The sequence below is a fragment of the Amblyomma americanum genome, chromosome 6 (genome assembly GCF_052857255.1).
Source record: "Amblyomma americanum isolate KBUSLIRL-KWMA chromosome 6, ASM5285725v1, whole genome shotgun sequence".
NCBI lineage: Eukaryota > Metazoa > Arthropoda > Arachnida > Ixodida > Ixodidae > Amblyomma > Amblyomma americanum.
The window spans coordinates 127,054,484-127,631,199 of NC_135502.1; the positions used below are offsets into that span (position 1 = coordinate 127,054,484).

The window sequence follows — 576,716 nt, forward strand, 5'->3', positions numbered from 1 at the left end:
AGAGAGGGATAAGGCTTTTGAAGCCAGAAAGAAACCAGTGTGTTTCCGTTGTCACGAGCCCGGTCACTTCGCCCACGCTTGCAGGAAGCAGGAAATCGTTCTCTCCTTGGTGGAGGCGGGCGATGAGAACATGCGCCTGCTAGAGCCATACCTGAAAGACATGCAGGTTAATGGAAAACCGTGCCGGGTTCTGAGGGACTCCGCGGCCACCATGGACGTAATCCACCCCACGTACGTGAACGCAGCTGATTTTACTGGGGAATGTGCAGGGATTAGGCAGGTGGCCGAAGAGAATAGCGCGTGCTTGCCGATCGCACGAGTTAGAATAGAGGGCCCGTTTGGCGTTCTGGAAACGGAGGCAGCGGTATCACCGAATCTGCCGGAAAATTTTCCGTGCCTCTTTTCAAATCGGTCGGAGCAGATGCTCCAAGAAGGGGGTCGTAGTTTCGGCGATCGAACCGTCCAGGCGCTCACTCGTGCGAAGGCTCGCGAGTTTGCAGCTGAAGTAAATCGTAGGAAGAACGAAGGCTCTCCCACGACGGGTCGGGCAGGGGCAAACCCAGGAGGCGATGCTTCTGAGACGAGCGGAGAGGCTCGCGGCAGGAACAGATGCGAAGCCGAGTACAAGGACTCAAAGGGGGTCCAGTTCGATCAGCTCGTGGTGCCGCAGAAATACCGTGTATAAAATGTCGTGAATACGTTGACGGTCGTGAAGAGTAAGCAACCGATGAACGAAGAACAACTGAATTTAATACTGGGTAAAAGAGACAGCTTACAAAAAGGTTCGATGCGTACAAGGTTCGTTTTGCGACTGACGCTTTCGCCGTTGTCTCGTCGCTCCCACGGTCTGAGCCGCCAGACACCTCCCCTCTCGCCACTCGGGGACTCCGGCGTTGAGAGATGCTCTCCAGGGAGAGCGGCCTTGCGTGGCGCAGGGGGACGCGGGGCGCCCTCCTCGAAGGGCACAGACGGTAATAAATAAGTCCGAATGTTTCCGCAAAGCGGGGAATCGGTCTCAAAGGTCGACGCACGGAAAACCGTCTTTCCACGAAACATAACGTTCACAACACATTCCCGCCCGAAATGGCACTGACATTTCACAGCCACACTCACTTCTCAAGCTCTAACGGATAGAGCAGTTGAACTGGACGACGCAGGGTTGCTCCTCCGGGAAGTCGCACGATGCATGACCGCACTCGCCCGTCACGCCCGGGAAAGGTCGCGTCAATTAGTGCCATCTTCCAGAGCTGTCTTGGCTGAAGAGATTCTTTAAGCAGCACAAGATCGCCTGCCTGTAGACTCCGGGTGGGGTTCTTTCGGTGAAACTGTGATGCTTGCAATTCCTTCAAGTACTCATTCATCCACTGCCGCCAGAATCCGCGCAGGAGTCGAGACCTGTTCGTGAACATTTGCCGTAGGGTCGCACCAGTAATGGCATTCAATTCGACATGCGGCACATCTGGCAGTGAGGTCAGCCTCTTGCCGGTGAGAAACGATGCCGGGCATAGCGGCTGAGGTTCGTTTGCTTCGGTGTGTACGTGCGTGAGTGGACGAGAGTTGAGGATGGCTTCCACTTCAATTAGCGTTGTGGTGAGCTGTTCAAAATTGAGACAACTTGTTCCTAGCGTTTTCTTTTAGGCTTTCTTTGTCAGGCCGACAAGTCGTTCGTAGAAGCCGCCCCACCAAGGCGCGCGTTCCACTATGAACTTCCACTCAACTCGGCTGTTCGCGAAGTAGTTTTTTACTTCGTCGCTTCTGATAATGCTCCAAAGAGTAGCTAGGTCCTTGCTTGCCTTCTTAAAGGTAAGTGCATTATCACTGTAGACAGTATGAGGTACACCTCGTCGGGCGATAAATCGGCGGAAAGCCAAAACAAAGGAGAGTGTAGACATGTCACTCACCAATTCAAGGTGGAGCGCTCGGGTGACGCCACAAGTGAACAGAGCGATGTAACACTTTGACGCACCATTCCCCTTGACAAGTAAAGGACCGGCGAAGTCAACTCCAGTCACTTGAAACGGGTGAGCCTCTGTTATTCTGTCCCTTGGAAGTGGCGCGCAGACCTCGTTGGCTGGTTGTGCGTGGTAGCGCTGACAGATAACGCACTCCTTGACTATTTTCTTTACCAGCTGTCTTGCGCCAATCACCCAGAATTTTTCTCTGAGTTGAGTCAGAGTATCGCGGATGCCTCCATGCAGCACTTGTCGGTGGCATTGTTTGGCTATAAGCATGGACAAGTCACTGTGTTTAGGCAGAATGATAGGGTGCTTGCTGTCATAAGTCAGTTGGCTCTGTTGAAGCCTTCCGTGCACTCTAAGAACACCGTGACTGTCGAGCTGCAAGGACACATTTTTCAGCGGTGAGTCTGAAGGGATTCTCTGGCTCTTTCGTACGCACTCTACTTCGTTGGCAAATCTAGTCCGTTGTTCATGAAGAATCCAGTATTCCTCTGACCTCTTTAGCTCCTCCGTTGTCAGTGGTCCGGATTCGCTTTTTTGGCGTCGTATTTTCGCGACAAATCGCAGCACCCAGGCGGTCACTCGAGCCAAGCGTGAGAAGGAACTGAAATGTCGCATTTCCGTCAAGGCGTCCGCTGCCGGTGTGGTTGCGGCGGCGGGCAGTGCCTTCGTTTCCCTTCTTCGCTCCAGCTCCGCCTCGGTGTATGTAGGCGCGATTCCGCACTGAGGCCAGTAGCATTCCTCCATGCAGATCCACCGTGGACCCGTCCACCAAAGCTCGTTATTCGACAGCTTCTGTGCGGGTAGACCGCGGGTAAGGAGATCTGCAGGATTCTCCTTTCCTGGGCAATGCTTCCAGGTAAATTCTCCAGTCAGCCTCTGAATATCGACCGCGCGATTGCGTACAAACTGCTGCCAGCGATCGGCGTTCCCCTGAATCCAATGTAATGCGATGGTTGAGTCTGTCCACAAATGGACATTTTGGGGAGGTTCCTCTAACTGGCCGAGAATGTAGCGACCTAATCGTGCAGCCAGCAGGCATGCCGTTAGCTCCAGCCTAGCTAGGGTAAGTTCCTTAATTGGAGCGACCTTAGATTTGCTTATTAGTATTGTCGCACTACCTTCCTCGCCATCTGTCGTCAGGTAGGCGACCGCTCCATAGGCGACTGGGCTCGCATCTGCAAAAATGTGCAGACTGGTTGCTGCGTCTCCACCTGCTTTTGCCTTGTAGTATCGCGGCACCTTGACCTCGGGGAGGTAAGACAGTTCGTCAAGCCACTTTGACCACTCCGCTGCAATTCCTTCGGGCAGGGCATCATCCCATTCGATATTCAGGCGCCAAAGTTGTTGAAAAAGTACCTTCGCTCGTACAATGAAAGGGGATAGCCACCCTAGGGGATCGTAAATCCTTGCTGTGGTTTGTAGTACGGATCGTTTGGTGGGTGGTTCTGTCGTGGAGATTCTATCGGTGCAGGGGCAGAATGTCAGCAAGTCGGTACTTGGTTCCCACGTGAGGCCCAACACCTTCAACACTCCTGATAGATAACCCAGCGGCTTGGCTCCCTTCGAGTCTTGCTGAAATCTCTGACAAAGCTTTTCACTGTTAGATGCCCATTTGTGCAGCTGCATCGAGGCCGCTCCGAAAATGGCGTTTGCCTCGTTGTAGAGATTCAATGCGGCCTGTTCGTTTTCGGCTCCCATCAGTATGTCATCGACATAAAGGCTGCGTTGCAGTCGACTAGCAGTGATCGGGAACTGTTCTTCCGTGTTCTTTAAGTGATGTTGGAGAGTGGCAGAGAGCAAAAACGGACTGGCAGTCGTCCCGAATGGAACTCGTTTCATGCGCCACGTCAGAATTGGTGGAAGTGGACCACCTGGCTCAGGCTTCGTTTCGTACCACAAAAAACGCAGGGCATCTCTGTCCTCAGGTCTCACTGAGATCTGTAAAAACGCCTGCTCGATATCAGCTACGAGAGCTATCTTATGCCTGCGGAAGTTGAGCAGCATGCCCACAAGGTCGGCCGTTAAATTTGGACCACTTTCCAGGTTGTCATTCAGAGATTTTGCTGACCTGTTGTGAGACGAGGCGTCAAAAACAACACGCAGCTTGTGAGCGCCGCGGATTACAGCCTGATGCGGCATGTGATATACAGTGTTTGCGCCACTGTCGTTCGTTTCGACGATCTCTGCCATATTCAGTGCGCTGTACTGTCTTATAGCCGCATCATAATCATTCAATAGCTCTGGAGAGTTCTGCAGGCGTCTTGTCAGCTGGTGTAGGCGTCTGAGAGCAACCTCTCTGTTATCCTCTAAAGCCGTAACAGGTTTCCAGGGGAGGGCTACCTCATAACGACCCCCCTTCAGCTGTACCGTGTCCTCAAAAAACTCCACAGCAGCATTTTTTCCGGTCTTTGCCTCATTGTCATTTATCCCAATCGATTCCAATGTCCAGAATTTCGTCAATATGTCAGTTGTGCTTATTTCCGTGACCGAGGTTCGCAGGGTGATCGTTTGCATGCAGTGGGGCCCTTCGTCTATGCCTTGAACTGGTCCTTGAATGGTCCAACCAACAGCTGTTTCAACGGCTCTCAGTTTTCCGTCGATCTTTGTGGATCGGCCGGTCGTTAGCTCCCAAATGTGATCGGAACCTATTAAAAGCCCAATGTTTCTAGGCCCTCCGTCGTTGGTAAAATCGGCGGGTTCGTAGCCGAGTATTCTCAGCCTGTCCGTCAGTGTCACGGGTGGTGTTGGGATATACTGATCGCAAATTACGTCTGTCTCCAGAACCTCCAGTTCGCAAGTTTTCCCCTTTTTAGTTTTCACCTTGACCATAACTCGCCTGAATAATTTTTCTTCTTGGTGACCGCCAAAGACCCCCACGGTCAGCATTTCTTCTCCGAGAAGTCTGCATCCTATTCTTTTCGACGCTTCCGATGTGATGTACGAGCGTTGGCTTCCGCCATCGAAAAGGACTCGCAGTTGCGTCCAGGTTTTTTGGCCACCACAGTTAACTGCCGCCGTTTGCAGTAAGACGGTCCTCATGGGAGCGGATTCGGATCCTGTTGTCGACGTTTCAAGGCTAACCTGTGCGTTTGTGACTCCATTAGCTGCTTCTCTTTTGCGAGCTACCAAGTAGGAAGGGTCACATGTTGAGGTAGCGTGTCTCTTCCCGCACTTCATGCATTTCATGTACACATTACAATTTCTTGAACGATGCCCTTTTCGTGTACATTTAAAGCATCTTCCTGCCGCTTGTAGAAGTTGTTTCTTTTCGTCTATGCTTTTCTGTGCATCGCATTCATGCGTCTGATGCTCCTCAGCCTTGCAGAAGAAACAGCCTTCCTTCGTTATATTTTGGTGCAGGGCTGCAGCGGTCGAAAAAGGCTTATTCATCTTTTTGGAAGGCGGCTTCGTTTTCTCCTTTCGACTGTCATTAGCGCTTTTAGTTATATCCATGTTCCTTAATGCAGCCAGATTTTCTCGACTTTCCACTTCGACCCTCAGGAAAGCAATAAGGCGTGAAAAGGACGTCACAGTACCTTTTTTAGTTTCGTTAAAGCTTTCCGAAGCGTCGTCGGTCGTTGATTCCTCGTCCTCGTCCGAGGAGCTAGTTGTCGCGATGAGGCATTGACGGCTGTAGTCGAGAAGGATGTCCGTTGGTAAAGCTCGTTGCACAATCGGCATGAGCAGTGAGCTGTAGGAGTCATGCTTTTGGCCCAGTGTCTCCAAGCCCTTGATGTGCGCAGCCAGAGTATCGTACAGGCGACGAAGTCCGCGTACGTCGTCCGAAGAGCGAACTGGCTGTATATCAATCAGCTTCTTCATATGCTCTTGGATTAGGAGCTCTTCGTTGCCGAAGCGCTTCTTCAGGAGCTCTACGGCGTCGCTGTAGCACCGTGCGGTTGGTGGAAGTCCGGCGAGTGCAGCAGCGGCGTCACCTGTGACCGATGCCCTCAGGTAGTGCAACTTGTCGACAGATGACAGTTCTTCGTTCTTGTCGACTACTTGTTCGAACACCTCCCAGAAGGGCTGCCAGTCGTGTCGCCGTCCGCTGAATCTCGCGAGCTCCAGCCTTGGCAGTTTGAGCCTAATCTTGGAGGTCGTTGTGGCCTGAGCGGCGTTATTCTCGTGCTGAGTCGTTGGTGGGTTTCCAGTCGGGTTGGAGATACACTGTTGCAGCTTTGCCAAGACGGTTACGATGCGATCGTTGTATTCGAAAATCTGCTCGTACTCCGTCTCGGCCTGATCATCATCCAGTATCTCCTCGAAACGACTGTTCACAGCGTTGAGCTCAGCATGGAGAGACATTAGTCGAGCGTGCAAGACACTAGCATCGCTCTGAGTTAGCCGATCTAGACGCTCGAGGCATTCCTTGATAAGCTTCGTTACTTGAGTGCGCAAGACCTTTCGCTTCTTGCAGATGTGCTCCATCGTTGTACCAGTACCGTTGTGGATCACCGGAATTGCTTCAAATAACCAAAGGATGAGACGACTTCATGTAGCAGCGTTGGATCTGTTGAGATGACAGGCCACAATAAGGCGAATATCCACGGTTCGTTGTTCGCAATTTCGTCTCTTCACTTCCCGTCCCGGGTTTCGGCACCAAAAACTTTTGTATAAAATGTCGTGAATACGTTGACGGTCGTGAAGAGTAAGCAACCGATGAACGAAGAACAACTGAATTTAATACTGGGTAAAAGAGACAGCTTACAAAAAGGTTCGATGCGTACAAGGTTCGTTTTGCGACTGACGCTTTCGCCGTTGTCTCGTCGCTCCCACGGTCTGAGCCGCCAGACACCTCCCCTCTCGCCACTCGGGGACTCCGGCGTTGAGAGATGCTCTCCAGGGAGAGCGGCCTTGCGTGGCGCAGGGGGACGCGGGGCGCCCTCCTCGAAGGGCACAGACGGTAATAAATAAGTCCGAATGTTTCCGCAAAGCGGGGAATCGGTCTCAAAGGTCGACGCACGGAAAACCGTCTTTCCACGAAACATAACGTTCACAACATACCGCGCAGGCATCCTTAAATTGTGCCATGGTGAGGGTTGGTCTTGCCACCTTGGAGTGAAGAAAACTAAAGCTAGGCTTCTACAGGAGTTTTATTGGCCTGGCTGCGTCAGGGATGTCAAGCAGTTTGTAAAGTCCTGCGACACCTGTCAGCGTGTCGGAAAGCCAGGGGATTTAAGGAAGGCTCCGATGAAGCTAGTGCCCGTGATTAGCGAACCCTTCCGTCGTTTGGTGGGGGACGTAGTCGGTCCTCTACCAGTGACTCAGTCGGGCTACCGCTACCGAAAAGGGCGGGAAAACGGGAATGCCGACAGTCTCCGTCGTAGCTTTCCTGCATAATCTGGCGTAAAATGCCCTAATGCTCGAGAAAAGCTACCGTATCATTTTTGTTTTTGTTTTTTTTTCTTGCTTCTCCGTACCTACCTCATTGCCGAAAAAAAAAAGGGTTTCTCACCAAATTTCAGACGCATGTCTTTTGCGAAAAAAGGAAAAACAAAGAGGAACTAGTTTTGGTGCAGCAGACTTCCGGGCGTGAGCTGTTGGCGAGGGTTAAGTAATCCAAAATTTGCAGCCATATTGCTCTGTATTAAAGACCTGGCAATGTTCTGAGGCTGGCCGCGTGCTGCCTAGCCGGAGGTAGGGGCTGAGCTCAGATCGGATCACTAATGCTCCTTTGAGGACCCTTGCCAGCTGTGCAGGTCAAGTGGACTGACTACTACGAGGCCGACTGGGACTCTGACGCCCATTCGTGGTGCACCGACCAGCTGCAACCACTTCGTGGCGTCTTCTTGGCGGCGGACGGATTGTTGTGATCGGAGGGGGTCACCGCCTGCTAAGCCAACGACCTTATGCACCTGCTCAACCGGTCGGAAACAATTCCAGGACCTCAAGGCGCCAGGATTCCTTATCGCCTGTGCACGTGTTTGTGGGGGCGGAGCGGTCACGGGGTTAGTGAAGAGACTATGAAGAGTGGGTCTGCCCATTGGACGCTTGATCAGCCACCGGTTTCCCTAGCTAGGTGCCTAGGGAATATCCACTGTATTTAAGCCGCGATTTGGCTGGTTTCACGGCACTTCATCTCTGACTTTTGGGTCTCCCTGCTTCTGTTGTAAATATGTAGCACTTCATCTCTGACTTTTGGGTCTCCCTGGTTCTGTTGTAAATATGTAGCACTTCATCTCTGACTTTTGGTCTCCCTGCTTCTCTTGTAAATATGTAAATAAACCTTCAAGTTTACCAACCCTCCTGAAGGCTTCCCTCCGTCGTCTGCAGAGTTTATCGTCATGCGGTGAAGACCTCGGTCCCGATAACCAAGCATATCAGCGTGTAACTACCTGGCGTGTCCGCGGGAGTTTTTCAGCACTTCCCGGGGATGTGGTAGAACGTTCTCTCGGGCTAGTTCGTTCATTCCAGATAAAAGGTACGACGGCGCGAATGGGACAGGACAGGAGAAAGAGGAGCGAAAACGACGAACACAGGCTCAGACTCTTTATTCAAGACCTAAAAGCACACGCTATAATCGATGAACCCATGCGCATAACCATCACTGCCATTCACACAAGGTCTGATAAAATCTAGAACATAGCTTTTACGTTGAGGAAGGGCCGATAAACCAGACAGCACTCAATCAGCATGTCCCCATGACAACAGAAACTTCACGTCACGAAAACGGTTAAAAAGCAAGTAAGGAACCTAACAATCATGAGAGCACTCAGTCAGAATGTCCCCAGAAACTTCATTTCAAGAAAACAATTAAAAATCAAGTAAGGAACATAACAATGAACCTGAGTAAAGATAGGTGAAGTGACAATGCAGGTGACACCACAGACAACAGGGGTAAAAGAAGGATGGAAAAAAAGAACAAAACGGCGTTAACATCATCGTGTGACGTGTGAAGAACTGACATGAGGGGATGGAAACAAAAAAGAACAAGAGTAAAGGTGAAAATTAAAACCAGGTAAAAGAATGGAATGAGGTATATAAAAACAACCATGGCGTGATGGAAAACAACGAAGAACAAGTGCAAAGGGGAGCATAAGACGAGATAAAACTACATTTCAAGCCCTGCAGTACAGCTTACGAACAGAACTGGGACATATAGAAGAGGTACACTTATAGGTGGCCTTAAACGCAACTTCTCTCAGCCGCTGCAGGTGATGCCTTACATACTCCGTGCACATCACAACATGAAAAAAGTGGCGAACCGACATGGTGTCGCGATGGTTTTTTCGGCACCGATTAAGCTGAGTGACGTCTATCTTTCGATGTCAGCAGAAAAGAAAACCAGACCGCAGTGCTATACGAATCACGAAAAGTAGTTCAAAAAGTGTGATTCAGGCCTTGTGTATAAAATTCCCCTCACATGCGGTAGAGTTCACATTGGTCAGACTGATGTGTGTTTTAATGAATGGACACGCGAACACATCTTGGCAGTAAATAACAATATGGAAGGTCATCTGGCACATCATTGTAAGAACTGTGAAGGGAAGAGCAAGGGCAATACAAAAGTACCTTTCACCCCAGTTTTGCGCAACACTACTTCTTTATTTAAATCAAGAGACAAGACGGAAAGGCAGGTCGTAGAAGCCTTTCACACCATAAAAATAGTGAAAAATATGTCAGCACTCCAGCTATTTCGCTCTCACTGAGAGAAATCGCGCTTAATGCCACCTGTAAGTTTATCTTTTCTGTGTCCCAGTCCTGTTCGTAAGCTGTACTTCGGGGCTGGAAATGTAGTTTTATCTTGTTTTATGCACACCTTTGCACTTTTTCTTCGTTGTTTTCCACCACGGCTGTTTTTCCATACCTCATTCCATTCTTTTACCTGGTTTTAATTGTCATCATTATTCTTGTGCTTTGTTGTTTCCATCCCCTCATGCCGGTTTTTCCATACCTCGCACGATGATTTTATCGCCTTTTCATCCTTTTTTTCCATCTTTTCTTTTACCCCTGTTGTCTGTGGTGTCACCTGCATTGTCACTTCACCTATCTTTACCCAGGTTGATTGTTATGTTCCTTACTAGTTCTTTTTAATCTTTTTCTTCTACATGACGTTTCTGGCGACATGCTGACTGAGTGCTCCCTGGATTGATAGGTTCCTTACTTGTGTTTAATCGTTGTCTTGACATGAAGTTTCTCGGGACAAGCTAATTGAGTGCTCTCTGGTTTATCGGCGCTTCCGCAAAGTAAAAGTTTGGTGACTGTGTTCTAGATTTTATCAGGTCCTGTGTAAATGACAGTGATGGTTGTGCGCATGGGTTCATCGCTTATATAGCTTACGCTTTTTGGTCTTTAATAAAGAGTTGGAAGTCTGCGCCTGTGTTTGCCGTTTTCGTTCCTCTTTCACCTGTCCTGTCCCATTCGCGCAGTCCTACCTTTTCCTGAGGATATCCGCATGCCCTTTCAAGATTTTGCAGTGACATTCCTTGGAGGAAAACGAAAAAGCCAACCAATATGACCGAGATTCCTTCGGCCGGGCGGTGGGCGATTCAGATCTCCGACCGGCTGGAGAGAAAATTGTCTCGTACCATGAAATTACTTCCCATTGCAGAAACAGCAGACTTAACCCCCTCACCCCTCGCTCATCAAAAGGCAAGGAATAGTCTGGAGGCAGTTACAAACAGGAACTGTTATCAATCTGTACATTTATTCCAAACCCAAAACCACTCTCAATTAGATTCTTTTAGAATGCCCCGCGGACAGACCGCCGGACCATTTTAACTCTCCAGCCTAGAGCAGTGGGAGACTGCGTTGTCCAGCTCTGACCCAGAGGTACTACGGGTTTCGGGACACTTCCTACAGTTCTAATCCGCATATCTGATTTTTGTTCCTTCCTTTTTATCGGCACTCTCGCCTGTAAGGTTTATTCGCTGGTGTGGGGTGTAAGTGTGCCATTGTGTATGTTCAAAGTCTTCCAACTCGCGACTGCTGAGGTCCAGCGAAGTGCGTGCCCCTCACTTTGCAGCCACGTGGTTGGAGTAGACTTCGCGGGAAGCGGCGATGGTGTCAATCACCGCCAGCTTCTTAAAGAGGCGCAAGTAGCTTCAGCTACAGAGCCGCCTCATCAAATTGTCGTTGTTTGGGTTCCAAGAGCCGAGCGCTCCATCAACGATTGCCTCGATGCTGACCTGCTGGAATTTTCGCAGCAGGTACTGGCGCACGGGTTCGTACTTGGCGACCTTACTCTCCCGTGCCGCATCGAAAGCAGTCTTGCGATTGTCAAACGGGCACGTGACGTCAATGACAATTGCCGACTCCCCTCGCGCCAGAACGAGGTCTGGCCTGAGGTTAGTCGTTCCCACGGGACGATTCTCGTGGGTGATTGCGAATCGCTTTTGCGCGGCCGCTTTCAGCCGGTTCACGATCTTGTTGTGCCGGGCGGTGTAGGCGCCACTCTGACGCATGCAGTGGCAGAGCACGTGGGGGAGGGCTTCCTGGCTGTGCCCGCACGCTCTGCACCGCTGGTCGCTTGCACGCACCCACGGCCTGGCCCCGTTGAGTGGCAGGAGGTTCAGCCTTGCCCTGTGAACAAAGCGCCAGTCACAGAAACGGGTAAACACACCCGAACGCATGAAGTGAGAGTTGCTAGGATCGGCGGCTACGCACTCCATCACGTTCCCCTGGTTGTGCTTTTGCTGGAGAGGGTGATCTCGTGCGGCAGTCGCGATCGAACGCAGCTTCTTCGCGACCTTCGTTCGGTGCTTCGGCGCCAGAGTTACGTCGGTGCAGGTGATTTAGGGGCCACCTTCCCGCATTTCCCACGTAACCTTGAGTCGCTGGGATGCCTTTCGCGCCTCCGTCCATACGGACTGCAGCTGCACGGCCCACGGCTTAAAGTCACCGTACGACGGCGGCCATGAAGAAGACGAAGACACCACCGACCAGGCCTTCGACAACGCGGTCCTACGACAACGACAACCATGACGGGGACGAAGCGACCACGCCCTCTTCCTGTTGCTGCGTCGGGCCCTCTTCGTCTGAGAGTGTTGGGACCGGGGATTCTTCCAGGACGGATGCTTCACTCTGCGTGGAGATGACGACGTCGGGATCCAGTGGTGACGCAGCGATGTCTGTTGCTGGTGCGGGGCTCGATGGCTCGTCGCCGGTTTCAGTGCTGCCTAGGGAAAGAGAAGGTGCTAGCGATGACTACGAGGGCTCGCTGCTCGGCGGAGGCGAGTTTGTGGGCTCCGTTTCCGAAAGAGAGTCTTCGGACGGTGTTGGCGAGCGGCGCTTCCTCCGACGAGTCGCTGGCGACGGCCCGGGACGGTGCAGCAGAACCTCAGAGGCCGCTTTTCTGCGGTGCCACACGTGATGATTGTACATTCCCTTCCTTGTGGTGAAAGACATTGCACGGTCAGAGAGCCTGTAGCGATGCTCCACAGATGCGGTCTCCTCGAAACTCCCTCCAGCGAGGCACCCGTGCACAGTCGGCCGGCGGCAGGAATATATAGGAACACTAGTGTTGTGCAACCCCCTGACATCCAGTCTGGAAGAGAGCCCACCATGAATTTTAATTCGAATATCCCGCGATTTCTTTATTCACACTTTCCAATTAATAAAGTTGCTTTACTATTACTAGCGGGTACGGTTACTTCTCCAGAAGCTGCTTGGATTGCGCAAAATGGGCTCTTTTGTGCCATCGTTCCAATTGTACGATTTTAATAGGCTCGGTAAGGAACGGTGGCTCAGTGGTACTCGGCTACTTAGCCGGAGGACGCAGGTTCGATCCCAGCTGCAGCGGCACCGTTTCGATAGCGGCGAAACGCCAAAGGCGCCCGTGTGCTGTGCGATGTCACCAAGGGGTCGAAATAATTCCAGTTAATCTACCTCGCTACAAGAACCTGTTTCTCTCTCTCTCTTCTCCCTCCTTCATCCCCCTCACGGCGTGAAGGTAGTCTCGGGTTCGAAGCAGTTCGAGGTGTCCACCGAGAGGCCAGACAGTTACTGCACCTTTACTTTACCCGAAAAAAAATTACAGTTTTTAAATTACATGGCAAAGACAGTCGCGAGAAAAAAGTGCGAGAGAACGAAGTTTATTGTCACAGGACTTCCTCGGCCTCAATAAAAGTTCATTCACTCATTGGCCAGAAAATGGCCAGAAAAAAAGAGACAGCAGCGGATTTCGCAAGACTGGTCTGGGCACTCTGAGAAAACATGGCGGCACCCTTGTTGTTTCTTTCGGAAAGGGCGCGGACGCGTTCTCATACCGCAGAGTTCGAAGACTTTTTGGCTGTGGAGTGCTTGTTGATAAAACGCCGTTCAGTTTCTTTACCCCTGTCGCATGCCGACCTGTTTACAAGTTCAGCGCTCTCTACCCCTTCTTTTTTTCTTCTGTTTACACTGCGCTGTGAACTGTTGTGAAGCAACACTGCCTGAGGAGTCATGTCAGGAATAGAAACGCCGCAAGGAACGTGCCTTGAAGATTGTAAACAACCGGTTGTCTTTAGACACGCACTGTCTTCGTGGGAGTGTTCGTCCTGGACACTGAGCGACTGGGCCGTCAATACTCGCAACGTGCCTTTGAAGTTCAGAATCGGGGTTAAACGCATGAGTGGTACGTGCGATACGCGACGAGTTTATGAACTTATCAGACTTGTAGATTGATGATTTCATCAGAAAAGAGCCGCTTTTCTGTGGCTCTAAAAACCGACTGTTTGAACCGTGCTGTATCGCCGCCCGATCAAATTACATTCAGTGCCTTGCAATAACGTTTTAATGAAAATGCACAGGACTCGAGAACGTAATACAGTGTCAAAAAAGATTAGTCTTATATAAATAGCGACACCACTACCTCGCTTATTAACCCTTGATTTTCCCATACCCGTTACAGGAAAACCCCAGTGGGAGACTGAAGGCAGTCAGGTGTCTGCCACGATAGAGCAATTCCTGCGGTGGATGTCCGGATGCAGTGACAAACAAAACGACCTATTAACTGTGGATGCATCACACTACTTTGCATACTCCAGCTATAATTATATGTCCCAGGTGTTCAAAGACTTGTCCAGTGTGTTAGAGGTACGCGCGAGCAACTCAATCAGCTCTCAGAAATTGAATTTTGCATTCGCATTTAATAGCAGCGTTCGTATAATGTGCGCAGAAATTTTATCTTCCAGTCGCTGGACTGGTCTTCGTTCGGCTTTCCTGGTCGCAAAGGTGCTGATAGCACGATGTGGCTTGGAACTGAGGGCTCGCACACACCATGCCATCAAGACACGTATGGCTACAATCTGGTTGCTCAGTTGATTGGCAAGTAAGCAAATCTTCTGCTTGGCTCTCTTGTTCCTGCAGCTGTGCACGTGCTTAGTTTCACAAGGTGGAATTTTTAGCATTGAGCAAAATTCAGACTAAAATTGCTTCACTTTGCGGAACTATGCATGTGCACAGCTGCAGGCAGAAGAGAGCCCCCCCCCCTCTGCTCTTTCCGGTTTATTTTTTACTTTGTTTTGGCCTGCACCACTATTTTGAGGGCGAATCACTATATAGGGGGGCTTCTGCCTGTAGCTGTGCACATGCATAGTTCCGCGTAGTGATGCAGTTTTAGTCTGAATTTTGCGGAATGCTGCCGTCCTGCTATTAAGGAAAGCTCTGCAGCTTTCCTCTCTCTGCAAACCAGTTTTAATGTTTATTCAAATACAAAGGTTTAGAAATTGCTATTGCTTTCCTGTATGGCTGCTTGGCTAGGCTTAAGTGGATACTATTGGGAAATATTTCTTGGTTTGAAATTTACTCTTGCCTGCCCTGACAAACTTAAGTGCTTTGTGTGAAACCAAAGGTACTCTGTGGCAGCCATCCATTCCATTATGCTTTACAGATTTGGGAACTATGTTTCTTAATAGAGCAATAATACCGATTTCTGATCTGGCTAAGGTATCTTGCTACAGTTTCATGTTTTTACTTTCTTCATCTTTCTCTTGTTTTACATGTGCTGAGTTGGATGCTTGTCACTATAACAATCTTCATTGGGATATTTATGTTTAATTTACCTTTTACTTCTCTAGCTTCGTGCTTGGTTAAGAAATTAAAAAAAAAAAGGAAAACACTCTCTATTGTGTTCAGTTAAGTATGTGTTGAACTTCAGTGTTCACAATCAGTAAAGGGACACTGAACAGTAGTACTTCAGCAAATCCTGGTTCCATAATGGACTGAGTCAGCTATTACTATTTAAAAAGAAAAGCAATTGACTTTTACACACTAAAGCTGTGCTCTTGACCTGTCACGCATGCTGTAGTGGAAGGCACGGTTTAATTCTGACCACCAGTGGTTCTTCAGTGTGCGCTGACATTGCACAATATGCCGTTCCTTTGGGGTTTCACTCCTGAGGCTTTGCGCTAAGTATCTGAATGCCATAGTCACTAAGGCACTGCAGTGGGTGATTATCTATCTCTGATGTTTTTAGACCACAGCATGGCACTCAGTGAAATCATAAGTACTCATACACTAGATACACAAGGCTGGAAATTTTCTAAAAAATTTGCAGAAAGTCATGGACCATGTTTCCAGCAAAGGACAGCAGCTGTCTGTATCCAACAAGAATACCATTTGAGGAGTCTAGCATATTCAGCCTGGTCAACTTGAGGGAAGTCGACTTTGTGACATACCCAGAGTTGCAGGTATGCGTGCAGCTAGCATGCATCCTTATATTGGGAACTTACAAGCTTCCTACACTATTTCAGTCGACAAGACCTTACCATGTGGTGCTTGAACCGGGAGATGTGCTGCTTGTTCCACACCACTGGTGGCACTATGTTTCTTGCCTCACAACTGCACTCAGCGTCAACACATGGATTCCTATGGTAATATGTCCAGTCTACTTTATTTCAGCTCTTCGTACACAAACAGATGCAGCTGCTAGGGACAGATAGCTCTTTAAAGACAATCTGCAGAGTTGCTATGCCTTTGCAACAAATTTCTGGTATGTGGCATGTAGCAACACATAGTGTCATTTTGCATGTTAAAGATTGTTGCAAACTGACATTGATAAGGTAAATAAACATTGTAAGGTTAAAATAAAGCATAATGAGCTTGAATAATACTAACATTTAGTGTGTTTGACATGCTATTAATTATAACGTTTCTCCCGTCCCCTTTCTGTAGTACCTTTCCTTTGCGGGCCTTTAGCGATAACATGAATAAACGAATCATAAATATATGTTCAGTACACAAAATTTTCTGTGGTTAAAAGCAGCCATGGCAGTGCAGAGTAATCTAATGTATTCGTGATTCAAAATGAGGGGAGGAAATGTAAAAAGAAGTAGCTCTTTTCAGTTCCCTCATTTAGTAAACTGAATGTGTCCATTTCCTTACAGAGCCAAGACAAGGACTGCCAGCTTGTTGAGGCAGTCACTAGGACGCTTGCCACTGGTTTAATACCATGCTACGAAGATGATGACTCCCAATGGGTAAATACCAATGAGGTATGCGCCTGATGTTTATTCCAGGAAACCTGTTTACGTGCATACCTTTCTTTTCTTTTTCGTTACCAGAGTTTCATTACTTCGTAATGCCTTTCACTGCCCCAATTAGGTGTTTGCGGGGAAGTTTAGGTCGTGTGACCACATTAAAGATTTTTAGCTTAGCGCGTACTGCTACCTCTCAGCACGTACAGCGTGCCGCCAGTGCGCACACACTGACTGGTGTTGTTGACTCAGCAGGCGTGCATGCAGGTGGCCGGAACGTGGCACCATCTGGTGCCCACAGGGTGATCTGCGGATGCGCAGTGGCGGTGCACGGTAGGGGAGGTGGTACGCACTGTGCTAAAAGCCTTCATAATGTCGGATTTAAATTTTTTGCTTGCATGCAAGACCAAGATGACATTCTGATTAGTGTGTATCACTGCTTTTCCATCATCATCATCATCATCAACTTGAGTGCTTAAAAATTCCAAAATATGCAATCAAAACAGAAAAGAAGTTGACCTACTGCCATAATCCATGAGGGTCATTCTACGCCAAACGTCCCATACTTTGCTCTCGACCATCTCCAATTTGTTCAAAAAAATTCATGGAAACTTATCCTAATGTGCGTAATCAAAGTCTGAAATGTTTTTGCCGAAAAAAATTTATTCGTGAGGTGAGGGCAGTTTGAATATTTAGAAAAGGCGTGAAACCAGGAACTGCTCAATAATTAATAAAAAAATTCAAATTTTTAGAAAAACTTCGCAATTTTTTCATTGCCATTTTCACAGATTCTGGCTTTCGATATAATTCAGAGCATGCAGCTTTATATGGCATAGATATTTAATAAATAGAAAAAATTATGAAATTGTACCATTTTTTTCGTTTTTTGTTTTAAATATGAACTTGCTCTCGGAAATTTTGAAATAGCCGTTTTGTTTCTTTGGATGTCTAGTACCTATAACAATTGTTACAGGTGATGAAACTGCGTACATTGAGGTAAAAAAAAATGCTAAAGTTGAAAAAAGTGCGTTTTGAGCCAAAAACACTCGTTAATTTCACCCTGAGGTGATCCAAATAAAGATACAAACAATAGCGTGTTACATAGAAGAGTTTATTGCCTTTCATTTCTGAAATTTTTTTTATGTTATTTTTGATTATAGTGAGACAATCACTCCCTTCTGGGAGTTACCTCTAAGCCTAGCTTAAGCTGGTCACATCATATATAGAACGTACGTGTAAAAATAGCTAAATCCATTGGCTTGCTGCATAGAGTGAAACTCATGCAACAACTCATGCAACCCATACAAATGTACTTTTCAATGGTTCACTCTCACCTGAACTGTTGTGTATTAGTATGGGGAACCACTAACTCTACTGAAACAGACAGGCTCTCTAGGTTGCAAAGGAGGGCAGTTCAAACACTTCAGTCTCCGAAATAATACGAGACTGTCATGGCATTCATGCATAGACATAATATTCGTGTATTCAACAATGTCTGAAGGCTTAAACTGGCTGTGTACATATTCCAGAAAGTCAATATTGAATACAATGCATTTATGGCGAAATATTACTGCAGAAATACAGTTCATTACTTACGTACTACTTCCATTATTATGGACGTTCCACGGACTAATTACAGTAAACAAAAGACTGAGCATCAGATCGTGCTCGTATGCAACGAATATCTAAGCATAATTGAAGCAGCAAAAACTGCTTTCATGGCTCAAAGTTTCAAATATAAAATGTGGGCTTTCTTTTCCTCATTGCACGGTAACAGTGCATATGATTAGATGTATGTCATTTTTTTATATAATAATTCATCTATCTTGCAGTTTCTGCAAATAAGTTCCTTTTCAGACACTAGTCTGAACGAGCCAAAAAGTATTTGTCTTCTTCTTGTTGCATTGTCTTGTATTTCTCCACAAACAGTAGGCTAGCTGTAAAGTTCATTTTGTATAACATATCCTCATTTGTCTTCTTGGACTGCCTTATGTGTATTGCGTATGAAGTCTCCAATTTTGTCTTGCATTTTTATTATTCATATTCATTTTTTATGAGCCGAAGCTGAAGCTCATTTTGTCTTCTATGTGTGCCATATTTTGTTATTGAGCTCCAGATACAGTTATTACGAACGTTTCTAAATGCTTATTCAAATTGTTCATTCTACTGAATGCATGTATTATATATTGTTTGTGTTTGTTCATCACTGCTGCGCCCTGCATGGTCACGACCTAGTGAGGAGGTCTATGCCCTCCTTTAGTCCTGCCTCGCAGGCAATACCTGTGTATTGCCAAAGAAGCAATAAAGAAAAAATATAAACGAATGTACTAAAACTCCTCTCACCTTATGGGTCACGCTGTCACCGTTTTGTCTCCTGCAACGAGGAGAGGAGGCAAAAGACGAGAATGCGTGTTAGGCCAGTTGATTACTGAATTTTTGAGGAAGTGCAGAAAGGCATTGAAAAAAAAGAAAGAATGTGCCAAAACATGCTGCGTGTGTTTGTTTTGTGCCCACCATATTTCTGCATTTGTGCAGAATTTTAGTGGGAGAGGGCAGTGCTACCTCATGCTACCTATGGTCACTGTAGCAAGAGCCAAATAGTAGGTCTCCTCGATTTGGCTGCACTTTCTTCACTAGTTCACAAAAGTGCCATGCCAGTGCAGCACCAGTCCTTGTGGTGCGAGTGTAGCTCGACACTAGCGCCTTCGGTGCAGTAGCGAAATCAAGTTCAAAAAGTGCAGACATGTGCAGGCCTTCGTCTGCTGTAGTCGATGTCTGGATCGTTTTGATGTTGGCTTCTGTCACTTGCGTGGCATGTGCGTGGTATCGTGCTAGCTCAACGCTCAGCACTGTGCATTTGTTCGAAATGTGTATTATTTGGCAGCGGCCATGGAACTTGTTGACTCCAACAGCGATGAGGAATTTGAGTGTTTTTTCTGTTGTGTTGTGCAAAGTGGCACGGGTCGACCATCAGCGAGTACTTTGATCATCATCGTCATCATCATCAGCCTGACCACGCCCACTGCAGGGCAAAGGCCTCTCCTACATCTCTCCAATTAACCGTGTCCTTTGCCAGCTGCGCCCACCCTATGCATGCAAACTTCCTAATCTCATCCGCCCACCCAACCTTCTGCCGCCCTTTGCTACGCTTTCCCTTGGAATCCGCTTCGTTACCCTTATGGACTAGCGGTTATCTTGCCTTCTCATTAGATGCCCTGTCCAAGCCCATTTCTTCCGCTTGATTTCGACTAGGATCTCATTAACCCGCATTTGTTCCTTCACTCACTCTGTCCGCCTCCGGTCTCTTAATGTTACACACCTATCATTTTTCTTTCCATAGCTCGCTGCGTTGTCCTTAACTTAAGCTGAACCCTTTGAACAGGTGAACAGGTGACAACTGAATACTTGGACTTTGAATTCAAGAGGCTGTTTAGGCTGTTGCACGAGACGTTTGGCAGTTTGTGTGCGTGGTTCCGGCAGTCTTCCTTCTACCGGAAAAGCGTCTCCGGATGTCCACAAATCACAGCAGGAAAGAGTTTCCTTATAACTTTGAGCTATTTTGGAGCGCAAGCAAGCATGTAGTCTGTAGCAGACAGATTTGACGTTTCTGAATCGTCGGCTGTGTTGTGCATGCAGAGGGTACTGAACTTTCTGCAAGCAGTTAGCGCTGAGGTGATACGCTGGCCAAGCGCTGCCGACATGGCCCGCAGCAAAATTGCCTTCCTGACAAAAAGCGGTGGGAAAGGGCCCCGCAATACCCTGGGGTGCATTGATGGCAGCCACATTGAGATTCTGAAGCCGAAGCCGGACGACTCCACTGCTTCATATATCAACCAGAAGAAGTGGCCTTCAATAATCCTGCAAGCAGTTCGCAACGACCAGAGCAGGTTTTTGGATGGCTTTATTTGCTCTCCTGGTTGTGCACTTGACGCCCAGGTATTGAGAGAGAGAACCTTCTTTGAAGAGGCTGCAGCGAAGTGCGGTGATCATTATATACACGGCAGTTTGGCATACCCCGTGCTGCCTTGGCTTTTGCCGCCGTACAAAGACTGGTTCCAGTTTTGTCCAACGTGGAAAAAAAGATTCAATAAGTACCACAGCCAGCAAAGAGTGGCCATTGAAAACTGCTTTGGCTTTTTAAAGCAATGTTTCAGGAGACTATATCTGGTCGATGCGAAGACAATTATGTAGTGCTGCCGCATTGTTATGGGAGCATGCGTGCTCCACAACGTGTGCAGCTCTGAGAGGGATTTCATTGCAGAGCTTGCAGACCTGCCTCCTAACGACGACGTTGGAAATGATGAAGAACCAGGTGAAAGCCACACATCCATAGCACATTGTGAAAGCCGAAGGAGACACATAGCCCAGCATCACTGCTGACCAACATGTGTATCATGTGAAAAGAAACTAGCTGAACTCATCTGTTTGCCTCGGCAGAACGTACGAGAGGATCCAGAAGGCGCATTTTTTCTTTATACTGCTTCTGCTTTGCAGCTATGGCATCCTGCATTAAACTGATCAGGCTGCCAATAGATGTGGTTCTGTGGTGACCGCCACCTCTCCTCGATGCTGTCACTTTGCTGCTGCCTCCTCATCTTGAACTTCATCAGCAGGCCCATTTTCTGGCTCGATGTTTTGTCCATTCCTGTTACTTCCAATCATAAAGTTTCATGACTGACAACAAACTTCACATTGTTCATAACATGTTCTAACTGAGCAAAAGGAGTGGTGGAGGAATTCGTTGCGGGTAGCTTTATCTCTCACCATTCCTGCAAGCAGAAGCAGTATGCAAAGTGTAGGTATTCGTAGAGCTGATAGACCAGTTTTCTGCAAAGCGAATTTGATTGCAAATGAAGAGACAAAGTCACAGTGACCTGGATGGCCCCATTCTATGAGAGTAAATGTTTCATGTATGCCATACTAATGGAAGCAGAGTTGTTGTCCCCCCCCCAAGAAAAAAATATGCTGACACAGAGCAAGTTTAGAGCCAGGTAACAGTTCTGTACAAATGCATATAAATTATAGTTAAAATATGCTGTCAGGAAAATTTGTGCACAGAATGAGGTGACATTTTAAAAGAATTCTTTTGAAGGGAAGATAAATACGATACACAATGCAAACTTACGCAACAATTCTCCCTGGGGCGAGCAGTGCAACAGGGGTAATGTGATGCTCCTGCTCCAACACTTCGGAAAGTTCTGTGCCAAGAAAATGTATTTCCAAATGTTATCTTCAGTCGGTCCATGGGTAAAATGATCTGAAAAAGTCTGCTGCCAATGCTCCTCGTACTTGCAGGCTGCGCGTGAATGGCCAGAAGAGCCATTCCTTATTTTTGGTTTCTTGTAGGCCGCTCCATGGATTTCCACCTGTTCTCTACCTGAACAGGCGTCATGTGGCAGCTGAATTCACTGTTGATTTCATGGGCCAGCTTTTCCCACATGACCTTTTTTGTGCTGTGAAAAGAATTGACTGCATATTAGCACCTGGCAGTTACAAATCCGTGCTGTTACAAATAACAGGCGACACTGTATTTGCGTTATCTGATGCTTCGCCATGCATATGCATGCATCACATGCATTACTGAAGCCTGCAGAAAATTTTTAGCATTTCTGTAGTGCCATTTCACATCACATATTGGTGGCAGTTGAAGGACTTACCTGAAGCCACCCTTCTTGCCATTGTTCTCCTTGAGCTCTTTATATTTTAATATAAGGAATTTAGACTTCCTTGGGGTCCACACCTTGCGTTCACTCCCGGCGAACGGTGGTGGTGAAGTGGCTGTCAATGGCTGAATAGCCGGCGAAGGCGTGGGCTGAAGCTCCTCGACAGTAGGCGAGGGCTGAACAATAGGTGGCGGGGGCTGATTTGCGGCCGCTACTGCAAGCGGAGGAGCGGCTGCTGCAGCCCCTTCCTGAATTCTGATGTAAAGGCCACCTGGGCAAAAAGAAATGAGTTGCAGCAAGTCATCACAAACGTTGCTATCGCCCATGTGTTGAAACAACAGCACTCACCTTCTGTCTCATACACAAATGCTCCATCGAGCTGCATGTGGCAACCATGCTCATCTAGCATTGTAAACGCTGCTGTTTCAATGCCGTTGACTGAAACAAGCATCGCCATGGATCCGCTTTGCCTTCTGCTAGACACCTTGCACTGCTTGCACGAGAAAAGAACTTGCCAGGAAGCTAGTGCAGAAGTGCAGGAGAACTTGTGCAGCACTACATCAAATCGAGAGCCGAAGTGCAGGTGGCGCTAGCTGCACTGACAAATCGAGGGTGCAAGTTCAGCGCCGCTTGAACTGATGCAGAAAGTGCAGCGAAATCGAGGAGACCAAGTGTGACTCAAAGCTGGCAATAGTGCGAAAGTATGGGAATTACTACCACTCAATTTCCCTAGGAAGTACACTTGGCTGTTTAGTGACAAGTAAAGCACGGCATGTAGTCAGTCGGTGACAAATAATGAAAAGCTATAGCAAGAGAAGAGAGAGAAGCATTCATTTAAACAACCTATATCCAAATTTATGAGTTATAAAGAGGTTTGATAGAGATGGAAAAGGCACCAATATGATACTGGGATGGCACTTTTGGAGTGAACGCTGAAACCATATTAAGGTCACCATGCCACATGTGTTTTGATCAGTCTGAAAACAGCAGAAGCAGTCTTTGTTAACGAATATGTGTTCTCAGCCCACATGAGTGCATCACTGTGAATATATTTGTATTGATAACTGAGTACCTTGAGACAGCAGCATCCATTGACACAATATTGCCTGTCATACCTGCAATGAAGGTGTGTATAACACCGTATGAAATGACTTATGTGATGCTAACTTTGGGCTTAATACTGGAAATAATAGTCCAGCTGAAATTAGAGCTAGAAAGTGAATTCAGCTGGTCATGCAATTTGCAGAACAGATAAGCTACTGCTGGTGAGTTGCCTTTTGAATGACTGAATGGATGGGTGCCAAGGGAAGAAAAAAAATGCAGCCGGGAGTGACAGAGAATCGGGTGGAGTCATTGCCTTTGCAAGGTTGTTCGGGGCAAGGCAGAGTAATTGGAGATCTTTGGGTGAGGTCTTTGTTTTGCGTTGGACTTCCTGACGATGATAGGCTGAGGTGCCTTGGTCAGTGGGATTGGGTGGTTTGTAAAGAAGTGCCAGCAATAAATTAATGTAATAATGGTGACAAGGGAGGAGGTTGATAGTGCTGCTGGAACCTGAACTACCAGACCGCATGGGGAGCTTCCATCATCGAATGTTTCTTGTGGTAGGCAATGACTATCCAAGTTCAGTGGGACGAAAGTGGTAGCGCTTCTGAAGGAAAAAGCACTCACTGAGGGAGAGGGGATGTTGGCGATTTTCACTACCTAGAGGGGGTGCCTCAAGTATTCCAGTGTGGTGGCAGTACAGAGGTCTCCTCCTCCTATAGGCAGCCTAGAAGGTTGTGCTTGTTTTAAAATTTCATGACACTTGTTTTTTGATGGTGGCAACCTCACTTGAGCCAGGCTTTCATTTCTCAAGGGTGTAAAGGAAGAAATCGATGTCTGGTGTTTGAAAGCAGCTGGCGTGGAAGCGGAGCGGTAGGCTGTCTGCGCATGCTGGGGAGAGAGTTTACAATCAATGACATCGATGATGAAGCCTCTTGTAGAGCGAATAGGTGAATGGCAAAAGAAGAAACGCAATTTTCTGCGTTTTTCACCGCAGGCAAGCATGACCCAGTGATTGTCAGCGATTTTTAACAAGCTAGGAAAGTTTGCAAGTCAATGTCACTTGAGTTTTAACTGGTAAAGGTGTGCTCTTTTGCATTTCTCCATGGTCATGAATATAGATTTATAACCATATGTACAGATGGGGAGCGAGAGCAATGATGTTACACCTTTTCTGTGCACTCTTTTGTAGGCATGCATTGGACGGAAGGCATGTAATGAATGTGAGGTCACTATGACACCATTATTTTCTTTCGATTTTGTTCCGTTCTTATCATCTGCCTGTGTTACTCACTGATTCTAGTCACAGCAAGGGCGCTGGGCAGTAATGAAGTGCAAGGAGAATTATAATGAAATGGAATTCGAATGAAATCATCATGTCAGCCCATCCCCCTTTCCGTGGATAACTAAGCACCTTATCACCGTACACACACACACTAATAAAGACTATCATTAGAGAAACAGTCAAGTGCAAAAGTCTTCGTGCTTGGAAGATGCCTGTTAGTCATGTATGCTCAGTGGTGCTTGTTGACAAATAGTGCCTTGTATTTACATAGGCCCTTCTAGTCCATGCAGATCATCTTTATTAGAAATGTAGGCTCAAATGCCTGATAAAAACTGCACTGTCATGATCCTGCAAGCATTCTTCTACAGTGGGAAAACTATTCTCATGCTCTCTCTCTGTATTGCGGGTGCCAGAAAATTTAATTATGCAATGACACTTAGTGACTTCTCTGTCTGATTAGCAGGCAAATATTCATGTAACAGCACACCTAAGGTATATTTTATAAGAAAACTATGACAACAATGTCTGAATGTGCCGACAAAGCGATGACAAAGGAGCAAACTACGTGGTTGCGGGAGCGATGATCGTATGTAGACTAGTTCTATTTGATTTTTTTACTGCATTAGTAGTATGCACGTCTTTTGGCAAAAGAGTGTGTGTGTTGAGTGTGTGCATGCGTGCGTGAGAGAGAGAGAGCCTCCACCTTCTGGGCACCCTCCTGGGCACCCACCGGTAAAAATGCAATGCATCTCCTACTTACACTGTAGAAGCTTGGGCAAGTTGGTGTGACATGGTTTTTCAGCAGCGCAGGGGACAAAGGACGTGACAAGTGCACAGACATCAGCGCCATGTCTGTGCACTTGTCACGTCCTTTGTCCCCTGTGCTGCTGAAAAACCATCCCACTTACAGTCCAGTCCTTCACAGTCCAGACAGAAGGCCTCCACCCACCAACCTCAGGAGTCCACGCAGTAGCATGAATTCAAATTCAAAGACATGATGGCAACATGCTCAATGCAAAAGTGGTAGTACAACTAATACTGCCGACTCAGATTTGTCATATCACATTTGGGATCGCCTACGCATTTTTTTTTTTCTGAAGGAAATTTGTTCAGTGATAATTGCAGTAGTGGCAGCATGGAGGCAAAGACCCCAGAGCAAAGAGTGTAATGTGATTATCAGCCACCTGGAATATATAGTATTTTGGTTCTTGCCAAAAAAAGGCTTCTCTGTTCTGCATCAGTTTTAGGTGTGATTGGTATTAGCTTTATTCTGAGGGCTGAAAAATGGCATGAATGGATGGCAGTGGCATCAAATCAACAAGGGGGACTGTTAGAGGCAGGCTTGCCCTGCACAGGTATACGTGCGGGACTCAGAATTGGGGTTGTGTGATTCAAAGTGCAAATGCATAGATAAGGCTTATCCTTGTGCATCTTTGTGTGCTTCTCTTTAAGGGACACTGAGGAGAAATTGAAGTTGGCTTATATCGATAGAATACCACTTCCTCATCACAAAGAGACCACTATCATCAAAAATGGAGCTTTTTTAAGCTAGAAAATACCAAATAACGAAATACAGGTGTCGCCATCACCGGCCGGTTTCGCAAATAAAATGCATGCGTTGACACCAATTTCTGGGCGTCGATCCCAGGGGCTATGCTACATTGCCAGTCACTTCAAAATGACGGCAACAGGTCCTTTTTGGGTAAGGGCGTCATGAGCTTGGATCAACTGGTGGGAAGAAATTCAATTTTCTCTATGATAAATGTGTCTTTTGTTGCAGACAAACATCAGCATAACCAGGAACAGGCAGAAAATCACTTTTACACAGAGCAGTAATTGGATGGAATTGTCCTTAGTCTACCTGTAAAGAAACACTGAGGGCTTATTGAAGCTGGCCTGTATCAATAATTACTGCATTACGATGTCCAAAATGCTACTTTTACTGATAATGAAACTTCTTTTTAAGCTATAAAAGGTCAGGTAATGAACTACTGGAACGAAGAAGATGGTCCAGCACCGATGCCAACGACAACGAAGCGCTTGCGCCGCCCGTTGGATGCTCGTGCTGGAACACTGCCACTTGTGTTCCAGTCTCTCGCCTCGCTGGCTCGTAGATTACTTGTGCTAAGGTCTTCATCACCGGCGCTTCCAACGTGCCAATAAACCGCCCTACACTACAGGTATATCCACCACTAGTTGTTTCGGAAAGAAAACTGTTATGACAACGAGACTGTTTAATGTGTGCAGATTGCTCAGGCTATGCTGCATTGCCATTCATTTCCAAATGATGAGTTTGAATCAAGAGGGGCAGTGTACTGTAGTTTCACAAAGATCACAAAAGCAATATGCCACAACTGGATGCCTTCCTTGCTCAAGAAAAAAGTGTGTTTGTGAATTCATCATGAAGACTTATAAAAATGGACTCATTTCAGGGCTGCATTGCTGTTCTGCATCTGAGATACTGCTTTGAACATGACCCTTTTAACTTCGAGAAAGCTTGAAACAAACTCAGAGACACCTAATTCTGTTATGTGTTGACGATGCGGCTTGCGGGGCTTGTGAGACCCAGGTTGCCCTTCCCACACACCACCTGCCACAGTTGGCAGGTGCAGGCTTCACACAGCTGAACCTGGTCTGGTGACGGCACTTCCCTCTAGCCAATGGGCATTTTTCCTTGCATGGACGAACCGGACAGAAAAATAAGGGCGTTTTTTTTAACAATAGCATTAAGGAGCTTGTATTGCAGAAAATCCGGCGTCGTTGGCATCATTGACCATGAGCGCAAAATCCATGAAAAATCCCCAGAGAAGCAACCTAGGAGGCAGGTGGGCCATCTAGGTCACGTGACCTTGTGGCGTCATCAGATTCAGATTCAGATTTATTTCAACAACACTTGGTTGCCGAGGAGGCGAACAAAAAGGCAATCAAAAGTTGCCTGACGAAGCGTCCGCCCCCTTTACACTCTACAACTGAGCAGTGGGCAGGTTTAACCAAAGAAAAACAGATCATAACACCAAAGAGACATTGCTTATAACATTATACACGAAAACATCGGAAAAGAAAAAACAAGAAAAAACAAACAAAAAAACAGCACATATTCATTTAAGGTACACAATTAAGAAATGCTGTAAAAAGTATATTCGCGAGTCAACATTGTTGCACAAAATTGCACATAAAATACAAATATCGGTGTGACTGAATATAACAAAAGGCAAGAAGAGCTTAACTAGGCCAGCCAAAGTCACACACCTGCCCTCCGGATTGTGAGCATACTACGCACCGTGGGGGGCAGTGGCGTATCACTTAATCACTGCACACTGCACCAGGACTGGTAGAGGGACTCTCAAGCATCTATGAATGTTAAGTAGAGAATGACCAATTTTGCATATATGGGCATTAACCCATTATGCCATCGTGTAATATCCTTAATCTTTTTTCGGTTTGGGATCTGCTGTCTTTATTTGTTGTGTGAATGCTTTCGGCACGCAGAAAGTCGCCTGACTTGAGACGTGATGTCATGAGTTTGTCCACGACCTTATCTGTCCTGTGAATTCACCTCTAGCTTTAGTGCTTGCTTTACAGGAGCTGACGTCACCTGAGCAAAACTTGGCCTACCTGCACCAGCTTATGCAGCCCCTTTGTTCTGAAGAGATCAGGCCAGAGTGTGGGTCGCACGTAACAAGGCTTCCCTCCACACCTGTCGTGCAGTACAGCTGGGAGGACTATGCTGCTAGCACTGGGTGCAGACTAGTACGCAGCCGCCACTTGGAGAGGAGAGAGAAGGAACAGCCTGGCCGCATTTCCTCAAGGCGCATAATCAGCTGTTTTCTGGATCCTTCTGTGGCAGAGCTTATAGCAAGAAGGCTGAGAGAGCTAGTAGAATAAATCCGATGCCTCTTATGCAAAGCACTGTTCTTGCTATTTGGCAGTCTGCAGCAGGAGATGTTTCCACTGAGGGCAGTTTATGTGTGAGGTTGCAAGGGTGGGTGGTCAGCTGCATTTCCTGTACTACAGTGAAGCCCAATCATGAACCAGCGAATGTACACTGACTTTTGAGTACCCTGCAAGGAACACTGAAGTATGGAACATGCTTACAGGCTCATGTTGATGACGGGCAGTCATGTATGCAAGTTTTCTGAGGAATTTGTTTCTTACAGGTGCAGTTAATGGTTTTTTCCTTGTACAGTGAAGCACAGTACTATCTCTGCCAACAGTACCCAAGTTGCCCTGACCACTGCTCACGCTATTGGGTGACTTCTTATTATTCAGGGGAGGAAAGTGAGGGTACAGGTTCACAACTCGAAGATCATCCTGTGTGATGAGCCAGTGAATGCTAGTGATTGGAGCACTGTCGCTCCGCCGCATGCCTGGCTCTGCAGAGGTCATGGCACTATGGTTGCCTTTGGCAGAGAAGATACGTGTGGTAAGCAGTGCAGAAAAATGCTATAAGCAAGTCTGTGAATGCCGTTCACAGCAAGCTGCACAAGAGCAGTGTTCTTGGTGCAGGATCTTCGCCTTTCACTTCTTTGCAGCAAGCCTCATGAGTCAGCTTGCAGGGAGGCATAATAGTGTGGGCACTGTGGCCAGGAATAAAGAGTTATTGTCGCATTTTCAATTTCTGGCACATCTTCTATCTCTCTACTACTGCTGTGACCAAAATTGTGGAGCCAGTGACAGTCCTAATATGCATTTGCAACTTGCTTCACTTACCAAAATTACACTCTAACACTGTTATAATAAAGACCCCCATTTTCCTGCAATTCCACGAAAAATCGCAGATTTATGCATTTTTTGTGGAATTGTGTGTTAGTATTACCGCCACATCATCTTTTTCGATGCTATTGTTATTACGGATAGGAACAACGGTATGATAGGACGATGACTTTTATTGTATTTGCAGGAATATAATGAGATAACAAGAATGTAACGAGCACTATCAAAGTTAATAAATAAGCACGAGGTAGCCGACATAAGGAAGTTTAACATGGAGAGAATCATGCATGCTTTAAAGAACGGAGGTAGCCTAAAAGCAGTGAAGAGAAAATTGGGCATAGGTAAAAACCAGATGCGTGCATTAAGAGACAAAGAAGGCAATGTCATTAGCAACTTGTATACGATAGTTAAAGTGGCTGAAGAGTTGTACAGAAAGCTATACAGTAGCCATTGTTATCAGAATGTTAATGAGAGAGGCAGTAAAGCAAAAAAACGGGACGAAAAAGGAAGGAAAGAAAGCCTTAGGAGTAATGCAAAGGGGGAAAGCAGCTGGGGAGGATCAGGTAACAGCAGGTCTGTTGAAAGACGGAGGGGAAATTGTGCTAGAAAAACTAGCCACTCTGTATACGCCATGCCTTATGACCTCGACTGTACCAGAAGCTTGGAAGAATGCAAACATTATCTAAATTTATAAGAAAGGAGACGCCAAGAACTTGAAAAATTACAGGCCGGTCAGCTTACTGTCCGTTGCCGACAAGGTATTTCCTAAGGTAATCGCTAATACAATCAGGACAACCTTAGAATTCAATCAAAAAATTGACCAGGCAAGCTTTTGTTAAGAATACTCGGCAATAGACCACATTCAAACTATCAATCAGGTGATAGAAAAATGTGCAGATTATAACCAACCCCTATAATAGCCTTCATTGCTTATGAGAAAGCATTTGACTCAGTGGAAACCTCAGCAGTCATGCAGGCATTGTGGAATCGGGGTGTAGAAGAGTGTTATGTGAAGATACTGGAAGATATCTATAACAACAGCACAGCTACTATAGTCCTCCATAAAGTCGGCAATAAAATTCCAAAGAAGGGCATCAGGCAGGGAGACACGATCTCGCCAATGCTATTCACCGCCTGTTTACAGGAGGTATTCCGAGGCCTGGATTGGGAACAGTTGGGGATAAGAGTTAATGGAGATACCTAAGTAATCTGCAATTCGCTGATTATATTGCCTTGCTGAGTCGCTCAGGATATGAAGTGCAAATCATGATCAATAGTTAGGCCGACATAGCAGAACGATGAGTCTAAAAATTAACACGCAGAAAACCAAAGTAATGTTCAACAGTCCAACAAGGGAACAGCAGTTCACAATTGGCAGCGAGGTGCTGGAAGTGGTAAAGGAATACATCTACTTAGCGCAGATTCGGATCACGAAAATGAAATAACTATAAAATGACAATGGGGTGAACCGCTTTTGTCAGGTTCTCTCGGATCATGAATTGCAGTTTACCGTTATCCCTCAAGAGAAAAGTATACAACAGCTGTATCTTACCTGTACTCACCTATGGGGCAGAAACATGGAGGCTAACGAAAAGGGTTCAGCTTAATTTAAGGACAGCGCAGCAAGCTATGGAAACAAAAATGATAGATGTAACGTTAAGAGACGGGAAGACGGCAGTGTTGCTGAGGGAACAAACACGGGTAATGACATACCAATCAAAATCAAGAGGAAGAAATGGACTTGGGCAGGGCATTTAATGCGAAGGCTAATAACTTCTGGTCCTTAGGGGTAATGGAGTGGATTCCATGAGAAGGCAAACGTAGCAAGGGGTGGCAGAAAGTTCGGTGGGTGGATGAGGTTAAGAATTTTGCAGGGATATGGTGGCTGCAGCTGGCAAAGCACAGGGCTAATTGCAGAGACATGGGAGGGGCCTTTGCCCTGCAGTGGGCGCAGTCAGGCTGATGATGATGGTGATGAATGAGATCAGGAGGTTTGAAAACATGGGAGGGTTTTAAAAGAATTATTATTACAGTTATGCAATTGCAAACTGTTCAGAACCACCATAGCCTAAGGCCCCCCAAAGGAACGCAGACAGCATAGTAAAATACGGAAGCAGTGGATACATCGGTGTTACTTCAGAGGCAACGGATCAGATGTGCGCCACAGTCGAGCGAAACCGAGCCTCCGCTACATTAAAGCACACAACCTCAGACGCAGCAGCAGCTGCCGTCACCGCTGTGCAGCCGCTACTCGGTTTTTCAAGCTGCCGTCACAGCCGTGCAACTACTACTCATTTTTTCGAGCCGCCCAGTCCTGTGCCTGTTCGCTCTACTTAGCTTTGCGGACTTCACTGAACTCCTTCAGTGCAGTCTCTTCCTCAGCGATCTGCACTGCCGTCTTTCTAGATCCATAACCACTTCCTGCTTTGCATTTGCACGCCGCGTGCTTTGCTCCAAGGTTCCTAAACAGGTGGGTTTGCTTAACGGCTGTAAAGCCTAGCGGTGAAAGTTGTTTCAGCTTCCTTAAAGAGCTTGGTAGAAAAGAATTCCCGCTGTATTCATACTGTAAGACAGGCCTTCAGCTTCGGAACCTTCAGCGGCTAGCACTTAAGGAAAAGACGACAAGCGCTGAACGCTCCAATGCTCCTGCATGCTCTGAACTGATCGCTGTTGCCGGACAGGATCTAGACTGTACTGGTAGTTGTTTGCAACGCAGCACCTTGTAAGACGTCCTGGATTGCAATACCTTGATTCCACATACAACACGAGCTGCATTCTAAATCTATTATTTGATCTCTCCCACGGAATTTCAGATTCTTTGTTCTCTGTTCGCAGAATTTAAAACTTTCCACCGCACAAAATTAGGCGCCGAATTTTAATCATCTTAGCTAAGCATGCAGTATCTCTAGTTACTTGTTTAGAATGCGAGCTATAGCCATTTTCTAGGATAAATGTGTAGGTATGTTTAGAAATCATATGGCTTCATTGCACAATATGCAATGACACCATGTATGGCACAGTAATGCACTGAAATGGTGCTGGTACCTGAATTTCATTAATATGCCTCAACTGCAACACTGCCTGGGGAGAGATCTGTTGTCTAAATGGTGTGTCTTTGTATTTCCATTCTACCCAAGTCTGATCATGCAATTTGCTTTAAGACAACTGGGGAGCATAAAACTGTAGGACATCAAGGCACTGCGATCAGCATAGTTACCTCCAGTAAACACGGGGCGCTGGCGGACGCCATATTGGGCTGGGGGTAAAAGCTGGGGTTATGGCCAGGAAGAATACGTGTAGCAGTTTTCCGATTTCGCAGTGCACTTATGATATACCTTCGGCAAGGAAGGCCAAGTACATCTTATAACTGAACATGAAAGAATGAAGGATCATTTCAAGAGCAGCATCGTCCTCGTTTGTGTGTTTCTTCGATGTCTTCGTTTACTTTCCGCTGCCATTTATTCGATCATGCACCAACTAGCTCAACAATCCACCTTAAGAGCTATGTATTTTTAAAACACCATAATATGTGTGCGGCGTGGGTGTCACATGTAAGTGAAACATTCTGAAATATTCTCGTTTCACACAGTACCCATTGAGGTGGCTGTTCATTTAATAGCTGGCGAATACTTTGAAGAAGAGTGTGACACAGTATGCTGCGTCAGTTTGAAGCTACATTTTTAAAACGCCACGTTAAATGCGTCCTGTGAAGCCGGACATACCCTAATAGGTACTTGATCTGCGGGGCATTTCTCCAGATCACACAAGCTTCTCATGGTGTCCAGACACCCTGCTGCGTGTGCTACATTTGCTCATTAACACAGTCATCCAAACTAGACAGAAATGAAAAAGCAGTTCTCAAACACCATGGTAAGCAAATGACAGCAAACCATGCACCGCAGCTATTGACGTTGCAAACGATACCCACGGCCACCTCCTGCTTGATGGATGGAAATTGGGATTGTCCCTTTTAAAATGCCTGGCTTTTTCTTATATTTCTTTAAGCAATTCATCAAACTTAATGCTGATATGTATATATTCAGCATTTTTTAAATGCAATTTCTAATACTTAACTTGTAACCTTAAGTCACCGCCTTGCTTTTGAGCCGCCAATCTTGCAATTGCTTTTTGCCAACTTCTACTGAAATTCATTCACATGACCGTTGTTACTTCTAAACCCTGTGGCCTCAGGGAGAGCGACTGTGCCTGCAGCGACGTCTGATGAATACCGCTGCATTCCAAGATGTTCATTTGTTTCTGCAGATCACTCATCCCTCTCGGCATTTCGGAACTAATGACAGTAGAATGGTTGGTTGTTATGCATGAATCTCGAGACAACTAAGAACTGCAGTAACTGGATTTCTCCACACACATGTCCAATGTTTTTTTAATGTTATTTGCTAAGAAACGCTTTCATTTAAATATACATGACGGAGTTTTATATTTCCATAAGTACTGGGCATGTAAAAAATGAATAAGAGGTTTATTGCACACAAGGCTCTGTGGCTGGAATACAACACAAAGGAACTTTTAGACAAGGATGAAAAAAATACTAGACAGATGTCCTGTCCTTTTTTTAGTCCTTGTCTAAAAGTTGCGCTTTGTTGTATTCCTAGCTGTCCTGAATTTTAAGTAACACTCTGGATTTCTCCATATACATGTCCAATTTTTTTTCATGTTATTTTACTAAGAAACACTTTCATTTAAATTAGGGGTGTGCAAATATTGAAATTTTCGAATATTAATCGCATATGAATATGAAGAAAAGATGGCTTCGAATGTCGATTATCTGTCCACTACAAAAAAAAATTCAGAAAATGATAAACAAGCAAAAAATTCCCACGCCCCCCCGGAAAAAAAACCCTGCCGAACGGCAGGAACTCGGAAACGATTCAGAGACTAGAGGCTAGCACCAGTCAAACTTGCCGACTCCTAAAACGAATCGCTAACAAACATGCAGGTATGAAAGAAGCTAACCTCCTTAGGCTAGTGCAATCTTTTATAATCAGCAGGATAGTCTACGTGGCACCTTACTTGCGGCTTTACCAGGCGGAAAAGGACAAACTGGATGTTTTAATCCGTAAAGGGATAAAAACAGCACTAGGTTTACCACCCTGTGCGCCAACAAACGATTTTGAGTCTAGGGGTTTCGAATACCCTCGAAGAGCTCATTGAGGCTGCAAGGACCTCGCAGTATCAGAGACTTTTGCGCAGTCGTACTGGTCGCAGCATTCTGGAGAAGCTGGGGCACGAGCCTCGAGCGTGCTCGAGACGTACGGACCCGGTTCCTAGACAGGTTAGGGACAAATTAAAGATACCCCCACTGCCCAAAAACATGCATCCCATCTACCATGAGAGCCGGAGGAAGGAAAGAGCAATAGCGTTGCAAGCCCGCTTTCAGGGCAGACAGGATGTCTTGTATACGGATGCCGCACAATGCACAAACAGTTCGGGGCACATTTCGGTAGCCACTAGAGAAAACGGAGGCCCGGTAGCGTGCTGCAGCACCAGACACTCAATAGTAACGGAGGCAGAAGAGTTGGCCATTGCGCTGGCTCTAACTCAACAACAGGTTCAAATTATCGTGAGTTAATCAAAATCAGCGATTAGAAACTTTGACGCATGCTGCATTTCAGCTACAGCAGCACGAGTGTTGGCCGGCAGTCCACCACCGGCAGAACTGGTAGCACTCATTTGGACACCCGCGCACCAAGGGTTGAGGGGAAACGAGAAAGCGCACGCACTGACCCGAGGATTAGCTACTTTCCGGGATCCCAGTGGAGTCTTGTGCACAACCCCGTCCCCCTCGCGCGATGAGGAGCTCCTACAGTTCGATGACGACCTTAACACGTATCAGGAAATCCTAAACCATTACAAATTAGGCCGAGCGGTACTTCCAAAAGCAAGTAAGCAGCTAACCAAAAACGAAGAGGTTGTGTGGCGCAAGCTCCAAACCAGAGTATTCCCTAACCCTCAGCTTTATAACAAGTGGCACCCTGAGATTTTCAGCCCCAGGTGCAAACGTTGCGACGGCATAGCGGACATGATCCATATGGTATGGACATGTCCGAGCTTTGGACAACTTGACAGAACAGATGAGTCCTGGGAGGCACTGCTTCACAACGAGGACGACACTAAACAACGTGAAGTCATCCGTCTCGCCCTTGCCTCTGCTGAGATCCAAGAGATCCCGGTCGACGGCTGAGGGGGAGGACATGGCTGGGACCGAGCGGTGCCTCGGATACCCATCATCCTTTTGACGTGTGCTAATAAATGTTATTTCTCTCTCTCTCTCTGCCGAAAATGCAAAGATGCAGTAAAGCCTTATGAGGCAGCTCCATCGCGCTAACACCTGTAAGCCAGTGACGAGCCGCCCATTTTTGAGTGCTGCAAGAACAACACAAATGGAAGCAAGGAGCCTGGGAACACGCACTGGCGTCGGAACGGCATGACTGTTTCTAAAAAGGAAAAATAACCTGCGACGCGCCAGTCGATCGGCGTCCAAAAGCCGCGCGGAGCTGGGATTGGACTACCGGCGAATGTGCAAGCCTAACAGTTGCCGCGTGGGAGCGGCGAAGCTCAGAAACCGAAACTATGCGGCCAGGCCATTTTTTGACATAGCGACAGGGGCCTTCCGATCGTTGTCACACTTGTCGTTACATCCACGAAAGAGGTGTGCTACAATGCACCATGCAATAGGCGGGATTTTTGCAGGATTGCTTGCCCTATTGTGACAACTCGACGCGCCCCTTCAGGAGGCTCCCGCGAGATTCCGCGAGTAGGCTTTCCCGCATAGTGCAGTTTATAAAACTGGATGGCAGAGGTCACGCTCCGAGAGTTATGAAGGCCACAGGACGCATTCTTTGGATGTGGGCATTAAATATGTAACGTATTAAGGAAGGATTAAAAAAAGCGCGATTTCGCTTTGCGCTTGTTCTAAGCGGGCTGTCGGCCATCTTGTTCGCAGATGTGCAGGAAAGTCCACTTGCGGAATTTCACACGAGGTCAAGCCTAGCGGCGTCGGAATGCGAACGGTCCGCGTGATAAACGGCGGTGAAGGAAGGGAATAGGACCTCTGTATTGTTTTCCTGGAATTTTTAAGTCGATCATCGGCTAATTTGCCCAGGCATTGTGGTTTTGCCATGGTTGAATTTAAAGTCTGCGCAGTATGCGATCACTGGCGAGTATTCGGGAATTTTCGAATATCAATTTCTCGAATGCGAGTATGAACCGAATATCAAATATATTCGACTCGTATTCGAATATTCGCATACCCCTAATTCAAATATGCATGATGGAATTTAATATTTCCACAAGTACTGGGCATGTACAAAATGAATAAGAGGTTTATTGCACACAAGGCTCAGTGGCTGGAATACAACACAAAGGAACTTTTAGACAAGGACGAAGAAACTACTAGACAGATGTCCTGTCTTTTTCTTGTCCTTGTCTAAAATTTGCGCTTTATTCCTAGCTGTCCTGAATTACCAACTAGATCGATCAGCCACATGGACAGGACTTTGTGAACATAAAAAAAACTTGTGCACTTCCTTCTCAATTTAAGCACCTGGGTTGGGTTTATGAGGGTGGTTTTAAAAAATCTCAAGTATATCAACTAGCTTAAAATAAAACAAGTCTTAAAATCAGCACAAGAAAGTTGCATGTGTGTGCCAACTTTGGTTAGATTTCAAGCATAAATAAAGAAAATAGTTTTAATTGCCGTGCCCCCCTTTAGCCATTGCACTGTGAATGCAGAAGGAAAAAACAACATTTGAGACAGAATAAGGGTTTGCATTTGTTTTATTAACAGGGTGATTGATAAAAAAAAATATGTGCGGCAACACCACTAATTGTGCGAAACATTCATCTTAACTTATGATGAGTACTACAACCACGTCTTGGATCTGTGAAACCAAAATGAAATATCCTAAAAGCTAAAAAAAAAAGAAATGTTCAAGCACATACACACACATGCTCCAATGCTATGCTGCTGCGCAGTTCATTAAATGCTTGTTTTGTGTACACTTGCAAAAGACTTCCTATGCACACATGTGGAGAAGAGGGTGCTAAGCTTTGGTGTAGGTTTCTTCAGGTTTGTCTTCACACAGTGGAACACGACCGTTTCACACATTTCTGTGGCAGCCATTGGTGTAGGATAAATGAACAAACCCCGTTTTGTCCGTTCATCGGTGATTGGCAAGTTCACAGATAAACACAAAAATTCATTTGCTATGTACAGGATTGACTATCATGAGGTGGTGGGTGGAACCAGGAATCCTTTTTGCAACCGAAAAACTCCGCAACAAACTCGCACCTTCTGACACTAGGAATAAGATAGACCTTGCCTCCGTCGCTCACAATAATCCTCGTCTTGCTACATTTTCACACTGACTTGCTTTCACATGCACCTTGCAAGGCCTCAATAATAATTCAAACTTTTTCTACCCTCTGGTGAAATTTTGGAGCCACAAGAGTCACAGCAAAGTTTGGCAACGATGTCATGGGTCTGCGATAACTAGCAGAGCAATCAACACGCTAACTTATGCATTAGGTTTCTAAGTACATCCCGAAATGTAAGTTTGTTCACTATTCGATGAGGTTTCATTTTCATGGACCTCTGGATGCCCGAGCTAGTTTTTCATGAGTGTGGCACCCAAGCGCAAGATTGGAATGAGCTGTCCCTCTACGAACCACCAAGTGGATTTCAACAGTGATGATCATCTGTACGAAATGTATCCTCACAGGCATCTACATCCTTGACACGTCCTCTTGTAGGAACCAACAGAAGAAAAAAAACTGCAAGAATGCTTGAGGACTTCTTTCACATAAGCTCAAGAGAGGCCACCCACCACTAGCTCATGTGTTTGCATAAATTATCTTTTCCTCACAACAACACTTTGCTTTGTGACAATTGCAGGAGGAACGCATGAAATGTAAAACGTGCACGCGCACACACAAAGAACAGACAAAGAAAAAGTACAGGAGTGGTCTCATGCGTGAGAAATAGGCAAAGGTCCTTTCTTCACAAGTTTTTTTTTTTCTTCCTAGTTTTGGTGTGTTGGGAGTTTTCCTTTCCTTACACGCGAATGCCGGGAGCTCTGCCAAAAGACAAGGTGCCTGCAATCGCGCACTGTGCGGATAAAAGTCTTCCACTCTCACTTGCCTCGTACGAGACCTCAGTTCTGTCAACAACACACACGTGAGATTTCACACGCGCACACCCACACAGACGCACGTCAACACAAGTGATGCTAGTGAGGTGTCCACTCATCACCCGTCTCTGCCTTCAACACAGCACACATTGGTGCCTTGTCCAGGGAGCGAAGGGGAAGCACTGGCTCCGGCAACTGGTGGGCGAAAATTCCTTCGCATCACACCTTTCGGGAGGAGAAATGGGGAGGAGGGGCAGGAATGGCCTCTCTCTCTCTCTCGCTCAGCCTCTTTCCTCATAGTTGTGTCCCAAAGCCTGCAACTGTAGAGCCTTTTTGGAAGAACACCCTGGCACTGGGAAATGCTTGCAGGTTAGCGGCATCTGTCGCTCGTCTGTCTTGGTGATGGTTCAGCGACACACGAGGGGCAGTGCTCTGAGCTGGGGCCCGATGTTGACGCTCCACAGCAAACACGCAGACTCTGCTCCACAGGGAGATCCTAGGAAAATGACTGCTTTGCAGGGAGAGAGAGGGGGCGGGGGGCCAGAAAGAGAAACTCTCTCCCGTGCGGAAGGCTTCTCTGCGATGTCTGTCGACGACTAGCCAATGCAGTGTGGTGTCCAACACAAGTGGCGCCCCCTCCCTGGGGAACACCCAGGCGGACTGTGTCTCTCAACCTTGTCGGCCCACTAGCAGCAGCAGTAACACTGCAAACAGAGCAAGAGAAACACTGTGGGAGTCAGTCTACAGCTGGCAAGAACGACGCCTTTTACTCTCACGAGGCATGGATGCACGAGTTCAGGTGCAAAGCTACATGTTAAACACACTGCTCAAAAATACACTTGAGGAGTTTTCTTTCGAAATGAGCCAAATCCACAGAGTGAAGTGAAGTTCAGACGTAACCAAGTTTGCCCAAAACATCTTTCCTTTGAAAAATGATCAAAATTAAATGGGCTAAGTAACTAGCATTTCAAAGCATATCACAAAACAGCCTTCAACATGTTGCTGCAGATAAACAAATCCTGCGTTTTTCTCAGTTTCTGCCAAGGTAGATTTCGCTCATTAAAAAAAAACTCACTTTAAGGTGAGTGCACAAGGTACGCACTGTTCACACGCTTGCCTGTGTGCAAGTTTTTTTGCATTCTGGTGAAGCAAGCATGAACAGTTTAGGGAACAAGACTAGTTCACCGTACCCTGCAATGTATTGTACAGAGGCAGCACAGGCAGAGAACTACTATTCTGTGCCATCACGATGTTCCTGTTGTTACGGCTCCATTTTACTCTCCAGACTTCCCAGTGCATCAAGTGCATATTTATCTCGGGGCTAACTATTTTTGAACTTCACTACGCTATGTTTTCAAGAGGGCAGTGTCAGTGCAATCATGTGACAGGTGTCACATGGTGTCACATGGCAGGTCGTGTGACCTACTGATGTCATCACAATCTGCCCACAGTGGCAGATGGAGATGAAATTGATTAGCTGAGAGGCCACTTGACCTTTTAACTTTATCTGCTGATTCAGCCTTGAGATCACATTAGCTGTGATCTGCCTGTCAAGTACTGAGTCGTCCTTCAGCACGCCGTACTTGGCGCTCCTTATTGTTTCGCTGGTGCCAGACGTTACAGACACCAAACCGCGTTTAGTTGCTCGATACACCACAGCTTTCGCTTCTCACCAGGGTTAACCGAAGTTTAAACCACAGCTAATTTTTCATCTAAATTTCTAAAAGGATTAAAAATAACAACCCTGCCCCAAATAAAAAGACATGTACACCACCGTATTGTCCATTCCCAATATCATGTCAATATCGTGGAAATTTCAGCGGAATACTTTAGCAATGAGCAAAAATGGTCTTTCGTGAAACACAAGGGGAGCCTGCTAAAACTCTGAACGGTGTATCATAGTACAATGCTCACAGAGGTTTTGCCACAGCATTGTCAGTTATTGGTGCACTCACATTAAATGTTCTTGCATAATTAGAGATACACCAAAATAAAAGATAGCACTCAAAGATGTCTGTCAGAATTTTTGTCTGTTATTAGTCCTTTTTGATATCGCTTGCAATTTCCATGAAAAGGCAAATCTTAACTTCGCAGATTGTGTATCAGTTTAAAAAACCAATTCACCTTTTTTTTTATAATGAGAGACATCTATACTTACTTTTTATGAGTACGTGCACCATTGTGTACAAAGCGTCATGATGGCTGCAGATATATGAAGTGGGCCAGTAAGGTATACTAACAATATATTTTTTATTCGATTCAAGTTTAACACGACAGCGTTCAGGCTCTTGTTCTGCAGAAAATGCACAATTGCCGGCAGTGGCAACGTGAGTGGAAAAGCAGGTGGCCCACCTGCCACCTAGGTCACATGAACCTAGGTCACATCACAACCTGCCCACTGGATTATTAGCGTACTGCCAACCATGGCAGGTGGCAGCTAAATTAATGATTGGTTGCGAGAGGAGCACTTGGGTCTCACAAACCTCACCGGTGGCTATGTCTGAAACAGCCACCTGCTGGGGCAGTGGCGCATTGCTCAACCGCTGCAACATTGCACCAGGAGTGGTATGAGGACTGCCAGTGATCTATGAATGTAAAGTAGAGAACGACCAATTCCGCATACATGAGCATGAAGGCAGAGCATGAAGGCAACAGAGGAGGACAGGAGGGATCTCTCAGCTATTGCATTGTACTCTTCAGAGAAGGTTTAGCATTATGCGATGGTGGAAGAAAGAACAGCGTCTGTGTCTGCGAAGTGATATGCAAAGAGGATCCCAGGCTGCTGAAGGCAACCATTAATGCTATCGTGTAATACCCTTCAGGTGGAGTTATTTTTGTCGCCCTTAGTGTCAAAGGGCCAATACAGGCGATAAGGTGACATTGGGCTCCTTGAGTCGCCGACAGAACGCAAAGAAGAATAGGCTTACAATAGAATCGCCAATTATCTTAGCCATGCTATGACAGAAATCCACAAGCAGTTACTGTACACAGCAGAATCCACTGTAGTAAACTGATATAGTAAAGTGAAACTGCAGTCTCATTTTGCCTTCCATAGAGGACTGTACATTTTTATATTTTCACAGAAACGGCTATAGTAAAGAGCATCTGGCCGTGGTGACGTACCTCCTGCAAAATGATGACAACACAGCACGTGCGAGGCCAACGTTTGGAGGCAGATGAATACCAAAGACAATAAAATGGTGCTCTTTGAGATAGCTTCACCACTAAGCTCTAAAGCTGGGGTGGGGGGGGTCGTCTATAAAAAAGAAGGCGGCGCGGGTCGCTGAGCGGGCCGTTTTGCCGCGCTGGACTGTGTGCTGAGACTTATAATCACTCTAAGGCTGCGGAAGAAGACATCATGCTTATGCAAAGGTTTGGTTTTTATATGGACTGTAATTCGCCTTATATTTGCAGCCCCGTTGTATAAGTGCAAATGCGGTACTCCCACAAGGCTAAAAAAAATCAAGGACGTGATAACATGAATTGTGATAACTACAAATAAATAATTATCACATAAAGGGACGACAGCAGGATGGAAGGTGTTTCTTTTATAAACGTGTTTAGTAAATAGCCAACGAATTACCAGAGAGCATCCTCAGAACCATGCCATCACCAACTACTTATACAATAAAGGCCCTGCTATAGTAAAGATTTCTGATGGTCCGAGTCAGTTTACTATACAAGATACTCAATTGCCGATTAAAATTCGACCGCCAACTTGCGGCCCCCCTAGGCAAAAAAAAAGTTTGACTCCAAACATAAGTCGGCACTACCTCATCCTGCACTTTTATTCGCATATTTTACGCTCCCTGCTGCGCCACATCACCGGAATGCATGCGGGGGTACGCGCAAGACAAGACTGGGAATATTGGCATGGCCGCGTCGCATTCCGGAACAAGGAACTACCGAACTGTTCTGTTCTATTTGGAGCTATAGTCAGCCAGCCGCACATGACGGTGCCGTTTATCGCCTGTTATCTCTGTTAGTCTATCTGGCCGCTGTGGTGGCTCAATGGCTATGGCGCTCAGCTGCTGACCCAAAAGATGTGCGTTCGATCCCAGACGCAGCGGTCGAATTTCGATGGAGACGAAATTCTAGACGCCCATGCACTGTGCGATGTCAGCGCGCGTTAAAGAACCGCAGGTGGTCAAAATTTCTGCAGCCCTTTACTCCTGCGTCCCTCATAGCCTGAGTCGCTTTGGGATGTTAAACCCCCATAAACCATATAAACCAATCTATTAGTCTATCTCTATTGGTCTCACGTTTTTTTGCTGCAAGCAGCGGATTCCTGTTCAAATTCCTGTGCATTCAAATTTGTTTAAGCAGACTCGCTTTCGCATTGTGCCTGAGAGCTACTGTATTTATACGCATAATTTGTGCCAACGCATAATTTGTTCACCCCCCAACTCTTAAAGACTTTTTACCCGCATATTTTGCGCTCTGCTATGCCAGAACACCAGCATGTACGCGGATGCGTGCAAGGCAGGCTTGGGATGATCGACACGGCCGTGTCACCGTGTGCGGTTTCGAAAGGTGCGAGTGGCGAGGGCACGTGTTTACCCAGTTCGCTCGTGCTGGCGGTTGCTTTCCCTGACGAATAAATGAGCACGTGCCCAAATCAGAAACTACCCAACTGTTTGCTGCTTGGTTTGCTGTTAGTCAGCCGGGCCGCAGGCTAGGGCGCCGTTTTATCGCCCGTTATCTCATCTGCCTCCCACCGAGATTTTACCGTTGCATTTTTGCTGCTTTGAGCCCGTACGCGCCATCATGCCATCCCATGGGGATCTACATAACGTGGGGTGGGGCAGGAGGGGGTATGAGTCTTACATTTGGAGTCAATTTTTTTTTTTTTGGCCACCGAGGGAGACGAGGTGGTGGGTCTCTGTATAGGTGGCAATATACAGTGTATATTGATAGTTAAGCCCTTCGTAGTTTTTAGGACATGTTCAGAAAATTTTCACGCAAGTCTGCATGCATGGGGCATGATATAGACCAACGTCCAAAATATCTAAATATTTATTTTCTAGAATGTCCAAAATATTGTATTTCTAGAAATGACATTTGTGGAATCTACAGCTGTTATTCTCAAACTCCAGCAATTTTTTCCTTCAGGAAATCAGTATTTTGACCGTAATATTAAATTCAGATCATCATGTGGGCTGAATTTATGCAGGAGCAGACAATATAACAGCATGAAAATGTTTGGACATCTGGCTGTCTTAGTAAGTCGATATCTCAACACCTAGGACAGATAAAGATAGCATATTGTTTGCTGAGGAAAGCTGAAGGCACAGGGTGTGCAATAATCACAGCACAATTGCTCAATCACGCTTCAAAAATTTATAATTTTGCGAAGTTTACTGATGCATTATTTTCACACTTTGAATGTTGATATTACAAGTGATGTAATATTACTAATGAGGGTAAATTGAAAAATGGTTTTGATTATTGCACTCCTTACTCACCATACTACATAGCCATGAATTGAAAATTGTTTTTTGAGCAATTTTTTTGCACTGAGCTATTAATGAATGACTAATTAAAATGAATTATCTTGGGAACTAAACAATTTATAAAAAGTGATTTCATAGTTGAAATATGTATAAAACACCCAGCAAGGTGATGCAGTTTCATTAGGATTGGACTAAAAATAAGGAAAATAGGTCTAAGACCAGTGTCTCCCATTTAAACGTCAACATCATATGTATATATATAGTACTAGCATATTGGTTCTGCTGTGTACTGTAAAAAAACTCGTTGACACGTGGAGGAGAAATGTGGTTGCTGCTTCGCAGTCCTTAAGGGCTAGGGGGTGAAGCGTTCAAGAGCGCTTATATACAAGAAGGCCGGGCCTGGGTAACGCAGCATGCAGAGCAAGAGCGCTGTGACACTCGGACGTCGCGGTGTCCTCCTCGCACTGTACTAATGCAAGGAGCCAAAGCATCCAAAAGTTATGCGGAAGAGGTCCCGGCTTTTAACAGAAGTTCCCTCAGCGAGCATTACAAAAGGAGTGGTGCAGATCTTGTGCCAAGAAAAGCTAATCGACATTTTCATGAAGTGGATGTTTTAGTTCAAAAGTGCACTTTATTTAAACAGTTATTTTTTTTAATTTCATAGTTTTGATCACACGTCTTCCTGGATAATACGTTTTGCCCCCGTATTTTAATCAGTGTTCTCCCCACCTCTCAGTCCGACCGCCCGCGTCTCCAACCACCCGCCCACCTCTCGGGCTTAAATTTTGCTACAGTCGGGACTCGGGGGCCACTTTCTGTTGATGTGGACGCTACGAGCGCGAGGCGCCGGCTTCCACAAGTCCATTCTAGTGGACATACGGTCCCTAGGGACTATAGTGGACACAAGCGCGCTGTTCGTACACGCTCACAAACTAGAGACGCAGGCTGTACAGCTGGCGGCACAGGTTGTTGTTGTTGTGACTGGGAGAAGGATGAAAAGGAAATTGCACGGGCCTGCCTACTGGCTCGAGCCGAGCCACCACCGCTGCCGCGTGCAGATAGAGAAGAATTAAAAGATAAGAGGAAATAGAAAAAAGAAAAGAAAAGACGCGCGTCGCAGCAACAACCGCGCCCGCCGAAGCGGACGCTGCTGAAAAAACAGATAAGCGGCCGAAGCCGCGATCGCTGGTACGTCCGGGTACGTGACCTTCGCGCGCGCCGATACCGATCGTGCTGCTCACGCTTACGGCGGCTTTCTTTTACTTGACTTCATTATTGTTTATGTTTCTGGACAGCTGCATTTTTCTTTTCATGCAATATTAGCATTAGCACAGCGCCTATTTGTCTTCCGCATTTACACTTTCAAAACGTTCCGTTTTTCACCACAGTGCGGCGCCACTGACCACTCCGCATTCGGACTTGGCTTTGTGCGTTCTAGCGCTAGCGAGGCGTCCTTAGCCCTTAGCGTTCACATGTGAACGAAACAAACAAAGTATTTGGAGTTGTGCCGTGCGCTGAAGATGGGTCCGAAGAGAAAAGTTGGACAGCCGTCTGTGCTGTCGTTTTTTTCTCCGAAAGTGACCGAAAACGTTATTGGCGGTACCGAAGAACAACATGCACAGACAATGGCAACCGATGTGGATGTTGTTGAGCCCCCGACATCGCCCACGTCGAAGAGGCAGAAATCAAATACATATAATGATGGCAGTTCAACATCAAGCGTTGAAGCAACATGCAGTGTACCAAATACTGGCGAAGACAGCAAGCACGCATCGGTATTCAACGCATCTTGGATTATTGACCGTCCTTGGCTTTTCTACGACAACATCAAAGGTGGGATGTTTTGCAAGCTGTGCATAAAATATAATAAGAGGCCTTTCGAGAAGCCAGTGTGGAACACAGAGCCTTGCAAAAGGATCCGGCTCGAAAGTGTTCGTAAACACGTAGCGTGCCAGTCGCACCGCGACGCTATAGCCCTTGAAGCACACAGCAAAGTAGCAGTGTCGCCGCTTGAGAAATTGCAGTTGCCGGTCTCTCGCGATGCTATGAGGCACGCATTCGCATCTATGTATTACCTGTGCAAACACAGGATACCGCACACTACGAACTTCGAGCCGCTTCTCGGTCTGCTCTCGCTGCTTGGGCTTGATGTGAAAGCACAGATAACAACCGGAAAGAACGCCACGTACTGCAGCCAGAGGTCTATTCAGGAGATGGTAACCTGCCTTTCGGATGTTATTGAGGACAAAATCCTACACGAACTTCGGCAGAGTGAGCATTATGCACTTATGTTCGACGAAACAACCGACTGCGCAACACTGGAGCAGCTTGTCATCCACTGCAGGTACATGTTCAATGGGGAATTAAATGTGAAATTCTTGGCCATGATTGATGTGCTGCCAGTGCTGGACATCCTCCAACCACATGTTAATGATGAAAGAGCATTAGCTCTCAATGCTACCAACATTGCATGTGCCGTGGAAGGTTTTATGGCCAAGAAGGGCCTGCTCTTTGACACCCTTCGCGGAATTGGAACTGACGGTGCACCTGTTATGACAGGAAAGAAGGGTGGAGCTGTGAAGTTGTTAATTGACAAGCAAAACGCTCTAACAGCACCCCAGAGCTTTCAAGCTGTAGGGATACACTGTGCGGCACACAAGCTCAACCTAGCAGCATGCCAGGCATCCAAAGCAGTTCCATATGTCAACAAGTTTAAAGAACTGTTGCAGCAATTGTACAACTTTTATGCATTCAGCCCAGTTCGAACAGCTGGACTGAGTGCTGTACAAAAAATTCTGGAGCACCAAGGTGGAGGAAAGATCATTGAGCCATCTACCACCCGATGGCTAGGCGTTGGAGGGTCATGCACAGCCATCCGCAGTAATTTCTCGGCCATCATAGTCAGCCTGTCCAGGGAGGCAGAAGAACGCAATGACATCAAGGCAGCAGGACTGCTCAAGTTTGTGATGAATGTGAAGTTTGTCAGCACCCTACTGATGATGTGCGAGCTTCTCCCATCCATTGATAGGCTTTCAAAAGCACTTCAGAAGTCGACACTGCACGTGGGCATTGTGCAAGATCTCATCGAATCTTGCATAAAGACCCTGGAAGCACAGGGCAACAGTCGAACAAAGGTGAATGACTTTTGTGTTAGCCATGACATACAGCTGACAGCCACAGAAGAATCGGAGGAATGGCTGCGGACCACCAAAACAACATTTATTAACAAGCTGGTAGAAAATATCAATGACAGGTTCCAAGACCACCCTATACTGGCAAGTTATTCTACTGTGTTTGCCCGCAGCAACTACGAACAGATGGTGGGTGGCAATGGCATTGAAATTGCCAATGCTCTGGAGAAGCTGTGCCCCACTCTTGGCAAGTCCTATGCCCAGGACATGCTTGCAGAGTGGATTGCATTTGCAAACTTCATGCTTGTGTCTGAGCACGTGCAAAAGATGCCAGCAGAAGACTTCTTGCTTTTTGTGGCACATGAACTGAAAGAGCTGTTCCCACTTATGGCGCACATAGCTGGGTCGTACCTTGTGCTCCCACCACACACAGTAGACTGCGAGAGAGACTTCTCAGCTTTGAAGCTTATTAAGACTCAACTGCGAAATCGCCTGAAAGAGAAGTCGTTGGACTGTCTGATTCGTATCGCATGTGAAGGGCCTGAAGTCAACAGCTACCCATACAATATAGTAGTGGAAAAGTGGGCCAAGATGAAGAATCAGCGGCTGAAGGTGTAATATGCAAAATATGCAGAAATAAATGCTTCCTCCATAGTGCGACTGTGCTTGGACGTCTGCTGTGTTGTCATTATTCTTTATTACACCCCCCCCCCCCCAGTCCCCAAATGTCCACCTCTCAAAATTTTCTGGGGAGAACCCTGATTTTAATTAAAATGGTATCAACAAGCTTTTACTGCATTTCATGTTTTCATCATATATTAATTGTATTCTGTTGTGGCCTCAAAATGTTTTCTGACCAATTATGTTAATTCTGTCATTATCAACGTTCATACTATTGCTATAAAATTGCTTTGAATTCACCCATACTCCATGACTACAGCACAACAAACGGGACGTAGAAGGAGGACACAGGCAGGGACACAGCACAGCGCTGCTCCTGTTCGTTGCGCTGTAGTCATGGGATGTCGGAACCAACTCGCCCAACAACTTACCTTGTCGAACTTCGAATTCACTTCAATTAAAGATCTATTCATACAAGCCGTACTACTAACACTTATTAACTCAGTCATTAACCTCCTGTTATGCTGGCAAACTAATGCGGCAATTGCTCTTAATTTTTTTCTGCATTTCATGAGTGTCCAGTTCATTGGTTTTAGTTGCTTTCTTGTGCACATTGTGTGCAAATTGTGCTTTTAAATGCACAGTAGCACACACATGATTTTCTTGAAAGTCGTTGAAAATCAGTACTAAACAAAAATTTTCACCAATCACAGCCACTGCAGCTATTACCATTTTATTGCACATAGCACCCGTATTGCGACTGAAAGCATAACTTTCCACATCATGGGATCTCCATCAAAGGTAGGCATTGTCAGTGGTACTCCGTGTGGTGCAAACGCAGTCAAAACTCACCGGTGGTGTTGGTGTGCCCTAGGACTGCTTGATGCGCTTTCGGGGTGGCCCAATGGGTGGGATCTGCTGGGTGGCGAGCGCCCGGAAGGCCTCGGCAATCAGGTGCGGCTGGCGGTGGATCATGGTCTTCCAGCCCGCAGTCTCCATGACGTCCGTGGCATGCCTGCTGGCAAGAGCCACACAGGCCGCAACCACCACAGTCGGCACCCGCTCAATCGCACACACACACCAACCAACAAGCCCAATATCCCAATTTAAAATTGCACTAGGACAAGGCAATGCTGCTTGCTCCAGCCAGGTAGCCCTGAGCTAACCTGCATAAACTGCTAATGCTTTCACCCAGAAACAACATTAAGAATATTTTAATAAAAAGTGGAAAAGTATAGGAATGTGACACCATCTATGTCTGTGCACAATACTGAATTTATTCGCATATTTTGCGCCCTCCCGTAATTTGCACACCCCTAATTTCCTACCCGGATTCACACATTTTACGCTCCTTCCTTTGCCAGACCACAAGCATGCATGCAGGTACGCGCAAGGCAGGCTTGGGAAGAGCGGCACGGCCGCGTCGCCGCATGCAGCCGCGAAAGGCGCTAGTGGCGAGGCGATGCGGCGCAAGTTGGGGGTCGACATATAGGCGATAATAATACGGCATATATTCAGCGTTGTGACCTTTGTTGAGCTTTTAGGCAGTGTTTGCAAAATCTCCACGTAATTTAAGTACGCCCCTTTTTGAAGCCTTAATTTACAGAGAAAAGGTGCATAAGTTACAAGAGTAGATATGGTATATCCTTAAAAGAGCCATTCACCAGCTACACTTTGCGATAACTTTTTCTGGCAGCAAATCGGAAGCTATGTGGAGCCCAAATACTCCCTCTCTTCCAATGCAGCACAATCTAGCCCCATTGTATAGCACACTGCCAATACAGTAAAACCTCGTTAATTCAAACTCGAGGGGGACCAGAAAATTGTTCGAATTAAGCGGAGTTTGAATTAACGAGCGGGCGCTAAAAAAAGCGGCCATCACGCCCGGCAGCACGGGCCGAAGCTAAAACAGGCATATCTGAGATCTTTATCTCTTACTACGCGCTACTACACATTTGCGGCGGGCGATTGCGCGAATTAAAATCATAGAGCCCGAATGTCGAAGGAAATAAAGTTAATTTGTTTATGCGGTTGGAGCTAACATCAAAATGCATTCGCGTAAGCAGCAAGCTTAATGATTAAATATGACACTATGCTTCAAAAACATGTTTATTAACAGCAGATTGGCAAAGCATATCAAAGAGAAAATTAATCGGTGATGCGCATTTGTTTTCGTTTTCTTTGCCGTGACTCGACAAGCATCGTCTGCAACTTGCCCAACAGCTCCAACGCAGCGTCCGAATTATCATCGGCGGAGAAGTAGCGCGCAGCCAGATCGAGTGCTGACGCTGTTTCACATGCACTCGGGGGTGGCAATGGATCGTCGCCTCCGTCGGACTCGTCGTCGCTGTCAGCTGTGCTCGCCGCGCCCGAGTTGTGCGGCATCTGGTCACCGCAGGCCGCTTCAATAATCTCGGCATCGCTTAACGGCCCCGATGTCGCCACGCCGCTGTCAACGTCTACGAAGCTCTGGAAGTCAACACCCTCCGATAAAGCAGCGTAGGCAGGGTGCAGCGCGACGGAGTCATCACACTGAGCATCCAGCTCTGCCGTGCTGCAGGCTTCTGGGCCTTCAATGAAGCCGCACTTTCGGTAACAGTTCGCGACTGTGTCCGCCTTGACAGCATTCCACGATGTTGCCAGCATGTGGCAGGCTCCGAGGAGATTGACGTCGTACGATTTGCCGCTGTCCATACACACAAGAATCCGCTCTAGGAGGTGGCGCCTGTACAGTGTTTTGAGGTTTTTAATAACCCCAAGGTCCATAGGCTGCAGCACAGCCGTAGTGTTTTTCAGCAGAAATGCCAGACTGATCGCCTTCAGTCCGCTGATGTCGCAATGGGCTGAACAGTTGTCGACGAACAACAGAACATTCCTGTTCTGTGCCGCGAACTTCCTGTCGAGTGTGCGCAGCCAATCCGTGAAAATTGCTCGCGTCATCCACGACTTTCTGTTGAAAGTATAATCAACAGGGAGAGTTTTTAGCCCTTTAAAGCAGCGAGGCTTCGCTGCTTTGCCTATAACTAGCAAGCGGCACCGTTCCGTGCCAGTCGCGTTTGCGCACACCAACACCGTCACTCTTTCCTTGCTTCTCTTCCCGCCTGAACACGTGTCGCCTTTGTAACTGACAGTCTTGTTCGGCAGCAACTTAAAATAAAGCGCGGTTTCATCTGCATTGAACACATCGCTGAGCGAGTAATCGGCAAGGTAGTCCTTTAGTTGACCTGAGATCCAATTTTGACATGTTTCTTTATCGACTGCGGCTGCCTCTCCACAAATGCTTTTAAACGTAAGTCCGTGATGGGCCTTGAAACGCGACAACCAGCCTTCCGACGCGCTGAAGTCACTTATGCCCATCTGGCTGGCGAAGTCCACTGCCTTTGCGGCAATTACTGGTCCACTTAGCGGAATGTTCCTGCTGCGAACGTCCTTAATCCATGCCATTACAGCATCCTCCATCTCTGGATGAGCCGATGTTCTTAGTCGTTTCCGCGAGGGCTCCATCTCCTTTTGATACGCATTGAAGATCGAGTCCTTGTTCTTGAGGTATGTGGACAGCGTGCTTTTCTTGACTGCAAACTTCTCTGCGATCGCTGTCTTTGTTAGGAGACCACGTTCGACCTCCTGTAATATCTCCACCTTCGTCTTCAAATCCTTTGCGGAGTACTCTCCTCGGTTTGCCATGATTGCCACAGTCGAGGAGACGTCACCAGCGAGACACCAAACAAACGAGGAATATCACGCAACACAAACTTCGCTAGACACCGCGGCAACAAAGACTAGGCGCAAGAGGGGCCGGGTGCTGCGTGCAGGATGAAGGAAAGGAAAGAGTCTTCGCTTCCTGAGCTGCACAATAAAAGGGTACCGGAAGTCACGCGTTCTCGCAAGGGCTACTGGGAGAGTTTAGCCGATGGCGCAGCCAATAGAACGCTGGGCGCAGCGGCGTCGTCTGCTGCATGGGCAGGCGCGCTGGGACGGCGCCCAAGTAGAGGGAAGCGGGGGAACGGGGAGGGGAGGCCCGCTTGATTGAAACGTTTATTTCCATCAGAAAAAAAGCGCGGCTTCAAAAAAATGTGACGTAACCGCCTCTCCCGAGTACTTCTTCCTCCATGGTCGCGTGCGTCTCCAATGGTCACGACCGCCTCGGCGCAGCGGAAACCTGCAACGGCTTGCGCCGGAGCCACCGTGGCCGGAGCATAGGCGGCGCCCGCGGTAGGGTGGCTACCCGCGTGACCGCGCGTCAGCCAAAAATAGACAAGCCAATGCTTCGACGCTCCGGCAGCGAAAACCTGCTACGGCATGCACCGGAGGGTTGGTTCGGGCAACGAAATTCACGTCTCACCTCGTGCGTGCTGGCTTATTTTTTTTCTCATCATTCTGCATTTTTTTTTTAAATTTTCAGCGCATTGTATTTGCTACGAGGTGACTTCTATATGCGAGGAGCAATGCCAGCCATCGGCGCCTAGTTCAAATTAACCGACGTGGATACCGGCATATTCGAATTATCGGGAGTTTTGACCCATTGAAATACACAGGGCTTTGCCGGGACCCGGCCGTCACTTCAAATTAACCGGAAGTTCGAATTAAGCGATTTCGAATTAACGAGGTTTTACTGTATTTGTTATTCAAGGCGTATATCTAACACAGCTGCCAACTTTCAACATTAAAAGCCAAAGAAAAAAAGTTTTCTTGATTTCAATGAATTTGCTGGGCAGTTCCAAGAACAAGGAGCTTCCACAGATGGCGTCAGCTGCACCAGCGCCTGAGTGGAAGTACCGTGGAGAAAGCAACGTGCCAAATGGCCAGATGCACCGTCGTGTGGCAAACTATTTGGCAGAATGACAGTTACGGATGCTTCACCCCTGTAGCCTTCCTTTCGTTGTCAAGAAGCCTTTTGAGCATAGCCCATACACAATGCTTCTCTTTTTTCCTGCTGCAGGGTCACAAGTAGCCCTGCCTGACACACAAGCAGTACAAGGTGACTGTTGGATTCACATCAGAATATTCTCACTATACACCACCTCTTCCTCCCAGCAGCCCTATGGAATGGAGTTCACAAAAATATAACATAACAGTAACTCTTCTTTGATATGTTTCAGCTGGTTTTTAGCACCAGCTACTCACACATAAAGATGAACAAAAAGAAGTGACCCACTGAAGCTGCACATTTCTGTTCAACTTCAAAAATGCACTCCAGGAAGACTCACAACTGGTGCAGGCTTGTAGACAGTCAAACTTAAACAGGTCAGAGTATTTATTAAATGTGCCGAATTTGCTATTTAGCAATGACAAGTACTTAAGTTAAACTTTTAACTGTTAACTGTTAACTATAGCACAGAGTTTTCGATGTAATAATTCTAGAGCATACTAAGAAATTTGCAGGTGTTTTCATCAAAGTAACGTCAGTGCGGTTCCACTCCTCTGAGCTTAAAATAAACGCTGCGAGATATAAAAATTGTCTTATCACTATGCACTTCTACACTGCGATGTTCGCCTGCTCAAACATGCCTCGATGGAAAGAGCTTGGTTACACAAAGCCACACTGAATAAGCAGGCTACCGCAGTATCGCTTGCACAATGCACACGGCCACTTTGTTTAGCTAGAATCACGATGCTGCATGTACCATAGACGTGATCACGTGGACTGCAAAAAATTATCTGTGGTATGCCATTAAATGGCAACGATGTGGTGGCAAATATAGTCTTCCTTCTTTTCAGTGGGTTGAGCTACTAATTTTTTTTTTGTATGTCACAATAGAGAATAAAAATTCATTCATCCGAATTTTTAGACTTCACAGTTTGGTCCATTGATGCTCCATTAACGTCTACGTATCAACCAATGACTGCTAGTGAGGTGCTGTAAGTGGTAAGGGAATACATCTACTTAGGGCAGGTAGTGATCGCAGATCCTGATAACAAGAGTGAAATAACTAGAAGAATAATAACAGGGTGCAGCGTATTTGGAAGGTTCTCTCAGATCATGAGTGGCAAGAGAAAAGTATATGACGGCTGTATCTTACCAGTACTCACCTCTGGGGCAGAAACGTGAAGGCTAACAAAAAGGGTTCAATTTAAATTGACGACAATGCAGCGAGAAAGGAAAACAATAGGTGTAACGTTACGAGACAGGCAGACGGCAGAGTGGGTCAGGGAGCAAACGCTGGCTAATGACATCCTAGTCGAAATCAAGAAGAAATGGACTTGGGCAGGGCATGTAATGTGAAGTCGAGATAACCGGTCGGCATGGGGTAACAGACTGGGCCCCAAGAAAAGGCAAGCATAGCTGGGGGCGGAAGAAAGTTAGGTGGGCGGATGAGATTAAGAAGTTTGCGAGGACATGGTGGTTGCTGCTGGCAAACATGGGTAACTGGAGAGACATGGGAGAGGCCTTTGCCTTGCATGGGTGTAGTCAGGTTGGTGGTGATGATGATAATGATAAACAAACAAGTGGATTCGAATGTGTACAGTTGACGACCGATTTTTTGGACCCTCTAGGGGCTGCAAAAACGACCGAGAAATCAAGCAGTCCGGAAAATCAAATTTCACCGAAAAAATCACGAACTTATTGCCATTATGCTGGAGGAAGAGGTCAGTTGTGTTGCACACATTCTAAAGCTCGTAATGACTAAATTTCGCCGTGCGACATGTGCACAGACGAATGGCGGCGACCGCTTTCATGAGCTCGGCCTGGTTGTGCTCCCTCGGCATGTCGCCGATGAATGCACCGGTTGGGACAAAGTCTAAACGGGAAAACGAACACGCCGCTGCAGGAACTGCATTGCGCCCGCAGTACGATGGGCCCAGAATGAAAATACGAAGATGGCGAAACAATAAGAGCCGAGAAACGGCCGAAGCAAGCGGTCCATCGGCGTTAGCCTCCGTCATTAAGCCTAGCAACTAGAGCCAAAATCGGCATCGTATTCGGCGATATGCATTCTGCGATGGCTTGCATATAATGAGAGGCATCTTGCCTGTCATTGAAATGCCAGTTATTTACGGTTTTATGATAGAAAAGTCAGGGTTGCGGTGCGTTTTGTCACGGGTACACTGACCTCGCTTTAAAATGCACCACCATTTCCTCCTGCGCTCGCCGTCTCTGTGAAGTCGTATGCCTCCCACGCGCTTCACTGCTACCTCTTTCCATATTCGAAACGAAAGACTCGGCACAAATGAATTCTGCGAACTCTGACTGCTTTTAAAAAAGTTCGTGCGGCGGAAGACGTTCAAGAACCATACAAATTCGAAACCACGCGGGCGCAATGTGCCGACTCGCGCAGAATTTCAGTATCGCAAGAGGCTCCCTTTAAGCTTGTATGTATTTCGTTTCATTTGATCAAGTTTTCGATCGCCTCTGCAGTTTGAAGTAATGAGGTTCCACTGTGCAGATTATATGGTGGCTTGAGTATTGGCGGCGACTGGGAACGAGGTGCGGAAAATCGGGCAGAGAGTTGCGGTGCGTCCGAAATTTCAGGCGCTCTTATACATTGGCTCTATGAGCCATGTCGCGGTGCCGCGAAAAAGTCCGAATAATCAAGTATGTCCGAAAAATCAGGCGTCCGAATTTTGGGTCGTCGACTGTATGGTTCCACCAGCAAAAATTTGAACTGCGCCACAATACAGCCAACAGAACAGTCCGCCAGTTTTGCGCCAGTGATTGGGAGAGTTAGCTCAGGTGCTCACGTGTTGATAAAGTCGATGGCGTGCGCCTTCAGCTGGTCTGCACTGTGCATGTCCGCCAAAATGAGCACTTCTGCAGCAGTCTCGACAGACAGGTTGGAGCACAGGGCCTCTTCGCACATGACTTTTAACCGCTCCAGGGCATACTGCATGTGGAGAAAGTAAAGGCGGTCAATGCGCAGGTCGTGTATACACACTCAAAGAGCAACTTTGAAGGTAGAGAATAACAAAAGCAGCACAAGCCACACACTCAGCTCATAACCAAGCAGTAAAGAAAGCAAACCATAATGCAAAAGCTCAGTTTTCAAGGACCTTGGTTCCCCAGCGTGAGAGACTGATCGAACTGCATGAGCAGATCCATGTTGCACTAATAAGGGGGGTTGACAATGCAATTGTTAGAGGCAGTAGTGAAAGAAAATAATTAAGCACGGCAATCTGAAGCTCGCGCTGGGCCACCAGCTATTAAAATCATCCCGCAGCCATCTATCATGCCTCGTCCTTCTGCTAGCTGCCAAGCAACAATATTGACGTGTCAGCACCTTCCAAAACTGCACGATCAAAGCAAGACAAAACATCTCGTTTACTGCCTGTCACTATGGCAGGTTCTGAACTGCACAGCATATGCATAACATTGCATAGTTTGTGTATGAACTTAGGTGGCGCAGACCAAAACCCAGCTATGCCAGTGAACCACAACGGCAGTATTCCACAAGATAGTAACAAAAAGGTAAGCACTGCTTGCAGTATCAAACGATGGACCTAAAGCTTATTTTATTGCGTGTAGTTTAGTAGAGCAACCCCTTACGTTCTCTAACAATTTGTTCCATTGACTTGCCTTGTCTGCAGCGGCCAGCAGGTCGTCGGCCATTTTGTCAAGGTTGGGTGCTCGGCCCGTGTAGATGAACCGCAGCATTTCACGCAACACCTCGTGGTCCATGTCAGTGATCTCCACTCGATTCTGCTTTTTCTCTTCCATCTCGTGCTCAAACATGGCCGCAAATACAGGGGAGCGAGCTGTGTGTGGCAAGCAGGTCAAAGATCATGCTCGTCAAAAGTTGGGCTTTATTAGACCAGTAATGGTAAACAGAGTGCCAGCGAAAACAAAGCATGATGGGCCCAGACAGTTTGTGCCCAAAACACAATCAAACCAATTTACACCAGAAAAGCTAACCAGGGTTAATTTGCACTTTAGGGCACAATAAAACAAACCAAGAAACTAGGCAGATGTGCTCACCCGCAAGGATAGCTTTGTGGGCGTAGAACTCCCGGCCGTTGACACTCAGGATGACATCGCTGAACTTCTGGCTTTCGAACAAGTGCCCAAAGTCATCTGACAGCCGGCACTCGGGGACCTTGAACTGAATGGCGTTGTTCTGCCCCGAGATGTTCACCGAGTCCGCAACAACACTCACCTGAAACATGGGGACACAGGGAAGAAAGCACACTTTACTTATATGCTCTTCACCAAGCTCCTTCATTCAGAGCAACACAACCTCTGGCAAGGCAAATTTAGTACGCCTACCGTACATGCTCGCATAATGAACCCACTTTTTTTCCAGAAACGTTGACTCAGTTGGGGGGGAGGGTTCATTATGCGGGAAAAAAGTTTTCAACAGATTTTTTTTGGAAAGTTCCAGATTTCATATACCTCCGTCATCAACAAACACACGTGGTCAGACACGTTCGTGCTGCTGGTGTAGAGCATTGTTCACTTTGATGCAACCCAGCAATTATGTGGTAGCCGGTGCCGCCAGCCAATCGCGGCGAGGTAATGCGAACATGCTGAACACTGTCCCTGAAGGTCAGGTGCATGTTTTTTACACGAGGTTAAAGAAACGCAGAGGACGGTGACGAGGGCGAATGTTTAAGCCTTAGCTTACAGCACACAACGTCTTGGTGCTCTGCCAACTTCGCCGAGCGCAGGTTTCATGATATGCTCTTTTTCTCTGCCAAAAGCATTTTTATGCAGTTTTTTTTTTAAGCCAAAAGTTACTCACTATCAAAGCGTCAAGTTCGCACAGAGCAAGCTAGTGTTAAGAAGTGAGGAAACCGATCACTTCAAAGGGAAAGAAGGCATGCATGCAGTCGTGACAAGGTAAAATCCACATGTTTCTTGCATTGTACCATTCTTGGGCACCGTACGTGTTTTCTGGAAAATACTGTGTTCTTTGGTGCAAGAGGTGTGCAGCGTTTGCTTTCGCCAAAAGTAAACACTACTACAAAGCTAGCTTTAGAGAGCAAAAACTGAAGAAGGCGCCGAAACGGTGCTCCCATGAGACTTTGGTTGGAGTATCACAGTTTTTTTCCTCCAATTCACCTCCTGGAATTGTTCAGGTTCCTAAGCTAGCTTTACTAAAACTCTGCAAAATGAATGACATCAGCAATACGCAAAATAGCAAAGACGCTGAAAATCAGAGGTTGCCTTATGGGCTACTCTTGGAGGGGGTAGTTGGGGGTGGTGAAAAGTCCCATTTGAACGAAGTATTTTTTGGACTTTTTTGGTCGAAGAAATGAGGTTTAGCATGGTTTTCCTATGCAAAATTTCTCGCTTGGAGGGTAGACCCCCACCCCTCTTATATCTGCCCCTGCTGAAAATATTCACAAAAAGAAAGCTAATTTTTAAGATTCATCTTCTTTCTTTTATATTAATTCTGAAAGAACAGCAGTGAGCGTAATGAACAGCCATTGCTCTGTGAGGTGAGGCACTACTGGCAGCTCCATCGCGGTTGCACACCGTTTTGGAAGTTTAATTATTGCAGCTAGAGGCCATTCCATTGGATTATGAGTCAATTAAAAGGTGAAATTTGCACTGCAGACTGCCCAGCTTGGAAGGTAGTTGCTGATAAAAGAAAACAGGATAGCCAAGGGTCCACTCACTTCACAGTAGAGTGTGAGCTTGTCGTCAGGGAGGAGTCCGTTGGCCTCGTCGAGCAAGAAGTCTCTTCGAATGAACTTCTTGAAGCCCCAATCCTTGCCTTGAACAAAGCGGTACGCCCTTTGACTCTCTGCAGAGAGAAATGCAAAGCAAAACTGTATAGACACAGCCAGCTTACAAGAAAGAAAACATTAAGAGCATGCATTAAGATATATTGCCAAGCTCACAGAATGACTGGACTACTGTAACTGTGTCCAAGCAAAGAAACAGTAAACACCAGAATTTCAGAAAACAATAGCAACAGTAACTGCCACTTCTTTACGCAGACCAGACCTTTCAGACGCAATGTTTTGTTTCTATTGAGAACAAATGGTTTTCGCCTTAATATTATATTTTCAGACCTCAAGAATGGCACTTTACTAGTTTTCCAGAGCAAAACACCATTTTGTTTTCATTTCCAGAGATGTTTAAAATTTTGCAAGAAGTGTTATAGTGGTAGGATATAGTAATATAATTACACCAGGATTTCTCAGGTAAACACCTGAGGGATCTCGGAATAATTTTCTGTGTCCAAGATGCACATTTCTGTCGAAGTTGGGAAAAAAATTTTAATACTAGTAGCTGAATCTGTCTGGAAAAAATGGTGGACAATGTGCTACTCACTTCACTGTTTTACGAAATAATATTAACTGCATTCACTTTACGGCATAAAAAACCAACCTAACTGTGGCATAACCGAAAGAAAGAAACCATAGCTAGGTGCAGCACACTAAGAAAAAGGTGCAAGTTCATTGTGTACAAGGTGCCTTAAAGGGTAAGGCTGTGTAAGGGTCAATGATTCAGCATGGGATGCGTTGGAGGGGGAAGGGGGGATATACAACGCTTTGTTGTAGTAATGGCCAGATAGGAAGGGTGGCCGGTAACAGGTAGCTATACGTTGGCGCCGGATTGTTGGACAACACTGGCAGCCATTGGGGAGACTGGCGCCACTGTGTGGCTGGCATTCAACGGATCGTCAGAAGGCCTGAGCCGAAAAACTCCCCTCTCACGACATAGTCCCTTCAGGAAACCGCCAACGACAGCGAGTGACCTCCCGTTCACCGAAGAAGCCGTGACGACGCGAGCATACCCCTCCGGGCACCAGCGAGATGTGCTGATGTTATCCCAGCCAAGGCTGCCTCAGCAGAAAGCGACGCGCTCGCGGGGACAAAAGTCAGCGGCCGCCTGTACGAGTTGTGGAAGACAACAAGTGGCGCGGCAGACATGTGGGGACGGACCCCTTTCTCTCCGTTGCGCTGTCGGTCAAAAGTCGCCGGCCTGTAAGTTTTACGAAAAGTGCAAAGCGGCAGAAGCAGAGGTTGCTACAGGGCGCATCATTAGAGGGGCACAACAGTGACCCTTCTGCTTTAGAGTGATTTCCTAAGCGTGGGAACCACACAAGAAGTCATAACTGAATGTGCTACAAGGAGGTGCCGGATAGACCCGTGAAGAAAGGGACCCCTGGGCCCATCTATTTTTTTTTTTTAACATTGAGAGAGGGTTTAGTGTGCATTATCAAAGTTTTAGGACAGGACGCGTGATTCAGCGAGCCAATTGCTTTTGCAGGGATTGTTCCATGTGTCTTATGTTGTAACTAAGATGATGACTTTATTTGGATTTTGTGTTTTGGGGAACAGTTATTAACATTTGTTAAAGTTGAACGGGTCGCACGCAGCAAGGAAGCAATTGTGTTAAAGGCTTGCTGCTATTGGATGCTTCCTGAATATGAGACGGACTCCCGACGGTTTAAAACTGAGCCCGGGAGCCCAATCCGTCGTTCTGGGCTAGGCTTAGATGCTCTGCATCTTTGGCTATGCCGAGGAGGGAACATTTCCCTGTTAGCCAGCTCAATCTTATTTCTAACTCTGTTTAATATAATGCACATTTTGTAACTCTTGGGTATATCAACTTCAGTTCATTTTCTTGTTGCTTCACGTCGTTGGAAGTTGCCATTACACCACCACCCACAAGGCACCTCGGGTGCAGTGAGCCTTCAAGCCAACAAACCGTCCCAGACGGTGCACCTCTGGTGCAAAGAAAAGAACCATCATAACTTTACTGGGTGCATAAAGATGGTCCAGGGATGAACATCCACAGATTATATGCACTACAAGTACCCCGATTTTGAATTCTGCCTCAATTTGCTTTTATGTGGCATAGGCTAAGATGCGACTTGAACAGCATTAAATAACACAAAACAACAAGACTGCAATTTGGACAGTAATTCTGTATTATACACGACATGTACCAACAAGTGGTACTACTAGCATGTTGCGCTGACACTAGCTTAAAGTTAAGCATGCATCATTAAATGAGGTACAATTGTAAATCACGAGTTCTGCTGTTGCAAATAACCTTAGCAATGAAATAGCACATGCTGGGAGAAAGGAAAAGAATCCCTGTGTTTTGACCCTGGTTTAGGTTGAATAAGACAGTGGTGCTGCACTGCTCAACTTTTCCACTGGTCAGCAGGTGTGTGCAAGAGTGCAATTACTGTTTGATGTTTGATAGGGGTTTAACGTCCCCAAGCGACTCAGGCTATGAGGGACGCCGTTGTGAAGGGCTCCGGAATTTCGTCCACCTGGGGTTCTTTAACGGGCACTGACACAGCACAGTACACGGGCCTCTAGAATTTCGCCTCCATTGGAATTCGACCACTGCGGCCAAAACTGAACCCGCATCTTTCGGGTCAGCAGCCGAACGCCATAACCACTGAGCCACTGCGGCGGCACAATTGCTGCAACTTCTACTGGTGGCAGCAACACTATTTACCGCAAGGAAATTGAATTACAGAGCTACTGCTGAAACCCCCCAGGTCGAGTAGCTGCTGTTGTGTCACACAAGCAATGGCCAAGTATGAACACACAACACAGGAAGGAGTACGTACCCATGGCCTTGGTCTCTTCCCGCTTGGCGTTGAGGATGGAAAACTTGAACTTGGCACGGACCTCACTCTTGTTGCAGGACACCAGTAGCAAGTACAGGGACAAGTAGTCCTTGCTCTCCTCATCCAGGCCCTTGGGGTTCACCCTTAGGCACCTGTGACCAAAGGGACCACAACATGGCCCAGTTGCTTGTTTCTGCCCCGACTACAATCGGTAATTGTAGCATAACAACAGACAAAGCACCTTTTAAGTATTGAATATAGTTAGCAACAATAGTCCTAGGTGAACAAGCAGCATCTGAACAAGATGTCCTAGCTGCTGTACAACAAAGCAGGCCATCATGCAAGCTCAGGTCACGCGAAGACCTTGGCACATTGTGACAACACGAGAGACCAGTGACTAGAAAGCAACACCCACAGTTCCTGGCACTTCGCGCTATGCATCGCCGTCAAGTTTGTATCATGTCACAACACACGGAGTCTGCAGCTTACCACTTGAGCTTATCGTTGGCCCCCGCAGAAAATGTCGAGCTTTTGAGCACTTCCCCCATCTCTTCCCGGCAGAAGCTGAAGTTGTTGATGGTCCACATGTAGGAAAACTTGATCACTTTCACCTGAACGAAAAAAAGCAAACAAGGCAATAAAGGCAGTTTTAAGATACAGCCCAATACATTACTTCTGAGTCATGCTGGATTTCACCCTCAAAGAAGAAGAGAGCAGGCACCCTTCAAGCACTTACCACAAACACAATAGCACTCCACAGGCACAGAATGTCCATGGAAGCTTAAGTTTGCTTTTCCTTAAGCAGTTATAAGAACATCAACAACACATCCCTGTTTCATGACATGCCACCATGTGGGCTAGAAACGGCAAGCTCATGACCCCAATGCCACCTCAACCTCCCTTCACATCACCAGTTCACAGAATTCCACACTGACTACCATGCTGGATGTGCGATGTGGAATCTGGACAATATGAAATCGTACTCTAACTTTGATCGCAAGATGCATTCAAAGTGATTACCAATTGGCTCAAGCAATGGAAGCAGGTGCGGCACCAAGTTTCCCAGAAAAATGAAGCAGTGCCCTCATGCTATCTACGGTGAGAGCGTCTATGTCTAAATATTGCCTCAGTTGCACAAGCCACTTCTTCAAACTTAACATACCACACACCAAAAAATGAAATTATACATGTCTGAACAAAATAATCGCTGCAGCAATAAAATAGATCTCCAAATATATTTTTGTGCAGCATCAAAAAGAGTGAAGTTTTTGGCTGCTGTTCTTAACTAAAGGTGCTTTGGATCAGTTGCTACGTCCAAGCTAATCTGATGCCACAAGAAGCTGAAAACTGGTCCACCTATGAGAGCGTCAACATCGAAGCCTTATCTACGGGGCCCAAATCAAGCATGTCTTGGCAGCAATGTGGGCCTCAGTATCTTGACAGCTGGTCCAATGGTTATCTGCCAACTGCTGCATCTGTCAGTTTGACCCATGCTAAGAAATGACCCAGAGTGCTGTTATCCCTAGCCAAGGCCAGCACTTTACAGACAATTAAAGAATGCTGGTGCTTTGGCCAATCATTGACGATGGAGTTCCACACTCTAACTTGGATGTGTGCCACTGAAATTAGGCAGTATGCAGCAACCATGCATTTCAAAGCCAACAGCATGGCAAAAGCACCCACTAGTCTTCATGGTTACGACTTTCGAATTGAGACGTAAAAACCCAATTACTCCCCTGAACATGTGCCACACCTGTCATGCTGCTTGTTGAAGTCCAATAAACTATACTCCCTTTCACACTCAGTGTGCAACAGTGCGACGGCTACATGAACAGTGTTCCCGAAATCACTGCGCCGTATATTACTCGTAAGGTTTTTGACGAAAAACATGAAACCGTCTCGTTATAAGTTTTACTGATAGTGAACTACTTTTTGAATGTGGATGCAGTCGGTGCTATTAGGTGTGCCAGCCACGTATCACTTCGCTGCATGGCACTCTTACTTTTTGAAGTCTCGATGATGGGCTGAATGGAAACGTGATAAAAAGTAAAACGAAGTGCATGACGCTGGCAGCCTCAGTATTTGAGCTTTGTTACAACGATAGATCCTTGCCTGTACGCTGACATATGACGAACTACTTTTTGGGTGCGGACATAGGCAGTGCGAAAAGGTATGCTAGCTTTGGCAGTGTTGCATGCTACGTATGAAACAGTATATTAGTCCAGCTCCCAAGCTTCACCAAGACAGCTTCAAAACAGCAAATAACAAACACAGGTCTGAAAACTGACTTGCTGCCATTTTACACGGCTCATCTAGCATGCTGCAGGGATGAGAAAGAGTTAACCATTGATACTAGGAAACATGGCAGAAATGGAAAACAGAAGCAGCCAAAAAATAAAAACTAATACACATAGGCCATCAACTTTTATTCCAAATTTGTCATTGAGTGGAAGCCACGTAGGCATGTGCAAGAGCAGAGTGGCTGCAATAAAGCAGAGATTTCTCACTGATTTACGTCCACAATGAAATGCATCCACATTTTCTTCATCTCCCAGTCCCAAGTATGAACAATGCTGCCATCTCTAATCTAACACAAATTGTCGTTAACACTCCTTGAACAGCAATTTGGGACTCAGCCTCTGTGCTGCAAAGAATGCCCCGAAGAAACAGTTTGAAATGGTTCCGCGGCAGTAATCAGGTTTCCCTCACGAAATATGAGCTGCACTTTTATTATGCTGCACGCATCATAGATTTACAGCTCACTCATAGCCAAAAATATACAGCTATGGTGGACAGGCTTGCGGCATCACATAGACGCCCAGGCAAAAGCAGAAGCCTGGCTGAATTCTTATCCGTGCCAGGCACAGATGCCTTGAAATTGACCAGACCCTCCCATATTGCCTACAGAACAGCTGCGAGCCATAAAATGGGACGCAGCATGCCCAGCGGTGGGCCGCTGACTAAAACAGAAAGAAAACGGAACTCTGGGCTGCAGGCTTGAGCTATCACAACTGCTGTGCTTATAAACATTTACCCGAGACCTCCTTCCTGTATGTACAAGGGCAGGAAAGTACACATTTCTCCTTCCACCATATGGTGTGGTTATGGCATGAAGAGTTCGTGTGAGTAAGCTTTGCTTCTGGTTTTCCCAGTAGTCAGTTCACCACATTTAGATGCACCCAATGTTATCAATAGAACTCGCCAAGAATGGGCATGCTTCTGGCAAGACAACAGGAAAGCTCGGTTTCCAGCTGGGCACAGTCAGAAGACCACAAAGAAAAGTAATGCACATTTATCGAGGCTGCATGCAGCATCCTTCTGTAGTTCAAGGTGGAGGTAGAATATTAATTTTATTGTCACGTAACTTGAATGCAATATCTTTATACTATATTTATATTATACTTTGCCCCGCAAGTTGCCACAGCGATACCGATTATATGCAATAAACAATAAACTTATGAACAATAAATCTTTTTTTAGAAAATAAAGGCACCTACCAATGCCAAGCACAAGCAGTCAAACACACAAACGGACGAGGAGGAGAAAAAGAAAAAGAGGAACGGAGCTTTTAATCCATTCCACTGAAGGAGGGCTCCTGAACTGCACCGTGAGGGAAGGTATGAGGGTGTGTAAGGAAGGAAGGAAGGGATAAAGATTCTCTGAAGACATAAAACTACGCAGGAGACAGGACAAAGAAAAGATGCGTCCTGTCTGCATCTTTTCTTTGTCCTGTCTCCTGCGTAGTTTTATGTCTTCAGAATGTCTTACCAACTAGCCTCTCATCACACACTTCATTATAGTGCAGGATTCCAAAATAATCTTAGGTTTGGTTTTAGGGGCTATAATATCCCAAATTGACTCAGGATATGGGGGATGGTGTAGCGAAGGGCTCCCGAAATTTCAACCACCTGGTGTTCTTTAATGCACTGACATCACACAGTACACGAGCCTCTAGCATTTCCGACTGAAGCGGCCGGGATTGAACCTGTGTCTTTCGGGTCAGCAGCTGAGAACCTTAACCACTGAGCCACTGCGGTGGCTCGAATTAATTTTAACCACCGAGGATTCTTTAACAAGCAGTTACAACATGCAGCGCCTTTTGACATCTTTTGCGTTTTGCCTCCATTAAAATGGTGCCACTGCAACCAGGATGCAATTCTGTTGTTAAGTTCACATGAATTACAGTACACAGTAAAGACAGTGAATCAAGAGGCAAGACTTATGCTTAGAGCAGAACATCACCATTACCAGCAAGCGGGAATACACAAGTTTTTCAACACCAGATTTTTGTGGTCATGGCTTCCTGCCAAGCACACATTGGATGCCTTAGATCTAAAGTGGCCTCATAACTTCGTTTTTTAGTCCTGGGGAAGTGATCTCACTCCAGCAATGGAGATATAAGCTGTGCACGGTGCAGGATAATAGCTACAGTATTTTCAAATGGGCATTCATCGCCAGCGCAGAAAAGGCCTGCCCCAGCATTCTGTACAACTACTCTTCTGCAGCAGGCATAGCCCAAACTCTCCCAATGACTTTTCCTGCCCTCATGATCTGACTACATTCTCCCCATGACTTCCCATATTTCCATTCCCTTGGTGCCCACTTTGTTAGTGCCTGTGACGGAACACCACTTACCTATGCCATGCAATTTTGCTATCTGATAATGCTATCACCTGCAATTCTGTCAGGAGTACAAATATGTTCAATTAGCTACCAATTTACTCCAATTCTGAATGCATTCCAATTGATTCTCTTCTTATCCCATTGCTATTCTGCAACGTGGAGAAACAATTGCACAGAAGGTATAGCTCCTGCAAGCTTCATTTATGCATTTGGCTGAATCTTTCTTGGCATCTTCCTACAATTGGAACTGCATACCTCCTGCACTTCATCCAGACCCTGATGAGGAGGAGTTTTCTTACAATGCTGCCCAATAATGGATAATGTAGCACCTATTAGGACCTTCCGCTAATAAACAAGTATGTGAGGGTCTTGGCATTTTATTATTGGCACTTTTATCCACTTTACCTCTCTATGAAAATTAATGTTATGGTCATCTGTAGCACTGTACCCAAACATTTGGCTGAACTTCCCCTTCACATCACCCTACTCCAAATAACCTGGTTTGATCATCAACCCACAGTACATCCCATCCCAGACTCATGTCCTTCTGATATCCTTAACAAGGAAGGGCCTTGGGATGAGAGTGTTACAAAAAGGCCCAACCAGCAGGAGAGCTCAAGGACCTGTAGACACAGCCTGAACTCTGGTGGAAACTGGGCTGTCTTTGTTCACCCTTGATCCCCCCCTACTAATGTCCTTGAACAGTCATGCCCCATGGGAGGGGGGTGGCAAAAAGCACAAAAAGATGAAAGAGTGGTTCCCCCATCTCCAGGCTTATTACATGGCCCACTCCTACTCCAGTTTCTTCTCCCCCCCCCCCCCCCTTCCACATGGCAAAAAAGAAAAGGCAGGGGTGGTGCATGCCTGCCCTTGGACAGGCACAGCTGATGCACTGAGGAAAGGAGGAGCCAGAGGCACTGCCTCCAGTCCCCTCCTTGGAGACCCAGAGTGCCCCATCGCCTCCTATGGCGCCCGGGGATTCCCCTCCTCTACCCCCCCCGAACCTCCCAGCTAGGGCTGCTGCGACGTGAGAATCTGCGCTCCGGGGGATCGCGACCTTGCCATCGCAGTTCTTCACCCTCCGCCTTCGGCCGGGCGAGACGGAGCCCCGACTCCGGCCTCGGAGGGGGGGGGGGGGGGGGGGGGGGGGGGTCATTTGGCAGCAGAGCGACCCACGATGGACCCACACCCCTCCGAGCAGTTCGTCAGGGCGTAGGTTTTGCCGCTACGCTACGCAACGGTGGAAAATCGACCGCGGGACCGGAGTGCGTGAAAATGAAAGGGCCTGTTTGCCGAAGAGGCTGAGCCCCCACGGCGGTTCCCGCCTCTCCCGTGCCCGAAAATAATCGCCAGCCACACCACAAGCGAGAACAAAGGCGCTCGACTTGGCCAGCCCTCCAGCCGCTCCGTCCTTGCCACATATGAAGAGCAGCGGATGCACGACCCACCATCGATCGGATGCGAACTTGCGCTCACGCAGAGGAGCAGCAGCGACCTCGGCGTTTCAACCGGCCGAGAGAGAGAGAAAGGAAACAATAACACGTGGGCCACCGCAAGGCCAGTTGCCGCTCGACGGATCCCAGGCCAGCCAGCCGGCAAGGCGGAACCGTGCAGCGACCAACGCAGCACATCGCGGACAGAAGGAGAAAGGGAAAATAAAGCAAAAGCGAGGCGGCCACAATGGTCGCGAGCCGGCGAGAAAGGAAGCGCGCATTGGGCTCTTCGGCTGACCTATTTCGGGAGTCCCTAATGGCCCGCGGGGGCCACCCGCAAGGTCGGATCGCGGGCCACGGCGTGCGTGTGAGAAAGGCCGAAACCGAGGCGCGCTCGAAGACGCGCAGCCAGCCACGGCCGTGCAGCAGCAACGTGCCCGAGGCGCCCATCGCGCTCCAGGGTTTGGACCGCAGGTGCAGCTTCCGAGAGAGAGCGTACTTCGAGGAGAACCAAAGTCCTTTCGAACAATACGAAAGGCGTGTCGATGCACCACTTAATCGCAATAAAGGACCCCAATTTTACGGGTACTGCATAAGGGGTACGCGGAACGGCAGGTATCATCTGACTAGTGTAAAAAAATATCGGTCAAATATGCTAGTCATATAGTTGGAAAATGTGGATGGCCACGTGGTTGCAGTGACGCCGTGTGGAACGCCGTTCCAGTCTGGCTGAGCGAGGAAGAACGATGTAGCGAACGTTGCAGTAGGAGCATGCGGACGGGAAGGCGATGACCAGCACCGGAGTGCAATGCGCGCCAGAGGGATGATGTGAGGCGGAATACGAAGTGAGCTGTAGAGACAGTTACAGAATAAGCGCACACTGGCGATTCGAAGGCGAAAAGTTTCTCAAGATTGCAAGTGAACTCTCCTTTTCTTTTTGGAAAGAAGCGTCACTCCCTTTCAGTATTTCTAGGCCTCAATGACGAACCTCATCCCCCTCACCGTCCCCGGCTTGTCGCCCCCTTTCTCGTTGGATGCATTCCATTCGCAAGTCTTTCCAGCGCCCCCCTGCAGTATACTCCGGCTAGTTCTGTACCCGCCCTCACGGCGACGCATTCCGGGCGCGCTACCGAGTACGTAACGAGATGCGTCTCACAGCGTCCCCCCCGAATCGGGTCGGTGGCCAACGGACAGTCATCGTTGCCGACAATGCAGCCACGCACTCCCATCGTCTCGCACTTGCGCTGCAGAAGGGATGGAACAAGCTAACATGTTTCCTTCCTCCACTCTTGTGCCCCACTCGAAACGGATACGGCGCCAACAAAGCCCCAACAGGTCCCGCCGCTCTACAGTCGGGTTTCGGGTGGCGGTGCGCACCCGCCAGCGACAGCGGCTGCGCCCCAGTTGGGGGAACCCACCCAACGGAGAAATGAAAGGAGCCCCCCCTCCTCCTGTCGATCCCCGCCGCGGAGAGAAGCCTCCCAAGAGGGGCCCGACGACGAGGCCTGGAAAAAAGGTCGGCCGCGTGACCCGGCCCCGCAACGCCCTGACCACGCGGTCGGGGGCGCCTTTTGTGCGCGCTCGAATAGGTGACCCGCTCGTGCACTCGGCTGCGCTGACGACGACACCTCGCGGCGGGGCCGAGACGCCGCGGGTCAACAACATCCCACGTGCAACGCCGACAAAGGAGCACAAATGAACGAGGCAGCCGCCAGCAAAGTGACGTCTTTCAAACAGCCGAGTGCTTTTTGTCGTTGACGTGGCACGGACCCGACGTGGACCTGCGAAGCCGGAAACCCTCCGAGAGAAATTGGCAGTGTGGTTGGTTGTCTGCACGGCGCCGGATTAACGAGACTAAGCTAGGACCATGGGCTGTGAGGTTGGTGTGGCATAGCGAAGAGATGGTACCCCTCTTCGATTAACAGGACGCACGAACGCAGCACAAGCGAAACGGACCCGTTACTTACGGAAGCACCGCACAGCAGGGCCGGCAAGTCGACCGACCACCCACGACGCTAGCAGCACTGCGCCACCGCACATTGCGTGCTGGGGAAAAGCGTCGTTCCCCTCGGGTCGAGACACTGTCAGGACTGAGAGTGAAACCAATTCCTTGCTTCTATGAGCGTGGATGGAGCGTCCCCTTTTGATGGCGGTTGCCACCAGGCCCAGCATGGCAGCTTTGTTTTCCTTTATGTTTGTTTAACTGTGTTGCAAGTTATTAAAATTCGCCATTTAATCTTATGTCACCTCTCTGCTTTTAGCCACCAATCTTCCAATAGCTCTTTGCTAATTTCCGCGGCAGATTTATTTACATAACCATTGTCATCTCTAAACCCTAGGGCCTCAGGAAGAGCGACTGTGCCTACTACGCTGGCATCGGGATGAATACCATCACATTTTAGTATGAGGTGTTCTATTGTTTCTACCGATTTACCGCACGAAGCACATGTGTCATCATCTTCGTTAAATTTCTTCTTGTAGCTGCGCGTTCAAAGACACCCTGACCTAGCTTCAAATAGGAGGGCACTGCCTCTTGAGTTATCATAGAACGATTCCTTCCTGATCTGCCTTTTCCAGTAGCGATGTAGTTCTGCACTATGCTTGCTTTCCATTGAATCTATCTATTTTTTACCTTGCGCATTTTTAACCTGTCGTTTAATGCTTTTTCTTCGTCCTCGTGTCTGGCAAACTCACTGGTGTAGCGTTCAAGCAGCACACCTCTAGCGTCCCCCAGGCGAGGCAAGCCCATTGGGCCACGGCCCACCCTAGCATCTGTTCTGTCAGAATGCCTTTACAATGGCGGCAGTTATGAGCGGTGCTAGCTTCGTCTAGACCACGACCGTAAAGTCAGCCACAGCGGTTGGACCCGAGTTATGGCCTAGTGGTTTGAACATCAGCCTCACTCGCGTGAGGTACTAGGTTCGATCCCCTGCGCCACCGGGTACCTACCGGTTTACTTATTTTTTAATAAGCCAGACACAGGTAGGACTTTTTTTCGGGAGCGTTCCGAGCTAAATTTTTATACCGGGGAGGGAGGAAAAGTCCAACACGAGCACTGCTAGGGATTTCATTTTTTAGGGGGGCAGGGAAGGGGGAATGAGCTAGAGGGCTTGGGTACGTGCCTGAAATGGACACAAGCTTTAGCCTAGCGTGGTGCTCAGCTCTTCACAGGTCAAACGGTCTTTGCGAAAAGAGGCACTCTGCTAGTCGGATGAAGAACGCCCGTACGAACAACCAGCAAAGTAAAAGAAGCAGAAGCCTGTTTAATGCGAAGAACTACGTGGTCAATGCCTGCCGTAAATTTCGAGGCAACGTTGTCACTCAACAAAAGTAACTCCTTCAGTGTCCAGCACTAGCTCGTAATGCGATTGTAGTTCCTAGTCAAGTTAAAGAGCGCCCTGAATCTCCCTAGTGGGCCACGTCCTCGCAACACACAACGGCACGTAGCCCACAACGGAACGCCGATTCGCTACACTCGCGGCAACGCAGAGCCGGCTTACGTCAGCACAGAGAGGGGAAACTAACACGCCGCTCATTCTTCTCGCCGGAACTTCTTAGCACACACCAGAGAGGGCGGAGTCGCGCCGACATTGGCCTCACCAGGGAAGACGCGCTCCGTCCAAGGAGGGCTGGACACTATAACGTCCGTTACACGTTACAATCGGGCCGCATTCACCGAAGGGCGCTTCAGCGCACTGCGGCGTCAGGTAAGATAGCTGTCCGCTGCGCCGAGGGGTGCGACTACCAAGCTGCGTACCGAGGCAGTCAGCAAGCAGCGTTCCTGTCCGCAGTATATTGGGCGGACTCTGCTCATACGTGCTAAGGCACCGGTGCCGAAAGCGGCTGGCTCCGAAGCGCTCACCTGCGTGTAGCACCAGCTCTCGGCCACGGGCGTGTTGACCTCGCTCTGCGGAGGCGGAGTGGGCAGGCGGGGAATGGCCATGCTGCTAGACGACTCCGGCAGCACCTCACCGCGCGCAGCTGCAAAACGGGGAAGAAAAGACACACCACCCGTCAGCACGCCGGCCGGAACGCGGCATCAATCGCACATTTCCGTCGCGCGGCGGGAACTCGGCGACCGGGCGCCGCTCTCGGACTCTCATCCGACTTGGCAGCCACCGCTAATGACGACGACTGCTGCTCGCGGACACGTGCGGTGACTTGGGCCGTTACCCGCGGCAACTTCCAGGATGCACCACATTTGATTCCACCACCGCGTGCAAGAAGAACAGGGAGAGGAGGGGGGGCGCTCGCGTTTCGCCGAAGGGCAAATCGCTGCTCGGCAACAGAAGCCGACGGAAACAAGGGAGCGAAGCAGAAAACCGACAGCGAGAAAGGAGGCCCCAGGAGCGCGCATACGAAAACGCCTCAATCTGACCCAGTTTCCGCGCTACTTCCTCCCTGGAATCAAAGGAAAGCAGAAGCGGGTGCTCCTTCCTCGGCCCAGGGAGCAAACCAAGGCGCGCTCCCTCTCCCGCAGGAAAGGAGCAACGGCCTTCGCGCCGGGCGAACCCCCCGTAGCACCTCGCTCGCTCTCCGTGGCGAGGGGAAAAAGAAAACGGGAAAAGCCATCCCCTCGGCCCAATACGCAAGGGTGCCTCTTTCCCCTAAGCACCGAGGTCGAAAGCCCCGCAAGAAACTTCCGAGGCGTGACCCACATTCGACAGGGCCAGCAACGGGAAACGACGCCATCAAACGCGAGTACTGCTCCGAAGTAAGGAGCCCAGATGGGGAAGCCCTGCTTCGCAAACCCGGAGGCGCCCACTGGAGGCGGCGGTGACCTTGAGGCTCCTGCGGAATCCCCGTTTCCTTGTTCCCCGCCCCTCTCGCTGTCCTCCGGAGGACTAAGCAGCGACAGAAGTGGTCAAGGATTCCGGTTTCCTTCGAGGAGTGGTAAAAAAGTAGGTCGCTCTCGTTCAAGGGCTCTCTCAGCTCCAGGGGACACGCATCACCTCCAGAGGCAGTCTCATTTTGTCACTGACCACCGAAACGCACAGCCGAAGAACACACCTAGAAGGGGCGTCGTACGCTGGGCAAGCGACTTGCCACAACAGCCGACGAAAGGACGCACTCTCACGATGGTCAACCCTGGCTAAGCATTCACTTCCTTCCGGGACACGACCCACACTGAGCTCGTCGAGAGAGCCCGGGATGGGGGCCAAAGACGGCGCCGCGCTGGCTACTACATTGTCAACCGACGAAGGCCTGCTCAAAATTGACTCGGCGAAGCCCGGGAGGATACACGCTTTGCCGCTTCTAGCTGCGCGTGGCCCAGCCCCCCTGTACTGCTGCTCTTCACGCACGGAAGCCGGAAGCAAGGCTGCCGGCCAGCTGAGCTCCCAGGGCGCGTTCCGATCGCAACGACGGAAAGCGTCCGCGCAGCAGGGGCCAACTGATCCTACCTCGTGGTGGAAAACCTACAGGCAAACGCACCAACTTGCAAGAGCTTTGCTGAAAAACACGGACAAGTAACTACAACAACAACACGCCCAGCGGCAAAATGTAAAGGAAACAACAGTGCAAGGGTGTATATGTAGGGCAACAAAAAGTCAATGATTAATTAGGCCGTAATTATGAGTGAAGTGCACACTTTTCCTGTTTTCTAACTAGTTTGCCTCTAGGCGTATAATATCCGCAAGTAATTTTCAACGTCAGCAGAGAAATAGTCAGGGAATTGGTATTGCTGTGCAAATCGGTCCTACCCTTTCATACTGGTGGGACTCGTGCAAGTGAACGCGTCCACCCAGGAGAACGCACCGTGAGCCCTTTCCTCGCCGCCTCCATCTACTCGCGCAAGCCGCAAGATCGACGGGCTCCGTGCACTCCACGACAGGCGGCGTCGCCGGAGTAAGTTCGCGGCAAGCCAGCACAGGAGTGTAGAGAGAGCATCTCTGCACGAGCGGCTGCGCGGCCAGCCCAGGCGAACGGGCTCAGCCTAAGCCTGCCCGAGACCAGGCAGAAGGCGACGCGAACCTGCACGCGTTTCTCTGCTCACCTTCCGCTGGAGGCGCTATTCATAGCGAGGCTGCACCGCGAACTTCGCACAGCAAAAGTGCGTTTCGAACGCACTCTCGGTCTCCCACCGCACTCCTCCTCAGCGGGGGAGGGTCCACCGAGAAACAAGACCGGCGGCGGTCATCGCACGACGGGGTCGCCCTCGGAGGGGAGAGGAGGAAGCGGCGCGAGAGAAGAGCACCGACCGGGTGAACGGAGCGAACGGCCGATTCGACGCATCAATGGGACAAAGCATACGCTACCGATGCACGGGAGGCCGCAGCACGAGCGCAATGCGCCAACCGACCGGTGCGGACAGGATGCCCGTTGCGCAAGTAACTTTGCTAGCGACAATCCAGAACCGCAACTATAGCGCGCAGAATACTCGCTCAATACTGCAGACGTCGAAAAGGTGCGTGAAATGGCAAGCAGTACTCTGTGAAGACACTAAATAACTATTCCAATCGACTGCAAAACGAGAAAACCCGAATATATCTTTCCGCGCAAATCATGCCGGCAATGACCCAGGATGGCGAGCCCCAACGCTGAACGCGAGAGATGGTACGGGGTGAGGGACGCCACAGCGGAGGCCTCCGGAGTAATTTTTACCACCTGGGGGTCTGTGCACAGACATCGCACAGTACACGGGCGCCTTGCGTTTTTACGCGGCCGGGATCGAACCCGCGTCCTGGGGGAGCGCCTAACCACTTATCCGCCGAAGCGGGCGCGAGACACACGTTTGCGGGTCAATACCTAGTGTCGACTGCAGGATCGAGAATACAAAATGTACATGTAATTTTTTTTTCTTCGCCCATCGAGATGGATATTAGCCTGTATTAATTACGATGGTAAGTCGTACGGAGACAATTCCAAGTAAACAGACCCTGCAACATTCCTCTGCACCCTTTAAACGCCTGCCTATTAACGTTATAGTCTAATTCGCGAATGGTGACCCATCCGTTTTACGCTAGGGGGCGATAATAACGTCTTTAAATATAGTTGACGGAAAGCGGAAGAGCGAATGTTACCCATGTGCGATCTCCACAATAAAAGGTGATTGCTCATATTTAGTTCTTCCCTCCAATGTGAGGTTCCCGCAGCCTGAGGTGACTTGTTGGTATTTTGTACGCACGATCATTAGAAAAGAACGAAATGGGCTCCGGAAAAGCCCCTCCCTCCACCTAAACAGAAAACGCAGACACACCGGCAACAACGGGCCGTAAGTTACCGAATCGACCACAGGGCCTGTCGCTTCCTCGAGACATTCAACGTGCTTCGAAGAAAGAAAAAAACACCCTCCCGCGTCTGACAAGGACAGCCTCAATTTGAAATTAGCAAAATAACGCTTCCTCCGGGTCCCTGCCCCACAGGTGTCGACAAAGGCAGTCACGGCGTGCAGGGCTGCCGTACTGCTCAATTGACCTTGAATGAGCCGCGGCGACGTCAATCGGTGTCAAGCGCCCCCGAACCGAAGGTCTCGTTCGCATGAGATCTGCGGCGATTCGGGGAATCCTATAGCGCTCCACCGCTTTCTGCTCGGTGCGAGGTTTTCTTAAAAGCACGGGCCTCCGAGTAGACGGACCTCGGAGCTGTCGTGGCCGGATAGTCACAACGACGCCTATTTTTCAGTTAAAGGAGTATAGACACCTAATTTTGGTGGCATGTTTTCTTCTCTACAATGATGCGCAAGACACTACTACGCATGGATCACCTTGTGGTATACGCCCACGACCGCTTTATGATTTATAATCGAATTTTTTTCTGTCATGCTGTTTCGGTTGCAACAGCCGAACGATGGCTGACACGTAAAAGTGTGCTTTTGCGTCACGTGAGGCACGGAAACGTCCATATGATCCCTGCTGCATCGTTTCAATTTACTGCAGTGCTGAAGCCAGCCTTCCTCAAGAGCCGGAATGACAACGAATGTGGAAGCAGCGATTATATTGCATTTTTTCATGCCTCACGTGACCTGTAAGCACACGTTGGCGTCACAGTCCTCATTCGGCTGTTGGAACCGAGATAGCACGAGAAAGAAATGCTGTTATAAATTATTTCGCGGTCGTAGGAGAATACCAGGCGGTACGAACAAGAAAACACGCACCCAAAAGTCGGCTGTCTATATACTGCTTTAAAAGAGCAAATTCGCTTTTTAAAACTGCCGTCCAGCTGCGCATGCCTAGTAGGCACCATCGAGTGAACGCTCACGGCGACGATATCGCGAGAAAAAAAGCGGGTTCAATTCTGGCTTCAACGGGGAGATGTCGGAGCGCGCAGGCGGCCCCGGCAACGTGCGAGCAGGCTGCGCGCGGTTAGTGACGGAGCCCAGCGAGAACGCACGAGCGGCGACCTCGGTCTTCTGGACGATCCCCAGCGCATCGATCGCTTGCGCCGGAGAGCCTCGGAGGCTGCAACGCAAGGACCCCGCTGTATGGCCGCACGTGTACCCGTTTGCGGCTGGCTCAGCCTCGGGAACACACGCGATGGCAGCCGACCCTTTCTGGTAAGTTTCCAAAACTTGACTGCAGCCGCGCACGGTAACGATTGTGGAAGCCCCAACGCAGCCATCCGCTCTCCGTGGCTGGCCTGTCTTGTGGGAACGCACTTTTCGAAGGGACCGTCGGGAGGGCCGCCAGAGTTGCCCGAGAGGCCCTTCGGCAGGCGAGGAGGGGGGCCGCCGGCAAGGGACCGGCCGGGGTCAAGGCCGCATCGAACAGGCCCACAGGAGGCAGCCAAGGTTCCCCCGCGAGGCCCCTCGCCGCGAGAGCGAGGTCGCCGCTGCCTCCTCCCGGAGACGACGACGCCATCTGTCGCAGCGGCGACATGTTTGTGCGAAGCAGCCGCGGAGAGAAACCATGCCGCCGCAGTGAGAATCCGCCTGCGTTCCTGCCTCCCGTAGAGCGTAGGAGTGAAGCCGTGCTCGCCAACACGACGCGGGAAACTGACGCGGCCAAAAGCAGCGAGAGATGGCAAGCTGCCTACCGCAGATATGAATAGTAGGAAACAAAAACTCTGCACTCAGAGAAATAGAACTGCCCGCCAACAGTGTCGAAACGACTCGGACCTAGAGCCGTTTCGCAAACACACGTCCCACGACGGAGGCTGCTCAAATTTCCAGTCCAGAGATGGGGCCGTGATGCGTAAAACGCCGCTCACGGCACAATCACGCGCGCTCGACGCAAATAAGCAGCAAAAAGACATCAGTCAAGAACGCACTTTTCCCCCCCTCTCTCTCTCTCTTTCTATATATAATCACCAAAAATTGAAGGAACATAACAGGATTTAATTCACGACGTTTCGGCTGTAGGACCAGCCTTATATATATTGAATACAGTAAGCCTGCTGTACATACAAGAGCGCGCTCTACTCGACGCTCTCGTGCACCGCCTGCGCAGCTAAGGATGCCCTTTTTGTCAGCGCAGCTCACGAACAGGGCTCCTCGGACGTCAGCACCTGCGTCGAGCCTCCGCCGGAGAGGGGGGAACCGAGGAGGTGTCAACCGCAGGCGACCTTGGAAGTTCAAGCGGCCATCGAGGCCTCAGCGCCGACCCCGCAAATGTGGCCTCCGGCTTTGTCCGCTTCACGGGACGCAGCGCGGAGACCGGCGCCTCAAGTCGAGCGGAACGCCGACTGCCTTCGATCGCGCTGTGACAACTGGGCCGCAAAACGGGGACGAGAGACCAGAAACAGACAACTCGGCGTGCCCCGTGTCGTCGCCCTCGATGTCCGCCACGGCGCGGGTTGGCCCCTGCGGGCGCACCGTTAGGAAGAAGCTGCCGCAGGGCGAAAAATGAGTGGCTGCGCTTCCCTGGCACCTCCGAGGGAAACGGCTTTCGTGAGAGAAGGGCTGAGAGAGAACCCCTCGAGGTCGGCCGCCGAGCGCGAAGAAGGGGCGGCGGCCTCGGAGGAGAGCGGGGATCGATCACGGCTTTCACGGTCGCCGAGGGCAGGCCCAGAGCGGCCGGCGGAAGAGGGGCAAACAGCCGGGCCGGACGACGCTCGCCACGAGAGAGAGGAGGAAAGCGATGCACACAACTCCGTCGACGCGACCCTCTCGCGAAAGGGCGAAACAGCGGTGCAGAGAGCAAGCGGAGGACACAACTCGGACGAACATGAACCGACAGACGCTGACCGCTTGGTGGAACGAGCTGTGAGGGACACGCGAGGCACTCGTGCGCGCAGAGACCACCTTTGTCTCAAAAGAACACGCGATCGGAGAGAGCCGAGCTAAGCACGTCCCTTTCTGCCCGCCGCTCTCGCCTCGGCCCACACCTGCGCTCGGACCCCGTGCCGGGCGTCAACCGCAGCCTAGCAAAGAAAAAAAATAAAGAGGGGGGGGGGGGGGGGCGCCTACAGTCCCGCAAAATACGCAGTGTGCCAGTGGTGACCGAACTGTGTGGTTCGCGCTTTCCAGCGAACCAATGCGCCATGACGGGATGGACGTAGGTACTTGCGGCGCGACGGCAGGACAGCATCGAGAGAACGGGTCTGCAACGCACACCATGTGGGTCAATTTGCGTAACCTGGAGAGAGACAGCCCAGATGCACAGGTAGACTAGCGCGTATGAGTTATGCTGCACTATTAAGGTTTCGTGAGGACGTGCAGAGCGAAATATTTATAATGAGACAAATGCTGCACTGACGGTGTCGGGCAGCCTCAACGAGAGTTGCCTCGATAAGCTCCTGGTTGCCCAAAGCGAGGGAGAGGAAAAAAGCGCATAAGCTACTCAGGCTATCATGCGCCAAAGACGTGGTATAGTCTATTTCAAAAATTGGGTGTCCTCAGCGAAAGTCCTTGTCCGGACAAGGACTCCGAGGAGCCCGATAAATAAAATGTAGACCTCAGCCTTCTCCTCAGGCCTGAGAAAAAGGGATGAGGTGCATCACAAAATGCGTCAAAGCAGAGGGTAAGAATTTTTAGAAACTCTCTCACCTCCTCCGCGCTGAGGGAAGGTCCTGCGGCATGCGGGGAGAATGAACGATGAGCACCACTGGTTTGCGCTGGCAGCCAAACTTTGCTGCCCCGACGGGCAAGCTCCGAACTCGCACTGTGCGCCGCAAGGAAGCATCCTTACCTATCCTCGAAGCTGACACTACGACAAACAATACCCGCGAAAATGTTTCCATGCGACTGAGGCGGAACCGCCTCCAGGACAGCTCCTAACCCCCGCCTGTCCCATGTTATTGAACAACGACGACCCCTGCGCCGAACCCCGAGACGTGTGTTTGATCCTCGGGTAACGACAGCGTGTGGGAACCTCGCGTTGAAAAATGTTCGCAACGAAGACGAACGCTCCTCACCTACGAGCTCTGGCACAAACCGGGAGGTGCCTTAAAAAAAAAAGGGGGGGGGGGGGGGGGGGGGACGCCAGCGGGCCCCTTCTCGCATCCGGCTTTCATTTTCACCGCTTCGTAATCCACTAGCGGCTAGCCAAGCGCGTGAACCACAAACAGGCTGCATGCCACCATGAGACGTGCTCTGCGATGCTTCGTGCGGGACCTCAATGAGAGAAGGCAGCATGCATGCCACGCCACTGAAGGAGCGGGCCAGAGCTGCGCCCTCGGCTCCGCGACCGCACGCTTGTATTTCACCCGGCGGCATTGGAAATGTTCCGCAGTGCACGTTCCCGACGGGTCCATCCTCTCCGCTTGTTTATCCCGCTGCGGTCGTTACGCAAGGCGCGGCACCTCGAAGGCGGTTCCGGTGCTGCGATTCAGTTAGCGCGTGCACCGACAGCGTCCGGCCGACGGTAGTACAACCCCCCCCCCCCCCCCCCCCCCCCCTTAAGAGACTGAACCGCCGATACAGGCTTGTAAAACTGACAGGGCAAAATTACGTTTTCTCCCGAGGAGAGCATTTCAAACAGAATGGTGCGTTTACCACGAGGCGCTGGACTAATAAAGGTCTCGGTACGACTGAAAACAAAAGCGTATGTCTTGATAGAATAAACAGTTTCTGCTTCCACCGCGGCAACAGCTCCGACGTGACCCCACGCCGTCTCCCCCATTGGTCAGTCGCAGAGCGAGCACACCGAGGCTGCGACTGAATACCAACCGCACGGAATCGATCGCAAGTCGCCTGCGACTAGACCCGACAGAAATTCGCAGCGTCGCAGGAGAAAGGCGCATGCATGTGAAACGGCCTACAGGACGAAGGAAGCTGCGATACGTTTGCGTCGCGGCCAGGAAGAAGGCGGCGGGCTGTCGAAGCACGGGGACCAAAATTAACGAGGAGTCTAGTCAGTACTCGTCCAGCGGCGGCGAACGCGCCGAAGGATGACACGCGCGGCCACAGCTGGTCGACTCGGAGCGCCACGAGTTCGTCTGGCCGAGTTGCGCTGCTGCTTTAGGACACCCAAACCATATTCCGCTGACTGCGCACAGTGAACACGCGTGCTCTTGTTGACTGCAGGGTACGTGTACACAGGAGGCGGCATCTCGGAATGAACCATTGCCTTGGCCAACGCCGGCCAGAGAGGCACCGACAGCTACGTAACACTTCTCACCCCGATAATTGACTACCCTAGGACTTTTTTTTATTTCTCTGCTTAACCGGCAAGAAACTTCCGAGCCCAATTCCTACCCATGGAGACGTTTGAAAATTCCTGAAACAAACTACCCAAGACAGGGTAGGCTTGTCCCGATCGAAAAGGGTGCATAGCGTCTGCACACACCATGCAACACTTATATCTGGCGCTCAGCCTGGGAGGAGTGGACGTCAGAACAGCGTACACATATCACGCACCTCCAGAGCACCCCAGGAAAATACAGGCTGGCAAAAAAACGAAATGAAAGTTGGTTTTGGGGAAAGGAAATGACGCAAGTATCTGTCTCGCATATCGGCGGACACCTGAACCGCGCCCTAAGAGAAGGGATAAAGGAAGAGGTGTCGTAGTAATCGCTGATTTCTTCCCACGCACACGAATTGGCAGAAGCCTCACTGACGTCATATAGCCGAAGGTAAGCAGCAGCGCCCAGCAGTTTGTAGTGTCCAACTGAGAAATAAACGCAGCATTGCACGAAAGGGCACAGTTGGATCAGATAAGACCAAGAATGAATTTTAAAAGCTGAAATAATAAAAAAAAGACACTGAAGAGAACCGAACCTTCAATTCTGCGGTGGCCGGTAACAATGAAATCGCAAATGCTAACAGCGCCATGCTTTGAAATCTCCTCGTCGCACAAGTACAATCTGGGCGGAATGACAGCCGGTCAGCTCCTGCGCAGAAAAACAAGCTCAAGTGCCACTTCCAGCCCGCAGGTGGCCACACCGGCAGACAAAACACCACGCGGTGGATGATCCCCACATTTCAGAAGCCAACTCTTTTCGTGGCGCTGCCGTGTGCGCGCACACTGCAGCGAAACAGCACAGTGTGTACGGGGCGCGGCCGGAGGATTACGGCAGCCGCGCCCTGCGGCGGGGGCCTTCAGCTCGACTCACACGCCGCGCTTATCTGTCAGGGGCAGCGAGGCGCGGAATACGCAACAAAAACAAAAAGAGGCAGAGTAACAACACGTGCGGCATTGCCAACACCTGTGGAAAAGCTTGGCCGAGCTCGTGCATGCGCAACGCGCCGCGCGCGCTCCGATATCGCGGAGGCACAACGAGGGTGGCGGGCCTTTTCCAATCGGCCCCGACATCGCAAGGCAAGCAGAAGGAACTCTACCGAGGGCCACAGTGCGCAACAGCTAGCTTTGCTGCAACAAGATCGCGTCGCACCTGGCCTAGCAAAGGAGCAACAACGGTGAAAAGGCTCCGCGATTTAGCCCCACTCAACAAACCACACAAAATGTTCGCGGAAGTAAACACACACAAGCTAAGCTAGAAAAGATACTTTTCCCCCCTCAGACGGTTGCTGCACCGGCAACAAAGGCAGCCAGTATAAAAAGAAAAATGAACGCGGCCGAGATTCGCAATGTTACAGAACGCGACGCGCCGCTCACGGCGGCAGATGCGAGGGCAGCAGGATCCGAGGGAAACTGCCGAGAAAAAAGCAGGGCTTCAGCGAGGCGCACTTACCTCAACAGGAGCTGGCTTTTCTACTGCGTTCTATATCCCCTCGTTTGGTAAAATACAGCGCTTACCAAGCGGGCGGTAAACAGGACACATCACAATGGGGACCTCTCCGATGTTTCATGCAGAGAAGCGCACACGAGCCCACAGAGTAGACCGCGGGCCCTTTCACCACAGCACTTACGGCACGATCCGATCCTCGCCTACAGGCGTCCCCATCGCGGCGGTGCAAGCGTCGTCGTTCCACCTTGGAGGCAGCACCCGAACAGCAACACTGCCGCGCAAACGCTAGCAACACAAAGGAGCACAGCACCCGAGCACCGCGGTACGCCTCGATGAGCCCCCCTTTGGGCCAGGGCACGAACACATGCGTCCACAGACCGACGCTGTTCTCGAGCCGGACAGCAACAGCGTGGCTGCAGGCAGCGCTGCCGAGGGCAAGGCCTCGGGTTCGACCGGTCGACTGACGCTACCGGCGCGACCGCCATCGCCGCCAGAGCAGCGCCAGCAGCGCCTCCTCTCCACGCTGCGCTCTCCGCATTCGGCCGCGACAGCGGCGCCACTTGCATTGCGGCGGAGGACGCGTTAGGTTTGCCCCGCAATTCAAGGCGCACTCGGACGGGAAGCGCGCCCGCCTCTTCCCTTCACTTGACGTCATCGGCCTTCCAAACTTCCCCCATCGAAGGCCGAGAGATACGCGTGCTTCGGGTTATCTCCGACCATTTCCTGGATAAAGAGGATTAACAGCCACGACCGACACACACTGCAGTATCCCGCGAAACTGCATAAGCGAAAGAGGGACGATAAGCCTGTCCCAGCAACAATCCATCAAAACTGCGCAGTCCCTTACATTTCTCTGCCGAAGCAAGTAATGCCAAATGTGCGACGGCGGCAGCACGCCAGGTGCAAGCGTTCCACATAATAATGGATACACGTATTTCTAACCCTAAGCAAGCATTTGCGTTCACGCCCTCACACATCGTCTGCTGTGCGGACAGAGCGAGATCTTTTACCAGCTGCGCAACTTCATGTATTTGAAACCTGGCGGTTTGAATGTGCCATAATTTGGAGGTTAGCGGATTGTCCGACGACTGTGGTCAAAATACAAACTGTGTTCATGCTGCACACTTCGAGATTGTTGATAAACGCACAACCGCTTGGCAACAAAGGCAGTGAAACAGAGAGAATAAAAAATGCACAGATATAAACAGTTCGAGACAAATTAGGAGCTGAAATGAGGGACAAAAAGTCGAAAAAACGCATCCAGAAGATAACGGCGGCAGCTTTTATTGGCCCCTTTCAGATGCGCAGCATCTGTGAACCTCCGCAAAGTGGCCACTAGGGCTAGCAACTTTTTGAAGCGCAGTTTCAAAACCTGATAGCACTGGATAGGACTTGCAAAGAATTTCGCACGGAACAACCCGCTGTTCGAACCACTCAGATCGTCGAACAGCTCAAGTGCCCCCCCCCCCCCCCCCCCCACGAAAAAAAAACAAGAAAAATTGACAACTTGCAGGGCACAGAAACTTGCCACTTAGGGCGACGATGACGGACAACACCAAATACCAGAAGGCGCAGCCATCGGAAACACTTTCAGACTTTGAGACTACTAGCTTCAGCAGTCACCCCCCCCCCCAACCCTAGCACACCACCGTGCAAGGTGCCAAAACACACCAAAAAAGCTGCGAACTCCGCCGCCAGAGCAGCGTGGCGCCGATTTCGAATTGTGAATTGGCAATGGAAGCGTCCGGGCGCATCACGACGGGGAGTGCGACCAGGTCCACCCGAAATGGGTCCTTGAACCCAGCTGACCGGCGTGCTAATGGCGCCGCCGCAACAAACGAAGAGAGCAGCGGCGGTGCATCTTGCCGCGCGCGCATGGCAGGGCAGCAGCAGCAGCCGGGGCAAACGAACGGGACACCCCGTGGTCGTTACACCCTCTCCGTGGCGCTTCCTTCCCCGGGCCAATGCCTCGGCGAGCAGGGGTGGGTGCCCCAGCGCGGGTTGCCTCGCTGGCCGGCCGCCCCGATACCACCCCGGAGCCGGGAAAGCAAGATGGGAAGAGGGGTGGCGGATGAGGAGCCCGCACGCCTCTCCCTCCCGGGGAAACACCGCCCGGCTGGCGCAGAAAAACGAAAGTGAAGGAGCAGGCCGCCGGGAAGGGTAAGGAACGATAGCCGACGAGATGAGAGAGAGAGAAAGGGTGAAGGAACGAAGCCAACCCCTCGCCACCCGGAGTGGGATGCCGCCGCCAGAGGTTGAGGAACAGGCCGGCTGGAACGGTCGTGTGAACAGCCACGCAAATATCGCGTGCAGCCGAGCGGTCAGACGCGTCAGCGTGGCACAAAAACGCAGAAGATCGACAAAATGCGCGCGAGCACAGCGTCTCGATGTTTAAACTTTTCAGTTTCCAGGTAAGAACCGCACCTCAGCAAGCAGAAACTTGTTGTACAGGGGCTCCAGAGAGACCCGGAGGGAATCCCGTGCGGGGCGTAAGAGGCTGACTGGTGGAAGAAGTGCAGGTGACCTCCAATGGTTAAACTCGCAAAGGGCTCCGCAGTTATTCACGAAACATGCCAGGGCAGAGCGAGCACAACGAAAGAAGTACGGATCATTTCGTTGCCAACCGGGACTGTGCGGGGGAACGCAGCCAGGTGGCCGGCATCCGGCCACCTCGCGGGAAGTGCGCAATCCAAGACCGGAAGGAGCCGACCCGCCCAGGCGAGTCACCTTCGCGCCCTGGAGAGCGCGGGGGACGAGGGGCGGGGGCGATCGTGATATCCGGCACACCCTACCGACGAATCGCACCTGCACACGCAGGCTTGGTCGCCCCCGACGACCGTTACGGACGATGACCGCAACATGTCGCTCAGGCCGCAAGCGGTGAGCAGGCAGCAGATGGCGGAGAGTGTGGCGTGGCACGGGGGCCAGGTAAAAAGCCGATGCGGTCAGGTCAGCAAGGTATGCTATCAAGGCGCAACAAAGATGACGATGACAAAGCGCTACTAGCAATGTGTGGACCATGTTGCACCTTGTTCTGATTAAGCTCATGCTGACCAGCCTAAGCGAATACCATCACGGGATGCACCTCAGTATTCGAAAGGCGCATTTGTGACGAATCCAGCCCGAGTGCATCTACAGGGCAGTTGCAGGGTGATACGAAAGTCAGAAAGGACTGGCTAAACTAGACACTGCTTAGTTAAAACATGACGTTCCTTCAGTTCATCCCTTGGCTTGGCTACTAGGCCTCTGTGCTTCTTTTGGTGCTCGCCACTTTTGGCTTGGCTAGCCCGACTACTACAACTGGCTTTCACACACTAAGGCCACTCGGAGTGAGAGCCCCGTAAAATGGCGCCATTCCATGAACGTTCCAGGCCACAGCTTGATCCTTGGAATGGGGCCGGATCGGCGGCCACGAGCGTGCATCGGCGAGCTTTCGCCGCGGGGCAGTCGAGTGCCCCCCGCACGATGACCGCGCTCCGAAAACTCCGCAGTCAATCGATCCACCAAATCACGCTCGCCACCACCAGTGGAAACTTTCGGCCGACGAGGCCGTCCACCGGGAGCGAGCTGTGCGTTGCATGGGCACATCTCGCGCGAACACCGCTTCGCTCTCTCCACGAGAGTGGCGCCGAAAGTGTCGCGGGCCAGTGCGGAACACGTGCAGGCGCGATGCGAGAAGCAACACGCGCCGACCTGGACCAATGCGCGGGCAGCCGCGCCCGGGTCGAAGCCCGGCGGGGGTCCAGATGCACCCGGCGCCTGACCTCGTTCGCAGGGGTTCACGACCTGCGCCGCCAACACGGCCGCCGGGTCACCCCTCCAATCAATGCGCGACCCACGTGGAACCGAGGAGGGACACAACGCCGGGCGACGCTGCTGCCAAAAGGCGTGCTCTACCCGGCCCGGCAAGTACTCGTGGCGTCCCGCAGCCGACGTGCCCTGGCCTGCACCATTATCACGAGGCGGAAGACACCCGGAAAGAGAAAAGGAGCGGAGAGGGGAGAACGTATGGGCGCACCACTCGATGAACGGGCGCCGTGTTCGATCGACGGCGCCCGTCCCGATTGCTGCCCGAGGGGAGGAAGGACGACAGAAAACGAGAGGCGGAGAAGAGCGCCAACAGAGGCGTTGAGGAAATGCGGCCCCCCTGATCGGAGCAGTACACGGCCTCTTCCTAGCCCCGCACGCAGCAGCCTCGTGAGGGGGCAATGATAAAACACCAGAGGAAGTATAACCACGGGCTTCCCTCAGACGAAACCAGCTGCACTCCGGAAACAACCGAAAGAAAAACCAGTGGCTGAAGACAGGAGCTTCGCAGCCGGCTGGACGTAAGCAGCGCACGCCACGCCGAGAATGAACCATCGAAAGTGGTGCGCGCAGGAGGGAAGCGACAGGCCCCTGAGAGGAGGAGGGACGATGGCGGCGGCCCCGACCTGACGGGGGCAATAAACCCGCCGAGAGGAGGAGAACAGCATCCGTCCGGCAAAACACACCGCACGGGGGGAGGCATGCTCCGAAGCGACTCATTCCACTCGGCTCCCCGAAATGCGGGTACGAAACCAGCAGAGCAAATGATAACCGGTGTTCATTAACTATGCTCTATCATTGCCTGCCCACCTTACTAGAGACGCGTTGCCAACGGGCAGATTTAATGCCATCAGCCTTACTACCATTCGCGACCTACTGAGTTCGCCACAGCCCGTTCGCTCGAGCAATGCGTACTCTCGCCCTCATTCCGCACACAGAAAAGCATGCAACTTCCTAACCAGTAGTAAATGGTCAGACAAGGCGTCTGTACTGAATTTTCGACGCGAAGGGCGCCAATCGTGCCAGCACTTCTGACCGTACCCAACCGTTCTGGACGAAAGCATTTTTGAGCGGGAAACAGTTAGTGAACGTAATTTACATAATGTAAGCTTCCATATAACAATCAATGTATCCGCATAACACCCGACGGCAGTCTTGTATTTTGTTTATATATTAGCGTTTTTACTATCGTCAAAAGCGTTCCCCATTCGCTTCTACGGAAGTCTTGACTGATCGATGAGACCGATGGAACCATGTTAAAAGAAAGATTTTGTTACACATCAGACGAGTGGACGATTACCTTCAATGTTTCCAAACAGTGCCTTACAATTTTTCAATATTCAAAATTTTTGTCCGAGAATGTTGGACACGAAATACTTTCCGCTTGTGCGCTGACACGCGAGTTTATGGCTACTTTCCCAACTTGTGAATAAAGAACAGCGGTATTTTATGCAAAATATTTTTTACATCAAATCTGAACAACCTTCGCGAAATATTGTGCTCAATACTGGAGTGAGATTTTTTGACTGCTTATCAAGCGTTATCGTCATCGTGACTTTGGTATAATGACATGAAATGTGGACGCGTACCACCAACTCCGAAAATAATGGCATTCACAAACTTACAGCCTTCAGCATTCATTGCCATTTCTCGTGCGCGTGCGGCAGGAGTAATAATTTACAACAGGACGCCAGCTTCGGCTACTGGCCCTACAGCGCCTAGCTTTCGACGCACCAATCATTGTCAGAAAAAGAAAACACCTTTCGCGAGCTGGAGGTCTTGCCCGAATTCAATGCCGGTCGGGGCTCGGCTGGCGTATACCGAAAGAGCTCACACCCTGCCCCGACACGCGCACCCAAGCGCCCAGCAGTAGCAGGCGGTCAAGCGCGCAGAGGTGGTTGCGTCAACGGCATTACTGTACCGCACGAATGCTTACGAAAATAGGGACACGAGCGTTTTTATGGAGGAAAAACGCTAAGGCGCCCGTGTGCTGTGCGATGTGAGTGCACGTTAAAGATCCCCAGGTGGTCGAAATTATTCCGGAGCCCTCCACTACGGCACCTCTCCTTCCTTTCTTCTTTCACTCCCTCCTTTATCCCTTCCCTTACGGCGCGATTCAGGTGTCCAACGATATATGAGACAGATACTGCGCCATTTCCTTTCCTCCAAAACCAATTATAATATAATATATAATAAAGCTACTACTCATCGCTCCAAAAAGCGTTCGAATCTGTTTGAATGGACACTTTTGATCACTGCTATGCTGTTTATATAATAGCCAACACGGCAACGGTTATAATCACGTGATCGGAGGAGATCACTCTTGGTAGATAAGGAAAAGAAAGGAAAATAATGGTTGGCTATTAGGGGGCGTTACCCAAAAATGGTAGCGTATACCCACATACGCGGGTCTCGACCGAGGAGATGAACTGGAGAGCCAAATAAATAGCGTAAATATCGGCAGTCGTTGATTATGTCGGGTTCCCAGTCCTAGTCTTTTTGTGCGTGTACGCGTATTTGTAGCGCCATGTCTTTTTGAAATATTCTTTCGTGCCTTTACAATTCTGTGGTGTTGGTCGCTTTTGAATGGGCATGCGCACAGCCCACCACTTGGCCTTCCGTCGAAGTCGTCGTCTTCGTTACGGCCCAAACACATACCAAGTAGCCATTCCGTCCTGCACGCCTGAGGTGTACTTGCAGTGGCTAGAAAGTGGTTGTGGCAGGCGCCCTTGCCGCAGTAAACGGCGGTCTTCGAGCGTATGCTCAGGTGGGCTTCATCGGCCGCTGCCAGTCACCGCGGTGTCTCGGGGCCATTTTGAACCCGTCGCTGAGCTCCACGGAGCTAAAGCCTGGACTCCATGTACGCGAAAACTCACGCGACGGCGACGCCGTCGCGCGAAGCAAAATGCATGTGTCGCCTGCCGTGTCGCTCGGATCTGCCCCTACAGAAAATTTCGCTCATCGCCCGGAATTCCCCCACGCGACTGGCCAATCAGAGCCCCCCAAAGCCGTTTCCGGTTTGTCCATGGTTTCTCACGGGTACATCTCACGAAACCCGCCCGTCGTCTTGGTCATCGCCACCGTCGAGAAAATATTTGGTTTTGTAGCTGAGAGGCAGACCCGCATGATTTAAATAATTAAAACAATCTACTTGTTGGGTGCGGAGGGCTAACAGCATTTGGAGCGGGCTACGCGAGCGGGCGTACTTACGCAGCGCGAGATGCGTGTCGAGCCGCGGGTACCGGCGCTCGATCCACCGAGCCGCTGCGCTCCAACTATATATCCGTGCAGAAACACTCGTGGCGCGCATTCTCAGTGGTATATTATAGTTTGGTCACTTACAATCAGGTTGCGGTGACAGTTTATGGGAGTGTTTTTACTAAGCCGGAGTGCACAGGCACCGAACGAAAGCACACCTCCCCCGTGAACCCGTGATGTGACTTCGTCTCCGCAAGCACGCCTTTGGCTATCTCCACTGCCGCTGCACCGCTGCCGTAGAGGAAATATTCCTTTGGCCCTGACTATGAGGCACACTCACAAAATTTTAAGAGAGAGAACAGGTTACGGGCGTGTTTCCAAGCTCGAGTGCGCAAAGCACGGAGTCCGCTGCGCACGTCGCCTGCCGCCTTCGCTTGCATGGAGGTTGCCCCCAAGCGACGGAGCGAGCGTCGCCGTGCCGCCTTGTCGCGTCGCTCGCTCTTTCGCGCACATGGAGTCCAGGCTTAATGGGGACACCCTGATGCGAAAGCGGCGGACGGAAGCGCCCCCACACCCTTGGCAATCGCTGTTAGTAGCCATTTTAAAGCGAAAGATGTACTTTACGACCAAAGCTGCAAAAGCGGGCCATCGCTGTAACCTTGAATGAATAAAACAAATATTGCCGCCACTGGGATTCGAACCTGCGGCGGGGCGAACAGATCAGCTTCTCTGGCCACTGCGCGAGAGCACCGCAGCCAATCACTGCTGGTGTGAACACACACTCTCACGTGCTGTGCATTGCACATCGTCGTCTTCCACCTGCGGCGCGAACTGATCGGCTTAAACCTCGACGGGAGCTGAGTGGCCAGACGTGTCACCAATGAGCCAACCAGGCTAGACACATGCTTTCGCACGTCTACTCGGTTTAACTATACAAGTGGACAGAAAGCGCGAAAAGGAAACACAAACTGTCGCCGTCACTCTGCCCTTGTCGCGGACAAAAGTCTTTCTTCGGCCGGCCGGCAGGAGCAATCCCCCCGCGAAGGGAACAGCGGGCCGGACCCGATCGAGGGTCGCTCACCTCGGCGACGCCGACTTATCGCTCTTCGAACCACGCGACAAAAGGATCCGCTGACCGATACGCGTTGCTGCTACAAAGGGGGCAACGGTACACCGCACCCAATTCTGTCCTTGAGCCGTGCAATGTTTTCAACTGCACCCCGGTCCCACCCGCCGCGAAGACTCAGTGGTCACGCTGCTCACTTCAGCCCGAGGTCGCGGGATCGAATCATGCCGGCGTTGCGCTGAAGGCAAAATGCAAAAGACTCCCGCGCGCTGCGCAGTGCATGTCAAAGAACCACAGGTGGTCGAAATCACTCCGGAGTCCTACATTACGGCGCCTTTCATTCGTGGGCGTCCACCACGAGTGATGCGCCGCCGACTCCCTTATCGTCATTCTCGTCAGTTTGAGGGCCCCTCGCCTAAACCACGGCCAGAAGGTCCTGGCGGCGTCCCCTCGTCCAAAAAAAAAAAAAAAGCTTTTTTCCTCCGAGTCCCTAAGTTGCGCAAATGAAAAAGCAATGCTGATTTCTGCAGGGCATATCTACTGCAACTATAGTCATGGTGTAGCTAAAACGTTGAAACACACGGAGGAATGAAGCAGATTTGATAAAAAACGGCCACGGCTCAAACCGCAATGCGGCCATCCGGCTAAGCACTCCCAGGCCGTTGCTTCGAGGCAGCAGGCCGAGGTCGCTCGACTCGGAAAACTGGTGCTTAATAATACGCGGTGCGGCCGGGTGGCGCATGAAGTTTGCGGACGACGTCCAAAGGGGGCTGACCGCCCTTCGGTCGCCATCGTGAAAACCAGCACACGAGCGCCCACCTGCAGGAACTGACCGCAAGTGCGGAGTTGCTGTTACAACGCCTGTGGTTCCGGGGCGGCCCCGACCTATGCGGACGAGGCCCTTCATCTGGGACTGCGCGGGATCGAGTACGCACTTCCCACCGACTCGGATCAGGAAAGCACGTCTCGGTGTGGCACGCAGAGCACGGCCGCCGCAGCCCCGAGAAAACACTGGCGCCGCTGCGATCGCCGCAGTGTGACGTCACGGCAAGGACTGCCAGCCTGGCGGCCGGCGCGCTGGCTGTTTTCGTTCGTTTTCTCGCGCTAATTCGCAGTCATGGTGACTTACTGCTCAGTGCCGCAGTGCAAATCACGTAACGAAGCCGGTGTTAGCTTCCACTTCTACCCGAAGTCGTCAAAAATGAAGAAGGCTTGGATGATTAAATTAAAAATGGGGAAGCAACCGTCAGCGTCGGCTGTTGTGTGCAGCAAGTATTTTAAAGAGGAAGACTTTGTGTACCCGGTTTACAAGACACTAGGTGAGTCCACTGCCGATGCTTTTCCGTGCTGGTTGTCAGCGATTCTCTTTATAATTATCAGGTTATAAGTACAGGAAGCTGGTGCCGGAAGCTATTCCATCCGCCAATCTTCCTGTGCGTCCAAGTGATGCAAGGCGATCGCACCTGGGATTGACGAGGCAGCGGCATAAGTCAGTCACATCTTCTTTAAGCTGTCCTTCGCTCTATTTTTCGTCACTCAATGTTCAGGCGTTTATTTAAACCACGCGAAGTGACCGAAACCGGCTTCCACGGTAGCCAAACGACTAAGATGGATCAGCCGTGGCGATTCTTCTAGTCGCGTGTGAGAGCACTCACGGCAGAGCTGTTCTCATGCTCGATCATGCAGGAAGATTTGACATAACATGCAAAGAGCCGTTACGGGTCTGTAAACTACGCCAGTTGTACAAGGCAATGCGTAGGTAGGATTTTTCTCGGGGGTACGGCGCGCGAGCTTTGGGACGGGCCCCGTGGGGCCCTCCCTTGGTTACGTGCCCGACTTGTACTGTACTGTGCTTTAAGAGTACCCGAGATGTACAGCTGGTCAGTGCTATTTTCTTCTGAGAGTATGCCCGGACTGTGTTAATTAGACCTTCATCAATTCCCCGTAACACTAATTCCAGGTGACAGAGGAGTTCCCGCAAGGTCATTTCAGCTCTGCACACACATGGACGCATTGGAAACACACGAAAACGGGACCGGCAGTGAAAGTTCGACCGCCGTTCCAATGGAATCTGCTGCACGATCAGACGAGGAGGTGGTACACATGGAGTGCGATGGTATATTTACAGTCTACCCGCCCATGTGAACATTCACGTTGTTGTGGCTGAGCTTTTGTAGGGCGTATGCGAAATACAGGACCCTCCTTTTGGTAAAAAAAATGCATTGTGCTTAGCGCTATCCATGAAACAGTACTGCACAAAAATTCCTAGGCCCAAAGCATTATAAGTGGCCAGCTTTAGCTCCTCACCATTAATTTTGATCAAAGCGACATGATGCTACCCCAAAGTTATCTTATGCCACTTACAGCTAGGACGAGTGACCACTTGGTACAAAATATAAAGCCACAGGTATTAATTACCTCAGTAACTACACAAGAAATCTCTTCTGCCTAATCGCATCACCCCACTTAGCAGAAAATGACATAGTTTTCAATATGTGTGGAAATTTAGTAATATCCCTGTACATGCACTGAGTATATTAGATGACACGCATTAATTCTGCTGTTTATTTTTCTTTCAATGCTTTAGCTGTTCCAACACAGAGTCTAGACCACCACGCAGCAAGTTCAGAAGGTACTGACCAGTTTCGTTTTTCACATGCAGCTGTTTTTTTACATTGCTTGTATTTTTTCTTCCAGACAGTCTAGACCACCACGCAGCAAGTTCAGAGGGTACTGACCAGTTTCGTTTTTCACACGCAGCTGTTTTTTTACATTGCTTGTATTTTTTCTTCCAGAGGTTACCTTGCAGGTGCAGAAGCTTTGCAAAGATGCTGGAGTACAAGTGAATACAACAAATGGCATTTTCAAACGTGAACAGCTCATAACTATTTCAAAAATTTCAGATGCAAGTGGCTTGCTTGTGCTCACAGGGATAGGATCCTTTGAGTTGTTTTATAACATCACAGAATTGTTCACAGAAGCACGTGTCTTGCGGACAACCCGCAGCTTCTGTATAAGCAATGATGATGCTGTCTTCTTAACATTCATGAAGTTGTATCATGATCTAACTTTCTCACTGCTGGCTGTGCTGTTTCAAGTTCACCGCACAACTGCGTCTAACTTGTTCAGAGAGTCCATTGTGATCCTGGCCAGCATTTTAAAGCAAGCAGTATTTTGGCCAGAAAAGGCCTGCGTGGTCACCTGCCTCACAACTTACTTCAAGGAGTACAAGGACACGAGAATGGTGCTCGACTGTACAGAAATAGAAATTGAGCGGCCAAAAGACCTAACCTCACGGCTGCTAACATACAGCCATTACAAACGTACCTACACTGCAAAGGTGTTGGTGAGTGGGACTCCAGGCAGTCTAATTAGCTATATAAGCCCAGCATATGGTGGGAAAGCATCGGATACATATATCACAAAACACTGCAAAGTGCTCGACAAGTGTATGCCACATGTTGACAGCGTCATGGTCGATAAAGGATTTCTTATCAGTGAACTCTGTAGAGAAAAAAATGTCAAAATGATCAGACCTCCCTTTCTTATAAAAAAAGAGCTGACAACAGAGGAGGCAAAAAATAATCAGTCGATCGCAAGTGCTCGTGTGCATGTAGAAAGAGCCATTCAAAGAATGAAACTCTTTCGTATTTTGAGAAATAGGTTCAATCTCGACCTTCTGCCATACATAGACAACATTCTCATAGTAATTGCTGGCACAGTGAACCTATCGAAGCCTTTGTTTAAGGATAACGAGTTCCTCTTCCGCTCGTAGGTCACTGGGTTTGAGTGTATTGAGTAAACAGATCAGTGTGGTATGTTTCATGTGTGTTGTAAAATATGTATTACTGTCATATCATCTTCATTTGTACATTCAGAACAGTATGCAATCAGTAAATACTTCACTCCCTGAGTTTATTGTTTCTTCAAAACACAGTTATATCACAGATCCACAGTAGAGAGGGGGAAGGAAATGGGATTCTTGACAACACATAACAAAGTGAACTGGAATTGAAGGGGAGCTTCAGTACGCTAGCCAATGATTTCACAAGAGGGCTTCGTTTCCATAGGTCCTCTTGTCAAAACAATGGCGAGCCGACTGAGGCTTGCCCTCAACTCTTGCTCACTTTGTTTTGTGTTATATCACAGATGTATCACAAAGTGTGTATCACATTTGCATGATAAAGAAGCGTTGAATATCAAAAAAACAGCTGGCAGGTATATTACGGGTACAAAATGCTTGACTTTACATTTCTTAATCGCACATAACACTTTCTGCAAAAAATGTAACAAAAGATAATTATCCCCAGGACATCTTTCAATAAATGCTGAGTTGGTCCTAATCTGTAGCTACAGACTTTGTTTCAGCTAGCAGAATGCGAAGCCTTATCACACATACAGAATATATGGGAGCACATACTCTTTGAAAAAATAGGACCGCTCAACCACGTCCCTGAAATACTCCTCATCGAATGGCACTGGTATGCACATGTTCTTTTCATCATTTAAAAAGACAAATAGCTCCCCTTGCTTCAGTGCCCTCAACTCTTGCTCACTTTGTTGTGTTATATCACAGATGTATCATGAAGTGTGTATATGATAAAAAAGCGTTGAATAGCAAAAAACAGCTGGCAGGTTATTACAGGTACAAAACGCTTGACTTCTGCATTTCTTAATCGCACATAACACTTTCTGCAAAAAATGTAACAAAAGATAATTATTCCCAGGACATCTTTCAATAAATGCTTAGAGTAGGTCCTAATCTGTACCTACAGACTTCGATTCAGCTAGCAGAATGGGAAGCCTTATCACACACACAGAATATGTGGGAGCACATACTCTTTGAAAAAATAGGTGGACCGCTCAACCACGTCCCTGAAATACTCCTCATCGAATGGCACTGGTATGCACATGTTCTTTTCATCATTCAAAAAGACAAAGAGCTCCCCTTGCTTCAGTCCTGCCAAGCCCATTTGCACTTGTATCTGGCAAAAGTATGTGCTTGCACGCTTCAGCTTTTCAGTTGTTGCTTTGTCATTCTTCTCGGTGATCTCCATTAGAAATTTTTCCAAGGACTCTGGGCACTTAACTTCAAGCACACGCTTGAGGCAGCACTGGCACTGTACTAATACATCTGGACTTGCACCAATGTATGGTCGTCCATCCATAACAATAAGTCCACACTTTGTCACAATCAAGTCCTTGTGTAGCGATTGCTGCTGTTGGGCATAGCACTTCTTTGCGCTTTCTTCCAACATGCTGCCACGGCGCATTGCTGCTGTGCAGACATTCGTTTGCCGCATGACCTTTTTTAGTAAAGGTCTCAGGTCATGTGGTCCCATCTTTGTCCGTAGTGTCTTCACCCTTGTGAAGACACTGTAGGCAATGGAGGCAGTAATCATGCCAACCCTGTGCTGCCACCAGAGGCCAGATTTTGCTTGGTGTCGTGTCGACTGTTCAATTGCAGCAATATCTTCGCAACTTCTTGCATTGTTTAAGTGTTCGAGCAGCTTTTGCAGGTCACAGTTGCCAAGCAACCTTCTCAGCTCGTGAAGGGTACCCATCAAAGTGATGTCTCTAGGTTCAGGCTCACATCGGTCGGGATTTTCCCCACAGTCTGCTACAGCTGCACAGAAAGCAGACCACACAAAATTAGAGGTCTACATTGTCTCAGGTTTACTGACTCTAAAAGGCATGACAAGTGAAACGGCGCCAACAGAACAATGTAATACATATGGGATGCATATGGAGATGCTGGAAAATTGCTGGTACTTTGTGCCTAGTACCCATACTATAATGCATGACCTTATAGTAAGGCAGACGAATATTGTTGGACGCTCATAAGTACATAAGGTACAACTTTCCGAGTGCAGAGTGACAGATACCAAAGGCTAAATCCCCTAGACAGCCTCATAGCTATAGGCATTTAAGGGTGGCCTAGTATCCTCATAGGCCACCTACTGAAACTTCAGTGACCATAAATCGCAGCATGCTGGATAGCTTGGTTGTTCCCAAGATGTGTCGTCATATCTCAACCAGTACTGCAGTGTCACTACTGCATGCTCCTTGTTAAAAACACTACATGAGCAGCCACACTAAAATGGTCCAACTGCAATGTAGGCAGTTGTACACAAGAGTAGCTTGCTATCATGCAAAGGTCCCAATTCCATTCATTAGGTGAAGTTCACATTTACTTTAATCATGTAGGAGATGTTCTACTGCTGACAGTGTTGCACATCAGCAAATATAGCATACCATGCTGCGACCAGATCAAGCAGCAGCCTTCTTTTGCTCAGCTGTTGTACAAATAAATTTGGATGTAGCAAAGTAACATGGGATTAACTACTATGTAGATGAATGAATGCCAGCATAATGGTATTATGTACTGCAACCTTTGACTGCACGGATTCATTTCATATAAATAGGCTCAGCTGCTATGTATACTGCACTGATATGGCCAGCCAATATCTAAAATAAGTTTGCATTGATACCTATTTCAGTGGTGCTCTCCAAATGCATTTTTGCTGCAGATTGATGGCCCAAATTCTTGAGGAGCCGTCCAAGGATATTACCTTCAGGTTGAGCAGGCTCTTTGATCTTTGCCTGAGAAACAAGAAGAAATTGATATAAAGGTCCAGGCTGAAAAATGTGCACTTGATTAAAACACACAATTTGGCATTTAGCCAGCCACGTCCCACCATTTGTATTTCATCTCTTTGAGAGTTACCATGAAGTGATACATAAGAAAGCTACGTTTCAGTAAATAAAAGAGTATCAACTTATATTTAGAGTCAAACACCGTGTATCTGAAGCACTCTTATAAAACGGAGGTGTGACAACTGATATGCCCGAAAGTTATCACATGGTACTTGTGACGCTGGTTTTTACTGTTGCTAAAAAAGAAAATAACGTCTCCTTGTACCCATTGTGGAGAATAAACGTAGCAATTAGAGCGCTGTGAGAGCTTTTAGTGCAGAAGCAGTAACCAAATCGCTGAATTTATATACCAAAAATTTCACTACTCTAACATAATGCACCAGTCAGCAGTGGCCTTCCTTTCAGGGCCACAGTCTGGCCTTTCAATCTCAATGTTTTTTTTACTGCGAGTAATGTTGTAAAAGCACAATTATTCACACACCTTTTTTGTGCATGGAAGGTCAACTATAGCCCTTGGTTCATACTTCTGCTTTATTCCGTCCTTCTGCACTTTGCCCCACTTCTGTGGCTGATCAGTCGGTGACAGTCTGTCAAAAGTTCTTGCTCCATTAATATGTAGCAGAGAAGCCACAATGTGCTTACATTTGTAGTTTCTGTAAAATAAAATCCAGAACAGCACTTGAAGACATTCGAGTTACCTCAGTCTTAACACCTATTATATCAATTAAAAAAGGTCCTTAAATGCGAATTTGATACTATCATTATTAATTAGAGTGTCAGAAACTTGAAGGGAAGAAACTCTTAAAGAATGTTTTGAGCTTTTTCCACAGCCAAGTTCTATGCATAAAAAAAAGTTACTCAGCGCAGGATGCTGTCATTTTTGGCTGTTGTCTGCCAGATATTAAATTTACTGTACTCCGTACATCTACAATTTGAGCCGACAGTCGAGCGGAAAGAGATCATACCCTGCCTTGCAGGAGCAGCTGGCTCGATCAACCTCCGAGTTGCACACGGTGATCTTAACTTCGTGTGGGGCATTGTTGAGTGCGGTCGTTTGTAAAACAAACGCCAGGAAATTAAAACGACCATTTTCAGCTGCTTCAATGGAGCACTCAACTACATGGCCTGCATAGTACACGTCCTCTGCTTCGATGAGGCAGCGACTGGTCTCGCACGCCTTGTCCACATAGCAGTTGATGCTGCTCAGTGGCAGGGCGACTGCAAAGAGAAACGTTCGAAAGTTAGCATATAATCCCCGAGACAGCGTTGCGGTTAAGTCGCAGCACGCAGAGGCGAAACGAATGCCAGAGAGGCTGATCATTCTGCGGCAGCAACGATAAAAACAAGATCATGCATGTACGTACGTTGCCGTTAGTAAATTAGGTGTAAATTGTACTGCGCACATGCTTCTGACTACACTCAAAAATGCGCGTCAAGCAAGGCTAATCTTCCAGCTTTAATCGATAGCCTACTTTCAATAAAAATTCGCGATCCGCGCGCATCACGTGCCACCGCGCCAAACGCACCTCACAACAACATCGCTCACAACAACATTCACGACCCTACATCAACATCAAACAATCTTATATTGCGTCGTAAACCGACCAGCCGCACATCTGGCGTATGTCCCTAACTCGAATAAACAAAACGCACATAGAAGACAACCGGCATTACTGAAGGCAGACAGTCATTTCCGAAGCAAGAAGGCATAGCAGGCGCCCGTCGCGGCGACCGCTCGAGCGCACGTGCGTTCGCCGCGATGTACTCCGTTTTTTAACCTTTGAACGCGGCAGTGATCGTGATTCAGCGTAGTTTTGCTTACCTGAGATTCTATCGCCACTGTCTGCGTTCATTAGTCTTCAGTGACGGACAACAAAATGTTGAAGCGAACCTGAACGTACGTACTAGCAGCCGGGGCAGTCGACACAGGCGCACGGGAGTCCTTGCCGTGACGTCAAGTCGGCTGGCCGTGAGGAGGCGCCACTCAAACTTCTCGGGGCTAATAGGCTCCTTGCGCTGCAGTTTGGCGCGCGCGAGTGGCGCCACCTGGTTAACAGCGGTGGCGAAAGGCGGACGCAGCCAACGCAGCTCTCTGGTTCAGTTTGCAGTGAGCGAGTCGAGCGGTGAGGTGTTTCGTCCGAAGGCGAAAACAGACGGATAATTATGGGTGGTCCACCTACTGCTGTGTTTACCAATGTCATAACAGCTATAAAAGCACTGCAGTCAAGGTACCGAATATAATTTTAAGATCACATTTATATTGTCACGATTCATATAACTTCGTTTTCAGCTGCTTAAGACAGCCTCTGTGTTCTGTTGATGCGCAGCTTTCCTCGTGTATGCTACTCTTGCTTTTGTATATTTTTGTGAATTTCCCCTATTTTGTTATATGATGCGTAGTTGTTTTTTTACTTTTATCTCTTTTTGTGAATTGCGAAATCGTATCCGAACTCACCTGTTTTTGTGTTTTGCTCTATTTTACTGTTTTTTTTTACTTCTAACCTATTTTGCACAAACTTCTGCATTTGACCCCCCTTACACAATGCCTCTCCGGAGGCCTGTAAGGTATCTGTAAATAAATAAATAAATATATAAATAAATATTTTTAAGGCTTTCCTTGGACATCGTGCATGCTCGCTCATGCACAGAGGGTCTGCTGGAAATGAACGCACTGTGGAATTAAATTCATGGGTGTGAACTGAGAAAGGATTTACACTGACTGGGGTGTTTTGAACGTGCCATCATTGGTAGGAGTTGCTTTATGTCTTTATGTAGAGGGAAGGAATGCGCGCTCAGTCAGTCACAGGAAATGGTCTACGGTGAAGTTCTTGGAGCTATCATCCGAAGTTTAAGTCTTCGCTTGTTATGCGCATCTCTGCTTCAGCGTGTCAATTTTGTTTCTAGTTTTTTTTTCGTGCGCGTGTGTATGCTGTAAGAGCGACGTCTTACTTCTGAAAGTGCTTATGTCGTTTTTTCCATTGTTCCACCTAAGCTTTTGTGTATTTATTTGCATCATTTTATTTCCTACAGTGGTTTAAAATTTTGTATATTTGTTGCACTGCTGAGATCTCGAATCCTGTTCTGGACGAATAAAAAGAAAAATAGAGAGTGGTTCAAATTTCCCTATATATATTTCTTGGATTTCACAACATCGCTACACCCTTAATTTCTGGAATTAATCTTTTGATTTTATTGGGATTTATCGTCCCAATGCAACTTGAGACTATAAGCGGCGCCATAGTAGGAGGCTCCAGATAATTTCGACCACCTGGGGTTCTTTAACGTGCACTGACATCGCGCAGTACGCGGGCCTCTAGCATTTCGCCTCTATCGAAATGCGACCGCCGCAACCAGGATCGAACCTGAGTCATTTTGGTCAGCAGCTGAGCACCATAACCACCGAGCCACAGCGGCGGCCTTTCTAGAGTTAAGTATATACCAAAAAAAAATGCGACCAAAATAATTGATGCAGTTGGTGCCTTCATGAAATTCCTGAAATGAAAGTCCTCTAACTGCGGAAGATAATTAGCACGAAACCCATCGTGTTTTTGTATGCTTAGAGCTGTGCTTCTCTGAGGGGAATACACAAAGTAAAGCAGTGTCGATCCTGCAGGATGTAGAGCACTATCATCTGATCACTATCACATTATATATATGTGTGTGTGTGTGTGTGTGTGGTAAGTGCATTTTTCGCAATTCTAGCCGGCCATTCACATAGTGGATGTCACAGTGCATGTAAATTACATAGCTGATTTCATTATCTGAGCCAACCAGAGACTTGTTTCTCAAACTGTAAAGGTAATTAATCTCAATACGCTCAACTGCGCTGCCTGATATTGCAGTGCCGTCGGGACTGCAACAGAATCATGGTTGCTCGCAATCGGTGATCAGCCCAACCTGAAAGCAATTGTAACGAAACGTAGCAGCGGTGGCGTCAAGGCTTTCAATGCGTTGAAATCCGCAGAGAAGCACGCGTTGATCGCGGTCAGTGCGCGTCTGCTATGCGGCCGGGCTGACGCGAACGCATCGGGCATGGAGGAAGGCGCAGGGCCACCACGGCCAGTCTCGAGGAGACGCGCTCTCCCCTCGAGGGACCGGCCGTGGCGTCCGGTTAACGCTGCGAGTGCCACGAGGCGGCGCTGGCGATGTGGTCGCTGCTGGCGCCACCATACTAGCGCACGGAGCCCATAGCCGCGGACGACCACGAGCCCCAACCGCAGCTGTTCGAAGCTGCACTGCGAGAAACATAATTATTGCTGCTGGGGAAAGGCAGGGCGCAGTAACAGCCTCACACTTCGGCACAATTTCCACTGCGCCGTATAAACAAAGCGATGAAGGGGGCAGCGAAAGAGGGAAGGGGTGGAAGGCTCGGGCTAACCACTGGCATCGCACAGCACACGGATGTAGTAGAGCTCGACATTTCGTGGTTGGGAAGAAAAGCAATTGGGAGTGAGCGACGCTACCACGCACCTCCGCCTAGCGCGCCCTCAGCTAGGGTGCCTCGGTGCGGCCGCCTTTCGTACCAAAGGGACGCTGTATCAGGCACCTTATCCCAAGCGAATAATAATAATAATAATTGGTTTTTTGGGGGAAAGGAAATGGCACAGTATCTGTCTCATATATCGTTGGACACCTGAACCGCGACGTAAGGGACGAGATTAAGGAGGGAGTGAAAGAAGAAAGGAAGAAATAGGTGCCGTAGTGGAGGGCTCCGGATTAATTTCGACCACCTGGGGATCTTTAACGTGCACTGACATCGCACAGCACACGGGCGCCTTAGCGTTTTTCCTCCATAAAAACGCAGCCGCCGCGGTCGGGTTCGAACCCGGGAACTCCGGCTCAGTAGTCGAGCGCCCTAACCACTGAGCCACCGAAGCGAAGCGGGAGCGACACTCGGCGGAAAAGCGCCGTGCATCCTCGAATGGCGGTTGGTGGACGCGACGCAGTTGGCCAGCCTCAATGCCGACCGGTGGCGCTGCAGGCAGGGAATGCTGATCAGGTTCCCACGGCGATTTGCGAAAGCGCGGCCGCCGCTACGTGACCTGGCCGCCCCACTTGAAGCCCTCACTCGCGGGACAGAGGAAAATCTGCTCCCGCACACTGCCGTTGTGCAGCGAGCTAAATCACGAACTATGCGAACGACGACGGCCTCAAAACGGCAAAAGCTTCGCGTATACGGCTCGCGTCTGCACAGGCACGAACGGACGAATACAACGATTATACCGACCAGCACGAATTTGTTGGGGGCACCGGGATAGAAAGTTCACTATACCCAACCAACAACGGCGTGTCGGCTCGTGGACCACTCATATCGGATTTACGTCGATTAGAAGTTGATCTGCGCGCGCTAGCCTAACCTTCAGCATTTTCAACCCACGCGCTACCTGCGTTGAATCGAATGCAGCAGCAAGCCTCGTAGATTTAACGAACGCCGCATAACACGCGTGGCTGAGACAACACGGCCGAGCAGCGGGGGCTGCGCATGCGCGGCACAAATTGGCGGGACGCTTGGCCGCGCAGGGGGGAGCCACGGAGCGAGGCCCTGGTGGCCACTGACCGTCAACGAGCTCAAAGGGTTGACAACTGGGTCACCCCGTTTCTACAATCGGTCCACCCGCGCGTGGTATACGCTGCTCCCCTTTTCTCTTTCGCGTCTCCACATTCGCACGCGAGTGGCACAAAATCACGCCACCGAAACGAGCAGCACCCCTGTCACGCGTCAGTCAAGTCCGCGTAGAAATAAAAGCCTATCGAAAGATGAAACCGGGCGCCCTGTCGACAGCAGACGCCAAGTAGCCGGTCGGCCCAGATGAAGCGAAACGGGCGGCGGCACATCGACGACAGAGGCCAACGGTAATGGCCGGCCTCGCCTGACCCGCGGGTCAACGTCCACTCGGCGGCGACTGCAGAAGCGACGTCGATCGTGCGAGGAGGCGAGTCAATTGAGAGAGCGGGGAAGGAGGGAGACCCGACACGGGCAGCGCGCGCTCGGCCGGACCCCCAATACCAGCCGGTGTCCGTCACACGTCCGGGCGCCCGCTGTGTCGGTCAAGCGGCCACTGGACCAGCGACCCCCACGCTCTCCGTCATTCGCGCCCGCCGGTCAGCAGCGAGAAGTGCGGCGGCGCTCGCTGTCCCGCACAGGAGCCCCTCGGAGAGGTCGTCGACCCGGTTCGGAGGAGGAAGTGCCCCGTTCCCAGCACAGGAGGCGACGACACCCCGAGCCGAACACGGCGCGCCGCCGCTCCCGATGCGCGCACTGCGCTGGCACGCTTTCCACACACGTGCAGCGCGGAGCTCAGCCGGTGGCGACGGCGAACGCTGTGCACCGAGGCCCGTCGGCCATTCTATTCCCAAAAAGGCGTCCAGAACACTGGGCCCCCGGCAATCATACTGCAGCGGGGACATTTCACTTCTACACCAAGTGCGAAACGAAGAACGGTCAAGTTCAGCGGGACACGGAGTCGCAAACAGCCCGTCGGCATTAGCTGCAACGCGAGCGATGGCGTAAGTTCCCACGGGCGGATTTTTAGTGCGGTAGCAGCTAGGCATCCCGCTTGAAGCGCGGGGCTCTCACCTCTTAGCAGCGTCCATAGGCAGACCATGGGAAGGCCCGGCAGAGTTGCAACACCGGGTAATCCACGTGAGGACACACGCACTGCACACACCAGCCGACGTGGCCAGCGGAGGGGCATCCACAGGTGCGCGCGGACTCAGCGAGCGGCGGACGACGCCGGCAGGGCGGTGCGCGACGGCATGGCGGGAGGGGAAGAGCGCGCGCCGCCGAGGGTCATCCCAGTCGGCCAACGAACCGCCGACGGGGCCCGGCGAAAAAGAGAGCGGCGGACCACTTCTGGGACGAGGCGTCGTCGGGGCAGACGGGGAGGGCGCGCGCGTGTGTGTGCCGAGGGACGACCACGAGCTGACCACCGGCGCGGCGACTCAGACGCAAATCGAACAGCAGCGAGGGAGCGGGGAAAGGTTCGCTCGCCGCCTCGCCGGTTCGATCCCGGCGGGCTCGGACACAGCTCCGGTGGCGAGGGGGGAGAAGGGCGAAAAGAAAGATCTCGGCCTGCCAAAACAAAAGGGCGGCCGACAAAGTGGGCCACTGGAGAAGTGGAGCAGCAGCGGTGCTCTGCCCTCCCGCGCACATAGGAGCCACTTTTCAATTATTAAATGTACACGGGCCTCCTCCTCCCCGGCCAGCATCCAGCGACCGCGGTGCGCGAAAGACAGCAGCCGACGCCCACCGCGGCAGCAGCGCGCAGGGTTCATCGAACCCAGCGGCGGCGGATTAGTGCGCGCGCCGGTCGCGGTTGGGGAGGCGAGGGGCGCCCCTCTTCCTCGGCGCGAGCGTCTATTTGCTCCCTCGGTTCGCGTCTCCGCGCGCGCGATGCTTCCCGGGTGACCCCGACGCACGTCTTGGACCGGGCAGCCCGTTCGTGACCCGAGGACCCGCACGGGCTGCCCCGCTACTTTCCTGGAGAACGGCAGGAGAAACTAGGCCGAGGCAGCGGCTGCCACAGTGCATCCACAGTGACGCTGCACAGCCCACTTGTACACAGACTTACGAGCGAAGCGGCGAAGGAAGCCGAAATAAAGACTAAAAATAAGAGAGCGCGATTAGGACCACGAAACAAAAAGTATGCGCAGGCCTGCCATTTTTTCAGCCCGGAACCTCACCTCGCGGCTGCTGCAGCATCTCTAGGACGACTTCCGATTTCTACTAGTAGAGCCGCCGATACTTGGCGAGTTTTCCCGCGAATCACCCGGCAGCGCGACTGCGGTTCCACTTTCACCGCGGGACTTTGCACGGGGCCAGCGAACGAGCAAACAAGAAGCGCTGCGGCGAGACGTTTGCTTTGGGAAGATAACTTGCACGAGACTGCAAGCACCGGAGCGGGGCCAGCCAAGACGCACCAGGTTGACTTTCATTCTACGCCGGCTTCGCCCCAGAGACGCGTTCGAAAAGCCGTGGACGTCTCTTTGGTCTCGGTATACGCCAAGTGCGCTCCCACGCTCTAAATACACGAGGCCACGCTCATCATAATGCACCGACCCGCTAAAGAAAGCGCAGATGGGTGCTGCACAGACAAACAGCTCGATGCATGACGCAGGGCTGTCCGACGCCTGCCTCGAAACTACTGCCGCTTGTTGATAGGGAAAGTACTACTACATAAACACCGCCATCCAGGGCTTTGTGGTCATACAAAATTACTGTAATGAATTGCTTTCCTCGTCTAACAATGTAACGAATAAGTTTTGGGCAGTAATTCGGGAGCGAATGTAATTACCTACCGTTTCATTGAGAACACACCGCTGCTCTTTGGGTCGGCAAACATTTCATCTCTAGTTTCATCCTAAGCCGGGCAATAAGCGAGAAGCGGCCGAGTAGCGATGTGCACGCAGCCTTAGCCGCTACCTTGAAAATGGAAAAAGGGAAAGCCGCTTAACGCGAACGCAGACATTCCGACACGCCATTTTAGGATTTTTTTAGTCGTTTTGCATATTACAGGGTTGCACTAAAAGGCGTCAGTTTCAGTATGGCGAAGGGCACCATATATCTTCGAAGCATAGCAAAAATTTCGACGCCCATTTTGAAGCTCAGGTGCTCCTGCATTGAGAAATCTGAAACAATTGTAGGAGCTGCGCACTGTGTACTATTTTGTATTTGTGAAGATTACAAAGTCATTCCAATTACTCAAGTAATATAACGTCACCACCTTTTGTGCGCAGTGAATGGTAACGTAATGCAATTTCGTTTCGAAATATCTATCACAGAAATTAGTGACGCAATTCCGCTACTCTTCGAAAGCAATTTTGCCACGCATGTTTATGGTCGGCTCGCTTGAGGAACCCACAAAAGGAGGTCTACACAAGCTCCGACAGTGGCTTCGCCCCGTGTGGCACGCCTGCCGCTCGAGCTCTGCGGAGCCATCCGGAAACGGACAAAGGAGCCCGGCAGTGCCACCACGCCCGCGGGAGAGAGCGCACACCGTGGCGGGGAGGGAGGCCTATCGATCCCAATTAGCAACGGCGCCGCCGACGTGTGTGGTCCTCGCGGGGCAGCCGGCTTCATCACGACACCGGCGTCGCTCGCTGCAGCAAGACGCTCGCCAATTAGAGCATCGACATAGCGGGCTGCAGCCGCATACCCCACCCGCCCCCTCCCTACTGGTGCGACCGCAGTGGACACAAGAGGAGCAGCGACGCCACTGGCGGGGGAACAACGCCGCACTGTGTGCGAACGACGTCACACAGAGTGCGAAGGTACGCGGGAAGCGGCTCGGACGCGACCCCAAGTAATGCCAGGCCACAAACGACGTTCGGTACGACCCAGGAGGCGTGCATTGCGCAGCACAGGCCACCAACGGAAGCGGACGAGGCACACTCGCGTCGGCAACGCGAAAGTGAGCGAATTTCGGAGCGGGCCCGCAATTAATTAATTGGATGGGTCATAAGCGCCGCCACAATCCTTCAAGGTTCAACTGACCTCCAATTAGCCCTCTCCAGCCGCGGCTTACTACTCCAGCAAACTGCCCAATCTTATCTCATCTTACGCGGGCGCCTTTGCAGCAGTACACTGCCTCCATAGGAATGCGGCCGCCGCCGAACGCCATGGCACCCTTTCTGATCGGTGTTCTGGGGCACCACCTCTGAATACTGTCATCATCATCAGTCTGACTACGCCCATTGCTGGACAAAGAACTCTCCATTATTTTCTCCAATTAGCGGTCAACTTAGCGAAGGTTAGGCAGGAAAGGGAAGGAGACAGGCCTTTCTTTGTTCCCGTGCCGTCGAGAGTGAGTTGTTCGGGCTACGGGTGCGGATGGGTGAGGTCGGAAAGACGGTGCGGGATAGCTACAAATACAGGGCTGGGGTAGCTCATTCTCCGCGGCACGGAGACAAGCGCCCGTCTCCTTCCCTTCTCTTTCCTTTCCTGCCTAGCCTCTGTTGCATAGCCACAGAAAGTTGCCCGGGAGTCAGGGACTCCGGGACTTATATTTTATGAGTGCGGGGCGGGGGGGCAACACTTGGAGTTATTTTGCTATTTTTTTTATTTAATGCTCATTTACATAAACATTTGTGGTGACGACACCCCAGCAGTCAAGAAGACAACGAAAATGCTTCCAAAAGAAAGTTATTCAAGGGACTGACTCGCGCTCACTAGGAAATGAAATGACTCGGCGGCGGCAATAGCCACAAGCGTGCTCGGCGGTCATCGAATTAAGCGCCTGCAGTTCTTGGCCGTGCTCAATTTAAAGCTTGCAAGGAACCTTCGAGATAAAGAACCAAAAGCAACTACAACAATCTGGAAAAAAATGTGGAAGCGTTTGCACGTGGCTACAATCAATGGAGATAAGTTTGGGCGCATCTCGCATTACAAAACAAAATGATAAAGCCGCGTGCCGGCGGTTTTGAGTGCGAACGAACAAACGGGGCAAATATATTCACGGCAATATAAAACGAATTGAAATGGGAAGCTGTACGCACGAGGAGTGTGAACAACTGCATTAAAAAAATTGTGCATAGTTTGTTTAAATTCTGATAATCATGATTATGTACACGGGTCAGACAGTTTGCTTCTGTTGGGACATAACTGGTTTAGGTTACTCATATATACGAAATGCTTTACAACTGGCTACGAAGCCAAGTAGCTCAGCCCCACTGTCCTCTGCATTAAGAGTCCTATGACTGAAGTGGTTCAATTGTGAGAAATCTGACCCAAGTGCAAGCTATTGGAGACTGGGGTGCTAATGTTGACGGGGCAACCCCCCCCCCCCCCCCCTTCCCTTGCTCCGGGGTCACTGCCGGGAGTTTCGCTATGGTCACTGTGCAAGCTGTGCAGTGAAGCTCCGCTCACATATTGAGGACCACCGAACATAATTCCTCCGTCACAGACCGTTGTCAAAAGCCCTTCTTATCTAAAAAGAAGCTAATGACGTCATGAAATTATAAGCTCAAGAATTTTGGAGTTTCTGGCTTGTTTGATACAGTAAAACATTTTTCCGTGTGTAGGAGTTCTGGCACCCAACATTTTATTTGCCTCTGATTTAAGCTCACGGCTTGGCAGTTTAACGCCGTCAGCAACGAATGAGTCCTGTAATATATGTAATTGTTCAAGAATCCATGGAAACAAGCGGCGCGCAGATGCGGTCGAGCGCACCTGCGATAACCAGATTAAACGGGCTCTGAAACGCCTTCTGAAGAGAGCACATTAACTCACTTAACCACTGCACTGTGTTGCCATGAAAACCAGAGCCAGGCAGGCAGCAGACGACCCACAATCACGCGTCAAAGTTGGCGAGCCCTTCCCAGCGACTTTTTCATGCTTGCGCCCTCCTGCGTCCCCCGAATCTGCTTAGACAAGGTGAGAGGCGGCCATTGGTTAGATTCTTGCAGACGTCAGGCAGTTACCGTGGCCGCGGCCAATAAGCCGCTTATCTCCGGCGGGTCGGGAAGCTCCGCACCCAGAGGGGGGTCGGCGAAGGAGCGCCTACCTTCCAGCGTGCAAAAAGTGACGAGGGGAGAGGAAAAGGCGCGAATACGCTTAAATTCATATTTTAACTACAGATAACTCAACTTCTACAAAGCGCATTTAAAAAATCCTTGCTGGACACTATTCGTGAAGCGGCGTGCTTCAATATCCCAGGCATGCCGCAACTTTATTAGAGCCCCCTTCACAGCCCCTTTAAATCTGCATACAATTCAAAATAGCTACGTAAAGTCATTGGCAATGACCCCATTGTTCACTTCGTAGGTATAGAAAAGCGATCGCGTTGATGGAACAGACGATGCCTCACATGGCTTTCGCGGGCGGAACTGCAGACAGCGCTTCTGATAGCAAAACCGCCGGTGAAATTGCAGTGGTGAGCGAGGCGCGAAAAGACGGGCAATCCTCGCAGTGTGGCCGCACATGCTCACACCCAGCAGGTATTGCGGACGACGGACGGAGGGTCCCTTTTGAAACGGGGTGGTGGCAGATGGATGGATGGACGGATGCTGAACCCTTTAAATCGGGCGGTGGTTCAAGCCACCTAGCCATGCGTCGGGCGCGCCCGTTGGCTCGCTCCGGACGAGTGAAACGAGCGGTGTGTTTGTGTGGACGTTCGCGTGGCTCAGGCGACAACAAATGGGAGACCCCCCCCCCCCCCCCCTTCCCGAGCGGTGTGAAAGGGGGGCCGGCGGACGGCGAATGCCCGAAGATGGACGGACGCGGGCCGTCCGGCGCGCCCGAGAAACGGCCGCGTGCACTGGCCGAGGGGGCGGCAGTTGACGCCGGGTGGGCGGCTGACGGCCGAGGCGAGATGCTGGCCCCTGAGAAGTACGCCGGAGAAGGGTATTCCCCGATAGGACCAAGGTCTGCGCCTGTAGAGGCGGCGCCTCCGTAACGGCCGTCGGATTCCGGGAACCAGCCGAGATGCCTTCGCAAGGAGCCGGCCGAAGGGAGCAACGGGGAAGCAAGGACGAGAGAGAGCAAGCTGGAAAGGAGGAACGGCACAGACGGGTGGTGGATGCCGAGACGAGAGGCCGCATCCTGAATGGTGTCACCGCAATTGTGGACAGATGTGAATAAATTAGGCACTGTGTAATCGGTGCGGTCTGGCTGAATCGGGAGGAGAGGAAAACAATTAAAATAGAGAAGGGTGGAAGGCCTGACTCCGCCGTTGACGAAACGCGTTCATCAATGGAAACAGTGCACCGCAATGTTTGGCGTGGATGTGTTCACGCAAGGAGCCTCTAGGAAAAGAAAAATGAACAAATCTCCAAACAACAGGAGTCATTTCATTGCAGTGCGCATTTTCCGACGACAGGGCAGCCTGCGAGGCCGTATAAACGAGAGGATGAGGACAACGCTTGTCTCACAAACGGCAAAAGCCGACTGGGTATGACCGCATTCAAGACGGCAGAACTCTCATCCGCCGCGCAGTGGCGGAAACGCCCAGGCAGGGAGTGCAGCAGCAGCAACAGACAGCGCCACCGGAAAACAGCGACCGCCAATCTGGTGGGGAGAAAAATATCAAGGACAAGTACATATAAAGAAAAAGAATGCAAACGGTGGAGGCACTGTGTCAGCACTGCTCCGCCGCGAACACGGGGCACAAGCGCGCTACAGCAGCGAGAGTGAGTACACAGGGGAGCAGGCCTCCCGGGTCGCGGCCAAACCACCCGCCGCGGACCCCCCAGGGCGATGAGGCACCGAGAGCGCAGCGATGCGGAGAGCACGCCACGCTCGTCCACTGCTCTCTTCCCATTGACGCGACCAAGGCTCCAGCCCGGTGCTCAACATACCACCGACTCCACCACCCGCCGCTGTTGCCCTCTCCACTTCATACTGTTTGCCCGCACTGTATGAATAAGCCTCGATTCGCACTGCAGCCTTCCCTGGTCCACCCTGAAAGCAATTTTCAGCAGTAGAACAGCAGCTGTCCGTGCCACTGCTGAGCAGCGTCAAGCCAGACTTTTTCAGGTTTCTTTCAATTAGCCCCCTGATCAGACAGTGTTTTGTAAAAATGGCCATGTTGACGTCGTTTGGGGACCTCCCTCCTGCAAATTCACGGGGGCACCGCAGAACCAAGAAATGAACTATTCCAGCACGGAAAAAAGGGGAGCGCATAACCGGGCCACCGCCGTAACAGCAGCAGCAGGCCCCCCGAACGCATTAACCCAGAGAAAGCGGGCTTCTCCTGCACGCAGAATCGCGAGGAGGGGAAGCCCTCCATACGGGGGAAGGGGCGTAGCGCCGGCCGACGACCCAGCCAGTGCGGCCCCGTGAGAAGAGCACAGCTGCGGAGACAACGAGAAGCGTTTCGGGGCGTGCAGGCTGGAAATGGTTGGCGGGATGCGCTCCCCCGTGAAGTTTACTGCGCTGTCAGCCCGACAGGGCGAGGCGTCGCCGCTCTCTAGAGCACCTGGCGATAGCCGCCGCACTCAACGCTGCCTCCTTACATCTGAACCGCAGCTGTGGCTCCAGTCGAGCGCGTCGCTGCGTGCCGAAGCTGTGCCGTTCCAGCGCGGCAGCCTGGACGACGAAAGCAGGAAAAATATAAATCCGAGTCAACAAAAATAAAGGCACGGTTTACAGCGACCGCTGTTACGCGCCCAATTGAGGGTAGTTACCCTGGAAGGATGACCGTGGAAGAAGGCGAGTGCGAGAAATGAGCAACCGGAGTCTGGCTGCCATGGGAACCATCCGTAGAGACGCTACCCCGAAAGGAGGAGGGAATGTACGGCAAAAAAAAAAGGGGGGGGGGGGGGGAGGCTATAGCACGGATGCCGCGAAACGCGCCGCCAAGGGTCAGCGAGGGTGGCGAAATATAAGTACCTTATCTCGCTGTGGTACCTGTGAGTTTATTAACACTCGTTTAGGAATTTCCCCCGTGAAATGAAGGCCGCAACGCTTGCCGGTTGTTCAATGCATTTCGGGACCTCGAACTGAGGTTGCGGGCAGCCGTACGTGGCCATCGTCGTCTTAGAGGTATTGTCGTGCTACACGCCGTGCTTTGAGGACGGCAAGCATCGACCGCCACGCTGAACGAGCGCATTCTCAACCCACGAGTGCGCCGCCGATCCCTCTCTTCGGAGCCAGAGGGGCCGGCCACCCTATGAGCCCCGAACGGAGAGCCTTTGTGTTCCACGCGATGTACAAGTGGGCGGGAGCCGGCACGCTCAGGAGCGTGGCTTATGTACGGATTCCGACAGGAGTAACACCGCCGCTGTCGCATATGCACGTGCTACAATTCTTCCCCGTTTAGGACAATGCACCTTCATGCACACACAGCTGGGACTAAAAATGGGTGGCAAGAAAAGTGAGGTAACGTTCAACATTTTGGGAAGGGAAACTGAATAACAGTTCACGGTAGGCAGACATGCTGTGACGATTCGTGCACATGCACCGGTGCCACGGCGAGCCGGTCAGTGACTTTTCCTGGAGACGGTTGGCCGCGCCGTCCTGGCGTCGGGTCGCAGCGGAGAGACATGACCATATTTGGTTGTGGCGGAGAAACATGACCATATATGGTAACCGTCGACGGCCCTGTCGAACGACGCTTGAGTGTCCCCGTCATTGTGCACCCCTCGAGAGCCACGGGGGAGTGGACAAAGGCGCGGCCACGGCTGAAGAAAGAAGCAAAGGCTTTAAAAGCGGAAGCCGACGGGAGGAAGGGGGAGAGCGATCGGGGCGAGTGGACGAGAGGGCCGGAGACGGAGCGAGGCAGAAGACTGGGGCTGCGCATTGACCTGAGCCCGGGGTCTAGCCGTCGCTAACGTTCGACCTTCGCCAACGCGCCTCCACGCCGGGCAGCTCATCCAACGACCAGCCGAGAACGAGGGCAGCACCGCCACGAGGAACTCCCAGCCCGGCCGCTGCAGACAACCAGCCATTCATCGAGCCCGTGCCACACCACGCTGACTCAGCCCCGGCGACGACGAGCCCAGCTTCTGTCCCGTAAGCGGCATCGAGCCAGATGCTTTAATTAAATCACTTCAAAATCATTTTGGAGTCTGTGCATCATCAATCTCCTCATGCCCAGTGTGGACCCAGGGCCATTATAAGAAACTGGCTCATCACAATGCCTATCGCCAACTGTTATCCGAGAGTGGCCCCCTGGCCATCGCCAATGCTTGCTGGGCTGCTTTGCGCGTCCCGAGCAGTGAAAGCGCCAGCGGAACCGGTTTACAACAGCGCGCAGAGGGAACGCTTCGGCATCCTCCTCTCACCGAATAAGGTGGAGTAATTCTCTTAGAGGGTGGCACGCACACTCAGGTCATGGATTACCCTTAAAGAGGAAAGCACGCGATTCTTGAACCGATTCAGCTCATGAGCCAGAAAATTTGGAGGCAAACGAGAGTGAAATCGAGAACAGCGCAGCAAAGGAAAATGATGACGCCGACACCGTCGCTGAGATCGAGGAGAGGAATCTCACGCGGAGAGCAGACATCCGACGGCCCGCTGCTTGGGCTAAAGGACGACGTGACAGGATAATATTAGGAATGTCAAAGTGAGGGCATGGCGGTCGCAGCTGGAGGCAGTGGACGTCGCTGGGCTGAAGATAATGATCATGAAACAAAAAAACACGAGAAAATGTGCTCAACCACACGGCATCGCACGGTGGTGCGCGCCTCACGCAAGAGAAACTGATTCGTCATAAACTTGGAAACTGGTCGGTAAGTAGCTAGGCTAGTTTCCTGGACATCTGAAAATCTCACGTGCTTGAATCTAGTTCAGCTGCCACCTAGCCTCCGGTCACAACCAGGTCTGCGGCCTGTAGAGTATATGGAAACAGAATTAACGTGCCACCCGCCTGCTTCTGCCCATTTCCAGGCGGCGGCAATCGTTGTTACCGCGATGACGTTCGCGAGGCTCAAGATAGCCACCATCGGAGGGCGGCACTTCTTTTTCAAGATCGTCCATGAGGCTATTTGCGCAACAGGGCGAGGGCGCCGCCAGCTGGCGGAGAGAAGCAGACCCGCGGTGGTTGTGCATCTCACCCTCCACCACGTGAGATGCTGCGACTGTCTCCGCCTGGCAGCCCGCCATGCCATTCCCATTTTTTCTTAAACCGCCCCACCTCACAAATTATCCGCGCGGTCACACAGTGGTACAGTTAGAACCCACAGAGACAAAGTGCGCAAGGGAAGACGCAGAATTTCCCCCACCGTAGCATGCGTTCAAACTGACCAAGAGCGCACCGCACCACGTACCCCCTTTGTCAAAGGCTTCAGGGGGCTTGCTTCTGAGCCGTACCGTGTGGATTGTAATGCGTCATGGTGACCAAAGAATATTTTAGGTCCTGCCCCGTCCAACAGGTAGGAATAACACAAATGCTACAGAAACCCCATTACACGGCTTAGAAGCAACGCCCCTGCGCTCTGAACCCCTGAGCAGAAGAAAATTACGTGGCCGGATGAGATCAGGGAGTTTGCGGGGATAAGGTGGCCGCAGCTGGCACAGGACAGGGTTAATTGGAGAGATATGGGAGAGGCCTTCGTCCTGCACTGGGTGTAGTCAGGCTGCTGCTGATGATGTACACACCTCAGCTTCCGCGCCGATATAAACTCCCCTGAAAGAGGGGGCCCTCGTCTGAACCCTCTTGCTATTACACAACGCGCAGCGACTGGCGAGGACAGTTCCGTACCAACGCGCGCGTGCCCTCTTCACCTTGCTCGTCAGGTCTCGTTGAGCGGATGGACACACCGAGACGCATGCGCTCAGCCTCTCCACGCGATAGGGGTGGCGGCTGCAGTGCGCCAACTAGCCTTTCGTGCCGCTGCTGCCTTCAAGGCGGCCGCCAGAAGAGGGCCACCGCTGACGGACACGCGCCCCGCGAATTCGGAGCGGATCAAACAGTGTCGGGGTGAACCACCGGGAGTCGACCTCGTCACACATTCCGCAGGAGAGCGCGCGAGAAACGCGCCGGCCGGGAAGGCCAAACCAGACCGATAATTACGAGACACCGATAACAATTACTCCCCCCCCCCCCCCCCCCCCCCCCCCGGCCACCACACAGAAAGACACACAAGCGAGGCGAGGAGAAAAACAAGACGGCAGAGAAATAAAAGAAGCGCCGCTCGCACTCAGCACGCCACCAAACACAATGGCCGCGCGTCCTTCCGCGCGCGCCAATGACTGACAGCGAAACGGGGTCAGAGGCCTCGTCGAGCGAGTTCTCAACGCCCCCCCCCCACACACACACACACACAGCGCCATCTAGCAACGGACTCGAGAAGCAGCGATCGCGGCTGCGTACAGGCCGCGGGTGCACCAACAGAAACAACAAAAAAGGCAATAGGAAACAGGCGAGAGACGCGGAAGTCAGTCAAAAGCTCAACAAAACAAACACTGGAGCGGCCGGCATCCAGCGCAAACTCCTCCTCCGCAAGCGCGCGCGTTCACCCTCCGCCATCTCCCTCCCCCCCGGAGCAGCGCGAGAGACCGGTTCCCTAGGGCTTGTCCCTAGAGCAACAGCGTCATTCCGCAGGTCACGAAGCGGCTTGACGTCATCCGAGGCCAACGAACGCTGCGCTCCCTGTTCGTCGCCGAAACAGCCTGTGGCAGTGCCCTCGCCGACGGTGCGAAAAGGATCCGGGGAGCGGGACACGCGTGGCATAGGTCCCGTTGGCCGACGATGTGTGGGAGAGCGCGGTAAACTAATAAGTCGCGCTTTTGCGGTCGAGAGGACCTTGACCCGCCAGCACAGAAACTCAATGGAAGGCCGCCGTTACGAAAACAAGAGAGTGAGAAGAAAAAAGATCGGGCCAGAACTACGAGACTAAATAAGGAAAGACGGGCCGCGCTGGCAAACAATTGTGGCAAAACCGGAACGCGCAGATCGGCCTCTTTGGCGTAGCTTCAATAACGACAGGAAATCTTGACAGCCGCCGTTGCATATTCACCGGCGCCGCCAGCCTTGGCGGGGCGACAGTCTTGCGCGACCAATGCCGCCGCCCCTACAATGTTCCACTTCCGACGACGCAAGCGGCGCAGCGAGGCCGAGGAGTCCTGAATTTCCGCGGTCACCGCATGACCGACTTAAGCTCGGCTACAGCGGTTGATTCGAAGCCAGGAAAATCTTCCTCTTTTGTATGCTGAAACGCTGCCTGATCGCGGTGTTTCACAGGAGGACTTCGTTTCCATTCACGATGCAAAAATATGGAGCCCGCACTGGCGGTGCGACCAAGGAACTTTTTCTTTCCTTTTTTTTCAGCCCACTACAAAGTACGCATAAATACGGGTCTCCACTCAGCGCAGCTGGAAACTATTCTGCGGTCCTAGCAGATAAGTGAAGCATACAAACAAAGAAAGAAGGGAGACGCTATGCTGCGCCATTTGTGATGCGATATTCACTGTACGCGGATGAAAGGTCCATCCACTTTTTTCAACCTGCGTGAAAAGCCGATGAGGCACTGATAAGATTGCTTTACATGGGCGAAGGAGTCGCTGTGTCCGAAGCACACACCACGACGAAGGAAGACAGCCTCGGCTGAGGACACCTGCCCCTCGCAAGCTCTCCGGAGTGCCGTCTTGGCCAACCGGATATGTCTGTCGCCATTAAACGGGACAGATCTGGCAATCACAGACTGGACCGCCATCTCTCTTGGTAATTTTCACGTTAACTTTAGGATGAAACACCGCTACACACACCGACGCTCAGTTCGCTACCCTCGAATTTCCCACCACAGCGGAGCCGCGCCGGACCTTCCGACGCCTGCCGCAGAGCACCCCAAGGCGAAGCGAGGCGTGCGTCACGCGAGGCGGCGTTGCGTCAGGGGCCCCGGAGGCGACGAGTGGCAGCATCGAGGACGCGAGCGTGTCTCATTTCCATTCGCCAAATTTTTTTTACGACCGGCAGCGTGCTTGGCACGTCCGAGCTCGCTTCCGGTGCGCTTGGGGGCCGACGTGGAGGACGACCGCGGGCGGCAATAAAAGGGGGCCGCGCGCATCGAGGCCAGAGAGGGAGAAGGCAGCAGCGGCCAGGCGAATAAAAGGCCTGGCCGAGAGCAGCACGCGCCTGTGTGTCTTCCTATTGCACGAGGCTACGCTAGACCTCCAGGGACAACGGTTAGGAGTCAGCACAGCGTGCTCGATGAGACGGGCGCAGCTTACCAACGGGTCATCTGCGTTTGCAGTGTGACACCCAGTCAGAAACGACCAAGCAGAACTTGGAAAAACAAAACAGCAGCCAACCGAGTACCGGTCAGCTCAAAAATAACGGGCGGCCATAACACGCGTTCCACGTGCGCTGAAATGACAACACCGCGAACAGAAACAACGGCGGCGACAGCGCGTCACGTACGCGACGGCGGCAAGACACGCGCAGCAAGGAAAACAGATGCGTTCTTCCCGGGTAAGCGAAGGTTGGCGGAAGATATCGCCCTTCCTTTCGACCAAGCCGTTCCCATCCACTACGACGCTGTCGCGCTTTCTCTCTACGGTTCTTCGACGCGCGTCTTCTCAGTGCACAGTCTCCGTTTGACAGGCAAGAGAACCCCCTTCTGCACAGCTTTACGTTCGAGGCTTCACAATGGCTGGCCGAGTGGAACACGTGACCAACCACGTGACAGCGAGGAGGCGCAGCCACGCTACGTAAATGGAAGGCTCCACTGTGCAACCGTACGCAGGCCACGCGCTATTACATGCGCAAAAACAAACGAGCCTTGCTTAACGCCCTTCCGCATGTCACACATAATTTCCTGTCGCGCTTTGTTCCACGCGTTGTGTCCCACTTGCTTTCGGTGCGCATTCCGTATTCAATCATGCCATAATCAATCTGTGCCTCCATGGCATGTGTGGAGTTCGCTGACCATTCCGCGAACTCGTTGGTCTTCTGCTCGCAAGGAAGGCCGCTCCAGCGGGGCCCCAACAAAGGGGCCCGTCCCGTCCCTGCCTCCCCTTCGTGCGGCGGACGTCCTCGTTTACGCCGCGCCGTCACGGGGATGACCCGCCGGGAAAAACGCTAACCAAGTACAGCTGTCGACATGTGGTTGTTAAGGGGCTGACGAGGTTTCGGGGGCGCACGAGATACGGCTGAGTATTAGCCGAGTGACCGGAAGCCCACTATTCCCGTAACGACTGTGTTCGTCTCGTGCGGTGTATTCTGTAAACACTTTAGGGATCGTTTTGTCGTGGGTGCCGTGGGAGAGGGTGCACGGTCGCGCTTGTGCTGTTTGTCTATTTGATTGCAACCTCTCCTTTCCCAAATGTTTAATCAGCACTCTTTCCCCAATCGGTGATCAGTTGGCGGAAATCCTTATTTTCCTTTCCCTGACCGCTGATTGGCGAGATGGGTCGTTTGTTATCTTATTGGTTGCTGTCCCCGCTAAGGGCGGAGACAGAGGGTTTAAAACCAAGCGCTCTGGGTTGAGCGGGGGCTGAATTCGTCTGATCCACGATTTAGTCATGGAAATAGTTTTCTCCTTGCTTTGTTTCTTCTCGTTTTTTTGCCTATGTTGTAAATAAATAGTTAACCTTCTCCTTTCCTTGAGTAATGTGAATGTTTGCGAGTAGAACCACCGGGTCACCAAGAAACCCCGATTTCATCATCAAGTAGTTTCCTCTCATCGCCACCGGAAGGGGAAACTCAACTGCATGCAACCGTCACTTCTGTATTGAATACTTTGGCCAACAACACAAAATGCTCCATGACGCTCAGGTGGTGTTGTTCTTCGCTTAGATAAAAATGAACTCGGCTAGGACGTCCACGCGATGCACGTTATCACGTTTTATGTATATTACGCATGACGAAGGCACAGCGCAAAACAAAAAAAAAGGAATTTACGGTACACAATCTGCGTGCAATGAAATTCAGTGTCATGGTTTTCAGATTTGCATATCAAAACATGTTCAGTCCAACACGCTTCTGTCTTTTTTCTTACGGTCCATCTTCCGTCCCCATCACGCAGCTGGTTTTAAGCGTGCTTACTAATACGTATTGGTTTAGCTTACGTGGGTTTAACGTCCCAAAGCGACTCAGGCTATGAGAGACGCTGTAGTGAAGGGCTCCGGAAATTTCGACCACCTGGGGTTCTTTAAAGGAGCTGCGAAACACTGCTTAAACGGATGCCGGTTACACTTCAGCTGGATTCGTTGTCACACAGATGCTGACTCAAAAAGAATTAAGAGAATCGATGCATAGGAACGGGAGTTATTCAACGACGAAATTTCAAAATACAAGCAAACAAAATGCTGCCTTCAACTCGATTTTCGCGCTGCTTCCCATTCTCATTTCACTCTCCCAGTGACGACGCTCAGGGCGACCAACCAAAACAACCTATCTTAGCAAGTGGCGGAAGTTTGCACTCCATGGTTGCCTGTTCTCTGTAACTCGTTCATGCCAAGGTTGGCAGCGCCGTTTGCATTGCTACAACAACCATGTGAACGCCCAGCTGACCCAGCGATGCTTCACCGTCACGTCGACGGCGCAGAAGGGAGCACTGATCAGTGACGTTCCCTTACTTATGGATCCGAACTCGAGCGCGAGATACTGCGACGGTGTGACAGCCTGCGCAAGATATCAGACACATTTAGCATAGCGCGTACAGCTACTGCTTACCGCCTATACCATCGCCCGTCGCTCCTAGAGCGCTGGTTGGTCTCGGCGAGCAAGGACCGCGCGCTGTTGACGGGAGCGTGCGTCATCTGGCGCCGCCGCCCGGTGATCCACAAGCTGACGATGCGCACCGCCTGCTAAATGTGAAACGAACGCATCCTTCCTTGGGACCGAAACGAACGCTTATAGAGTGCAATGGCTCGATTGGATCGATTCCGCAAAGCCGCTCTCGGATACATAGAGAGTAGCCATAAGTGTTGAGTGCTAGGTCCTAGGATGTTTACCGAGAGGCGCAAAGTCCTTCGATGCAAAAAGTAGCCAGAGCCTCTGGTGGTGTATTTTTCTTTTACTTGCTTTACAGTGCTTTTATTTAGTTGGTTTTGTTAATGTAATATAAAACACAAAAACTTGACAGAACGTATCCCTAGTTATTAACACAATTTGCAGTATATTTACTCTTTGTCCAATCATCAAGCTGCCACTAAGTGATGTCATATCCGCTGCTAAATGCCGCCACTGTATGGTGACACCGTCAGCGCCACGAATTTGTTTTTGCGAGCTAATTAAAATATTAAAAACCGCAGTATACGCGGTACGACCGATGCTAATATCATCACTTTAACTCATTCTATGCAACAAATAGGCAAAACAATGCACTGAAAATGTGTTTCGGGGCTCCTTTGACGTGCACTGACATCGCACAGTACACGGACTTCTAGAATTTCGCCTCCATCGAAATTCGACCGCCGCAGCCGGGATCGAACCCCGCCGCGGTGGCTCAGTGGTTAGGGCGCTCGACTACTGATCCGGAGTTCCCGGGTTCGAACCCGACCGCGGCGGCTGCGTTTTTATGGAGGAAAAACGCCAAGGCGCCCGTGTGCTGTGCGATGTCAGTGCACGTTAAAGATCCCCAGGTAATCGAAATTATTCCGGAGCCCTCCACTAAGGCACCTCTTCCGTCCTTTCTTCTTTAATTCCCTCCTTTATCCCTTCCCTTACGGCGCGGTTCAGGTGTCCAACGATATATGAGACAGATACCGCGCCATTTCCTTTCCCCAAAGACCAATTATTATTATTATCAGCCGGGATCGAACCCGCGTCTTTCGGGCCAGCAGCCGAGCGTCATAACCACTCAGCCACCGCGGCGGCTCTAACAATTATTATTGGCGTCCTGATTTCAAAGAATATCTTCGCCCGACCTGCCTATATTATTATAGAGCACTTAATCGCACACGCGCTGTTTTTTTTCTTTCTTGAGCAGTGGATGGAAGTCATGAGCTGGATGCAATGCTGCTAACTATCCGCCCGTCTGACAGGCTGATGACAGCGAGGGCACTGGTCGATAACGAACAGCAAGATGAATGAGAATTAAATGCAATTAATATGAAATTCTCTCCAATTTCCGTGGACACCAAAGCATCACATTAACATACACGCATGTCGTGACAAGGCCTGTATAGTTACAAGAACACTCACGCAGAAGACAGCGCTTCAAATGTGCCTGTTAGTCATATCTGCAGTAGGCAATGTTTGTAAACAAATACGTCGACAGAGGCAGGCAAATCATCTGTATCGAAATACAGGCTCAGTGCCTGATGATTAAGAACTGCGCTGTCCTCCATGCGTTCCGCTGCAGCGCGAGCACTTCCTGTTTCCTCGTGTGGAGAACCTGTTTCCTTCCAATTTCGACGCGGCCGACTACCTTCATCATCGTGCGTCGGGACAGCACCGGCTGGGCGCGAAGGGAAGTCTCCCTCATGGGGGAAGCGAAAGCAGCGACGGGAGCGCCACCTCGAATGGTTACGCGGAATTGCGTGGATCCGGCGCGGGCCTCTTCGGGATCCGGCCAGCTTCGCGAGCTGTTGCAGCCGCATGCTCTCGTCACCTTCCGCGGCAGGCGCACGGGGATCCGTAGTGCCTCCCCGCTGGACTCCAGGTTCCAGGCAGCGAAGCGAGCGCGGCAAACGCGCGCTTTCGTCACCTTCCCCAGCCAATGCTCGGGGATGGGTTTGCCCCAAGAGCGCGGCGCGCACGGGAAAACCCGGCCGCCATTGTCGGCGCATTACAAACGTTCGGCGCCGATACTTCCGAAGTCGCGCCCCTGCTCCAGCCGGTAGGTGGGAAGTCTTTCTTACGTAGCCTTCTACTTCCGAGGAATGCATCGTTGGTGTTTTGTAGCTAGCTGGCCCGCTCTGTGTATTAATTGCCACTGTAGTAAATAGCGTACGAGTGTTAACGCACTGTCGTCCCTTCCCTTTGTTCCCTCGAGCACGAACCACTCCGCGGTTAGCGAGCGGAGTGGGAGTGCGGCTGACCCCCCCCCCCCCCCCCCCCGCCCCCCCATATTTCCACACACGGCAGTTCTGCGCTGCTGTCACGAATAACCTCTCGCAGTCGCACTTAGCGGTTCTTGCACTTGCGCTCCTGATATACCAGGTGTTTCAGGGAAGGTGATCACTAATTTTTAAAAATAGGGTTTTTGAGATAAAAAGAAGCTTTTAATTTGCGGCATAGTCATAGCAGTGTCGGCGGACATAAAAAAACTGGCCGATCACATTAACTACTAAAGTAGTCCACTAGACTGTTAACTTTTTAACTATTACCGATAAGGACCTGATTGCAATTGGAAATTGGTAGCCGGCCGTTGAGCGTTCAGCCCGACGAATTTTTATAATTTCGAAAACGCGATAACCCTCACTGCAGTGGCTCAACTAATTTTGCCTACATCGCGACAAAATGCGTGCACTTTCGAGAAGCATGCAGGCAAAGCTACCCCCCAGTGCACGCAGATAGTCGAAATAGCCAATTAGTGTCGAGTCACAGCGCCGAGGGTAATCTAGTTTTCGAAATAAAAAAAAAACTGATAGGAGTCTATTAAAGGCCAGGCACAAATCTCTAAGTGCAGTCAGGTGCCTATCAGTAACAGTTAAAAAGTTAACTATTAAAATTTAGTTCATCAATTCACTAAACATAATTCGCCAGTTTTTTTTTTTTTTTTGACGTCCGCCAGCTCTGGTGTTACTATGCCGCAAAAACCTCTCTACCTCAAAAAAGCCATTATTAAAAAAAAAAACTAGTGATCATCTTCCACGAAACACCTGGTATATTTTAACAACAACCAAAAAAAATGACACAAACGTCTAAGTGCGCCGGCGGGGCGCTCACGAAACGGAGCAAACCACGTGGTTCTGCGCGCACTGATCCTTCATAGACTAATTCGCGGCGTCGATTGCGTGAAAATCGCCAATACGCCAGGTGAAGGTATTTCAGTAAATGTATTTCTGGCTATGGCAGAATTCAGCTCCGCAGACTATGTATGCACCGGGAGCGGGCTGCAGTCCAGAAAATTACACGACACTCGAATTTCATAGCCACTGCACAGCACAGAGCTCTCCGTCATTTTTCGAACGCACCGACAACGATACGGCGCCTCGTAGGTTTCAGGAAACGACGCTGATTCTATGGGTCGGATACGGAGTTCCGCCCGGTCCGATCAGGGGGGCCTGTTCCCTTACGAGATGGGCCCAGAAGTTGTGCCAAGGAGAGTGGTTGGCCAGCGTTCCGCCGACCTGGCCGAGCGCTGATGGCGACCCGGACGGGGCCAAATGCGGGGAGAGACTTGGCGCAACCGCGGCCCGGCAGAGGACGCCGTTAATAATAAAGGGCGCGAAGGCCTCAGCAGAGAGAAGAGGCGCCGAGGGAAGCGCGGCCCTCGAGCCGCGTGCCAAGGACCCCGCTCCAAGGAGCCCGCCGCGCGGATGAGCGGGCTGTCACCGCTCGGGCGGCCCCCGGCGACCTTCGGCGCAACTTCAACGCCCGCCGGTGCTGCCACCGCTTCGAGGCAGCCGCAGTCCTGCCATGTGGGCGGCTGCTCACTCGACTAGTGGAATACCGTAGTGCCAAACTGTGGGCTAAGGCTTTTCGTATTCTTAAAATGCCTGACATTGCGTTTTGGGAGCACACCAGTGTAGCATAAACAGGCCGTTTCACCTATACCACACTCAACTCTCTAGAGATAAGCTCTTCGATACAAGAGCCCCTTTTCTGCATAGCACTGTCGGCGGTGTACTGGATGAGAATAGACTGATCAACTAATATGAAATGGTTGACCTTTTAACTACTACTTTCAGGCTCCTTGCTTAATATCGAGAGGCGTGTAGCCCACCGTAAGCAGCATCCATATCAGTTGTCAGATTTTGAAGGTGCCATTCATTCTTGTCGTCAGTGCAGCGCAAGCAACACGACCGAAACCGCGCGACCACGCCTACGTCCCACACGGGCGTGCCTGTCACATGCTCCCGCTGCGAAAGGACCTCAAATTGAAAGTCGGCGTTTGATCTTTCCTTCTTTTTTTTTTTGTGGCGCACATGCACGCGCTAGTGGCAAATGCCGCTCGAAAAACGCGAAGGCAGAGCCGAGCGCTATTTGGCGAGGACGGGGCAGCTTTGTCGCGCGCACGCCCGCAGCATTTGCATGCGCAGGGGCCTCGGGGTGACTAAGAACAACGAACGGCGTCCCCGCCAAGGCGGCACCGGCTGTTCCCACTGCGCGCAGCTGATCCCAAGGTGGCGGGTTCGATTGCAGCCTCTGGATGGAGTCGAGCTACGACCACGCGCAGGCCTGCTGCCAAAGTGGGCGCTGGCGAAGCAGAGCAGCGCCTCCCTGCGATGGGTCAGTTGGAAGAGCAACGTTTTCATTCTTCAAAACAAATTATGGCACCGCGCACTTATTCGCGTTTCTTCCTGCCCCCTCCCCCCGAATGCTAAGTACGCCAGCACAAGCACCCGCGGAAGTACGTGGCTGACTAGCAGGCTTTCAGGCCACGCGTGTGGCCGCAACCGCTTCTTCTCGCGGCCGCTCTGCGCCTGCGCGCCTCTCATCCTCCAGCTGCACTGGTTGAAAACAAACGTCCAGCTCCTACTGCGCATGCGCAGTTCATGTTAGAGACAGGCACCTGCGACAGGTGGCGCCAGCTGTAAGCTTGCCACTTCGCGGGCGCAGTTATTGGCGCCTCGTGGAACCGGATTGCGCCTGCGTCTCCCATTTGCGTTTGTTTCCAACCAGTAGCAGACGAGGAATTTTCGCCACTCCGCCAGACGGCGGCACATCTTGTCAGAAAGGCGGACTGCGGATCGGGAAAATACCGAAGCCCAGGAAGGGGCAGTTACGAGCAGACATATACTTCATCCAAGCAAGCACCGGATCACTGCCGCCGCCAACGGATCTTCCTGGCGAAAACATCGCAGATGACCGATTCGTTTTTCCGAGAAGGAAAGTATTTTCCGAGAAGGAAAGTAAAGGAGTTTTACGTAGCATACGCCAACTACACTGGATGAAGGGCAGATGCCACGGGCGCCACAGCCAAACGTGAGAAAATTGGTTCGCTTAACGCAGCCGGCCCATAAAGCGAAAGCTGCACGACAGATGCCTCGCTCGGCGGAAAATTTCGCTCTAGTCGTCTATCTAGTCCAGGATCCTTTTCGCCAGCATCTTACCACCGAGGAGCCGAGAGACGGGCCGGGGTAAATCATGTACCCGTTAGAAAACCGGTGGGTACCTGGCGTGGCTGCTGATCGAACCAGCACCTCCCGTGTGCTCGTTCATCCCCGTCTCACGTTTTCAAACTAGGCCAATAACCGAAAATATTCACGTAATTAAATAGCCCAAAGTTACAGAGCTACGCTGCAGTACCCACAAGATTTGAAACGACTGTCGGAGAGCAAGAGACGGTGTAACAGGACAAGCACTCTGATTGTAGATATGGGGCCAATCACAATACGGGCTTTGGGGATTAATCTGTCACCGTACCCGCTGAGGTATCTCCGTCGCTATACGGCGTCCTGCTGGTTGGACGCGGGTTCAGTCCCGACCGTAGTGGTCGCATTTGGACAACGTTAGATGAAAAGAAAGAAAAACTACAGGACGGTCACGTAACGCGATTGATACAGCGCTAGCTGCCTCGTGATCGCGAAGGAATAGAGAAATGATTAGAGTTGATATATTATAGTGGCTGCATGGGACGACCGCTCGTGAGATGTGCCGGGCTCGTGTGATGCAGGCGAATTTTTAAGGCTTGTGGACGCCGGCGGTACGTGAGAAAAGCTGACAAAGGAGGTAAGAACAACTAACGCTGTGACCACCAGATCGCCACGGAGGCCTAGGAGTTAGGCGCTGTGTGGAAGGTGATGAGATAGTAGGTGGGAGGTGCATTTTAACCGGTGGGTGCCCGGCACTGGGCTGTGCGGACGGCCGCGCCGACGCCACCTGTCTGAGGAATGAGCAACTAACGCTGTAAAAAATAAATTACGCTCGCTTACTAGGCGCTTTGGCACGCGTCAATAACTCAGGGCGGTCTAAACTCACTTAGAGCCTCCACCATGGGGCGTGCCTATAGTAAGATCACGGTTAAGCTGTGGCCCACATAAGCTTACTAACCGAGTGAATATTCATTTATGCAGGAAAAAGAAACCGTGCTTTACAAAATGCACGTTCCACAGGTGTGTTGGCGCCATACGATGCGTGGAACCGCAATAGGGATGTGCGAATTAATTTTTTTTTTTCCAGAACCGAGCTGAACACGAATTAGCTGAGCTTTGCTGTTTTATCAAATGCTAATAGCGTTGTTAAAATGCGAGTCGAATACTAATGGAATATATTTTAAGAATGTTCGCTATACTTGTGCGACTATTCGCACAATACGATGCAGCGAAGCAATAGCGAGGGCGCTCGGCTACGGCGCTAGCCGAAGTTACCGCTGCCCAAAGACGCCCCACTCATGGACAATTAAGAGGCTGCACAACACGAATCCAGGATATTAACTCGTATCGTCTCACAGATTAGGACAATGCCTTTGTTTAACCCCTACGGCAGCGAATAGCCAAGCGTGCCACATGTCGAGAACACGTGCCGTGTCCACAGGTGACGATTTCATCCGCAACTCGCTCATCTGTCCGCACACAGGTGTCTTCGGCATGGAGGCGTCGTCGGGAATCGAGGTGAGGGATGCAAGGAGGAAGCAAAAACGGCCGGTCCGCCGACAGCGTATAGCCGCGGCGACCTCGAGGCAGGCAGAATTCCTTCCCTGGCACACAGCCCGCCCCTGCAGGGATGGAGCGCATCGACGTATACAGCTGCGCCACCGCGCCGCCCAGCAGAGATGCGCGTGACAGGCCTGTCCTCCGCAGCTTCTCAGCTAGGTGAGCGGCCTCCCCGGTAACCCACTGCGATGCGACATGACTGCTACCACGCACACGTGGTGCCCAAGCACCGCCAAACAGCGGAACGAAGACCAGACGCGCAGGATAGCCGCGTCTTGTTTCACGCAGCCTCTCGGTTGACACGTTGCGCCAACTATCGCCTACGAACACAGGGGTGCGCTGCGCGAGTCTCCGCGAACTGTCGCGGCTACGCGCGCTCCTTCGAACGCGCAATCGCACAAATGGTGGCTCTGAGCGGTGTTGGGTGGCGAGCTGAAACGGCTCCGGCGGGTTCCTGGCGCTGCCGTCCAAGGCAAGCTCGGGCATCGAACGCCGCGAGTCGCACGCGAACTGGGGCAGCACGTGCGAAAAAGAGCTCGAGGGGGGAAGGAGAGAAGGCTCCCCCCCCCCCATCGCGTCCACAATGAAAACGGGCCAACTGCGTTTTCAGGGTCGCTGCTGCCGCAGTGTGAGCGCCGGCCCCGTTGTCGTCACTGCATGCGAGCCGCCGCCGCGGCCTTCGGTGGTGCTTCGCCGCCTTTCTTGTTCCCCTCGAGGGAACGACGCCCTCCACCCTGAGCGCCAAGCCAGTTCGACGTGCCACACGTTATGCTCCAGTATCAACGATATGAGAAATTATTAATAATCTCCTAAGAACCGACAAAGCAAAATCTGCCCAATATCTTTTTGGAACGGAAATTCAGCGCCGTGAAGATCTCACTGTCAGCTTCTCTTACAAGAATCTGCGCCGCTGTCAAGACAAAACAGTCAAAGCCGCAACGTTTTCCCCTTTTAGAGCTCAAAAAAAAAAAAGGAGCGAGTGCACACATGTGCCGTGAAGGCCTTTCAGCACGCAAACAACAGCCGCAAAAATGCAGTCAAAACGCGAACAACCAGACAATATCGTGAAAATGAGGCTCTAATCTTCCTCGGAAATTCGATAATTTTGTTACACATTGCCTACTTTACAATCGAAGGCTCGAAACAGCGAAATATAATTTAATCCCATCTCGCAACCCAAATTATCATATCCAGAGCGTTCGAAAGAGAGGAAAAAAAAAGCAAAAAAAAAAAAACGACACAATTTACGCAGCTTCGGGCGCCAGGAGGATCATAAAGAGGCCGAGACGCGAACGCAACGAGAGCAGGCGCAAGCGGGCCAGAAGAGCGTTCCCCCGCAGCTGGCCAGTCAAAAGCGGCGAGGCCCAAGGAAGCCGAGTCCCCGCCGTGGCGGAAGCCCTGTCTGCCGGCGCGTCCTTCTTCCTCCGCCGACCTCATCGAGCGCGTGCCCTCCGATAGCCCTATCCGCGCAAACAGGCCCCGTCAGACAGCCTTGTCGCGTACTGCACCGCTTCCGGGGGTCGCCAACAGGCTTGCCGCCGTGGATAGAGCGCGCCCGTCGAGGGCGTGCTCTGCGATGCGTGCACGGCTGGCCGGCCCATTCTCAGGACATCGCGCACGTCTCGTTCAGGCGCAGATCTGCCTCGGTCAGCCGAACTTCTCAGGAAAGAATGAATCCAGCAAAAAAAGAAAGAAGCGCCCTTTCTGCAGCTAGTGGCCATCAACGTCGCGCAGACTAAGCCAGGCAATGTAGGTTAAAAGTCCGGCCCATCCAACCACAAGAGCGACGCGAGCAAGATTTGAGGCGCGAGAGTAGGACAGGCATGCAAGCAGCTGCGACGGGTGAATAGCAGGGGCATGCGAACAGTGCATTTCCAAACCGAATAGTGCAGCTCTGATACCGAATCGAATATTGTACTAATATTAGCTACTTGTGCGAATAATCGTACCAAAGGAGCAATCGTGCGACACACTGAAGAGCAAGGGAGGGAGGGTGCTATGGTACGGTGCTACAACTGAAGGATACGGAGTTAAAGCTACAGCTGGTAAAATATGCACGACTAATCTCCATTAGGAGGCCGCAACATGAAGTCAGTGTATTGAGTCTATGACGGTCATGTTAAACGCATAGGAAAAACACCTATCGATGACAAAAGAGAATAATCAAGAGCCACACCTCAGGTCATGAGACGAGTGTCAGCCAAGGACACAGAAATCGACCATCAAGGAAGGGTTTGCTCAACTTATCGCGTCGTTCAGTCTTAAAGGCCATGAATGAGCACTGTGAAGGCCGGAATGAATGGATGGTGTCGCGGCACAGAACCCATAGTCCCGTGCATACTGATCGCGGCAGGATGGTAGGCGTCGTTGGTGGGGACACTGTTTTAGAAACAGCTATGAAAAATACGGCTCGCCTTATTCGAACCTCGTGCCCTACACTCTTAAAGTAACCGAACGACTGAGAACATATTCAATTCGTTGAGAATAATTTTGAACATACACTATTCCATTCGTTCGAACGAAGGATTCGAAATATTCGAGAATTCGCGCACCCCTAGAAAATAGTAGCGAAAACCAAGAACAACTTGCACGATTGAGGTTAGCGCGACTGCACAATGCAGGTACACGAAAACCTAGTTGGCGGTGGCTTCAACACACGCCCACCATCTGGCACCGCGTTCTTGTCTCAAGCGCTCGCTGTTGAACAATCTGCTCAACGGCGACCCCATTCGATTCCGGCCGCTGAGAATCACTTAGATATTAATAATTGCTCATCAGCGTCCGAGCTCCAAGGCTATCGGGCGACTGTGCACATGCGCTTCCTGTCGGCCTTTCTCAGGCGGCACAACTGTTTTCGACCGAAGCAGCTGTCAGCCATGGTACGAACGCGCGGGGCCCACGAGTGACGCCGCGCAGTTCGGGCCTCCTATACGGCCCCGACTGCGGCAGCAGGGGCTCACATAGCTCCGTCGTCACTCCGCACCTGTCAAACGAAAACAGTGAGCGGGATCAGTGGAGCTGAATATCGAAATTCGCGGTCACGCACAGCGCACCGCCTCTGCCGTCGACGACAAGTGTCCTTCCGTACATCTAAGCTGGTCAGCGACTTTCGAAGGTATGCGCTAGTCGCCGGAAAGGGCTACGCTCTCTCACTACACACGGCGGCAGAAGTGCACGGAAGAGTTGCGTTGGCCACAGGATTGTTGTGCGGAATGTAGGCCCACGCAGCTAGGGTTACAGCGCTAATACGTCGCCCAGGGACGCAAGGCGAATCGGCTCGGGTGTCGAGAGAAGAGAGGTGTACAACAGACCGTTGGAGTCGTTCTGGGAGCGCAGCACCATGGCGGCGACTCGGCGAGAGGCAGCGCGTAGTCTGCTGGCGGGGCGTCGAGTCAGTCGGCGACGCGGTGGCTCATGGTCGAACTCGTCCCACTTGGCCGACGGAGGCAACAGGTCGTCGGCGCCCACGTCAGCGCGAACACAGCTGCGGCGACAACAGCTGAATCACTGCGCAGCCGGCGATCTCCGAGCGCGGGATGAATGACGACAGCACGGGCGGCACAAGCGTTCTCCGACGGAATCGCGGAAAAGGCCTCGGCAGGGAGTCAGTCCCACGGGAGCGAGAAACGGAACAGCGGTATCCGAGGCGGCAGGCCTGCGCACCAGCACAGTCACTTCTCCCCTTCGCACCGATGCGAGCGTTAGTCGCAACGCCGCCGCTCGGTCGTCGGGCCACTGCCGCCGCCTTCCTTCCTGGTCGACCGCCGCCGACGGGGGGGGGGGGGGGGGGGGGGGGGGAGCGCCCCAAGCAAACAGAGGGTGGAGAAAGGCCGGAAGGGAGAGAGAGGCGACCCAAAAGCGGACTGGCAACTTTCGCCTCGGCAACTAGGGAGAGCCTGCGGACGCCTAGGGAGAAATGAGCCGAACACCCGGGCGCGGCGCGTGCCTAGCCGCCTCCGGGGCGAGCCGGAACAGGCACAGAGAAGCGACGCCCCTCGACTGCACGCAGTACGCCGCACGAGAGATGCACTCCCGGAGGCACGACTAGGGCACTCGGGACGATGACTCGAAATTGAGAGAAGGCATGCACGAGGAACCCGCCAACCAGAAAGCGCAGGATTTCGACGAAAACTATCTTCATGAGGGATAGAGAGAGCAGAGTTAAAAAGCAGGAACTGTATCAGATCACGATGTCAGCTTTAAGCCTGGACTCCATGTACGCGAAAACTCACGCGAACGCGAAGGCGACGGCGGCGGCGACGGCTGGCGTTCGCTCTGTCGCTTGTGGGAAACCTCCATGCAAGCGAAGGCGGCAGGCGACGCGAACCCGCGACGTGCGCAGCGGATTCCGTGCTTTGCGCACTCGAGCTTAGAAACACGCCCGTAACCTGTTCTCTCTCTTAAAATTTTGTGAGTGTGCCTCATAGTCAGGGCCAAAGGAATATTTCCTCTACGGCAGCGGTGTAGCGGCAGTGGAGATAACCAACGGCGTGCTTGCGGAGACGAAGTCACATCACGGGTTCACGGGGGAGGTGTGCTTTCGTTCGGTGCCTGTGCACTCCGGCTTAGTAAAAACACTCCCATAAACTGTCACCGCAACCTGATTGTAAGTGAGCAAACTATAATATACCACTGAGAATGCGCGCCACGAGTGTTTCTGCACAGTTGGAGCGCAGCGGCACGGTGGATCGAGCGCCGGTACCCGCGGCTCGACACGCATCTCGCCCCTGCAGTACGCCCGCTCGCGTAGCCCGCTCCAAATGCTGTTAGCCCTCCGCACCCAACAAGTAGATTGTTTTAATTATTTAAATCATTGCGGTCTGCCTCTCAGCTACAAAACCAAATATTTTCTCGACGGTGGCGATGACCAAGACGACGCGCTGGTTTCGTGAGATGTGCCCGTGAGGAAACCGTAGACAAACCGGAAACGGCTTTGGGGGGCTCTGATTGGCCAGTCGCGTGGGGGACATCCGGGCGACGAGCGAAATTTTCTGTGGGTGCAGATCCGAGCGACACGGCAAGCGACACATGCATTTTGCTTCGCGCGACGGCGTCCGCTCGTCGCTTGCCGCCGTCGCCTTCGCGTTCGCGTGAGTTTTCGCGTACATGGAGTCCAGGCTTTATGCTTGTTGGATAAGGACGGAAGGAGGGAGGTCGTGCGAATTTGATTCCCAGTCACTGCCGCTATACATTTCTGCGCAAGGAGACATGCATGCGGCACCTCGCAATGACCGAAGAAAGGAACGTCGCAACAGGTGATCTGCGCGCGACACTGCAGGCGGGAAGGAAGCGGCGATAGGCGGCTCCGGGTGCCCAACACGACGAGACCACAGTGATGCCACACATCTAGACGCGGCAAGTCGCCTCTCTCTCGTGAAACCCCTAGCGTCTCAGCGCAACAGCTGCCGCTCCTACCCCGAATGCCGGGCGGGCGCAGCTGAGCTGTGCCCGACTGGCCCCGTTGAGGCGCCGTGCGCGTCATTTCGGCGCGCCGAGTGCGAGCGTGCCGAGCCTTATCCGCGCAGGGCAGCCTGCTTCCGTTGCCCCTCTCCTCGCGTCTGAATAGTCGGAAAGAGACGCCCAAAAACGGACGGTGCCACCCTTTTCGACGAGGCCCATTCACGCGGTATTTACTTCCTCCTCGGTGAGCGCAGATTGAACGACACTTGCGAAGCCTCGACTGCAAAATTCACGGCGAAATGCGCCAAACGCGGCTGCTTTTTCCTCTGCGCGAGGAAACACAGCGCGCCAACATTGGGAAAGACGCTACTGCTCTCGGAAACTCACTATTACAATGGCCTGTCCCGATTTAAAAACGAGAAACAGAAAAAAAAAGGAAGCACGAGGGCAACTCCCCTGCGAGTGCGGTTACTTACCTGAGCCAGTCATTGTCGCAGCGCTTTGGAGCCCCACTTCCACAGCTTGCAGTCGCGATGGTTGACTCACTTCACTGCTCACACTATTGTGACATTCCTTGTGTGCTGCGAGGTTCCGCGTTCCACGGCGCGGCGTAGACGGAGACCAGATGACAGCGGCATCATCAATTACCCAGCATGCACTTTGAGTGACGACCAGAACGAAGGGACCCGCCGCCGTGACAGCGGCATCATCAATTACCCAGCCATGCTCTTTGAGTGACGACCAGAACAACCGGACCCGCCGCCGCCGCCGCGGGGAAACAGGCTTTATCCTCCCCAATTTGCGTGGCCGTTCCAGGTGCGGCCCCTCCCGGGCACATTCCAGGACAAGGGAGCTGTCAGCGGGCCAGAGCGCGCCGTACCACAGCCGACGCTATGCGCTACCGCGGAAGGACAACATTCTTTCCCTCCTTCCCTTTCGACGTGGGCTATCGCCGGGAAGGCACCCACAGCTTCCCGCCGTGCCTCGTGAACAAAAGCGCATTCCCAGAAGGGCCGTGACGGACACCTGTCATGGCGGACAGGCAGTACTCGCCAAGAATGTGGAAAGACAGGCGCTAGTGAATTAGCTCCGAAGAGAGAGCCTGTGTATACTCTCACTTGAGAGAGAGTGGTGGCGTTTTTGTTGTTTATTTAGTTTGTGTTGTTAACAGACTCTGGGTTCGAGGCTAAGCCCAACCCAAGGGGTTGTCCCCATCTCGCATGTTATTTTGGATTGGAGAATTGATGCTTTGGGCGGGCCACTGGAAATGACCGCCCTTAGTCCTTTGTTAATCAAGTGCTTAAAAGCACATGTAAACGGATGCAGTCCAGTCTGAGCTGAGGACGACATCGTTCGCCAAGAGGGCCTTCAGCGCCGAAGCCCGACGGCGTGCAGCTTCTGCCAGCAACCGCTCGAGCCCAACTCCGGAGCCACTCCATCGCCCCCATGAAGTCGTCGGCACGTAAGCTCGGACGCCCCAGCCTCTGATGTATAACCTTAATCATGTGTAATTATTGAATATACCTGTTTGTTTAAACTGAGCCATACGGTGTCTCTTTGCCTCTCCGTCCCGTGTGGACCTGCGCATTATGGGGGTCATCACACTGGTGTCAGAAGTGGGGTATCAAAAGCAAATGTCCTCTGAATGCTGCGACATTCATGACTTCAAAATTGTAATCAAAAGGGAATCACGGGACTGATTGTGGGACTTTTACCCCCATTTGAGAGGCTTGAGGCACCGGAGGGCTTGAAAAAAAAAATGTCTTTATCTGAGGGAGCTCCCACTCCACAGCCGTCGCTCGGAGCAAGCATGCTGGCATTAGGAAGCGTCATTCCGACGTTTACGGGAGATAAGACAGGGGTTCCAATCTGCGATTTCTTTTCCATGCTAGAAGAGATTGGGAAAATGGGGGGATGGTCCGATGCTCAAATGCTGGGAATGGCGAGGTGTAAGATGGCAGGAGCTGCTCATGATTTTGCATGGCGAGACGAAAAAGTAAAATCCACAAAATCATTTGCGGAATTTAAGAAGCTCGCGTTAGAGCATTTTGACACTGAACCACGTCACGTGCGAGTACAGAGGTTCCGTGACGCCGGACAGATGGTAGGGGAGGACGTGCGAACGTTTGCGTCGCGGCTTCAGCGCCTACCACGCGATACGTTAAGCAGGGAGGAGGAAGGAGACCAGTTAAGGAAGAAATACGCGGAGGATATACTTAAAGAGGAAATGACCGCTTTGTTCGTGGCTGGTCTGCAAGACCCCGTGCGCCGGTTCGTGCTCTCGCGCAAGCCGAGCAATTTCGACCAAGCCGTGGAGGCCGCATTGGATGAGGAACAAAATGAGGCGTTAACGACAGCCGCAGCGAGAGTACGCGTCATAGAGAGAGCGGTGCTCAACCCTGAGGTTGCTTTCTTGACAGAGCGGTTAGATCGCTTAGAACAGCTGCTATCTCAGCAGGTAGAATGCCAGGTTGAAGCGCGCGCTCAACAGCGCCCATTCGCTGGAAACCGGAGACCGCCACAAAGCTACAGGCGCGGTATGCGAGATTTTGAAGAAATCGTATGCTTCGCTTGCCAGGGTCGCGGACACATCGCCAGGTTCTGCCAAAACGTGCGCCGTGGGGAGCCACAAAGAGAAGCAGGCGAGACACGCCCTAAGCAAGCCTACAGCGGGGCTCCAGATACCGAGTCAAAAAACTAGTTAGTCCTCCCCAGCCTGAGGAGCGTGGGGAGGGAGCAGTAGATGATGAGGTGGTGGTAGTTTGTGTGGCCGACGAGGCATGCCCTGTTGTGCGTTGCAAGTTAAATGGTTGTTGTATGGAATTGTTGATAGATACGGGGTCAAAGGTGACATTGCTTAAGGAGAGCAGTTTTAACACGCTTCGAAGGAAGGGGGACCGCGAGGTGTTGGAAGCGTCTGGTGGTATGGCAACCAAATTTGTAGGCATAACGGGGGATCCTCTTGGCATAAGTGGACTCTACCGGTTACACTTCTCTCTCGGCGGAATTGCATTGGAGCACCCCTGCTACGTATGCCCGGACACGGTGTCTCTGCCAAACGGAGTGTCAGGTATATTAGGGCAGGATTTTTTGAGAAAAGGGAAGGTAGTAGTCTCATTCTCTGAGGAAGAGGTTAATGCGGGCGGCTCAAAAGTTCCGTTTTTGAGCAGGAGAGGGGCTGAGATTCGCATTACCGATATTGACACCCGTCAAACAGTGGGATCATTGGAGAAGGTATATTCGCGGGTTGCCGTCCGGCTGGTCGAGGAGGCGGTCGTCCTTCCTTGGTCGGAGCACATTTTGTACGCGTTTGTGCCTTCAGATGTAGAGAGCGGCGCCGTGGGAGTGCTTGAGCCGGTCGACTCTCTCAGCAATGGCCTGAAGGCAGCCGCGTGCCTCGTGACAGTTAATGACGCCCACAGAGTGCCCCTACGGGTGGTTAACTGTAGCCAGCAGCCACTGAGCCTTCCCAAGAACAAAACATTGGCTTTCTTCACCTCTGCGATAGAGCAACGTGAGCCCACCGATACGGTACTCGCAACTGTAGAGCATGCTAGTCCTTCGGCTGCTCCAAAGGTGTCGTTCGATCTTTCTCACGTAAAATCCAGGGAGAGGGAGGCTCTGGCTGGTTTGCTGAACGACTACTCGGAGGTATTCGCCGCGTCCAACCTGGATTTGGGCTGCTGTGGCGTTATAAAGCACAGGATAGAAACCGGCACTTCATCGCCCGTTTACCAGCGTGCGTACAGGATTCCTTACTCCCAGCGTGAGGAGATGGAGCGGCAGGTGCAGGACCTGATTGATCGCGGCATTGTCGAACACTCAAAGTCACCCTGGGGAGCACCAGCACTATTGGTGGAAAAGCTAGATGGCTCGTATCGATTGGTAGTGGACTACCGCAAACTAAATGCCGTAACTCGCATCGATCCATACCCCATCCCCAATATACAGGAGACGCTTTCTCAGCTGGGCTCTGCCAGGTACTTCACGGTAGTGGACATGGCGGCGGGATTCTGGCAGATAGCAATGGATCCGGCAGATGCCGAGAAAACGGCATTCAACACGCCCTCAGGGCACTATGAATGGAAAAGAATGCCGATGGGTCTGGCCAACAGCCCTGCTGTCTGGCAGAGAACCGCTGATGTTATCCTGGCAGGTCTTCTGGGGAGGCTGTGCTTCGTGTATATGGATGACATTATCATATACAGTGACAGTTTTGATAACCATTTGCGCGATATTGAGCAGGTTTTGGTGCGACTAAGAGCAGCGGGTCTCAAGCTGAAGCCCTCTAAGTGCCAATTCCTCAAAAACGAGGTGAAATACCTCGGGCACGTTGTTTCAGCTGACGGCGTGCGACCGGACCCTGAGAAACTAAGGTGTGTCTCGGATTTTCCATCCCCGACTAGCGTCCGCCAGGTCCGGCAGTTTCTCGGCCTGATCGGTTACTACCGAAGGCACATAGAGGAGTTCGCCAAGCTCGCTAAGCCGCTCACCGCCTTAACAGCCAAAAATGTCGCCTTTCGCTGGGACGAAAACGCGGAGAATGCTTTTGGGGCCCTGAAAAGGAAGCTAATGAGTGCACCGCTGTTGCGCCACCCGGATTTTAGTTTGCCCTTCGTTATGGCCACAGATGCGTCAAAGTTCGCAGTTGGTGCCGTGCTATCTCAGGTTATCGAGGGCAAAGAACATCCCGTTGCTTTTGCTAGCCGACAGCTGAGCCCCACAGAGCAAAAGTACGGAGCTACGGAAAGGGAGTGCCTCGCCGTTGTCTGGGCAGTAAAGCACTTCAGATGCTACCTTTACGGCCGCAAATTCAAGCTAGTCACAGACTGCCATCCTCTGAAATGGGTGATGAGTGTCAGGGACCCTAGCTCGCGACTCGCTAGATGGAATCTACACCTGCAGGAATACTGCTTTGAAGTTGAGCACAAGTCAGGAAAGACACATCTGAATGGTGATGCACTCAGCCGCACAGCTGCCGTGGCAGCTATAGATGAGTTTGTCCCCGTAGTCGACCCCGCCGAATTACGCACAGAGCAGTGCAAAGATCCTGACCTGAAGCGAATAATCGAAAGCTTAGAGGGCGCACCGTCTCACCCCGAACAGCTAGGTTATTTCATTGACAAAGACGGCACCCTGTGTCGGCGCACGAGGCCAACCAGGAAAGGGAGATTAGAGAAAACCGCTTGGGAGAGAGTCGTCATACCTCGGTCGTGGACAGAAAGGGTTCTTCGCGCGTTTCACGATGCGCCATGCGCCGGTCATTTTGGCGTAGCGAAGACACGCAGGCGTGTGGAGCGTTTGTACTTTTGGAGTGGCATGCGACAGGATGTTAGAGACTACTGTGCGAAGTGTCATTCCTGTCTCGAAAGAAAAACACCCAAGGGACGAAGACCAGCTCCAATTCAGCCGTTCTCTGAGGTTTCGGCTCCCTTCGAGCGGACAGGTATGGACATAATGGGCCCATTGCCCACGACCACTTCCGGAAACAAGTACATTTTAGTATTTGTCGATCACCTTTCAAAATACGCGGAAGCGGTAGCACTCCCAGATCAGAAGGCAGACACGGTTGCAAGAGCATTTGTCGAACAGATCGTGCTCCGACATGGACCCCCGAGGCAACTCTTGACAGATCGGGGAACGAACTTCGTGTCGCAGCTAATGAGGAGAGTTTGCGAGCTGCTTAAGATCGCTAAGAAGCAGACAACACCGTACCATCCGGCTTGCAACGGCGCGGTGGAGCGACTGAACCAAACCGTGGCCGGGTTCCTGTCGCATTTTGTTTCGCGCGAACAGCGGGACTGGGACTTGTGGCTCCCGTATGCAATGTTTGCCTACAATTCCGCAGCACACGAGAGCACGGGCGAATCGCCATTCTTTCTTCTCTACGGCCGAGACCCGGACCAGCCTAGTGAAGTGCCAGAGGGCCCCCCGTCGTGTCCCATACGCTTCACTGGACGACTATAAGGTTGAGCTAGAATCGCGCTTGCAAGTGGCGAGGGACATCGCAAAGGAGGCCTTAAAAAAAAGCGGCGAAGCGCAGGAAGGAGGTGCACGATCGCAGTGCTAGAGACGCGCCGTTTGATGTGGGGGACAGCGTGTACATTGAAAACTGCCAAAGGCAGATTGGGCTAGCTCGTAAGTTCCAGACGAAGTGGAGAGGACCGTGCGAGGTTGTCGAGAAGCTTTCTCCGGTAAACTTCAGAGTCCGAGACGTGAACCGGCGTTTGATAAGGATACACGCAAATCGCCTCAAGTCGGCACCGGTTCAGTATTCACGAAATGAGGAAAGGGAAAGCGCGGATTTTGATGGGGACAGAAGTGAAGCGGAGCGCGCAGATAGTTCGCAAGAAACGCCCTCTCCTGCATTTGTTCGGCAGGCGCCCGAGGTGACGGCCGGAATGCCACCGGATTTACTTCATGCATTGCTAGAAGAAGAAGCGCGCGAGGTTGCCGCGCAGATAACGCCAGGAGAGGCTCCTGCCACGAGCCCTCGCGAGTCCCAAAGCAGACAAAGGGGCACAGACTTACTTAGTATGACTCATGAAGGCCGATATCCGCTGCGAAATCGGAAAGCTAAGTCGGACTAATGGCGTAAACAGAGCGGAGTTGTGAACTGGTTAGAATTGTGTAATGCCGCAGCTCATAACATTGCTATATGCGTATGTGTTAAGTTATCGGAGTTAATAGTTAAACCTTTCTGTCATTAAGTAACACCTTCACAGGAGACCATGCGGAGCGCATGCAGAACCTGCCCTACTTCCTTTCGTTATCTATATTTTTGTCTGTGCCGTGATCGTGCTAGAAGTGGGAGCTCCTTTGTAACTGTGGTAAATTTATTTCGTCCAGTTTGGACTAGAAAGGAGAGGCTTGGGTGCTGAGTTTCATGTTTATCTGTAAAAGAAGATCAGTGCTGCCCCTGGAGACGCCAGTTATGACAGCGGAGGCATTGGTGTTGTGCAGTGGTGTTGAGTGCAGCGAAAAGTGTTTTGTCGGACGCACTATGCGAGGCGATTCAGAAAGACAAGGGGAGCTGCAGGGACTCAAATGTTCGGAGAACATTCTTCTGGAGGGTGAGCGAGTGTGACATTCCTTGTGTGCTGCGAGGTTCCGCGTTCCACGGCGCGGCGTAGACGGAGACCCAGATGACAGCGGCATCATCAATTACCCAGCCATGCACTTTGAGTGACGACCAGAACGAAGGGACCCGCCGCCGTGACAGCGGCATCATCAATTACCCAGCCATGCTCTTTGAGTGACGACCAGAACAACCGGACCCGCCGCCGCCGCCGCGGGGAAACAGGCTTTATCCTCCCCAATTTGCGTGGCCGTTCCAGGTGCGGCCCTCCCGGGCACATTCCAGGACAAGGGAGCTGTCAGCGGGCCAGAGCGCGCCGTACCACAGCCGACGCTATGCGCTACCGCGAAGACAACATTCTTTCCCTCCTTCCCCTTTCGACGTGGGCTATCGCCGGGAAGGCACCCACAGCTTCCCGCCGTGCCTCGTGAACAAAAGCGCATTCCCAGAAGGGCCGTGACGGACACCTGTCATGGCGGACAGGCAGTACTCGCCAAGAATGTGGAAAGACAGGCGCTAGTGAATTAGCTCCGAAGAGAGAGCCTGTGTATACTCTCACTTGAGAGAGAGTGGTGGCGTTTTTGTTGTTTATTTAGTGTTGTTAACAGACTCTGGGTTCGAGGCTAAGCCCAACCCAAGGGGTTGTCCCCATCTCGCATGTTATTTTGGATTGGAGAATTGATGCTTTGGGCGGGCCACTGGAAATGACCGCCCTTAGTCCTTTGTTAATCAAGTGCTTAAAAGCACATGTAAACGGATGCAGTCCAGTCTGAGCTGAGGACGACATCGTTCGCCAAGAGGGCCTTCAGCGCCGAAGCCCGACGGCGTGCAGCTTCTGCCAGCAACCGCTCGAGCCCAACTCCGGAGCCACTCCATCGCCCCCATGAAGTCGTCGGCACGTAAGCTCGGATGCCCCAGCCTCTGATGTATAACCTTAATCATGTGTAATTATTGAATATACCTGTTTGTTTAAACTGAGCCATACGGTGTCTCTTTGCCTCTCCGTCCCGTGTGGACCTGCGCATTATGGGGGTCATCACACTATTATAATATTGCGTGCGGGCTAAAAATACATGGCCCTAAAGACGCGTGCGGGAAATATACCTATACCACTGCCGTTCGTTTTTAGTTCCGGCTGTTTTGAGGCAGCGTTCGCGTTCCCGTGATATGCTTTTCCTCAACGAGGGAAGCACGCCGCTAACTACAGGTAGAGCTCGTGGGCCCAGTTAGACGCACGTGGTGAACACATCTTGCCCAGGCGGCGTCGCGGAGCAAAGTCGGCCTCCCACGCTGTGGTCCCTAAGAGCAGCACATGTCGGCCTCTGATCGCGTGTCGTCGCGAAAGGGTTTCGAACTACGGCCCGCGCCAACAAATAGCTATATTTCACTGCTAGCAGGTCTATATACATGCGCTGACCGCCGCATCTGCATGTGTTGCTCCGTGACACTGCCTTATCCGCCTGAGGAAAATGCGAATCACAAATCCCCGTCGCGTCGAAGATGCATCTGCCAGGGGGCGCCCACAAACGACAGGAGGCTCGTACAGAAAAGGCTGCATGCACGACCCACAAGCCCATTTGCGAGATGGCGCGTACAACGTGGTTTGCGCCACTTCGTTAGTCCCACAGTTCTCGCACTGATCTGTACTGCGTCTACATTTTATCGCAGGGCCATGGCTTGGCTGCTACGGGGCGGATCCCAGGCGAAAGCAAGCGCCAGCAGAAGTGTTATGAAGTTCGCGGCTGTACCTGGCGCAGGACACGGTTAATTGCAGGTTAGTCCCTTGCGCTGCAGTAGACGCTGTTATGCTGATGGTATGCGTCCCAAGGAGAAAAACTGTTTCGCTGGAGCACTCCCCGCACCTCCCGTTGGGACCATCTCATGGGTTGCTCGAACCAAAGCCGGCCACACTTCTGCAGGGCGCCAGCTAGCAGCGGCCCTGCAACGAGCGCATGCGCAGTTGCCAAGAGTACAGAGGGGCATTCTGCCCTTTGGCTTGCCACCGAGGGCTACGGGGCGGCCATTGGGCGATAACGCCACATCCCGTATGGGAGCCAAAAGCGTTGGCGAATTGGCAAAGGACGCCAAACAGGGCCGCTGGCTGCGGCGACACAACCTTGAGCTCGTTCTTCTTTCCCTTCGACGCTGGTCTGATCGAAGGAGCGGCTGAAATGTGAACCAGGCCAAAACGCGCTAACCCAACCGACTGATTGCGCGATGCCGCCGCTGGCGCGCGCGCGCAGTAAATCCCGCCGGGCGCAGCGGGGTCCCCGGGCCGGTCGACACCGTTCGCGGGGATGGCGAACGTCACCGCGTCACGACCTCGCCGAGAAGCTCAATGAGACGCGTATACATGCGGTCATGAAAGCGCACAAACGGCGCCAACCGTACGGGCGACGTAGATCCAGGCAAATCAGGAGAGAGGGCGAGTGAACCTGCAGGCAGGCCCCCAGACACGCTCTTTTACATCGGATGCGATAATCGCGCAAGGCCTGGGCATCGATTTGCCTCGCTCCGCTCGCGTACTCCTCGCGACGCCGTCTGGAGGGGCGACGACGCTGATGCCTATCGACGCTTCCGCTCCGAGGGACGCCGCGTATATACTCCGGAAAGGGCCGGCAACGGCGAGATATATCTGCGAAAGCAGCTATTCGCAGTATTTACGCTGGGCCGATGCCAGTGACACGGCCGAGGTGGACAGGTCGTTCATACCGGTCGGAGCGCGCGCTGTTGGGCGCCGTCAGTGCAGCGGAAAAAACGGCACACTCACCCGAGCCACCGGAACCACTCGTGCGGGGTCATCAAAGCCCCCGGGGAGAAAGCGCGGGCTTGACGCCGCCACAAAGGACGTTCGATTGCAATGCACGGCTGATGCGCAAGAACACCTGCAGCTGAGCCATCCGAGGCCTTTTGCGAACGTCGCATGTGAGCAACACGCCATGGTACACGGCGGCCACAGCTGGGGAGAGGCTTCCAAGGAGCAGCAACACCGATGACTCTGTGCCGCGCAACATCCATGCATCTCAGCGGCTGTCTACAGACAGTGACGGCAGCTTCCTGGCTTTCACATCCTTCCGGCAACGCGTTGCGCAATGCCTGCTTTCACCTATGCCATAAGGCACGAGGGTCACCAGAAGGGCACGGAGATGTGCAAGATGAAAATGCCAGCGTCGCCAAAAAAAGAGAAGTTCCGGGACGAAGCCTTAGCCTTTCCTAAATACCCGAGCTCACCGCTGACTACGACTACCGGGGCACAGTTTCGGCCATGGCTTCAGAAAACCTGAAACACCCTGCTACACTTTCGTCAGCGGCGTGTATCTATTTTCAATAAGCGCCGTCCCATTCCCGTATTACAGCACTTCGTCCTGGGTATACGGTTCCTTGCTTTTACCGCCCCAACTAGGCAACGATCTTTTTTGATCGAACACTCTATAATGTCTCATCGCAGCAGTTTAACCCCGGTGGGAAATATCATTGCAAGCAGCCTTATCCAAGCGGTGGATACCACATCGGCTGAAGAAGCAGCTATCGCACTAGCGATATCAAAGAACAGCGAGGCAACGGTTATGTCCGACTCACAAGCCGCGTTGGCGCTCCGTGTTGGGAAATTTTGGAAACGTCTAATCCTTCGAACGTCCAGATCTTCTGGACGCCAGGGCCTCTCAACGACGGGCAATGATGCGGCCAACACAGCTGCTCGAGCTCTCCTTCTCCGAGCATCTGGCAAGCTGCCTTTCACGCTGACACAGTTAACAACCCCTCACCCTTACTAAGCTATGCAGAAATTACGGAGTGCTATAAGATCACAAGAAGGAAATATCCTCTTCCTCACAAATCCCTTAGCAAATTTTAAGATCACATAATCAGGTGAATACAAACTAATACTCTGCCCAATCCCTACTTGATGAGTAAATGGTATCCAGACACCTACGATTCGTCCTGCCCCCTCTGTGGAGCAGTTGGCACACTCTTTCACACAGTTTGGGAACGTCAAGAAAACCCAGACTTGGACGGCAATCCCGATCCGACGTATGAGCGCTGGGAGGCAACCCTTCATAGCCACAGCCCACTCGACCAGAAATCGCTGGTTGAGAGGGGCCGGATTATGATGGCGACCAATGGGTTCTCCTACTGAACCCACCCAGTATTTATGCTCTTAATAAATGTTTTTCCTCCTCCTCCTCCTCTATAATGTTCCTCACTGCCATACGCATTGCCCTCAGTCTCAGAAGTGGTTTGACTCGCCCGAGATGATCGAGTTGCAGCCGAATACAGCCTGAGGAATAGTGCATCTTCGCAAACGAAACATGACCACCAGGGTCACTTAAACCTAACCTTCGACTGTTTCGGCCTTGGCGCGGCCTAAGCGGTGAAGTCAAGAGTTCCCGGAAATGCCAACACCAGGCAAATCACGCACACCACAATGATTGCAGAGATTTTGCACGAAAACATGAACACGGCTGCAGGAAACCGTGCAGCATGACGGTGAAGCGCATGATTCCAGGCTGCGGTGAGCGAACATGACAACCGCCGTCCTGAGCCGCTGCTTGCCAACTCACTGTCAATCCCCCGCACGGCCCAGTGCGGTTCTTGCTCTCCGAATACGAAGTGAGGGGGAAGAAAAACGCTGCGCTGACAGAGATTCTCACAAGCTGAAGATGCCGCGACTGCCTACCGCAGACTGGGCGTAAAGGTCACCCCCGGCATAGAGCGGCGTCAGCGATGTCAAAATAGGCTACTCGCGCAGCGTATTTTGCCATCGAAGCGAAACGCGCTTCCACATCTGTAATCCCAGTGCGAAACCTACAGACCTGCGCACAATACCGGGGCACGCTTGGCAAGGCGCCTTATGCTGCTGGTGCAAGTTCTACAAAGCGAGCTGCGGCGTTTTGAAACAAACTGGAACCGGAAGACACAGCGAACGTGGAACACACGCACCGGGAAAAAGTCGGGCTTCGACAGCAGCACGAAAATGCGCCACAAACATGCGGGGCCATCGCTACGCGTTACGCGCTTGTCATTTCATCTGCCCGCGGAGCTTGACTATCTCCGGTGTCAGCGTCAGGTATGCGCGGTCTCCGGAACTAGTCTCTACAATGCGCCTACGTTTAATTTCCGCAGCCTGCGTACCCATCATGTGAGCACCAGGCGTTCGTGATGCCGTTCCGTGCCCGATGGGGACTCACCGGCGGCGGCGGCGGCCAGGCGCCCCGACGAGGGTCGGCCCGCTCCTCCTCCTCCGTCCGTGCCTGCGGCCGGCAGCGGCCTGCAGGGAGCAGCCGTGGTGCCGGACGGCGACGCCGGGCGGCACGCAGCGGCGGCACGCGCGCCTCCCAATCAGCACAAGACGCGCGGGGACTGCTGCTGCTGGTGAGGTGGCCACCGGCGCGCCGGGGACGCGGGCCACATCGTCACGGGAGCAGCACCTGCGGTCAGAACGAAACACGCGTCTTGAGCCGTCACCGTGAAGCTGCGCACCAACAACGACAAAATGCACAGGCGACCGCGTCACGGTCGGAAATGCTGCTTTTACACTGATATACGAGACAGATACTGCGCCATTTCCTTTCCCCCCCCCCCCCCCGAAAACCAATTATTATTATTATTATTACACTGAGCTTCACGCGCTGCAGTCGTCGCGTCGGCCGGAGAATGACCCTGAACGACATTCAGCCCAACCACGTTAGCCGTGTATGAGCATTTGTGGTACAGCTGTTGTGGTGTCGAACCTGTGATCACTGACCTCGAGCCATGACCTTTAGCTGACCTTTGCCCTTAGACATCCGATGGGGTGATGTGAAGCCATGTGATGACACCCGATGAGGGTGTCGTATGACCATGTGGTACCGCATCATAGCCACGTGGTCGTGTGGGTATACATACATAGAACGGCTACCGCAAGCGTGTAGCGGAGCTGCCATGGACGAGCCTCAGACGCTTAGCAGTCGTGCTTGCTTTTCGCTGAATTCCAGGATTAGACAAGGTAAGCCACTGCCAATTTTTCGTTGCGTCTTTGAATGCGATTTCGCCGCCGCTTTTTAGTGCAAAAGCACTACTTAACGAGGTCAAACTCAACCAAGAATCTTGCGTCAAGCCTCGGAGAAGCGTCGCGCAAGCTGCAGCCAATGGGAGGAAGTTCAGAGGAGCTTCGCGCCAGATATGTAGCCAATGGGAGGAGGGCGCCGCGACAGCTGTCGCCGAGTGGAGAGGGGGCGTGAAGATGAAGAGCGAGAAACGTGGTTGCGTGCACGTGCACATTTTAGAAAGAAGATGCGAAGAACGAACACATGCTTTCGCACGTCTACTCGGTTATCACTACGTTCAGTCTTGTACACGTCAAAGAAAACAAATAACAGGTTACAGTTACAATTACTCCATCTGAAAAGCAACTGATTACAGTGGTCAATTAGCGCCCCAGAAAAGTAATCGATTACTATTGCGTTACTTTTCTTGGAACTTTATTGCCATAACACAAACTCACTCAACCTACAATAAACTAGCGTGGCTTGCTTGATATTTTCCTTACACGTCGGTATATTTCAAAAAAGAGTTGTTTTTCCAAATTGTCATCGCTCATTCAGCAACGCCTCCTCGTGCAGACATCAGCCGCTCCACTGAACACTTTCGATGCAAGCGCTGGAGGGTAAGGCGCTGCTGCGCACCAAGTGGTAGTTGCGCAATGTTTCGATGCCAGTTTCTAGGGTCCCTATGAAGCTCCACGCTTCGTTCCGATCAGTTTATGGGTGTACTTTAATTCTATCTAGAATCCACAGCGATCAGCTGCGGTGATCAGTTTGATGTACACAAGTCCTGAATATGTATAGCTCTTTAAGCGGCTGCAGTGCTGTACGAGAGATACCTGTCAGCGATGGACCAAAGAAAACCTTTTTGTCGTATACATGCGAGAAAGGTGTACCACTGCGTGGACGATTGCTTTGCCTTCTTACAAGAGGTGCAACCTGACAGCAAGGTGATAGTGATTGCCACTACTGAAATCCTACGCATCTACAGCACATTGCCAGGTGGACTCGCTTACGGAATACCGTGTGCCTTTCATACCATCATGTTTTGTTGCACCAAAATATACAGCGGGTGGAAAATGGCCACGAGATCGCCGACCGAAATTAACTGCTACGCTGCCATGGTATGTACAGGTAATGCTGAGCACCTATAGAATGTTAAGCACCCGGACCAGAAGCTCACCAGTGAGTTTCCTGTTGACAACGCGATACAGTTTTTAAGATGTCCGCGTCAAGTTAGCTGAATCGCAAGTGTGCTGGATGCAGGTCCAAGAAAAGTGCACTATCTTTCAATAGGGCTCATTTTAAGCTGATAAAACGGGCTGTGTAGCTAGCACTAACCTTCAGGCAGCTCTGAATAAATCTGGCCCGCACATTTTGAGCAAAAGCTTCGATGACCAAGTGCACTTCTTTGCAGCATTTTCGAAAGCCTGCTCTAGAAAAGAACAAACAGACCGAAAAGCGAAGAATCAACCAGGTTATTCCGTATTTCCACAGGTTGTCGCATCATGTTAAGAAGATGGCAATTAAGTTACCACGTGGCTTTCTCAGCTCCGTACAAGCAAGGTATACGTGCAATGCTCGGTGATCACGAATCACGCTCTGAGAAGCATGTCACCACAAAATGCAGGAGCAAACTTGTCTGTAACACCTGCAATAGTGTTCATAATGGACAAACGGGAAGATGCTATAACGAAAGGAGGGAACACAACTTGAGTGTACAAAACAAATCCGCCGGTTTCTTGGCACAGCGGTGGTTGTAAACCGCTCTTCAACAAAACCACGTTTCTTGCATACAGCGAGAGACTGTCCAAGCTTTGCTTATTTCTAAAGAGTGTCAGCACACGCTCGGTTTGACTCCTTGATAAAGAGCTGCGATTTCTGGACGCAGGCTGATTTTTTTTGTGCGTGTGTCTGTGTGGAAGGTGAACACGCCTTGATTACCCTTTGACTGATGTCGCCTTTTTTTTTTTATTTTGACACTGGTTTGCGTCAAACGGTTTTCGCTCCCTGCACTGGTTCCTAGTTGTCTCCTTTTCCCTTTTGCTCCTTTGACGCAGGCTGCCTAAGAGATATACAATTATTCGTTGGTAAGCACAGGTTATCTCTCGTTTATTCCAAGTTATCAGTCGGTTTTATATAGATTTTCTTGTTTTTTGCTGTTTAGAACTGTGGCGTGTGCTGTTAATAAGCGACGACTGTACGGAGAAATAAGGTGTAAGGCCGCGCTTCATCAACGCGCATATCTTTTCTTTATTCCTTTAGCTAGTGGTCACTGCGGGCCTCCGGGCCTTCGACTGTGGTTAAAACCCTACAAATTTCTTGTTCCGGCGATGCGCGCACTTCTGCCGGGTGGAGAATCGCAAGTGGGAGATGCATGCACCGGCACAGAGGTGCACTAATCGCACGGAGTTTTCATCGAAATAAGTTATAATGGCGTTTAAGGGGCCAAACAGCGCCAGAAACTGACCTCGGATGAGCTCCGGATTGCAAACCTACAAGTGGTGGGTATTACACAACCTATAAGTGAACTTTATAGAGCACAGAGATACCGCTAACACAGTAAAGCTACCGCCGACGGCCACTCAGGGGCGCGACAGACGCAGATTGACAAGTATTAAAAATGTGCGCCTGACACAGCCTTACAGTCACGAACACCCTTCGCCGAAAGTTTAAAGACCGGAAGGTACGCTTCTAGGCCACGCCGAGCGGCTTGCTAAGCATCACCAGCACTCCAAATCTTTGAAGAAGAAAGCATCAACACCGGATCTCGCCTCTTCGGAGGCCGGTGGTCATCCAGCGCATTTGAAGAGCTCCGCGTGACGGCGCCACAGTCAGCCGGGCTACAGTACCCACGGCGTGCACTCATTCACCATGTGCCTACAACAAGAATACCGCCCCAGCGGAGGCGAGACATTTTACGCGGGAAAACCATGCCGCATGAGTCACATTTTTTAAAAGCTCAAGAAATGCACGGTTCAAATGAGAACGCCTCCTGCACAGTGACCCGAAAATCCGCCTCTGCCAGCAGATGCGCACTCGTCGAGAGGAAAATGAAAAACTCGAAACAGGAAAGCAAAATTGAAACGCTGACAGGCCGGAGAGTGGCCCGGAAACCGACTGCCGAAGAGCGTCCATAAATCACACTTACAGGTTGTTAACTTTACTCCAAAATGCGGCGACGCCGGATGGAGCGACAGTCATGTACATAGCAGGGTTCAATCGGCACAGACCAACACCGATCTGTGACGTAGGCAAGATGCGGTGGCGCTGCTGTCGCCGGCTGGAACGACTGGGGGAAAACTTGGGGTGAAAAGTAGGCTTAGCGCCGTTTTCAAAGCAGTTCTCCGATTTCACAGTGCACCTATGATGTCGTCCTTTCGTGAAGAACTGAAGTTTATCCTAGAAAAGGTTCGGAAAGTATGCAGTGTGATTTCGAAGGTGATGTATATACTTCAAACACCGCGAAACGTGCGCAAGAGTCTCTCGCCGCTGGGAGTACGAGGCGGTTGCGCGACCCATACAAAGCATAGGTAAGCAAAACTTGTCGAATTATATTTCTCGTCTGGAAGAGCACACACGGAGGCGGTATTTCATTAACAGTTGGAAAGACCTTCGAGGAAGAGTGCGGCAGGGTTCCCTTCGTCATTTCGAAGCTATTTTCTTAAAACGTCACGATGAATGAGTTGTGAAGCTGATATATACCCACAAAAGGCGCTCTTATCGACTGGGTGTTGAGGCGGGTTCACACTGGCGAGTCGCGGAGCTCGCACGACAGGTTTAAATCGATTTGCGACGCTCCCCCCTCGCATTCCTATAGTGTTTCAGAAGCCGAAAATAATTGCCCGAAATGGGGTCGCGCGACATTTGCGACTCGCCAGTGTGAATCCGTCTTTACTCCGAATCGAGCAAGCTTATCGTGCAGTACGATATACTGCCGCGTGCGTTACATTTGTTCGCTAACACAGTATAGATAAAACTAGACAGCCTAAACAGCATTACTTGAAAAAAAAAAAGAAACAGTGCTCAAACGCCGTGGCAAGCGCACGAAAGTGAGCCACGCACTGCAGCAGACGCCACACTGGCCGACTCCGGCGTCCACCGGCGCCACCTGTGCGGGTAATCACGGTGTTAGACGTCTGCTGCTGTGCGCGGTTCGTTGATCGTGCTGTTTGGGCTCTGTCTTCAGTGTAAACCTTGCTATCATTTCAACGGCATTATTTGCGACGACACGCAGCACATGCGGCAGAACGTCGGGCTATACACGAAAAGCTTGCGCGATTCTGGGAAACACCCGGCAAAAAAGACCGCTGTTTGGGGCTTCACAACACATTTATGCAGTGGCAGTTTAAAGCGATAGCTTCGAAATGACGTAGCATAATTTGTCACACTCCACTTCGAAGCACTTGCCAACTGTTAACAAATGGCCACTCTGCGAGACAGACAAATATTTGGGGAAGTTTTGCTTACACGTGTTTCTAAGGGCCGCGCTCCGGCCCCATAGCCCAAGCCAGGGTTCACTCCCACGAGCACGCTTCGCAGTGTTTGAAATACGCATCGCCTTCTAAATGACGTTTAATATTCTCAGAACCTGTTCTAGGATGAATTTGGTTGTTCTCCACGAAGGGACGAAATGATGGGTGCACTGCGAAAGCAGAAAAGAAAACTGATTTTTTCGCTTCAATGCATTCACGTGGGCTCGAAGCCTATTTTTCATCCCCAGTTGTAACCAACGTTGTGGAACCGCCTGCCACGAACCCTCCGCTTTGTTCGTAGTCACGGTCCCACTTACTTTTCACAGCTGATGTGTGAGAGTTCAGTCGCCGAAGCATGCGCTCCGTATTACTATGACGCCGCCGCGGTGGCTGAGTGTTCATGGTGCTCGGCTGCTGGCCCGAAAGACGAGGGTTCGATCCCGGCCGCGGCGGTCGAATTTCGATGGAGGAGAAATTCTAGGGGCCCGTGTACTGCGCGATGTCAGCGCACGTTAAAGAACCCTACGTGGTCGAAATTTCCGGAGCCATTCACTACGGTGCTCCTCATAGCCTGAGTCGCTTTGGGACGTTAAACCCACATAAACCAAACCAAACCGTATTATTATGGCTGCAGCGACTGTACCATTAGCGCCAAATGAAACGCGAACAAGAGAACTGAAGTGACAAAACAAAAGCACCAGTATATAATAGCTCCTCGAGTGAATATGCAGACTCGGTTGATTAACATTTCATAGTGAAATAAATTTCTGTTGGTACGCACCTTTCTCTGCATGCTTAACACGATATCACACTACAGTAAGTGTTTTCACTTTCACGTTAGTGCAACTTGACGCTGACAGTACATAGCGAGTACAGTCGGGGATAAAAGTCTTTGGGCCGCGTGCTATACGGAGCGGTCAGCACTGTTATTGGCCGCTGTCTGGAGACCACACCTGTGGAGTTGGAAGTCAAAATCCGGTTCCTTCCCCTCTTCAGCCGTCGGCTAATAGCAGAGCTATCGGCTTCGTTTACGGAGCACGCAGTCCAGAGACTTTTGTCCCCGACTGTATACGTGCGCATATCCCGGCCCAATGGGCGATCCTTTCAAAGGGCTCCGTCGACGGATGCCTCATCACATGCTCGTTAAGCAAATTTACCAACGAAACCGAGGGGGCGAGCAGCGGCGTCCGGGCGAAGTGCCATCAGCGGTACTTTTCGTACCGGTGCTAAGGCCACAAAGGATCCGGAAGTGATGACCAAGCATTGCTACCCAATGCCACGTACGGAGCCGAGGAGAGCCCAAGGGGTATGGCAGGGGACGAGGGAAAGAAGAAAGCGGCGCCGTCAAGGAGGGATTAATTTCGACCCCCTCGTTCGCAGAGCAGGGCGCCTTCCGGATTTCGCCTCCACCGAAACGCGCCTGCCGGGATCTGACTGCGCGTTTTCGAGCTCACCACCCGAGCGCCACTGAGCCACCGCGACGCGGAAGCTGCCAAGTGGAGCAAACAGTGAGTGGGTCGCGTCGCTTCCGAGCTCGATGGCGCCAATCAGACTGCCGCCTATCCCCGTCAGCTGAGCCTCCGGAGATGCGATCCCGGGGCCGCTAAACCTGCCATCAGCGCCTTCCGAAACGGCTCTGCCTAAGCCCCGCTACCTAAAGCGCTGCGCTTAGGCTGCTCCAAGTGCTAGACGCGTGAGCTCGAAAAATGATGCAACTCGGCGCAAAAGACGACGACATGTGCTTGTGTCTTTTACAGTAAGGCTGCCTCCTTCGCCGCTCTCAAGACGGTCTGCAGGCGCACTAGTGCTTGCAACAACACTACAGGGACCCGCGCAAGTTTTTGTGTAACGCTCAAGCGAGCCACTTGGACGCCCCTCACTGCCTCGTTTCTCTCGAAGCAAAATCTGCTGCCCCGGACAGCAACATGTCTAAGCAATAACACTGCAGCCAGGGGAGCGCGGGCCACATCCTCATAGAGATGGGCAGACGCTTGTTTCCAAAGCATGCGCAGCCAGCATTCAAAGGAGTGTCAAGCGTAGTTACCGGGAATGCCCGCCAACATTGTTACCGTGTGCAGATTTCCTTTCCACCACAGAAGCCATGCTTTAAACGCAACTCCTGGCGACGCCCTGATAAGGTTACCCATGCACTGCATGCGAGACAGAGCAGCGCAAAACACAGCCAGAGAAGAGGGCAGCGAACCCACAGCGAGGGTTGAAGTCGCCTGGACCCTCCGGGCTGCGGTGCCTTCACTGCCCACTAGCTGAGACTACTCGATCCCTGAGCGAATGCAGGGCCACTGAGCTGCAAGAAGTCCTAGGCCTCCGTGGCCTCACTCAGAGGGTGAGCAGCCTGTGTTAAATAAACAGCGCTGCTGTCGATGAGGCGCCTATCAACACGAGAAAGTCTGCAACGTCCGCACGTGTCCCCTTCCCGACTTCCCTGCTGGCTTCCCAGGCTAGGAAGAAGATAAACTCAGCTCCCAACAACGCGACCGGGACAACTGTCATCGCGCATCGCGTTTCGAGAAGCGGTCCAGAGCGCAAATGGGCCAACCCGGCCTCGACCGGAGAGGGAACTAACTGCAGGCACTGGAGGCGCGGCAAAGACGCGCGGCGGTCCCATTTTGTTTTGTTCCGTTCCTAACAGGCCCGGCGGATCCACGCGAGCAGTCATAATGCTCGTAGGAAGGGCGCCGACGTCGCAGGGCTGCACCGTCGTCCAGTCACCGCAAAGCTCGCGCCTGCCTCAGCGACCCGGCCCCAGCAGCCCGCGGCGGCCAAAAATACACACAAAAAAGGGGGGGATGGCCGGGGAGCGAGACGGGGGCGGGTAGCACACGCGGCGCGTTCACCGGGTCAATCAATCCGCCGAGGGTAGGAGGGAGGGGAAACGGCGCAAACCGGAGCAAAGCACGGCGGGAGCACAAAAGAAGGTTACCCGGGGCACTGCACGCGGGGCAGCAGCAGCCAGTGCAGCGGGCGGCCACCGGCAGTGCGGCGCAAGGCGGAAACCCACGCCGCCGGGGCGACACGGGCGGCACAGAGGAGGGCTGGAACGCGCCTTTGCTGCAAACGCCCCATCCCGGCTGAGAAATCGGCCTTCCACAGTTTGGGACGTGCACGCCGTCGCGTCACCCGTGATCGGGTGCATTTGTGGCTGAGGCTACTCTGTACCACGGTGAAGGTTGGGGCCTCGGCTTCTTATCCGGCAGTCCGAGCGGGCCTTCGCTGGTGCCTGAGGCGCTGTTCTTACTTTCTTTCCCCGAGCCTCCGCACGCTGGTGCATTCCTACGCTGGGGACGAGACGCCGAAGCGGGTAAGCCATACAAGCTAGCGATGTGCATTGCTGGCGAATCATATGCGGAAAGGAACACCACATCGGCCACGTCAGTACTTGCACCGGCTGCTAAAGCGACAACAGCCATCCTTCGCTACGGAGGGGGATCGAAGCCCCCTAACGGCAGGGGTCCTAAATTGCCGCCCACGAAGACGTTCTACGACTGCGCGCGAATATTTCGCTGCTTCCTGCTGACGAGGAAAAAAAAAGGAGGATTCTTCCACGTAAGACTGCAGATGCGTCGTTTGTTAGTCTAACAGGACGCTCTACACCACCCACTCCCCACCGACTTATGCCCAAAAGCCAACGCGCGCACACATGTCGCCGTCCTAGGCCAGGGCAAACTCTAATCGCAGTACAATTCCAGCTTCTCTCCTTTTGTCAAGCGATGCCAGGGCCCTGCGATCACCAGAATCCGCCAAGCCAGCGCAGATCGAGAGCGGTAAGAATGCAACGGGGCTGGAGGAAAACGGCCCAGCCCAGGTCTCAACAGCTGCATTTCTCGTTAGGCTGATCATTCCGACCTGAAGGGGCCCGGTAAATAACTTCTCAGACCAGGGACTCCTCGGGTCAATACCACCCCTCCACACGCATGCAGCAGCACAAAAAGTAGCATCACGCTCGAAAGTTGGCTCGCCCTTTGCACCGCCTATGTCCGGCCCTGTGCGCGCAACGCGTCCACGAGTACGGGTCTATCGAAACGGCTGTACTTAAGGAACCGCATGAACGTCACGCACACATGCACTACAGCGAAAAGACAAGGAAATTACGAGCGGCCAAAACGCGCCGCGCAGCAGTGCAGGCCGGCCAATCAAGTGCGCTGAGAGATAAAAAGTAAGAAGTTGTCGGTGGTGTCGCCGGCTGAGATGCGGCCAGCAGTGAGAGAGGTGGGAACCGGAGAAGGAAAGCTGGGAAGGTGAAATTTCGACACCCGGTGACGGCGCTTCTAAAAAACGCGCTCAAAGCATTCTCTCTGGCGGAGATGTTGCCGCAGGTTCTCTCGCTGTCCCTTCCACCACAAGTGCCGGCGTCTCTTCTTGGCTGATATCGACGATGGTCGCGTTGGCCGCGTTGGCGCAGGGCAATACGGCAACGGAGGCCTCCAACTCGAATTCACACGGGGCACGCTACGACAGAGGCGGATCATGGGGCACGCAGTGCGCGGTGTCTCGTGGGCAGTGCGGAGGAATGCGTGGTTTCCTTCTGTACACGCAGACGCGGCTGCACGTTCGCAGCCCAGAGAGTGCCGTCAAAGTCCGCGACGGAGACGGAGCACCCCACATAGCTCGGAACACGAAGGTAAAGCGGTGCAATTCACAAAGTGCGCGGTTAACGCAGCAGACAGCGCACACGTCACAGGCGCCGTCTTCGATTCACTCGCTGTGGGTGGCTATTTATTTCCAATTTTTATATATTGTTGCCTGATGACTGGAAAGAAGGGATCCGCAATTGGTTCTACTCCCCCCCCCCCCGTTTTTTTTTTTTTCTGGAAGCGCCGGAAGTTATTGATGACGAAGAGGTGGAGTTCCACGCTTACGTTCTCTGCTGTTTTGGCCAACTCTAGTTATGAATCACATAAATTATGTTAACGTTAGGTACCTGAAAATTGTTTGAGTAAATATATTCTAAACAGGAAGATGACTAGCAGCAGCGGCACCGGAGCTTACACGCGCCACGAGACGAGAGCGCCAACTGCAGGTGTTGGGCCCGGACTTGTGCTTGCCTGCTCAATCCGGCCTTACAACAAGACCACCTATGAATAAAGCCCGTTTCGCCTCGGGTTCATATGACTTTTCGATAAACAGATATGATAGCACACTTCAACAAAAGACATAACAATTGAAACTTCTGACAATAATAACAATAATAAAAAAAGTGGAGACACCGCAGCTACTAAAGCAACAAAATGACGCAACTTGTTTTTAATGGTTGGAAAGGTGACATACAGGAGAATATGCGGACAATGTTTAAAAAATATCAAAAATGTTTTTTTCTTATTCTCAGAAGTTTTCATTGTTCCGCATTTTCTTGAAGTTAGCGAGAACATGTCTCTTTACGAAGAGGACATAAAAATATGAACCTCAGAACTTTGATAAAGAAGGTATGCATAGAACATAGCACATAAATTACTGCCGCTCTGCCACAAGCCCTTTCTGAGGTAAAGACACGCAATGTAGACGAAAAACGTTCCCTGGGCCGACTTTCTGAAATTTTATAATAAGTACAACTTTCGAGAGCGACAACAATGATTGAGCACATATAGAAACACCCATACATTTACTCAAAAAATTTTCAGGCACCTAACGTTAATAAACTTTATTTAATTCCTAACCAAAGTTGGCGAAAACGGCAGTGCACGTAAGCGCGGAATTCCATCTCTTCGTCATTAATAATTTCCGGTGTTCCGACAAAATTTGCAGGGGGGGGGGGGGTGGCAAAAGCAACTGCGAATCTATTCCTTTCCGTCATCAGGCGACAATATATAAATCTTAAAAAAAAAAGAAAACTTAAGATGTGGAACCACCACAGGAACTGAAAGCGACAAATAACTGGAGCCAGAGAGGCTGCGAAGGGAGAGTGTAACTGAGAGGTGCAACACTCCGATAAGAACAGCGCGGCAGTGTCGGCGCGTATACATTGGTTTCATGCGCGTCAGAAGATGCCTTCTTGTAACGGCAGAATCACCTAATTGTTCGGATGCGGACAGGTCGACCGGCGGATGTAAAACATTGGGTATCTGGGCCGCACGACATGATCTTGCTGGACTCCCTTCGGGAATCCGGCGTGTATCTCAGTGCGTAAACAATACCTTTTGCAAGAAGGCACGCTGTCGCAAAATAATTAAAAAACTTAAGTTGCAGATGTTGAGTGGAACATAACTTGATTTTGGTTGTTCGACGAGCCGCTCAATACGTAAACCGGCATCGATTGGCGTCAGGTGCCTTAATTACTGCCACATCACCAACCCAAGACAGTCCTTGCCGTCGACGCCGATGTCATCAGGAATGCGTTAGCCCAAGCTGGCAGGTCGATCGTGACGACAAGGTGCACTTCAGCGCTGTCGCCGCAGACTGAGATCGAAAGTGCCGGTACTAGTTTGAAATTAATTAGTTTGCAACTAATTATTCACGCTGCGTTCTGGTGTTTTGAGCTCACTGACTGACAACTGGGCCCGTAGGCCCCCTCCGTGGCAAAAAAGAAACGGACTGCCCTTTAGGCAAACAACTCATAGCCACATTTCAAGACAGAAAAACAGGACCGGAAAACCAAAGACAGCAGGGGAAAGGAACAGCGCGGACACAAGACGATGACGACCAACCAGTCCATGGCAGTACCTTTGTGAACGCAAACGGCCCACCGTCACAGCCGAAAGCAGCAGCTTACAGGCCTTGCACAGGGATTAGACACAAAGCAAGCGGTGTTTACATCAACCCCCATAAAACAATCAGCGTTCTTCCTGCCTCGTCTACACAATTCGCCAGAAACCTCGAGGTTCAGCGCAGGAGCCCGCTCGTATGCGGCCCGGAAAACGCGGCGAGCCGGCACGTGTTGCTCCTGCTGCGGCGGCGGCCCGCGTGCGCTGCTGTCCCCGTTATTCGACAGCGGCGGCGGCGCAGCGACCTCCGCAGCCGCGCGACCCGCAGAGGAGGTCGGGGCCGCCTCCGCGCGCCCGGGCCAAGGAGACGCGCAGGAGGGGGGGAGGGGGGGGGGGGAAAGCAGTGAACGGCTGCTGCAGCAGCTCGACCAAGTCGCGCGCGCTTTTGTCTTCGATCGCTGGGCCGCGTCCACGCGTTGCAAGCTACAGCCACCCGAACGTCGAGGGTCACATTCGATCGTTAAGAGTTAATTTACTATTACTGTCACGCTCTGTGAACACCGGGAGGATTATCCCAATTAAAACAGCACATACTGCTCCTAACCATCAACCCCCAATTATAACCCTGCCCTGCGTCAGCTGCCACCTCCTTAACTCCCTAATCTCATTCACCACCCGACGCTGCAAGGCGCTGTTCACTCCGCATTGAAAAGGCTCGCTGCGTTGCTTGTTCGCAGAATGACCACCACTGACATCACGCTGCCGTTTTCAAAACCGACAGCAGTTGGGAAGCCATATCTTTGCAATCTTTCCCCAGGGAAGTTTCTCGCATTGTGGCCAATTGCGACAGAGGCCATCACACACAGCTCATAGAGTGGGTACATCTAACGGGTTCGCCTAAAAAATTACTCCGCATGGAGTACTCGGCCGCGCTGGGAAAACATCGAAAGCACTTTCCAGGCACGCAGATGTTGGGAGCGCCACAGCACCCATAGTCCTTCAACCGCCCAGCGTCGATATTACAATTACAAAACATGTCACCCGTCCGTCCAATAATACGCCGGGAAAAACAGTGCGGTCAGACTAGGGGAAAAAAAATAAAATATAACGGGTTTCCGGGCCTCACAGCCCTAAGTATAACGGGATAATGTGCCGGGAGAACCGCAGTCGGCCGTTGTCCTTATGAAAATCGCCCGGCGAAAGCTGGAGTTTCACTGAAGCGATAAACTGGAGCGCAATGAGCACAGGGCGCGGACAGCTGCTACAGTCGGGAAGCGTGAGTCCTGCGTGCTGCGTCAGGGTGACAATTAGCTGACCAAACTGCTTATCGCTCAGGGACAGCACAATGCCGGCGCAAACAACGCAGATTAAGAAAGCGTGAAACAGAATGGTCCCTGGTGAGCCGCGTATGTTATCTTCAGTAATTGACGAGCACTAGTGACGCCCCGCGTAAACAAAGGCTTGTCACGCACCGAGGCAGGATCTCCGTCAGGCACGAACCCAGCTCACAGGCAGCACACTCGAGCTCCGCTGCCTTTTGTTTTTTCTAGCCGCTCGAACAAGAAAGCTCATGTCGCGCAGCTGTCCGCCACGCGCGGCTGCGGGGCGGCGTCGGGGGAGCTATAGGCAGCGGCGACCCAATTCACGCGCGGATATACGTTCTCCGCACTTCGACTCGAACCGAAACGAGGTCGCAAAAAATCTGGCCGAAAGGAACGCAGGCCAAACAATTAGGCGCCAAATGCGGAGGGGCTTCCTCCTGCTGCACGCGCGGCGGCGAGCCTCCCTCGTGGGCCCTGACACAATTTACCACGCGCGGCAGCGCAGCCGTGCGTACAGGGGACAAAACAGCGATGATGGCTCCACTCGTGAACACACAAGATTCGTCCAGCTGAGAATCAAGAGGCCCCTCTGCACGTCAGGAGCTTTCACCGCCGTCACGCGCGAACGACAAGAACAAAAAAAGAAAAAAAGACGTGCGTAATGCAGAGAAACGAACGCGGTCGCTTATCTGGACCTCAGAAGGTTGCCGCGATGAGGCAGTTAAGGCCTTTGTCACCAGCGCGGACTGAAATGCCAGCCGCCAGTACTATTCCCCGGGCCTGCACGAGGGACTATTACGGGAGTGGTTTACGGGGGTTTAACGCTCCAAAGCGACTCAGGTTATGAGAAGCCGCGTTTACATGAATGCGACAGAAGTCGACTCCAGTCCACTTGTTGAGGGAAGTGAAAAAGGAAGAGAGCAGAGAACGAGTCACGCCTTTCCTTCTCAAAACCTGCTCTTCCCTCAAAAAGGGCGACATGGAGTCGACTGATTCCCTTTATTGTCTGGTAGGCAGAAAACGACATCGAGGAGCTTTAGAGTCGACTTCTGTAGCATTCATGTAAACGAAGCTACGGGCGCCGTAGCGGAAGGCTGGAAAATTTCCACCTCCTGGTGCCCCGACATCGCACAGCACACTGGTCTCTAGTATTTCACCTCCATCGATACAAGAGCACCGCGGCCGGTAGTCACCAAAGTAGCCTGGAACACGAGAGGGATACGCAGCACCCCCCCCCCCCCCCCCACACACACACACACAGGCACAAAAGCAAAATAATAAATAAATAAAATATAAAAATGAATAAGTAATGTTCAAGTTGATGACATCTTGGTCCCCTAAATTCCAGCTAGGATTGTTTTTTTTTTTCCTTCTTCAGCGTGCCGTGTTCCGCCTATGCTGTTCGACACCTCATCGTAAATGTGCTGGCTGTGCCGCCCAACATCAAGACGAAGGAAAAAGAAAAGGATAAAAAAAAAAACGAGCACGCCGGAGGAGGGAGGAAGGCAGGCTAGGCCACACGCCGGATAACGGCCACGCAGTCCGGCCGGCATTATACGGCCGCTTTACGAGGGTCGAGTGCGGGGCACGCCACGGCCGCATGCATGGAGTGAACGCGAGACACGCTCCCTCCGCGGTGCTGTCCGAAGCGAACAGCTGGTTCCCACCGAGCGAGGCCGTTTCGAAACGTTTCGTCCGGCTAGCCCAGAAACCTCGGAATCGGGCACACGGACGTCGTCGCGCAATCCCCGTGCACTGCGGCGCGCAACCCCAGGGCGGGACAGGAAACGCGGCCCGACACTCCGTTGGGGTGTGCACCGACTGCACGGGATGCCCACTCGGAGAACTAGCCTTGCTTCCAGCATGAGACGCCGGCAAGGTGTCAGCCCGGCCCCAAGCGCAATTCGTCTCCCGTGAAGAAAGGGGGCAAACCTAGAGCGTGGGTCGCTGGCACGCCCTTGTAAAAATGGTCTACGGACTTCTTACATTGTATGTTGCCTTCCAATAGACGTCTCCTTTTGTCTGTTCTCGGGCAATTCTATAGATTAAAGTCTACTAATAGTGTACGGCCATGTCTTTGGCATTTCCATTGGCGCCTACAGACTAGCCTACAGGGTTTGTCTCTTACAGAGAGTCCATAGACTTTACAGGCAAAAGGACTGCCTAGATTAATTCTTGTAAGGACGGACACGCAATGAGGAAAGTAACCACTGCGATGCCGATCAGTGGATGAGAGCGACAAAAGCCTGCAGCTGTCCAAGTGGACGAAGCTGTGAAACCAGCCCAGGCGCCTACGATCGACGACGTCGCAGGTTCAAGAATGCAGGCGCCCCCGCACAATCCATCATCGCTGCGACAGGTATAAACGCCGGGTGAGAGACCGTGCATATGCAAATCGCCGCTACTGGAAGTGGCATCCTCGAAATGACTGAGGGAAAAGAGTTACGCTGTCGCAGCCACTCTCCTGTCCCCGGTCAGATTCGCCGCGTCTTCCGCCTGTGCACACAGCTGCGCATCTGCACACACGGGCAAACAACTTACCTGAGCGATCGCACGACGTCGAATCGAACTGCACTCCAAATTAGCAAGTTCAATGGCGCCACTTCATTCGGCTGACTGAAACTGCGGCTGGCAGGAAACACCGGCTTGTGCGTGCAATTGCTCTCACCAACCAGGCCCCAATCTTTCTAAGCAGCCACTGAGCGTACTGTTCTCTGTCGTTGCGCAGGACGCTTGCCACGGATGCCCGCGCACAAGAGAAGCACTGGTGGCACTGCTCCGGCACACCGCTCGTGGAGCGGGTTACGCGGCTGCCTGCAGCACAGCGCAACGCACCGGGAGCAGCCGAACCGAAGAGGCCCGTGCACAGCCGCCGCAGCTGAATCGTTACGCATGCAGCGCGCTCCATACCTTGACTCGGTTTGGCCACTACGTTACGCCCCCCCTCGCGTAGTGTGAAATCGTGTGTCCATCGCCAGGGGATACGTCAACGGGACAAGGAGATGTCACGGGACCGTGTCACTACGCTGCCATTCGCGAAAGCGCGCAAAGGGCGCGGTTATTACGGGAGCGACCCATCGGCCCACCGGCTATATCCGTGATGCACTGGCAGGATACATCAGACCCAGAGCTAAATATCCTGCAGCCCCTCACCAATTTAAACTGAGCGCACTATCAGGGGCCGATTTATGCATGGGTCTCTTCTGGAAGGGGGGGGGGGGGGGGGGGGGGGCTCATTTCAACAAGGTATTTCTTGCACAGACTGAAAAAAGAAAAATAGTATTCAGCGTGATTTTCCTGATTAAAACACCTTGCTTAGGAATGGGGGGAAGGAGGGGGCACAACCGCTTCTCCGCATTTAAATCCGCCCTGTCCCAGCTTCGCAACTACGCACTGCTCAGAGATATAAACGGACGATTCCTACACATGTTCCTACATCGGAATCACGCCAAGCCACTCCCGTGGCTGAAGCCTGGTTCGTATGAAAGCGAAAACATTCGCGATTTCTCCCGTCGCCGCGCAGAAACCTGTTCCGACCGGTCTCGGTTTTACGAAGCTGGAAATTGGTCTCCCTCTGGGACGCACCTCAAGCGCTCAGTTGGTTCAGTCGCTTGCATCCGAAACAGACTTGACGCGACTCGGCTGGCTGGAAGGGCTCCTGTAGGTTTCAGGCCCGACCAGCACTGTTATGCACAAGAAGAAGAAAAAACGCACCACTTGAATGACGACATACTCCGGGACTTCTTCCAGCGCAGAACAGCACATGGCACACTAACCAGATGACAGCACGCAACCTCTGCGCTAGATTTCAGCAGGAAAAAAAAAGCCGCCACCTTCTTTTTTTCTTGCCTGTGTTCTGAACTGCCCGATGGTTACGCAAACCCTCAGTATGCATGCAGGCAAGTGCAGGCTAGCGCCGAGTTTGCAGGGGGTCTCCGTCGTTCCCAAGACTCGGAAGCTTGGCGAACGCGGTCACAGCACGTGACCAGAGCAGCACGCGAGGGGAAGAAGGATATGCAAGCCCCGGGGAGGGTCCATTGTTGAGAGGCTGGGCAGCATCCATTGGGAACGCGATCGAGACGGAGATGCTTGTCAGGCGGCGAACAATGCGTCCGCTTCGGGTCGGCCGGCTTCGACCACGGGGAAACGGGCCGAGAGCAAAGGGGAGCCGAACAAGTGTGCCAGCCGAACCGCTCGCCTCGCCCCACTGACAGCTGGGACGACGACACACGTCTCGGCCGGGGAGCCCACTTTCATCGCCGCCGCCAACCCAGCGCGCCTTCCTCCTTTGGCGGGGGACTTCGAACCAAAGCGTCTGTGTGCACATATGGGCATGCACAGCTGCTCTCAAGGAGAGCGTGCACACTACCGGGCCACAATTACCCTATTGTATTTTTTAAACGACACCCACGCCATAAACCCCCGACACTGTAAACCGGAAGGCAAAAGCATACAAGCTATAGGGCAAGCGAGCAAACAAAAAGAAAATCAATTCATCAATCCTGCATTCGATATACCCTTATTCAACCATGCAGGAAATTCGTTGCACTTTCCCCGGGCAGTATCGGAACATACCGAAGCTTAATGCACTCCCTCTACGGATTATATGTGCACATGGTGAAAAACGTGCTTGGAGAGGAATGATATAGTTTGGCTTTCATTTCGTTGACCACAAGCGCCTTTGGGTTGTTATGAAACTTTCTGTTTTGCACCTGGGGGGAGAAAACGACGACCGCAACTTTCGAACCAAGGCTAAAGCGTATATCCTCATCATGAGGCACATCTCTCTTACGCGCAGATTTTGAAAACCGCATCACCAATTCTGCAGCCTAAATTTCGCCGAGAGACAGAGTGCACTCACTGCGCTCCCACGTATACGTATTAGATCCCCCCCCCCCCCCCCCCCCCCCTCTTTCCGGGCGACCAGATAACTCCCAAGTTTTTCGTGCTTCCAGTGAAATCACTTGTAGTTTCGATTTAGATGTGTACTGCGTCGCGTATATGATGCGTCATGTGACTTTGCAGCATGCTTCTGAAGGCACAGAGACTCGCAGCAAAGATCACAGAGAAATGTCATTTAACTGTCGAAGCTACGGCTGCAAAGTTCACGCGCGTTCAAGAGAACGCCCAAACTTGAGAGATATACATACTTTTTAATCAACGATGACGAACCAAACTTTCGCTGAGGTGCGAGACGGATATGAGATGCACGACGTGTTCAAGTTACCAACTCAGCTGCGGTGGCTAAAACGTTTACTTTAGTTCCGATATATAATTATACCGATGCGGTGGCCTAGTGGTTAGAGCATCATCCTAGCATGCGAGAGGTGCTGGGTTCGATCCCCAGTGCCGGCGGGCACCGACCGATTTTCTAATGGGCTCACAAGATTTACCCCGGCGCAGTATTCGGCTCTTCTGGGGTAAAATGCCAGGGAAATAGGGAAGGGAGAGGATCAGGAAATGATCCTTATCCTCTCCCTTTCTGTCCGCCTTGTCGCATAACATGCGTGCAAAAGCAGGTTATGCTCATTTGTTATCATTTACAAACTCTGGAAAGTAGTTTTGAACACCATAAGCAAGCGCTGTTGCCGATGCTGAGAAACACTGGTGTACGTAAACAGCCCACATTAATATGAGCTGCAACACAGCAGCGGTGTCGTGAAGGCGCAGAGAGACGGAGCGTCGAACGTGCGGAAACAATGTAGGCCAGGCCCCTCTCTCGACCGACAGCGAGCTCAGGCCTCGCCTCGCATGCGTTGCGTGTCGTCGTCCACCTGAGCATGGACAAGCAGCAGGGAGGGACGACAGGCCTCAGGGTCAGCCACCCCGGCGACAAAAGGCCGATGAATCAGCGTCATTCGGGGCCAGCGTGAATTATTGCGCTTCGCGGGGGAATTGAGAACGCGCCGAGGGGGCTGTTGGGAAACCAGCTGATGTATGCGCCGAGTGGTCGCTCGCGTCGTTCCCAATCGCGCGCGGCACTGCACGTCGAGAACGCTGGCTGCACGAGTCACGAAGTGCGACGACGCACGAAGCTGCCGCGACGCACCTTGCATGGGGAAAATGCGCGGGACACTCTTCGCCTGCGCGTGCAGTGACGCCACGCAACTACACGCCCAGGCAGACAACGGGAGCAGAGAGAGGCCGAAACGGCCTGGCGAAATCGTTTACGATGAGCCGCAATGGTGCTTGGCGAAAGAGCACAGGTCCCATTTTTCGAGAATTTCACTGCCTGGGAAGCCGAGCAACAGGCCAAGGTAAACCACGTACTACCCACTGCATCACACGTATAGGTGCATGGAGGCAATGGGGATAGAACCGCATACAATGCTTGAACCACAGCTGCGGCATTGTGCGACCAAACGCTTAGGTACGAAGTTTAGGCCGCATGTTTGCAGAGCGAAGCTGGGGCCCAATACGCACGGTTTCTAAATAAACGTCTACTTCCTGGGATGCCTGGACCTCCATACCGCATAAAACGACTCCTTTCCAGTTTTGTGCTGAGCAAAGCGTGCCCGAGGTCCGCGAGCTGAACAAAATATAAAAAAGACGCATTTTATCAAATTAAACAGTACACGCGGTGATTACTCCGAGAATCAATTGCATACATCGGCGATGCTATATTTAAAGAGCTCAAATATAAGAGCAAATGAGCACCCTCAATGCCCTACGACCTACATTAGGAAAAAAAGAAATTCGTTGGAAGGACATGGGTATCTCTTAACTGCGGGAAGGCGGAAGCCGTTTGCGACTCATCGCACTGATTTGAATTTGCCGCGCTTGATTTCATTTTACGACAGAGGAGAAGAGCAGCTGGCGCGAGCGTGGCAGAGGAAGCGGCGGCGTCACGGTGCACATGCGCAGCACGTCGTCAGTTGTTGCTTAGGTGGCGACGGACGGTCACCGCGAGTGTGAGCCATTAAAGGCTGTCGCCTTAAAATGGAGGGAGGGGTTCAACCTAGGGCTCAGTGCTTGCGACAGTGGAACACTTCACTGCCCTCCGAGGAAGGACTCGCCGAAACCGGCGACACCCTATTTCCATTCTCGGCCTTTTCTAGCTTAAAAAAAAAATAAAGTTCCGTTGTCAGTGAAAACAGTCTTGGTCGTAATGTACAGATATGGGCGAACTTCAGTCTGTTCTCAGGGTGCCTTTAATGCGGCTGAACACACGCAGAGCTGTTGGCCAGCCCAGGCACCGGCTCGCGATATTGACCAGCCTTTTTTTTTTTTTTCTACAGGACTACATCAATATGGACTGCGCAAACAGGGCCGGCCCTCGGAGGCGGCCTGCCTGCGTCGCGCGGGCAGGGGAGGCCTGCCACTCCTCGTCCGGGCTGCTGGGCGCGAATCTACCACCAACGGGGGAGCGGCGGCTCCACGAGCCTCGCGAGCAGGGAAACGGGTTGCGCACCCAGGTGGTGCCGTAAATCAGCCCGGCGTCCGGGATTTCGTGGGCAGGAAAAGGAATGGCCGCCGGTAATAACGTGCACTTCTACCGAACGGCCTTTTTCCAGCCCCACCGAGAGGGAGAGACCTCGCGAGAACCAGGAGAGGGGGGGACGAGGGCGCGGCGCTACAATGTAGCAGCCGCTGCGAGGTGTAGCGCCAGGTGGCAGCAGAGCTGAACGCCGACGCAGCACAAAGCAAGGATAGCGTCGGGCATGCGACCAAGTGCGAGCCCGTTATTCTCTGGGGTAACCGAAGCACCTGATTCCATGCCTGCGGCCCAAGGGACGACACCTGCGCGTCGCGTGTCAATGGCGTCTTCCGAAAGAGAAACGATCGGGTACCGGCCTGCCCGATTACCGCACCTAGTCTGGACACCTCCAGCGCAATAGGAGAACAGACCTATCCCAAGCTGAACTGCGGGCGCTTTCTCTGCGACCACGTCAACTCGCTCGGTGCAGCCGCCGCTCCGAAGCTCGCCTCGCTGCAGGCAGAGGCGCACGGCTCGCCCCAATAAAAGGCAGCGGATGCCTGCGACCGGCCCCGTTCCGCCAGCGGTGCGAGTGACAACCCCGGTTTCCAGGCCAGCGCGGGACACACATTGGGCGGCGGCGATCGACACTCCCTCTCCTCGCAAAAGAGGGACGCCGGCTGGCATCGCGCGTCCCTCGGGGGTGTAACTATTCCTGTGCACCGGAATCGCGGCGGACCAAGTGTCGGGGAATGCCGCCCCGGAGGCTGACACGCGGCCAACTTTAAGAGTGCACAGGCAGCGCGGCTTTCATTTCTTTCTCCCTCCGGGTGCGACACAGAACGAGGACACCGAGAGCGCGCAGCGATGGAGGCGTAAATCAGCTGGCCTCGACGTACTGAGCTGCAGCAACGATAACCGGAACTGGGCGACGCGAACGGCTGGACCAGATGTGAACCCCGTGCCAGCATTCCAGGGCGTACGATCTTCTCCGCACAGAAATCGGAATAATTTGTAGCCGTTAAAACGACCTGCTAGCTAGTTATCTGTTCTCCTTTTTTGTTTTTGTTTTTCCCCGCGCAATCCACTTAGCCTATCGCGCGCCGAAGACAAGGTACAAGAGAATTTTTTTATTTAATGAAGTACTTGATGCGTTTCTGAAAAGTACAGCTTATTTAACATGTCTCAGAAGCTTAAAAACGAGTATGGGGCCTAAAAGTGAATCTTCTCAGTGTAGAAGTTGTGGGAAGCCTGCTAGATTCCCGCCGTGGCGTCTGCGCGGCATCCCGCGTCGCTCTCTTTCCCTTTCTCCCGCCTCGGGCGGCGGAGAGACGGCTGGTGGCTAATCGCTGTCATTCGGCCGCAGCTCCGCCCCCGGCTTCCCAAGGGCCTTTGCCATTGGTGACTTTTGGCGGGAATTCGGGACCCGTTTGGGGTGGTCGCGCGACCTTCCGAGCGGGGCCCAGAGAGAGAGAGACCCCTCCGAGACAGCGTAAGGTGCGTACGTTACTGTTCGTCCGGGCCGGCCTCTGCCGTTCGGACCAGTTCATACTCGAGCTCGCCAGCGTGGGTCCTCGATCCGCCGCGGCTCGAGCCTGTCCAGGGGTCCAACGACCTCTGACAGGCGCACCTTGCGTTGATTGCCCACTCTCTCTCGCAAACGGCCCAACGGCCGACACGAGAGAGATCACAGCACTGCCGCGGGGACAATCTCCTGCAGCGGCGTGCTAGCGGCGCGCATTTCTCTTGTTGCCCCGAGCGCGCACCGGAGCCTTGCTCTGAGCGCGCCCCGGGACGGGGTGACTGTTGAGTGTGTGTATGTACCGCTGGAGGACGGCGTCAATAAACGCCTCCTTTGTGAACTTGGAGGCATGTTTCTTGCTGCGAGCCGCTCTCCTCTCTGCAGAGATTGAACGCCGCCGCAGCGGTGCCCCAGGGTGCGTGTGGTGACGGCTGATCGGGGCCCTTGGCTCGCGCGAAGCTCGAACTCGCGGTGGGTAGTGGCCTGTGCCTACTGAGAAACCCACAAAGTTTTGGGTGAAAAAAATGCGTGCTCTTAGTAAAACCTGGAAAACTGTATAATTTACTATATGCAATTACAATGGGATCCACGGCGACAGGTTCACCACAGTCAACACACAGGTTCTTCTTCTTTCCGAAGGATAACACTGTGAGTGAGATGCGTATGTCCACTGCGAACAGGACATAAAGGCATCACCTCGATAAAGCATTCATGATGTCAACATGATATACATTCTGCCAAGATGGGCTTTAAGATGTATTACTCACTTCATCACCATGTACCTCGGCAATGATGGATGCGGACGCCATTTTCAAACGCTCCTGCACCGTTCCTGTACAGACTGCGTGTACATCGACGCGCCACGCTTCAAACAAAGCGACCCCTCACGCAGCTGCTATAGGATCTATGCGAAAAGCATGGACGCAAGGAAAACGAGGCGCAAAGAGCACTTTTACTGAAAATCGTAAGCTGCTGTATAATTTCAGTTTTCCTTGCGCACCGCAGCAGCACTCTGCACGCGGGTGATGCAGACAGACAGCACTGTCTGGAGCGGCGTGCGCTTTTCGTTGCGAAAATCGGCACCTCGCCGCAGATTTTCGCGAGGAATAAGTAGAGCCACAAGGACCTGCAAGCAGGGGAACACTTTGCCCCGAAACAATGGGCCAGCTTTCTAATTTCAATATCTAGACAGCGTGTTTCACACTGCTCGACTCGACCGCTGCACAGGTGGGTGACGCAGACTGTAGTACATGCTGCGACATTCGCTTTGCGGCAGACGCCCCTGGAAGAAGGCCATCCAACCAATGGCGTCAACTGAGTATCATGACGCCGCGGTTATTCCAATTCCGCAGTGGTTATTCCCCATTTCCCGTAATCAGGGTGTAGAAGAGCCTTATGTCAAAATACTGGAAGATATATATATATATATAGCAACTGCACAGCTACCATAGCCTTCCATAAAGTCAGCAATAAAACACCAATAAGGAAGGGCGCCAGGCAAGGAGACACGATCTCGCCAATGCTATTCACCGCCTGCTTACACGAGGCATTCCGAGGCCTGAATTGGGAACAGTTGGGAATAAGAGTAAATGGAGAGTACCTAAATAATCTGCGATTCGCTGATGACATTGCCTTGTTGAGTCACTCAGGAGGTGAACTGAAACTCATGATCAATGAGTTAGACAGGCAGAGCAGAACGGTGGGTATAAAAATTAACGTGCAGAAAACCAAGGTAATGTTCAACAGTCTAGCACAGGAACAGCAGTTCACAATTGGCAGCGAGGGCCTGGAAATGGTAAAGGAATCTACTTAGGGCAGGTAGTGACAGCTGATCCAGATCATGAGAGGGAAATAACTAGAAGTATAAGAATGGGGTGGAGCGCGTATGGCATGCTCTCTCAGATCATGAGTGGCAGTTCCCTCAGTTGAAAAGTGTACAACAGCTGTATCTTACCGGTACTCACCTACGGGGCAGAAGCGTGGAGGCTAACCAAAAGAGTTCAGCTTAAGTTACGGACAGCACTGCGAGCCATGGAAATGAAGGTGTTAGGTGTAACATTAAGATGACGGAAGCGGGCAGAGTGGGTGAGGGAACAAACGCGTGTTAATCAAGTCGAAATCAAGAGGAAGTAATGGGCTTGGGCAGGGCATGTGATGCGAAAGCAAGGTAGCCGCTGGTCGTTAAGGGTAACAGAGTGGATTCCAAGAGAAAGTAAGCGAGCAGGGGGCGGCTGAAGGTTAGGTGGGCGGATGAGATTAAGAAGTTTGCAGGCAATTTAAAGGGTGGATACAGCCCGCAAAGATTTGATTTATGGGTGTTTAAAGTCCCAAAGCGACTCAGGCTATGAGGAACGCCGTAGTGAAGAGCTCCGGAAATTTCGACCACCCGGGGTTTTTTAACGTGCGCTGACATCGCACAGTACACGGGCCTCTAGAATTTCGCCTCCATCGAAATTCGACCGCCACGGCCGGGATCGAACCCACGTCTTTCGGGCCAGCAGCCGAGCGCCATAACCACTCAGCCACCGCGGCGACCACAGCAGCTGGCAAAGGACAGGGTTAATTGGAGAGACATGGAAGAGGACTTTGCCCTGCAGTGGGTGTAGTAAGGCTGATAATGGTGATGATGAATGATGATGATATCCCATTTATTTATTTACTTTATGTATTTAGCATACCCCTAAAGGCCTCCTTCGAGGATATTACATAGGGGGTAAGGGGGGTGGGGTGGGGGGTGGTTCAGTGTAAAAACATGTACAAGGAGAACCAATAACAAGCGAAGGAACAATAAACAGGCTCGGTATAACATGGAAAAAATAATTAATCACCAGAGAGTAAATAAAGAAGCAGGCGATAAAAAACAATATAATACAAATTATAGGTTTAAAGAAAACGATCAGGCGTAACGGAAATGAGAAATCCTACAGTACGTATTAGGCACGACAAGAACAGAAGTAATTGCAAAAGTACAGCAACTGGTAAAAAAAATTAAATTTTTCGAACATTTCAAGTGCCAACGTCGCTGCGGATGAAAGCAAGAAATGTGAAGGCGTTAGATTCAATGGCTATGCGCGTTGGTAAATTGTTCCACTCTATGATAGTGCGTGGTTTGAATGACTTCGCAAATGCAGATGAACGACGCGCGATGCGTTTAACGCATGACCGAGCCGCGGAACGAAGGCTGATGGTGACTGGAAAAAAAGGATGGTGATGGAAAAGTGCTGGGCGTGATAGGTTACGGCGGCAAGACAAGTCTTCTCATTCGGCGCGATTTGTTAAGGCACCGCTGCCACCCCCTGCTGTATCACGCTAACCGCTTAGAGAAGATAGATGCAGCTTGGGAAGATAGTGCAGCTTGGGGACGTTAAACCCTACCCCACATACCGCACGACTCTGGTTTCGGGAACATTCTTGTTGGTACACAAGTGCAAAAGGTAATTAGCTGGGTCAGCGTCCACAGTGAAAAAAACTGCAGAGGGTGGCGCTCATTAGCGTTGCATTGCTCACTGCAGTCGGACGCATACAAAACAATTATCTCCCCACCACGTCCACCCAGACAACACACAAAAGTGTAAACACATGGAAGGGCTGTTATCTCTGCTCAGAGTGAACCACACTCCAAATACGAGTTCATTCACCGACGTCACAGACACCGGCGCTCGCAGCACTACTATCAGTACCGCTAGGAGGCTCAAAAGGGGCGCACCTTAGCAATCGGGAAAAAGCGCTCAACGTCGCTGGTAATGTGGACGGAGCTACGTTTCAAGGTACGGGCCTATCCGCCACTGCAGCGTGCCCGCCACGAAAGCCAGGCCACGGCCACAATCGACCTGTCTCAACCCAAATTCCTGCCTCAGTGCTTCGGCACGACGCGACCGGTGGCGCCATCTATGAGCAACGAGCAAAACTTCCCGCACCACGTCGCCGCTTTCGGGTAGAATCCGCGTGATCGCGCCTACCTGCCGCTTTTTAGCGCCAGCTTAGCGCTACGCGCTCTCTTCGATCTTGTGTCGGGCGGTGTTTGCAGTTCCAGAATTTCAAAGCAACATTTACTGTAAGTTCCCCGCTATGTCGTTATCGTTTGCCGCAAATTTCCCTGCACCGGGACGGCTTGTTCTACGAAAACAGGAAAGCAAGCCAGGAAGGGACGAGCGCGAACTTTCAGTGGGTTTCATTTGACGGAAAGCGTTTTAATACAAGGCTCATTACACATGCGCACGTACAGCAGATCGCAACCACACGGCGGCTGCGCATAAAGACCCAAGTAGACCCAACGAAGCATAACTAATTCGATCTTGTGCTTCAACCATGCAGTTCACAGGGCTCAACGGCCCCTTTAAGCGACCTAACATCATCTTGCCCAAGAGCGGTATCGGTGAATAACAATCCTGAAAATACACCGTATAGCATATTTCAGCACAGCATTCACCAATCATGAGAAGGAATCTTCGCGGGACGGGATTAAAACGCAGTAAACAACAGAGCGGAGAACTGCGGCAAGGTGCTTCGCAAAAGTGCTATCAAGGAGTCGCGTCTTAGAAAATCACGTAGCAGCGACGTTTAAGGATAAACATGCCCACACAATTCCGGCTGCTACATCAGATGGCTGCTCGTCTCCCAGGCGTGCGGGGAGAAACGTCTTTTCTGGTGGAAATAAAAGTTGTCCAATAAGTAAATTTTGGCAGCAGCAGTGGCGGCGAGCGGACTGGCCTCTAATCATGCGTACCTGCTGCAGTTACAGTGCGCAGTCAACGGCAGCCGGACCGTCACTCCGTGACACATCGCGAGTACACCACGGTTTCCTGGTGCACCAGAGTCAGTTGCTGCCACTCACGCACTGCACTGCACTGCCGCTGCTATCTGCTACCATCCACGTGACTGCGTCACGGCCGCACCATTCGTCTACAAATACGGGCGTCACTGCGATGGCTTCCTCATTTGGCAGCAGCAGTGGAGGCGAACGGACTGGCCTCTGTATCTGCTGTCGTTGTGCAGCCTCTTGTTTTCTCTTAGCCTGACTGTTTTATACTTTACCCACTGCTGCTGCCAGTTTTGAGTGCGTCTACTAGCTGTCTACCTGTCTCCCGTATTGCTCCGTGTCTGTGTCTGGCGAAACGCCTGAATATATTTGTGACGTCCCCATATAACGATGGTTACTCACTTAGTCATACTTGTTCTGGTGTAACCAAGAAAAAATTTCGGTTCATAGATGAAGATTTTCAGAAGTCCTGGCGCTGCCCTTCGTGCCCAAGAAGCGGGATGCTTCATTCGCCACTATGCTCCTTGACATCAGCAAAAAGCTTGGCGAACTACTTCCGCTTAAGCAAACTGTAGGCGAAATAGAGGTCAAGCTGCTATGCCCCGAGTATGACGATGTTCTCGCGAATCTCTCAAAGATGTCAGTCAAATAAGGACACTCACAGCCAAAGTGGCTAAAATTGAAGCTTCGTGCACTAGTACAGGCCATCCGCGACGCAGTTAATGATCTGGAGTACCATAGCAGAAAGCTGAAGTTCATGGCATCAAGGAAGGAAAAAGATGAGTCGCTCATGGACGACATCGCGTCAAAATTGAAGCTTGCCCCTCTGACCGAACAAACTGTCTCCGCTATTCATAGACTTCCCTCAAGGAACAACAAAACACCAGGAATAATCATTCGTTTCAATCACCAAAGGACAAATGGCTCGAAAAAAAGAAATGTTGTTCAGACATTCAGCCAGATGATTTCATGTTGAAAAACCTGACTGCGCTGAACCGAATGTTGCTGAAGACTGCTAAGGAATGGGCACGTGTCAATGATTTTCGCTTTGCATGGCACCGAAGTGGAAAAGTGTAAGGAAAGAAGAGGGAGCTAACGCATGTCTGATAAAGTGCATGGCCGACCTTGATAAGCTGGGTTACTTAAGCTGAGAAAAAGCACATATTTCATAATGTCATCTTTACTGCGTGAACCCTTTGTACTTCCTTCTGATTTGAACAAGTTTATTGGATCTGAGCACAATGGATCCATTCGGTGCATTCATGTAAACTGTCAGTCAGCGAGAAATAAGTCAGCCCAGCTTGATGCGATGCTTAACAGTTGAACCTGGAATTTCATTTTATTATGCTATCTGAAACTTGGTATGACCACAGCACTCCTCCCTGGCGACCCTCAAATTATGACTGTTTTAGTCGAATCAGAAGTGTTTCACGTGGCGGCGGTGTCCGCATAGGCCGTCTCCTATAGGCCGTCTCCATACTTCCAATTTTTTCCAAAGTACTTGAGAAGATCATTTTTTGTAGGCTATGTAGCTTTTTCGATAAGCATAAGTTAATAACCCCGCATCAACATACCTACCGCAAAGGCATGTCGACCGAACTGGCACTCCTTAAACAGAAAGAGCTAATCATAAAGAATTTTGAGGAACGCTTATTAACCTTAGGCGTTTTTGTCGACTTGTCCAAAGCCTTCGATTCCATTGACCATAAACTGCTTTGCAAACTGTCTTACTATGGCATTCGCGGCATCGCCCTCAACTTAACTGAATCATACCTAAGTCATAGAAGGCACTTTGTGCATGTGAATGGCATATCATCTAAAGTCCTTTCTGTTGTAGGTGTCCCGCAAGGAAGCATTTTGGGTCCTCTATTGTTTAACATTTTCGTTAACGATCTCACTAACATTGATTCCAATACCACATTCATTATGTATGCTGATGATGCCACACTTCTCCAAATCTCCAGATGACCCAACCCTACATGCTAACCACGTGCTTTCTAAGTTACATCTGTGGTCTATTGAAAACGGCCCGTTAATAAACACCGTTAAAATTAAAGCCTTACTCTTTCAACCGAAAAACATGAACACTGCGTTACCTAGTGATTACTACTAAATAATTTTAAAATCGAAGTTGTACGAGCATTCAAATGTTTGGGCATGCACTTTGATCATAATACGTCCTGGCACTCTCATATAAATTTTCCCACCGGTAAACTGTCTCAGGTGCTGGGCCTAGTCCGTTCTGTCAGATGTCCTCCCTTTTCCGTAAAACTCTTCATATGTAACGCACATTTCCTCAGTCATCTTAATTACTGCTGTCTTGCATGGGGGACAGCAACTTGCACAAAGATTCACAGACTGCTTGTCATCCAGAAAAAATTTCTACGCGTCATATGCAATAAGCCTCACGACTTTCATTCTGCTCCCATTTTCCGTGATCTTAGAACCCTGACACTCCCCGCCTTATTGAATCACCGCCTGGTTTTATCCTACCGTAAAGACACAAAGAGTAGAATAGATAATCTTTGCTCTCTCGCTAATCTCACAAAACGCGTTGCCTCCTACACTACTCAAACACCGGAGGGTGTGTTCCTCATCCGCGAACTAATTATGGTCAACAAATGTTAAGGTACAGGGTGCCGAAGTTACTGAATGACCTTACTCAATGTAGCATCCACGTGCTCACTTGTTCCTTAAGAAACCTGCTTGAATTATTTTTGTACGCATGACTGTGTTTCTGTAATAAGGTGTGTACGGCGTTTTTTTCTTTTTATTGTTTTTCTTTTTTACTGTTTGAATTGCATCTTTTTGGGTTTCTTGTTTCGCCTTTGTTTTAACTCTAGTCTATTCATATGCCTTCTCTCCGACCGGCTGCAGCCACCGTAACGGTACTTGGGGGCCAGTCAAGCTGCCCATGAGCACCTTTGTATCCCCCACAACCATTGTATCTCCTTGTCTGTGGAAATAAACTCAGTCAATCAATCGCACCCACGGAGATTTCTACGACTGCTATCAACGAGTCTGTTGCGCTCAGTGCCAGTGATCGCTCTAGATGGAAGACCGCCACCGTTTTGTTTGTTTTGCTATGGTGGGGACTTATTAAATATGATTAAAAATAACGCGTCCCGGCCCGTACAACCTCAGTATATAATAACGGGCTTAAAGCGCCAAGGTAGCGCTAGTGCTGTGCGATGAATGTTACCACAAGCTTCAAAATAGCGCTGTTCCGAAAGCACAGGAATACCTTTCAGGTGCGTTCCCACTGGCAATTGGTTGAGGAGGTATATGTACTCTCCACAGCTATGCAAGCAATTTATGGGCTCGGGTACAGACGGATATATTCGGCCGCTAACGTGACTCAGAGGCGAAGTGTTTCAATTACCCGCGCCAGGTCATGGGCTGTGACGTCACGACTCTCTCAACCAATGCCGATTTTCTCGACAAGCCAACAACTGCGGCGGTATCTCCGCTGAACGGGACCCTTAAAGCTACCGCGTTAAACTAATAAAACGACGGAGACTGGCGAGGAAGCAAGCTGGCCAGGGACTCTGTGACAGTTTTTCGAGTGGAGGGGCAAGTCATCCGAGTTTTTTAGTTGTTTGTTTATTATTGCATGTTTTGTTTAAATGTTTATTCAATTTTATTTATTTTTTGTTTATATTTGCCTACTTCGCTGTTCAAAAGTGTATTTGTAATGCATATAAAACTTGAAATGGGCAAATTTATATATATAAAGGTGTAAACATGAGGAGTGATCGACTGCGTTAGAGTTTTTCCATACTCTTACAATGCAAGTAATCATGCTCATGAACAGATCCCAGTCAATTAACAATTTCTGTCGGCAGACGATTGGCTTAGGTTACTGAAATTAAACGTTTTAAGGCTGGCTAAGAAGCCAACGAGCTCAGCTCACTGTTTTTTACATTTACAACGTCCTAAAATTGAAGCGTTTGTCAGGAATCTGATGTGAGCGAGATTTGGGGGCGGGGGGCAACCGCCCCCTTGCCCCCCTGTTCCGGAGTCACTGCCGCTGGCTGATAAGTGCCTGTCTTGCCTCACCGCTGTCAGTCCATTTGTGCATTTCCGTCTCGAAAATGGCGTATATTAAGCGGCCCTTTTTAAAGTAACGTGCCGCAGCAGTTAGAATGTATATATGGCGCGCAGTAGCGTGTGAAGCGAGTGCGATAAGACGCTTTGCCAAGGTACACAGCCCCACCCACCCAACCGACGAAGCAGGAGAGGGAAAGCGGGACACACACGCTTCGCCCTGGACAAGAGCCGCCGAGGAGACGCGCCATCCCGACGGGCGGCGCATTTGTTTCTGGGCGCGCTCACGCTCCAGTTGGTGCCATTGCCGACTGGTCGTCCTTCGAGAGCGCAGCAGCAGGGAAACGCGCTCACCCAGTCGGCGAACAAAGAGGGTAGATCCCGCAAATGGGGAGGCCGCAGAAGACGGCGCGCAATTCGGGCACTGGGCCACACGCACGTGGCCCGCATGCTCCGCGTCGAGCGCATACCCCCGCGACAGCTCGCGGTTAACGAAAAAAGGACAGGTGCATTATTTCAGCTTCTCCTCACCAGTCGGCCCCGGACGAAGGCGAACCAAAACAAAGCAGGCGTCGGTGCACGTCTGCCACCGCATCGGCCACGAAGTCCGGCTGGGCGAAGACACGTAGGCCGGTGAACGAAATGGTCGCGGCAGAGACACTGCACGCTCGGCGCCGCAGAGCCCGACAGAACAGTCCACGTCGTCAACATCAACGAACAGAGGAGGGCAACCTCATGAGGTCGACCTCAGCCCCACGTCGTGAGGTGAGGTCGGCGACGGCTAGAAATTTTGTGAAATCAGACCTCTACCTCACGCGTGAGTTTGAGTGAGGTCGAGACCTTCTGCAGATGCCGCTTCCGAAGCGGAGCTGGAGCCCACCACCGCAGTGTTCATGCAGTGACGCTAGGTGTTCGGTTTCCGCTGTCTAGACAACAGGATGACGCAGTCCGCTCTTAGCTTTTGGTGCTGCGCCGTAATGTCCGTTCAGCGCGAGCCTACAGGAGGACGCACCCCTCTGGTCTTCCCTGAAGGAGCGCTGCTGTCCCGGCACGCCACCCTCCATCCCCCGCTGGCGTAGAACCCGTAGCTGCCTGCCGGTTGGCCCAAACTGACGTGAAATTAAACCGTTGTCACGCGACCAGATGTGACGTCATATTACATCGTCGTCACGTGACTAGGTTTGAAGTCCCATTACACCGTTGCCAAGTCACCTGGCATGACGTCACACTCATATGATTATGAAACGTCATCTCCGCGTGACTCGTCGGATCGTGACGTAACATGGCGCCGTTTCTTGCGGATACTGCTTTCCGGATATGACCTTGAGAGTGAGCCATCTAATGCTCTCGCTTCTACACAGACACAAATACAACGCGCCTCTGTTGGTGTACTACGTACAGTCGCAGATTGTTACTAAGTGTTTTCGAAGGCAGCGTACAGAGGACTGAAAGGAGCGTTTGCTGGGTGACAAAATTATCTACGCTGAGTCCTCTCGCTATGCCGGATAGAGCTAGAAAATCGAGATACACTGATGTGCGTATCCGTCGCATTGGAAAGTACGTCGACGACCAGTTTCTTCACATTCGCCAACTATTCTCAAGTCTAAAAAGAGTATTGTGAATACCTCCTAATTTCTGGAAAATGGTGTCTGTGTTTGTCAGCTGCCGGTTCGTGCGTGAATGAGCGAGAGGCTTCCAATGCGAACAAGTATACGCGAAGCAGGTTGCCGCATACTGATAAAGCAAGCTCAACTGATGAGGTTGAGGTGAGGTCGGGATTTTTGAGGTCAAATGCCCACCAACGAATCCGTGCGTATCACTGCCAAAATGCAGAACGTTCAAGTGGGCCGAATGTTGCAATTGTAGGCGGCTTCTCTGTCCAACCAGAAAAGCGCACGTTACGTCCTCAAGACCCAAGAATCGCTGAAGCAAGCTGCGCGTGTCAGACACGGGCTAGGCGCAGCTGCAGGCGACATCAGGACCTCCGGTTTCTCTTGGTGCCTTTAAGGGAAGCTGCACGGCCTTCGCGCCTCCTCCGGTTAATTTTTGCACGACGAAAGTTCGGCGGGCGTTGTTCCGCCGGGCCCACCACCGACTCGCGCAGAAATTCCCGGGGAGACGGAGATTACCAAGTTGAATCATCGAACGTGGGTTCAGCAGATGATGCATCGCGAAAACGGGGGGCACCGACAGCTGGTAAGGAACGCAGACCAGCGCGAGTCTTTTGCTGCCACCACGCGAAGGAGGCCAAGTGTGCACCAGTACCGGCGCGGCCCATTAACCGGGAAGCCAGACCACGCAACCGCAAATGACCGCTCCTATAGGCCAGCCTAACGCAACCCGGGTCGAGGGGGGAATGAGACGAGCGACCCTGCACTGCATGCTGCTGCTAGCCGCTACGCTCCCTCGGCTGCGCGCCTTACCTGGCGGCTGACAAATGACCCCCGACCCTGCTCTCTAGAGCGCACGAGAGCTGGGTATACGCCGACAAACGCCCATTCCGCGGGCGAACAGCGCAGCCAGTACAAGCGCAGAAAAATGCACCAACGGCGAAGTGGTGCACCGCGCTCTTTGTCGTCGCACTAAATCACTCGCGCAAGGTGCAGAAAGCGGTCGAGTATACGTCAAATCACGCGTTGCGCGATTAATTATCTACTGACTGAGGCTGTTCTGCACAAAGTACACTTGTTTGGCGCCTCCCTGTTCAGCCCTATTATCGAAATACCAGAATTAGTGTTTTCTGAGGAAAAGGAAATGGAGCAATAACTGTCACACTTCTCGGTGGACACCTCAACCGCACCGGGAAGGGAGGAAGGTGAAAGAAGAAAGAGGTACGGTAGTGGAGGGCTTCGGAATAATTTCGACCACCTGGGTACGAGCACCATGACTTCCCACAGTACACGGGGGGCCTCCTGCGTTTCGCCAGAGCGACCACCGCGGCCGGGTTCGAACCAGCAGGTACTCCGGCCGAGCGCTCTCTCTCGCTCACAGCTTGGACGGAGGAGAGCCGTTCCGACAGCAGCAAAAGGACATCGGCCACGGACGCTGTCGATACGCAACGGTCCAGGAAGGAACGGACAGCGCCGGTCAGGTGGCCTTTTTCGAATCCAATTAAAGAACCGCCATCAACGTCGGCCAGGCGGCGCCGTTCCTTCGCCGGCAGAAAAAAAAAAAAGGAAATAAAAGAATGCAAGCGTGTCAGGCACACATACGTGGCCAGCTCGCTACAGAGGAACGCACACGGTCTACGAACAGTACGGGGCGGTCTTCAGACAAGCCTCGGGAAAAATGGACTGGGCTGCTGATGGTTGGGACGTCCAGAGGACGCCTAGCATGCTCGAGGTTCCCTCTAAAGCTGCTGACGGCAGCAGGATGGCAAAAATAACCGCTTGCGGTCGTGTCCAGAGTAACTGGAAAACTTTGCACTGACTATGTCGTCCCGCCGACCCAGCTCTGGTCACCGTGCCAAGGGCGAAAAAGAAGGCGCAAAAGACAACCCCTTGAAGCAGCAATCCCCAGAACCTACGGCAGCGCTTGGCCACGCCATCCCGCCAGAGCAGGCAAAGGCGTTTGTGCGGAGCGGCGTCACCGGGCCGCAATGCTCCCTGGCCCAAAACGAGGCGTCCTCGCTCCGCATGCAGCGAGCACGACGGACAACCCAGTTGCACCGAAACCCAGATCGAAACGGTGCGGCTCGCCCCCTTGCACCGCGCGGATGACCCCTCCCGGCCGCCGCTGACCCGCTCGCGGACCATCACCGGAGAAGCGGTCGGCGCGGCAACTTTCGACATCGGCCGCTGGAGAAATCCGACAGTCACTGGCAGTGCGAGGAACGCTGTAAGTTGACAACGGGTGTGTGGAAACCGCGCTTGGGAGGGGGGCAACTTCGGTGCACGAATGGACGTCAGATATCAACAACAGAAAACTGAGACGTCGACAGTACACGCATCAAGGGGCCGAGTGCATGGTGAGCCAAGCTGCAGCTGGGAAATACGAGGCGATAACGACCTGCGTCGCTGGCTTTCAATCGTGTTGATGATGAACCCACACATTTAACGAACACTCGTGATTACCGCACCGGATCGACTGAGGTTCCCATACGCCAACAGCCCCTGGCTACGCAAAATAACAGGGGCTCAACAAGAAAAGAAAAAAGGCGAAAGCAACGCAGGATCACGGCAGCTGCGCGTGACGCTAACGAGAGCAAAACATGGCGCTCAGTGCGCACAACGCAGCTGGAGCCCCACCACCGCCGACAGGTGTCCACGAAGGTTAGGCTCTTTCAGGAAGCGACAAGGCGTATATATAGGCTCCCTCGGCCGCTACCGGGTCATGTGCAGCCTCACACCTGCGTTACCCACCTAACGCGGAGTAGAAGGCGCACACAGAGAAGAAGACCAGAGTCCCCGACACCACGCCGGGTTCCAACTTGTCCGGCTGCGATTTCTGCCGCTGGACAAGGTGTCGAGAAGGCACCCAGCACTGCCATACATGGATAAATATTGCCGCCGTTCACGTGGGACCAAGCCTCACGTATACCGCCCTCCCCGCAACAAACCAGCTCTCGCACAGCCAGCCAGAGGCCACATGTGCCCCGCATTGACCATGCAGCCGCGTTAAATAAAGACCCTCAAACTTAGCTTGAAACAGCGTCGCCGGAGGCCGCAGGACGTGTTTTGACTCCGGCCATGCGCAGCCGGACAAGCTGCCTGCGCTGCACAGTAACATGCGCGCGTTGGTCTTCGATCTTCACTTTTTCCCTGCCACGCAGGGGACAATCAGAGCACGGCGGAAGCGTTTGTTCCCAAAGTTGGCACACATTCACGGTGGACGGACTCGACGGGGAGTAACCGCCAATGTGAGAGTAAATAGAGAAACTAAGAGTAGCGTGGTAGCCACGTTGTCGCATTAGCTCGTCGGCCAACCGTGTGGAGACCTCGCGGGGCTAGCCAGCACACTGGCAGGGACCGCAACAACGCGGCCGGGTCAACGGCCGCGGGGAGGTGGCCGATCGGCGCCTTTTCTTTCAGACTTACGTGCCCCAGAGAGATGCCCCCAGCTCGGGGAAGACCGCGATGGAGGGTGGGGACAGATGGCCCAACAACAAAGGCAGCGATCGCCCACCGCTGCGGGGAGGGGGGCAGACTTTCTCGCCCCCCGAAAGTACGCTGACCCAGAATCGTCACGCGGCGGTTAAAAAATGCGACCTCGCAGTGGGTCAGAGCAGGCGAGGCCACCAGAAGGCCTACACGCTCGGCTATTTTTGAGCCTCCCGAACGGCGGCACATCGCGCCGCGTCGCTGCAATGGCCCCAAACTTGCACGAGGCGCGTGTGAGGAAGCCACTCACTGGACAGACCCAACCCCGCGCTGGCGGACGCATTTCGGCCGTGTCTAACATTTGATGGGACGGTCAAGCAATGTACAGTCGCGAATAAAAAAGATTACCACACATGACGGAACACCGGAGCGCAGGAATGACAACGCGTGGCGCTGCGGGTGACGAAGAGGCTGATAACGAGAGTGCGGGGCCGTTCCCATTCTACAGTATTAGGGGGGGTCAGCGGACTGTCACGGCCCGGCAAAATTTATTTTTCTGTCTCGCCCTCTCTCTTTTTTTTTAACGGAGCATTGCTTCCGCAGGCAACTGGTGAAGAATAGGACAGTTGTTTTTTTTTTTTGCTTGCTTGGCAGTTATTTTTCCGAGCAGCCTCAGCAGCGCTGCGCTTGGCAACTGCTTGAACAGCTCAGCATCCAGGAGCTGCCATGGTCTCCCAAGGGAGTAGATTTGAATATAATTGAAAATATATGGGGGTTAATGAAAAAAGCGACTAGCTAAAAGGCAGCTGCACAAGTCATCGCCAGATATCCTTTGGGCGGCGGTTCAAGAGGAATGGAGCAGGCTCCAGGCTCTTCCTGACCTTGCAAGCAGCCTGTTTGACTCCTTCCCTGAGCGCCTTCAAAGCGTTGTGAGGGTCGGTGGGGCCTATGCACGCCATTAGTGCCACGACGTGTTTGCTCTCGCATCACGACAGCGAGCTGGCTATCCTCCTTTTCCTGAATTGACGGGGTAGTGCTCCTGTTAATATTGTTTCTACACTTTCCCAACAAAGTGACTAGTGTGAATTAGTTGCATCGGGAAAATAAACTCTCGCTTTTCGAGCTTGTGCAATACTGGCTAAAAGCAGCGCTATCATCTATTGTTCCCGCGAGTTCCTTTTGATAAACCATCACAGACATAAAAGACAGCAATAAAAAAAGAAGCCATCTTCGCTCATGATAACCGAGCCAAAATAAATGCCGCATGCACAGACACGTAGGGTCGGCACTTCGACGCTCGGGCCATGGCACGCTTGATAAAGCTATACTCCCCCCCCCCCCCCCCCCCCCCCCCCCCAGCCCCCAATATATGCTGCAAATATGGAAACGGCCCGATAGCCAGGTCTGCTAATCGCAGCGCCGGGTGGTGAGATACACAAATTCTGATCGCCAGTGATTTGTGCTAATATTTTTTACTCGCGACTGTACGTGTGCACACGTGCGCATGAGCTTTTCGGCAATGCCACTACACTGACCACGGCGGCGGACGTGCACGGGAGAAGGCTCTGTCCATTTGCGGAAACCTGTAAGTCGCCTTCGCGGCAAGGCTGGTCTTCAGGTCTCGAACCTAGACGACACACTCCCTCTCTTCGAGCGAATGAAAACTCTGGACGGAAGGAAAAGGACGGAGACCGTCCTTTGTCACGGTGTTGTGAGCAGTGGGTTGGTCCTTGTTCTGGCTAGGGGTGGGGAAAAAAGGACCATTTCCTTCTTTCTATTGCCCAGCCTCTACTGCAGTGCTTGACTGCAATCCCCTTTTCTATGCTGTAACATTGTACTTTTGCTTGACATCCTTTTTATACCTGCACTCTCCAGCTCTAGCGGCGAATTTTGCTGCCTACTTGGAATGCAGTCATCAGATTTGACCAAATTCGTGCGTTGTGCAAAGGCGCGGAAGTCCTTCGTGAGCTCCAGTTTATACCCTGGTTGGGCCATTTCTAGAGCAGTCATTTTTTTGTTTTTTACACAAAATACCATAGACGCCACTCATCTACAAGAGAAGAGCCCGCAGCCGATTTAGTTTCAACAATTTTGCCTCACCTAAACCACGCGCTTGAAACATATCTAGCGGCCGCTAATGAACCCAGAGATGCTTGCTCAATTCTCGTACAGCACGAACTGCGAGTGCAACGAGGATCTGAAAAGAAAACGGCTGCACAAAATATGCCGCTGTATGTGCAATGAGCATTGTCATGTCCTCTACCATGTAATGCTGAGTGGCGAGTGAGACATGTCGACTATGACCAGAATCCCCTATGCAATGCTCGCATGAACCTTTAGGACATGAATGAACGCAATATCTGTAAAAAGTGCTCAAGCCCCAACAAATGCTTTCGACAAGCTGGCAGGCAAAGCAACCCCTCCAGTGCACGTAGCCCGTCGAAATAGACAAGATTGTTGGGCCACAGCGCCGAGGGGTAACTGCGGTTTCGAAATTCCCAAAGCTGATATGAATATTACTTACGGTGGGCTCAACTGCTCAGCATTAGTTAACCAGCCTACTAGTTAGCACGTCTAAGCTGTATTCTGATGCGCTACTCCGCTGACAATGCTATTATGAAGAAAGTGCTCCTCTAAGTCAAATAGTCTTTTTAAAATTGCAGAATATCTTAGGTGAAACAACCGGAACAGCGACGGTAAAAAAAAGAGTACGGCTAGACGAAACAGCAGTCACCTACAAGAAGTGCAGCTAAGGTGTTCACACCGTTTCTCACTCTCATAAAAAAAGAGCAAAGTACAACGCACATTGTTCAAGCCCTAAATACCGGGACTTATAAGTAGCTTGCTATAAGCAAGTGCTGCGAGCTGGGAAAAAAAAGGAGAAATTAGGTGAATGGCCACATGTTCAGGGCAAGTGAAAAAAAACCAGAAAACGCAAGTTGCCACTAAGAGGGGACGCCTGTAAACGTGCAGCGCGGTATGGTGTGCTTTGCAGTAATGCTTTTTCATTTGTCACGCATTTTTCCTCGCTGCGCACTTCGCCGCCGTTAATTATTTTTATTTATTTCAAAGCCGCTGCCAGCTTTGATCTATAGTGGCAGGTGTACGAAACGCAAAATGCCTTTTCAAACAGAACCCAGCATTGCAAGAAATTTTCAACGCAGACTACGCATGGAAAAAAACCTAATTACGGCCAAAGATCGGCAACCTCCGTGATTCTGAACAAAGGTAAATAAACAAATGTAGAGAGAACGAGTTAACACCCAGCCCTCTCTAGAAATCCTACACACGTACAGTCAACGGAATAATGGATATAACAAAGGAATGACGAGTATCCTCGGAAACTCGGTCGACAGGAAGCAATCGCCGGGCCCTTTAAACTTCGTTATAACGAGGTTGAGCTGTTAGCTGCTTGCTTCCAATGTGGAGAACATTTCACGGTTGAGAGAGGGCGTGTCACCCTACTATACCTTGGTACCCAATATCACGCGCCTCTAAGATCCGTAAATCGTTAATTCAACAGTGCGATACATCAGGCAGAGAGGCACAAAAAAAAGAAGCCGAAAAGTGGAGTGACGCAGCACCAGGAGCCCGCCAGTGCGTCGCCTCTATAGAGCTCGTGAGTGGCTTCGGAGCGTATTCCTGTCCACTATTAAACTCGCTACTATAGAATCGAACAGCCAAACCAGCTCCACCAAGAGCGCGCATATGCAGTGCACACGACGAACCGGCGTGCAGCAACGGGATCCGCGCACACCTATCTCTGCGGCCGGATGAGTGAGGAGCCTCGGGAAGCCAAACGCGATTGACGCCTTGGAGGTGACGAAAGGGAGCGAGGCACCCGCAACAAGGCTAGCCCGGGGATTTACTTTTGGACCAAAACGACGCGAGTGACGTGCCTCCGTACGAGCAGCCCGGCTTGCACCCACGACATACACCGCGACAGCAACTTGCAGGCCGGCATCAATGTCTCGAAATTTATAACCGTTCAGGTGAACAGAAACAGGAGGAAAGGACAGGCGCACCGAAGCTGTTCGCAGCGCCGTCACCACTTCATTATGTTAAAAACACAACTACGCGACAAGAAAAACTAAAAGGCGTTAAATTTCCACAGGCACAACCCTGCGGGCCGCGTTGCACGACTGCTAAATCCAGTGGCCGCCAATCGTGCGCGGTTTGGTGCTGCTGGAGTGCGAAACCGGCTGGAAAGGCATGTCCGCTAACACAGTGCTCGTCCGAAAGCCACAACTGCTCTCAATTTTTTCTAACCTAAGGCACGAAAAGCAGGAAGCCCTACATCAATGTACTGATGCGAATGGCTCCAACTTCCGACTGCAAGAACCGTCGTTCTCTTCAAAAACAAGGAAAACCCCCAGAACTGATCCGAGGGCAAACTAACGGCGTAAACAGTACAAAAATTAGGTGCTCCATGGTGTGAGTTGGAGAATGGCTCACTCCGGGGAGATCGAGCCGCCCAGGTGCAATCACCGCGTCCGACGAGACCTGCGCTGGTGGGAGGAGAAAGGCGACCGAACGATCGCAGCTTCGCGGAGCTCAACCTCGTAGTCACTGCCTCGCTTTATTTTTTTCCAATAAGCCAGACTACGGTCGTGCGCACCCGTTCACGTAATTCACCAAATGATTCACTCGTTAGATGGTGGGCAGCCCGACAAATATAAAACTTGCCCTGCCCGCAACAAAACGATACAAGAGAACGCCAGTGGTGCCTCGCGGAACTTCGCGTTCTCACAATCGACGCCCAACGCTGTCAGCTAAAGAGAAACGTGTCCGGCAGAGTTCTGCTCTCGTGAAAACAAATATATCTAACCAAAACGTGACAGCGAGCCCAGGCCAGCTGTGCCACAAGGGGCTTGAGGCCAATAAGAATAAACCCTCAGCCATCACACGCACCACGGGGATTTCGTGGACGCAATTAGGATTAGCGGGAAATCTCAATTGCGCCACGAGCCGCCGCAGCCTCGCTCCTGCACTTACCGGCGCCACTAGCTCGATGAGTCTCCCTCGGCAGGATTTCTCCAGAACGCCGCAGAAACGGGTAAATCCACAGGCGCCGCGGCGTCCTTCGACGCGGTCTCGCGAACGGCGGGCTTGCCGTTCACTCAAGAGCGGCGCGAGAGATGCAGTCTCCGTGGGCCGTAAATCAGGCACGCGGCCGCACAATCTCAACGCTCAACACGAATACCACACCGGGTAGGTTCACACCCGCCGAAAGCGCACGCAAGTGAGCGAAACAAAACCGAAATCAAAAAAAAAAAGCGCGCGATCCGCACCGTCCGCTCTGCTCTCTCCACTGCTTTTGCGCTGCTCGACCGGCTCGGCCAAGCGTCGCGTCGTCGACTGACGCTGTTCAGGGCGCCGCCATCTTGGCCTCCGCGGTTCACCCCGTTCGCCGCATCACGGCAGCACCGGCAAGCGGCGGCAGAGTGGCGCACGCGTTCGCAGCCGCCGGCGCTCTCCGATTGGCCAAAGAACGCGGACCAATCGGGGTCGCGCTTTTGAAAGCAGCTTGAATGACAGCCGCAAAGACAAAGAGGAGAGGCGCACGGCCAAGGAGTTTAGCGCGCGCGCAAACGGTGGGTAAAAAAAGAAAGAAAAAGAAACAGTAGCGCAGCACCACATAAAGAGCGGCAAACAAGAAAAAGCGGCATGACATTCTAGGCCTTTTTTTCTTGTTCTTTCTCAACGTACAACAGAAAAGGGTGCTTCGCATCACTTTCGCTACATGCCAACCGAGCAGGAAGACATGTGGGTGACGGCTCTTAGTCGCTTCGCAACGCACAAACACAGAGCGGGGGAGAAATAAGCGGCACAAATGAGTTAACAGGATGAAGGGCCCCGGCTGCGCATTATGTTTGGGAGCTACAAAAGGAGGTCTACCGTTTCGGATGATAAAGTAACAAAATGAAAGGGAGAGAAAAGCGCGCTCAATTTTCTTTCTTTCTCAGGTATCTTGAGCATTGCTTCTTGCTACTCATGCGGAGTACGCCCACGTGTGCACTACGCGCATCCCCACAGCTCTAGAAGCTGCTAATTAAGCAACACCGGTTCCGCCAGCGTGCAGCAACATTTATATAAGTAACAACTGCACGGATGATGATTACCAACCCCGTTTTTTCTTCAATAGAGGGCGACTACGATATACAAAGAGCGCAGCGATTACTATAGCCGTATCGACATCTCGCTGCTCCTGAGATCAAGTGGTGAAGAGATTTAAATAAAAAATACGAAAATAGATATAAAAACTAAAAGATTGCTGCTGTTGTTCGTGCGTATTCATTCACTGTTTTTTTTTGTTGGGGGGGGGGGGGGGACAAGGCCGCTGAGAAAAAACGGTATTAACAGTGGAAAAGTACGGGCCCGCTGTTTGGCAGGGATTACTAAAAAAAGAACAGTAAGAAAGGCTGCCTGCAGCAGCTTTTCGCCTACGGAGACGCATTGCTGAGGACAGCACTGCGAATGATGACGATCTCAGTGCGCGTTTTCGCACGTGCGTTTTATTGCGCGAACCAGCAGCTGCCGAGCAGGGCACAGGCTCGCGCACTGGGCGCTTCGCAAAGGAAGCAAGGAGGGGGTGTCCGGGTTCGAACCCGATCGCGTTTCGATGGAGGCCAAAGGAAAAAAAAAAGCACCCGCGTGCTGTGCGATTTCAGTGCACGTCAAAGATCCCAAGGTGGTCGAAATTATTCTGAGCACTCCACTACGGCACCTCTTTCTTCCTTTCTTCTTTCACTCCCTCCTTTATCCCTTTCCTTACGGCGCGGTTCAGCTGTCCGACGAGATACGTGAGACGGTTACTGCGCTATTTCCTTTCCTAAAAAAAAAAAAAAATTTCAGCGGCCTCCTCGAACACGTACACGCACCACACGGGGGGCGCGCAGCACTCCAGCTTGCGTCCATACGGCGTGGTGGATGCAAGTGGGCAGCGAGCAGCCGATCGATGTGCGGAGCAACCCATGTGTGCGCGGGGAAAAACCGGCGTCGCGCACCTCGAGCGTGGCGCGGATGGAACCGACGGAGAGAGCGCCCGCGCCTTATTGGCTGTTCAGCTTCGTTTTCACCACCGTAGTTTTTACTGGTGTTTTGTGTGCTCTGTGGTTGTGCAGTGCAGCTACGCACGCAGTTCATGTGAGATCCGAAGCACCCGAAGGCGCTCGTGAGTCCAAGTGAGCAGAGCACAGTGCCTGGTGCCTGCTAGGCCTAAATTCCGTTTGCCCCTTCACCGGGAGCCATTTACGCAGCAAGCTGGGTTTTGCGCAGCGGGAATCTGTGCTAACTGTGCATTGAAATGTGAAAGAAGGGAACAAAGTTTTTGCGAATTGAGAACTCAGCAGTCTGGTGCATGCAGTGACCACTCTGCACATTTCTCGTAGTAGTCTCGGAGACATCTTTTAAAGGCGCAAAGTACTTCGACAAGTGCAATTCATGTTAACCGTACTCGCCGAGGGTTGCGTAATAATAATAATTGGGTTTTGGGGAAAGGAAATGGCGCAGTATCTGTCTCGCCTATCGACGGGCACCTGAAAAGCGCCGCAAGGGCCGTTGTACGATCGTTTCGGAGCGCCTTCCGCCTCGTCCGCCTCGTTCGGCGAACGGATGGAAAGTTGGTGAACTTCAACTTTCTGGCGGACGAGCGCATCCGGCCGGGGACCGGATTGCAGCTATTGGCTGCTTTTCCCGTGACGTCAGTGACGTCTCGAGCCCCTCCGCCTCGGTTCTGCCCTGCCGGGGCTAGATGGCCGTCCGTCGACTGAACTGGGGAGCGCGGCCTGGGCAGTGGCAGCGATGTCGCGAAGCATATTATATTGTACACATCTTGATATTACCAGTGTTCAGAGCGACTGCAAACTTCGCCGCGTTCAGCAGTGGCGAGCGATAGTTCCACTAGTTGAATTCTGTAATCATCTACGCTGACGGAGTTGACAGAGCGCCGCTTCAAACCGATGCAAGGCCTGTGCAGTGGCGGTGTCACGAAGTGTTTATTTCGAGCTGTTTGTGGTTGTTGTAAGCGTTTGTAATTCCTGCGAGGATCATCACGGACAGCGGCGAGTCACGGTGAATTTCTTGTGCGTGCATGAGCTGCATAGCACAATGACAAGTGTCCGCGTAGTGAACGTGATTGCGATCGGAGCGAGTGCTTTTACGTCAAGGCAGAGAAATGTGTGCCTGCGAAAGCTCACGACGGACGCTGTGCTTTCCGAATGCTGAAATGATCGTGGCGTTGCGCAGCTAGTCGCATTCGTTGCGATGGTTGCAGTGATCGCTACCACACTACGTTATTTCTGCTACGTATCCATTACCATTTTGATCGCGATTCGTGCGGGCGCTGTGCTCGAGTACTGCCGTGTGTGCGACGTGACACGATCTTTGTTGCACGGCCGTCGGACTGTTTTCCGCGGCGACAAAAGCAACGCTGCCATCCTTTTGCGTCTTGGCGCTCCATTCAATACATTTTGTGATTATGGGTGCTCGGGTTACGAGTGGCCGGCGGCACTGTGTGACTTGTGTGAAAACATTGGTGTGCAGTGCAGATGTATCTTCGGGGGCGTCATTTCCTTTTATTTCCTGCCGGCTGTGCAGATATTTGTCTGCAATAAATATTTGCGCGATGAATGGGTGACTGAACACTTCCTCTAGCCATTTCGGTTTAGGTTTTGACATGGTATTACGTGATTACGAACAAGAATCATTGCCGCATTTAAATCACGGGTAGTTCACAGTGTAGAATCTCTCATATGTGTTAACTCATGAGTCTACTTTTCAATGAGCATTCTACTCTGTTATGCAAAAAAAAAATAACTGGCAGCAACTTATGGGGTAAAAATTGTCCACAGAACAAGTTGTGCATAACAAGTCTTTGAAAAAATATATATATATTAAGAAAATATTTCCCCATTGCTTTTTTTACCTTTTTGCTTTGACAAATTCTTGGCAATGTGAAGTTGAAGTGGGATCTTGGTTTCCACTGTAATCAGAAAAATTCGGTGACCTTGAAGCGCCTCATGAACCGTGACACTGTTTGTTGTTGATTTTACTCACGGTCCCTTTCGATCAGGAGATCAGCGGTACGAAAGTGGATGTGTGCACAATGCTATTGTTGCAGAGCAGCTCGTGAACTCTACTTTGCTGGTGTTAAGTGGTTATTCACCAGGGACAGCCGCACCAGTTTAACAACACAGTTTCGAAGCCTTGAGAAGGTGATGTCAGATTGCACATGCACCTTGCTACCTTCATTTGCCTGTGACTGCGTGCTACGGACATGATTACTTGTCTGCTGAGTGACGGCGATGGCGAGCACAATCAGCTGTGTATCGACAGTGTAGAACGCTTCCAAGATTTCCTTAATCCTCCTTACATTTTACACTAACAAAAGTTTATTTGCTGACATATAGACGCATATTTGAACCTTCCCCAGTGATCGGCTAGGTTATCTGGCCCACTCATCCTTTCACATTTGTGTGGTCACGACAGTGCCAATTCTGCACAGATTCAAAGCTACAATAGCAAGGCTTATTTCAGTTCTTTGAAATGTGCTAAGCATTGTTGCATGGTGGTTGGTTCTGCAATACCGATGTTGCCCTGTTTCTGAGAGTCCTGTAGTATCAATGGAACCACTGACCTGCCAAGGCAAAGACCACATTTAATTGGAACCCATTCCTTTACTTGAATGAAATAGCTGTTGCTGCTTGCATTAGCAGATTCCCTGCTTTGCACCGGTGCCTAGTTCTGTTCTTGCCCACTGCGCATGCCTGAATCAGGAGTGTTGCATTTTTCTTTTCTTCTGCGGTGTACTCAGTATAAAAAGTGCTAACCTAGAATTGCGGGCTGCGGGTAGGCATGCGTGAGGTTATAATATAAGCAAGCGATGCTGTTGTTTTAATTTTAAGCAGGTTATTTCATTTTGTGCAATGAGCAATCCAAGCCAGGATCTGAGTCGCCGAGCCCTGACAGGGATTTTTACACTAGAAAGAGAAGCTCTTTGGCAACCAGAAAGTGTGTGAGCTGGTTAGAAGTCAGTGTGCCTGGCAGTCCACGGGTTAGCATAACAGTCTGTGCAGACAGTGGGGCAAGCATTGTGATGGCAATTCCAGTGTGCAAGATAGGTATATGATTCAGGCAGCGTTCGATTTATCTGCTCAAATCCAAAATTTTAAGTCTTTCCCCGCTGCACATTAATGGGACAAGAACATATGCAACAATGGGCCGTACGCATTTTCACTCTGTCCACTATGATCAGCAAGTTTCTATGTTAGCAAAGCGTAAGTGCATTGAAAAAAGTTTTTTCCCCAGAAACACTGCTAATAGTATGAGTCCATATTAACGAGGACTGCACTTATGAGGAATGGCTGTATATGTGAAAGTATGGTTAATTTTTTTAGTTCTGATGATGACACAAGCAGTTAATCTGTGTTATTTTGAATATGAGACTAAAGAAGTACATTTATCTTGCAACTTATGAAGATGATTAGAAGGATGTGTTGTATGGCACAGCAGTTTGTTGGTTGAAGAATAGCGATTGGCTTTACCTGACACCACTTAAAACAGCAGACTGCAAAATGAGCCCTGTAGAGCTGGTAAATGTATGTTAGGAACAAAGTCGACGGAAAACAGCACCACTACACATAGTAACGATTCTTGCTCTGTTGTCCTCCTCCCTTAGCGCAGTTTCAATATGCAAACTTACTGCCGGTTCACCCGACAGTACACCCGTACCAAGTTTTGTGAAATTTGCAGCAAACATCAACGGGACAGGAAGCACAGGAAGCACGGTGTACGCATATCTAGTGCATACTGTGCAGATAGCTTCCTGCCTCATCATAGCTTGGCCCCTCTATGTTTCTTACCCATCAGTACCCAGCACCTATGGCCCTATTTATGCCATTGTCATGTGCTGCAAATCACCAAACACATTTTGTACTCTTGCCCTGCTAGATTGTTTTGGCCCATTAAGTTGTTTCATCCAAATTGGCAAGCTTTTAGAAAACATTCCTGCAATAGCCAACTTGCTCTTGTTCTTCACGACATGCACTTTGACTGCAATATCCCCTTCGATGCTTTTCTTCTTGGCTTTGAAAAAGCATGTGATTCACTTATTTATGTATGGCTTTTTTTGTCGTGCTTTAACCTGTATCCAATAGCTCTAAACTAGATCCAAGCCAGCCGTCGGCAGATTTCCCTTGCCAATCCTTAAGCATCCTGCCTTTTCCTGCAGTCTTGGATATCCCCCAAGGCATTGCCCTTGAGCCTCAGCTTTTTACTGCCTACATTATGGCTTTCCCTTCAGTGTTTTGTTACATGCCTTCACTGATGGCTATATAAAGGGGTCTGCCATCTTGCAATCAATACCCATGTTTTAGTTCTCCAAAACAACATTTTGCATGCTCTAGAATGGCCTGTTTGCTAATGTTACTAAGAATGTGCTCACGTCTTTTTTTATTGTCAGCAAAACTACATTTTGCCTACTTATAAGGGCTTAGCGAGAAAGGTATTTTCACTGGATACTGGTTGAAATACTCAGCCGTTCACACGGCTCGCAAAGTAGCATGGTCTCACCTCATAATGCTTGTACGCCCTCCCACAGCCTAGGATATTTACACCATAACATGTGCTTAGCATCGCCGTCTTCCAAGTTACTTGCGTTCAGATCCCCTGTGTGGCACCATCTGGCACATGGCACAAACCGAACTTAACTAAAATCCTAGAATGAGTTCAGACCTGAGCCCTTGTTTTATTTGCTCAGACTATTGTTGAAGCTCCAGTTTCACAGCACCAAAGGTGTATCTTCAAATTTCTTCATGTCGGGCAGAAACTGCAGGGTTTTTTAACTCTTTACCATCACATAACCAACTAATCTGTTCTGACTCATCTTTCCTTCTGCACTAGCCGCACAAGTACTGTTGTGCCTCAGTTAGCTCATGCCACTGCATTTCAAGATTGATTTTTGTGTTTGCCTCTAAAGGCTGGAATGGCCTTCCACCTCACAAGGCTTACTAGCCTCTTGTCCTTTGAGCTGGTCACTGCAGAAATCCACCCAGCAAATGATGTCCATCCACTGATCAAAGTGATTTCCCCAAGGCAGAGAATATTTGAAATAGGGGAGTAAATATTCATTAATGTCCACCCAAGTGCAGTCATAAGGCCATAAAGAAGAGCTACAAAGCTTTCCTTTGTAGCCGTATGGCTGTGCTTGGATTCTAATGGTTGATTACTTCTACACAAAGCTGACCACTCAAGTATTGTCATTTAGTACTATTTAGGTATAATAAATGTTAAAATAAATTGTTCTAATGAAGTGCTTAGTCGCTTGCTCAGCTCGGCAAGCCAATGCAATGTTCTCTTACACGTAAGAACTTTCCTCACAATCTATTTCAAGTAATATTGGGGCACATTTACACAATACTTTTGTTGGACGGCATACAGTTGCATTTACGCTTACTTGCACACTGTTCAAAAGCTAGGTCGAGCCAACTGAACGTGTGCAATCAAAAGCTACGCATGCATTATTGTGCCTATCTGTGTCAGATTTTTCTTGGTTTCTCTCTCTTATCGTCTTTTCAGCTTATCAACACACCGCCTTCATAACGTGGCTCAGTGAGAATGCTACGAATGCATGTTTATGCATGTGGCTTTTATATATTCAGGATAGTGTTAACAGGGCTGTTGGTTCATCTTGAACACAAAAGCCGTCAACTTCAATTTGCAGCAAAGAGACACCAGTAAAGACAAAAGTCATCACTGCTTTTCTGTTTTTTTTTTCGGCTTTCTTCGGCCTAACTTCAAATTGGTCTTTTCCAAGTTTCTGATGCCTATCGATGCCTCAATTAATTTCATTCTTTCAAAACCAGACTTGCAGTGAAATAGATATATTTTGCTGAAAATGTTGACAGTCAGCAACTAATAGCACACTCTTTTTAAAATTCAACACATGTTGAGTTGTATAAACATCAGTTAACAGTGAGCAATGCTCACTTTTGCTAGCTAGATTGTGAACTGATCACCTTTACATTCAATCAGTCTATATTTTACTAATGAGTGAAAATAACTCTTAAACATTGCTTAAAAGTTGTATCAGAGAACATACGCATATATGCCTGTCACATACTTAAATGGCTCAATTTTTATTTCATTTTATTGTGCAACATCATAGACCTCATACTGGAAATCCAAGTTTACAAATTCTTCTTGAGATGTTGGTGTTTGCGCGAGATAAGCAGATTATAGGGTCATTGTATCCTGTTTCCCTGACTGTACAAAGTATTCTTTCCCAGCCTAAGCCAGGAGCCATTGCAATGTAAGCCCTCCAAATCGGTTCTTGCATTTCCTCTACCTGTAATCCACTTTACTGGCTCCCACATCTCATTATGTTTATAGTAATAGAAAGACATGTGTAGACTTTTATGCAATACAAAGGCACCCATATTGTTTTCCACTCACAGCGACATTTGAGAATGCTTTGGAGTTGAACAAAGTATATGCCAGCTTATTTTGTACATGGCAACAATGACATGGCCTTCAGCAGAACTTCCCATACTTGTTTTCAATTCTGTAGTCTGACTTGTGCAACGGCAATATCAGCTCATGAAGATGTGCTAAAGGACTACCTGATGGCCCGCTGTCTCTGTGGAGAACAAAGCGCCTTGCACTACAACCAAGTGATGCATGTCTAAGCCCCTTTGCAGCCACACAGTGCTATTTCTATTTTGGATTTATTAATAGACTGAAAAACAACAAAAATAAGTCACTATTGTTACATTGTCACTGTTCTGTAAAATGTAGAACTGCTTTAATTAGAACTGATTTTACCTGTTCCAAACAACTGGAAAAGTCATAATTTCTTATGTGCATTTGTGTTTGACTGCAGTGTGCTAAAATGTGAATTTTTAATGCATACACAATTCAGACACACACAACTTATATATTGAACAGATAAGCATGTCTTTTGCATTAGCAGTGAGCTGGCTGTATACGTAGTTGGGGGTGGGGGGTTTGTTTACATATTAAAATGACAACTGTGCAAAAGACAGGCCAACAGCCGGCCGATTCGGTCTGCCAAAACCATGTCGTCGTGATGTCTGGCTCTATGTCACACTGCGCCGACGAAAACAGTCGGTCGACTGTCGGCGTCGGCGCCACGTCTCCCACAAGACGACAGTTGGCCGATGGTTTGCCAATTCCCATGTCACACCAGCGAGACAACGTGCGAGACCTCCCACCAACTTGGCCCTTTCTCGTTCTCACTCTTGTCATTTCCTGCTATGCGAAATTCATGGGCCTGGACGCTTCATTTTTAACTGTTTTAAATAAATCTCACCATAGTAAAACAAACTCTTAACACTCGTGATTATATGAACCTATATTGAGTGCAGCCCAGTACTGAGCGGCACTTATCGCTGGGTCAGAAAGGCATGGCTCGAAAAATAAATCCAGTCGCTTGCGGGTAAACAAGGCAGGAGAGATTATTTAAAACTAAAATAATAAAAAGAAGAAAAATTCCCGACCAAGCGGATTCGAACTAGGAACCTCTGGAATGCGAAACTACTGCTATACCCACGACACCATGGAGCACAGAGCAATCCGCGGTTTTCAGAGGTGCTGATAAGAAACACTCAGCAGTGTGACGATAGAACTAAAAAGCAGGCGACCCATGTGCGAAAACTCGGCCGGCGCGCTGCACCGGTCGCTGCTTGCGAATTGTAGCCCCACTGCAAGCAGGGACACACGGAGCAGCAAGCATCGCTGCGCCGCTCGACTCAAGCACTCGAGCTCAAAGCGTACGCTTTGCCACTCGCAGCGGTCTGATTACTGCTTGGCTTGGTGTTGAAGTTCGCACCATAAAAGACAAAATAGAAATATTATCAGAAAGACCGCCTGCTATACACGAGCAGCGACAAAGCATGCTTGCGCTAGTAGCGAGATTTCGGCAACGGCACCGCCTGCGGTCGCGCCAGGCGACGAACTGCGCTGCTGCCTGGCGCAGCACACGCCGCTTCGCGAGTAGCCTGCGCTATAATATCTCTTAATATCGCTTTCCTGTTAGCAGTATAATCTTACCATAAACTAAAGTTATGGTCAATTTCCGCGACACCTTCGGCTGCGGAGCCAGCGGACCGCTGCGGGCGAAAGGCGAGCCGGACCGCAACGGCGGGCCAGCGGCAGCTTGCGAGGCGATTCTGGCGAGAAATTTTGCTCCTATCAGAGTTGTTGCTTTTACCAGCAACTCGGTGTTGATCAACGATCCTCAGGAATGATACATTTGGCACATTTCTCTGTCTGAGCGTTTATTGCTTACGTCAAAAACAATCTTAAGCTGATTTTTATTACGGCGGCGTGCGGTATCCAGGCTGGCCTGCCGGCGAGCAGGCTCGGTTTACTTCACGTTCGCACCAAAAAAGACAAAACAGCCATGCTATCAGAAAGGCCGCCTGCTATATTCGAGCAACGACAGCATGCCTGCAAAACAGCCGCGCTTTCGTCAACGACGCCGCCTGCGGCAGCTCCAGTGCGACGAACTGCGCTGCTTCCCGGCTGCCGTGCTCGTCGCTAAGCCTAGCTGGTTTCGCATCGATGCCGCAGCTCAGGGCGCTTTGGAACTAACCAGCGCCGTAATAAAGAAACTTCTCTAGTCACCGCTTTACTGCCAACCTGTCCCATAATAAAATAAAGTTATGCTCGATTTCCGCGACGCCTTCAGCAGCGGATCTAGCAGACGTCAGGCGAGCCACACGAAGCAGCAGCAGCAGCAGCTGGCGGCTGAAATTTCCTTGTATCGTAGTTATCACGTCAACCAGCACCTTCGCATTGGCCAACGATCCTCAGTAATGATACTTTTTGAGCATTCATCTATCCGAGAGCTTGTTATGAACTTAAACAAACAGCACTAGAGCGGAATCGTGTTCGTGTCTGGTGAATGTTTTAGCTCGGCGACCGATCTCGCGTCGACACGGTCGGCAGTCTGGGTTTGTCGGCGTCGCGGGCGTCAAAGCACGTCACACTACGAAGACATCTGGTCGTCGGACGCGTTGGTGTCGTTGTCGGCCTAGTGTGACAGGTTGGTCTGCCACAGACACGGTGTGCCGACCCGGTCGGCCGATCATCGTTGTCGTGTCGAACTAGTGTGACAGGCCCCTTAGGAAAGGCTGCAAGTGCCATTATTTTTTCTCTATCAGCAGTGCATTAACACTGCAGTGTGCAATTTGGATAACTGACTAAAATATTAAGTATGTAATCTGAACTATTTGAAAAACGTGATTATCCCGGTTATAATTACGGTCGGTTGATAGCAGCCTGTACTGTGGCCTGACCATATATATGGAGAATTCGCAATAAGAATTGCGTCGTTGTTCTGAAATCCTGAGAGTTGCCTAACTTTCAGAGGGGGCAGCCTTCTGTTATTTTCGCAAATCGTCGACCGTTGTGAAAATATCGCGATCAAACGAGGAAGAGTTCGCGATCGCGATATTTTTTGGTGTCTTGGATATAAATGGTCTACATGTCGTTTCCCACACATATCACAGCCGACCACGATTGTACCTTCGACGAAAATCCTGCGGCAAAAAAAAAAAAGCGTTGACGGAACGGATGTCTCGATTACGCCGCAATTAATACGGGCTATCCCTACTGCAAGATATCTGCGTGTTTTTCTACAAGCATGCATGCCTGTACCGCCGCACGTGATTAGACGACAGGCACTGCCGGGCGCGCCAATCGGAATGCTGGGACCATCCGCCTCGCTCGCAAGCGCCAAAGTGATCGTACAACACCTTTCCGCCTCACGTCCGCCTGGCGGCCGAAAACTGGCGGACCGCTCGCGAAGCGGACGAGGCGGAAGGCGCTCCGAAACGATCGTACAACGGCCCTAAGGGAAGGGATAAAGGAGGGAGTGAAAGAAGAAAGGAAGAAAGAGGTGCCCTAGTGGAGGGCTCCGGAATAACTTCGGCCACCCGGGGATCGTTAACGTGCACTGACAAGCCGCAACACAGCGTTTTGCCTTAGCGTTTTGCCTCCACCGGAACGCGGCCGCCGCGGTCGGGTTCGAACCCGGGCACTCCGGATCAGAAGCCGAGCGCCCTAACCACAGAGCCACCGCGGCGGGTGATTGCGTGAGCTTCATTTCGAAGACTACTGGTGGCCGCGCATTGCATACAGGAACCACTTCCACTCCATGAATTAAATTCACGCAAATATCGCACGCTGCACTTGTCAGTATGACCCGCCGCGGTGGCTCAGTGGTTAGGGCGCTCGACTACTGATCCGGAGTTGCCGGGTTCGAACCAGACCGCGACGGCCGCGTTTCGGTGGAGGCAAAACGCTAAGGCGCTCGTGTGCTGCGCGATGTCAGTGCACGTTAAAGATCCCCGGGTGGCCGAAATTATTCCGGAGCCCTCCACTACGGCACCTCTTTCTTCCTGTCTTCTTTCACTCCCTCCTTTATCCCTTCCTTTAGGGCGCGGTTCAGGCGTCCAACGAGATATGAGACAGATACTGCGCCATTTAGTTTCCCCCAAAACCAATTATTATTATTATTATTATTATTGTCAACATGAACACGGCTGTCACTGACTTGTGATAGGACAAGTTTCATTTAATTTTATTACCTTAAAGACCCACGAGTTGGTACATAATGTAACGTGAAGATGTGCACACCAAAAGGGAAAAATATATTTACAGGGAAACAGCTTACAGCCACGCAGCCGAACAACCGGGCACGCGAAGCCCAGCCGCAGAAACGCCCTTCGTCCTCTTCGCGTTCCAAGCGCGAGCGCACCAAGCACGAGCGTTCCAAGCACAAGCACAACCGTAGCATAACTCCCGGCGGCAAAAGCACCGTCCCGGTGCTAAGTGGATGATGTAGCAGGCGTGTGGTACGGTTTGAGACGGACTACATGAACGACGTCAGTCAAAGGGCTAGTGGACGACGTCGGAGCATGAAGAGGTGTAATCTCGTAGGTCACGTCGGTCACCTGACGGAGAACTCGATAAGGGCCACTGTACTGACGTAGAAGTTTCTCAGAGAGACCTACACGGCGAGAAGGAGACCAAAGGAGGACGAGTGAGCCCGGCGGATAGTGTACTGGGCGATGCCGGCGGTCGTAAACTGACTTCTGGTAGGTCTGAGATGCGGTGAGCCGGTCTCGGGCGATTTCACGGGCCATAGTTGCTCGGGAGATGGCGTCACGTGCATACTCTGTGGTCGAGGCAGTAGAACTCGGTAGTAATGTATCCAATGGCAGCGCAGGATGCCGACCAAACAGAAGGTAGAAAGGAGAATAGCCGGTGGTATCATGCCGCGACGAATTATAAGCAAATGTTACATAAGGCAAGGCAACGTCCCAATCGCGGTGGTCGGGCGAGACATACATGGATAGCATATCGGTCAGAGTCCTGTTGAGGCGCTCGGTAAGCCCGTTCGTCTGGGGATGGTAAGCTGTAGTGAGCTTATGCTGCGTGCCACAGGACCGGAGGATATCGTCAACTACTCGGGACAAAAAGTAGCGGCCGCGGTCCGTCAGCAATTGGTGTGGAGCGCCGTGGTGAAGGATTACGTTCTGCAATAGGAAGTCGGCGACATCGGTTGCGCAACTTGTGGGTAACGCACGCGTGATAGCGTACCGGGTCGCATAGTCGGTCGCGACAGCAATCCAACGGTTGCCGGAGCAGGACGTCGGAAAAGGTCCGAGAAGGTCGAGTCCAACACGGTAGAATGGTTCGAGAGGTACGTCAATAGGCTGTAGAAGGCCAGCAGGCAACGTTAATGGTCTCTTCCTGCGTTGACAGAGGTCGCAGGAGGCAACGTAACGCCGAACAGAGCGGTACAGACCAGGCCAAAAGAAGCGGCGTCGGACCCGATCGTATGTGCGGGAGACGCCGAGGTGGCCTGCGGTCGGTAGGTCGTGTAGTTCCGCTAGGACAGATGAACGGAGACGGTGGGGAACGACTAGCAGGAGCGGAGGTCCGTCAGGACGAAGGTTGCGGCGGTATAGGACGCCATCCTGAATGACGAACAGGTGCAATGAAGGATCTCGGCTGGCACAGTTGAGGCGATCAATGAGAATACGCAAGGAAGAGTCTTGTCGCTGCTCGTCCGCGATGTTAACCAGATCGGAGATAGCGAAGAGGCACGGGCCGAGGTCGTTGTCTCCAGGATCAGGCGGCTCTACAGGGTGCCGAGACAGGCAGTCGGCGTCTTGATGGAGACGCCCTGACTTGTAATGAACAGTGTAAGAATACTCTTGGAGGCGCAACGTCCAACGGCCGAGCCGGCCTGTGGGGTCTTTCAGTGAAGACAGCCAACAAAGGGCGTGGTGATCGGTCACTACGGAGAATGGACGGCCAAACAGGTACGGTCGGAACTTAGCTACAGCCCAAACAAGAGCTAGACACTCGCGCTCTGTAATTGAGTAATTTCGCTCAGCTGTAGAAAGGAGGCGGCTGGCATATGCAATAACGCGTTCTTGCCCTTGGTGACGTTGGGCTAGCACGGCGCCAATCCCATAACCGCAGGCGTCTGTGCGAACTTCAGTCGGAGCCGACGGATCAAAATGGGCCAGAATAGGTGGGGAGGTGAGTAAGTCGACTAGCGAAGAAAAGGCCTCCTCTTGGGCAGGGCCCCAGGTAAAAGGGGTGTCTTTCTTTAGAAGGTCGGTCAGGGGGCGAGCGGTGCCGGCAAAATTTTTGATGAAACAGCGGAAGTACGAGCAGAGGCCGACGAAGCTGCGCACATCCGTAGACGACTGGGGAATAAGGAAGTCCTTGACGGCTTTAACTTTAACAGGATCCGGGCGGACACCAGAAGCGTCGACTAGATGTCCGAGAATGGTGAGTTGGCGGCGACCGAATTGACATTTCGACGAATTGAGCTGTAGCCCGGCTCTACGGAAGACAGAAAGAATGCTCGACAGTCTTTCGAGGTGCGTGGTAAACGTGGGCGAAAAAACCACAACATCGTCGAGGTAACATAGACATGTGGACCATTTAAAGCCGCGAAGCAAGGAGTCCATCATTCTTTCGAAGGTAGCTGGCGCATTACAGAGACCGAATGGCATAACTTTAAACTGATATAAGCCGTCCGGTGTGACGAATGCCGTCTTTTCGCGGTCATTGTCATCAACAGAGATTTGCCAATACCCGGACCGAAGGTCAATTGAAGAGAAAAATTTGGCTCCGTGAAGGCAGTCCAAAGCATCGTCTATTCTTGGGAGTGGATAGACGTCTTTTTTTGTTATGTTGTTTAGGTGCCGGTAATCAACGCAAAAGCGCCAGCTGCCGTCCTTCTTTTTAACCAGCACAACTGGTGAGGCCCAAGGGCTCGACGAGGGCTCTATGATGTCTTTACTGAGCATCTTGTCCACCTCTTGCTGTATGATGGTGCGTTCTGTACTGGACACTCTGTAGGGTCGTCTGTGAATAGGAGCTGCGTCACCGGTGTTGATGCGATGCGTGACCACAGATGTTCGAGCCAAAGGGCGGTCATCGAAGTCAAAGATGTCACGAAAAGACGACAGAAGATACCGAAGGTCGTGAGCTTGCCCTGGTAAGAGGTCAGCAGCAATCATTTTTGCATATTCATCAGGTGGTGGGACGTCAGAGTCGCGGCAGTTCGACGAGGGTGGGACGCTTCTCACCGCCGATACGACGCATTCGGCAGCAGGGCACAGCGTGGCGAGCGACATACCTTGTGGGAGCGGCTGAACGTAAGAGGCAAAGTTGAGAACCGGAAGGGACGCTTGATTTGCCGACATGGTGACAACTGTATGCGCAAGGGCAACACTGCGTGTAAAGGGCACATCAGGAACCGGAGTAATGATGTAGTCACCACCGGGAACTGGCGGGACAGAGGAGAAACGGACATAAGTGGCGGCATCGGGGTCCAGGCGGACAAAGTCGGCGGTGCACAGTCGGTGAACAATTGGATCCGGTGGCTCTGAAGGAACAGGTAGAGCGAGTTGAACGATGCTTGTGGCGCAATCTATAAGGGCGGAATGGTCGGTGAGAAAGTCAAGGTCGAGAATGATGTCATGAGGGCAGTGTTCGAGGACAGTGAAGAGCACAGAAGTATGGCGGCCGGCTATTGAAACACGAGCAGTACACATTCCGACGACAATAGACATACCGCCATCTGCAACACGGACCACAGTTGAGGGGCAGGAGTGAGCCCTTTCCTTAGGCGACGGCGAAGACGAGCATTCATGACTGAGACGTGCGCTCCAGTGTCGATCAAAGCGGTAACAGGGACCCCGTCCACGTCGACGTTAAGGATGTTCCGATGAGCATGAAGAGTTAAAGGAGGGTTTTCTGGTTGGGTCGTCAGAGCAGCATCACCCCCAGACGCTGCAGCCATCAGTTTTCCGACCGGGAGCGGGCATATGGGGCCGGCGACGAAGGGCGGCGAGGTCGGGGCGATGGAGATCGACGGCGCTGAGGTGACGACGAACGGTTGGTAAGCGGGGTCTGAGCGTGGTGGCCAGAAGAGGTCGTTTCCGAGGGCGAGGGAGAGCGGCGGGAATATGCAGAACCCGGCGGGTAGCGGCTGTAGGTCGAGGACGGACGGCTTCGGCAGTGTCGAGATATGTGGCCAACTCGGGAGCAGTTAAAGCAGATGGGCCTGTCATCAGGTGTTCTCCATTCATCTGGATTGCGGCTGCGTCGAGGGTAGTATGCACGTTCAGAACCGAGCTCCGGGGACATGCGGCGAGCATATGGGGCACTAACTGAGCAAACAGGTTGAATCCCAAGATTGGCAAATTCTTTGCGAACGACAGCCTGTATAAGGGATACTGCTGGAGTACTGTCTGTTGCGGGTGGATGAAACGCAACGGGGGACATTGCCTCTACTTCTTGGCGCACAAGTCGTGTCAGGCTCTCAGATGTCGGCAGACGGCTCGGTGGAGTCGAGTCTACACAGGACGACGTCGCAGTCGTATTCGGCAACCGCGTGAACTGCGGAGAAATTCGGCGGCTCTTCGCTTGTTCGAACCGGCGGCATTCCTTGATGATTGCGTCAACCGTTCCGCAGTCCTAGTATACAAGAAGGTTAAAGGCGCCATCTGCGATGCCTTTGAGCACGTGACCTACTTTGTCGCACTCTGACATAGTGGCGTCGACTTTCATGCAGAGAGCTAATATGTCCTGAATGTATGATACATAGGACTCTGTGGACGTTTGTGCACGGCATGCGAGCTCCTTCTTCGCAGCGAGCTGACGCCCGAATGGCTTACCAAACAGGTCACAAAGCTTGCGCTTGCAGAGATCCCAGCTGGTGAGTTCATCCTCGTGGGTCTCGAACCATACCCTGGCAGTGCCCGTCAGGTAGAAGATGACGTTGGCCAACTTTAGGGTCGGGTCCCACCTGTTGTGTGTGCTCACGCGCTCGTACATTGCGAGCCAGTCCTCCACGTCGACGCCGTCCGTTCCGTTGAAGGTCCCAGGATCTCTCGGATGGGCAATGATGAACGCCGGGTTGGCGGACGCCGACGGAGCGGCCCCTTCGCTGGTCATGGTTGAAGAGCCGGCGAGCTGACGACCGCTGCGGAGTTCCGTGCTTGCTGTGGCTGTACCCCGCACCTCACACCAATTATGTAACGTGAAGATGTGCACACCAAAAGGGAAAAATATATTTACAGGGAAACAGCTTACAGCCACGCAGCCGAACAACCGGGCACGCGAAGCCCAGCCGCAGAAACGCCCTTCGTCCTCTTCGCGTTCCAAGCGCGAGCGCACCAAGCACGAGCGTTCCAAGCACAAGCACAACCGTAGCAATATATTCCGCTTCCTATTAATGTTTTTCTTGGCAAAATATGCAAGCGCGGCACCAGGACATGGCGAGAACAGGGACTCACTGCGTGCAAACTAGTTTCTCATAGAAAAGCGGGGGTTAGGGCAAGTTTCCGATGGCCCGAACATAGCCTATGCGCGGATATAGGGCGCGAACCCGGAATAGCAGATTGCACCAAAGAAATATTTGTTTTTTGACAATGCGAAAACGAAAGGTTCGAAAGTGTAGTATTTTAAGCGCTAACAATTTATTTGAAAGAATATTCGCCCTGAAAAGTGTGTCTGTTAAACGCAAAAAAAGAAAAAATATTTTCCACGGTTAGCTATATTCGGTGGCATGAAGAGAAAGCCCTCTCACGACGTGGGCAAATCCAGTGATCGTTTACGCCTATGTTTTTCTGCTCATTTATTGCAATGTACAGTAAGCACATTTTATAACAGGACATACTGATTGTAAAACAATGCCTCCTTGCAACATATAATTTGCGAAAACTAGTATTTCTGCAGTCGTAGTCATGTTTCAGGGCCAAGGCAAGTATGACACGCTGTCTTCTCGGCACTCCCACGGTGGATGAAGTGCCATTTAAGAACTCGCATAGACGGTGGCGCCAGCTTTCCCTCTCGGTAATATTTAGAAATTCTATGCTCCTATAGGAGAGGAAAAGGACCCCCTCCCATTTACACCCGTAAACTTAATATTCGCCAACTGGTGGTGGTGGTGAAACATTGCCAAACAATGAAAAGGGCGGGACCACCCCCTACATGGCACGAGGCAACACTTAGGGGCCTGTCCTTACAGGGCAAAGGACAGCCCTTGGAAGGCTATCCGCTTCAGGGCGTCGGTAATTATCCGGCGCTGGTCAGCAGCAGCGGAGCTGGCCAGGAGGAGTCTCCCACTATGATTCTGCCGGGATTTGGGAAGGAAGTACATGTGAGGAGGGCGTAAAGAAAGTTTCCCGGTTTCCCGCAGAGCTCACAGGAGAGGAACTGATGGCGCCTGATGCGATTAATCGGGCCTCATTGTTAGCGACGGCGAGGACCATGCGACAAACCGACAAGTACGCTGCCACGTCCACGTAGGCTACCTCGGAACTCTCACCGTACAGCTTGTGCAGGGCTTTCGGTGCGGGCTGCCCTGCGTACTCCTTCGCGCTCGGGGTGCATGTTCTTAGGGATGGGAAGGATGATGATATGCTTACCCCATGCCTACACATTTCCCAACCCCAACCGCAGACCACCAGTCTGCAGCAACTGCGCCGAAATATAGCTGAAGGGACGCACGGCGACGCTTGTCTCGGTGTTAAGCTGGTGACGAGCGACTGCATGAACAGCAAACTGCATGTAGTATGAGGCCACCATTTTCTCAACAGCTTGAGGGATGGAATGAAGGCAGAAAAAAAAAATTCAGAGTGCACTCAAGAATGCTTACGTGCTGTGAAGGCATTAGTGTGTCATCGTGAGCGTTCAACCTAGACGCAGGTTGCGCAATGAGAAATGAAACGAAGACGCGCCTCCGAACGCTGAATCCACAAAGGTCCGAGTGAAACTCTCGGACACTCGGTTCGAATACCTGTCGCGAGCTAGCCTCCAACCTGAGACGCATGCTATATGAAACGAGAAATCGTATGACACTAACCGCAACGGTGTACGACGAACGGTTGGGTCACAATTTTGATGATACGAAAACTGGTTTTTGAGGATGGGCAATGGTGCAGTAATTGTCTCGCATCTCGGTGGACACCTCAACCACGCATAGAAGTGAAGGTGCATTTGTCGTCGGTTCGAATCCCTGTCGCCAGCTAGCGTCCAACTTGACTAGCACACGCAAGCTATATGCAACGAGAAATCGCAAATCGCCCCGAACGCTGCACGACAAACGATTGCTCACAATTTTTGTACGAATGTAGTCGGGAAAACTGGCGCCCCATTGAGGTCAGTTAGTGGGGGGTATATACAGACGAGCGAACATGCACATGACTGCCTGAAACTGCAGTGCTCGGCTTGCGATACGGCCGCTTGATGACGTCACCATATTTTCTTGCCACCGCTGGGGTTTCCTGTACCCCCTGCGAGTACATACACTAACGCACCAACACACGGCGCCGGCTTTTCTCGTAATGGGGGCTAGTAAGGCTTTCGCCTTAAAAAGAGCGGTGTCCACTAAGGCACACATCTTTCTTCCTGTCTTCTCTTACTCCCTCCTTTATGCCTTCCCTTACGGCACGGTTCAGGTGTCCGGCGAGATGTGAGACGGATACTGCTCCATTTCCTTTCCCCAAAAACCAATTCAATTCCCCTCCGCGTTTCACAAGGAGAGGCTGGCCTTCTCTAGCTCCGCGCTGGCTTAGTCCCTCAACTGAAGTTCTTCCCTGGAAACTCACCCTAAACCGCAAGAGATGCAGCTCAAGTAAAAAAGAAAAAAAGGACGTCGCAGGAATATTGGTTTTTGGGAAAAGGAAATGGCGCAGTATCTGTCTCATATCTCGTTGGACACCTGAACCGCGCCGTAAGGGTAGGGATAAAGGAGGGAGTGAAAGAAGTAAGGAAGAGAGAGGTGCCGTAGTGGAAGGCTGCGGAATAATTTCGATCACCCGGGCATCTTTAACGTGGAGTGACACCGCACAGCACACGGGCGCCTTTGCGTTTCGCCTCCATCGAAACGCAGCCGCCGCGTTCGAAACCGGCAACTCCGGATCCGTAGCCGAGCGCCCTGACCACTGAGCCACCGCGGCGGGTAAGCAAAGGAACACGAAAGTGATTTTCGCGTCAACTATAGGCGTGGGCAAGGCTCTCGCGTGACTGCTGTCCAGAGACGACACCCGTCACCAGGATGCCGGAGCAAACGAAGCGTCGACCACTCCATTCCCGCTGCATCCTCTTGGCCGCGAACCGACCAGCTCCCGTATGCGTCAGCACGGAGCAACCGATCGGGGCAGAGTGCACTCGAGGCATAAGCACTCACTGCTCGAGGAAGGGACGTGGATGGACGCAACCGGATGCCGATCTTCGCTGTACACTTCCGGCTGCCTTCATTCCTTATTTCGTTTGTGTATTATCATCGTTACCAACAAATGCACTCGAGGGTTTCCACGACACTTTTGCACCCGCGCTGAAGGCCTCACCTGGACAACGATAAAAGACCACCACTGACTTCGACGGCGTACACTATACATGGCCGCACAAGACAGGTCATCGTGGCGAAGTCCCTAGACTGGTCCCCATCGATAGAGAGTTTAGGATGTTCATCCTTTATCCAGGTGAAGAATAGAAACACAAAAGAAGACCGGCTCGGTAGAATACGTCCGCAAGTGCAGTCGGTAGGAATGCACTTCTGCAAGGGTTGCACCCAAGACTACCGCGCGCACCTGCCCCCCCCCCCCCCCCCACACACACACACACCCCCGCCCCCAACTCCTCTACCCCTCGCTTCACTGCCGATGGTATAAACTACTGACCACGGCCACCTCGCAGCGCGAACCAAAGTGGTGGTAGCATCGAAGTGAAAACTCCGCAGTGCTATCCCGAATTACTTGCGCGTAAACTTTTGCAACATGGCATGACATGGCACCTAGCATTTTGGAGAGCGATGCAGCGGAGAGCTCGGAATTAAGTTCGACCACCTGGAGTTCGTTGTCGTCTGTTTGAACCCTAAACAGGGGCCTCGCTTCGCTTTGTACGGGGCCAGGCCTCAGCCCCGCCCGCAGTGTACACGTTGAGGCAGTTGTAGACACCCGGCACAGACACAATTCGGTGGGAACGACACGCATGCGGCGTCGCATTCGTCGCTTCGAGAGAGGCGTTAGACTAGGTCAGCAGCGTCTTTGGGGAGCTATACTGCGTCCAACCATTCGGCCGACAGGACGTTACCGCCGTCACTCACACCTTCTCCGAGCTCCACGGCGCGTCCAGGCGCCACCGGTTCCCCCCCCCCACCCCTTCTCTCGCTCTCTCTCGCAGAGGATGCAGCACGGGCTTTGTTCTCATCCCTCGAGCGAGCTAGCGCGGTGATGTACGCGCACCGAGCGAAAAAGGCTGTAAATCAAGCTTCTCCAGCGCTGTGCGCGCGGCGGGACGCCGCCGCCGCCTCCTCCCCTTCCCAGACGGTGCTCCGATGCGGCCGCTACTGAGGTACCGATTTCTGCTGGCGGAAGGAGAGGGGAAGGCATAAAAACCTGTCCAGCGAGCGTATCGGCGTACCGACCGACACGGCAATTCTCGCCGACACGCGAACCCAGGGGGGGGACTATGAATAGAGCTGAGGGAGATGCAGCGAAATTGCAAAGCATCCGCTGTGTTCCGGCCACAAGAGAAAATGGACTACCTAACTGCAACACTTGCAAAGAACAGAGCAACGTTCTCCCTCGCCCCCGTCGGGGATCGCCTCTTCAGACGCGCGCCAGAACTGACGATCGAATGACAGCGCAAACAGGCCAGTAAACGTGCACGCCGCACAGGACGCCAGCCTTCGCGCCACATAAGCATATGCGGCACAGCACACCTGCCGTAGTGGGGAAAGCAAAGGCAGAAAGCTGAGGGCAAAAACGCTACAAGCGAATACTCCCTGCTCGTGGCTTGCTAACAGCGTCCCAGCCTCGCCCGCGAGTTATGCCTTCAGCGTACACACTCAGCACCGGTTAAAGAACTGCCGCCTGACAGGCAAAGGCACTGTCTGACAAGAGAAACATTACAGTCATACTGCAGGGGAGAAACAAAACAGTGAACAAACAAAACGAAGGCTTACACTCACAGCCAAGTGTGAATACACGAGAACGCTTAGGCTAGCACGACGTGTAATATTAACCAATCATATCAAGAGCGCACCTGATCGCTCCCATTGAAAGGAACAGCAGATGCGGCCCCAGCGCGTTATCCTTGGGAGTTTTTCCCCTTGAACAATTCCAGAAAGCGCTTTTCTCTGCGCGTGAGTATACGTGCTAGTAAGACATCTCGAGGAGAAAAGAGAATGAGCGAAAAGAGGGCTGCATGCTCACTGGGGTGAATCTGCGCGTGAGAATGCGGGGAGGAAGTGCGCGTTCCCTTCGCTTTACGACCACGGGTGTCCCCGCAGAAAGAGGGCGTCTGGTGCGCGAAGCACAAACCTCGGTGGCTCCCCGCACCGGCCAACGGAAGAAACCGCGCAGAGACTCCCCGCTTCTGCGTAGAAGCCATAAATTCTCGTCGCCTTGACCCAGATGGACGCTGGGCTCCCGAGCCATACTCTATGGGCGCGTATTTGCTTTTGCTGGCCCGGAACCAGCTGCTGCCGCCAGCCAAGGTGTGGCCCCTCCTTCGATCGGCCGCTGCGTCCGACACCTTTGCCCAGCATCATACCGCGGCGGCTTCTTCCGCCAGCTCCTCCGGCGGCGCAAACTTAGTTGCAACGTTGCGCCTCCGCTCTTCCGCAACGCTCTTTTTCCCAGGGCTCTTTGCTGCCGGCGGCCGGAGAGAGGGTGCGTGCGGAGAAGACCCAGGTCGCGAAACACGATTCGACGGAGCATTTACCGTGAATCTTGCCACATAATAATCCCGCACCGTGAGGTGTGGGCGGACATTTGCTTGTAGTCTGGTTTGTCAGCCGCCAGCAGATGAACCGCCGAGTGCTGGTTTCCTGTCCATGACTGCACAACAGAGCGCTGCAATCAGGACAGTAGGGCGGAGAGAGGACAGAGCGAGCTCGCGCAGAGTCACGTCGATTGGGGGGGAGGCAAAGTTATCACGACCTGGCGAGAACGGAGAGCCGAAGACGAATTGTGCGCTCTATCAGCGCCGGCTGAAGCGCGAACAGAACAATCCACAAGTGAGCAGCACAACTAGAGGACTCAAGCTGGAGGGCATCTGCGCACTTACCTAGACCGCTTCTCAGAGGGCGACAACGAATGACACGTTGTATTTCTTCTCCTCAGATATGACTGCCGTAGTGTTCCCGCGATAGCGTGTCATTTGGTCGCGGCAGTACACGAAGCAATGGCAGCCACGAATTTCCAACGGGCCGCCCAGCAAGCGGGAAGGGATCCCCTTCTGATCGTCGGCGACTTCAACGCCCCGAGCAGGCTATGGGGGTACCCCCGGGAGGACAGACGTGGGCGGAAGCTTGCGGAACTTCTTTCCACACTTGGACTTACTTTACACACTGATCCCGCCAACCCAACACGAGTCGGAAATTCGATTCAACGAGATACTTGCCCGGACCTCACATTTACACGCAACATACGCCATGCCGACTGGCTGAATACAGAGGACACTCTGGGTAGTGATCACTGTATAATCAACACCACCATTTACATGCGTCCCCTGAAACGCCCACTAACACAAGCTCGTGTACCGGACTGGACGACTTTCCGCACATCTCTACCTATCGTAGATCCCCTCCAGTCGAGATACGACGCATGGTCCAAATCGCTCACGTCTACACTCACGCAACACGAGAAGCAGATACAGCTCACAGAAACACAAACGGACGTGGACAACCACTTGCTCCACCTTTGGGAGGCCCGCCGCAGCCTCACCAAACGATGGAAGAAACAGAAACATAACAGACGCCTAAAGAAACGCATCCTCGAACTCACACAACAAGCAGCGGAATGTGATGACCCCCATAATGCGCGGGTCCACACGGGACGGAGAGGCAAAGAGACACCGTATGGCTCAGTTTAAACAAACAGATATATTCAATAGTTATACATGATTAAGATTCAGAGGCTGGGGCGTCCGAGCTTACGTGCCGACGACTTCATGGGGGCGATGGAGTGGCTCCGGAGTTGGGCTCGAGCGGTTGCTGGCAGAAGCTGCACGCCGACGGGCTTCGGCGCTGAAGGCCCTCTTGGCGAACGATGTCGTCCTGAGCGTTCTTCTTCCGTACTGCTTCTCGATTTTTATATCCTCTTCTCCACACTCCCTAGGGTGAGGACGCCCACGCAGGAGGGGAAGGAGGGGGGCTAGGGCTTTCACTTGGGCGCACAAACATACCACCGCACTTATTGTCTCGCCCCCCTCACGTGTTGAGTCCGAGGGAAAGAATGTTGTCTTCGCGGTAGCGCATAGCGTCGGCTGTGGTACGGCGCGCTCTGGATCGCTGACAGTTCCCTTGTCCTGGAATGTGCCCGGGAGGGCCGCCCCTGAAACCGCCACGCCAATTGGGGAGGATAAAGCCTGTTTCCCCGCGGCGGCGGCGGCGGCGGGTCCGGTTGGGTCCGGTTGGGCTTAAACCCCTTCGTTCTGGTTGTCACTCTCAACGAGCATGGCTGGGTAATTGATGATGCCTGTCATCTGGGTCTCCGTCTACGCCGCGCCGTCGAACGTGGAACCTCGTAGCACACACAAGGAATGTACCTCGTAGCACACAAGGAATGTGACACTCGCTCACCCTCCAGAAGAATGTTCTCCGAACATTTGAGTCCCTGCAGCTCCCCTTGTCTTTCTGAATCGCCTCGCACAGTGCGTCCGACAAAACACTTTTCGCTGCACTCAACACCACTGCACAACACGATATGCCTCCGCTGTCATAACTGGCGTCTCCAGGGGCAGCACTGATCTTCTTTTACAGATAAACATGAAACTCAGCACCCAAGCCTCTCCTTTCTAGTCCAAACTGGACGAAATAAATTTACCACAGTTACAAAGGAGCTCCCACTTCTAGCACGATCACGGCACAGACAAAAATATAGATAACGAAAGGAAGTAGGGCAGGTTCTGCATGCGCTCCGCATGCTCTCCTGTGAAGGTGTTACTTAAAGACAGAAAGGTTTAACTACTAACTCCGATAACTTAACACATACGCATATAGCAATGTTATGAGCTGCGGCATTACACAATTCTGACCAGTTCACAACTCCGCTCTGTTTACACCATTAGTCCGACTTAGCTTTCCGATTTCGCAGCGGATATCGGCCTTCATGAGTCATACTAAGTAAGTCTGTGACCCTTTGTCTGCTTTGGGACTCGCGAGGGCTCGTGGCAGGAGCCTCTCCTGGCGTTATCTGCGCGGCAACCTCGCGCGCTTCTTCTTCTAGCAATGCATGAAGTAAATCCGGTGGCATTCTGGCCGTCACCTCTGGCGCCTGCCGAACAAATGCAGGAGAGGGCGTTTCTTGCGAACTATCTGCGCGCTCCGCTTCACTTCTGTCCCCATCAAAATCCGCGCTTTCCCTTTCCTCATTTCGTGAATACTGAACCGGTGCCGACTTGAGGCGATTTGCGTGTATCCTTATCAAGCGCCGGTTCACGCCTCGGACTCTGAAGTTTACCGGAGAAAGCTTCTCGACAACCTCGCACGGTCCTCTCCACTTCGTCTGGAACTTACGAGCTAGCCCAATCTGCCTTTGGCAGTTTTCAATGTACACGCTGTCCCCCACATTAAACGGCGCGTCTCTAGCACTGCGATCGTGCACCTCCTTCCTGCGCTTCGCCGCTTTCTTTAAGGCCTCCTTTGCGATGTCCCTCGCCACTTGCAAGCGCGATTCTAGCTCCACCTTATAGTCGTCCAGTGAAGCGTATGGGACACGACGGGGGCCCTCTGGCACTTCACTAGGCTCGTCCGGGTCTCGGCCGTAGAGAAGAAAGAATGGCGATTCGCACGTGCTCTCGTGTGCTGCGGAATTGTAGGCAAACATTGCATACGGGAGCCACAAGTCCCAGTCCCGCTGGTCGCGCGAAACAAAATGCGACAGGAACCCGGCCACGGTTTGGTTCAGTCGCTCCACCGCGCCGTTGCAAGCCGGATGGTACGGTGTTGCCTGCTTCTTAGCGATCTTAAGCAGGTCGCAAACTCTCCTCATTAGCTGCGACACGAAGTTCGTTCCCCGATCTGTCAAGAGTTGCCTCGGGGGTCCATGTCGGAGCACGATCTGTTCGACAAATGCTCTTGCAACCGTGTCTGCCTTCTGATCTGGGAGTGCTACCGCTTCCGCGTATTTTGAAAGGTGATCGACAAATACTAAAATGTACTTGTTTCCGGAAGTGGTCGCGGGCAATGGGCCCATTATGTCCATACCTGTCCGCTCGAAGGGAGCCGAAACCTCAGAGAACGGCTGAATTGGAGCTGGTCTTCGTCCCTTGGGTGTTTTTCTTTCGAGACAGGAATGACACTTCGCACAGTAGTCTCTAACATCCTGTCGCATGCCACTCCAAAAGTACAAACGCTCCACACGCCTGCGTGTCTTCGCTACGCCAAAATGACCGGCGCATGGCGCATCGTGAAACGCGCGAAGAACCCTTTCTGTCCACGACCGAGGTATGACGACTCTCTCCCAAGCGGTTTTCTCTAATCTCCCTTTCCTGGTTGGCCTCGTGCGCCGACACAGGGTGCCGTCTTTGTCAATGAAATAAGCTAGCTGTTCGGGGTGAGACGGTGCGCCCTCTAAGTTTTCGATTATTCGCTTCAGGTCAGGATCTTTGCACTGCTCTGTGCGTAATTCGGCGGGGTCGACTACGGGGACAAACTCATCTATAGCTGCCACGGCAGCTGTGCGGCTGAGTGCATCAGCATTCAGATGTGTCTTTCCTGACTTGTGCTCAACTTCAAAGCAGTATTCCTGCAGGTGTAGATTCCATCTAGCGAGTCGCGAGCTAGGGTCCCTGACACTCATCACCCATTTCAGAGGATGGCAGTCTGTGACTAGCTTGAATTTGCGGCCGTAAAGGTAGCATCTGAAGTGCTTTACTGCCCAGACAACGGCGAGGCACTCCCTTTCCGTAGCTCCGTACTTTTGCTCTGTGGGGCTGAGCTGTCGGCTAGCAAAAGCAATGGGATGTTCTTTGCCCTCGATAACCTGAGATAGCACGGCACCAACTGCGAACTTTGACGCATCTGTGGCCATAACGAAGGGCAAATTAAAATCCGGGTGGCGCAACAGCGGTGCACTCATTAGCTTCCTTTTCAGGGCCCCAAAAGCATCCTCCGCGTTTTCGTCCCAGCGAAAGGCGACATTTTTGGCTGTTAAGGCGGTGAGCGGCTTAGCGAGCTTGGCGAACTCCTCTATGTGCCTTCGGTAGTAACCGATCAGGCCGAGAAACTGCCGGACCTGGCGGACGCTAGTCGGGGATGGAAAATCCGAAACACACCTTAGTTTCTCAGGGTCCGGTCGCACGCCGTCAGCTGAAACAACGTGCCCGAGGTATTTCACCTCGTTTTTGAGGAATTGGCACTTAGAGGGCTTCAGCTTGAGACCCGCTCCTCTTAGTCGCACCAAAACCTGCTCAATATCGCGCAAATGGTTCTCAAAACTGTCACTGTATATGATAATGTCATCCATATACACGAAGCACAGCCTCCCCAGAAGACCTGCCAGGATAACATCAGCGGTTCTCTGCCAGACAGCAGGGCTGTTGGCCAGACCCATCGGCATTCTTTTCCATTCATAGTGCCCTGAGGGCGTGTTGAATGCCGTTTTCTCGGCATCTGCCGAATCCATTGCTATCTGCCAGAATCCCGCCGCCATGTCCACTACCGTGAAGTACCTGGCAGAGCCCAGCTGAGAAAGCGTCTCCTGTATATTGGGGATGGGGTATGGATCGATGCGAGTTACGGCATTTAGTTTGCGGTAGTCCACTACCAATCGATATGAGCCATCTGGCTTTTCCACCAATAGTGCTGGTGCTCCCCAGGGTGACTTTGAGTGTTCGACAATGCCGCGATCAATCAGGTCCTGCACCTGCCGCTCCATCTCCTCACGTTGGGAGTAAGGAATCCTGTACGCACGCTGGTAAACGGGCGATGAAGTGCCGGTTTCTATCCTGTGCTTTATAACGCCACAGCAGCCCAAATCCAGGTTGGACGCGGCGAATACCTCCGAGTAGTCGTTCAGCAAACCAGCCAGAGCCTCCCTCTCCCTGGATTTTACGTGAGAAAGATCGAACGACACCTTTGGAGCAGCCGAAGGACTAGCATGCTCTACAGTTGCGAGTACCGTATCGGTGGGCTCACGTTGCTCTATCGCAGAGGTGAAGAAAGCCAATGTTTTGTTCTTGGGAAGGCTCAGTGGCTGCTGGCTACAGTTAACCACCCGTAGGGGCACTCTGTGGGCGTCATTAACTGTCACGAGGCACGCGGCTGCCTTCAGGCCATTGCTGAGAGAGTCGACCGGCTCAAGCACTCCCACGGCGCCGATCTCTACATCTGAAGGCACAAACGCGTACAAAATGTGCTCCGACCAAGGAAGGACGACCGCCTCCTCGACCAGCCGGACGGCAACCCGCGAATATACCTTCTCCAATGATCCCACTGTTTGACGGGTGTCAATATCGGTAATGCGAATCTCAGCCCCTCTCCTGTTCAAAAACGGAACTTTTGAGCCGCCCGCATTAACCTCTTCCTCAGAGAATGAGATTACTACCTTCCCTTTTCTCAAAAAAATCCTGCCCTAATATACCTGACACTCCGTTTGGCAGAGACACCGTGTCCGGGCATACGTAGCAGGGGTGCTCCAATGCAATTCCGCCGAGAGAGAAGTGTAACCGGTAGAGTCCACTTATGCCAAGAGGATCCCCCGTTATGCCTACAAATTTGGTTGCCATACCACCAGACGCTTCCAACACCTCGCGGTCCCCCTTCCTTCGAAGCGTGTTAAAACTGATCTCCTTAAGCAATGTCACCTTTGACCCCGTATCTATCAACAATTCCATACAACAACCATTTAACTTGCAACGCACAACAGGGCATGCCTCGTCGGCCACACAAACTACCACCACCTCATCATCCACTGCTCCCTCCCCACGCTCCTCAGGCTGGGGAGGACTAACTAGTTTTTTGTCTCGGTATCTGGAGCCCCGATGTAGGCTTGCTTAGGGCGTGTCTCACCTGCTTCTCTTTGTGGCTCCCCACGGCGCACGTTTTGGCAGAACCTGGCGATGTGTCCGCGACCCTGGCAAGCGAAGCATACGATTTCTTCAAAATCTCGCATACCGCGCCTGTAGCTTTGTGGCGGTCTCCGGTTTCCAGCGAATGGGCGCTGTTGAGCGCGCGCTTCAACCTGGCATTCTACCTGCTGAGATAGCAGCTGTTCTAAGCGATCTAACCGCTCTGTCAAGAGAGCAACCTCAGGGTTGAGCACCGCTCTCTCTATGACGCGTACTCTCGCTGCGGCTGTCGTTAACGCCTCATTTTGTTCCTCATCCAATGCGGCCTCCACGGCTTGGTCGAAATTGCTCGGCTTGCGCGAGAGCACGAACCGGCGCACGGGGTCTTGCAGACCAGCCACGAACAAAGCGGTCATTTCCTCTTTAAGTATATCCTCCGCGTATTTCTTCTTAAGCTGGTCTCCTTCCTCCTCCCTGCTTAACGTATCGCGCGCTAAGCGCTGAAGCCGCGACGCAAACGTTCGCACGTCCTCCCCTACCATCTGTCCGGCGTCACGGAACCTCTGTACTCGCACGTGACGTGGTTCAGTGTCAAAATGCTCAAACGCGAGCTTCTTAAATTCCGCAAATGATTTTGTGGATTTTACTTTTTCGTCTCGCCATGCAAAATCATGAGCAGCTCCTGCCATCTTACACTTCGCCATTCCCAGCATTTGAGCATCGGACCATCCCCCCATTTTCCCAATCTCTTCTAGCATGGAAAAGAAATCGCAGATTGGAACCCCTGTCTTATCTCCCGTAAACGTCGGAATGACGCTTCCTAATGCCAGCATGCTTGCTCCGAGCGACGGCTGTGGAGTGGGAGCTCCCTCAGATAAAGACATTTTTTTTTTCAAGCCCTCCGGTGCCTCAAGCCTCTCAAATGGGGGTAAAAGTCCCACAATCAGTCCCGTGATTCCCTTTTGATTACAATTTTGAAGTCATGAATGTCGCAGCATTCAGAGGACATTTGCTTTTGAGACCCCACTTCTGACACCAGTGTGATGACCCCCATAATGCGCGGGTCCACACGGGACGGAGAGGCAGAGACACCGTATGGCTCAGTTTAAACAAACAGATATATTCAATAGTTATACATGATTAAGATTCAGAGGCTGGGGCGTCCGAGCTTACGTGCCGGCGACTTCATGGGGGCGATGGAGTGGCTCCGGAGTTGGGCTCGAGCGGTTGCTGGCAGAAGCTGCACGCCGACGGGCTTCGGCGCTGAAGGCCCTCTTGGCGAACGATGTCGTCCTGAGCGTTCTTCTTCCGTACTGCTTCTCGATTTTTATATCCTCTTCTCCACACTCCCTAGGGTGAGGACGCCCACGCCGGAGGGGAAGGAGGGGGGGCTAGGGCTTTCACTTGGGCGCACAAACATACCACCGCACTTATTGTCTCGCCCCCCTCACGTGTTGAGTCCGAGGGAAAGAATGTTGTCTTCGCGGTAGCGCATAGCGTCGGCTGTGGTACGGCGCGCTCTGGATCGCTGACAGTTCCCTTGTCCTGGAATGTGCCCGGGAGGGCCGCCCCTGAAACCGCCACGCCAATTGGGGAGGATAAAGCCTGTTTCCCCGCGGCGGCGGCGGCGGCGGGTCCGGTTGGGTCCGGTTGGGCTTAAACCCCTTCGTTCTGGTTGTCACTCTCAACGAGCATGGCTGGGTAATTGATGATGCCTGTCATCTGGGTCTCCGTCTACGCCGCGCCGTCGAACGTGGAACCTCGTAGCACACACAAGGAATGTACAGTACTCACGGATTGAAATAGGACATTCGGAGCGCGTGGCCGTCGCTTCATGGAGCGCCGCCCGTAGACGCTCATGGAACCAAGGTGGTGCATTGTGGTATGGCGCGAGAGGGAGAACATCTACAAAGCAGAATTGTTCCTTCCAGTAGCCAATGAGCCGGCCTGTGGTTTACCACATGCCTGCGTGGCACTGCAAGGCTAGCGCTCCGAATGTCCTATTTCAATCCGTGAGTACTGTACCTCGTAGCACACAAGGAATGTCACAGGAATATGCTACTCAGCTAGCCGACACTAACTGGGTGGATCGGTGCAACGCGGCTGCGCGCCAGATGTCTGGCCGCAACACGTGGCGCCTATTCCGCGCTCTCATCGATCCAATACAAACACGCACGGAAACCCAACGCCACTTACATAGGGCATTGCACAACTTTACAGGAACGACAACACAGCTAGCGCACACGCTCAGGGATCGATACCTTTGCACCACTAAGGACCCCCGGCAGGCGGCGTACTCGTATGCAGGCGAAGAGAACACGGAGCTGGACAAGCCGTTCCAGCTCCACGACCTCCGGGCGGCCTTAAGCAAGATGAAGCGGTGCACTGCACCTGGGCGCGACAAGGTTACGGTCAAGCTTTTGGCCAACCTTCCCGACGCAGCCTACGCCGCGCTCCTCAAATACATCAATAGCATTTGGGACGGAGAGACTCCTCTCTCTCTCGATTGGAAATCGGCTCTCGTGACCTTCATTCCGAAGGCCGGCAAACCTATCGATGTGGAGAACCTTCGCCCCATCTCTCTGACGTCTTGTGTCGGCAAGCTGATGGAGACGATGGTGCGCGACAGACTCTCCGATTATCTCGAAACACAGCACATTTTCGCGGACACCATGTTCGGTTTTCGTCCTCACAAGTCAGCACAGGATATACTTCTGCAGCTCCACCACGACATCTTAGATCCTGTCGAATGTCCCCACAACGACAAGGTGGTCCTGGCCTTGGATCTTAAAGGCGCATTCGACAACGTCAAACATGCAGTAATCCTGGACCACCTCAGTAACACCAACTGTGGCCACAAAACATTCCATTACATAAGTCAATTTCTTACAGACCGTCAAGCCTATATACGCATACAAGATGCGGAACACGGGCCATACACCATCGGCTCGAGGGGAACACCTCAAGGCGCGGTCCTGTCTCCCCTGCTCTTCAATTTGGCAATGCTTCGCCTTCCCTCCAAATTGTCTTCTCTGCCCGGGATACATCACGCTCTTTATGCGGATGACATTACAATCTGGGCCACGCAAGGCAACCAGTCCTGCCTGCAAGCAGCAGCGACCATAGTCGACGACTACGCGGCCTACTGCGGACTCCAGTGCGCCCCAGCTAAATCAGAATTTGTGCACTTACGTCCCTCCCCCCGGGACACAACTCCGCTCCGCATCAGTCTCCCCTCGGGACCGATCCGGGAGGCCAAGGAGATCCGCGTCCTTGGCCTCTTCATACACCACCAACGCAGAGTCGACACCACCATAGCCAAACTTCGCACGGTGGGAGACCAGGTGGGCCGAATGGTCCGCCGGGTCTCAAACAAGCGGGGCGGATTACGAAGCAAGGATGCACTGCGGCTTGCCCATGCTTTCGTAACGAGTAGAATCCTCTACTCAACTCCCTACTTGCACCTGCGCAAACATGATGATGACCAACTGGAGGTCATCCTGCGGAAAGTCATCAAGCGGGCTCTCGATCTTCCGATCACCACGTCCAACCAGAGGCTTCTGGCCTTGGGCGTGGTGAACACATTTCGGGAGCTTCGAGAGGCCCACTTATGCAACCAATACACGCGTCTTGCACAGACCACGTCCGGTCGCCGCCTCTTGGACCGGCTACACATCAAACACGACTACCACATTGAGGAAAGGGAGAGAGTGCCAGAACCCTGGAGACGCGCCCTCCGGGTCCGACCCCTTCCCCGCAACATGTCCAGTGAAGACCATAGCGGTCGTCGCCAGGCGCGCGCGGAAGCGTTGGCGCGATACTATGGTAACCAAGAACATGTATATTACGTAGACGTTGCCGGCCCACACCACGGGGGGTGGTACACGGCCGCAGTCGTACACAACACAAACACAGTTAACGGGCTCACTTTCAAAGCCTACAGCGCAACACACGCGGAGGAGATTGCCATTGCTCTGGCTCTCACGAATCCCAAGTCAAAACACATCATCACCGACTCGCGAGGGGCCTGTCAGAACTACGAGTTGGGCTGGGCTCCCCCGCTTGCCTGGCGCATACTGGAATATAGCTGTCGATCTGAAGATCCAACTCCACGCAACCTGATTTGGGCCCCCGGTCACCAGGGCCTCCAGGGAAACGAAAAGGCCGATCAGGCCGCCCGCGCACTCTCTCCCCGGGCTATCTCCCTGTCCTTGGAAGGGTACTCCCAAATCAGACAATCTGGCCATTACATTCAAACAAATCACCGATTACTACAAGGAGGAGCACCGGCGCTACCCGGCCCCTTGTAAGGGTCTGGATCGCGCTGACGAGCGCCTCCTCATCAAAATTCTCACTAACACTGTACTGTGCCCGGCGGTGCTTAAACACTTCAATACATCCTTTGATGGCACGTGCCAGTTCTGTGGGGAGGTGTCTGACACCTTCCACATGGTTTGGGCGTGTCAATCTAACCCATCTATCCCCCCCAACCCCACCAGAGAGGACTGGGAGGCGGCCCTGATCGGCTGTCAAGACCTGAAGAGCCAAAAGGCCTTGTTTCAACGGACGCGGGCGGCGTTGCTTGCCAATGGGGCCCCGGAATAGGGGCTCCACCTAGTACTGTGAGGGGAAAGGGCCAATAGGGTCCTACCCCAATCACCTTTCTGTAAAATTTAATTGCTTATAAATGTTTTTCACCACCACCACCCAGCAAGCAGCGGCGTCTTCCGTGAAAGAAAAAAAAATGAAATGAAAATTGGTTTTTGAGGAAAGGAAATGGCGCAGCATCTGTCCCACATATGGGTGGACACCTGAACCGCGCCGTAAGGGAAGGGATAAAGGAGGGACTCGGAGAAGAAAGGCGCGAAACATTTTTTTGGAGTGAACCCGCTCCCGTTTGATGCGGCTGTCGTGCAATCCAGCCATCCGGTTTCCCTGCACCTAAAGCGGCGAAATGACGCGACGGCATAGAACCTCTTACACCGTGCCTAAAACAGACAGTTGGGCATTTCTGAAGGGAGCAGCGCACTGACAAATGACGAAGCGGGATGACAATACAGCGCCTGTTCTCGCTACCACACCTGGGGTGCCTTGCCACTGCGCTGTTACCTTCATAAGTAGAGACTTTTAGCGCGACCATACGGTAAACACGGTAACTATACGGTATAACTGCTACCGTACGGCAAATATGGCTAAGCAAGCCTGGCAACGCGTTACCGAATTTGCCGTACAGCTAACCGACTACGCTAAAACTCCCCAATGGCAGGGACAGCGAGTGATCGGAAAGGGCTGCTTCAAGAGAGAAACCAGCAAAGATTCACTGTTGCAGCGGACGCGTCGCCGTCACAATGTGTCGCGAACCCAAAGGTGCCTCGCTCGCCAATGAGTGTGTTCCCCTGAGAGAGATAATCTCGGACAAGGAACCGGGGCTAGTGGAAGTCGAGCTTCTTCCTGACTGGCGTGTGCTTGCAGGATCTCGAACAACGCGCCCCACGACGCCTGTGTAGGTGGCAGCAGAGGCCGCGGTGAGACCGCTATACCGCTGGCCGTCGGCGGAGGAGAAGTACATCTGGGACACAATTCGGCCGCCGATCAACGACGAGCCCAGACGGCAGGTCCGAGGGTATCGCGAGTGTCCGCAAACAAGGAAGCGGCCCAGAAGAGCATGCAGGAAGCCAGCGGCACCGAAACGGGAACGAGGCCTCCCGAGCGAAACGGGGCTGGACCAACACAGCTGCGAAACCTTGTCCCGGTTCGTCTGCCCACTGCCGCCGCTTCCTCGTTTCGGCGCCTCTGCGCGGTGTGTGTGTACACACGCAGCATGCAGTGAAAGTCCCCCGGCGCGTCCTTGGCCTTTCGTGCCTGTCGCGCACGCGTCGGACGATGCCGCGAACCGAGCACGCAAGTCCCGCCACCACGCACGGGGAGAAACAGCACGCTCCCAAAGGTGCGCGCTTTTGCAGACTCTCTGTTGCCGGACGGCTGCAGCGCTCGTGGCGGCGCGTTATCGTTGGAATCGCTCGAGGAGAAGAATTATATGCACCGAGCAGCAGCAGCAGCGTCCTGCGCATTCCGGAATGCACCGACGGGTAGGTACACACCTCGGAGCAGAAATTTCGCAATCAAGAATTTCCTGCCACGAAGCGACAATGGAGCGTTTTCCGTTAAATGCGCCAGCAGGCAAGCGGAAACAGTCGGCGCCGTCAGTAGCCGGTGGTCCGCCAGCCACGGTGGGCAGCTGCCAACTTGCCCACAGGACGAAGAATTAAATCAGTACACTACCTATACGAACTTGGCATACTATATCGGATATAACGAATCTAAGTACGCCACTTAGGATATAACGATTTTTTTTTATCTGGACCTTACATGTACGTAACTAACTACGCGTGTTGACCTCCGATATAATGTGCTGTATAGTATGTCAACCACGAATATAAGTTGCACCTACGTTAGGTTTTTAACGCAATCAAATGATCCACCGAGGATCGCCTAAGAGTGTTTTTTTTCTTAACAAAGCATACGTGCGAATTTTAGTAAAGCCCATGCATGCCGCTGCCATTTCAAATTAAGCACGAAGCATGAGTCATTTTTTAGGAAAATAGTTTCCCAAAACGATCACGAGTGTCTACAGAAATCAGTTTCTGCTATCAGCGAATTGTGGGAACTTTGGGGCATGGATATCAATTAATGTGCACAAAACTGCTTTGCTGCCAGCCACACGTAATTTTTAGTCTAGCGTATTTTCTTTACTTAAAGACACACTATCTCACGCTGAAAAATACAAGAATTTGGGTGTCACATTCAATAACAAACTCTCTTGGTAGTTCTTGAGAAGAAAACTTTTAAACGCACCTGTCAATGCCAAAATTTTACCATGCAACACACCTGTGCGATCAAAATTGGAATATGCGGCAGTTCTGTGGGATCCTCATACTAACAAGGGAATAATGAAATTATAATGTTTCAAAGGAAGACCATCAGATTTATCTTAGCAAAAAAATATAAAAGAGAGGATTCCCTGCATTTCCTAATGCTTGCGAATAAAATCCGTACACTATTCCACAGGCGTAAAGTCAGTCGTCTTCAGTTCTTACATAGCATGGTAAATGGAAAAATCGGACTTCAGCTGCCACAGGCGTGGCAGCTGAAGTCCGATAAGTACACGCAGTCAGACGTAACCTTTCCCTTGGGCCAATATTTTCTAAAACAAAATCCGATATTTTTCCGCGTACTATAAACTAACGCAATTCCACCCCTGTAAAGGTATTACAATCAAAGAACTTAGCAGAAAAGTTAGAATTTTTTTCTCCCATAAACTCGCTCAAACAAAACCAGTGTTTGCAACCCACTTTTTTTGCATGTATTTTATATTCCTTCATTTTGTGATGTCTTTTTTCCCTTTGTGTTTGGCACAGCAATTTGCCCGCCTGTTTGTAATTTCACCTGTGCTGTTCTTTTTTTTTCGTTATTGCGCTAGTGCAAGAAATTCGTTTTGAGTCGCACTGCTACAGCCTGCATCCTGTTCTGAGTTCTTATCGTTTGTTTGCATTGTGATGCCTTGCACTGCATTGCCCGTCCTGCTTGGGCCATTTTTTGGCCTGCAGTATCTATGCAGTATCTATGCCCAGACCCTCCCTGCAGAGTAACGTAAGAGGGCATTGTACTAATGCCGACGCTGCTCTCTGAAAGTGCCTTTACATGTCCACGAAGTGTCCGCTCGGGATGTATACAATGAGTGGAACCCCCCCCCCCCCCCAAAAAAAAAAAAGAAAACTTGTTTTTGAGGAAAGGAAGCGGCGCAGTATGTCTCCCATCTTGGTGGGCACCTGAACCGCGCCGTAAGGGGAGGGACAGAGGAGGAAGTGAAAGCAGAGAGGAAGAAAGAGTAGCCGTAGTGGACGGCTCGGGAATAATTCCGACCACCCCGGGATCTTTAAAGTGCAGTGACATCGCGCAAAACACGGGTGCCTATTGTGTTCCGCCTCCATGGATAAGCGGCCGCCGCTGCCAGGATCGAGCCCACGTCTTTCGGGTCAGTAGCCGAGCACCCCGACCACTGAGCCACCGCGGCGGGTGCAGCCGTGCTCAAACCGTTCCCGTTCTTTTGCTTCAAAAAGCTACAACCATCGCCACTGCCGTCTGTGGGCACGCTATAGCTGCGCAGGAGCTACCACCGCCTAAAAAGAGTCGACCCAATTTCAATATAACTTACAAATACAGTCACAGCACAGGCTTTCTAATACTCACAATCGCACTATAACGTTACATTTACGCAATGGCAGGCGTAGTCTGAGCCGACGACATGACGGCACGTCGTCAAGCAGCCGTCACCTCCTCGGCATTCGGTGTTCTATAAGCAGTGGGCGCTATACCGGAGTGGAGCCTTCCAGAGTACCGGTCCCGCACAGGATACAAGCTAGAATTTTGCCGTGGCTCGAACCCACGTCCCGCAGTGCCACCAGCATTCCCGTGGTGCGCCCAACCCAAGTGAGCGCACCAAAACCAAACTCGTGCAAGCGGCTCGTTGCGTCCCTCGATCTCGTAAACAGTATACAAGCTTGCCGAGGCTTCCCTTTTCCACCGTGCCCCAGCAGCCCTGGACCATCGCTCGTGCACCGCCATCACGGCGTCAGGGAAGCGCGGGGCTCGCCGACCGGCGCGCCGGAAGGCCTCTGGACGGGCCAGCGGAGCAGGTCGGGCCGCCGGGTCACCGGCGGCTTCCGTCACACACCGCTTCCGCGACGCGCACCTGAGCGGACCGCCGCTCTCCACCCACATTTTATTTTATTTCCTTGCCTGCCCTCAGCGGCCCCAATGCGCGCACTCTTCCCCTAGAGACCGAGGCGCGGGTTGCAGAAGCGAGAAACCACACAACGCCTCGAAACGGTGCGGCAGTTTCACACGCGGTCTGCCCTCGCAGCTGCGACCAAGGATTCAAGCGAGCGCCCCGAAAAGGACGCCATCTCACGGCTCCCAAAAAAAGAGAGCAGTCGTGAAACGGGGTCGAAAGCGTCGCTCAAACGGCTCCACCCAAATGACCCCTTACTTGGTGTCTGTCGTTGCAGTCGCAGCGGATAAAGTCCGGACCCATTTACTTCAAAGTCAAGCGCATTTCTGCCAAACACAACGCGGACGAGGAAGTGAGAGGAAGACAGCGTGCATGCGAGTCGAGCAGAGTGCGCCTGCCTGGCTACCCGGGCGCGGCTGGCTGATTGGACGCCGCGGAACAGAGTGCGGAACCACTGCTCAGTGAGCCACGTGCGCAGGTCGAAGCGTACCCCGAGCACCGTGTAGCGACTACTGTTACCGTGAACACGAGAGCGCGTTTCTTTCAACACCGGAGACTTATTGGCGCAGACGTTTACAGGTAATGGTGCCTTTGGCCAAGGAGCGCAGTGGCTTAAGGTGTCTACTCGAGTTCGTGCCAGAGATCTATTTTCCGAGCACTTCCACCCCAGAGAAGCCGAGCAGCAGGCCAGGGGAAAGCTTTCACCCACTGCGTCACCGGTGGGTACCCGGCGACTCTGCGCATCGCATCCCTCACTTCCCGCATACGCGTGGTTTGATTAATTCAATTGCCGCTGGTGAATATATAGTACGATCAGTCGATAAAAAAAAAAGGATAGGAACGGACCCTCTGACAAAACAACTCTATTCCCGTGTGTACAGGTCCCTCCTCCCCAGCATGCCGTGCATATGTCTGAAGTGTTCGCTCGCTAGAAGGGTCGGCCGAATGCACACTGTTTTCGGGGCAAGCAGCAGTTGAGATTACACCAGAAAGGCCTATCGCTGAAAAGGTGCTCAACTGCCCGTTCAACCTCATGCACAAACATAACGAACAGAGTCCAGCAACATTACCAGGCAGTAACAAAGCAAACGAGGACGGCGCGTAAAACACTCGCGAGGCAGCATTACAATGTGCGATAGCTGCAGGCTCCCAAGTTCAGGCTTCTTGGCCCGCACTACAAAGCGCTCACAAGCGAAACAACGTCGCGCGGGGGTCGCATACAGTGCTCGCAAGTGCGAGTGCAATTACATACGGCCACTCGAGATCGAGCGGCCGTGAGAATAAACCCTCGCCGCCAGCCGAAGATTGTCAACATGCATAAAGCACAAATCGCCCACTGGTAATTTTTAAGTTACAGGTTGCATAGAGTCGCTATTTAAAAGTGAAGCGGCGGCGGCCAGTTCTACGAGAAGCGCAGGTAGGCGGTCTTGTGTGATGAATTCTTTTAAGCCGTCGTCTGCTTCTCGATAGACGACCCTTGCCTAGAAGCATACAGAAGCAGTGAGCCGCTCACTACATGGCTCCTCATTCCGTGACCCGGCCTCTCGCACCGAATTTTTCTTTAACGCCTTATTACATGCAAAGGTTCGATGTCGGCCCGCAAAGGATACTCTCGAGCGAAAGACTCGAGAGATATTCGCAAACAAGAAAGCACAACACGCGCAACCAAGTTCGTGGTAAGGGCGGGCGCCACCGCACGTGTCTTCGCGGCGATCGCGCAGCCCTGCTCACTGTGCACCACGCGGGAAAAGAAGGCAATGCCCTGCCGACTCGACGCGGAAAGCACCCCACGGCAAACGCCACGGCGGCAGCTGCATCGTGTCCGACTGGAAACGGCAGCTGTCGCCCCTCGCGGGGGAGTAATATACGAGTGCGGCCTCTGCATTTCACCCCACGACACACACGTAGCCCCATTGGCCGCACCACAGGTTCGACGCCCCGGAGAGACGCGCCCCGCAGCAGCGCCAGCTGTCGTGCGCAGTGTCGCGTGGCAAGGAGCGACCGCCACGCGATCCCGCCTCGGACTGAGCCTGCCATCGCGAAGGCCCTGCTCCTGCTTCGTGGCGACCGACTGCACACTCGGGAGAAAACGCCCACTCCGTCCATGCACAATGTTGAGGGGCTGCCGCTTCGGCCCCGATCGAGACTGCCAAAGAGGCAGCGAAATCTGTGCGCTGTACGATGTGAGTGGTGGTCGAAACTGTCCGCCACTGCGACGCCTCTCGTTTCACTCCTTCGCTTCCGCCGGGTGCCGCCACTGCCATCGGCACAGTCGCAAGACACGAGCGCCTCGATCAAGAAGTGACCCCCCACTTCGGGGCTCTCATCGCTCAGGAGGAAGAGCTCGTTCCAGAGCCACCTCTGCGGTGGCGCCAGTTCGGAACTGCTGTCGCCGGGAAGTAAGTGCCAAACGACAAAACATTTCACCTGATCCGACCCTAAGAAGGGAGTGTGCATCATACACCATTTCAGCCGACAACGGTGAGAGCTTCCGACACTCTCGCATCCAATGAGATGAGGGCGATGAAATCCAACTTTTGCGCTAATATTGCCTTCCAGCTACTTTTGGCAGCACCTGTACACCGAGTGTGAAGCCATCGGCGTCTCCGACATCAGCCAGCTGGCACGACAAAAAAAAAAAGGCGCGCAGTGTGAATTCGCTCACACTGCACCATCCAGGCCGACAGAGAGAGAAAGACTGGAAAGCAGGCCGGGCCTCTTGCGATTCCCATGGCTGGAGAAAGGCCAAGCGCGAGACAGGTCGCAAGGGCGGCGATGTCTTTCTCGTCCGCCTGCCAGTGCATGTCAGCGGAGAACCGCTCGCGTAGAACGACTCTGACAAGTAACGATCAGCCAAGCCGTGCGACGTCCGACCAGGTTGACGCGCGCCAGCTTCCCCGCACAGCAAGCGAACACGCGGAGGAGTCCACCCCAACGGCAGTGTAACTAGGCTGCATGGTTTGCTCCTGCCTCATATAGTGGAGCCCCTACGGCTTCCCTAAAAGCCAAAAGGTATGTGAAGGTGAGGAAAAAGGTTCCCTTTACCTCACAGTGATTTATACCTTGATGGGTGCGACTAGTGTTCCCCAATACAACTGAAAAGCAGCCTGGTTACTTTTGGCAAAGACGGTACGTCAAACGAAACGCAAAGAGAGTTGAAACGCAAACTACAGAACTGGAAGGGAGGCAGAATACCAGAGCGGCTGATTGTCGCGTCGAAGGCGTCAAGGCCGCTCTTTGGAAGTGTTAATGGCCAGGTTAACATTTCGTCTCTAGCCGCTAATATATTTGGTTGTTCATGCTCACGTGTCAGGTGCATCGTTCGCGTTTCCTTTGATGGTACGTGCGAAACGCCGGTCAAAATTGCTGCAATCCTGCATGCGACACTGGGCGTGCTTCTTAATGATTTGCCCCACGATTCTGCGCTGGAATGGCGCACCAAGAACTTGCGTCCGTTGATTCGACAACGAGCTATACAATTATTCCTGCCCAGGAGTGTGAGGAGGGACGACTGCGCCCCGAAAGGTATTCGGTGCCAGGCCGAATACATTTCCGGGGTTTCGCAGCGTATCCAAGTGCGGCGGACACGCCAGAAACACTGCTTCCACTGCGGCGGCCGGAACGGGGCCGCGCAGGCAGCTTCGGCAGTGAGCCAAACGATGCGGAGCCGCATCAAGCCCGCTTTTCCCGAGGGTTCGAACACAGCGTGTGGGGCCCGCTCCTCACTTCACGCGTGCCCAAACCGGCACGAACGGCACGCACAGTGTTCCGCTTGCAGGGGAACACAAACGCCCTGAAAAAGTTGTCCGGTGCCAGGTGGGCGGAGAACTGGACGAGTCTGCGCACCTGTCACAGGCTCGCCTATGTAACCGCCTTTTGTTTATAGACTGGCCGGCTTAAAGCGGGCCAACACTGCAGGGCTGAAGCACGCCCCAATCGAAACCGGGTCGAAGCGGAACAGTGGCAGCCGAGACATACGCAAACGGGAAAAGCCACCTTCGACAAGCGGGGGCTTCATTTCGATTCGATTAAATCGCGCCACACTGGGTGCACCCTAGTGAGCGGAGCCGCGCTTCCGGCAAGCCCGCTCCGCTCCTGCTCGCGGCCGAATAAGGCTCGGACCAGGGCGGCCGTGACAGCTTGTTCCCCTGACCCACAAACCTGATGGCACGCGAAAAGGAAAGTATACTCTCCGAGCGGCCGCTGCGCCCCCCTGGGGGGGAGGAGGCTCTGATTGGCACGTCAACAGGGGCACCATTCGACACACACACCCCGCGCGCTGTCTATATATAGAGCAAAACTGTGCAGCACTGGGGAGCCGAGGCCAGAGTCAGCTGGCCGCGGGCAGAATGCGCAGAGAGCTGTGCGCTCATCCTGCGGTCCAGTTAAGCACCGCGGTGACGATCACAATACGGGCTTGCCACGTGTGTCATACTCATCTACTCCATATATAATTGGTTTTTAGGGGGAAAGGAAATGGTGCAGTATCTGTCTCATATATCGTTGGACACCTGAACCGCGCCGTAAGGGAAGGGACAAAAGGAGAAAGTGAAAGAAGAAAGGAAGAGAGAGGTGCCGTAGTGGAGTGCTCCGGTATAATTTGGACCACCTGGGGATCTTTAACGTGCACTGACATCGCACAGCACACGGGCGCCTTAGCGTTTTTCCTCCATAAAAACGCGGTCGGGTTCGAACCCGGGAACTCCGGATCAGTAGCCCTAACCACTGAGCTCCATAACAATCTCCATAAAGACCAGGCCAGCACTAAACGATTGGGAAAGCCGGCTACCCCGAACAGGTCTCAGTTGCTGAGTCACGTAAGCTTAGGTTACAGCACGCACCTCACAACGAAGGAGCGTCGCGTCAGGATTCGAGGCCTGCTGTTATTCCCTACATGCACAAAGTCTCGGATAGTATAAAAAAGGTGGCAATTGAATATGGTGTGAACGTTGTGTTTTCGGCACCCACAAAACTTTCGTCATTACGTTCCCATACCTCTGCGAAGACAAGACTGTAAAGTCAAGCACCAAACAATGCCTACCAAATGTACTACCAACGTTGTTTACTCGTTCCTCCTGTCATGTGGCAAGGCCTACATCGGCCGACTGGTCAATGCATTAATGAGCGGTTAAGACAGCATCGCACAACACTGCAGCCGGATAATACGGCCAATCTACCAAAACATTGTAACAAATGTCAGAACTGTACTCCTCTGTTCATCAGTGTAAAAATCATCGGCCGAGGCAAAACGCAGACGGAACGTGAAATCTTGGAAGCTTTCAAAATAAGTCAGGCAGTGATTGCGTCAGCGATACGTGTCAAATTTTCTTCTAAGGGATACGGATTCATGAAGGGGACATATAGTCCCCACGTGCAAGATAGCAGTATGTTTAATGACAGACTTTTTCTTTTATTTTGTTTAGTTTCATTTTTTCGGCGTTGTCTGCTCACGCGCATGTGCACCCTGCTCTGCTCGATTCTTTGATCAAGTAAAATTTTCAGTTGCGTCTCCAGCGTCGTCCTCGTGAATTCCTTCTCTTGTGTACGCGTCCTGTTCCGCTGGTTTCTCTACCCGGTACCATGCACCGACTGGCCCAACAAGCTACGCTTCTACAAGTCCCTCTCCCTGAATCATTCGAACAATTAAATCACCTACGCACTGGTACGATTCTCGGAATTTCAGATATTATGCGGACGCTGAGGACCAATTGCAATTGTCCCGTTTCTATGCACGGTCCCAACGACAAAAAAGACGCTACTCTAACTGAAAACGGAGCTTTCATAAGCCAGGAAAGCTTGGTTTAGTTTGGTTTATGGGCGTTTGACGTCCCAAACCAACTCAGGCTATGAGAGACGCCGCAGTGAAGGGCTACGGAATAATTTCGACCACCCGGGGTTCTTTAACGTGCACTGAAATCGCACAGCACGCGGGCCTCTGGGTACAGAAATCGAAATACAGGTGTCGCCACCACCGGCCGATTACACAAGTAAACTGCCGTGGCTCGAAGCAGTTTTTTAGCGGATCCCGGAGGCTGCGCTGGACCACCATTCGCTTCAAAACGGTGATCACGAAGTCCTCGGTGGGACTTTGAATCGAGTTGAGGGAACATTTCAAGTGTAACTGTGTCAGGAATAAATATCCATGTTTTGCTAACGGTCGAACTTAGACCTGTCCACAAACACCCACTTAATCAATTTTTAGAGATAATAAAAATTCGATGGAGCTGTCCTCAGCGTCCCTATTAACACTTTTGAGCGCTATTTGTAGTGTTACCTTTTTCGTAGCTCTCTCTCCTGCTGCCTGCAGTATTGAAGATGAGCGAAAGAATCTCATGACCGTGGACGAAAGAAAGAAAGAAAGAAAGAAAGAAAGAAAGAAAGAAAGAAAGAAAGAAAGAAAGAAAGAAAGAAAGAATGAATGAATGAATGAATGAATGAATGAATGAATGAATGAATGAATGAATGAAATTGCTGGGGGCGCTTAAGGAACTTACGCGCGAGTAATGCGAAAGCAGTGCAATTCTATTGGAATTCAATTTTAATTTTATTACAATTCTAATATAATTCTATTCTATTCCTTTCTAGCTGGTGCACATGCAATTTGAGGTATATAGTAGTACCGAATATTACTGCATGGTTAACATTTCGTAGAGTTATTTTTAGCCCCACAACGCATATTACAGCAATAACATTTCGTATTTTCCCGCCATTGAAGGCGTCATACCGCCACACACTGGGCGACGCCGGATTTTCCGGTCGATGAGCCATCCACTATCCATACCAGCTGCTCTACGAGGCTTCGTGGAACCAAAAGCAGCGCGAACAAGGCAGCCCAGGGCCGCGACCGCTGCTCTCTCAGCTAAACGTTCATCTTCAAAAAAAAAGAGGGCAACGCACACCGAGGCAAGGTAGCCCGAGAGTGACGCAACAAATAGCATCAGCAATGACTGGCCTCATCATCGAGGCGTGCGCTTCGCCGTGCGTTGTCTAGTTCTTGTGCTTGGACAAAATGAAGCCGCAAACACCACACCGGCTATACAATGGGATGAGAGATGACAGTGGGCAATTTACGCAGCACTCGTTCTCTCCAATAAATGTCTTCGCACTTGGAGCTCACATGAAACGCTATAGGCATGCTCCACTTGGCTGCAGGACACGGGCGTATAGGTACAATGCACACTGCGCCGAACTGAGAATAAAAACGTACCTACTCGAACAACGAGCCGGAGGATCCCAGCGGTCATCTCCCGGCATCTAAGACGATTGCAATACAAATGCGCAAACTTAATAAAGACCACCTTTAAAAACAAAAGCTAACAATGTTTTACGACTGTTTGGTTATTTCGTTTGTTTACTTCCTTCGTGTGATCAGCTTGCTTGATTTCCACGGTGCGGTAGTTGACATGCTACTTCTCTTGTTTAGCAAACTGGTACCATAGGTGTGATAACTTGCGCGTGCGTGCGTGTTCCCTTCTGCCAAGCTGTACGCTTGCCGGGTAGTACTCGGAGGCGGCTACCCAATCTGACATGCGGCTGTTCCACCACCCTTCCAACCGTTGTTTGTGGTGAAATACATGTCCCTCACCCGTGCAGGCTCCATTCATCGAGGAGGTCAGCTATACACGCGTGAGGAAGACATTCCTACAGCGGTAGCAGCTAGCTGCCGCTCGCGACCGCCAAGGAGCAGCGCATCCGCGCCACACACTTGGCGGAAGCCGCTCGCTATTCCGCGCACAACTTGGCGCCGCCAAGGTCTCTCCGCAAACACGCCACGCAGCGAAGGGCGGCGCTTGGCTGGGGCGTCGCTGAGGCGCCCGGCTACCGCTTCCCGAGTAAGGTCAAGGTCAAGGTCGCACAGCGGCCGGCCCCCCCCCTGCCAGGGTCGCGGGTGGCGCGACGCGAACCTTCAGCGCGCACAAAGACAGCTGAAGAGAGAATCGGCAGTGACGATACCAGCAAAGTGTTCGCCCAGTGGAGGGGCAACGAAAACTGGATCGAGGAGGAACCGAAGGTTCAGCACGGACCACATTCTCGGCCGAACGAGGTCGAAGAACGCTGCGCAATGAGCGCAGATTGAGCGTAAGTGGCGCGACGCTTTTGCCTTTGCTGCAAGCTTGCGTTTGGAGCAAATCGGCACGGAGGCTACGCTACCCGCACGGCCCTTTCCGCACTGGCACCAATATGCGCCCTCGAAGGCTGTCGTGATTGGCGCTTGACACAGGCGCCGGGCTATAGCTTGGAGAAGCAGCGCCACCACCAAGCGTGTCGGGCATTTCGCTTTGTTCCTACACATCCCACGCGTGCAGGGTGACATCGGCAAACAAACCAAAAAGGAACGTCGAGTAAGCAGCCATGCTACAGCCTACTTTAAGAAAGAAAAAAAAATCAAGAACAGGCAGAGGAAAAAAATGTACCAGATCCGGAATAAACGTGACGATACACACGCACTGTCACTGCTGCAATACACAAACTCGCGCGTGCTGCTTGGCCGGCAAAGGGCGAAGCCACAAACTGAACGGCCCCGTAGCGCGCGTGCGATCGAGCGCGCACACATTACATATATAGAGTTAGCCAGGCAGTGGGCAGAAATGACCGCAGCACACGCTTGGGACTTTGCGCGTGGTCTGAGAAGCCCCATCCTAGCGGGAAATGCGTCACACTCACGTTTGTTCCGTCTACCCAGCAAGGTCGGCGGCAGAGGATTCACAAGGCTCGCATGCCAAGACCACCAGGCTGAAAGAGAGAGCGCGGGTGAGCCACGTTGCGCTCCAGCCGGGGAGAAATTTGTCATGACAGATACAAGCAAAACAGATCCTCCTCGCTGCAGCTGCACACAACAAGCATGCCCAATTCCGGATGAAGAACAAGCAGCAGGCAATGCTCGAGACGCCCATTAAAGTCGGGAGCTACACACTTATGTGCACAGCCCGCGTGAAAAGTGTATACAACGCAAGGGGTTCGCTTCTAACCTGTTGCGTAGCGGGGCTCCCTATAGAACATCTGGCAGTCCACACCTGGGTAGGATTGAGGACTAGACACCGTTTACCGCTCGAGACATTACGGTCGCCAAGTACGCATAACCAGGCACGCCGAAGGCCTCACAAGCAAACCCCTTGTGCTGTACACTTCTGAAGGAGGGGTGTACTTACATACAGCAGGAGTCCCATCACCCTTGAGCCAAGGTTCAAAAACATACTGGGGAAACAATATGCGAACGCAAGTTCAAGCATGTTGTTGACAACTGTGTACAGTATGTGAGAGTAGCTTTATATTTTATTAAATTGAGTAATTAAAGGAGCTAAAAAAAATAGAGCCTTTGAGCTATTCCGTTTCGAGCGTATTCCGCGAAATACGAAAAAAAAAAAAAACAATCCACGTGGCAATACACTTGCGCGTCGCGACCGCAGTGGTCTCAAATGCGCAGCTCGGGACCGCTACCGGTTTCGATCGTGCCGCGAATGTGACAGGGCAAAAATAATTACGTGGATACTGGCGGGAAAATTGAAAGTAACACCTGCGACCCGTCCGAACTCAGCGCGTACAACAAAGGGTGCGGTGGTTTCCAACACGGAGGATTTGTGTGTGGTGGTCCTGAGTATGGACCGGGCTTCATCCGACTGAAGACTTTCAGGGCTGGGCTGAGTGACGCGGCAGGAAAGAGAACGGGCTACAAGCCGGCCACGACTGCTTTTTTCGTGTACATACTTCAGAGTGGTGCTAGAACAGTTACGCACAAAAAACAAGGCGCGCAAAGCCCACAAAAGAGAAAGGCTTGTGTAGTTTAGAAACAAAAGTCGTATGCGCTTGTGCAGCGGAGTAAAGGGCAGGAAAGAGCGACCTGGGCTGACTCAAGCGCGACTGCTCCTATGCACGATACGCTTTAATCGCGCTTCTCTGTTTTCTTTTCCTCGTTCACAGCCGCACATACAGAAAGGCAGGGACCGACGCCTCATCTGCTCTTTGTTGCGTATTACAGACGGGGCTTGTTTATCTTGGCCGCTCGGGCGTGTCTGAGGGGAGATATACGACGGTCTGTTCCTGCAGGCCGCACGTGCTGGGCACATGTCACCCGGAGTTTCCGATAGTGCGGCGGAGGTCCCGCCGTTATACGCTGGTCTTTTTTCCCTTCTAGCAACGCTTTCTATGTAGGCTGCGAGGCGCAGCACGGCATTCTTGAGAGAACACCGCACCCGCCACAAGTCGCACAATCGGTGTCATTTGCAGCTGACGTGTACGGCGCCGAATCGGCAAAATCGAGGTGAATTTGGGGGGAAGCTTGGGGGGAGGGGTTCCATTTGAGCTTGGGGGGAGGGGTTCCATTTGAACCGGCATTTTCATCAATTTCTTCGAATTTTTTTCGCCGAAAAAATCGGGCTTCGGCATGGTTTTATTACGTAACATTTCTGGCATGAGGGAGCCGACTCTCCCTCCCCCCTTTCCCCATAAATTTGCCCTAGCATACAGAAGGAATTACCGACCTACTTAGGGGCTCGTTACGACCTGCCTCACTTACTTCCAGGGAGTGCTCATTGGGAATTGACGTCGCAGGTGAAATTGAACCGCAAGATAGCAAGCACACCGCTGGATCAGTTTCAGTCCAAGAGGACGCACGTCTATGCGCGTTTCATTCGAGCGGTGACAGGAGCATGACTCGTAATAATATCGCGAAACAAAATGATGCGCAGCCCATCTTCGGTGCAGCATTCAGCCAAGTGAAATAGTCACCGCCTCATCATCGCAAAGAATGCAATCGCGACCGAAACTTGCCCCCGCTTTCACTATTCGTGTGTGCCTCATATATCAGGACAACCTCACTGTATAGCCAACTACAACGGATGTCGTGCTTCCTGGCCATCTGCGCACTCTCATATCGAAAACAATCTGCATACTTACTCCATTCCTGGTCTGCATGTCTGCCCTTTGGAGCCGGACTGGGTAACAAGGGCACGGTCGTATTTTATTTAGCACACCCTGAACGGGACCCGCTACTTCAAATGCAGGCCATAGTCGATAAAGAAAAGATATACGCGAACGTTCCCGGCGACCTAAAACGAAAGGAAAATTATCCAGATTCTTCCTCTGACCACTGGCTCCCTTCTTAAAACGTAAACGGAAAAACCAACCTCGCCATCCCACTCCTCAACGAACCCGACGCTCATCATTCGGCCAGCGAGCTTAAGAATCGGATGAGTCGAAACAGAGCGCCTTGGTGGACCCCTTACTGCAACTTGACTTACTTGCGGTTTTAAGGAAACGAAATGGCACAGTAACTGTCTCAATTCTCGCTGGACACCTCAATCGCGCCGTCAGGGAAGGGATGGAGGTGGCACTGAAAGAATAAAGAGGTGCCGTAGTGGAGGTCTCCGAATGACGACCACCTGGGGATCTTTAACGTGCAGTGACATCGCACAGCACACGGGCGCCTTTTGCGCTTCGCTTCCATCGAAACGCGGCCACCGCGGTCGGGTTCGAACCCGAGTACTTCGGATCAGTAGCTGAGCCTAACCACTGAGCCACCGCGGCGGGCGCAACTTTACACATGCCCGTCTGCGACCGCTCGTACAGAGGGGGTTGCTGCGCACTTCGCTCCGTCTCGCAAATCGGCACTGGAGCCGAAGGTAAGAGCGCGAGGCGACGGCTTTCAGACCTCAGGCTCGCGGGCCTGCATCGCGAGAGCGCGAGGAAAGCACAGTCGTGGAAGTCGTGGCCACGAGTCCGCACCCTCCATTGCCGTGCAACAAGTTGAGTGAAGGAGCACAGCGGCAGAAGCGCCATTATCCGCATACAGCTCCATCGATGACAACACCCTCGTGTTCATAACTTGTTCGACACTATTAGGAGAGGGAGCGCTGCTACTCCGACGAGCCACGAATAGCGAATGGCGGGCTGAGCTCGATAGGACGCGCCCTCCAAAAGGTCGGTGACGTCAGACACTGCCCGTCGGGCCTACGCGGCAGTATCGCGCCACCTGCTGTGTCGAGCCAAGCAAAAAAAAATGAAACGAACGGCTCAGAAAGGGGTAAAACAAAAGGACGCCACGTTCGGAAACGATGCACCGCCACTCCACATCCCAGAAGCACGATTTCAAGAGAGGTTTGGGCTTCCAAAGCCTGGCTTTTGGGAGGGACGCTCGTGCCGAAATCGGGTCATTTCGAGGCCATGCCGACACTTCGTGGAGCGGGCGGCGGACAGACAGCCGCGCCTATTTACGCAATGGGCTTCAGCGAGCAGCGCTGTTGCTGGCCCGCGCCACACGGCACCGATGCCGGGCAGAGAAGCCCAACGCGCGGAGAGCGCGCAGTGAGAGCGCAGTGCAGCGCCTCCGCCGACTGCGCAGCGCCGACAACGTCAGCAGCCGAGGCCGACGGCGGAGGGCGTCCCTCGCCCTCGGCGCGCTTCACCTTGGACGCGCAGCCTTGATCTCCAGCGACGCCGCAAGGTCGCCGCGACCGCGTCATCGCCGGAAGGACACGCACCCCTCCTCCACACCACCCTCCCTCCCTCCCTCCCTTCTGCGCGCTATCGAGTCGATTGATTTCTGGCTGCTACCTGGAAACGGCCGCGCTGCCGTTTCCGGCTGCCGACAGGGCCCAATATGTGCCTTCGCCCCCCGGCTGCTCTCGGCAACACGTGCGCGCCTGCCTTTCGCGTTAATCGAATGCAACAAACGCGCAGGTTGGGAAAATGACAGGCAGCGCGGCGCTTTGAGGGACGGCGCCAACGATAGCGAGGATAATTGGGCAAAGTGGGCCGAGCCGTTCCCAATGTGGCGCGTTCGGGGCGCTGCGCACAAGGCGGAACGGCCCCGAGGAAAACGAAGCGAGAAATGTGGGTCGGGTGAACCACATCATTTGCCGGGCTTGTTTCTGCACGGGCTCGGGGAGTACTCTCGGATGAACTCCTGCCTCTCCTCGCACGTCGCTGTCGGCTGTGGCATGATATGCTAACCCATATCAAAATATGGCCAACTGCTAAGAAGATGCATCACCACAGGAGAGACCCGTGCGCACCAAGGGAGGGGAAGAAGGTTGTGGCTGACTGTCAACGCACTCACGTTCACAGTGCCGACCGACCGTCCGTGGCGTGGCCAAGGGGTAACGGAACGGCCATGCAACTTGCAAAAACGAAACAAGGGACCAGTTACGAGCATTTCCGCTAAAGCGGCCTTGGGTAATACATGTTTAAAAGCTGCAATTTTGTACTTTATAACGCGAAATTCTCAAAGCGACAAAGCTTTGTTTCAATTGGCTGACAGCTTGTTTCACTCGTGCTTGTGGCCCTACAGTTGCTATATGAAGAACATGAACCTACGCAGAAGTGTTTCAAGCGTGTGGCGGAGTACTGCAAAGCGATCTCACGTGAAGTGGTCGTCAGCGGCTTCGCTAGAGCCGGCGTGCGGACGTCTGCGTCCGATGAAGAGAGTAGCAGCGTCGGAGTTTAAACGGCACTATTTTTGCTCCTGCAGCCCGGATGCTGCTAATTTTATCCGTGGGTTGCACACCTGACTCCTATGGACTATGTACCGCGTGCGGACACTCATGCAAGAGTTTTTTGTTTTTTTCAGTCAAAAGTTCATTACTGCGGACAGGAAATTATAGGCAGGATACGTCGTCAAATCGTACGGTCTAGGAGCGCCGTCAGAGCTCGCCAGCTGTGCACAGACGCTGCTGCCAATATCTTTCTTTTTGTTTATTTTAATGGGGTTTAACGGCTGAAAAACGACACCCAGGCTACGAGGGACACCGTAGTAGAGCGCTCTGTACAATTTCGACCACACGGGGTTCTTTAACGCGCGCGCGCGCGCACACGCACGCACGCACGCACGCACGCGCACACACACACACACACACACACACACACACACACACACACACACACACACACACACACACACACACACACACACACACACACACACACACACACACACACACACACACACACACACACACACACACACACACACACACACACACACACACACACACACACACACACACACAGTACGCGGTGCTCTAGCATTTCGCATCCACCGAAATGCGAACGCCACGGTCCCAGGTCGATGCTGCCCACTATTATAATCATCAGCACGCTGGACAGCAGACCGCCAAAACGCGCGAATAGCACCGTCGTCTACTATAAATGTGGCTTGAAGTCGAACGAGGAACGCCCGTTTGCTTCGTGCGAGGATGTTAATCACGGTCTTGTCAATTTCTGACCGCAGGCCAAGAGACGCGTCATCGGACGGGCCGAGGCCGTGATGTTCTCCTAAAACTTCTCTCTCGACTCATTTAAGCATCCTAATAAAAAAGGGGGGCCGAGGCCACGAGTCGGGACTTGTGAGTGCCGCTGACACGACTCCGCCCAGGGAGAACCTATACAGGGGCGACATCGCAGTGAGGAATGCGAGTGAGGAAGAGGATAAGGATAACCAAGCCGGGCGCAGACAAAAGGCTAACTGGCACCAGCCGGGTGAGGCCCCCCATCGCAACAGCAGCGCGCGCTTCTCCGCGCTCTGCCGAGCCACGTGGTGCCCTTGAAAAGAAACTGCCCGGGCTCCGCTGGCGGCGTCGATACTGCCAGGGCCGTGGCTGGGACCCGGGGCTCACTCGGGGTTTTTTCCTCGCCCCCTTCCAGCGCTCCCCCCTCTCTGGGCGCGCGCTGTGCAGGCTGACGTCGGGCACGCCTCGCGCAACGAGCAGCGAGACTGCGAACCTCGGGGCCGCTCGCGGATCACAGCGCCGCAGTCCCGCCAAGCAACTCGAGGCCGCGAGCTGCACACGCTTCACCGGGAAGCGGCCCTGAGCTTCGAAAACGAAATATATACAAAGGGATCATACTGACGCGAACACGCACCAAGAAAAGAGAGTTTCTGCTCCCGGCCCCCATGAGGCTGCCAACGAAGGTGTCGACCCCGGCCGCCAATTGGCGCGCGGAAACCGCAGGCGGCGCGATAAACAGCGGCCTTCTACCACTTGGGCCAAACATCCGGGAGCCTCTCGCGCGCACTGTCGCCGCGAGGAAAGTGAGCCGCTGCAGAGCGACATCAGTCGGCCAAACGGCATTTAAACAGTGCGTTTGAACCGTTCTTGCACGCGAGTAGCTTAACAGCAGCGGCATGAGACAGAGCATGCCACCAGTGTGTCCTCACGACGAGCTCCCGATAACAGAGAGGGGCGTTATCACTAGAAACTGAACGCGATGACAGCGTCAGCTGATGACGCGCCGAGATTATTCCACCACCTATGTTGCTCAGACACGAGGAACTGGGTCCAGAGATATGCGAAGCAGGCTACATCTCGCTGGCGCAAGCAACGCTAAAATAGAGCAGATGAGGACAGGGATCGAGTGTGTTTTTCGGTTGCCAACGCCCATTTCGCCATCTCTTTCCAAATGTCGCATGTCCGCGGCTTGTCCGACACAAGCAAAGGAAAAAGCGGCTTTTCCCCCTCAAAGGACCCGCTTGGAGCCAATGCCGTCGGCCAATTCTCATGAGCCTTCTAGCGTGACAATGCAGGGAGTGGCAGATGAAAGAGGCCAGCCCCTCCGTGCATTGTCACGCTAGCAGTCTCATGAGAATTGGCCGACGCCATTGGCTCCAAGCGGGTCCTTTGAGGGGGAAAAGCCGCTTTTTCATTTGCTTGTATGCGACTATAGCAGATGCCAAAGGACACCCGACGTTACGCTCTCAATGATTCTAAGTTTTCTGCAGCCAGTTCATATTCCCCTAAGGAAAGAGGTATCCATCGTTTTTTCAGCAACTGATAAGTTAGCAGGCTATGCCAGTTGAACAGACGTGACCGTAACGTGCCCGCAGAAAGAAGCACAAAATTCCGTTGAATGCAAACGCGGTGTCGTGTACCAAATTCCATTCTCGTGCGGACAACACTATGTGGGTCAAACCGGTCGTTGACTTAATTACCGCCTTCGAGACCATAACCGCAATGTAAAATGTAAGAACGAACTAGACGGACGCCCGCGTTTCGATGGAGGCAAAACGCAAAGGCGCCCGTGTGCTGTGCGATGTCAGAGCACGTTAATTATCCCCAGGTGGTCGCAATTATTCCGGAGCCCTCCACTACGGCACCTCTTCCTTCCTTCAGTCCCTCTTTTATCCCTTCCCTTACGGCGCGGTTCAGGTGTCCGCCTAGAGGTGAGACAGACACTGCGCCATTTCCTTTGCCCCAAAACCAATTTAACTAGACGGACAGCTTGTAAAATATTGCAAGCGGTGCAATGCGGATGTAGGCGGCTCATCGATAAGTGCTTTTTAGTCAGAAAAAGTAAGGACAAGCGCATACGAGAAATTATCAAGGAGGAAGTGCATGCGTGAACACGCCATCTGCCAAGCCTGTCAAAAAAACAGAAATCTCCCCCTATCATCTCTTCCTGTCCCCTCACCTCTTTCATTTCATTTCTCCATTCTGCCTGCTATCCTTTATTTCCGCTGCCCCAGCTCAGGTGCTTCAGTATCGATGGCAGATGCCGGGGCTAGCAAAAATCTTTTCCTTCCTTTTTACTATTATTTTTAATAAACACCACTTACTACTACTACGAAGTCTGACGAAAACTCGTCTGGTCGGGTAGAAGATTCATGTATGAAGAAAAAGGAACGCCGACTACTACCGCTCGCCTTCGTTCCTATTGATTACACGCATATCGTTTGATGTCACCGCGATGCAGCATGTTTTAGTTGTGCCTTTTCCCAATAAAGTTAGCGGTGTATGCGTCCATCTCGCTCACCGTCCCCTGTCTTTTGATGCTCTACAACCCGGAAATATTCGAACCAAGCACAAGTTTTGACGTGCTATATACCGGGTGTTTCAGCGAACACTTTCAAAACTTTTCAAAAATAGGCTTTTGGGGTAAAAATATGGCTTTTGCGGCATAGCATTAATAGTGTTGGCGGACACCAGAAAACTAGACAACCATGTTAAGTAACAAGCTGGATAACTAATTTTTAATAATTAACTTTTTATCTAGTAGAGTTAGGCGCCTAGTTGCAATTAAGAGATCTGTATCCGGTCGTTAGCAATAGCCATATCAATTTTTATAATTTCCAAAACGCGATTACCCTTGGCGCTGTGGCTCGACAAAATTTGTCTTTTTCGTCTAGTTACGCACACTGGAGGGGTTGCTTTGCCTGCACGCTTTCGAAATTTAGCGCATTACTTCCGCATGATGCAGCCATATTTTGTCGAGCCACAGCGGCGTGGGTAATCGCGTTTTCGAAGTTCTAAACACTGATATGGCTATCGCTAACGGCCGGCTACAGATCTCTAATTGTAACTAGGCGCCTAACTATACTAGTTAAAAAGTTAATCATTAAAAATTAGTCAATCAACTTACTACCTAAGACGATTCACCGGTTTTCTGGTGTCGGCCAACACTGCATGGGTAATGCTATGCCGCAAAAGCCATATTTTTACCCCAAAAAGCCTATATTTGAACATTTTTGAACGTGTTCGCTGAAACTCGATAACAGTATACTGCGCCCATCTGGAAGTAAATAAGCACGGGGCCCTTTTGGATGTGAAGGCCTTTGACTTTACGCTACAAAGGGAGTTAAACGGCGACTTATCCATGGGTAATTGTAGATGAGTAAGTCTTTTAAGACCCATAACACGAACCGGCCAAGATTGCGGACCTCTGATTCAGTTACAAGATCCGGGCACAGTGAAAAGCCGCAGCAACATCATTGGGTCCCGTAATAGCACATCGCACGTCATATTTCCGCTCAGATTTCTTTGGTTAGGCCAGTTCAGAAACTTCAAATCGAAATCCGCGCACTAAATGCCGTGAGTAGGGGCACCCTGGGTGTGAGCAGACGGCTGCGCCACGGGGCCAGATTTACAGTAGTCTGAAGTACGCCGAATGTTACACATACGGAGGCCGGAATGGGAGAGCTTAATCAGTCTCTTGAGGCACATAGCGTCGGTTGGCGAGTCGAGCGGAGGCGGCAGCCCCGGGCTGAGGAGCCCACCCGCAGTTCCGGGAACATGACTCCAGTAAACGTGTTCTCTCTCCTCCTGGCGGCAGGCAGATACAGTTGGGGAGGAGAGTGCGACTGGACACTGGTGTTTTCGGCGATGAGAAGCGCATCTGAATGTTACACATGGCGCGACAGTGAGCTAACCACCGAGCTTTGGACCAATCAGAAGGCCGGGTTTTGATATAAAAAAAAAGAAAAGGAGCACAAGGGCGCGGAAAACACAAAGCTTCCATTTAACTAAATACGACTTTAAATGTGTACATTCAAGTTTTGCAATGACGTCAAGGAAGACGTCGTCAGTGTAGACGAGGCCGCGAGAAACGCCAACAGCAGCACTGAAGGCGCTCTTCCCGTGAAAGAAAAATGCGAGCAAACACGGGCACAAAACACAGTGAACGTGTTCATGAATAGTGACCCTTCAAAGGGTCCCTCCACCCCTTCTGCTACTTATTCCCTGAGCAAAGAAAAAGGGCTATAACGTCGCGCGCTCGCTCTCGCGGCCTCGGTGCGCCGCGACTACGGAAGAATGCGCTCAGCTGTTTTCGCTGGAGGAAAGCCCGCTTGTTTGCGACGCCGGCCTCCGGGAAAACGACTCGCTCACGCTGACGCATGCATGCAGAGCCTCAAGAGACAGAGCACGCGGACAGCGTATACCACCAGCTGGGCCCAGCCGGAAAGCAACTCTGCGCCACTACATCGCGTGGGGCTCACGAGATGTGGCACTCCAAATGGTGGGGGAACATACGCCACTGTCCGCAGTGGCAAGCTGCTGCGTTTTCCAAAATTATACGCACTTACCAGGCACGCGGGTAACGCTCTTCGATTGGATAACTCCAAAAGGATGAAGCTCCCCGGAAGCAGGCGGTCGGGGCCTCAGCTGCCCGGCGAGCTTCACTACAATTAGCTCGTGCTGACGTTGGAGCTGCGATCTGCACAAAGCAGCTTCGCAGTGCTCCGGTGTGGGCGAATGAATTCTCTGTGTATGCCTGGTGCGTCCTGTTATGACCATGTCGCGTGGAACATTTTGCCGAGATTCGGATAGCCGCTTGTCTGTATAGTTGACGCCAAGCTACTGATTGCTCCCTATCGAAGTCTCGGCGCAGAGGAGGGGACTTCCTCCTTCTCTTCGAGAATGACCCCGCGTAGCTGCGTGACTGCTCTGGTTTCCAGCGTATCTCGGGCGCATTCGTCGGCCGCGTGTCCCGGGGTCCAAGTGATGGAGCACCTCGCTCTGTTACTGCCTGGCACACTGCTTGTGGTGAAGAGCAAAAGAACGGGGAAGAAGGGAGCTGAGCTGCACCCGTTACACAAGCGGCCGCCCCTCCACCCCAGTCGCTGTTTACGCCACGCGCGAATCCTTCCCTCTCGGAGGGACCCAGCAAACGGCTGCCTTCCAAACGGCTACACGTGCACAACCAAAGATCCGCTTACGCTTCACCTCGCCTAAACCGCACCTGAAACTAGGCCGCCTAGCTGTGGAATGCAGCAGCAACGCTTGCACTGTGCAGCCAGATGTATACTGTGTGTGGGCCCAGCGATGTTAACTTCGTTAACGAACAAGGAATTTCGCGAAAGATCATGGCAGTGGAAGAGACAAAAATGAACGTACCATAACTGGCCCAAATCGCCACACTTCTCGTGTTAATTACCACGTCCACCGTAAGTTCGACGGTGCTCGGCGGCTTAAGTTACCACTCATGTTTCGATTAAAACACAGCCCTCAAGGAAGTTGATAGGACGCGCGCTGACTCACAAATAAAGAATCTTTGATTCGACTTGGAATATATATAGCGGGAAGAAGTAATGAAGACACGAAATTCTTGGCACTGTCACCGTAATCATTTAAGATACATCATTGCAAGCCTGTAGTGACAGATGGCTGATAGTTTTCTTTTGTTTGACGAATAAGTGAGCTTCTAGAATTTCGCGTGTCATTTCAGCTTGCCGTCTCGCCAAGATGGCAGTGCAAAAGAATAATGGCTCGCACTTGCTTACGTTTCTCAATGATCACACATGTGCGAAATAATCCGGCTGGATAATTTATTATTTTTTTGCCGCACTTTGCCGACGACTCCCATCTTGCGGGCACTAACGAAGCACCGTGTTTTACTGACAGTCTGTCGTGCAGCTATCATGCTGACGTTCCTTTTAACAACGGACTGCATTTAACAACTACATTTCACCTCTCCTTGTCCGCGTTTTTTTTTCGCCCATCCACACAAGGAGATGACCAGAGAAAATTGAAGAAGCGTAAAGATGTAGGTTTCAGCGGGGTTCGAACCTACGCTTCATAGGCGCCAATTGTTGCCTCTACTAGCTATCTCCGCAAGGCTGCCTGCGAGGTTATTATAGTTGGTATTTCTGCTTACCTTAAAATTGCTTTGGCTAGCGCTGTACATGTAATTTTTATTAGTGTTCGCAAAATTTCATCATGGTTTACGCGTACTCCAATGCACCTTCCGGTGCGAAAACAAGTCCTTCATACCACCAAGTTAAGGTGGCACTTTTGTCGCTTCAACAGAGCCGACCACTAATCGAAATCACTGGCGGATCAGCGGAAGTTGTGCATTTCGCCGCACCTGTTCGCCGCACTCGACTATGGTGTACGCTCGCTCAAATGCTTCAAAAAAACTCTTCGTATTTGCGTGTTGAAGCGCTCTGCGCATGTGTTATCAGATGGCGCCCCGGTAGGCTTCAACAAAAAGCCGTCAAGCGCGGACGATAACGTGGACAAGTACGAACGCTGGAGCCCAAGAGATTTCAGTGAGCTGCTTTCACGTTTGTTCTCCTTGTACGCGTCCATAGAAAGAGTACGGTCGTTTCGAGTGCCACCAAAACACGTCAGTATCACTGCCACCTGCAGACTCAAAGGGGTTGACAGAAAAGAAAGTGGAAGACGCGGACACCGAGGCATCCTGTAGGCTGAGTCAAACCGAAGCGTCACGCTGCTTCGAGAGTGAGGTGAGAGCGAGGGCTGTACAACAACGCCTTCGTGGCAGCCAAGACACCGACAGAGTGCAGCGACCGCAGGATCGCCTTCGCAAGCAGCGAATAAGCGAGGAGCATATCATGCAATGAATGGCCTCTCCAGGATGGCGCCCCTGGACAATCGGCAGCGGTGGACGAGATTTCGCTCCAAGTTGGCGTTCGTCACGTGGTCGCTGTCCTGAGCGACGGCACGGAAGTGAAAACGAACCGGGTACATGCAAATGGCTTGTTTACTGAATAAAATTAGAGACGAGCATGGGAGGAAGATGTGGTGGCCTTTTTTGAAAAACCTGTTTATTCAAGTATGTGTCACCAACTAGCCCACAAACAAGCTTTATTGTTTGCCGACAACGCTCGGTGTCTTTGGGTGGAAACAAAACACAGCGGAGTGGACCAAGCGTAGCACGGACTAGACCACACAGTTTAGTGTGCGCGGGGCTGATCTTCCGCTCCAAAACTTTTCACTGCAGTTTTTAGCCCACGTGAAACGCGGTGAACAAACGAGACGACCGCTCTTCCTTTCACGGGAAGAGTGCAGGGTGCTGGGGCCTTTCATCTTGATTAGCCTTTCACGAGAGCTAACGCCCTGGGCACTCTGGACCCTATAATGTCTGCGTATGCGGGCAAGAGCTCTTCAGAGCTGTAACTAAGGAAGGATGAAGGGATATATGCCGCCCTTGTGTTCGGGTCGGTATAGTTGGAAACGGGCTTAGCTGTCCGCTGGCAGTAAAAACCGTGTAGGCGATTTGCACTATATACACCTAATCAGCAAGTCCTACATTTTATTACATCTTGACTCTGAAGACTATTCCTATTTGAAAAATACTGGCACTTGCGTTCTTTGTGCAGCTTTTTGGGTTTACGATACGATGTAAATCATCGACGTATCTGCCTGTTCTTCAGTTACGAGTCGGCGACCGTCCTGTCAACTTCCCCTCGTGTTGTACCCCGCGTTCACAACGCGCTGTTTCTTGCACCAAACATGAATGAAAGCCAACTACCCTGCTGAAACTTTCCATGGGAGCTAATCATGCGGAATTATAGGAATATGGAGTCCACACGATATGCAAAAAATATATGTACAAACGCATGTTCTCCATATACTCTCCGAATGGCTTACATGTCGCAGTTTCCTTATGATTTCCACATGATGGGCGTGACCTCATACGTAGTCCGTATGCTTCCATATGCGTAATCCGTATAGTCTATATCGACTGCAAATATTCTATGATTCACATGCAAAACAGTATTACGGAAATCGTCGTATGAAACGTTTCACTACGGTTGCTCGCCTCTAAATTGTTCTGCACAGCTCGGGGCATTCTACGTTCGACAAACGATGACACAACACTGTCGGCAGCTTTCGCGTACTCGAGCAGGCGATGGGCATGCGTCACAAAGCAGTATATGTGCCCATTGGTCAATTGACATAGTGCGCCATAACCAAAATTACTACGACGTACTTGGGCTCCTCGGTGTGCCTCTCACATTTCACTGTGCATTATCCAACGCACAACACGCAGCCTGGAAGCAACCTTTTCACAAGGGACACCAAGGGGACAGTGAAGATCGTCCATCAGCATCCAGAAAGTGGAATCTCTAGATCACGCGTTTAACGTATTCATTAACGAAGGATAAAAGGATACCTTTGATGAGGCCGTCTGCACACTTTAGTTGAGCGGCGTCATCCGAGACACCATCGAACAGCCCTTACGAGCAAGTTTTGTATGGCACCTATGTGACAGAGACAGCCTTTTGCTACGCTCGACTTGGTCAAACGACGTGGGCCGCTGCTTAAGTGAGTCCAGACCTCTTTTTCGTTCCTGCGTTTTACAACGCTCGGGAATGACGTTCTGACAGTCTTATATGTAACGTGGCCTGCAGCGTGTCATCAAAATCGACATTGGACACAGCGTACCCCTCCGAGCGAAACCAGGCGCTCCGAGACAGCTGAATTTCTCCCCGTATCATGTTTTCACACAGCAACCGCTCATGGAACGCTTAGCCGAAGATACGGCACTGCTGGCCCTTCTCTCTGGCTACCTTTGCATTGAAACAAAATACCGCAAAGACGACGAAAGATCGGCCCGCTCGCAACCGCAGGCGTGGGGAAGCAGACAGTCACGGAGCCATGTCCGCCACAACAGGGCACGATCGCAGCACAACGCGCAGTTTGAAGGAGGCGCAGTAAAGTAAACTGATACCTCGCCTGTTATTTCTTCTGAACGTTAGCAACTGTGACCGTTGACACCCCGGCAAGTAACGACTGAACCGCACTAATTAAAGCCAAACTGCGCGTAAGACTCGTTCGGGCGGCGGGGCCGCGCGCGCGGGAGCCTCACAAAGACGACGCTCTCTCGGTGGCTTTCACTTTCACACTGACTTTATTTACACGGGTCGAAGTTTGACACAAAACACATGAATACAAAAGGGAACAGTGGGAAGGGGAGAAAAGAAGGCATCTCGAGCGGTTGGCCTCGGGCAGTCGGGAGAAAGAGAGAGAGAGAGAGCCACTTGTGACCTTGGTCAGACCCGGCGCGAGGGCGGGTGTCGCGTTGTCCCACGTTGAGCGTCTTCCCGTTCCGTCCCTTCGGGGCCGTCTCCTATTTTCCACATCGCCCAAGGAGATGAACTGACGTGGACAGCTGCACCGTCATGCTACGAATAATTTCGACAGTGATGTTTCATTCGGCGAGTGTTGCCTTCCTCACAGAATTTTCGGTCGGAAATTGGACCCAATGGAATTTTTTTCGAATTTTGAGGAAGTTTTGTAAGGAAACCATTTTTTTTTGTTCGACAGAATATATTACAAGGTTTATGATTTATGAGGGTTTAACGTCCCAAAGCGACTCAGGCTATGAGGGACGCCGTAGTGAAGGGCTCCGAAAATTTCGACCACCTGGGCTTCTTTAACGTGCACTGACATCGCACAGTACACGGGCCTCTAGAATTTCGCCTCCATCGAAATTCGACCGCCGCGGCCGGGATCGAACCCGCGTCTTTCGGGCCAGCAGCCGAGCGCCATAACCACTCAGCCACCGCGGCGGCCCCCAGAATATATTACAAACTGCCTCGACAAGCGGCTTTCATAATCCCGCAGAACAGCAAGAATTAATGCAAAAAAAACAACAGAATAGCGCCGGCAAAAATGCAGACGATTTCCAAACTGCCGCAGAGAATAAGCGCCGACGAAAGGAATTTTTCTACGCGCGTAAGGGAATTTTAGGTAGGGGCATGAAACATCACTGCATTTTAAAGCGGAATGTACGGCAGTAAGCGGTGTCGCCCCATTAATAGTCATGCACCCTGCAGATCTCTCACACCCTCCTCACATCGTTTTCGCTCCTGTAAATTTCGCACGAGCCGCCCTCGGTACGCGGACCCAGCGAAATGTGCAAGCGCGCCCGAAAGCGAGCCGTGGCACTATTTCCGAATGACGTATGAAAGTTCTACACTCCGAACATCACAGAAAGTGCGATACCATTCGTGCCTGATTTCCCGACAATTTGTTCATACTCGTCTATTGTACTTGACGCGGGCGCTGCGTTCGAAACAGGAAAATTGAAAGGCAATTAAGCAAAGGCAAACTCGGCAAGCGCTTGGTGATCATAGAAACGAAAGAAAAAAGCATACTGTACCCTCCGTGGTTTCCTAACGAGTGCGCCAGTTACGCCCGGTTTATGTGCCCAGCATTTTAGTTTTCAGTGACAACTTGGAACGCATGGGAGAATTAAGAAGTGCTTACGCTATTCTGCAAAAGGTGCAACATCGGAAAACTGGCCAGTGCTTTCGACACCGGCAGCTTCTGCGGCTATCTGACATGGCACCCAGCACTGCCCAACGTCGACAGGAGAGGGGAAGCGTCGCATAGTCTAAGTGACCATCGTCAGCCTACCCACGTCCACTGCAGCGCAAAGGCCCCACCAATGACATCCAGTTAACCGTGCGCTGCCCGAGCCCAAGAAGCGTAACGCTCAGGCTGCACCCATTACCTTATTCCTAAATCCACCGGCTCCGCAGAACGCGGAGGAAGAGACTCCGAGCCTTCGCCTCGTCCCCCGCTGAGTCTAGCAGCTGATCGCCATTGTAGCTGCGTAATTCGTGTCGACATATACGCCGCCTCCACGCAGTGCATTAGCTTCGTAAAGAGGAAGAGGCTTCGAGGCGCCCTGCTGTGCTGCCACGTACGACAGCGGAACGACTCCGGATCTGACTTGCAGAATTCAGAACAACGCAGCATGGAACGTCGCTGATTATAGTACCGGCAGTGCTGAGAAAAATTAAAAACGGGGGTCGTCCGAAATTACTACCACAGCGACAGTGGATAGAGTGACGACGTCAGACCCAACAGAACAAACCACATAAGCATTCGTGCCAGCCAGTGCCAGGAGCACCCACTGTGGCCAGGAGTACCCCACACAGCGGCACCTAAACGAACGACGAAGAGATTTTATTCCTATTCAATCTAATCCTCATTCGTTTTCGCGCAACGTCACTGGCTCAGGCGCTGCCGTGCATAATGCGGGAGACGAGTCCCTGCGCTGAAGAAAAGGGGGGGGGGGGGGATAAAATTGCAGAAGCGCGTTACTACACGCCCGCCGCCACACCGACGTGGCACACAACACGCCACGCGTATACCTGGACAGCCTCTCCCAGAGCACTCTCGTGACCGCTAGAGGCGCTGAGCTCTACCTGCACGTATGGACCTCCTTCACCCCGCGACGTCACGAAGATGCGGTGGCGCTGATGTTAGCAGCGAGTTTCGCATGGTAGGCAAAACAGGTTCCGTCTGCCCGTGCCTACCGCAGCTGCCGCAGCTACCGGCGGCTGCTTCAAGCCTGTGCACTGCAGAAGCAGCATGCATTGACCAGCTGCGTCACTGCTGGATCCGCGTAGTAGCATAAAAGATATTAAATTAGCCTCGATAGGTTTCTCGCGCATAAATGCCGCATTCGGAAACTGGCTAACAGGCATTGGGCCACGGTAGTAAAGCGCGAAGTCTGGGAGTCGATAGGCACTGCCACTCAATGCACTTAATAGCATGCAAGTTACTGCGTTCATTCACCTGAACTTCAGGATAGTAGGCTGATAATTGCTCAAGGAAAAAAAAAGACATATGCAGCTGCACACGTACTTATCAACTTGAGCCGGAGTGCACGGGGCGCCGACAGTTTCACTCGCCCCCAAGGAATGTGTTTTTTTTTTGTTAATAGCACACCATGTTTTAATGGCGCGTTTTATGACATTTAATATTTACTTGAAACTGTTTCTTGATATGACGACGTAATTGTTTCATTCGAGTAGAAAGAAGTCAGGTAAGTTGTGTCAACCTTGCGCGGTCGCGTTGGTGTGCTTAGAATAGCGTACCTTAAGTGTGCTAAACGCCATATGCTTTTTCATTGCATCATGAATGTGTCATGTTTCATGTGGTAGTACATGATCGCGAAGCTTGCTTGGAAAGAAGCAGCCGCAGGCATGCTACTAACAGACACGTGGCGAGATTGAGAGGGGACGCGGCAATGAAAAGTGTTTTCGTTATTCATGCATGCGATATGTAACTAAACTTGGTGCAAATATGAAATTCCTACGCTATTTTCAGTAATTCCTTTTATTTATAGCTATACGTGGTGCAGTTCTGGGTAATTATAATTAACACCGTCGTCAAGTCCCCCCAAGGTCTCAAATAATTGAGTAGATAGTGAGCAGTTTTTTTATGCCAGCATGTACATAAAGCCCTGTTCTGTACGATGACGCGATTAGTTCTTTATCTATATGATCAGTACTTATGAATGCATAGTTACATGAAAACGTTTCTTACAAGAAATAACTAACACAGTACTTACTGCACGTGTAGGGGAAAAAATCGAGAGATTTATTACGCTACTCAACGTCTCAGGAATAGTTTGCGACAAATGGAATCATCTGATTTTCATGCGAATTACGAAGGTGAGTGATCCAGTCGCAGAAAATGTGAGAGGTCACAAAACGAACCTTAAAGTTTATTCCCTCGTTTATGGCATCTTCGCTTTCGCTTTTGTCAAGGAAATGCGGCACTGAAATCAAAGAAATTACCTCACAATTTCTGACGACCACACTTCTAAAAAGCGTAATTTATAAATTTGTACTCAATATTTTGCTATAATTTTTCGTCACGAAACTAGACTTCAGGGCTAGGAAAGAAAATAATTCTAGAAATAAAAAATTTTCACCAAATCGACCAGCTTAACAAGAGGACAAGTCGGCCTGGCTGGTGCGTGGTCATGCGGCTAAAAACAGCGCTAAGCGAGACAGGAGATCAGGGACACGACGCTGTCCCCACTTTTCGCACAGTGCGACACGTACATATGTCAGCAGACGATGAGCGCATGTCTGCTCCGACAAAACAAGGCCAGCGCTTCCCCTCACTATTGTCCTAATGCAGAGTGCAGAGTGCAAAACTAGTGCAGTGACACTAGTGCAGAGTGTCAAAACTTGTTTTATTCAATGCCTAGCGCATAAATAAACGGCAGGAACGCTTTCTACACGTTTACTACTAACCATATATGCAATACAGTGGCAAACTATTTCTCTTTATAGGCCGCACGTGGCCAACGCGAGCTCGTGTACTTCAACAAATTACAAGTTGGAAGCATCGACCACTGCTATGATTCGCAGAAACTGGAAACGCGCCTACAAGCCTTGAAAACCCGCGCTCAACACCTATCCCCGACGCCACTCCCCGACCTTTTGCCTACCACGAGCTCGCTAGCGACTGCAGCGCCACCTCGTTTGTTTACAAACATGCAGGAGGTCTATATAGGGCGCCTGGAGGCCATCGAGGCACCCTACCTGCGCGACTCCGCTTGCACGGCAGTGCTTCTTTCGACACCTGGATCGAATTAAGCACGAGCCAAACTGTCAACGGCCAAAGCAGCAGAATTTCCCAGCTGCCGCGTTTAAGCGTCACGGCAGTCCTGACGCTGCATGTCCAAACAACATCCCGAAGCCGTTCACTACATCCTCACTATAGTCGGATACAACTCAAGAAGAACGAAGCGGAAAATGCCCCTCAGAGGAGGCCCTGCGGCCAATGGCGACGACCAATTCCCGTGAAGTCGCGGTTAACCCGCTCTGAAATCCTGCTATTTCACGCCAGCAGGTCCAAGGGGACTAACCACGACTTCGTGAGAATCGGCCGACGCTATTGGTTGGAGGGCCCTCTTTGAGGGGAAATCTGCCGCTTCGTTCTTCTTGAGTTGCATCCGACTGTAGAGGACTTAGCCCTGGAACCAGAACGTAACAAGGCACGCACAGCACGGAGAAATAGCCGCTGCAGCTACAGGCCCGGACGACGAGAAGCAGCTGAATGGGGCGTACACACCTCGCTCCCTTGCTAAAGGCGAGAGATCGAGGCACAATGCCCGCGCAAAATGCGTCTATCCCACAGGCACAACGGGCGTTACGCCAGAGCGCAGCTGTGCGCGCCGATACAAATGTCAAGGCTGCTGCGTAGCGGCCGCCGCCTCAAGATAATAAATGAAGGAGGGCAAACAGTCAACACACTTTCGGCCGCTCCGAGGGCGACGCCAAGAATGCCGCGGGACGAACAACAAAGGACCACTCTCGGTGCGTCGATCGCCCGGGCCACGAGGAAGCGCAGAACTCCCTCGAGAAACGTATACTGCACTCCTCCCTGGAAGCAGGTATACAGTCAACGCCTGCCTCTCGGACGAGCATGTGATACGTCTCGCTGTACCTGCGTTACGCCACCACGCGCGTCACGAGACTGGCTACACACACTCATCTCCACTTACACCACCTTCGCCGGCACATAGTGAACACGCAAACGCAGCAGCAACCGAGCTCCGATCAGAGTGGCTGTTCGGGCGAGTTGGTTTGCCATGACGGAACATATAGCGCTAGGACACCAGGACGAACAAAGAAAGAAAGAGACAACGCGAGCGCTAACTTTCAAATGAAGCTGAAAGTTAGCGTCTTGTAGCTCCGGCGGTCCCGTAAATGATGCTCAAATAATACTTCTACTCCACTGACAAGTCGTTAGCGCGGTATATGATGTACGCTGCCGCCACTACGCTTTCACCCGCTCCAGTTTTTCTTTTCTTTTCACACAGCTCCACAAGACGGTGCCGCGGACAACAAGAAACACTGCGCGAGATGCACACGGCTTTGAAAGGCGCACACAAACGAGACACTTAAAGATGGCGAAACCGCGCCCATTGCAAAATAAGTAGGCCGACGCATGTTCGCAGGGCGCGTGCCTCCTCTCTTGCTACCGACACCTTCTGCCGCGTGACCTGCTCCGTACGTACATCGCATTGTGACGACCTCTGACGACCATAGTTATTTAACTCATTGGGCACACTGCGTTTGCGTGGTTCCGTTCGGGGCTTCAACAAATCTTTTCTTTCTAGCGCCACAGAATGGATGAATGGGATAAATCTCGATCACGCAGTCGCCGAGACTATAATCCCGCAGAATTAAGGCGGCTAGTACCACTTCAGGCAACAACAGCTATTTTTACATACTGCAATCCCATCAAGCTGTATTTACTGCACTGCTTACATGCTTTTGTAATATACGTTTAAATTAATTGCATTTGCTACCCCTATTGATACGCTTGCTCACCTTACTTTTAGTCCTACTAATTTTACGCCTTTCGCACGTATATGCATGGTGATGACGATGCTGATGTCGTTTTAGCTGGTTTAGCAACTTCTAAGTGCACCAATGGGCCGGCATTCAGTTATGTCAGTATATATGGAGGGCTCAATCACCACATTCCAGGGACGAGAACTGGAGGGGCTGGAACCGCCCTGCGCCCACCCTTGTCATGCACTTTCATCTGCCTCATGTACGCCCCCTTCATTCCCAGGCCGCGGTTCAGGCGTCCAACCTTAAGAGGGTGACTGCACTTTTTCTTCTTTCACGAGCTAAGCAAGCCGGCGTTGAAAAGCTTTTACGTTCACAAGCACCCAATTTTTAGTGCAGATCGCGGAGGCCATGCTGCACCCCCATGCATTTCAAAACAGCGACCAGCCCATTTCGACGTGGACGTCACGAGCTCGAATTTAATGGAGGCAATATTTTCCAATGAAATTTTCTCAGCCATAAGCCTTTTTCTTTTTTTTTCTGCGAAACAAATCTTAACATGTACACGCAGAAAGAGCCAGATAATTAATCTTTAGAGAGAACAATAATTGGATGCAGCTGTCCTCAGGGTCTCTTTAAAAAGGAGACATGCACGTTCGGAAGATACCCTGAGCACTGGGCATTTCCACATGACAATACGGTCCCCAAATCAACTCCCTCCACTGCTCCAGAATACTAACCGCGGTGCCCCAGTGGTTAGGGCGCTCGGCTACTAAGCCGGACTTCCCGGGTTCGAACCCGGCCGCGGCGGCCGCGTTTCGATGGAGGCGAAAAGGCCCGCGTGCTGTGCTATCTATGTCAGCGCAAGTTAAGGATCCCCAGGCGGTCGAAATTAATCCGGAGTTCTCCACTACGGCGCATTTCTTTCTCGTTCTTTTTTCCTTCCCACCTTGCTCCGTTCCCTTGCGGCGCGGTTCGGGCGTCCACCGAGATATATGAGACAGTTACTACGCCATTTCCTTCGCTCAGAAAACAATTTTACACTGCTCCACCGCGGCGTACGCGGACTGCTGCTGCCTTACCAAAGCATGCACTGTAAAAAAATTCCGTAATTTTATGGCAGAATCGTCCACAATTCGGTTACGGCATGCGCCGTGAAGCGAAAAAGAGACGAATCGTCCGTATTAGGTCCCTATCCTGCACACGAGGCAGTCAGAACCCTGTCAACGCTGATGCGAGCGATGCATATGCTATACGTCCCGGACTGATGCTTCAAAGCGCGAGAACATGGGCGTCGTCATATTTGGTAGGCCCCGTTCCAATTGGACAGTCAGATCAGTCTTTGCAATGCCATCTGGTGAGCCCAACTGGTCTTATGGATTACATCCAACTGGTCCACCCGACTGCATGTTAAGATTTTCATATTGAACAAGCGAGGCACAACTAATATACAATAGGAGGCATCAGCAGCTTGATCTAATAGTATTCACTGACTACCCCAGCGGTGAAATTTAATGGAATAACTTGAATCAATGGCAAAACAAAAATTGCCCCAACATGAGGGTCCCAGAAATGGGGGGAGCAACCACGTCTGGATAACGTACTGTTATTATTAGAATTACGGAACACTGATAATGCTGTTACCGGATGTACACTGTGCCTCTCCGTATTCCTTTCTACGAAGACAATCATTTTTACGGCACCTGGCTACGTTTTACAGACTACGGAAAGCCTCCGGGAACAATCTAACGGCAATCTTTGCCGAAAACGGGTACACTTCTTTTTTCTTTTTCACACTGCGGAAGCCATGGCTGCGGGGATGCGCGGCGTCGATTGGTTTCACGTTTTCGAGGCCTGACCTTTGCTGGCAATGGGCGCTCGCAGCAGCCGAGGCCCAAGGACTCCGCACAGGCAGGCCGCTATTTTCGTGGCACAGCTCAGCCCCTCGGCGTACGATGGCCGCGCGTCGGCGACAAGGACGTGGACAGCATGCGCTTGGAACCATCCAGGAAAAGGAGCGCCGCGCATCTCTCTTATCTATTTTCTTCCTTTTCCTTTCCCAGCGAGATCTGCCGCTTTCGGACGGCGCATGGAAATGTCGTGTGTGCCCTGGCAGAGAGCTTGGCTGCTGACCGCACCAAGCCGGACCGGGAACGTACTACGTTCATGAGTGTGCTGAAATGCACGCTGGGGGCGAGTTGGCCTCTATCGACAGATTACCGCATTCGTACAAGGGCGCTACTTTCACGGGAAACGGAGCTTTTATAAGCGAAAGGTCGAAACCCAAAACACGGATATCGCAACCTGCGGCCGTTTTCGCTTTCGCAAATAAACGCGGATCCCCGAGGCCAGGCTACAGCGCCATTCACTTCCAAACGGTGATCACGGAATCATTTTCGGTTCCCGAGGTCGATAATTAAAATCGACAGGCGGGAAAACAGCGTTCCATTTCCAAATTCAATTTTCTCGGCAATGAATGCGTCTTTTCTCGCCGTTCAGACATTCACACTGCCGGAAAGGAGCCACAGAATAAATTTTTACTAAGAAGAAAAAGTTGCCTACTGTCCACCGGCTATCTCGAGACACGGCACGGAAGCAGGTGGAGCGATCATGGCGCTCTAAAAAGTGCATGGGGCAGGGCGGTGCTAAACGCAGCTCACTGCGAGAAGCCTTGGTCCGACCACAACTGACCATGTGCTTCGCTGTATAACACAGGTGAGCGCACTCACCACGCCGTTTTTTATCGTCACGAATGACTGCGGCTCCCCTGTACCGCCTGCACGCAATTGGACAGCGAACCTGCCTTTGACCCCGCCGCGGTGGCTCAGTGGTTAGGGCGCTCGACTACTGATCCGGAGTTCCCGGGTTCGAACCCGACCGCGGCGGCTGCGTCTTTATGGAGGAAAAACGCTAAGGCGCCCGTGTGCTGTGCGATGTCAGTGCACGTAAAAGATTCCCAGGTGGTCGAAATTATTCCGGAGCCCTCCACTACGGCACCTCTCTCTTCCTTTCTTCTTTCACTCCCTCATTTACCCTTCCCTTACGGCGCGGTTCAGGTGTCCAACGAATATGAGACAGATACGGCGCCATTTCCTTTCCTCCTCAAAACCAATTATTATTATTATAACCTGCCTTTGTGACGCAGTATGCATTCGATACCAAGGTTCGCCCGATGTAAAACGCGAAATACATAGAAAAATCAGAATACGCAGGACAATAAATTGGGATCCTGATAAAGGAACGTGAAATATAAAACAGGCGGCAAAACTTGTCACGCACCTTAGTATCGAATACAAAACGGCATCCCGAAAACATTTCATTATTCAGGCGCTTTTCAGGAAGCCATACCGAATGCGCTTACCTGGAATTTATTTCTGCTACTATTGTGCTTGTATTGCGCCTTTGTTACTTTTGAAAAAATAGTTGGTCAGTTCGCGTAACTGCGCTGTACTATACGTCTTTTGTTCCGTATTACTGTCCCCCCAGCTCGATTTTAAATGAGCGCAGTATAAATGAAGCAAAGCTCTTCCCGTAGGCGAAGGTCAGGACGTAGGTTCCTGACGCAGGTGGAGCCGGAAAATAACGAACGACAAGCGTGGCAAAGAATCTCCAAGTCAATACGCAAAATAATGCAGGCACGATGTATAAAAAAAATTCTTGTTGCCATCACCAAGGGCGAAGATGTTTCGATAGAGTTCGTTGTCAATCCCTTCCCCACCGCGACACAGTCCTCTGCCAAAGGCACCACTTATTTGCCACAAGACCCCTGGTCAGCATGCCAATGACATGACCCCTATGACCCCAAAGCGTGGCAATGGTGACGCCACTGAGCTTTCGCGTGCCAAACCAGTACAGAGCACATTCACCGCGTCGAAAGGACGTGTATAAAATGTCGTGAATACGTTGACGGTCGTTGAAGAGTAAGCAACCGATGAACGAAGAACAACTGAATTTAATACTGGGTAAAAGAGACAGCTTACAAAAAGGTTCGATGCGTACAAGGTTCGTTTTGCGACTGACGCTTTCGCCGTTGTCTCGTCGCTCCCACGGTCTGAGCCGCCAGACACCTCCCCACTCGCCACTCGGGGACTCCGGCGTTGAGAGATGCTCTCCAGGGAGAGCGGCCTTGCGTGGCGCAGGGGGACGCGGGGCGCCCTCCTCGAAGGGCACAGACGGTAATAAATAAGTCCGAATGTTTCCGCAAAGCGGGGAATCGGTCTCAGAGGTCGACGCACGGAAAACCGTCTTTCCACGAAACATAACGTTCACAACACATTCCCGCCCGAAATGGCACTGACATTTCACAGCCACACTCACTTCACAAGCTCTAACGGATAGAGCAGTTGAACTGGACGACGCAGGGTTGCTCCTCCGGGAAGTCGCACGATGCATGACCGCACTCGCCCGTCACGCCCGGGAAAGGTCGCGTCAATTAGTGCCATCTTCCAGAGCTGTCTTGGCTGAAGAGATTCTTTAAGCAGCACAAGATCGCCTGCCTGTAGACTCCGGGTGGGGTTCTTTCGGTGAAACTGTGATGCTTGCAATTCCTTCAAGTACTCATTCATCCACTGCCGCCAGAATCCGCGCAGGAGTCGAGACCTGTTCGTGAACATTTGCCGTAGGGTCGCACCAGTAATGGCATTCAATTCGACATGCGGCACATCTGGCAGTGAGGTCAGCCTCTTGCCGGTGAGAAACGATGCCGGGCATAGCGGCTGAGGTTCGTTTGCTTCGGTGTGTACGTGCGTGAGTGGACGAGAGTTGAGGATGGCTTCCACTTCAATTAGCGTTGTGGTGAGCTGTTCAAAATTGAGACAACTTGCTCCTAGCGTTTTCTTTAAGGCTTTCTTTGTCAGGCCGACAAGTCGTTCGTAGAAGCCGCCCCACCAAGGCGCGCGTTCCACTATGAACTTCCACTCAACTCGGCTGTTCGCGAAGTAGTTTTTCACTTCGTCGCTTCTGATAATGCTCCAAAGAGTAGCTATAAATCCTTGCTTGCCTTCTTAAAGGTAAGTGCATTATCACTGTAGACAGTATGAGGTACACCTCGTCGGGCGATAAATCGGCGGAAAGCCAAAACAAAGGAGAGTGTAGACATGTCACTCACCAATTCAAGGTGGAGCGCTCGGGTGACGCCACAAGTGAACAGAGCGATGTAACACTTTGACACACCATTTCCCTTGACAAGTAAGGGACCGGCGAAGTCAACTCCAGTCACTTGAAACGGGTGAGCCTCTGTTATTCTGTCCCTTGGAAGTGGCGCGCAGACCTCGTTGGCTGGTTGTGCGTGGTAGCGCTGACAGATAACGCACTCCTTGACTATTTTCTTTACCAGCTGTCTTGCACCAATCACCCAGAATTTTTCTCTGAGTTGAGTCAGAGTATCGCGGATGCCTCCATGCAGCACTTGTCGGTGGCATTGTTTGGCTATAAGCATGGACAAGTCACTGTGTTTAGGCAGAATGATAGGGTGCTTGCTGTCATAAGTCAGTTGGCTCTGTTGAAGCCTTCCGTGCACTCTAAGAACACCGTGACTGTCGAGCTGCAAGGACACATTTTTCAGCGGTGAGTCTGAAGGGATTCTCTGGCTCTTTCGTACGCACTCTACTTCGTTGGCAAATCTAGTCCGTTGTTCATGAAGAATCCAGTATTCCTCTGACCTCTTTAGCTCCTCCGTTGTCAGTGGTCCGGATTCGCTTTTTTGGCGTCGTATTTTCGCGACAAATCGCAGCACCCAGGCGGTCACTCGAGCCAAGCGTGAGAAGGAACTGAAATGTCGCATTTCCGTCAAGGCGTCCGCTGCCGGTGTGGTTGCGGCGGCGGGCAGTGCCTTCGTTTCCCTTCTTCGCTCCAGCTCCGCCTCGGTGTATGTAGGCGCGATTCCGCACTGAGGCCAGTAGCATTCCTCCATGCAGATCCATCGTGGACCCGTCCACCAAAGCTCGTTATTCGACAGCTTCTGTGCGGGTAGACCGCGGGTAAGGAGATCTGCAGGATTCTCCTTTCCTGGGCAATGCTTCCAGGTAAATTCTCCAGTCAGCCTCTGAATATCGACCGCGCGATTGCGTACAAACTGCTGCCAGCGATCGGCGTTCCCCTGAATCCAATGTAATGCGATGGTTGAGTCTGTCCACAAATGGACATTTTGGGGAGGTTCCTCTAACTGGCCGAGAATGTAGCGACCTAATCGCGCAGCCAGCAGGCATGCCGTTAGCTCCAGCCTAGCTAGGGTAAGTTCCTTAATTGGAGCGACCTTAGATTTGCTTATTAGTATTGTCGCACTACCTTCCTCGCCATCTGTCATCAGGTAGGCGACCGCTCCATAGGCTACTGGGCTCGCATCTGCAAAAATGTGCAGACTGGTTGCTGCGTCTCCACCTGCTTTTGCCTTGTAGTATCGCGGCACCTTGACCTCGGGGAGGTAAGACAGTTCGTCAAGCCACTTTGACCACTCCGCTGCAATTCCTTCGGGCAGGGCATCATCCCATTCGATATTCAGGCGCCAAAGTTGTTGAAATAGTACCTTCGCTCGTACAATGAAAGGGGATAGCCACCCTAGGGGATCGTAAATCCGTGCTGTGGTTTGTAGGACGGATCGTTTGGTGGGTGGTTCTGTCGTGGAGATTCTATCGGTGCAGGGGCAGAATGTTAGCAAGTCGGTACTTGGTTCCCACGTGAGGCCCAACACCTTCAACACTCCTGATAGATAACCCAGCGGCTTGGCTCCCTTCGAGTCTTGCTGAAATCTCTGACAAAGCTTTTCACTGTTAGATGCCCATTTGTGCAGCTGCATCGAGGCCGCTCCGAAAATGGCGTTTGCCTCGTTGTAGAGATTCAATGCGGCCTGTTCGTTTTCGGCTCCCATCAGTATGTCATCGACATAAAGGCTGCGTTGCAGTCGACTAGCAGTGATCGGTAACTGTTCTTCCGTGTTCTTTAAGTGATGTTGGAGAGTGGCAGAGAGTAAAAACGGACTGGCAGTCGTCCCGAATGGAACTCGTTTCATGCGCCACGTCAGAATTGGTGGAAGTGGACCACCTGGCTCAGGCTTCGTTTCGTACCACAAAAAACGCAGGGCATCTCTGTCCTCAGGTCTCACTGAGATCTGTAAAAACGCCTGCTCGATATCAGCTACGAGAGCTATCTTATGCCTGCGGAAGTTGAGCAGCATGCCCACAAGGTCGGCCGTTAAATTTGGGCCACTTTCCAGGTTGTCATTCAGAGATTTTGCTGACCTGTTGTGAGACGAGGCGTCAAAAACAACACGCAGCTTGTGAGCGCCGCGGATTACAGCCTGATGCGGCATGTGATATACAGTGTTTGCGCCACTGTCGTTCGTTTCGACGATCTCTGCCATATTCAGTGCGCTGTACTGTCTTATAGCCGCATCATAATCATTCAATAGCTCTGGAGAGTTCTGCAGGCGTCTTGTCAGCTGGTGTAGGCGTTTGAGAGCAACCTCTCTGTTATCCTCTAAAGCCGTAACAGGTTTCCAGGGGAGGGCTACCTCATAACGACCCCACTTCAGTTGTACCGTGTCCTCAAAAAACTCCACAGCAGCATTTTTTGCGGTCTTTGCCTCATTGTCATTTATCCCAATCGATTCCAATGTCCAGAATTTCGTCAATATGTCAGTTGTGCTTATTTCCGTGACCGAGGTTCGCAGGGTGATCGTTTGCATGCAGTGGGGCCCTTCGTCTATGCCTTGAACTGGTCCTTGAATGGTCCAACCAACAGCTGTTTCAACTGCTCTCAGTTTTCCGTCGATCTTTGTGGATCGGCCGGTCGTTAGCTCCCAAATGTGATCGGAACCTATTAAAAGCCCAATGTTTCTAGGCCCTCCGTCGTTGGTAAAATCGGCGGGTTCGTAGCCGAGTATTCTCAGCCTGTCCGTCAGTGTCACGGGTGGTGTTGGGATATACTGATCGCAAATTACGTCTGTCTCCAGAACCTCCAGTTCGCAAGTTTTCCCCTTTTTAGTTTTCACCTTGACCATAACTCGCCTGAATAATTTTTCTTCTTGGTGACCGCCAAAGACCCCCACGGTCAGCATTTCTTCTCCGAGAAGTCTGCGTCCTATTCTTTTCGACGCTTCCGATGTGATGTACGAGCGTTGGCTTCCGCCATCGAAAAGGACTCGCAGTTGCGTCCAGGTTTTTTGGCCACCACAGTTAACTACCGCCGTTTGCAGTAAGACGGTCCTCATGGGAGCGGATTCGGATCCTGTTGTCGACGTTTCAAGGCTAACCTGTGCGTTTGTGACTCCATTAGCTGCTTCTCTTTTGCGAGCTACCAAGTAGGAAGGGTCACATGTTGAGGTAGCGTGTCTCTTCCCGCACTTCATGCATTTCGTGTACACATTACAATTTCTTGAACGATGCCCTTTTCGTGTACATTTAAAGCATCTTCCTGCCGCTTGTAGAAGTTGTTTCTTTTCGTCTATGCTTTTCTGTGCATCGCATTCATGCGTCTGATGCTCCTCAGCCTTGCAGAAGAAACAGCCTTCCTTCGTTATATTTTGGTGCAGGGCTGCAGCGGTCGAAAAAGGCTTATTCATCTTTTTGGAAGGCGGCTTCGTTTTCTCCTTTCGACTGTCATTAGCGCTTTTAGTTATATCCATGTTCCTTAATGCAGCCAGATTTTCTCGACTTTCCACTTCGACCCTCAGGAAAGCAATAAGGCGTGAAAAGGACGTCACAGTACCTTTTTTAGTTTCGTTAGAGCTTTCCGAAGCGTCGTCGGTCGTTGATTCCTCGTCCGAGGAGCTAGTTGTCGCGATGAGGCATTGACGGCTGTAGTCGAGAAGGGTGTCCGTTGGTAAAGCTCGTTGCACAATCGGCATGAGCAGTGAGCTGTAGGAGTCATGCTTTTGGCCCAGTGTCTCCAAGCCTTTGATGTGCGCAGCCAGAGTATCGTACAGGCGACGAAGTCCGCGTACGTCGTCCGAAGAGCGAACTGGCTGTATATCAATCAGCTTCTTCATATGCTCTTGGATTAGGAGCTCTTCGTTGGCGAAGCGCTTCTTGAGGAGCTCTACGGCGTCGCTGTAGCACCGTGCGGTTGGTGGAAGTCCGGCGAGTGCAGCAGCGGCGTCACCTGTGACCGATGCCCTCAGGTAGTGGAACTTGTCGACAGATGACAGTTCTTCGTTCTTGTCGACTACTTGTTCGAACACTTCCCAGAAGGGCTGCCAGTCGTGTCGCCGTCCGCTGAATCTCGTGAGCTCCAGCCTTGGCAGTTTGAGCCTAATCTTGGAGGTCGTTGTGGCCTGAGCGGCGTTATTCTCGTGCTGAGTCGTTGGTGGGTTTCCAGTCGGGTTGGAGATACACTGTTGCAGCTTTGCCAAGACGGTTACGATGCGATCGTTGTATTCGAAAATCTGCTCGTACTCCGTCTCGGCCTGATCATCATCCAGTATCTCCTCGAAACGACTGTTCACAGCGTTGAGCTCAGCATGGAGAGACATTAGTCGAGCGTGCAAGACACTAGCATCGCTCTGAGTTAGCCGATCTAGACGATCGAGGCATTCCTTGATAAGCTTCGTTACTTGAGTGCGCAATACCTTTCGCTTCTTGCAGATGTGCTCCATCGTTGTACCAGTACCGTTGTGGATCACCGGAATTGCTTCAAATAACCAAAGGATGAGACGACTTCATGTAGCAGCGTTGGATCTGTTGAGATGACAGGCCACAATAAGGCGAATATCCACGGTTCGTTGTTCGCAATTTCGTCTCTTCACTTCCCGTCCCGGGTTTCGGCACCAAAACTTTTGTATAAAATGTCGTGAATACGTTGACGGTCGTTGAAGAGTAAGCAACCGATGAACGAAGAACAACTGAATTTAATACTGGGTAAAAGAGACAGCTTACAAAAAGGTTCGATGCGTACAAGGTTCGTTTTGCGACTGACGCTTTCGCCGTTGTCTCGTCGCTCCCACGGTCTGAGCCGCCAGACACCTCCCCACTCGCCACTCGGGGACTCCGGCGTTGAGAGATGCTCTCCAGGGAGAGCGGCCTTGCGTGGCGCAGGGGGACGCGGGGCGCCCTCCTCGAAGGGCACAGACGGTAATAAATAAGTCCGAATGTTTCCGCAAAGCGGGGAATCGGTCTCAGAGGTCGACGCACGGAAAACCGTCTTTCCACGAAACATAACGTTCACAACAGGACGCATGCAGAGGCAGCGCAGACCTCCAGTTAAGACAAACTAAGCCTCACACGCAAATGATTCCGACAACGCGCAGCCGTCCGCGACGTTACACTATACGCGTGTCACAGGCGAGTTTCCCCGTAGAGCGAAGCAAATTGCGGGTTTATACCTGACCCTGGGGAAGCCATGCGTCCAATCGAGGCCACGAGCTGCTGCGAAACAAAACTGCCAGGCCCCGCGAGAGTTAAAGCGAACGCAGCAGCGCTTGCGATCGCCACCGGGCGCCGCTGTAGTACATACTCCCAACCCACGATATGCGTCCCCTCTCCGGTTTTCCTCGTTTCAGAGACACGCAAACAACGACAACAAACCACACTTATGTAATACGCACAAAGCACCCCCAGGGTGTACAGTTTCGGCAACATACTGCACTCGCACCCAAATTAATAAAAAAGTAAATGAAACAAAGCCGGCACAGGCCTCGAAGAATTGTAACCGCCCCCTTTTTTTTCCCTCGTTGGAAACGTATTATGCTGAGCTGAGACTTTGTTTTGTCAAAAAAATTCGATTTTGAGATTTTCCCACAATCTGGCAGAGAATTTCTTTATCTTTCAGAAACCATATTACACTTCGGTATTCGCGATGTCAAAAATAATTTTTTTTCTTCGTCACGGCAACCGGAAGAGCGGGTGCACCTTGACGTGGTCTCTTCGTCTCGGATACTTTCCAAATTCAATGAAGTTTCCGTTTGGAACTTGGCCTTGCTCGCAGTACATTTTTCGGCTGCTAGGGCTCCTCCTGTAGCCCTTCTGTCAAGGTAAGTTTTGATTAATAAAGCCGTTTTCACAGATTTTATTGGCGTTTTTCCCAAAACAACAATTTTGGAGGTTTAAGTACCTTTTTCTAAGGAACTGTAACGCATAAGCAAACAAAATTTTTCACAGATGTTGACTGCAGTTACATAAATGGAACTAGAATAAATAGTCTAGGTGCATTTGTATTTTCCTGACTAAAAAAAAAACAATTCATATGTGGCAATTTTATTGCATCGGCAAAAAGAAACACAACAAATCTAGTTTTTGTTGGAACCGCATAATTTTAGTTCCACTTGTGTAATGCGTTGGTTGTTACTTTCGTACAAAACTGCAACACTCAGTTGCGGATAGTGCATTTTAAGAAAAAGGTACATTAGCAGAAAACAAAAATAAAAAATACTATACCAAAGTTAAATACAGTTCCGAGGTCTAATACCAGCTATGCATATCTTTAAAGGTGCACAAAACAGGAATCTGAACCCGTCTTTTTACCGCGGCAACTCGATCTACACGTTCCGAGCATTCTTAGAAACCTCCAATTATTGTCCTGTGCGGCCGATTTCCTTAATTTAAATCGGATTAAACGTCCCGCCTCCCACTTTTTTTTTTAAACTCAACACGATAGGTAGGCTAAGTCAACCAACGCGTGGAGTGCCTTTCAGCCAGTCCAGTGGCAGCTTCGTTTTCGCTTTTTTTTTTTAGGTTTCTGTGAATAAATAGTTTCAGTTGCAGACAACATAGCCGCAAATTAGGCCCACGGAAATAAAAATACGTGTGGACTCTTTGATGTACGTGTCACTCTGCCGATGCAGAGCGGCAAGTCGCCACGCGACTGGCTGAAAGTCACTCCACACGTTGGTTGACTTCCCCATCTTCAGCGTCGAGCAAAAAAAAAAAAAAAAAAAGACGCGAGCCATGATGACGCATCATGAAAATTGGTCGGCGCCATTGTCTGGAGGGCTTCCTTTGAGAGGCATCCGCCGCTTCATTATGTAGTTGTATACTACTATACCAGCTGAAATATTACTTCGCCAGCATCATGCCCTTGTACATCACAGCGAACCAAACCAGTAATGTATTTAATGGGGCTCTGAAAGGGGTTCTCAACAAAGTTTCGGTGTGGCCGGGATGTTAAAGGGACTCTGAAACACCTCCCGAGGAAAGCATATCAACTCGCTCAATCACTGCATTGTGCTGTCATGAAAGCCGGAGCCAAACTATGCACTAAGCAGAGAACCCACAATGGCACGCGCTTTTTTTTTTTTAAAGACGGGGACTTTTTCATGCTCGCATCCGCCTCCGTCTCCGCACTTGCGTATACAAGTAATGAAATGAATATTGGTTAGATGCTTTCAGACGTCAGGCGGCTACCATGGCCGCGGCCAGTCAGTCGCGTAGCTCCGGCGGGTCAGGAAGCTCCGCCCCCGGAGGTGGAGCCGGTGGGGAACCGTCGACCTTCCGGCGTGCAAAAAGTGACGAGAAGAGAGGGAAAGGAACGAAGACGCTGAAATTCAAATTTTGACTACCGATAAGTCTGCGTCTACAAAGCGCGTTAGGAAAAAAATTCTTGCAGGACAATATTCGTGAAGCGGCGTGCTCTAACATCCCAGGCAAACCGCAACAGCCACTTTCAGAGCCCCTTTAATGATCGCCGCTAGACGAATATGCTCCAGCAACAATTTTTTGAATGCGTTTGTTAGAAGCTTCGTTATTATCTGTGGTCAAAATCATAATTTCAGCGTCTTCGCGCCTTTCCCTCTCCTCTCGTCACTTTTTGCACGCTGAAACGTCAGCGTTCCTCCGCCGGCCCCCGACTGCCGAGGCGCACGGGAATCCATCGGGGGCCAGAGCTTCCGGAACCACCAAGGCGACGCGGCTGACTGGTCGGGGCAAGGTAGCTGCGTTACGTATGAAAGAATCTAACCAATAGCAAGGTACGTAGGAGCGGGAAACGAAGGAGAGCGTGAGGATGAAAAAGTCGCTGGAAAGCAATGTTCGCGCGCTATTGCGTGTTCTCTACAGCGTGTAGAAACACTCTTAGTTGGGCCTACGCAGTGAGCTTATAGGCAAGCAACGACCCTGCGGACAGCGAATGGGCATGCGCAAAACGCTACGTATCTCACCGCGTATAGCGGACGTGTGCACGCGGCAAATCGTAGCGCGTGCGCGCTACGGGAGCGTTACGGGATGCGTTGACAGCGCGCTGCTTGCCCGCTTCGGAACAAATATCGCTGCTGCATTCTTCGACACGATCGCTCGCTCTAAGTGGTGGCGTTCGCTTTTATTGCACACACTTTCGCCCACAAGCAGGGGCATGAGTGACAACTAGCTCGTTTTTAAGATAATTTGGCGATTTTCGAGCTCCTGGGCAACGACACGCGGTCAAGCAGTTCTCCAGCTTTCTGCCAGTTTTCCATTTTCTTCTATTTGCATAGCTTTTCTTATTGAAACAACAAAAAGTTCGCAGCGCACCCACCCTTGTCATCAATAATTACGCATAAAAAGTTTCTTGAACCCAGCGCTGATGTGCTTTGATTTGCCACTAGACGGCGCCACTGTGCACACGCGCTCTCAGGGACGCTATGCCACGGCAAACTAAAACAAGGCTGAACGGTGGGCTGTTGTTAAGGCATGCTGAAAATGAATTTTGCCACCCCCCCCCCCCCCAAAAAAAAAGACGTACACACAAGGGAGAGCCACACAGGACAAGCGCTGAACTAACAAGTGAAATTTTCATTAAACACAGACCGCTCAGCAAAAGCCATGCATGTGCCAAGCCAGGAGAGTTAATCCGCACGGTCATTGAAGAAATCAGATTCCTTAGATGTGAACTGATGTAAGCATCGCCATGTTTCGCTAACTGGGAGGCCCCAAGTGCCTTTCTCGTGTGCTTTTCCATGGCTATAGAATAGAAACATCCGCAAAACGTGGGGGAGATTTTCATCGGGCATCTGCTACAATGCCATACAAAAAAATTCCGTCCAGCCCTGTGTGTTTCTTCCTTGAGTGCACGTGGGGGTGGCAAAGCCCTCTTCAACGTGGTAATCTAAAAATGTCGCGCCGCTTATGCGCGTGTTTATCCACAGAAGTTGTGCCAGGGTCGTCTTCCTGGTGCCTCCACGACGCGCGTACTTTTTGCCCTTCCAACCGTTTTCTTCAGACGACCGGCAGGGATGAGAAAGAAGGCTGCCCTGGCCAAGTCAGTTAGCCGGCTGCCCAAGAAACCGGCACTGCAGGTCGATTGGGCAGCAAAATGAAAGCATCAGACGGTTGCGTATACGACGACAATACAGGGTCACAGCGAAGGCGTGTTAGCGCACCAGATACTGCCCGCCGCGCAAGCGTAGTGGCAGCTGCGCGTCTATACCGCCTTTGCAAACGGGCTAGGACAAAATAACAAAACGTCTCGAAAGGCGAGGGTTCTCCTTACCTTGCACACGGCTCAGCTACGCGGCTAACGAACAAACCCCCGTTGCCATGGTAACGTTTGGAAAAGACGATACGGTTTGTCTGTCATGGTCCACGCCCTTTCCGCCCGCGTGGATAACCAGGTCCCCAGAGAGCCATCTGTTCTCAGTGCGCCCACCGCCGCGCTGCAGGCCCTCACGTCGCAAAACTGAAGCGGAACGAAGGACGACCCTTACTGCAGAGCAAGCACTGACGGTTCGCTTGCAGCTATACCTACAGAGTGAATGCAAAGCACACGCCCCGACGCTGCCGCACTTGCATTTTCGGCTTCCCCTCTTGACACCGAAGGAAGAGGAGGAGAGGGGGCAGCCGGAGCATAGAATGGGCCGATCACTTCCAAGGCACGCGTCGTTCGAACACACCTTCGTTACGCCACGGCAGTCCGGCAGGCATGCTTCGACAAGGGCACGCGCGCGTACGTACGTACGCGGCGATCACCTTCGCAGCGGCACAGGCGCGCTTCCCGGCGCGCAAGGTCAGCCGCGCGGAGGGCACTGCCAAAACGCGACGACCGGCCGCTGCACTGCCGCCTGGGAGACGACGCAATGCTACGCCGTGCTGGCAACGCACGTACCGCTCTTGGTCGTCATTCCCACCAGGAAAGCGTATACGGACGCCTCGTCCATACAGAGCGCAGCAGACGCAAGGCTCGAGTATGCATCAAAGAGCGAATCCCCCGGCATCGCACGCTATTTCGTTTAGGCTGCACGACAGAGTGTGACTGGTGCTACTCATTCAAGAGGACGTTACCGTGGTCGGCCGTTCACTCAAGCAGTGAAGGCAGCTTGGCGATACAACGGAATTGCAATGCCAGAAGAAGACAAAAATCACGCTGTGCGTGAGGCATTTCATTCGACACCGGCGGTTCGAACGCGCTCAAAACACGCTGTCGTGCGAAGGCGGCGACCTATAGACAACAAATCAAAAGCGCGGCCAACTGGATACAATGTAACCTAATTACGGGGCGAGCACACGGTTGCACCCCAAGAGCGCCCTCAAGAGAGAGGCCGGCAACGCAGGCACGAAGCCAGCGCACACGTGGGCACCGGCAGTGCGGTGCGTGCTACACGGGCCGACAGTTCCGATACGTCTAGCAGCCAACTCGCGAACGAAGCGGCAGATACCTCTCGAAGGGTGTCCTCAAGCCAATGGCCTCGACCAATTGTCATCACGTCCCGGTTAATCCTCGATATATCTTCAGAGTGCCAGCTCCCCTGCGCAGCCGTGGCCTAGTGCTTTGGGCGCCCGTCTCGGCTGCGGGAGGTGGTTGATTCGAAACCCACCGCCGGACATGCGGTAAAAATGGGTACAGGCGACCCCCGGCCTGGCGCCCGGCTTTCTTTAGGGGTGTCCGCTTGGGAGAAGCCCCTCGCAGGCGAACGGCGAGGAGCGAACGAAGCCCCAGTGTCGGAAGAGCTCAGTTCCTGCTAAAGGTGGTGTCACGGCCAACGTGGCTCGAACCTTCATCACCTGCAGCAGCAGTCATACCGAAGCGTGGCCTTGTGGTAAAGCATCCGCCTCGCATTCGGGAGGTGCTGGGTTCGATCCCCAGTGCCGCCGGGCACCCACCGGTTTTTAATGGGTACAAGATTTCCCCCGGCCTGGTGTTCGGCTCTTCTGGGTGAGATGCTTCGGGAAAAGGCTCTTGACCACAGTTGCTCTGACGGATCAGCGATAAGTTCCGCCGTCAACAACCTTAAATCCGCCTCGTGCGGTAGAAGCCCATTTGTGGCCCTTTTTTTATGATTGCTGCTGTAGGTGATGAAGGTTCGAGCCACGTTGGCCGTGACACCCCTTTAGCAGGAACTGAGCTCTTCCGACACTGGGGCTTCGTTCGCTCCTCGCCGTTCGCCTGCGAGGGGCGCAGCGGGGCTTACGGAGCTTCTCCCAAGCGGACACCCCTAAAGAAAGCCAGGCCGGGGGACGCTTGTACCCATTTTTACCGGTGGGTGTCCGGCGGTGGGTTTCGAACCGACCGCAGCCGAGACGGGCGCCCAAACCACTAATGTTGAATTCCAATGGCAGATCCGGATCAAGTTTTTCTGCTCTGTTGGGAGCAATCGTAATCCAATGGCAAAATGTGAGTGCGAGTTGTCTGTTCCAATGGCAGATCGGGATCAGAGGTCGATCCCGGATCGCTCCGTGGAGCAGCGATATTTGCTCCGCCGAAATCGGCAGATTTGACCGGAACCCCGCGCGACGTTTTACTTTACCGCGTCTGCTTCCGGTCATGGACGGCAGCATCCTTCCTGTCGTCGCTACGCGGTGATCTGGGCAACGTACAAGCAGTATTTCTGCCTCTTTTTTAAAATGAATTCTGCCAGATGTAATTATTTTTCGTTTTGTTCGCGTCCGCACAAGTTAAAACAAAAAAATTCTTAACAGGATATCAATTCCATCGCGGTCAATTCTTTGTGACCGCTTTTTTGACCGAAATCGTTGACTTGTTTGAACCTCCCGCGCGTTCCGACATCAGACGACGCGTACTCTCTAAGCCTAGCAGCTCTGTAAATAAGGAAGCAATCTGAAAATTTGGCGCGTTTCATCACTGGAATTTCCTCACTAGGAAAACGAACAGTTGCATGATGACGGCTCTAGCGCCGTTCGTCCACAGTACGGCGCTTGTTCTTTTCAAGGGAGGCGGTCAGCCTCCGCCGCAAGCAGTTAGGCGCAGGCCACGCGGTGTTGGGCTGAAGCAGTTAGGCGCAGAGCGGCAGGGGTACTGCTGCTTCCCCGCACGACGACGGAGGTGGGGGGAGCGCGCCGTGTGACATGCCGATTACGGCGCAGCAGCCGCCAAGGGGAGCGGGGGAGGCCACGGGCGCATGGCGTAACGGCGACCATGAATTCTGCGCGAGGCTGTTTGCCCGAGGTCGCGCGCTGCGTCGTCCTCCTCCGCCGGGGAAGAGGAGAGTCTGCCGCGCGGAGAAGGCCACCGCGCGGGGGAACCAGCGGCGAGCGAAGCAGGAAGGGCAACCTCCGGAACATTGCGGCGCGCCGCCAACTGCGCCGATGGAGGAGCCTGACGCTGATCCGCGCGCTACGAGGCCGGCGGCATCCCAAACTTCTCCTCGTGAGCGCAGCATCAAAACTGCGCCGCCGACTAGCGGCGGTGCTCCAATCATCGCTCGACACACCGATGCTAACAGGGCCTGAAGGAGTCGGCGGCTGTCCCCCGATTCTACGCCAGATACCTGTGTGCCCCCCCCCCCCCCCCCCTCCCCAATCGACTCCTCCGGGGAAGTGCGGCGACAAGAGGAGCCAGTGGTCCTTTGAGGGGAGATAGGAGAGGTGTGCCTGGTTGTTGGCCTAGCATGCTACTCCAGGTGAGGTTGAAAGAAGAGGCGACACCCCTTTTGAGGGGGTAGAAAGGGAAAACCAATTTGAACTTCCGCAAACCGGAGTTGGGGGACTGGCCGGCTCACACGTGTACGATTCGTGCCACTTCAAGAGGCGAGAGTAAGCACAGGAAATGCGCGCTGCAGTTATACTCGAAGGTTAACCGCCTCGCTGCACGCATCGAGCGAAACTGGCTGCAGGACCCTGCGAACACACTCAAGAGCGGAATCAGGGGAATCACGCCTGCTGCTGCATGCTAACGGATGGCTTCAGAGCCCACCGTATGTGCTCAAGGCGCAACGGCAGACCGGTGCCGAGGACAAAACGCACACGCTGCCTCACGTTAACGATGAATACGGGTAACAATATGCACGACGGTTGATTCTAGAAACAACTGGAACACGTTCAAAAAATATGCCAGTAGTAGTCCTAGCGATCTCGCAGCTTTTATTGGCGACCTCGCACAGAAAACGCTCTCCACCGGCATCACACAGAAGGGTCAAATGCACCTGACGCTGCGGGTGCCCAGTCTCACTAGACGACTCAGCCAGACCGGCATTTCGATCACGAATACGAAGCGCTTCAGGGCCGCCACGCTTCCAGAGCTTCGCCAAAACGAGGCGGTTATACTTGGCGACGCAGCCCAGGGGGCGTCAGTAAAACAGGCTGCTCGCGCTCGACATTTGAATGAGGCGCCCTTCGCTACGACAAGAGCGAGCCGCCGCCAACGTGGGAGAATGCACGGCCGTGTCCTGGCATCAGACTGCGCGCCTGGCTTCAGGCGCGCCCAAGGCCGCCAGCTGCGGCTCGTATATTCCCCCGGTTCAATCGACGCGGTACGGGTGCGCGGGCTAGTTGGTTATGCCCACGACGTTTATGCAGCGGGGCGCTTCTAAAGTGCGCCCGTTGTGTTTGCGCCGTAGAAACCGCTGTTGCCGTTGGCGACTGGAAGCTCGTCTGAATCATTCCGCCGTGTTTGGTGAAAACCGCGAATGAACGCGAGCCTAGAATCCGTGCACAACCCAGTATAAGCTTCGCGCTGCTCCATGGCAGGAACGAGAACGGGCTGTTCGTGTTCTCTGTGCATGGAAGCAACCTTCGGGCGGTGTTGCTGGAGCACAGTTCAGTTTTTGGTTTGGTTTTATGGGGGTTTAACGTCCCAAAGCGACTCAGGCCATGAGGGACGCCGTAGTGATGGGCTCCGGGAATTTCGACCACCTGGGGTTCTTTAACGTGCACTGGCACAGCACACGGGCCCCTAGAATTTCGCCTCCATCGAATTTCGACCGCCGCGGCCGGGATTGAACCGACAAAAAAAAAAGAGTCCTCAGATGATTCTCGGCCACACCCTCAAACCTGGATCACGAGACTATAGCCACAGACAGGGCGGGTTAGCCGGGGAGCACGGCCCTGCTCTATTGTCGACGGCGGTCAGAAATGAACCCGGAGCAGCGGTGTCATTAAGTACCAAACCAGGGTGGGGACTTGGCGGGACAGCTGGCACTGCATGGCGTGAAAGAAGCGCGAGAGGACGACAGAGGAGGCACGGGCATAAATAGCACCGCGTTGTGCTCCACGTGCGACACCGGCGCCGCCAGCCCGATGATTTACCAATTTCTGTACGGGAGTGTGTCGGGCTGCAGCAAATCTGCGCCCGCACCTATCCCCCTATTGAGCCCCTAGAGGACTGGATGCCGCCCTAGAACACCGTCAGGGGAACGCTTCTACCTTTGCGAGGTTTGGCGCGCGCCGGCGGCGTCGAAGGCCGAATGAGATCTTTCCTCCCCTACTCGGTGACTAGGCCACTGAGCCGTCCTGACTGAAACGAAGGGAGTCAATCATCTTCATGCGCTCAGTGGTGCAACCATCTTGTGCTTCTCTACATACACTGAGCTTTCTGCGGCTTCGACATGGACGTCCTCATTAGCACATCTGCATAACAGCAGCAAAAAGCGCACTCTCAGATCACGCCTTCGCACAAAGAGAATCGGATGTTTCGCCCTGTATCTGCAATGCAGCGATACACCCTTTCCGTGCAGTAGGACCGAAGCGAGGGCCAAAGGTTGCATAACGGGAAGAGGTCGACGCTGCCCGTAATGACTCCGGGGGAGACAATCGTTCGCCGCGCCACCGGCTTGAAAAGCCAAGGACGGGCCGACCTTGGCCAGAAGAGGATGTTGGCACGGCCTCCACGCGAGCATTTCGCTATTCTTTCCTCTTCGGACTCCTCCATCGAAGGGCAATGGAAACGCGCCGCCCCCACACACACTGCCCGCTTGCCCACGGATGGAGAGGCTTTAAATTAAACGAGACACCAGAAAAGTACCCGGACTTGCATGCACAGGGCCACGACTCACACCGAAAGCACTCTGCTCTTCTCGCAAGTTATGAGTGAAATGTGTTCTCTACGTATTTTTTACAGGTGGTCCACCTAACAGTTTCACTACGGGAACTCCTCCACTAACTTTGTTCATACACATTTGTGTCCACTATATAAAGCAAGTCAGTGCAAAACAGCAGCCCAAGAAATGGATCCAGGGGCCCACGCACTGGGAACGCAATCCGCAGCCCTCCTTCTCCGCGTCAGGACGCAATTATAAGCCGTGTATACGGGCTCAACAGGAGCTACACAGCACTACGGCGATCAGCGCAGCTGCTCAGCTATACAGCAACCAGACAAGCTGCGCAGCCAGTTGAAACGAAAGGGGCGTCGAAACTACGGGCCCCTCGCTGCCTTCGAGGTTCGTCAGCTGACTGCGAACCACCACAAATAGCGAAGACACTTGCTCCCACGTACGCCTTTCACCGAGTTCAGCCTGGATCCCCCTGTACGTGGTGGCGCTCCCAATTATGAAAACAAATTGGGCAGCAGCCGCGTACGCAACCAGCGCGTGCACAAAACAGGAAGGTCCGCTAAGGGGACGCCGCGCAGTCACCCCCACGTTTCCTTCGGTACACACAGATGCAGGGCAGAGGCCAGCCGCGCGTTATCTAACCGCGGCCGCCCAGAGAGAGCAATCGAGGAGACCCGCCTTTGTCCCCCAGCCCCGTTTCGTAACCACGCGCCCACGATGTCAACACCCATGCAACTGGGCCGCCCGAGGACGGTGCTCAAGGTGCGCGCGGCAGGCACCAAGCAGGACGCGTTGCTTTTCACGTCTCCTCCGCTGCGGTTTCAGTCGTCCAACAAACACGAGGCTCTCCTCCAGGCGACTGCCGAAGTGCACCACTCCGGCTTCGCCACACTACCGGGAAGACCCATTCTGTCGAGCGTACGGCATACATACCAGCTCCACTGGTAAACGCACGGGCAAGCGACCCCAGGAGGCAAGCGCTTGCTGTGAAGCCCGCACCGCGGGGTGCCGCTCTTCCCGGCGACCTTGCAGCGGTGACGCGAGGAAGCGGCTGAAGGCTTCCCCTGACAGCGGCGCCGAGGGACGCGTGCACACTGCGTTGCCGACGCGATTGTTTCTGCATCGCTGTCGAGAATGGCACTCGCTGCCAGCTCAGCGAGCAGTACGCACCATTTCCGAAGTGGCTATGCGTCAGTGCACATAACAATGGGTGCAGAGCGCGAATGCGGGAACTAACCCGGGGACAACATTTTGGGGGGATTCAGCGGAGGCTAGGCAGGAAAGGGAGAGGTACGGGTCTTAGACCCTGTGCCGTGGGTTGTTTGGGCTATGGGTGCGGAAGCGTGAAAGACGGTGGTTGGAAAGAGGGCTGAGCAGCCCACTCCCCGCGGCTAGAGGACAAAGGCCCGTCTCCCTCCATTTCCTGACTGGCCTCTCCTGCACCCCCCCCCCCCGCCCCCCCCCCCCCCCGGAGAAAAAAAAACAAACGTTCCGGCAACAACCGGCAACGCTTTGTGTAAGTTAAGAACAGCGCAACGGCTTCGGCCAAGAGCCTGGTCGGCCGCTTCCCCACAATCTCGGGACGGGGGCGACCAACACGCCCTCTCTAGGGAGAACACAGTGTTACGCAGCGTAATCGAGCAGCGCGTGTCGCTCACAATAGTACGCGGTAGGGTGCCTAGATGGCCCATCAATAGCACCACGCCCGCTCACGGAACGCTGCCCGCAGCTCGCAACTTTTCAGACGCGGAGAATTCGCGCAGGAAGGCCTTCTGCAGGCGCCATGACGGTGGGCCACGAACGCCCTTCATGCGGCACATCGGAGCAGGTGGCGATAACCGGATTTAGGCAAGCACGCACGCTCTCACAATGGTCCTGATCCATCGTCATGGCGGCTGCTATGACGCGAGTTGAGCATAAACGCGCAGCCGCCGGGTGTGTGGAAAGCGCGACGCATCTCGCCTATGCTGAGAAGGCGCAAAGTCACACAGCTGCGTTGCCCCGCTCGAGAGTAGACATAAGCCTGCGTACCCCACACGGACACGAATGACCGCGAACGACAAACCAAACACTCGGTGCAACCACATCCGGAAAAGCTTCCCAGCAGGGGCAGCTTGGCAACGAGGCGCCAAGCAAACGCAGCGCCTATATCTCAAGCGGCAAGTACCTTAAGCTTCATGTTCGTTCAGGGCCTGCGCGCAGCTTAGTAAATATTCGCGTAATCTGTCGCCGCCATCTGCTTGTAGGTGAGCAAAGTATGCAAGTGAACATCTGCGCTGGTTCTGCGCCTACCGCTGAAGCGCAGCGGCCCCGGGGATCGAGTCCAATCCAGGCACCTATCTCGCCCAGCAGTAGTGCGCGCTTCAAATTTTGTTATCCCGCAAGCACTATTGCGCAGCCATGGCAAGAGGAATGTTTTCTCTACGGCGGCAATGCAGAGGTAGCGGCGATGATTCAGCCGGTGCGCGGAGGAGCGTATGTATACGGCGGGGTCTGATCGGCTAAGCGCGCGTGCACTTCTGGGCGACGAGCGAAATTTTCTCTGGATGCATGCGACACGGGAAAAACTTCGCGCGACGGCGCCGCTTGCAATTTCGCGTATATGGAGCCCAGCCGTAAAGAGCGTGTAAATTCACAGGCCCAGCCGTGCTTCGGCAGAGTACGAATTGGCATGTTCGGCTCAGTCAGGGGCGTAGACAGAGGGGGGACTTATGGAGCTGGTATGACACGATTACAAGACATAAAACTGAGCAGGGCACAAGGCACAGAAGGGAAGCAAGCAGGACGAGCTCGCCCTGTTTCCCTTGTCCCGTGCTCAGTTTTATGTTTTGTAATCGTGTCTGCCACGGTTGTTAAGACATACGAATACATTATTTTATTTAAAAAAATATTTCACTTGTCTAGACAGTGCGTACCGTTATCGAACACACAATGGTATTGTCAATGCAATGCAGTTATTATTGTTGCGTTCGATCCTTCCCACAAATTCTATCAGGAAGCCGCGCTGCAACATGCAACCCCCCTCCCATCCCCCTCCCCCACCCCGACCAAAATTTCTGGCCACGCCACTGTGCTCAGTGGAGCAATAATGTCTTCGCGCGACGGCGCCGCTTGCAATTTCGCGTATATGGAGCCCAGCCGTAAAGAGCGTGTAAATTCACAGGCCCAGCCGTGCTTCGGCAGAGTACGAATTGGCATTGTTCGGCTCAGTCAGGGGCGTAGACAGAGGGGGGACTTATGGAGCTGGTATGACACGATTACAAGACATAAAACTGAGCAGGGCACTAGGCACAGAAGGGAAGCAAGCAGGACGAGCTCGCCCTGTTTCCTTCTCTCCTGTGTCTTGTCCCGTGCTCAGTTTTATGTCTTGTAATCGTGTCTGCCACGGTTGTTAAGACATACGAATACATTATTTTATTTAAAAAAATATTTCACTTGTCTAGACAGTGCGTACCGTTATCGAACACACAATGGTATTGTCAATGGCAATGCAGTTATTATTGTTGCGTTCGATCCTTCCACAAATTCTATCAGGAAGCCGCGCTGCAACATGCAACCCCCCTCCCATCCCCCTCCCCCCACCCCGACCAAAATTTCTGGCCACGCCACTGTGCTCAGTGGAGCAATAATGTCCTTCGCGCGACGGCGCCGCTTGCAATTTCGCGTATATGGAGCCCAGCCGTAAAGAGCGTGTAAATTCACAGGCCCAGCCGTGCTTCGCAGAGTACGAATTGGCATGTTCGGCTCAGTCAGGGGGCGTAGACAGAGGGGGGACTTATGGAGCTGGTATGACACGATTACAAGACATAAAACTGAGCAGGGCACTAGGCACAGAAGGGAAGCAAGCAGGACGAGCTCGCCCTGTTTCCTTCTCTCCTGTGTCTTGTCCCGTGCTCAGTTTTATGTCTTGTAATCGTGTCTGCCACGGTTGTTAAGACATACGAATACATTATTTTATTTAAAAAAATATTTCACTTGTCTAGACAGTGCGTACCGTTATCGAACACACAATGGTATTGTCAATGGCAATGCAGTTATTATTGTTGCGTTCGATCCTTCCACAAATTCTATCAGGAAGCCGCGCTGCAACATGCAACCCCCCTCCCATCCCCCTCCCCCACCCCGACCAAAATTTCTGGCCACGCCCACTGTGCTCAGTGGAGCAATAATGTCTTCGCGCGACGGCGCCGCTTGCAATTTCGCGTATATGGAGCCCAGCCGTAAAGAGCGTGTAAATTCACAGGCCCAGCCGTGCTTCGGCAGAGTACGAATTGGCATGTTCGGCTCAGTCAGGGGCGTAGACAGAGGGGGGGACTTATGGAGCTGGTATGACACGATTACAAGACATAAAACTGAGCAGGGCACTAGGCACAGAAGGGGAAGCAAGCAGGACGAGCTCGCCCTGTTTCCTTCTCTCCCTGTGTCTTGTCCGTGCTCAGATTTATGTCTTGTAATCGTGTCTGCCACGGTTGTTAAGACATACGAATACATTATTTTATTTAAAAAAATATTTCACTTGTCTAGACAGCTGCGGTACCGTTATCGAACACACAATGGTATTGTCAATGGCAATGCAGTTATTATTGTTGCGTTCGATCCTTCCACAAATTCTATCAGGAAGCCGCGCATGCAACATGCAACCCCCCTCCCATCCCCCTCCCCCACCCCGACCAAAATTTCTGGCCACGCCACTGTGCTCAGTGGGGAGCAATAATGTCAGGGAGATTGCAAACCAATCTAAGCACTATAGGTACCAGACCTCCGTGGGTCGATCGCGATGTCGGTTAACCTCGAACAAACGAAAAACAAAGAACTACTCAGCGCAGCTCAAAGAAATTTGCGCAACTTAACAAAATATGCATGCGCCATACATGCGCGAAATATGGATGTGTTTTGTCCATTAGACGGGAAGCTATTTACCTCTAATATGCCCATATTTAGCATTTTTGGTCTTTTTTTTTTTAGACCGCCGATTCAAAATAACTCTACATTTGAGCCAAAAACCGGCATGTCCCTATACAGAGATTAACATTTCATTTCAAATGTGCAGAAGCAGCCCTTTTTTGTCGCAGTAGTTTTTTTCCTGCACGCAAAGAGGCAAGTCGAACAAAAGTATTGCTCCATGCACTTGGTCACTCCAAGAATTATTGCTGTTAGGATCGCATACCGATGAAACGTAAATACACCTATACTTCCAATGAGCTCCGTCTTCTGTCATAAACGGGAGGACGCTGTGAAAAATGGCCAGTGGCCGCGCAATCGTCTGAGCCCCGCCCTAAGCCGCTGCAGGAACATGCCCGGGCACGGCCGCACACTGAGTTTTGAGGGCCGGACGCAGGCTTTAATCCGAGGGCGTGAGCCCGCCGGACTCGGGCCCCGTGCGGTGCTCTAGCGCCTGCTGTCTGCGCCTTACACAACCGCTGCCCACGTGGCCGGTTGGGGTGATGGAGGCTCACACAAGCGAATCGACTCCCATCCGTAGGCAAGACTGCACGGGAGCCCAACGGGCGCGCACTGTGCCGCAGCCGAGAGGACGCGAGCTGCCAAGAACTCGGGTGCATGTGCGGGGGGCCCCCGCCCACGGACGCGGCTTTCAGGCCTTGGCAGCGGCGCTGGGAGGAGGAGGAGGCCAGAGCGGGCAAGGCCATGTTTAGTCATGCCAGCCCACTTCACATGAGTGCGTGCGCTGCGTTTCTTCGGCGGCCGGCCTTCGGGGGCGATCTCCGGCGGGGGAATAGTATGCGTTGCGCGTCGTGCACAGCCAACTGGCGTCACCCGAGGGATTATTGCGCGCTGGGGGAAGGCCGCGAGCGGAACATGGCGATTCGGAGCCAGCTCTCGAGTGGGCACACCGCACTCGTGGACGAGGACCGCCTTCCGAAAGTCGGGCTCGCCTCGGGCAAGGCGGCAAAGCCAAGCGAATCGCGGAAGAGGGCGCATGCAGCGTGAGCTTGTCGCCGCGACGTCTGTACGCATGCCGCGAAGGACGAAATTACTAACGCCCTTCAGTGAACATTGGGGGGGGGGGGGGCTGCAGACAGCAAACAGTTTCCATGGCAGCAATAGTTTGCGCTCATTCACTGCTTGGGAACGCACACTGCGCATTAAGCATTGCGATGGCCAGAATACTGGAGCACAGAAAACCTTATTTACGAAAAGCTGCCACAGCCACGTGCACCACAACGCTGCAGACTGCAGGCCCTTCGCAACATGAGGAGCGACATCGAAATCTACACCGGAGCAGCGTAACGACGATTGCGGCAGACGGTCGAGCCTCATAAAGTCCACACAAAACGAGGACAGAGGCGCAGTTTAGTGCCCTTCTTTTATCGGATTCTCGTCGCCGCACGTCCGCAGAGCTGTACACTAGCTCGACCTAAAGAAACTGGAGACGACCTGCCTGCATGACACCGCCAGAAGAAGTGCAGGAGCTGAGCTAGAAACACGGCTGCACGCCGAACGGACCAGACCAGGCCTTCTCTCACTTTGCTGTTCGAGACGGACTACATGAAGGTGCCGCTCCATGTTCCGGAGCGCTCGCGCACGATTGCTTCAAGGTTCCAGAGTGCGCAGGAACCATGGTGGCAGGAACGATATAGGCAGCCCTTCTTCGCCCAGCCTTTCCCGTTGACAAAAGAAAGAAAAAGCACACGAGCGGTTCACAAGGCTTGTTCCAAGCAGGCCATCTTCCCTCACTGCTTCTCGGCGCCTGAGACACGTAGGCGCCGACACTGCCTGGCAAAGCGCCCTGCTTTGCAACAGCGTCCGAGATCCGGAATTGAAGCGGCGGGGTGTCGTGCTGGCCGGGCTGCGAGCGATCGCTGCTTACGGCGTCCTTGCACGCCGAGAAAGATGGGCGAAAAGAAAGGTCTGGGTGCGGATACCTCGGCCGCCATTTCGCGGTGTCGACAGCGCTTACCGCCACACACACACACACGCACGCAGAAGAAGCTGTTTCTATTTAGACGGACATGCAGAGGGGATTGGGTGGTTGACATTAATTGCTTGGGGAAGCGCAGCCCGGTAACTGCCTTTTCTTGTACGGTTCACCGCAACTGGGCTAGGTGACACGTGACCGCCACGGAGAAGAAAGAAAGCCAGCTGGTGCGTCTCCCCCCGATATACGCATGTGCACTCTCGAGCGATGCGGTTACGCACAACGTCCGTTCTTGTCCAGTCGATACAGCGCTTATGAGCTGCCATGCCGAGCTTGTCGGAAGCGCCCCCAGCGAACTTGAGACTGCTCAGCTAGACCACAGGCCGCAGAGGCAAAGTGACGGCAAGCACACTCGGCGCCCCAATCGCAGTGCACACAAAACAAAAGGCACCGGAAAGGGGAGATTTATACAGCGCTCGTGTGACGAGCGTTAAAAGAGAGATCATCGCCTCTCCTCTACACGAAGCTCGCTGCACGAGCGCGCTCAAATGCCCGCATAAGTGGAGTCGAACAAGCGCGGATGTATACGGGACGACAACGAGCACGCGGATTCAAACAGCGCTCAAGTAGGCTACATCCGTGAGGCTTTTTATCGACACAGGCAGAACGGTGCGAAAGCATTACCATCCCCATTAAGAGAAAAGACGGAGGTGTGCCTGTGTGTACTCGCACACGGTACAGAAAATCCCGGCGATGGAAAGATAAATAGGGTGACGTCATCAAGCGGCCCCAGGACGCACACAGCAGGCCGAGCACCGCCATCTCAGACAGTCGTATACATGTTCGTTCGTATATATATACCTGTGCCACTGACTGACCTCAATGTGGCGACACTTATCCCGACTACGTTCGTACCAAAATTGTGAGCAACCGTTTGTGTACAGCCTACCGGGTGGTGTGATACGATTTATCGTTGCATATGATATAGCTTGCATGCATGAGCTGTCAAGTTGGAGGCCAGCTTGCGACAGGGATTCGAACCGACGACACATGACCTCCCGGACTCTACTTCTTCCCCTAAGGTGCGGCTGAAGTGTCCACCGAGCTGTCAGACAGCTACCGCGCCATTTACTTTCCTCAAAAAACAATATTCGCATCAAAACTGTGACACGTACAACCGTTCGTCGTACACCGCTGCGAGTGGTGTCACACGATTTCTCTTTGCACACAGCACACGTCTTTTAGTCATGTTGGAGGCTAGCTCGAGACAGGTATTCCAACCGACTGTCCGAGTGCTTCACTCGGACGCTCGTGGATTCCGCGTTTGTGGAATCAGTGTTCGCAGGCGCGTCTTTATTTCATTTTTCAGTGCGCAACCTGCGTCGAGGTCGAACACTCACGATGACACACTAAAGAAACTTTCGCCTCCACAGCACGTAAAAAACCCCTGATCTTTTTTTGTATCCTCTTTCCTGTTTTTCGTTTTTATTTCGCAAACACATCATAATAGCTCCGAACACTTTTTGGCATTCGCTAACTATGGAGCAAGGCCGAGAAGGACAGTGCAATCGCCGTCGTCATCACCACCGTAGTCGTCCACGAAGAGCAAGGCCAGCAACTGCCACCGCAGAATTGAATTCAGATGCTCATATCTTATTACACTGGCCTATAACAAGCGCGATTCCATACGCGATTCCATGCGTACAATGAAATCTAATCAAGATGCCCGCTGCCTTCCTCACAGCGCCCTCTAGTCACTCTAATATCTGGTGATGACAAAAAGAAATCTCCCCCCCCTGACTTTCCTGTACGCACATACAGCACGCGAAAAGCAAGAATTGGACTGTTCACAACTAATGCAAGGAACATGCAGTCCTCATTTACGCTTCCTTAAGAGTACAGCCATAACATTAACTCTATACCTTTCTTTACCAGTGGGTAAATAGTAAGCTTCCATGGGCACAATTACTACTGCTCGTGTTTTTCCCAATCACAATACATGGCTCAATATCAAAACGAAACGCCCCCGACGGTTAAGAATATTCGTCAAAACTTCACATAGGCTTGTCATTCTTTTAATTTGTTGAAAAATGCACATTAGGGAGCACTGTGTTACAACTAAAAACTAATCGAACAACCACCGCTACTGCAGACGCACTTTTCATTCCTTCCCGATTTGTTTCACGTACCATGAAAATTTTTATAGATTCTATGCCTCACTTTTAATAAAAATTCTTCATAGGGCGTCACCTATGCCGCGTGTAACTTTTGGATACAAATCTGCAATGATATGATTCAGTAAAAGCCTAAGAAATGAAATAAAAAAAAATGACGGTCAATTTGCGTAGCGAGGCCAAAAGCCAAATGCGAGTTGCTAGCACTTCGGTTCCAGTGATTGGATCCATTGCTTTACGGGTGGAAGTCGTTCGGATGGCGATAGTGGTTGCTACCATGTCTCCTGCTTACGTATGCGCGACTGAAAACTGCAACGACTCACCGTCAGACCACAGTGTGCCATGCGACTACGGCCCATGGACGTATATGCATGCCGCTTTGTGCCGCATAGGTGGGGCCGGCTTCTACCTTTTCCCCAATTCGGGGCTAAAAATCGAGCGACATTTTTTGAGCTGAACTTCGGGCACAAGTCGGGGTTCTCAGCAAAAAAAAAAAAAAGAAAAACTGGTATAATATAGAGCGTTTTTTTTTTTTTGCGTGACAAACGAAATGTTTCTTGCTCATTGTTTTTTAAACATAGAAATAGCAGATTGCACTAAAAAAAACCTCCATAAAACAAGATATTTCTTCCTTCTCATTTAGCATTCCGCCACGCATATCGTCTCCTGCGCAACACTGCAGCGTCCGTCCAACATCTAGCTGCCCTTCCGAAAGCATACGCACACCACAGCAACCGTTTTAAACACACAAGATCCTCAGAACAGGATATCGTCAGCATGGGTAGCACTTGACAAAATGACGCCAATAAGCTCGTGTTTTGGCCTCTCGCTCCAGAAACCTATTCTTCGAATTTGACCTCAAATGGAGTATATAGCATCAGATGTAACATACGTTAAAAGATAACCCCAATGTGGAGTACAGATTTGTGATACGAGAAGAATTACTCATTAGCGTCCACCCAAGCGCCACCATACGGCTGAAAAGGAGAGCCCTACAGCTTTCACAGAAACTTGGTCGTTGTAGAAGAATCCGTCCTGGCCCGAAATTCCAATTCGGGACAACCGCCTCACTGGACAGCCGCTCTACCAACTGAACTAACCGTGGGACGGTTAGCATAACGTAGGGCGAGAGCGAATTTATAAAGAACTCAAAATAGGAACTCCACAGAAGGCAGCGAGACGGTGGTCCCGGGTTCGAACCCCGGACTAGGACGAAGTTTTCTTAACTGTGCAGTTTCTGTGGAAGCTGTTTCGCTTTCCTCTCTAGCCGTATGGCTGCGCTTGGGTGGAAGCTAACGAGTAATTACTCCCTTATAATAAAAGAGGCTTAAAGTCATCAATTAACTGAAAACACCCCTCTAATAAACATCAGATATTCACTGATCTTCGTGCAGTGTTTTCTGCTATGCGTACTACGCATAGCATACGCGTAGTTCGCATGCTATGCGAACTATACGTTCTATAAAAGGCTCATTTTCGGGTATAAAACGTATTTAACTCAGTTTACAACAAAACTGTTCGTGCACCACGTACAGACAAGCGGAACATATGCAAATCACCGTCCGTAAAACAGCCAGCTCGCGTCAGTGACCTGGTGCCAGTCACCTGCAGCATTCGTGAAGCCAGTTTCTCCGCGACATGCGTGTAGCTTAACACATCAGCTGACATCAGCCTGCACTTTGTTCTATACAAGCTGCTCAATGACGTGCTCAGAGAGAATCGAAATGCGATGCGCCCCGCTCCGATTTCGTCCGCGCATCTACACGCCGCTTTCGGTGTGTAGATGCGATCGCCTTTCACGCCGTCGGCCAAGCCGCTGCAGTATGCCGGTTGCACGCCCCGTTCCCGCTCTGGAAGGAGCGGCCAGGGCCCACAAGGTTGGAATACCATTCTGCACAACGAAAAACTACTTTCACTCGTTTTTTGCCTCGGACATCCGACGAGTGGAATCACCTTCCCGCACCACTGGCACTAATTAATGATCACCGTTTAGTTCAAGATGCATTAGCTAACATTGTATAACTAGCAACCTTCTGTAATATTGTGCTCATATTATGTTTTGTTACTTTGCATAACCCCTCCCCTCTATAATGCCGTATGGCCCTGAGGGTATTTTAAATAAATAAATAAATAAACAAACTGTTGTCCCACGAAACCTACCTGAAGGACGCGCCGCAGCCCGCTGTTCGCGAAGTCGACAATAAAAAAATGGTATGGTTTGGCGTAGTTAAACCTAGCAGACTTGCGAAAACATGTGTTCAGACTGGCTGGCTCATGGTTTTGCTTTGCTGGGTCGTCGGCACGTCTGGTGAGGATATTAGACTCGGGTTTAAGCTGATCTTATCTGTTCGAGCGGAAGATGGAAGTTGACGAAGACGACTATGTGCAATGCAGAGCACGAGAGTGTGTTGTAGTTGAACACGAGGCGTGATCGGCTGCGGCGATATTAATAGTGCTCTCGTGCAATGACCAGCGAAGCTGATCTGTTCCCGTTGCCTCGGGTTCGAATCTCAGTGGGGGAAATATTTAGTTATTTACTCAGGGTCAAGGCTTTAGCGATGACCAGGCTTTTGCAGCTTTGGTCGTGAAGTAGATCTTTCGCTTTACAACAAATACTAGCAGTTCCCTGTGCTCGCTTCAACGAACTTTCAAGCCCACGCTGTCTGATGTCTCGTTGAAAGCCCTGCGCACGACGGCAGCTGTTTTCGGTTTCCGCACTAACAGGCACGCCTAGCTGCGCAGACGCTTTCCTATAGCCTGTAGTCAGTCCGAGCGGAGTCGTGATCGAGACATGAAACGGGCGCGGCCGGCAGCGACACTATAGTTAAACCTGACGCCCACCGCTACAGTCTACGATACACCTGTAGCGCGCTCTCTGCGGCATACGCGTAGCCGACAGAAAAAAAAAGAAAGATAGAAAAGGGGCCAAATGAAAGCGGCACCGGAAGAAGGAGGACCAGGCAGGGGCCGTGGCAGTCACAGCGGTCACACGCGACCTCAGCACCGATGCAGACAGCGTACGCTAGCAATCTCGGCCGCGCAAACGTTTCGTCGCACTGCTGAAGGCTGGTATTGCAACCATTCGCCACGGCTGGCAGCAGATCAGAGTAGGCAACTGCTGGGCAAACGAGGCAAAGCGTCAGAGCTCAGATGAAAATAGGCTTTGGCTTGCTTGCAACGCGGAGGTTGCCACGAGTTTCAAGTTTCGTATACTGCGGTTCCGAGACGCGCCGTCGCTGTCGACTACGCATATACATATATATGTATGTATAGCGGGTCCACTCGAGGAGAACTTTAACAGAGCGGAAGTTATGAGAGAGAGCGAGCAAATATTAAGCTCCGTTATTCCACTTAATGTGGAAGGCGCAGGGAAGGCGAGCGCGCGACGTGAGCAGACGTGTGTCTCTTCGGCTCCATTTTCGGCTGGGGCCACGTCCCAAATCATTCTACCCCGGCAAAACTGGCGTCAAACGAGCCGGAAAACAAAGCGGAACGCCTGGACTCCGAATTCGTCCAGGTAGGCCGACTTTCTCTAAATTTACGGCCGTTTTTCGACCGACCACATCGGCGCCGTCGTTAAGCCTAACGGCGTCGCCAACGCCTGACCTGGTGGAATTGGCCCTCCGAGGACAAGATGGCGACTTCCGCGCAAGAAGTGCGCGGCTACGACCCTGAGGCGATGTTGTGGACCTCGGTGCCCACCACCGGAGATTCAAATTCGACGGTTACTCCCAAAATTCGGAGTCAAGCTTTGCTTCAAGCGGCTGCACGCCGCTCCCAAGACAAAGCCCAGATGGCGGCGTTCGGCGCCGCCCCGGCCGCCGGTTCGTCGGTCGGAAACGTGAACGCTCCCGCGACGCGCGCCACGGGAAGCAAGGACAAGGCGTTCTCGAAGTGGAAGCCGCGTCCAATGCCCAAACCAACACCTGAAGACTACGTCATAGTTATAAAGCCCAGAGAAAGCGTTTCTCTTCACGAGGCGTTCACAGAAACCGGCTACGGCACTGCCATTTCAGCGTACCTCGGGTTGAAACGGGCCCGCGCCATCTCCGTTCTACCCTCACGAGAGCAAAACCTCATCATTGTGCATACCCCGGACATCGAGCCGGCCGACCAGCTTATCGGGGACTTCGCAGTAAATTCCGACAATGGGTCGATCCCGCTTCGGGGTTACCTAAGACAAGACGGCGGCAACATGTGCCACGGCGTGATCGTGGTCCGTAACTCGGACACCACGGAAACTCTTAAAGACCGAGTGTGCTGGCGCGCCGGCACCATCCTGGAAATCCGGAAGTTCGGGACATCCAACAAAGCACGCATCACTTTCGCGGGTAAGGAGAAGCCCCGTTACGTACATTATGACAACATGGTCGTCTCTGTGAGAAACTACTACAAAACTATCCCGGCGTGCGGCCAGTGTGGGGTCGTCGGGCATCGCGCTGATGCGTGTTCAAACCTGCGATCGAACACCTGTGGACTCTGCGGATTCCAAGCTCCGCTAGTGGAGGGGGTGCGGGCTCCTCACAACTGTGTTCTCTGTGCGGCGGCTCCCATGCCACCAACTCTCGTGACTGTGCAACAAAATTCCGCGCACCCAAGACGAAAAAGAAAAAAACGGCGTCCAAGAAGAAAAGCCGCTATCTTGGGCCTCCCGGCGATCAGCATGGCCAGGAAATCTCCAACACCGAGAACCCACCTACCGGAGGTGCTGCAAAACAGCCATCCAAGGTGTCGCCACCACACGGCGGACTGGTGAAACAGTCGACAGAAACGCGCGGTGATACCAGGGCCTGGGTCAACGCAGTCAAAAATGGCCACCAGGTGAGCGGTTCGGGTGGGGCTGCTTCTCTCTCCCCCCTTTCCACTCCCTTTCCAAGGGCGCATAGCGCCAAGCAAGATCAAATAGCAGCACTCAGGGCCCAAAATGAGATGCTGCTTAAGAAAATTAACAAATTGGAATCTAAAATCAACCAGTCTTCTTCCCCCCTCGCCTCCCGCGGCTGAGGTAATGGAGAGTGAGCTCGTGGTACCGAAGGCGGTAACAAGTTTGGAGGCCACATTCGAGGCCCGCCTCGGAGCCACAGAGGCCCGATTCGCCGCTATAGAAAATCAAATTTCAATGATGGTAAACGCCATCTCCAAATTGCAAGAGACAATCCCCGCGATGATTGCCCAACAAATTGCGAATTCCTTGCGCTCCTCCCGCAGGCCCGGCGATCCCTTACCCGGCCGCCCTCACAAAACTTCTAGACGCACCCCCGAGGTAGCCGACGACGACAACTGCTCACTCTGTGCTATGGAGGATACCCCCCTTCCTGCGAGTGTTGGCTCCGGAGCAGTGTCAGTACAACCCCTCCTCAATCTAAATGACCATGGCGAGCAGCCCTAAGATCAGGCGCTCCCCAAGAACCAATTCGGCCACCCCCGTCCAAATTGTCCAGTGGAACTGTCGGGGCTTCCGTTCTCGCGCAAAGAGGGCGGATCTCCGACTTTACCTTTCAACTTTCGATTCTCTTCCCGCGGTGGTTGCCCTCCAGGAGCCAGGGAGTGGCGTCACCCTCACAAATTACATCCCCTTTCAGCAGGACCCCTCTTCCTGCGTCTGCGTGCATAAAAATTATACGGCTAACCTAGTTGACTTGAAACTTTACACAGAATATTCCTATGCGATGGTGACACTTCTTCCGCTCAAGAAACAAGATGCACCACTCCACGTACTCAACATATACTGTTCCCCCAAACTCAAAAATGTAACGTTCGCAGCACTCTTTAGCCGCGCTCTAAAGGCTGCGGGCAGGGACCCCCTGGTGATTGTGGGCGATTTCAACGCCCACAGTACACTATGGGGATACGTGCGTGAAGAGAAGCGGGGACGCAAGCTAGCGGAACTCGCGTCCACGCTGGGCCTGACTCTTCACACTGACCCTGCATATCCAACGCGGCTGCGTAATTCCGTGACCCGGGATACATGTCCGGATCTCACCTTTACCAAAAACATTGTACACGCAGAATGAATCAACACCGAGGAAAACCTCGGTAGTGACCACTGCCTTATCAATACCACCGTAAGGAATACACCATTGGCAAGACCCCACGCACAAGCTCGGCTTCCAGACTGGAATAAGTTCCGGCAAAACTACATCAATTCGGCGTCTATCCACGAACAAGGCTACCACGCGTGGGCACAAGGATTGGTTACACACCTTCGTTCGGTGGAAACACAAATTCAGCTCTCGGAGGCCACTCCGGAGGTGGACAACCACCTTCTGCACCTCTGGGAGGCGCGGTACAGCCTCGTCCGCAAATGGCGCCGCCAAAAACGTAACAGAAAGCTCAAAATTCGTATCGCCGAGCTCACCCAGCGAGCGGCAGAGTACGCGGCCCAACTCGCCGACTCGAACTGGGTAGACCGCTGCAACACGGCGGCCAGAAAAATGTCGAGCCGGAGCACGTGGCGCCTTTTCCGCGCCCTAATTGACCCGACTCAAACCCGCGCCGAGACACAAAAACATCTCCAACGAGCTATTCATAGCTTCGATGGAAATACATCAAAATTATCATGCAAACTGCGCGACCAGTATCTTTGCACTAAGCAGGACCCCGGAGGACCCGCGTTCTCGTATGCAGGTTCAGAGAACGCGAATCTGGATCAACCGTTCCAGTTGCATGACCTCAAGGCGGCCCTAGCTAAAATGAAACGAGGCAGGGACAAGATAACTGTGAAAATGCTTGCTAATCTTCCCGATCCCGCCTACGAAACCCTCCTCGCTTTCATCAACTCGATCTGGCTTGGTGAGGCACCTTTACCAATTGAATGGAAGACCGCCCTGGTAACTTTCATTCCGAAAGCCGGCAAGAAAGCCGGCAAAGCCATAAACACAGACAACCTCCGCCCCATCTCCTTCACGTCTTGCGCGGGAAAGCTGATGGAGACCATGGTGCGGGATAGGCTGTCTGGGTTTCTGGAAAATGAACATACATTCGCAGACACCATGTTCGGTTTCCGCCCGCAGAGGTCCGCTCAAGATGTTCTGCTTCAACTCGACCGAGAAATTCTCAACCCTGTCGAATATCCCTTCAACGATAAGGCAGTACTCGCCCTTGACTTGAAGGGGGCTTTCGACAATGTCACACACGAAATCATCCTGTAACATCTCTCCCAAACGAACTGTGGACATAACACGTTTCAGTACATCAAGCAATTTCTCTCGGATCGACGAAGTTTCATCCGAATACAAGACGAAGAACACGGCCCATATAACTGGGAACGAGAGGAACCCCACAGGGTGCGGTCCTCTCGCCATTACTTTTCAATCTGGCCATGATGAAACTCCCGGCTCAGCTGGCGAAGGTCGAAGGCATCCAGCACGCGGTGTACGCCGACGACATAACCATCTGGGCCAAACACGGATCGGTTGGAGACATTGAGGTCAACCTGCAGCAAGCGGCGGAGATCGTGGACGCTTACGCCCGCCGCTGCGGCCTTCAGTGCTCACCGTCCAAATCCGAATTTGTGCACATTCGCCCGTCGCTTCAGTGCGCCACCAAAATGGAACTATCTCTGGCCAGCGGCCCGATACCCGAACACGATGAGAGTAGAGTACTTGGTCTCCTTATCCACAAACATCGACGGGCTGATACCACACTAGCAAAACTGCGCAAGGTGGGGGACCAGGTGGGCCGGATGGTCCGCCGGGTTTCCTACAAACGCGAGGGGTTACGGTGCAGAGACGCTTTGCGGCTGGCGCATGCATTCGTGACCAGTCGAGTCCTCTACTCGACTCCTTACCTCCACCTGCGCAAGTTTGATGAGAACGCCCTCGAAGTGATTCTCAGAAAGATGTACAAGCGTGCCCTCGATCTCCCGATCACCACATCCAACCAGCGTCTCATGGGCCTGGGGATGGTTAACACATTCGCGGAGATCCGGGAGGCGCACTTGACAAATCAATACACAAGGCTTTCAAAAACGCCGTCGGGTCGCCGCCTATTAGCCCGACTACACATCCACCACCCAACACTTACGGAAGAGCGCGTACGCATTCCTGAAATCTGGAGATACGCCCTGCACGTACGCCCTCTTCCGGCCAACATGACACGTGACGACCACAGTGGCAGGCGCCTTGCGCGGGCGGAGGCACTGGCCCGTCACTATGGGAACAAACATGGCATCTTCTACGTGGACGCCTCAGGCCCTCACCATGGGGGGTGGTACACGGCCGCAGTCGTCCACCAAAAAATCGTGGTGAATGGCCTAACGTTCCGAGCTCAAGACATAACACATGCGGAAGAAGTTGCCATCGCGTTAGCCGCCGCAGACCAGGAGTCGCGAGTGATCGTCACCGACTCGAGAGGGGCCTGCAGAAATATTAAACAGGGGTACATTCCTCTCTTTGCGCATCGCATCCTTCAAAACAGTAACTACCTCGGGGCCCCCGCGTCTCGAACGATTGTAAGGGCTCCAGCTCATATGGGCCTCGAAGGCAATGAAACGGCAGACGCCGCCGCCCGCGCGCTCACTCTCCGGGCAACGCCTTCAGACCCTTTGGATACGGATCCCGAACCCAATCCGGCCCTCACTTTTCGAGAAATTACTGAATTATTCCAATTCGGCCATGCAATTTATCACAAGCCTTGTAAGGGCCTCACAAAGGTGGAGGAACGCACACTCCTCCGCCTTTACACCAAAACGCTGCTGTGCCCGGCAGTTTTAAAACACTTTGATCCTGCCTGTACAGGAGAATGCCCACACTGTGCGGAGAAGTCTTCGGACAACTTTCACGTGGTGTGGGCATGCCAGTCAACCCCCAACCTCGCCCCCGAACCCAACCCCACCCGGGAGGACTGGGAGGCAGCCCTGCTCGGCTGCTCGGACTTAGCAAGCCAGAAGGCCCTGGTCCACCGAGCCCGAGTCGCGGCGGTCGCCAATGGGCTCCTGTAATGAGCAGCCCACCTAGAGATTGCGAGAGGTTGCTCCGGCTACCTCAAGCTTCCTCCCTGAAATAAAGTTTTTCACACACACACACACACTTACAGCGCAGGGAAAGCTACGGGCGCGAGCCGAGCCACATACGGCTTCCAGGCACGTGCATGGTTGGCTCGAGGGCGCGTGAGAACTGGACACCACTCGTGGAAGAAGCCTCGCGCTACAAAGTTCTGAGACGAGGCACAGGAAACAATAATGGCACGGCTGCCTCCTGAGGAAGGTCAACGCCCGACCGAGACTCAGGAGTAGAGGATGTGCGCCCTCGCACTTTACACCTGCGATTTAGCCACGCATTTCGGAAAGCGCCACAGACATGTGTGCACAGGTAAGGTAAAGACTGGCTGAGACTTAAGGTGGCGTTGCAATGCTTTCAGCTACGCCAGGCCACCGGCCGCTGGTCTTCCCTACGATCACAGTCAGTGGAACGCGCACTGATAAATCGCAGCTGCCGGACGGTTGGCAGTGTCCGGGCGTTGCCCTTTTCTCGCACAGATGGATGCAAACGGGAGCCGTCTACGAGAAGAAGCCTCCGCCATGGAGCCACGCAGTTTCTGCGTCACGGGCCAAGCGGTCTTCCCGATGGTGGAAAAGAACCAGGATCGCTGAGGAGGTGAGCCAGCTGCCGTGAAAGGGGAGGACGTGTCCCACGGAGCAGAGTACCCGCGCGCGGAGGGCGGAAAGTTGCGAGCAGTGGCGGATTTGTAGGAAACTCGCGGTCCCTCCCGCACAGCGGATCCCTTCAGTTCTTGCATGCATATTGTGACCGCGCGAACGACAAGGGAAGCAGAAAGGTCGAGCGAAAAACGAACCTTCATGGAAGCCAAACTGCACAATGCCGAAAATTACGGGGAGAGCGTTTTCCCCAGGAGACATTGAAGACATGGGCTAGTAGTTTGTTGAACTCATTCGGTCTACATAATCAAGCGAAGCTGTGATTGTGGACATGCATCTTTACCAGAGGATATTCACCTCGAACAAACCCCCTAACAGCATTTCCTACCAAAGTTGGGGTTCGTCGAGGGGAGGATTTTAAGGAGGGGGTCGCCCACCTAAGATGAGGAATCATGCTGAACCCCGCTTTTAGACGAAAAAAAGTCTGAAACACATGGTCCAAAAGGGCCCTGCCCAAGCGGCGCCCTCAGGAGTGGCCCATAAATCTGCCCCTGGGTTCAGCCTGCTTCATGGAATTATAGCATTTCCATGTCACTATATATGCTGACCTTTCCTGGCAGGTAGTAAAAAATGTCCCTTAATGTGATAAAGAAGAAAAATGGGGTCCGTGACTTACGAGGCATTTGCAGCCATTACATGGAGCACAACAAGCGGCTGGTTCAATTAACTGTCTGAAACAGCTGAATTAACCCTGCCAAGCTGAAGTCCAGTAACTTTGCCAGCTTACCTCATTTTATCCTCTCCAACCTCGCATACGAAAGTGCAGAGATTTCCACCAACATGCACTGTTTGAAGGGAGCACTTTTGCATGACGAAGGGATTTGCTAGCCTGCATCATCTTACACCGTGTGTCACATGTGGTAAAAATCAGTAACTGACCTTTTTCTGTGATGCATAACTACTACATGGTGCAGGATAAGGCTTTAATAAGTGACTGGTGCTCAAACAAACAAAAAAAGTGTCAGCCTTCACGCTAGGGGTGTGTGAACAGTACTTTTTCCAAACCGAATCGAATATGAATACTGTAGCATTGATACTGATTCAAATATTAATTGTATAATGAGAGAACCAAATAAGGTATGAATCAAATATTTTTTACAAACATTTGGTACTTGTACAAAAATTCAGTGAGAAATTGTAAAAAATGCAAAGCACTGCGTTTACAGTTTTAGCTGCATCTGTTAAAAGACTGATCTCTATTAGGGGGTCACAACACATTCAGTGCATTAACTTCACAAATGTTTTAAATGCTCAGTCACAACCAGAATAATGCAGAGTACACTTTGCTGTACTAACCATGCTCGCAGATTATGTGCAGGAGATAGGAAAGTGTTCCATTTGTGCATGAAGGCACCAGTGATATTTGGCTGCAAATGTATTACGTGCCACATAATAGTTGTTAGATAAGTCGTGAGAGGAGGTTCATAGCTGAAGCATGCTCCACATTATTACAGATGCTGCTGCACTTTCCGGGATGCTAACGTGCACCTCTATTTTGGTCCTGAGCACTTTTTAATCCGTTTACCACAGCCCCGCTGTATGCTTAATGACAACTGACCAAAACGTGTAAGGAGATCATGGTGGAAACAAAAAGATCATGAATCATAGTGTCAGAATTAAGCACTGTAACACTGAAGAAAGGAGGATTTATAATTTTAATTTGGTATTCAAAATCTATAAACAACCTTGAAATGAAATCTTGCCATTATCAGAGTGTCTCCCCATGTGACCACACCTCTGTAATATAGTACATGAGATCGGATATACAGAGTTAAGCGCATCACGTTTTTAATGTGGAAGCATTATGTGTCCCATCAGCACAAAAGCCAACAACCGTCACCGTCAATGGCACGAAATTTGGATGATCTCAGAACGCCGGTGTTCGAGGTTACAACACACATGTAAGAAACACGTGTGTCATGAATGGCGAAATGTAACATATAAAAGTAATGACTCACAGTCATTCTGTAATGTAGCATAACTCACCACTTTACAAGTAACGCAATGTAAGGTGAATAGAGTCTATACAAAAAAATATGCACAGTCATGCCTTATAGTCACAGTTATTCTGCAACGTACCATGACTCAGCACTTTAATGATTTCACATTCTTACATGTAAGCGTCTATGCCAAATTTTTCTTTCAGAAATGTTTGTCATATTTTATTATAGTGTACGCTCTCTCCAGAGTGCCCTTCGATAAAAAACAATTTTCCTATCGAATCACTGACGAAGTGCTTTAAGCTTGTTGACAGATGGCACCACAGCGTTTTATATTTCTTGGTTGAAGTGGCAATCACAGACTACTAACATTGTTATCAACGAGGCGGACGTCAATTGCTGTAACGGCTTTGGGTGTGGAAACTCAAATGAATGCTACACTATACTAAAACTAATTGCGGTCTGGCACGTAGGACTAAATTAATTTTTAGTTCATCGTTAATGCCGGCATGAAGTCACTATCGCACTTTCTGATCAAGGTTTCCAACCTCAGGATACAAAAAAAATGCGTGCATGCACCGACAGAAAAATTCCCGTCTAAGAATCCTTCATAGTACTGATGAAAAAACCACCACAGAATCATGCGCCTTCGACAGGAAGTCTTCGGATGCGCCAAAAAAACTAAGCCTTAAAATTGAGTAGTCGACTCCCTTAACAACATATGGCTTTTTGAATCAGTGAGAATGCCACAATTTTTTTAACCAGTCATCTTTTTAGTTGAGAACAGTGCGACTCCATTTGTCTATAAACTTCCAGTTCATGCAGACAGTCCAGTCCACTTTGCATTTCAGTGGTAATTGGCATGCAAGAACCACAGCTATAGTCGTGATTACAAATATTGTGAAGACTGCTTGCCCCAGATGCAGGTAAGGCCACAGAACGATCATCCAAAAAGTGCACTGAAAAACCACAACTTGCATATGCCAACAGGCAACTATGTTAAGCAAGATTAGCAAGCTAATTAATTAGAATGGAACCCACGTGGCAACAATGATAAAGGCAACAGAGGCAATGAAAAAGTTGCCCTCTGTGTTTGTGCATATCAGTATGGAGATGTACACCAAATTTTTCGCAGCATTTTTGTTCTTTGGAATGTGTGCAAGCCATTAATAAACATGGACCACCACGTATAATCAGCTTGGGCCTCTTAGGTAATTAATAAATTGAATTTCTTCTCCCATGTGCTTTTGGCCTTTGCAACCAAATAGTAGTAGTTGCAAGCCATTTGCAGACCAAGTGATGCATACAGAAACTGCTATGTAATTGCTGCTTCCTTAAACAAACTTGCTCCAGCCCTTGCACTACACTGCCCATGGAGCGAGAATGACAGCATTTGAACAATGAGTGATTAAATTGCAGTTTTGGTATGCTTTATGTGATATGAAGCTTTCTAGTTACAATTACTGTTAGGCCACATAAACCAAACGTGCAGGGTGAACAAGATCAAGCCTTATTGATTTCTTAAAAATAGGTGCCGAGAGATACCAAATCCACTGCAGCACGTGGACAGGGATACACAAAGTTAGATAACAACTGTCACTGCTACACAATAAACTAAAATCAATTAGTGAACTTCTAGTGGCTGCAGTAAACAGGCATGTTTACAGTAGAAACTAAGAGGCAGTCAAATGCCTACACAATTTCATTTGGTAGAATTCTCCTAGCCCACATGTGTTCCAAGATATTCAGAGCCAAATTTTCACCTTAATCCACGTAATTGTGCATGCAAGGTGGTGATAATCAGCATGAAACTCCTCCAGGCATGATGCAGCATTTCATCTGCCAAAAATGCAGAGCGACCAGTGAAGCTGGTAACCGTTTTTCCCTGTCACTTTCAGCTATAGAAATGCAGAAATGGAAAAAACGCCCGATGCAACAGTTCTGTTGCACTAGGGAGGAATTTCATGTCGACTGCCACTGCTTTGCATGCGTAATTATGCAAAATCAGTGGAAACTTCGGGGCAAATATCTCGGAACATGCGCGTTCCAGAAGAAATCCACCAAATGGGGCAGTCTAGAAATGTGATCGCCTCTACGCTTCCAATATAAACATTCACGCTAGGGGCGGTGGCTAAAAAGTTTTTATTTTTTATTATAGATACCTCAAGGGCCCTTGGGTGAGGGCTTTACATGCAGGATTAATTAGGTGCTTAACGATGACAACTGACATCCTGCTTTGTGTCGCTTTAGCCGCATAACTTATGTATGGAGGTAGATTTCACATACGCTTCAGTGCCAGAAACCAAAACTAAGTGAAATTAGGATGTAATGGTTAGTTGATCCAGATATCTTTCCTTTGCATGAACTGTCAAATTTAAATGAGGCAACTAACTGTATCTTTAAGCACATCATGTAATAGCTGTAGCAACTTTCACGTTCTCAGTTTCTGCCAAGGAGGATTCGTCTCATTTCTAAAAAAACTAAACTCCTCGTATGTTCTATTACAAACTTCTGTTACAAACTATTTTGTGGGGCACAGGTAAATTCTATGTGGTGATCCGTGCTTACTAATGTGTTACATACACATCATTCCAAAGATTTCACTTCAATCACTTGAAGACTAGGCAATTTAATTTTCTGTCCACTTTCGAAGATTCAGCACGGCCGCTAAAGCCGAATAAGCATGCAGACAGAAATCTTCTTATCATCTGGCATTCCAGTTGTATACCATCATACATACTAAGCAAAAAGTGCTTGACATTTTCACAGTGACACTGCTCTGTTGGCACCTGATGCTTTAATAGCATGATGTTGCTCTTTTGAATGTGCAAGCATGCCATCCACAAACAAATGGAATTCCTAAAAGTATGTGTGTAACGAGTAAGAAGAAAGAAAAGCATAGTATAAACCATGAGAGACGGTGAGAAAGGCCTTTTCATCCCAATAAGGAAGAAAATACCCACTTAGTAACATAGCTTGTAAGTACCAACATTGTCCTGTGAAGTATATGTGTCATGCCCAAAACAGTGCTGCCCAATTCGGAATACCATGAATCACTAATCAGCCCACACGTTCACATTGCCACGCAGCGGTAGCCTAGTCGTCCGAGCCTCAAATGCAAGAGGTGTACGTGGTTCAATCTCCCTGCTGCCGGGTAGCGTCTCTGGAGTGAAACACTTGGAAAATAGTTTTTTCTTTTTTACTCCACCTTGTGTAGCCGAAGAATACCTTGTGCCATGGCACTTTATGACCACAGCTACCCTTGCGCCATTAAAAACCCATCATCATCATCATTCCCGCTGAAACTTTGAAACAAGGCTAACAAGTGATTTTGTGTGCTTTTCTTTAGACAGAATATAGCTTTCACTACACACCATCTTCTCTCATGTCTATTCCTCCACCTAAATCTCTCTTACTTTCTGTGTCGGCCACTATTCAGGTGCCCAACAAGTATGCGGCATTTTGCATTCCTCCAGTTTTCCTTCTTTTAATTACATGTAAAAAAATTAACCACTATAATCACCTAGCTGCAGACACAGGATATCGGGATATCTTAATTCACAGTGGTGACCGTAAATCATTTATCACTACTAACGCTCTGCATCGCAGTTAAAGCTTACTTTCTTAAACAGTAGGGTTATTTTTTTAACCTATACTTCGTGCAAGCTCGTGTAGGCCAGTGAAGGGCGGGGCTACAGCTATGACGTGAGGCGCTGCACTCATTTGCACGAGCATCAGCCAATAGCGTGATACCTAGCGTCGCCGTCCTCGGGTGCCGACAAGCATTGAACGTTTGCGACGTCGTAATATATTACAAGATGAAATAAAGAAATATATACTGCAAAACGTTTTTGCATGTTGTTTATTAAGTAAATAAATGCAATGGGCATTTTTGTTTCCCCTCAAATGGAGCGCAACACACCAGTTGTATCGTCTGTTCAGCCGATGCATGGATGGAAAACTTTATTTGGTCCTGCAAGTAGTGATAATCAACCACTAAGCGGGCCGCTCCCACGACGGGACCGAAAGGCCAAGGCTCACGGCCACGTCGTGAGCCTGCTGGACAGCCCAGAATTGTTCATCCAGGTCCGGGCTGCGAAGTGGACGCGTCCTTGATCGCCGAGTCTTCAGTTCTTTCGCAAGACCAGAGCATATGTTCGAGCGTGGCTAAAGCACCACAATCCTGGCGATAAAATTAAGGCTCTGTATACATCTCAGGATAAAACATGTTCAGCCCTAGCACTGTGCATGCGTTGCCGTGGTTTTTCCTCCACTTGGTTTCGACCAAGTGTATATGGATTCGAAACAGTGAGCACCCGAAGCGAACAAACAGCGCCGCAATATGTGAGCTCGTTTTTCTCTTGCTGCTGGCAAGAAATGAAGTCCAATGAAAACATATCTGATCAAGCCGCTCATACACTTACACGTGGTTGTAATACAACACGAGCGAAACGGGCATATTTTACGGTACTTTTGATCCCTACAAGTCTGCCATGCGCATGAAGTATCATCACCGCTAGGCGCGGTGTCAAGAATTTAGTACCACTACCATCCCAAATAAATTTAGCCGCAGTAAAACCTTCGTTTAACAACAGGCAGCAAGAAGTCAGGCGAGAAGCCGAACGCACGCGTGGAAGGTGGAAGGGTACGTTGCACCACGTTCATATCGCACATATTGACGCGTATCTGCAGAGCGCACTAGCGGACTGCGAAATAGCGTTCAGTGCGAGCTGTCTTGCAACATCGTCTGCTTCGTTTCCGATAACGAAACCACGACTGCGAATGCACGCGAAAACACACTGACGCGACAGGCACGCGTAGCCAGTTTGCATGCGTAATCGCACCCTTGTTTCTCGAAACAGGACGCGCGATTCTGGCCCCTGACGTCGCGGCGTCCGCGGGTGGCGATTGCCGCACATCTTATGAGGCCAAGTGCACGCCCCAGACCTCCGGGTGCGAAAAAGAACAAGGCATAAAAAGACGGCACGCATCCAAACAACAGGAACACCCGCAGATAAGACATAAAGCGACTCGCCAGGGTCGCGGGCACCGTAGTTTTGGACGGACCTCGAAGGTCACGCCAAATGCCGGCGAGAAATCCCCCGGGTAGCACGCCTGTTTCTAAAAACCGCGGTGCGAAGGCCAACTCGTTTCGTAACGGGAAGGCCGTGAAAACGCTCGTAACGCGGTGATTAAGCCTAAACCTTTGAGGAAATCAGCTGGCCTTGGTGTTGATGAACTGGTAGCAAGCACGTAGGTGTTCTCCTGCGTGCATCATCACGTGGAACTGCTTCCGACGCAGACTACTCCAAATGCGCACTTACTATTTCGGCTTCCGCCTGATGAACAGTTCCACGATCACAGGGCCACTCTGCGCCCACACGAAAAAAAAAAATGCACTGCACTAAACGGTCCGACAGTACCCCAACTCCACTCAACGGGCAAGCAACAACGCTGCTGCGGCTGCTCTCGACATTCCGCCTGCATAGGATGAGACAGCGCTCCGGCGCATGCGCGGTTGGCACTCGCTTGATTCTTTTCAAAGCGCCTGTTCTTTTCTTTGCTCTCTTAGAGCTGCTTTGACGCAAGCAAGAATCGGCGAGATAGTCTTCGTCACTTCACCTTCGAAGAAAATGCAGAGGCAAGAGTGGGCTAAAGAATAGCAAGGCCAACGAAGTTAGCAAACCTTGAAGTCAGCGAACACACACAACGCAAGCAGCAAACGTGATGCTGCTGAAGGCCTGAAGCAGACGAGTACGGGCGCAAAATTATCCTGATGTTTTCGGTCCGTCACCGACTTACGTTTTAGTGCTGAAAACTGAATTTTTATTTAAAAATTACGTTTGTTACGTGATATTTGGCTTTGTTGCTCAAAACCGTGTATTTTGTATTAATATTGTCAGGCTAGACATTGTGAGGCTATCCTTAGCGGGATCTGTGATAACGATTGGCATGCTGGATATAGCAACCATGGTAAAAATGGCGGCGTTCTAGTAGCAGTTTTTTGTTTTCAGTTTTCGTGGCTTCCAAGTTGGTGTGCTTGAAACTTCACCGTAAGTGTAGATACAGGTGGTGTGAGAGCTATACTTGTTTCTAATAAAGTTTTACTTGCGCCTAAGCGGCAAAGCTTGAATCGTGACAGTATGGTGCCTAAGTGACAGTTCGCTGAGCTTTGTTGGTTCGTCTCATCATACTGGTGGCACTCGCGGTTCATTCTTTTCTTTCCGTGGCGCTCGCAGTTATTTGCGCACAGAGTAAAGTGACCTTGGTTTGGAAGTAGAATGAACTTTGGTAAGAAGGCTCCACATTCCGGTTGTATGTATTCGCACTCAACCCCACTACATCTGCGCTAAAAATGACGCACGTACTACTTTGGAATCGTACAGCACGGCTTGCAATCGTAACTTGCCGCTGAAGTGTGGAGCATGTATGCCTTTTTTTTTTTACCCTTCCAGGAGCACCGCTACGAGCTGAAATAGAAACCCGCCTGTGTCTAACGCCACCCTGTTGCGATGCGCGCCGTCATCCAGCGGGTTCGATCGGCAGCAGTACATGTCGACGGACGCCTAGTTAGCTCCATAGGCCGCGGCCTGTGCGTCCTGGTGGGGATCCACCGCGATGACACCGAAGACGACATCGACTACATCGTTCGTAAGGTCCTCAACCTCAAACTTTTTGACGACGACGGCGGAAAGCGATGGAAGCAGTCAACGAGGGACCTGCAGTTCGAAGTGTTGTGTGTGAGTCAGTTCACGCTGTATGGCACACTCAAGGGCAACAAGCCTGACTTCCACCTTGCCATGGAAGGAGACCGCTCAAAGCAGTTTTACGAAAGGTTCCTGCACAAGATCAGGGCAGAGTACCGGGAAGACTTGGTGAAAGACGGAGAGTTCGGAGCGTTGATGAAGGTGGACATTCAGAACGATGGCCCCGTGACTTTGGAAATAGAGTCGTCGGCTTTCCGAAAGGCTGTGCCTTTGCCGCAGGAGCGCGGGGAGCCCGACGGCGGTGCTGCTGATGGTGCAGTACCCTGATTTAGTCTTGTATTGAAGGACAAACTTGCACTGCCAGCTTCATTGTGTGGTGGCGTCCACGTTGTGGTGCTTTCTAAACGGCGTTAAATGAGTGTGTCACCTCACTCTGCTCTAGGTGCTTAAATATGGTGACTAAAGCTATACCTTGGGCACTCTTGAAATGCAGTTCCATTTTTACACGGTGACAGGGCGAGGTGAAGAGGATATTTATGAACACTGGCTCTCTTTTGCAGAGATGATGACTTGCGCATGTTGAGACAGCATTGCTTTTAAAACAGGAGGAGGTTTGTTGGAGTCTGTAAGCTTTTGTGATGAATGCGGAGATCTTAGTAGCTCATCTCGGCTTGGAACTTGGGAGATTATGGCTGGCTGCTGTTTGAAAGCAAGTGGCCAGCTGGTGTGTGGAGGTGCTTCTTGCAGTGTGCTGTGGGTCACGTCCTGCATTTGTGCTTGCCTTTCAGCGTTCATCAGGATGAACAGAATGCCAATTCATTCAGCACACCAGTGTAGACAGTGTGTTCTGTGATACTCAGAAGATTGTGTCATGGGTTTCTTACTTGGGAGTGGTGATATTTTGCTGCATGATGGAAGAAATGTTGTGATTTCCTCTGGCTGGAAATTCAGGTTATTTACTGTCTGTGCTTAGTATAGAGTAAGCTCATTAATTCAAACAAACTTAAAGGGACACTGAGGAGATTGAAGTTAGTCTGTACCGGTAGATTTACCATGTTATAATGACAGAGATGATACTTTCACTGAAAACTAAGTGTTTATACGCCAGAAAAGGACACAAATTGAGATGCAGTTGTTGTCATCACTGGCCAGTTTTTCACAATAAACTGTGGGGGGTCAACACAATTTTCTGGGCGCAGATCCGAGAAGTTAGGCTACACAGCCGTTCACTTCAAAGAGGTGATCATAGCGTCCTTTTAGAGCGCAGCTCTTAAGTGCCCGTTCGTGGGTTGAGCAGTGGGTCCCGCTGCCACCATCAGCATAACCCGGTGCCGAACATGAACACAAACACATACGTGCTGTGCGGGCACATAGAGTACACACCGCTGTCTCTGACCACCGATTCCATAATTAGAAACACGGCTGCAGAAGCGGAGGTTTGGTTGTGGCGGCTGTTGTGAAACGCGCCCATGTGTCGCCCACACGCTGCCTCCCACGATCCCCCGATTAGCGAGGCAGTCACGCGACGCTCCTCTCTGTTTGCTCCGGCGGCTTTGAAATGTGCCACACGAGACAGATTGTCCATGCCAGCCACGCCACTCAAAGCATTCTATTCCTAATATAAATCATCTACCTATATAATCATAATACAAAATAGTCTCGGCAGTTCTTTCTGAAAAGTGACCCAACCGATGGAAGTACTTCGTCTGCCGCTGCTGCTAAATGACCTGTCCGACCAGAGGCTTAGCACCGCCAAAGCAGAAGCTAAATGCCGCCGCAGAGACAACCCTGTTTTTCGTGCTGCCAAAGCAGAAGCTCATTGCCATTGCAGAGTGGGCCCTTCGTTCACACTGCTGAAGCAGAAGCTCATTGCTCATGCTTCAGTATATTGCAAAATCAAAACACCTAAAGAACTGCACTCAAATTTCTCATTAGGGAGTAATGTGATCATTGGTAAATTTTTTGGTGTAGACGTCATGAGTTTACATCGAGTGTTGCAAAGATTTTTAAATGCAGCTTTCTCAGCAATAAAAGTGCCTTTTGCTGCCTGACAAGCATCAGCATACCAGCCGATATAATGTATTTTGCCAAGAACACTGATTGGGTGAAGTCCCTTTACTACGGCGTCCCTCATAGTCACTTTGGGATGTTAAACCCCGTAATCAAATCCTTTAAGTTGAACTTCCAGTTTATTCGAAGTAATCCTTTGGTTCCATCAGTGCCAAGCATATTAAAAAGACTTTCCTTGATTTGAACTCCACGTAATTGAAAAATCTTTTGCTCACTTTTGAGTTCAAACTGCTAGCTCTGTACTTTTGTCAGCACCATTTATCTCCTATTCAAATTTGACTTCAAAAAATGGTATGCACCTTGTGGCCTTTTACCTTAACCCCAAAGGTGCACTAAAGAGGAATTTGAACTTTTTTTACCGCGGCAACTCAATCTACACGTTCCGAGAATTCTTAGAAACTGCGAATTATTGTCCTGTACGGCCGATTGCCCTAATCAAATCGGATTAAACGTCCCGGCTCCCGCCTTTTTTTTTACTCGACGCGGTAGGTAGGCGGAGTCAACCAACGCATGTATGCCTTTCACCCAGTCCAGTGGCGGCTTCGCTTTTGCTTTTATTTTGTTTTTTAGGTTTCTGTGGATAGACAGTTTAAGTCACAGACAATGTAGCCGCAAATTAGGTCCACGGAAATAAAAATACACGTGGACTCTTTGATTTATGTATCACTCCGCCGATGGCAGAGCAGCAAGCCGCCATGGGACTGGCTGACGCATTTGTTGACTACTCCTACCTACCGTGCTGAATTAAACAAAAAGGCGGGAGCCGGGACATTTAATTCAATTTAATTAGGGTAACCGGCCGCACAGGACCATAATTCTAAGTTTCTAAGAATGCCCGGAACATGTAGATGCAGTTCCCGCGGTAAAAAGACAAGTTCAGATTCCTCTTTAGTGCACCTTTAACGCCCTAGCAGATTTGGACAAGCCAGGCTCGTCGTAAGCCGACTCTCATTTCTTGCTTCTGATGAGTCCAGCTCGTTGCTTGTCTTTTGCCGCTCTGTGTCCAGTTTAAGGTGAGTAGGGCTCGTACAAAGCATTTGTCTGGCTTGCCAAGGGATTGCAGCATGGGCAGTAAAAGACCATTTTGGTACCATTTGTGAAAAGAAACGTGTCCATTAGGGGGTTAAGACCATAAAAATTAGCTGTGGTTTAAACTTTGGTTAACCCTGGCGAGACGCGAAAGCTTCCTTTGCATGGCTACATTCACAAACGCCACACACACTGCCGAATAGATTGTCTGCAAAGTGTCGATGAAATGCCCGATGGGGCAGTTGCCACCTGCCACGGTGGGCAGATTGTGATGACGTCAGTAGGTCACATGACCTGCCACGTGACACCTGTCACATGACTGCACTGACGCTGCCCTCTTGAAAACCTAGCATAGTGGTTTTCGCTTCAAAAGTAGTCAAATTTACAGCTGCTGATCTCAACGGATTCACTTTCAGTTATTCATTCATGGTGCGATATGCTGAGAATAAACATGGCACATCAAGCTTCTGCTTTGTATCATTTTGTCTGTAACTTAAAGCTTGAAATTAAAATGATGCCGTTTATGAAATTTCACATGATAACGAAGCATCATCGGAACACTGTCATGTTGGCATGGATTTGCATCATCAGAAGTGGAATGTATGCATTCTTGGTTGGAAAAAATGCTGTATAGCTTGTCGCCATGAGCAGGTATAAGCATGAAATGCATTGCAGGAAAAGCGTAGCCACTTCCCCTTCTCATGCTAAGCCTGGCTGGGCAGAATGCTCGGCGTCCTTATTGCTACTGTTCGATGAACTGTAGCACATGTCCACTCCTTTCCCACCTTGATGACGCATCAGGCCGTTTTGACTGTGCGTGTGGCTACATGAAACTGCTGTTGGCGCCATAGGTTGGCCTTCCTAGTTCTTGACTCATTCAGCATCAATGCATGCCTCTGGCTGTAGCACTACTGCTATCGAGCATTTGCAAGTGCCGAACGAATGGCAGAAGGATGACTGCATGACGGCAGTCATTTATTCACTAATAAGTGCTGTATGCTATTTAGATCAAATGCACGAGGTGTTGTTGTAATGGCGAAAATGATCTAAGGTGTAAATAGATGAAGCTGCTATGTTTGCACCAGTGTTAGTTGCTTCAGTCTCAACTTGCAATTCAGCGTTGGCTTTGCTACAGTTTCGAAATGATGTTTGCACGAGTTTGCTGGGAAGGGGAACTAAAACCATTTCATGCTTAAAAAGTCCGCAAGTAAACAAGGCTCACTTAATTTGCTCCTTGCCATAGATTATCTAAAAGGATTTATTTCAGAATATGAAGCAGAGGTATGTAAAAATGTTTGGGGTAGACTTTGCTAAGGTTTTAAAAAAGATTGTTGCTGCATATGGTGAACACAATTCATATGTAGTGAGAGCTGGTTCGAAAGCTATGTTTCTCTTGCCTTGAGGCCGGCATCCTGAGCATTGATTTACTCTAAATACCTGTGTTTCATATTGTAGGAAAGTCTTGTGCATGCAAATGTATTTGCTTGCTCATACATCATCGAAGGCAGACTGCACACTGGTGCTCAAAGAGAAAGCCCGAAATCAATTACTTTTTTCACTCGATTACATGACATTTATTTATTTATTTATTTGGAATACTTTCCAGGCCCGGAGGATGCATTACAGAAAAGGAGTGGTAATGGTACATAACATAAACAGTGCATATTATATAATAATATTTTACAGAACGGCAGAAAATACAGTGGTCTTGCAATTGTTACTGTCAAAAATGGCAGCGATGGAGGGAGGAAGGTCATTCCAGTCTGCGCTGATTTTGGGAATAAATGAATTATGACACACTTTTGTTCTGAAAAATGGAACACCAACTTTAAACATGTGGCGAGAACGGGAGGATATGTATGATGGCCGAGCAAAAAGATGATCCTTTAATACAGGGCTGTGATGATACATTCTATGGAAAAGACAAAGTCGAAAACATTTACGGTGCGAAGAAAGGTCCGGCAGGGCAAGGGTGCTTTTCATGAAAGTAATGCTGGCGTGACGGGAATAGTTAAATAGGATGAAACGTGCTGCGCGATTCTGAATGGCTTCAAGTGTGTTTATTAGTGTGATTTGACTGGGATCCCATACTGCGCATGCATATTCTAGCTTTGGCCGCACTAATGTTTTGTAGAGTGTTAGTTTTATCGGCAGAGGCACAGCAAAGAAATTTCGACGTAAGTACCCAAGAACCCGTTTAGCTTTATTAGTGACATGTTCGATGTGCGTATGCCATGATAGATTACGTGAAATATGAACACCTAGGTATCTGTATGAGTTTACAGATTGAAGGGAAGTGTCGCGAAGAATGTAAGTGCGCGTGTTGTCAGGGATGTTAGTGCGACGCGATACATGCATTGTTTCACATTTGTTAGCATTTAGTCACATGAACCATTTATCGCACCAGTTAGATATGCTTGCAAGATCTTGAACCTTAATAGAATCAGTGTGGTCAGTTATTTTGCGATAAACGACGCAGTCATCCGCGAAAAGCCCGATAGATGAATGGGAAATGCATTTAGGAAGGTCGTTAATGTAGATAAGGAAGAGGTCCCAGTACCGATCCCTGTGGTACGCCCGATGTTACGGAAATGTGAGAAGATGAACAGTCGTTAGCAGAAACGTATTGAGTTCGATTTGACAGAAAGCTTTTAATCCACTTTAGAACATATGGATAAATGTTAAGCATGCTAAGTTTAAGAATTGGGAGATCATGTGAAACAGTATCGAAAGCTTTTGCAAAGTCCAAAAACACGCAATCTACATCGAAGCTCATGTCAGCATAGGTAAACAGGTCATTAGTAAAACATGATATAAGTTGTGTTTCGCATCAGCACGTCTTTCTAAAACCGTGTTGTTCAGCTGCAAAGAAGCAATTAGACTCAAGGAAATTGACAAGATGAGAATATATAACATGCTCCAAAAGTTTACATGAAATACTTGTGAGTGATATAGGGCGATAGTTATCGGGGGGAATGAGTGTTACCTGATTTAGGGACCGGAACAACCTTGCCAACCCTCCAATCGCTTGGGAGTACTGAGGAACCTAGAGACTGTGAAAAAAGCATCGAAAGCATAATTGCAGAATATGGTTGAGTAATTCTGAACATTTTACAATTGACTGACTCGTCACCCGATGAAGACATTTTCAGGCTTTCAATCAACTTTGCTATGCCGGCCCAATCTATAGAAAAAGAATTCATTGGCAAGTAAGAGCAATTAGGTACAGACGGAAGAGCAGTTTACAAAGATAATAGCAACTAACAAATTTACCTTCATTGTATCCTTTGCGTGGGACGACGTTTACATCTACTGAAAACTTATTGCTGCTAGAGTTGAAGAAACTGGGCCTTGAGAAATGCAACCAAATCAATTTATAACAAGGTCTCTTCACCCCCATTACTCTCTACTCTGGTGTAGTTCACTTTTGTGTGCAAGTCTGAACAGGAAGCTCTTGAAAACTGCCTGTCTTGTATTTGTTGAGAGCCAGCTGATTATTTCTCGCATTTTGTGCATTGGGATTTTATTTTTATACTGAATCCAGTGAGCATGCATGTGCATGATAATGAGCAAAAAAAATGGGTGAAGGGCACAGTCAACTAGGTTATTCGAGTGGAAACACATTGAGGACAGGTGGCAGATTCTGTCCTGCAAAGATTGCACCTCATGCTCCCTGTGGGAATACCCCGACCCACCAGGGCGCCAACCACCCATCCTCCACCCCACTTTCTCCTCTTGGGATGCTGCTCTGTCCAGCACACCCACAAGACCCACAACTGCTGATCAAGCGGGCACGCAGGATAGAGGCAGCCAACGGAGTCCTGCACTATGGACACTGCCCGGAGAGGATGGCGACCAACTACTAATCTATCATTGGTTAAATAAGAGTGTTTCCTCCTCCTCCTCGTGTTTTCTGCTGAGAACCCATCCTGCTTAGAAGCACTCGACCACTGCTCATGATTAGCCCTCGATATTCTTAGCAAACCCACTTCCTTGTTTTGCAAATAGCAAGGTGTGTGCAGGTCATTGAAATCATTGACAAGCATTAAACTTGAAAATCTCATTTTCAAGGCCTTTGACAGTACTTCGAATTCTTTAACTTTTAATAGCCCTTGAATATCTCAGTCATGAAATTCCAATTGTGATTAGATAAAAGGAAACATCAGTAAACCCAAACTCATTCATCATATCAGCAAATATATTATCACTCAACATGCAGACATTTTTCTTCAAATCTAAGCTTGGAGTAGACATGTTGCCATGACTGTTTCTAGTTGTTCTAAGCTTGCTTCAGCCATTAGCATTGTTGTGGTGTTGTTTCATCAAGTATTCGTGCTTGGTGCACTCAGTCCAATGGTTTGTCTGTGATGCAAAGCCTTCACGTATTTCTTTGTGGATGGATGAAGTCATGCAATGTGAAACAATGCCCGGAAAGCAGACGTTTCTGCGCATATGGCTTTTTATTGATGGTCATAACACTGGATTGTACCAGATGCAATGAATGCGCACTGTTCAAAAACAAAAACTGCTGCATAGACTTCAACCTGGCTGCCATGGTCAAGGCTGCATTGAAAAGCAACTTGAAAAGTGTAAAAGTGCTAAGTCCAGCACTTTTGCAAAGAAAGCCTGAGGATGCAGGGTCTTCGTGCAAGCATGAGCCGGTAACCCATTGATACTCCTCTACTGTGGTCATCTGACATCAACGGCACATGCAGGATGCACAAGAAGGGAGATTGATTGGCCTGCAGCGAGAGACAGTACTGGCAGACTGCACCTAGGAAGCTTTTGCAAAAACGAAAACGTTACTTGGGACTTCTAAGAGAAATATGAACGGTTTAGACTTTTTTTTTTTTTCAGTGCAATTGTTCGTAAACAGAGCTGTGGAATGTTGCCATGTAGGTTGAAAGAGGGTATACTGTAAACTAGCAGATATGCTAAAAACCTGAAATACCTGTCTTATATCGCAGCTAACTGTGTTGAGGAAATTTGCAGCAGCTGAAGAGAAGGATGCCATCAAGCATTATGCCACGACTGATTTTTCAACAAAGGAGGAAAGCTTTTATGGGTACATAACAAATGTGTGTGGGGGCAGTGCACCATTGTGTGAGACTGTCAGAAAGTGAGCAGCTGTGCTAAGGAATGGCAGTTAGACAATCCATGTTATAATGACAAACAATGTTAGACAATCCGTGTGCCCGTCGCACTGTGGAAATCGCCACCAACTCAATTGCCCTGCAAGGTGGAAAATGCGATTATGACTAATTGGCGTGTGGTGGTCCTTCCGGTTAGCCCAGAATTGGGCATTAATACTGGGTTGGAAAGTATGGCTAAAACAGTGCAGCTGCACAGAGAGAAGACACAGTGCTTTGTTTTGTTTCTTCTTTCTTCTCCTTTGTACAGGTGCGCTGTTCTACCAACTTGCCCATCAGTCTGCACTGCTGGATTGGAAAGGATCTTGTAAAAAAAAATGCTGGGTGCCCACATTGTCATACTTGGAAGGAAAATGTGATGAAATACTGTCATAACAAAATTTTTAAGACAACCTTGATAAAAGCTCCTTTCATGTAAGCCCGAAGACTTAGAATGATGTCTGGGTGTAGCCGCCGCGGTGACTCAGTGGTTATGGCGCTCAGCTGCTGACCCAAAAGACGCGGGTTCGATCCCGACTGTGGCAGTCGAATTTCGATGGAGGCAAAATTCTAGAGGCCCGTGTACTCTGTGATGTCAGTGCACGGTAAAGAACCCCAGGTGGTCAAAATTATTCCATAGCCCTTCACTACGGCGTCCCTCATAGCCTGAGTCGCTTCAGGACGTTAAACCCATATAAACCAAACCATGTCTGGGTGTACCACTGACCCCTTGGGAGTGAACGGAAGATAATGGCGTGGAAACAGTAATTGCCGTCACTCCATAGGATTCATTCATCTTCAAGAAGCCAGATCAAAGCTCACAGAGATCACAGTCGGGCAAGTTGGTGTCAATCCATCTTTTGAAGAAGCACGATGAAGGTGATAACAAGAAAGGATTACAGGATAGCACTCTCCTGTCACAACATTTCTAGCTGCCACAGTGGCACGGTGGTTATGGTTCTCGACTGCTAACCGGAAAGACGTGAGTTGGATCCCAGCCACGGTTGTCACATTTGGATGGAGGCAAAATGCTAGAGGCCACGTGCTATGTAATAGCAGTGCATGTTAAAAACTAAGGTGGCCGAAATTGTCCACAGCCCTTCATTATGGTGTCCTTTGTAGCTTTGGGACGTTATACCCTATAAACCAGAAACAGCAACATTTCTTTGTATTGGCCAGATGTTTATGCATTTTTCTTACTGTCCTTTTTTTCTATTATTATTGAAATGCAACAAATAAGTGTTAAGTAATCTTTTCCTATCCTTAAATATGCATAAAACAAGCAATATAAAAGGAACTTCAGCTAACAGTGCTACCCTGAAGGACCAGAACCAACAACTGTGCGAGCACAGAGTTTCAATAAACGCGCTGCATGGGGCTACAGGCGGGTGACAATAGAGCACTACAGTGTAGCACAACTCATACACTCGCGTTTGAACCATTACCACTCATATACTCACAAAAAAGTGCGCCATACATGTTAGCAGTTTTCTAAATAAATTTTGGTGCTATGTATGCTATCAAGTTTGGGGGTGGTAAGAAAGCAACCCAACATACAGAAACTCTTCTGTGCAGGCAGATACCCATGTATGATTTTTTCTATCAATCACACACAAAGGTTGACCTTTAGAGGAAGTTTCTGAACAGGTGATCTTCCTGTGTGGTGACCTGTACTTTCAAGAGAATGTGTGTCGTTGGCCGACTGATGCTTTCTAGCAATGAAGGACACTTCTACCCGCTTTCATTGACATTCGGACCGTCAGTGCCAGAACTGTATGACATCACAGACTGACATGTCCAGCAACACATCATTGCCAGCTCCTGACAAATCAATTAGGATGGGTTGTTTTTCAAGGACAACCCGGCGATTGTTTTTTGTTTTTTTCACCTCTCTCCTTGTGGTATATTTACTGCTATAAGAAAAAAAGAAACAGCTATCAATTACAGAAAGGTCCCAGTGAAAATTTTTGTTGAAAAATCCTCACACATGCTACTCTGGCATCATTGGTTTGAGGAAAAGGGATGCTATCAAGGCTGAAGAGTTCCCGTCATCATCGTCATCATCAGCCTGACTACGCCCACTGCAGGGCAAAAGCATCTCCCATGTCTCTCCAATTAACTCTGTCCTTTGCCAGCTGCGGCCACCCTATGCCTGCAAACTTCTTAATCTGATCTGCCCACTTAACTTTCTGCCGCCCCCGTTACGCTTGCCTTCTCTTGGAATCCACTCTGCGGTTATCCTGCCTTCGCATTACATGCCCTGCCCAAGCCCATTTCTTCCTCTTGATTTCCCGTAGTGATGAAGTACAACAAAATAAATTAAAGCATTAAGAAAAGCACTGTTCACTATAAAAACATTAACATAAGCAGATTACTGCAAAACTAGCATCAAACAGAGCGCTAATAGAAGCTCTGTTGCAAATGTTTTCAGAATTTAAACCACCTTCATGGCAGTGTAAAAGTAAAAGTGCAAAGAATGAAGACAGGCGAATTGACATGATGCACGCAGACAGAGAGATCTATTCTGCGCTTACATAATAAAAAAAAGCCACCTACTTGAGCTGTAAAATGTGGTTTCATGGGGGCAACCTTATTCCATCCATAGCACATAATCCAGCTTCCAGTAAGAAAATTTCAGCTGTTAGTTGGCACTCATAATGGCCATTCCATTGTCTGCCTTCAGCACCCTGCACCATCTTTTCAAGGAAGTGGACCAGTAAGCCAGAGCCTGTATTTTTGTCAAGCTATGGTAGTGGTAGGCTCAAGTGTCCTACGCAGCTGTCATTCCGAGAGACCAACACATTTTCTTTCTTTGTCATGAACTGTGCATTTTGTATGGTGAGCTATGTGAACGCTTGGGCTCCACGTGCAGGCAGTCCTGAGTAGAACTTATCAGCCATTCCAATGAATGCACGTGCAGCCAGCCAGTCCTGGAAGAAAGACCTCCAGAGACTCCAGAACTTTTTTTTTGAGTGTTGTGTGGGGGGGAAGACTTCGAGCTTATTTTGTTATTTATTTAATGCTCATTTACATAATAAATTTTATATTTTTACTATTTTTAATTTTTCAATGTTAAAAGGTTGATATACAAACTGTCATGTTATGGTGACAACATGCCAGCAGTCAGGAAGACAATGAAAAGGCTTCCAAGAGAAACTGTTTAAGGGGCTGACTCGCGCCCACTAAGAACTGAATGGCACGGCGGTGGCGACAGCCACAAGCGTACCCAGCAATCATCGAATTGAATGCCTGCAGTTCTTGGCCGCGCTCAATTTAAAGCTAGCAAGGAACCAGTTGAGTTTCCCCTTCCGGTGGCGATGAGAGGAAACTACTTGATGATGAAATCGGGGTTTCTTGATGACCCGGTGGTTCTACTCGCAAACATTCACATTACTCAAGGAACGGAGAAGGTTAACTATTTATTTACAACATAGGTAAAAAAACGAGAAGAAACAAAGCAAGGAGAAAACTATTTACATGACTAAATCGTGGATCAGACGAATTCAGCCCCCGCTCAACCCACAGCGCTTGGTTTTAAACCCTCTGTCTCCGCCCTTAGCGGGGACAGCAACCAATAAGATAACAAACGACCCATCTCGCCAATCAGTGATTAGGGAAAGGAAAATAAGGTCCGCCTACTGATCAGAGATTGGGGAAAAAGTTCTGATTAAAACATTTGGGAAGGAGGTTTCAAATAACCACACAAACAACACAAATGCGACTTCCGTTCCCCACGCCACCCACGGCACCACAGATGCTAGAAACATGTGCCGACAAGGCGATGACTCAGGTTGTTGACAGCAACAAAGAGAACACAGTTGTTAAGGGAATAATCCGTTTCCTGGTCACCCAGCACTCGGTCCCCACCCAGCTGTATCCCTCCCGCATCGCCGAAGTCTCGTCACCCCTTGACGACGCACCCATGTCGACAGCTGTATCTGGTTAGGCTTTTTCAAGGCGGATTATGCCCGAGGCAGCGCGGGTAAACAAGGACGTCCGCTGCAAGACGGAGGAAGTAGGGACCAGACGGCTCCCTTTGATGCGGCACGCGGCGCCGACACTGGCGCGGCCTTTCTCAGTCTTCGTTCGAAGAACGGTCAGCGAACTCCACAGAACCTTTGAGGTAAAGAACCAAAAGCAACTACAACAATCTGGAAAAATTTGTAAGTATTTGCACATGGCCACAATCAATGGAGATAAGTCGGGTCGCATCTCGCATTACAAAACAAAATGATAAAACCACGCGCCATTGGTTTTGAGTGCAAACGAACAAACGGTGCAAAGATTCACGGCAAATATATAAAACGAATTGAAATGGGAAGCTTTAGAGATGGGAAGCTTTATGCACGAGGAGTTATCAATTGCACTAAAAATGTTTGTGCATAGTTTGTTTAAATTCTGCTAATCATGATCATGTACACGGGTCAGCCACTCGACTTCTCTTGGGACATGACTGGTTTAGGTTACTCATATACAAAATGCTTTACAACTGGCTACGAAGCCAAGTAGCTCAGCGCCATTGTGATTTACATTAAGTCCTAGAACTGAAATGTTTCAATTGTCAGAAACCTCATCCAAGTGCAAGCAGTTGGAGATGGGTGGAAAAGGTGTGGGGGGGGGGGGGGGGGGGAGCGCTGCCTTCTCTGTATGTTGGATGAGGCGTCCAGCCCCCTTGCCTTCCCTGTTCCGGGGTCCCTGAAGACCTCCGAGGCTTTCCACCCTCCTTTGGAGCACAGAAGTGACAGCAGTGATGCTCCACTCCATGGAAGTGCGACTCACCTGGAACAATTTCGACTTTGCCCTGTTTCCCACATCAGGCAGTATTTACATTTTTTTAGGAATGCAGTGGTGGAGTGGTAGTCAAAGCACACGAATAAGTTTATACACTGTGCAGTCTGCTCCACTTCTGATATTCCCTTTTTGTGCGGCATGCAGTACGTTTTCCAAAGTAGCCACTGCAGCAATAAAGGGCTCACGCAGCTCCTGAACAGCGTGAAAAAAAGATTCTAGTGTGAAGGTTGCCTGGCAGCACATTGTAACAGCTGTAGGCACACAGCTCAATTTGGGCACTATGGCACTCTCGAAAGCAAGGATCACCGAACATGGGAAATAATAGAAGGTGCAAGCCTCTTTTGCCTGAAGATTTTTCCTACTTTACAGACGGTATTTTTGTTTCATGCATATGTCTGTTTTTAGTACATATTTAGCTATTATATCCAATAAAAGCTGTTGAAAGTAAATGCTGCGTTCATCTGGTCTTCCATGTTCTCGTCTTTAGTGCACTATTTACGTTGCATGGAATTGGATATCAGTAGGTATATTTTAAACATTCATTAACCCAACAACAAAAATTTTTTTGCCCTGTTTCCTATTTTCTAACCAGTTGACTTCCATTCAGAAAGGTGGCATTTGTATGCTTCTAGCTGAGTGCAAGGTGCACTCACAACACCTGTTTGTTCACACAATGGGATGCTTGTAACATGTTCCTGCACCCTATCACCATATCCATCGGTAATACTTGAACACACAATGATGCACATAAGCAACAACCACCTCAGCTAAGGCCGGGCTGTTCCATCTAACGATTTGCCTGATAGTAGTCAATAGCTATGCAGCTGTCAGCTCTCCTTTATTGGCACAGACACAGCCATAAAGCTCAAGGTACAGCCACTTCTAATTGCATCAGAGTTGTCGTCGCACTAAAATCTCGCTGATGTCCGAAACAAAATTCACTGAATGGTTGAAAGAGGTCATGTGACACTGATGTCATCACAACCTGCCCTGATGGGCCATCATAATTGGTCGAGAGAGGTCAGGTGACCTTGTGATGTCATCACAACTTGCCCACTGGGTTGTGAGCAACCCGATTTCTAGACGGCAACCAAGGTAGAGAATAGAAATCGGAAAAAATGTGATACACTCAAATGTCGGCACTGTCCCAGCATTGCTGTTACCTGCTACTGCAGCTGGCAGTCTGAATATGGTGGTTGATGGACCGACAATTGCAAAGAAACTGATGCAACACAGACGAGTTGCAAGAGAAACTGTGACTAGTGTGAAACCTAATGTTATCGCATTCCACTCTTAATGTGACTTAAGCACCCCCACAGTTCTTTTTCCATGATTCACATGCAGCTCCTTTATCCCCAATTCTGTACCTGCTACAGGCGTCATGCGCTGCAGCTTTCCCACACTGACAGCAGCAGCCCAACATGTATCCTTAGCGAGCGGAGGAAGCAACTTCAAGATGCGTTTATAGTAGTTTCGCAAGGTCACCTGCCGTCGATCACGTGTCTACGCTGTGTGCGACAGCAACTCCACGCTGGTACACTACAAGAGCATGCATCTTGCATGGCTTTGCAAACTGTCTCACATTTGTAATGACTCAGGCAGCCACAACCAGCAGTTTTTGTACGTGCACCCAAGCAGTCACGTGGACAGCATATAAAGCCAGTACTTCAACAGCAGCATGGTGCATAAAGGCGTCATGAAGCGGCACGCTTTCCTTGGAATGTGGCTATGGTGGCACCATGTAACTCAGTATTCTCAACACAGAACAAATTCTGCTTTTTCTGTAATATTTCAGTAATGAGCATGGTGGTTTGCACACCGAGAGAGAGGGCCATTCACTACCACAGTAAGTCAGTGATCTGGGCACTAGTTGCATGAAAAGCAAATGATACGGTGGAAAAGGCTCATCCACACATGATACAGCCACATGCCAATGTACTGTTGGGGACAAAAGTCTCCAGGACGCGTCATTGAGAACCGAAGCTGCTAGCTCTGTGATTAGCTGCGGGCCGGAGACCACACTTGGCGAGATGAAAGTCAGACTCATGTGCTGCGATATGTGCTAGTGATAGTAGGTGATAACTAAAAAGCGTGACAGCTGTTAGGAAAAATCGCTGTTATCGCGTCCTGGAGAATTATGTCCCCCACAGTACCAAGTGCTGAACATTGCATTGCAACAAAGACTGTATCTGTGCACAATATTGTAAGGTTACAGTAGCTGAAACAAGTTGGATAATAAAAGAGAAGTGTGCAATGTATTTAGGAGTTTTTAATGCAGAAATGCATGATGAGGTTTGCATGGCAGAGTTCAAGCCTCTTTTGCATCTGCACCTTGCGGCAACAGTTTTACATTTGCAAAGCTGAGCTCACCTGGACTACAGTGAGGACCAATCAATAGAATAAATTGCCGAGATAGTTGGTTCATGCCATTCCAAGGTAATTTAACAGAACGTATTAATGACAAGACACGAAGAAAAATGGCAGACAGGATAGGCACTCCACTTGCACTTTGAATTTCTGTAGACATATCTTATAGAGCCTGGGGCATGCATGCATCACTGACACTTCGATGTCTCTCTTCAGTGGCAAAAGGCATCTGCTACGTGTTATATGATAGGGTGGATTTCCTATGCATGCTGGCTGGATTATTTTAAAGTGCAATTTAGGTGCATTTTTCCACTGAAGCACAGTATCTGTCCTGTCTGTAGTCTCTCTTTGTGCCTTGTTCTTCATTTGTGCACTTAAGGAGGGATGCAGCTTTCAAATCATCATAAATGGCCAAAAATTGGTTTTGAATACCATTCCATCCATTTTATGCATCATTTTCTATGCTGTCCTGAAGTTTGATAGCTGAAATCCACCGGGAAGTACGCCAGAAAAATTTTGTGCACTGTGGTGGCACTGCATATCGAGGAAATCTTGAAAAACTGTTTTTCTCCTTTCCAGTTTTCTGACTAGACACTCTCTTTGTGCAGCAGATTCCTTCATAACCTGTCTTGTCTATGTTGACTCCAGTTACTTTGTTGCAGCAGCAGAACTCCGCTCTGTGCAAAGACATTCTTGTGTTGCCACTTTGATGATTTGTAGATTTTTGGTGGAACACCATGTTTACAGTTTAGACAGGTCTATGTCAACTGCTTTGTAATAAATGAAAACGAGAAATTTGTGTCATGGAAAAAAAAAATTAAGAAAGTCATCACTTGTAGCATGCACTCAAAAATGCAGCGAATGTTAAACCAGTCTTTACCACAGTTAGTCTAGTCTGCAGGCATTTCATGTAGAAGAGAAAAAACTTGTATAAAAAGTTCTCCAGATATAATGCTGAAACTTTGTGCATTTAAGTTTGGAAGCATTAATAACTAACGTGCAGAAAAAGGTTCTTCAAAATTTAGCAAAAACAAGAAAGTTTGTGTTGAAAGCCACATCCCCCTTGAATTACCGTTTAATGGAGACTACCCTCCTTTAAATAGTGCACAAAGCACAACTGCTCCTGTAGCTAAGAAAACAGCGTAGTCGAGTTATCCAGGCAAGCTTGGAAGATTAGAAATGTAGTGGAGAGGAGGAAGTGGTAGACAAAGAAGCAGGGGTAGATTTGATGGGGTGGAGTGACCCGCACCTTCACCAAGCAAGAACTTTCTCATAGGAAAGCTGCACTGGCTGCAATTTTTTTGAATAAAGAAGTTCAAGAAATGTACTATGCAATAAGACTGCCTTCCCCAAATTTTCTTTTCAAAAGCTGCCCATGAATTCACCCCTGCCAAGGAGAAAACAGCCCCAAAAGAATACAGGGACTACCGGGGAATCAATGGGAATGCCTTAATGCAATGGCTGCACCCAGTGTTTTGCATGTCCATCTGCAATTTGTATTGTTTTTCACTTAGTTTACAGTCAAAGTAGGTATAGTACACACAATACACATGAATGACTACAAGTGACACTGTGCGTCGATCAGGGGAGTGGTGAACAAAATGCAGTTATGGCCACAGAACACAGTGCCTCTCCGAGGCGAGATCAAGTGCTGTGAAGGTTTCCATCATGCACGTAGACAGCCAACATGCAAAAACAGACGCTCACCACTGTTTATCAGCATGAAAATTTTTTGCAAAGTGAAAATTACACTACCAAAAGGTCACTGTAAATATATGTTACTTACACAGCAGCAAGAAGCCCTCAAATCACTGCTCACAGAAACACCATTAAAACAGTCTAAGAAAAAGCAAGACTGCTCTATTACCCACATTGTTTTCTTAATTTCAGAACCAGATGGTGATTTCATGCAGTAAGGCTAACACAGGGACCAGTTGATTGACCATGTTTGAAATGTACATGCTACTTGGGATACACAACACAATACAGAAAGGGACAGAACGATGTGCACTACAAGGCACACAATACATAAAAATGTCATCGAAGAGTGATAACCAGTTGTAAGTTTGTTCTTGTGGTGTGAGTCGTACTGTCTCTTTTTGTATTGTGTAGTGCATCCAAAGTAGCCTGAATATTTCAAATATGTTTGGTACTACCAGAGTGTCAAACAAATTTTTTCGAGTTTGGTTCAAGTTCACACCTTTCAAGTTTGGTATAGGTTCAGCTCCTAAGTGACATCCTGTTAAGCAGTAGCTGCAAGAAGCTATGTTCCTGGTGACGCGACATATGATGGCGATGGCCATCGCCCACTGCTGTCACTGGTACACCCGACACGAAGCAACGAGACTTGGCAATAGTGCAGCACGTTTTCAGTGTTCCTTTGTTGCCGCCCCCTCACCGTACAGTCACCTTATGTCATCAGGGAAGTATAACTGTGGTAGTAATTTGTATTGAAGACCAAACAGCATACAGTACAATAACAGACCTGATGAACATTCTTCTAGTAATACATAGCATTTCCAAGGGGCACAGCGCAGTGGTGCCAAATTACATTCTGCGGTGCCGAGACTTGCTAAAAGTGACATTTCTCTTCCACATCCTTCCATACTTTGTTGTTCCATTATTCCTACCGTACTTTCACTGAACTATTCCGATGTATGGCTATGATAAAGCGAGTGTCGGCAGCTCCTTCGCTGAAACTGCGCTAGAAAAACAAACTTCACTTGCAAAATAGCTAGATTGGAAGTTAAGTATCCGCAAAAGCTTCTGCTAGTAGTGTCTAGTCTTGCAAGCTGCTTGCTTCTGGGTGATAACTAAAACTTTCTGTAAACCCAGAAACTGAGCAAGAGTGGTTCTGCGGCCCTCAGCTCATCACGTGATACCAGTGCACGCGGTCAGCATTTTACAGTTCAGATCGGTTCAAATCCAAATAACTTTCCTCTGAACCTATAGTAACCATAGGGAGTTTTCAAAATACAGAAATGAGAACACGATTTGTTCTGTGAAAACTGACCGTTCCCTTTCATAATGAAGCTATGTGTAAACAGTCGACTGTGCAAAGTTTAGCCCAATAGCCAACGACCAGAGCTGCAATTTATACAAGCTAAAACATTTTCGTTCGCTTACTTTGCTTCTCAGATACTTTAAATCTGAACATAATTTTTTTTAAATTTATTTTTAGTCTTGGCATTTTCTGCACCAATTATTCATTTCAACTAAGTTATCTTCTTTGTGCCTACTCTAATTTGGGTAGGCATGTCGTCTCTGTGGCACTGGTCCTCAAAGATAAAACAAAATTTACAAATACAGAAGCAAGAACTCACGTACTAGCCTAGACGCAAGGGAGCCTAATACAGGCTGCATTATGAGAACACATCCTTTTTGGCACGGTCTAAAGAAGGGCTTTGCAAATATTTGGGGTGGTGGCTGCCACCATTTGTCGCCTTTTCCAGCGTCACTGCCGAGACCAAGTGTAAACTGCGCTTTCAAGTTTGTTCAAACGCTAAGGTTTGATAGCTTAGGTTCTAATTATGACTGAAATACCTTTTTCTACGTTTGTTGAGAAACGACCTGCATGCAGAGAGTCGTGAAATTTCTGAAACACAAAGGAAAATTACCCTATTTCCATGAATATTGTCATGTAGGTAAATAGCCTAGCGGGTGCGTCAAGGACGAAGCCCGAAGAACTAGCACCGCAGCGTGCAGCAAGAACGATCGAGAGAAAAACACGAGCCGCGCACTTCTTCCTCGGAAATCTTCGCTGCCCTCTTCAGCGCTAGTAGCATTGGCCCCTGTTCAGGAAGCATCAACCTGATGCTAAAGAGGATTTGCAGTGGCACAAGGTCAGTGTGTCCTAGCATGGTAAGGTTTGAGGCAGACCATGTGCACCACCTCGGAGCGCTTGCGTCGTTGGGTTTTGGGAGTCTCGTGAGGAAAAACATCATAGTTGAGCTCACTGACACGAAGAAGGACTCTAAAGGACCGAAATAACGAAGCAGGAGTTTTTCGCTCAGCCCACGGCATCGGATCGGGTGCCAAACCCAGACAAGGTCGCCTGCCAGAAAGTTCGGAGTCTCGCTGGCGCAGCGTGTAACATCAGAACAGAAAGGCGGTTAGCGTCTAAAGGTTTACGGCCGGATTTGTACGCCACAGTAATATATTCCTGAGGGCGTAGAGTCTATCTTGCGAGGCGCGCTGAGGGATCCTGGAGGCTGGCTAGCCAACAAAGTGTGTGATGGTTGGTCAAGAGTTTGAAAGGTCTCCCGTAGAAATACGGATGAAACTTCGAAATTGCCCATGCGAAGGAGAGGCATTCTTTTGGTGTGGCAAAGTAGTTGGCCTCTGTCCTGGACAAAGCCAGACTTGAGTAGGCGATCACATGCTGTTGTCTCTTCTGCACCTAAACCAGAATAGCGCCCGAACCAACATTGCTCACATTGATGTGGACCCCTGTGTTTGCATTTTCTTCAAAATGTGCCAGAATGGGTGGTGTCTGAAGGCAATGTTGGTGTTCCTGAAATGCCTGCTCGTGTGGGAGCCCCCAGGTGAGCGCCACATCAGCCTTGGCCAGGCGGGTAAGGGGTGCGGCGATTTACTAGTAGTTTTTGACGAACCGCCGGTAATGTGCACATAAGCCAAGGAAGCAGTGAACTTCTTTTAGGTCATGCGGCACAGGAAAATTCGCAATGACAACCATTGTCTCTAAATCTGGAAGGACCCTGTCCCGGTTCACTACGTGTCCTAAATACTTCAGCTCCTTGTAAGAAAAATGACATTTTTCGGCTTTAAGTTTAAGGCCAGATGGCTTGATAGCCTGCAGGACTGCGTCGAGACGACAAAGGTGCCCCGTGAAATTTGGGGCGAAGACAATCACGTCGTCCAGGTATACAAGACAGGTGTGCCACTTCGGATCGGCAAGAACGATGTCCATGAGTCTTAGAAAAATGGCTCGTGCAAAGCAAAGAGCGAAAGGCATGACCTGGAACTCGTAAAATCCGTCTTGTGTGATGAAAGCAGTTTTCTCGCTGTCTCTCTTGTCGACCTCAATTTGCAAGTACTCCAACTTCAGGTCCATGGAAGAAAAATATCTGGTGTTGCAGAGGCGATCCACAGCGTCGTCGACTGTTGGTAGAGGATAAATATCTTTTTTTGGAGACGTTCAGTCGACGGTATTCAACGAAAAACTACAACGTCCCATCTTTTTTTTTTTTTTTACAAGGACCACAAAGGCTGCCCGCAGGCTTCGAGATGGGCGGATGACATCGGTATCCAGCATTTCCAGAACTTGAGCCCTCATAGCGGTGCGCTCCTTCGAGGATACACGATAGGGTGACTGATGAAGGGGTTGGACAGTGTCATCTGTAATAATGCGGTGCTTTGCAAGATGTGTGCGTCCGATGCGTGGTGACGATGCAAAGGAGCTGCGGTAGCGGTTGAGCAGCATCCGGAGTTCTTCTTGACGGTGGTGAGGCAACTCCGGATTCACATCATAGTTCAGGTCAGTAGGCGTGTCAATTCCGTAGGCGGCGCACTGGACGCACTTAGTTTCTTTGACTTCAAGATACGCTACAGTCGTCCCCTTATTCAGGTGTTGGTGTTCATTACTGAATTGGTAAGCAAGGCGTCAACTTTTCCATCCACGAGGAGGACCATTGTCCGGACAACAGCAATGCCTCTTTCCAGAAGCAAAACCTGCTTGCTCTCGACAACACTTTCTGTTGCTTGGAGTGCCATTGTACCTGTGGCCACCATGACACTAGAACATGGCGGCACGCCCATGTGCTCATCAAGAATGCGTAGTGCAGCTGGTAGTGCGCTGTTGGTTTAGAGGGTGTTATGTTCTCAGTTGAAAACTTGACTGACTTCGTCTGCAGGTCAACGATTGCGTCTTCCGTAAGGAAGTCCATATCGAGGATGACACCACAGGAGCACTGGGCTAGCACGACGAACGTGGCCAGGAAGGTTTCCCCTTGCATCATGACTCACGATGTGCACATTCCCGTGGGCTGAATGGGCTGAATCAAATGGCCTCCAGCAGTACACATCTGTGGGCCATCCCAACTGGTAGTAATCTTCTTGAGCGCCACAGCAAACTGTCCACTAAGCACGGACTAGTCGGCGCTAGTATCTACAAGGGCGGTAATGTATGTGTCGTTGATCTGTAGGTCTGCAGTGGGTGGCGTCGTGCTTTGACAATGTCGGGGTGCTCGGTCTCGGCTTTGGTGCGTCAAAAGGGGCGTCGGGTGACAGCGGCGATCGTCAACTTGTCGTGGAGTCTGGTCTACCGGTTGTCGAGTTATCTGGAGCTCCGTGTTGCGCGGCAGTAGTGGACAACTGTCTTGTGGCGTTGGAGGATCTTTTACTTTTCATCATACAGCAGCTGCACCTCCAGAGGCTGCTGCATCTAGTTTCCCCTACCGCAGTTGTGGCCTAGTGGTCTGGGCGTCCGCCTCGGCTGCGGGAGGTGGTTGGTTCGAAACACACCGCCGGGCACCCACCGGTAAAAATGGGTACAAGCCACCCCGGCCTGGCGCCCGGCTTCTTCAGGGGTGTGTGTGCTTGGAGGAGGCTCTGCAAACCCCGCTGCGCCCCTTCGGGGGCAAACCCAGTTTCGAACAACTCAGCCTGCAAACAGGTGGAAACAAGTGAAGAATACACTGATAGGTCTCAAGTGAGGAGTACACTTGAAGAGCTCACTTCCAACGTGACAAAAAATTCCCATTGGGATTGGTTCTGCTGCCCAGGAGAGCTGTACTGGCAAGGTGAGGGGGATTGGGACAAGTGGCTGGGGCCGGGATCAGCCTGCGCAATGTAATCCGCGATCTCCCGCAGCCTCTGACCAGGCAGCAGACGGCGTGCATTGAAAGGGTATCCACGAAGACTCAGTTCTTTGTACGGGCAGCGGCGACAGATGTGCCCAGCTTCACCGCAATGGTAGCACAACGGCCGGCACTCTGTTGTTCTTCATATGTCAGTCCGTAGAGGACCAGGGCGCTACACAACATTCGGCCTAGAAGGTGAGACATGAACGGCTGGTGCGGAAGGCTCATAGCGCGGGGTTGGCGGTGGCACGTAACAGCTTGCGACAGCGGCATAACTTAGGGGCTGGGGCGGCGGAGTGGCTGGGACGGGTGGCGAGATGCCCAGTGCCTGCTGCACTTCTTCACGTACGACATCATAAAACGTGACGACCTGTGGCTGCGGAGCAGTCGGCAGGTACTTTGCTACCTCTTCCCTAACTAAGGCCCGGATCAGCTCGCGCAGTGATTCTGCAGAAGGAGTCAGAGTTCCCTCAGCACTGGCAGCTATCATTGATACAGTTGTGCGCTGGTACTGTCGGGCTTGCATGTCAAGGGACTTTTCGATTGAGGCCGCTTCACTGACGAAGTCTGCTACAGTTGCCGAAGTACTTCGCACTAGGCCAGCAAAGAGCTGTTCCTTGACACCTTTCATAAGAAAACGCACTTTCTTGTCTTCCGACAAGCTCAGGTCCGCATGACGGAATAACTGTTTCATCTCTTCTACGTACACTGTCATGCTCTCGTCTGGATGCTGGACGCAGTTCTCGAGAAGCAGTTCGGCCTTTTCCTTACGAAACGTGCTGGTGAAAGCACGCAGTGATTCCGCCTTGAATGTGTCTCATGTGTGGAGGCCGGATTCATGGTTTTCAAACCATGTCCTCGCAGAGTCTTCGAGCACGAAGTAGACATGGCGCAGCTTGAAGTCAGCATCGCACACATTGAAGACAGCCACCCGGTCAAACTGCTCCACCAGTCCTCAGCATCTTCATGTGGAAAGCCGTGAAAATGAGGTGGGTCTTGCGAATGGTGAAGCAGAACTGGCACTGTTCACGCTGGCGGATTCATTGTGTCAATGCCGACGCTTCTTGTTACCTTGCGGTGAGAGAAAGGTCCAAATTCGAGGGGCAGGCCTTTCAGTCGGCGACTGGCCTGATGAACTGGTGTCTCTACTGTTGAGGTGCGTCCTGGGCTTGACTCCCGGCTTGTAGGGGGCGTCCAGTACATGAAAGGTGTACCCAGATCCTCCATCAGATGTCACATAGGTAAGTAGCCTAGTGGGTGAGTCAAGTATGAAGCCCGAAGAACTAGGCTCCGCAACGTTCAGCAAGAACGGCCAAGAGAAAAGCACGAGCCGCGCACTTTTTCCACGGAAATCTTCGTTGCCCTCTTCAGTGTTGGCGGCAATATAATAAGTTTTGTTTCTTCAGTTCATTAATATCAAAACACATCTCGGTTTGTATTCGTACCTTGGTTTCAAATATAATTAAATTTTTTTCTTTTCCTGTTTAATATAGCTACAATGAGCTTCACCACTAGATTCTTGGGTGAATAGGAGAAGCAATCTTTTGAACGGCCTTGGGCAGTGCTGCTCACATGGGCAAAGGAGAGGGTGGCTATGAACGTAAAAAGAAGACGGCACAGGCTGTTGAGAAAGAGAAGGCACTGAAAGAGTTCAGTGGGGCTGGCTTTATTTGATGGCTTTATTTGATGAAAAAGTTTTATACATACCTTTTTAACCACATGCAGCTGCTGATAAAAGAACAGGTCGCAATAATCTCATTCTTACACAATCAAATCTTGTAGAAACACTTCACTGCCCCGCAGTACCACCGAGTCACCAAAGCCACCGCTCTTACTAAAACGTAAGCATGCCTTGCTGCTACTGGCACGACGGCGTTTGGCAAACTGCCTAGATCACCGAGTGTAGTAGGTAGCCTGTGCTGCTGACAGCGCCGACAATGCCACAAAAGTGAGAAAAATTGAAAATTGGCTTCAAGGAAAGGAAATGGTGTGGTAACTGTCTCATTTCTCGATGGAATCAACCACACTACAGGGGAAGGGATGAGAAGGGAGCGATGGAAGAAAAAAATGTGCTGTAGTGGAGGGCTCTGCAATAATTTCGACCACCTAAGCACCTCTATTGAGCACCAACATTGCACAGAACACAGGTGTCTTTTGCATTTTGCCTCCACTGAAACGCGGCTGCAGTGGCAAGGATTAAACCAGAGTCCTCAGGGTTCGCTCCAGGTGCGCTCTAACCACAGTGGATAAAAAAAGTGAGAAGCAAGCTAAGAAGAATAAATGCTCAAAAAACTGCAGGGTGTGCAACAGATTGCTGTCGGTTTAGCATTGCTAAGCACGAAATACCTATTGCTCGAAAGCAAGTTTTTGCAGGTGGACACCACAGCCACGTACATAAAAGCATGAGTGAGGTGTCCACTGACATAGGGGACCAGTTATGCGCCTTCCGTTTCCTCAAAATCAACGAAGTCTACAACGTTGTCAACGCCAATGCCAATGAACCCAGTAAATGCTGGTGGCCTAGTGCTGCAGAGCCACGTCTCTGCCAAAACATTGTCAACACAAATGCAAGCTACGCGCATTTCTCTGCCACTAACGCCACGCAGCTCAAAGCACGGTTGAGGTGCCCACTAGCCAAGAGAGCCAGTTGAGCACGTTTCCTTTTCTTTCATAACTTTTGAGCACAGATGTAAGTTGATGAAGCCATTGAACACAATGCACAGCGTGTCGGTATAGCACGAGGTATGACTGGCTGCGGCGATAGCATAGTGCTCTCGTGTGGCTTATCAAACAATGGTCAGAGCGTGCAAACTGAATAAATGCCAGTGTTGAGTGATCTGGCAAACTGGAAAAGGTTTTGAATCACAGCGCTGCCTCAACTGCTGCTGCCACTTTGAATATTATTCTATTGTCATTGTTATTTTGCCCTGTTACTGCTTGAACTTTTTTTTTTTGACCGTCAACAGGAAATAATAAAAGAAAGCGACGATAGCATACTGCTCTCATGCAGTGGCCAGCGAAGCTGATCTGTTCACACTGCCACGGGTTCGAAATCCAGTCGTGGCAATATTTATTTTATTTCTGCAGGTATCGGAGAGACTTGAGACATACCTCGCCTTTTTCAGGATTGCTAGTGAAATAGTGCTTTTGCACTAAAAAATTCAAAGCACCCTATAGGTAGACTGTGAAAGAGGAGTCATGCTCAAGTTCCCCCTCAGTGCGGCAAAGTCTATGTAGGGCAACCTGGCGGATGCTTCCATGAGTGCCTACATGAGCACGAGCTTCTGTTAAGCAAAACAGGCATTAACTTAACTGGCCACTGCCGAACATGCTCATGTGCCTCTCCTCATCGCTCCAATCGCAAAGTGCTACCAAAGAATCAACATAAAACAGCACATGAACCTGCAGCATTGTATTATATCAAGACGAGAGGAGACTACTGTATTAGTGATACGTTGGTGGTACCATGTGGCTGTGAATGTTTCTACTAGGCGCATTTCTGTAAACATGAAATGACTGCGGTCTGCTGTTTTATCAGCAGCTACGAATGGGTAAAGAGACATGTATAAAACCGCTTTTTATCAAGTAAAGCCCACTGACAGCGCTCACCCTGTCCTATCTATTTGCCTGTGCGCGTGCCTCACAGTCCTTTACTTTCCTGAATTTTCAAGTTTCAGGCTATTAACCCTTTAACCACCAACCTTGAGCTGTACTCATCATGGAAGATGCTACCGATGTTGCCAATGACATGTCACACTCGTCCATCCTGATGTTTCATTTCTCCCACTGCCAAAGACTAGTTACGGTCAGCAATTGCACTGATTGCAATTTTTAACACTAGAGGGCGGTAGTTCTCCATAAAATGCGGTTTGCACCTTTAGCGCATGTTTTAAGCCTGGCAACAGTCATTTTTGCGAAAAATTGCCAAAAATTTGGTGATCTTGGTTTCTTTTTCAGGAATAAGGTGGTTAAAAGGTTGAAGTCAGAAGTATCAAGATATTTGCTCTTACAGCAGCTTTATCTTGTGATAAGCTTTTTGTTTAAGTAACAAGAAAAATCCAGGCGTGCACTTAAGTCTGCTTAGGTGCAGTAATGCGAAAGCATTTCTCTTACTGAAAGTCTGCCATCTCGCCTATGCACTTACGCACATGCCATCTGCTGCGTCAGCACCGTGTATTGCAAGGGGAGGTTTCAGTGGGTGCCGCATAATGGCACTATAACTGCACTCCAAGCACGGAGGAAATTTACCGGAAACGTACATCTGTAATTTAGATGCTCATAATTACTCATGCACGCCTCAGTATATATTTCAAAGATAAGTTTCTGAGACATCTGTGCATTCACTACACTCGACTTTATTTAACTTCAAATGTTGAACCGTTGTGGCAGAGTGGAAGCAATTTTATCTCGCACGCCGGAGGCCTTGGTTCAAATCCCACCTATGCCGCCGTTTTCATTACTTTTATTCAGTTCGTGCAGACATGCTCTGTCCACAACTTCCGTCCACAGCTTCTGGTGACGCCACTCATAAGACGAGAAATGCTTTCACATTAGAAGCCTTAACAACAGACTTTTTTTTTTGTTGTTGTGGGGGTAAAATGTGCGACGGTCACGAATATGGGTGAAGTTGTACTGCACTCATGCTGAATTCCAATTACAGCTTCGGAGCATTTTCACATCATCTTTTTCTGCTGTTTTCGGAGCAAGGTAATTCCAATGGCAGACTGAGATCGTGGGTAAGGTGTTTCAATGACAGATTGGGAGAAGACACTGAGCCAAGGTCACTCCCTGAAGCAGTCCGGACTACTCTGCCAAAATCAGTGGATTTGACTGGTGGTCTGCATGACATTTTTTTTTAGCGCTATGTTTGCTTCCAGCTTACCACTGTCTCCCGTTCTGTATCAGACAACACGTGTGGCAGCGCAGAAGGAATGCCGGTACATTCGTTGTCAGCAGCAATAACCGCCGCGCAAACTCCCCTGGCTTGCTCGAGCCGAAGCAAGAGTGTCCCAAATGCAGATTCTAAACGCAAATGCTCCCTGCTAAATTCAAGCACTTTGTAACACAGTGGGTGGACCACTATGGATTTGTGAATGGAATTCACCATTAAGTTGTATCCGACTAAAGTGCAAATTTTTTCCTGCATCAAGGTGCTCCAAAGGATTCCAGTGTTGGATAGTTTTACCCAAGCAGTAAACTTGCCATATGCAATGTATATCATAGGTTTCACTAATCCCATGAAATTATTCTATACCTATGCATAAAATTAAAAAATTTCCAGTTCAAAGCACACATCATACCAATGCTCAATGACCTCCAGAATGCTCCCACAGGAGACACAGCACAGGGCACTGGAAAATAAAAATGCACAATGTTGAGTCAGATCTGGCGTTCCTCACTGAAGTCTCAGGTCCTGGCTGCTAAACTGTGTCTATGGGTGAGCACAGCAAAAAGGATGTCACTTGGGCAGTTCACCTAGGCTGTTCCGAACACTTCTTCCTGGGTGGGGATCGGTCTGATTTGAGGGCCAATCCTAGTCCAGATAAAGCCACATTCTGGTCCGGGGGGCTTCTGCATGGGGTAGGGAGACTTGCGAGCTTTGAAGTACTCTGAAGGTGCGTGACACACAAACTCCATGTACTCCAGCTTGCGAGGAATGTCTTCCTCTGGCCCTGGAAGATGCCACACACGTTTCCTCACTCAGACCCTGTAGCTGGATGGCAAAAAAATTACACTCTCTAAATACGACTGATAAGCCTGCTGTGACTTTGAAATGAGACTAGGCACTTGACATATTTAAGATTGAGAACACCAGAGCAACACTCTCCATCAAGTAAAAACATCTGTTGCTGCGATTTCTCGCATACACGCACAAGTTTCTCCAAACCGCTAGCCTGAGAGGCTACTTAACAGTTCTGTACTATGTAACTTAATATTTGCCCCGTAAAAATAAAGTGTGAGGACCAACCAACTGACATCATGCACATAAAAAAAAAGGGCTGCTGTAGAACATGCTTCGATTAGATAAAATTTAAAACAAACAAGCATACAATTTGATAACTTCACCATATAGCAAAAGAAAAAGGCACCAGTGGAGTGCATGCACTATAGTCAGATACAAGACAAGGAAAAAGCAGCTTTTCCCAGTCCCGTCAGCTGGTTTTAATGAACCCAAACAATGCAGGGAGTGGTGTGACAAAGCAGGGAACTATCACAGACAATGCAAGGAGGAGACTATCCCCTTTTATCTGGCACTCCCTGCATTGTCACACTAGGGGGTTCATGAGAATCGGCCTGCACCATTGGCTGGGAGGGGGTCCTTTGATGGGGAAAAGCTGCTTTTTAAGAGCGTTAGCTCATACTCATCACGTTTGGAGATTTCGTGGGGTCTGCTAACACCTTGAGATTACAACGCCATCTGTGGCAGCAACTGCTCATCACGTTTCGAGATTTCGTGGGGTCTCCTACCACCCTGAGATCACAGCGCCATCTGTGGCAGCAACTAGAAAACAGCACATCTCGCATTGAGACTTGTAGCGCCGTCTGCAATGCATACATTCGCTCCGCTATATATACTCCGACAATAAGGGGCCCCCATCCGGGGACAGTTGTGTACCGAATTTGGTAGGCAAATAAAGCCCTACGGGTTGTGGTATAGAAATAAAATCACAATTAAATAATCGGTAAACATTGTATACATGCAATTACAAATTGAAGCGTTACCATATCACACCGCAAGCCAAATTCTACGACCACCTTGACTCCCCAAATGAAGGAAATTCTGTTTGGGACGTATCCTGAGGGTGCGCAACTCGACAACGGGTAGACGTGCATCGTAATTTCTGTGATAGATGGTGCTAGGCGTCGATCACTCCGCTAGACGGAAAAGTTGGTTTACTTTTCCGAACAGCTCAGGGTTTTCTTCACTGGCCCCGCGGGATGTGGAAAGACTTTCGTTTTACGCATGGCCAATAAAGCAAACGCTCGTTACTTCAACGTCTTCCAAACGGTGGCGGCCTTTTTTTTTTTATTGTATCCGACTGTTGTGCTTGGCAACCCACTACACTGCACTTTGCTGAAAGCATGTAGCTGGTTCCAGGGCACTCAAAGGCAGTGGCGTAGCCAGAAATATTTTTCAAGGGGTGTTATACACTGCCTGTAAAAAAAAGAAAAAAAGAAGGACACCAAGCAATATCTTCACAATTTCTCTGCTTTAATAAAACCGAAGGGTTAGTTGTTTCGTTCGCTATAATAGCTACATAAAAATACGAGTGCATACAGGACTCCAAGGGACTTGATTCGTAAATAACAATTATTTGCCCTAAAAAAAAAAAAAACACTCGTATGAAAAACTGCACCTACTTACAATATTTTCGCATAATATACAACAACGCAAAAGCTTCTGCTCTACAACAAAGTCAGCAACTGGGAACAAATGGCATTTGTCAAAACTTATTATACCCCATGCATGTGAAACTGCCCGGGTGCAGACACGCTTTAAAAAAAAAAGCACTTTTTTTTAGTTTTGCGATAGTTTATCATCATGTGTAGAAGGAAAGCCAGCTTCTTGAATTGCCCGGTGTTGCCCGAAGTTAGGGCCAACAGATGTGAAGGCTAATTTTTGCATGACACACCTGTACATTTACCTATGCATTCACGTTGGAGCTTTACGATGCTCAGAAATTATTTGATGCAAAGGATGATTCGATCTAACCGTGTTCGATATAATCAGGTTCGACTGTACTTGGACTAGGGTCGGATGTACTATTATAGCCAAGAAAAAATACTTAAATGTAAAGAAATACAAATGAGGTTTGCAATCACCTTTACAGTGACAAACTCACACTTCAGAAGGGGTAACTACAGTCAAACCTGGATATAACGAAATTGAAAAAAGTTCGCAATTTTTCGTTATATCCAGGTTTTCGTTACATGCAGTTTTGGGTTAAGACTGGTAAGGATCAAGCCAAAACGAAATAAAAATGCGACAGATATCAATTCAAGTGAACTCGCCATTCAAAGAATTTATTTAATAGAGAAAAACTGCGTAATTTTCGCTTGCTGTTTTTGCCCGATCGAAGCCACTACTCGGCGCTCCAAGGAAACTAAGGCATCCAGGGCTGCTTCATCGTCCTGCGAGCCGACGAAATGGCGCAGAACGTCCACCGCGTCCATCAGTTCCCTCGCGGTGGGAACAGCACAAAATGTATCAGGCTCTGATGAACCATCACCTTCAAGGCTATCTTTAACGGTTTCGACAAGTGCCGCATCAGTCATCTCTTCCGTAGCCACGGCGCCGTTGTCCACGAACAAAAAGTTGCACAGCTCGACACCTTCGGGCACCCCACCGTTCATGCGTAGTTCATCCCACGCTTCTGCGACCTCGGATGGGCTTGAAGGTTCGTCTTCAGTGACTGTAGCTTGAATGGCCTTATTTACCTGAGCCTTGGCGAAGCAATTGGCGATCACTTGTGATCCGACCTCTTGCCACGACGCAGCAAGCATTTCGATTGCTTGGTAGATATCCACTTTTGTTGGCCGTTCAAGGCGGATGTCCAGGAGCATCTTTTGTATCAATCGACAGCGGTAACAGCCTTTAAAGCTGTTAATAACCCCTTTGTCTACGGGTTGTACCAGAGAAGTGCAGTTAAATGGCAAATACTGCAGCTCGATGTTCGAAAGCTGTAGGCCTTTCACATGGTGCGCGGAGCAGTTGTCAAGCAGCAAACAAATGCTGCGAACTTGTCGCTTGACATCTTGGTTGAGCTCCTTCAGCCAGTCGGAAAAAATTGCCTGCGACATCCAAGCTTTGGAGTTTGCCACATATTTTACTGGCATCCGCCTTGTTCCTTTAAAACATCCGGATCGGGCATTGTGGCCAATAACCAATAGGATTCGCTTGTCGCTGCCATCAGTGTTGGCGCAAAGCAAAACCGTCACACGGAGTTTACTTTGCTTTCCACCGCGGCAGTCTTCTCCTTTTAGTGAGAACGGGCGGCTCGGTAGCATTTAATAAACCAGGGCCGTCTCATCAGCATTATAAATGTCGGCAGCTTCATAGTGGCTGAAAATGCCGGGAAGCTTCTCAGCCACCCACGAGGCAGCAGCATCGCTGTCTGCGGAGGCAGACTCGCCAGATACCACTTTTCCGACGACATCGTGCCAGCTTTTAAATCCTTGTAGCCAGCCGTTACTCGCTTTGAAGTCGTCGTGGCCCAGGATGCAAGCAAGATCTATGGCTTTCTGCTGCAAAATCACGCCACTTATGGGCACGTTTTGTGCTCGTCTGTCCAAAAACCATGCAAAAACGGCGTTGTCCACATCAGCATACGTCGACGTCTTCAGTCTTTTCTTCTGGGCACTTGTGCCCGACTCCATCGCACTGTGGATGCTTTGTTCTGCAGCAAGAATGGTTGACAGGGAGCTGGCTGGTATATTGAAGCGGGCAGCGACAGCCTTCTTTTTTTCGCCGGCGGTAACCGCATTCAAAATCAAGAGCTTATCTTCAAGCGACAAAACTTTGCGTTTCCTCACAGCGGAACTCATCGTAACAAACCGACACCGTAAACACACACCAGCACACGCACGTCAACACGCTGATGAAGAAGGCTTACCATAACTGCGCCGCAACACCATGAAGAATTTGTCATAGTAGTGCCACCTAGTGTCAAGCTACAAAATGAAAGCTTAAAAGTTGCTACACTTACCACGGAGCGGCGATAGCGGCGCTCAACATCATCATCACCGAGGTCTGCTTGTTTGCTGCGATTGCAAGCGTTCTGCTCGCGGTCTACTTTACCTTTTAATATAAAAACTTACTTAAACAATATTCATTAAAGTTGCGCACTGCCCGGTCAAATTTCGGGCAAAACATTAGAAGATACAGCTCGATGATCAGAGCCACGAATTCGTTACATCAAGGTCAACTGCCGCAACGAGTTCGTTACATGGAGGTCGCCTATACATGGGCTTCAATGGGGGATGTGTTGGGGAATTGAAAATTTTCGTAAAATCCAGGAATTCGTTACACAGAGGTTCGTTACATAGAGGTTCAACTGTACTAGATATGCAAGCATTTATGCCATCTCGGCTAAAATCGTTTCAATGTGTTCGCATTTCAACTGTTCTGTTCAGGATTACCTTCGCCCGTATAAATGGCCTGTTGACAGAAGGAAAAGGACTAGCTGCATTAAGAGTGCCGTTAATTGCGTTCAACTAAATATTATAGCACCAAGTACGGTCAGCGTCAGCAATTCTTTCAGATTTTGGTCAGAGAAACAACCACTCATAGCCCTCATTTCTCCTCTTCATGGTCACACATGATGATACGAAAATTGCGCTGCTCCATCTTTGGAAAGCCATCAAATCCCTAATGTGGCGGAACCATAAGTAGCGCGATTTACTGAAAATTTTGATGACTGCCCATAAAGAGAATGTGTGATTTCTAAACTTTCACTGCATGATTTGCTATAGTTTCCTGCCATGACACAGATGAAGACCAAAGGATTACAGAAGAAAAAAAAAATTATTCGCCAAGTCCCTCTTAAGCTAAGTTGGCTTCACCACATGACAGTGATGTGGTGCGGAAAATGAGTACAATAGATGGAAGGTCCCCACCCAGCACACCCCTTGTTCCCCTCACTACACCGTTTCACAGTGCTAGCACTGCCAGCTGGTGCTGAAGGCCACACAGCCGACCCATGTCCGCATGAGAAAAGTGATCGAAGAGCACTGTTAGGAGAAGACACACCTGTAGTGGTATGGTGTGGCATTCGATATATCGAATGTTCCTCTGAACGAGAGTTCGATAAACAATGGTGCTATACTTTGGCATGAAATTTTCGAAAGGATATTCCAACTGTTTGATATAAACAGTAATTTAATATACCCAGGTTCGACATATCCAGGCTGGACTGATAAAAAAGAAAAAAAAATGCCAAGGAAGCTATACCAGATATCAATGATTGATAAACTACGGTGTGGATAAAAAAAACTAAAGCTGAGAGTTTTATCGGATACTTTAAATCAGCCTTCTCATGACCTGTAAGCACAACTACCATACCGCAGCTCGATTCTGGGGACATAAAAATTAATGAAGCAAGCATATCCCAAATGCGGCATCATATCTTTACAACAGAGGATCAATGTGAACTCTACCTCAGACCCAGATTGGATATCCAACATTGTTTTCGAGAACAGTGGAATCTGTGGTAACATCACCACAAAAGCAGTTGTTGAGCAGCCCCTCACTGAAGATGGCATAAGTGGAACTAAGTAGGAGGAACACACCAAAGCGAATGCCACCTCCTCTGGTGTTGGATGCGTCAACTGCTGTGTCCTTTACTAGTTTCAAGAAGAAAAAATATCTTTAACAGCACATGAGACTGCTCAAAAAGAATTGATATAAAATTGCTTAGCAAGATAGGCAAGCAGAAAATGATCACAGATTTCTTTTGTAAGTAAAATTTGTGTTCCCTGGCACTACATATCACACAACCAGACACGTGTTTCTTTCTCCTTACATTCATTAGTATGACTTTATCATAAGCTTTCTAAGCACCACTACAGAATTCAAACTGGCTATTTGTAAAATAGCATAAAAATTTCGTGTTTAGAAAATTCTGCTTTAGAAAGCACATCCAAAAAAAAAAAAGGGACAGACAGGATCAGCAGTTGACGTGTCATGCTGATCGCACAATTATATGACTACATGACTGCATATCCATGTCTGTCTGTAGAGCAATGCTACTCTAAGATCTCGTGTGCACCAATCAGTCCAGAAAGAGTTAATAGGCAGGTGCTCACAGAGGTGAATAATGGCTGCCGCAATGCAGCCTCCAGCCACTGCAGCAGCACTCACCACATGCTAGTGGCAAATGAAAAAATGGCAACTTTAGATGGCAACGACAAAAATAAGAAAAGGCAAGGACAAGACATGACAATTTACCCAGAATGTAGGTGGAAGGGTCGAAGTGGTCCCTGGGGCTTTCAGAAGTTGGAAGCAGCCATGTGATGACGGCGCTCTTCTCACAGTACTGGTCCTGTAGCAGGCCTCGGATTTGCGCGTAATAGGTGTCGTCATTCTCATCCATGAGGGCCACAATGTCCCCCACCTGGTAGTAGGTACCCTGTAAAGGCCCCAAGGTAAAACACCTAAGCCCAAAGTTAACACTGGTGCATGACACAGTGAATGAGACAGCAGCAGCATAGGAATTTACAAAGTGTCACAGAAGTGAAGTGGCCTGCACATTATGGTCTGGTACAACTTAAGCCAGCAGTGAAGCTCTGCTCACAATCATGACTGCCACACTATTCCTCCATGAGAAGGAAGTAGTGCACTGTTAAAGCTTTTCTTGTTCCAAGCATTTCACTCCAGATAAGCCTAGCATCTAGCCACGGTAAAGCTTGTGTCTACTTTATCACTGATGATAAAACCCCACACCTCCTCCATGTGAGGAAGATGTTTAAACAACTAGGTCACCACTGCGGTCGACCCTCGGCTTGCACCCTGGACTGGATCAATCTTACTTCGACTATAGAAATTTACAAGAGCCTGCATAGCTTGTCTTTGTAGCTGCATTGATTCCCTCAGAACATGTTAATTGCAATCAGTCCTTAGTTGAAATTATGCTCCAGATTTTGGGTGAAATTTAAAATTGAAGCATAGGTCATCAAGCCAGTTGGTGTGCATTCACTAGAGAAAAAAAAACCCAGTGAGAAAAGGAATGCGCAGATGAGAAGCGAACAGTGTAACAACGACGCAGGAACATTGCCAGCCTTATGCTGTCCTATTGTTGTAAACACATTCCTTTACCTGCTGGACTAATTCCTCTGGGGGAATTTCCCTCAACACATTGGACTGTGTAGAGCCCTACAGCATCTCCCTACAGCACCAGCCACGGGGGACCGTTTGACACTTTACAAAAAATGAAACAAACAATTAATAGGGTTTTAACGCAGTGAAACCAAGTAGACGTGCGGAAGCGCGTGCTTAGCCTGATTGAATCATGGTTTTGCTTTGCTGGGTTGTCTGCACGTCTGGCAACAACATTAGACCCAGGTTAAGCTGATCTGATATGTTCGAGCCCCAGATGGAAGTTGATGAAGATGACGATGTGCAATGCACAGCGCGATAGTGTGTTGCTGTTTAACACTGCGGCGATAGCCGTGCTCTCATGCAGTAGCCTTTGAAGCTGATCTCTTCGCACTGCCGCAGGTTTAATTCCCAGTGGTGAATATTGATGTGATTTCATTTTTAGCTTAGTCTTCGCTCTTGCTAGGCAATGGCACAAGATACAAAGATAACAAGATTCTTAGTGGGTATTGGCGAGCGTATGAGTGCTTTCACACTAAAATGTTCTAATGTCGTCCAGGTAATGGTGAAACCATTACATACCAAACTCGTACTGCCACACAAGCAAGTGATTTGAGGGCAAATAACATATCTGCAGCTAGTGACTGAACCAAGGCTACCAGTGACTACTTTTCGAAGTAAAATATACCTCCTTAGACTTGCCATTTTAGGTGTTACCTGTTCAAGAAAAGTAGATGCACTTCAGGCAACATAGCCAGTGCAGATGCAGACCTTTTGCCTCACTGTCTCCCAGCTAAAACCTACCAAGGAAGCAGTTTGTAAAGCTTAATTTTGTCTTCCTCTCTTTTGGTCCTCCACAGCTGGTTGCAGCTTCCTGGGTATGAAGGCTGCAGTGGAGGACATCATCCTCAAGCTTGTATGAACACATCCATGCTGCCATTTATCCGCATAAACATGCCAGTGGTGGCAGTGATTTGTGTAAACATGCCTATGCCACCATTTTTGCGGGCATCCTTATGGTAGCCACCAAAACGAATTTCTCCTGGTTGTTGACTGGTAACTTCATTTCAAAAGTGGGCACTGGATGGGGTAGTATTCTGTCTGTGGACAGCAGGCAATGGCTGCCAAGTGAGCAAGTACAATGGCGTGTTTCACAAGCACAGAAAAAAAGAAAGAAAAAAACTGGAGTGTGACACCCCTGGTTGCTTGTTTTCATCCCAACTTCCAGTTGCTACAGCCACAACTGGAGCCATAACAGAACAGGGAACAAAATTAACCGTTATAAATTACGGCCCCTGGTAAGCTAAGTGACAACGCAGCATTTGGTGACGAACAACAATGCAAAAGAATACAAAGGGTATGCAAAGAGGACTGTGCAGCCCCTACATCGTCCCAGAACTTCTGTAATGCTATAGTCCCACTCACGGTCACAACACAGTGCAAAGGGCAATGACAAGGACAGCACTGTCTTCAGTACTTTTCTGCAGTTTTGCTTCTCTATTTCTTTGTCCTATGCACTGTATTATGCCCATGCAGTAGCAACTAACCCATCAGCTTACTCTTGTAAATCTCACACTGAGTGCTCCTAGCAAAGACATCGCAGGTTTTTTCCTCATGCACAGCCCCTAAACAAGAGAAAGCACACAGCTTCCAAGTTTTCGTGGAGTCCTAACCTCGAAACACCACCAGCAGTGAGCTTGCCTCCCTCATGGCAGGAGGCGAAAAAACCTCGCCGTAATGCAGCAAAGGGTTCGGCAGGAGAATAATCTCTAATGCCTCCAACTGATGCTGCCAATTGACAGCCGCAAAAAAAAAAAAAAGATCTTTTCAACTTGCACCATTTTGTGTCCACTTGAACCATACTGCGAATCCAGCAATGAGGGTCCAAGAAGACCATTTTCACAAGCCATGCTCTCTTGCTCAGCCGTTTTTGCTGAAAGTCTCATTTCTTACACAGGCCAAGTACACATCGTATTTCGGCCACACGTGTCAAGTTCACTGGACCCTCTTCTCCAGTCAGTCCCACAGGTGATTTTGCATGAGCTGCCAGTGATGAAGTAGTCCAGTCAAGTAGCCTATCTAATGATAACATGTCTCACAACCCACAAGTGCATCACAACTGCGAATCACATAAAATTGAATGAGTTGATCTTTTTTTCTTGGCGGCTGTTTTCTTACTTTGGAACTGCACCAACTTCTTACACAAACGTGGCTTGTTTTCCTTGGCCGTTAGATTGACAAGGTGAGAAAGACAGCGAACTACCATTAGAACTCCCCGAGCTCATTTCATCACGGCTGCCGCACCACATTTTTTCCCCAAGCACGTTTGCACTGTCAGCACAAAAATCAACGCGGTTTCTGAGTGCTACATCAAATGACTTCAACGATCAGGGTGTTAAATATACACAAAATAAACACTTCATGTCATCAGTGCACAACCACTAAGGCATGCAAGGGAGAAGAGAACAAACAATCCAATATACTTAACGCTTGCTAAGCACAATGTGGCAGTTACTGATTGCGTACTTGTAGACGGCATTCTTGTTTAAATTACTTACCTCAACTCATCAAATACAATGCACTTGAATAAAAAAAACACTCACACGAGAGAATACACTCCTTAACAAAAAATGACGTACTTTGGTGGCACTCGTGTAGAAACAGCTAAGGCATTACGGTATAGTCAGCGACTCCTTTTTCAATCAATGATGGTAATCTCTTAACAAATTTTACGCTAATGCCCGAGCCAACCTACCGTCTACTGCTCCCTCCTCGTTACTCCAAGAAGCGAGCTTCAACACTTACCCGGAAAAACACGTAGTCACTGGTTACACAAGTTGCTACAGCAGTTGGCGCTCTCAAAGGCTGCAAAAGAATTAATACCTTTCACACACAGTACTGACAAAAAACGGGCAGCAGCTCTCTGGTCGCGCTACACTCATAACATGCAAGCCAAAAGCAAGCAGTGCAGGAGAAGCACACAGCGACTGGACTGCGCCTCCCTCTGAGCGTGCTCCGCCATCGCGAGCGCCCGGCCTCGACGTTAACTGCGGTGCGGTGCGCCGTGGTCGTCCGCAGCGCTGCAGCTGCACCATGCAGTCGCTGTGCGGCCATCGACGAATGTTACCTCGCCAAGATTTCACGCCGCACGCAAAGACGACGCTGACAGACTGGGAGAAAACCGCTCCCACACGCTTGAAGCAAAGCGGTGCACAAGTTGTTCCGTAACCCCCGTTGTGACCAAAGAACGCTCACGACCGCCCGTGAGCCATGTTGGGTTTATCTTGTTTTGGGCCGCCATTACGAGCGGCGGAGCACTGCACCTTTCGCAGTACGAAAGCCAAGAGCCGATGCTTCAGGTTCAGAGGACCGAACGAGTAGGCAACTTACGCGCGTACAAACGTCCACAACGTTTAATGTTCTGCTCAGTTCAGTTCTACGTTTGCACGAAAGAGTCGAGAGAGCAGATGTATTAAATTATTACTCACCACGTATGTAGTACTACTAGCGAGCGGGCCAAGGTTAGAGACTGTTACTACAGTGCAAAACGCTTAGCGAGAATTTCAAAAATGGCTTAATGAGAGCTTTCAAATAGCGCCTGAGCTCATTTCGTCCCGATGCCACCAGCTAGTACAATGAAGACAGATGGCGGCTCCTGCAGTCTCGCAACGCGGTGGAAGCAAGTCGGTCAAGTAGCACTATTCAGCAAAACACACGCTACCCGCACAGTTTAACAACTGCAGCATGCAAGGAGGATCAGCCAGCGACTCTCCAAGTAGAAGTGCACTAGAGCTTTTGCTTGTTCAGCCACTTTCCCCTTACCACCCGATTTAGCCCGCGCAGTGCAGGCCAGCCTGTATATGGGCTCCCCGCTACGTTAACAAATAAAAGAACGAACCGTTCGCTTGAAAATGGCACGACGCCCTTTTCCTTTGGGCACCGCTGTCTTCGCCTGCTGTTGCTGCTGCCTGAGCTTGGAGCTCTTGGCTCTCGTGCTTTTGCGCAACGTGAAAGGGCATCCGTTCCCGTTTGGTTCCTTTGCGGGTGGCTGCTCGGGTTCCGTCGCCACATTGTGTCCACGCAGCGCACACGAATTGCACAAGACATCGCCCTTCTCTGTCTTTCGCCACATAGAAGACACGGTAGTCTTGCAAGTAGCGCACATAGGTTTGATGCCGAAGGGCATCGTGAAGCGGCGAACAAGAAGCAAACGTAACTGTCAAGACGCCAGATCGCTTAACACGAACTCCATGTTGTTTAAAAGACGACGCGATCGTCGCGCCCTGTATTGGAGAGAAACACAAAACACTATGAATGAATAATCTTGTGAAAAAAACCTCGTAACAAAAACTCAATACATTCAGTAGCCTGCTAATTCAGACAAATAAAACATACTTTTAAGCAATTTGCAAAAACATGTACTGAACTACATAAATCACTATTTGAAACATCAAAATTAATACATAATTTATAACTTAATAAAAATATAAAAACTAAACTTAGCACGTAATTTTTATGTGATGTTGAAGTACTAGTTGTATTGTAATTTTGTTCTCGGCTAGCCGGTCGCGCCACTAGCACCACTAGTGCTGCAGCCACGGCAGCTCTCTTGTCTTCGCTCCTGACCTGAATCGACGGGCGGCGCATCATCAGTTTCTTTATACACTGCCAGCATGGCAGATACGAAAAGTTCGAAGCGTTGTCAACCAACATGGAGGGCGCCGGAAAATTCAAAAGCACCCCAGCTACGCTTGTACAACAGCCTCACAAGATCGAAAGAAATATTCAAGCCGCAAGGTGCGAACCGTGTGCTTTGGTACAGCTGTGGTCCAACGGTGTACGACGCTTCCCACATGGGCCATGCCCGTTCTTACATCAGCTTCGATATTCTTCGTCGTGTGCTTACAGACTACTTCGGCTATAACGTATTCTACGTGATGAACATTACGGATATCGACGACAAGATCATCAAGCGGGCGAGGCAAGACCACCTTTTTGAGAGCTACCGGAGCCAAGTTGACCGGCCGCCCATTGAACTTCTCCGTGAAGTCAAGTCGGCGATTGACGCTTACAAGGCGAAGCTCGAGAAGGAAGACGACCCAGACAAGCGAGCCATGTGTGCGCGCTTGCTGGAGCAGTCGCTTCAAGCTTCCGACGCGTTCGAGGCGGCGCTAGCCGACGGTAGCGTGCAGCGCGAGGCGCTTCTTGACGGTGCCAGAGACCCGGTCTCTGACTGGTTGGACGCACGTATGGGCGCCACCGTCTCAGATCATTCCATCTTCGCAAAATTGGCCAAGCACTGGGAGCAAGAGTTCTACAAAGATATGGCGGCGCTCACTGTGCGGCCACCCGACGTGGTGACTCGAGTGAGTGAGTACGTGCCGGAGATCGTAGACTACGTCGCCAAGATCATCGAGCGTGGGTTCGGCTACGTTTCCAAGGGCTCAGTGTACTTCGACACTGCTCGCTTCGACTCCGATCCCGGCCACTTCTATGCGAAGCTCGTCCCTGAAGCGTTCGGCGACCAGAAGGCATTGAAAGAAGGAGAAGGGGCTCTCACGGTGGCCGGCGATGACGAAAAAAGAAGCGCCAATGACTTCGCGCTCTGGAAGGCTTCTAAGCCGGGCGAGCCGGCATGGGACTCGCCTTGGGGTCCCGGCCGGCCTGGTTGGCACATCGAATGCTCCGTCATGGCTAGTAGCCTCCTGGGTTCCTCACTGGACATCCACACTGGTGGTTATGACCTCAAGTTTCCGCACCATGACAATGAGCTTGCCCAGGCAGAGGCTTACTTTGGCAATGACCATTGGGTTCGCTACTTCTTGCACTCGGGGCACCTCACCATCGCTGGTTGTAAGATGTCCAAGTCGTTGAAAAACTTCGTCAGCATTCGTGATGCCCTGAGCCGGCATTCAGCACGAAGGCTGCGCATGGCGTTCCTGCTGCATTCTTGGAAGGACACACTGGACTACAGTGACAACACTATGGATGTGGCTGCACAGTGGGAGAAGGTATTCAGTGAATTTTTCCTGAACGTCAAGGACCTACTTCGAGGTGCTCCTGGAGCAGACAGTGTTAGTGCCTATGCCAAGTGGTCGGAGGAGGAGGTTGTACTAAACAGCAAGTTTCTTGCAGCCAAGGATGACGTCCACGCGGCACTGTGTGACAATGTAGACACCAGGACAGCTCTGGAAAGTCTCCGTTCTGCTGTAACGGCGTGCAACGTGTACATCAAGACCAAACAGGAATCGAAGAAGCCTCTTGATGTGACCTTGCTTCGCAATATTGCAGGCTATGTTACTCGCATCTTGGAAGTGCTTGGGGTTGGTAACGAGAGCGTGACACCTGCTATTGGATTTGGGATAGGAGATGGCAAAGCATCAAATGTCTCGCATGAAGAAATTTTGCAGCCGTACTTGGAAGCTCTTTCGTCTTTCCGCCAAAATGTACGTAGCATTGCAAAGGATGCAAAGGAGTTCAGTGGTTCGCGTCAGGCTGATGAGGTGCTGCGGTGGTGTGACCATCTGAGAGACAGCATGCTGCCCGAGTTGGGAGTGCGCTTGGAAGACCGTGAGGATGAAAATGGAGAAACGACATCAGTGATCAAGGTTGTTGGCAGAGAAACCATTATGGCAGAGAGGGAGGAGAAGCGGAGGAAAGAGGAGAAGAAAACGGAAGAGAAAGAAAGGAGAAAGCGGGAGATGGAGCTGAAGCAAGCAGAGAGAGATACGCAGCGAGCCATCGACCCAAAAAAGATGTTCCTTACGGAGATAGACAAGTATAGTAAATTTGATCCAGAGACCGGTCTGCCCACCCATGATGCAGAAGGGAAGGAACTTAGCAAGGGCCAACTTAAGAAGGTGAAGAAACTGCAGGAAGCGCAGGAGAAGAAGTATGAGAAGTATCTCGCAGAGGTTAATGGAGCTGTTGGCTAGGGTATCATGCAATGAATGGACTGCAAACGTCTTTGCAAGCTGTGAAACATTGAAAAGAAAGGGAATATTGTTAAGAAGATGGTTTTCTATTGCTTGTCATGTTGCACTTGCGGCCCATTTGCTGCTTTTTTCCGCCGTGAAGCCAGATAACGTTGACAGCAGTAATCATGTTATTTATGTTGACGATAGAGGAGGTCTGTCGAACTGTATGCTTTTCGATGGGATTTAAAGTGACATTAATGGCAGGAAAAGTAATTTGGATTTTGTGCTTGAAGTTATAATGCAAAGCACCTTCAGGACATGGGGAATGAATCCAAATTTTTTTTTTCTTACATTGTGGATATGCCGTGTAATGTCTCCAAAGCTTTATAGAGCGAGCATGCGTCTCTGCACTTTTCCATGCAGTTTTTACCTTCTGGCTTGTATTGATCAGCGAATGAGTCGTTCACATTTTATTACCGTCTGCTACTGCTTTGGCGCGGATATAAAAGGTTTTGTCTTCATATAAGCCATACTTATCCTACTGCATTTGCAGCTGCTTGTCTGGCAATTTATATTGCTTATATATTTCTTAATGCTTAAATAAAACGCACAATATTGATGACCCTTGCTTCTTAGTGTTTTTATAAAGCTGCAAGTGAAAAGTTGCAATCCAGTGGTGTTGCAATCCCATGGGGGGAGAGGGCAGGGATGCCGGAATTCTTGACAGCTCAAAATGAATAAAGGGAATGAGGGCAGAAACCTTTAGTCCACTGGCCAGCATTTCGACAAGGGGACTTGTATAAACGTTGGCTAGGGGGCTGTTCCTTTTTAACAGCAGTGCTGCTTTTCTCATTGTAAGACAGTGATGTGGTCTGCAGTAATCTTTCAGTAGTGAAGCTTATTCTTCCGCTACATTTGGTGTACTTCAATGTGAAGCAAGGCCACTTGGTAAAGGCAGGAAGCTCTGAGTTTAGAGGTGGGTCTTATTTGCGTGCTATTGTTGCTGAAAGTGCCAAACAGCCCATGCAAAACTGCATTTGTCAGGACAGTCTGATTACTTAATAATTCATTTTTGCCCAACACCACAAAAATTTCTGCCTTCATTTGCTTTGAAAAGCAGCATTCATTGGAAAATGACAAAGAAAGAAAATCATGAGAAATATTGGTCAGCCTAGGTGCTGTTGAAGCCAGCTAGCACTGAAACCGAACAGTGTCAGTTCTTGAATAATTGCATAAAAATTTGGCAGAAACACACAAGACTGCTTGCATGTGGGAATGAGAAAGCATCACTGTCCCTGGGTTCATTAAAACACATCAGCACATGCGCACACCTGGTTGCGTCACAATTCTGATACAAAAATTGGTTTTTGAGGCAAGGAAATGGTGCAGTAACTGCCTCTCATCTCGGTGGACATCTCAACTGTGCCTTAAGGGAAGGGGTGTGCATATGGGGGGGGGGGGGGGGGGGGGTGTTGAGTCCCTGTCGCAAGCTAGCCTCCAACTAGACTAGCACATGCAAGCTATATGCAACGAGAAATCATGTGACACCACCTGGAATGCTATATGACAAATTGTTGCAGCAAGCAGCCCGGCTGCTTGTGCAGTCGGCTTGGATAAAAGGACTTTTGCTTTTATATTGCGCAACAGACTATTATACATAGGCCTTACATATATAATAGGCCCGAGCCTATTATACATCCTCTGTGACAAGTGTATAATTACTCGTCCAAGTGGAAACTCCCTGCCTCCCATGTTATGGGCGCTTCACACTTCATAGTACTCTTACATACAACTAAATCATGCCTTTCACACACATCCAACAGCATGCTTCCTGTCGAATCTGTGTACCCGTCGAGGTCTTCTGTGTCGCCTAGTATAATTACTTGTATAATCTGTGTCCCCTAGTATAATTATCTCGCCCTCTCCTCCTTGCTTACCAATGTCACTTACAGTACATTCTACCATTTTTTTGTTTTCTTTTCTGGATTAGCTCCTGTGCACAGGTGTACAAAGTCAAGGAGTGCTTGCTCCTCTACCTATTTTCCTTTTAGCCATAAGAGAAAAGTATACAACAGCTGTGTCTTACCGGTACTCAACTGTGGGGCAGAAACGTGGAGGCTAACAAAAAGGGTTAAGGACAATGCAACGGGCTATGTGTAGCATTAAGAGACCGGAAGCGGGCAGAGTGGGTGAAGGAACAAACTCGTTAATGACATCCTAATAGAAATAAGAGGAAGAAATGGGCTTGGGCAGGGCATGTAATGCGCAGGCATTACATGGTCCTGTAATGCGCAGTCCTGCTGGTCCTTAAAGGTAACGGAGTGGATTCCAAGAGAAGGCAAGCATAGCAGGTAGTGGCAGAAAGTTAGGTGGGCGGATGAGATTAAGAAGTTTGTGGGGATATGGTAAACCGCAGCTGGCAAAGGACAGGGTTAATTGGAGAGACATGGTTGCCTTGCAGTGGGCGTAGTCAGGCTGCTGATGATGATGTTGTTTCTTGCATTCCTGTTTGACCCTTTGCCAATTCATACTTTTATGAATGAACGTCCCAGTTCCACCCTCCTTTCTGCTGCCTTCTGTTTTATTGCAATATTCCCACGCATAGTCAGGATTACATGGATGGATGGACGGACGGACGGATAGATAGGTATAAACCAGGCGGTGGTTCAAGCCACCTAGCCATGACTTGTGAAGTTTTACTCTTGTCTTGATTAGCCACTAATCAGATATCTTTCGCTTGGTTACTTCTGCCCGCTTAAAATCTATTTTTCCTTCACTGTCCGTGAACCCCAATGCTTTGAATAAATCGGTCCCGCTGCTTTCCACTGCAGGGTAAAGCTCTTTACAGAAAAGTATCAAGTGTTCAGCCGTTTCCTCCTCCTCTCCACAAGCACCGCACAACATGTCTATCTCATGGTACCTGACTCTATATGTCTTAGTCTGCAAAACTTCCGTCCTGGCCTCAAACAACAAAGAGCTTCCCTTCACTTATCATAGATATTTTCTTTAGTAATTTCTTGCTTAAATATCCTGTATGTTCCCAGTGCCGATTTCGTCATCATCCCTGTTTTCCACAGAGCTCTCTTTGTATCTTTAACCTTTTTCTTAACCGATAATTGCTGATTTGACCCCCTACTGCTGTCCAGATATTTGCTTGTCAATTTTCTAGTTCGCTTTCTCCATTTCGTGACAGCATTCCTTATGTACAGGTATCCGAAAACTTTCCTAGCCCGCTGTCTTTCCCCAATTTTTCTCAATCACTCCTCAGCTGCTATCCTACTGCTATCTTCTCTGCTCTCGAACGATGCCCATCCCCTATCACCCTGTACCCCTGGATTTGGTGTATTGCCATGTGCTCCTAAAGCTAGCCTCCCTACGCCGCGTTGTTTGATTTCTAACCTTGGTTGTACATCTGGTCTCATGCACAGGACCGCATTGCCGAAAGTCAGACTAGGAACCATCACCCCTTTCCAGATCCCTCTTACCACTGCATACCTATTGTAATTCCACAGTGCCCTATTTTTCATGACAGCTGCATTCCTACTAGCTTTATTCATTACATATTTTTCATGCTGTGTCAGATACTCAGCACCATTATTTATCCACACTCAAGATACTTGTACTCGTCCACTAGTTTGAGCGTGAACTCCTGCATTCTATAATTGCCGCTCTCATCATTAAATATCATGGCTGCAGATATTTCCTTACTAAACTTGAAATCGAACCTCTCTCCCTCTGTACCACAAACGTCTATCAACTTCTGCAAATCTTCCTAGACATATCCGCGTCAGCATTCACGAAACAATCTCATCACCGTATCTATTCGGGCAATAAACTGAGTCTATACAGAATTGGACCTACTTGCACTTGCTGGTATGTGCGATCGCATAAGCGCTGCACAGACCAAACAGGACGCAGGTGGCACAAATCGGCATTTCGGAGCTTCCGCATTCATTTCTTTTTGTGTTCTAAAATTGCACACTGATAGAAAAAGCTTCTCAAGCAGCAGTGAGGTCGTTCCATCAAGAAATAGCGAGAACACCAGTGGACTTTGGCACCGCAGGCACTTTCATTGCTGACATAGGTCACGAAAATCTGACGAGTTTGGTGTAATCTACATGGCGGAAAACGTCATAGGTGTAGCGCTGGTTGTGACAGGGGTCGAGGAATGATGCAGGGCAGCTGTTAAGAAACTTTTCATGATATCTGACTGAGTTTTATAGGTAGACTAGGGTAGCCAGCTAGGAATTGTGTTGGAAGTTAGCAAAGTTAGTCACTTCTTGACTACTGTTTTAAGTGTGATATCGATCGCACTTCACTGGCAAATAGGTCCAATTGTGTATAGACTCAGTTTATTGTCCGAATAGATACGGGGATGAGATTGTTTCATGAATGCTGATGCGGATACGTGACAAGTGGCATTTAAATTTTGTCCTTGCCATCACTCTATGAATGGAACATCTTGGCGTCACTAATAAACTGTAGCGCAGAATAACGGAAATCTAGATCTAGGCTACAAGCAGGGGTTACAACTGTTTTTCAAATATACCAGCGACAGACAGTGCGGCGAAGTGAGCTCTAGCCCAGTGTCGTTTGACCTGCATACTGTGGCGCAATTTTTAAGTGATAAAAAAGCGCACCGAAATCTTACATTAAGAACGCGATACTTTCACATGCAAAAAAAACAAAACAAGGTCAGGGAATGTGTGCATAAATAAAGCTTAACTCTCTTTCCTTTTTTTCGTCGTCATGTGTCAGTGCTCACACTACGCCTCCTGCAAATTTTGATCTGTGTGAAAGTTGCCTTCATACGCGGTTATTTTCTAGTGCATTTGATATGAACAAATTTCCGTGTGTGTACGGACTTTTTTTTTCACAAAGCCTTAGGCACATGTGATATCACCTGCAAGAATGAACGGTGTGTGTGTTCTTGGGGGAAAAAAAAAGTTCTAGTGCTGTTTTGCGACCATGTCGATTGTACATGTATAAACAGCGGTGGAGTATGCATGTTCACTCATACCTTCATAAATTCCAGGCGATCGTCTTACGCTCCTGCGCCGAAATAATTTTTTAAAGCGAAAGCTTTACTACTACATCCAGCGAGCCATTTCGGCTCGTCGCGCCGTGTGTCATATGCGTGGCCCACGAACGACCTTGAGCCGCCGTTGCCTAGCAGCGCCGCAGCCGCGCTCCAACAGATGGCGCCGCCGTCAACGCCGCTGCCGCTCGCTCCACCAGATGGGCTCCGCTGGGGTATGAGGGAGCCACCGCCCGATTTAAAGTGTTCAGCCGTATCCATCCATCTGAGAGGAGATGTCGCCTTGCGGGGTATATATATATATATATATATATATATATATATATATATATATATATATATATATATATATGTGTGTGTGTGTGTGTGTGTGTGTGTGTGTGTGTGTGTGTGTGTGTACTTAGCCTCAGTGTATTGTAGTCATCCATCCGAGAGGAGGTGTCGTAAGTAGTAAGTGGATGAAAGGGGAAGAGGAAAGGAAAGTGCACGGGCCTGTGACTGATGTTATCGCACCACCACCACTGCCGGCGTGTATATAGAGAGAAGGATAGGTAGAGTTTCAGAGGAAAGAGGAAAAGGGGAGTATAAAGATGCGGGAGACGCAGTCGTATCAGTCAGCTGCCTTAGGCTAGCAATAGCCGTCCAGGCCCGTCTCCTCCAGGAAGGCGAGGAGAGACCGGAGCGCCTTGGAAGCGTTGGGGCCGGTGGGGAGAAGAGGAGGGCACTGGCCGAGTCGGATGGAAGGCTCAGGTCCCTGTAGCAGGCAGCCAGCTTTTCCTGGTGGATGGCAAAGGCGGGGCAATCGAGGAGGAGGTGATCGGTGTTCTCCTCCGTATGGCCGCAGCGGGAGCAGTCTGCAGTGAGGGCCAAACCCTTGCGATGGAGCCTTGCCCCGGTCCAAGATCATACGATGCGGAGCCGGAGGAGGAGGGACCTCTGCAGTGTGGTGATCCCCTTATCTGGCAGGCGTTGAGGAGGTGTCCCTTGGGCAACCCTGGGGTCGGGGTGCTCCATTAGCAGCTGCCGCTCCGTGATGGTTCTGGCAACATCCAGGGGCACCACAGCAGTAGAGCAGGGGGTACGGCTTCCGTGGGCAGCCTTGGCCAGGGCATCTGCTGCCTCATTGCCTGGGACTCCGACGTGGCTGGAGATCCAGGCCAGGGCGATAGAGCAGCCACGGGAACAGATGCTGTTCAGTCTGGTGGCCAGCTTGCGTACGACGGGCAGCCGGCCCCGTGGCTCTTGCAGAAGCTGGACGGCCACCCTGGAGTCGCTGAGAATGGCCGCAGACTGCAGTGCGGGGTGGGACTCCAGGATGTCGGCAGCCAGGTGGAGGGCCGCCAGCTCTGCTGTGGTCGAGTTGGCCACGAACGGAAGCCTGGCCTGCCGGCTTTCTCCCAACGAAAGTGCAGTGCAGGCAGCTGCGGCAGACGGGCAGGCACCCATGAGGACCGACCCGTCCGTGTATAGCTGCGTGCAGCCGGCCAAGTCCTCCTCCAGGGTCGCTGCTGCTTCATGCCGGAGGCCAACTGCAGGGTTGAGGCGCTTCGGCTTGGCGCCACGTGGTGGCATGAGCACCCGGAACAGATGGCCCAGGTCCGGTCGTGGAGGGGGAGGAAGGTGCTCTGGCTGCCCACCCACCAACTGCTCGAGCTCCTGGGCAACCTTCCCCATTGGCAAATGAGGATGGCTGAGGAGGCGCTCCAGGAGAGGACGTCCGTCCGGGGCAAGGTGCAGACGCTCAACATGGCGGAGTGCCGTCCGCTGGGCCTGGACCTGGGAGCCACGGGGAAGTCCCAGGCACAGACGGACTGCAGCCCTCTGGGAGCGCTCGATAGCCAGCTGCTGGTGTATGATCATCTGGACCAGCGGGAGGGCATACAGGAACTAGCCGCTGCCATGGCCTGGAAGAACCGGAGCCCCATTTGTGGGATGATGCCGTTTCCTCCAGCTAGGAGACTCCGGATGGCGCCACGGACCCTGGTTGCCTGTCGGCAGAATGCCTTGACAGCTGGACGCCAGGTGAGGTGGCGGTCAATCAGGAGGCCAAGGTAGCGGCAGGAATGCCGCCATGGGAGCTCCCGTCCTGCGACGCTGAGGGAGGTCTTCCCCGGGCGTGCTCCTGGCCGGATGTTGAGCAGCATGGCCTCGGACTTGATAGGGGAGAGCTGCAGGTCAACCCGTTCCAGGTAGGAGCTGACCCTGGCGATGGCCCGCTGTACGTTCCTGATGACCTGAACCCTCTGGCGCCGTGGTCCGCGTAGATGGCAATGCGGACGGGAAGTTTCAGGCCATCTGGAAGGCAGCTGGGCAATCACCAAGTTGAAGAGCATGGGGCTCAGCACGCTGCCCTGGGGAACCCCTCTGGTGAGGGCCTGAGGAGGTATCTGGGGGCCTGGGGAGATGTCGCCTCGTGGGGGGGGGGGGGGGGGTATATGTATATGCGCTTCGCCTCAGTGTATTGTAGTCGTTGTGGAGAGCACGAAAGAGACGCAACAACGACAGAACGAAGCGAGGAAGATACAACGCGCTCAAGAGACGCCAGAAGAGCAAGCCGCACGACTCGAGAAGCGTCGTAACGAAGATGCGGCTAGAAGAAGTCGTGCCACGTCCCGGAGTGACTCTTCAACTGCGGAAGAGACCGGTTTGAGTTCTCGAGGGCGTCGGAATGAGACGCTGCGTAGACGACGTGCCGAGGAAACGAAGCTTTCGCAATTCAACTAGGGTTAACCGGAGCTAAACCACAGCCAATTTTTTTTTCCGCTCACCCGCATCTAGTAAACTTTTGTTGCCGATAGTACCTTCCGCACAATTAAGTTTTTGGCCATCCCGTTCTCCGCCAACAAAGTGTTCAGAGCACGCTTGAGACGCGGCTGACAGGATGAAACCAGTTTGGTTGATGCTTGCAATCCAAAGACTCCCCTCGTCTGTGAAGCAGTGCAACTGTAACAGGCGCCACCGCCCACACGTATACCGCGACTGTCGATGCACTTAGCGGGATAGCTGGAGATAATTTTTCCCGCTTCCGATAGTTGTTGCTACAACTGACAACACAGTGGTAGCCGGAAGACCTTATAAGTCTCGATTCATGGCGATAGCTGGACGCAGAACCCTCTCTAAATACTTCGTCGCTCAACGTACGTATTTTGCGTGCCATGCCTTGTGCCCCTGCCGCCGGCTCGTACCAGAGAGGAGGAGCGGCGCCACGCGCGCCGATTTCGAGGCTGTTTTCCTCCTCGCATATTTATCCCAAAAATGGGAAACTTTTTTTGGCAATGCAGCAGACAAGTCAAGAAAAAAAAACAATTGGTGGTGGTTTAGCTCTGGTTAAACCTGGAGTGACGCGATAGTTACAGCTGGGCGAGTGGAACTTGCTCAGTTGAACTGCAAAGTCAGTCTTTCGGCGCAGCGTTTCGCTGGGCGTTCCTTCTTCATCTTCGTCCCACTTGACACGGCGCATGCGCCACAGCTGTCGCAGCCCGGTTTCGCCGGCGCGCCGCGCCGCCGGCAGCAGCAGCTGCTCCGCACCACGTGGCTGGTCACGTGACGAGCCATGGCGCCGCGCCGCTGGCAGCTGCTCCGCACCACGTGACAGCCGCTGAAGGCTCGAAATGCTAGCGTAATGTATCTATCGCTACAAAAAGCGGCTTTTCAACGTCAAAGGACCCGCTTCCAACCAATGGGGTCTGCCAGTTGTCATGAACCTGCTAGCATGGCAAAGCAGGGAGTGGCAGATGAAAGGGGATAGTCCCCTCCTTTCATTTTCACTCACTTCCTGCAGTGTCAAGCTAGCAGGTTCATGACAATCGGCAGACCCCATTGGCTGGAAACGGGTCCTTTGACAGGGAAATTCCGCTTTTGTATTAACTTGTATCCGACTGCTGGTGATTTTCGCAGTCGAGACAAGATGGCAGCTGTAAAGAGGACTTCGTCTGTGATAAACGTGGGCGCATGAATAAGTTTCCTTGATTGCACGATCTAGTCATTTTTTTTTCTTTGAAGGTGAGCGCCTAGTTTCAGCCAGGGCCGGATTAAGAAAAATGGGCGCCCTGGGCTAATGCGCATGAGTCCCCCTTTCCCTGTACTGACCCCCCACGCCACTGTCGCCTGCTACGCTACTGGAAATATGCCATGTTTCATTTTAATTCCACCAAGTTAAAAAAAACGAAGTGCGATCGACGGGATTACCTTGCTTGAAACGCGTTCTGTTGTAAACACCAACACATATGTTCACTTTGTGATTAATCTGCATTCTGTTTTCAGCAAAAGCTAGGCTTTAAGGAAAAGTTTAGTGCACTCAAGATGAACAAGAACGTAGAAAAGACCACTGAGCTTAGATGTCGATCCTTCGGAAGCTAGGCTTTGTTTGCATCACTAAGTTTAATTCCGTGAGGAGACGCATGGTTGTATCCAAAACATTTCTTAAAATTAAAATTCAAACACCAGGCTGCAGTAATCGTTATACGATATTAAATATTATATATATATATTAAAAATATTAGCTTACTCTATAAATATGCAAAATATATAACAATACTTAAGGAGATACAAACACCATAAAAATGCGCTAGAATACAGATGAAAATTACCAATTGTAAATACAAAATATTATTTGAAAATATTTTCGTTAAAGTTAAGACATGTTAGGACGACACGAAATAAACGTGGCACTATCAAAAACAACAAAAACACAGGTCTTTATAAGCACGCTAAATATTACAAGAAGAACAAACCAGAGAAGAACAACGAAGATTAGCATATCTTGAATTACACGGCTCAGCGTTTCATTGGCAACGCGGAGGCTGGGAGGCAACACAATGAACTTATTGGAACAATTCATGTATAGCGCAAACAGTCCTCTTTTAAAATGGCATCTTTCGCGCCTTCGCTTGGGCGAAATCAGATATAGTCTGTTCGAAGGACAGATCGCGGAGGAGGTCACTTTCAATGGACATGATAGCAAGCGAGTTCACCTTGTCGTCAAGGAGGCTCGAACGAAGAAGATTTTTTATCAGCGACAACTTGGAAAACGATCGTTCGATTTCACAGTTTGCCACGGGTATGCTTAAGTACATTCGCAAAGCAATAGAAAGGTTCGGAAACACATCAATAAGCTTTCTTTCGTGCAGCAAGTTTATTATTCCCGGGGGCTCGAGTCCTGGCACACAGAGTTGTGCAGAAAGTTCGCAAACTGAACAATTTCAGCGGAAAATGCTGGCTCCAAATTATTTTTGTATGTTTTTCACCAACTTCTCAGCCTGCTGTGCCAGAGAGGTCTCGCTCCCAACTTCTGTTAGCAATTTTAAGAATCCGAACCTTTCGCAAGGTTCAATGTAGGCAGCCTTTCGCACTCGCGAAGCAGAGCCTAGACTGTCAAGTACAACATTGTAGCTCTCTACGATAAACTTTTATCTACGTTGTAGCGCACTATCGCTTTTTCCGTCCGGGTGCTTACTCAAAACGATGCGTTTGCCTTCATCCTGATAACATTGATTGGTACTTAGCGTGCTGCTCTCTCTTCGAAGATATCAAAGAGAGGTCGCAAAGAATTAACAAAGCCTTCTAGAGAGCTCAGCAGGTCTACAGCAGTTGAAATGTCTAGGCCTGGTTTCTGAAGTGCTACGCTCGCTTTGTCAAAGCGCTCCAAGATTTCACTCCAGAAAATCGCCACGTATGCAGTCTCTAGTTTTTCATTTTCTTGAAGAGAGAGTGCACTTCGTTCCTAGTGTAACCGTTTTCTTCCTCGTTTTGTGATATAGCTTCAAGGCAACACAAGACTGCATTGAAATTTTTCAGAATGGCCTTACATGATTCAGCGTGTCTTGACCACCTGGTCTCAGAGAGAGTTTTCAAACAAGCTGCTGGACAGTTCCGCTCATGCTGTCCAAAAGATACCTCCATCGCTTAGGTGAGGCAGCAAAGAACACATACAGTCTCAGAATTACAGTGAAAAATTTGACTACCTCAAGGCAACTGTCAACGCTACACGCGCCAACTAAGTTCAGTGAATGACCAGCACACGGGACGTAGGCTGCCAATTCGTTCAGGTGTTCGATTTGAGCTTGCAGTCCTTTGTATTTTCCTAACATATTACTCGCATTATCATAAGCTTGGCCCCTACAATCATCAGCTGAGATGCCATTGGTCGTCAAGAGGGACATCACGGTATCGAAAAGATACAAGCCGGTATGCGATTCGATTGGAACAAATCCAAGAAAGCGTTCATGCACTTTCCCATTTAAATTGTATCGTAAAACAACTGACAGCTGATCAACGTGAGTAAGGTTTGGAGTCGAATCAACAATTAAAGAGAAGTATTTTGCACGTTTCACTTCGTCAACGAGACGTTCCTTGACAGCCTTTGCCACATGCTCGATAAATTCATCACAAATGGTTTTTGACAGATACGATGGGTGACCTTTTCCTTTGTTCCCGTAGCGTTTGATGTGCTCCTCTAGACAGGGATTAAACTTGGCAATGGCCTCAAGCATTCCCATATAATTGCCATTTCTCAGTGAACCAAAAATCTCCTCACTGCCCCTAAACGCTAGGTTGTGCTCAGCTAGAAGCTTAGCTACAACGGCTACGCGCTTCAACACATCTGTCCAGTAAGCGGTCTCAGTGACAAGATGCTTAGCCAGCTCCTTGTCAATTGTGCTGCTCGAGCTAGAGCGGGCGAGCCATGCTGCCACGCAGTTCCGGTGCTCGACGTTATTTAATGTGCGCAAACCTTTTCTTCTGCTCTTTTCCAATCAGAAAAGTCGTGCGTGGTGAAAGCACAGGGGTTGTTTGAAATCGGAAATAGTTTGCACATGAAACAGTAAACGGAACCTTTGGACTCCGAGTACATTAACCAGTGTCGCTCGTACGCCTCCCCATTTACAGCCTTTCTCACAAAAAGATGAGGTGGCATACAGCGTTTCTGAGTTTTGTATTGCCTTTCGGAAGACGGAAAATTTTCTGCCCAATTTTGAAAATACAATGGCCCTTTCTCAAGGCATACACTCCGAAAGCTGTCAGTAATAACGTCCGGCCACTTAGCAGGGTCACTTCGGAGAATCTCGCAACATACCTCTTTCTGCGGGGGTGTCTGTACTTCTCTGTTGCCGCAACGAGAAGCCGTCTCATTCGTCCTCTCGAGGCACACTTTGTGGGTGGGAACATGATTTTTTGAAGCCAAACTACCAGGAAACAAGTGAGTCGCTTCTTGGAGTGTTGTTTCCTGGCGCTCGTCAGTAGAAGGAGGCTCATCGGGGAGGTTTGGCACCTGTTGATCAGCAGTAGTAGAAATCGGGCGTGGCGGACCGGACACCTGGAGCTATTTGGCCGGGGCTCGGCCGAGTAGTATAGACGTTGCTGACTCAGGAACAGGAGGGGGCTCGGTTAGCGTCGGGTGCTCAGAAATATGGACGACCGAGGTTGGCACCGTTTTCACAGGATCCAGACAACCAAGATGAGTCAAACCTTGCTTCTTGCCAGGAAACCGTGGTGATGGAGTTGGCAAGTCCTCCACAGAAGCACATCCGGTACTATTGGGAGTTTGACACGGACTGGGTAAAGCGATCATACTGCTCAGCGGAAGCTGCAATGAGTAGGTACTTTTCCATCTTTGATAGCTTCTTTTCACGCTCTTCTCTTTCTAACTTCGCCTTTAGTTTTGACGCACCACTTTGATGTTTTCGACCGAGCATTTTCGCATGAATAGATGCTAATTGTTCACCGCACCGGGAACTTCGTCAGTCCGACGCGACCGCAGGTGTCCAACGGTGGCCGTACCGATGACTGGCACACGCTGCCTGGATGGTCCGTGGCTGACCGAGAGTGGTGCGTCCCCCGGGAGCTCCTCGGCGGGCGGGCTTATGCAAGCTTAACCGGCGGCTCGGGGCTGAATCGCATCCCGCGATCAACTTCCTACTTCCTTTCATAGACGCGCGCAGTGTCTGTCTGTTACTAGCGCCAACGCAGGCGTTCACATACGCATAGAGTTCCTTGTGCAAATTCCCTCCTTCTCTGTACAAACTCACTCCTTCTCCCGTTCCGGTCTCGTCTTCCTATTGGCTACGAGCAATCGTCTGTTCTGGGAGGTCCTCGATTTTTCTTTCGCCCCGTTGACGCCGATCGCGAGAACGAAGGGTAGAGGGCGACTCCTAGCGCGGGCGAAGTTACGCGCCCTCCGTCGCCTCTGAGTCATCTTTTCCTACTTCTTTCTGGAAAGTTCAGCGGCCAGCCTGACCTACTTTTTCCGTCGAGCGCGCGCGAGGGTGCGCAGCCACTAGGCAGGAATGGGCCCTGGAGTCAGGCCGTTTTGTTCAGCTCTCCAACTTCCCCCTTCACTTTTCAACAACCCTAGTCCGAACAGTGAACAGTCCATGCCCCACGGCACGCGGACAAAAGCACGTGTGACGTCTTCTTTCCTTTCCTGCCTGTACTCTGCCATCAGACTCATCATCATCTGCTATCGGACTCATTCCCCGCGCTCAAATTACCATCACGGTAAAGAAAAGTCGAATGGGAGGCACTGTTGGGCACTGCAGCACATCCTTTCTATGAGAAGGACAGCGGCGGAACTATTTGAAAGGTGGAGGGTGGCGTGGTGGTGACGAGGGGCAAGGGAGGTTTAGGCCCTCATCCCACATTACATGTTTTAGGTGTTTCCCCCTTTCCTCTCCTCTCCAGACAGCACTGGACAGACGGACTGACAGGAAACCACGAAAACTCTTCCAAGCAAACGCATCTCGCTTTGTAAGAAAGAGGGCCCCGCCGGAGTGGCGAGGGATTCCTGTTTTTGCAGCTCGGCAAGCTCTCCCCAGATGATCAGGCTAAACGCATGCTGTTACATTAGGCGGGGGGCCCCGTCTGCTCGTTATGATTTTCTCTCCTCATACGTGTCGCTCGAAGTTCCGTTGCCCATGGTTCCATATACTAAGCAGGTTAGAATAAATGGGCCCCCTTCTCCTAATGTCCGAGGTGAGGCCCTGGGCTGCAGCCCCATTAGCCCCCCCCCCCCCCCCCCCTTAATCCAGCGCTGGTTTCAGCTAACGCATTGTATAGTTGGCGTAGTACACATAGAACCGATGACGGACTGGAGATCGTCTATCTGTCTCTGCAAACGTTCGCCGTGCAAGTGGAGCCGCACACGATCGTTGCTTCCCCCCCCCCCCCCCCTTACAGGGCGTTTTTAGCGATGTCAAAATAGCCAAAATCGCAAGCGCTGAGTGTTCCTACCCATCGGGGGGAAAGGCAAAAAAATGCAAGCGCGTCTCGCATGTTTACTGTTGCATTGTTAAGGTAAGCAGGGCTTTGCCAAATCATTGCACAACCATAATTAATGCTGAAATTTCAAATGTTTCGCGACGATGTCGCTTTCTACCGTCGTGTGCTTGGATTTCAGTTCAGGAAGCTGAACTGCAGTAGTGTAGCGATCACTTCATTTGAGCAAGCAACGTCCTTGTAAGTGCATACGTGCTTACATTCGTAAGAAGTCTTGTTTAGAGCGCTGAGGTGCGTGCTGCGGAACAAATAATAGAGCGCAAATGCCGGCTTAAGGGCTCTGTCCTTGTACCTGGCTTTTATTTCTGTGCAGCTTAGCTTCAGCGCGATCCCTAGCCGTGAAATGCAGCACCGGCTTTGAAATTTCGCTGAGTTTCCTGTGCAGACGACCGCTCGAGCGTTATGATATAATGCTGCTCAGGTCTGTAGGTTGCGGAGTCAACTCCGTAGTCGTGAAGTCTAGACGACCATTGGAGGCGCGACGGCGCGGGTCTCTTCGCTTTGATGCTCTATTTTGCAAAGCGTGAGACACGAGGGTTCAGAATGAACAGGCACTGATATAAAACATAAAACGCAGAGAGGAAAAAATACAGGCGCTTTTTTCGCAGCTTTGATTACGACGAAGTACAAATTTGCGAGCATTAAGATTGCATATCTGGGCCGCAGTTGCAAGGACATGACACGAGTATCACCCGATCGAAAACCGAAGAAAGATATATAATGGCACCCACTCCTTACCTGGAAGAATAATAATAAATGGTTTTTGGGGAAAGGAAATGGCGCAGTATCTGTCTCATATATCGTTGGACACCTGAACCGCGGCGTAAGGGAAGGGATAAAGGAGGTAGTTAAAGAAAGGAAGAAATAGGTGCCGTAGTGGAGGGCTCCGGATTAATTTCGACCACCTGGGGATCTTTAACGTGCACTGACATCGCACAGCACACGGGCGCCTTAGCGTTTTTCCTCCATAAAAACGCAGCCGCCGCGGTCGGTTTCGAACCCGGGAACTCCGGATCAGTAGTCGAGCGCCCTAACCACTGAGCCACCGCGGCGGAAAACTTACCTGGAAGAAAGAAGTCGTTTTCCTGAAAATGCCGCGAACAGGACCACTAACGCTGTGACTAGCTATAGCCAATGCGCACTTTCTGCGCCCAAAGCTGCATTGTCTTCGGGATGCGAACAGTGGTTTATAACTCCCGGCTTCTCCATCTCGCTGACGAACAACAAGGTGTACAGCAGCGCTTCCGAGCTTTCTTTTTGTTACGACATTCCGAGGACGACATCCGAAAACGCAGCGGCTGCGGAGCAACTGACCAAGGCGGCGACCAGACCTGTGGCGCAGCAGAGGGTGCTAAGAATCTCTGGCTCCGAAAAGGCCGCCATCGGAAACTTAACCTGGCAACGTTTAAGAAGTTTGCGGTGATACGGTGGCGCAGCTGGCAAAGGACAGGGTTAATTGAAGTGACACGGGAGAGGCCTTCGCCCTGCAGTGGGAGTAGGCAGGCTGATGATGATGGTGATGATGATGATGCATCAGCAGCACGCAGAGTGAATCAGTCGGTCTAGTTTCCCGCCGACGGGATCGCGGCGCAACCACAATGTGTGGCGTCTGTGCCTTGAAGATCGCCAATATTTTTATATGACAACAACGTCTGAATGCGCCGACGAATCACCCGCAAAAGGGCAAACAAATGTTTCCGCGCGCTACCGAGCTTTCTGCAACGGCGCCGCCGCAGCGCGGTTTCGATTTCATGAAAATAGCCAGGGAGAGAGGCGGGCGTTTGTCCCTGCAGTGCGCCGTGGGGAGTGGGCTTCCCACGCCTAGCGACCCGAACCTTCTCTCCAACTTCCCCCAATTTCACCCCTCGGCACTCCTAGCCCGAGTAGCGAAAAGCCCGCACCCCAAGGCACGGAGCAGATGGTCCCCCCGTCTCTCTCTCTTTCGTGCCTCTGGCAGGCAGGAAGCGTGTTTGTAAGATATGGCGCGACAAGCTCGTTAAAAAAAAAATACAGTCGTAGTAAGCGCCCGTCTTGTCTTCTTACTTGTGCGTGTCTTCGTTGCGCTGAAAATCCCGGTAATAAGCTCCTGGTAATCTGCTGCATTGCCAAAAAACTTATCCCTGCGTATAGCTTGCTTACTGTAAGCTATCGGTGAGTCTCCCCCGCCTCTTCGTGTAACTGCCCCCTCCGCTTGGTACGGGCAAGGGCCACGTCGGAGCCCGGTTTTCAGCGCACCACCGCGCGAGTGGGGCTTATCCCACTGGTGGTCTCCATCATCGCTGGCACCTGCTATGCCTAAAGCCCCGCAATGAAGCAAAAGTAACGCAAAGCTTTGAACTTGTCGGGTTCCCTCCTCTCCTAGCGCGCCGCCGGATAACCGAGCCTTCCATTGGCCGAGGCGCTGTGGTCACTTGTTAGCGCGCGCTTTTTTGCTCCGCAGCAGACGCCGGCGCCATTGTCGGGGGAAGAAATCGCGCTTCGTTTTCTTTTTGTGCGACAGAGTTTTGGCGGGAAGCGTTTCTCGAGCTTTGACGGCGCTTAAGTGCCGCGACGCCGAGCTTCTCTTGCGCTTGCGGGTGCAACAACCGAGGAGGCAGTGGGAAAAAGGTTTTTCGTCATGCCGTCCGGAAAAAACAATGCGGCTCGCCGAAAGGTTTGGCTTCGTAAGATCGGCCAGGAAAACATTGATAATGTACTGGATACGCGTCTTTACGATGTGTGTCCGTTCTTCAGTTATCGCGTTTTTTTTTTTCGGAGGATTTTTGTGAAGCGCGAGCGACTGCAGTCTTAATGCCGTTTGGCATGGTTGTAGATGCATTCGTCGCTCGCGGGCTACGAAATCCGTGCCTCTCATTGTCTTAGCTGCTGGCTCCGCTAAGCTCTGCAGGTGTAGGCTTGATGTCGCGGACATTACGTGGAGTATTGGTTTGGTTCTATTCGGACTCGTTCGCGGACTCAAAAAAAAAAAAAATTGCGCTTCACGTTGTTTGAGCTCCGCTGTTTACGCTGCTCGCGCTGCAGGTCTAGCTTTCATTCTACGCACATCGCGCATCGCTGGACTTACTTTTGTTGCAGTTTGACTCCTTCCCCCGCGAACTCGATACTAAAAACGGGTTCTTGCTGCTTGAGCATCCGCGCGCGCATTGGCTGCGTGTGGCACGGAGAACGACGGGTGCGTCACGGAATCGCCACGAGTGATGTGTGTGACGGATGCGGTGCAGTGGAAACACTAGAACACCTGCTCCTTCGCTGTGCCGCGTTCGCCGATGCTCGTCGCGATATGCTCGCAAGGCATACTACCAGACTCCATCAAGACGCTATTGTGGCCGCAGGGCAGTGCGCGCACTCGTGAGCGAACTTTGGTGAGCCTCTGTGCATTCCTCGAACAAACGGGCTTGACGTCCCGTCTGTTCTCCGTCAGGTAGTTACACGCAGTGACCGAACGCTCCGCGAGTTCTACCTTGAACGATTAATAACTGGACGTCCCACTCCAGTTGTAACCATCACAGTGCTGTGCGCGTGTGTGATTTAATTCCTCTAAAATGAACTAATCACGCGCACAACCTGGACACATTTCTTATTGTGTAAATAGTTTGTACATATTACTTCTCCCCCTATCCTCTATTCCTGTCCCCTCACCTCTTTCATTTCATTTCTCCATTCTGCCTGCTGTCCTTTATTTCCGCTGCCCCAGCTCAGGTGCTTCAGTATCGATGGCAGATGCCGGGGCTAGCAAAAATCTTTTCCTTCCTTTTTACTATTATTTTTAATAAAACCACTACCACCACCTGTTTGAGCCATGCTGTTCATGCTGCTCGCGGTTCAGGTCTGGCTTTCATGTTGCGCACATTGCTGACTGTATTTGTTCTGGTAGGCTTCTTACCGAAATCGGTCGTTACTGTGCCTCCACATCTCCAATACTCCATATCTGCGTGGATAATACTTGAGAATGCAAGTGAAGACCTCCGTTAAACGTAGATGCATGCATTTTCTCCTTGAAAATTGGAAAATTGTTTTTTTGGGGGTAGGAAACGACGCAGTATCTGTCTCACACATCGGCGGACACCTGAACCGCGCCGTGAGGGAAGGGATAAAGGAGGGAGTGAAAGAAGAAATGAAGAAAGAGGTGCCGTAGTGGAGGGCTCCGGAATAATTTCGACCTCCTGGGGATATTTAACGTGCACTGACATCGCACAGCACACGGGCGCCTTAGCGTTTCGCCTCCATCGAAACGAAGCCGCCGCGGTCGGGTTCGAATCCGGGACCACGGCGGCTGCGTTTCAATGCAGCTGCCGCGCTTCCGGGGTTTCGCGTCAAACAACTTCCTAAATGAGCAACGTTTTGCTTCAAAGAGGCGGGTTATGGTCTTTCAGCGCTTGAATTTTTGAAGCGAAAAGCTTCACTACGCTAATCAACACCGCGCTTTGCGCGAGCCGGCGTATGTCGGAGCACGAGTGACGTCACGCACGGCGCAGGTGGCCGCCGCCGACTCTTTCTCTCTCTCTCGCTCCCTAGTGACCACTGCGCACGCGCCACTAGTAGCACTGAGCCACAGGTGTTCTCCTGCCCTCTTTCTTCTTTCCTTCCCTCCTTTATCCCTTCGTTTACGGCGCGGTTCGGGTGTCCACCGAGATAAGTGAGACGGTTACTGTTCCATTTCCTTTCCTCAAAAACCAAACAACACAAGTGAGCTGACGGCGTTCATAGAGTTCTTTGGCGTTGACAACTTTGCAAGGGACGTTCATATTCACGGAAGGAACTGCGCAAACCGGCTCGGTAGCTCAGTGGAGACCTCAATCTCGCTTCCGTATACGTGGTTTGGTGTTCAACTGCAAAAGGCTGCTTTGATTTCGTTCCGCACACTGGATAGGCAGCGCTAATGCATTCTGGCCACATCTCGCTCTCTCACCACCGCCACATGTACCAAAACACGAATGAGGCGTCCGCATATCCAGGGAGCCAGTTATGCGCCTTTCCTTTCCTTAAAGCCATCGCCGTTTAGAACATTGTCAACGCTAACGCCAATGAACACAGTGAACGCCGACATCTTTCGCTTTGTATATCCTGGATTAGCTGAGCTAATCTAGATTAATTTTTTTTCGCGCTGCTTCGACCGAAAGCGATTAATTAACTGCGGCAGTCCAGACTGCTGCGCGTTATGTATGGAAATTACACCAGGGAAGACAATGGTCTCTTCTCAGCCATTATTGCATATGCTGACCAAAGACGACAATCACCTAAACAAACAACATTATAGGGAGTCATGCAGAGCTGTAGCTGCGCGCGAAGCAGCGGTTGAAAGCCTTTTTTGATTGCTGCTACTCAACCCAAACAATTAACCCAACACCAAAATAGTGCTCACAACCGTGTTACAGTGCGCAGCTAGGGTGCAGTGCTCTAGAACCTTGGGCAGTGTGTCGTCCGGGCTGGGAAGCAATGGAGGAGGCGAGGCCGTCGCAGCAACGACAGGCGCGCCAGGGGGCGCTGCTAGTAAGAGGAGTGCCAAGAAGTGCGGGAAGCACTGCTCGAGCGCAGAGTCGTTTCACGTGCTGGCGGCGAAGGATTTGTGTTTCGTTGTTGTGCGCGTTGCATCGCCGTGTGTTCCCGGTGTATTGTTGACGTCTGTCTGTGCTGAAGAGTTGGATTAAGCGAGTTATGCGTGTATACTGCCGTGTCATGCTGCCAGCTGTTGTCAAATATGGGGGCAGTCACCCCGTCAAGCTGCTCTTCGCAGCAGCTTTTTACGGCTGCTCCTTTTCCTTGTACCGAGGGAAAAATATTATTATTATTATTATTATTATTATTATTATTATTATTATTATTATTATTATTATTATTATTATTATTATTATTACAATGACGGAGAGACGACGAGACAAAAGGGACACCACTTGTTTTGTGCCGGGCTGCAACAGTGGTTACCGGCCGTGCAAGGAACCCCGCTCCTTTTTCCGTGTACCCACTGACCCTTATCGCCGCGAGATTTGGTCACGTAACATCAAGAGGGGAGATCGAGTGCTGAACCAAGGAAGTGTTGTGTGCGAGCGCCATTTCGAAAATTGTTCAGCACACATTTAAAACAACTATAATCAGCGAAGTGGAGTGCGGACGTGACTCACGTCGGTTCCGTGGAAAGTTGGTTTGTCTGGTGGAAATTGTGCCGATTCATGGAATAATTGTTTGCCATCACCTGTGGGAAGTCACAAGGGTCATCTGGGTGACATTTTCATGAGCGTGAGTGGACGTTTGAACATTTTATGGCCTTTTTGTGTCGACCATGTTTCCCGCCTAGCTAAGCCTACCGCTAGCGGTAAACGAACGTGGCGGCTCGGCGACAGCCGAAGCCCCCGGCGCTCGCTTCGAAACGCCGTTGCATGACCATGGAGGTGACCGTAGAGGGTACGGAGATTACACCCGAAGAATTGAGAACCTCGGATTGGATCACTAAAGTGGGAAAACATGTTAAAGAACTGCAGGACCTCACGAGAGGCGAACGGCGAGGAGGCAAAGATGGAGACGCCAGATTGGAACGCGGAGCCGGATCCGGAGAGGGCAGAAAGATAGCGGCGGAGGCGAACGCCGCATATAAAAAGCTGGGGCAGAAGAACGCGGAGCGCTCAATTGCGTCGTACCTTCCGCGTTTGCCAGCTAATGACTACAGGATAATTATTCGGCCGAAGAATGGGCTGGCGCTCGCGAAAGTTCCGACTACGAGGTTGAGTGCGGCGGTGCGTATGGCAGCGCAAATTCCATGGGTCAAAGGGCAGGACAAGGACGTGCTGATTCATAACGACAAACAAGGCACCCTGATTTTCAGCACCCCAGATATGAACACTGTCTGGAAGGTGACCAAGATTAAGTCTATCCATATCGACGACGACGAGTACGAAGTCACAGCGTACCTGGCGCCGCACGAGGACTGCGGGCGGGGTGTGGTGCACGGCATCGACCCGAAACTGACCATAGAGGAATTGACAGAGGCCTTCGGTAACCCGAGGAACCCCCCGATACTTGGCGTTAGGAAGATGGGCAACTCCAGTTCGGCGATCGTCATCTTCAAACACGAGACAGTGCCGAGGTGGGTGTACTGTTACGACGTACCCCTAAAGTGCGTGCTCTACAAGAAGCGGTACGAGGTGTGCTACCGCTGTGGCGAGCTAGGACACAGATCGGACGTATGTGTCAGCGCCCAAGTTAAGTGTCTGGGATGCGGAATCATAGCCCCACCCGAGGATCACGTATGCGAGCCCAAGTGTAAATTGTGCGGCAAAGGTCACTTGACAGCAGACCGGAAATGCAAGGAAGCTTTCAGGACCCCTTATACGATAAAGAAGAGGCAATGGGAGGCAAAGCTGGCTATGGAAGTCATGGAAGAGGAAGCGCGGAAGGCGAAGGAGACCGAAGTAGGAAGGAGCCGGTTCGAAAAGCATCAAGGGAGATCCAGGAGTCAGTCAGGAAACCAGAGCGAGTCGAGAGGGAGATCAGAGTCCTTCCCGCGTCTACCGAATCTGCGGGAAGCGGAGAAGCAAAAGAAGGCCCAACCCGGGACTGCGGGCCCCTCCGGAGGCGCTGTCGTCAACAACCCAGCGAGGCCCAAGTCTCCGAGCCGAAAGGTGGGTTGGGTGAGCGAAGCCTCCCAGGATACACGCGATGAAGAAATCTTCCAGATTAAGGAAGAAAATCGATTGCTTAAGGCACAGCTCGCAGCGATGAGCAAGCAAATTGAGGAGCTTAGAATAGCGCTTAAGCCTAATGCAGCACCTGCGAAACAATCGCAGATGCCACAAAATCCAGTTGTAAGAGCATCAGAGGAGCAGGGTGCGGCTTAGCCGCCGGCTAAGAAGAGGGCGAAGGAAGTAGAGAAGCCCATAATAGATATGGACACAGAGAAAGTGATAGACATGAAAATAGAACAATTGGAGGCAAAATTTGAGGCCAAATCTAGACAGGACAATGAATGGCGCAAGGCTTTTGAAGAACGCATGTTAGGGATGTTCCAAACCCTCTCAGAGCAGCTGCATCAACGAGATAACAGCGTCGCAGAGCAAATACAACAGAGGGATAATAACCTCACTGAACAACTTAAGGAAGAATTTGCGAAAAGGGACCGGGCGTACGAACACCTCATCCAACAAGTACTAGGAAACCAGATGAATCAGCTGATTGGCAATCATGGCTCACAGATCCAGTAAAACCACCGTTTGGCAATGGAATTGTAGAGGTTTCACGCGCAAGCGTGCTGTCTTGCAGGAATTCCTGAGGAACGGGGACCGACCGGAGCTAATAGCACTACAAGAATGCGGCAGAAAAGCAAAATTGTCGGGGTACAAATCATACGTAGGCGAGGGTGAAAACACGCAGGTGGCCACCCTAGTCAAACGAAACATCACGGCGGTGCAGCATAACATCGGGAGTACAGAAATAGACCATGCTCTCGTAGAACTGATACCGCGAAGAAAGAGAGAAAGTAGCTTGTTCGTATTAAATGTCTACAGTTCTCCCAAACAAAGGAAATGTGAATTCGGGGATCTCTTCGCAACGACGCGACGTAAGATAAAGAACAACCCGCTGTTGATCGTGGGGGACTTCAATGCTCACCATTCGGCATGGGGATATAAACAGGCTTCAATCAAGGGCAGGAAATTGTGGGACGACATACAGACTCATAATCTGGATTTGATAACCGACCCGCTGCAACCCACAAGGAAGGGAAATAGTGTCGCGAGTGACACAACACCTGACCTCACCTTGACGGGGAGCGGCACTAGAGCCACGTGGTGCAATACAAACGAGGATCTGGGAAGCGATCACAAGATCATAGAAGTGGTGGTAGAAGGAGGCCCGACAGTTCCCGGGAAACGGAAGGTAGAGGCCGTAAATTGGGACGCTTTCAGGGCACTCAGGGACAACCCGGCTCCCGTCTCTGACATTGCGGAATGGAGCGATGGGGTGGTACGGTGTGCTAAAGAGGCCACCGAAGCGGTGGAAATCGAGGGGGACAATGAAGCCGCAGACAGGAGATTAATAAATCTCTGGAGGAAAAAGAAAGGGTTGGAGGATCGACTTCGACAAAGGAGATGGGATCGGAATATCAGGAAACAGATAGCGGCTTTAAACAGAGAAATTGAAGAGCACGCAATCGCACTCACGAAGCAGAATTGGGGGAACGTCTGCGATCAGATGGAGACGAATATGAGTACCGCACGAACGTGGCGACTTCTTCGCCACCTCTTAGATCCGGATAGCACAAAGTCAGCGTCCAAACAACAGCTGGAAAGACTGGCGCATCAGTTTGAAGGCACTAAGAAGGAACTATTAGAAGAAGTTCGCAACAGGTACATAAATCCCGCCGGACCCGAACCCCTCCCGGACTATGAAGGGGGAGAGAATTCGGAATTAGACGCCCCGCTCTCCCTGGCAGAAGTCAGAGCGGAGATTAATCGCCTGCGGACTAAGTCAGCAGCGGGGCCGGATAGAGTGAGCAACAGAATGCTTCGTAATTTAGACGACAGGTCCATCGCCAACATCGCAACGTACATGCAGGAGTGCTGGGAGAAAGGGACGATACCACAGGAGTGGAAACTCGCAAATCTCATTTTCATTCCCAAGTCGGGGAAGAAACTGGGCCTCGAGAACCTCAGGCCGATATCGCTCACCTCCTGCGTGGGTAAGCTTATGGAACATGTCGTTCAGACGCGGCTCAGTAGGTACATAGAGGACAATGGGCTATACCCAGACACCATGATCGGCTTCCGACCAAAGCTGTCGGCATGCGACGTGATGCTGCAACTCAAGGACCAAATTATAGACAAGCAAACCCGAGACACGAAAGTGATTGTGGGGTTGGATGTGGCAAAGGCATTTGACAACGTGAGGCACGTGTCGATCTTAGAGAATCTGAACTCACTAAATGTAGGTAAGAGAGTGTATAGTTACATCAAGGACTTTCTTACGAACAGGAAAGCCACTCTCAAGATAGGGGACGACTCCATCGAGGACATTATACTTGGTAACACAGGAACGCCGCAAGGCTCGGTGTTATCACCGACCCTCTTCAACATTGCGATGTTGAGACTCCCCGAACTGTTGGCGGACATTGAGGATTTAAACCACACAATATACGCGGATGACATAACATTATGGATAAATAAGGGGAGTGACGGACAAATTGAAAGCTCTCTGCAAAAAGCAATTGACATCATTGAAGAGTACCTGAAACCCAAGGGACTTAAATGCTCGGCCGAAAAGTCGGAAGCACTGTTCCTGATGCCCCCTGGAAAACGGCGGCTTCACCAAAAGCACGAGGCAGACATCCACCTGTATGTCAATGGCGGAGAGATCCCCGCGGTTGACAGTATCCGCGTCCTCGGGCTAAGGATTCAGGCGAATCGGAAGAATCATGAAACGCTTGCTAGGTTAGAAGCTAGTGCAAATCAGACGTGTCGCCTTATCAGAAGAATAGCGAACAGGCACGCTGGGATGAAGGAGGTGAATCTCTTGAGACTCGTGCAAGCCTTCGTAATCAGTAGGATAGTGTACGTGGCACCCTACCTGAAACTCAACGGAGCGGAACGGAACAAGCTCGAAATCATTATCAGGAAAAGTGTCAAGGTCGCACTCGGCCTACCCCCGAACACATCCACCGAGAGACTTATGAAGCTAGGGGTCTCCAACACTCTCGCGGAGCTCATTGAGGCTGCCCTTACCGCTCAGCATCAAAGGCTACTCGGTTCTGAAACGGGGAGGAAAATTTTAGAGAGATTGGGCTACGAGCCCAAGCATGAACATGCCCGCTCACGAGACATACCACGACAAATCAGGGACAAGATTAAAATCCCTCCGCTGCCCAGAAACATGCACCCCGCCTTTCACGAAGGCAGGCGCAAAGACAGGTCAGAAGCATTACATGCTAGGTATACAGGTCGACAGGACGTCCTGTATACGGACGCTGCAATATATGAGAGCAAAGCCGCACACGCGGCTGTGGCGGTTAAGGAAGACGGAACCCCGGTGGCGTGCTGCACAGTCAGTGGTGTCAAGACAGTAGAAGCTGAGGAAGTGGCGATAGCCTTAGCCGCCAGCCAAGGAGGGGTCAAGGTGGTCATTAGCGATTCAAAAAACGCTGTGAGAAATTACGAATCGGGGAGGGTGACGGAGACTGCCATCCGTATATTAAGCAGGGAAGGAGGACCCAGAGAACTGGTTCTGCTCGTTTGGGCACCAGCTCACCAAGGACTTAAAGGGAACGAGGAGGCTCATTCGGTCGCCCGAGGTCTCACTTACCGGTCGACCCCTGTGACCTCCCAAATCTCTGGAAGTACAAACAGCACAGAGGATATGCGCGCATACCAGGAAATCACACAGTATTACAGACTAAATCGTCAGATTTATCCGGGAGCGGACAAAACGCTCAATAAAAAAGAGGAGGTTCTTTGGAGGAAATTACAGACAGGGGTTTTTCCCAACCCAGTACTCTACAGCAAGTGGCATCCTACAGTATTCAGGTCAAAGTGCAAATTTTGCGATCAGCCAGCAAATTTGGTCCACATGGTGTGGACGTGCCCGGCTAAATATGATAGCTCACGCACTATAGAATCCTGGGAGGCTTTGCTCCGCAGCCCAGACCCCAACGTCCAGCAAGACATCATCGGTCAAGCCCTTGCTGCTGCTGTATCCCAAGGGATCCCGGCCGACGGCTAGGGCCGACAGGGGAGATGGACTTCTCTCCTGGCGTTCATTGACTGGTGTTACAATAAAGTTGTTTCTCTCTCTCTCAGCGAAGTCGTAGAGATACCTCGAGACCGGCCAGTGCTTACGGATGATACTGTTCCACCCATCTTTCCGGATGCACCAAAGTATGTTTCGAAGTCGTTGCCAAAGAAGAGGAAGGACAGAAAGATCTGCGAGCAGACAATTCCTGCAGCAAAACGGAGGCGGTGTTTAAACACACAAGCGAATCAGCCAACAGCTACGCCTGATTGCGACAGTCCCGAAGAGCCGAACAATGCGGCTTCCGCCGAGAAAAACGCGTATGTACCATACGAAAGCCTAAAAATATCTGACATATGGTCAAAAATCGCGTTGCCATGCTGCGAAAAATGTATTAACTACGCTGAGTGTGAATTGGATGCGGCCGGAGACACAATCATATTGGCTTTGCAAAAGCTTGTAAAAATTGACTCGTCGGCTACACAGCTGGTCGGGGAGTCTGTTGCTGTGGCTAAAGCTTATATAAGATGAAAGAATTTGCTTCGGCGAGATATTTCAAAGCCAGAGGATGCGGAGGCGCTAATCGGGCCCGTTAATAAGCTGAATCTGTGCTTTGGTGCAGGCGTACAACAAGTTACTGGTAAGTGCCCATAATTCAACGGAAATTTCTTTTCCAAGAGGTGTGCGCTTGTGGTCAAGGACGGTACAGCCATTGCATGTCTTCCCTGCAAGTACCAGCGCAAATTAATAGAGGACCATCTGTCTCGAAGAAGGTGTCGAAAGGTGGTCGCCAGGAGCAAAACTGCTAACGTGCGCCGGGCACTGCGACGAGTTAAGGTGAAGCAGCACAAAGCAAACGTGGATCTTGAAGGAAGGCTGGACGAGGCAGAAACGGCTTTGAATTCTCTTCCTCTTGGAGACCATTTGGACTACACTGCTGAAAAGAGTTCCAGCCGCCGTGTTCACTACGTTGCTGGGTATGTCGCCCGGAAGCCGCTACAGAGCACAGGATGCAGCCTTTGTGCTCAATGCTTGACAATTACCAAGGTCGCTGCAAACCGGGTCTCGTGAAAAATGAGTTAATCCGGCAGTTTGATTGTGGTGGCCTATTGTATCCATCTTATCAACTTGCAAAGTTAATCGCTACACTGGAAGACTCGTTCACTATTTTTTTAGCACCAGAAAGATTAGTGCAGCAAGTATGTCGGATTTTGCTTCCTTTCTACATGGTATTTCCTTTCCAATGGTTGGCTGTCCTGCCCGTGGTACTGATGTCTCCTTTCGAATTGTTAAGCTTTACGTGCTGCTCAGGTTCCGATTCTACACGAAATCTTTAAATGATGACAGGAGCTCTCAGCGAGAACGACTGAAGCACCTTAAGCTGAGGAGGTGAAAATGAGTGTGGCGTATGTAGCCTACCAAGGCCCTGCTTTGCATGGTGTGTCATGTTTGGAATTTGATTAAATAAATGTCGACACCACGACCCGTTGTTTTCGCTTAATGCGCGAACTTTATAAAACAATGAAAATGACTTGGACGTGAGTTTTCAACACGCCGCAGGCTTCGAACAGCTGCCTCCATGCAACGAGTTTACCAGCTTGTGTGCATAGGATCGGAAAAACGAGATCCAGCTAGCACACACTGAATGCGTCCTGTACTTTGTTTAGCTCATGCCTAACGGCCGACAAAGCCCGCACCGAACAATATTTTCGTCGTTGGTATTATCGGTTTCCTACTGCTGCGCGCTGCACGAAACAACGCATTATTTGTTCAGGGAGTTTAACGTCCCAAAGCGGCTCAGGCTATGAGAGACGCCGTAGTGAAGGGCTCCGGAAATTTCGACCACCTGGGGTTCTTTAACGTGCACTGACATCGCACAGTACACGGACCTCTAGAATTTCGCCTTCACCGAAATTCGACCGCCGCGGCCGGGATCCAGCCCGCGTCTTTCGGGCCAGCAGCCGAGCGCCATAACCACTCAGCCATCGTGACGGCGGTAGAATGCATTATTGTTGAAATGCTACACCTGCTTATGGAAATGTGCCATTAGCGGCCAGCAAATATCTCAGGAATGCACCACGCAGTACTTATACAACGTACCGCCGTTCCGCGGCAACGCAGCAGACGGCTCGCGGAGCAGCCGACCTTGGCACACCTGTTACACGAAGCGCCCCCTGGCCGGCAGCGGAGCAGTCATCGCAAAAAAGAGCCTAGCTCCGCCGCCGCACGACACACTGCCCAATGTTCTAGAGCACTGTAACTAGGGGACCGTATTCGCCTATTTACAAATAAAAAATAAGGGACTACCGTCAGTCGTATCCATTCAACGTTAGCTTGCGAGGTGTTCGAGGTATAGTAACTCCGAAATAACCACTAAGCTTTCCTGCACTAACAAAAAGAATCAATATGAATAGGCGCCTACACACAGCCGACTGCACGTGCAAGCGCACATTTGAGAGAATAGATTTTGGCAGCATTACACCGCCATCCATTCAAGTAAAGCCTAGGCCGCAAGTCTAGTCGTATGTCAGTCCACTTCCTCTTGGCGGAGTTAAATTTTAAATAAGATTGGGCAAAAGACACCGGTCGGAAAATAACACTCCGAGGATGTTCACTTCTGCACCGCGAGCTCGATCGCGCATGCCACTTCCGCCGTGTGCACCATAGTCAAAGCGACCGCAGTGCAGTAATTTCCGATAAAGCAGCGCAACATGGGTCGGGGCAGTTGTTTGGGTTGCTATAATTTTTATCTTCCATGACATGATCTCACTGCGGCTGAATCGAAGACAGAACATGCCACAAACAGTTGATTCAGGCGCGCGATCCACTGCGCACCAAAGCGCGAGCGTTGGGAGACAACACTTAGGATGGGCTGCGAGCTCGGCCGCGCGCGCCACTTCCGCCGTGTGCACCGCAAGCTAAGCGATCGCAGTACAAAAAATTCGATAAAGCAGTGCAACGTTGCTGACGGCAGTTATTTGAGTACCTAATTTTTTAATCTCCCATGATATGATCCCACTACGCACGCATGGTCTACTGCGCGTTAAACGACGAGCATTGGGAGCGTCTGCTAGCATCCCCCGGCCTAGGTGCCGCCACCGTCGGCGCCCAGAAGGAGCCGAGAGAAGGAGCACCGGCATAGGAGGAGGAGAGAGGAGACGCCGTTACCTTTAGTTCCTTGAGGGGATTTAGCTATGCCAGCGGCGCCGCGTGATTAGCGAGAAGGCGCGCGATGAGCGGGCTACACGTTCCCTCCTTTCCGCGAATCGGGCGTTGCGGTCGGGCTGACGCCTGCAGTGGTGGTGGTAGGAAGGAAAAGTTTTTTGCTAGCCCCGGCGTCTGCCATGGATACTGAAGCACCTGAGCTGGGGCAGCGGAAATAAAGGATAGCAGGCAGAATGGAGAAATGAAATGAAAGAGCTGAGGGGACAGGAAGAGAGGATAGGGGGAGAAGTAATATGTCCGACATGCAATTGAAGGCAGCAAAATATGGAGCACCGCTGCTGTTTCCAGCCCAGGTTTCAGTACACTTGAGGCAGCACGGCGAGGAACGATAGATGCAGAGATAAAGCTGCCCTGTAATACCGCCTGTTCACACGTCCACCTGGCTCCCCTCACAGCTTCTTTCTGCCTGTGGGCGCACACTTGTACGTGTGAGCCAACGTTGCATCGCGTGGCCGGTTTTAAGACTGAGCTATGACTATTGGGCATCTCTTTGAACAAACTGGACAATATCGCAAATGGTTCCAAAGATTTGAAAAATATGCGATGAAATAATTTGTCAAGCGGAAATTTAAATTGTCATTGGTGTGAATGAATTCATTCAACACAAATCGCTCACGAAACTGAAGCCCATAAGCTAAAGCCCCCCCCCCCCCCCCCCCCCCCCCCCCCCCCCAATAAATCGCATTGATCGCCTGTGATTTTTTTCCCTTCCTGGCACGTTCGGCTCACGCATCCTCTGACCACGAACCTCCAGCTTGACTACGAACATGCCTTGGTGGGGCAGGCCCAGAAAAATTTGAGCGCGTTTCTCTCTCTCCATTCTTGTATCGCGCATAGGCCCGAGCTGCAAGGGGAGACATTCGGTCGGCATTGCACAGTCGCCGATGATGATGCGTTCTGCGTGCTGCAAGTAGACCGCCTGAATAAACAAGGCTATACAAGTGTGCATTTCTCGCGCCCTTTACCGCGTGTTGTGGTCGCGCGCTCGCACGGCGATTCAGCGCAACTAGGAACACACCACTTGCTCGAAGTCGGCAGGTGCTTGACCGATGTCATGGGTGGCTCCGCAGACCAGTCGACTTTTAGCAAGGAGGACGTGAGTCTCTGCTTCTTCACCCAGATAATTCAGCAGCTTGCGCAGGCAGCTGGGAGGCACGTAGCATGGGCTTTCGCGCCGCGCCTAAATATTCTGCTGCTGGAAAGCGAATGATACGTGTACCGCTAAGAGACAGAGCGACACGAGCGCCTATTTCTATATACTTCAAGATGCGAAAATAGACCTTCGTGGTATGGACTTGTAATATGAGGGGGAAGAGATATTTCTGGAGCCTTCTGAATCGTTGTGTTAAATTTCGCAGCAAGGCGCCATTTTCCTTCAGCGCAAATGAATTTTCCCTTCGTGTCCTTAACCCATATATGCTCAAGCTTAGCGATTTGAAAACAAAATTGGCTACCACTAGGCAACTGCCCAGTTAAACAGTCGGTGTGAGCCGGTGGCTGGGCGGCGCCGGTGCTCATAGCTCCAGTGCGGCCCTCCTAGCAAGGACCCCCACCGAGACGTCAGTTCCGGAACTCGAAGGTTCGCCCTCTTCGCGCGCTGTCGCTGCTGTCGCTGCTGCGAGGTCTTCGTCGCCCGCCGTTCCTCGGCCTGGCTGCGCCGCCGTTCTTTTCTCGCTGGGCGCCGAGCACGAGCGGGACGAGCGTCCTTTTAAAGGGACGCTGAGGAGAACTCTATCAATTCTTTTTTTGTTAGCTAAATCTCATAGTTCGGCATTCAGTGCACGTTAAAGATCCCAGGTGGTCCGAAACTATTCCGGAGCCTATTACTTCCTTTCTTCTTTCACTCCCTCCTTTATCCCTTCCCTTACGGCGCGGTTCAGGTGTCCAACGATATATGAGACCGATACTGCGCCATTTCCTTCCCCACCCCCCCAAAAAAAAAAAACAATTACCGTTTCGTGGCTTTGTTTCCGCTTGTCCGGGAGCGAAAGATGCGTTTATTTCAAACAAATTTGGATTCGAAGTTGAAAAGGTGTTTCCCACTGCTCCATTCAAACTCGGGCACACTTATGACGTCACGGCGCACTCTTATTACGTCATAGGACGAAGTGACGTGAAACTAACGTGACGTAAACGCAGACTCCGTGATTTCTGGCGGCTAGCGGTGCGGTCTAGCAGCAGCCGAAATGAAAGCTACCGTTGCCGCACGTTGAAGGAATCTATCGGGGGTCGCTACCATCGCTTCGTTTACGTTTGCACTGGCGTCTTGCAAGGGTTACGATGGATCCCGTTCCCGAACCTGACGACGAAGTTCTCGCAAAAACTCCGGCCTGCTTTTCAGCGACCTCCGCCCTACAGATAATAATAATAATAATAATAATTGCTTTTTGGGGAAAGGAAATGGCGCAGTATCTGTCTCATATATATTTGGACACCTGAACCGCGCCGTAAGGGAGGGGATAAGGGAGGGAGTGAAAGAAGAAAGGAAGAATAGGTGCCGTAGTGGAGGGCTCCGGAATAATTTCGACCACCTGGGATCTTTAACGTGCACTGACATCGCACAGCACACGGGCGCCTTAGCGTTTTTCCTCCATAAAAACGCAGCCGCCGCGGTCGGGTTCGAACCCGGGAACTCCGGATCAGAAGTCGAGCGCCCTAACCACTGAGCCACCGTGGCGGGGCCGCCCTACAGAGCGTGCGATGCTTTTGAGGGAGCACGGTTAGGTTAGGCGCCGGCGGGTCGTTTCCCTCTTACGCCGTGAACAGTCGTTGCTAAATAAATATCGTAAACCCAGTTCTGGGAGTCGCGAGGGGCGAAGACAAGGTCGGCGCGTCGCGCCCATCGGAGGCTGGCCGGGTATTTGTGGCCTATGGATTGTGATTCTTTGACAGCGCGGTTGCACGGTGCAGCAGGTGGCATTGAGGAGGTTTCCCACGGTTGTAAGGGCCAGGTATTTATTTATTTTTTTGCCACTAAAAACGGATGGGTGCCCAAGGGCGCTCGCGTTAAAAGTCGGCGGCTTGAAAGTAAAGCGGCGGATGCGTTTTAATGGAGGAAAAACGCCAAGGCGCCCGTGTACTATGCGATGTCAGTGCACGTTAAAGATCCCCAGGTGGTCGAAATTATTCCGGAGCCCTCCACTACGGCCCCTATTTCTCCCTTTCTTCTTTCACTCCCTCCCTTATCCCTTCCCATAAGGCGCGGTTCAGGTGTCCAACGATATATGAGACAGATACTGCGCCATTTCCTTTCCCCCAAAACCAATTATTATTATTATTGAAAGTGAAGCCGACGCCCGACGCTTCAACTGGTTCCTCGCGTTTCCGGAGTTACGGGGTCCACTGGATTGGGCTTTCTCGCCCACTTGCATGTACCTTCAGATGTGTGCTGTTAATGGATTAAATTGGCTGAGAGCTAGAATAGAACAGCTCCGCCCAAGTGCCGAAGCTATTGAATGGAGCCGCAAACAAACATGTTGAGGAGAACGGAGTCACGGTCTCTGCAGGTTCCAAATCTCTTTTTCTTAACTGCCTTGTATCTTGTCTCCCGTCTTTAACAAACGATTTCCGTTAAGTAGTTTGAAGTTGACTGGCACAGCCGGGAACGTTTCGCTGGGCGAGCGTACGAAGACACAAGTGCTCTTTATACTGCTAACTGCCTTGTACGATCACCGACCATCGTGCCATCATGGTTTTTCATCGACCGTGGGGATCATCTGACCAGCCTTAACAGACTCCTTCAAAGGTTAACTAGCAGTTGAAGCGGCACTTGGAATTCCTCTGCTGTTCAGCGCTTGTAAATCGAGGCACGTCAAAAAACAAAACCACGGGGCACGCAAAGCTCGTAGACGCGATGCGCCGTAACAAATCGAAACTCTCCTGGCCGCCTGTGGCGCCGCCAAGCATTGGTTTTCTTTGCTTCCAACATTCAGGTTGTCTTTTGTCTGTCTTGTTTATTCAGTTGTCTTTTGTCTGTCTTGTTTGTGTGATAAAAGTGCAGTATCGGTTTCAAATAAAAACTTATTTCAATATTGAACCGCGCAACCTTCCTTTGTCAGCCCTCAGAGATTCGTGATACCATGTAGGAAGGAAAACTCCTCCAAGGTGGCACCTCTTGTCGTATGACGTCATCACATTTGTACTTGCGAGATTGTCCTGTGGCGGTAATACCTGTATTTTGGTTCCTGCTATTTTCCACTTTACAAGAGTTTTAAAAAAGTAAGAGTGGCGTTTTTGTGACCAGAGCTGGTATTCGATCGATACAAGCCAACTTCAATTTCTCCTCAGTGTCCCTTTAAACTTATTTTGTATTGGCTTTCAGCCCGGCAAAGCTCTGCTGGTCTGGGCTTCCTTGCTCTTTCATTCATACTTTATTTTAAATCTTTCTCTTGAGAGGCGAAATAAAAGGGTAATAAAAGGACAGCTGCTGCGCCAAGCGTGTGCGCTTATTTTCTTGTTTTTTACTTTGTTTCTCCAGCCGCCTTAAAACGGAATCTTTGCTCAGCTCCCTCTCACTTCGCTTCCACCTGGGGGTGGAGTGTGGGGCGGCGGAGATCGCAGCTACGATAGCGCTGCTTAGATAGCGAGTGGCGGGCGGCATTGCTGGCATGGAAGTTTTCAGGCCAGTAGCTTGAGGACGCTTCTCTTCGCAAGAGTGTCCCTTCATTTTCTCATCGTTCTTGCCTTTTTTTCTCTCTTGGCCGCCTTTTGCTTTCTTGTTTCTTTTTCTTCTCTCCATGCCAACGTATTTTATCTCGTCTTTCAATCTATCTGTATGCAACTGCGTCCCTCCATTTTCTCCTCCTACTTCCCTTCGTTCTTCCATCGCCGCCCTCTATTCGTCATCTCGCCTTTATCTTTTGGGCGCTTCGATCAGTTACCTTGGACGGATTTCATCCACGCGTTGGCGCGTGCTGGGCTCCGTATAACGGCTCATGCCGTAAAAATTTTAATATATTGATGTAAAGCGTTCATTTCACTTCAGAATTATCATTGAGCCATTTATTGGCGCAAATAATTTTGTCAACACGGACTTTTGAGTCGAAATCTGGGACAGTTGGTACAAGTTAGGCGAAAAAAAAACGGTCAGAAACAGACGAGTGACAATAGGTGGAAGGCACATCACAACGACTGGTATCCAGTCTTTGTGGTGTGCATTGCTGTACAATGTAGGATACTAGGAAGTGCGCTTACCTATTACGTGTGGAAAAGCTTCAACATTTCACATCGGCTTTGAAATCACATTTCTCATCACGCGCAGTAGTGTTCTTATGACAGTGTGCAAAAACTGTTTTTGTCGAAGAATCACACAGTGTAGTCGATGAGGTCGAATCTGAACAATAGCAAGAAGAAAGCGGATCTTTCTGAACGCACACAATGCAACCCTTGCCAGGAAAAGTTCAGAGCTTTGTAAACCGACGCTGATCGCAAGATTTTGCACAGTAAACCTTTAGAATTACTACGCAAAAAAGCGGTGTCCTACATGTAGAACGCCGGGAACCGTCATCATCATTAGCGATTTTCACGGGCAACCGTCTGAAACACGGGAAACTTGAGATACTGCTAATGTAAACTAGAAGTTCACTACAGCCCGCCCTAGACTAGATTTGCATCCTATGCTCCGGGGAAGCATATATCTCTACCGTCACAAACAGACGCAGAAAAAAAGTGCGATGGAGTCAGCATATCCAGATGTGCAGCAGCAGTGATTGCAAACAATCTCGGATACTTCCCGCGCTTACCACAGTCGCGATAACAGGACCGGGATGCTTTGTTCGAGCATGATTGCGGGGACAATACGGAGACGACGTAGCACGAAGCAGCAACTGGAAGTAGCCGGTGTTTCACACGAACGCTTGCGCTTTATTATAGTTTTCCGTATAGACGAACGCCGGCCAGCAGTCTCTAGCATCACTCGCGCCGGAGCCAGTTAGCAGGCCCCTCCACAGGCTCTGAAACGCGAGCGCAATCGCGCAGGTTGGTGGCTTGAGCGGAATGGCAGATAAAAGTGAACAGCAAACGTTGTGTAAAATAATAAGGATCCCGCCCGGACAAGAGGACTTCAAGCACTATTCTGGCTTTACAAGATATAACCTCAGACCCTCTTTAGTTTTCCCTTATTCCATGATATTCGCTCTGCATTCGCTGAAGGGAAAAAAAATTCGAGCATTTTTTTTGTCATTTCAGACCAATGACGATCGAAACAATCACTACAGTCACCGTGCAGTTTAGCCAATCAACGCGCGCATGAGGGGTTTCGGTACACTATCCGGGACGTCATACTTTGGTCTAAACCCAGTTTTTGCGGTTTCAAAGTTGTTTTTCGCATTATTTTGGAAAAACTACCTACGAAGCAAAGACAGAGGTATTCAAATATTGTAATGCGATACTAATCTTGAAATTCTCGAAAATCCTCCGCAGTATAGTCAAGGGTTCGACAAAATCGTCTCTGGCGAAGTAAAAGCATAGTGATTGAATAAAACATACACTCGGCAAAAAAAAATGTTTTTAAAACATGGCGTTTCGGGACCCCTACGGGTCCCTTGTTCACAATGACGATGGACGGAATGAGCCCCTTATATGCGCACTTGACATCGCAGTGAATGAGCGTAGCTATCCGGCAGATTACCCTTCGTCCTAACGTTATATAACGTTATCCGTAGTCTGTATATAAAAAGATTCTAAAAGCAGTCGCGACGATAAAGGTTTCATTGTGTCTAAGTTTGTGGCATTTTCCCAGTCAATGGTGTGCTTCATTTCTTGAAGATGCTCTACCAGTGGGTCCGATGACTTGCGGCATTTGCTGACGCCGTTCTTGCGTTCTCTTAATCTTCGCTTAAAATCGCCTGACTCGCCAATGTATGATGCATCGCAGTCTTTGCAGGGGATTTTGTACGCAACTCCAGGGTAACCTGTGCGCTCCAGACAATCTTTAACGTGACACAGCTGTTGTTTCAGCTTGCTTGACGGCACGTGCACAATGCGCACGTCGTATTTCGCAAACATTCGTGCCAGAGCCTCACTCGTCCCCCGGGCGTAAGGCCCGCTCGCGCGCTTCTGTTGTCCGATGAGTTGGGGCGCGACAGGTTGCAGAGAGCGGCGTTGTTCGTTTTGCAGCAGTTGTCGGGGATAACCATTCTTCTCGAGGTCGACGCGGGATTTTTTCTGCTCCGAACAGCGCAGACCGGGACTGGAGCTGTAGTTACCCTCTAAAGCTTAATAATAATTGGTTTTTTGGGGGAAAGGAAATAGCGCAGTATCTGTCTCATATATCGTTGGACACCTGAACCGCGCCGTAAGGGAAGGGATAAAGGATGGAGTGATAGAAGAGAGGAGAACAAATAGGTCCGTAGTGGAGGGCTCCGGAATAATTTCGACCACCTGGGGATCTTTAACGTGCACTGACATCGCACAGCACACGGGCGCCTTAGCGTTTTTCCTCCATAAAAACGCAGCCGCCGCGGTCGGGTTCGAACCCGGGAACTCCGGATCAGTAGTCGAGCGCCCTAACCACTGAGCCACCGCGGCGGGGCTCCCTCTAAAGATTCGTTTCTTTTTTGTGTGTGTGTATCGCGGATACATCCCTCGCTCGCTGGGAATCTTTCTGGAGTGCAAGTACAAAGCCACTTCAATTCAGCTGCTCGTGCTAAGTTACCGTGCTCCTTGACTCGAGCGGTATTGGCCGATAGCAGAGAAATGTCTGTGTTTGATCAGCAGACAACCTGACCGGCCAATAGTGCAGGGACCAATAATAGTCGGCCCATAATCTTTCACCGCCGAAAGAGCTGTGAGTGTTCCGCAATGTTCTATCCTGGCCGTGGCTGCAGCGTTCCGATAGTGGTCGAGCAATTCTTTTGGAGCCCTCCAATGCGGCGCCTTTTTCTCTCTTTATTTCTTCACTCCCTCCTTCCTGCCTTCCATCAAAGCGCGGTTGAAGTGTCCATCGAGAAGTGAGAGAGTTAATGCCTCTTACCGCTCCTAAAGACACAATTTTCAATCACGCCCGCTTTTCCGTTCGCCGGGATTCGGACGACGACTGCGAGACGAGCACTGACTTTCAGAAAAGTTCCAACTCAAGTCCGAAATAACTGGCAGCAAAATGTTTGAGTGCGTTTCTCGCACGAGGCTTCACAATCACCAGATTGCAACAACATTTCCGTCCAGAAGAGACGGAAATATTGGAATGCCCTTTAGGAAGTGGGCGTTTACCGTTTGCCATGCACGGACTACATGCATGAGCAGCGTCACAGCATGAACACTTGGGAAAGCGCACGCAGTACAGTCTGCGTGGCGCATATTTAGAGCGGTCGAGAAATGCGTACCAGACAAAAAAAACCCCCGAAATTAGATAGTAGCCCATGGTTTTTGCGTAATGTGCTTGGGTCATGAGCGTGCGCAAAGGAATCCCCCTAGTAGACATGAAGGAGGGGCCCGTATTTTAAAGCGAAAGCTTTACTGGCCGCGAACTTGCGATTTCGCCGTGGCGGGGCTCCGAGGAGGCACATGACGTCACAACGCCCGCCTCGCCGCGTAGCCGAACTGGTCTGGCCGGGCCGGTGGCGGCTGGCGCACTCGGCGTGAAATAGAGACGTGCTCCAAGTCTCCGCCAGTGCGGTCAGATAATAACTCCGTAAGTACGAGTGAAAAATAACTATTTATTTTCATTTGTTCTGTATAGTTGTGCTCTGGACGGATAATGCTCATAAGACACTTTAAACATGAATGTCGAAAGAGCAACAAAATTTTTTCTTGTGTGCAAGCTTGTCTCTTCATTTTCGTATTGGAGCTACATGTGTAAACACAAGTACTCACGTTTCGAGCGAGTTTGCAATATATTTAGGCGAAAATATTTCTCTAATTTTTCTGCGAATCCTTCAGATTCCCAGTAAAATCATGAAGCTTTCCTTCTCTCTGCAAGCCAAATTTTGTTCAGAAAATTGCCCCAAAAAAGGAGAGTTCCCCGACTGAGGCACTTTACGAGTCAGCAACCCACAGCTATTCCTTCCCTGTCTGGAGGCACCCTCCTAGTTTGGCATAGTTTGATTTGGCGTCGCGAGACGAAACGTCAGGCCACGTACTCTGATATGACAAATTTTCGGGCGAGAACTACTGATGACGTAGCTAAATAAGCCTTGCTTTGGACACGCCAGTCATCAGACCATTTTGTTGCATGCGGCATGTTCGCCAAGCCTTTCTAGCCCCAGCGACACGCAGGTTCCCCGCTGTTTCGGCGGGCTGTGAGGTATGCGGCATAGCGAGTGCGCATTGCATCCTTGGGAGCCGTTGTTGCGTAGTCTGCCTCATGTCATGGCTACGGCAGGAGGATGTCTCGTGTCTCAGCGCGCTACGGTAACAGCAACCTCGAGCACACCTGGCGGCTACAGCACTTTCAGTAGGAGCGAACGGGCCGCGCAAATTTCGACCCTGCAAGAAATCGTTATGCTGCTCAGGGTCACAGCGCGGTGAAAAAACACCAGGCTTCACTCGCATGGGACACTGGTTTCAGGCATATCCTGTTTATCTACAGTAGAGCGGCGAACATTAGCGGACGCTCTTCGGTGCCGTCCCTAGCTAATTTGGATGGGAATGACAGCCATAGACAGGGCGGCGAGAAAGAGGGAAGACGATCATCACGCAGCAGAGAGGAGGAACGCACGGTAGGGGGTCCGGCGTGGGCTATTGTCCCATCATACACAGACTTCAAAACAGAAAAGTGCAACATCGCCTACGAAGACCTGCTTTTTCTAGGCCGCATCGTAAGCAAAGATAGAGTATGCCCAGACCCGCAGAGAACAGCCGCTATCACACAGTTTCCGCAGCCGGCTGTGAAGGAAACTGCGGTTATTCCGCGGACTGTGCGCGTATTGCCGACGATTTGTAAATAATTTTTCGTGCATCGCTGAGCCTCTGGCCCGACTTTGATGAAGACGCCGATACTCAAGTTCATACCGACGCAAGCAGCGTGGGCCTAGGCACCGTCCTTGTTCAGAGAAGCGATGGACTGCAGAGAGTAATCGTGTACGCTCCCTGTACGTAGCCGTTCCCTGTCGAAGGCTGAAGCTTACAATTCGACGGCCGAGAAGGAGTGCCTAGCGATCATCTTGGTTACGTCGGAATTACGTCTCTACCTGTACGACAAGATTACAGGATCGAGCAGCGCACAACAGACGAGGACACAAGGAAAGAACCAACTATACAGATGAGCACTGACTTAGAACACTTTATTTCGAGTCTCAGCCCGGAATACATGGGTATATCATGCCCAACATCGCGCATGCGTGGCAAGCGGAACATTCAGGCACTGACGGAGGCGAAAAAGTTCCTTATGGGTAAGAGCGATCGATGGTTTCGATACACAAGAACAACCTAAACGATCCATCATTTCGGCTTCGATAATTTCACGAGTAAATTTACATCTGTTTTTGGAGATAACAGCGCAGCCTTGGCAGACGGGCTGACGGTAGACGGGCTGCACGGGCGACCATTCAAGGTGGCCACGACCACCTCGCACAGTGATGGCTTGCCAATTTGAAGGACTCCTCCGGCCGCCTCTATTGGGGTTGGGGGTGGGAGGAGGAGGACGAGCCCCTGTCGAGAAGTCGCTGGAAGAGGACGATGGCACGTCTTTTTAGGACCAGTAAACACCTGCAGTTTAACGCAACTCTAACACTCGGACCCCGACCTACAGCGTCTCTTTCAGTATCTGGAAAACAAGGATTCTCCATCCATTGCAGTGTTCAAGCGTACTTTGTCCTCTTTCTGTCTGCAAAATGGCACCCATGTGAAGAAGAACTTTCCCTCAACAAGACCGCGTACCCTCTCTTCGTTCCGAACAGTTTACGAGAAGAAATTCTGCAGGCTTCACGCGATGAACCAACTGATGGCCACCTCGGGTTCGCCCAGCATCTCCACCAGATGTCAAGTTGTAGTGACGGCGATCCGGCAGCCAGGAAGACGGCGAAAAGCGCTTCCAAAATAGTTTGATTATTGTGCTGACTTGCACCCACAAAGAACTGAATGACTCGACGGCGGCGTAGCAACAAGCGTGTTTGTCGAACACAATGCCTGCCGCTCTCGGCCGCACTCAATTTAAAGCTGGCAAGGAATAGAGCGCCAAAAGAACTACAGCAATTTGGGACAATGTGGAAGCAGCTGCGTGTGGCTGCTACCATTCGAGGCAATTATGTCTCGTCGCATCTCGCGTCACAAGAAAATGATAAATCCGAGTAGCGGCGCCTTTCAGCGTGAACACACAAACAGTACAACGATTTGTGGCTTTGTTTACTTTCTTATTGCAGCCGAATTTCGATGATTGGAACCCGGAAGAATCCCATAGCTCTTTCTAACAGAAGTTCCTAATTGGAACGAGAAGCCGGTACACTGCGTGGCGCGGGAAAAGGTTTTGGTACGAGTAAGCGCGCGCCAGGCCTTTTAGCGCACTTGTAACTGTGGCTAAGTAGCGGATTGACCTATGACGTGCCCCGCACCATGTCAGCGCCGCCCGTCCGCCGTTTTAAAGCGACAGCTTTAGAGTAACGCTTAGAACAACAGAAAACTGGGCGAGCTGGCTTTGCTTCTTGAATATAATGCAGAAAAAAAATGAACGTTTTAAGTTTAACGCTACGAAGATGCGCTAGCACAGTCACAGCTTTGTTGGCACCCTACACCAGCTACATTCCACGCATATTATAGTTTTACACTGCCTGCTGCAATCTGAACACGTGGCTAGAACTGGCGTGACGCACGTTTCCTCTTTTCCGCTGAGCTGTAGCTATCGTGTAAACGGTCTCACCTTGGGAGCAGCTAGTGTGATACCATATTCTTCTTTCCACACTGATGCAGTTGGCGCGACACTTGGCTGCAGCTGCCGCGAAACCGGTTTCCTCCTTTCCACTTGGCCACCCGCCACGGTAGGCAGGTAGCAAACTGTCCACCGGGACGTGGGAAGCCTGCCATCCTGGGGCTTCAACCGACAGGACGGCTTTTTTGCTAGCGAGGCTTCTAGTCTTACCGCAGCAAGACGAGGACAACGCTAAGGAAGGCAGAGCAGGCGCTATGAACGGGGGTTTCTCCGCGCTATGTTCTACAAGCTGTTAGTGTCTCGCTTCTTGAGATCATGACGTTGGTGGCATGGTCCACAAAAGAAATGAGTGAAAGGTTTGTGGTTCATGGGGGTCTAACTTCCCAAAGCGACTCAGGCTATGAGGGACGCTGTAGTGAAGGGCTCGGGGAAATTTCGATAACCTGGTGGGGTTCTTTAACGTGCACTGGCACCGCACAGCACACGGGTCTCTAGAATTTCACCTCCATCGAAATTAGACGGCCGTGGCCGGGATCGAACCCGCGTCTTTCGGGCCAGCAGCCGAGCGCCATAACCACTGAGCCACCGCGGCGGCTAAAAGACGAAAGAGTGAGAGGAGGTGAGTGAGGAGAAAGAGGAAAGGCGCGCCGAGGGGAGAAGTAGAAGGTGGCGAGGGCTGAAAAGAGCGTGACATAAAGTTATTTTATCCTAAGATTGCACAACTGAATGTACGCGAGTGTGTGCGTGTTTTTGTTCTTGTGTATGTGTCAAGATATCGTGGGCGGCTGTGGTGTTCGTTGGCGCCGAAGTTACAATTAATCGGGCCCACCACTGCACTCTCCGTAAGTTCGGAGGGGGAGGAGCGACAAACTTCTCCACCCCGCGTGCGAAAGATTGTGATTCGACTGCTGACCGGCGATAGGGGCCACGCCTGATTAGTCGTTGACCGGAGGCATGAGGCGTAGGCAAGTTCCGTAGCGAATGAATTTAATTAGGCAAACAACAACCAAGTATTACAATATGCCCGACAAGGTAGCGCCGTACACTGACGTGACGCAAATAGCACAAGCACCAATTTAACACGTTAACGCAACAATTAACACAAAGAAAGAAACATCAGGCCGATTGCTATACAAAAATGTTACGAGTGGGAAATACAGTACAAAGGATTACAACGAGAAACAGAGAAAGCAAGCAAAAATACAAAGATAAAAGAGTTGAAGCGAGTGGTGAGAAACGATGGCTTAGCTGCGAAGTGGCAAGGTCCGGTCGCAGGGAGCGTCGGGCTGCGGTTGCTCGTCGCGGGGCTGATGGGTGCTTGCGGATACGGGCGAACTTGGGCCTCGCGTCTTCGGGACCACCGTCGCCGCGCTCTACGCGACAGATCTCCGCCTAGGCTCCTTGCCGACCACTTCCCTGGCTGACCTCACTCACGACCGCACGCACCGAAATCTCCAGACCAACTGCCAGCGCGCGGCGTTCCCGTCGCCCCCTTGTCATGGCAAAGAATGAAAAAAAAAACAACACAAGGAAAAAAGACTCTTCAGGAGCCACGCACAGAGGAATGCAGCTCCCTAAAAGAAAGAAAAGAACACATGAAGGAATGTCTAAAGAATTCGGCACAATGCCTTAATCTCACGAGGAGTCATTGGAGGCCGCGAACAGTGCCGGGGCATTCAATCCGCTTCTGCTGTTCCCAACACGTGCAAGCGCTTGCCACCTGTATGGCAACAATGCTAGGAGGGGGGGGGGGGAGTAGTTTTGAGTGACCCCTCCAGCGCTATGGTGAGAATGCCGTTCCCCCGCGGGGGAGGGGGAAAAAGTCGTCGACGCCGCTCCGCGACATGTTTCTGGGAAACAAAGGTCAAAGCTGGACAGGGCAGGCATGAACTTTGTGACACAACCCCCCCGAAAAGAAAGATATTCTCAATAACATTCACAAACAAAACACAAATTTCGTGCATGCACACACGCTCTTGGTGGACAAGCCACCTCAGATGAAAGACGCGCACATCACTGTCACCAGCGCGCACCACCTCGTCGTATTACCAGTTTCACACGAAGGCTCGCAGGATAGCGCACCGACACACGCACTGCCACACCTCACGCAGTCACGTCCCAGTTAGTCAAAACAGTTCGACACTGCACATTCGGTCGTAACAGTCCAACACTGAAACACGATCACACGCAAACATCTTGCGCTGCATAACATTTCAAAACACTACCAGCAATGCACAAAATAACAATAAAAAGAAATTTCTTGCTAAGGGTGAAATTGGGCCGTCGCAACGCGTTTAGTTCACCCCATGGCTCTTCACACCCGGCTGAGGTAGTCTGCGCTGACGTTACCTTTTCCCTTAATGCTCTCGACCCCGAAGTCGTACTCCTGTAGGAGCAGCGCCCAGCGAAGCAGCCGTGAATTCATAAACTGAGCCTCGTTCAGATATTTCAGTGGCTGATGATCTGTCTGGACGGTGAATCGTTTGCCGTAGAGGTAGAAATTGAAGCGCTTGATAGCCCATACAATGGCCAAGCGCTCCTTCTCAACTGCTGCGTACGCCTTCTCTCTGTGAAGTAGCTTGCGACTCGCGTACGCGACGTGATGCAGAAGGCCGTCTTTTTCCTGCAACAGTACTGCCCCAACCCCTTGATCTGAAGCGTCGGCTTGCTGAAATCCGCAACCTGTAGGATGGGGGCCTCTGAGAGCAGTTGTTTCAGGCTGTTAAAGGCTTGTTCTTCGTTATTCCCCGCCTAACGCTGTTTGGTGCGAGGTTTTTGGTCAGGTCTGTCAGAGGTGCGGCAACAGTTGCGTAACTCGGGATGAATTCACGATAGTATCCCGCTAGGCCCAAAAAGGCTCGTACTTGGCGTTTGGTTATCGGGCGTGGGGCTTGGGGGATCCTGTCCAGTGTTTATTCCATCGGGCCAAGGGTCCCCCTTCCAATCGTGTGACCGAGAAAACACCGTTGATCGACGCCGAGTTCGCATTTCTTCGGGTGTATGGTCATCCCGGCTTCCCGGATTCGCGTGAGAACCTGCTCCAGTGCCTTGACATGGTCCTCCCACGACTCGGTCGCTACGAGCAGGTCGTCTTAGTAATGATAGACGTCTATCTCGTCTAGGAGCTTCCTCATCAGTTTAGCAAAGACGGCTGGGGCGGTCTTGATGCCGAAAGGCATCGTCCAGAAGTGGTAAAGGCCACTCGGAGCCGAAAACGCCGTATTTTCCCTTGAGTGATCGTCCAGGGGGACCTGCCAATAGCCCTTCGCGAGGTCCATCTTAGAGAAGAACTTTTTGCCTCCCACCTCCGCGATGAGGCAGTCGATGCGGGGGATCGGTTCGGCGTCGGCGACCAGTACATCATTTAATCTCCTGAAATCTATGCAAAAGCGGTTCGAACCGACGGTTGGGGCATTATACGGTGAGCGTGACTTCTCGATCACGCCCATCCGCAGCATCGCGGCAACCTCCCTCTTAACTTCCTGACGCACTGCGAAGGGAAGCGGGTACTGCTTGACCTGGATGGGCTTGTTGGTGGTAGTGGTCAAGTTGCACACGGCCCACGTGGTGTATCCGGGCCGATCGGAAAACAGCTCTTTATGTCGAGAAATGAGGGACCGCAGCTCCTGTGCCTGTGGTGGGGTCAGTTTCTCGGACGCCGCGACATCGCGGTGGTCGGCTTGTTCCCCGAGAGGCCACACCAGCGCCCCATCGTCTATATTGGAGGCTACCGCCGCAACCACCGGCACGTGAGAGTCCGTTTCAAGGACCCGGCTGAACTATTTCTTCAGCATATTAGCATGGAATGTTTTTGGGTTGAACTCACCATCTACCACGTAGTCGACTTCTCCCTTTTTCCCTTTAACCACATAGGGGCCCTTCCATTTCATCGTGACCTTATTGTGCTCTGTGGGGAGCAGTAAGAGCACCTGGTCTCCAACCTGTAATGCCCTCGATTTAGAACCGCGGTCGTAATACCGCTTGTATCGCTCACCTGCCTCTTCTAGAGCCTCATGTGCCATCTGGCAGGTCGTTTCGAGCCTCTATCGCAGGTCAATCACATACTGGTAGGCCGTCTTGGTCTCCTCTTCCAGTTTGTCCCCCATCCACAATTCCTTCAGTATAGTGAGGGGGCCTCGCACGTTCCGCCCGTACAAAAGCTCGAACGGGGAGAACCCAGTGCTTGCCTGGGGGACCTCCCTGTAGGCGAACAAAAGCGGCTCGATAAACCGATCCCACTCCTTGGGCTGTTTTGTGCACATGCGGCGGAGCATCTTCTTGAGCGTCCCGTTGAGCCTTTCCACGAGGCCGTTGGCCATCAGGTGATAGGGCGAGGTGGTCTGCAGGCGAAGAGATAGCAGACGGCCCACTTCTGCCATGAGTTCCGAAATGAAATTCGACCCTCGGCCGCTCAACATCTCCTCGGGAACTCCCACTCGGGCGAAAATTTGTAAGAGAGCCTCGGCCACCCGCTCGGTCTCGATGCTGGGTAGGGCGACGGCCTCTGGGAACCGGGTCGCATACTCGACTAGTGTCGTGATGTAGCGATTCCCCTTCCGAGTTGTGGGCTTGAGGGGCCCAATAATATCGATAGCCACCCGGCGTAACGGCGTGCCAACCAGAGGCATTTTCTCAAGGGGCACCTTTTTGACTGATCCCCGTGGGGCTGTCTTCTGGCAGCTGTCGCAAGACGCCACAAACCGACTAGCGTCACCATGAACGCCGGGCCAGAAGAAATCAGCCAGAATGCGGTCACAAGTTTTTTTGTGCCCCAAATGACCTGCCATCAGTCCGCAGTGCGTGAGGCGGAGTATCTTGTTTCGGTGCCGAAAGGGGACAACCAGCTGTAAAGTACCCGAGCCTGACTCTGGTAGGAACTGGCGATAGAGCATGTCGTCTCTTAGCAGAAAGGTGTACGAGCCCCCTCCTTTGCACCGGACCTTTCCCTCTTCCCTCTGCATCTGAAAACAACGCCGGAGGGTCTCGTCCGCTTGTTGGTCTCGGCTAATCTGCGTAGGGGTGACTTCTGCCATCGCGGTTGGTACTCGTAACTTGCGGAACGTCTCCGACGATTGCTGCCTGGACTGTTGTCGGGTGGTCACGGCCGCCGCGGGTGCGGGCTCGTCCGGGGTACTTGGCTGTCCCTGTACGGGATCCGATGCACCCGCTTCGGCCCCTTCGATACTCAGAGCTATTCCCCTCCAAGTCGCGTCGGGCTCGGACGGATGCCTGGCGCCGTCGACATTCCCGAGAATTAGGTCGAACAGTGGCGATTCCATACATCCGGCCAGCACCTCTCCCCTATAGTAAGGTGTGTCAACTTGAATTCGCGCCTCGGGTAGCGTTTTGACCGAGCGGTCCACCAGGTAAACGGCTCGGTGTCGGCCACTAAGTTGGGACTTTGTTACAAGGTCTCGGTTGACAATAACAATGTTACACCCCGTGTCTCTCAACACCTTTATCCTCTGCCCAGATATGAGGCCTTCAACGACGGGAAGGACCCCGGACTCTTGAGCTCTGCCGAGGTTCACCACTGGCAGGAACTGGCCATCTTTCAGCTCTAGATAGCCGTTTTGAATGCAGGCCGACAGGTCCTTTGCTCCTGTGCGTGCCCTGTTGCCCTGCTCAGGATTTCTCCGGCTCTCCTTGCAATGCGCCGCGATGTGCCCCGGTCGCGCGCAAATTTAGCAGCGTGGTGTAGATGATACTGCCGCGGGTAGCGGTTTTCTCTGGTGGCCCTTGCGGCCAGCGTCGGAGGACTTGTCTACGGGCCGGTCCTCACGTTTCAGTTCACGCCGGCCAAAGTATGTGGACCCCCTAGCAATGACATAGTTGTCTGCCCTTCGTAGCAGCTCATTCTGATCGCCCGCCGTTTTCTCCTTCAGGAAGGTAGCCATCGACGGCGTGCAGTTCTCTAGAAACTGCTCCCTCAAAAGGAGGCTCTTGATACCTTCGTAGGTCTGCTCGCACGAAGAGAGCTGTACCCACCGCTCCCAGTAATTCTCTAATCGGGAGAAAAACTGGGACGGGATTTTGTGCTTGTGGGGGGCTTCTGTTCGGAACTTCTGTCGAAATCCCTCCTCCGTCAAGCGGAAACGAAGCAGAAGAGCTCGCTTGACCTTGTCATAGTCTACCGCATCCGCTCCCGGCATGCGGCCAAAAACGCTCAACGCCTCTCCCGCAAGGCACGTGCTAAGGGCCGTAGCCCACTGGCCTCGCGGCCACTTCTGCGCCTCTGCGACTCGTTCGAACCGTGTCAGGTAGGCGCCCAAGTCGTCCGTTTTATCGTTAAACGGCGCCATTAGCTTATGTGTACTGACGGCCGTGAAACACGATGTAGGTTCGCTTTGAACCGAAGCGGAATCTGAACCAGCGCTCCCGCCACCCTCGCCTCTCGCGTGGAGAACTTGTAGTTGCAGCGTTCAGTTCGAGCATTCGACGAGCGGAACGCGCCTTGTCCCTTTCTTCCTCCTCGAGCAGCCGCTGCTCTTTCATTTTCTCGCTCTGTTTCGCGCGCTCATCTCTGAGGAATTCCGGGAGGGCGACCCCCTCGAAGCCTAGCTGCTTCCCGAGAGCAATTATTTTTTCCAACTCTGCCATTGCACCAACTGTTCTTTGTTCTCAGTTCTGACAGTACGTGAGATATTACTTGAACGCTATGCCTCGCGGCCACGGCCAATCGTGGTCAGCAAGTCCTGTCGCGAACGCCAGTTTGTCAAGATATCGTGGGCGGCTACGGTGTTGGTTTGCGCCGAAGTTACAATTAATCGGGCCAACCTGCCCACCACTGCACTCTCCGTAAGTTCGGAAGGGTAGGAGCGACAAACTTCTCCACCCCGCGTGCGAAAGATTGTGATTCGACTGCTGACCGGCGATAGGAGCCACGCCTGATTAGTCGTTGACCGGAGGCATGAGGCGTAGGCAAGTTCCGTAGCGAAATAATTTCATTAGGCAAACAACAACCAAGTATTACAATATGCCCGACAAGGTAGCGCCGTACCCTGACGTGACGCAAATAACACAAGCACCAATTGAACACGTTAACGCAACAATTAACACAAAGAAAGAAACATCAGGGCGATTGCTATACAAAAATGTTACGAGACGGAAATACAGTACAAAGGATTACAACGAGAAACAGAGAAAGCAAAAATACAAAGATAAAAGAGTTGAAGCGAGTGGTGAGAAACGATGGCTTAGCTGCGGAGTGGCAAGGTCCGGTCGCAGGGAGCGTCGGGCTGCGGTTGCTCGTCGCGGGGCTGATGGGTGCTTGCGGATACGGGCGAACTTGGGCCTCGCGTCTTCGGGACCACCGTCGCCGCGCTCTACGCGTCAGATCTCCGCCTAGGCTCCTTGCCGACCACTTCCCTGGCTGACCTCACTCACGACCGCACGCACCGAAATCTCCAGACCAACTGCCAGCGCGCGGCGTTCCCGTCGCCCCCTTGGCATGGCAAATAATGAAAAAAAAAACAACACAAGGAAAAAAGACTCTTCAGGAGCCACGCACAGAGGAATGCAGCTCCCTAAAAGAAAGAAAAGAACACATGAAGGAATGTCTAAAGAATTCGGCACAATGCCTTAATCTCACGAGGAGTCATTGGAGGCCGCGAACAGTGCCGGGGCATTCAATCCGCTTCTGCTGCTCCCAACACGTGCAAGCGCTTGCCACCTGTATGGCAACAATGCTAGGGGGGGGGGGGGGGGGGGGAGTGGAGTAGTTTTGAGTGACCCCTCCAGCGCTATGGTGAGAATGCCGTTCCCCCGCGGGGGAGAGGGAAAACATCGTCGACGCCGCACCGCGACATGTTTCTGGAAAACAAAGGTCAAAGCTGGACAGTGCAGGCATGAACTTTGTGACAGTATGGCTGATCCATGTGTTGTGCCAATAGTCCCATCATCTGACTATGACAATTGTAATTCTTAATTTTGTTGTACGTTCCCCCTGCAAGAGTGCCTTCTAAATAAATAAATAAATAAATAAATAAATAAATAAATAAATAAATAAATAAATAAATAAATATTTCGAGAGGAACAAGCAGCTGCGCCTCTGCGGTGAGCGGCATATTGCGCCACATAGCTTGATGAAACGAGGAGAGCTGGTTTGTTTCAGGCGTACCGTTTGATGTAATGACGGGATGGGCTAGAAAAAAAAGAGCAACATGCAGCTGCGCTCCTGCGGTGTGCGTCACATCGCGTGATCAAGCGAGCGGTTGGATACGAGAATTGTTGCAACAGATGACTCTGCTTTTCAGTTGCTCTCAAAGCTGTCTTCACTTTCGCAACACTCTCCATGTGGCAAACCGTTGTTGCAGGCACCGTTTCGTAGCGAGAGGTACGTACACTGGGCTGCCAGTCGAGCATATCGCGGTACATGGGAAGAGGTCAGTTGTGCGCATGCGCCGGAGAAGTAGAGTACAGCCGCAAACGGCGGTATAGACAAGAGAAGATTAACTCTTCCGATCCTGGGGTTGTCGCCTGGCAGTTGGCTACTCAATAAAGAGAATGAGCATCAGAAGGCGCAGAGAGCAGCGGAGACGCCTGAACAGAGAGAGCAACGCCTTGCCAAACGGAGATGCCAGACTGCTGTGCGTAATAGACGCCGCATAGCCGCCGAGATGGGGCCTATGGAAGGCGTCAGTCAATGGGAACCAACAGAAGTGGATGTGAAGGCCCGTCGTGTGACTGATCACGCCATCCGAGTTTCCGAAAAACAAGCTCAGTCAGGAAAACGTACCACTCGCTACGTATATCCTGGCATAGCCGAGCTAAGCCACTGCGATTTCTTTAAAGTGCGCCCTGCAGTGTCAGGAGCCAGAAAAAAAAAGGCACTGCGTTGCAGATGCTCTGCATTGTTGTCTCCACCTTCACGAATCTTGGAATGTGGCAAAGCCACATTGCAGGTGCCATTGTTTTTCTCGCGTGTTGGTCGGTGCGTCGTATAATCGGCCCTACAACTTCAGAAGCCAGAAAAAAAAAAAACGACTCCATTCGCAGCTGCTTTGCAAAGCTGTCTTTACCTTCACAATTTATGTAGTGCGGCAAAGCCATGCTGCAGGAATCGTTTTTGTTCGCATGTTGGTCAATATGCCGTACAAATCGACCATCCAATGCCAGGTGGTGGAGAAGAAGCGTTTATTTATATGAAGACCTAAAGTAAAGAAAATTACGAAACAGCATTGCGGGGGGCCTTGAGGCAGCCTGTTGTGGCGCCCAGGCCGTGCCTAGTCGTGACGTCCTCTGCCCTGGTCACCAGCCAAAGTATGAGATCCGGCTCGGTGCTGAACAGTGCGGCCTCCCACTGCTGCGGACTGGTCGGGTGCCAAGTGGCAATGGGGCAAGTGTGCTGGATAGGAGAATAAGATATGAGCGTAGTCAGCTCTTGGTGGGCTATCACATAAGCGGCCGGCCGGCGAGTACGTTCCGGGCTGGAGGAGGCCAAGACGTGCGGGAGTAAGCTGAAGCTGGCGCCACAAGCGTTGGTGGTGTTGGGATACGGATTTGTGTGGAGGGGGGTAAGTGAGCCGAGAGAGGCGGTAGTGCAAGGTAATATCGTGGTACGTTAGGAGCGCGTCGCGATTATATATTCCCTGCGGGGGCGGTCTTGCTCGGTCAGTCGAATCGCGAGCGATGGAATTAGTCGCCTCGTTGCCAGGATGGACCGCGTGAGCGCGCACCCGGAATATTTGAATGGGGCGAGAGGGGACGGTGCCACATCGTAAGATGCCGATGGCCGGGGCTGCTACCCGTCCAACCGCGTACTTGTAGATCTCTGGCTTCGAGTTACTGAAAATGTATTCTGCGGAGGTTTGCGTCTTGACAAGGACAATAGCTGCTTCTCGACCTCTACGGAGGACGAAGTGTAGAATGAGGCAGTAATAGTGGATCGGAGAGAGTTGTAAGTGACTGCAAGGGTGTGGGATGGGCAGCGGTGGTGCGGGGCGGCATCCACATAAGCCACCGCAGGGTTCCGTCCGTGCTCACGCTAGAGCGCGGAGGCTCGCGCTGCTCTGCGGGAGGGGTGGTGTTGAGGATGCATATTCTTAGGGAGGGGATTAACGGTTTGGAGAGCGGAGGCGTAGGAAGGTATAAGCATTGGGTTGGGAAGGAGGATAAGAGGGGAGAGCTTAAGGGTAGAGAGAAGTGTGCGACCCGAGCGGGTGCGGGAGAGACGGAGGAGCTGGGCCGTGCGATGGGCCTCTGTCAACTTCGTAATGAAGCTGTGTATGCTCATAGACAGTAGCCGAGCCGTTGAGGTACATGTGGGAAGGAACAGGGCCGACTTATACGCCTGACGAATGAGGCTGTTGACTTTGTTCTCCTCAGCACTAGAAAGGAAGAGACACGGACCAGAATAGATGCAGCGGCTTAGAACAAAGGCCTGGACCAGGCGGCGGAGGTCGTGTTCTAGCATGCCGTCGTGGCGATTGGCAATGCAGCGTATGAGGCGGGTGGTCTGGTGTACAGAGTTTATGAGTCGAGTGATGACGGTGATGTGCTTGCCATTGGACTGAAGAAATAGTACAAGTATACGCAGGGTAGATACGAGATTAATGGATGTGCCGTCCAGGTAGACGGTGAGGGGAGAAGGTTAAAGGGGGGCCACCCTCCGAGGCAGAACGAGTAAAAGCTCCGATTTGGTCGAGGAGCAGCTCAACTTGATAGCCCGGGCGCGAGTCACCACCGCGTCCATGGCACACCTGCCTGGAGAGTGGTCTCCATATCGCAAAGATTGCCGGTAATCGCCCAGAGGGCATAGAAAGCATCGGCGTACAAAGCATGGGACAGAGCTGGGATAGTGCGCAGAGCACGTGCCAGCGGGAAGAGGGCTATGTTAAAAAGAACAGAAGACAAGACAGAACCTTGGGGGTACCCTTGTTGCTAAAGGAGAAAGAACAAAGTGGGCCGTATGAGGTATCGTCTGTGCGGTGGGCGAGGAAAGCGGTGACGTAAGAATGGACACGGAGTCCGACATGGAGGGAGGAGAGACCGTCCAGAATGGCGGTGTGACGCACATTTTCGAATGTTTTGGTGAGGTCCAGTGCCAAGATAGCTCAATTGCGTTTGTGACGGGAGGGGTGTAGGACATCCTCGGAAAGCTGAAGCATGGCATCTTGGGTGGACAATTGTGGTCGAAAGCCGAATATGAAGCCCGGATACATGTCGTAATCATCCAAATAAGTCTTCAGGCGGGCCAGGAGGACCTGCTCGAACAGCTTGCCGAGACAGGAGGGGAGAGAGATGGGGCGGAAGTGTTCTAGGGCAATAGGTTTGCCGGGTTTGGGGATGAAAGAAAAACGTGCTTGGGTCCACGAGGAGGGAAGAGTGCCAGCCTGCAAATGTGTATTGATAATGTCAGTAAGGGCAAGGACTATGGTAAGGGCTTCGAGGGAGGAGGTATCTAGGTTGCGGAGTGCTTTGTTAGTGATGCGGTCCACCCACGGGGCTGAGCTGGTACGGAGCGTTAGTAGCACCCCACGAACCTCGCCCAGGGAGATGTCCGCATCAAGATCAGGGTTGGTGGAGCCGCAGTAGGTGGGAAGAGGAGTAGGGGGTCGGTGCAGAGGTAGCGGTTCCGGAGGGCCGCCAGGAAGTCAGTATCGGTGAGAGGGGAGGAGTGGAGGAGATGGGAGATATCCTTGCGCTGGGAGGCTTTGGTGTGCGTAGTGTCTAGCAGCACCCTGAGAAGCGACCACGTGTCGCGGAGGCCCAGGTTGCCGGCCATGCGATCGCAGGTCTGGCCCCACTGTTGCCGAAGAAGAGAGGAGCAGTGCTCCTCCATGTTCGACACCAGCTGGGCCGAACGGAGGCTCAGGCGGCGATTGTGTTTCCGGGCATGCCAGAGGCGGTGGACAGCATGATAATCCTCCCAAAGGAGCAGCAGACTGCTGTCTGCTGTTGTGGAGTGTGTTGCTGAAGGGAGTGTGGATGTGGCAGTGCGGACGTTCGCCAATAGAGCCTCAGTCCAGGCAGAGAGATTGGTGAGAGGAGCAGAGAGGAAGTAGAGGGACAACTGGAGCGGAAGTGGTCCCAGTCAACTATCTGGGTCAGATGAGTAGAGGTACGAGCAAGAGAGGGGAGAGGGAAAGTTGTGCAGAGGACGTAGTGATCGCTACTGAGGGTGACCCTGTATTAATTCATATGGGATCGGCAATATGTTTGGCGAGGGCAAGTTCTGGATTTGTGTCTCGTTAGACACTGGATCCGATCCACATGAGGCGAGCGAAGCCATTAAGGAGAGAAAGGCATTCATTCTGGACGAAAGTAAAAAGTGAGTGGCCCTTGCAGGTGTTCTGGGAGTAGCCCCAGCTGGTATGGGGGGGGGGGGGGAGCATTGAATTCGCCCAGATTGACCAGCGCATTGTGGAAGACGACGAAGAGAGGGTCTGAAGGGGCTTTGGGAAGGCTGTACACACTGAGAACGAAGAGGCTTGCCTTAGTGCGATGGCTGGGAAGGGTTTCGAGGATGAGATGGGCACAGTACGAAACGTCCAGGTGGTGCAGCACGGCAGTAATTTTGCGACGCACCATTGTGGCATTGGTTGGGCGGGCCTTAGAAGGAGGATGGAAGGAGGCGTAGTCGCGCAGCTTCACGGGAGCCAGTGGTTCCTGGAGAGCTAGGACGCGGGAAAAAGCCTAAGGAGGGATGTTCTGGATGTGGAGCTGCAGGATGCTTCGTTTGCCGTGGAAACGCCGACAGTTCCACTGCCAGAGATTAAGTGGTGTCTGGCCATGATTGGTGCCGAGGTTCTCGGGAGGAGTTGGAGTGAGTGCAGGGGTGGGTGGGGTGGGGAGTGAGAGGTGCGCGAGGGTGGCCTCAGTCGCGCTCTGGCGGGCCTATAGGGCCGCGACCCTGGTGTCTAGGGCGGTGAGGTGGTATTCGATGGCGGCCATGCGGGTGTCGTTCCTGGCGACACGCTCCTCAAGTTGCGCGAAGTGGGCCATGATGCGCTTCTCAGATGCTTCCAAGGAGGTTGTTTGGCGATTGACGCCACGCTCGGGCGCGACGCCGTCGGAGGAGGGGGGTACGGCGTTTGTGCGGGGGGCTGCGGGTGGGGGAGGAGGCACGCGATGACGCAGCCGAGGGTGCCTGTTCATCGGCTCCACAGCTGGCGCCGGCGGCGGTTATAGAGGCGCGGGAGCTGTTGTACAAAGAGGAGGAGGAGCGGGGGAGCACAGGCGCACTGGCGCGACAGCTCCTGCATTTGGAGCTATTGGGCAGCGATAGTGATCTCGAGGGCCGTGGTTTTGGGGAGCCAGAAAAAAAGGCTGTGCGTTGCGGTTGCTTTGCAAAGCTGTCTTCACATTCACAATACTTGCAACGCGGCAAAGCCTTGTTGCAGCTACCGTATTAGATGGCATGCTGGTCAATATCGTGTAAGTAGCTCCTTTCATTTTCGAGCAAAACCCGATTTTATCCATTTCTCTCCTTCCCAACATTTTTCTTAATATCTGGTTACACCTGATTTCTATCCGAAAACGCTCTTTCCAGAGAACAAAGCTGAACACATGGCACGAAAATTACCAGATACCAGTGGAGTGTTTTCGAACTAATGGTGATGTTAAAACATTTTAAATGTTTCTTATTCATGCAGCGGCTTAATTTGAGGATAAGTTCTTAAAATAGGTTTGAAAATAGAGAGGCCAAAACACGGATACTGACCACACGTCTCATTTTCAGCACTCTGTCAAGCGCTAGCTAGGCTAAAGACGTCCTCCACCAACGATTTTTCGCGTTTAAAATTGTCGCAGTCATGTCAAATGGAATTTTTTGCAGTGTACAAAGCAGACCGATGTTGCACCGACGCGCTGCATTCAAAATTGGTATTGTAAGCGACGATATGATAATTGGAATAGATAAGGAAAAAAAAGATTGCCGATTGCGAAATTGCGAAAACAGGTTTTGTTGAATTATAGCGCGAAAGCACTAATCTGGCGTTATGGTAGAGAAAAGTCGTCTAACGTCCGTCCGTCCGTCAATCAGTCAGCCAGTGAGTCAGTCAGTCCGCCCGTCCGTCCGTCCGTCGGTGTCTGTCTGTCTGTCTGTCTGTCTGTCTGTCTGTCTGTCTGTCTGTCTGTCTGTCTGTCTGTCTGTCTGTCTGTCTGTCTGTCTGTCTGTCTGTCTGTCTGTCTGTCTGTCTGTCTGTCTGTCTGTCTGTCTGTCTGTCTGTCTGTCTGTCTGTCTGTCTGTCTGTCTGTCTGTCTGTCTGTCTGTCTGTCTGTCTGTCTGTCTGTCTGTCTGTCTGTCTGTCTGTCTGTCTGTCTGTCTGTCTGTCTGTCTGTCTGTCTGTCTGTCTGTCTGTCTGTCTGTCTGTCTGTCTGTCTGTCTGTCTGTCTGTCTGTCTGTCTGTCTGTCTGTCTGTCTGTCCGTCCGTCCGTCCGTCCGTCCGTCCGTCCGTCCGTCCGAGACACACCTGGATCGCACAAATTCCATCGGTGTCAGCTCCTTCCATCCGAAAGCAGTGGCTCAGGACGAGCAACCTGGATCGCACAAATTCGACCGGTGGCAGCTCCTGCCATCTTACACCGTGCTTCTGCACTGTATACGAATGTTGTAAACATTTTCTCTAATTTCTTATTTAATTGAAATAAACTATTTGTTGCACTGCAACAAACATAGTAAAGGTGTTCGTCCTCCAAAAAAAAGATAGTTAGGCTTATTTTTGGTGTCCCACATCAAGCTCATACTAATGATCTGTTCCTGCAAGCAGATGTAATACCTGTCTGGAGATTATATCATTGTGGTTACACACTTTGCGCATATTTCCGCGCAGCCTCCACCTTGTTATCATCCGGCCCAGCGTAACACGGCCACACGCTGAACTGCATTACCGATAAAACACAGCGCCACCGCTGTGTCACCCGATGCATGCGTCACTGACGGTGGCTACAAAAGCAGGCTGCCCGGCTGGGAAGAGCGGCCTTCTTCCTTCCGCTACCGAGACGAGCGTAGCGTTGGCATGCTCGTCCGCTGCCATCACTGATCGATAAACAGTTGCTACGTTTTTATGTTGGAATTTGTCCTTCAGCAGAAAAGACATCGCACATCTGGCGACCCGGACAACGGACAATAACGCATCGTCGTGGAAGAGCAAGAGCAACAGCTTCAGGAATGGCACGGCCAACTCAATAATTCCGTGCAGCAGAATCCTGCCGGCTTCGCCGAAAACGTCAGAACCCCGGCAGACGGCGTCCCGCATGCGGGATATCCTTGCCAACCCACCAAAGGCCAACCTTTACGAACACCTCAAGACTAAACTCATCCGCCGCCTGTCACTCTCGGAAGACCAGAAGGCGCGACAACTACAGTCCGCTGAACTTGCCGAGCGCAAGCCTTCGCAGCTCCTCCGCCACATGCGTGCTCTCGCTGGAAACATGGAAGTCCAGGATTCCTTTCTGCGAGCACTTTGGCTTCAACGACTTCCACCGCACGTGCAGGCAATTCTGCAGGCTCAGCAACGCTACCTTTCGACCAACTTCCAGGGATCGCTGATCGCGTCGTCGAGGTCTCTTTGCTCCAGTTTTCGCCCACTGTCCAGGCTGTCGCCGCACCGCTGAACACCACAGAGCTTGCGCGCCGTATAGACGATATCAGTCGACAGCTCAGCACCATTCAACGACTCCTGGATCAACACTTGCCGACACGCCACCCGCAAAGCCATGACAGTATACCACCACCCCGTCTCAGTAGCCTGGTGACGACCAACGGTGCTACTACCATCGCCAATGTCGACCGACAATGTCGACCGCCCTGATCCGCTGGACATAACGAAAACGCCAACGGCAGCTCGTGGACACGGCCGCAAGCTGCCAACCTGGAGGCCGTCGCATCTTCGTCAGCGACCAAATTGCAATGCAGCGGTTCCAACATTTGCTGCTACCCACGAGCCCATCTTCAAGGTACCCGTCCTCCTACGTCTTTCGAGTTCAGCGCGGCAAACTGGTCCACAATCAAGACTTAGGGCTTGCTCCGCCTGCACGTCCAGTTTAAAAACTACACCGTGGCTTCATTGCAATTTTGTATTGCCGAGCCGATGTCATCGAGCCAATCATCAGCTCAGACTTTTTGGCGCACTACAACCTCCTTCCGGACTGCCGCCACGACCGTCTTATCGACGCGACAGTGGGACATTGTTCGCCAGGACAGCGAACGACCACCCACCAGCCAAGCATCAAAGTACTCGGTGTTGACAATAATTCCCCTTACCACGCCATCCTCGCCGAATTTCCCGATTTGACACGCCTTAACAGATTGCCACATGATGTGCAGCACACCACTGTGCACTACATCCTGACCACCCCAGGTACTCGGTTTTCTTCCGCGCCCGTCGCCTTTTCCCCGGACCGCATGCGCATAGCCAAAGCAGAGTTCGAAGCCATGCTCCGTGAGGGAATCGCTCGCCACTCCGACGGCCCATGGGCCTCGCCACTTCACCTTGTCCCGAAGGAGACCGAAGGCTCGCGGACCTGTGGGGACTACCGTGCCTTTAACGCCCGCACCATTCCGGACAGGTACCCCGTTCACCACATACAGGACTTCACCCATCGAATTTATGGCTCCCACGTTTTCTCCGTGCTAGACTTGGTGAAGGCCTACATGCAGATTCCCGTCAATCCAGATGAAGTCACGAAACCTGCAATCATTACCCCTTTCGGCTTGCTCGAGTTTCCCTTCATGAGCTTTGGCCTGAGAAACGCTGCACAAACCTTTCAACTCTTCATCGACGAAGTCGTCCGCGGCCTCGACTTCTGCTTCGTCTATATTGACGACATGTTGGTATTGTCCTGTAACGCCAACGAACCCCACACGCACCTTCGTCTACTTTTCCAACGCCTCGATGACCACGGCCTACTCGTGAATGTCCCAAAGGGCACGCTCGGCGCTTCAGTCATCAAATTCCTCGGCCATGAAGTTTCATCAGAGGGAACTCGACCTTTACCACAACGCATCTCAAACCTGCAAAATTACTCCCAACCCACTACCGCTAAAGACCTTCGCTGTTTCCTCGACATGCGGAACTTTTACAGGCGTTTCTTGCCACACGCAGCCGACTACCAGGTTCCCCTCCATGATGCCTTGGCTGGTCTACGAGGAAGCCAACCCGTCACGTGGACAGCGGCTTTAACGCAACTTTTTGAAGAATGCAAAGCTGCTCTCTGCACCGCCACACTTATCTCCCATCCCGTGCCAGACGCTCCTTTGGAGCTCTTCACGGACGTCTCTAACTTCGCCGTCGGCGCCGCCCTTATGCAACGCGTAGACAACACATGGCATCTCTTGGCGTTCTTCTTCAAGAAACTTTCAGCTCGGAAAACGACCCCTTCTGCGGCCAGTCCCACCAACGAAATCACGACCCCCGCCCCGTCGAGTTCGCCAGCTTACTACGCAGAACTTCTGGCGATATACGAAGCAGTTCAACACTTTCGTCACATTCTCGAAGCACAGCACTACACTACCTACACCGACCATAAGCCTCTGACCTACGCCTTCTCTCAACGCCGCGACGAACTCCCGCTGGTCCAGCAGAACCAGCTCTCGTTCATTGCCCAGTTTACCACCGACATCCAACAAGTCAGCGGAAAGGACAACGTGGTCGCCGACGCGCTTTCACGTGTGGCAGCTATCAGCTGTTCGCAGATAACAGCTGATGTCCTCGCCGAGTCTGACTACGGACGTCGAACTGCAAGAACTTCTTAAGGGTGGGTCCTCACTACAGCTACGACAAGTCCTCATACCTGGATCAACAACGACTATCTACTGCGACATGCCAGCAGCACGAAGCAAGCCTTACGGGCCCCTTTTCCGTCGCCTTGGCCTCTTCAACCAGCTGCATAATCTCAGTCCTCCCGATATACACGCCTCTACACGCCTCGTGGCCGACCGCTATGCCTGGCCGTCCATGCAGCGCGATTGCCGCACCTGGGCGCGCTCCTGAATTAAATGCCAGCGCGCTAAAGTCACCACGCATGTCACTTCACCGCTCTGAGCCTTCCCCCTGCCCTTTGGTCGGTTTCAACACGTCCACCTTGATATCATAGGGCCCTTTCCCCCAGCTGGACCTTATCGCTACTGCCTGACCGCCATCGATCGGTATACTCGATGACCTGAGGCATGACCCCTCGAGGGAATCACCGCGAAGACGTCGCCTCAGCCTTCTTCGCCGGCTGAATTGCTCGCTTCGGGCCCCCTCGCTGCGTCACCACCGACGAAGGACGACATTTCGAATCGCACCTTTTCAGGCTCCTCGGGCTGACCATCGGGTTCGAACGCTCGAGGACCACCAGGTACCACCCCTGCGCCAATGAGTGCTTTCACAGGCAGTGTAAAGCAGCCATCATGTGCCACCCGGACTCAACCTGGCTCGAAGCCATTCCAGCCGTCGCCCTAGGTCTTCGCGCCACCTTCAAAGCCGGATATTTAGCCTACACCAGCAGAGCTCGTCTACGGGGAACCACTCCGTCTCCCAGGCGAATTTCTTGCACCGCCATCCACCATCGCGACGTCAGATCCCACCGATTCCGTCGCCCGGCTCAGACGCACCATCGCTGCCCTTCGCCCCTGCAGCTCACCACTGTAAGACTGCCCCTTTCGTCTTCAAGTATCTGGCAACGTGCACGCACACTTTTCTCCGCAACGATACAGTCCGCAGGCCTTCCCAGCCACCTTACAGCGGATCCTACCCAGTTCTATGTCGCGACGACAGCACCTTCATCCTGCGAGTTAACGGGAACGACGTCCGCGTCTCTATCGACCGGCTGAAGCCAGCCCATATCGAATGCGCCGAACCAGGAATTACCAGTGCACTCACAGGCGTCCATCCACGACCCCCGACATCGCAGCCTGCTTCTGTCACTACATGCTATGGACATCGGGTACGCTGCACAGATGTTTGCAAGCCCTGAAAGCTCTCCATTCCGCGGGCGGGGGGGGGGGGGGGAGGGAGGGGGCACACTCTGCGCACAATTCCGCGCAGCCTCCGCCTTGTTATCATCCGGCCCAGCGTAACACGGCCACACGCTGGAATGCGTTCCCGATAAAACACAGCGCCACCGCTGCGTCACTCGAGGCATGCGTCACCGACGGTGGCTACAAAAACAGGCTGCCCGGCTGGGAAAAGCGGCTTTCTTCCTTCCGCTACCGAGACGAGCGTAGCGTTGGTATGCTCGTCCGCTGCCATCACTAATCGAATAGACATTTGTGACGTTTTTATTTTCGGATTCATCCTTCAGCAGAAACGAGATCCAACATCGTTATAGGCTCAGAATCGCATTTAAGCGTGAATTAAAAGAGAACCGCTTCTTTTGGCACAACCTAGCCGAGCTACAAATAAAAAATGCTTCCTGCACTACGCGTCACCCTGAACACTGGAAGGCGGTCACTCCTCATGCCAATTATTGCATGAAAAAACTTTCCCATATCCTGCCTACTCCCCTTAATGAGCTAAACGACAATGGGTTTGATTTACGTTGCACTACGATTCGCGAGCTACGCCACTTTGTTTGCCATGAATTTTAAACAGCTTTTTTTTTCACCAAAACAATACATTTGAATTGCGTGTGTGTTTCACCTGTACCTTTGTATCGCCTTGCAGAGGGGACCATGTGTTCTTGTCAAGCTGTCTTGCAGCTTTTACTCACGGCCCCCTCTATCGTTTTTATAAAAAATTATTCTTTTCATTATTATCACTGTCGTGGACGTTGGGGCTACCTGGAACCCGGGCTTCGTTGGGTAGCGTGTCCGAGCCTTCTGGCTGAGGAAAGATGGAACTTGAAGTTTGGGAAAACAAAAACAAGCACGTTTTACTGGCACTTTAAAGAAATTAAGAAAGAGCAACCAGTCAAAAATTAAAAAGTTCATGCGTCGAGCGACTAGATGACCCTGGTCGCCAGGGCCCAGAGCGTTCGTTCTCACTTAGGATGTTCGTTAAATACCCCAACGTTCCGCCCGTTCATCAGGCGGTGGCCAATCCAAGACAGGGCACATTTCTCCAAGGTGAGAAAAATGCACAGTACGAGTCCGCGCGTGGGAACTGTCGAGGAAGAATCGCAAGACCGCTGCTATTTCGTACAGAGGTGCAAATGTTTTGCAAGCGGCACACAGGTGATTCGTGCGGCACCGCGGGCCACAACTGCCGCAAGCTCTCTCCGGTCGGGGCCGACTCTTGTCGGACGCAGCTAATTACTCGAAAGCACCGTCCCCCTATTCCCCTGTCGTCTGTTCATCGTCGGTCGCTGCCCCAGGCGTCCTTCTTGCTGGGAACCAGTCAAGAGAAGGCCATTCTTTTTTGTGGGGTCATCCGATGGCCGAACGTCGTGTCCCCAGCATGGTTGTAACAACGTCCTCACCCGCCAGACTAGTCTCGGCGGTTAACAGTCACCGCTGCTGCCCGAAGAGACGACTTAATTGCTTGCAGAAGAACCAGCACTTCTCCGTCACTCGCAACATTGTCTTCTTTGACGTTGAACAGATTTTTTTTAGGCGTCTCTGAAACTTCGGCCACATGCCCAAGCAAGCACTCAACTCCCCTCTGAGGAAACCAGTTCAAAAGAGGGATTACTACAATCTGGTCACTATAGCCGTTGGAGAAAAGCCCACACTAAAAAAAAAAACTCTCAGGACCAACGCCTGCTGAGAAAACCAAACATTCTACTACACAAATTCACACGTATAAACGTACGAAGTAAAAACTTAAGCAGCAATTTTGGATACCTGAGGAGCACCCGGACCGCTTAGAAAGAACGGCTAAGCGCGTCCCCGTTTGCATTCAATTTTCCCTTCTTGTACTTATGTCGAAATGATACTGCTGCAGAATCAAGCTCCATCTCAGAAGGCGATTGTTCTTTGATGTCGAGGACTGCAGCCAGGAAAGGGGACAATGGTCCGTTTCTACGATGAATTTGGCGCCTCCGAGATACCATTGTAGTTTCTGGATAGCCCAAACAATGCAAGCGCACTCTTTTTCCGACACGCAGTACACCATCTCTCGAGAGCTCACTTTTCGGCTCAGGTAGAGAACGATGATGTTTGTTGCCGTCGTCAACCTTCTGGCAGAGAACGGCACCTATTCCTCGATCACTTGCATCACACTGGACCGTGAATTCTTGGTCCTAATCAGGAGCTCGCAAAACCTGGCGGCTAATCAGTACTGCATTCAGGTTTAAGAAGGACGCTTCCTTCTTTTCGTCCCAGACTACATTTGTCGGCTCTGTCCTGCGGATAGCATCGGTCAGGGGACTTGCCAAAGCGGAATAATCACCTATATAGGGATTGTAATATCCCGTAAGCCCTAAGAATTGCCGAACACACGTCTTTGCTCTATGCCGCGGACAGTCTGCTACCGCCGATATCTTAACTTCACTGGGCTTCCTGAAACATTGGTCTACGTTGTGGCCCAAATAGTAGACGGTAGCTCTCGCAAGGCAACACTTCTCGACCTTTACAGTGAGCCCAGCTTGGTGCAAACGGCTCAGCACTGCTTTCAGATGCAATAAATGGTCCGCCCATGAATTTTAGAACACAGCAATGTCGTCCAAGTAGGGCACAGCAGATGCTTCACAGCCCTGTAGAACCCTGTCCATTAGGCGAGAGAAACAAAACGGAGCATTTTTGAACCCGAAGCTCATCATTGCAGGTTGATAGCTTCCCGTTGGAGTGACAAAAGGTGCGTATCTGCTGGCGCGTTCAGTGAGCGGCACTTGCCAGCATACCTCAAGTAAGGTCTAGCGCAGTTACATAGGCTGCTCGACTGACCTGTTCAACTCCCTCCTCGATATTGGGAATAGGGTACACGTGATCATTGGTGACAGCATTTAACTTCCGGTAGTCTACCACAGGCCTTCGGTCTTTACCTGGAGCTTCCACCCTGATCACTTTTGATCTCGGAAGGGAATTCAACTCGGGCAAAGACTGATAACAGCGAATTCACAACACTCTCTGACGTCACCTCTCGCAGCGCGACAACCTCTGGAAACTTCGTGGCAGGGCAAACATGGTCAGGAAATAACGACACCCTGACTTTGTAACGGGGAGTGGCCCAACTGCATCTATCACCAACCGGTGAAACGGCTCGATAATAATCGGTATTAAAGCCATCGGTGCTTCCCATTTAACTTGCGCCTCTCCGACCCGCTGGCATGTGTCGCACGACCTTACCATGTCCTTAAAACATCCAGGCCAATAGTACTCTTGTAAAAGCATCAGCTTTGTTTTCCGGATTCTCAGGTGGCATGACCACGAATTGTCATGGGAAAGTCGCAGTAAGTCTTGTCTATACTTCTGGGGAACGACTGATTGGTGTCGCTTCACTCCACGCTTATCCTTGTATAAGCGATAAAGCACATGACCTCTCATCTGGAAAGCAATATTCTCTTTTTTTCCCATGCTCTGTGGAGCTTTCTGATCTCCTGCATGGTCGGGTCACTTGCTTGTTCCATACCTAACCTTCTCGGTTCCCACTTAGCAGCGCCGTGAAACTGCTGGACACTAGCGGCAAAATGCCACTCTTTAGGATTTTCTCTTTCCGCGGTTCGTCATGCTTACTGCTAGGCAGACCGGTCTCGGTGCCTCGTAAGCGCGATTTTCTGGACCTTGCTCATCCATTTCCGCCCCAAGTTTAACTGCTGTTTCCTGCGCGGTGGAATGCTGAGGAGTAAGCTGTGCTGCAAGTTCTCGCGTCTTCGAACGTGTTAAAGCAAGTTCTCGCGTCTTCGAACGTGTTAAAGGGACACTGAGGAGAACTCTATCATTTTTTTTGTTAGCAAAATCTGATAGTTCGGCATTTCATGGCTTTGTTGCCACTTGTCCGGGCGCGAAAGATGCATTTATTTCAAAGAAATTTGGATTCGAAGATGAAAAAGTTTTTCCCGCCGCTCTGATTCAAACTGAGGGAACTCTTATGACGTCTCAGAACGGAGTGACGTGATACGTGACGTAAACGCAGACTCCGTGATTTCTGACGGCTAGCGGTGCGGTGCGCAACCTTCCTTTGCCAGCCTCAGAGATTCGTGGCTTCCATGAAGTTAGGAAAATTCCTCCAAGGTGGCGCCTCTTGTCCAAGGAAGTCATCACGCTTGTACTTGCGAGATTGGCCTGTGGCGGCGACACCTGTATTTCGGTTCTTGGTATTTTCTACTTTACAAGAGCTTTGTTTTCAGTAAGAGTGGCTTTTTTGTGATCAGGAGCTGCTATTCTATCGATACAAGCCAACTTCAATTTCTCCTCAGTGTCCCTTTAAGGCCTGTTCGGTCTCCAAAATGGATCTCCTTCTCTCGTAATAACATGTCCGATTTGTTGAAGAACAAATACGGATAGCATTTAGGTAGCTTTCCTGAAACTGTGGCTTCGGTTGTAAACGCACCGAAAGGGCCCTCAGTTACCACTGTCGCTATAGGCAAGCACACGCTTTGTTCCTGCAGTACCTGTCGGATCCATGCACATTGGCGTATGTAATCGGAAGGCGACACATACGACGGATGGACAACATCCATCGTTGCGGCGGAGTCGCGCAGCACCTTGCATGGCTTCCCGTTCACTACCAGGTCATGAATGTAAGGTTCCAGCAGTTTCACGTTTTCATCGCAGTCACTGACACGAGAACGCAGCCCTTTCTTTTCGGCAGTTCACTGCTATGTGACTGGGCTCATTGCATCTGTAGCAAGTGAGCGGCCTCCTAGCCACAATCGCGACTTTTTCTTTCTGCGCTTTGGCCTCTTTTGCACCCTTCTCATTGTCATCCTTTCTTTGAAGTTTATCGGAAGAAACCTTTTTTTTACTCTTATTGTTCGACTGTAGAGCTCCCAAAGTGCCTCTCGTGACGATAATTCGCACTTCTACCGAAATTATGGGGCCTATCAACTCTAGTGTTGTTGCTAAACTGCCGGCGCGAAGCGTACTCCTCAATGATTTTGGCAGCTTTTGTCGCAGAAATTACGTTGTCCCGGTCCTGCAGCCAATTTATTTCCTCTTCATGGAGGCAGTTGTAAAACTGCTCCAACAAAATTCTGTCAACTATAGCGTCCCGGCCACTGTAAGACTCGGTGCTCTTTAGCCATTCGACCAAGTTCAAATTCAGCTTGTACAAGAAGTCTGCATAGCTCTCGTCTCTCGACTTCTTAGCTCCCCGAAATCTTTGCCTGAACGCTTCGGCGCTAAGTCCGTACTTTCGTAGAAGGCAAGCCCTGACCTTCTCGTAGTTGTCAGCGTCCTCCTTGCTGAGCCGCGTGACAACCTCCGCTGCCTCGCAGGGCAGAACCGTCAGCAGCCTTTGAGGCCAAGTGTCTCGATTGAAGGACATTTTATCGCACGTTCGTTCAAACTTTTCAATGTACAGACCGATATCCCCTGATACCACATATGGCTGCATGTACCTAGACATCTTGAATTGTGCCTCCTTGTTGAGAAGAGGTGCCACTTGCTGGGGACAATTGCCCGACCTCTTGCTCAATTCCATTTTTATCTTAACGGAGCTCTATCTCCCGCTCCCGTTTTATCTTCATTCTCACTTTCACGCTCACGCCTTTTCTGCTGTCTGAGCTGCTCTTCCTTATTTGTTCTATGAGGCTCCACGCTTCACTGAGCTCCTCATTATCTGCCCCCAGATCAGTGATTGCCTGAATGATCAAGGATTTTCTTGCCAAACCATTTGTATCAGTCCCCAATTTCTCACAAAACAGCAACAGGACCGGCTTCTGCAGCTTCTGTAGGTACATGATAGTTCTGAGTCTAGGCTGTTCCAAGTGACAACTATGCAAAAATACCAAATTTTGAAGATTTAACCACAGATCTCTACCAGTTCTAAAATTTAGCTCTCGTCTAGAATCTGGTACACATCAGAGGAAAGCCAAGCACTCACCCACACATGTGATCATGTCCCGAAGCAGCTCCTGTTTCGCTGGCCGACCGTTGTTGCCGCTTGTAGATTCCGATCCAACCTATGATCACCAGTTTTCGTGGACGCGCAGGGGCTACTTCGAACCCGGGTTCCATTGGGAAGCGTGTCCGAGCCTTTTGGGCTGAGGAAAGATGGATCTTGAAGTATGAGGAAACGAAAACAAGCGGGTTTACTGGCACTTTGAAGAAATTAAGAGCAAACAGTCAAAAATTAAAAGTTCATGCGGCGAGCGACTGGATGAGCCTTGTCGCCAGGGCCCATAGCGTTTGTTCGCACTTAGGATGTTCGTTAAATACCCCAAGATTCCCCCCCTCACCAGGCGGTGGCCAATCCAAGACATGGCACATTTCTTCAAGATGGGAAAAATTGCACAGCACGTTGCAAGCGGAGGCACTCGTTGCAGAGTCCGCCCGTGGGAAATGTCGAGGAGGAATCGCAAGACCGCTGCTATTTCGTACAGAGTGTTGTGGCGGCTCACCCGTTCGTATGATTCCAGCCAATCTTCCACGTCCTGGTCGCTATGGCCGCTGAAGACAGCGGGGTCGCGCTGCCGGACGGCACCGGAGCAGATGACTGGCTGCGACGTGGCGGCGGGCTGTTGACTGGCCTTGGTAGTGGACATCGGGATTGTGCGGCTGCGAAGGTCCACGGTGATGGTGAAAAGGGGAACACAGCAACCTCCACCAAATGTAGACTGGTCGACTGGTGCTCAACCAGTTTCGCTCATCGTTTGACCACCAGTCGACTTCTTTGGGCCGTGCGACAACTGTCGAGCACCACATTGACACCGGAACCCATGCTCCTCTCCGTCAGCGCCCCTACCGTGTGTCGCCTGCCGAGCGCCGCGTCATAACTGAGCAAGTTGACGACATGCTACAGCGCGGCATTATTCAACCTTCCGCCAGTACTTGGTCGTCCCCAGTCGTCCTGGTTAAAAAGAAGGATGGCTCGATACGATTTTGCGTGGACTATCGCCGGCTCAACAAAATTACGTGCAAGGACGTCTACCCGCTACCACGTATTGACGACGCCCTTGACTGCTTGCAAGGCGCCGAGTTCTTCTCCTCCCTGGATCTCCGTTCCGGCTATTGGCAAGTCCCGATGGCTGAGTCCGACCGTCCTAAAACGGCGTTCGTTACCCCTGACGGACTCTATGAGTTCAACGTGATGCCATTCGGCCTCTGTGACGCTCCCGCAACGTTTGAACGAATGATGGACAACATCTTGCGCGGCCTGAAGTGGACTGTTTGTCTCTGCTATTTAGATGATGATGTCGTGTTTTCGCCCGATTTTCCGACGCATCTCAAGCGCTTGCGCCAGATACTGAGCTGCCTCACCAATGCTGGCCTTTAACTTAATCTCAAAAAATGTCACTTTGGTGCCCGGCAGCTGAATACTCGGCCACCTTGACTCCAAAGACGGCGTCCTGCCCGATCCTGACAAACTCCGTGCTGTCGCTGACTTCCCTAAACCGACTTCTACAAAACAAGTGCGCCGATTTGTGGGTCTTTGCTCCTATTTTCGGCGATTTGTTCCCAATTTCGCCTCCCTAGTCGCGCCTCTGACGAAACTTCTTAATGTTCCCGCCGACCTGTCTACGTGGGACTCGGCCTGCGACGACGCTTTTGCTGCCCTCCGTCGTTTCTCACCTCGCCACCTATCCTTCGGCACTACGACCCCAGTGCCCCTACTGAAGTGCACACCGACGCAAGCGGAATCGGCCTCGGGGCTGTCCTTGCCCAGCGCAAGCCCGAATTTCCTGAATACGTCGTTGCGTACGCCAGCCGTGCCCTCACCAAGGCTGAGTCGAACTACACCGTGACGGAAAAGGAGTGTCTCGCCGTAGTGCGGGCTCTAACAAAATTCTGCCCATACTTATATGGCCGCCCGTTCACCGTCGTCACCGATCATCACGCTTTGTGCTGGTTAGCTTCACTCAAACATCCCTCAGGGTGCCTAGGCCGCTGGGCCCTCCGTCTTCTGGAATTCGATATCACCGTAGTTTACCGATCGGGCCGCAAGCACTCCGACGCCTTGTCCCGCTCCCCACTGCCCTCTCCTGCGCCCTCTTCGCCAATATCTGCATCCCTACTCGCAGCGCTCACTACAATGGACATGCCCCATCAACAACGCCAAGATCCATGGATTTCATCGTTGCTCGACGTACTTCGTGCACCCTCTACGGCCTCCTTCCCTCGAGCACTTCGTCGCCAGGCTTCCCATTTTTCCCTTCGCGACGGTTTTCTGTACCGGCGCAACTATCGTCCAGATGGCCGCAAGTGGCTTCTCGGGATTCCCCGACATCTCCGCACTGAGATTTGTGAACACCACCATGCCGATCCTCAGAGCGCTCACGCTGGCTCGCTGAAAACGTACGAGCGACTACGCCAGAGGTACTATTGGCGGGGCATGTACAACTTCGTTCGTCGCTACGTTCGCTCCTGCACGTCCTGTCAGCAGCGGAAGTCGACACCTCGCCCTTCGACTGCCCCGTTACAGCCAATACCGTGTCCGGCTCGCCCTTTCGATCGTGTGGGCATCGACCTATATGGGCCACTTCCCTTCACGACCACTGGGAATCGCTGGATCATAGTCGCCGTGGACCACCTCACTCGGTATGCTGAGACCGCTGCCCTACCTGCGGCTACTGCTCGCGATGTAGCCTTCTTCCTTCTTCATCACTTTGTCCTGCGTCACGGCGCTCCTCGCGAACTTCTCAGTGACCGCGGCCGTGTTTTCTTGTCTGAAGTTCTTCACGAGCTTCTCGCTGCGTGTCACACAGTCCACCGCACCACAACTGCTTACCACCCTCAAACCAACGGCCTCACCGAACGCTTCAACCGTACTCTTGGGGACATGATCGCCATGTACATTCACTCCGACAGCTCCAATTGGGATCAGGTTCTTCCGTTCGTCACCTATGAATATAACACCGCCTCTCAAGCAACCACCGGCTTTTCCCCATTCTTTCTTTTATTCGGACGCGAACCTTCTTGTATGTTGGATACAATCCTTCCCTACAACCCCGACAGCTCGGAATATGCTTCCCTCTCTGACATCACCCGCCATGCTGAGCAGTGCCGCCAGTTGGCTCGCTCCTTCACCGCCGAACGTCAAGGTCTCCGTACCCATGCTTCCGATCAAGACACGCCCGCGGTTCACTTCTCCACTGGCTCACTGGTCTGGCTCTCTGTTCCGAATACGTCCAAATTTTCGGCCAAGCACATCGGCCCTTACCGCATCTTGGAGCGTACGTCACCGGTCAACTACATTATCGAACCGGTGACACCTTCTTCGGACCATCGCCGCCGTGGCCGCGACGTCGTTCACGTCAGCCGCTTGAAGCCGTATTATAGCCCCCTCGTAGTCTCCTCTCCTTGAGTCGCCAGTATGGCTCCCTCTTTCCGCCGGGACACTTGGAATGAAGAAGATGGACCAGCCCCGAAGCCAACGACGACGAAGCGCTCGCGCCGCCGGTTGGATGCTCGTGCTGGATGGAACACTGCCGCTTGTGTCTGGTCTCTCGGCTCTCTGCCTCGTAGATTGCCTGTGCCAAGGTCTTCGTAGCCGGCGCTTCCATCGTGCCAATAAATCGCTCTACAATAGGTGCAACTGTTTTGCAAGCGGCACACAGGTGATTCGTGCGGCACCGCGGGCCACATCTGCCGCAAGCTCTCTCCAGTCGGGGCCGGCTCCCGTCGCACGCGGCTAATAGACAGTTTTAGCTGTGAGTACGCAAGTGCTTGCGTACGCAAAGCCCTACGGCGCTGCATGCGTTACGCTGTCCGCTCCGAAGTACACATTTAGCTGGCCGTACCGTAGCGTCCCTCAAGCGCACGCGTAAACAGTATAGCGCCGTCTAGTGACAAGACGTGAAAGCGCATCAACGCTCGGTTGAAGAAAATTTCATGCGTGATTGCTGACAACTAGGGTGAGCGCATTGGGAGCCTTTTTTTGTTCCAAGAAGCAAAACTACGCAAACCTAAGAAAATGTAAGAACTGACTAAAAGCTAGAAAACTGCTTCTCCATGTGTCGTTGCTACGAGAAAAAAACTGCATATAGAGCTGCCTAGGAGCTTGAAAATCGCGAAATTATCTGAAAAACAGGGGCTAGTTATCGCTTATACCGCTACGTGTGGGCAAGAGTAGGCCAAATAAAAGCGAACCGCTACCATTTGAGTGAGCTATTGCGTCGGAGAATCAAGCGGCGGCATGTATTTATTCCGAAGCGGGCGAGCAGGGCGCCGCCATCTTGTCAACGTTAGCGTACGCAAGCCACGCAAGCGCCGCAACGCAAAGTCCGCTGGCTAGCGTAGGCACGCAAGATGCAGGGCTTGCGCTTGCGTTCTCCTCATGCACACTAGCGTCCCCGCAAACTCCTTGCGTACGCTATGCCGTTGCGTACGCACAGCTAAAACAGTCTAATTACTCGAAGGCCCCGTCCCCTATTCCCCTGTCGTCTATTCATCGTCGGTCGCTGCCCCAGGCGTCCTTCTCGAAGCCCCCCCCACCCCCCCACCCCCCCTTCCCCGTCTCCCTCCTGGGCCAAGCGTGGGAAAATCTCCGCAGGCACTTTCACAGCCAGGCATCCTTTTTTTTTTGTGGGGTCATCGGATGGCCAAAAGTCGTGTCGCCAGCAGGGTTGTAACAGTACCCTTGAATTGCAACTACCTTCGCTACCAAAAAGGGGGCCTAGTAGCTAAAGCAACCTTTTCGAATTCGAGACGTTCTGGGTTCGATCCCCAGTGCCTCCAGCCACTCTCCAGTTTTCTAACGGTTACCAGATTTTACCTGTCCTTGTGCACGGCTCTTCTGTGCTGAAATTCTTGGAAAAAGTGTTTCACGAGCACTGCAACCACTTTAGAAGCAGCATGCTCCGGATGGATGACGAAACCCATGAAAGCTCGCGTTAGCACATCTCTCCTGTGCCAATGCCAGTGGTCGTTGAAAGTAAAGTTTGAGCCCGTAGCTTCCTCGTCCTCTTGAAACGAAATTCCTGTTGATGCCTGCCAGCTCGACTTCTATAGCCGCACGCAGCAGGAAATCACAGTGCGTGAAGGTGCCGCAAGCCCGAAGGCATTCATCGACACCCGCATGGCACGGGCCGTACTGGCAATTCACACCGTGCAACTGAAATAGAATCTCGTGACCTACATACTCGCATAATTGCACCAACTGTTCCGCGTACACAGATTGTGATTGTGGCTTCTCACAGCCCGCGCAGCCCGTCGTGGTTTCGTGGGAAGGGGGGGGGGGGGTGACTACGTAGATATAGATAGACAATTATCAGCCTCCCCTTTGAATTGATCGGAGTGGTGACATGTGTCACGTACCAATTAATTCCTAGCGTGCTCAGAACCTTCGTATTAATTGCCAATTTTCTTCCCATTAGTAAACTACTCTCTTGACCTTCTTGGGGGTGAATTACAGCGCCATTTTTAGCGGTGGCGCTTTCGAGAACCAAAAGAAAGTTACACACAAATGCAAATCGCTGATGCTGGCGCTGCGGCGCATGCGCAGGTCGCCCCATATACAGTAGGTCGTCAAGTAGGCTCTCGAATTTCGAGAACTATAAATTTCGAGAACTAGAAATATAAATTGCACTGCGTTGCAGCTGTAGCAAAGCTGTGTTCACCTTCACAGAGCTTACAACGCGGCACAGACACTTTGCAGATACCGTTTTCGCTCGCGTGTCGGTTGATATGCCGTATAAGTCCACCCTCTAACTTCAGGAGGCAGAGAGAAAAAAAAGTAGCAGTGCAATCCGTGTTACGCCTAGTCTACTCCAATGAAGGAACGCATTCGCGCCGACCCGTGTTTCTTGTCATAAAGAAAATGTTTTCTGAGAAATTGTACTTTTATTCATGCGTCTGTTTTGTTTTGTCGCCCAGGGCGGCCAGTAACGATATTTGGTAGCTGAAGTATGACACGTTATTCGTGCTGGTCTTCCGTTGTCAACGATCTCATCTAGCGCTTCTATAGGCAATCGCGCTGTTGGTCACCTTCGGTGGTTAAAGAGCTCACCTGTCTCTTCCCAAGGCGATCGGCAGCATCGTTTCCGCTCAAACCAGCACAGTTAGCAAGTGATATGTTCAGAGGCGAGTCAAAATGGTCGGTCCATGTGACTGCTTTAATATTATTTATTATTTTATTTATTTATTCCATAGAGCAGACCTTGTTAAAGGTCCAAGCAGGCTGGTAAAAAGAGCAATACAAATAAACAATGCATCAACCAATGGAAACAGGCAGCAATGATTAATTCCGGTCTGTTATAGTTCGGGGAAAAATGAAAATTTATTACACCCGTCCGTGCAAAATAAGAGGTTAACGAATTCGGATGATGGTGTCGAGTAAGCCTTGAGGTTGAACGAGACAGATAGGATGAAGGTTTAATTGCTAAATCTCCTTTAAGAAGCATAGAAAGGAACCGCAATCGTAGATTTTTCCTTCGCTGCTGAAGAAGCTTAATGCCATTATAACTCATTTTTTGTGAGGGCGAGTCATATCGAGAAAATTTTGAATAGATAAATCGCGCTGCTTTCCTCTGTACCCTTTCAAGACATTTTACATTTTGTTTAGTAAACGGGTCCCAAACAACGCATGCATATTCAAGTTTAATCTAATTAGTGACTAATAAGGAAGCAATTTTACGTTAGGTGGGCAGTCTTTAAGTTTGTATCGCAAAAAATATAATTTACGCAAGGCCGAAGAACAAATATTATCAATGTGTAAATCAATGATAAATTGTTAGTAGTTGTGACACCAAATACTTATTTCTGGCTTCTTCCTGTAAAGGTGACGAATCTAACGTGTAAGTAAAGGATAGTGGAGCTATTTGAAGAGTGAAGCGAAGAAAGACCGTCTTTTCAGTGCTAAGCCGCATTCCCCAGATTTTGCACCAATAAAATACGCCAGCAAGAGAAGCATTTAAATCGACTTGATCATTTGTTGAAGTGATTTCTCGAAAAAGCACACAATCGTCCGCGAACAAACTGATTTGCACAGTGGAATTAATTGCGGTAATAATATTGTTACGTGCTTTGCACGCACGGGGGTTTATTCAAAGAGGGGACCGGTCGAAGCAGGATGGAAGCAGGAAGCCTAGCAGCGTCCTTCAGCTCTCTCTTTTTCTTCCTCTTTCTCCGCGGGTCAGTCCTTCATCTTCTGCTTCTTCCGTCGAGGTTCTGTGGAAGCACGTTACATTTCCCTCCTCGCAGACGATGCCCGTCGGGCGAGTTAAACAGACCGTCTGGGATGGAATCGCTTGAGGCGGGCTACATGCACCACCTGAGATTGGCGTGACCGTCGACCACTAGCAGTTAGTCGTGCTATAACGTAATTAACGTCACTTATGCACTCCAACACAACAAATGGTCCAGTGTAGTGGGATAGCAGTTTCTGACACAGACCACGCTTGCATAGAGGGGTCCACAACCACACAATGTCACCAGGAACATAAGAAACTTCTTGGTGTTGGACGTCGTAGCGGTTCTTGGAACGCTCTTGCGAAGATAAAATTCGAACGCGGGCAAGCTGGCGAGCTTCTTCAGCTCTGCAGAGTGTGGTCGCAAGAGAAGGTTCATCGTGGATGAAAAATGGTAGCATGGTGTCAAGGCCGCAGCGAGGCGAGCGAGCATAGAGCAGGTAGAAGGGGCTGTAGCCAGTTGTCTCATGTTGCGCGGTGTTGTACGCATGAGTGATGAACGGGAGTACGCCATCCCAGTCCTTATGATCTGCAGCGACGTACATGGCAAGCATGGTGGTGAGCGTACGATTAGTGCGTTCTACCACACCGGTCGTTTGGGGATGATATGGCGTGGAGTGGCGAAAACTGCAGCTGCTGAGGCGGAGAAGTTCTTCAACAACGTCCGCTGTAAATTGACGTCCACGGTCGCTAATGAGAACTGCAGGAGGGCCGTGCCGAAGAATGACGAATCGAAGTAAGAAGTTAGATACTTCAGACGCAGTAGCAACTGGTATGGCGGCTGTCTCACAATAACGGGTTAAGTGGTCTACGCACACAAGAATCCATCGATTTCCTTTAGAGGATCGTGGGAAAGGTCCAAGGAGGTCAATGCCAACTTGCTCAAACGGGGCTGTGGGAGGTGTGATTGGCCGCAATTTGCCCGGTGGACTTGAAGTCGGCAGCTTAAAGCGCTGGCATTGCACACAGCTGGCTACATAGTGCTGGATGGTTGAACGCATGTTAGGCCAGTAAAATCGTTGTTGTGTGCGGTGGAGTGTGCGTGTCACTCCCAAGTGCCCAGACGTGGCGTCGTCGTGCATCATTTCAAGAACTGTGATGCGTAGGCTTTCGGGTACGACAAGAAGCATGCGTGCTCCTCCAGAAGCGAAATTCTTCTTATAAAGCAAACCGTCGCGAATGCAAAAAGTATTCTTTACAGAATCTTGAGCGGCATCAAACAAAGAGGTTAATGTTTGGTCCTTGCGTTGCTCAGTTGGAAAAACTTGAAGATCGGGGAAGGCTTGTGAAAGTGACGACAAGTATTCATCAAAGTTGTCTGCGTCGTCCTCAGTCGTTAGAAGCGGCAAACGGGAAAGACAATCGGCATCTGAGTGTTTACGGCCGCTTTTATGCACAACAGTGAAATTAAATTCTTGTAGGCGCAAAGTCCATCGAGCAAGCCGGCCACAGGGGTCACGAAGACTCACTAGCCAGCAAAGCGAGTGGTGGTCGGTCACGACGGTGAAAGCATTCCCGTACAGATAGGAGCGGAAGCGCTGTACAGCGAAAACAACGGCGAGACATTCTTGCTCAGTAACCGTGTAATTTCTTTCGCTCTTACTCAACGAACGGCTGGCATATGATACCACGTGCTGATCGTGACCATGGCGTTGTATAAGTACAGCGCCGATACCGATACCACTTGCATCAGTGTGCACTTCAATTGGTGCAGATGGGCAGAAGTGGCGTAGGATGGGGCCCGAGGTCAAAAGAAATTTCAGATGCCGGAAAGCTGCGTCACATTCGCTGGTCCAATTGAACGGTGCATCTTTATGCAGCAAACACGTGAGTGGGTAAGCGATGTCCGCAAACCTAGCTATAAAGCGTCGAAAGTACGAGCAGAGCCCTAAAAAACTCTGCAGCTCTTTCACTGATTGAGGCACCGTAAAACTTTTGACAGCTTCAATTTTCTTTGGATCTGGTCGAACACCTTCTTTATCAACTAAATAACCAAGAACAATTGTTTCACGGTTCCCAAAATGACATTTCTTGGAATTGAGGATAAGGCCAGCTCGTTCCATGCAATCAAGCACAATATCCAGACGGCGGTTGTGCTCACTAAACGTTTTGCCAAAAATTACAACGTCGTCCAGATAACATAAACAAATTTGCCACTTGAGGCCACGCAGGATTGTATCCATGAACCGCTCGAATGTTGCAGGTGCATTACATAATCCGAAAGGCATAACGTTGAACTCGTAAAGTCCGTCTGGTGTAATGAATGCCGTTTTTTCCCTATCTGCAGCGTGCACGGGGATTTGCCAGTAGCCGGATCTCAAATCAATAGAAGAAAAGTATGAAGCGGAGTGCAGACAATCAATTGCGTCATCTATACGTGGAAGCGGGTAGACGTCCTTCTTCGTGGCCGTATTTAAGCGACGGTAGTCAACACAGAACCTCCATGTGCCATCTTTTTTCTTAACAAGGATAACTGGAGCCGCCCAAGGACTGGAGGATTCTCGAATTATGCCTCGCTTTAGCATCTCTTGAACTTGGTCATCTATTAACTTACGTTCAGTGGCTGAGACTCGATAGGGCTTCTGGCGTATAGGAGGTGCGGAGCCGGTGTTGATCGTGTGATGAATACGACTGGTAGGCGGTGGTGTTGAATCGTCTTTGGCAAAGTCGAACACGAACACGTGTTTCAGAAGGAGTTCCAGTAGAGTGCGACGCTCGGTTGGGGAAAGAGCCTGATTAATCATAGCCTTAACTTGGGTCTCCATATCTCTTTTCACGTGCTGCTCACTGACAGAGTTGGTTAACGCCGCGACGAAACCTGACACACCTTCCTCGAAACGGGCGAGTTTGAGGCCCCGGGGCAACACAGCTGGCTCTTCAGAGTGGTTCACTGTCCACAGCTCGGTACGGCCTCTCACCACGGGAACGACGCAACGAGGCACGACGATACTCTTCTTAGAGCAGGCGAGTGTCGTAGGCTCTACCACAGCTTCAAAAGATTCGCACTGATTGTGAATAGAGGAAACCCGCACGAATGCTGCAGAGAAAGCTGGTACAATAGTATCTTCTTCCACCGCAAATGCTCCAAAATCCGGTGTCGAGTCATCCACAAGAGCTGAAAGTAACGAAGAATTCAAAGCAACTTCTCCCGTACGACAGTCTAAAGTTGCACCACACTCTTGCAGAAAATCAATCCCAAGAATCACATCATGCGTTGACCGTGGTAGCACTGCGAATTCTGTTCTAAACGTTAGACCACCAATAACAACATCCGAAGCACACACACCAAGTGGAACCAAAGGTTCACCACCGACACCACGGAATAACGCTGCACGGTCACCACTAAACATCACTTTCCTACCTAAACGATTCTTAAACCTCAAACTCATAACGGATACGGTAGCACCAGTGTCCACAAGAGCCATTGTTTTCACACCATCAATAAACACTTCCAGTTTGTTCTTCAACATAAACACGGGCAGAGGTAGATTGGACGTCATCGACTCGCCGGCGGCCTCACCTCCATCGGCCGCGCCTCCTAGTTTCCCGGAGGCGGAGGGGATGCACGACGTCGAGGAGAAGGTGACCGCCGTTGGCGCTGAGGTGGCGGCGTCACACTGCGGTCAGATGCGGGTGATGAACTCCGCAAATTGCTCGGACGGTACGGGTCCCAAGCGGACGTTGGGGGTCTCTGCTGCGCGGTGTGCAGTTGCCCGTAAGTATTCGCCGGGGGTTGGCAGTCTTGAAAAGTTGGGAAACGACGGCGGCAATATCTAGCGATATGCCCTGCAATGCCACACCGGTAGCACAAAGGTTGAGAGCGCCAGCGACCGCCATAAGAGTCCTGGCGAACAAAGTCGCGACGTTGGCTGAAGCCAGGATCTCGCTGCTGACGAACCACGTCTTCTGGGTAGGTGGGCCTCCTTTCTGTCGGCTGGTGGCGATAACGTTGGGCAATGTTCCGATCGTCCATGGGCAAAGTGCCGTTGGGTGGAGCCCACGGAGTCGACAGGGCGGCAACATCTTCCTCCAGTGCAGAACTGTGCCGCAGATATTGTGTGTGGCAGAAGGTATCCCGGGATCTGGACAATTCCTCGCGCACAATCTCTCGAATCATATCAGCCATAGAATTTGGAGGACTGGCTTCAACACTGGCTATAGAGGTGACATTGGCCAATCTTCCGAATTTAGGGGTGATTCGACGCAGCTTAAGAGCTTCAAATGTTCTGCAATGTTCTATAACGTCAGCGGTGGTGCTCAGGCTCTCTTTGCTAATCAGGAAATTGTAAACATCTTCCGCAATTCCTTTTAGAAGGTGGCCGACTTTGTCTTCTTCAAGCATTCTGGAGTTAACTAGCTTGCATAACTTTAAGATGGCTTCGATGTATGCCGTGCAAGTTTCTCCGGGTACTTGCGCGCGGTGAAGCAATGTCTGTTCCGCACGCTTCTTCTTTGCCGATTCATCCCCAAAATTTTTCTTTATCTCGGTCGTAAAGGTAGCCCATGAACTCAGTGTATCCTCATGATTGTCGAACCAGTCAAGGGCAGTGGCGGCAAGGAAAAACACAACGTTAGCCAGTTTAGTAGCAGCGTTCCATCGATTGTATTTGCTCACCCGCTCGTAGTGTTTCAGCCACTCGTCAACGTCCTCTTCAGGTTTTCCAAAAAATGTGCGGGGCTCTCGATAATGTGGCCAGTTGTTCGCTGTGGATAGCCCGGGTTGCTCAGCATTGCCGTCTCCAGGCATGTCCGATGGCAGTGGTGGGAAGCCTGCGAGTCTACGGCTCCTTCGGTAGATGGAATGCTCCGTGGTCGATACCCAGCACCTCCACCAACCTGTTACGTGCTTTGCACGCACGGGGGTTTATTCAGAGGGGACCGGTCGAAGCAGGATGGAAGCAGGAAGCCTAGCAGCGTCCTTCAGCTCTCTCTTTTTCTTCCTCTTTCTCCGCGGGTCAGTCCTTCATCTTCTGCTTCTTCCGTCGAGGTTCTGTGGAAGCACGTTACAATATCATTTATGTAAAGTAAAACAAGCAATGGTCCTAGGACACTTCCTTGAGGGACTCCAGAACCGGAAGACATTCAGATTGTTGCTCATTAACTGCTACGAACTTGCGGCGGTTTGTTAGGTAGTTCGGTATCCATGCGATCAAAATTTCTGGAAGCTCAAGAAGTCTAAGTTATAATATTAGCTTGTCAAGTGAAACTGTATCAAAATCTTTGCTAAAATCAAGAAATACAGCGTCAATTTGGCCATTTTTATAGAGACTTGACGCGATTGAATGTATTACTGTGACTAGTTGTGTTATTGTTAAATAGCCTTTTCTAAATGCGTGTTGAACATTAGAGAGTATTGTGCGTTTATCCAGAACTTTTTGCTTGAGCAGAAGTAGTCGCAAAAACATCTTCAAACTTCCCGCTTATCCCGATCCCCCTCGTCGCAGCTTTTGTGGTAAAACAATCGTTTTTTGGATAGAAACCAGACTGTGCCACTTGTATCGCCTATGATAAAGCTGCTTGTTTTCAGTCGCCGATGCTGAAAACGACGCAGATTTCTAGTGAATTCTGGTTGAATCAGAAAATACATCATCCAAACGTGTATTGAATAGAAGCACTGACGTATGCGATTTCTGCATCAAATTTCAGCGCGAATAAGCGAATGGTTTAACACAGAGGAGCGCTGACGGAGGGAAACCGGACAGACAGAATTTGCGGGCAAAGAGAGGGTTGAATATAGCCGTTAAATGCATCCCTGTATTAAAAATTGCACCGCGTTACAGTTGCTTTGCAAAATGTCTTCTCCTTCACAACGCTTGCAACGCTGTATAACCCCGTTACAGGTACCACTTTTGCTGGCATGTTAATCGGAGGGCATCTAAGTCTACGTACATGCTTAGATGGTGAAAGGATTAATTTGTATTTGTTCCTTTTTAATGACACACCTACTCATTAGCATAAAGTCGTAAGGCAAAGCGTTCACCGGGTTCACCTTTATGCGCGAAGGAACACGGTTATTGTCGTGTGCACAGGAGATATATAACCATTTTCCGTCATTATAAAGAGAGTGTTTAAGAAGCCATAAAAGATGTTGCTCGATTTTGCAAGCAGACTGCCAGCGAAGTCAACTGGGACAAATCTTTGGGACTCTGGCATGCGGTTTGGAGCAACACACCTACACTTTTTGAAATTAAGAGGCGGTCTGCTACCCGTACGATGTACCTCGGAGTACCGCTCGAACCATAGAGTATCTAAATATTACCTAGAGGGAAAGCTGGCGCCACCGTCTATGCGAGTTTCTGAAGGAGCCACGAAAGAGCACTTCATCCACCGTGGGAATGCCGGGAAGACAGCAAGGCGCACTTGGCTTGGTCCTAAAACATGACTACGACTGCAGAAATACAAATTTCCGACACTTATATGTTGTAAGGAGACGCTTTTTTGCAATCAGTATGTCCTGTAATAAAATATGCTTGCTGTACATTGCAAGAAATGAGCAGACAAACGATAACCGAATTTCATCATGGCTAGGGAGGGCTTTTTCTTCACGCCGCCAAATGTAGCTAATCGTGGAAAATAAATTTTGCGTTTAAGAGACACACTTTTCATAGCCAATATTCTTTCAAAAAAGTTGTTAGCGCTTAAAATGCTGCGATTTAAAAGTTTCTGTATTCGTATTATGAAAAATAGAAACGATTCATTGGTGTAGTCTGCTATTGCGGGACGGGCTTATGTCTGTGCATAGGCTACGTTCACGCCGTGAGAAACTTGGGTGAACGCGCGCTTTTCTAGGAGAAACTAATTTGAGCTAAGTGTCGGCTGCCGGCATGTCCTGGCGCTGCGCTTCCAGATTTTGCCAAGAAAAAACATGAATTAAGCACAAACCTCTCCTACCATAAGTGACGGCCGTGTTCATGCTGACAAGGGCAACATAAAGGTACTTGTGTGAATTAATTCATAAAGTGGAAGTCGTTCCTGCATGCAATGCGCGGCTACCGCCAGCCTTCGAAATGAATCGAACACAATCCTCGACGAGTACGGTTAACACAAGTTGCGCTCGTCGAAGTGCTTAATTCTGCGCTTTTAAATTGTCTCTGAGACTCCTACGAGGAATGTGCAGTGGTCACAGCAGTGGACTGTTGCGTTCTCAGTTCACCTTGTTCCCTTCTTTCACATTTAAATGCACAGGTAGCACAGGTTTCCACTAAGAAAAACCCAGCTCGCTGCATAAATGGCTTCCAGTGACGGGGCAAACGGAATTTAGGCCTAGCAGGCACCAGACACTGTGCTCAGCTCACTTCGAGTCAAGCGGCTTCGGATGTTTCGCATCTCAAATGAACTGCGTGGGTAGTTGCAGTACACAACCACAAAGCTCACAAAACATCAGTGAAAACAACAGTAGTGAAAGCGAAACCGGACAACCAAAAAAAAATCCAATTCGTAGCACAGTCAACAAGCCACTAGATGTCAATCCAGTTTGCTGTCTTCCCAGCATGCCTCGGGCGTCCAAGGCGGATGAAGTGAAAAGCCGCGAGCCTTCCCTCTATGGTACACTAATGAACTCTATGGCTTGAACACTACAAGGACCCGAAAGATAACTGGAGTGATGAGTTAGCACGTGTACGATTGAGAACAGAGAAGTGGGGTTTCCTTGATTTGTGAATGTTGGCGCGGTCAACGATATGCAATTTGCTCATTGTTGCAAAGTGCGGTATGTACTGAAAGCGCTGTCCATGTAGAGTACTAGCGTGCAGAAAATGCACTGAGTGCTCGCGGTTATCGTGTGGTGTTCGGTTTGGGAGAGAACAATACTATTTAATTTGTTTCTTTCAGTGAAAATGGAGGGATCTATGTGGCCCATGTATTTCTGAGCCAAACAGTGTCCAGGTTTATGTTTTTATGAGACCAAATGATATTTTTTTTTCGTGCGGTTCTTCAAGTTAGACTGTGCCATGACTTACCTTATTTTTGGGGTCGTTTAGAAGCATCATAAGCAGAAGAGTGAGCTGTTTTTTTTCGCAAAGTTGTGGCGGCTTTAAATATATTAAAGGTAAGATTCTCACTGGAATATCTAAGTTCCTTGACATGAAAACGCCTCAGAAAGCATTTGCTTGATGTCATGTTACCGGTTCCTGTTTATCGTTCCTTGTATTGTGGAAGACAAATTAAGGACGTCTTAAAATGAGTTAAAAGTATGCTAGTACAGTTGTCAGCAAAAAAGTTTCGTGTTCCTTTTACATAGTTGTACATTGCCTGTTAAATCATGGCTGAGAAAAAAAAAACAGGCTTTTTTGTACTATGGTCGTTTCATTGCCTAATATGCCGCAGACCAAAAACCGTAGACTACGTTTGCCTTGACTGCTCGGCCAGAGAGGCATCCAATAGAAACATGTATTCGTGAAGCAGAATTTCCTCCCCTTTCCATCATACCCCTTTTATGGTTACGTGCCATTTGCATTTTTTTATACAACCTATCGTAGCACCTATGTGTGCCCATAAAATTTATTCACTGTTCTTTGAATATATTCTTTGAATATATTCTTTGAATATTAAAACTGATAAGCTTACAAATAGTTGCAATGAAGCAAATGTAATTGCAAAAGTACCTTTTTAACCATGTAAGGGACACCCGGCCCGCAAGCCGATAAAGCAGCGGGTGCTGCACGTTTGCACGACCCCCTGAAGCAGCCGCGGAAGACGGTGTCCTATAGACGTGAAAATCATAAACGCTCCGAGGGCTCATCCCAGGTTTTAATTTCCTATTGCGTGCAGATATAGTATCTGTACACCCCTTATTAAATAATTACACACCGCTAAGTGCCGCTATTTATATAACTAGTCATTTAATGGAACCGTCATTATTTCGGCTTTTCTGTCTGACAGGATTCGCAGAATTAGTTTGAATCAAAAACTTAATTATCGCATTTTTTTTTTGAGGTCAAGTAGCCGGTGGTGCTGAGTGAGGTCGCCAGTGGCCTTAGGAAAAGTGAGGTGAGGGCGTCTGAGGAGACCTCGACTGATGAGGTTGATGTTGAGTGAGGTCGGCAAATATTTTTTGAGGTTGAGGTGAGGTCAACATTTTTAGGCGAAATGCGTACGTCTGGTCTTGACAACCTGTTTTTTTTGCTCTAGAGTCTGGTGGAATCGGCCTTGTTCACTTATTTGTGCGTCACCTTGTTTCACGTTTCTTTCTTTTTCAAATCTTCAAACCACCGTTTTTTAGTAGCTGTGCTTATTAGGCGTCTCAGTGCTCATTTGCCTTTTCTATTCGCACCGACGGGAAACACTCGTGTGAGGAGCTTTTATGGGGATTCCTTAAGGAAGTTGCGGACACCTTCTGTTTCCTGACTGGGCGATTTTCTGAAGATTACCTGTAGAACATCTCCAGAAGGAAGAAGACTCAGACACTTACAGATTATTTGTTCCCTGTACCGTTGTATCGGCAGCCTTGTATAAAATTTTCTGCCACCAGTGTTTTAAAACGTGTTAAGCGAATGTGCATTTCATCTGCTGCAAAAACATACTTTTTTTAAACTGCACGTTATGACGCTGCCTGCCAAGCCATGGCTTCACGCTAAGGAGATGTTTGTTCCGTCGACGGTGAATTGCCGGGTGTGCAATACGCCAGAGGTCATTGGCCATTGTTTTATTATATGCAGTGATGCTGTGTTCGTCTGGAACAGATTAAAACGAACGCTTGAGCAGGGCACTAAAATGCACCCTACAGTATACGTTTTTGCCTGTTGATAAAAACTATGTTGTGCTTTGTGATCTCTTTATGTTGATGGAGCTATACAGTCTCTGGAAAAGCCGTGTGATGGAGCGCCACGCCGAATCACCGCGGTCATTTAAGTCTTTGTTGCTTGGAAGTGCGCTTTGATGCGGGAAGTATATGCTTCCTTGGAAGAGCCTACCTAGATGCATGTGTGGGCCTCCCCGAATTTTGATGTTTGGGAAGGTAGGGATTGGCGGGGCTAAAATGGGCTCGTATTATGCAGCCCGGTGTTTTGCGGCATTAGCATATTCCAGATTTTCCTTTTCGGCAGTTTTTTCATGCAATAAAGAAAAAAAAGTGGTGCCGAGAGCATAGTGCTCTCGTGCAGTGGCCAGCGAAGCTGGTCTGTTCGCACCGCAGTGGGTTCGATGCCCAGGCGTGGAACTGTCGCGGCCATATTTGTTTTATTTCTGCAGGCCTAGTTTACTTCACACTGTGAAACAGACAACGGGTTTTTTCGAGGTTGGAAACCTTAGTGCTAGCGCACTGAAACAAGCTTTGTGGCTTATGAGTTGCGTGCTCGCCTCGCAGTCTGCTCGTCCTTGGTTCAATTCCCTGCACCTTCCGAATGAATTTTTTTCTTTCATGATGGCGTCATTGGGGGTTTTGCAGACCACTTGCCCTGGGCGTCGGGCTCGGGGGTTCGTTGCTGACGAGCCATGTAAAGCTTACGCCTTAGGAAAATGGCACGGCGTTGTAGTCGCTATGCAAAGCTTTCTTCACCTTCACAACGCTTGCCACGTGAGAAAGCCACCTTTCACGCACTGTTTTTGCTGTCATGTTGATCGATGCGTCTTACCAGCATAAGAAGCCGAAGAAAAAAAAGTAACCATCGTATAGGCCGACCAACACAAACTGTCAGCCGCCAGCATCCGACTGGGGTGACCGGTACAGTGCACTAGATAACTAAAGCCGTGCATGTGCTTCGAGAAACTTGTTGCGAAGGGAGCGCCCTTGCTAGCCGAGAGCGAAGACGCTTCGCCCCGAGGAGCGCGCGAGGGAAAACGCGAGACGTAAAGGCCTTCATTTATTTCTCATAAAGCTACATCCTCAGCGTCACCTAGCGGTTACTGGTAAAGACTTCATAGCGTTGTGGTCCTGAAATCGGGAGGCCGACACCTTCTCCACATGAAGTAGCGATTTACAATTTTCTGTGCTCTCACGGCGCTGGCTGTGAAAAGGAACTTCGCAGACGTAAATGGCGTCATCTTCAGCGTCGTAGAAGTGATGACTAAAAGCTTGCGCGTTCGCTTGCTACTCGTGATTCTTTAGTGGCACCGGAGAGGTCTCTCTTCTTAGACCTCACACTACTACCTACTTTCCTGCCTCAAGAGAACGCTTACCACGAGGGCCAGATGGCCCAGAGCCATGGCATCCGGGGAGAAGGCGCCCTCGATACCGCACCTCTCCTAGCCCTATGGTTCAGGGAAACACTCGTGATGAATGCGTTCGAAAAACCAGATAAACACTTCTGTCTTCTAATTCCATACAGGACGACAGCGCTTTACTGAAGTCTCTTTGCGGTAGAGATTTCATGTGCGCTGGAGTTGATGAATGGGGCTCTAGAAATAGGAGCAGGCTCCCCTACACCATTTTTGCTTCAATCATGCAGGATTTGGCATCGGGGTGAGGGATAGGGTTTCCACTAAGTGAAAGAAGTGGTGCTTTGAGAAAGGGGGGCGAGTTCGAAGCTCCTCGTGATCTTGAAAGATTTACGCCCATTGTGGCAGGCAGACCCTACGTTAATGGGGAAGTGGGGATTTCACTCAAGGAGTTAAGGTCCACTAGGGACGGTGAAGGGCCCGGAGTCAACCCAGCCGCTGTCGGCGGCTGGGCTCGCGTTACAGGAAGTGTTACGGACTTTATTTCAGACCTAACACACTTCATGAGGGACACTGCAACGTGGAGAGAGGATTGAAGAATCCGGTTTGGTCAACTGACTGAGCGTGCTGAGAGAAAATAATTTGAGGGTGTCCTTGTGCCCGTCGTCTGTTATGAAACTGGGTGCCAAGGTGAGCCTTAGATCAAGGAGGTGTCCAGTGCAGCTGAAAGGCATCGCAGAGCATTCTGTAATGACAAAAACCGCTGTTGTTTGTGGGGTCTCGTGCTTTTGCTTTTTTCGCTTTACATCAACGACTTACCACAGATTTTAACGTCAGCCAACGCCCTTATGTACGCTGATGACACCGCCATTATAGTTGCTGCTTATGATACTGCCGAACTATAAAGCATTGCAAATAGAGAATCGGAAAAAAATCTCAGACAGGTATCTCACGAATAAATTATCAGTCAATACTAAGAAAACTAAGTACATACTGTTCCAGTTACGAAATAAATCACTGGATTCAACTGATATTAAATTAAGCATTACTCAGACCCTTCATGTACCTCGGAGTAACACTAGATAAGCGCCTACACTGGCAAGATCAGATTGATTCAACTCCACATGTCATATTGCACCAAGTCTTGGGGTTGACCATATAATACTTACCTAGAGCCCGTTAGACGGTCACAAAAGAGAGCACTTAGAATAATTTCGTATTCTAACTACTCTCGGCCCAGCAAGACCCTATTTACTATACTACGCGTGCTACCGTGCGATCTGCTTCGTGAGAAAAAAACTGTTCAATGCAACCGATAAATAGTTAATGCCAACCTTTCGTTTGATATATTTATATATAACATCCCTACAGGCTTTACGCGAAGCCTTACCTAAGAAAATGTTTACTTACCTGTAATAAGAAACATGTATGGTGCGCGTATGGTAGCTAGAGTTTTCTGACGTAAGGTCTGGAATAGTCTGCCATATGACCTAGAACGTTCCACCAAATTTTCCCTTGCTATAAAAAATTACTACCTTAAAATGAATGACACACTCAAGAGATAATACTTGAACCTCCTTGCTGTAACTTTCCGTTTACCTACACCCGTACTTAAAATTTTACATATTTCTTTGTGATGTGATATGATATGTATTCTTGGCGACCTGGGTTATGTAATATTATACATTCTTTGTCATATGGGCCATGTAATAGCATTTGTGGTCCTTGTTAGGTAATGTTATGCATTCAATGTGTATTACTGTAATCCATGTATAAGTTGTCTGATCTGTAAGTTGCGACTGTTTGTTTTCTTTGAATTCTCTTCATTGGTATACTTGCGAGTGTCAAGAAGGATAATTAAGTGTTTTTAGCGTTTCCTCTGAATTGTTATATACTGACGTTTATCATGCTAACAAATGGTTGCCTGCAATTCTCGTACGTTTCTTTACTGGACCGCTTGCTAGCCGCTGGCTATGGGTCCAAGCAGTGTTTGCGTATATGATGTAGTCCGACAAAGAACAATAAAGGAAGAATTCAAAAAGTTGGCCGGCATAGTGTGGACGCAGCTGCCAAAGGACAGAGTTAAATGAAGAGACATGGGAGAGGCCTTTGCCCTGCAGTGGGTGTAGTCAGGCTGATGACGATGATGATGATGAGTGCTGCGGTAGCCGATGTTTTGGAGCAGCATACGGTGTTCAGAAACTACAAAATCCCCGCTAAACTTGCCTTAGTCGCTGAGATTTACGTATATTTTTTCCAGCCTCATTTCGAGGTTAAAATCTTGGCATATCACGCGAGCTCTACAAGTCGTTGTCGCGTCTGCTGTGACCTGTCTGTCCTCGTCTGTGCGGTGGCGCAGTTCGCCGACGTGCTGCGCAGAGCGGACGAGGAGATGCAGTGGCTGATCGGCATCACGCTGGCGGCGCTGGCGGGCGCGGCCGTCGCCGCCGTGTTCCTGGTCAGCTGGGCGTACGCCTGCTTCGAGATCTGCAGGGATGTCCGCCAGAGTGTTCTCATCCTCTGGGACACGATGCTCTTCAGGGACCCCTGTGAGTCCTCCGGCCATGATCCATCTTTTCGGCATGCACGCGACTCGGCAGCAGAGGAAGCGTGGCTTTCATACATTAGGAAAAAGCATGCGATTCACAGAAGCGATGCTGCCAGAGTGTAACCAGGGCGGGGTGGAGGCATGCACGGCAGAACATACCTACGCTGACTGCATGGAGTCCGTAGTCCACCTCTCAACGGGCGAGCAATTATCTGCTAGAGAGAATGTCAGGGAGGGGCACGGTATTCGCGAAATAAATAAATAATTATGCCTTTAACAAGTATGCGCAGTGTGTACAGAGCGAAAAATTCTCTGCAATAGTTAAATGTAGGCAACCGAGAGTTTCCGTCGGAATCTTAATTTCAGTCATGTGTAAAACTAAACAATTAAAGTTTCTCGCTCATTTGCCCCACGACAAAAACTTTGTTCTTTTTTCCGCTTTCCAGTTTTCGCATGAATATATCATCAGGAACCCGTCCCCTTGCCGCCCTTGATTTTAATGCAGCTATACCTGCATCAAAGGCATTGTCTGGTGTCTATGGCGTCATCGGTGCAGAATGTTGCCGGCGAAGATTTCAACGTTCGCCTGATAGCTCGTGCTACTGTTTGGGGAGGCGTTGGTGACGTGTACAGCCGTGGCTGCCACCTCTTTTCTCGGAGAAGGCCGAGAAGTCTGGAGCGTTTGACGCAGCCGCATGGAAAATTTCCCTGTGAGATGAACGGAAAATCCTTGCGTCCAGACGCCGTAGGCGAGACGGACATTGTCCACCGCGCGGGACTCACAGTGGGAACCCCCGCCACGTAGCGCGGCAGCGGGACACTCTGTCTGGTTGTGTTCCCCGGTAGGGGGCGAAAAGAACGAAAGAATCTGCAAGGGAAGTTCCCCCTACGAAGCGTATAAGCAACTGAGCTTTTGCCGGAACAGAATCAGAAACTTATTTATTCGATTATTTAATTGTTATGAATATATTTATGGAGTTATTGTTCTTCATTAGCAATGCACCTAGCTGCTCTGCTGAATGCGGGCTCTCCAACACGCCGCTAGTGTCAAGATTCCACGACGAGAAGGACCGACCTGAGTGCCTCGGAAAAAAAAAAAGCATGATCATGCGCGGTTGTTTCCACGATGTTTTGAAATATTTGTCGGCGTTTCGCCCGTTTTATCTAGAAAGTTGGCAGCCTAGACACCAAATTCTGATCTTCGAAGCCGAGCACACCCGCTCATATAGCGCTGCAACCGAGTTGTTACTCTTTGCGGGCACAAGTTCGTCCAATAAGCAGTTTGCGTTCAACGACAGTATTTTGTCCGCCGTCCACGTTTACATTCGTGCTGTCATCGCAGACGCATGAGAACACTTAAACGTCGTCAAAAACGCGCGTTTTCAATGGCGAGCGTCATAAGTTTGTTGGTTAAAGCGTTATGGTGTGAATCTTTATCGGTTAATTTTGTAAGAAGGTGGCATTGGTGAATTTACATATGAAGGAAGGAATGCGGTAAGAAATAATGGTTGAAATTTGCTGTTGTGATGAGCTCGTGCAATTAAGCGTTTCAGCTTTGACACCTCTTGTGCGAATACTGGCAAGAATGTTTAAGTTTTCCTAATGTTCGTAGTCGTTCTGATGCGAAGTGCAACCAGGCGTATATGGAATAATGGCGGCCGCGCGCAACTGTTTCTGCGTTATTTGGTATGGAAAATGGTAACACCTCCGCTTTATATTCAAATTCATTCGTCAGCTTTAAATTAAACAACACTGAAAGCAGTAATGAGTCTGTTTCTGGAAGATCGCCGAACATGTGTGCTGTTATTGCCGCTGCCTAGTTGTTCAGTTCTTTGTGGGTGAAAGACAGCCTAATAAAGAGTTCATTTCAGTGCCACAGTAGTCTGACAATTTGTTGTTCATGGCGTTGTCAACGCCACGTGGTGGTGACAGCGCCGTGGACATCACGTGAAAACAGCCAATGACGCCGCATGTTCAAGAAAAGCGCGGAAGTGTTTGAAGCTCGCTGCCGCATCCATCTTTATAGCGGGCTATAACGATGGTCGTTGTGCTAATATTAGCCGGCCAAACTCGAACATGTATAGCAGCTCAAGGTGGCCCTATTCAAACTTGAATGGGGAAGGAGGTTTGCTCCAGACTTATTTAAGTCTACTTACCTCGAGACGACTCCTAGAAGGACCTGTACATACCTCTATGCTTGCCAGATAGCTTCTATAGCGACCTGTACTGACCTGTGGGTCCTCCGGACCGCGCCTATAGGAACCTGTACATACCTGCATGCCTGCCAGATAATACTAGTAATGAGGGAGTAATTACTCATTGGAATCCACCAAACAAAGCAATTACAGGGGGTAGTTGGTGGTTCATCGTGTGGACACCACGCTGTACTTAAAGAAAGAGGACACTCTATAAGTACGACAGACGAAGCGCTTCGTCTGTCGTCCTTATGGTGTGTCTCGTTTGTTTCAGTACAGCGCGGTGTCCATACGATGATCCACCAAAGCGCAGCCATACAGATACTAAGGAAAGCTATACAGCTTTCTCAGAAACTTTGTAGTTAAAGAAAAAGCTGTCCTGGTCCGGGGTTCAAACTCGGGACTATCGGTTCACCGGAGCAGGCGCTCTACCGATTGAGTTAACCGGGACGGTAAGCTTATGGTAGGGCGAGAGCGAATTGATCAATAACTCGAAGTGGGAACAGATTTGGTAAAATGTTTTAGTTATTGATCAGTTCTATTGATCAGACCCGCGTCTATCAGGTCAGCATCCGAGCGCCATAACCACTGAGTCACCGCGGTGGCTGAATTGACGACAGGAAACACTTGGTTGACTCAGAGAGGAGGGCCCACTGTTGAAGAAATAGATTGGAGTAAAACGAGTTTGTGGTAAAACTCAGTAAAATCAGTTTTGGTAAAACTTCAGGAAAACTCACTCGTGCGGATGGATTGAAACGTTTGCTTGCCACCCCGCTAGGGATATCCTAGCGCCGGCATTGCGTCATTGCATGTTAACGTATTCCAGAGCCTGTCACACACAGCTTACAGCTTCAAGACGTTGATACCAAGAAACCAGACAGTCAACCAGCTAGCACTGTTGTGTTTTGAAGGGAACGTGCAAAGGTCGAAAAGTAAAAAAAAATACTGAAGGGACAATTGTAAAGGACCAGAGATGAAATGTCATCATAAGTTGAACCGGCAAGTAATATAGGAGGGTGTATGACAGATCTAGACACTTTACACCATTCCTCTTATCCTTAACTTTCAGAAGTTTGACAGCTTTTTCTGGGGAGAAGTTTTTACAACAGGAGCAGTTTTAATTTGTTTCATTTTCCTGAAATAAAATGCTTAGGTGCTTCAACAAAATCCCACCAGAATCTTTTTAATTGGTTTTTGCGGAAAGGAAATGGCGCATTGTCTGTCTCATATATCGTTGGACACCTGAACCGCGCCGTAAGGGAAGGGATAAGGGAGGGAGTGAAAGAAGAAAGGAAGAAAGGGGTGCCGTAGTGGAGGGCTCCGGAATAATTTCGACCACCTGGAGATCTTTAACGTGCACTGACATCGCACAGCACACGGGCGCCTTAGCGTTTTTCCTCCATAAAAACGGAGCCGCCGCGGTCTGGTTCGAACCCGGGAACTCCGGATCAGTAGTCGAGCGCCCTAACCACTGAGCCACCACGGCTGGTGCCACCAGAATAATGATAATAATTGATTTTTGGGGAAAGGAAATGGCGCAGTATCTGTCTCATATATCGTTGGACACCTGAACCGCGCCGTAAGGGAAGGGATAAAGGAGGGAGTGAAAGAAGAAAGGAAGATAGAGGTGCCGTAGTGGAGGGCTCCGGAATAATTTCGACCACCTGGAGATCTTTAACGTGCACTGACATCGCACAGCACACGGGCGCCTTAGCGTTTTTCCTCCATAAGAACGCAGCCGCTGCGGTCGGGTTCGAACCCGGGAACTCCGGATCAGTAGTCGAGCGCCCTAACCACTGAGCCACCGCGGCGGGGCCCACCTGAATCTTAAAACTGGTTTTCGCGCCGTTTCAAGTTTGGATTTCCCATCAAGAGAGGGCGCCACTTGCCACCGCGGCGGGGCCCACCAGAATCTATAATTGGTTTTGGGGGGGAAAGGAAATGGCGCAGTATCAGTCTCATATATCGTTGGACACCTGAACCGCGCCGTAAGGAAAGGGTAAAGGAGGGAGTGAAAGACGAAAGGAAGAGATAGGTGCCGTAGTGGAGGGCTCCGGAATAATTTCGACCACCTGGGGATCTTTAACGTGCACTGACATCGCACAGCACACGGGCGCCTTAGCGTTTTTCCTCCATAAGAACGCAGCCGCTGCGGTCGGGTTCGAACCCGGGAACTCCGGATCAGTAGTCGAGCGCCCTAACCACTGAGCCACCGCGGCGGGGCCCACCTGAATCTTAAAACTGGTTTTCGCGCCGTTTCAAGTTTGGATTTCCCATCAAGAGAGGGCGCCACTTGCCACCGCGGCGGGGCCCACCAGAATCTATAATTGGTTTTGGGGGGGAAAGGAAATGGCGCAGTATCTGTCTCATATATCGTTGGACACCTGAACCGCGCCGTAAGGAAAGGGTAAAGGAGGGAGTGAAAGACGAAAGGAAGAGATAGGTGCCGTAGTGGAGGGCTCCGGAATAATTTCGACCACCTGGGGATCTTTAACGTGCACTGACATCGCACAGCACACGGGCGCCTTAGCGTTTTTCCTCCATAAGAACGCAGCCGCTGCGGTCGGGTTCGAACCCGGGAACTCCGGATCAGTAGTCGAGCGCCCTAACCACTGAGCCACCGCGGCGGGGCCCACCTGAATCTTAAAACTGGTTTTCGCGCCGTTTCAAGTTTGGATTTTCCATCAAGAGAGGGCGCCACTTGCCACCGCGGCGGGGCCCACCAGAATCTATAATTGGTTTTGGGGGGGAAAGGAAATGGCGCAGTATCTGTCTCATATATCGTTGGACACCTGAACCGCGCCGTAAGGAAAGGGTAAAGGAGGGAGTGAAAGACGAAAGGAAGAGAGGTGCCGTAGTGGAGGGCTCCGGAATAATTTCGACCACCTGGAGATCTTTAACGTGCACTGACATCGCACAGCACACGGGCGCCTTAGCGTTTTTCCTCCATAAAAACGGAGCCGCCGCGGTCTGGTTCGAACCCGGGAACTCCGGATCAGTAGTCGAGCGCCCTAACCACTGAGCCACCGCGGCTGGTGCCACCAGAATAATGATAATAATTGATTTTTGGGGAAAGGAAATGGCGCAGTATCTGTCTCATATATCGTTGGACACCTGAACCGCGCCGTAAGGGAAGGGATAAAGGAGGGAGTGAAAGAAGAAAGGAAGATAGAGGTGCCGTAGTGGAGGGCTCCGGAATAATTTCGACCACCTGGAGATCTTTAACGTGCACTGACATCGCACAGCACACGGGCGCCTTAGCGTTTTTCCTCCATAAGAACGCAGCCGCTGCGGTCGGGTTCGAACCCGGGAACTCCGGATCAGTAGTCGAGCGCCCTAACCACTGAGCCACCGCGGCGGGGCCCACCTGAATCTTAAAACTGGTTTTCGCGCCGTTTCAAGTTTGGATTTCCCATCAAGAGAGGGCGCCACTTGCCACCGCGGCGGGGCCCACCAGAATCTATAATTGGTTTTGGGGGGGAAAGGAAATGGCGCAGTATCAGTCTCATATATCGTTGGACACCTGAACCGCGCCGTAAGGAAAGGGTAAAGGAGGGAGTGAAAGACGAAAGGAAGAGATAGGTGCCGTAGTGGAGGGCTCCGGAATAATTTCGACCACCTGGGGATCTTTAACGTGCACTGACATCGCACAGCACACGGGCGCCTTAGCGTTTTTCCTCCATAAGAACGCAGCCGCTGCGGTCGGGTTCGAACCCGGGAACTCCGGATCAGTAGTCGAGCGCCCTAACCACTGAGCCACCGCGGCGGGGCCCACCTGAATCTTAAAACTGGTTTTCGCGCCGTTTCAAGTTTGGATTTCCCATCAAGAGAGGGCGCCACTTGCCACCGCGGCGGGGCCCACCAGAATCTATAATTGGTTTTGGGGGGAAAAGGAAATGGCGCAGTATCTGTCTCATATATCGTTGGACACCTGAACCGCGCCGTAAGGAAAGGGTAAAGGAGGGAGTGAAAGACGAAAGGAAGAGATAGGTGCCGTAGTGGAGGGCTCCGGAATAATTTCGACCACCTGGGGATCTTTAACGTGCACTGACATCGCACAGCACACGGGCGCCTTAGCGTTTTTCCTCCATAAGAACGCAGCCGCTGCGGTCGGGTTCGAACCCGGGAACTCCGGATCAGTAGTCGAGCGCCCTAACCACTGAGCCACCGCGGCGGGGCCCACCTGAATCTTAAAACTGGTTTTCGCGCCGTTTCAAGTTTGGATTTCCCATCAAGAGAGGGCGCCACTTGCCACCGCGGCGGGGCCCACCAGAATCTATAATTGGTTTTGGGGGGGAAAGGAAATGGCGCAGTATCTGTCTCATATATCGTTGGACACCTGAACCGCGCCGTAAGGAAAGGGTAAAGGAGGGAGTGAAAGACGAAAGGAAGAGAGGTGCCGTAGTGGAGGGCTCCGGAATAATTTCGACCACCTGGGGATCTTTAACGTGCACTGACATCGCACAGCACACGGGCGCCTTAGCGTTTTTCCTCCATAAGAACGCAGCCGCCGCGGAGGAAAAACGCTAAGGCGCCCGTGTGCTTAAAACTGGTTTTCGCGCCGTTTCAGGTTTGGATTTCCCATCAAGAGAGGGCGCCACTTGGCCGTACACTGGAGTTAGGGGTTGTACTTTTCGATTTAAATCTAAAAAAAACAACATAAAAATGCGTCGAATTTCATTTTGTAAATTCGGCTTGAGCCGAAAAAGGTAAGCATCTATGAAGTTGCACACCACAGTTAGCTGACTGTTAAGTAGGAGTTACTCCCAATCAAAGGAGAAAATTAACAAGGCACGCAAGACATGGGCGTGGTGGGGTGGCCGTTGGCTTAGGTAAAATTAAATTGCGTTTTGGAGAAAGGAAATGGCGCAGTATATATCTCGCATATCGGCGGACATCTTAACCGCACTGTATGGGAAGGGATAAATGAGGGTCTGAGAGAAGAAAGAGGTGCCGCAGTGGAGGGCTCCGGAATAATTTCGACCATCTGGGGATATTTAATGTCCACTGACATCGCACAGCACACGGGCGGCTTACCGTTTCGCCTCCATCGAAACGCGGCCGCCGTGGTCGGGTTCGAACCCGGGTACTCCGGATCAGTAGCCGAGCACTCTAACCACTGAGCCTCCGCGGCGGGTCTGGCTTAGGTAGATCAGTCGTTCGTTTTGAGTTATTACCGCGCTACGTAAAACGCCTAGGACAGTTACCTGGTTAACCAAGTAACTATCGTAGGCGTGTTACCGCATTAATGAAACTGACGTGAAAACATACATAAGCATCCCAAACAAATCTCATATTCTGGTTACCTCGAAGGTGAAGCGGCACAATATATATTGTGCACTGTGTGTTACCGTTACCTGAGCACCAGGAAAACAACTACGCAGTGCGATATCTACCGGAGGCGACGACGGTAGCAAGACGCACTTTTTATTGTGACACTGCAACAGCTGTCTCCTCGCGCCTTGGCTGAAGTAGAAATTCGCAGTTAGGAACCGATAGTTGCACTAGATAAGCCATGAAACCTAATGATTTTCATAAACAGTGACTGCAAAGGGCCACATGTGTCATACGAATTAAGTGACGGCTACGAACATAACGCATCGGGCTGTCAAGCGAGTTGCCCGATGTTTGTACTTGAAACAAGTCTCGTAGCCTGCCTCCATAGAATGACGAGCAAGTTTTGCCCACTCACTACTCTCAAGTTGTTAATAAGTTATCGCAATGCAGGCTCATTTGAGATATTCGAGAGCGAAAGATGCGCTCCGAAAATCGGCGTTGGCATGGTCGAGCTCCAAAATATGCGCATTGAAAGTTGGGCCTTTAATTTAGCAAGTCTCTTGTAAAGAATGCCAAAAAGGAAACTTTATGCAGAACGTACGTAAATTGTGCGACTGATGGCACCTGTAAAAGCGCAAAGAACCAAACTCTGAATGATGTGGAAGCATGGCCTACCATTGCAAGTATAGTCGCAAATTCTTGCGTACTGAATCCATGCACAACTCCAAAACTTAATTAGAAAATGTAGCTAATTACCAATTCGCCACTATCACACATGGGACACAGCCGCCGCGGTGGCACAGCGCTCGGCTCCTGGCCCGTAAGACGCGGGTTAGATCCCGGCCGCGGCGGTCGCGTTTCGATGAAGGCAAGGTGCTAAAGGCCCGTGTATACTGTGCGATGTCAGTGCACGTTAAGGAACCCCAGGTGGTCGAAATTATTCAGCCCTGCAGTGCGGCGTCCCTTATAGCCTGAGTCGCTTTGGTACGTAAAACTGCACAAGCCAAACCAACAAGCGGGACATCTTTTAGGCCTGATGCCGTGGTAGTAAGAAGATGAGTGTGTGAGTTGCACCTAGTTGTGTAACGTTGTAGTGCGTGTTCATGTCTTCTGTGTTATCTCTCTCCTGAGCTGTTTTCTGCGTTTGCTTCTGTGAGGCCACCGTGGTTAGAGCAAAGCGTTTTCGTGAATGAGCATGCCGAAGAAAAGAGACCTTTCTCTAATGCACTCGAAGGGGGACGCGGCCGTGGGTGTACGCTTCGGTGCGCGGACCTGGCCCTGCTCTCACGGCGACGTTGGCTATTCGGCGAGCGCCGACAGAAGGTTCCGGCACCAACTGGAAAACTCGAGGAGAGGGGCACAGCTTCACGCGGGCTGAAGTTGGGCAGGCGCGGTGTGTGCCTCCGCACATTGCTGGATCGTGTTGTTTTGTGGTCGTGCCTTGATGCAATGTGAACTGAAAAAGGACGACGGGAGAAGAGAGACCGGACGTGTTTTTTCGTGGGCTGCAATAGCAATGGCCGCTCTTGCAAAGAAGCGCGATCCTTTTTTGGCGCACCTCTGGCAGCCGATCGACATGAGCTTATTCGCGCTACATTGGAGAGGAGGTCGACAATTTCTTTCGGTATTGTGAAACCATTTACTGCGAATAAAGGTGATCCTTCACCACCTCAGTTATTAGTGACGACAAGTGCTTAGAGAGCATTTTGTTTATAATGTTGCTTTTAGGCTTTATTACTCCGTGCTCTTTGTAAGTTTGTATTTAATTATTAGTTACAAGTGCTTGAACAGCATTTTGCTTATAACGTCGTTTATAATGTTGCTTTATGCTTGACTACTGTCTGTTTTTAGTGTTTGTATTAGCTCCCACTGGAATATTTTGCTCTGTTTGCCATGCGCTGAGATATCTTTTTGTGTTGCTGTTTGTGCTCATAACTGCAACTCTAGAAAAAGTGTCCATCAAGCGCGGTTTGCTTCTTTTCTTTAAGTGCTCTTTGCATAGCTTTGTTGCCGTGTAAAGTATACAAATTACGCAGACATATTTACGCCAGGCTACCCTGCTTACAACGCCCGTTCGAAACAGCACGTTCGATCACCTATTGGCCGATCTTATTTACGACGTTATAAATTCACGCATGGGAAAACCAAATTCCCATATCACGTTCAGAAAATGCCATGCTATTGCCCGTCAGCTCACCCGCATTCAATATTCTTACTACGCGGTCAATAGCTGTCTTCTTGCGCTCACTTTTTTTCGCGACCACCAGTCGCAGTCCTCAAGAACTGCGACAATTAGGAGCGAGCCCGCACAGTGTAATACATTAGGTGAAGCTTACGGCAGCCATAGCAGTAAAATTCACGAATTAGCGCCTTCATTAGCCACTCCAAATATTGCGCCGTGATTTATTAGTTCCACGGAAATAGCTGCGACGGAGGTGGTTCGCCAAGCTGTCTGCTTCGCCCTCATAGCACTCCTCTCACACGCTCAGCCCTCTAGTTCCGCCCTGAGATTTCATTGCTGGCACACGACACACTTCCCAGTATGAAAGATGAAATGGTATTTTTTTCGTCCAGTTTGCTTTCGCGCCATTTAAAACCTCGATTTCCTATCAAGAGATGGCGACGCTTCACTGTACGCCATTTCAATGACAATAGCACTTGAAGCGCCTTGCTCTTCGAGGCGCTCGCAGCCGGTTTGCGCTAGAATCACTGCATAATTTTAGAGTACCGCGAACCTTTTCCCCGCGCCGCTGCGCCACCGATTGGTCAGCGCAGGTCACGTGGTTTGCCGAGGCCCGCGGCCTCTCGCAAGCTTCCGAATAGACGAAGCGTGGACGCCTCTCGCACCAGTGGCGGCTCTCAGCAGTGATCTCCGCAGGGAGCAGCAGAAAAAAGAGCCGTTAATCCCCCTCAACATTGAAGCGACCAACGCACCAGTGGCAGTGTGGGGATTGCTACGTTTCGCGCTTGTCGCTCGGGTTTGGAAGAAAAAATCGCTTCGGGGCAACATGCGAGGTTGCTGCGTTTTCGGGTGCGGCAGCCGAACAGAGTGAGCAAACAGCAATGAAAATTTAATTTTTCTGCAGCTGAAAGAATATTCTTCTAACAAGGTGTCACTGTATAGACCTTCCAAAGCCGCTGTAGGTTTGCTTGAGACAGCTGAGAGTTATTTTAGGTCAAATGAGAACTCACTTTTAATGGAAACCCTTAAAATAGAGAAAGCTGAAAAACTGATAGCATCAAACGAGCAAAGATTTTGTGAGCTGCCAGCATGCCACCATGTCGCCGAAAAAACCGTGCATGAGTTCCTGTTGTGCAGGCTGCATGCGATTTGCACTGCTCAAGAAAAACGAGGAATATTCACGAAAATTGCCACAGCAGCCAAAATGTGGATCCAAAAGCATTGGCATGCGTGCAGCAGCTGCTGGTGTGAAATGATTCGTTTTTTATAAAATTTTATGCCATGTAGATGTTTGTAGATGGTTTTGTGTATGTCTGTAATAAGGGAGTATCAATGAATATGTTTGAATATTATCTCTGGCTTCTGCACAATGAAAAAATAAAGTGCTGTCGTGTAACTCTTTCTTTGGGTTTGGCTACATTTACACTGTGTTCTTCCTGGGCGTTTCTTCATTAAGCGTCCAAGTTGCAGGATTTTCTGCTGGAAAGTCTAGAAATAAATATTGCGTGTGTGTGTGTGTGTGTGTGTGTGTGTGTGTGTGTGTGTGTGTGTGTGTGTGTGTGTGTGTGTGTGTGTGTGTGTGTGTGTGTGTGTGTGTGTGTGTGTGCGTGTGTGCGTGCGTGCGTGCGTGCGTGCATGGTGTGCATGTGTGCATGGTGTGCGTGTGCATGGTGTGTGTGTGTGCGTGCGTGCGTGCGCGGGCATGTGCGGCGAGCTCGTCAGCAGCTACGTTGCCATCGGGAATTGCTCGATATGCATATTTTTATGGCAACTGAGGAAGGAAAGAACACCCTAGAGACAAACAGCACCAAAATAACATAATAGTGGGGTGCAGGGTTAATCGAAAGGGATTGCTGCTGGCAGGGCTGGAAATGTCCTCACGAAAGCTGCCGCGCAACGCTCCAATACAAGCTTACCTCATACAGTTAGCAACGTCTACTGTTTTATGAGTAGAAGTTGAACCCCTTAAGGCAGTAGCATATGCAAATGTCGTTGCTGCAATCAAATTTCCGTCTACTTTCTGCTCGCATGTAGCCGCGCCAGACGCGCGCTTCAAGCAGTTTGGAAGCTTCATGGGCGCGCCGATCGTTGTTGCCAGCACAAGGTGGGACCTTCGCGATACTCTGAAATTATCCAGTGACTCTAGTTTGCGCATGCTTATGTACCGCCGACGGTTTGACCCTGTATACAGAGAGCGGAAATGTGCGGAGAGGAGGAAGAAAGTATTGAACACGTTGTACTACGGTGCGCGAACCTTCTCCACTCAAGCCGCACCACCCTCGCAAGTGCTCTTGGCATCGGCGGCGATGGATCGGAGGGGCCGGACAACCAAAGGCAGGCTGCTTCAGTGGTGGCGATTGGCAAGACGATGACACTGAGGTGGTTAAGCGAAGTCGTCTTTATTTACATCAGGACGATGCAGGTAGGGCCGGGCAAAAATTTCACTTGAAGCCGCCCGGGCCCTCTTGTTAGTACAAGGCAAAATTCTATGAAAAAACGACAGAGTTTGCTGGATAACTCATGTACTACACTACAGATTAGCTGGGCAAGAAGGAACATGAATTCAAAAGAATTTAACAGTGCGGGTACATCTGGTTTGGAAAAGAGTGACAATACGCAGACAAAGGAGATCGCCAGGACTATTTGCATGTCATATTATTATATAAAATGCATTCACAAAGCTTTAGCTAAGCAAAACGATAAAAGAAAAAAAAATCTCGTGTATCTTAACACAGAAATCGAAGAAGGCGTGAAAGTCACCGTATCAAAACGTCAAGAGCTTCATGCGGGCTGCTCTTTTCCACAGAAATGCCTTTACTCAGCCGTTTATTTAATAAATGAACCAGCAAAGCGCATCATCGAACGTTCGTGTTCTGTGCGGCAGAAAGGAATACACCAAAATGACTGACTGCGAAATGCATTTGTTGGAATGGTTTCTTCGAGGCAGGATAGTTCTAGAAACTTATTTTGGTTGTAACGAATACATTTTTCACATCTCATTGCTAAATTATATTCGTATAGGTCATGAACTAGTGTGACGTGAAAGCTAGCAAACAATTCCTCTGTGTGCGCATGGTAATGCACATTTGCTATGTGTCGGACAGCTTTACTTTGGAGCATGAAGATTGCATTCATGTTACGTGGTGATCAGGGGTGATGAGTTGATGTGCAAGCAATATCGCGTAATTCACTCTGGAAAGAGCATCCTCCTCCACCGCATTCTTTCCCTCTTTTCTTTTTTTCACATTCATCTAGGATATGTCTGTCGTGTCCACCCGATAAAAAGAGAACAGCCACAACCCATCAGCCTCCATCATCATCATCTTCATCATCGGACTACGGCCACAGACACTTACCAGTGCCATGTACCGCCTGTTCACACAGCCAATCAAGGACTGGCTGAGCGCTTGGGCCAGCCGCGACTACAAACAGAAAATCAGGGCGGATTCCGACTTGGTCGGCGCCTCGAAGACTAAGTATTCATACCCTTCCAGTGTGCTGAAATTGCCTAAAAGAAATCACGGCCTTTGCGCGCTTCGGAAACGCGGAAACAGGTGCCATACGTGTTCTCAAGGGCCTTCGGCAGGAAACTTCGCTTTCGCCGATCCTCTGTATGTTGTGCTTGGCCGACCTAGAATAAAAGCTCCTATATATATTCAGACCAGGGTTTGGCCTTAAGTAAAACGCAGTAATGCCTTAGAACCACTGCAAAGGGGGAAAACAACTCGTGAGGATCACGTAACAGCAGGTCTGTTGAAGGACGGTGGCCAGATGGAGCTGGAACAGCTCCGTACTGGAATCTCGGGAGAACGTTATCATTACCTTATTCCATAACAAATGGGAGGTCAAGGACTTGCAAAATTACGGACCGGTCATCTTACTGTCCGTTACAACAAGGTATATTCACTAAGGTAGTCGGTAATAAAATAAGGATAACCTTACATTTGAGTCAATCAAAGGGCTAGGCAGGCTTTCGTAAAGGCCGCTCGACGATGGACCATGTTCACAGTATAAATCAGGCGAAACAGAAATGCGCAGAATATAACCAACCCTTGTATGTAACCATCAAGTTGAGTTGAGTTGAGTGGTTGTAAACTACCGGTGGGATTAGCCTTGCAGTTATAACCATCAAATATTACAAGAAAGCATTTGACTCAGTCGAAGCCTCAGCATGCAGTCATGCAGGCATTACGGAATAAGGATGTAGAACAGCCATACGTACAAATACTGAAAGATACCTGTAGCGAATCGGGATCAGTCGGGAAAAAAAGATAGTGGATACATTCATCACCATCATCGTCAGCCTGACTAAGCCCACTGCAGGGCAAACGCCTCTCACATGTTTCTGCAATTAACCCTGTCCTTTGCCAGCTGCGGGCCTTCTTGATCGCATCCGCCTCATCTGCCCAATCCCAGTTCTTCCTCTTGATTTCGACTAGGATGTCATTAACCCGTGTTTGTTCCCTCACCCACTCTGCCCGCTTTCGTTATCTTAATGTTACACCTAACACCTTCATTTCCATGGCTCGCTGCGCTTTCCTCAATTTAAGTTGAGCTCTCTTCGTTAGCCTCCACGTTTCTGCCCCATTAGTGAGTGCCGGTAAGATACAGCTGTTGTACACTTTTCTCCTGAGGGATACTGGTAAACTGCCATTCATGATCTGAGAGAACCTGCCATATACGCTCCGCCCCATTCTTATACTTCTAGTTATTTACCTCTCATGATCCGGATCAGCTGTCACTACCTGCCTTAAATAGATGTATTCCATTACCACTTCCAACACCTCGCAATACCACTTACGAACTGCTGTAATACCCAGCAATTCTGGGCAAAAGCATTTTTGAGCGGGAAACCGTTTATGAACGCATTTTTTTTTCATATAATGTAAGATATCACTATAGCAATCAATATATCCGCAGATCACTCGACGAAAGTCTTGTATTTTTTTATTACGTTATTGCTATCCTGAAAAACGCAAAAATAGCCTGAGTCGCCTTGAAACTTTAAACCCCTATAAACCATACACCATAAAAGCCTCCCCATTGGTTTTCTATGGCAGTCTTAACTGTTTGGTGCGATCGTAGGAACACTTTTAAAGAAAAGTTTTTCTATATATCAGATTAATGAACCATTACTTTCAATATTTACATAACAGTGTTTTAATAATAATAATAATAATTGGTTTTGGGGGAAAGGAAATGGCGCAGTATCAGTCTCATATATCGTTGGACACCGTTTTACAATTTTCCAATTTTCAAATTTTTTGCCCTATAAAGGTGGACTTGGCATGTTAATTTTTAAACCAACCGTTCTGCTCTGCCTGTCTGATTCACCGAGCATGCTTTGCAGTTCAATTCTTGAGTGACTTAGAGAGGAAATGTAATCAGCAATCGCAGATTACTGAGGTATTCTCCATTTACTCTTAACGCCCAGCTGTTTTCAACGCAGGCCTCGGAACACGTTCTGTAAACAGGCGGTGAATAGCATTGGCGAGATCGTGTCTCCCTCCTGACACCCTTCTTTATTGGAATTTTATTGCTTACTTTATGAAGGACTATGGTAGCTCTGCAGTAGTAGTAGACACCTTCGAATATTTTCACATAATCTAATTCTACACCCTGATTCTGCAATGCCTGCATCACTGCTGTGTTTCCGCTGAGTCAAATACTTTCTCGCATAGTCAATGAAGGCCATATACAGGAGTTGGTTATATTCTGCGCATTTCTCTATCACCTTACTGGTAGTGTGAATATGGTCTGTTGTCCAGTATCCTTTACGAAAGCCTGCCTTAACATTTGATTGGTTTAAGAATACATTAGTAATTTGCCATTCGCTGATGACATTGCCTTGCTACGAACTCAGCGGACAAACTGCAAAGCATGATCAATTATTTAGACAGGAAAAGCAGAACGGTAAGTCTCAAAATTAATATGCAGAAAAGCGAAGTTGTGGCCACAGCAGTCAGCAATAGGCAGCCAGGCGCTGGAAGTAATAAGGGAATAAATACTACATAGGGCAGGTAGTAATCATAGATCCGAACCATGAGAGTGAAATCACTAGAGCAATAAGAATGGGATGGAGCGCATATAGCAGGTTCTTTCAAACGATGAATGACAGTTTACCAATATCCCCCAAGAGAAAAGTACATAACAGCTGTACCTTACCGGCACGTATCAGGCAGAAAAGTACAGGCTATAACGAAAGAGGTTGAACATAAACTGAGCAGTTTAGAAGAACTTCTTGTTGGGCGAGATACTGCATGGCTATTGTTAAGGGCATGCGAACTCGTTCTTAGCAATAAACTGAGCATGACGCATAACTGTGCGTAACGCAGAATAAACTGAGCATAAATGAGCATAACGCAATCCTGTCAAGCCGAGCACTAGATGAGCACTGAGACTGGGTAAAGTGACAGTAGTGACCCTGATCTTGTCCTGCATCTACAAGGTTGTGTTCACATGCCAAATCAGTAAGTAAAGCAGCACTAGGGTCATAATGATTACTTAGCACTGCTCGGTCCCCATCCCTACAAACACAATTGAAATCACCCAACAGTATAATTTTATGATCCGTGCACAACTGGTCAAGTAATGGCAGAAAAAATAGCCTTCTATCTCGCAGCTTTAGGGCATAAACACAAATAATTCACCACTGTGCATCCGAAATTGCGAGGCCACAGCAGATAAGTCGCCCGTCATCATCTGTGCTATTCGACACGGCCGTAATCCCCAGTGTGTTGTCCAGGAATAGCATGCGCCCTCCTGGTAATTCCCTCGAGTGACTAACGATAACATTGAATTCTGGCAAAAATGGCTCGAGAGCAGCTTTAGTATTTCCATCAAAGGACAGCTTTGTTTCATGGATGGCTGCCACCCTCACACTACATTTCTTTAAAAGATGCCGTAACTGATGTCTTCAACGGTTACGCAAACCGCTCACACTCCTTGTGTTAAAGGGCAACATACTCTCGCGCTCTGCATTGCACATTGTTGTCTTCATTAACTTCCATCTATGACGCGAAGACACAAAGAATTCTCTGTCTTCGTCGTCGTTATCTTACAAGCAAATCAGCTTTCGCACGTTTATAAAACTTAGGCAAAAATTTTGTCCTTTATTTCCTTCGCATCCGTGCAAGAGGCCAAAGCGACCTCAAGATACGACTGTAAGCATTGTGTCAAACTTGGTATGGCCCAAACCGAGATCTCCACGCGCATCAAAGACAGGAAAGATTGGGCGTTGAATGCTCAAGTTTAAAGACGCTGTTGGCGAAAGCGAATGAAACCAGCGGGGTGACTTTGGATACGATTGAGTCCCAACTGCAGCACTGAGTAGAAACAGGAGGACATCGATGCGAAAGTGAGAGAGTTGTATGGCTGGTGGCCTGTTTGCACGAAGCTGCGAGCCAGAATTGGCACTGCAGGCAGAAGAAAATGCAGCTAAGCAAGGATGAGCGGTACGAACAGGTGCGGGGGGCCGAATGGGATACTGGGGCATACCAAATCGGGACGTGCGACATTACAGCATCGTCACAGCGGAATGTCTGGTCGCACAGCGAGGCAGCCTGGCAGAGCTCAGTGGAGGGCAGTGAAGGGCAGCTCAGGTAGGAGGGTAACATGGCTGTGCACTCTCCGTTGTATGCGCCATCGGTCTTCAGTACCAGTTGAGGGGAGGGGGGTAACAGAACGTTATCAGGATGCACGGGTCCGGTAAGCAGGTCCAAGTGAGCATCTTGGTCTGCCGTAGGCTGGTAACAAATAATCTCTCCCGTCTTGTTTACCGCGAGCGACTGGATTTATTTTTCGAGCCATGCCTTTCTGACCCAGCAATCAGTGCCCCTCAGTACTAGCCGCACTCAATCTAGGTTCATAATCACGATTGTTAAGGAGTTTGTTTTGCTATGGTGGGATTGATTTAAAAGAGTTAAAAATGAAGCGTCCCGTCCCATGAATTTCGCATAGCAGGAAATGACAAAAGAAGAGTGAGAACGAGAAAGGGCCAAGTCGGCTGGTGGTCTCGCACGTTGTCTCGATAGTGTGACATGGGAGTTGGCGGACCATCGGCCAACTGCCGTCTTGTGGGCACTCGGCTGACTCGGCCGACGTCGGCACTCGGCTGACTGTTATAGTCTGCTCAGTGTGACATAGAGCCAGGCATCATGACGACATGGTTTTGGTAGACCGAATCGGCCGACTGTTGGCTTAGTTTGACAGGCCCTTAAGGAGGAAGAAGCAGAGGCAACACACTGAGAGGGAAACAAACGCACAACCAAACCGACATCACAACTCGACGATATAATTAAATAAGGTAGATTCCTCTGTTACAATGAAAATTCACTGCTTTTTCTTCTTCGTTTTTTTATTTTTCATTTTTTTACACATTCTAGTCTAAGACACAAAATTACCCAATACTCCACTCCTTGTTCATTAGTTCATTTGTTTTCACAAAAAGCACCCTGGCCAATCCCCCGCCGTGGGCATGTGCCATTAAGCGTGAGGACATCATTATGATCATTATCAACCAAGCTGACATAACAGAGCCCCAAACAGCTGTGTCAAGGTCACAAAACTGGCCTAAAAGGACAGAAGCACGGTATCACAGACCCCGCGCCGAGTGCTTGTAGTAGGCAATGGCAATGCGCACAAGCTGAAGCCTACCACTGCGGCAGTGGCCAACAGCCTGGAGTTTCAGATTAAACCACTGGCTACACTACGGGAGACAGCAAAGCCGATGCTATGCTGCAAACTCATGGGCACAAGGAACACCTCATTGTGTTGCATGCCGCCAGGCCGATGTGCAGAGAAGCTCCGAACCCTAGAAGGGAGCAGAGCACATGCGTGATAAGGTCAGCCAGTGGGCCATCAATTTTCTAAGGAAAAATGTAGTCATATGAGCAGTTCCAGAGGCTGCTGAAAATGAAGAAGGAGCTAAGGATAAAGTCCATCAGTGTAAATCTGCAATGCGCACTATTCGTCAACGTCTTCGACAGCAGGTAGAATTTCTCTGGGTGACATGGCACACAGAAGCGGGTCCGAAGGATGGCATTTATTTTAAAAAAGGCGTCGCAGCGAGTTGGAAGAAAACTCTGCGGATGCGTATGTGCTTTCTCTTGAGGACTTACCCATCATCCACATGGTGCGTCGAACCTCTCAAATCGATTTCAAAAGGAGCATGGAACCAGATGGAGGCCCTGAGCAGGATGTTTATGCGAGCGAGCTTTCAAGGCAGGTCGCACCATAGTCGACACCACTAGACATACCCTTGAACAGCAAATCGAAACTGCCAGTTTGGATGGTTGCAACAATACAATATCAGGGAAGACCTGATGTACGGGATAGCCAGGGCAAAATCTGGCAGAAGGAAACATCGCAGGGAGAAGAAACAGCTAGACAAGATCACACTCACTATTTTTAATATGTAAGAACGGAGGCGAGAGATGCATTGGCTAGAACGATGGCACAGACATCCTTGACTGCGTTAGAGACCGACCTCAGAAATATAGCGACCCCACCAAATGAGGCGGGCCTGATGCGGAAGGTTTGTAACTGACAGAACAAAGGAAGCTGAGGAGGGTGGAACGGGGTTGTGTTTAACGAATTATGACAATGAACTCAAGTTAGGCCAGAGTGTAAAGAACACATGTGGCTGACTGGTAAGATAGCAGGCTTCTCAGTGGTCCTCGCTGTAATTACCTGTGGCCGGTAACCTGTGGTGCAGTCAGACACCGGAGAGAGACCAGCCGGCTGCATCGACGGCTAAAATAAAACAAGTTATTGCAATACGGTGGCCCTAGCCTGGGAGTCTTACCAAGCATGTAAGAGAAAGGCAACTGTGCTCGTTCAACAGAATATCGACTTCCTCAAGCAGCGTTTTATGCAAGAGCTGAAAAGGGCAGGTCGGAATGCCCCAAAACAACCTTGGAAGAAGATAAAGGCTGGCACGCCAGGATCTCACCCGAGGGGCCTTCGGAAATGACCAGATGAACCATCAAAAGATGAACCGGCTTGTGTACCTCTTCTGGAAGACTGGCTACAGTCTGCAAAGAGAGCTGTGGATACGATCCAAACGTCTCACGAAAATCATGGGCTAGTTCTGGACAATAGGCTGGCAGACATAATGGCTGACATGCAAGTCAACCGGCCGGAAGTTGGAACGAGCAGCCTCTAGAGTAGCCATTGGGATCGTCGTGCTAACACAATGCGTCGAGATTGCCGAATAAACTTTGAGACCACTAAATACACCCTTCGTTGATATATCGAAGCCCAATGACTGCGTAGACAGTCATGCGTTGTGGGGCATTCTGTAAGTACTAGGCCTCGATGAGGATTATTGTGCACTGTACAGGGCACTACGCACCTACATTCTCGCAGTAGTGGCTTAGGGCCAATACTCAACAGCACCAATTACCATGCAGCGGGGACTGAGACAAGGTTGCCCACTGTCACCGCTGTTGTACATGGTGTGTGTGATAGGTGCAACACAAAGGCTGGTGGCATCGGGCTGTGGTTTCATTTTGCAACATCACGGGGAAGGCCTGGGGTAGCCCGACAGTTCACTGTCATGTTTTATGCGGACGCTATTGTGGTCCTTCGGAATACAGTGGAAGAGCTGCAACAGCTCTTGAACATAAGTGATGCAGCCATCGACGAACACGGGCTAGTGGTCTTGAATTAGGGGCAGGGGAACCAGTGCTTGCTCCATGGACATTGCAGGAGGCGCCCGTACAGCCAGTGGAACACACGAAATACTTGCACTTCAACAGCGAGCCGAAACATTTTATGGAGCATTAGAAGACAAGCCCAAGGCGGACGTGACCCGGTACAAGGGCATACTGTGCCACCATGTGCACCGGTCACTGAACGGTATGAAGTAGTGAGGGGCATGTGTAAATTGGTGGCAGCCCCTCGATTCAATCATGGGAACGCTGTTCTTTGTAGATCGTCGGGGACAAGGGAGTTCCTGGAGCGAATTTCACTGAGTGTGCCTAAGCACGTAGCTGTGGAATGTATCCGGTGCGATGTGGGATGGTCCACGTTCGCATCACGAAAAGTTGTTGCGAAACACTTTTTAATAGCCTCTATCGCGTTTGCCAAAAACCCATATTGCCCGCCAGGTGTGGACTCAAACCATATAGCTACACCAGCTGCGCCACGCGTTGGAAGAAACGTATACGGGCCCACCGAGTCCAGTACTGCCTCTCTACAGTCTGCATAGCGCAACCAGGGCCTTTACGCACCAACTGGCCGTCAGCAGCAAAGGCTCGCGACTAAGTGTGGCAGGCTGAGTCAGCGGGGTCGGCAGCGGTGGCCGAGCAAAAGGCGCTGGCGCTGTACGTTGATTCCTTGACAACTCCAGGGGCAGTCAACTGCAGGCGGAAGCACGCTGTGGTGCGCTCGGAACACGGGCACGGTGAGCACGGTTCACAGCCAGCCTCCAGGCAGAATGTCAATTGTGCGCTTATAGGAAGAAACGCTGCAGCATGCTGGGGTTGGATGTGCTGGAATCCTACCAAGCGCCTTCTCGGACTCCTAGATGCGCTTCGCTTCAGCCAGAACTACGGCATGGAGACGATCGAAACGGCGGAATGCCGCTTGGAAAGCTGGTAGCACTTCGGCGCAATGCGGCGGTTTCAGCCATAGAATATAGTGTCCACTTGGTGCTGTGAACGATTATTTGATAATTTTTTTCTTTTTCTCTCAGTTGTTTTTAATGCCTTAGCATTGCCATCCTTACTTTGGCAAAATGTGTCCATCTGTTGTGTTATGCCACCGCCACCTCCCAGAAGGCTCAGCCCTCTACCCACCTACCTCTGGCCTCCACCAATCCCCATCCACCGCAATAAAATCCACTTTCATGCTCCAGAGGCTTTACCCGCCATCAGCTACCCAGCTTTATCCTCCGCCGCCTACTCACCCATCTTTGCCCTAAATCCACCTTCTGTCCAGAAGCCGCAGCCGACCACCAACCTACCTTCCGGACGCCTCCATCCACAAGGAGCCCATGTAGCCCTAGAAGAAAAAAAGCAATTCAAACAACGCGATTATTGTAGAAGTGAAATGCCCAACAAATGCTTCTAAAGTAGATTTGTCGCATCACATCGTATGATCGCCTGCGCATTTTCGTTTCGGCTGAGCCGTGAGGTGCACCCTATATAGCCCACCGCTTACAAAAGGTATAGCCACCACCAGCATCAGCTGTTACGTAAAGCCAGCCGTCCTGCCTTATAGCACACAATCGTCAGAGTATAGTCTGATAGAAACAGAGGTATGGTGATAATTTCGTCAATAAAAATTAAAAAGGAAGCAGTTCTGGATCGTTGGATTACCGCTTTATGTTCTGAGTGGCCAATATCACTGAAAACTGAACTTTGATAATCTTTAAAAGGTCAGAAAATGAAATACAAGTATTGCCACTGCCGGCTGTTTTTTTTTCAAGCAAACTGCAGTGGTATAAATATAGTATTTTTTTTCTTTTGTCGCGGTATTGTTTGAGGCTAGGCAAATCGCCATAAACTTCCAAACGCTGATCACAGCGCCGTCTTCGGTCTTGACGTTGCGAATTTGAATAGATTGGCAAGAAAATAAATGTTCAATTTTTAAATATAATTTGCTCATAAGCCCAGAAAATCTGCAAAGCCACATCTGGTTCGTACGGCCGCTACTACCTGCCGCGCGGCGCTGAACACAAATTTTCGGCGCATCCTATTGATTTACTATGGTCGTCGGAAATAGTTTGTATAAGTGCAGAACACATTTAATAAGTAAGATTATGCAGCGAGGAGGAAGTATCGGCTATGATAATGATCATGCCCGTGCAGAATTCCTTAGCACCCTCAATTTCTAAAAAAGAACATGTTTAAATGATCTCCACTGAGTTACGCGGTCTTCGCTGCTGGCGGTCAACAGACGGCGCTAGTTGCTGAATATTCTTGCTAGTTGGGTATGGTAATAAATGCGTGTTTTACAGATGAACAAACATCAACACAGGTACAAAGAGCCACATTATTGATTTTTACTTCGAATAAAAACTAGATGTCCTCAGTGTCCCTTTAATTACACAGGCTGTTGGAGCGGCATGCGAAGCGAGCGACGCTTCGCGTTCTTGTATACATGGGGTTAATATGTTGACTCTAGAGTGGAAGCAGCGGCAACACTCCCATGTAAGCCCTTTTCACTTTTTTATAACCGTGGGCCTCCATGACCTGAATGACAGCCTTCATGGTACCCCGCTCATGGTGTCCAGCACGACCATGAAGACGTAGACCAAATTTACAGCCAATTACAGCGTACAAGCTGGCAACTTGGGCCAGTAAGGCTGCGTCGGCCGCGCGCAGTACGCACCAACGCAGTACGCGCAATGCTAATGCCACGCGATTACTACTTGGGGATGCAGTGAGTATTTCATCGTTCACTTGCCGGCTAGTTTTGCAATTTTGTACGCGTGAAGCATGCCTCGAGGTGGTGACTCTTCGAAAGGTCAGGTTTCGGGCTAGTGGGTAGCCAACAGCGCTCGTGTTGTGTCCCTTGAATTGCGTGCTCTATGGATCCTCGTATCGTGGTGACTCTTGCGCCGCTGGTAACGGGTGGTTCGTATTTGTCTGAGCCGAGGTACAGGTACTGGTGGCGTACAGTTGCGAACAAAAGTAAACGGAGCACGCTATTGCCTTCTAACACTCTGGGCGCGTTGCCTATTTGAAACTGGGAGCTGTGGTATGTGCAGGCTGGTAATGGAAGCTACAGCGATTTTTCATGGAGAAATAATGTTTCTTCATGTCCGACAGCGAAGGCGTAATACCGATTAGAACGGACTAGCGTGCTTCGTTTACTTATGTCCGCACCTGTACGAGGCGGCGGCTTGTAAAATATGCCTGGCCATGCCTTTTACCGTTGTCTGGGGATCCTCCTAAGCATAAGTGTGCATCGCTGTCCCCTCCTTTCTTCACCGGCGACCACGCCTCCTGCTGAAGCTCTATAAATGCCAGTGTCCCCCAACTAGCAGAAACGAAAGTAACTGAAGCATCTGCTTTCTTTGGCCTTGTACTTTATTACCTACATAGTGCTTCTCTCATACGCGTGTGTGAATCCCGAGTCTAGAGTACTGGGCTTGCTGATTCTTCACTCTGTTTTGGCAGCGCCAAGACGCGGCAGAAGGAAGACAGAGACGCAAAGTGCGGCGCTGCGTGTGTGTCGTCAACCGTTTGTGCCATATTTCTTTTTTTTTCGCTTCCTCTCAAGATGTGAATTTTCTTTAAATACAGCAAAAAATCGTAACAGCCTGTGTTAAGATGTGACGTGGATGGGAACTTCCCACGATTTAGTGACAAGTTCAGTTGACAAATGATTGACCTGCACGCAGTGAATCACCAAATCTTACATACATCGAAGAACTTCGTGCAAGGCACAGGGACGCACACTCCTAGCTTGAACACGCGAGAAATGTGGCTACATTCTTCGAATGGCCAGCGCGTCCCACACAACCACAGATCGATGCAAAGCGTCAGAGGACGGATCTAGAGCTGGTGCTTCTCGCCGTCTGCCACATTGTTCTGATGCACGCATGCAACGGACACACTGGCGCTCTTAAGAGCACAGCCATGCCGCTCCCGTGTTCAAGCTAGAAATGGACGACCCTGCACAAATAGGACAATAAGTATTCAGATAACATCAACAGAATATTCTGCAAGATATCTAGGATTCAGAGAAACTTGCGAATACTTTGCATTGACACAACTTTCGAAATATCAAGAAGGACACGTCATGTCCTTCATAAAAACTTGAACAACCAGTGCATGTCACATAACCACCCCTTTGATGTTGCAGTGAATGTCAGAGCCAGCAAAGTTATTTAAAATATTCTAAATCACCAAATTAAAAATTTTTGCTACTCAATCATTTATATCAGTGAAGCACACGTCAGAAAATGAAGAAAATTACACAGCGTGCAAATAGTGTCTTACATAGCTTACACTGCTTTCTTCTATACATTTGTGCAGTCGTTCAAACGTTATACATGGAATAAAAAAGTTAAAAAACTGCTGAGTACTATAGACCAAACACATTTTGTGTAAGGCACATCTTACCGTTGCCAGTACATCTGACTGGTTTGTCATTTTTTAGGGTATGAAATATTTTCTAATCAGAATTTTAATTTTGCCATGACAATCCTACAGAAAACACGGATATCTTTCAGTGTATAACTTCTCTCTTTTGAAAGACAATGTAAAATATTTCAGAGGGTGCTCTTTACAATTTGAACTGATCTGCTGACACTGCTGACGGTGGCTTATGTTTTAGGAGAACTTTACCATGTTCTTTTTTATATGCCAGCAAGTTTGCGAGGGGTTCTCCGATTAGACCTTCGTTTGCCGCGTTCGAATGGTAACTTTCTTTGATCAGGGTGCGCGTGAGCAGAGCCTGCGAGGTTTGATTTGGTCATGGCGTTTAACGTCCCAAAGCGACTCAGGCTATATGAGGGACGCCGTAGTAAAGGTCTCTGGAAATATCGACCACCTGGGGTTCTTTAACGTGCACTGAAATCGCACAGTACACGGGCCTGTAGCACTTCGCCTCCTTCGAAATGGCACCGCCGCGGCCGGGGGGATCGAACCCGCGTCTTTCAGGTCAGCAGCCGACCACCATAACCACTAAGCCACTGCGGCGGCAGAGCCTACAAGGTCAACTGCTGATGCTAAACTAAGCTCGTAGCACCAGGAGCTGCTGGCTTCTTGTAGTCGGCTTCTCACAAAAGCATCGCATCACTGGCAATAATTTCCTGCCCTGACCATAGTATTTTTCTGGCTTAATGGCAGCTAGCTGCAGTCCTGGCGAAGTGTGTGCTTTACACTCCGAACTCACAATCGGACTTGGAAGATGGGATCGCGCATGGCCGACAGGCAGCCATTGAATTTAAGACGCGCCAGACTCCCAACGACACAATCCAAACAATCCAATCCAAACGGAACAAAAGCTATTATTTCGAAAGGTTTGAGGGGCTGTAGGTAATGGCTTCTGGCGCCGTCTTCGGCCAGTTGGACGACCTTTGTCTGAATCTACAGAGCGGGGTTGAGTAGGGGAGCCTCCCATTGTTCCAGCGACTTTGTTTTTTTTTTTCGTCCAGGAGGGCATTTCCAAACAATATGGATACGATCCTCTTTGCACGAAAAAAAAAGTGTGTAAGCGCGTACTACACAGATCATGTTGTATCGAGTTCGACTCCAAGCTGTGGTACGATTTCTTTTCTACTCGTTTTTTTTTTGAAAGCCGTTACTAGCAGCAAAGCTCTAGTAATAACTAACGAGGGGATACGAGTCAAGTATGCTGCGACCTGCCTTTGCAAGAAGTGTATTCATGTTAATTTCTTCAATCAGCTGCACTCCGTACCCCTGTACTGCCGGCAAGCAGGATTCTCATTTAATCCTTGAATTATTACCTGCATACTGCTTCTCTTACATGCGTGTGTGAATTCCGAGTCTAGAGTAGTGGGCTTGCTGGGTCTTCATCCTGTTTCTGGAGAAGATCTTGTTGGCACGCATCAATGATTATGCTCTTCGTGTACTATGATTGAGAAGCAGGGATACAATTTGCTTTTCTCCGCGCAGATTTTCCGTCCACGCATTACAACTTTCATTCTGTTGCATGTTGATGCAGAAATATGCATAAATGTGTTTCACTGCTTTATATTTATCGTACCTGTATGCACGCCAGCTGATACACAGTACATTTGCTATCTATCGAGATACACGCCTAGGTCGCTGCGACATGAGGGCCCGCATCTGTTTCCCGCTCATCCTTCATTTCATGATGGCAGCGTGCCATGCTTGCGAATGCCAGGGCCATGCTTGTCGAATTGTGCCTATCTTGATTCCACTCTTCACTCGCAGTGTGTAACGGTTCACAGGAGAAGCATATGCGTATAGCGACGCGGCTGCCTCGCTCGAGAGTCTTCGCTGCCTTTTCTTGTCAGCGAGTATAGACGTTGTACCGACCCTTGTCACTCGAGAACGCAGCCCTCGACCGCGCTCTTTGCCGCGCGTTTTAGTGGACACACGCACGGGGCGTGTGAGTCCGGTCCCCTTCATTCTTGATGAGTCTAGTTATCTCTCTTATAACACATGGATAACGTAAATATCTGATCCATAGTACCGACAATGATTAGTTCTTCTATGACTTCTCAAGGGTCACTAAGCCCACATAATATGCTGAAGGCAAGCAGAAGGAACAAACCGAAATGCCTGCGAGTTGACTGAACAAATAAATATTTAAGCCTGCACCGTCTACGGGGTGCCAGCCGCGAACGCTGCGCGAATCATCCAGCAGACGACGCGGAGTGCTGGGGAGTCGGTTTATGTCGTCAGCGATTAACACAGTTGCTAAGCCAGGAAGTTGTTAACGAATATTATTAATTTATATTAATTGGTTTTTTGGGGAAAGGAAAAGGCGCAGTATCTGTCTCATATATCGTTGGACACCTGAACCGCGACTTAAGGGACGAGATAAAGGAGGGAGTGAAACAAGAAAGGAAGAAAGAGGTGCCGGAGTGGAGGGCTCCGGAATAATTTCGGCCACTTGCGGATCTTTTACGTGCACTGACATCGCACAGCACACAGGCGCCTTAGCGTTTTTCCTCCATAAAAGCGCAGGTTGGTAAAAGCCAAGGTTGGGTTCGAACCCGGGAACTCCGGATCAGTAGTCGTGCGCCCTAACCACTGAGCCACCGCGGCGGGTTTACGAACAAACTAAAAACTCATTTTAAAAGTGTCTGCTGCACCGATGGAGCTTAAATTTTGTGGTTTTGTAGCTTGGCACATGAGGAATAAGGAGAAATAAGCAGTTTAAATTCAGAAACCGGGTGTTGTGATTCCTTTAAGCAACAAGAAACGCATTAGCCTGGGTGTAATTCATATTCAAAGGCGGATTTTGACATGTGCAAGGGACACCACTAAGCGGCGCCGGTGGTGAGCACATGTCCAGAATGATTGAGCTAGCTTAAACGTATATGAGAGTAGTTTCGTTGCTCGAATGGTGCCAGCAGCTCTCCCCCACCGCGCAGGCTACCGCGTCCTGCGTTCGCTGGCGGACAACGCGGGCATCTGGGTTCCGGACTACGGGTCCTACCTGTGGTGGAAACCAGCAAAGGCAAATGGAACATCGACGGGCTCGGCTTCAGTGGAGCTGGAACAGTCTTCATCAGTGTCCCAGGCTTTGGAAGAAGACAGCGACAATGATTCATTGGCGCTCATTCAACTCCCCGCAGCCAAGGTTAAGGTGCACGACTGATCTCAGGAGTGAGAACTGACGTTTACCATGCAGACATAGAGATCAGTACGATGAAGACTCTCCGCAGAGACGGACGAACAGAAAGTGTAATGTACTGAAAACGCAGCCTCTGCCGACTATTAAAGAAGAGATTAAAGGTATTGTAACACAATAAAATGGCACCTGAAGAATTATTCCAACAGCTACTGCGAACTCTTGTTCGGGTTTCAGAAAAAATTGAAAACATTTGTCCGTTTTTTGCATCACATACTAGCAGTGGCGAAAGAGAGCACCATATATGGCGCAACACAAATTAAGCGCAGTTATAACAACGCTTGATAGCAGTGCTACTCTGTCATTGCAGTGTTGTTCATTCCGAGGAGAAATCCCATACATTTTTAGTGCAGGTGCATTCCCGGCTCGCGCCTTCCACTTTTGGAGCACGCCTGGCGATTTTGTATTCGCCTTTTGGTTCGTCGCTGCACGGACTCCCCGTCATCTGTGAGTGGTGCCGAAACTTGCCGCTCAGTATTCGCCATAAGTTTGATAGATTGCCGCACTATGGTCGCTTGCAGTCTGCAGCATGGCGTCAGTTTTTATTACTGAAAGCGCAGGTGAACGGAGATGCATACAGGCTTTTTATCAGCCATTAAACCTTCACATTTACCGGCAAAGGGCCGAAGCGCCATATACAGAGAAATGGAGAGGGACGCTATTGATTCGTCGGCTACTTTGCATATATGTTTAGTGTTCGGGTTAATGAGTCCTAGGTGCTGATCACGTGATAGGGTCGGCTATTAGCTTTTATATAGTACATCTCTTCGGAAGGTGGGAGTTTAATACAAGTGGAATAATGTTTGAATTGCATGAATATAACAGTTCTCAGGAACACAGCAATTCCTTATTGGCATTTTCCACTCCTGGGCCTTCTCATGTGGTGCCAGCCCGAGACGTCAGCTCGAAAACGTTGTATAGCATCTCAAGGCTTTGGGCGCGGTGAGAGAAAACAGCTCCATTTCTGGAAATATTGACGCGAAGAGCAGCGTTTCCTAAAACGTGGCGCAAGCTGTCGCCACACTGCGTTCGTGCACCAGTACAGGTTTCAGCGGAGCGACGACCTCCTGCATTTTTTAATGTGTTAGCATTAGAAGGGTCACTGCAAGCTGGAATGGCGAGCGCCATCTGTCAGTAGCCAGCGGAAGGTGGCAGCCTGCCCAGCGGGCGACGAACGTATTTAATGCACTATCGATACGAACTTAGTACACTACCAGGGATATATCGAACTTCAATGTGTTGACCTCGGGTATACCTACCGAACCGAACTCGGATATAACTAACCTGCTTATGTTAGTTCGGATATAACGAACCTAAGTATGCCATCTGGGATGTATAGTCGAGGGCCCACTTATAACGAACCTGACGGTCACGGAAATCGCGTTCGTTGTATCCAAGCTTCGAGTGAGTGGACTTTCTCAGTTATAGCGAAAAATGGAAAGTCGGGCAAAAGTGGCTTTCACTTCATGAAACGGTTCGTTATGCAGGTCTGCTTCATTGTGCAGGCCCTGAACAGCTCTTTAGGAGCTGTCCAGAGTGGTCATGTGTTTCTGAGGTCATTTCTGCTAACCCTCGACAAAGATGCACGCATGCAGCGAAGTTGGAGAAGCGATTGGACGACGCCCACCATGTGACTGGCTGGACCAGCAAGGCATGCCACGCGACTGGCAGTCAAAGTTCAGATAGCTGCCATTGGCTGATCACCGACCACATGCAATCTCGCTTTAAACGCCGCCCGTCTTTCGCACGCAACGCGCTTCTGCTTCCGCTTTCGACCAACTGGCACATGTGCATGAATCCACTGGATCTGCAGCCTGTCGGTGCGCGCTTGGCTGGTGGATTCAATGCCGGCTTTTTATTGATTTTTTTGGGTCGTCACGTTGTTTTGGAAGGGGGGCGGGGGTGCCACGGAGGCTACGAAACGCTTTTCGGTCTCCATGCTGTCGTGAAGCGCGCGTTTTTCGAATGCGGGGCCTAATTTATGGCGCCTCTCCGTTCGCTGCCACCGAGTTCAGCTATCAAGGTCGCTCGTTATATCTGAGATGTAGTGTCATTGCTCTAATACATATTTTGACGGTAGCACCAGCTTCGTTCGTAATAACCGAGCGTTCGTTATAACTGCGGCCGTTATAAGTGGGCTCGACTGTAGTGAATGTTTGGCTCCTAACATATACTCAAACAATGCACCCTGGCAGGATCGCCTGGAGTTTATGCTAAGCGCAGTGTTCGACCGCCTTGGCCGCCTTCTCACCATGGTGCGATGAACCTGCCTTTGACGACCTATTCAATGGTGGCTGCGATGTATTTTTATGGCGCAAGGACATCTGGGCCGAAAGAGAGCCACCGTGCAAGGTGTTTTCGCCTACTCAAAGCGGGGTGAAAGACTCATCTCGCAAGCATTTCACTCTGAAGAAGCCAAGCTCCAGGAGAGGGGAAAGCTTGCACCGATTGTTTCACCGGTGGGTACCCAGCGACACTGGGAATCGAACCCCGCACCTCCAAAATCAGAGGTGGTTACTCAAACCACTAGGCAACCGCTACGGCCTATATATACGGGGTGCTTCATCTAAGACTGTACACAATTTTTAAAAATAGGCTTTTTGAGTTATAACAGCGCTGTTTTTCGGCATAGCTTTGTCAGCGGTGTAGTAAACAGGAATATAGGTAAGGCAGGCTAACTAGCAGGCTGATTAACTAATATTGAATAGTTAACGTTTTAACCATTACCGTTAGGTTTCTTAATTATTGAGAGGCTTGTACTGCACCGTAATTAATATCCATATCAGTTAATTTCGAAAACGCGGTTGCCCTCGGCGCTGTGGTCTAACCATTCAGGCTACATGCGCTTTCGAGAAACTTGCAGGCAAAGAAACAACTTCAGCGCACATTAATATTCATCGAAAAGGCTAAAATTTGTTGGGCCACAGTGCCGAGGATAACCGCGTTTTCGAAATTGTAAAAACTAATGTGAATATGACATACGGTGGGCTTCACGCCTTTCAATATAATAAAGGAGCCCAACAGTAACAATTAAAAATTTAACTATTCAGTATGTGTTAACCACCCTGCCAGTTAGCGCTTCTTAGCTTCATTCTTATGTACTACACCGATGACAATGCTATGCCGAAAAAAAAGCGCTCTTCTACCTCAAAAAGCCTATTTTAAAAAATTGCGTCACGTCTTAGGTGAAACACTTTATACAGTAGACACCTGGAAAGGGCACCCACAACACATTCGGATTGGGTAGCCTGTCACAAAACAGACAGACAGACAGACAGACAGACAGACAGACAGACAGACAGACAGACAGACAGACAGACAGACAGACAGACAGACAGACAGACAGACAGACAGACAGACAGACAGACAGACAGACAGACAGACAGACAGACAGACAGACAGACAGACAGACAGACAGACAGACAGACAGACAGACAGACAGACAGACAGACAGACAGACAGACAGACAGACAGACAGACAGACAGACAGACAGACAGACAGACAGACAGACAGACAGACAGACAGACAGACAGACAGACAGACAGACAGACACGGCATTCGAAACGCGGCGGAACCATCCCGAAACGCCCGTATCTTATACTGCGCGCATATTTTACGCCTGTTTCTTTGGACTAATTTACGTCCTCTTCAGATATATTCTTCGTGTGTGCACATGTGGCGACTCCTCGCAATCTTTTCCCCTTCAGCTGCTAGCAGTGTCATAGAAAGGGAAGTAGTTACGGCGGCGAGGACAGGATCATTTGTGCGCGACCGCCATTGGCGCCACGAGTGCGCACGTCGGCCGTTAACGACGGGAGGAATTCGACGCCTTCGACGCGCTTCCGTTCACGCAGCACCGCTGCCTTTCCGGCGCCACTGCCGCCGAAATCGGAGCCAAGATGCGACGCCGAGCAGTGCTCTGTGGCCGACTTAATTCGTCGTTATAAAGGAGTGATCTGGCGGCACCATGAATATTTGTCCCATTATTGGCACCTGCCTCGTTTCCTCTAACGACCCACATCACCGTCTTTCTATTTTGAGCCTGAAATTAAGAAGAAAGATGCAGAAAAAACCAAGCACTCCATTTGGCTTAGATGTTTTTAGTAGGCACGAAATTGAGGATACCGCCCTCCCCCTCTTTTTTTGTTGATGAGTAGCAAGTGCTGTGCATTTCGCACACACGTTTCGATGAGAGCACGCGCGTTCATGTCATTCTCAACGAGGACGTATTGCGTAATAGTACGAAAAGTAACGGTTTGCTGGTGATTCGAAGTGCCATATTCTGGCTCGAAAAGAAGAAAAGAATGTAGCACGTTGCGAACTGCTCCCCAATATCGAACTATCTGGCAAACATTAAAGGACTGCAGATAATTTTAGCTGCGTGTTTTTTTTTCCTTCATAAGATGCGTTAGATATTAAAATACGTGGATTACCGCGTGGTATTCGCCTACAATTTTTTTCCTTCATAAGATGCGTTAGATATTAAAATACGTGGATTACCGCGTGGTATTCGCCTACAACCGCTAAATAATTTATAACTGAACTTCCGTTCTCGTGCTCTTTTCGTTTCATCCACAGAAACAACGGCTTTGACGTGTTGTTCACAGTTACGTCACGTAAGGTACAAAAAAAGAAACGTGGTATAAGTGCTGGTACGTAGCTTTGGGCGCAGCTCTTAAGCGCTCGTTCGTGGGCTGAACCGCTTCGCCGTCGCCGGTGTGACCGAGAGAACGAGAGTGTACCGCCGCTCGATCATAGATGGCGCCAGATTGGTGCGCGCCGTCGTCCACCACCACTGCATGAGCAGAGGTAGGATGGATAGAGGAGGGGGTGTCTGTCTAGGGGAGCGTAGCGGGGCGCGACTTGGCGGGCAGGGCTGTGAAATGTGCTGCCCGCGATAGACTGTCCGCGTCGGCCACAGCGTTGTCTTTCTACCATAAACAGTCTGCTTATATAATACAATACACAATGGTCTCAGCCAGTTGTTTCTGAAGAATGAGCGACGAAACCTGTCGAAATGCTTCGTCTGCCGCTGCTGCTAAACGAACTGCCCGTGCAGAGGCTCAGCGCCGCCGACGACAGAATCCAGAGGTGTACGCCGCCGCCGAGAGGACCCTGTCGTTCGCGCCGCCAAAGCACAAGCACATCGCCGCTGCCGAGAGGATCCGTGAGTTCGCACCACCGAAGCAGACAGCGCTGCGCTAAAATTTTGCATTAGGGAGTATCAAAAAAGGGAGTGTCAGAAAATAAAGTTACCCACTACTACTGCTACTACTACTACTACTACTACTACTACTACTACTACTACTACTACTACTACTACTACTACTACTACTAGTGCGCCGCCGTGGTGCCTCAGTGGTTATGGCGCTCGGCTGCTGACCCGAAAGACGCGGGTTCGATCCCGGCCGCGGCGGTCGAATTTCGATGGAGGCGATATTCTAGAGGCCCGCGCACTATGCAATGTCAGTGCACGTTAGAGAACTCTAGGTGGTCGAATTTTCGGGAGCCCTTCACTACAGCGCCCCTCATAGCCTGAGTCGCTTTGGGACGTTAAACCCCTATAAAATATAAAGCAAACTACTGCTACTACTACTACTACTACTACTACTACTACTTAACCTTATTCATTCCTGCGTCGCAGAAGAAGGCACTAATGGGAGGTTTCTGTAATGTGTCCTAAAACACATTTCCGCTGAATTGCTGGCTATCCCAGCCTTTCACTTTCTGAAAAATGCAATTAACTTGTTTCATGAGAGTTGAGAAAAAGTTTACTAAGCCTGCACGTAGTCTTTCGTATCGCTGGGTTAATCCAAACAGCAAGGGATATTTGTAAATTCTTACCTGACCGGGTTCGTTTTCCCCGCAGCTAGTGCTGTTTCTCGGCACGGGTGGAAAATTGAACGTTGCGTGCAAAATAAGAACTAAAAAAAATTTTCGAGATGCTTGAGGAGGTGTAGGGAAAGAAGTAAGGTTAGAAGCCGTATTTTGTGGCGATTTATTTCTTGATTTAATGTTCCTCTTTTATATCACTGACAGCTGCCGCCTTTGGCGCCACTGGTGACATCGCGCTCTTATTCGGCAGCTCTGGTAATAAAGAAGGCGTTGGCCAATGCCAAAAAAACCCCACAAAATCATCATCATCAACATACGCCTGACAACGCCCACTGCAGGGCAAAGGCCTCTCCTGTGTCTCTCCAATTAACAATGTCCTTTGCTAACTGTGCCCACCGTATGTCCGCAAACTTCTTAATCTCATCCGCCCACCTAACCTTCTGGCGCCCTCTGCTCCGCTTGCCTTCTCTTGAAATCCACTCCGTTACCCTTAAAGGTACTATGCAATAAATTAATTGAGATTACGTAAAGCAGACGAGAGATAGGCATTCGATCACTCGTCACCCCAGTGCAAGAATTTTTGAGCTAGCATTTAACAACAGCGAAGATACAGACGATTAAAAATTACTCTCCGCCTCTCCCCCCTCAACTCGTACACGAGGAGCACCAGAAAAAAATAAAGAAAACAGGTCTGGAACTGTGCCCCGCCTTTGAATACGTCATCCGCTGACGTTTATTTTGCAACTTCCGGTTATCGCTTCTGAGAAAACTCTAGGAAAAATGTGTCTGTCCCCAACCGGACATGACGTCATTAAATGTCACGTGACCATGACGTTGGAGGCGTGACGTCACTTTTTTTGGGCCAATCAGCGTTTCCAGCCTACCGACCCGCAATCGCTTGTGCGCCAGCGTCGGCGGCGTGGCGGCATCTCTCTGGTCTCTTCTCCTTCCTGCATTGCAGCACGCGTCGGCTTTCCTTGCTTGTAATCTGTGGTAATTAACAGTAATAAACCCGGACCTCGAGGTGCGACTGCTCGCTTTTACGGCCGCGATGGGCATCTAGCCCTATGCGTGCGCACGAAGAGCCGTGCGAGTGGCTCCGGAACTCCCGACAGAAGGAGGCGGCAGAGGAAAATTGAAACCATATGCGCGAAGGCAATGCCCTGGCTCGCGCTTGCCCGAGAAGGTCGCGCGGCGGCACGAGCAGACGATTTTCACGGCTACCGGAAGTGTGTCCGTGACGTCGTGGCTGCCGTGGCTCCAGCGGATGAGAGCGTGTGGTGGCCTGGCGACGTCATTGGTAGTGTGACGTCTTTCTTCCACGGTTTTAGTTCCAAAATCGGTCACTACGAGCACACCAATCGGCCCGTGAATATTAAAAAACACTGTTTTTGAAAGTTCGTAATAAATTGCCGGATCAGTTCTGAAGACTCATACTTGGTATGAATGCTTCTTAGCATCATTTCTAAGCATTTAAAACATTTACAAGTGACTTTTTATTCGTTCCATAGTCACTTTCAGGACCAGCAGTTATCTCGTGCAGGGTAGCAAACCGGTTATTCTTCCGGTTAACCTCCCTACCTTTCCTCCTCCTCCTCCTTGCCTTCGCATTACATGCCCTGCCCAAGCCCATTTCTTCTTCTTGATTTCGACTAGGATGTCATTAAACCACCTTTTTTTTTCTCTCACCCACTCTGCCCGCTTCCGGTGTCTTAACGTTATGCACCTATCATTTTTGTTTCCATAGCTCGCTGTGCTGTCCTTAACTTAAGCTGAACCCTTTTCGTTAGCCTCGGCGTTTCTGCTCCGTAGGTGAGTACGGGTAAGATACAGCTGTTGTACGCTTTTCTCCTGAGGGATATTGGTAACCTGTTATTCATGATGTGAGAGAACCTGCCATATGAGCTCCACCCCATTCTTATCCTTCTAGTTATTTCCCTCCCATGATCCGGATCAGCTGTCACTACCTGCCCTAAGTAGACGTATTCCTTTACCACTTCCGGCACCTCGCTGTCAATTGCGAACTGCTGTTCCCTTGTTAGACTGCTGAACATTACTTTGGTTTTCTGCATGTTAATTTAATTTTTAGGCTCACCGTTCGGCCCTGTCTGTCTAAATAATTGATCATGATTTGCAGTTCATATCCTAAGTGACTCAGCAAGGCAATTTAAATCAATACCTGCAAATAAATGCATCCTCCAACCGATTACGCACGATTAATGTCAATAAAATTTCTTCATAGTACTTTTAATTCACTACGACCCTGAAGCCAACCTAATTGCAGAGGTGGAATGAAAACAAACCACGTAACAGCACTTATAGTGCCGCTTTTTTCATGCCTAATGGGACGTATGTGTGAACTACATGTCATAGCCATCTTTCGGGTGTTTAAAGAAAAAAACCGAAACAGCGTAAAAGAAGAGATTTAATTTTAAATTATTTAGTGGTCGTAGGCGAATACCGCGCGGAGATCCAGGGATTCTAATGTCTAACGCATCATTTAAAAGACGAAGGCACACAAGCAAAACTTTGGTGTGTAATGGGAGCAATACGCTGAGCTATTTTTATATGCAACCGCGCGTGTACATACTGGATTTACTGCACAGAGTTGCTGCACATGACACGTATAATCATTTTACTTCAATAATCTCAGTCATCCCTAGGCGGCCTATAGGGCTGGAGCAAAGCGTAAGTATTCTCAGAAGTTCCAACTTTTCAGCATCGCCTACAGCGACCGGTGAGGAACGGAGGAAAGCAGATCCAGGATAGGGGCATCGTAACCTTCGGGGCTGATCAGAGCAAGGTGGCGTGTACTCTAGCTTAAGGAGCGACTCACAATGAAGAGCTTTGCTGCAAGGCAACCTTTTATGAAGAATGCTTTGGCAAGGACACCGCTGTCGTGAAACGAGATCTGGTAAGCCGAGGTGTGGCTTCGTTGATGAGAAACCATAATCACAAGAACTGGAAGACGAACTAAACCGGGCGTTATGCATTTTAGTGCGCTAGGACTTTTAGCGGCCTTCCCTACATTTAGCCGCTGTGTGTTTACGCATATATGGGCATTAAGCCATTATCACTATCAGAACACCGGAACCGTATTGAGAACCAAAGGCCTAACTACGCAATTCGACCTTCGTTTTTTTTTTTCATTTTAGCTAAGTTGCTTGTTTGGACGCATACCTTCATATGTAAAGCAGAAATTACAGCTGATTTTCATACTGCATTCCCTAGGGCACTTGATAGGCAGTGTGCACGTTAACTATATATCAGGTAACTATAAATACAAAAGTTTAAACGGAGAAATCTTAGATAATGTTTTAATGAATATTTCGGAGCTCCCACAATATTTGATACCTTGTTCGAGTAATCAATTTTTATGCCTCCTGCAGAAGTGGTGAAGTATTAAATGATTCATGGCGCTTATAAAAAAGCAAATGTGATGGTACTGATGCTACAAAAATGCAGCCAGTGATATTCGTCCTAGATTTATCATTCCCTGTGTAACCCACATAAACAACCTTGCTTCAAGTACCGATATATTTCCTCAAAAAGTGAAGATATCTAAAGCATAGTCTTGTTTAAAAGCGGTGACAGAAATAAGCTAGGAAATTACAGGCGCATATCCATTTAGCTTAGTTTTCTGAGCCATTGGAAAAGGCAATTCACTCAAGGCTCTATACTTTTCTAGATAAAAATTTACTTATTACTTCATCTTCTTACAGCTTTAGACCTTGGTTATCAACGGAGGCTGGTTTATTGCACCAACAGGAATGAATATTATGCAACATTTAGAATAAAATGCTAACATTGGGTGTTTTCATCGGTTTCTCGGAAGCATTCGATCGGATAAATCATATTACTATGTTAAAAAAGCTGTTTAGGTACAGAATTCAAGAAACTGCAGCTGATTTAATCAGTAGTTATTTATAAGGAACATATCAACCCGTTTGCGCCCACCGAGAATAATCAATAGCTTGTGAGGTTAAATGGGGCGTACACCATGGCAGTATGCTCGGGCCGCTGCTTTTTTTGTTATATATATATATATATATATAGAAGATGTGGTAACTAAGCACTGAAAACTTCGCTGTATATATAATGTATGCAGGTGATACAAGTACCTCTTTAGAAGCAACATAAGCCAAAGTCCTAGTCAAATATGTAAATTTAATGCTGCATACATTTATTGCATTATCTGTCAAAAGCTCATTATTAATAAATTGGTCTAAATCAAATGCTGTGTTATTCTGCCTAAAATCCGTTCTATGTAGTCTCGGTGACGTGCTACGCTTAAATGACCCTGTGATTGAAATCTCTTCTGTGTTAAATCGCTGGAAGGAAGTTTTAACGTATCGATGCTGGGGCACACCTACTACCTGCGGAAAAAATTTCGACGGCTTTAGGTACGCTTAAGAAGTGTTTGTTTTCACTCCCAGTCCGCCAAAACCGTTTAATCTATACTGCCTTGTTTGAATCGCCTTTGCGCCGTCTAATATGCGGACACAGCACTAAGAAGGCATTGTTTAACCTAGTTCTAGTAAAAAAAAATGGCGGACCATTTAGCGTGGTTAAGCCAAATGCGAATTAGGTGCGCAGGAGACGTCGGTTTTCACTTCCGTTTCGGTGCGAGGCTGGGTTTTCAAGGTCAAGCAAGCGTTAGATAAAGATCGGCGAAATCAGACTTAAGCTCTCTCTGCCTTAACGGTATGACACGATAGCGATAATGGGTTAATGCCCGCATATGCAGAATCGGTCATTCTCTGCTTAACACTGAGAGATCCCTGGGAGTAATCATACCGCTCCTGGCGCGGTGGTGCAGCGGTTAAGCGATGCGACGCTGCCCTGCGATGGCAGGTGCTGCCACCGGTGGGCTTGCGTGACCCAGGTTGCTCTTCCCGAACGACCTCTCGTGACCAGCCATTAATTTAGCTGCCACCTGCCATGGTGGGCAGTTTGCTCACAGTCCGATGTTATGATGACATCACAAGGTCACGTGACCTAGGTGACCCACCTGCCACCTAGAGGGGCCACATATGTGGCATGCGGGCCACCTAGGGCAGATTGCCCACATCTCGGTGGGCACACATAGGGATTGTATAGACAATAGTTGAGCTGCTGAGTGGAAGCGCTAGCGCTAACGCACTAAAATGCTCCATGAGCGATCGCAAAGCAACCATATGATGTCCACACATCTCCGGTGTTCGCAACACTGAAAAATGTGAAATTAAACGAGTTGTATGAGTTTAAGCTCCTATCAACGTGTCAGTGCGAAATACTCAAGGACACACACACACACACACTTTAAGAACATTGTCGAACTTGTGAAACAGCACTTCTTTACGCTAAGTGAGGCACACATCACATCGGCATGTCCCGAGATCTTGCACGAACTATTGATTTCAGATGATGCAGCCTAGCGTCCCACATGTTTTAAATAAATTCCACCTCACAGTACAAAATTTGCGTGTACTTTATAAAATGATTTATATGCACTCTTTGGCAATTCGTGTGATAATTTCTTTTTATTTCATTAATTTTTTATATGATGCAGTATGTTTGCATCTTATGTGTATTGTCTGACAAGCAGGTATCGCAGTTGTGATACCTTTATGTGCGTATGTATTGCTTACCTCTTCCAAAGTGTCTGCTGTCGGGCAGTGGGAGGTGGTGGCAGTCGAACTACATATACGTGGCTTTTTTCCCACCTTCCCAACCATATCTAACGTGTAAATTTCCTTGTAAGTGGCAAAATAAATCAACTTCAAACTTCAAGTCTCTCATTCAAAGCACTAAATGAAAGAGTGCATTGCACAGGGGGCAAAACATATTGATCCTGCCTGGTTCTTTATGGCAAAAAGTACAAGGAAAGAGCAACGTATGCTGAGGGCATCTCTGCTATTTCTTAAGATTCGGTTTGCTCTCACGTCAGTTAGAACAATATGGACTCCGTAAGTCGCACAAGCGCGTCATGAAGGAGAAGAAGGTGACCGCTGGGTGACGTGAAGAGCTACTTGGGTATGTGCTAGTTGTTGTTAGGACAACAGCAACAACAACAGACCACTTCCACGACGAGCATCGTGGCGGAGCGGACTTAGTGTGCCCCAAGCAAGCTACGCACTGGACGTCTAACTCAGTGCATTGCAATTTCACACTCGCATCGCGTCGAGGAACGCCTTAACACTGACCAGGTCCCCAGTGCCGGCCGCTGAGCACAGAAGAAACTGCTGGTTGAGCCGCTCGTCGGTGTCACTGCAAGGTCCTGAAAAGACTTCCCCGGGTCCTGACTAGGGGCTCGCATGAGCCTGTACTGGAGTCGTCGCTGAGGAAGCTAGCCGGAGCAGTGTAGTTTCCCGGGGGTTCCGGCGACACATTCTGCCGCAGCTTTGTGGCTCGGCCTCGCTGCTTATCGACCGGCCCATGGGTCTTGACTCGGTGGCTCGAGCAGTTCACCAACGCTATGGTTTCAAGCTTGATGCAGCAGGCATCACACTACGTGGTTTCGTCACATGTGGCCAAGTAAAGCTGCTCCAGAGCACACGCGCGTTCAGTACAGCGTTATCGGAAGGAGTCACTGGACCGACGTGGCCCGAGTCAGCAAACAAACCGCGGCAAAACTCGCTCCAGAGCCCATCATTCTCCACGGCCATTTCTTCACACAGGAAACAACCGTGAGCCGCGAACCCGGTGTGCCTTGGGTCTATCTGTTACGAGAGAAGATCGAAATCAGCTTCGAGCTGTCGTGTTATTTTGGACACGTCACCACGAAAGGGGCTGCCGGTGCCGTTTGGGCGGGTTCTCGACGCCTCCCTATCAACGGCTGCTGGCTGAGACCAGTCATCGGCCGCGTCCCGCGCGTAGTCTTAGGGCGTGAGAGGTCCCACTTCTGATATTAAAATGGTACGGTCGAAGCCCCCAGGCAGAGAGTGTGGGGTTTTAATAGGAGAGATAAATACGTCCCCCCTCCCCCATTTAGCCGCGGCTGACACAGTTCAAAACCGCCCGGACCCCTCCCCGTGATCGCGTACGCTACCGAGCGCACGCCGACCACGGCGAGCCTTGCTCTGCGGTAACAAAGTAACGACACACTGGTTCACACAAACAGGAAATTTATTGCTACAACAACAATAACGCCAGCTAGCAACAAGACAGGCTAATTAATCGAGGCCGTCCGACTCACCAGCAACGTTACGAGCGAATGTTCGCCCCCGCTAGGGCAAGGGATACTCCGAAACCGGGCGGAACGAGATACGGGAGCAAGTCTCCCCGCCACTTCCTTGCCCCGCTGGCGGAGAGACGATCCCAGCCGAAGAGAGTCATGCTGTGGGCCGTGTTCCGCACCCGCGCGCAAGCAGTCTCTCGCGCTACGACGCCAGCGCCCTCTCTTGTTAAGTTAACCAGGGAGTCACGTACGTGGCGCGCCCCGAACTGAGGCGAAGCTGTTGCTGCAGGGTGTATCGCGGGAAAGCCAAGAAAGGGGACCGCGGGGGAGGTCCCCACATCCCCCCAACCTTAAACAGACCTACGCGCCTGAAAGTACATGTTGTGGAGAAATCTCCTGGTCTTCATGCACTTGAGACAGACCTTGCAGCGTAGGTCACGCCGACAGCGTCCACGCAGAGTTCCGCGGTGTTCCGAAGGCGGCGTGATGGTCTCCGCTCGGACGACTCGCATGGCCCGTGGACTCCGTGTCCGCAGGCCCGCGAAGAGAAGGCCTGTTGGAAAGTTGGAAATCTGCAGGCCAGGATTCTGCAGTAGTCGCCAGGGCAACAGCAGCCGGAGGTGACTGCTGACTGGTCTCGCCACAGCTGCCCCGGATGGATGCGGCGCACAGGATACAGGCCGCTCCGTCGCAGCAGGCGGCAGCGAGAAGATGTGCACCGGACAGCAAGCCTGGGTGGCTCCACCGGATCTGCAAAATTGCCGAAACGCTTTCGGCGTGCCTTTAACGTAGGTCACGGGAGGGGAAACGGCATCCGCAAGGGCCTCGTGGCACAATGCCCAACTCGCTAGCAAAACGTGTCGGCGGCTGTGCAAACGCAAAGTTCGAGTGAACAAAGCCCTTTTTTGAGTTGAACGAGACTGCTTACTTCGTGCGAGGTTACAAAAAAAACGGGCAGGCAGCAAAGTCCGCCCCCTTTCAACACCACGGTCCGGTTCCCGTGCCTCTTCTGACGCGGTGCAGGCAGCTCCGAAAAGCATTAGGCCTAACTACACTCCGACAACGACCGTGAACACAACAAAGACCCGAAACGGCTTACGTGAGCGCAGCCGCGAGGAGACATCAGCTTTCTGGGGTGGTCCTACCCCGCTCACTGCACAAAACAGCTTCTGAGCGGTCGGCGCCGACCGCATCGGACGGTGTCGGAGCGCACGGTGCCGAGCTGCAATACCAGCGAGCTCGTAGCGGCAACCCATGGCCCCAAGCCGAGGTCGTCTGACTCACCAGCAAGGTTACGAGCGAATGTTCGCCCCCGCTAGGGCAATGGATACTCCGAGGCCGGACAGGACGAGATACGGGAGCATGTTTCACCTCCACTTCCTCGCCCCGCTGGCGAAGAGCGGAGCCGCGTGCGAAACGTCCGCTCGCGCCGACGATTCCAGCCGAAGAGAGAGCACGTTCCCGCGCGCGCAGCCATCACGCCGTCCTTGGCGCTTTACCTTCTTAGTTAAGGTAACTAACAAAGGTGGCGCACCCCTCCTGAGGCGAAGCCGTGGGAGGGTGCACCACGGGGAAGCTGCGGGGCAATCGCCACATGACACTGCAACGCTTTGAGTTGTCATTGCTGCGAAGGTTGTTGTCGCTGCATGCCCTCGAAACATAATGGCGCATACCCACAAGAGAGATTGGCCGTATGACACAGGCGGTGGCGTGTCCCAGAATGTACTATTTAGTCCTCCCTCATCGCAGGCTGCGCGTGTTCGTCGTCATGTAGCCCTTGTCTACCTTGACGACATCGTAGTGTATGCGGCTGCATTTCACGAATACCAGTGCCGACTCAAACTGGTTCTCGGAGCCTTTGGCTTCTGTTGGCCTTCGCTTAAAACCAAGCGAGTGCTCATTTGCGTTTGATGATGTGACCTACTTTGGCTACGTCGGAGAATGGGGTGCTCAGATCGAACACGATGCATCCTACACTCCCTGCACGGTGGATGAGTTACGAAGCTTAACCGGTTTCATGCCAAACTTCCACTGACCGCGCTACAATGATGAATCTCAACTGTCAACCGAGACCGTCGATCACCCCGCCTATACTTAAGTGAAATCCGGAATGGTTAGTGGCGGAGTGGCTTACCTGCTACGAACAAGTCGGGTCTCCCTGGGACGGCGACATCCAGCGAAACTGCCTCTTCCTTGCTCTTGACGGAAATGCAAAGATGTGGTACACCACTAAACTGCTTTTAGGTGCACCAAATTCCTGGAGCGACTGAGCTGCGAAGATCAACCCTTGCTTCGGCCGCCGCCACGCTGCAGAAATGGCCTATTCGCAGCTTCAGAATCGTGTTCAGCTGTCCTCAGAGCCACCAGAGCGGTATTTTTACGACGTGCTGCAGCGGTGCGCTACGGTCGACCCGAAGATGCCGCAGGAGGCAGACCGAGTGCGGCATCTATTGCGAGGCCTTCAGCTGGCCACCACAGTGAAGATGATAAAATCCAACCCAAGCAGCTGCGCCGTCTTGGTGGCTGATAATCTAACGCCTCAACCAGGCCGCACTGATGGCTATCCGTCTCGAGTGTTGTCGACCCCATCGAGCACAGACTACCTAACTGGCTAACTGGCGGGCTCGGCGTTTGGGGTTCGACCATCACTGCAACACCCAGCGGAGCTACCATCTCGTAAAAGTTGCCGCTTCTGCGGTGCCTGTGTCTGGACAGCCCCACGCACCTGCACTGCTTTCCTTGCCCTTGCCTGATCAATAGCTAATGAGGGCCTCAAATCTGGCAGTTTTGCTGCCATAGGTAGCATACGAGGGTCTTCGCAAAGCTTCCGCCCTCACTGTTCGATTATGTTCCACGTGACACTCGGCGGTAACAGAGTACATACCACGTCCACCCCTACGAACCAGGGTGGCGCTGGCGAACACTCAAAGTTACGCTTAGGATTGCTAGATTTCGTGGTCTGGATCTGCTTCTATATCCTGAGCGTGCGCACTGAGTGACTGGGTGTTAAAGAATGTGGAGGCAACCTTTTCTTCTTTGGCATCTTCTACCATGTTGCATGTCTCTTCCAAAACAGTTTTCAGTTTGCATCTGTTGGGTCGTTCCATCGCTGCTATCAGAAATCTGTAGGCGTGTGCTTTGGCGTGTGAAAAGGTGAAGTCATTGTTTGCATTGAAGAGGTAGAGTCCCTCGGCACTTATAGCTCTGCAGAGAGCAACGTAGGCGAGCTTGAGTGGGTGCTTTTTATTGTAGTCTTAAATGACTTCCATGTACATGTATGTCGCGCGTTGCGACTTGTGGATTGTAATCACGCTTGCCTCTGCCAAAGGGAAGTGACTTCGCTTGAACCGTATACTTTGTTGCGCAAACACTGTCACAATCAATGGGCGTTTGGCTATTGCCACACAGCTAGGAATGATGGCTGAATTGGGGCCCGTGAGTGTCGCGCCTTACAACTTTACAAATGAACTTATGCCTACAGGGAATATTACAAATACTTGATAATTAATCTTAACTATTTATCCAATGATGTGAAATTACAAATACCCTTAGTTTCGGCAGCTGAAGGAAAACAATATGCCTTTAGCTTCACCGATCAACAGTGTACTACTTTGTGTTAAAGACTTGGCTCAAGAGTCAAGTCTTGACTCAGCACCTGTCCTGGCGTAATACGTTGGATAATTCGAATTCGTAAGTGTAGTCTGTTTTGGTCACCTCTATCAGCTCATAGTGTCGTTTAGACTCTGCGTCATTATGCTTGGAAATAACTAGGAATTTCCAGGTGAATTCAAGCTATCCGGCCAATGCTCTCAGCTGCTAAATTTACTGCGCCGTTGATCACGTCCGGATCACTGATTCTGATGACCTCTATCGGCTATTACTCCTCGATGTGCCGGAAGTGTTCCCTTGGGAGGCGCTGTCCCTGAGATGGAGATATATCTAGGTTAGCGTAGCCAGACACTCAATGCAGCCGCCTGCAGTGACAGGAAGACGCCGTTACGCAATAAAGGCAACCGGGAGAAACAGGGACGCCAGCGTGCACATGTGGACGGCCACGCTTCCCGCGCGAAGTAAGGTGAAAGCGCCGGCCGCTGCTCCATTATTCCCGCTAACCTATTTATCGCTGTCAGCGTTATCCGCCGTGCACTTCTAGCCCCGGTCGATGGCAGGCAAACGCGCTCGGGACAATGAGGAAGCGGCAAAGCGCGCCAGGGAAGCGGGCGGAAAGGAAAAACGGGTCGTTGCGTCACTTCCTGCCTGAGCCGTCTCTGTTCCGGCTCAGGCGCGTACGGGGTCAAGACGTTCGCTTTCTTCCGCCTTTCGCTCCCCCCTCCCTCTTTCTTTCGCGGGCTGCTTCCCGCTTGCGGCCTCATCGCAATATGCTATAGCGCGACACATGTCCTGATCGAATCTTAGGCGCTGCGGCAGCCGCATCCCTGTTCAGGCATACAATCGCCCCCACGTCGAAGAGATTGCGCGGAGAGGAATCGTAGCTGTTTTCGTTTCTCTCTTTTTTTTCTCAGGCTTTCAACGCCGCGTGGAGGCAATCTTTTCACTTCATTGGAGCTCTTTTTCACTTCCGAATTTGTTTCGTAGTTTTTTTATCCCCCCCTCTACCCGGGTGCGCTTCGGCGACGGCGCGATCCTTCATTTCCGGGGGCCCACTTCCGCGGAGACGGTGCGTGGCCCCTCCGCGACTTCCACCGAGCGCGAGCAGTGCCTCTGCCGTTTTGTTTACCGCGCATTACGGGCTCGGCGTTGTGGGAAGCCCGCGACCAAGACTCGTTGATCACGGCGCCCCGCGACGAGCGGCGGGGAGCCGCCGCTGTCTGGGTCAGCCCCGCTTCCGCTCTGGCGTCGAGCGATCCCCTCCGCCCGTCTCGGCGTCGCCGCGGTGCCACGTGTTGCAGGCCGCAGGGAAGACAAAGCCACAGGCAGCGAAACAAGAGAGCGCCGATGAGAAAATGCTCCCCGCTGCCGCGTCGGGGGATTCTAAAGAAAACAGGCTCCACTTCTTGGGACTAGAACCTTGAAGCTGAGGACAAACTAAAGCTGACCAGTGTCATTCGATTACAGTTTTCCATTGGCAGAGAGGCTACTCTAAATGAAAGCAGATATTTTATAAGCTAGGATGGGTCGTAAAATAGAACACAAGTGTCGCTTTCACCGGCAGTTTTCACAAGCAAACTTCGATGACAGGAAGACAGTTTTAAGCGACAGCGTCAGGCTTCCGTTCTGGAGTAAGTCTGCCGCTGGCGTCGCCATCGGCTGCGGCGTGAGGGAAAACACGGGATTGGTCAAAAAGGTGGCTACGTCACACGCGGAGTGGCGTCATTGAAAGGTGATTAAAACGTAAGGAAACTTATGAACTGAATGTCTCAGCCCGAATAAAACATCATTAGGACACGTTAGTATAAAAGGTGAATGAACAGCGCTCGAAAGATAATTGCAGTAATTAGCCGGAAATCGAACCCCTGACACTTGGGTTGCAAGACAGACACGCTACAGCTAAACCACACTTGGTTAAAGAATGGCTTGGTTAAAGCGGAAATTAAATATATGTCGTGTGGCCTATTACATAACGATTGTGAAAGAGAGAACAGTGTTCGCATGTGCGAGAGGCGAGCCCCTGACGTGAGCCATTAACGCTCTCGCGTCATACCTTTACAGGCGGAGCTTGAGGGTCCCACAAATATTTTATGCGCGTGTTCCTGTTGGTATTACACCACTATTCACCCCAGATGGTGATCACCTAGTCCTTGTTGGTGCACCCGTTACTTCTTTAAATATAGTGGCGGTAAAATTTGTACATCCAATTTTCCCGAAAATAAATACGTCTGCCGGGCAGCCATCAACAAACATATTCAGAAAGCCACACAAACAATTTTTACCTAGAGCATATGTTGAGTGCAGCTGTCCTCAGTGTCCCCTTAATGGCCTCCTGGAAGTGGCACTATACAAGGGTCAGGTCGTTGCCAGTCTGGTGTACCTCTATAAACGTTTTGTATCCTCTGGCATGGAAAGTCTCTAGGTGGTTAGTTTTGTTTTCTTATTTAGATGAATTAGCTTTCTCATGGGCTTTGGATGCAGCTAAGAGGCTAACTGGGAAGTTGCCTCCAAAACCAAACTGCCGTTCTGTCGTCGCACGATCATCCCCATGTCTATCACTCCAGGGTCAGTACGGAATCGAGAAAACTGTGTTCCTAAGACTTCAACTTAGGCAAGTACCGTGCCATCGATCCCGGAACAGCAAACACAAACACAAACATCGAAGGAGAGACATCCGAGGAACAAGAAACCTGGTGGCTTTGTGCTGCCTGACCTTCCTGTGAGCCTCCTTGCGTTCAGGTGTCAAAAAGCTCACAGGGTCGATATTAATAAGGAAGTAATTGCTCATTAGAATCCACCCAAGCGCAGCCGTACGGCTACAAAGGAAAGCTATACAGCTTTCTCAGAAACTTCATAGTTAATGAAAAATTCGTCCTGGTCCGGGGTTCGAACCCGGGACCACCACTTCACCGGAGCAGTCACTGTACCAACTGAGCTAACCGGAACGGGATGCTTGTGGTATACGGCTAGAGCGAATTGATCAATAACTCGAAGTGGGAACAGCGTTGGTCAAATAACATTTGACCAGGGTCGTTATTACTGTGTAACGCGATATTGAGCGACAGCTGCTGAGGTATTTTCATTTCACTATATTTTCAGGTAAGGAATTTGAGATTTGATTTCTATGCATACTCGTTCTTCGTCCACGCCAGACTCCAATCCGCCGTTAAATGCGCGCAAAGCTGCCGCCTCTGAAACCTCTCCTCGGGCAGTGAGTTTCGTAGCAGCCGCCGCAGACGGAGCGTGCTACATTCCTACGCTCCCGCCATAATCTCCCTCCTCCTCCTCCTCCTCTTCCTCCCCCAGGGTAACCAGTCTTCGGACAGTTCACGTGGCAGCCACCCTCCGGTTGCGCATTCATCGTACTCGCCATACCCTCGTCTTTCCACGGCAACGCTCCTCCTCCTGGGTTAATATGCGATGTTGTTGAATCTATATACGAGTGGAAAGGGCAACACTTTATTCCAACTGCACGTGTTTATTTACGGTAATGTTAAAACGCAGTCGTCAGGCGCAGACCAGTAAAAACAGGGCACAAAACCTTAGAGTTCACAAAAAAATAAAAGCAGAATCAAGTCTGAGCCCGCACCAAGCAAGGTATCTCTTCCCTCCGCTCCAAGTATATCTCCGCCAGCTTCAGAATCACAGCAATCTTAGCCATGCGTAATGAGGGAAGTATCCGCGCCAAGCGAAGTATCTCCTTTCCGCTTTCAATTGGGCCGGAGTCCGCACCAAGCGGGATCTCCACCAGCCTCCGAGTAACGACTGGACCACCTTGTTCGGCCGCCACCAACCAGCTCAGCTTCCCCACGGGTGCACGCGCTCCGTCCATTTAACAGCAGTTTCCCGGTTCTAACCAATCACGATAGTCGGACACAACTCAAGAACGCAGTGGCTTTTCAGCGCGAAAGCACCCCCTTCCGTCCAATGCCGTCGGCCCATTCTCATGACCCTACTATAGCGTGACAATACAGGGAGCGGTGCCACAATGGAGAGAAGGGTCTACCCAAGACCATAGAGGGAAGAGATCATCCCCCTTCATCTACCACTCTCTGCTTTGCCACACTAGAAGGGTCATGATAATCGGCCGAGGCCATTGGCTCGAAAGGGGTCCTTTAAACAGGGAAAAGCCGCTGCGTTCTCGAGTTGTATCCGACTACAGTCTTCGCGCTCTTTTCCAAAAAGTTCAAGCAGTGCCAGAACAAGACACAGCGATCAGTCAACAAAACACATTCATGCACCACTTCCAATATAATAGGACACAACTTAAAAAAAAACAGCCGTTGGTAACGCTGGGCCACGGTCTGCGGCGACCTCTATTGCTCCGCTAGCCGATCGCAGCTTTTAAATGTTTCGATTTAATCATTTTTTTCTTGTGATTAGCTCCCTGTTTAGGTAACATGAAAAGTTTTAACAACGGGCTCCTTTTTTTTTTTCTATATAGAAATTCTCTGCGGCGGTCCTGAATGTGGTCATAGATTCAATGCAGACATAAGTTGTATCCGGCTATAGTCATCGCTCCAAGTACAGATAACACTAGGTTGGCGTCAGCTTCGCTGGCCGTAAGCAGAGTAAAAACAGCTCAGTAGCAGCATTCGAGCAGCGCGACCGTTCGCACGTGTTCCGAGCGGGCGGTTTGCCAGTGGCCGTCCCTGGGAGCTTCGCTTATCACACGTCCGCAACTCTTCCTCTGAAGCCGTGCGACACTGCAACTCGGAAAAGCCCTAAAACTAAATCGCTAACTCCCCGAGAATGTAAAACATTATGCGATCACTGCGGCACCTGCATTAGAAGAATGCGTAAGCAGTGACCCCTCCTCGCCCCCCTCTGCTCCTCTTTGCCCAAAGTAAGCCCAATCATTGCCCATTTTGAGTTTTAAAACTTGGCGCCACGCTTCGTTTTCAAATTCGGGGCCCCGCTTCGCTCCGTCCACACTTTCGGTTTTTAAAATATGACTCCACGCTTTATCTCCGTGCACTTCCATTGTTTTCAAATTTTGCGCCACTTTTGCTCCGGCCCCGCACATTTTATGGACATTTTTGGCTCTAGTTAATGACCTAATTAGCCACTTTAACCATTTTGTGACTTGCAAATCCTCTTTCGATGCTCTATCCGACGATACCAATCTTTCTCCGATATACCAACTAGTTCCTCCGTTATAGGACCGAGATTATCTAGTGCACGCCGAAACCGCCTACATAGCCATGCAATCCTTACGCATTAATAACACTTCTGTTGGGCCTAGTTGGTGCATGGTAGTACTATAGCAGTACGATGTGCGCAAAATATTAGACAGTGCACGTACACGGGAGAAACACCAGGACAAACTACTTTATTCTTATTAAGCCAACGCAAATATATACCGTTTGCCACACCTGCGCAAAAGCGGGATGCGCCGCGGAGCTCTGGGGTAAGGCAACGGGTAGTTGGTAATCCATGATTAAAAATATACAGAGCGCAGCTTAATACAGACGAGCACAAAGATGGGAGCAGACACACGAGCGCTCGTGTGTCTCCTCTCGTCTTTGTGCTTGTCTGTTTTAAGCTGCGCTCTATTTATTTTTAATCCGGGGTGCTCAACGCAAACGCACTGTCCGCGGAGTATAGGTACTATCCAGGCACCCTGCTCTGCTGTTACAATTTTTACTTTAGTGGCCTGTACAGACATCTGCAAGAGGAATTTAGCGGGGTAGCGCGCACTTCTCAGCCCTAACACACCTACGATGAACGATGCTGTTGTCCTTGGATAGTGTTCGCGTTGGTTCGTTGACTCGGCGACACGTTGCGATGAGCGAAAACGAGGCACTTAGCTTGGTGCAGGTTCTGACCTGATACTGCGTGGTCATGATAGTTCTCAGTCTGAGGCTGACCCAAATCCCTCTTGGTGCGTACTTTGGCCTACACTTAGACTTGAAGGGAGATACCTGGCTTGGTGCAGGCCCTCACTTGAATCCGCTCTTTTTGTGGTCATGTGCCGTTAGTGAATTTTTTGTGCAGTTTTTACTGGTCGTGCCTGAAGGCAATGTGTAACATCGTCGTCGTCGTCATCATCATCATCATCAGCCTGACTACGCCCACTGAATCATCGATTCTGCTGTTTTGTGATTATTAGCTCTTAGTAAATTTTTGTGCGTAGTTTTTACTATTAATACCTGACAACTATGTTGTAATATATAAGACTGACAAATCCCTCTCCCATGTCTCTCCATTTAATCCGGTCCGGTTCAGCTGCCGTCACCTTATCCCGAAAACTTCCGTACTTCATCTGCCCATGAACTTTCTGCCGCCGTGCGCTACACTTGCCTTCTTCTGGAATTCAGCCCATTAACCGTAGCGACTATCGGTTATCTTGCCATCGCACTACATGGCCTGCCCACTCCCATTTCTTCTTGATTGCGGCTAGCATATCATTAACTCCCGTTTGTTCCTTAACCCGCCCTGTTCTCTTCTTGTCTCTTAACGTTACACCTATAGTTTTCCTCGCCGCTTTGTCCTCGATTAAATTTGAACCCTTTTCGTTTGCCTACAAGTACGTTTCCGCCAAATGGGCGAAATGCAGCTGTTATATACTTTTTCCTTGGGGTATACTGGTAAACTGCCATTCATGATCTTGTAGAACCTGCCAGATGCGCTCCACCTTATTCTTATCCTTTTACTTCTCGTGATCCGCATTTGCGGTCACTGCCTGCCACAAGTAGACCTTTACCATTTCCAGCGCCTCTCTACCAACTCTGAATTGCTGTTCCCTTTCGATGCTATTGAACATTTCTTTAGTTTTCTGCGCATTATTTTTTAGACCCACCGTTTTGTTTCGCCTGTTGTTGATACTCAGGTAGCATGGTCGGGCTGGAGAGGGGCGAGGAAGTTGGAGACGTGGTTACGAGGGAAAAGGCAAGGAAAACTTTATACAGACTATTTATATGAAAAGCGAATTTTGGTTTTTCATATGCTGCTTTGGTATGGTTTGGTTTATAGGGGTTTAACGTCCCAAAATGACTCAGGCTATGAGGGACGCCGTTTTGAAGGGCTCCGGATGTGCAAGTAAGAGCAACTGAGAATGCCTCTCAGTTAAAGGTAGCTTCTTAGCAGACGGGAGTCTCCTCGGTACCAAACCAGCAGCCCGTCCAAGCAAACGAGCAGGCGTAGACACTGGTGGTACCGCCCACGGATGGATGGCGGTGCTGATGCTCTCACAGTTCGTCAAAGAAAAGGGGAAAAGACATTCCTTGCACACTGTCACGTCGATGTCATTAGAGCTGCTAGGTCAGTGCCCTCGTGGGAACTGAATGTTCAGCCGTTTCCCAGCAGTGGAATGATAGACCTTGCACTTCCCCGCCTGTTGCCCGAAACACGAGAATTCTGTCGAAGTCGCAGCCGTCTACCAATTATCATTCCCAGCGTGACAGTTGAAAGCATCACTCCGTCCGGCGTCCCAAGGGCCGACTCAGCCACCTGACACCGTCATTGTTGCCGCTGCTTCCGCGAACGCCAGTGCTTGCAGCAGCGTTTCTTCCCGAAGGTTTCCTTCACGAAGGTTTCCCGGAAATTCTGGCCGCGGGAGTCCGCGTCTTAATCCACTTAGGCTGGAAGGCACGACGGGCATAACACTGTCGAACCCACTGATCATGCACTGCAGGTCGTCCCCTAAGTTACTTAGCACGGCAATGTCATCAGCGAATCGCAGATTACAAAGGTATTCTCCACTAACGCTTATTCCCAACTGTTCACAACTCAGGTCTCCTGCAAAGAAGCGGCATTAAACCAGCAGTTGTTACCTCCGAACAGTGATACGGGAGCGTCAGGCATTTCGAGAACTCTGAAGTGAAGATCGCATTGGCTTTGATCCTAATTCCTTCCACATCGCTAGACCCAGGGACACTGACTAGGGATGAAGATGGGTAGGGCACGTCTTGCGAACAGATGACAGATGATCCCTGTGGTTAACGGAGTGTAATTGCTAGGGAAGGCAAACAGTGCTGATGACGGCTCAGATTCCAGTTGGCAGATGAAATGTAAGAACTTTGCGGTGACTTAGGCGGCCTTAGCTGGTGCAGGACGCGGTTAAATGAAATATAAATGCAGCGTACGTAGATAGAATGCAGCTGAGGATGATGTTGCCTCCCGCTTTAGCGCTACTTGGATATGAGTGTCAATAAGGGAGTTATTACTCATTAGTATCTACCCAAGCGCAGCAATACGGCTACAAAGGAAAGTACACAGCCTGCAGAGAGACGCCATGGCTGAAAAAAATTCGGGCTGGTGCATAATTTGAACCCGGGACCAACTGTGCAAACCGGGACGGCTACCAAATGGTACGGGAGAGAACGAACTAATCAACAACTCGAATTGGGAACGGTGTTTGGCCAATGCTAATGGGAATCCTACAATATGGTGTGGATTTGTAATAAAGGAGTAATTGCTCATTAGCATCCACATAAGCGCAGCCATACGGCTACAAAGGAAAGTTATATAGCTTTCACGGAGCTGAGTTGGCTGGAACCGGAACATCCGCGTCAACTGCGAAGCAATAATGTCAAACCAACTCGCGCACCAGTATGTGCTTAGCGGCGCAGCGCATTGTGCTGCGCCAATTACGTGGCTGTTCCGGCTCCAGTCAACTCTGCAAACCGGTGCCATTGCGTCTTTCTAAGTTTTTGGAGTGACCATCGAAAGCAGGTTAAGTATGATTCTGAAAGGTTCTCTTACTCCTGACTAGACCTCGAAGCGCTGGGAAGTAATGATGATAATGATTTGTTATGCCGTAAGGGCATCTAATTGGTTTGATCATAGAAGGTTGTGGCCAAGTACTACACCAGGGTGGCCAAATCCTGCTCTGGTGAGAGAGTGCGTTGTCGGTTCTGGTCACCGAGATCAGGCCGCACTCCAGGCCTGGTTATGCAATTCCATCGACACGCGGATTTTATTTTAAACCGGGTGGAGAATTGCGCGGCACCAGGATTTGAACCCCGGTCCTCTTGCAGAAGGTTAGGTGGGCGGATGAGATTAAGAAGTTTGCAGGCGAAGGGTGGATGCAGCTGGCAAAGGATAGGGTTAATTGGAGAGACATGGGAGAGGCCTTTGCCCTGCACTGGGTGTAGTAAGGCTGATGATGATGATGATGATGATGAAGGGCATCTATGCCCAAAATGCGTTAAACGCATGGTTAGGGGCCATCTACCGGGCGCTGAGACCTGCGCTGGGCAGGGACTAGGCTGCGATATTTGATTTTCGGCACAAATGGGCTTGCAGATACCTGCACTGTCCTGTAATATATTTTGAGCTCTAACTCGATGCGTTGCAAAAACATTTGTCACGCAGACTGTCTCCGCCAACTATATGTTTGCCAGGAGCGTTTCAACAGACAACCCGATGCACTCACATTTTGCTATGGCTGCGGGGACAGTCAGCCAATTAAAATATGGTCACTGCCACACTTGTCAGCCTGAGGGCTCCTTCTCAATCGAACGTTGTAGTTGCAACGGTGAGCACAGCGACTTATGGTGTAAGGTCAATGTCAACTGGAGGCTAACCAAGTGCTTTCCTATGATCATGTAAACTGGAAAGATGTCTCGCGATGTACCACGTAGAAACCATTCGTTTAAGTTGAAATAATTAAAAGCTTTGCAAATGATCACAGAACCTTCACACATTTACGATCGGATTTTTAAGATGTGCCTAGGAGCCTATAACGTCGGCAGACACGCATATCTGACGACTGCAGTCGTATTCTTCCCGTTAATAATAACGAAGACTGCACAATTCTCCGTCGCACTATTAATTAGGCCACCAAGACCAGTTGGAGCCCAGTCAACATTCCCTTCCCGTGCACATGCAACGAAGCCACAGAGGATGTTTGTGCATGCCGTGATAAGGAGAACAGTGAGAGAGAGGAGAGGCTTTAATAAATACAGGAGAGGTCTGCCCGGTTGTTAGCCTAGTATGCTACTCCAGGGAGAATAGGTTATGCGCATGCCCAGTGCAGCTCGAACAAATGGAACTGTGTTCGGATTATCTGGTGTCCGGTGGTGAAGATCTTAAAGATTAAATCATAGAACATTGGCAGTACATTAAAACGCGCAAATATTTTGAAGCCATTATTGTGGAGCTCAACTTGAGGCAGCTGCTCTTATTACAGGCTCAAAAACGAAATAAATAGTGCTTGCTAGAGGGTACAGTCTAGCCCAATTGCAAGGGCCGCACTTATAACGAACACTCGCTTATTGCGAACGAGAGTAGTGCCACCGTGGAAATATGTATTACGGCAATGACAATGCGTCCAAGGTACAGCGAACAAGCGTGAGCGCACAACTTGCTTGTAGCGAACGAGGAGGCGCGACAAACTCGGCCCCGCCGCCGAAAGCCTCACGCTTCCTGCGTCTCCCAGTGCCCGTGACGTCATCCCTCCTTTTCCTTGGAAAGAACGTTGTGGCTAGAGAAAACAGTATCAATAGAGGCATGATGTGTACAATGCAGATGAAAGCGCTTACCAGACGCGGTCGTCGAAATGCATGCCTCAGAAGGCGACGTTTGGGCGTCACCACCTTGCTGTACACGCGCGCGGATAGCAGTGATCGGCGGCTGCCGTTTGTCATCGGCAAGTCTCGCATCCCGAGGTTTGCGAGTTACGCTCTCGTACACACAGGCACAACGCAAAGGCCTAATGACAAATGTCTTGTGTTTATTTGAGGAGTGTGCTACTAGGATTACTTTAAGAGAGGACCATAGGAATGACGGGCGACTGTTCGCTGGGTGGTTTGTTCACTTTGAGCAATACATGACAAAAAAAAAAACGAGTTCCTGCTCGTGCTTGGCAACTGAGGGAAGCACCATGTCCTGTCTTCCATAAGGCTGCCATGACCAAACTCTTTTGCTACCGAATGCAACGCGAAGAACCAGACACTCTATAATGGACAACATTAACGTGCTCTATAGGTGCCCTGCCTGCCGGCGCGTCACAGCGTGTACTGATTACAATTTAAAGAGCAGGTGTTGAAGTCTCGGTTAGGACCTCTTTGTTCGCCACCATGAAAATTATTAAAGCTGCTTGGTTGGGACTAACTGCTGTGATGTGTGTCACAAATTGGTTCATTGTGGTAGGATCTATTCACCCGGGAAGGAGGGGGCACGCTTTCGCACAACTATGAGCTCAGGCGCACTTGGATTTGTTGCAATGTGTCATTCATGCCAAGCTGGCGGGATATGAAGTCGTTTAGGTTGACTTGGTTTGCGCTGGTGATGATGCCGACACCCCAGAGCCATACACCGACGAATCTTCTGTACGTGAAGAACAAGCACTTCCCAACTGCCAAGAATACTGCCAAGATGATAAGGAGGAGACAGACCTAGCACCAGCTGCCGTGAACACTTAAACCACGATTAGTCATATCGTATCCTTAAAGCAGCTTGTTAGAAGAAAGTGTCTCGGCGAGGAGCACGTGACCACGCTGCCGAGCTTGGAAAGCATCATGATAGGGTCTACTATGAAGAAGCAAATGCATACTACGAGCTTTTAAAAAAATAAACGCAACTTGCGTCTTGCTTTGTATTTATATCTGTAATATAGGAAATGCACTTACTACGAACCTCGGATGAAACGAACGCAACCAGCGTGACGGTAATATTCGTTATAAGTGTGCTTTACTGTGTAGTTTCCTACCGCTGCAGTTTTATGTTGGCAAGCAGCGCTAGCGTCATGTGAACAATCACATGGAGAAATGTGAGTTACTGCGGTCCACACCCGTATCCGCCTATGTACTCGTTACCGACTTCGGACGGCTGCGCTGAATGTTGGGCTCCAGTGGAAAAGAAGGAGTGGTTGCGTTCAACGCTCTGAATGCTGCAGGCCCGTCTGTGAGAACGTGTGCGTGTCTCACTGTCCTTCTCGAATTTTTCTTTGGCTTTTAGTTTCTTCGGTTTATCTTAGGCAGGATTGGAGGACTCAAGTGATTATCCGCTGCCCTGAACGCTGCCTTCAGGATGAGTGTTTTGCGGCACATGCTGCTATTGATCTGCACTGTTGGCAGCGAGGACAGGATGGTAAGGTAGCGGCATGCGCTTCTCCGAAGTTGACACATTTCTTTGCGGATGGAGAGCAAAGGCGGGGATCCGACTCATCCGTCTCAGCGTGAGAGCCGATGCATCTTTCACATGCTGCAGCGCTACTGCAATGTAGTTTGCGGGTGGCCGAAGCTGGGCATTTATTAGGCTACGTGGCTGATATTCGTAGACAAGTTGACGCCTATAACTGAGGTACACTTTGGAAGGTGGGCGCTGATAACAAAAAAGGATCTTAGCACAAGTGGAGCTGTCAAAAATGGCACTCGCAAGAGCGACTGGGTGTCCGGCGTGCACAAAACTTGAATTGCCTGAGGTGAGCGCCTCTCGGTTTATCTCGTGGTTTCTAATGTATTTCAAAGCTCCGACAGTTGGGGCGTGAAAGTAGCCTCCTCACGGCGCACAAATCTACAGCTAGCAGATGTAGACTCGTGTCCTTTATAAGCTGCCGCACACGGAAGGAGGATATTCCCTCCTCCAGACAAGACCTTAGATGAGCATCAGGAGACCACCTGGAGGCGACTCCAGACGCTACCCTCCATGACTCCTTACTTACTATCAAAATTATATCCCGGTTATTACGGCCTGTAATGTACACTATGCAGCGAAATAGCCACTTACGATCCCATACTGTGTAACTGTAAAGAGGGGCCGCCACCGTCATACCTAATACAAGTTTCTAGTCTCGAGCAATGGGAGGCCGTGTTGGACAGCTCTGACCTGGGCGTACAAACCTGGGCCGTTGAATGGGCTTCTCAGGTCACTGTCAGCCGTGGACTGATAGCCACCTAGCACGGGCCATCTGCATTTTACCTTCTGACGAAATAAATGTTTTGCAATCCAATACATACTCCTGTGTTCAACTGCCCCACATTGACAGGGGCGAGGATTAGAGGTGTCAGAGATGAGCTTCGGACACTTTTCGAGTACCAGAAATCTTACGATTCGAACGCGGATCAAACAGGATTTTCATGTTTTTGAAGTGTGAAATGCTTGCATACTACAGCGAGACTGTGATGCAGTTCTCTAACTGCATACCAATTGGACATATACTTATCGTCACGTACCTGCTATGGAACGTAATAATGATTACAAAAAATAAAGGCAACAGGCCCGAATCGCTCTTTTAAGGAAGGAGCAGTATCAACTGTTCAGAATAGCCCGAACAAAAGTGGGCTGCCGCTGTGCTCTCGTGTTGTTTCTGACGAAATTGACTCACATGCACGAACTGCGAAACGACGAGTATTTTCGTCTCTCTCCAAGTTCTCACGAGAAATCCGACAGAGTTCCGCAGCTGTTCTCTACCCTCGCGGAGAAAGCAACAAAGCGCCTCTGTCTCAGAACAACTACAAAGGATCCGGGCAAAGAGGAGAAAGCACCCCCCCCCCTCCCCCCCGAGTTTGTATTTAGAGCGGATGTCCTGGTCCCGCAACATGTGGATGAACGCAGCTTCTTGGGGCGCCGCCACTGCCGCCTCATCGCAGGTGGAGCTCCGAGGGTTCGCATACCTGAACGCCACTCCAACGCAATGCGGCCAGCGCGAGCACCTTCTACCTTCGGGGCCCGATCTCGCTGCTGTATAGGCGCACTGCGCGCTTCCTGCGGCTTTTAGCTGGTGCCGCCATCACAGAGATCCATAATGGCGGTCATGCGAACCCTACCAGCCTTCAGCGCTGCCTCCGGGGACTGTATCTTTCGAACACGCTGCGCATACATCATCGCCACCCCCTCTTTCATCGCACAGTTTGCTTTCTTTTTATTTATCCCAAAAATTATCTGCCCGAGAAAGCAGTGAAATAACGCGAAGACGGAGAATCTTTCTTTCTTAAGTCTTACAGAGAGATGCCAAGCGAGGGTTGCCAAATATTATGCAATAACGGGACGAGAAAAATAGAAAAAAGACTAAATAAAACAGTGAAATTCGGTAAAAATAAGGAAGTACGTCGTAGATGGGACGCAACGCGAAAGCAGTAAGATAAGCGGGAACAAATAACCTCAGAGAGGAAGCTATCAATCAAGCGACAAAAGCGACCCCGACGAAATAGCGGTTCCTCAATGGGCCACTATCCTCGTCTTTCTTCTTTTCCCCCTGTTCCTGTGAGCTGCCTCGCTTTCCTTGGTTAAAGTACTTTTCTTACGTAAGAAAAACGGCAGATTTAGAATATCTTCACTGCGGGTCGCCGTCCGCGTCTGGAAACTGGCTTTCCTCCCCGGGAAAATGCGCGGCGCCCGCGGCTCGTCTATTTCCCTGCAGCATCGTTCGAGTGCGCCTTGGCTGTGTGCTAGGCGCGCTTGTGACAGCGCTGACGCAATCACAGTCCGCAACGCACGCGTGGTTATTAAAATATGAAACGCTACAATTATTGGTAGGGATTGCTTGCGCTTCGTAGATAATAAGTGCTAGAAACTGACAGCTGTGCAGTTAGCGCGAAACTTGGCCTATTAATATTTTGTTGACTTCTGAAGAAATACCGTGCTTTCCGCTGCTGCTTGTTCGGGGCTCCGAATCCTATTGTAGTAAATTTTGACTTTAATGATCTTTAGTTACGACGTATGGGAGTATCATAAGCTTGAAATGGAAACAAACCCTGCTTGCTGACAGTTCTCATATTTCGACCGCTATCAAGTTTGTGTGTTTTGAGAATTGTTTGTAGAGTGTGTCATCTTTTAGCGGAAAGCGGTTGGTGGGAATGGGCATGCACACCTTAATGAAGCACTGGTGGTGGACACACAGTTTGCGCCGTCCTTCCTTCCGCTGTAGAGAGTCACTCGTAGCATCATCGAGGTTTTCATGTGCACAGTCCCACATCCGCACTACAGTGGAGTGATGGCCTCTCCCGCTTATGATCTGCACCGTTTAAAGATACAGCTTGAAGTCTAGCGGATACAACGGCAGTTCACGCGCTCGACGATGTCACCAGAAACTACACCATGGGCCACGGATAGCGCTCTATTCATAGCCCTTCGATCTGATGCAGACCGCCCGCGATTGCTTTACGCATGCTGCAAACTGCGCTCGAGAGCGCTTCTTTGTTTTGTAAGGGGTATGTGCGTGCGTGTGTCTTGATTAGCGAGCGATATTGGGACGCGCCGTATCTGCGTTTTGGCAGGGTGCGCCCTCGCCACCGCTGCGCCCGGTCGAATATTCGACGCACTGCACGCGACTTGCGCTTGGAGGCGGAACCTGTGTACTGGAGAGGGGGGCGGCCGCGGTGGTGAATCGGGAGGGTGCAGCGAAGGGCGCTCGGAAACCGAATCCCTGCTCTCCCCTCGGCGGGGAGTGCACACCAGGCTGGGTCAAAGTTCAACGGAGGTCGTGCGAACGCTTTTCTCCCCCGACGGCCGTAGAAAATGGGCGGACTTTCGCTCGGATTAGGCGATCGCTTGCCCTCGTGTTCGATGCGTCATCCTTGCTGCTGCTCCTCTGTGTGTTTTCGTGTGAACGTGTTGCGCAGATTCTGAAAAATGCCGTCCTGTCTTATCTCACCACTCGCATATTACGTAGTTGTGCTTGCGAAGTGGCTAAGAGGTTTACGGGCAGGCAATTGGTTTTCGCGACCACTCGATGGGGAAGTCCGAAACGAAACTCGCTAGCCTGTCTCTTTCAGCGTCTTTCGTGGTGTCGCACATAGTGGAAGCGGTGGTCTTCATTTAAACGCCTTCTAGATTGTTACTCCTTTGAAATGCGATGAAACTATTTCAAGGTTTCGAAAATCTTACAAATGAATATTTACCTGTCAACTTCATGCTGTCGGTTCTGGGGCGAAAATCTTGATACAGGGCTTCAGATGAAAATGCCTGCAGTTCTTTAACAAACACCGCTGTGTCAGTGCGCGCACTTTCCTTTTTTTTTTTACATCTGGCCTCCATCGCAATGCAGTCGCCGTGGCAGAGATCGAACCGACGGCCTCACTCTCAGGATCTATGCGTCATGTGCAGTCACTAGGCCACCGAAGGGGGTGCAGCTTTAAAAAGAAAGTGCGTGTAGGTTCGAAACTGCAGTGAATATCGGAATATAGTCTGACAGTGGGGAGGGGGGGGGGGGGCAGTTCATTACAGAACAAAGCGACAAGGATGATAAAAAATGATCATATGGATTCAGCAAGGACACGAAATGCTTAATTGTGTGCTTCTCAGTGATGCATGCAAAAGAGAGATTGATCGTACCCGACAACCGTACTTTGAAGTGAGCGTTAAATTGAGTAAAGTGTACATAATAAAATGGAAGAAGACAGAAGTGAACACGAAAACACAGAAGTTCTCACAACTGTTTAATTGGGTGAAAGCGATCAACACAAATACCCTTCCAAAGCGTTTGCGCGTGCGCACGCGTGCAAAGCAACAGGAAAATACAACCAAACTCCCACCAGTGCATTTAAGGAGCGTAAAATGAGGTGCAGTTGGTGCGGCATAATTTGAAAAGCATAAAACTGCGTGAGGACGAGACGCAGAAGAGAGTCCGAAGAGAAGAATACGGGACTAGCGCCCTGCCCTCTTATCTTTTGAGTATCGTCCTTGCGCAGTTTTATGCTTTTCAAACAGCTGCATGCTTAAAACCATACATTGAATGAGAACCGTGGTAGCGATAACCGCCGAGGCGCTTGTGTAAATCTCACAGTTACATGGACTAAAGGAGATCTCTAAACACCTGCTCGCTCATTCGTGCAGCTCAATCAAAAGGTAACGCTTTGAGGTGAATAAGGATAACGTAATCCTAAAACGTTTTATCGCTTACTATAACTGAACATGCAAAATAACGAGGTGACACTCACGCAGTGACCCATACCAATGTGGTCTTGGCGCCTGATAGGCTATAGCGACGTGCGTTATTACGCAGTGTAATATCTATTAGCTATCTTTGGGGAGAAGTCACTGTGAATTTTCCATAGTGTGTCTTTTTACACTTACTAATAAAATTCATTACATCTGTGTGTTTGCTCACGGGCCTAGCCACAGGTTTGAGAAATTAAGTGAAGATGAGGTTATTAAAGGAACGCAGTGAGCATGCTTGCAATTGCACTGAAGCATCATCATCATCATCATCATCATCAGCCTTACTACACCCACTGCAGGGCAAAGGCCTCTCCCATGTCTCTCCAATTAACCCTTTTCCAGCTGCATCCACCCTTTGCATGCAAACTTCTTAATCTCATCCGCCCACCTAACCTTCTTCCGCCCACTGCTACGCTTACTTTCTCTTGGAATCCAGTCCGTTACCCTTAAGGACCAGCGGTTATCTTGCCTTCGCATTACATGCCCTGCCCAAGCCCATTTCTTTCTCTTGATTTCGACTTGCCTGACATTAACCCGTGTTTGTTCCCTCACCCACTCTGCCCGCTTACGGTCTCTTAATGTTACACCTATCATTTTTCTTTCCATGGCTCGCTGCGTTGTCCTTAACTTAAGCTGAACTCTTTTCGTTAGCCTCCACGTTTCTGCCCCGTTTCAAAAAGTGCCAAGCTCCTAAAACTTCAAAGGTATATACATTTCTAACACTTCACTAATTTTCGTGAAAGTCACACATTAGCGAAACACACACACACACACACACACACACACACACACACACACACACACACACACACACACACACACACACACACACACACACACACACACACACACACACACACACACACACACACACACACACACACACACACACACACACACACACACACACACACACACACACACACACACACACACACACACACACACACACACACACACACACACACACACACACACACACACACACACACACACACACACACACACACACACACACACACACACACACACACACACACACACACACACACACACACACACACACACACACACACACACACACACACACACACACACACACACACACACACACACACACACACACACACACACACACACACACACACACACACACACACACACACACACACACACACACACACACACACACACACACACACACACACACACACACACACACACACACACACACACACACACACACACACACACACACACACACACACACACACACACACACACACACACACACACACACACACACACACACACACACACACACACACACACACACACACACACACACACACACACACACACACACACACAAACACACACACACACACACACACACACACACACACACACACACACACACACACACACACACACACACACACACACACACACACACACACACACACACACACACACACACACACTAGAGAAATACCCAAGGAACGAATTGCGCATGCAAGTCTTGTAGAGGGGATGGCATAAGCGGCATGACTCATTATTGACCCTAATGAACTCATGCTTAAGATATATAAGTTATTAGAACATATATCCGCTGTAATATAGCTCATAAGCACATTATTTGACACGATCTACCTGGCTTACTGCGGTGACGCTGTGTCAGACGCTGCCATGTGAACTGAGAAGTAAAGTTGCCTCTTCATTAATACATATATATATGAGCTTAACAAACTACCTTACACAAGTATATGTGCTGGCTAGTTGGTGGTGGTCCGTGTCTTTCGCGCTGTTTGAAGAAGTAAGAAAATACTTTATCTTATAAATTTTTCAAAGGCATTCGAGCACGTGCCCTGTAACCAACTTGTAAGTAAAATGAATGTTATCGATATAAAAACAAACGGTAATAAATGGGTTCATGAGTACTCATACAATCGGCTCCAATATGTTATTGTCAATCATGCCAAGTGTGGATTTCGAGAAGTCAAATAAAAGGTTTTCTGGAATGTGTTCCGGGCCTACGTTATTTGTTACTTCTATTCTTGACATTTATCAAATCAAATCATATAAAATTTATTTTCCAGCAACTGGATCGTCATCTGGGCTAAAAGCTGCACAAACAGCTTGTCGAAGGCCCAGGAAACCATTACATGGTATGGCATCAGCAAACAGAACGGAATAACAATTCATGAACAGTACAGAAGTAGACATAGACATCATTTTATTTCGTGGGATTTGAAGGCTCCAAGCGACTAAGGATATGAGGGACGCCGTTGTGGAGGGCTCCGGAAATTTCGACCACCTGGGATTCTTCAACATGCACTGACATTGCACAGTATACGGGCTTCCAGAATTTCTCCTCCATCGAAATGCAACCGCTATCTGAAATGGGAAATGACCCGCGTCTTTCGGGTAAGCAGCCGAGCACCATAACCTCTGAGCCACCGGGGAGGCTTTGAAGTAGATATCAATAAGAATTTATACAACGCATACATCAGTGTAACACAGCAAAAATAAGCTAACGAAAGGTTTGTAACTAATTAACGCAATAGAAACAGTTCAAAAATATGAGAATAGTTCGCGAAGACTGGGATAATAACTGAAGTAATAGCTGATGGAAGGACACAGATTTAATTTGCATAAAGTAAGTTCTGAATTGTTTTGGACTAAATCCAGAAGTGTCTTTATATTTGTTAAGAAAAAATGAAAGGTTATGAGCCAAGGTTTGTAGCTTGTAATTGGTTCTAAACTGCGGTAGAGACGAAATGTCAGTGACGTTCAAGAGCTGCAAGTTGTCGTAAGAAATTACTTACACCTTCGGAAGAAAAGTACATTATTTGCAACAAACGAAATTCATAGCTACTGTCCACACGGATAATATTGAGCGATGCTATTCTGCTATTGATACTCGGTGTTTGTTCAAAGTTTACGATGAAACGGATAATTTTTTATTGAAAGAGGGCAACCTTGTTCACTTTTGTTTTAGTTGCCCATACCAGAGTACAGTAGATGACGTGAGAAAAAAATGAACATAGTATATTTATGGTTTAGCGCTTACAAGAAGGAATTTACGGTGTCGTGAGATTACACCACTAACAATAGAGAGCTTTTTAGAAATACAGGAGGCTATATTGAACATCCCATTTAAGGTGGGAAGAAAAGTTTACAGCGAGAACCTTATGCTCTTCAGTTATTTCTGTGTGCTGGTTTTGAAAAATGAGTGAATGCAGCGGATGAACTACTTTATTCTTAGCACGAAAGATAACGGCTTTGGAATTAATTGGGTTAGCCTGAATTTGATTTACAGTGGTCCATGCTGATAGTTAATTAGGGATATGGTTGCATATTGAGACTAGCTGACTGATATTAGTCAGGAATAGGTAAGGTACTATCGTCAGCATAAGTCACGAATTGAACTGAGGTCTCGATATTGACAATATAATTTATATAGGCATTGAATAAAAGGGTACCGAAAATACTTTCTTGTGGTACGCCACTTGGTATTGGTAAGAGATATGCCCTTTGGTTGTTCATTCATACACACTGGCGCCAATTTTCCACGTAGGACTGAAGAAAAAGCCAAAGCTGTTCTAAGAATCCCATGCGATGAAAGTTTATTAATGAGAATATTGTGTTCGATGCAGTCGGACGCTTTGCTGAAATCGATAAAAATTCCGGCTCTAAAAAATTATCAACAATATTTTCCAATTTTTTTTCTTCAGGGTTAGCCAGGCAGCCTCAGTCAACCAACCTTTCTAAAACCATACTGTGAATATGTTAAATTACTTTTCTTGTCATAATATTTATAACAAGAGAAGAGAAAACTATTTAAACCCCTTGGAAAATACTTGGAATACGAAAATTGGCCGGTAATTGGACGCAAGATTGTGTTCACTACATTTACATAATATCGAAACCCTTGCACATTGCATATCAGATGGGAATATATCTAGCCCAAATGCCGGATTAAAATATGATTAAGGGTAGATGTTAGCAATTCTAATTCCTATTTAGGCACTTTAATTTGAACGTCGTCAGTGTCCAATTATCTACTTTTGTTTAGACCCATTAAGGTGCTATATATTGCATTATCAGCTGTAAGGTCAAGAAATATGCTTTCAAAACTATTATAAGCTGGGGAAACTGTATCTAATGGAGTAATGAATGTATCTAATCGGTGTCGTAGAGTTTACAAAGTACTGGTATGTGCTAGTTCGCAGCCATTTATAGTAATTTTTCTCAGAATTGAACGGTAGCCATCACACCCAAGGACGTTATTTATAATTTTCGATACAGCACCAGTATGCTGTCTATTAATATCTGAAAGCAGTTCTTCGTAATACGAAGCCTTCGCCTGCTTAAGCTCCGCGTTTACTTGATTCCTTGGTTTTAAAATTCTTTTAGCGCAGCTTCACAGAGTGATCGGAGAAAAAAACGAGAAAGACGGTTTTTCTTTCTGATCAATTTTAAGTGTTCTCGGTTTATTCATGGTTTTCTGGCTTTCCCCGACGGCTTAAGTGTTATCAACGGAAAGCGTTTTGCATATTTATTCACAAATATTTTAATGAATTCTCTGCAGGCATCATTCGCATTTGTTTTGCTCAGGACTGTAGACAAATCACAAGCAATCATGCCTCGTTTAAACGATCCTAAAGTATCCTCGGCGATGAATTGAACTATAATAGCCTCCTTGCGCACCCTTGTTTCTGCACTTTACTCTGATAGCTCATGAATACAGGGCAAAGGTCACTGAAGTCCGAAGTGAGAGTACCAGAGCTATGAACTCCAGTAACAGTAATTGTCAAAATGAAGTATAGTGCTGATTGGATAGTGACAGTAGCTAGTGTACATGTTTCATTAGATTTAGAAAGCCGGACGAATGCAGCAGTGTTAAATTCACGAGTAGTGTTGGTAACAAGCATATTAATCTATATTTGCACCTTAATATCAGTTCCAGAACGTTCCTTTTTCTGATGACTGCATAATGCCCCCTCCGATATTTAGCCGTACTGACTGAATTCTTGTAGAGCGTTATATATATTTGATTGGGAGGAATGCCGCTGCCAATCGCAAATGACTATCGACAGAATAAAATGAAACTGAGCTTATGCACTTTATTGTTTTTTTTTTATTTGACGAGTGTGCCATAAGGCGTAGGCTTAGAAACTGAAACGGGAATGTAGGAGAAAATTAGGAATGCCGACGAGTCTTGATAAGAAAGTCGCAAATTTGGTCGAAATGGCGATTTTATTTTTTCCACTCATCATAGTCAAATTCGCGGTTCCACCGTAGACCCTCCTCCGCGAGGAAGCGTCTCTGCAGCGCAGCCATCGCTTTACTATTTGCACAACAATTCTACCCTGCATTTACGCAGTCAACAAAGAAGATATCGACCCTGTCTAGTCATGTATATATCCAAGAAGTTCACCTTACACCTTGTCTCTCCTCGTGTCTACAGATTGATGTTAATTTTGACTGAAACGAAATCCATTCATCGCTGTTTATTACTGAGCGCAATCAGAGACACAAGGTTGCTCGCTTATACTACTTTGGCAAGGCGTAAGGTTGAATACGCCTCATTTGTACAAAGCCTGTACCAATCAAATAACCTTCCTTTCTTAATTATTTTGCTTCGTCAGTGCACAGACTGCAAATCGAGGGAGAGCAGGCTAAAGCTGTCGAGCAAGATCTGACAAAGACCTGCGTCCCCGTGTAAAAAAAAAATCATTCAGTAGCGCCCGGCAACCTTGCGAAATTTGCAAAACACCTAATACACACATTATACAGCGGAATAGTGACAACAAAAAGTACAATGATGAATTGTACATAGCACAATAGGCAGGAAAAAGCAGCGAAGATAAATGAACTTGATGAGATCGAGAAGAAACCACATTACCTGCTACAGAAATTACAGAAATATTCATGGACACTTTTTTTGCATATGGAATCAGACATAATTTGCTGCGACAATAAAGTAATTTTAAGGAAGTTGTTCAAGCTGTGGTTTATTGTGTGCATTAATTTTTGGCAGCCACAGTATGTGCGAGATTTGGATGCGTGGCACTGAGGGGGCCCAAACCTTTGTTCAGTTGGGGCAATTAAACACGAGGTCTGAAGAGCGCGCTTGTTTTCTTCGTTCCTATGGTTTCTGACATAAATGTATAGTTTTCTTATTGTAAGCTGCCGTGAGGGTAAGTAAGCTGCGACTGGAAAAGGATTGAAAAGATTGTCCCGTGCACTCAATGAAAAACGAAGTGTCAATCATTCGTAAAGTTCTTTTTTTAGTGTCAAAATTTTCCCAAGACCGGTTAGGCTAGTCGTCCTCCGATAGGGAAACAAGACTGTACACGCGAAAGCAACGGAGAGAAATAAATTCGTAATTTACATTTTAAGGGTGAATTTGTGTCCAGTTTCTTTAAAACACCAACAGAATGAGCCAATTTAGAGCAGACGTGATCTATGTTTTCCGTCCATAGCAAATGATCTTCAGGAATAACCCCAAGGAACATGTAGAGCTACACAAGTTATCAGAATGTGTTCGAAGTAAAGTCGGAAGACATTAAGAATGGGCTTATTTTTATCTCTGGACATTATTAATATTTTGTTTTTCGGACAATTAGTCCTGATTAAATTTGATTTACTCGTACCCCGTAATAAATTGGAGTCTTTGTAAAATAAGGCCGGTTGATTCATAACAATACAGTACCCATTATTGTCTATTGTCAATAAAAAAGGCGTTCAACTTTTGCAATTTAAATACGCTCCAAAATTAGGTCAGAACCCAGGGTTGGTCTGGAGTACGGTTAAACGCTCTAAATTTAGACAAAAAGCACAACATTAATGGTCCACGTTGACGACATTACTAGGGAGAAATTTTATTCCTCTACCATGCCATAATTAAATAAAATAATTTAAATCTCGAATTGCAGTCGGGTGCCTAACACCAATACTTACAGTGCTAATTATTGAAATTAGTTAACCAGCTTACTAGTTAATATGTTTGAGGGTTTTCTGATGTGATGATGCAAAAGCCACAGTTTTACCTTTAAAAATCCTATTTTTGAAAATTACTTCCCTGAAACACCCGGTACCTCTTTCACGGCCTGATTACGCAAGCCCTGCGTCACTACTGATGTATCCATTGACTGAGATGCTTTCTAAGCATGAAATGCTTTCAGCTCCCTTCCTTGGCAAACCCAGCCGAACATCTCTCGGAAACTGCGGGGAACGAAACCGAACATGAAGCCGAGCGTAAAGCAGCACTTATTCGCAACATTCCGAATCTTTCCTTCCCAATGCGCAAAAAGAACGTTCATTTCCGATGTCTTAGTCCACAACCTATCTCCGCTTTTATTTTATGTGTAGTGGCTCTAACTGTTAGCCTCTCGCGCATGTTGCTGCTCTTAGATCCCCTCGTTCTGGGCGTCGAGCGCACGCTATAGGGCTGCTAAAGAGCAGGCGAGGAGCGTGGTGCGTCAAACCAGGAAAGATTTCAGACACATTGAGCGCTTTACCAAACACTAAAAAAAGAAATCGAGCGGACAAGGCGGCTCCTAAAGCAACTGAAATGGCGATCGGGTGTGCTGTCCAACCAAGAACCCCAGCAGCACAGGTAATTGGCCCAGCATTGGAACCGTATTGGCAAAGGCTGGCCCTAGAAAGGAGCAGGATGGAGCCATCCTGTTGCAATATTAGTCAGGTTACCTGTGCTGCTTGGGAAGCGCCTAATGCCGGAGGCTCCTGAAGCCGCGAAAGCCTCCAGGTGTACCATGCACGCTGCTTAGCTTGAAGAACAGAAGCACGTGATGGGGGGGGGGGGGAATGTTCAGCACATTAACGACGTAGCCAATACAGATGAACAGTTTCCACCATGCCTTTATGAACCAACCTAGATGTGCTACGCCTTTCCTGCAATGTAGTTCCTGTCTACTACCGACGGCGAGATAGTGTGTAACGTCTTCTCGTAGTCTATTAAAGCTATGTGAGGTATACTGGTTATATTCTCAACATCTCACTGTCGCCTGATTGATGGTGTGACGGTGGTCTGTTGTAGACTGTCTTTACCGAAAACTCGCCTGTTAGTCTGGTTGATGGTAGTCTTAAGGTTCCTCAGTATTTTATTACGGATTATCTGAGCACATAACTATAGTAAACTCGGAACACTAAGCTAGTGTGTCAATAATTTTAAGTCATTAGTGTTCCATTTCGAATGGAATACTACAATAATTTTCGTGGTAAATCAGTCTACGCAATAACTGATTCGAAGTGAGCCTGTCAATCCTATACGACAGGGCGAGTTCCTAAAAACGCCGGCTGTCCTGCTCATACCATCGGGCTTTTCGCAAACTTTGCACCACTTCCATAGCATTAAATCGTGGACACGTACCATGGAGGGCTTGAAGGCAATGAGACGGCAAGCGATCTAGCTCGCGAGCTAACAACCGAGCGGATTCTTGCACGTACCTCACCCCTTTACCAGCAAATGATGGTGCACGGCTAGTTTTTCTAAGAGTGAACAGAGGGAAATATTCCCCTCCCCATATTAAACTCCCCACAGAAGAAGCCACATTCTGGAGGCAAAAAAAAAATAGAGGGTACGCTTAGCTCCGCCTGAAGGGTATGACGCATCCGCGTAATGAGTTAATTCTCATATATGCATAAGGTCATTCTCTACTTTGCTTTCATAGATCCTTGGGAGTCCTCATACCCTTTCTGGCGCAGTGGTGCAGCAGCTAAGCGATGTGCCACTGCTCTGCGATGGCAAATGATCCCATGCAGCGGTGTGCACCAAATTACTTTTACCGAGCGACCAATCATTAATTTAACTGCAACATGCAATGGTAGGTGGACCTTTGTGGTCCACATGCCTCCTAGGTTGATCTCTGCAGGGACCACCTGCCCGAGCCATGCCCGTGAATTTTCGCTGAACGCCGACACCTACAACACCGAAGCCGGATTTTCTGGTGAACGGTGCCTTTAACGCTCTCGCGTTAGTAAAGACAAACGCCTGCCCCAACCTGTACTTGTACAGCCTCATCCATCCTTCTGGATACCACCCCACCTTACCCTGGTGCGACGGTAAGCCCATGCTATTCCACATTTCATGGAGTTGTGTGAGAACACTATTCAACCAACCGCATCAGACATCATGCGAGCAGTGGAAGCCAGCTCTGACCAGCAATGGTCTGTAGGAACAACGTCAGGACATCCGACGGGTCGAGACATAAGCGCAAGCCACCGGAGTCCTGAATTAGGGAGTCCGCCCACCTGACTCGTCCAACGTTGAAAAAGCTTATAAGGCTTTGTCTCTCTCTCTCTCCTTCTCATGTTTCCGGCATCCTTGTGGTTGAAAATTGTAGGATGTCGCGTTCGCGTGAAGTGAAGCAGGAAAGGAGGTAAGCAAGAAAGCCTTTCTTATAACTCTAAAAACTTGGGAAGCGACATAATGCCGTGGTCGAACAGAATGCTCTCTGCACGAGCGGTGCGCACGAGGACGGACGTGGCCCACGCTGCCGCTTCTTCAATTCTCCGCAGCCCACAATGAAGGTTACGGTGCTGCTACAAGATCACGTGTCTCTGCATGTACGCGCTGGAAAGTTCCTCTGGTACGCTGCCTCCTTCGTCTCTTTCCTCTTGCACAGTAAGAAATGTTTGCCTATATATCTGGAGTCCTGTCTGCTGTATTTTCAGCACACGCTAGCCGCTACATTGAACTCTTTAAAAATTGCCAAATTCTTTGTCTTAATTTGCGCTGCTTGACCTTAGAGCCAGTTACGTATCTTCGGTACTGAAGGGCTCTAATGAAAGCCGCACTCAGTGGGAATTCTGTAAATGCTGAATTAGTGCGTGCATACAGAAGCAACCAGTTTTTAGTCTTATAACGTCCCTCATGAGCTGGAATGCTGTGTGTATACTTAGTCAATTTGCGTTAATATACTCTAGATTACGCAAGTTTTCGTTCAACCTAAGTTTTAACGATCTAAAATTTGTAGGAACAAAAGCCATCCCAGACTAACTGGAAAACATACCGCGCTACCTCGCCCGACGGCTTAACATCGGTCTCTCAAATCGCCAGAAATTGAAGTGTACTAATTTGTCCATTTTCTGTACTCGTACAGTTTTAATTGCAGCCTTGTTGTTGTTGTTGTTGTTGCCTTATGGGCCTGTCACACTAGGCCAACAGTCGGCCGACTCGGTCTGCCAAAACCATGTCGTCGTGATGTCTGGCTCTATGTCACACTGCGCCGACGAAAACAGTCGGCCGACTGTCGGCGTCGGCGCCATGTCTCCCACAAGACGGCAGTTGGCCGATGGTCCGCCAACTCCCATGTCACACTAGCGAGACAGCGTGCGAGACCTCCCGCCGACTTGGCCCTTTCTCGTTCTCACTCTTTTGTCATTTCCTGCTATGCGAAATTCATGGGCCGGGACGCTTCATTTCTAACTCTTTTAAATAAATCCCACCATAGTAAAGCACTCTTTAACAATCGTGATTATGAACATATAGATTGAGTGCAGCCCAGTACTGAGTGGCACTTATTTCTGGGTCAGAAAGGCATGGCTCGAAAAAAAAAAAATCCAGTCGCTCGCGGGTAAACAGGACGGGAGAGATTATTTAAGGCTAAAATAATAAAAAGAAAAAATTCCGGCCAGTCGGATTCGATCTCGGAACCTCTGGAATGCGAAGCTACTGCCATACCCACGACGCCATGGAGAACAGAGCAATTTCCCTCCTTCAGTGGTGCTGATAAGAAGCACTCCGCAGTGTTACACTCGCGACAGAAGTAAAGCCGGCGACCCATGTGCGAAAACTCGGCCGGCGCGATGCACCGGTCGCTGCTTGCGCATTGCAGCCCCACTGCAAGCAGGGACACACGGAGCAGCAAGCATCGTTGCGCCGCTCGACTCAAGCACTCGAGCTCAAAGTGTACGCTTTGCCACCCGCAGCGGTCCGATTACTGCTTGGCCTGGTGTTGAAGTTCTCACCAGCAAAGACAAAATAACCATATTATCAGAAAGACCGCCTGCTATACACGAGCAGCGACAAAGCATGCTTGCGCTAGTAGCGAGCTTTCGGCAACGGCACCGCCCGCGGTCCCGCCAGGCGACGAACTGTGCTGCTGCCTGGCGCAGCGGACGCCGCTTCGCAAGTAGCCTGCGCTATATTTCTTAATATCGCTTGGCTGTTAACAGTATAATCGCACCATGAACTAAAATTATGGTCAATTTCCGCGACACCTTCGGCTGCGGAGCTAGCGGACCGCTGCGGGCGACAGGCGAGCCGGACCACAACGGCGGGCCAGCGGCAGCTTGCGGTGCGATTCTGGCGAGAAATTTTGCTCTTATCAAAGTTGTTGCTTTTACCAGCAACTCGGTGTTGATCAACGATCCTCAGAAATGATACATTTGTCACATTTTCCAGTCTCAGCGTTTATTGCTTACGTCAAAAACAATCTTAAGCTGATTTTTATAACGGCGGCGGACGGGATCCATGCTGGCCTGCCGGCGAGCAGTCTCGGTTTACTTCACGTTCGCACAAGAAAAAAAAAAACGAAACAGCCATGCTATCAGAAAGGCCGCATGCCATATTCGAGCAACGACACCATGCCTGCGCAACAGCCGCGCTTTCGGCAACGACGACGCCTGCGGGAGCGCCAGGGCGACGAACTGCGCTGCTTCCCGGCTGCCGTACTCGTAGCTAAGCCTAGCTGGTTTCGCATCGATGCCGCAGCTCAGGGAGCTTTGGAACTAGCCAGCGCAGTAATAAAGGAACTCCTCTAGTCACACCAACCTGTCCGATAATAAAATAAACTTATGCTCGATTTCCGCGACGGCTTCAGCAGCGGATCTAGCAGACGTCAGGCGAGCCGCACGAAGCAGCAGCAGCAGCAGCAGCAGGCGGCTATAGGATGAAATTTGCTTGTATCGTAGTTATCACTTCAACCAGCACCTTGGCATTGGCCAACGATCCTCAGTAATGATACCTTTTTGGACATCATCTATCCCAGAGCTTGTTATGAACATAAACAAACAGTACTATAGCGAAATCGTGTTCGTGTCTCGTGAATGTTTTTGCTCAGCGACCGATCTCGCGACGACACGGTCGGCAGACCGGTTTTGTCGGCGTCGCGGGCGTCAAAGCATGTCACACTACGAAGACATCTGGTCGTCGGACGAGTTGGTGTCGTTGTCGGCCTAGTGTGACAGCTTGGTCTGCCACAGACAAGGTCGGCCGACAGGGTTGGCCGATCTTTGGTGTCTTTGTCGGGTCGGCGTCGGCGGCATGTCGGGCTAGTGTGACAGGGCCCTTAGTGACATGGCACATATCCACGAAGGGGGATAGGCCAGGGTTCAGTGAGGAGAGCCCAAAAAGAGTAAACTGGTGCCAAGATGATGGTTGTGCTTTGGGCAATATATCAGAATAATTAAAGAGGAAAGAACAAAAACAAAAAACGGGAGGGAATGTCAGAAAATTCAATACATAAAACTTACTAAAAGACCTTGTTGTTGTTGCCTATGAAGCAATGGCACATACCCACGGTGGGGGATTGGTTCGATTTGGGTGCAGATCCAAAAAAAAAAAAATCCTTGCACGCTTACCTCAAACGGTTCATAAATAAAAATTGATAAATCTGGAAAAGTGAATACCGAATTTTGAGAGATTGTGAGGAGATCGGTATGAAAATCGAGAAAACAAAGAAGGGAAGGTAGAAATCAATAATTTGGAAAGTTACAATAATAAACAAATAAATTTTGAGAGAAAAGTCAAGGCAAAAAAGCGTTAATAATTAATAATAATGGGTTTTGGGGGAAAGGAAATGGCGCAAGATCTGTCTCATATATCGTTGGACACCTGAACCGCGCCGTAAGGGAAGGAATAAAGGAGGGAGTGGAAGAAGAAAGGAAGAATGAGGTGCCGTAGTGGAGGGCTCCGGAATAATTTCGACCACCTGGGGATCTTTCACGTGCACTGACATCGCACAGCACACGGGCGCTTTAGCGTTTTTCCTCCATAAAAACACAGCCGTCGGGTTCGAACGCGGGAACTCCGGATCAGTAGTCGAGCGCCCTAACCACTGAGTCACCGCGGCGGGGCGCAAAGAAGCGTTAAAAGCAAAATCTTCCGGTGCTGTTCTAAACATGAGCTTCCTTTCCTTTTTTTCCCCTGGTGGCAACTCTATGTGGCGGTGGACGCGCTGCTGAGTGAAGACGAAGAGCTCTCGAGCAGCAGCAGCAGCCCGTGCTCCAACCACAAGTCTGCTCTCTCAGCACCGAGGCGGATGACCGCGACCGCGTTCCGCAGGAATCACGAAGACATGGCGCTGAGCAGGGGCCGCCTGCGAGCTTCTCTGGGCGCCTTCCTGGCGTACGCGCTCATCTTCGACTACGGAGTCTACGTGCTCTGTCCCAGCTACCTCTGGCCGCAGATCTTCCGCAAGCTAGACCAGGTACCAATGTTGTTTTGTGCACTGTCAGCGCCGGTTCGTGGTTGCAAATATGGCTGCAAAAATACGCGTAGCCGTAGAAATACGCCCCAGCCGCGTCCCTCATTCCGTCTGGACCGCGCGGCCGTGGGACGCAGGTGCGGCTGCTCCTGGTAGCCGACTCGCGGCTCTCCTTCGCGCCGGGCCTGTCCGAGGCGGCGTCGGCGTGGGACGACGAGCGCTTCGTGCGGCGCACCTTCCGCGCGGCGCTGGACCACGTGCAGCCGCACGCAGTCGCCTTCCTGGGGGACCTGTTCGGCGAGCCGCCTCTCCTGCCGGGCAACGACTCGACGCTGCTCAGGGAGCGCTTCGGAGGAGTCTTCGCGCTCAACCCGCCCGTGTGAGCTGCATGGCGCCTAACGCGCGCACTCGCTTTCATATCTCTGCGCGGGATGTCCTCGGTCAACTGAGGTTCGCTTGAGAGCCCTGGGAGAGAGAGAGACCGGCGATCGTCTTTTCCTTTCACGTGGGCGTGGCGCTTATACTTATTCGCGGCAGTTACATTATAGCAAACCACCGTCCGGCAGACAAGGTTCCGGTTGTGTGAGACAGGAAAAAAACCAAAGAAACGAAGAGCAAAAAAAATTGGCGGTGGTTTAGCTCTGGTTAAACCTGGAGTTACGCGATAGCTACAGTTGGCCGAGTGGAACTCGCTCAGTTGAATTGCAAAGTCAGTCTTTCGCCGCTCCGTTTCGCTTGGCGTTCCTTCTTCATCTTCGTCCCACTTGACACGGCGCACGCGCACAGCTGTGGCAGCTCGGTTTCGCCGGCGCCCCGCGCCGCCGGCAGCAGCAGCTGCTCCGTACCACGTGGCTAGTCACGTGACCAACCAGGTGGCGAACTACGTGATCAGCCATGGCGCCACGCCGCCGGCAGCTGCTCCGTACCTCGTGACCAGCCACGTCACAGCGTGGAGTCGCAGCCACAGGGTGGCGGCGCCGCCACTGCCACGGCGCCGCCACGCTGAAGGCTCGAAATGCTACCGTAATGTAGCTGTCGCCACAAAAATGTAAATTGGGAGATTTAATGTCGCGAAGCGATACATGGGCTATGAGAAACGCCGTAGTGGAGGACTCCGGAATAATTTTGACCCCCTGAGGATCTTTAGCGTGCGCTGACATCGCACAGCACACGGGCTCCTTTTGCGTTTCGCCTCCATCGAAACGCGGCCGCGACGGCCGAGTTCGAACCCTGGATCTTCGTCTCATTTGCCGATCGTCCGAACCACTGAGCCAGCACGGCGGGCAAGAAGTGAAAGGGACGGACGTCCGCTAGGATGAATGCCACGTGCGCTGTCCTGTGGGCAGGATGCGGGGATAGCGGGACTGCAAGACCAGAGAGAAGGAAGGCGTACAGAGCCCTGCCAGTCCATGGGCCTCCATTGAAAGGAAAATGCACCCTGGTTCTGTACGTCGACCGGCAGTCGCTCATATTAGCAGCTTTGAAAAGTAACAATAGCGCTTTGCTGGCCTTCTGCGCCAGTGCGTTCATTTTTTTTACCTTCCCTGCCTATGACAGAGGGCACTGCCGAAACAGGCCTCTGTAGCAAGAACAGATTTTTCTAGAAGGGTAGACACTTGGGCTTGTTGGTTCATTTCAAGGGTATAAAACGTAGCGCAAAAAAGACAGGGGCACAGAAAGAGGACACCACACTGCGCTGTGTGGTGTCGCCTTTCTGTGCCCCTGACTTTTTTGCGCTACGTTTTCTACCCTTGAGATTTTTCTAGCGTGAACTGACTAATCGAAAACGCGTAGACAGGACTGCTTTAACCCGTCATTTTGGCGTTATAGAAAAGCGCCTTGCCGCTATAGAAACCATCTAGTCCATATGCCTTCTTTATCGACTTCGACGGAAGATTTTTTTACTTATCTTGTTTAACTTCAGTTCATCATCACGCCCCAATGCAACGCACAGGCCTTTCCCACTAACCTCCGATCAGCCCTGTCTTGAGCCAGCTGTGGCCAATCTTCGACAGTATATATCATTCTCTTACTTTTATATGGTGGCTCTCAGCCGCTCCCGGCCACCTACCCTGCCCAGTGCCGTCATTCATTTGATGATCCACAGTCGGCACATAAATTTTATCTGCTGGCTGTATATCTGCCAGACTAGCAAATATTCTCTTGCGCAATGAAGCCTTTATTTCCGTTTAAAGTTGTAGCGTGGGATATAAGGAACAGAGTAAACTGCTGCCTCGTTTCCGCAAAATCAACTTTGATTCATCGATTTTTGGAACCTTTTCGGTTAACCCTACATAAATGGCAGCATTGCTTCAGCTTAAGCCTGATGATTCAGCGTCTGCCTCAGATTCTGAGGTGTTCGACTGGGGACCGTTTAAGTACTGTTATTTTTGTTACGGCATCAGCTGTTCCTTATGCCAAGTGACCACGTACGGTCTTATGAGGGAGATCATCGTCACTGCTTGACTTCAATCGTGACCAAGTCACACACTTAAAAACCAGAATTAGCCCCATTGGGAGTTTAAGTGCTTGACATCGCCCTTTAAAGTCCATGTGAGGAATCATTTACTTAATTAATATGGAGCAATAATCATCTAAATGCATTATTTTACTTCCTTCACCGATTAATGGAGCATACAAGAGAATTACTCTGCTTTGAAATCATGTTTTAAATTTAGTTTCTTTCTTGAACACTCCCCATATCGCAAACTGAGTAAAAAAAAGAAGCATCCGGCGACATTCGGCGCCGTAGGCACTGCCACCTAGCGTCTAGTGTACTTTTGGTCAGTCGCGTAATAATTACGGTGAATATCGTCCCCCTCGTTACCATCGTCGCTGACTCGCCACTCGCTTCTGATGTTTCACGAGCGCCTGTCGCGATACAAGAGTCAGGACTGTCGCCGTTTTACACCACAGTCATCTACATTTAACTGTTCCTCTGAATCCCCCAGTGCGCTTTCATGAAACTGATCTTCCTTTCTAGCCGCCGCCTGCTGAAGCCCCCACTTGGGCTTCAGTCTTTTTTTTTCAGTGTGGTTCGCGTGGTGCTTTGCAGTCGACTGTAGTGTGGTGCATCGACATGAAACTGAGATGAAACGCAGTTTGACCCGCCGCGGTGGCTCAGTGGTTGGAGCGCTCGGCTACTGATCCGGAGTTCCCGAGATTCAGACCCGACCACGGCGGCTGCGTTTTTATGGAGGCAAAACGCAAAGGCGCCCGTGTGCTGGGCGATGTCAGTGCACGTTAAAGATCCCCAGGGGGTCGAAATTATGCCGGAGCCCTCCACTACGGCACATCTTTCTTCCTTTCTTCTCTCAGTTTCTCTTTTATCTCTTCCCTTACGGAGCGATTCAGGTGTCCGCCCATATGCGAGGCAGATACTGCGCCATTTACTTTCCACAAAAACCAATTTTCTTTTTTTTCGTCTGCGGTCTGAGCGCCTATGCGGAGTCCAGCACTCGCCGCAGGTGGTCGATCCGACAGTCACTCGGAGCGCTTGCGCGGTACTGTACGCATGGCTCCCGCTGATTTTAAGCCAAGCTAACCTTAGACTTAATTTAGGCGCTCTTTATTAATGCCCCTAATTTATTAATACCAGAACCGCTCGGCAACTCGGTTACTCGGTAGTAACTCGAGTAAGTTCGGAGGAGCGCCACGCAAGCTGTAGCCAATAGGAGGAAGCTCGGGTAAGTTCTGAGGAGCGCCACGCAAGCTGTAGCCAGTAGGAGGAAGGTCGGGTAAGTTCTGAGGAGCGCCGCGCAAGGTGTAGCCAGTAGGAGGAAGGTCGGGTAAGTTCTGAGGAGCGCCGCGCAAGGTGTAGCCAGTAGGAGGAAGCTCGGGTAAGTTCTGAGGAGCGCCGCGCAAGCTGTAGCCAGTAGGAGGAAGCTCGGGTAAGTTCTGAGGAGCGCCGCGCAAGGTGTAGCCAGTAGGAGGAAGGTCGGGTAAGTTCTGAGGAGCGCCGCGCAAGGTGTAGCCAGTAGGAGGAAGGTCGGGTAAGTTCTGAGGAGCGCCACGCAAGGTGAAGCCAGTAGGAGGATGGTCGGGTAAGTTCTGAGGAGCGCCGCGCAAGGTGTAGCCAGTAGGAGGAAGCTCGGGTAAGTTCTGAGGAGCGCCGCGCAAGCTGAAGCCAGTAGGAGGAAGGTCGGGTAAGTTCTGAGGAGCGCCGCGCAAGGTGAAGCCAGTAGGAGGAAGCTCGGGTAAGTTCTGAGGAGCGCCACGCAAGCTGAAGCCAGTAGGAGGAAGGTCGGGTAAGTTCTGAGGAGCGCCGCGCAAGGTGAAGCCAGTAGGAGGAAGCTCGGGTAAGTTCTGAGGAGCGCCACGCAAGGTGAAGCCAGTAGGAGGAAGGTCGGGTAAGTTCTGAGGAGCGCCGCGCAAGCTGAAGCCAGTAGGAGGAAGCTCGGGTAAGTTCTGAGGAGCGCCGCGCAAGCTGAAGCCAGTAGGAGGAAGGTCGGGTAAGTTCTGAGGAGCGCCGCGCAAGGTGTAGCCAGTAGGAGGAAGGTCGGGTAAGTTCTGAGGAGCGCCGCGCAAGCTGAAGCCAGTAGGAGGAAGGTCGGGTAAGTTCTGAGGAGCGCCGCGCAAGCTGAAGCCAGTAGGAGGAAGGTCGGGTAAGTTCTGAGGAGCGCCGCGCAAGCTGAAGCCAGTAGGAGGAAGGTCGGGTAAGTTCTGAGGAGCGCCACGCAAGCTGTAGCCAGTAGGAGGAAGGTCGGGTAAGTTCTGAGGAGCGCCGCGCAAGGTGAAGCCAGTAGGAGGAAGGTCGGGTAAGTTCTGAGGAGCGCCGCGCAAGGTGTAGCCAGTAGGAGGAAGCTCGGGTAAGTTCTGAGGAGCGCCGCGCAAGGTGTAGCCAGTAGGAGGAAGCTCGGGTAAGTTCTGAGGAGCGCCGCGCAAGGTGTAGCCAGTAGGAGGAAGCTCGGGTAAGTTCTGAGGAGCGCCGCGCAAGGTGAAGCCAGTAGGAGGAAGCTCGGGTAAGTTCTGAGGAGCGCCGCGCAAGGTGAAGCCAGTAGGAGGAAGCTCGGGTAAGTTCTGAGGAGCGCCGCGCAAGCTGTAGCCAGTAGGAGGAAGCTCGGGTAAGTTCTGAGGAGCGCCGCGCAAGGTGAAGCCAGTAGGAGGAAGCTCGGGTAAGTTCTGAGGAGCGCCGCGCAAGCTGTAGCCAGTAGGAGGAAGCTCGGGTAAGTTCTGAGGAGCGCCGCGCAAGCTGTAGCCAGTAGGAGGAAGCTCGGGTAAGTTCTGAGGAGCGCCGCGCAAGGTGAAGCCAGTAGGAGGAAGCTCGGGTAAGTTCTGAGGAGCGCCGCGCAAGGTGAAGCCAGTAGGAGGAAGCTCGGGTAAGTTCTGAGGAGCGCCGCGCAAGCTGTAGCCAGTAGGAGGAAGCTCGGGTAAGTTCAGAGGAGCGCCACGTAAGCTGTAGCCAGTAGGAGGAAGCTCGGGTAAGTTCTGAGGAGCGCCGCGCAAGCTGTAGCCAGTAGGAGGAAGCTCGGGTAAGTTCTGAGGAGCGCCGCGCAAGGTGAAGCCAGTAGGAGGAAGCTCGGGTAAGTTCTGAGGAGCGCCGCGCAAGGTGAAGCCAGTAGGAGGAAGCTCGGGTAAGTTCTGAGGAGCGCCGCGCAAGCTGTAGCCAGTAGGAGGAAGCTCGGGTAAGTTCAGAGGAGCGCCACGTAAGCTGTAGCCATAAGAGTAAGCTCGGGTAAGTTCAGAGGAGCGCCGCGCAAGCTGTAGCCAGTAGGAGGAAGCTCGGGTAAGTTCAGAGGAGCGCCACGTAAGCTGTAGCCATAAGAGTAAGCTCGGGTAAGTTCAGAGGAGCGCCGCGCAAGCTGTAGCCAGTAGGAGGAAGCTCGGGTAAGTTCTGAGGAGCGCCGCGCAAGCTGTAGCCAGTAGGAGGAAGCTCGGGTAAGTTCTGAGGAGCGCCGCGCAAGGTGAAGCCAGTAGGAGGAAGCTCGGGTAAGTTCTGAGGAGCGCCACGTAAGCTGTAGCCAATAAGAGGAAGCTCGGGTAAGTTCAGAGGAGCGCCACGTAAGCTGTAGCCAATAAGAGTAAGCTCGGGTAAGTTCAGAGGAGCGCCACGTAAGCTGTAGCCATAAGAGTAAGCTCGGGTAAGTTCAGAGGAGCGCCACGCAAGCTGAAGCCAGTAGGAGGAAGCTCGGGTAAGTTCTGAGGAGCGCCGCGCAAGGTGAAGCCAGTAGGAGGAAGCTCGGGTAAGTTCTGAGGAGCGCCACGTAAGCTGTAGCCAATAAGAGGAAGCTCGGGTAAGTTCAGAGGAGCGCCACGTAAGCTGTAGCCATAAGAGTAAGCTCGGGTAAGTTCAGAGGAGCGCCGCGCAAGCTGAAGCCAGTAGGAGGAAGCTCGGGTAAGTTCTGAGGAGCGCCACGTAAGCTGTAGCCAATAAGAGGAAGCTCGGGTAAGTTCAGAGGAGCGCCACGTAAGCTGTAGCCATAAGAGTAAGCTCGGGTAAGTTCAGAGGAGCGCCACGCAAGCTGTAGCCAGTAGGAGGAAGCTCGGGTAAGTTCAGAGGAGCGCCACGTAAGCTGTAGCCATAAGAGTAAGCTCGGGTAAGTTCAGAGGAGCGCCGCGCAAGCTGAAGCCAGTAGGAGGAAGCTCGGGTAAGTTCTGAGGAGCGCCACGTAAGCTGTAGCCAATAAGAGGAAGCTCGGGTAAGTTCAGAGGAGCGCCACGTAAGCTGTAGCCATAAGAGTAAGCTCGGGTAAGTTCAGAGGAGCGCCACGCAAGCTGAAGCCAGTAGGAGGAAGCTCCGGTAAGTTCGGAGGAGCGTCGCGCCAGCTTCGCGAGAAGTTGCTCGGGAAGAGCAACGTGGGTCGCACAATCTCTACGGGTAGCAGTGACAGGAACGGCCACCTGCCAGTGCAGGGGCGCATCGCTTAACCGCTGCTCCACTGCACTGGTAGTGTTATGAGGACTCGTCGGCATCCATGAATGTTAAGTAGAGAATGACCAATTCTGCATATATGCGATTAAGTCACGGAGCTAGGAATGGTGAGCGGTTTGGTGGCCAGAGCGAACTGAGTTAAACAAACGCACAAACCTTAAAGGCACCAAGAGAAAAAGTAGTTGTGCACGAAGCTTTCGAATTCATAGCTCGTAAGCAGACTGAAGTGCTCCGGTAGCTATTTTAAAATATCATCGCCGTTCACCGCTTCCTTGATCCCTTCACGGCACGGTCCAGGTGTCCACCCACGTAAGATAGCTATCGTGCCTTCCCTTATAGCTACTTAAAACCCCCACGCAGACGCGCACACACTGGCTTTGACGGAGCGAGGACGGCCGTGCCCCCTCAACTGCGCAGGTGCAACCAGCGCGGAGAAGCGGTGCTGTTTTCCTTGAGTTTTCAGCATTACGCGGCAAGCCATAAACGTCTCCAGTTTCTGACTATGATATGCCTAGGCACAGAGTTGCGCGCATGCTTCCGGGCAGCGCGTGTGCGGGCAGCATCCCGACGGTGTGCGGCCTGCGTTCGACTCGGCGTATGTTTAGGGGCTCTCGCTTCCTGTCTCGAAACATTTGGCGGCGTCTCAAGACTGCGTGTCTTAAAGGTGCGGAAACTCGATCGCCGCGTTCCGAGCATTCTTAGAAACTACGAATTATGGTCCTGTGCTGGCGATTTACCTAATTTAAATCGGTTTAAAGTCTCGGCTCTCACCTTTTTTTTTACCTCAGCGCCGAAGGTAGGAGGAGTCAACCAACGCGTGGAGTCCCTTTCAGCCAGTCCCATCGCGGCTTGCCGCCCTGCCATCGGCGGAGTGGTACGTAAATCAGGGTCCACGGGTATTTTTTATTTCCGTGGGCCTATGATTTGTGGCTATGTTCTCTGCTACTGAAACTCGCAGAAACCTAACAAAGTAAAAGCGAAAGCGAAGCCACCATGGGACTGGCTGAAAGGCGCTCCACGCGTTGGTTGACTCTTCCTACCTTCGGCGTTGAGTTGAAAAAAAGGCGGGAGCCAGGACGTTTAATCCGATTTAAATTAGGAAAATTGGCCACACAGGACAATAATTCGAAGTTTCTAAGAATGCTTCGAACGTGCAGATTGAGTCCCCAAGGTAAAAAGACGAGTCAAGATTGCTCTTTAAGTGAACCTTTAAAGGGGCCCCGAAACACATTTTCAGTGCATTGTTTTGCCAGTTGGTTGCATAGAATGCGTTATAGTGATGCTATAGCATCGGTCGTACCGCGTATACTGTGGTTTTTAGTATTTTAATTAGCTCTCAAAAACAAGTTCGTAGCGCTGACGGTGTCACCATACAGTGGTGGTTTTTAGCAGCGGATATGACATCACTTTGTGCTAGCTTGGTGATTGGACAAAGAGTAAATATACTGCGAATTGGGTTAATAACTAGAGATACATTTTGTCAAGTTTTTGTGTTTTGTATTATATTAACAAAGCCAGCTTGTTTGCCCTAGATAAAAGCACTGCAAATCAAGTAAAACAAACACGCCACCAGAGGCACTGACTACTTTTTGCATCGAAGGACTTTGCGCCTCTCTGTAAACATCCTACGACCTAGCACTAAACACTTATGGCTACTCTATGTATCTGAGAGCGGCTTTGCGGAATCGATCCGAACGAGCCATTGCACTCTATAAGCGTTCGTTTCGGTCCCATGGCAGGATGCGTTCGTTTCACATTTAGCAGGCAGTGCGCATCGTCAGTTTGTGAAAAATCACCGAGTGGTGGCGCCAGATGGCGCCACGTTCCCGTCAACAGCGCGCGCTCCTGGCTCGCCGTGGCCAACCAGCGCGCTAGGAGCGATTATAGAGCGACGGGCGATGGTTGGTGGTAAGCAGTAGCGGTACGCGCTATGCAAAATGTGTCTGATATTTTGCGCAGGCTGTCACACCGTCGCAGTATCTCGCGTTCGAGTTCGGATCCATAAGTAAGGGAACGTCACTGATCAGTGTTCCCTTCTGCGCCATCGACGTGAAGGTGAAGCATCGCTAGGTCAGTTGGGCGTTCACATGGTTGTTGTAACCATGCAAACGGCGCTGCCAACCTTGGCATGAACGAGTTACAGAGAACAGGCAACTATGGACTGCGATTTTCCGCCACGTGATAAGATAGGCTGCTTTGATTAGTCGCCCTGGGTGTCGTCATTGGGAGAGTGAAATGAGAATGGGAAGCTGCGCGAAAATCGAGTTGAGGGCAGCATTTTGTTTGCTTGTATTTTGAAATTTCTTCATTGAATAACTCCCGTTCCTATGCATCGATTCTCGTAATTCTTTTTGAGTCAGCATCTGTGTGACATAAAGAATCCATCTAAAGGGTAACCGGCATCCGTTCATGTGGTGTTTCGCAGCCCCTTTAAGGGCGTGGGTGATCGGATTAATCCGTCTGGTACTATACGGGATCAGGTTAAAAAAGGGATTAGATTAATTAACCAACAAAACCATGCGTCGGTAGCCGTCAACAAAGAACAGGTTGAAAAATTTGGTCGTCAACAGTACGCGTAAACATGAAACTCATTGCAAGGCTGGCACAGCAAATTGCAGGACGCTTTATTAAATGGTGCTAGCCGCAGTCTTCGAATGGGTCCCCTGGCCAAGTACCTCGGCTGTTGGGCGTGCCACCGCCTTCGCTCGCTTCTGTTCGAGCTCGACAGCCCGGTGGTCTCCCTGCATGCTTTCGCGGTTTGATTAGTTGCCCCCACCAGCCGTTTGCTGCTGCCGTGGCCCTCCCTCGCCGAAACTTCGGTTGCAATGCTTCGAAAACCGGCACTTGACGTCCGAAAAAGCAATCCCTTCATGTTACCTCCACGCTGTTACCTCAGAACCATGTTTCTTCCACTACGGTCCGCAACCCTTCCAAGTTTCACAGCTTAGCAAAATGCCAGCTGTAATATTTAAGGGCTTAAAACATACTTTTAACCGCATTGATGGTCTAGTGGTTGAGCATCTGCCTCGCATGCGGGAGGTGCGGGGTTCGATCCCCAGTGCCGCCGGGTACCCACCGGTGATACAATGGGTACAAGTTTTCCCCTGGGCTGGTGCTCGGTTCATCTGGGGTGAAAATGTTTGGAAAATGGGTCTTTGAGCGCACCTTGAGAAGATGAAATCACCTTGTGCCATGGCGCTTTTTGGCCACAGATGCCCTTGCGCCATAAATATCCACAATCACCATCATCAAATGGGATAGTACAGAACCTTTCTGGGTGGCCACTCCGCTAATTGTGTAGGGAGGGTGCAGGGTACAGCTGCGAAAGTGTGGTGGTATCCCAGGTTTACGAAGATTGCAGCACAGTGCGCGCGTTGTTGTGGAGATGGCGATGGCCTAATGGTCAGGGGCATTGGCAAACGAACTTGCTGGATTCACGCCGTTGGTTAGTTTAGATTCCGCTCATAGAATTGTGTGTTTTCTGCAGAATATTATTCTGATGGAAAATTTGACGGCAGCATCACCTTGACTTTGGGACAATGTTCTACAGAGTATGCAGAGAATGTGAGCTGAAAAGAATTTTATGCTTAAAAAAACATCACAGAACATGGTGGCTGTAGGGGACGAATATTAGTGACCGGTAAAACTGCAGGCCGTGTTTGTGACATGGCTTTCTCTAACAAAACTTGTAGAAAAGATGGTGCAGAACTTTTGAAACACATGCGCTATTTCTGCTGAAATCTTCCCTCTAGATTGTGAGGAGGTCAGCTGCGGGACGCACTTGTCTTAAAAAGAAAAAGATTAACCGAAGAACGTCTGGTGGGTGTCTGTCGAAACGCGGATTGTAACTACTTCCTGCATACTATGCACTTTCGCTGCTACCACTGCGGCGGAGTGTGGCACTCTGGATCCTCAAGCTGATCGGAAGGTGCGGAGGTTTTTTCCGAAGAGTTCAATCCTAAGGAAACCAAGTGTCAGGCCGTGAGACTAATACTATGATGGGGCTAATAAAAGAAGACTAAAAAATATGACCTTTGGTTTTCACCGTGTTTTCATGAACTTCTCTTGACAATATGTTTGTTTATTATTTCTTCAAACTGATTAATGCATTTTAAGAACCGCTTGTAAGATTTTCGCCCGCTAAATTTCAATGTCCGCAATAAGGGATCTACAGGGATAACAGTCCCGGTCAAGGCTCACCTTGCTAGCAATAAAGGGTACCCATGTCCTTAAATGTTTGCACCGCATGAATGGCTGCATATAGCGTGCGGGACGTAGAATGCAGCGCAGATGGGAGTGTGTTGGAAGAAGCGGAAGAAGTGTTGGACTATCAAGGTATCATCGACAGAATACATGATCTTCTGTGGCAGTCAATGGCAAGCGTTATCGATGGGAACACACTTTAGTATCGGCAGCATCCAACGTTTCACAGCATTTCAGCAAATCTGGTTTCTCAGATATATGGCCCGAGGGAAAAGACACGATAAAAAGATGCGCATGCAAGGTGTGCACCGCCTCAAAATTTACATAATCTGCCGTCAACGTCGTCCTCCGAGATAATCCTACCTTTACCAGATGGCTACGAACTGGCCCCGAGTTACGCGTTAACACTCGTGTGTCTAGACATCGCTTTTCGAGCCGTCAGCTCCTGGACGTTCATCACCACGGACCGCATTCCCGCAGCATGCCGGTGGTGGTTCCCGGTGAGCTGGATGTGGGCACCGACGCCGACGACCCACGCACGGTGTTCCTGGCGCGCGCGTTCCGCCGAGAGTTCGGGGCCGCCCAGCCGCGCACGTTACCCGGCGGCCTTGAGCTTTTCCCTGTGGACTCGCTCGTCTACGAGCAGCTGCCGCAGGGCGCGGTGCTACCACGGGACACGCGCACGAGCTCGGTCCGAGTGATGCTGTCGCACGCGCCGGTCATCCCACTGCTGGACGTGCGCCTCAACTGGACGGTGGCCGTGACGAGCCCCGACGTCATCTTCTCGGCGCACGAGCTCTCGTCCGCTCTCATCCGGACCACCAGGTGAGGGCGGCGCGCAGCCGTGATTCAACAACGCAGAGCAAACGAACACGAGACATATACCTCGCCGTGCATCTGCGAGGCACATGCGATAACATTGGGCAGGAGGAAGGCGGTTGACCGCGACGTCATGACAATAGTCCGACATCATTGGCTCAAGGGCCTCCTTTGAAAGGTGTTTGGCGGTGCGTTCTTGAGTTGTATTTCCGGGGGTGTTCACCTTGGAGAGCAATTGCTGATATGCGGGCCCAGCACGAGGAACTCCCTCACTCGGATATTCGGAGGTCGAGAAACTCACTCACTCGGAAACTCACTCGTTGCGGACAGTAAGGCAGCCGCACAACTCTACGGAGCCACCTGTAATATATGTTCTGTATTTAATTTAACGACTTCTCCCTGTTCGTTGCGTTTTGAACAAGGAACTCGTATGAGCTCCGGAACGTGCATCCTATTGTCTTTGACATGGTAAATGACTGCAATTCTTCGTTCATATATCCGGATGAACTCCAATGACCTCATCTCCTTGGAGAACTGTTCGCGAGACTCCCATCGTCATCTCTAAACTGGGGTAACTTGCAGGAGAGAGCCCCCAAGGACTGATCCTGCAGCAGGATTCGGGGCAGCCAGATTCCCTTTCGGTTACTGTAGAGCTTACGAAGGTTAAACTTGTGCAACGTCATCCTATAATCAAACCATTAGGAACGATACCTTTCAGAGCAACAGCAAAGTTCAGGACGTCTTCAACATGGACTTAGAAAAAGCCGTTCTACGAGCTATAATTTGAAGCACTAAGAAAGCGGCAGCGCGAAGCAGCAAGGACGAAAGAGAGACACGAGCACACGGGACAAGCGCTGAACTACAGACTGAATTTTTATTGCAAACAGGCCACATTATATGCAATCCAACACATCACTTGCTCAGTGACATGACCAACCAAGAATGTGCAACCAGTGCCGACGCACCACTCAACTTTATCACTCGAAGCCGGATACCGGCAACCATCTAAAGGGGGTGCCACCAAACGTGGAAGGGAGGACTGAAGTGCATAAGTACAGAATGCGTCTATACGTCATAGAAAAAGCAGAGTTCGAACGTCGTAGCAAAAGTAGAGTCAACACGTCGTAGCAAAAGCAGTCAACCGGTCGAAGCAAAAGCAGAGTCCAAGGAAAACCCTCCACGAAAACAAAATAAAATACAAGCAACAACAACAACGAAATGGGAAATCAAAAGCATGATATCGTTTGATGCCGCCATCTAGAAAGGCAAATTCTGTACTGAACAAAAAGATTTATGGCGTATTTACACACCATTCACGGCCTCTAGATAGAAGTCACGCTTCAACCTTGCATCTGAAGTTTTTCTTTCGCATGTAACCTTCTCTGACTCAAGGTACAACGTTCAGCACTGGAAAGCGCATTCTGACCAAGAAAAACGCAGTCAAATTTTTTGCATTTCTTACAATGGTCCGCAAGATGGCGGCCCGCGTTACTGTTAACAGAAAGACTCTGCTCTCTTATTCTCTTGTTCACATATCGGCCGGTCTGCTCAATGTAGGAGCTGGCACATAGTAAGGAAATCTCGTACAGCACGCCTCAGTGGCGGTATCTGGTTGCTGGTATCCGGCCTCGAGTGATAAAGTTGAGTGGTGCGTCGGCACTCGTTGCACATTCTTGGTTGCTCCTGTCACTGGGCAAGTGATGTGTTGGGTTGTAAATAATGTAGCCTGTTCTCAATAAAAATTCAGTTGGTAGTTCAGCACTTCTCCTGTGTTCTCGTTTCTCTCTTCCGTCCTTGCTGCTTCGCGCTGCCGCTTTCCACGAGGATTCACCAACTAGCCCGCACAAAGTTATTAATAGTGTACTAGGAGTTTATCGCATTTTACATAGACCCTTGACTCCCTGATCAGGAACCTACCAATAGGGAAGCTGGGGTACCATGATATTCGCGGAAAGCCCCTTGGCTTAATTTAAGACCACTTGAGTCATTACTCCTTATACTGGTGACCTGAAACGACCAACGCCTCTCTATAACCTCGTCGTTGCGGGTTCTAGGTGTCGACATGGACAGCTCTGGATCTGCAGCACCATGGGATCTGTCTCCACGACAGAAGGCAGCTTGTACGCGTGGCTTGTTTATCAAGCCCAGTTCCAACGCCTTACCATAAGCGATTGGGACCACTCGGAAACAGTCAACCGAGAGGCCATGCTGGATATCACTGGCCTTCCTCGCTTGACCACCGTTCACACACTACAAGCGGAAGCTCACCTGAATACCATTGATGAGTTCGTGGAGCAGCGTCGTAGCGCGCGCAACCTGAAACTATCAGCACCCCCTGCAGCATCTGCTTTAGCAAATTACTTTGGCCCTCCTTGGCAGCGTCCCCAGGTCATCGACAACCGACCCCTAAGTACCACACGCAACGCTCATCGTTGAGTGACTGAAACAGAGCCCCCTACCCCAGAAGACTCCATAGGCGCGCATCAAGCTTACGTGAGCGCAAGCACAAATGACCACAATGTGCACACCAATCTCCTGTCTCCATCGTTCGCTGATGTACGCCAGACATGTTCCTATATTGCAGGAACGTCGCTTCCTTATGTGATAGAAGAGCTCATTGCCATTCGCGACGGTTTGTCTCCTGCAAAAGACCGCCTCTGTAATCCATCATCGCCCCGTCTTTTTCTATATACAGATTCCACACAAGCAGTTCGGGCTCTACGGCGCGTAGCCAGTCCCCTGGGCACTGTTGTCGATGTGTGCACCATTGTGCAGTCATATCCATGCCCTGTCCGAGTTGAGCGGGCTCCACGCACTGCGCACCATCCTAGGGAAGCGGACTATGCGCCCCTTCCACTGCAAGTCGCATACCCGCTGCCTGTACTGAAGTCATCCGCAGGAGACGCCATACTGCCGGGAAAGAATTTCTCCGCCGCTTCAGGGGTGCTTAAATTCCACCGCGTGGATCCAACCTTCCCGGCTGTTTAACACGCCGTGAGGCGTTGACGTCACAGAAAATCCGGGTGGGTGCTGCGCTAACGCTTGCGGCCAGGGCTTCCTGTACAACGTAGTCTCTTCTGACCTGCCCCTTCTGCCCCAAGCACTACAGAGGCGACGTTTGCTCGCTCTTGCTAACTTGCTCCGGACTTCGGGTGGTACGCAAAGCGACACTTCGGCAGTGAAGATTACCACGCCAGCCGACCACCAGACAAACGAATGTGGACCCATGGGGCCCAAAACCAGTCCTTGCTGGCATTTGTAGCCGACACAGGCCTGCATATGTGTGTATGACTCTCTTTTGCGGAAAGGAACGTTTGCGCAATTAAAAAAAGTCATTGTTACCAGTGTGTTTCAGAAGATAATGATGTCTCAACTATTCAAATAATTTCACATGGACTATCCCAGGGCAGGATCCTAGGTTCGTATTTGTTAAATATTTACATGAATTATTCTATGCAGTTAGACCTGGCTTTAAAATTAATTACTTATGGAGATTATACCAGCCTTTTCACTATTCATGAAAACATCCAGCGATTGCTCAGTAACAGATATTAAGCATTGATGTTTGAGCTGACTGGGTTTCTAGTGGGGAATTAATTATAAATGCCTCAAAAACACGGGCTGTTATCCTTCATGACAAGGGTAAAAGTATAATTCAAAGTCCTGCCTTTTTTCTAAATGGCAATGAAATCGATAAAGTTAGTGGGTCTAAAACTCTAGGTATAATCTTGAAACGTGTGAATTGGGACCTGCATATAGATAACGTAATAAATTAGCACGTGTATATATTACGACTGCTGTATCGCCCAGCGGTTCGGCAGTCAGGAAGACAAAGAAAGGCAAAGAAGGTGTTTATTGGGCTGACCAGCGCCCACAATGAACTAAATGACTGGGCGGCGGCGACAGCCGCAAGCGTGCTCGACGGCCGACGAACAGAATGCCTGCAGTTTTTGGCCGCGCTCAATTCAAACTGACAAGGAGCCTTCAAGTTAAAAAAAAAACTATAATAATCTAAAAAAATGTGGAAGATATTGCGCGTGATCGTGATCAATCGAGATAACTCTCGTCGTATCCCGCGTCACAAACAAAATAAAGCCGTCGGAAGGCGGCTTTAAGCGTGCACGACCAAAAAATACTGAGGTTCGGGGTATGACTCTCCTCTCAAATAAACATCGGGCCCATACTTTACAACAAAAAGAAATAAATACGACAAGTAAACACAGCAGAAAACAACACTGAGACTGCAAATGCAAGGCGTACGTTAGAGTTTATAATAAAGCTTCAGGAGCACGACATGCGCACCTTTTGGGCGTGAACGCCGCCGCTCCGATGCTGTAACTCCATCGGGGACGACCTCGTAGCCAAGTTGTCCGATTTGACGAGGAATCCTGTACGGGCCGAAGTAGCGGCGCAAAAGCGTATCACTTAGTCCACGGCGGCGAACGGACGTTCACACACACACGTGTTCACCGGGCTCATATTCCGTGAGGCGTCGGCATAGATGGTAGCGTCGGGAATCGGTGCGCTGTTGGTCCTTGATCCGTAGCAGGCAAGTCGTCGGGCTTCTGTGCGCTGAAGGTAGGCGGCGACGTCGACGTTGTATTTATCGATGACGTTTGGGTGGTTGCCTCCCTGCCATAGCCTAAACTGGCTCGTCTATTGAACCGCGGTGTTATACGCAAAGACGACGTAGCTAGAGGAGGATGGCTAGCCTGTTTTCTCAGACGCTCCGTAAGGCCGTTTGTCTGCTCATGGTACGCAGTACCTCGCCGGCGGCTTGTGTGGCTGTAGTTTAGAATGGTGAGTTCGGCCGTGGCGCAAAAGGATCTGCTCGACAAAATTTTGTGGCTTTCCCTGCAGCGCTGCTCGGCAGAGCTTTGGCGTATGGGTCAAGTAGTCGGTCGCTACGGTGATCCAGTTATTGCCCGATGTGGGCGTAGGGAAGGAGCCGAGGAGATCCATTCCAATCTGTTGAAAGGACGGGGGTGGCATAGGCCTAAAAATGTCTGTTGGCCTGATCGGCGGCGTCTTTCTTCTTCACGAGCGTGCCATTTTGCAGACAGAAAGATGACAAAACCACGCTTGAACGCTGCTGGGGGCTAAGCATTGCCTTCCAGATACCGGATGAGATGCTGCAGGTCCAAGTCCGCGCGTTGGTGTTGTGCGAAATAGCGGATGCTATCGGTCCCAAGAAGGCGCCCTGATCGTTATCTTCTGGCGGCTTCTCGGCAGGGGCGGATAGGCAGTAAGCATCGGTGTGCCTGCGTCCAGATTTGTAGACGGCGCAGATGTCGAATCCCTGGAGGCGCAGGCTCCACCGAGCGACGCGGTCGGACAGGTTCTTCAAACTGGAAAGCCAGCACAGTGCATGCTGATCGCTGACCAGCTTAAATGGTCGTTCGTAGAGGTAGGGGCGGAGTTTCGACGCAGCTTAGACAATGCCGAGGCACTTCTTCTCGGTCGTCGAATAGTTACTCTGGGCCTTCAACAGAGAACAGCCAGCATACGCGAATTTTTTCTCCAGTACGTCGCTTTTCTGGGCGAGGACGGCGCCTAGGCCCGCAGTGCTTGCGTCGGCATGAATTTCAGTCTCAGCGTATTCATAAATGTGGCCGAGTACCGGAGGGGATTGTAAACGACGCTCAAGTTCCTTGCAGGCTTCCACTTGCGGCGTTTCCCATTTAAACTGCGCGTCTGCCTTTGTGACTTGCCTCAGAGTTTTGGCGGCCCGCGAAAAATTCTTGACAAATCGCTGGTGATACGCACAGTCCGAGGAATCTGCTCACGGTTTTCTTGGTGTGCGGCGGAAAGTGTGCGGTAGCTGCAGTTTTCTGCTGGCATAAGCGTACTCCATCCTTGCTTACGATGTGGCCCAGTAGCAGCAGCTCATCATAGGCGAAGTGGCACTTTGAAGGTTATCCCGGACCACTTGATTGCTTCAAGCACTGTTTGGAGCCTTTTTATGTGGTCATCAAAGTTCGAGCTGAAGACGACGTCATTTAGCCTAAGTATGCTAGACAAATCTGCCACTCCAGACCTGCTAACGCTGTTTTAATAGCCACTGGAAAGTTGCTGGCGCGGAACAGAGTCCAAATGGCACCACTTTGAACTCTAAAAGGCCATCCGGTGTGATGAATGTGGTCTTCTCTCGGTCTCTTTCATCGACTTCAATTTGCCAGTAGCTACTCCTGAGGTCCATCGATGAGAAGTACTTGGCCTGACAGAGCCGGTCGAGTGTGTCGTCTGTGCGGGGGATCGGGTAGACATCCTTCTTCGCAATGTTGTTCAAGCAGCGGTAATCGACGCAGAACTGAAATGTGCCGTCGTTTTTTCTCACCAGAACAACCAATGTTGCCCACGAGCTTTTCGACGGCTGAATGACGTCATCGCCGAGCAATTCTTCTACTCGGTCCCGTATGGCTTGGTGTTCTAGCGGCGACACACGGTGGGTGGGGGCTTTGTCGGCGAGGTCTGTTCGTCGATTGCAGTGCGATGTTTGGCAATCGGCGTTTCAGACATTTTATGACGACGAGAAACACTCGCTGTAACTTTGAAGAAGGTTGCGTAATTGATTCTGTTTGTGGCAGGGCAGGGCTGGGCTGATGTCGCGCCACTGGTTTGGGTGCAGTGTATTAGTGCGAAGGTATTATATGCCCCATTAGCACTAAAGCAAGCGTCACCGCCTATTGTGTGAAATTCGGAGGATTTCAGAATGCCGGTGTCACAACACATGTAAGCGAACATGTAAGTCTTGAATGATGCAACGTAACGTACAATGAACGTAACGTACTTATGAAAGTCATGAATCATGACTAGTGAATCTTACTTTACAAGTAATGCAATGTAAGGTGTGTAGAGTTTGTACAAAGTTCGTAGTCATGACTCATAACTGATAATCATTCTGCAACGTAATATGACTCAGAACACTAGGTTTGGAACGTAGGATGACTCCGCACTTCATACAAGTAGCGTAGTCATGACGTGAAACGTAGCGTATTATCACCTGTGTACTATCACCCATGCCTGCTGCCCACAACCTGAAAAAGGTTGCGAGCAGGCATGGGGCAACGTTTATAGATACTTTTTTATTTCCATAACTCCTCGCAGCGACCGTAGGGAGCGGGCGGCCTGTCGCCGTCCCCGCCACCGCGGCGCTGCAATCGCGGGTTGAGCGGGGAGAGCGAGAGTCGTCTGCTAGCGTGCAGCGTGCTGGCACGAGCACTCGCATTCGAATCATCGCTGCGCGACGGCTGTTTTTTGTTTCCGGCTCTTGCCCGGAGGTATTTTGTAACATATGTGTGCTTAGCGCGTATGCGAAGTTAAGAGCGGTATTCTGAGCAGTGTCGCAAGCGGCCGTTTTGTACAGGCAATGACGAAATGCATGCTTCGATTCTGCATCCCGTGAGATGAACCTAACCTTGCTACTTCAATAGATTCGGATTATCCGCCGAACCACATTTTCGCGACTGGCTGTTGTGTCATGCATTTCGAGCAAAATTACTTTTAAGTTTTATTACAGCAATACTGGTGCAACTAAAACCCGCTGCTAGCTGTCTCAGTGGCTACGGCCCGCGGCTGCTTTCCCGAAAGCCGCGAGTTCGATACCGGTGTGGGCGAAATGCAAGAGTAACTCAAGGCCATTGGCATTTAAATAAAAAATTTTATTCACAAATCCACTAAACATCGTTGCTGACAAATTTGCTGTCCATTAATTTGTCAGACAAGCTTCGCCTTCTTTCGCTCTCTTTGAGCTCTAACGGCGCTACTATTTTCCAAGCACTTTGCTCGCGCAAAGAAGTGCATGCGCGTCACTAAATAAAAGTAAATTAATTGAGCTGTGAACATCTCAGCATGCTGTGGACAACCAACACCATTCGTGCCTTTTTTTACAAGAGAATCCAGCACGTTCCAAAACAGGTCGCCAAACAACTCGTCCTTTCTAGCCTGTTTTATAGTGCCCTCTACCGTGCTTACACAGGCAAACAGCTTTTCGAAAGGGTACGCGAGACTGCCACTGACATATTCACGCTCAATAATGAGCATAGCCTCACGCGGCAGAGAATCCTTCGTGCCAAGTGCGTCCGCTTTGCAGAGTTCACATTGCGTTTTCTTTTTCATTTTGAAAGCCACATAGCCTGCAAATAGTACAAGGCTGTTTCTTCTGGTGATGGAACACTGCATCTTTTGTCGTTGGAAGCATTGGAGAGGTCCCTGAAAGGTATCATCAGCTCCTGCCAGACCTGTTCTTTCATAGCCTTTTTCTGGATAAGGGCGTCGCGACGCTTTTCTCCGAGGCTCTTGAAGGCACTAAGTAATACACGATCAGTTCCCATCTCACAGTTCCCTTTCACAGCTACTTCAACAGGTGTGTAAAGAGAAAGCAACCTAAATAATTGGCTAAACTTGGTCACTGTAGGGTGGTCTTCGTCACCTCCAAATGACCTCACTAGGCCAAAGAATCTCTGGAATAAAAAAAAAAACATTATATATGAGCATTTCTAGGCTTATTCAACGTGCCAGTCTAATTACCTCAAGCGGGTCTTGGTTTAACTTCACTGTGAGAATATAGCTGACGCCCTTGTTGTGTAGGAAGTCTATAATGGATAGCACTGACATCAATGTCACCCGCAGGGACTCAGCGGTTTGATTTGATGCAATGAGTTTGATATTTCCTCTTGCTTCCGTCCGGTTCATCATGTCGAGGAATTCCTCCAAAAACTGAAAAAAATGTGTGTAGATGAAAAAAAAATATTAAACTACAACAGAAATGGTGCATTATACTATAAAAATTATTATTTTTTCTTCTCACATTAAGAGATTTCTGATTGATTCTTTTAAACTGAGTACACAGAAACTGATTACCTTAATTTTAGGAGAGCCTTTTCTTATTCCAGCTTGAGGAATCTTGGCATTCAGGATGTCAGAAAGATCATTTAGCAGCAAAGTAACTTTTTCAGTCTTTGCGCTGTCGGCAAAGTCAGGTACTTTTAGCTGCCGGTAGACCTTTAACCCCGTCGCCACACTGCGGCTGAAAAGCTGAAAAACAGTTTCCTGATTTTACTACAGCTACAAGTCAGCAAGCTTCAGAATATAGAAGCTTAACATATTGTTTGCCAATCAATAAACGTTGCCCACACTGGAAATATGAACTGTCTGTGGTAGGAGCGTGCATACGCAGTATTTAATCTGGAAAGAGTAATAACATGTTGGCAGGGAAAGGCATCTGAAATATCGTACTTGTGTTGCCAGGCGAACATTCATGGTCTGAAGCCTCTGCGGCTTGACGTGATACTCTGTCAGTTTTGGCACCACTTTAATCTCAGCCTTTTTTTCCTCCTCATAAAGCCGCTCGTAGTGATGGTAGTTCACTCGATGGTCCCCGATCTGCAATAAAATTGCCACGTTTGCAGGGAATAAAAGCAAGGCACACATGCTCATTCAAAAGAAACAATTCTCCACATAATAAGAAGGGGTGGTTATAATAGCTTACCTCTCCATACTTGTGCTTCATCAAATGATTTCGGACACACTTGATTATGTGCGGCATGTCGCATATGAAATGCAAAAATGCACCGTCAGGGAGGCATGGGTGTTCCATCCTGCATTGGGCCTCGCCAAGCTTTCCGCTGACCCCAAGGTGCTTCCACATTGACTTATTGTTTCCAGCACCATCACTGATTACAGCCAAGACTTGGGCGCCATGCTGGTGAAGCTGCAGAACAGAGTTTACTACTATTTTTGCCAGCACCCAGCCTGGTGCTGCTCCCTTTGTGGCATAGCTTGCAATGGGCTGAACCCACGAATCGAACATGGGATTGAACATAACTAAAGCATGGTCTGCTAGTTGTTCAGAATTCGCTTTGGCAATATCAGCATAGTCGATAAATCCATCAAATTTGAAAGATGTTCTGTTAAATTCCGTTGTTTCCCGCAACTTCACCTCATCAATTATTATACAGCCATAGGTTTGATGTTCTGGCTTTCCTGTCATTTGAAGCTGAATGCTTTCGAGGGCAAATTTGTTTAAACCGTACTCACACGGCAGACCCCTCAGCAGCTGCACGAGGCGACATGTACTTGGAAGGGGAAGAACTTTCATACTAGAAAGGGCCCTGTAGCCCTTCGGGCTTGTTAGCCGCAAAAGTAAGCAGACCATAAGCCAGTCGGCTGTGTATCTATGACCACGGGGCGATTTTGCTGCCTGCTGCATTACAGCTGCTCGGAGGGCCATTTTTTGCACCTCAGGCAAATCTTGGGTGATTTCATCCAGAGTTCTTGTCAACGCATTCTTCAGCTTCTCACTGAGCCGCTTCACTTCTTGCTTTTTTCGTTCTCGTGCTGCAGTGGCACGGATTAGCCGCTTTCTCAGCACACTTGCTGCCACAGGCACCTTTTTCTTCGGTCGTGTCGATGTTGCCCTCCGCTTCAAACATTTTGCCAAGCTGGTGCACATAGCACACACTTCTTTGTCTGCACTTGTCAAAACAGTGCAGTCTTTATGGTAGAGCGTACTTGTAGCATTTTGGGCCACGCTCCTGCAGCTGGCGACATCGAAGTCAGAGCAACCACGGCAAAATTGCTTTCTGTGCACGATCTGCAAAATTGCCTCTATATCTTTCAAAGAAAAAACCTGAATGTCCGCATCCCACTTGTACAACAACCTTCCATTTGCTTGGACAACGTAGGTCAGGTCCTCACGAAATACGACACTTTTCAGGATGGTATAAACGCCTTTCTTCATCCCGGCGTCATAAAAGACAACCTCTTTGTATTTTCCCGCCTCCTCCTCAAGGGCCGCCATTCTCCAGTTTCTCGGAAGCTGTATCGACGAGCTCTTTTCCACAATCTGTGCGAAATCAATGCCTTGCACGGGATCAGACAATGCTTCAGGAATTTCTAGGTGGGACTCCGCAAATGTGGCATTAGCAGGGGCCGCATTGATAGGCACGCTGGGTCTTTTTTTTTGGCGACCGCCGTCTCTTCTCGATAAATAGCTCGGAACATTCGGGAATTGGCACGGAACTGCATCAGGCTTCAGTGCCCAACACCCACTGTCCATCTCGGCAATCTGACCGTCAATGACATGCTTGTAAGTCTTCACAATGTCCACAAAATGTACGTCACACACCTTGCAAGTCTTGCTGAGCACTGCACGCGGAATAGCTCGAACCCACCTTCCGAGAAGCACCGGATCGGATGGCGGGGCAAAAAAGTCTCCGGGTTGCTCTTGTGCCCGCTAGTACAGCCGGGCAAGTTGGCATCGTCGCGCTCGAAAGCTGCTTCACGGCGTTTGTTGTTCTGAGTGCATGATGGGCACCACGTGTTCGCAGAGCGCACAGGAACACAAATGAACAAAAAAAAAAGGCAACGACAAACGCGTGCACGGGCTAAGTAGTAACGGCGGGAGAGGGGCCGCGCGCGCGCCGGCGACCGCGCAAACCTCGACTGTAGCGCCCGCTTTCAGCGGAGGAGTTTGGGAACTAAAAAAAGTATCTATAAACGTTGGCATGGGGTCCCACTCGTCTTCGCAGCCCCCCCTGAAGCTTGGAAGTGTTTGCTCTCGAGTGGAAAAAAGAAAGCAAAAAGAAAAAGAAACAGGCTGCTTTACCAAGCATGGGCGACCAGACCATTCATGAGATGTACCGAATTGGTAGTTTACGAAATTCCGCTTTCGTGCGTTCGTTCCTATATAGGACAAACTGGGCGCTGTGTCAATGAGCGAATCGGGGAAAACGAAAGAAACGTGGAACAAAATAAGGAGGGCCCAAATTAACTTAAACATATCAGATCCTGCCCTTCACGCTCTTGTGAGCCATGTTTTTCAATGGTGCGGATTCTTGCCAGGAGTAGCAATGTGAAAGCAAGAGAACTGATCGAAGCATTCTATGTCAGCAAGAAAGGCAGCTTGAGCGTCAGCAAAGCATCAATACCTTTGTACAAGGAGGAAAAACAGTTTTTTGAAAGATGCTTATCGTGCACGACTTAATGTGTGAATATGCTCCTTGCGCAGGCGCTGGCTGACTGTATATATATATGCATGCATGTGGTTTCTGCAAATTAAACCAGTTGTGAGTGGCGCTGTTTCCCGTACTCTTCTCTTGCGTGTGAGTGTTTTGGCGCCTTAAAAGTACAATGATCATAGGGCATAGTCATTCTTATACGTATCATGACGCAGCACGTTACAAGTACCAATGTAAGGTCTAGAGTTCCTACGAAGCGTGCGTAGTCATGACGTGTAATCAATCATTACTCATGACTCAGTCATTCTGCAGCGTAGCATCACTCAGCACTTCTCACACATAAGCAGCCTTATGTGGCTCTGTGGATTTTTTTCTAGCTTCTAAGGGTATCGAAATTTTTTATGTATCGAATTATCGCTATATCGAACTGCTTCGTGATCCCCTTCGCTCACCTTATAAAGAGCGTCTGCGTTCAGCAGGATTGATCGCATAGTTTTCTTTGGCCTCATTGTTCTGTCGATAAAGATGGCTGCATAATGTCCTCTAGCGTTTTTGTTTCATCTACGGACCCCGAAATGCAGTTCCCGGCAATTTCTGCTAGGATTTTAGCGGTGGTGATATCCTTGTGGCATTGTTTCATGTTTATCTTGCGGAGATTTTATTCGTTTGGAACATGCTAGTTACTGTTAGTGTACTTCTTCAAAAAGCTGCAAGGTCACTGTGTGTTAGAGTTAGTGTGCCTCGTTCTCGAAGCTGTCGACGAAGAACTGACCAGTCTCTACCGAGGGGATGGCGGCCATGGGCAAGTAGGCGAGCGCCCTTTTCATTGGCTTTTGCAGTGCGCGTGAGGCCCAAAAATTCTTTTATTTCACCGGCGTACTGGCCACATTGCGCCCTGTTAAAAATAACTCCTGGAGCGGGCTCGTTGAATAAGGAAAAATACAGCGCGAACAGAGACGACGGACGAAGAAGAGGTGCAAAACACAGCGCTTGTGTTGTGCACCCCTTCTTCGTCCGTCGTCTCTGTTCGCGCTGTATTTTTCCTTTAAAATGAACGTAACCAAACTAGCCCAACTTTCCATCCTACTACAGCACGTTGAATAAGCACTGATTCCACTGGAGGCGGTTTGAAGTGCTCGACGTGCCATTCGTTTGCAATACACTCTCTCCGCATTTGCGACAAAAGATGGCTGCGCCTTGGCTTCCCAAATGAAAAGGTGCCCTGGCCAAGAGACCACTCTTTCCTGTCATTTATTTTGTTGGCCGAACCTGTACCCTTCGTGGTGCGTGTACAGGCGCAACCCGACCGACTTCGCGAGCATGGTAAACGCCGAGCAAGGTCAGCTGGAACGCTTCCTGGTGTCGCGCGAAGACTACCTCGAGCTGGTGGTGCCCTCTTGCTCGAGCCGGGTCACCTACCAGCCGGGCTTCGGCGTCGCGCTGTTCAGCCTGCCGGGGCCCGGAGGCGGAGACCCGACATTCGACTACGCCGTGCTGTGGACCCCCATGCGCGCCCTGCACCTCTGGGGCTACGCGGTGGTTGGCGCCTACGCCGCTCTCATACTCTTCCTACCGTTGGGACAGGCGGCTCGCCTGCGTTGGGCGTGGCGCAAGAACTTTCTGCGCTGACTGAGCCGCTGCTTCATAGGAAACGCCTCGGCTTTCGGGAGCAACAGAAGTCCGTGTTCGTGGGTGTGTATCTGTGTGCGTGCGTGTGTACTTGTAGGCCCAAGCGTTATAACAAAACACTGCGCTATGTTCTACATTAAACGTTTGTGACGCACTCTTATACCCTCTTTACACGGGCAGCCTTAACCATGGTTAAGCTTAACTGTGGTTATAGGACTTAACTATGGTTAGCGCAAACCGTAGTTGGCCGCGCTTACACGCGGTTTAGGCATGTCGGTTAGTGTGACGGAAACCACCATGTGATCACCTCCATTGCGAATTTGTGACTGCACGTATACCAGTGTATTATTAAATACGGTTACTTTAAAAAGAATAAATGAAAGAAAAAAAAGGTTGTGTATCGCACTACCCCCTGCGGGACAGAGCTTTGGTTACGCATGTGGCGGACATTAACGAAAAGCAAAAAGAAGTCTACAAACGATGGTTTTAGCTGACTTTTTAGCCGGCATAATAGCCACTTGTAGCCACTACTGTGCTGGGATCCGTCGTGGGAGCATTGTGCCTCTTTTGATTGCAAGCGCACCTCGTGTACGTGATCAGTGCAGTCACGTGCGGCGTCTAATTGCCTGCTTACGTTCTGTGTGTGCAATATCGTGTATTGTGAGTGTGTCGACATTCAGCATTCAGGCTGCGATGGCTTCACGCGGGCCTGTGGCGGACGGTGGGGACGACGCCGACGTTGAGTTTTGGGCTGTGTTTGCGGCGCATCAGGCAGCACTTCAACGTCTCCGCATGCAGCGGCTTGCTCTGAGCGCCGAAATCGACATGCTGGAAGCGAAAAGTAGGCGTCATCGCAGGCGATCGAAACGCCTTTTGTTGGCGGCGGTTCTTCAATGCACGCGGCAGCGAGCGTTATGGATGTCATCATCATCATCATCAGCCCTACTACACCCACTGCAGGGCAAAGGCCTCTCCCATGTCTCTCCAATTAACCCTATCCTTTGCCAGCTGCATCCACCCTTTGCCTGCAAACTTCTTAATCTCATCCGCCCATCTAACCTTCTGCCGCCCCCTGCTACGCTTACTTTCTCTTGGAACCCACTCCGTTACCCTTAAAGACCAGCGGTTATCTTGCCTTCGCATTACATGCCCTGCCCAAGCCCATTTCTTTCTCTTGATTTCGACTAGGATGTCATTAACCCGTGTTTGTTCCCTCACCCACTCTGCCCGCTTCCGATCTCTTAACGTTACACCTATCATTTTTCTTTCCATGGCTCGCTGCGTTGTCCTTAACTTAAGCTGAACTCTTTTCGTTAGCCTCCACGTTTCTGCCCCGTAGGTGAGTACCGGTAAGATTATGCTGTTGTACACTTTCCTCTTGAGGGAAATTGGTAAACTGCCACTCATGATCTGCGAGAATTTGCCATATGCGCTCCACCCCATTCTTATCCTTCTAGTTATCTCCCTCTCATGATCCGGATCTGCTGTCACTACCTGCCCTAAGTAGACGTATTCCGGCACAATTTCTAGGCTCTCGCTGCCAATTGTGAACTGTTGTTCCCTTGCTAGGCTGTTGAACATTACCTTGGTTTTCTGCATGTTAATTTTTAGACCCATCGATCTGCTCTGCCTGTCTAACTCGTTGATCATGATTTGCAGTTCACCTCCTGAGTGACTCAGCAAGGCAATGTCATCAGCAAATCTGAGATTATTTAGGTATTCTCCATTTATTCTTATTCCCAACTGTTCCCAATTCAGGCCTCGAAATACCTCCTGCAAACATGCGGTGAACAGCATTGGCGAGATCGTGTCTCCTTGCCTGACGCCCTTCCTTATTGGAATTTTATTGCTGACTTTATGGAGGACTATAGTAGCTGTGCAGTTGCTATATATATCTTCCAGTATTTTGACATAAGGCTCTTCTACCCCCTGATTACGCAATGCCTGTATGACTGCTGAGGTTTCCACTGAGTCGAATGCTTTCTCGTAATCAATGAAAGCTATATATAGAGGTTGGTTACGAGACGACGCTGCCCCATCTTCCGGACAGCGGCTTCCGCGATAATTTCAGATTTAACCGCCCCACATTTCACTATATTGTGGGCGTTTGCGAGAACATGCGTCGGCAAGACATCAGCATGCGAAAGGCAATCGCTCTGGAAAAACGCGTGGCGATTGGCCTTTACCGCATCGCAACGTCAGCTGAAGAGCGGACTGTAGCGAACCTTTTTGCGTGAGCCCTGCCTCTGTGAACATGATATTTCGCGAGTGCTGCGCCGTAATTGTGAACAACTTGGAAGCTCAACTTGTGTGTTTCCCGAAGTTGCATGAATTGCAGGAGCACATGCGCCAGTTCGCTGCAGTTTGTGGCTTTCCTCAAGGTGTTGGTGCCCTGGATGGCTGCCACATCGAGGTGTGCCCTCCAAAGGAAGAGGCGGCAGATTATTTTAACTATAAAGGGTGGTACAGCATCATCCTCCTCGCTGTGGTTGACCACAAGTACAAGTTTTTGTACACCAACAGTGGGAGTCCTGGCAAAAATAATGACTCTGCAGTGTTTCAAACCTCACGACTTCCGCGTATTTTAGACAGTGACCTGTTTCAATTAGAAACAAGGACAATTCAAGGGGTGCAAGTTGGCCCAGTGCTTCTTGCTGACCAAGCGTTCGCCCTGCAGAGGAATGTAATGAAGCCCTACTCCTTTTCTGGAACTGCTGGGTCGCCCACACAGACCTTCAACTACCATCTGTCAAGTGCCAGACGTGTCGTAGAAAATGCGTTTGGACGTGTTAAGGCACGCTTCAGAATGCTGTTGAAAGGTCTCGAGTGCAGTATTCACAATGTGAACATTGTGGTCCGAGCTGCTTGTGTGCTACACAATGTCTGCGAGCAATTCAGTGATGGGTGTGATGCAGGATGGCTGAGTGCGGTACAAAGTGCAAACGAAAGGCGTCCCCAACCAGTATACACGAGTAGCCGATTAGAGCCGTCAGGAGCAGCAATAAGGAATGCCCTGGCGAACCACCTTGCAGGCAACTGAAGCATTTTGCATAAATCTGGCAAATCTGGCATAAGGTGGCACAATCTTTAGCTTTTCGTGAGAGCTACAAAAACAGACGCTTAGTTTTTTGCTGATCGGCAGAGATTTGGTTGTTTCATTACCAGTTTATAGAAGAAGAGCGTCCACTTCTGAACAGGCCATAGCAAAGTTAAGAGAAAAGTGACAACAGAGATGAATGGTAATGTATGCATATTCAAATAACCTAAAATGAGTGATATCAGAAGACATTGTTGTAAGACTGGACACGGGCTTTAGAATGTTCAGACGCTGGCGCTCAACGAAGAAGACGACGAGAAGCGCCGAACACTCCGAAGCTCGTGCGTTCTCTGGACTGAACGCGGTCTCTAATCTGTGCCTGGATGGTTCCGCTGGTTGTTCGTGACGCTGTGCTTATTACTGTGCTGTGCTCTTATTACTGTGGTGTGGTGTGGTGTGCTGTTTGTGCTGTATTAGTAGTGTGCTGTGTTCTTATTACAAGTGGTGGAGGTGCCAACGATCCCTCGCCCTGGAGCTCAACAACTTGGCCACCGCTGTGGTTTCACAAATATCAATGAAAAATAGACATCCACAAGAAGAGTCTGAACAATGCACATAGCAGCAGAATTTTAGGAACAGATAACAGCACCGCAAGGAAAAGACAACGCCGGAAAAAGTGCGCTGAAGTACATATGACAAATAAAAGAAGACAAGGCAGAAGACAGTACGCTGAAAAAAACCTTTTCAGTTTTTGAAACATGCGTGATTAAGGTGTTGGAACTTATTTAGGTCGCATATGGCAATGTGTGATGGTAAAGTTCAGTTATTGTGCAGGGTAAAAAAGAATATGCATAATGGGATGACTGGTAGTTAATGTGTTTAACTTTGTGAGGATGATCATGACATGGAAAGGTAATAGGCAGTGGCTGAAAGAATTCACCATGAAGGAAAGGATGGTGATAAAGGTTACGGAAAGTGATAGGCAGGAAATTTTCTTACTCGGCTGTAAACTTCAATGAGGTGACACTGGTGTAACATGAATAATCAGAAAAGATGAATCACGCAGCACGGTTTTGCAAGGCTTTGATGTTACTTATGATATAAGTCTGATGAGGATCCCAAATGGCAGACGTGTATGAAGAGTTTCGGACTAAATAATGTGGTATGCGCAAGACTTTTTTACATTTGTTGCGGCCTCTCAAATTATGTTTGAGAAGTCCGAAAGTACGATTAGCGGAGGCAAGAGTGAGATTAATGTGATGATTCCATGATAAGTTGGACTGAAGGTTCACGCCAAGATACTTGTAACTTGTGGCGAGTTCTACACTATAGCTATGAAGAGAGTAGGTGGTAGGAACATGTGGCTTGTTGGTGAATTACATGACCTTAGATTTGGAAAGATTTAATGGCATTAACCAATTAGAACACCATGTGCGTATCGCTTCTTGATCAGTCTGCAGTAATTGGTTGTCAGCGTTGCAGGTTATACATCGATAAAGCACACAATCATAATCAAATAGCCTGATTATAGACGTCACGTAACTGGGTAAATCATTAATATAGATGAGAAAAAGTAAACTGCCTTCCAGACGTAACATTAGCAAAACATGAGTTTGAGTTGTTAACTGCTGTGAACTGGACTTTAGATGAGAGGAAATCTGCTATCCATGCAATAATATAAGGGTGAATGTTCAGTTGTGAAAGTTTAACAACCTTTGGTGAGGAATGCAATCAAATGCTTAAGAAAAATCGAAAAATATTGCTTGAACTTGAAAACCAGCGTCAGTCAGTGCATGTATGTCGTAAATAAAACCAGCAAGTTGGGTGTCGCATGAGTATCCCTTGCGAAAACAGCACTTATGATCGAAGATAATGCTACGATCGTCAGGGTAGTTGATGATAGGAGTATGTATGATATTTACTGCATTTACTGGTCATTTTACTTGAGGGGATGCTTGTAGCGTGACAAAAAATAGACAAGGGACAGAAGACGAATGGGACAAGTGCTACTCTAAACTAGTTTTATTGAAAGATCGATGGCACACATTTATACAATTTCTTTTTTCCTTCAAGAACACAATCACCAGAACACTCATGCGAATGACACACAAATTTCACACGCTTGCATCAGATCAGGCTATCTAAAAGCTTATACACGTAAGAGTACATCTTCACCGAAGGGCTGCTGACGCAGTCCGACCCTTTCTTTTTAGCACCAGATGTAGAAAAATACATAACCTGTAGTAATCAAAATTTATATATACGATCAACTCGTATCATGTTACATGCAGTAAAGTATGCATAGTTGTGTGCATTGGCTGTATATTCGCTACATGAAGGATTGCTTTTTCTGAAGAAGTAGAACTTTGTTTTAGTTGTACTCCAGACTAACATGCAATAATTTATATATGAAGAAACAAGGCATGATATATTTGGAGTTTAGCAGTTTGAGGAAGGATCATTCGGCCACGTGACAATATTCCAGTAACAGCCGAAAGCTTTCGCAGGTAGTCTGCATGACTGTCCCACTGTAGATGAGAGGAGAAATAAACACCAATGGTTTTATGTCTCAGTTTCAGTTTATTTATTTCTTGCTACAGAGCAGTGGGCCCCGGGAAGAAATGCCGTAGCTTGGCAAGCTCCCAAGGCCCACAACATCCAGCAACAGTGGCACCATTGGTCACATGCAAACAAGAAAGGCATACATAAACCTAAGGCATAATTCACAATCCATGAATGAATAGCGGAAACACAAACTAAGCGCACAATATAACATAAAGAACAAGTTATATACAAAATTCAAAGCATGCACTGGAAGCATGATTTAAACATTCTATATACAGATTATAGCACTTAATTTCACAGCAGTGAACACATTGACAACGTATAAAAAAACAATTTTCAACATACATGAATGAAGACAACATGATATTGGCGTGCTGTCGGGTTATGCTAAGCTTTCAACGAACCTGCATATTTCGACCATATACGTAACAGCCACAAACCATAAAAAAAGAGAATTATTTAGTGAAAGAATGCCCGGAGGTCAGCATTGCTGCATTTATTAATGTCAATGCCTGCATCAAAGATGCGGTTGAGTAGTGCGGGTAGATAATATCTAAGCATCTGTATCCCGTAGTTAGTTCGTGGCGTGTTAAGGTTGTAGTGCCGCAGACGGCGTAGCGGGTATGTAGGTACAAGGAGCTCAAGCTTAGCGATTTGAGATATTGTTGAAATTTTGCCCCAGTTTCCTGTTTGTAGCGCAAGGACAGACGTATATCAAAGAGACTAAATATTCTCGGCACGTTACTATTGTGAAAAAGGGCTGCGGAAGGATAATTATAAGGTTGGTTAAAAATAATTCTTAAGGCCTTCTTCTGAAGGAGGTAAATATTTTGAATAGGGGTCTTTGGAGCAGCTCCCCAAACTAGGTTTCTCTTCAATGCACTTAAGAACAGAGGTAAACAGTTCTTTGTGGGGAAGAGAATAGTAGAGATCTTCCAACGTCTATGGCGGCAGCCAACTCTACCGGCACCAGCCCTTTCCTTATGCAATACGCCAAGCGTCTTGCCTTGCATGTCGTCCAAGTGATGTGGGTGATTAACACAGACTCTTGCGATGGAGAGGAAAACACGAAAGAAGGGCCCACTGTACTAGAAATGAAGTTCAATAAAACTTTTTGTTGCGCAAGTTGGTTCATTTTACTTGAGGCGATGCTTGTAGCGCGACAAAAAGCAGACAAGGCACAGAGATAAACGGGACAAGCGCTACTCTCAACTAGTTTAATTGAAAGATCGATCGAACATATTTACATAGTTTCCTTTTTCCTTCAAGAACACAATCACCAGAACGCTCATGCAAATGACACACAAATTTCACACGCCTGCATCAGATCAGGCTATCTAAAAACATACTCGTCAGAGTACATCTTCACCGAAGGGCTGCTGATGCAGTCTGGCCCTTTCTTTTTGATATGGAACGCCTATATCAGTTCCCGCTTTAGCGCGCATTTGCTTTGACCAATGACCTCTTGTCTTTTTTAGGAATGACGAGCATTTGCAAGATTTGCAGTGAACTACCAGATTCGTTCCACTCCCATTCTCGACGCATTTTTCATGCTCGCACTAACACGGTAACTGATAGAGGCGTTCCATATCAAAAAGAAAGGGTTGGAGTGCGTCACCAGCCCTTCAGTAAAGATGTACTCTAACGAGCATAAGGTTTTAAATAGCCTGATGTGATGCGTGTGAAATTTGTGTGTCATTCACATGAGTGTTCTGGTGATTGTGTTCTTGAAGGAAAAAGGAAATTTATAAATGAGTGCGATTGATCTTTCAATAAAGATAGTTGAGAGTAGCACTTGTCCCATTCGACTTCTGTCCCTTGTTTGTTTTTTGTCGCGCTACAAGCATCCCCTCAAGTAAAATGAACCAACTTGCCCAGCAAAAAGTTTTATTGAATTACCTGTCATTATTTTCTTTATCCTCTTTTGATTTCATGTACTTGTCTAACAGCCGAACCAAGTTGGCGTTAATATCATTGCCCTCTTGCGTCATTCGAAGCATTTTCTTTCTAAATTTGTGGGCCCTTTTCTCCGCTTTCACCGCCTGTGCGGCTTCGTCTTTATGAAGCGCAAGAAGCTGGTGCACAACGGAACTGCTGTCCCGCTTGCGTCGGCTTCTGCCGCCTCCACTTGTTCCACCTCGGTTGCTGCAGCCCATAGTTCCCCTCGTACTGGGTAGCACAGCCAGGGGAGACGTGCTCAGTAGTTGGGGGCCCGCTCTGTCTCCGAGGGGCTCGTCTTCCCCTGACGCAAGTACCTCGGCAGTGCGTGGCACCTCATTGACGACTGGCAGCTGCACACGACCAAACGTAGTATATTGCATTTTTCATCTTCCCAGGTGAATGGTCAAAGCTGCCGTAATAGTATGCAATCATCAGCTGCCCCAACCTATGCCAGCCAGAACAAAGGGACAGTTCAAATCTTTTATCTGCATATAAGTGCATAGATATATTATTTAAGAACTTAACACAGTCTAGTAGCTGCATAGATATATTATTGAAGAACTTAATTATAGAGTCTAGCAAAAACTAATCATTGAACAGCAATAATGAATAGCCTGTTTAAAATGAATGAGACATCGATAGTGTCATTGGTAATATATAACCAGTCTTGTACACGTTGCATAAAATAAGTTACCAACTACAATTACAATAACTCCATCTGAAATGTAACTGATTACAGTGGTCAATTACCGCCCCAGTATGGCTAAAAGGCTCTGTTCCTGAGACCCGGGAATTGGCCACTGTGATCCCAATTACAAAAGCAGGGAAGCCACCGACGGATCTTGGCAACTTCCGGCCTATTTCTCTAAAATCAACACTGTGCAAGCTCACAGAGGTATTTTAGCCGCACGACTGAGCGGCTAACATTATTATATATGTTATAATAATAACGCGGCTCAATTATTATATATGTTGATGTCAGTACCCAGGGCTGTGTAACAACAACTGCAGTTTACTGTCCCTGCAAGCCTGCACTTGACAAGACGGTCAGGTTTCGATTCGCGGAACCTTCTTCCTTCTGTGCTGAGCTGGTTGCTATACAAGACTCTCTTTCCTCTGTAGCCGCAGTTACCTTGCTTCCCTACAGCCCACATTATCATCCGCAGTGACGCCCTTCAAGCAATACGTCTACTCCGACGCGTCAGCCGCAGCCCAGAAATCTGCCAGAATATACATCGCCTGGTGGCTCGCATCCCGCAAGCCATTCGAATTGAGTGGGTCCCACGTGACCTAATCAATTCACAAAGCTCTGCAGATTCTGCAACCTGCTTGCTGACCCTACCCACATCAATGCCTCAATTCCTCAGTATAGATGATGCTACCCTCCTCACAAGGAACACCTCCGGTGCCACACACGTGCTCTCGCCCCTCAGAGTGCGATAACCCTCCGCCTCACGGTCTTACCCGTGCAGAGGAGATTGTGCTCCGGAGGATCCGGGTAGGGGTTGCCCTCACTCCTGCCGTAACTGAGACGTGGCCTCAATTTCGCCACTTATATCCTTCCTCTTTTCTTCCCAACTCTCCTTATGCCCAGAGGCAATAAACAATGCTATAAAAATAAAGGATAACTATATAACCCGTAATGTTAGTCTGAAAAAGTAATTGATTACAAAATTACATAAAATGTATTCAATTACAAGTAACAGATTACAAGTAATCAACTACGTACAACTTGGTATATAACCTTGGCAAGAGGCCAAACCAATGAACCAAAGTAGATAGAGATGAGGTGGTAACGGCAGTATGACACTTTGGATTGAACTGCTGTGGGTTAAGAACCTTTTGTTCGCGCTTGCCTGACAACCATGGTTGTACAAGTGTCGTTTTTTTCTGTGCAACTTCTTCCCTCCCTTTTCTACTCAGTTCTCTAGTATCCGCAGCCGGCGTGCCTTGTGCAGTATTCTGTACATTTAAAAAATTCATAGTGATGGAATTCCACAGTGACTGAGCGGTCTAATAATGGGTAATGTTTGAAATTGTAAATTACCTCCAAACTTTCCTCGACCCGCCCATCATCATTGATGGGTAGGCTGCCGAGGAAACTGTGCGGCTGCCAGTAGAACTGCCACGGGACACCAGGAGAGCCAGTGGCAGTTCCAGTTCGTCTCAGCTGCCTGGAAAGATAGAAATGATTTCAATAATAAATGTGCTCTTGGTGATCTCTTTAGGCCATCAAGCTTCCTGTGAACACTGGTACTTAAGACAAATGTTACATCAATATGCAGGTACCAACTGGCAGGTACTGGTGAAAACGTCACTTAACTGCACCAGTTGGAGCTTTTGAAGTGATTGGTTCAGCTGATAGCATTCTAGCAATATCTGCATAGTAGGCCTGTGAGGCCTAAAGTTATATATGTCAGAAAATCGGGAAATTTGCTGAACTGTTACCTTAGCTGGTAGCCAGAAGTACCCGAGCACTCTATAAAGGCACCTTAACTCAGAAAGAAAAAAGAGTGAAATTTTGAAGCACGTGTATTCGGTTCTGCACGCAATGCTTACACTTGAGCGGAAGTTGATTGACTGAGAATTTTGCCTGCCAATCAATCAGTGCAAGCTAAATAGGAGATAAGTAATGTTCACAGCGCTGACCATGCGTGCTGCCATGCGTGCTGGCGGCTGTATGGCAAGGTCACTATGTACAGCGCTCTGTCAGTTTGAAACAAAAGCTTTGAACGACAACAGCTGCCGCGAAAATGAGAAAGACAAAGTTTGCATGCAGAGCGGTGCATGCACGCGTACACAAACGAAGACGAAAAGGTGCTTTTCTTTTTTATTAACTCAGTACAGGTGAATAGCCACCCGATTCTTGGCCGATCCCCCAGTGTGGGTATGCGTCATCTTTTGTTAGGCCAACAACTACGCAGTTTACGAAGAAAAAAAAAACGGACTGGCGCTGTGTAACATACGCTGCTCCCGTCACACGGCACTCGTTGTTCAGTTCTTATATGAGTACATACATAATTGAAACATCTTGGGCGCTCGCGAGGTAAACAATACGCGACGACGGCGAAAAGTTTGCACGTTGCTGAACCAACACACTGCTGCCGCACACGTTGGGCTGACGTCGCGCCATAAAAACAGCGCTAGATGAGCAATGCAATGAGAGTAAAGATAGCACTTACCGGTATTTTTTGTTCAGATTATCCATTTTTTGCTTGACCTGCTTTGCAGTGTAGGGGCCTTCGCCCGGCGCTAGCCCGGCGTTCAGCTCCGCCGCCATGGCAGCGTATATACGCGCATTGCGCGTATTTCCCCGCAGATCGGGTAGCTGGTCCTCCCAGATGCGAATCAAAGCCGCTGTTGTTACATCAGGCCAGTTGACACGCCTCTGGGAAGACGATTGCTGCGACACTGCTGCTGCTGCCTCCATGCCTTCCACGGACGCCGCCATTTTGTCGGTTAAGCGCAAACGGAGGTTAGCCAGCTCGGTTTACGGTAACTACGGTTAGTGGCGTAACTACAGTTTGGCTTTCCGTGTGAGCGCGGCTCACTATAGTTAAGGGTAACTGCAGTTTACTTAACCATGGTTAAGGGTGCCCGTGTAAATGCGGTATTAGCCCCTTTGCAATTAGCCCTGAAGCGAATCAGCCTAGTTTCTATAAGTTCCTTTCGTTCACTTTCGTTCTGCGTCCGTGTGTTGCTTAAGCTTCTGGAGAACAGAATAGAGCAGTGCGCTACAATAATAATAATAAAAAAAAATTCGAACGGAGCGTCGTAACAAATCACGTCGTCTGATCTCACTGACCTCAATTTTTAGCATCCTCCTGCAGTCAATGACGATTTCGTGGGGTCATTTATTTATTTAATTATTTAATATTTATTCAGAGTACACCCTGCATCACCGAAGCATTTTAGCAGGGGAGTGGGTACAGCATAAAGTGACGAGTACGTGAATATAAAAACCCCAAAAGGGAGCGATGACAAAGGAGCAATGCATCAATGATCAGTAGAACAGAAAAAAAGACAAAAACAAAACATGCATGCATGCGCTTTAGGACAAAGCGTACAGTCAATGGCTTAAAAGAACAGTGCAATTACAAATCACTGATTAGACTGAAAAATACATCTCGGGGAGCCCCCACGACGTCAACCGGCAACTTATTCCATTCAGGAATACTACGTAGTTTGTAGTTTGTTTTGCAGGTAATTTCGCTTATTTTGTATCTGGGGCTGAGAAAAATTGCGGGGAACACAAGCTCCACCTTAAGGGTACGACGCGATAGCGCTAATGGGTTAATGCCCACGTGTGAGGAATTGGTAATTCTCGACTTTGCATTCATGCAACCTTTGTCCGTAAAGTTCCGAGACTGAGTCCATTAAAAAAATGCGTTTAACATTGAAATCATTTCTGCAGCACCCCTTCGAAATAGTCTCCTTTACAGTCTATACACAGCTTCCAACGCTTCTTGAGGTCTTGGAAACAGTTGGAAAACTCTTCTTTTGGCAGGGCTGTCAGCTCCTATGTCGTGGCGTCTTGAATGGCCCCCACGCTCCCCATCCAGCCACTTTTTAGGGCTTTCCTCACACGAGCGAACAGGAAAAACTCGCATGGAGAGAGGTCAGGCGAGTATGGCGGACGAGGAAGTGCAGTAATGCTGTGCTTGACGAGAAATTTTGTCACGCTGAGAGCAGTGTGTGGCCTTGCGTTATCGTGAAGAAGGCTCCATGGTCCAGATGCCCATAAGTCAGGGCGACGGCATCGTCTGCCCTCGTGGGACGAACTCGTTGTGTATGACACGTCTGGCGTCGAGAAACCTATCATATCATCTTTGTTTTCGTCTTCTGTCGCCGCACCTTTCTCGACGCCGGAGAGCTTGTGGGCCGCTATTCGGTGCTCGGCCTCTTTTTTTGAAGATTGTACTGAAAACACCATGTTTCGTCTTCAGCAATGATACTGTCGACGAATGCAGCATCCTTCTCTGCCTCGAAGAGCAAATAAGTGCTCACTGATGCCTGCGTGTCCTTCTGGTCCAGTGTGAGGGAGTGGGAGTGCGGCATAAGTCTGGCATTCAGCTTTCGTTTTCCCAATTTCTTACGTAAAATTTGGCGGCATGTTGTCTTACTAATGTGGAAAGCATCTTATAGCATGCAGACTGTAATGATGCGGCCTTGCTGTACGATTTCCCTGATCCGAGCCACGTTGTTTTCATTCCGTGAGGTTGAAGGGCGCCCCTGCATTGTGTCGTCTTCCACCGACGTTATCCCCAAAACGAACCTCTTGTGTCACTCGAAAACTCGCGCCCGCGATAATTAGATAGTTTTAGCTGAGCGCTTTTACGGCCAGCGGGGCGGAGCAGGCGAGCGGATACGCCAGCGGAGAGGCGCGCGAGAAAAGAGTTTTAGCCCGGCGGATCGCCCGTCTTCTAGAGCGGAGTAGAATCGCTAGCTCTGCTGCTCCACCTCTCGGTCGCAAATCGAGTTAGAGTGAAAAGAATATCAATTAAGCCTGCTAATAATTCGCTGAAACTGTTTAGTGAAGGTAGATTCTGTGTTTCTAGTTAATTATTTGGTAAGTGTTGCTTTTTAGATGTACAAAAGCGCAGTCTGTTAAAGAGGATATGTTCGCCAGTGCTACTCAAGTCAAGCCGAAACAAAGAAGGTCAGCTGTTTTCGCGCGCATTCGCGAATTGGCGGCTGGTACTGCTGTTCGCATCATGCCGAAGAGTATACTACAGGACCCGCTGCTGCTGTCGCAACTAACCTGGACCGAGATTGGAGATGTGCTGTGCCTGGAGGTATTTGGCGAGATACGACGTGAGCCACTTTCAGTGCACGGACTTTTGAACATTGATGCTATGGACGATGGCGTCTTTAGGACGTATTTTCGTTTCGAGAAGGTGCATATAGGCAGACTTCAGCGGGCCTTGCGCATACCTTATAAGGTCGTAACTGCGCAAAGGGTTGTGGTTCCCGGAGATGAAGCCCTCTGCTTTACCTTACGACGGCTGGCATATACCAACCGGCTGTGTGATCTTGAAGATATTTTCGGGCGGCACAGTTCAACGATATCATCACTGACGAACGAAGTTCTGCGCCACATCGACGAGCGGTTTTTTCGCTTGCTTGACGATGTAAATAACCATTCTTGGCTCAATCTCGACACGCTGGAGAAATTCTCGCAGGTAAGTCGGAATTACAGCAGAATCAATAAGTTTGTCAAAATTTGCAATTACAAGTTTACACTTAAAATTTTCAGGCCGTTCACGCCAAAGGTGCCCCGCTGACAAACTGCTGGGGTTTCATCGACGGTACAGCAAGGGCATTATGCCGGCCATCAAGAAATCAAAACCTTTACTTTAGTGGGCACAAGCGGTTTCATGCCTTGAAATACCAATCCATAATGTGCCCCAACGGAATCATTTGCCAGTTGGATGGATTATACCCGGGCAGCAAGCATGACGCTGGTGAGTAATAACGAACAGTTGAAATCAAGGAAGAGTGTTAAGTGCAAAAATGCGATGTTGCGCATTGTTTTCTCCTCCCATACCAGCTGCTTCAAAACGGGTGTTGATCATTTATAATTCACTTCTACTTTCAGGTAACTTCGGGATCAGCAACGTATATTCGAAGCTAGAAAGGCTCGTTCAAGGGCGCAACTTCTGCATTTATGGTGACCCCGCCTACCCACTGCGACCTCTTTTGCTGAAGCCATATGGTGGTGTGTCCCTCACACCGGAACAGTGCGCGTTCAACAAAGCTATGAGCAGCGTAAGGCAAGCCGTGGAGTGGGGATTCGGAAAAATTGCAGGACTGTTCGCCTTTGTTGACTTTAAGAAAAATCAAAAGCGGTACCGCCAGAACGTGCCGCGTATCTATAAAGCTAGTGCGCTTTTGGCAAACTGTCATACATGTTTGTATGGTGCCCAGGTATCGCATTACTTCGGCCTTGATCCACCAGATCTAGAAACCTACCTTACTCCTCGGTAGTTTTGCCATTCACACATCTTTCTGAAATGTGTTTTATTCAAGCACAAGGTGTACAAGGAGAATTTTCTGGATATTTATGTCATGCGCGATTTGCACCAAGGAAATCAAATATTGCTTGGGTTTGTTCATTTAACATCCTCTGTACGTTCTCGAGCAGCCTCTCATGTTCTCTGCTATAACGGCTCACTTCGAGCTCATGCTTTCTCTCCTCCAAGTCCAACCTGCGCTCCTCTAGAGCGAGTCGCCGTGTTTCATTCTCCACTTTTTGTTTTTCAATTTCTTGCGCTTTTACGCGCAGCTCATAGTCGTTTCTTTCTCGCATAGTGAGCAACTGAAGCCCGATGCTTTGTAACCCCCGGGGTCCTGCAAAAACGGACAAGAATTTTTTTATCAACCTTAAATTCAGTTGAGCCTCTCCACTGCAGCAAAATAGTCACAAATACATGTTTCTACCAGACGTAGTCAGTTGACTTGTGACATTCACGGGTACCCGGGACTTAGTATACAGAACGGGTACCAGAATGCACGTTGTATAAAAAATAAAAAGGACTGTCGCGAGGACAGCTAGTAAACATTTTATGACCCCTGTGTTTCTGCTTGTGTTCCATTTTTGTTATGTCTAACAGAGTTCCTCTTGCAGTGTAGCCTGTGTACTAATTGGCAGCATATTAATGAAGACACCATTTCTTTCGGTAAGTTTTTGGGGTCCTATACACGCCAGATTGCAAAGTACATGCGGAAAGAGAAGTCCCTTGACCGTGTGAAAGACAATGACGATTGCTTTTTTTTCATCCACCCTGCATGTCAAGACCACAATGGGGCAGGAAAACGACAAACACGCATTCGGCGATCGGCGGTATGTTACAGTAAGGTGGCTTCTAAAAAGGTACAATGAATATCTTCAATCTGAGTGGCACAAAGATTTTTGTGGCGATGGCGCACTGAATGAAAAATTCATGGGTGGTGTTTAATTATGATTACATACATCCTACGATACCATCGTAAGACATGCTATCTCGTAGCTGCCCCGGCAATACATAATTAGCCTTGATAGTCATTTTAGTAGCCTATTTAGCCGATATAATTAATTATATCCGCACTAACTATATAATAATTATATGTTATATTACACATTAATGAAGCGCTGCGTAGGAGTCATCATACAACTTCTGGTACAGTGGTGCCTTGCGACCAATCAATAATCCTGCTGTCACCTGCCAAGGTGATGTACACTTGTGAAGTTCTGGTACAACCGCACATCAAACTATCATACAACATGCGTTTCAACTCAGCGAATCCTTAATGGTTGCACAGTTAAAATGTTCCTTCAAATACTACCTCTAGTGACGACGGGAAGAACTTGTCGCCTAGCAGCAGGCTGGCGCTCTCTTCCTTGATCCGTCCCATTTGTGGGCTGGGGCTGCGTTCGCCCGGCGAGGATGTGTTGCTGCTTTGGACTGACATTTGGAGAGTGCTGGTTGTGCACTTGTCCTTGCACAGGTTGCTCATATCGGTCGCCAGCAGCAGCTGCAGCAACCGAGGTTTCCGGAGGATCCGGCTCATACATATTGAGCAGCAGCTGAGCAGCCGGGGATGGGGGTTCTAACATGTAAGGAAAGGTCGACACAAAAATGTAGCAGCCTTCCTAGGAGCCGCTTTTCATTCGCACAGATAAGAAATGTATATCGTCTGTTAACTCTTACAAACGTCATCATTTGCATAATTAAGTGAGCCCACATTAATATCAGCGTTATTATGGTTGCCAATCGTCGCCCTTCGCTTTGCGAACTCCTGACGATGTGGTTTACCTTCAGTTATTAAGCACGCTAAGTTCCCTTGAAAGGAACCCACGGAACTAAATTACTTATCGGGCTTAAGTGCTTAGGAGTCACCGTACAATTCATGCGGTAACCGAAACCCGAACGGATGCGCAGCGCCTTTTGTTAGGTGGTGGGCTTGCCGGTGAAACAGCTCAGACGAGGGTTGCTTTGTTCTAAAGTAAGCGAAGCCACTTTCCACACCACAGTACGGCAGCCTGCATTCGTGTTTCACGCTTTATAACACGTGAGTACGGCTTTTCATTCCTGCTGCTGCATCATCGAGAAATGTATTTTGTTTTTATCATTCACCCAAGGCCGGCCGTGCGGCACTGACGGTGATCGACTCGGTTTAGAAAGACTGCATAAGCTTTCTCTCATTTCGCGTCAATTGCATTTTGATGTTTGTGCTGTTTTATTTACGAGCCATTCTAGACAGCAAGCGAACTGAAAAATTCAACGCAGTTTTATTTGCCAATTTTTACGCGGGTTATGTTTGGAGGCTCAGAGACAAAACAACAAAACAGTAAGGATATTCACAGTAATGATGAGTGAAGTGAGCTCTAAAGACTTTAAATAAGAAAAGCTCAGGCACTCGACTGCTCTTACTCATCGAACTTGTTTACAGTGCATAGAATACCCGCAACAATTACCACTCATAAGCGCTTTTATATTTTATCAGAGAAAATCAAAAGCTAGAACATGCAAGGTTACAGACGCACATGGTAAAACTTACCATGCGTTGATTCAGTTTCACAACTTCGGTCGGCAGCCACGCTAGGAATACTGCTGCAGCCAGTCGCTTCCTGCACCAAAGTCGCACTTTCCCGTGGACCCGTTAGGGACACGAAATCTGAACACTCAGGTGTTGCGGGCCGTTTTCTGTTCATAATGCCCCCCCTTCTTGGTGTTATCCCCGACTCATAATCGATTGTCCGAACGTAGTCGGAGAGGTCTTGAAGTATTTGCTCTCTCTCCGCGTATTGCTCTTCAGTACTAGACCTGAATAATGTGAAAACAGCATGCACGTCAATTAACGACTGCCTATCAGCGTGCCCGACGTCTTAGTTCGGCAGAAATAAAACTCACCTTTTAAGGTTCTTGGCGTCCTGCTGTCGCCAGTATCCGATTAGTAAATCCACGCGGTCTTTTGCTCCACGCAGCGTAAGTTCGCGGCCCACCGCGTGGTTCACGATGCGCACAACTTCGATCCACTTATGGTCATCTCCAAACGGCCTGGTCGCTGCCAGCTCACGCAAAAGACACAAGTCTTCTCAGCTGTGAAACATCTCCGCGCTTTCTTAGCTTGTAAACGGGCCTGAGCTGTGGTCACCGTCGATAACGCAGCAGCGCCGGTGCATGTGTTGACGGCTGCCATCTTGAATACCCATACACGCCCGCGCGCTCTTACGCACGCTCGCGCGCTGCCCATCGCTCCGCTGGAGAGGGCTTCCCAGCGGGCGTAAGCTTCGCTCCGTAAAAACGCTGGCCGGCCCAGCGATGTGCGCATGCGCAGTGGCGTCTGCGCTCGTCCGCTCCTCTCCGCTGGCCGTAAAAACGCTCGGCTATAACTCTATTGTCTCGTTGCCGCAAGCGTCACGACGGAGCTCATACGTCTGTGCGGCTATCTTGCCAAGCTTCACAAAAAATTTTATATTTATACGCTGTTCGAGGAGGACGTCCATATCTCCACATTCACTCACTGTAGAATGCGCAGACGACTAGGGACAACGCGTCTTTATACATGTGGTGCCATCTAGCGGCTGCCACACCAGTTAACATAAACAACTCAGGTTAGCCCGAAAAATGGCGATACACATACGCACCAACATTTGTTTTGGGGAATCATTTCTAGAGAAGAAAATCAATCGGTCTCGGAACTTTACGGACAATGGTTGTAGATTGCTGGAAGTCCCCATTCCACTCCTGGCACGGGGTGCAGCGGTTAAGTAGGTGCTACCACCGGTGGGTGTGGCAAGTGCGACCCGGCGTGCCCTTCTGGAACGACCAGCCTTGAATTTAACTGCCAGCTACCACGTTTGTCACCTTGCTCACAATCCGATCGCCATGTTGCGATGCCTCATCAAAGTCCCACGCGACCTGGGTGGACTACCTAAATTGCTTCTCCGGGGATATTTCGCTCACAACGCCGGCGCCGGCGCAGGCGACGACGGCGACTACTCCGAATTTTTTGCCGAACGGGAGCCTTAACACTATTGACTTAAAATATATCCTTCCCGTCCATTTGCAATAGTTTCCTTCGAAAGATGCATACGGAACAAGGATGGACGCGAGACGTCAGAGAACATACTTCGTCCGTCCTCGACCAGGCCAAAGTGGAACAGCTAGAAAGTTCCAATGGTTAGGAGATGAAAATGTAGATTTACAATGCTCGCCACGTATTAAAACACCCGGACGTTTCGCGCCCGCCCGAGGAGTGGCGCATTTACCGCACCACCACCTTGTCACGATGTTTGTGAGAGTTCTGCGTGCGCTTATACCCAACAATTCTGGACAAAAGCATTTCTTAAAAAAATAGCTTATGGCTGCAGTACTTTTAATATAGTGCAAGATTTCACTACAACAATCAATATATCCGCAGAACTCTCATCGGCAGGTTTGCATTTTTTGCTGTTAACATTTATGCTATCGCCTAAAGCATTAACCGTTGGTTTTCTATGGCAGTATTAACTGCTCGATGTGAGCGATGAAAAACTTTTATCCAAGAATGGTCGGCATGAGGGCTTTATAAGCAGAAGAGACGAACGTGGCGTTCGCACAAGAGACAAAGCACAAATGAAACTTGGTTAATGCGGCGAGTTGGGCGTGTTGGCACATATTTTTGCAGAAAAAGCAGCGCTAAAAAGACGTGGAGGCAGACGAGACGACAAGGACGGGCGCTAAACTTACAACAGATTTTATTGTGAAAGATTTGAAAGGTCTCCCCGCAAGTCGCTGTCTCACTTGCCAAGATTGTTCACCTGCACTTGATGACACCTCCGTAATCAGAAAGAGCAAAGTACGCATCACTAGAGAAACCACAGAATCTGAACCGATATGTAGTCTGGGAGACGGCTGTGTCAGCGCCGTCTCTATCGCCCTTTCCCAAAAGGAGCTGAGTTATCAGCGTATGCGTGAACATTAGCCGCGGCTGTACTCGATGTTTATAAGAGTGAATTCTTTCACAATAAAATCTGTTGTAAGTTCAGCGCCCGCCCTTGTCGTCTCGTCTGTGTCCCCGTCTTTTTAGCGCTGCTTTTTCTGGACACTATGAAACACAGACGTTACATCGTAAACAGCACGCAGAAATAAAATCCTATCGATAACTAGCCAATTAAATATTAAACATTTGCTTAAGTGGGCACATACCCGAAGCTTGTACACGATGCGTCGTCGATGGCAGAAGTCCGAGAAACTATGGGGCCAGGAAGACTATGCCACGGCAGTAGCAGCTCTACGCCGGACACTGTAATTCCTCGTAGCGGCTGCCGATCCCACCCCTGTCAGCGACTACCGACGGCACATCTTTACGGCACATGTCGCCCTACCAACGTGGCCCTCGCGTTACAAAGCGACGTTAATAATGGTCGCGCTGTCCAACAGAAAAGTACATAAGTTTCTGGTTAGAACACAACGGCGTCTGAGGTAACGTTTACGCCACAGGAAGTCCGATACACGGTCGAGAAAGGGACAGTGTGCCAAGGAAGAACGATCAAGGATAGCCCACTTCGATACGCTTCCACATTTGTGAACAAAGTGCACTCGCGAAGCCTGAGAAAAGGTTTTCACAAATTTTCCTTACTTCCGTGGCTTGTTCCTCGACTCTACTGTCGGGTGGGCCCTTCTCGAATACTCGAAGGTATTTTTACCTCCTGATGTGGGTCTGTCCGGTATTGAGAGCAATCAAAGCATGGCACCTGCAACCGACTGGTCTCTCGCACAGGACAGCGCAAGAATCTTATGATGCTCGGACACAGGGACCTCATCGTCGCTCCCACGTGGACCTCGTCCATTCTCCAAGCCTTTCTCCATTCATACACTCCTTGCCATGCCTCTATATGATAATCCCAAACAAATGTAAGTACGTTGCAGGTGGCTTTGCCGCAGAACAACGGTGTTATGAAAAGTAGACAGCGCAAAAACATTGCTGACTCTGAGTGTTTCAAAGGCAACGAGCTGTGAGAATAAAATAAAAAAAAAGCGTACTGTAGGTAGCAGAAGTGGCATCTACCTCGATACAAAGGTTTAAGATGTTATTTTAGGTGTTTACGGTGAAAAAAAAAGACAGGAACGCAGAGGAAGACTTGCCTAACTGTGTCTGAGACATTTGCCTAAGAAAAAACGAGTCAGAGCGCGATCTTTTCTGCGCATGTGCAAAAATTCAAGAAAATTTGCGAGAACATGGAAGGGCATTATTAAAAGCAACCTTGGCCGTTGCTCCTGCGATGCTATAGAGTAGTGTTGTGTTTTTGAGCGCGTAAGACAGCGGTTTGAATCCGCTTGCACTAGTACTCTATTTTTTCTTTACGAGGCCTTAATAGAGCGTAAATATTTTATCTACACGTGAGGTTGTGTCGCCTTTTATGTTGCATTCTGAAATACTTTTCAGACGACCCAGGAGACGAAACCGGAAATCGGTGCACTGCACCGTCGCGCATGAGCAGGACACAAAATCACGCGTCTTCGAACGTGAAATGCCCAAGACTAGACGGGGCCTAAAGGCGTGGCATCGCCTGATGGGACCTCGGCTCCCTGCTACATGATTAACAGCCACTACCACCTGCATTTCTACAACCATTCGCAAGGTGCGGCTATGCTTACTCCTGCCGATTTCTAATTGTCATCTTCCCCCTCCGCCATTCCCCCCCCCCCCCCCCCCACCATTTGGCGCCCCCTGCTAGGTATTAATGAGATACCGTTATGGGTTAAGTTCACGTCTATTCACCAACTGCAGCGTGTACAGCCAGAAGGCTTGAAACCCCATTTATGGACCACGTCGACTCAACAGTGTCACAGCGTCTCACCTAAATGGTATAACAGACAGACCCCCGAAAGCATGCAAAATGTATGTCAAGCCGGTAATTCTGATCTTAGAATCCAAAAATAATTAGCCAACCGTGTCATCAATTTTTAAGGAAATTCGTACGGCACAAACATATCAGCTGAGAGCGCCGTAAACAACGATATGCGTGACTAGGCATCCAGATTTGCTACGTAAAAAGTTGACCACACCCAGAAACATTTAGAATTTAAAGAAGGAAATAAGTCCACAGAAAGACTGCGGACTCGAACTGCCGTCCCCGAAACTCAAAACAAGACTCTAATTCACTACTGCACAGCACCGGTCCTAAGGCGTCGCTTTGAATGTGTTGAGAGAGAGAGAGAGAAATGTTTAATGCACGCAATGTTTGGGTGGCCCCTCATTCCAGGAGCTCATTAGCTTTTGCCGCCGCTCTTGTCAGGTTCACCAACGAAATGTGCTCTTCCGAATGTAAGCTGGACAGCGCCAACTCCGTCCTCAGTTGTTGGGTTATTTATTCTTGGTATAGCTGGTTTTTTCTGGCATGCCATTACCATATGGCATAGGTTAGCCACTTCACCGCAGAAGGCACAATGCGGATCGTATGAATTTGGAAACGTATACGTAGCTTAATTTGAGGAAACTTATATAAGTATTCGATTGCAATTTCCTTAGTATGTCCCCTTTGTTTAGATTTTTATGTGGATCGGCGTATTGTAGCCGCAGTCTTGATGTGGCTGCTAACCGCCGCTGTACGGCGCTACTATCGCTGGCTCTGCCGGCTACATATGGGAAAAAATTGGTGGGGACATGTAAGCTTCATCTTATGGGTATAACGCGATAGCGTAATGAATTAATTCCAATACAATCCGAAGATAATTCTCTAGTTTACATTCATAGATCCATGGGAGTCCTCATACCCCTCCTGGAGCAGTGGCGCAGCGGTTAAGCAATGCGCAACTGCCCTGCGATGGCAGGTGCTCCCAGCGGTGGGCCTTGTGCGCCCCAGGTTGCTCTTCCCGAGCGACAAATCAGGACTTTAACACCCACCTGCCATGGCGGGCAGTTTGCTCATTATCCGGTGAGCATGTTGTCATAGCGCGCAAGGTCACGTGACCTAGGTGGTCCGCCTGCTTCCTAGGTTGCTCTGTGGGCCCCACATGCCAGAGTCAGGCTCGTGATTTTTGGCTTACACGGCGGATTTTAAGGGTAACGGAGCCTTTAATTGCATGGAAACAGCGCAGCAGACGAAACCAAGAAAGGAAGACACACACACGGGCGCTGACTATCAATTGAAAGAAATTTACTACCGCATCGCTAATATATAAAACCCATACATATGATAAAAACATGAAACTAGGTAACAAGCTCGAAAAACTTTGCAAGCTGGTCAATCGAGCAGATACGGTGCCAAAACAGTGGAAAGAAGCACGAAAAAGCTTTCATTGATTGTACAAAGGAAGTCGTCTGCGATATTCCTTTATCGTGTGGATCAGCATACATAGGACAAACTGGGCGCTGTTTGAATGACAGGCTCGAGAGCATAATAAAGATATAAAAGACGGCGCAAGGAAGAACTTACCTGAACACATGACCTCATGCCAGTGCACTGCAACTTTGGACAGGACCAAGGTTCTTAAACGCTAAAAGAACCAGCTTGACCGCGAACTTTTTGAGGCGTATGCTATACATCAACGAGGGGAGAAGTGCGTCAGCACTCTTTCTGTTGACCTGAAAAGAATAGAAATCAGATTTCTCGATGGCTGATTAGAAGAATCCTGTGACCTAGTTTCATGCTTTTATCATATGTATGGGTTTTATATATTAACGATGCTGCAATAAATTTCTTTCAGTTGATAGTCAACGCCCGTGTGTGTGTCTTCCTTTCTTGGTCCCGTCTGCTGCGCTGTTTCCATGCAAAGAATGTACCAACTAGCCCGGCTTACTCCTTTGGTGGGGCCTTTAACGCTTTCGTGTTAAAAGGCGTCCTGTTGAGCGGAGAACCCGGCGTCAGCGTTGGCGTGTCGAGAAAAGCAGGTGGCACACGTGTCACCTGCCCACCGGGTTGTAAGCAATCGTCGCCCGTGGAAGGTGGAAGTGAAGTTATTTCAAATAAATTCAATGCAGTTGCAACCTGCCCGTTGCGGCACTGCGCATGAGCCGTGCAGGAGCTTGGGATGAGCAACCTGGGACTCATCAGCCCGACCGGTGGCTGAATTTGAAAAGCCGCCCACCGGGGAAGTGGCGCATCTTGATCGTGGGCAGTCCTCAAACCATTCATGGCGCACCGCTTAACTGCTGCCCCACTGCGCGAGGAATCGTATGAGAACTCCCCGCGAGCTATAATGTAAATCACAGATGACCAATTCCGCATATATGGGCATGCAGGCAGAACCTAGACGAGAGAGGGGGGGAGCACTTGCGTGGTAGGGAGCCTTAAAGCATTATGTGATGGTGAAAGAATGGACAGTGTCCATGTGTGCGAAAAAGCACGCAAAGAGGGTCCCAGGCCGCTGAAGGGACCCACTAGTATCTGCCAAAATTTGAATGCGTAAGCATTACTCCCTAATGCGTGTTGTGTACAGAAAGTGTCCACACTTTATGTCCCCAAAGTAAATCGGGTAAGCTCAGGTGAGTTCGGAGGATCGCCGCGCAAGCTGCAGCAAATGGGAGGAAGCTCGGGTAAGCTCGAGTAGTAACTCGGGTAAGCTGCACGAGAAGTTGCTCGGGAAGAGCAACATAGGTCGCACAACCCCCACTGATGGCTGTGACGGGAACAGCCACCTGCCAGTGCAATGACCCATGGCTTCATTCATTCAGGCGAACTAAGTTACACAAACGCACAGAATACCACAGACATAACCACAAAGGTACCAGGAGAAACAGCAGCAGTGCACAATGCTTTAGAATTCATAGCACGTGAGGAGACTTAGGTGCCACCGGTAGTTACTTTTGTTTTTAGGAATCCACCCTGCAACCCCGCCCTGTTCTCCGCTTTATATGCCCCGTCCATTCTATTCTAGCTTTAGCATATCTTCGTTACCGTTCTCTAGCCCACGCTGTTCTTTCTGAAACTTATCGCTGCCCTTATTTTTCTTTCGGTACCTCAGTGCGCTGCCTCAATTTAACTGCTGCTTTCTGGCCTTAGAAAATTAAACGTACCTTACTGCCTTACTGCTAGCTTTTCTTCTCTCGAACGACCCTGTACCCTGTACCCCCCGATTTGGTGTATTGCTCCCAAAGCTAGCATCCTACGCCGCGTTGTTTGATTTCTAACCTTGCTTGAACATCTCATCTCATGCACAGGACCGCATTGCCGAAAGTCACACTAGGAATCATCACCCCTTTCCAGATCATTCTTACCTCTTCGTACGTATTGTAATTCCACAGAGCCCTATTTTTCATCACAGCTGCATTCCTGCTAGCTTTATTCATTACATATTTTTCATGCTCTGTCAGATATTCAGCACCGTTATTTATCCACACCCCAAGATACTTGTACTCATACACTACTTGTAGCGTGAACTCCTATATTCTATGCTCGCCGCCCTCATCATTAAATATCATGACTGCAGATTTTTCTTTACTAAACTTGAAACCTAATCTAACTCCCTGTGTACCACAAATGTCTATCAACTCCTGCAAATCTTCCTTGTTGTCAACCATTAGCACTATATCATCCGCGTACATTAGTCCCGGTAATGACTGTTTAATCCATTCCCCTTGCTTGAAAAAAGAAAGGTTGAAGCCTAGTCCGCTCCTCTCCAGCTTGGTCTCCAACCCTTGCAGGTACAACATGAACAACAAAGGAGACAGATGACATCCTGATATTTTTTACCATTTTATGAGCACTCTGTTACCTTTAATATACATCTTTTAAAAGTTTAATTACTCCATCTTCCACATCCAATGTGCCCAGTATGTCCCACAGATACTCTTGAATAACGTTGTTGTAGGCTCTCTTGATATCCAGAAATGCTAGCGATAGGGGCCTGTGTTTGTTCGTAAAACAGATTTTCCTTCAACCTCCTTTGCTTTCGGAACCCATTTTGTAGCTCTCCTAGCACCCCCTCGCTCTCCACCCAAGCCTGCAGTCTGTCCTTTATAATCCGCATTACCGCCCGGTTTGCCGCATACGTCAGTCTTATGGGGACGGTAGTTTGTTTTCTTTGTCCCCTTTTCCCTTATATGTCATTTTAATTCTGCTTAATCGCCATCAATCGGGGGCTTTGCCATCCACTATCATTTTGCTCAATACCTCTCTTAATGTCTGCTTGGATTTTGGTCCTAGCTTATTTATTAACATAATCGGCATACCATCTGGTCCTATCGACGTGTTACTAGGAACCTTCTGCTCTGCCCTTTCCCATTATCTTTTTCCAAGCGAAACAATTCTTGTAACTGGTCTACCCTCCTCCGATAAATTATGTGCAACATTTTTGCTGTTTTTAAAATTTTTCTGTCATCCTTGTTCCTGTATGTTCCACTGCTTCATTTCCTTCTAGCCGAATACCCTTATCTGCAACGATAAACCTTTGCTCTAGCCTAGTCTTATTATTCATGGAGTTTAGGTGTTTCCAAAATTTCTTAGCTCCTTTTCTATCCTTTTTATCTACTTTTGACATCCATTGGGCACCCTTCCTTCTAATTTTCCTATTGACCAAGTAGAATGCTTCCCTTCTACACTTCATGAAAGTATCCCATTTTCTGTCTACTTCCGCTTCTGGTTCCCGCTCTTCTTGGAATATCTGTGTTCCCTGGACGCTTCCTGACGTTTCTCTATGGCCTTGTTGACCTCCTCATCACATCAACTCTTGGGCTTGCGGCTTCTTTTTCCTTTTGCCCTGACTCGCACCTTAGCTAGCTCTAGCTCAAGTAATCGAGTTAATTTTTTTGTAATTCCATTCTGTTTCATTATCCTCAAAAATTACATTCTCAATTTGTTTAGCTGCTGCTTGCAAATGCTTTGCTGAGTAACTGTTTCCATCTGATTGTAAGTCTCGCTTCAGTCCTACGTTGGCTTCTCTTCTGAAACTCAACTTAATACGTTCCTGGTCACTACCTAGACTTCTGGAGCCATGCTTATCTATGATCATTACCCCTAACCTATTATACATCCTATGTGACCTGAGTGCATAATCTGTCGTCGAGTGCAGGCTCCCTGCCTCCCATTTTATGAGCTCTTCACACTTCTCAGTACTGCTCCATACAACTAAATCATGCCTGTCACACGTATCCAGCAACACGCTTCCTGTCGAATCTGTGTACTGATCCAGGTCTTCTATGTGCGCATTCTTGTCGCCTAATATAATTATCTCGCCCTGTCCTCCTAGCTCATCAATGTCGCTTGCTATGCATTCTACCATTTTTCTGTTTTCCTCTTTGGCATTAGCCCCTGTCCACAGGTATACAAAGCCAAGGAGTGCATGCTCCGCTGCTACTTTTCTTTTTAACCATAAAGTGCCTTGCATTCCTGTTTTAACTTTTTGAAAATTCATACTTTTATGAATGAATGTCCCAATTCCACCGCCCTTTCTGCTGTCCTCTGTTCTATTGCAATATTCCCATGCGTAGTCTGGGTTACAGGATGGTTGCTTCATGTCCCTAAGATGTGTTTCCACTAACCCTTATACCATTAATTCCTGCTGATTTAACTGTTTTTTTTTAATTCCTCCAATTTCAGTCTATTCCTGCTACCTTGCATGTTAATGTACCCTATATCTGGATTAATTTGGCACTGGCACTTGTGTGTATTTCTTCTTCTATGGTTCCATCGTTTCTTTTATCTTGGGTTTTCCCTTGGTTCATCCTTGTCTACACTGGTGCCCTTAGGGCTCTGGGTTGTCTCCCCCCCCCCCCCCCCCCCATAAAAAAAAAGATGTTGCCTGGCGACCTTTCCTACCTCCGACCCCCTTGCCACTGGCAACACACTATTGAATGCGCAACAGGGCTGGAACTGGCCTGATACACGTCTCTGTTAACTCACATTACCCCGTATTCGAGCCATCCCGCCTCGGTGGCTGAGTGGTTATGGCGCTCGGCTGCTGACCCGAAAGACGCGGTCTCGATCCCGGCCGCGGCGGTCGAAATTCGATGAAGGCGAAATTCTAGAGGCCCGTGTGCTGTGCGATGTCAGTGCACGTTAAAGAACCCCACGTGGTCGAAATTTCCGGAGCCCTTCATTACGGCGTCCCTCATAGCCTTAGTCGCTTTGGGACGTGAAACCCGCTTAAACCAAACCAAACCCGTATCCAAGTCGTCGACTCATTAACCTAATTACACGATTAGTCTGAACAAGTCCCCTTTCTGCCCAGCTGGACTCCCTCTGGGCTCCTGGGATTGTGCATAGGGTCACATGCACTCTCTCAGAGGCCTCTCTATGCCTACGCATCCCCACTTCTGTTTCTCGAGGTTCTGGCTCCACCCCTTCAGCACGTCGTTGAGAGTAGCACACAGTGTTGCTACCTCTATCGCCATCTGTTGCATCGCATGCTCACTGCTTACACACTGATCACTGAAATTCTCCGTGTGGCAGCGGTGCATTTGGGTGGCCCTCGAAAATTTCGATGGCCATTGACTCAATTGGTATTGAGATGGGCCTTACGACAGGGGTAGAACACACTTGACCTGATATTTCTTAGCCACCATTTTTAGTCCGATAAAACTAAAGTAGAAATACTTGGTGGAATCTCCAATCAGAAATTAATCGTATGTAGCGTCTTCATTAACGGCGCAATTCCGACCCCGCGACCACAAACTACCGTTCTTGACATCACTCGAGCTAACAATACCAGTATTATAATATCTTCGAACTTGACCAATTTAATTAACATGCATGCTGCACTACAACTGACTTCGAATACTTATGCGAAACATTCAAAATGATTGTATCACCTTGCATTCTTAAATTCGTGCCATGTGGATCGAAAAAAAAAATGAAAAGACGTAACCCTTGCATTACCCGTGATGTTTTACACGCTAAACGCGAAGTTAATCGACTCAAAAAATCTCTCAAGTTGAAATCTTGAGCGAAAACACTAAATAACATCACATTCGCCATAAAAAGCATGAAAAGTTGACTAAAGGCCGCTATATAACACTACTATGCTAACACACTCAATAATTTTATTAGCACGTCCCCAACAAAATTTTGGAGCTATCTGAACCCCCAAAACATTGTGATAATCCATCCTTGGAAGAATAAAAGCTTGAGTTCGACAATTTACTGAACATTTATTCCTCGCCGAGTTCTACTAACAGTAATGATAGTTTCTTGCTTGAGCCATAATAGAATGAAACACATAGAACCACTAACTCTAAGAGCGGAATACGTAACCTGGTACTAAATCTAGACACAAAAAAAGAGCCAAGACCTCATAAGATTACTAGATATTCGGAATGGATAACTAAGGACTTATACATAATTTCTGATAAATCATTAAAAACATCTACACGACCATAACAATGGAAAAAAAAGCTTAAGTCGTCTCAATACACCAGTCAGGAAGCAAGACTCATGCTACTAAATATACACCGATCTCAATTACCGCTTCATTGACGCAAATACTGGAGCACATTATACTTAAGCCCTAAGATATTTTCCTCGAAGATGAACGTATATTATCACCATTTAAACATTGCTTCCAGCAATGGCTATCACAGATAACACAACTGATAGAATTAGTGCACAACTTATCTCAGAACATAAATTATCATAAAGTACATTATATCGTAAATCAATAGTTAACTGATTAGAAATTACTTATCTCACCGATAACTTCATGTAGAAATCAACCAACAAGCTTCCCACGTAGTCCGAGTAATATCTGGTATTCGCCAGAGTTGCATCATGGCCCCTCTCCTCTTTCTAATTTTCATCGATGATTTAGCGGCTATTCTAAACAATAACACACAATTCTACGCAGACGATTGCATCATTTATCAGGAAATCAACAAATTTAATGACCATAGACCGCTTAATAATGCACTAGAAGCTTTAACAAAAAGTTTCATCGAGTGGAAGATGATTCTAAATGCTACTAAAACAGCTTACATGACAATAACAAGAATTTTCACACGCTATTAATGGCGCACTACTCATTGCAATCACTGAACATAAATACATCGGCCTACTTATACTCCATGACCTGAGATGGAATGCTCACATAGATGGGATTACCTCAAAAGCTCTAAAACGACTCTTTTATATTAGACGACGCCTGCGACTAGCCCTGCTGAAGCTAAACCGTTCTAACCGAAGTCTTGTAACACTTAGGTTAAACTAACTGCGCCCACTGCAGGACAAAGGTGTCTTCCATATCTCTCCAGTTAACCGTGTCCTATGCCTGCTGCGGCCACCCTCTCTTCGCTAACCTCCTAGGCTACAATGCATTTAACGCTCCTCAAAAGCTTTCGACAGAGGCTGTCACATCATGGGAAATGTCATGGCATTACTGCTGGGTCCTTCGTCCTTTCGGGAAGAACACGCCTAACCCTTCTGTGCAACCTAACCTAAAGGAGGGGGAGCCCGTAAGACAGCGTTTCCGGCAAGTTCCTTGTTGCCTCACTCATTTGAGGTATATTTAATTGCAAAGCCGCTGTTTGCCTTCTGCCAAAGTTGTGGCACGCAGAATAAATAAATAAATAAATAAATAAATAAATAAATAAATAAATAAATAAATAAATAAATAAATAAATAAACGTGTTCCTGATTCAGTAGAAGGAGATTTTGTGAGGTTGCACAGATGAAATATATTTTTAACGGGTCATATATCGGCAACACTTGCGAAGCGAGAACTTCCTCCATTACATCTACATGGTTATTTCGAGGCGCAACAACAAATTTTTGCATTCCAAGCGTCGACTGAGCATCTTACCCGAACAAAATGTACTTAGTAACTATCCGAAGAGAATGTACTTATGTAAGTGGATAGGATACAGCCATACGTCTGGACGCACCATCAGCGTCCAAAGAAATGCAAAGCAACTTAAACGAGAGCGCAATAAAATTATTAATGGCTGAAGGGAAAATACAGGCGTGGCCTAGTAACGCTTATTAAAGACGATTACGATTTCCCCTAATGCGAAATTTGAGCTCAGCTCTGTCGGTGTCTCAGGCTCGGTAAGGCCACTGTTCTGCTTTGCTCTGTTGTCGGCACGTCTGGCGACATTAGTTCGATAGTAGTATTAGTTGAAGGAGACGACGATGTGCAGTGCACAGCGTGCGAGAACGTTTCTATTAGTGCGATAGCAGTATTAGTAGAAGACGTCGATGTGCAATGCACAGAGCGAGAGTGTGATGCAGTTTAACAGGAGGCGTAATAGGCTGCGGCGGTAGCCTAGTGCTCTCGTGCAGTGGCCAGCGAAGCTGATCTGTTCGCGCCACCACGGGTTCGAAACTTAGTCGCGCATTGTTTATTTTTATTTATTTATTTTGAAAGGGGGTTTAATAGCTCAGGCACCACCAGAACCAGGAAGGCAGAACCAGGCGCAGAACGAGGGCTTCTAGGCGTCCGCGGTTATTCTAGAGCCCGGCAGCAGCACGCGCTCAGCGATAGCACTGCCGCTACCTCGTTGTCACATCTTCGTCTTTACAATGGCCCCCGTGGATGAAAGGAGCCATCCTGGCGACTCAAGGCGTAGTGCAGATCAAGGGGTCATGGTAAGGCTTGAGGCGACTGACATGCACCGTTTCACGGCCACGACGGCGAAGGTCAGAGGAGGGTGTCAGTGGTTCGACGACATAGTTCACAGGGGAAGGTTGAGAAAGAACACGGTAAGGGCCTTGATATTTGGCTTGGAATTTGGACGACAGGCCAGGAGAGCCAGCAGGGATCCATAGCCAGACAAGTGAGCCGGGGGAAGGGGGTACGTGAGTTTGACTACCGGAATCCCGACGCTGTTTTTGTCGATTCTGGTCAGCGGACGTGAGGGAACGGGCGAGCTGGCGGCATTCCTCGGCATACTTGGCAATTTCAGAAGCAGTTGCGCAGTCAGATGCATCAAGATGGTAGGAAAGAATGGTGTCAAGCATGCTTGTAGGTTCGCGGCCGTAAAGAAGAAAGAACGGAGAATAGCCTGTGGTGGACTGGACGGCGGTATTATATGCGTAGGTGACGAACGGAAGAACGAGGTCCCAGTTGGAATGGTCGGGACTGATACACATGGTGAACATGTCACCGAGTGTCCGGTTAAACCGTTCGGTGAGGCCGTTGGTCTGAGGATGGTACGCTGCGCAGGTTCTGTGAACGATGCGGCTCTCTTGCAGAAGCGCCTGGACAACCTCGGATAAAAACACACGGCCGCGGTCGCTCAGAAGCTCACGAGGGGCGCCATGGCGGAGAATGAGCTGGCGGAGAATGAAGAAGGCCACGTCTCGCGCTGTAGCCGCCGGAAGAGCCGCCGTTTCAGCATAGCGCGTGAGATGGTCTATGGCGACTATAACCCAATGGTGACCTGAAGGAGTAGAGGGCAGGGGCCCGTAAAGGTCGATGCCGACGCGATCAAAGGGACGGGCAGGGCAAGGTAATGGCTGCGATGGGCCAGAAATGCGCTGTGATGGAAACTTGCGGCGTTGGCACGCAATGCATGAGTGAATGTACTTGCGTAAAAAGCTTTACATTCCACGCCAGTAGTACCGGTGCCGAATTCGAGTGTAGGTTTTCAAAACACCAGCATGAGCAGTCTGGGGGTCGGCATGGACAGAGGCGCAGACTTCAGCTCGTAGTTGACGAGGGATGACGAGGAGCCATTTTCGACCGTCGGGCATGTAATTGCGACGATAGAGGAGACCGTCATGCAGAGTGAAGTGGCGGGCTTGTCGCCGAAGTGAGCGAGAGGCAGCTGCCGTAGGGGGCCCAGACAGATGGTGCACGAGAGATGTAATCCAGGGGTCCTTGCGCTGTTCCACAAGCATGTTTACCGGGCGCAACGAGGACAGCTCGGAATCAATGCTCGAGATGGCCGCAGTGTCGGAAGGCAGCGGAGACCGGGAGAGGGCGTCAGCGTCAGAGTGCTTACGGCCAGAGCGATAGACGACTCGAATGTCGTACTCCTGAAGGCGCAGAGACCAGCGGCCAAGGCGACCCGATGGATCCTTCGACGATGACAGCCAGCACAAAGCGTGATGATCGGTGACTACGTCGAAGGGGTGGCCGTAGAGGTATGGTCGGAATTTGGTTATCGCCCACAAAATGGCCAAGCATTCTTTTTCTGTGACGGAGTAATTGATCTCGGCATTGGACAGCGTGCGGCTCGCATAGGCGACAACGTATTCTGGAAATCCAGGTATTCGCTGGGCGAGCACAGCACCAAAGCCCACGCCACTAGCATCCGTGTGTACTCCTGTCGGGACGTTAGGGTCGTAATGGCGAAGGATGGGAGGTGAAGTAAGGAGTCGACGTAGGGTAACAAAAGCTTCATCGCACTCAGAGGACCATGACGACAAGGAGTTCTGGCCTTGAAGCCGCGTCAAAGGCGAAATGATTGTCGCGAAATTTCGGATGAAGCGCCGAAAGTAGGTACAGAGGCCAATGAAACTCCGCAGTTCTTTGAGAGTAGAGGGCTTTGGAAAGTCGGCAACAGCGCGAAGCTTTGCCGGATCCGGAAGGATGCCCGCTTTGGATACGACATGGCCGAGTACGGTCAGTTGGCGAGCGCCGAAGTGGCATTTCTTCAAATTTAGTTGCAGGCCGGCGGCGGTGAGGCAGGTCAACACTTGGCGCAGACGAGTCAGATGTGTGGAGAAGTCGGCCGAGAAAACAACGATGTCGTCGAGGTAGCAAAGACACATCTTCCAGCGCAAACCGCGCAAGACGTTATCCATCATGCGTTCGAATGTTGCGGGGGCATTGCAAAGACCAAATGGCATGACGTTAAATTCGTATTGTTCGTCGGGCGTGACGAAAGCAGTTTTTTCACGATCGCATTTGTACATGGGGATTTGCCAGTATCCAGAACGCAGATCCAGGGACGAAAAGAATTCCGCACCTTGCAGACAATCGAGGGCGTCATCGATGCGTGGTAGGGGGTAAACGTCTTTCCTAGTTATTGTGTTTAGGCGGCGATAATCCACACAGAATCTTATGGAGCCATCTTTCTTTCGAACCAGCCCGACCGGGGATGACCAAGGGCTGTGCGACGGCTGTATAATCCCACGCTCGAGCAAGTCGTCCACTTGCTCGTTGAGGACTCGACGCTCTGTCGCTGACACGCGATATGGGCGCTGTCGCAGAGGTCGAAGGTGTTTGTCGCAGGTCTTGTACATCATTCAATTCCTGACCCTCTCCTCTTGCTCCCATGACGTAATTCTAGGATGGGACTTTCTTTCTGAGCACTACGCCGTCGTCGATTGTGCCCGCGCCGAAGTTACTTTCTCTGCCCTGCCCAACGCCTACCCGGCCGCATCGTCTCCTGAATATCCGGCCAAAGTACACCTGTCTCACGATGTCGAGCTCCCGGCAAATTCCTCTGTCCTTGCATCCCTCTCGTGCGCCTCACCACGCAACCAACCTGTTGTAACTGTACTCTTTACCCCCTCGGAGTTATTTCTTCGCCGCAAGAACATGCCGCTACCCTTCGCTGTCCTCACGGTGACCTCCGGAACGACAGCCATGCTCATCAGCAATCCTCTCTCATCTCCAGTGACCCTGATTCATGGTGAATGCCTTGGGTGCGCGGAACCGGCTGAACTTCTGCAACTTGACGACGACCGAGAAACTGCTCTCCCGCCATCGCTGGACTCTCTGACTCCTGTTCCCCTGTCACCCCCACCACTTGAAAGGGGGTTTAATAGCTCAGGCACCACCAGAGCCAGGAAGGCAGAACTAGGCGCAGAACGAGGCCTTCTAGGCGTCCGCGGTTATTCTAGAGCCCGGCAGCAGCACGCGCTCAGCGATAGCACTGCCGCTACCTCGTTGTCACATCTTCGTCTTTACAATTTATTTATAGTTTAGCTCGATTACAGCGACGGCGGCAACATGTCGCAGCTCGCGAACGGGCGATTAATAGCTGCGCCCTAAAACGGCCTTTACGTCTTCTATGCAAAAATAAACCGCTGTAGTATTCGGCCTCGCCAGTGTAATAGGCTCCAGTTTTGCAGTTTTCGCTTGAGTTCTCTCGTTCGCGTTTCATTTGACGCTGATAGTAGAGATTGCTAACCACACTTTTAAATTGACAGCTAAATATACATCATCATCTCATCATCATGATTCCTTACAAGTTTTAGACCCTGTAGCTGCCTCGACGAAGCTCTTGGTTTCATTCCTAATACAGGGTTGCAAATTTTTGCTTTCCATTTATCGGACAGTGCGGAAGTTTTGTCTCATAATGAGCCTAAAATCAAAGTTGTATTGATTTTGATTGGTTACAAATAAAGCGAGTTAATTTGTTGCTGATTTGTTAGCGCATACGTAAGCCATATTTCTAACCTATCACTCATATCGGGTATTTTTTCTGCAAAGATGAATAATGCAAAAGTGTCCATTATTTTCAAGGAAGGCAATAAGAACAAGCTGACAAATTAGCGGCCGATTTCTATTCTTTGTTTTCGAATGCACTCGGAAAAATAGTGCTTAAGAGAGTCGATGGGTTGTTCACCAAACATTTGGAATTACCTGACAGTCAACTTGGGTTTCAAAAGAACAAGTCCACGAAATCTGCTTTACTCTTGCAAAAGGAAATTATTTTAGAGAATATTGAATCTGAACATTGACATTCGGTATATTCGTCGATTTTCCGAATCATTCAGCCTTCTTAATCTTGAAATAATACCGTCCGCGGTATTTCTCTTGAACTTTTTCTCTCTTACTTAAGCACGCGTACGCAAGTCGTTATTGCCGACAATTACAAATCTGGTTCCCTTTTGATTCAATGTGGTGCCCCGCAAGGTAGCCTTCTCTGTCCAGTTTGCTTTAATGTCTATGCAAATGACATAGTAAGTATAGCCCCTAACGTAAGTTGTATTCAGTACGCAGATGACACAAGTTGTTTTCTTTAGCGGCTCATCTGCCGACAAAATAGTCAATACACGGAATCTGATCCGTTGTGCTCTGCACAAATGGTCCAGAGCACAAGGTTTGGGAGTTCATTCCAACAGGACTGAGGCTGTCTTTTTTCGGCCCGTTAAACTGGCTATTACTGTAAGAAATAAACTAAAGCTGGAAAATAATGTTATTGAAATTGTGGACAAGTTTAAATTACTAAGCATCGTTTTAGACTCTTGCATGAGATGGTCTGAACACGTAACGCACATTGAAAGCAAGCTTTCGAAATATCTAGGATTTCTCTCTAGATGTCGCAATGAGCACTCCCCGATGCATGAGCTTAAATTACTTTCACCTTGTTTGGGGACATGTAAAACAAAGCAAAATATAACACTGTCCATTTTTTCTTTTTTTTCCAATTTTTCTTTTCCTAGCTGGCTGCGCCGATTTGATTTTATAATAATAATTGGTTTTTTTGGGAAAAGGAAAATGGCGGAGTATCTGTCTCATATATCTTTGGACACCTGAACCGCGCCGTAAGGGAAGGGATAAAGGAGGGAGTGAAAGAAGAAAGGAAGAATAGGTTCCGTAGTGGAGGGTTCCGGAATAATTTCGACCACCTGGGGATCTTTAACGTGCACAGACATCGCACAGCACACGGGCGCCTTAGCGTTTTTCCTCCATAAAAACGCAGCCGCCGCGGTCGGGTTCGAACCCGGGAACTCCGGATCAGTAGTCGAGCGCCCTAACCACTGAGCCACCGCGGCGGGGTCGATTTGATTTTATTTTCAAGGATTTTCGTTAGGCTCCAAGTTTGTGTGCATGGTTGAAAACTAAAGATTGAAAGTGGTGCAAAGGCTAAGACGTTTATAATATAACCGATGGAATTTCTGACTGAAAGAGTTTTGAATAGCTTTGGGAATTCAGACTTCAGGAAACTCGACCCTCAGTAAGTGTACAACGACTCTCGCCCGAGATTACTTACGCAAGAAAATGCTTGTGACAGCTTTCTCTCACTTCGCCCTCTTATCGTGATTTTTATGCTGAAGGAACATGCATCCTTCTATTGAAATGGCGGTGGCCCATCATGAATGCTTGCTTTGGCAGATAGTTTAACGTGATTGCTTTCGACTCAGTCTGCTCGTTTCGATCTTTTTCTCCTCTTCCAGGTGACTCGTGCCATTTTATGGATGCATCTAGTAATGACGATATGAACGGAGCGTTATTATGTTACAGGCAGGCACTGTTAAGCAATGATAAGTTTATGCGGGCTGCCGCGTGTGAAACCTGGTACCCTTCACTACTCTCTCATGATTGAATTACCCTATTCGTTGATAACCGAGCACCCACGTCATGCTACTGGCCCACATCTCGCTCAGCACTGCTCGGTCTCAGCTTGTTCGTTTCCTATGTTCCTATTTTCCTATGTTCGGCATTCTTCCCTCACTAGTCGGGCGCTCGACTACTGAGCCGGAGTTCCCGGGTTCGAGCCCGACCGCGGCGGCTGCGTTTTTATGGAGGAAAAACGCTATGGCGCCCGTGTGCTGTGCGATGTCAGTGCACGTTAAAGATCCCCAGGTGGTCGAAATTAATCCGGAGCCCTCCACTACGGCACCTATTTCTTCCTTTCTTCTTTCACTCCCTCCCTTATCCCTTCCCATACGGCGCGGTTCAGGTGTCCAACGATATATGAGACAGATACTGCGCCATTTCCTTTCCCCAAAAAAACCAATTATTATTATTATCCCTCACTAGTCACGCGTTCGCGTTCCAAATGACCCCCCCCCCCCCCCTTCCCCCCCAACGGCGAAGAGAAAGAAATTTTACGTCTTGTAAGCTTACACCTCGGCCACGGGGCAAGTGGAAGCAGAGGGACCTATGTCAATTTCTACCGCATCAGGCTCCGCACTGGAGTGTCATGACCACGGTGCCATTTGCACCCCTCGACACCCGGAATTAGCCTCGCACGCCTGTTGCCAGAGAATTGTGGGTTTTTTTTTATTCCGTTCATTCATCTGTCTCTCCCTGCCTAATAGTTTTCGTTGAACCTTCAGAGCCGCGTCAGGTGAACAGAAATGTTAGTTTCACGTTAGATCACGTGTGAAATTACGGCATGTGAATTAGCTTTTGTCTGATGGGAAATACAATATACTAATTTCTCCGGCTCGCAAATAAGCTTTTTTTCACGAGATGTGGTGCCCTCTGGGAAAAGCTCGAAGATTCATCTGAGACGCAAACAACTGATTGAAAGCACATGCAGGTGAACACCGGTGACACGATCGCGTAACGCGGGACGCCAATTGCGTGTGCAGGCGTGTGCTTGCAGCTGCAGCTTGCACGATAGCGTTTCTGAAAATTACATAGATAGAGAACTAGCGCTAACGTCTATGCGACGTTCTTAACGAGCCATTAATCCACCGTGAAAATGCCGGGATAATGTGTTTTCGTATTTGGCTTCACTAGTACGGGCCGAAAACGTGGGTTTTGCCAAGGAATTATGACTGCGCATCACTACGACGGCTAGCTCTAGTCTCCGTAGCCCCGATGCTATCCACTCTACGCAGGTTAAACTTTTCATGGCGCATTCTTTACTTCATTAAAAAAGTTGGCGTAAGCGAATTCCTGGCACCAGGCTCGTGCGGGAGTTACTAAGGTTTTCCTCGAGGAAAGTTTTACGATTGCACCCACATTTTCGGGGCAACACTACGGAAGCCAAATACGAAACCACATCTTCCTGGCATTCCCGTTTTAGGTAAAGTTCCACGTTTCCTCCTTTCCCTCGTAAACGATCTAGAAGCCGTTCAAAACCGCGCTACAAGGTTCATTCATTCTTCTTACTCCTACGATGTCAGTGTTTCAGCCTTAAAAACCAAATCAGCACTATCGCCTCTTTCCGTTCGTCGTCGCATAGCCACGCTATCACTGTACCACAAGTTCTTTTACTCATCACTTAACCGTGCCCCTTACATCACGCCAGCATCATACATTTCTCACCGCACTAGCCACACGCTTCAAGTTTTTCGCCCACGTGCCCGAACTGTTACTTTTTCAGCCTCCTTCTTCCCACGTGCAGCTAAAGATTGGAACGGCCTTCCCCAGCATATCGTCGACATCACCTGTCCTTCATCATTTGCAAGCAATCTAAACAACATTTTTTGTTCATGATCACTAATGGCATTGTTTTGTGCCTTTTCTGCTAAACCCACCCCTTATGTAATACCCCGCGAGGGGTCTTTAAGGTAATAAAATGAAATGAAATGAAATGAAATATGTATGCGAAACTCTGGTTTCCACCTGTCATCCACATGGACTGCGCTTGCGCGGTACAAGCTGGCGGTTTGCTTTCAACCAGCGGAGCGCAGAACATGGGCGAGGGGCAGGGGCGTACATGCGGAAAGCGACCGCATGAAAATAGCGGCATTAGCAGCCTAAATGGTGGTCCAAGCTGCAATATCTAGACATAATTATTCACCCCCTGCATATTTATTCTCGTTCAGAAGGCACCGCAACTGTCCTCTTCTTCCCTAAGCTTCACGAATAATCTGCTAGATTTCGCAGGCGACACTTGCGGAAGGAGATGATGCAGGGCAATAGCACAAATGGAACAATGTGACTGAAAGGAGCGCATTGTGGGCGTTCTATTTTCTTTCTGTCCTTGCGTTTCTTTTCTTCGTCCACGTGTTACTTTCGAGCTTGTTTCAGCTATTCTATTTTATGCTTAGACAGAAAATATTTCCGAATTAGTCGTCATTCATTTACGACGATCAGGAAGGCCTAATGCAATTTCACCAGAGCAACTTGCTGTTCTTTTTGATTACTCTCCCACAACTCCGCACCTGTTGCTAATTCACGCTGCACGGATGTGCATAAGCACCACAGAGCCTATTAAATCCGGCCGCATGCTTTCCCGCGCACCCTGTTCATTGACCTAGCACCATGCTCGCTCGTGATGGGTTAGTCCTAGTGATTCGGCGCATCAAGGAAGCTGGACTGGAGAAGCGGAATGTTCATCGGAAAAATACCGGGCTTTTCCCCTTTCCTCGGCAGTGCGCCCAAGCAAATCAAATGGTTGAGCTAAAGCTCGACAGATGGCGACACCAAGCTCATCCTCGACTGACTCCGCGCTCAATCCCTATGCCCCAGTGAAGCCCGCGGAAACACATGCGGGGCCGCTTTCGCGGCGTCGGGCGCAGGTCGCCGTGGTATCGTGATGTCAGGCCGTAAAGCGGCAGCGCTTTTGTTTCGACCTTCTTTTTTTATCACGGAGGCACGAAACTCGATTCTACGCCTCCTGCAAAGCGGAAGCAAAAATCCGCTTCCGTTTGTACGCTATCGTTCCGCGTTGTTATTTTGTTCCGTTTCGCTTCTTCCCGGAAACACACTTGACACCTGGGTAGAAAAGCATGAAAGATGCGCGCATTGCACGTGGAGTCTCCGTGAATCGCCCCGCGGCGACGCGAAAATGTGGGCCACCGAGAGAAAGGAAATGATAAAAAACAATGGCTAGGGGAAAGAGAAAAGAAGCGTGTGAGTGGCGCCAGGTATATACAGAAATCAGTAAAACGCCTGTAAGGTTGCACCAATTATAAACTAACCAGGCAGCCCGGAACACAAAGATGCGTATCTTTCAAATTGGGAGGCCTGCATGGTTTGCAAGATTACTGTACCATTTTAGAAAAAGTTGTAATTATGTAGTTTAATTATTCAATTATGGTTTCGGTATGCTTATATCAACGTTCATTTCCAACGTTTGACGAAAACAAAATAAGGTTGTAATGTATCAGTGCTACCTGGGGGTGGGGGGCAGCCGATGGATATGCGTGCGATGTCAATTTTTTTGTTACAATTTCTATGGCTTCTTTCCAGCGTCGAGCATTTGAAATCTGATGAAAATGAATGCGAAAAGTGAACGCGAATGCTGTTAAAGAGTTTTGCTTTGCCGCAGCGACAGCGCGATAAAACGGTTAGCAAGTCGAAATTTGCGCTATGTGGCGTTTGCTTCATTACTGCCGCAGTCACACAGTGTCCTGCAATGCATGCATCGTGGTTATTAGATGAATGCTTTTATTTATCCGAAAAAACATTTATGGAAAACTGCATAAATTTTCTCTGTACTGCCTAGAGAGAAAAGTGGCGCCACCGTCAAATAATAATAATAATAATATTAATAATAATAATAATAATAATAATAATAATAATAATAATAATAATAATAATAATAATAATAATAATAATAATAATAATAATAATAATAATAATAATAATAATAATAATAATAATTGGTTTTGGGGGAAAGGAAATGGCGCAGTTACTGTCTCACATATCGGCGGACACCTGAACCGCGCCCTAGGGGAAGGGATCAAGGAGGGAGTGAAAGAAGAAAGGAAGAGAGAGGTGCCGTAGTGGAGGGCTCCGGAATAATTTCGACCACCTGGGGATCTTTAACGTGCACTGACATCGCACAGCACACGGGCGCCTTAGCGTTTTTCCTCCATAAAAATGCAGTTGCCGCGATGCCTGCAAGACGAGGTTTCGCATTTTTCTTTGCTAGCGTTGCACCGAAAACGGGGTTTTCGCCTCGGAATCGGTACACGTCGAACATTCTAGGACAAATATTTTCAAACTTGGAAAATTGTTTGATACTCTTGTGGAAATATTCAAGGTAATGGTCCTTTCTTCTGATATGTAGCAAAATCTTTCTTTTAAAATGTTTCCATGGATCGGATCGAACATTTGAGACTACCGTAGAAAACGAATAGGGCACGCTTCTGACGACAGCGACAGCGTTAATAGGAAAAAAAATTCAAGACTGCCGTCAAGTGATCTACGGAGATATTGACTGAATAGCGAAATCTTGCATTATACCAAAAAAAAATGCGTTCATAAAAAGTGCCCCTCTCAAAAATGCTTTCCTCTAGAATTATAGCATATGCGCGCCGTATTGGTCTCCTTTGTGCGCAGATTAAATTATTGCAATAGTGCGCTCTTCATTTCCTGAATAAATTTAATGCAAGTGAAAGTTTGGTGAGCGGCTGCTATGAAAACTTCCTCTGCATTTATTCCAGCTTTGCCTCCATGTAATGTCATCCCTGAATCCGAGTTATATCACCAACAATAGCCAAGCGAAATTCGAGATCTCACTTTTCCCGGAATTCGTGCGCCGGTCCATAGTGGACGAAGCGATCTATCTTTATAGGAGAAATTCTATATCGAGACGCTGTAGACAAACTGATGTTGGCCTGAACAAATAAACAACCGCGCCCTGACAGAAAGGCTCCTTGCACAGAAAAAGAAGTTTCTATAAACAAGAAAAAGTCATTAAAAAAATTAAATACATATGTTGCCACAACCAGTCATTTTCGCAAGCAAAATGTGGTGCAGTTAAGGGATTTTATTTTTATAGCGCGCGTACCACTGAGGCTTTAGTATAGTATACACCACCATTCACTGCTTCAAACCGTGATGACGACGCGCTTTTCGGTCTTCCCGCCACGAGCTTTTATCGAATGGCGGGAAAGGAAACTTACCATCTTTTAATCCAGTTTTTCTCCCCAAAAATTACAGGATTTCACTTAAGTCTCTTTAAGAGAGCAAATGCGAAAGCGATTTCTGTTCCTCTCTTTCTGCCTCCATTTTTCAGTTTTAATTTTTATTATTTGAAATTTTTCGTTCATATTTTATTTACTTTTAATTTTTATTTTATTTTACATTTTATACCAAGTAAGCCTTCGCACGCATTTAATCGTTTTTCATTGAATAAGCCACTCAAAACATGCTTCAAACATAGTATTTATTTTCATTAATTCAATTTAAGTAATCAACTAGTTACTATTCATCCACAAACTCTTTCCATTTCAAGATCTACTCACGCACTACCTAACACAATCAAACTTTTGCAGATTTGTCTCCACAGAACGACACAATCGTGCGGACAAAATTTGCGGACACTTTTTGCTGACGCGACATAAGCATATAATGCTTTCGCACTATTAAATGCGCATTTTGCTCTCGGACAACGTCAGCATAGCCAGTAAGAACGAAAACTGGGTGTTCTTGCCCCTTTATTGCTTGTTGCTGCAGCTGAAAATGGTTTGGAAAAGAAATGACAACTAGGCAAGCTGTACGGGAACACTCCGAGTGAGCGCAAGGGGTAAGAGAACCACGCAGCACGCGCTCAAATTTCACTACACATCGTTCTTTTTCAGAGAGAAATACCTGGCAGCATTCGTGGACAGCACCGGTCTTTGCACCACGATGCTTATCACGCGTTGCACTTCACCGGACGAACACAGAAGAAAGGAAGGACACTGACAGGACGGAACGCGAACTGACAACTGTTTACTAAGTACTCAGTAAGATGTACATGCCGCTAGCATTTTTTTTTTTTGCCGCGTGCTGGGTGCTGTTTTACACTACTTTTAATCCCTCTTCATCTTTTGGCCCGTTGTATGTATTTTCATATGTCCTTTATCTTGGCTTCTAACCCCGTGGCGCGTGCCGTTCTCCGTATAAAAATGAAAAACTTCCGATACTTAGTAAAGAGCTGTCAATTCGCGCTCCATCCCGCCAGTGTCCTTCCTTTGTTCTGGATTCGCTCCGTTAACGTGTAGCGCCTAATAAGCATCATGCACAATCAACCCCTCCTTGCCCTCTTTACACCACGTTCAGCGAAGGGTTAACGTGGAGGGTGAGTGAAGGTGGACGGGGGAGGGAAGTCGATCGAGTGTGGTGGTGGGTGGATGGGAAAAGGTTGGCGGGGGTCTTTTCTGGAAGGTAGAGGCTCCGGGGTAACAGACAGGCAGACTTCGGCCTTTTCGCTTTATTACACTGGTGCTGCTTTCGCAGTAAAAGCGATTTTTTTATGTAATTCTTTCTCTATATATACAAATATAACGCTGACTTCTTTCTCAACAAATTTACCCACTTCAAACAATTTAATTGCTTCTTTAACCCTGCGTTTAACGCTCTTTATTACATCGTTCTAGTGTCCACTCTACCTACTCGTAGGTAGTACGAATGCAGAATGACCTACTGGTTACTCATCTAGTCATCGTCCTTCTTTTTGTGTCAAAGATCTTTTAGCATAAACATTTCAAAAGCTTAGCAGCCCGTCGGTTTTCCTACACCTTTCGCAACCATTCTTTACAGAGGAATTTATTGTGCACTTCTCACGCTTTGTGTGTGTGAAAAACTATTTCAGGGAGGAAGCTTGAGGTAGCCGGAGCAACCTCTCGCAATCTCTAGGTGGGCTCCTCATTACAGGAGCCCATTGGCGACCGCCGCGACTCGGGCTCGGTGGACCAGGGCCTTCTGGCTTGCTAGGTCCGAGCAGCCGAGCAGGGCTGCCTCCCAGTCCTCCCGGGTGGGGTTGGGTTTGGGGGCGAGGTTCGGGGTTGACTGGCATGCCCACACCATGTGAAAGATGTCCGAAGACTTCTCCGCACAGTGTGGGCATTCTCCTGTACAGGCAGGATCAAAGTGTTTTAAAACTGCCGGGCACAGCAGCGTTTTGGTGTAAAGGCGGAGGAGTGTGCGTTCCTCCACCTTTGTGAGGCCCTTACAAGGCTTGTGATAAATTGCATGGCCGAATTGGAATAATTCAGTAATTTCTCGAAAAGTGAGGGCCGGATTGGGTTCGGGATCCGTATCCAAAGGGTCTGAAGGCGTTGCCCGGAGAGTGAGCGCGCGGGCGGCGGCGTCTGCCGTTTCATTGCCTTCGAGGCCCATATGAGCTGGAGCCCTTACAATCGTTCGAGACGCGGGGGCCCCGAGGTAGTTACTGTTTTGAAGGATGCGATGGGCAAAGAGAGGAATGTACCCCTGTTTAATATTTCTGCAGGCCCCTCTCGAGTCGGTGACGATCACTCGCGACTCCTGGTCTGCGGCGGCTAACGCGATGGCAACTTCTTCCGCATGTGTTATGTCTTGAGCTCGGAACGTTAGGCCATTCACCACGATTTTTTGGTGGACGACTGCGGACGTGTACCACCCCCCATGATGAGGGCCTAAGGCGTCCACGTAGAAGATGCCATGTTTGTTCCCATAGTGACGGGCCAGTGCCTCCGCCCGCGCAAGGCGCCTGCCACTGTGGTCGTCACGTGTCATGTTGGCCGGAAGAGGGCGTACGTGCAGGGCGCATCTCCAGATTTCAGGAATGCGTACGCGCTCTTCCGTAAGTGTTGGGTGGTGGATGTGTAGTCAGGCTAATAGGCGGCGACCCGACGGCGTTTTTGAAAGCCTTGTGTATTGATTTGTCAAGTGCGCCTCCCGGAGCTCCGCGAATGTGTTAACCATCCCCAGGCCCATGAGACGCTGGTTGGATGTGGTGATCGGGAGATCGAGGGCACGCTTGTACATCTTTCTGAGAATCACTTCGAGGGCGTTCTCATCAACCTTGCGCAGGTGGAGGTAAGGAGTCGAGTAGAGGACTCGACTGGTCACGAATGCATGCGCCAGCCGCAAAGCGTCTCTGCACCGTAAGCCCCCGCGTTTGTTGGAAACCCGGCGGACCATCCGGCCCACCTGGTCCCCCACCTTGCGCAGTTTTGCTAGTGTGGTATCAGCCCGTCGATGTTTGTGGATAAGGAGACCAAGTACTCTAATCTCATCGTGTTCGGGTATCGGGCCGCTGGCCAGAGATAGTTCCATTTTGGTGGCGCACTGAAGCGACGGACGAATGTGCACAAATTCGGATTTGGACGGTGAGCACTGAAGGCCGCAGCGGCGGGCGTAAGCGTCCACGATCTCCGCCGCTTGCTGCAGGTTGGCCTCAATGTCTCCAACCGATCCGTGTTTGGCCCAGATGGTTATATCGTCGGCGTACAGCGCGTGCTGGATGCCTTCGACCTTCGTCAGCTGAGCCGGGAGTTTCATCATGGCCAGATTGAAAAGTAATGGCGAGAGGACCGCACCCTGTGGGGTTCCTCTCGTTCCCAGTTTATATGGGCCGTGTTCTTCGTCTTGTATTCGGATGAAACTTCGTCGATCCGAGAGAAATTGCTTGATGTACTGAAACGTGTTATGTCCACAGTTCGTTTGGGAGAGATGTTGCAGGATGATTTCGTGTGTGACATTGTCGAAAGCCCCCTTCAAGTCAAGGGCGAGTACTGCCTTATCGTTGAAGGGATATTCGACAGGGTTGAGAATTTCTCGGTCGAGTTGAAGCAGAACATCTTGAGCGGACCTCTGCGGGCGGAAACCGAACATGGTGTCTGCGAATGTATGTTCATTTTCCAGAAACCCAGACAGCCTATCCCGCACCATGGTCTCCATCAGCTTTCCCGCGCAAGACGTGAGGGAGATGGGGCGGAGGTTGTCTGTGTTTATGGCTCTGCCGGCTTTCGGAATGAAAGTTACCAGGGCGGTCTTCCATTCAATTGGTAGAGGTGCCTCACCAAGCCAGATCGAGTTGATGAAAGCGAGGAGGGTTTCGTAGGCGGGATCGGGAAGATTAGCAAGCATTTTCACAGTTATCTTGTCCCTGCCCGGTGCCGTTCCTCGTTTCATTTTAGCTAGGGCCGCCTTGAGGTCATGCAACTGGAACGGTTGATCCAGATTCGCGTTCTCTGAACCTGCATACGAGAACGCGGGTCCTCCGGGGTCCTGCTTAGTGCAAAGATACTGGTCGCGCAGTTTGCGTGCTAATTTTGATGTATTTCCATCGAAGCTATGAATAGCTCGTTGGAGATGTTTTTGTGTCTCGGCGCGGGTTTGAGTTGGGTCAATTAGGGCGCGGAAAAGGCGCCACGTGCTTCGGCTCGACATTTGTCTGGCCGCCGTGTTGCAGCGGTCTACCCAGTTCGAGTCGGCGAGTTGGGCCGCGTACTCTGCCGCTCGCTGGGTGAGCTCGGCAATACGAATTTTGAGCTTTCTGTTACGTTTTTGGCGGCGCCATCTGCGGACGAGGCTGTGCCGCGCCTCCCAGAGGTGCAGAAGGTGGTTGTTCACCTCCGGAGTGGCCTCCGAGAGCTGAATTTGTGTTTCCAGCGACGAAGGTGTGTAACCAATCCTTGTGCCCACGCGTGGTAGCCTTGTTCGTGGATAGACGCCGAATTGATGTAGTTTTGCCGGAACTTATTCCAGTCTGGAAGCCGAGCTTGTGCGTGGGGTCTTGCCAATGGTGTAGTCCTTACGGTGGTATTGATAAGGCGGTGGTCACTACCGAGGGTTTCCTCGGTGTTGATCCATTCTGCGTGTACAATGTTTTTGGTAAAGGTGAGATCCGGACATGTATCCCGGGTCACGGAATTACCCAGCCGCGTTGGATATGCAGGGTCAGTGTGAAGAGTCAGGCCCAGCGTGGACGCGAGTTCCGCTAGCTTGCGTCCCCGCTTCTCTTCACGCACGTATCCCCATAGTGTACTGTGGGCGTTGAAATCGCCCACAATCACCAGGGGGTCCCTGCCCGCAGCCTTTAGAGCGCGGCTAAAGAGTGCTGCGAACGTTACATTTTTTAGTTTGGGGGAACAGTATATGTTGAGTACGTGGAGCGGTGCATCTTGTTTCTTGAGCGGAAGAAGTGTCACCATCGCATAGGAATATTCTGTGTAAAGTTCCAAGTCAACTAGATTAGCCGTATAATTTTTATGCACGCAGACGCAGGAAGAGGGGTCCTGCTGAAAGGGGATGTAATTTGTGAGGGTGACGCCACTCCCTGGCTCCTGGAGTGCAACCACCGCGGGAAGAGAATCGAAAGTTGAAAGGTAATGTCGGAGATCCGCCCTCTTTGCGCGAGAACGGAAGCCCCGACAGTTCCACTGGACAATTTGGACGGGGGTGGCCGAATTGGTTCTTGGGGAGCGCCTGATCTTAGGGCTGCTCGCCATGGTCATTTAGATTGAGGAGGGGTTGTACTGACACTGCTCCGGAGCCAACACTCGCAGGAAGAGGGTATCCTCCATACCACAGAGTGAGCAGTTGTCGTCGTCGGCTACCTCGGGGGTGCGTCTAGAAGTTTTGTGAGGGCGGCCGGGTAAGGGATCGCCGGGCCTGCGCGAGGAGCGCAAGGAATTCGCAATTTGTTGGGCAATCATCGCGGGGATTGTCTCTTGCAATTTGGAGATGGCGTTTACCATCATTGAAATTTGATTTTCTATAGCGGCGAATCGGGCCTCTGTGGCCCCGAGGCGGGCCTCGAATGCGGCCTCCAAACTTGTTACCGCCTTCGGTACCACGAGCTCACTCTCCATTACCTCCGCCGCGGGACGCGAGGGGGGAGAAGAAGACTGGTTGATTTTAGATTCCAATTCGTTAATTTTCTTTAGCAGCATCTCATTTTGGGCCCTGAGTGCTGCTATTTGATCTTGCTCGGCGCTATGCGCCCTTGGAAAGGGAGTGGAAAGGGGGGAGAGAGAAGCAGCCCCACCCGAACCGCTCACCTGGTGGCCATTTTTGACTGCGTTGACCCAGGCCCTGGTATCACCGCGCGTTTCTGTCGACTGTTCCACCAGTCCGCCGTGTGGTGGCGACACCTTGGATGGTTGTTTTGCAGCACCTCCGGTAGGTGGGTTCTCGGTGTTGGAGATTTCCTGGCCATGCTGATCGCCGGGAGGCCCAAGATAGCGGCTTTTCTTCTTGGACGCCGTTTTTTTCTTTTTCGTCTTGGGTGTGCGGAATTTTGCTGCACAGTCACGAGAGTTGGTGGCATGGGAGCCGCCGCACAGAGAACACAGTTGTGAGGAGCCCGCACCCCCTCCACTAGCGGAGCTTGGAATCCGCAGAGTCCACAGGTGTTCGATCGCAGGTTTGAACACGCATCAGCGCGATGCCCGACGACCCCACACTGGCCGCACGCCGGGATAGTTTTGTAGTAGTTTCTCACAGAGACGACCATGTTGTCATAATGTACGTAACGGGGCTTCTCCTTACCGCTAAAGTGATGCGTGCTTTGTTGGATGTCCCGAACTTCCGGATTTCCAGGATGGTGCCGGCGCGCCAGCACACTCGGTCTTTAAGAGTTTCCGTGGTGTCTGAGTTACGGACCACGATCACGCCGTGGCACATGTTGCCGCCGTCTTGTCTTAGGTAACCCCGAAGCGGGATCGACCCATTGTCGGAATTTACTGCGAAGTCCCCGATAAGCTGGTCGGCCGCCTCGATGTCCGGGGTATGCACAATGATGAGGTTTTGCTCTCGTGAGGGTAGAACGGAGATGGCGCGGGCCCGTTTCAACCCGAGGTACGCTGAAATGGCAGTGCCGTAGCCGGTTTCTGTGAACGCCTCGTGAAGAGAAACGCTTTCTCTGGGCTTTATAACTATGACGTAGTCTTCAGGTGTCGGTTGGGGCATTGGACGCGGCTTCCACTTCGAGAACGCCTTTTCCTTGCTTCCCGTGGCGCGCGTCGCGGGAGCGTTCACGTTTCCGACCGACGAACCGGCGGCCGGGGCGGCGCCG

The 576,716-nt window shown here is 50.1% G+C and overlaps 11 protein-coding genes and 2 pseudogenes across 24 annotated transcripts; 9 read left to right on the plus strand and 4 right to left on the minus strand.

Moving 5' to 3' along the window:
• The first annotated feature begins 13,102 nt into the window (after positions 1–13,102).
• HSPBAP1 (HSPB1 associated protein 1) lies at positions 13,103–28,961 on the plus strand. 2 transcript variants are annotated; one of them, XM_077627958.1, is made up of 7 exons: positions 13,103–13,515; positions 13,792–13,976; positions 14,075–14,211; positions 15,439–15,571; positions 15,635–15,754; positions 16,268–16,375; positions 27,929–28,961. In XM_077627958.1, the coding sequence occupies exons 1-7, from the start codon at positions 13,344–13,346 to the stop codon at positions 28,229–28,231; spliced, it is 1,158 nt and encodes a 385-aa protein (XP_077484084.1). In that variant the 5' UTR covers positions 13,103–13,343; the 3' UTR covers positions 28,232–28,961. The 2 variants fall into 2 exon arrangements, with proteins under 2 accessions (XP_077484084.1, XP_077484085.1); XM_077627959.1 differs by having other exon boundaries at positions 13,130–13,515; positions 16,268–16,360.
• Positions 28,962–36,841: 7,880 nt separating this feature from the next.
• rdx (BTB/POZ and MATH domain-containing protein rdx) lies at positions 36,842–297,970 on the minus strand. Of its 9 annotated transcripts, XM_077627966.1 has the most exons (12): positions 297,543–297,970; positions 230,543–230,611; positions 142,436–142,675; positions 70,813–70,931; positions 61,384–61,505; positions 60,895–61,046; positions 57,971–58,098; positions 56,328–56,505; positions 55,929–56,107; positions 55,097–55,239; positions 48,269–48,434; positions 36,842–38,915 (listed from the first exon to the last, which is right to left on the minus strand). In XM_077627966.1, exons 4-11 carry the CDS (start codon positions 70,891–70,893, stop codon positions 48,287–48,289), a joined length of 1,131 nt encoding a protein of 376 aa, XP_077484092.1. In that variant the 5' UTR covers positions 70,894–70,931; positions 142,436–142,675; positions 230,543–230,611; positions 297,543–297,970; the 3' UTR covers positions 36,842–38,915; positions 48,269–48,286. The 9 variants fall into 9 exon arrangements, with proteins under 9 accessions (XP_077484092.1, XP_077484093.1, XP_077484094.1 ...); XM_077627967.1 differs by lacking the exon at positions 230,543–230,611; XM_077627968.1 differs by lacking the exons at positions 230,543–230,611; positions 297,543–297,970 and adding an exon at positions 183,502–183,864.
• On the plus strand, positions 38,926–48,262 carry LOC144094078 (zinc finger protein 862-like). Its single transcript, XM_077627960.1, has one exon. It carries the CDS (start codon positions 45,185–45,187, stop codon positions 47,411–47,413), a length of 2,229 nt encoding a protein of 742 aa, XP_077484086.1. The 5' UTR covers positions 38,926–45,184; the 3' UTR covers positions 47,414–48,262.
• LOC144094082 (uncharacterized) lies at positions 83,431–91,886 on the plus strand. 2 transcript variants are annotated; one of them, XM_077627973.1, is made up of 4 exons: positions 83,431–90,347; positions 90,989–91,144; positions 91,616–91,660; positions 91,726–91,886. In XM_077627973.1, exons 1-4 carry the CDS (start codon positions 90,146–90,148, stop codon positions 91,872–91,874), a joined length of 552 nt encoding a protein of 183 aa, XP_077484099.1. In that variant the 5' UTR covers positions 83,431–90,145; the 3' UTR covers positions 91,875–91,886. The 2 variants fall into 2 exon arrangements, 1 of the variants encoding a protein (XP_077484099.1); XR_013306400.1 differs by lacking the exon at positions 91,726–91,886 and having other exon boundaries at positions 83,431–90,517.
• LOC144094081 (uncharacterized) lies at positions 91,960–92,814 on the plus strand. Its single transcript, XM_077627972.1, has one exon. The coding sequence runs from the start codon at positions 92,075–92,077 to the stop codon at positions 92,801–92,803; it is 729 nt and encodes a 242-aa protein (XP_077484098.1). The 5' UTR covers positions 91,960–92,074; the 3' UTR covers positions 92,804–92,814.
• LOC144094079 (uncharacterized) lies at positions 92,815–102,200 on the minus strand. The gene is made up of 4 exons (XM_077627961.1): positions 96,651–102,200; positions 96,167–96,338; positions 95,520–95,631; positions 92,815–94,654 (listed from the first exon to the last, which is right to left on the minus strand). The coding sequence occupies exons 1-4, from the start codon at positions 97,004–97,006 to the stop codon at positions 93,837–93,839; spliced, it is 1,458 nt and encodes a 485-aa protein (XP_077484087.1). The 5' UTR covers positions 97,007–102,200; the 3' UTR covers positions 92,815–93,836.
• Positions 297,971–298,147: 177 nt separating the features above from the next.
• On the plus strand, positions 298,148–302,492 carry Dtd (D-aminoacyl-tRNA deacylase). 2 transcript variants are annotated; one of them, XM_077627977.1, is made up of 2 exons: positions 298,148–298,271; positions 298,674–302,492. In XM_077627977.1, exon 2 carries the CDS (start codon positions 298,731–298,733, stop codon positions 299,250–299,252), a length of 522 nt encoding a protein of 173 aa, XP_077484103.1. In that variant the 5' UTR covers positions 298,148–298,271; positions 298,674–298,730; the 3' UTR covers positions 299,253–302,492. The 2 variants fall into 2 exon arrangements, with proteins under 2 accessions (XP_077484103.1, XP_077484105.1); XM_077627979.1 differs by having other exon boundaries at positions 298,182–298,287.
• Positions 302,493–314,193: 11,701 nt separating this feature from the next.
• Positions 314,194–338,225, minus strand: LOC144094084 (GATA zinc finger domain-containing protein 1). 3 transcript variants are annotated; one of them, XM_077627974.1, is made up of 4 exons: positions 337,845–338,225; positions 336,752–336,811; positions 333,080–333,260; positions 314,194–326,804 (listed from the first exon to the last, which is right to left on the minus strand). In XM_077627974.1, exons 1-4 carry the CDS (start codon positions 338,130–338,132, stop codon positions 326,608–326,610), a joined length of 726 nt encoding a protein of 241 aa, XP_077484100.1. In that variant the 5' UTR covers positions 338,133–338,225; the 3' UTR covers positions 314,194–326,607. The 3 variants fall into 3 exon arrangements, with proteins under 3 accessions (XP_077484100.1, XP_077484101.1, XP_077484102.1); XM_077627976.1 differs by lacking the exon at positions 314,194–326,804 and adding an exon at positions 328,137–328,288; XM_077627975.1 differs by lacking the exon at positions 336,752–336,811.
• Positions 338,226–338,540: 315 nt separating this feature from the next.
• Positions 338,541–341,485, plus strand: CysRS (cysteine--tRNA ligase, cytoplasmic). Its single transcript, XM_077627980.1, has one exon. The coding sequence runs from the start codon at positions 338,620–338,622 to the stop codon at positions 340,879–340,881; it is 2,262 nt and encodes a 753-aa protein (XP_077484106.1). The 5' UTR covers positions 338,541–338,619; the 3' UTR covers positions 340,882–341,485.
• A 20,066-nt stretch (positions 341,486–361,551) lies between these two features.
• LOC144094985 (uncharacterized) lies at positions 361,552–364,100 on the plus strand (annotated as a pseudogene).
• Positions 364,101–371,124: 7,024 nt separating this feature from the next.
• Positions 371,125–455,640, plus strand: LOC144094986 (uncharacterized). Its single transcript, XM_077628832.1, has 3 exons — positions 371,125–371,201; positions 427,453–427,642; positions 455,342–455,640. Exons 1-3 carry the CDS (start codon positions 371,160–371,162, stop codon positions 455,566–455,568), a joined length of 459 nt encoding a protein of 152 aa, XP_077484958.1. The 5' UTR covers positions 371,125–371,159; the 3' UTR covers positions 455,569–455,640.
• Positions 455,641–502,284: 46,644 nt separating this feature from the next.
• On the plus strand, positions 502,285–528,134 carry Mppe (Metallophosphoesterase). The gene is made up of 4 exons (XM_077628833.1): positions 502,285–502,495; positions 502,630–502,871; positions 514,047–514,391; positions 527,641–528,134. The coding sequence occupies exons 1-4, from the start codon at positions 502,328–502,330 to the stop codon at positions 527,972–527,974; spliced, it is 1,089 nt and encodes a 362-aa protein (XP_077484959.1). The 5' UTR covers positions 502,285–502,327; the 3' UTR covers positions 527,975–528,134.
• LOC144094411 (uncharacterized) lies at positions 519,135–527,145 on the minus strand (annotated as a pseudogene).
• Positions 528,135–576,716: the final 48,582 nt, after the last annotated feature.

What these genes read in the sequence shown, in the direction of transcription:
- LOC144094084 (XM_077627974.1), bottom strand. Translation starts at nt 338,132, where the DNA reads ATGCCCTTCGGCATCAAACCTATGTGCGCTACTTGCAAGACTACCGTG. An exon ending in GTGACTACGTGTTTTTCCGG is followed by an intron (nt 333,261 to 336,751) that starts GTAAGTGTTGAA and finishes GGGCCTTTACAG; the next exon opens with GGTACCTACTACCAGGTGGG. An exon ending in CCCTTCCACCTACATTCTGG is followed by an intron (nt 326,805 to 333,079) that starts GTAAATTGTCAT and finishes GGCATCTTCCAG; the next exon opens with GGCCAGAGGAAGACATTCCT.
- LOC144094986 (XM_077628832.1), top strand. Translation starts at nt 371,160, where the DNA reads ATGGGTGGCTCCGCAGACCAGTCGACTTTTAGCAAGGAGGAC. An exon ending in CGACTTTTAGCAAGGAGGAC is followed by an intron (nt 371,202 to 427,452) that starts GTGAGTCTCTGC and finishes GCGGTGGCGCAG; the next exon opens with TTCGCCGACGTGCTGCGCAG. An exon ending in GATGCTCTTCAGGGACCCCT is followed by an intron (nt 427,643 to 455,341) that starts GTGAGTCCTCCG and finishes CCCACCGCGCAG; the next exon opens with GCTACCGCGTCCTGCGTTCG.
- Dtd (XM_077627977.1), top strand. Translation starts at nt 298,731, where the DNA reads ATGCGCGCCGTCATCCAGCGGGTTCGATCGGCAGCAGTACATGTCGAC.
- HSPBAP1 (XM_077627958.1), top strand. Translation starts at nt 13,344, where the DNA reads ATGTCAGGAATAGAAACGCCGCAAGGAACGTGCCTTGAAGATTGTAAA. An exon ending in ACTTGTCCAGTGTGTTAGAG is followed by an intron (nt 13,977 to 14,074) that starts GTACGCGCGAGC and finishes TTTATCTTCCAG; the next exon opens with TCGCTGGACTGGTCTTCGTT. An exon ending in TGACATACCCAGAGTTGCAG is followed by an intron (nt 15,572 to 15,634) that starts GTATGCGTGCAG and finishes ACACTATTTCAG; the next exon opens with TCGACAAGACCTTACCATGT.
- LOC144094078 (XM_077627960.1), top strand. Translation starts at nt 45,185, where the DNA reads ATGGGTCCGAAGAGAAAAGTTGGACAGCCGTCTGTGCTGTCGTTTTTT.
- rdx (XM_077627964.1), bottom strand. Translation starts at nt 128,113, where the DNA reads ATGGTGCTGCGCTCCCAGAACGACTCCAACG. An exon ending in CTCCCAGAACGACTCCAACG is followed by an intron (nt 70,932 to 128,082) that starts GTCTGTTGTACA and finishes CCCGTTTTGCAG; the next exon opens with CTGCGCGCGGTGAGGTGCTG. An exon ending in AGAGCTGGTGCTACACGCAG is followed by an intron (nt 61,506 to 70,812) that starts GTGAGCGCTTCG and finishes TTTTTCGTTCAG; the next exon opens with GTGAAAGTGATCAAGTTTTC.
- Mppe (XM_077628833.1), top strand. Translation starts at nt 502,328, where the DNA reads ATGACCGCGACCGCGTTCCGCAGGAATCACGAAGACATGGCGCTGAGC. An exon ending in TCTTCCGCAAGCTAGACCAG is followed by an intron (nt 502,496 to 502,629) that starts GTACCAATGTTG and finishes CGTGGGACGCAG; the next exon opens with GTGCGGCTGCTCCTGGTAGC. An exon ending in TTCGCGCTCAACCCGCCCGT is followed by an intron (nt 502,872 to 514,046) that starts GTGAGCTGCATG and finishes GCATTCCCGCAG; the next exon opens with CATGCCGGTGGTGGTTCCCG.
- LOC144094081 (XM_077627972.1), top strand. Translation starts at nt 92,075, where the DNA reads ATGAAGTTGTATCATGATCTAACTTTCTCACTGCTGGCTGTGCTGTTT.
- CysRS (XM_077627980.1), top strand. Translation starts at nt 338,620, where the DNA reads ATGGCAGATACGAAAAGTTCGAAGCGTTGTCAACCAACATGGAGGGCG.
- LOC144094082 (XM_077627973.1), top strand. Translation starts at nt 90,146, where the DNA reads ATGGTGACTTACTGCTCAGTGCCGCAGTGCAAATCACGTAACGAAGCC. An exon ending in GGTACACATGGAGTGCGATG is followed by an intron (nt 91,145 to 91,615) that starts GTATATTTACAG and finishes TCAATGCTTTAG; the next exon opens with CTGTTCCAACACAGAGTCTA. An exon ending in CCACGCAGCAAGTTCAGAAG is followed by an intron (nt 91,661 to 91,725) that starts GTACTGACCAGT and finishes TTTTTCTTCCAG; the next exon opens with ACAGTCTAGACCACCACGCA.
- LOC144094079 (XM_077627961.1), bottom strand. Translation starts at nt 97,006, where the DNA reads ATGATCAGCCTCTCTGGCATTCGTTTCGCCTCTGCGTGCTGCGACTTA. An exon ending in AGCTGCTCCTGCAAGGCAGG is followed by an intron (nt 96,339 to 96,650) that starts GTATGATCTCTT and finishes TTTATTTTACAG; the next exon opens with AAACTACAAATGTAAGCACA. An exon ending in GGAGAGCACCACTGAAATAG is followed by an intron (nt 94,655 to 95,519) that starts GTATCAATGCAA and finishes CTTTCTGTGCAG; the next exon opens with CTGTAGCAGACTGTGGGGAA.